This window comes from Dermacentor variabilis, unplaced genomic scaffold (assembly GCF_050947875.1).
Source record: "Dermacentor variabilis isolate Ectoservices unplaced genomic scaffold, ASM5094787v1 scaffold_12, whole genome shotgun sequence".
Classification (NCBI taxonomy): Eukaryota; Metazoa; Arthropoda; class Arachnida; order Ixodida; family Ixodidae; genus Dermacentor; species Dermacentor variabilis.
In genome coordinates this window covers 51,590,715-52,167,430 of record NW_027460280.1, presented here as the reverse complement: position 1 = coordinate 52,167,430, position 576,716 = coordinate 51,590,715, and the positions used below count along the sequence as shown (strand labels likewise).

The following is a 576,716-nucleotide window of genomic DNA, read 5'->3' as shown; positions in this document are numbered from 1 at the left end:
GCATGTTCGAGGGCGCTGCTTTATGATGTGGGTGGGAGCGCAGTCACGTGGTATTCTCCATATTTCGCAGGGTTTATTTATCAATCTGCTCTTTTCTTAAGGGATAAGAAAAGAGCAAATTGGGTGAGGGAACAAACGCGAGTTAATGCCATCTTAGTTGAAATCAAGAAAAAGAAATGGGGGGGGGGGGCATGGGCAGAACATGCAATGAGGAGGGAAGATAGCCGAGGGTCATTAAGGGTTACGGACTGGATTCCAAGGGAAGGGAAGCGTAGCAGGGGGCGGCAGAAAGTTAGGTGGGCGGATGAGATTAAGAAGTTTGCAGGGACAACATGGCCACAATTAGTACATGACCGGGGTAGTTGGAGAAGTATGGGAGAGGCCTTTGCCCTGCAGTGGGCGTAACCAGGCTGATGATGATGATGATGATTTATTAATCGTAAAAATTAGTGTTCAATTAGTACATCGCTGAAAACACCCGCAGTTAGATGTCCCCTGGTTCTGCCTACAAATGCCTCATTGCCTCATTCTGCCTACAATGCCTCAGGATAGTACGTCTCGAGTTAGATAATTAACTACAGTGACCTAATTAAATCTCAGTGACGAAAAAAATACTGGTAGCTACTCCACTGTGCTGGAAACAATATGCACTAAATTTTCCTCGAGTAACGCATTGCTATTTTTTAAAATATTGGTGAATGATAGTTCATTGGGACAGGCTGTATACATTTATGACCTCTGCATGGAAGTGACGATCTTTCTGTCCCTAATAAATGATGTAAATTATTAGAAATGCTTTTTTTTCATGAGTCGTTAGCATTGTTTAGTGGAAAGAGAAGCAATACTGAGACACATATCACTGACGTGCATTTTACAAGCCGTTGATAAAAGACTCTGCCGAAGGGATCACTGAAGTCTACAGGTTTTTTTTTCAGGGTCAATAAAGCACGCAAAGCATTTTTCAAGGTCAACATACAGCAACATACGTATTCAATGTCTAGGCACAGGCTATCCATACCTTTAGAAATACTTGTTAATTGGCTACCTCCTTCTCTTTCAAAAATATAATTAAATTTGTCCTGTGCATATATTTAAATATATGGTGTGTGTGCACAGTGTTTACAGTGTAAATTTAAAACAATGTCGAAGTGACAAAATACGGATGAGGCAGCCACCGCTCGTGCTTCTAATGCGCTTGTCCTCCTATTGTCACGATTTGCAGAAATAAAGCAAAGGTATGAATTAAAAGCCGTGCACGTCCGCGCGCCAACATGATGTAGTAATTTATTAGCCAAAATAAAATTTTAAGGGAAAAAGTCGAAGCAAGTCAAAAGAAACCCCAAATGATGTGGGTTAAAAAGCTCTAGTAATGACACTTTGATTGTGCGTAGGGGGCTCTGCCTCCCCGCCTCCCCGGAAAACTCTGGTGAGGGGGGAGGGGGCAGCAGCTCAGCAGCGCAACTTCATAGCCACTGAGCTACCGAGGCGACTTGTCCACGCATGGTTAAAAAACAGCTCTGAAAAAATTAGTTCATTACCTTTCTTCGGCAGGTTATCTCAGCATTTGATCTCAGTCTGCGTAGAACCGCAGGCTGAGAAAGATGGTGTGCGATTTTTTAAAAATTATTTATTTAAGAAATACTGCAGATGGGGGGGGGGGGGGGGTTCACCATCCTTAATTGCAGCAGAGGTTTACACCATGCTCCTAATAAAACAATCGAAGGCATTTGATGTTGGGGCTTGTACGCAGTCGGAGGGCAGTGAATTCCAGTCGTCGATGGTTCGTACAAATAATGCTTGAATTCGGTGTTATCTGTCTTTTTTTTTTTTTCAGCATATGGCCGAAGATTGTTTGAATGATTGAACCTTGTTGAGCGCTGGGAAGGTGGCAGAACGTAGAAGTCTTTATTTAAACCGGTTTCATGGTTCTAAACTTTATAAAGAACTTATTCTTGAACTTTTCCGCCGGGTTTCGAGTGGTTCTAGCCCTCATATATTCAACATATCAGAAACAGAGCAGAGGGGCCTAAAAACAAATCGTGTGCTTAGTCGCTGGATCCTCTCCAATTTGTCTTTGTCTATTTAAGTATGGGTCCCGCAAAACTTATCGCATTCTATATCACTGGGCAAACTGAAGGCTTATAGGCTGTTAGTTTGAATGTCCAATGGCATGCTCCTATATTTTAATTTTTAAAAAGCAGTTTTTTTCTATGCCTTGGCACAAATGTTGTCTATGTGAGTATCCCAACTAGGTTTCGTACCAATAGTTAAACCTAGGTATTTTATGGAATTCGCGGATTCAATGCGTTTATCAGGAACGTGGTACGTAAACTCTATAGGATATTTCTTGTGTGTTACTGTAAGGGGGCAAGATTTTGAGTAACTGATGACCATCTGCCACCTCTCACACCAGCCAGCAATTTTATGTCCCTGTCGCACGGGTACCCGCAAATTCCGTTAACATGAAACTCCCCAATGGAGACTCACGGCAATGGAGTTGCGGCCGTGTCGCACGGCACAGTACGAGCTTTCGACGGGCGCCGCATGGGGCAGAAACGGCGCTGCTGCGCTTACTTTCGCGTGTAGCTGCTAATTTATACAGTTGCCGTTAAATGTTTCTTTCTTTTAACGCAAATTTGATCTAATAAAATCACAGCGAGAGAGTTTGCTGGATGTTACCGCAAGACTTTCGTTTTCCAAGCATAGCGAAGTTGAAAGCGATGCTGGCCACACTGCGCTCTTGCTTTCGTGCTTGGGCAGCGTGGGTCACGTTGTTGGACTGCATGGTGCGCTTCGAGTTTTGGTTCTGCGCTGTGAAATCGTGCGTGTGTTCGCGGTGAGCACCTGCTTCCAGGTGAGTGACGAAGCGGATAAACAAACGAAAGGACGGAACGACATTTCCCCGTGCTGCGGCGTGGCGAAGCATTGGTGTAGAGGGTATGCAGGCGCTGATGTCCTTCAAAACAAATTAAAAACGCCCATTATGTGGCGTACAGCCAAGGCAAACAAATAGTAATAACGCTAAAATTTGCAAGCGACCCAGTTACGACGATTTTATTGGCGTAGTTTTCTTCGCAGCTGTAGTAGCTATCTGGGAACGAGAATGCACCATCCAGCCGTACTGGTCATTGCCGAACTCGCTTCACCCAAAGTCTCCATTTCACTTCCTTGGCAAAAAGGGAGACCGCGAGACACGGAGCGCAACTACCTTGACGTAAAGACGAAGGAGTGAAATGGAGTTCGCGGGTGCCCGTGTGACAGGGGTATTACACAAGTTTTCATTAAGCAATAATTGATCCGAGGTGTTATTGACAGTTGTATAGACGACGCAGTCACCTGCCAACATTTTCACATTCACACCCGCGTCGAGGTCATCAGCTGTATCAGTGACACAGATCAAGGGCAAGAGTGGTCCAAAGACTGACCCTTGGGGTACTCTTGACAGTACATCAAGATTTTGTGATTGACAGCCATGAATTTCTACGAACTCTTTACTGTTTTGCAGGTACGCAGAAATCCAATTTACAAGGTAGAGGACGATGCTAGTGGAAATTTGAACTTGTTGGTTCATGATCGTTGGGTTGAAGAGCGGAGTTGAAAAGCCGCTGAAGAATGGAAGAATGGGAACGGCCACAAAAAGAAGGACAAGGCGACACGTAACGGCGCTTTGTATGTCGTCTCATACTTCTTTTTGTGGTCGTTCCCTCTGCGCTATGCAACTCGATCAGAATCAGAATCAGTTTATTCAAGACAAAAATGGGGATAATTACATGATAAGTATATACAGAAGGAGGTCCCGTAGTTAGAAACTGAAATGGGACCTCTTATGATGACAATAAGGTACGTGAGGCTGTTCAAAAGAGGGTCCCATCATCTTAAAAAAATAAATAAGATAAACTGACCAATGTTTGCAAGATTACAGTGGAGCCAGAAAGTGTGTGCAGCGTAAAGCACAAGAACATGGGCCGAATTCACTAAGCTTTTCGTTCGTAAGTGCTGTTTTGCATTGGCTGACCGTCTTAGCTAATAATATGTCCCCCATTACGGTTTGCTGGCAGGAATAGATTCAGCGTAAGAACTTTTTTGTGAATGCGCGCAAATTCGTTACCTAACTGTGCTGAGGGTGTAATGCATCGAAAGCAATTATCTAGTGGTGGAGTCTATATCCGGGCCAAACCGAGCGATGCTTAAATAAACGTTCGAAGAACATAACAAAAATATGCAAAAGGGAGTTGAAGGTCACCTTGTGTCTCATTGTCCCGATTGTGTGTGTGTACTATGCTTTGACAACACAGTGTTTGTGTTGCGTGAAAAAGATCGCTACACACGCTAGATTCTTGAGGCAGAAGCCATGCTGTGTGATGATTATGACTGCGTGAGTTCGTCATCACTTTCTCTATCCAATAAATAATTTAATTTTCGAGACAGTAGTAGAAACGAATGACCAGGATCATAAATACTACAACGAAACAAAGATCACAAAGATACAGTTGCCACTCACACCCCACACCTCCTCTCTGTTCCAATAAGGTCAATTCTTTTTCGCAATTATTGAAGAGTTCAATAAAGACTAGGGTCAGCACGAATGTGAGACAACTTGTTTTCTCCCGTCTTAAAGCAACCGAAGGTTGACTTACACATCTTACACGCAGCGTAGAGTCAGGAAAGTCAACTTATGTAAGCTAGACTTGTTCTTTTCAGCGAAAACCCATAAGACAGGTACCCCCCCCCCCCCCCCCAGTCCGAGCAGTTATATTTCCGAAAGGAATACTTGGGTTAGGTTAGGTTGGGTTGGGTTCCGAAAAGCTGTTTGAACACCTGCAGGTCTCAGTATCCAGTATCCTGCATTCACAAAAAGCTCTTACGCTAGAATTGTTCGTAAGAGAAAATTCCAGCTAGCTCTCGCGATGCTTAACATATCATTAGCGAAGGCGACCGGCCAATGGCAAAGACGTGAAAGAAAAGCTTTGTGAATTCAGACGCTAGGTCGGTATTCCGGAAAGCGTTTACGATAGAATTCTTCCTAAGAGCGAATTATTAGCGATTAGCGATGGCGGCCAGAGCGTATGAACGAATTATTATTAGCGAAGCCTGCCAGCCAATGTCAGAGAGCACTTACAAACGAAAAGCTTTCGACCCTTTCTTTCTTTTTTTTTGCCTCTTCCCTCCACTATTCCGGTTCTTGCCACGTGTCGATCGATTAGCCGGCACCGAGCATAGTGCAAACCGAAGCTTTCCAGGGCGGCAGGTGACGTACGGAAGCGCGGACGTAAGTTACAACACACCATGGTCGTCATTTCATATTGCCTTGAATTCATTGCAATTATTTCTTCGTTGTCGTGCCGTCATCATCGGTACACCGTCTTCACACTGACGTCATTTAGTCAACATGCCGCCGTAATCATGCGGTCACCATTCCATCTTCATCATGCCAGCATCAGTCTGTCATCATGCAGTCGTCGTCATGCCTTCGTGGTCGTTCCATCATAGTCATTCCGCTGTCGTAATTCCAGCTTCGTCATCCCAATGTTGTCATGCCGTCGTCACGCCGTTCAGACGCGTCATCCCATAGTTCCCACGCCGTCGTCGTCATACCATTGTCGTCATGTCGCCGTCACTGTCGTCGTCGTCACTGTCGTCGTCGTCACTGTCGTCATCATTACAGCAGCGTCATCCCATCGTCGTCACCATCGTCCGCATTCCAGCGTCGTGGTACCATTGTTGTCATATCACCGTCATATCAACGTCGTCGTCACTGTCGTCATCATTACAGCAGCGCCATCCCATTGCCGTCACCATCGTCCTCATTCCAGCGTCGTGATACCATTGTTGTCATCTCACCGTCTTATCGACGTTGTCGTCACTGTCGTCATCATTTCAGCAACGTCATTCCATCGTCTTCACGCTGTCGTCATCACTGTCGTCATCATTTCAGCACCGTCATCCCATTGTCATCATGCCGTTGTCGTGACAATGTCGTCGTCATTCTACTGTCGTCAAACCGTTGTTGTCATACCACTGTCATCATGCTGTTGTCGCTCCTTCTTCGTCAATGCGTCGTCGTCATGCGTGTGATCCGCATGTTCGAGCGCCGCAAGTTTATGTTGAGCACCCGCAGTGGTCGTTTAGTTGCTATGGCGCTGCGCTGTTAAGCACGAAGTTGCAGGATGAAATCCCGGCCGCGGCGGCCGCATTTCGAGGGCGGGCGAAATGCAAATACGGCCGTGTCCCGTGCATTGCGGCACGTTAAAGACCCCCTGCTGATCAAGACAAATCCGGAGTCCCCCACTACGGCGTGCCTCATAATCATATTGTGTTTTTAGCACGTGTAATCCAAGGTATTCAGTGCTCAGGCTCTTCGTATTTGTCTAGGCCATCCTCGAAGTGGCATCAACGGCGGGAACTATCACGATTCCTCAATATTACGTCACCACGATGCGCATTACAGTGGAAGAACTCAAGGCGCACATAAGGCATCTTGCCCGAACACACCTCGTCACCATTTAGCTTCCCTATACCCACTACGAGACCACGTACCTCGTTCTGCAAAAATGTATCAGCTCAGAATGAGTCGTTACCATCTGACTTCACACCTTGCAGCGAAATCTTCGACGCCTCCTTTTCAACCCCAAGACACCCTGACTGACTGTATATACCTGGTATCCTGAAGAAAGCAGACGTGTCAGCGCCAGCTCTCAAACAGCTTGCCATGCTCCTCTGATATGAAAGATGCAGCGAGTACACGCACATATACACGGACGGCTCGGTCCTCCTGAACAGCTCAATTGCAGCTATTGTCATCCCGGCGAAAGCAATCAATTTCAAAATATCTCTCTGGACAACATCGACAGCTGCAGAACTTGTCGTCTTTCGTGCCGCACTGCTCTTCATTGAAAGCGAACAACCAAGCAAATGGTCAATCTTCTGCGAATCGAAGGCGGCACGGCTGAGTTTATCGTCAGCATTGCGCTGACGTCCATGAACAATTGGTACTTGATATTGCAGAATCGAGGCGAGAAGGGGCACCACGACATTTTTCTGTGGTTACAGAGCCATTGTGGCATTATCGGAAATGAACGTGCGGCGGAAGCGGCTTGATTAGCTCACGGAGAAGCCCAGTATTTATCGATCCCGCTTTCAAGGACGCACGTCGCAAGAAACATTAGAATATTCTCTCCTCAACACACACTATCTGACTGGAACGGGGCCAGTTTTATAGATACATGACTACATTCCCTGGACCATCAATTAGGTCTCCACGAACCATCACGACTGCTCCGAAGAGACGCGCGACCCTCCTGCGCACACTATTGTTGGCGGTGGCGTTCAGTAGTGCGTGTACGCCTTCCGCATAGGAATGGGAGGCACCAAAGCCTGCGACCGCAGCAGTGAAGAAGAAACCATCAGCCGTATACTGTGCCAGTGTCCATAGTATTGTGCACAGAGACGCTCACTTACCGCTCTGACCAACGAGTTCGACTCCTCAACGCATCTAACCAGAAGACTGTTAAAGCATTGTTATGCTTTTTGCGATCTACAGGACTCATTGAACACCTTGAGCACTGTTTACAGCGAAGCTGCTTTATGGCTAGGATTCCGTGGATTTTTCGTGTCCGTCGACAAATCTACGTGTGCAAAAGCTCATCTCCGAATTTGATGCAAAATCACTTCTTTCGATGCAAACGCTTATACGTCTCATCACTTCGATATGCATTTTAAGTATATTAGTCATCAATAGGCACCATCATAAGAAGCCAACAAACATTGACACCAAGGGGACGACATAGGGGAAATTGTACTTACTAAATTAATTAAAGAAATGATAAATTAATGGAAATGAAAGTGGATGGAGTGGTGGTCTTATTGACCAGTTGCCTTCACCCAATATGATCACGCACTCGTGACGCCTGCGGCAGAAAGGATGTTCCACATCCGCCGCCAAGATTTGTGAGTGGTGGCGCTGGCTAACACTCCCAGGAAACATAAATACCCAAGAAAGTAGATGGGAAAACGGCGCCACGGTAGCTCAATTGGTAGAGCATCGCACGCATAATGCGAAGGCGTGGAATCGTTCCCCACCCGCGGCAAGTTTTTTCATCCACTTACATTTCCATTAATTTATCATTTCTTCAATTCATTTAATAAGTACAAGTAATTTCCCCTATGTTGTCTTGGTGTAAATGTTTGTTGGCTTCTTATGAGATATGCTTAATAAAAATTGGGGCCTCTCAGTTAACCTTTCTTCTCGTTTATATATATATATATATATATATATATATATATATATATATATATATATATATATATATATATATATATATATTGTTGCGTGTGGAAAGACACAGACAGAAGAGGCTATCTACAGGCTGTTTACACTGGAGCCAGGCAGCCAGGCAGACGCTCGCTCGCGCCAAGCGCACCGACCAACTTCATCGTCGTTCTCGCGGCGGCTCGTCTCTTGAGCATCGCTCGATAATATCGTAATAATATATATATATATATATATATATATATATATATATATATATATATATATATATATATATATATATATATATATATATATATATATATATAATCAAATTATAAGAAGCCAACAAACCATGACACGAAGGACAGCGTAGGGGAAATCATTTGTAGTTCTTAGTTCGGTTAAATAAATGATAACTAAATGGAAATGAAAGTGGATGAAAAAAAATCATCAGCCATTCCACTCTGTGAAGGTGTGGGTGACCAGCGAAGCTGCTGAGCACACGACACAGAGGTGAAACAGAATTTTGACAGTCGAGGCAATCCGCAGCGGCGTTGCAGATGGCTCAGATGTGGTATGAATTCTACTAAAGTAAATCTATCCAACATCAAATAGCGCATTCTGTCATTTCAGTGTCTCAAAACCGCGTTTCTGACACCTTGGTGGCTTCACGACGTAGGTATTGACCTTTAAGCTTGTGTAACACGAAACTAGTCGTGGACCTCACGGACTCAAAAGCAGCCCTGATGCGCGTCCAGCATGGTCTTCCGTAAGATAAATTATGTGGTAGTCTTTCCATTGGCTTCAAAAAGCCCGCTTTAAACGCTTCGCTCCCTCAGTTCAGTATACTGAACTGAGGGAGCGAAGCCACCAAGGTGTCAGAAACGCGGTTTTGAGACACTGAAATGACAGAATGCGCTATTTGATGTTGGATAGATTTACTTTAGAGTGGTGCAACATTAGGGGCTACTAAGGCGGCACTATAGTTTGCTGACGGACGGCAAGCGCAGGTAGCTGACGTCCTATAGTAGGGAAACGAAATCTAGGACGGCTGAGCATAGGTGCTGTGCGAGATTAGAAAATATGCGGGCATAGGTTAAAGTCGGCTGACGTAAGATAGGTGTAATTGGAGATCTCTGGCAGAAGCCTTCGTCATGCAGCGGACATAGGCTAGGATAATATTGAGTGGACATTGACGTACAATAGTGGCAGGATTATTTTTTTTTTTCATGTAGAATGGTCTTGGAAAGCGAGAGACTTCAAATATGCAACGTAATGCGTGTTCTAAGCCCATAATGAAAAAAATCAATTAGTGTATTATTTGTTAATCAGCTTGCTAATCTTCGCAATTTCTCAGTACTACTACTACTACTACTACTAATAATAATAATAATAATAATAATAATAATGCTAGTTTCTCGTAGCATATTCGGGAGGTTGCGTAATTTCGGCTCGCGCATCTCGAGTTTAGATGCAAGTATTAATCCTTTACATGAGCGAACAGCGTCGCTTAAAAGCGCGCGGCATTCGTCGAGGTAATCAAGCTCGCGGACGCTGGCAGCCTTCCTTTCTCTGGTCGCGTGTAAACAGGCCGCGCACTTCCCAGGAACTGTGTAAGCCAGCGGGATCGAAGCGCCACGAAATTAGCCGCGCATCGCGAGTGCGGCGCACAAATGCTCCTGTTCAGTGTGAACAATAGGCACTTCTCGGTGTACGCACATGCGCATATATCGAAGCCTGTCACGGTTCGATGCGTCGCGCGCGCCCGCATACCTGGGGCTCACCGCACGTTTACATCTCTCGCAACAAAGTTTCTGCCCTTTCAGAATAGGTCCAGGGAGGCTGCTTAAAGGGATACGGACACAAAATCTGAACATTTTACGATAATACAGAAAATGGGTCCTCAGTGTGCGAGTACACCGAAAACAAGTAGTCACTTCGCTCATTTTTCAGCGGATGGCTTTATTTTTGGCGTTTTTGTGAGCGCGCGCAACGCCGCCCGGCCCAAGCGAGTTGGAAGGCGTGACGTCACGGCACCCTCAACGGATAGCCAGCCGGCCGGCCGCGGTCATTCGAGACGCGCCGCCACCGCTATCGCGAGCATGGATTCAGGTTCTGGTGCCTCTACCAGCTATGAGTACACGTCTGTAGATGAGGACCGTTCCAACTTAGCAAGAAATATAACCGCTTACGGTTACGAGCCTTCCACGTCAAGCGGCGAAGAGCAGGCGGCCTTGAACGTGCCGGTCAGGCAGTCCGGGCCAGCAACATGGTAATTTTTTTTTCTAGTAAACTTGAAGTGCAGCGGCAGCAGTTCGTAAAGTTATGTTACGTAGGATGCAAAATGCCTAGTTTCGTGACCCGCGTTGAGGCAGAAAGGCAGCTATTACGGCTGAATCGTAGGTAGCGTAGCTCATCGCTTTGTGCTTACCTACGCTGTCGGCTTTCGACCGCTGCACACTTCGTTTTTATGCGACGAGGCACGGCATTTGTAGAATTTTCCAGCCATTTCATAGCCCTGTGTTTACGACTACTATCACATTCACGCCATTAGAAGCCATTTACTGGTTGAACTCGCTGAGATGGGCGGCTGCGCTAGGGACCCGTCGACCAGATCACTTAATAGCTACATCGATTCTGTGGCCATAGAGAAAGGAAAGCCTTTGGCTGTGACATTTACTAGGGAAATGCTGCGCGAACAACCAAGTCATGAAACGCGACGCATGATCATGCAGAGACCTATGAAAATGCGTAATTTTTTGCTTGAGCTTGAAAAGCAACGTGTGAAAAGGCAATGTAGGTAAATGTGCTGCGCCTTTTAGGTTAGTACACATGCATGCTGTTGTCTGGCGTTCATTCACTGGCTGTGTTTTGTATATTTGATCAATTAAAAGAGCGCTCGTATGCTGTCGCTCAATATTAGACGCAGCGAAAGTGTATACAACATGACTATTTTGTTTTGTGACAAAAACATGCATCCGCAGGGTGAACAATTTCTGTCACAACCCGAGAATATCTGTTTTTGCACAGCCAATGAAAGGGTAATTTCCCTTCTTTCAACAAACGCTCCTGCGGTCACCGCTACGGCTACATGCATACAGAAAGAGAGAGGGTCTGTTGCCAGAACAACAAAAGGTGGCGAAGACCGCTGAGAGTTACGGATGCATCACTAAGCACCCGCTCTTTGAATCGTATTGCCTCAACAGGAGCCTTTTGAGCGGTATGCCAAGGCTTTTGAGCACAGCCGGGCTGGTCGCATAATGATCGTTGATGAAGTGGTCCGCGCAAATGACGCCATTTTTTAGAAGTCTCCATGCTGGGTGTGGTGGCTGACAGGCACGTATGCAAAGTTTACGCATCTTCTCGTCTCTGGGAAACGTGCGCGACGGCGTGTCACGACCGATAATGCTGTTATAATAGCCATGGGCGCAGTAATATTTGGGCATTTTCTTCCGCCGCGTGCGTCAATACCGATCGACGACCGTGCGAGCACGCGTGTAAGACGCACCACCTGCATGGAGCGCTGACGGGGATAATGTTTCAGACGGACCACGTGCGAACATAGCCGATGGCGATAAACAAACCCTGGAAGGGACCGACACTCCGGAAAGACTGCGCCGGCTGTAGCTGACCTTGGCCGCGCGCGCGGGGGTGTCATGACGTCAAATTTCAGCTTCTCCCGGCGGCCGCTTGGAGGCAAGGCGCAACAGAAAATCGCAAAATAAAGGTGTTTCTCGTTCTTTTTTTCTAAGCAGCTTGTTGTATTCGTCATTTTCAACAGTTCAACTTTTGTTCTGACGCAAAAAACCACCCACCAACTTTTGTGTCCGTATCCCTTTAAGAGCTCGCTAATGAAAGAGCCAGGCTTGGCCGGCAGCTGAACGCTGTGCGCGCGCCGGCGCGCTATGCCCTGCGCCCGCCCCGCTCGCGCTGTCCGCTCAGTGCTTTTCGAGGATTACGGACTTTTTTTCTTTTCTTTTTTCCCGATAGCGCAGTCAGTCGGGCTCGCTAAGACCGGGAAATGAGTTAAGCCCCCATTTAGGCCAGGCAGAAGCGAAGCTCCCGCGCGTATACACAGGCTGCGAGAATTAAAGCGAGAGAGTTTGACGTTCGGGTTTTCCGAATGAGTAGCCGGACGCAATTAAAGCCCGGACGGTGCAGCTTAATGCTCCGGCCGCCACCAAAGAAGACACCGCGTAGGTGCGCGCACGCGTGTATACTCTCGCGCGGCTACATAAAATGCCGTCGCAATGGCTGCGGTCAAGTTTGGTTGTCACGGCAACTTACATTCGTCCTCGTTGCGTGTCCTCCGCCGACACGCATATATACGCCTTATGGAAATTCATTCATAATTCAATGCACGCAAAGAGGCGCTCGATCGTGCCACCGCATTGGGCCCGTCCACTCGTCCGGCACTGCTGAGACATCGCTTTCTCTCCAGGAAGAGAGGAGTTGCCGCAAACTCGTATGACGCAAGGCGTCCACATTCTTAGAAAGCTTCTGTACACAAACAGTGCGCCCGAGAGCTGGACAAAGCTGTCGTTCCTGGAGCATGTGCCTGCGCAGATGCGCGCGCCTAGTTGGTCTCCGAACGCGCGTATGCACGCCGCAGAGGGGTCCCGTTTGTTCGAGATGAGGCAGGCCGCATCGAGCCTGCGGCCCAGCTGGAAACTGCAGCCAAGTGACCCCGATTCCGAGCGGCGATACTGCAGCCACGCTGGTGCTGGATCGCGTATAGATGTTTACATACGCGCGAAGTGCGGATATAGCTCGCAAAGCGTGTGTAGCACGCACACACGCACACAATCGCGCAGATCGCGAGTGAAGGTCGATCAATAAGGAAACCGCTCACATTCGCGAGGCATCTCTCTTTTTCTCTCCAAAGAAAGGGCCATCTCCCACTCGCGGCCGTTGAACGCTCACCATCGCCGACAGTTCGACGCAGTAGAGCGGAGCCGACGATGCGCGCACTACCGTATTATCGCATATTCAAGCGTCTTTCTCCCTCCTCTCCCCTCCCCCTCCACTTATTTTTAGTTTCTTTTCCTCATATCTTGCATACTCTCGAATTGGAGAAGGGCGCTTATCATAGCAGCTCACTTAAAGTAACAAGTCTTTCTTTTTGTCAATTAATATTGCGAATAAAATGGCCGCTTTATGTGTGTGCGCGTGCGTGCGTGCGTGTGTGTGTGTGTGTGTGTGCGTGTGCGTGTGCGTGTGTGTGTGCGTGCGTGTGTGTGTGTGTGTGTGTGTGTGTGTGTGTGTGTGTGTGTGTGTGTGTGTGTGTGTGTGTGTGTGTGTGTGTGTGTGTGGGTGTGTGTGTGTGCGCGCGCGCGCGAGTGCGGAATGCTTAGGCTCGCGTCAACGCAGCAGATCGACGCGTGTCACTGTACTCAGCCCATTGGCAGCGCTTTTGTTCGCGCGCTGCGGCAGGCCGGTTCTTCTTTCATTCTTGGGAACGGTGGGCGCTGTTGACTTCCGTGGAAGTGCTGACATCAACTCCATCGCTGTCTCGTCCAATGATGGCGTTGAATTCCGAAAGGCGCTCCATCACGGCGTGAGAACGGTTCTCCCCAGAGGCCCAGGGACGCGAGGTTAACAGAGCGCGGTTCGTACTGACGCAACGCTGCGATCCAATGAAGTCCGCTTTGCAGCTCCACGTCCCCACAACGGAGACGGAACCCTGATACGCCCGAGGCGGTGACTGTGGCGAGTCCCTCGGGCCACGGGCGACTCCACAGCGCTGGGCGAGCCGAGGCGAATTTGCGCTCGGATGCGCTCAATCTCGCGACCGGATTGACCAGCAGCGATGCGGCGGCGCTGCACCGAAACGCCGTGGCCAAGTGTAGGAAGTGTGTCGCGGACAAAAGGCGGCGGCGCGCGGTCGTATCGGCCCATCTCGCCAGCAGAGGAAAGCGGCGGCGCCCACCAGGGCGATCGCCTACGCAAGCGGGGGCCGCATCGCGCCGAACGGAACGAGTTCGAACAATGGCACCAGATGGACGCGCCTTGTTATGCGAGAGGAGCCGGCAAACAGGGCCGCGCGGGCCGGGAAGACACCAGCCGTCGGAGCGAGCGCCGGCTTCGTCGGCGCCGCGCGCGACCTGCTCGTGTTGCTGTCGCCAGGCGCGGCGCTGGATTCACCGCGCTGACGAGGCTACCAGGCAGCGATGGCGGGGAGAGAGCTGTCTGCGGCAGCATTGTGTACTGCAATTCACGTGGTCATAACGCGCATTCAAAACGATACCAGCTTGCCTGGACTGTACTATAAAGCGATCGCTGTTCCAAGACGTGCCTCACCACTCCCTCTAGGTTTTTTTTTATTATTTTCGCTACGCTCCTCCCGCAACCGAGACTGCCTCCCGGTGAAAGTGCAATATTAGTAACTATGTAGTATTACCTGCCAAAACCACGATATGGTTCTGAGACAAGCCGTCGTGGGGAACACCGGTATAATTTCTACCACTTGGAGCTCCCGGTGAGAGTGTTGTATTTTACAGACGTCTTGAGCGCCGGGTATGCGTTAAAGCCAGTGGCATAGCCGGAAATGTTTCTAGTAGCGAGAATTGGGGGGTGGGAGGGGGGGGAAGGCTGAGAACGGGGAGGATGAAGAGGGGATAGGAAAGGCTGGATGGGCCGCATTCTAACACAGGAATTTCGCACACCGTGCCCGGTGTGCCTCTTCCGCTCTTCCCCTCTGGCTATATGCCACTGGTCATACCCGCACGCAAGAGTCCGAATCGTGTGACATTTCACGCGATTTTCATGAAAATCAGCGTATGAGATCAGGAAGCGGCAGTGACGCATGGCCGACAGGCATCGCAGCTTACCGCTGAATATCTTTCGGAGCCCTACAGCACTATTAGCAGAAGGTGTGCGAATTTAACGCCATGTGTGTATACGATGGAAGCGAGAGCAAAGCATAATCACGGCCTCCTTAGGTTTCATTTGGCACCTATATAGACCGTAAACAAACTGAGTATACGCGAGTATATTCCAGTTTGTTTTAGACTCTCGGTTTCGGGGCTAAAGATTGTGCCTCTTCTGACTCAGAATAAGCTTACAGGCTGAAAAGAAGCGATCAACATCGATAGAAGTGAATGGAACGTTTTATTTCCGTATGCACTCTGGGATTCTCAAGCGTTCGCCGATAAAAACTTCCGTAATTTCCTTGAGCAGTAAACATCCGCGTTCCTTGTTTAAGGCAGACTGCAAATTTGCACAATTTTTTTTTTCAACAGCTGCTGCAACACACATGGGATGCATTAATGTTGACTTGCGCTGCGGTATCTCTGTCACGACTTGTGCACTGTTTGCAAGAACTGTTCCTTCAGATAAAACTTGAGCTTGGGAGCGCCAGTCTAAGTACACGAGAACGGAGAAAACGTTTTTCTCGACCACCACTTCACCGAGTTTGTTGAGGTTTGTTGAGTTTAAAAGTAAAAGTAAAAAAGAAATCTAGTAATGGTTGGAAGCAGTTCTTTTTTATTTATGCCGTCAATCATTTAAGAAAAAATTATAAAAAATTGTCAAATTGCAAAAAAATCTTAAGTAGAAAGTTTACAACTCTGTACCTCTGCAATAAAAAGATACGATAACATAGTTCAGCAAACTGCACCTATAAAGATAAAGCGGAAAAATTGTGTTAGAAACCGCTCTCATATAAACCACTAAGTTCTGAGCAGGACTTCCCGAAAGCCACGTTAGCTTGTAACAATTTTAAGTAAGCTGTGAATTCATATATCAAATATGTCAGCTTGAAATGTTCTAACACAAACCGTTTACAGAACTGCGATATCCATCCGGTGCACATTTATGGATCTCTGAAGTTCGTACTTCTATCCTCTGCATTCTTCCGGATTTTCGGCAATTTTGGTCAATACTTAGAGGCCCGAAACGAAATTCTGCTTCTTAGTGCTGCTAGTTTAAAGTTTTTTCTCAAGTACAACAAATTCATTCAAATCGGTCCAGCGGTTGTCTCACGAGAACATTTGTGCGTCTACATGAATATGAATAGCGAAATCAGAGTTGGCCCCAAGTTAAAGCTTGCTCTTAAGTGCTTTTCTAATACATTAATATTATTAGGGTATTTGACGCACTTTTCTGGATCTATCTATCTATCTATCTGTGTATCTATCTATCTATCTATCTATCTATCTATCTATCTATCTATCTATCTATCTATCTATCTATCTATCTATCTATCTATCTATCTATCTATCTATCTATCTATCTATCTGTATATCTGTATATCTATCTATCTATCTGTATATCTGTATATCTATCTATCTATCTGTATATCTGTATATCTATCTATCTATCTGTATATCTGTATATCTATCTATCTATCTATCTATCTATCTATCTATCTATCTATCTATCTATCTATCTGTATATCTGTATATCTATCTATTTGTCTGTATATCTGTATATCTATCTATCTATCTATCTGTATGTCTGTATATCTATCTGTATTTCTGTATGTCTGTATATCTATCTGTATATCTATCTGTATGTATGTATGTATGTCTGTATATCTATCTGTATGTATGTATGTATGTCTGTATATCTATCTGTATATCTATCTGTATGTATGTATGTATGTCTGTATATCTATCTGTATATCTGTCTGTATGTATGTATGTATGTCTGTATATCTATCTGTATGTATGTATGTATGTCTGTATATCTATCTGTATATCTATCTGTATGTATGTATGTATATATGTATGTATGTATGTATGTCTGTCTGTCTGTCTGTCTGTCTGTCTGTCTGTCTGTCTGTCTCTGTCTGTCTGTCTGTCTCTGTCTGTCTGTCTGTCTGTCTGTCTGTCTGTCTGTCTGTCTGTCTGTCTGTCTGTCTGTCTGTCTGTCTGTCTGTCTGTCTGTCATGTTTGTATGCTTCTAACCGCTTTCCCACCTACATCGGTAACTGGGTCGTAAATGGTCGTATGGGTAGCACATCGGGCTGCTGCGCTAAGGGAACAGGGTTCGAAACCAGCGGTCGGGCCAACTGGGTCACTGAGTATGTGGCAATGTGCACATATGTGCAGCTCTTCAACGAACCTCTTTCACGCCGACATGGGTCGCTGTAGATGCGAGACCGGGTAGGTACCGCTATTCGAAGAAACTCTTCGACGCCGACTTGGAGCACCGGGTATGTGCCACTCGGTCTTTGCTGGCCTTCACTGAACCTCTTTGATGCCGACTCGGGTGGCTGGGCATGTGCCGCTGGGTGGGCATGGCTGGGCAGGTGTGTGCCGCTCTTCAATGGACGTGTGGCAGCCCCACTGCCACCACCTTACGGGGCACGAGAACCACTAGAGCGACCATAGGGACGAGGACCAGAGCGTGTGAGGTTAGTGAGCCCATCTACAGATTTTCTGCGACTTGCGAGGCAGGGCCGCCGTCGGAGGAGAACGAAGCCAGCTCAGGTACGGTGCGACCGCAACACAGGCATCGTCTTCTCCCCTCCTCTTCGGGCGCCATGTCCTGCTTCGGGAGCCTTCAATAAACTGGAGGTAGACGCACCGACCACACCCCGTATCGACATTGGTGACCACGGACGTCGGTAGCACGTCTGAGGACACACCGGTGCGCTGCATCCTCGAGCCACCGCCTTTCGCGGAGTCCTGGCCGGGAAGCCCGGCCATCTGGCTACTCTAGCTGGAGACCGGATTCAAACTCCGTGGCATCACGTCGCAGCAGGACCTGCGCAACATCACGGTAGCTATGCTTCCTTCTGCTCTGCTTCGTTATGCCCCACCTCCAGGACCGCAGGCTTACGATACGCTACGGACTTTTGCACTATCTCTACCGGAACCATCAGTGCAATCCCACTTGCTCACAGCCGCGCAATTACTACGTTCGTCCGAAAAAACTGTCCCGCTTCAGTCAGCCGCGTCAAATACTCTGTCCGCCACTTGAACCGCCTTTGGCTCCCGCTCTCCTCCTGGTTTTCACACAGTTTCCCTCCCCGGTAGCGGCCTTTCCTGGGACACGTCTTATCTCGGCATCTACAGCACCTCCTGGTGTGGCACAAAACACGCAGTACCCGAAGTGTCTGAAACTTTCGGACAGCGCAGAGTTTCAAACAACGATATCCGATCGCGCCCCAGGTACCAGTCAACTTCGGTACTTATCAAAACACGACCATATCATCCGCCTGCGGTCTCGTTCAATTCCCATTCCCTCTGTGCTTCACAATGATGGTGCGTTGCATAACCTTTACCAATCATGGCGCAACAGTCCTGCCAAGGATGCAAAGCTTTAACTGTCCGGACGGGTAAAACAGCTGCGATCAGACACTCCAGAAATATCTCCCGAGAATCGAACGACCATCAAAGCCTGAGACAGTCTTGCAGAGCCATGATTCTCCTTCGCCACCTGTGTGAGACACCTTGATCTCATTGTCATCCAATAACTGCCGCAAACGCAAAGGCCGCTGGCTGCCCGCGCAGTGAGGTAGTGGGCACGGACGCCATTTAGTGGTCGCTGTGTCTGAAGGGGCAAGGTTCTGACTGGTGTTGTGTAAGTCGCGGGTCGATTTTTTTCGTCGCAACGATAGATTGCATTTTTTACAAGCACTGCTCCAGGAGGGCACTTGTAACCGGCAAGCGGAGGCCTCAAAAGAGCACCTGAGGTTACAGCAAAGCAGGCGGTGCAGGATCTCCAGGGCACCCAAGGGGTAGCGAGGGGGGGATCAAAGCTGGAAGCACGGCGGCCCGTGGTTTGGGGCCGCGGAAGCCTAAGCGTTGATCACAGCTTCGGAGACCGAAGCTATGATCCGCTACGACTGACTTAGCGCGGGCGCTGCAGGTGCGAGACAGTCTGTCCGGCACCGCGGTCGCCAAATCGGCCGTCAGTGCCCGCTGCTTCACCTGTTTTACGGCGCCGGAAGCCAGCGTCCCAGCGTAAACAACCTCGACCCCACTCCGCAATGCCGGCACGCCTAGGGACAAACGCCTGTATACATAACGCGCTAAGAAACCTCCTCCGTTGTGCCTAGGCAGTCATATATATGTGCCTAGGCAGTCATATATATATTCAAAGAGCAAAAGATCCCACATTTTCTTTCTAGCGCGCGCTCTTACTCGCGCCCGCTCTTACTCGCTCCTGCACACAAACGGCTGGCGATTCCTAAAATGAACGTCTCGACCTTGCGTCATGTGACTCCCGGTGCATGTGCGTTGCCGCGAAATCCAGCCCGATTTCGCAATGTTCTCGCTGAAATGTCTTTTCGAGAATGAAAAGGACATTCTAGACAAAATCCAGAATGATGTCCAGCGCCGGGGGTTGTTGTGGTCGGCGGTGCATGACAGCAAGAAAAAATTTCGGGGGGGGGGGGGCGCTGACACCCAGTGATACCCAGTGATCCCCGTAGGGTAACGTGTACCTTCCAGAAGCGCTTGGGTTTAAAGTGAACGGAAGCATCAGCCGGTCAGCAGTCGAGATAAGCAAGAGACGTTTAGAGTACTGGCGAAAAAAAAAAAAAGTAGGGAAGAGATTTTTACGACCGGATCCGTTACAGGCATAGGTAGCGGTAAAAGGTAGATAGAGAAGTTTTGAGGCAAAAAAAAAAAAAAAGACTAACGACACGTATACAAAAATGCAAGGAAGAAAAGCATGTACAGCATATCTGATTAATAAAGCAGGCTAGGTGACTACTTGCCACCACCTCGTTTCAAAGGGTAGGCCGATAAATCATCATCATCATCGAAGCGCGAAAGAGGAGTCACGCTGCACAACGCGCCTCATACATAACTCGTTTACGCGGTGGCAATACGTTGTGTCGCTGTATTGATTCAACGCTAAACGCATTACCGTTGACAGTCATCGTGAGATGGGTTCTGCCGAATTTTTTTCATGTCGCTATGACTTCATCTGTCGCAAAGTGTATCTATTTTTATCACACGCTGGAGCTCAGGAATATGCATCTACTTTCAATCACTTGTTTAAATGAATAGAGCGGGTCATGGTGGAATGAGGGGCGTAATTTATTGCTTATTTATTGGAGTGTTTAGATAAACTATGATTGGCTGGTGTGTCTGTACAGCCACAAAAAGAGCGGAGGCGCCGAAAAGGTGGACCGCGTAACTGCCCCCCCCCCCCCCCCCAATTAATATGCAGTACTTCCAGCGGACTTCTCACGCTTTTACACCTAACACACTCGAGACGCACTCTAGAGTCAACAGTATTTCCGATCTACAATCTGAAATATACGTAAAATAATGCTATTTTGACCAATTCTTGTTTCATATTTTCGTGCACATGTAACATGAAACGGCAACATAAAAACTACTAGAATGCATAAACTGTCAAGCAAGTATAAATTTAAGTGTTTGCAATGATGTCAGTTGCGTTATGCTGACAGCACTGCTGTTATGTCTGGCTATAAATATTCTGCAATGCCATTTGAACCTTACTTGAATGTCACAAACACACGTTGCCTGTAAGCTCAAGTGTCATCAGGCAACATCTAGATTACGTCATCAGGACGTTGCACTGATGTTTTACCAATGTCGAAATGTGCTGCTCAACGCTGCCATAACGATACGGGCCAATGTTGTCTGTTGATCACAAAAGAGGAGACTGGCAGCGTGCAGGCAACGTTATGCACCGACATTTGAGCACATTCAGACGACGTTTCGGCAACATTTTGCGTTACTTGGCTTGTCTGGCAGATGGTGAGAGGCCCTCAAAAGCTGAACCAATGTTGATGACGCGAACGCTTATTATGCCCCATTGCCAGGCGAGTTGCCATTCAGCGCCAGTCTATGCTACCAGGTCTTGTGGAAAGCCGAATTTAACCAGATATAAAATTAAATAAATCCCCGGGTTTTATATGCCGAATCCACGATCTGATTATGAGGTCTGCCGTAGTGGGGGGCTCCGGATTATTTTGACCACCTGGGGTTCTCTAACGTGCACCTAAATCTACGTACACGAGCATTCTTTTCATTTTACACCCACCAAAAGGCCGCCGCCGCGGCTGGGATCGAACCTGCGATCTCGAGCTCACCAGCGCGACTCCATATGTGACCACTAAGCTACCGCGGTGGATGACTAACCGATATGGGCTTTTGAAGCAGAGAGGGCGCCACCAAAAAGCTTATTTCAAGTTCTAAAAGCAAAAATAGGCATACAGGCACAAATGACAGCAATAGCCATTTGCGGGCACTATAAAGTCAGTGTTAAACCACTTCTTAACCCATCATCCGTGCTCACACGCTACAAGGGTGCGGCCCTGATGTGTGGAAGAAATAGGCATTGCCTATAATCTGCTCTCTTATTATAAGAGAGTTGAGTTGGACCAGACTGGATCCAACTCGACTGTCATACTATCTTTGATAGAACATATGATTTCAGAGAACCATTTCACAGAACCAGCCTCGGCATAGTTACGCGTATCGTCGCAGCGCTGTTTTATTCTACTGCGGCTACCTAGTCCAAGTTAGTGACGTGCAAATGTACCGGGGAGAAAAGGTGGTGGTTGAAAGCAGCAAGAAGTAGAAGAATTACTAGCTGCATTTTCTAGTTGGTGATACGTTCCTAATGTACGTCAGCTAGGCGCGAGCAGACGTAGAAAGAAGGTCAGACAAGACTATAGGAGGTCGTCTTGTCCGTCATTTTTTCTGTGTCGGTCCGCGCCTAGCTGACGCCCATTTAGAAATGCATCACCAACTAGATTAGCTAGTAATTCTTGTAAGAGTGACACAAAGAATGACACAGAGCTGATATTTGGCATATTACAGTCGATAGGTCCCCTATTCTGTGAGTTTGCACTTCCATACGGGCAGTCGAGCGCACCGCTGCTTCATAGTGGGAATACATGCAGGCGCCCAACGAACACGTGACTTCATTACCACCAATTACTGCGGAGAAGCTTTGCTGCAAATCGTGGAACAATGAGTTTCCATCCGTGGTTCGCATGGATCTTCGAGGGTCATTAAGGTCGGATTTCTGCAGACGTAGTTGGCTGTTCGAGTCAGCTCAGTTCCTTTAAGACGACATGTCGTCTTAAAGGTGGGCACAACTGCAGTTGTGCCCACCATGCGCAGACAACCCGTGAGACAAGTCCGGGGAAATAAGCGCTTGGGAACGAGCTTGCTGCGGGCACTACACTGCAGGCGATGACAGCGAAATCCGCGCATTGCACAGCAATCGTGTGAAACTGGCCTAATCTTGCGACGAGACTACGCCTGCTTAATGAACGCCATCGGGCGATCGAGTTGAAGCTACTGTGACGGTAGGTCGTTCGGGCAGGATCCGCTCTCTGCAGAAATTGGGTCGATGCTGCATAAGTGGCGCCACGCAAGGTTTTGACGAACTCCGTGTTCCCAAAACAAGTGCTTATGCATATAGGTGGTTAAGCTGTTATACATAGGAAATGGGACGCAGCTCCTCATGGGCAGAAAGTCTGTCGTCACAAGACGGGCAACGAGAGTGATATTAAACTCCTTGTATGGCTCGGGAGCAGGGACGCGGCTGTGCGATTTTACTTACAATCATTACATTTTACTCGCGCATATTTTTTGTCCCCGTCGTGGTCCCTCATCTCCATTTCTGCTCCCCTACCACTAACTCCACCTCCTTCCCAATCGCGTCCGTACAGAGTAGCAGGGTATATATAGTACGCCAGCTCAGGCAAACCAATCTGCTTTTCCAGTAATGAAATTCTCTCTCTCCGAGTCTCCTTCTCTGCGCGTCTTATTGACTGTTCTGGTTGTCAGTGAATCGGGTGAGCTTCTCAACGGTGTAATTGCCACCGTTCGTATTAATCTCTGTGCCGGGTGGTGAAGAAAAAGAAAGTGTGATCCTTCCGCAGCAGTAATTCGTCGTTTTGATTGGTGCTGTGCAATAAAGCGTAACAAGCGTTTCAGTGACCAGTATAGCGAAACGTCAAAGAAAGGATCTCTACGTGCTTAAAATATAAACTTGGCCCTTAAAATAAATGAGAGAAAGAAGGAAAATAGAAAAAAAGGGGGAAAAAATAGAAAAACAATTGGAGGACGCTTAAGCTGCGCGTTTAAGAGTGGAACACGATAGGATTCAAAGACCCCTGACTGCATTTCATTCCCCCTGGCAACTGCAGCTTACGTAGCCGTAACGTTTACCGGGAAACGCTGGCGGCGAACGATATGCACGAATGCATGCTTTCTGGTAGAAATTTTTCTGGTAGAAAATGATTCAATTTTTCAATTTTTCTGGTAGAAAATGATTGACCCACGCCTCTTGCGTGGGTCAATCTTCTGTTATTGTTTCGCACTTTCAATATTTCAGTCTGACATGAGCTAACATAAAAGATGTGCGCTGTCGGTGTTTTTTTTTTCTTTTTCATTACATTTGTTTGTGGGCTTCCGTTATCAAAATTCCGAGGAACAACGTTGTAAAGAATGAAAGACAAGATATGAGCAACTTTGGTGGTAGAAGAGTAAAGTATACTTTACTCTTCATTCTTTTATAGAATAATGAAATTTGTTGCATTTGAGAGATAATGTTAAATTCTAGTGACTGTTGGAAGCGAAATTTCGATTAAGGGCCTGAATTTTGTTAAAGAGATTTTCAAAAAATTCGGAAGTTTGAAAGAAATAGAAGCACGAAGTTTACAAACTAATAGCTCTGCATCAAGAACAGATATCGCGTTTCTGTAGACAGCATCCGCTGTATCACTGAAAGCGGACAAATTTGATATGTCACTTTATATTTTACGTGAATTCGTTACGTTGTGTGCAAGGGTTCTGCAAAATCTGTATTTCCACATTACTCAACTTTTTCAGATTCATGTGTAACATGTCAATTTTGTGCGCTTTAGATGTACTATAAGATGCAATTCACAGAATTGTGATGGATTGATGGATGAAAAACTTTATCAGGGTCCTTTAGGGCGCGCACTAGGGCGCAGCGGGTCGCTCCCGCGTACCGGGACAGAGAGGCCGAGCCTCTCCGCCTCGTCGCGGTCCCGTTGGACAGCCCATAACTGTTCTTTGAGGTTGGGGATGTGCAGGACCGCATCCCAGCGTGAACTCGGAAGTGTTGCTTTCATCGCCGCGTAACGCAGGACATCGTCAGAGCATGTGAGGCAAGTTCGCTAAGTCATTGCATAGTGCACATGCATTTGTTGTCTGAATTTCGGGGTACATCTTGCGAAGAAGTAGGGGGTTTGGGTATGCCCCCGTCTGTAGAAGCCTTAGTGTCAAAGCCTGAGGTCTATTGAGCTTGCAGTGTGGGAGGGGGTAGATCCTCCGAGCCGAGTAAAAGTGCTCAGTAATTTCGGTCTACGAGGAAGGAGAGTCCCGATTGTCAGTACCCCCAGCGTCACGCTGCCCGGTAGCTACGCGGTTGATGATCCCTCGCGCAGCTCCGTGTGCCGACTCATTGAGGTTGGGTGGGCACCCTCGATCTGTCCCATGTGGGCTGGAAACCTGATGTCATTTTCCTTTTCTGAGTCAGTGTTGCAAACTTAATAGTTTCGTTTTCTGAAAATTTTCGATTGACGACCTAAATAAAAAATTCGAAGCCAACAGTCACTAGATTTTAAGTTTTTCATTTAAATGCAACAAACCCCGTCAAATTTGGCGCACTGGTTGCCGAGAAAAACGAATTCTCCTTTTACATGTATTTAGATTGGAGCACCCGAGCTAAAGCTTCCTCTTAACGCTGTCGCTTTAAAAATCTTGACGCTTAGGTATTACCGTCAGCGTATTACTGGCATGAAAAGCAATGCTGGATGGTTATAGTATTCCGCTAAGAATATCTGAGTACACTACCTGCAGTTATCTGCTGGCTAAAAAAAAAAGAGAGAGAGAGAAATTGAAGTAACGCTATGTATACCGGGTGCCCCAACTAACTTGGACCAAGATTTATATTTAAAAAACTATAGCTCTAGAGAAGTCGTACCAACTGCATATTAGCGGTATAGGCGTGTGTACTTACAACCGCTATTATTTTCATCACTACTTATTTAGCTAATTAATTGTTTTTATTCGTTCAACTTTTTCATTATTGCTTGAATCTGGGGTTCTTTAACGTGCACCTAAATATAAGTGCCCACGGGTGTTTTTGGATTTCGCCCCTATCGAAATGCGGTCACCGAGGCCGGGATTCGATCCCGCAACCTCGTTCCGCAACCTCGTGCGATCCCGCAACCTTGTGATATTTTTTTTTCTCCCCGCCTTCCCTCTCTACCGCTCTTGTCCCCTCGTCTTAGGAACCATGCTTACAGGCGACAGCGCTCATTCTCTTTGACGTTGGCCAGCCTTTCTGAGGCACTTTAACCCTTTCATAAGTATCAGTAATTGGAAGGGCATTTACATGACATGACAAGAACTTTATTTGAGTCCTGAGGGACTGAGACCTCGGGGAGCCAAAACCGGAGGCTCCCGAAGATCAAGTCGGTGGCTCCGCCCACGATGGGACCGGGAGATCAAGTCCCGCCGCAATGTTGTGGGCCCTCTGGACAGCCTGGAGTTGAATGTGGAGCTTGCTGCTCTTGAGAGATTCCTGCCATTGTTCTTTCGTGATAGGTGGAGAGGCGTTAAGGGCTGGGCACAGCCAGAGCATGTGGTCAAAGAAGCATGAGTCATGACCACATTTGGGGCACGACTGTGAGTGTTCAGGATCTATCTTGTTAAGGGACCGAGGAGCGGGATACGAATGGGTTTGCAGAAGTCTTAGTGTGGTAGCCTGAGGCTTGTTCAATATGGGAGGAGGGGGTGGAAATGTCCTCCTGCCTAGCCGATAATGGGAAACAATTTCGTGGAATGTACATAATGGATGTTTGTGGATGTTGACCTCGTTCCAAGCCTGGCTACCCGCGACAGCGCGGTGCGTGAAATCGCGTGCTCTCCGGTGGGCCTGCTCGTTAGGATTACATCCAAGCGGGTTAATTGAGTTATCTATATGGGCTGGGAACCACGATATTTGGTATCCTCCTTCAGTACTCTCCCTAGTCCTTTGAAGTGCTTTAATCACAATACTAATAATATTTGGGGTTTTACGTGCCAAAACCACTTTCTGATTATGAGGCACGCCGTAGTGGAGGACTCCGGAAATTTTGACCACCTGGGGTTCTTTAACGTGCACCTAAATCTAAGCACACGGGTGTTTTCGCATTTCGCCCCCATCGAAATGCGGCCGCCGTGGCCGGGATTCGATCCCTCAGCACGTCTCAACATGACATCGTGGTTTTTGCACGTAACACCGCAGAAATTAACATAATTTGAATGAAGTTTCATTTTTTTGCGAGATTACGGGACAAGTAAACATGATAGTATAGCTGCCCAAGGCGACACAAGAACTGCATGCAATATTCAACAATGAACAAAAAGCTATCTTGCATTTATGGTCCTCTGAGTTAGAGTGCTCAGACAGCTGGCGCTGCGCTATGCCATGGCCGCTAGCCTATACAGCAATAGTCAGGCACGTACCCAGGATATTTTTTCGGGGAGATGGCGGGGGTGGGGGGGGGGGGGGGGGGCACTCAATGTAACTTTTCTATGCAATAGAAGGGGGGGGGTGCCTTTACCCATGCAATTGTGAATAATGACCACCGTTCGCCATAAAGACGCGTAAACCTGCAAAACAGAAATTAAATAAGGAGTATCTCACAGGGACGTCTGTGAGATACACCTCTCCTTTCTTCGACAAACAAGGAACCACATCAAATGGACTCACGCAGGAAAGATGCGCAGGAAGAACACTGCCAAGAACAAGTCAACAAGCGAAAGCGTAAAATAAAGAGTTCTAGCAGCGTTCTTTGAATTAGCTCTGGAAGAATTATGGACAAATATGTATTTGCGGTATAATCACAGTTCTTTTGGATCCCTCGTTTACTGCTCTACCAAGTGCCAAAACCAACTCGCATTGTTATTTGGGAAGTTGCGTAATGGTTTGGGAAGCTGCCCCCGCACTTTCAGAAGTGGGAGGAGGGCAAAGTATGAGATTTGCCCCCCCCCCCCCTCCCCAACACACACACTTTTGAAAGGGGGCACTTTCGGTTGCACGCTTGAAAGTCCAACAAAGCTACAGCTGAAGCTAAATTTTCTTTCTTAATAGAGTGACCGCATAAGTGATGCTTTTCTTTACTGCGCATCCCCTGCTTGGACAGCGAGGATTGTCTTTTGTGCCTTCTCGGGACGCCCTGTAGTAGACGACGCGCGGGACTGCAGCCATACACATCCGCGTTGCAGAGAACGCCTGACGCTGGGCAGTTCCCGCCGTAACAAATGTCCGCTTGCGCAACTTGCATCATGCCCAGTTTATTGGGACCACTATTTCCGCATTCGAAAACACAATCAGCTTGCTACATTTAACCTGCGGGCGAGGCGGAGGTCCGGATAAAGTATTACATTCAGCCGCGCCCAACGACTGGTGTGCCTTACGGCATTAAATCGTTGGATTATGAAATGATGGAACTACTTGATCTCTGTTTAGAGATAGCATAGGTAGCATTGCAATCTCAGTATTTTACCACCATCAACAATCTAAACAAACCTCTCACAGGCATAACTGTCGAATTCCATCGAGTAAGCACGACTTATCGTAGATATGCTCGTGAAAATGACCTTGGTCAAGCGTGCAGAGTCATTTCAATACGAATAGAACACTGACTTTAATTTTTCTGAAGGCATGTGTCACTACTGACTTGGACGATTTCATTTTCAGGCTGTTTCTAACGGTATCTTCGACTGGTCGCCGCCATCCCCCGAGGCAGAGTCGGGCAGATCCGGCGTTCCTCGAACTCAGAGGTAGAGGACAAGCGCGCAAGCCGAACGTGTGGCTTGCTCTCGGAGGAGTAAGTGGCAGATGACAAACCACGTGACTACTGACAACGTCCGATGCTTCGCCTATCGAAAGCTCCCGGCGTTGCCGGGAAAACCGGCGGACGCGCCATGGGACGAGCGTTCGTCTATACGCCAGCATGCAGTGGCCTAGGTTGCCTAGGTTACGGTGGTCCGTCGCCAACAGCAGCGACTTTGTGCTGTGATGACGTTGCGGGAAACGCTTCAATTGCGTCGACTGCTCCGACGACTAGGCTCGGAGCGCCTGAGAGCGCTCGAAGATGGAGGAGAGCAATTGAGAAGGACCAGCTGAACGCAGGGCGCGCCCTATAATCCAACCAGCTGAAGACAATGCCGCTCGCGAGAGCGCTCTAGAGCGCTCAGAAACGACCAGCTGAAGATGCCATAAATAAGAGCTATACTAACTCGTTTCCCGGCAGGAGAAAAAGCAGCAGATATTTCGTATTTCGGAAACATTAGGGCCAAATTTTGGTGACGTGTACCAAAAATTTGCACTCTGTAAGTTGCTTACATGCTCTGAAAACAATTGCAAATAGTCGCTTTCTATCAATTATTATGCCTTATACACGGCATTTGGTTGTTTTCCCCCGGCATCCTCGGGAATATATGGGGGGCATGGTGTTTATATTTATTCAAAGTACGAAGCAATGTTCTGAGTGACGAGCGATATATGTCTATTCTGTGTAGGTTCATTACAGCCTTTGTAGAACGTTGGCCATTGAAGCATTCCACAGTGTCCTGCTGCCGCTAATCTAAATGTTTCCCAGACTGATAAAGCAACAGAACAAGAGACGGTTGACAATCCTTGAAGATATAGAGATAATGTTAAACGCAATGCGTTGCGAAACTTTCAATTTCCTTGGTTAAATGCAAGTGTTGCAGATAATTAACCGTTTTTCCATGTGTTTTTGTGCATCGTACGATATTCGTAGTTTGTTTCTCCGGTATCCTCGGTGAGCTAGAGAGAGAGAGAGAGAGAGAGAGATTTACAGAAAGGCAGAGAGCTCGGCCTGAAATATAACTTGCCCGTGCCTGCTACTAAACAACGCATCTTGTTTATATCTGGGGTATATTAGGGGTGTGGCATGGGTAATGTGTAGGCAATGTCCCAGATAGGTGGCTTAAATGCGCATTTCCAGTTGAATACATATGCAAGTAATGCATAGCGTTATTGGTGTTTTGCGAGGGGTGTAAAACTTAGACAGCCACGCTAGCATAAATACACCTACAACTGAAGTCAATTTTTACGAACATAAAGGCAAGAATACGCTAAGTTTATGTTCAATGGTAAATGCGCGTTCAGCAAATACAGCGTTAAAAAAAGTGTAAGCAAGTGTTTGAAATTATCACTCTGCTGCTATTAGCTAGGTTTCCCAATGCCCCAAGAGAAATCTGTGTTTCAGGTATTTTGTACTTTGAAAAAATAGGCAGCACTTCAAGTGCAATGTGTCGCATCGGGTTCACGTTTCCGGCTTATTTAGAAGCGTTACGAATATTGAACCCTCGTTTCTTTTTTCTCTTTTTTTTTTGCTTTTTCATGCGCGATATATTAGGTTCGTCTGGTGTCCTCATCGAACTAAAGGATGCAGCTCCTTATGTTTAGGTACTGTAAGGACAAGTTAATGGGTGAAGTGTAGGTGACGTTCAAATTACAAGGGTAATTGGAGCTTTCGCAATAAATTAAGTACCCGAGCACTCTAGATTGTCATGAGCGTGCCTAACGAGCAGGGAAGAATTGATCCCACTGCCCTGGCTGTAAAAGCCGCCAAGACAAAATTTAGCAAGAATTAGTGGTACGCTATGGAAACTCTAAGTGCGAAGTATGGCTCGCTATGGAAGCTCTCTGTGCGAAATTAAGTATGGCTGTATGAAAAACAGCCTTAGTAAAAAAATTCTTATTTAAGTGTAAGAGCGTGTGATATAGCCGCTATCAGCTATGCTTCTCGGTATCCCAACACATTTGAAGGTTACAAGAGGTTTACATTTGTGGGAAGGGGAGGGGAGTCATGATAAGTGCAATGTGCGACAAAATTTTTTACGTTCCTGGTGCAGTTAGAGGCGTTGGAAATAATTATCGAGCCGACGTTTTTTCTTTCCCTACTTTCAGGCGTCATAACACGTTCCGACTGGGTTTCAGCGGTGTCCTCAGTGAACTAAACAGGACATTTTGTTGATAATTGGTGAAAATAAAGGACACGTTGTGGGCAATATGGAGGCAAACTTCAAAGACAGGGAACTAATTATGGCATTTACAGTAAATTACGCATGCAAGCGATCGTGAGGTTTATGAACGTGTCTTGCGAACAGAAAATTTATCCCGCCGTTGCCTTAGGAGAACTCTGAACTCAACCGATATTAAATCTAGCGGAAGTTGAGATGGGGGGGGGGGGTGGCTGGGAGGGGGAGGACACCATGGCAAATGGTATGGCGAAGTCGCATGTGTGTCGATGAATTACTGGCTTTTTAAAAATTCACAAGAAGTGCTCCAAAGCATTACATGCGGGCAAGGTTTGAAAGAGAACTGTCATATACACGGGAAAGTTTTTAAAGTTGTGCGACAGAGTTACAAGAAACTGAAACATTTATTGCAACTGTTCGAAAGAAACAGCTTTGCTGGAGGTCAGATTGTAATGCAAGGTCGCATACACATGTCTTTCTTTTTTTTTCTTGTGAATATTGCAAGTAATCTATGTTGCCTGTAGTGCGTTGGGTATAACCACGACTACACTTAACCACGACTATATATTACGTTAACTAGCGATACCTTTATGCTGTGAACTTAAACATCAAGTAAAATTCTTTGTTTAATTATTAACCTTGTTTGTAGCAAATGCGCATTTTTTATGTGCGCTGTACTGCTGCTACTGGGCGGGGTCCGGGACCACTGTGAGGCACTCATTGCTTTTTGTCCCTGTATCATCTTGAGATTTTATATAGTTGCAAGAAATAAATGCAAATGCAAATAATTTTTCGGGCCCCCGTGGTTCACCATGTGTGTCTATGTCTGTTAAATATAACTGACAAACGCATTCACAGGCTGTTTCACTTATTGTCGCAGTAATTCGATATATATTTATAGCAGGAATTTATGCAGTACCAGTGGCACCCACTACGATAATGGAAGAGGGAATAGATAGAGGAATTTGTTCTAGAAAAACTGGCCACCCTGTATACGCAATGCCTCATAACCTCGAGCGTGCCGGAATCTTGAAAGAACGCTAACATAATCCTAATCCATAAGAAAGGGGACGCCAAAGACTTGAAAAATTATAGACCGATCAGCTTACTGTCCGTTGCCTGCAAAGTATTTACTAAGGTAATCGCAAATAGAATCAGGGACACCTTAGACTTCTGTCAACCAAAGGACCAGGCAGGATTTCTTAAAGGCTACTCAACAATAGACCATATTCACACTATCAATCAGGTGATAGACAAATGTGCGGAATATAACCAACCCTTATATATAGCTTTCATTGATTACGCAAAAGCGTTTGATTCAGCCGAAACCTCAGCAGTCATGCAGGCATTACGGAATCAGGGTGTAGACGAGCCGTATGTAAAAATACTGAAATATATCTATAGCGGCTCCACAGCCCACCGTAGTCCTCCGTAAAAAAAGCAACAAAATCTTAATAGAAAAGGGCGTCAGGCAGGGAGATACGATCTCTCCAATGCTATTCACAGCGTGTTTACAGGAGGTATTCAGAGACCTGGATTGTGAAGAATTGGGGATAAGAGTTAATGGAGAATACCTTAGTAACCTGCGATTGGCTGATGATATTTGCTTGCTTAGTAACTCGGGGGACCAATTGCAATGCATGCTCACTGACCTGGAGAGACAAAGCCGAAGGGTGGGTCTAAAACTTAATCTGCAGAAAACTAAAGTAATGTTTAACAGTCTCGGAAGCGAACAGCAGTTTACGACAGGTAGTGAGGAACTGGAAGTGGTAAGGGAATACATCTACTTAGGGCAGGGACCGAGGATCCGGATCATGAGACTGAAATAATCAGAAGAATAAAAATGGGCTGGGGTGCGTTTGGCAGGCATTCTGAAATCATGAACAGCAGGTTGCCATTATCTCTCAAGAGAAAAGTTTATAACAGCTGTGTCTTACCAGTACTCACGTACCGGGCAGAAACCTGGAGGCTTACGAAAAGGGTTCTAATTAAATTGAGGACGAAGCAGCGATCTATGGAAAGAAGAATGATGGTTGTAACGTTAAGGAGGAGAAGAAGGGAGCAGATTGGGGTGAGGGAACAATCGCGAATGAATGACATCTTAGTTGAAATCAAGAAAAAGACATGGGGGGGGGGGGCATGGGCAGGGCATGTAATGAGGAGGGAAGATAACCGATGGTCATTAAGGGTTACGGACTGGATTGCAAGAGAAGGGAGGCGTAGCAGGGGGCGGCAGAAAATTAGGCGGACGGATGAGATTAAGTTTGCAGGGACAACATGGCCACAATTAGCGCATGACCTGGTTCGTTGGAGAAGTATGGGAGAGGCCTTTGCCCTGCAGTGGGCGTAGCCAGGCTGATTATATATATTGTTACGAAGAGTTGCGAAGAAATGATTTTATTTACAGGCAATGGATGATGATCGTCGCGTGATAGTAGCGCAGCTCGGCCTCTCCAACGCTTCGTCCTCTTCGTCTTCCCTTCTTTTCTCTTGTCCGTGCCTTTTGTATCTGTTACATTTCCCCGCAAGCAGACGAAGCCCGTGGGGCGAGTCAGGATGCGCAAGCAGGGTAGAAAGGCTTCAGGCGAGCAATGTGAGTCAGCAGAGTTCTGCTTGATCGCCGACCATTGCACAGTAGGCGAGCTATGACGTAAGTGAGTTCGCTCAGGCGGTCCACAACTACAAATGGGCCTGAATATTTTGACAATAACTTTTGGCACAATCCACGCTTGCGTTGCGGTGTCCAAAGAAGGACCAAGTCACCTTTTTCCAACGATACTTGTACGTGACGGTTGTCGTATCGCTCTTTCGAACGACTTTGCGAGGCCAGAGTACGAAGACGAGCTATTCGACGCGCTTCTTCGGCGAGACACAAAGTCTTCGATACAGAATCGTCACTGTGCAGAACGAACGGTAAGAAAGTGTCCAGAGGGCTTCGCGGTAACCTGGCATAGAGGAGATAAAATGGGCTATAGTTCGTGGTTTCGTGTTTCGCCGTGTTGTATGCGTAAGTGATGAAGGGCAGCACGTCGTCCCAGTTCTTATGATTGGAGGAGACGTACATGGCAAGCATGTTGGTCAGCGTTCTGTTCGTCCTTTCAACGAGGCCATTGGTCTGTGGATGGTACGGCGTGGAATGACGGAACTGGGAAGTGCACAAACGAAGTAGCTCTTCAATGGCATCAGCAGTGAACTGGCGACCACGGTCGCTGATGATGACACGTGGTGGGCCATGACGAAGGACCACGGAACGCAACAGGAAGGCCGCCACGCAAGCGGCGGTGGAAGACGGTATGGCTGCAGTTTCTGCATACCGTGTAAGATGGTCTACGCAGACAATTATCCAACGGTTCTTGTTGCTAGATAACGGGAATGGACCCAAAAGGTCAATGCCTACTTGCTCGAATGGCGTGTTGGGTGGTGTCAATGGCCGAAGGGGACCCGGGGCTGCGGTGGTCGGTCGCTTGTGACGTTGGCACGTTTCACAACTAGCGACATAGCGCTTGGTTGTTTCGTACATCTTGGGCCAGTAAAAGCGCTCCTGCGTGCGGTGTAGTGTTCGTACGAAACCGAAATGGCCGGATGTCACATCATCATGCATGGCGCGTAGAACGTCGGAGCGAAGGCTCTCCGGGACAACAAGCAGAAAACGCGCTCCATGCCCGGAATAATTAGTTTTGTAGAGTAATTTATCACGGACGGTAAAGCGACCACTGCCTTGAGAAGTACGGGCGGCAACAAAAAGCGGATCGAGGGTAACATCACTCCGTTGTTCTCGCTGAAAGTCTGCCGCGTCAGGGAACGTAGAAGTAACAGCAGCGAGACAGTCGTCAAAATTCTCAGCATCGCAGTCGGTAGCCGCAAGAGGAATCCGAGAGAGGCAGTCTGCGTCAGCGTGACGACGGCCACTCTTGTACGACACCACAAAGTCGTATTCCTGGAGGCGCAGTGCCCAACGTGCGAGGCGACCAGAGGGATCACGCAAACCGACCAGCCAGCATAAAGAATGATGGTCGGTGATAATCTTGAATGGTCTACCGTAAAGATAACACCGAAACTTCTGTATGGCGAAAACAGCTGCCAGGCATTCCTGTTCCGTAACCGTATAATTCCGTTCAGATTTGCTCAGGCAACGGCTGGCATATGCGACTACATGTTCTGCGCCACTGTGACGTTGTACAAGCACCGCTCCTATCCCAATTCCACTAGCATCAGTGTGAACTTCAGTTGGGCAAGACGGATCGAAGTGACGCAAGAGCGGTGCTGACGTTAGTATAAATTTCAGTTGAGAAAATGATGCGTCACACTCTGGTGTCCAATTGAAGGATGCATTTTGTCGCAAAATACTTGTCAACGGGTAAACGATGTCGGCAAACCTGGGAACAAAACGACGAAAATATGAACATAGGCCAATGAATGAGCGAAGTTCTCGTGCTGATTGTGGTGGCTTGAAGGAGCTCACCGCTTCAATCTTACGAGGATCGGGTCTGACGCCATCCTTGTCAACTAAGTGTCCCAGGACCAGTGTTTGACGTTCGCCAAAGCGGCATTTCTTTGAGTTTAGAACCAGCCCAGCTTTCTCGATGCAGTCGAGAACAAGGCTGAGGCGTTGATTATGTTCTTCAAACGTGCGGCCAAAGATTACAACATCATCGAGGTAACACATGCATATCTCCCACTTCAGACCACGTAGTACTGTGTCCATGAATCTTTCGAAGGTGGCAGGAGCATTGCAAAGGCCAAAAGGCATAACATTAAATTCGAATAGGCCATCTGGAGTCACGAAAGCGGTCTTTTCCTTGTCGGCAGGGTCCATAGGTATTTGCCAATACCCCGATCGCAAATCAAGTGTTGAGAAGTAAGAAGCAGCGTGTAAGCAATCAATGACGTCATCTATTCGCGGTAGTGGATAGACATCCTTCTTCGTCACTGCGTTTAGATGTCTGTAATCCACGCAGAATCTCCAGGAGCCATCTTTTTTTCTGACCAGGATTACTGGGGCTGCCCAAGGACTAGACGACTCTTGAACGACACCTTTGTCCATCATCTCCTTGACTTGTTGTGCAATAACCTTTCGCTCGGAGGATGACACTCGGTAGGGCTTCTGGCGGATGGGGTGTGCGGAGCCGGTATCTATTCTGTGACGAGCGCGGGACGACGGCAAATGAAGGGGTGCATCTCCATGCGTGAAGTCGAATGCAGCCTCATGCCTGGCAAGGACATGTACCAGTGCTTGCCGTTCCGACGTACCGAGAGCCTTGCTGATCATGCCAAGCATTAGCTCTTCAAAATGGCTATTATCGCAAGGAGAGCAAGCTGTAGAGACGTCCGTAGTTAGGGCCGCCATTGAGTTACATGCGGCTTCATCGAAGAGAGCGATTTTCATACCGCGAGGAAGGACAACCGGCGTGGCGGAACAGTTCAGCGCCCACAATGTGGCGACTCCTTTCGTCATGCATACGACAGAGCAGGGCACAAGTATATCTTTTTTAGCACAGGTTATGCGGAGAGGCCTAACTACAATATCAACACAATCAGCGTCAACAGTAGTTGCAGAAACACGAACGGGCGTCAGGCACCACGATGGTGCAATCACTTCATCAAGAACACTGAGTGTGTCTGTGTCCCTGTGTTCGCCACGCGAGCTTTGTTCGGAATCTGTTGATATAATTAACTTGTTAAATGATATTTCGCCACAACCACAGTCCACGGAAGCGCCGCACTGTTCAAGAAAATCAATACCAAGAATAACATCGTGCGAACAACGAGCAAGAACAACGAATTCCGACACAAAAACTTTCCCAGCCAACAAAACACTCACAGCACAAACACCAAGGGGATGAAGCCACTCGCCGCCCACTCCACGAAAAGTAATACCGTCGTTCCAAGAAAACATAACTTTGTGGCCTAGACGGTTCTTGAAAGCGAGGCTCATCACAGACACAGTCGCCCCAGTATCAACTAACGCCATGGTCGGTATTCCGTCAATCGAGACATTCACTTTGTTTTTGAGCATCACAACAGGCAGAGGAATTTCTGGCAAAGACCGTCCGGCGACCTCACCTCCATTGGCCGCGGATGCTAGTTTCCCGGCGGCGGTGACGAAGAACGGCGCCGAGGGGACGGAGAGCGACGGGGACGATTATTTGGTGGCGTCAAACTCCGCTCAGAAGTTGGCGAATCGCTGCGTCTGGTCTCGTGTGGGAAGTGGTCCATTGGAAGGGAATCGGTCGTCCGCAAGTCATATGAAGTACGGGTTCTGGGTGGCGATAGCATTGTTGGTGTCCTTCGTGATTGACGGCCTTGGCGACAATACCGTGCTATATGGCCTGTGGCACCGCAGTTGTAGCACACGGGAGGGTCGTGGTGCACAGCATCTTCCTCGAAACGGATGCTAGGCTGCTGCGGGCGGCGAGAAAGTTCGTTGTCATGTGGATAACGTGTCTCTGCGCCTCGCTGAAATCCGTCATATCGTTCATAAGTCACGTCGTGGTAGTAGGGTCGGTGCCCTTCTTGTCGCGGCCTGACAGAAGTCACAGGACCTCGGGGGTAAAACCGCGGCTGCTCTCGTTGTGGCCGAGCGTCATAAGTAGCGCCTCTGTCGTAGAGACGTGGCTGCTGTCGGGGCGCGAGTTCATAATCCTCGGTGCCCCTCGCCGCAGGATACGGGGCGATGGATGCCACGTTTGACTGGAAATCTGGTGATAAGCGGAAGCTGTGAGTGCCTGAATGTGTCGCTTGTGCGTGCAGGCTGAGCTCTTCCCCAACTATTTGTCTGATCGTTGATGCAAGATCGAGGGGCTGGTTGCTGTCCACGCTTGCAACTGTTGTCACATTGGCTAGCCTGCCAAACTTCGGCGTGATGCGCCTCGTTTTCAGCTGCTCGAAAGTACGACAATGCCGAATGATGTCAGTGACGGAAGCCAGGTTGTCCTTTGCGATGAGGAAATTACAGACGTCTTCGGCAATTCCTTTCAGGATGTGCCCGACTTTATCTTCCTCAGACATTCCAGAGTCCACCATCCTACACAGTTTTATTACCGCCTCAATATAGGTCGTGCAGGTTTCGCCTGGCACTTGCGCACGTTGCAGTAGCGTCTGTTCCGCCCTTTTCTTTTTCGTCGCGGAGTCGCCGAATCTCTCTTTGATTTCGGAAACAAATCTTCCCCATGTTGTGAACGTTTCCTCGTTATTGTCGAACCACAGCAACGCAGTATCCGTTAGGAAGAACACGACGTTCGAAAGCTGAGAAGCGCTGTTCCACTTGTTGGCGGCACTCACCCGGTGATAATGGACGAGCCATTCCTCGACGTCTTCGTCCGATCTTCCGGCGAAGGGACGCGCATCTCTCAGTTGCAGAACGGAACTTGTCGGCGCAGCTGTTGGAATGGGCCGTTGTTCGTCTGCGTCGTGGGACATATTCAGCTCCGGTAGATACGGTGGGAGTCCAGCAATGCGACGGCTCCGTCGAAGAATTTCTGGTTCAGCCTCCGTCTTCGGGTGTCGATTACCCCGCACCTTCCACCACAACTGTTACGAAGAGTACGAGCATATGTACGAGTACTGCGTAGGATACAGTCTGTGCATCATTATGCCGTGCACGTAGGTGTTGGTCTGTAGGCGGCGCAGGATGACTTCTTCGTCTTTGCTCAGATTCTTGTTTGGTAAAGCGTACGTTCTTCTGCTGAGTCGGTGGTGTTGCAGAAGCTCCGAGTACTTTAGGGCGATATCATCAACGTTGGTGGCCGGCCTAGTGTGGGATGGCAGGAAAGCCCGGCTGGTATGCTCGCGGGCAGCGGCGTGTGCCGCCTCATTTCCTGTCATGCCCTGATGGCCTGGAACCCAGTTGATGTAAGTATCGGGGAGTGGGGCGCGTGCGATGTGATTTGTTAGTATTTTGAGCGCTGTTTCTGATACGCGGCCTTTTTGATAGTTGCGAGCTGCTGCTTGGGAGTCGGTTAGTATTACGGCTACTTCAGGGCAGGTTGTTATTGCCAGAGCAATTGCCGTTTCCTCTGCAGTCTCAGGGGCTCTTGCTCGGATGGTGACAGCTGCAAGTTCTTTGCCTTGGTGATCCGTGACGCTTAGGGCAAAGGCGTTTCGTTTAATATACCGGGCAGCATCGGTGTACCTCGCATCAGGGTTGCTCCCGTATTTCTTGCTGAGTGCGCGGATTCTGCTTTGCCGACGCTCCTTATGATAAGTTGGATGCATATTGCGCGGTATACTTGCAACGCTGATGCAGTCTCGGACTGCAGGTGGGATTCTTGCTTTCTGGTCTGTGTCTGCAATGAAGCTTTCACTGTATTTGAGGTAGCGCAAAACTGCACGTCCGGTGGGTGTGAGCTTGAGCCGCTCTAGTTGGCTGATCTTATGAGCCTCGACAAGCTCTTCCCACGTATTGTGGAAGAAATGATTTTATTTACAGGCAATGGATGATGATCGTCGCGTGATAGTAGCGCAGCTCGGCCTCTCCAACGCTTCGTCCTCTTCGTCTTCCCTTCTTTTCTCTTGTCCGTGCCTTTTGTATCTGTTACAATATATATATATATATAGAGAGAGAGAGAGAGAGAGAGAGAGAGAGAGATAGCGTTTGCAGTCGAGAAATATTTGGTACGCCGCTGTATGAGAGCATCAGCGCCGCTGCTACAGCGACGCGCAAGTCGACGTGGTTTTGCAAAATTCCCGATTTGCCGGTGGCAGCGCGATGAAGGGGTCGCAGACAGCATTTATTTGAAACTTTAAGAACAGCAGAGGAAGAAACGCCCAAGCGTACAGACATTTTACGCGAAACAAGAACAAAAGAAATCGGTCTTCTCGGTGTTGTTGCTAAAGGGTGACATTATGCGGGAACTGCAAACTGTGGCGTTTCGTTTAATTAAAAATTATAATAACTTCATAATTACTGTGCACGCGCGTTTCAGTGGCAAGAACCCAGGTCACCCACGAGGAGGCATTGCAGCGCTTCCCTTCGTCGCAGCTGCCTCTTTGCCTGTCTTCACTGTTTAATTCCACGATTTTCTCTCCTCATTGCACTCCCGCCGCGCCAGATAAAAAGAGCTATATGGCGTTATTCTGCTGAGTAAAAAGAAGAAAAAAAGGGAAAAGAAGAAGCCGAGGGTTCAACTTCTTACTTCGGCGACCACGTTCCGACATGGATTTCGGCGCATATACTAAAGAACCACCGGTGGGAGAACGTAATCCGTTTTCTTCCACAATACGGCGTCCATCCACCATGCAACCTCGAGGCGTTAATCACTACTGCCACGCGATGTGATTGCTTTGCTTTGTCTTTTTGTCGCCGCTCACGAACGGCATTATCGTTTTTATGTGTCGAAGCACGAGTCCCATTGGCATGCGCACATCGAATCTGCGCCCGCTGCATGTGTGCGAAGCTTGTAGCCCTATCCGAGCGGGTCGTCAACTTTTGGCTCCTTCACAAACATTCGCCGTGCTATGCGCGCGTCACTGAGGCACCTTATGCGCCATGTGTAAATGACGGCCGCCTGGGAGCTGCGCAGTCCTGATTTCCCGACCGCCGGCCACGACCTGGCTATCGCGTTGCTTTCTGGGCACACGTTCTCCCGATAAAGTGCAACATTCATCATGCACCATTTCCGGTAGTCTTTCTGTTCATGTGGGCAATTCAAATACATGGTAGTTTTCAGCGCAGCATGCCTGTTGTCTAGATAAGACACTTAATGCGTATACCAGGTGTTCTAGGCCCCTGTGCTTCTTTCGCTGATAGGCTACGTGGAGGTGAACATTAGCAACGAGGACAATTTCGACGACAATTTATCAAATAAATCAAATAGGCAAATTAACTGTTTAATTGCTAACTTTAGGACACATGTTGTAATTGCGCAATAGAAAGCGAGGAGCAGTGAAGTCATGTCTGCTTAGCAGAAGTCCTATATAGGACAAGTGTCGCTCTCGAGATATGCGACCTTAAAATGTGCTACGCAATACATTGGCATTCCGTTTAAGTTTCCCGAAAGCGTGGCTCTAACAGTTCAGGTCGATCTTAACTGGAACGCCGGGGAACTTTTAGCAGATTTTGGGGACGGACGCCTCGAAAGTGGTGCAAACAGTGCTGCAACCCACCAGCTCGCCTTGCCACTGCTTCTGGTAATGTTCCTGCCCCTACCGGGTCACTACACCGTGACAGCATTATTTGACGATCTCTGGTCGTGAACAAGCAGGAGGCATGAGTCACCGACACTTCGCAATCAATCAACCTAGCGCGCCTGACACCCGCGATATCTGGCCGTTGAAACGCGACGACGCGCTTGCGAACATTGCCCATGCTTTCCTGCTCGAGGAAGCCTCTGCATACGATGACTTTTAGTGTTTGGCATAAGCGTGGCAGTGCTTCACTGTGTCCTGGGTCGCAGCGCAGTACTGATGCATGATGCAGACCCCCTTTAAACGTGAGCGACATGCAAAAGAAAAAGAAATACTAGAAAGGGCAGAGCAGAGAAGAAAAAAAAGAAATGCTGCGCACCCTGTTTAGAAACGGAGGCGACGTGGGCACAGCTGCGCATACCAGTTATCGAAACGCGGCAGCCGCCGAAACACAACCGAGTTTCCTTGCGGGCACGAATGCATCGCCTTCGCTGGGTGCGTTGCACACGGAAGTGTATAGAGCGCAGCCTTCGATGCGCACAAGCTTGCTGGCACGCGATAAGCGCCTTGTCCTGTCGTTTCTCTGTGTCTCGCCTTTTCGTTGCGCTTGAACAATAGTTCTTCAGGCGTGATAAGCCTATAGTAGCAGTAATAATTAGACGATTTATTTCTCATGGTATCTGCGTGCCATAAGAAGCACCTCACTCTAAACCATACGCGCACTGAAGTTGTCCAGAGGGCGAAGGAGATTCTTAATGGAAAAGGGCGGTGGTTGGAAATATTGGATAACGTGCAGGCGCAGTGACTGTCTCTCCATAGAGGACACCTCAACCGCGCTGCAATGGGGGGGGGGGGGGGGGTTAACGGGAGGGAAAAGAGGGGTGACAGGGAGGGAAGAGCATTGCACAGTTTCGGGCAGACCGCATCAGGTGCCGTGCGCGCGTGAGCCCACACTCTTAGACAAATTTACACCCTTTGGGGCGTATCTTGTCCCACAACAATAACCGTCTTGCCCGCGTTTCCTTTCTTTAACGCTGCGAGCCCGGTACTTCCCAGTCACGAGCGGCGTGCGCGTTATCAGCATGGCAGAGCATTCTCGACAGGAAAGTAGCGAGCGCCGTTTTTTCAAGAAAGGAAACGCAAGCAAGGCAGATGATTATTATTGAGGGACAAATATACACCCCAAAGGGTGCAATTGCTTTAAGAGTGTAAGTCGTGAGCTTAAACTCTACACTCTTAAAACGGTTGCACCCTTTGGGGTGTATATTTGTCCCACAACAATAATCGTCATCTGCCTTGCTTGCGTTTCCTTTCTTGAAAGCTCGGCGCTCGCTACTTTCCTGTCGAGAAGCTGCGTCGCACTGATAACGCGCATGCCGTTCGTGACTGGGAAGTACCAGGCTCGCAGCATTAAAGAAAGGAAACGCGGGCCAGACAGATGATTATTGTTGTGGGACGAGATACGCCCCAAAGGGTGTAAACTTTTAGGAGTGTAAACTCTTAGACAACTTACCCCCTTTGGGGTGTATCTTTTCCCACAACAATCCACCCTTTGGGGGCGTACCTTGTACACTCCTAGAAAAAATTACGCCCTTTGGGGCGTATCTTGTCCCACAACAATAATCGTTATCCGTGCTGCCCGCGTTTCCTTTCTTTAACGCTGCGAGCCCGGTACTTTCCAGTCACGAACGGCATGCGCGTTATCAGTGTGACGCAGCTTCTCGACAGGAAAGTAGCGAGCGCCGAGTTTTCAGGAAAGGAGACGCAAGCAAGGCAGATGACGATTATTGTTGTGGGACAAATATACACCCCAAAGGGTGCAACCCTTCTAAGAGTGTAAGAAAAGATTACTCCTTTTGGGGTGTATATTTGACACACAACGATAATCGTCATCTGTCTTGCCCGCATTTCCTTTCTTGAAAACGCTGCGCTCGTTACTTTCCTGTCGAGAATGCTCTGCCATGCTGATAACGCGCACGCCGGTCGTGACTGGGAAGTACCGGGCTCGCAGCGTTAAAGAAAGGAAATGCGGGCAAGACAGATGACGATTATCGTTGTGTGGCAAATATTCACCCCAAAGGGTGAAACTGCTTTTATAGTGTATTGCTCGCGCCGTTTGCGCGAGAAAACGTGCTCCTATGTCTGTACAGCTTGTCCCACATAACTTGAGCCAAAGCTTTAAAAATGAAAGGCACTCCGGACGCGAGTTGAACCGAATGCATAATGTTGGCACTGGCCTAGAGTTACTCAGGCTATTTTTTTTTCTTTTCCATTTAACTGAAGTATTAGTTATGTTTAATTAATAAACTTTTTAAGTTTTGGCTGCAGACCCCAAGTGTGACACGCAAAGTTGTAGAGCACCTTGAGAAACCTCTCAATAAATTGTTTCCAACACGATATATCTCACGTGGTCCTTTCTTCCGTGTTCCAAAGGAAGCCCGCGAAATATGAAAAAAATACCACGTGACAGGGCGAATTGCGCACTGTTATTGTGCTGCTCTCAAGCATACGATGGATGAACAAGGTCGGCTGCAGCGAGACTGGCCCACGACAGGGCGTTATGTCTGGTTTAGGTATCTGGGCATGCGGCTCTTATCGCATGACGGCGCAAATGCGTGCTGCAGGCCGAGCGGTGCCGAAGCGATAAAGCGGCTAAGGCCACGAAAAAAAAAAAGACGAAAGCAGCATTTTGATTCTGCTTGAAAGAAGGAAAGGGCGAAGCGCGTGGAAACGATGGAAGGCGATGACGGGTGCTACAATTTTCCCTTTGTACACAAATGACCTTGCAGTAGTTTTCGAATTGAACGACGCTGCTACGACCTTAAACCTCGAATAACAGTGGAAAAATCACACGGGGACAAAACTAACTAATGGTAAAAAAAAAAAGACTTTGGATATATTCAAGGAAGATCACGCATGTCTTCTTCAGACGATGACTCTTTTCGCGCTGGCCCTGCCTGCTCTCCTTTTCACGCTTACTTTTTTGACACCCCGCACGTGCGCATCGCTTCGTGGTCGCAGTATCGGGTGGCCGCGTCTGGCTTCACACTTGTGCAACGTGACCGGCGCTTCAGTCCCTGAGTGCGCCTGCAGGCTGCTCCAGTTTACCGGATGTAGATCATACCTTACGTACCTCCTTTGAACCAATCCCAGCGAACTGCAATACATTCAGTTCTCCGCAGGCGCCCGCATCCCCGCGTGTTCTCCACAGCAACGCTATTTAGCTGTGACCAACGTTGAGCAGCAGATATGGCTCACTCCAATGAAGAAAGAACGGATATGGTTTTGGCTCTAGGTGCGTCAAGTGGACATAGAAGGGGCGCAGTTGAGCTATTTCAACGCTGGCATCTGCGAGTACGCGTCCGAGCTCAATGACGATTGTGCGTGCATATGAAACCCTGAGACAGACTGGGACTTTTACGAAGAAACGGCATAAATCTTCAATCCTGGGCGAGGACGTGGAGACAAATATTTTGTCAAAGTTTTCTTCAGACCCACATGCAAGTGTTCGTAGTGTGGGTGCTGAAGCTGGAGTATCAGTCTTCAGTGTGGAGGGTACTTAAGAAGAGACAACTTCATCCGTACCACGCACCAGATGTTGGAGCCTCGCGATTTCCAAAATCGAAAGGACTTTTCAAACTGGATCAAGACGGAAGAGTACCCAGGCTTTTTTAACAAAATACTGTGGTCCGATGAAGCTCCTTTCTAACGTAATGCCCAAGTGAACATCCGCAACGCCCACAATTGGAGCGACGAAAACCCTCACTCAGTTTTGAAGACATCACCAATATCAGTGGGCGGGTAATGTGTGGTGTGGAATTTACGGTGGCACTATCATTGGTTCCGTGTTGTGTGATAACACGCTTACAGGCGAAAGATACGTCAACGATATCCTTGACGTGGTGCTTGAGCATTTTCTTTGCGAAGTTCCATTGGCTAGGATCAAGGATATTGGGTATCAGCATGATGGTGCTCACGCGCATGGCAGCAGCACAGCTTGCAAATGGCTGCATGAAGTATGCCCGCAGCAGTGTATCGGACGGCATGGGCCCTGTTGCGTTTCGCCTGCGACACGTGGTTTTGCCGGCGCGACTGCGGCGGGGCGGCAGACATTTTGGCCCGATCGTCGTCGCCGCAACACTCATCGCCAGGTGTTTCCAGGCGCGTCTGCGGCGATGCGACCGCCTAGGGATCCTCCTCGCATTCCAGTCATTGTGCCCGAAACAGGCGATGCCAAAGCAGGGATCTCATTCCAGTTATTGGGCCCGAAACAGGCGATGCCAAAGCAGGGATCTCGTTCCAGTCATTGTGCCCGAAACAGGCGATGCCAAAGCAGGGACCATCTTCTCGTTACAGTCATTGTGTCCGACCGGCAGCGCCACGACAGGGTGCTACGAGATCGTGCGCAGCGCCACGACGGGGTGCTACGAGATCGTGCGCAGCGCCACGACAGGGTGCTACGAGATCGTGCGCAGCGCCTCGACATGGTGCTACGGCATCGCTACGACAGTGTGCGTCACCATTAGCCCATTGTACATTCACGTGCTCGTCTTTTGAGGGGTTCCTTCTTGCCCTCAACTGCGAGAGTATAAAAACAGCTGCCCCCGGACGCCAAAAGGAGGGCTCCGATTTCTTCTGTTGAGTGAAGTGCTCTCCCGTCTCTCTACTTCGGTCAAACCTGACCACCAACTCTTTGCGATGTTAAAATAAACAAGTTGTTTTGTTGTTACCAGTCGACTCATGCTTTGCCGGGACCTTCGGATGCTTCCAGTTGTACCCCAGGCCGCCAGGCCAACGCTACCCTTGGGGCTTGCGACCCAGGTACAACCACGGGCGTCAGCGCCGAGTTCCCAACAGATCGTACCAGCGGTCCGATCCAAACATCTGGTGGCAGCGGTGGGATCGCCTACGACTTCAAACAACGGTCTGCCAGCGGCGAGATCGCGACAACGGAGGCCAGCAGCAAAGAGATGCAGTTGACAGTATGCTGAGCAGCTCAACGACGATCCGGGAGCAGTGCAACGAGCCCTGTGTGACGACTGGTTGCCTGCAGCGGAACGACTGCGTGGAATTCCTGCCTGCGAGGTTTGGTGAGTGCGGGACTTTCTTCTTCTGAGCTTTGCCAGGCTTTTGTTAGTGTTAGAAACAGAGCTGGTAATTGTGGTTGTCGTTGCTGCCGGGTTAGTTGCGGCAAGACAATAATAGGCAGTAGAGAAAGCAGCATTCAGAGCAGCCATGGATTTGAAGTCGTTGCGCAAACCGAAATTGTTGGAGCTTGCAAGAGAGTTGGGTCTGGATGTCTCGGACAAACTCAGAAAACCAGAACTGCTAAAGGCTATTCTTGAGTTAGAGGCTGAGGATGACGAGCTGTCGGAATGCCTTGAGACTATTGAAGAGAGGGAGGCTGCAAAAGAAAAAGAAGAGCGTGAACGTAAAGAACAGAAAGAGCGAGAGCAACAAGAGCGTGACCGTCAACACGCTTTGGAAATGAAGCGTCTTGAGGTAGAAATGGAACGCGCTCGTAATGGAAGTCAGGCACACGGTGCAGGAGAACGCGTATTGTTCAAAATGACTGACCTGATGCGGCCGTTTAAGCTTGGAGAGGACATTGGTTTGTTCCTGGTTAACTTTGAGCGAACGTGCGAGAAGCAGGGGTTCTCTCGGGAAACGTGGCCACAGCGCTTGCTCACTTTGTTACCCGGCGAGGCGGCCGACGTAGTCGCTCGCTTGGATAGAGAGGAAGCAGAGGATTTCGACAAAGTAAAATCGAGTCTGCTAAAAAAGTACCGGCTGTCTGCGGAGGCGTTCCGTCGGAAGTTTCGGGAAAATGAGAAAGGCAGAAGTGAGTCATATACAGAGTTTGCGTATAGGCTTATGTCGAACATGCAGGAGTGGCTCAAAGAAGAGAAAGCGTTTGGTGACCACGATAAAGTTCTGCAGTGTTTCGGGCTAGAACAGTTTTATAGTCGGTTACCGGAGAACGTGCGATACTGGGTCTTGGATAGGCCAGACGTGAGTACGGTGGCTAGAGCCGCTGAGCTAGCCGAGGAGTTTGTGACGCGTCGAGCTCGCGGAGCTAAGGACGGTCAAAAGGGTGAATTTGGCTCGAAGTTTGAGAGGCCGAAATTCACGCCCATGAGATTAAAGGGGGACACGCGTAGTGCGGATGCGAGTGAAAGCAGCCCGACCAGACGTAAAGAGACGGCGGCAGCCAAACGCAGAAAGCGGTTCGAGATGAGGCGAGCGGGCGTTTGTTATACGTGCCAGAAGCCGGGTCACTTTGCGGCGCAGTGTCCGGAAACAACACCAAAAGTTGTGTTTTTTTCAATAAGCAGCACTGACGAGAACATGAAGCTTCTCGAGCCTTACATGCGAGACCTCCTCGTGAACGGGAAAGAGTGCCGAGTGCTTCGCGATTCCGCAGCTACAATGGATGTAGTTCACCCGTCTTACGTAGAACCCCATATGTTCACGGGCGAGTGCGCATGGATCAAGCAAGCCGTGGAAGCTCATAGCGTGTGTCTGCCGGTAGCAAAAGTGCTTATTGAAGGACCTTTCGGAGCGCTTGAGACAGAGGCGGCAGTGTCATCTATGCTGCCACCCCAGTACCCGTACCTATTTTCAAACAGGTCCGATCACCTCCTGCGCGAGAAGGGGCTTTTGTTTGGTGAAGCTAGTGTTCAGGCCTTAACCAGATCGAAGGTTCGGGAGCTCGCTGCAAAGGCGGTAGTTGCGGGGCCGACGTTATCAAACAACGAAAAAGGGTCAGAGGCGCAGCAAGCTGATATTCCGAGCACGCCCGAACTGAATAAACTTGAGTCTGTAACGTTAAAGGCGCCAGATACTGGAGAGGAAATGCCCGACACGGGAAAGTTAGAAGAGCTATCTACTGATTTGCTCATCGCGCCTACGTCAGACGGACTTGATAGGTTGCTAAAAGTCAGCCGGTCGGCTTTGATAGCCGAGCAAAAAAAAGATGGCAGCCTGGAAAACGTGCGCTGCAATGTCAAAGAAGGTATCGCCAGGAAAACTGCGCGTTTTGTGGAAAGAGGTGGAGTCCTGTACCGGAAGTATCTAGACCGCAGAGGAGTGGAGTTCGATCAGCTGGTCGTGCCTCAATGCTATCGTCAGGATCTGTTGCGCTTGTCACATGGGGGTTCGTGGTCCGGACACCTAGGAGTTAAGAAAACTAAGGACCGTCTCTTGCAAGAGTACTATTGGCCAGGGTGTTTTCGGGACGCAGACCATTTCGTGAGGACATGTGACACTTGTCAGCGGGTGGGCAAACCAGGGGACAAATCAAGGGCGCCGTTGAAATTGGTACCTATCATAACGGAGCCTTTTAGACGGCTCGTTATTGATACAGTGGGACCTCTGCCGGTAACAGCCACGGGGTACAGACACATTTTGACTGTGATCTGCCCAGCGACAAAGTTCCCTGAAGCAGTGCCGCTTAAAGAACTCAGTTCAGTTGAGATAGTTAATGCACTACTGTCCATATTTGCGCGAGTTGGTTTTCCTGCGGAAATCCAATCAGATCAGGGCACAGTGTTTACTAGCGCTTTGACGACAACTTTTCTCGAAAGGTGTGGGGTAAAGCTGTTACACAGCTCAGTGTACCACCCACAGTCGAATTCCGTTGAGAAGCTCCGCTCCGTCATGAAGCGCGTGTTGAGAGCGTTGTGTTTTGAACATCGAACTGACTGGGAGCTGTGTCTGCCTGGGGTGATGTTTGCTTTAAGGACCGCGCCGCATGCGGCTACGGGGTTTTCGCCAGCTGAACTGGTGTACGGTCGCTCGCTTCGATCTCCGCTCCGCATGCTTCGAGAATCATGGGAAGGTAGGGGCGACGACCCAGTCGTGGTGGAGTACGTACTTAAGCTCCTCGAAAGCTTAAGAAGGGCACAGGAGTTGTCAGGTGAAGCAATGACAAAGGCCCAGCAGAGGGCCAAGGTTTATTATGATCGGACAGCCAGGGCCCGTCGTTTTGAGGTTGGCGATGAGGTCATGATATTGCGCACATCGCTAAACAACAAACTAGACGTGCAGTGGGAGGGCCCAGCACGAATTGTTCAGAAACTGTCGGACGTTAACTACGTGGTAAGTCTGCCAGGAAAGCGGAAAGCACAGCAAGTTTACCACTGTAATCTGCTCAAACCTTATAGACAAAGGGAAGCAGTGGTGTGCATGATGGTAAACGTTCCTGAAGAGCTTCCGGTCGAGCTTCCGGGACTAGGCTCAGTGACGAACAGGGAAGACACCGGTCAAGTCATTAGTGACCTTATCAGTAAAGCACCGCTGTCGCCCGAGCAGAAAACCGAACTACACCAGCTATTACAAGAGTTTCAAGTTCTGTTCTCTGAGAGGCCTGGTAGGACTTCTGTACTTACTCATGATATAGAACTTACCTCCACAGAGCCAGTACGATCCAAGGCGTATCGGGTGTCACCCCGCCAGAGCGATATTATGGAGGCTGAGGTAAAGAAAATGCTACAGCTCGGTGTTATTGAGGCAGGTGAGAGTGATTATACCTCCCCTTTGATTTTAGTTGAGGTACCGGGCAAGGAACCTCGTCCTTGCGTCGACTACCGCAGGCTTAATTCCATCACTAAGGATCAAATTTATCCGATCCCTAACATCGAGGAGCGCCTTGAGAAAGTTAGTAGCGCTCAGTTTATTTCCACCCTAGATCTTGTCAGGGGTTATTGGCAGGTTCCACTTACAGAAGAGGCTAGTAGGTATGCGGCGTTCATTTCACCAATGGGAACATTCCGTCCTAAAGTGTTGAGTTTTGGTTTGAAGAACGCGCCATACTGTTTTTCAAGTCTCATGGATAAAGTGTTGCGGGGACAGCAAGAATTCGCTTTACCGTATCTAGACGACGTAGCGATATTCTCCGCATCCTGGTCTGAGCATATGACACACTTGCGGGCAGTGCTAACCCGCCTGCGCGAAGCGGGTTTGACAGTCAAGGCTCCTAAGTGCCAGTTAGCACAGGCCGAGGTTGTCTACCTCGGTCACATGATTGGTCAGGGTCGTCGCCGCCCCTCTGAAATAAAAGTGGCCGCTGTGCGAGACTTTCCGCAACCGCGCACAAAGACCGATATTCGGTCGTTCTTAGGTGTCGCCGGCTACTATCAGAGGTACATCCCTAGGTACTCTGATATCGCGGCTCCCCTGACGGATGCTCTAAGAAAAACAGAGCCTCAAACAGTCGTCTGGGACGAGACAAAGGAAAGAGCTTTTAGCGCCCTAAAGAGTGCCCTAACAAGCCAGCCTGTGCTACGATCGCCAGACTATACAAAAGAGTTCATTGTTCAGTGCGATGCTAGTGAGCGAGGCATGGGCGTTGTACTGTGCCAACGGGAAAATGAAGAAGTAGAACACCCCGTCCTGTATGCTAGTCGTAAGCTGACCAGTCGTGAGCAGGCGTATAGCGCCACCGAGAAAGAGTGTGCGTGTCTCGTGTGGGCCGTTCAGAAATTGTCATGCTATCTAGCCGGCTCGAGGTTTATCATTGAGACGGATCACTGCCCTCTCCAATGGCTGCAGACCATCTCTCCCAAAAATGGCCGCCTCCTGCGCTGGAGCCTCGCTTTACAACAATATTCCTTTGAGGTGCGTTACAAAAAGGGGAGTCTCAACGGTAACGCCGATGGCTTAAGTCGAAGCCCCTAACGTAGGAATCAGCCTCAAACTTGTTTGTTACTGATGTTTTTCTTCCTGAGGCAGGATTTTTTTTAACATATTGCTTTTGTTTAGTGTTTCAAAGTGATGATATGCTTTCTAGAGCAATTTTTCAATTTGTGGACGCGTTCTGAGTGATGCTAGACTAGTGTAAGGAACTAGGCAGTGGTATAAAAAGGGGAAAGAGCCTGGCAGGGCTTAGTGAGGGTTGTGCCGTGCTTGCTGACTGAGCGGTTGAGTTTTCAGCGTAGTTCTAACGCTTGCCGGGAACGAGAACAAAAATGTGAACTCTCCCGAAGTCACTTTGCAGTGTCCCGTGCGAACCTGAACGAGAGAACGAGGCCTTCTCTGTGCGCTGCGCTCAAGAAACGTCGAGGGACGCCCGACTTCGGTTATGAGCATCATCGAGCGACATCCCTCCGGACAGCGGATGCAGTCCCCTGTCCATCGGGATCTCCTTCCCCCGGCGGGGCGGTCTGTTGCGTTTCGCCTGCGACACGTGGTTTTGCCGGCGCGACTGCGGCGGGGCGGCAGACATTTTGGCCCGATCGTCGTCGCCGCAACACTCATCGCCAGGTGTTTCCAGGCGCGTCTGCGGCGATGCGACCGCCTAGGGATCCTCCTCGCATTCCAGTCATTGTGCCCGAAACAGGCGATGCCAAAGCAGGGATCTCATTCCAGTTATTGGGCCCGAAACAGGCGATGCCAAAGCAGGGATCTCGTTCCAGTCATTGTGCCCGAAACAGGCGATGCCAAAGCAGGGACCATCTTCTCGTTACAGTCATTGTGTCCGACCGGCAGCGCCACGACAGGGTGCTACGAGATCGTGCGCAGCGCCACGACGGGGTGCTACGAGATCGTGCGCAGCGCCACGACAGGGTGCTACGAGATCGTGCGCAGCGCCTCGACATGGTGCTACGGCATCGCTACGACAGTGTGCGTCACCATTAGCCCATTGTACATTCACGTGCTCGTCTTTTGAGGGGTTCCTTCTTGCCCTCAACTGCGAGAGTATAAAAACAGCTGCCCCCGGACGCCAAAAGGAGGGCTCCGATTTCTTCTGTTGAGTGAAGTGCTCTCCCGTCTCTCTACTTCGGTCAAACCTGACCACCAACTCTTTGCGATGTTAAAATAAACAAGTTGTTTCGTTGTTACCAGTCAACTCATGCTTTGCCGGGACCTTCGGATGCTTCCAGTTGTACCCCAGGCCGCCAGGCCAACGCTACCCTTGGGGCTTGCGACCCAGGTACAACCACGGGCGTCAGCGCCGAGTTCCCAACAGATCGTACCAGCGGTCCGATCCAAACAGCCCATTGCTTGGCCGGCACGGTCGCCAGATTTAACTCCCCTCGATTTCTTTTTCTGGGGCTACGTCAAGGGCCAAGTATACAGGACACCAACCACAGCATCAGAGAACCTAAAAGAAAAAAGACAAGTCTGCAACTCTATACCTGATACCATGATCAAGAACGCCTCGGAAGATGTGCATATGAAATGCCAAATGTGCATTGCAGCAGATGGTGACCTTTTCGAACACACATTATAATCAAAGGGCGCTTTTGGATTGAAGGTCACTGGAAGATCATTCTGGCCTTAACGCCGCCGGAAATCATTTCGGCCCTAGCAGTCCGTCGGCAGGCTGCCAGCTCTTGCCCATTTCAAGCATCCAAAAATAAAGCTATGTTCTTGTTCTCTTACGTCTCCTTAGCCGCTTTATCGCTTCGGCACCGCTCGGCCAGCAGCACGCATTTGCGCCGTCATGCGATAAGAGCCGCATGCCCAGATACCTAAACCAGACATAACGCCCTGTCGCGGGCCAGCCTCGCTGCAGCCGACCTTGTCCATCCATCACACGCTTGAGAGCAGCACAATAACAGTGCGCGATCGCCCCGTCACGTGGTATTTTTTCATATTTCGCGGGCTTTCCTTGGAAGGCGGAAGAAAGGACCACGTGAGATATATCGTGTAGGAAAAAATTTATTGAGATATTGCTCTACAATATCTCAATAAGAATATATGAAGGTGCTCTACAACTTTTCGTGTCACACTTGGGGTCTGCAGCCAATACCTAAAACAGTTTATTAATTAAACGTAACTAATTCGTTAGTTAAGGGGAAAATAAAATATAGCCTGAGTAACTCTAGGCCAGTGCCAACATTATGCATTCGGCTCAACTCGCGTCAGGAGTGCCTTTCATTTTTAAAACTTTGGCTCATGTGGGACAGCCTGTATATGCAAGGGCTATTCGGCTTTTCCGCGGCTTTCGTGCTCCGAAAAACTAACGCGAAGCTGCGCGGGGCATCAGCGGGCGTGCGCGCGGCGGTGTTGCGTCTCCCGCCTTCGGAGGACGTTCCATGGCGGGCGTGCTCTTCGTCATCGGGCCATCGCGAGCTTATCTTTGTTAGCCAGCCACGCTACACTCCCCCAGCCTCCTCCCCCCAGCTGCTCGCCGCCACGCCACTTGTCCCGCCGCCATGTTTACACCATCTTGCGCTTCTCTTATCGTGCCACTTTTATCGGTCGTTATTCGGAAGCGTAACAGGCGCTTATTGGGGAGGCCGCAAGCTGTCCAGTCCACAGAATGTTCTCAGCTTTTGTTTTCTTTCTGTCGGCGTGGCATGCAACTGAATGAAAAGAGAATCCCTATAAACAAGATCCAGTTTCATCTATATTCGTTCCATTTGGCTTCATAGATTGTCTAAAAAATTTAACCTGTTTCCAGTTGTTTCGGTCCACCGGCATTCTTCGTAGCCTTCACTTCCAGTGTCGGATACAGTATATGTGCACTGCCTTTGACAAAATACGCGGCCCAACTGGCGTGTGATTGAAGCTGGTTCTGAGCCGTCTGGTAGACTTCCCATCCTTACAAAAGCTACAAAACAGGAAAGCGATGAGAGTTCTTGCTCTGACCTCCCGCTGTTCGGGAGCTCTAGAAATTCATCAGGATGCCCACAACAGGGTTCGTGGTTCGGTCGCACGCCGGGTGGGCCGTACACTCTTAAAATGGTTGCACCCTTTGGGGTGTATATTTGTCCCACAACACTCTAAAAAGGATTACACCCTTTGGGGCGTATATCTGCCACACAACGATAACCGTCATCTGCCATGCTAGCGTTTCCTTTCTTGAATACGCCGCGCCCGCTACTTTCCTGTCGGCAATGTTATGTCATGCTGATAATGCGCATGCCGTTCGTGACTTGGAAGTACCGGGCTCGCAGCGTTAAAGAAAGGAAATGCGGACAAGGCAGATGACGTTTATCGTTGTGTGGCAAGATACGACTCAAAGGGTGTAAACTTTTCTTAGAGTGAATAATCGTCAGCTGCCTTGTTTGCGTTTCCTTCCTTGAAAACTCAGCGCTCGATACTTTCCTGTCGAGAAAGCTCTGTCAACCTGATAACGCGCAAGCCGTTCGTGACTTGAAAGTACCGGACTCGCAGCGTCAAAGTGAAATACGGGCAAGTCAGATGATTATTATTGTTGTGGGACAAGATAAGCCCCAAAGGGTGTACATTTTTTTTAAAGAGTGCACTCTTAAAAAAAATTATTTCGAAAATGACGCCAGTTTGAAGATATTCGCCATCAAACTCACCGTAAAAATATACTGATGTTCCACTTAAACTTCCTTAACAAAACGCTATTTTATACATTGAAGCACAAAAGTAACTGGAACGCCCATGTATTTCGTCCCACACTTTGGGAAATCATATCTCGGAAGTGGTGTCATCCTGGAAATTCATGTCGAATGGCTACATCATGCGAACTCTCCACCGGCTACAGTTCGTAAATTGCAATATGTGCCGTAAGGCAATTCATAAAAAAATAATTAGCCGTTCTTTGTTAATTAGTTGAATACATGTTTCGATATCTCGCGATAATACTGTCCTCCTCCTTGAATAATCCAGCTCAATGACAAAAATTATGCTATTTGCCACTGGCGATTTTTAAAAATTCCATAAAACTTAACAATGATCACCCTGGTTCCATCTGTTTATACGTCTACTTATATCTGTCATATCTGCTATGTTTATATCCGTCTTTTCTGTCCTATATTAGTTTATATATCTGTTGCATCTTCTGTTTATATCCGCCTTTCTGTTCTTTATTTGTTCCATAAACGTTTTCCCGTCTTTCATTTCAACCTTTCACGAGTCGAAAAAATTCTAGATATTCGATAAGGCGAAGCGTGTTTCTTTTCTTTCTTTTCCCACTTATTTGTGCACACAACAAGACTGCTACGAGGTGGGAGGAGTTAATATTTCCAGAAATACACGACAAGCACAAGATGGGACAGGATGACTCTAAGCAAAAACTGAGTCCTCGTCTTCATTTTCTACAACTTCTTATCTTCTTCTTCATGCACGAGTGCATCGTCAAATCAGTGAATTTTCCGTAGAGCTAGCTTTAAAAAGTAAGGAATATAATATCGAGGTATACTCGCGTCGCTATTCGAAGAAAACGAGCAAATATTCAACTTTCCAAACACTTCCAGCATATTTCGTGAAATATACTTCACAAATCGTCGTCGTCGTCGTCGTCGTCTTCAGCCTACATTATGCCCACTGCAGGACGAAGGCCTCTCTCTGCGATCTGATCTCCAGTCACCTCTGTCCCACACCATCTGATTCCAACTTGCTCCTGCGAATTTCCTAATTTCAGCACACCGCCTAGTTTGCGGCAGTCCTCGACTGCGCTTCCCTTCCCTTGGCACCCGCACCCATTCTGTAACTCTAATGGTCCACCGGTTACCTATCCTACCATTACATGGCCTGCCCAGCTCCATTCTTTTTTCTCTCAATGTCAATTAGAATATCGGCTATCCCCGTTTTCTCTCTGATCCACGCCGTTCTCTTCCTGTCTCTTAACGTTACGCCTAACACTTCGAAAATACGCAGCTGCTTGAAGTTCGAACTTCCAGCAACAGTACAAGGCGTCCACCGACCACGCTGAGCAGCGAACGGAGGATGAACATCCATGCCAGCAGCGAACATCTTCATTGCGTTGGCGTTATCAAGGAATAGCGCATCTTCGATGCTGTTGCCTAACGCCAGAAATGTCAAAGAATCGAAGTTTCACCACGCGGGAGCTGTCCACGCTGTGGTGACAGGTACTGACGGAAAAAAGAAGCGTGAGATCACTCCATTTAGCATGGCGGTACGGACCACAGAGCCGTCAACAGCATGCGATCGGCTACTAATGTTTGGGATGCTCTGCACGCCTGTCTCACTTATTCACTGCACCCTGCTGTACTGCGCCAGCCTATTTAGAATACGAGTGAATGATCACCAACAAAAGGAGGTACTATATGGAGGGCGCGAAAGCACGGGTAATAATGCGCGGTCGTGTTAATATTGAAACTCTCGCCTACGGAGCTGTACCTGAAACGCCAGATGACAAGTAGAAGTCTCTTCACTAACTCAAACACCTCGCCTAAGCGTATAGTTAAACGTAGGGCAGAGATAATGCCGATCAGCTGGTTTTCCTGCACGCGAATGCAAAATGCGTGAATTCCTTCGACCAAATTCCAGCACTTTATGATCCACTTCCATCTGAATACCGCGGCCAGGCTCACTGCTTCTGCGTAAGTTAGCGTGGAAGATAACTGCCTCACCCAGCTGTCTCGCTCTGTGCATGATTCAGAGGACGGAATATGAGAAAACTTGCAATTGCGCCATTTGTGTCGCAGATTCGTACGAACTGACGAAGGGCACATTATTCATATTAAGAACGAACACGACGTTGGATAGTGATGCCGGTAACATACTGTAATCGTATTCGAAAATTAAAGCGTCGCTCCAAGCTTTCGTGCCATGCTGTGCTACATGATTGCCGGACCTATAACCAGTGTTGCGGTATAAAAATCCAGAAGTTTGCCTATGTCTAGTAAGGGTAACCTTAATTAGATCTGAAAGGAAAATAGCGAATCATGTCGCGGGGCGCACTTTCACACACGTTGGCCATGAAAGAAGAGAAGCCACAGTTTCGCCCGAAAGGCGAAGCGTTGATTGCGATATCAAATTATTAAACGGCGTTGCGCTAAAAGGTCAGCCGTTTTATCAGTTACATAAACTGCTGTAAACATTCGCTTACTAACTAAAATAACGAGCACGTTGTCACGCGCGCACAGGCAAGCACGAACACATGTCACTCGATGACCGCGGACACTCGCTGTGAGAAAGCTGGCGCGATGAAAAGCGGCAGCAGCTGCGAGCGAATTTTCCATCACGCTGTCTCTCGCTTCAACGCAAACGATAGGCGCGCGAGAGCACAGCGCACGTGAACCCACCATGCTATCTATATCCGGTATAGGCTAGACGCCACTGATGGCGACACCGGAAATTCTCTGGAGTGTCCATGTAATTGCTTTCGCAATAAAAAGAAAGAAGTGTCCCCACGGGTAATTTTGTTCCAAGAACCTCAAGAAACAAGTCAGCCCTTGGAAAACTATTAGAGAACAAGGCGAAATATATTCGATTCGCTTTTGCATCCAATTTGGTAACACGATCTATTCGATTAGTATTCGAAAGCGGAAGCTTACAAATGACTTTGCAAGCTTAATACTGCTTTTGCACTACCCGAATAACTGCGCGCGGTTCAAAAGGAAAATATGCCTTCATTCCACACACGTCGCGCTCTATATTTCACTCTGTCTAGCTTAGAGACGCGAAAGCTGCATATAGCACTGCTATCGGTCCCCATCTTTTGTAACAGCCGCTTCGCCTCTGTCACTTTTACTGTTTAAATACATTTCACTGGTATTTCTTTTTTCCTGATCGGGAGCAGGCCCGAGTGAACTATTTCAAACCAAACGAGATCAGATTCTAACGAAATAAAAGTGCAGAAATGCAGCATCGATGGAGAAATTGTTTCTACACGGAAAATTGTTGCGCTTTTTCTTTTCTTTCCCCTGGGTCACCGTAGTCATCGCTTCAGTGAACATACAAATATTGATGAGACGATCACTTAGCTGTCTGCTTTATACACTGGGTGTCTCTAAGGGTGTGTAGTTGCGCAGTAGGACAGGGAGTTTGTGTTTATGCAGAACACATATAGGAAGGAATGACTATAAGGCGCTAGGTTTACCTGGCCGCATCGAAATGTTGTTTCGTGGCTTGTAAAACCTAAATTATGGGGTTTAAGGTCCCGAAGCTGCACAGGTGGTTATAAGGGACGCTGTAGTGGGGGACCCCGGCTAAATTTTGACCACCTGGGGTTCTGTATACCGTGCAACCGAAGAACGGTGAACGAACGCTTTCACATTTCGGCCCCATCGAAATGCGGTCGCGGTGGCCGGGATTCGAACCTGCGGTCTGTTGCGTTTCGCCTGCGACACGCGGTTTTGCCGGCGCGACTGCGGCGGGGCGGCAGACATTTTGGCCCGTTCGTCGTCGCCGCAACGCTCCCCGCCAGGTGTTTCCAGGCGTTTCCAGGCATGTTCCGATGCCACGTGTCTTCATGTGCGTGTGTGAGTGTATGTGCCATTGTGCCCAAACCAGGCGATGCGAAAGCAGGGATCACCCTCTCATTCCAGTCATTGTGCCTGAACCAGGCGATGCGAAAGCAGGGATCACCCTCTCATTCCAGTCATTGTGCCCGACCGGCAGCGCTACGACAGTGTGCGTCACCATTAGCCCATTGTACATTCACGTGCTCGTCTATTGAGGGGTTCCTTCTTGCCCTCAACTGCGAGAGTATAAAAACAGCTGCCCCCGGACGCCAAAGGGAGGGCTCCGATTTCTTCTGTTGAGTAAAGTGCTCTCCCGTCTCTCTACTTCGGTCAACCTGACCGCCAACTCTTTGCAATGTTAAAATAAACAAGTTGTTTTGTTGTTACCAGTCGACTCATGCTTTGCCGGGACCTTCGGATGCTTCCAGTTGCACCCCAGGCCGCCAGGCCAACGCTACCCTTGGGGCTTGCGACCCAGGTACAACCACGGGCGTCAGCGCCGAGTTCCCAACCGATCGCGCCAGCGGTGCGATCCAAACAGACCTCGTGCTTAGCAGCGCAACGCCATATAGCCGCTAAGCCACCGCGGCGTTCTTTTTTTTCCAATAACTTATGATCTTTTTTCGGTAACCATTTATTTAGCGGCAGCGATTCACGCAACTAGTATCACTGGACGGCTTATTGCAATCTGGCTCTACATTAGTTAAGAGAGATCTTGCTTCATAGGATCATTCCTATATATTAGTGCTGCGTTTTCTTTAAGGACAACTAGTAATTTTATGTTTAAAACTGATTTTCATTGTCCCTGATACTGAGCTTTTTTTTTTCACTAGTCACACATATATTTCGCTAGTCACATATATTTCGGCATACCTAAGTATGCCGAAATATATGTGTTCCTGCTTTAACTATATGCGTCTGCGTTTGACTATTCGATATTCCATTCGATATTCGACACTTACTATGCGTATTCCATTCATTTTCGAAAAAAGTTTATATTCGCCCACTTATTATTATTATTATTGTTGTTGTTGTTCTTCAAGAAAGAGAGAAAATCTGGCTAGCAAGGGCTTACGGCAGGCCCGTACCCCGGATCTTTTCTTCGGGGGGGGGGGGGGGGGGGGGGGGGGGGAGGGTACCTTTACTAGTGCCATGGTGAATAATGCCCACCGTTTACCATAAAGAAGCGTAAACTCGTGGAACAGAAATGAAATAAGAGGTATCTCACAGGTACACCTGCGAGATACACCGCTCCTTTTCTTGACAAACAAGGAACCACATCAAATGGACTCGCGCAGGAAGAACATTGCCAAGAACAAGTCAACAAGCGAAAGTGTAAAATACAGATTTCTAGTAGCGTTTTCCTTAAATTTAGCTGTGGAAGAATTATAGAGACACATATTTGCGGAACAATCACGGTTCTTTTGGATCCCTCGTTTATTACTCTACCAAGTGCCAAAACTGACTCGCATTGTTATATGGGAAGTTGCGTAAGGATGCGTGGCCGCCAGTCCTCTAAAAGCGCGTAGAGCGCAGGACGCTGCGGTTCTAAACGTACTGCGCCCGCCGCGGCAGGTTAGAACACTACCCACATAAGCACAGCAGCGAAGTGGCTACGTCAGGCGGCCTGGCTGATAACTGTAGAAGCGTCACTCAAAACACACTGAATCATTCTCCACTTCCGGCGGCGTTTTCTCTACTTCCTTTTTAAATAAAGAGAGGTTGATCCATAAATATTTTCACAAAGAATTGTTAAATTTGTTAATTTTCGCTTTTCCTTCCTGTTTGGCTGTTGCCTCGGCTCGCTTAATATAGATCGCTTAATTTCTCAACTCCTTGCGACTCTTGTTTCCAGTTGAGAATTTTGCATGAAAAGTTCCCTACAATTAGGGAAAAACCAGACGAGGTAACGGGTGACATTCATATTGTTTATGGGTTTAACGGTTATTGCAGGATGGTGATGATGGACGCTGTGTCGCACGATTTTATTTTCCACCTTATCTAACCCGCATCGCGTGTGTATGGGTCTGAGGATCTGCCAGCGTCGCGGCGAGCCGTCACTCGAGGAAATAATGAAGCAAAAGGAAAAGTTCAACGAAACTGGCGTTTTCTCCAGCCGCAACTCGTTCCACGAGCATACAGATTAGCTCACTACGAACTGAATCTCTTTCCTGGTCCCCGGATCAGCCTAAACAAAGAAGGTTGAACTAACGAAGCAACAACGATGCGCGTGACCGTTGCAATAGCTGCTGACAACTGAACGCATCTCGAGTTAATCGCGCGGGCACCAAATCGATGAGAAAACTGGCCTTCACACCCCAGGAGATGCCGATGACTACCGCCATCCAAAAAGAGTGAAAAGGGCAGCAAAATGTTGTACCACCGAATAGCTGTCAAGTCTCAAGACCGATTTGGCTGCGCTTTAGGAAAGTGTGTGATGAGTGGAGGCGTGGGTTATGCCGCTTAATTTCGGGGGGGGGGGGGGCGCCCTCCCCCCTCCTTGGGTACGTGCCTGGCTTACGGTTTTCAAGAGGAGAGGGAAGGAAGACACGGTGAATACAAGTGTCCCTCGCTTTATTCGCGGGGAGCCGTTTTTCGCGCTGTCGTTCGCAAAGGGAATGTCCACAAACTTGCCAAACTGTCCGCGTCCGTTTTCTGTACAGGAAGAAGAAGAAAACGGGCGCGCCTCGCGTGAGGTCCACGGGCGTCTCGACGAGTGCGGCGCTGTTTGGCGTTTTCTACGTCGGTGCGGTTTGCGCTCGCCGGCGGAGCGCTGTCTGGGCTGTCACTACCAGAACGGGAAATCGCTGCCGCTTCTCTCGGATCACTGGAAGCCCGCTCGCGCGCCTCCTTGGCTGCAGGGGCGCCTCGCTCGCTATGCGGCGCCCGTAACGACTGCGTCTCCGCCGGCCACCTTCAAGGATCGTCGCGCAAGGAATAAGAGAAGAAAAAAAAAATAGAGGCGAAATGCGCGGTTGCCGCGGCGTAGTACGTGGCAATGACTGGTACTTTTTCGCAGCGCCCTCAAGAGGCATTATGGCGGCGCCCAGATCCTGGCACCGCTTGATACAGCGGCGCACTTGTTGAGAACCTCCGCGCGGCCAAGGACGGGAGTCGACGATTCTTCTCCGCAGGCGCGCAGTGCAGGCGCCATCCGACACGGCTCATTGTTTCCAAAATGCTCAGCAGTTTCGAGACGCCGCCTAATGGTGTCAACTGGCGGGCGCCTTCTCCGAGCTTGGCCCGGCGTTCGCGGCTGGACCCCCTGATCGCTTGTTCGCCCCGTGTTTAAGTGCTTGCGAGGGAATAGCGGGGCTGGGGACGGTACAGAAACGATTACCTCGCCAGGAGTAGTTGGGGAGCGTGCGGCCGAGCAATACATCGCTCGAGCAAAGGATGCAGGTTGCGCGCGCATTGCCCTATGAAGAAAAAAAGTGAGCGCGTTATGCGAAACCTGATGGATTGTGCAGCCCGGCATTATGTCCGCGAGGTGCCCCCTCTATCGAGACAACAACACGGGAAACCGAGAGCCTGTAACTATGGTGCTTCTGTGTAGAAGCACGTTGGATCACTATGTTTCACCTCCAAAGTCATTTTGTGATGGGTAACCTTACTGGCCAGCTGAACAGACCCCAATGTTGTGACGCTTGCGGACTGGACATCGCGACGTCGATGCAGCGCTTATCTCGTCCAGGCCATGAATAATACAGAGACATCCCTGCACGATCCTTTATTTTTTTGTTTGAAAATTTTTAATCGCAGAGAGCACATATATGCGTCCCGTTTTAGGTGGATTGGCTGAAGAGGCGCACATTACTTGTACGTCAGATCCCATTGTCCAAGTGGCTGAATAAGGAGATTCGCCTGGTTGCCCTTGTCATTATTCACTTTAGAACACATTTTTCAATTTACATAAGATGAAAGCCGAGCAGAAGCGAAGTAATATGTCTAATTAGCAAAAATTCTAAGACTATAGCGCCACTGTCGAGATATCCGCCCCCAAAATCCGCTAAAGAACTCGCGGGTGCTCCCCTTAAAGGGATACGGACACAAAAGTTGGTGGGTGGTTTTTTGCGTCAGAACAAAAGTTGAACTGTTGAAAATGACGAATACAACAAGCTGCTTAGAAAAAAAGAACGAGAAACACCTTTATTTTGCGATTTTCTGTTGCGCCTTGCCTCCAAGCGGCCGCCGGGAGAAGCTGAAATTTGACGTCATGACACCCCCGCGCGCGCGGCCAAGGTCAGCTACAGCCGGCGCAGTCTTTCCGGAGTGTCGGTCCCTTCCAGGGTTTGTTTATCGCCATCGGCTATGTTCGCACGTGGTCCGTCTGAAACATTATCCCCGTCAGCGCTCCATGCAGGTGGTGCGTCTTACACGCGTGCTCGCACGGTCGTCGATCGGTATTGACGCACGCGGCGGAAGAAAATGCCCAAATATTACTGCGCCCATGGCTATTATAACAGCATTATCGGTCGTGACACGCCGTCGCGCACGTTTCCCAGAGACGAGAAGATGCGTAAACTTTGCATACGTGCCTGTCAGCCACCACACCCAGCATGGAGACTTCTAAAAAATGGCGTCATTTGCGCGGACCACTTCATCAACGATCATTATGCGACCAGCCCGGCTGTGCTCAAAAGCCTTGGCATACCGCTCAAAAGGCTCCTGTTGAGGCAATACGATTCAAAGAGCGGGTGCTTAGTGATGCATCCGTAACTCTCAGCGGTCTTCGCCACCTTTTGTTGTTCTGGCAACAGACCCTCTCTCTTTCTGTATGCATGTAGCCGTAGCGGTGACCGCAGGAGCGTTTGTTGAAAGAAGGGAAATTACCCTTTCATTGGCTGTGCAAAAACAGATATTCTCGGGTTGTGACAGAAATTGTTCACCCTGCGGATGCATGTTTTTGTCACAAAACAAAATAGTCATGTTGTATACACTTTCGCTGCGTCTAATATTGAGCGACAGCATACGAGCGCTCTTTTAATTGATCAAATATACAAAACACAGCCAGTGAATGAACGCCAGACAACAGCATGCATGTGTACTAACCTAAAAGGCGCAGCACATTTACCTACATTGCCTTTTCACACGTTGCTTTTCAAGCTCAAGCAAAAAATTACGCATTTTCATAGGTCTCTGCATGATCATGCGTCGCGTTTCATGACTTGGTTGTTCGCGCAGCATTTCCCTAGTAAATGTCACAGCCAAAGGCTTTCCTTTCTCTATGGCCACAGAATCGATGTAGCTATTAAGTGATCTGGTCGACGGGTCCCTAGCGCAGCCGCCCATCTCAGCGAGTTCAACCAGTAAATGGCTTCTAATGGCGTGAATGTGATAGTAGTCGTAAACACAGGGCTATGAAATGGCTGGAAAATTCTACAAATGCCGTGCCTCGTCGCATAAAAACGAAGTGTGCAGCGGTCGAAAGCCGACAGCGTAGGTAAGCACAAAGCGATGAGCTACGCTACCTACGATTCAGCCGTAATAGCTGCCTTTCTGCCTCAACGCGGGTCACGAAACTAGGCATTTTGCATCCTACGTAACATAACTTTACGAACTGCTGCCGCTGCACTTCAAGTTTACTAGAAAAAAAAATTACCATGTTGCTGGCCCGGACTGCCTGACCGGCACGTTCAAGGCCGCCTGCTCTTCGCCGCTTGACGTGGAAGGCTCGTAACCGTAAGCGGTTATATTTCTTGCTAAGTTGGAACGGTCCTCATCTACAGACGTGTACTCATAGCTGGTAGAGGCACCAGAACCTGAATCCATGCTCGCGATAGCGGTGGCGGCGCGTCTCGAATGACCGCGGCCGGCCGGCTGGCTATCCGTTGAGGGTGCCGTGACGTCACGCCTTCCAACTCGCTTGGGCCGGGCGGCGTTGCGCGCGCTCACAAAAACGCCAAAAATAAAGCCATCCGCTGAAAAATGAGCGAAGTGACTACTTGTTTTCGGTGTACTCGCACACTGAGGACCCATTTTCTGTATTATCGTAAAATGTTCAGATTTTGTGTCCGTATCCCTTTAAGATCGCCCTTAACGCGCGCTTTTGGTAATCTACTGACTGGAACGCCAATGTATCTCGTAGCACACTTTAAGGGGGGATGCGGCGCTGAACATTAACTTCTGAACCGTTGCACAGATATTTATAATTATAGGTTGATGTATGTTCTTGTTATAAGTACGTATTCTAAATCTCATTAATACATATAATATAGAATATATGTTATCACTGTCGTACAGACCAATTAGGTGTGTCTCTTTGGGAAAACTATCATTTCTGAAATAATAAAGACAAAGTGATTATTTTTGTTAGATACCTTGTGGGGAGGTTATAGTTTTTCCTTACATTTCTGTAACAATGTCATCCTTTCAAGTTCGTATTTTTTTTCCTTGTCATTATATGTCAGATATGTAATACTGTTTTGTATTAATAAAAATTTAGAAATATAAAAAGTACCTCATCTTGTTAATTACGAAATTTCAGCCCAGAAACTACTTTGAAAGCAAGTTTTGGCGAAGCAGTTATAGGAAGTGGTAGTTTTTCTAAAGGTTTTGTTTAACGAAAAAGTGCAAACTGAGAAAAAAATTAACTCAAAGATTGCAAAACACGTTATTTTATGTTAATATCAAAAATAATCAATCAATGTACCCTGCTCCATATGTTTGACCCCTCCCCCTCTTCAATTCGGACCTGCTCTGCGGCAATTGTTTCAAGTCGTCTTCAAAGTTTTTCAGCTATGGAGCAGTCCAGCGCCCTTGTCCGCGCTGGGAGACAAGGGCGCCGCAGCCAGAATTGTGCCTTTCTTTTTTTGCCGAACAGATACTGATGGGCTAGTTAATTTTTTAGTTTATTTTTTTAACTATACGGTCTGCATTACTCTCTATGGAAGGTCTCCCGTGATTAGGACGCGCGGAAAACAAACTTTCTAAAGCGGGAATTCACTCCGTGTTCGGTTCCTCGCCCGCCCTGCGGCCGTGCCTTGAATTGATGGGCGATGTCCACGGCGAGCGCGCGCCACCGTCACCGCGAATTCATTTCGCTTCTTTTCTACGGCGCGGATTGCAACCAAACTTGGTGACGAGCTTCCTTATACGTCTAGGAATCCAAAATAAACAAAATTAGAAAATGCGTATTTCTGGAGAACATCTCGATTTTAGCCCCACATCCCATCCCCCGAAGGAGGCACTGAGACCCAAATTAAGCGCGTAGTTTTCATCACTTCTCGTAATATGGGACGCGGCGATATAGCAGCGCCAGCGTGAATGCCGAAAACTATGTAAATACTATTTTATTTGAGAGGGGAAACCGCCTCCTGCTCCAACCACAACTACTCGCAACGGCGATTTTTAGCAGCGGGAGTGACGTATATGGTACGTGTGACACTGACACCAGGGGCCATGCGTTCTGATTGGCTTGACACGCCAGGTCGCAGGTAAGGTTCGTATCGTCCCACATAAGTCTCACCATTACGCTTAAACAAATAAAAATATGCTATATGCTTTATGAAGCACAGAATTCTGCTTTTAGATATCATATTTTGAAAGGAACTGCAACATTACATTAGGTGTGTTGTGCAACGGTTTGCACCATAAACCTTTTCAACGGGAACGCTCTGGGTGTCGCCACAATGACCTCTTGGCTGTGGCAATTGCACGTGAACCCCAGCGCAAAAGCAATGCAGGCGCTGCCGCTGTTGTAATCGCACCGATGGCACGAGTTGTTGGGAACTCGGCGCTGACGCCCGTTGTTGCACCTGGGTCGCAAGCCCCAAGGGTAGCGTTGGCCTGGCGGCCTGGGGTACAACTGGAAGCATCCGAAGGTCCCGGCAAAGCATGAGTCGACTAGTAACAACAAAACAACTTGTTTATTCTAACATCGCAAAGAGTTGGCGGTCAGGTTGACCGAAGTAGAGAGACGGGAGTGCACGTTACTCAACAGAAGAAATCGGAGCCCTCCTTGGCGTCCGGGGGCAGCTGCTTTTATACTCTCGCAGTTGAGGGCAAGAAGGAACCCCTCTATAGACGAGCACGTGACTGTGCCGCTCGGGAACAATGGGATAAGGTGGCGCAGCGTCGTGTCGGCGCCACTCGGGCACAATGGGAAGAGAAGGTGGAGCAGCCGTCGTGTCGGCGCCGCTCGGACCCCCTTGCTTCACAGTTGTTGGGAGCTCCTCTCCCCGGCTGCCGCGCTTCGACAAGCGTGGGCACAATGGGAAGAGAAGGTGGGGCAGCCGTCGTGTCGGCGCCGCTCGGACCCCCTCGCTTCACAGTTGTTGGGAGCTCCTCTCCCCGGCTGCCGCGCTTCGACAAGCGTGGGACAATATGCACATACACTCACACACGCACATGAAGACACGTGGCATTGGAACATGCCTGGACGCGCTTGGCAGGGAGGCGTAGCGGCGGCGCCGAACGGGCCAAAATGTCTGCCGCTTTGAACGAAGCCCGGGCGTCTGTTGTATCCTCGCCGGCTTTACCGCGCGTCGTAGGCGAAACGTAACAGACCGCCCCGCCGGGGGGAAGGACATCCCGATGGTCAGGGGACTGCATCCGCTGTCCGGAGGGATGTCGCTCGATGATGCACATAACCGAAGTCGGGCGTCCCTCGACGTTTCTTGAGCGCAGCGCAGAGAGAAGGCCTCGTTCTCTCGTTCAGGTTCGCACGGGACACTGCAAAGTGACTTCGGGAGAGTTCACATTTTTGTTCTCGTTCCCGGCAAGCGTTAGAACTACGCTGAAACTCAACCGCTCAGTCAGCAAGCACGGCACAACCCTCACTAAGCCCTGCCAGGCTCTTTCCCCTTTTTTACCACTGCCTAGTTCCTTACAGTAGTCTAGCAGCAATCAGAACGCGTCCACAAATTGGAAAATTGCACTAGAAAGAACATCATCACTTTGAAACACTACACAAAAGCAATATGTTAAAAATCCTGCCTCAGGAAGAAAAACATCAGTAACAAACAATTTTGAGGCTGATTCCTACGTTAGGGGCTTCGACTTAAGCCATCGGCGTTACCGTTGAGACTCCCCTTTTTGTAACGCACCTCAAAGGAATATTGTTGCAAAGCGAGGCTCCAGCGCAGGAGGCGGCCATTTTTGGGAGAGATGGTCTGCAGCCATTGGAGAGGGCAGTGATCCGTCTCAATGATAAACCTCGAGCCGGCTAGATAGCATGACAATTTCTGAACGGCCCACACGAGACACGCACACTCTTTCTCGGTGGCGCTGTACGCCTGCTCACGACTGGTCAGCTTACGACTAGCATACAGGACGGGGTGTTCTACTTCTCCATTTTCCCGTTGGCACAGTACAACGCCCATGCCTCGCTCACTAGCATCGCACTGAACTACGAACCCTTTTGTGTAGTCTGGCGATCGTAGCACAGGCTGGCTTGTTAGGGCGCTCTTTAGGGCGCTAAAAGCTCTTTCCTTTGTCTCGTCCCATACGACTGTTTGGGGCTCTGTTTTTCTTAGAGCATCCGTCAGGGGAGCCGCGATATCAGAGTACCTGGGGATGTACCTCTGATAGTAGCCGGCGACACCTAAGAACGACCGAATATCGGTCTTCGTGCGCGGTTGCGGGAAGTCTCGCACAGCGGCCACCTTTATTTCAGAGGGGCGGCGACGACCCTGACCAATCACGTGACCGAGGTAGACAACCTCGGCCTGTGCTAACTGGCACTTGGGAGCCTTGACTGTCAAGCCCGCTTCGCGCAGGCGGGTTAGCACTGCCCGCAAGTGTGCCATATGCTCAGACCAGGATGCGGAGAATATCGCTACGTCGTCTAGATACGGTAAAGCGAATTCTTGCTGTCCCCGCAACACTTTATCCATGAGGCTTGAAAAACAGTATGGCGCGTTCTTCAAACCAAAACTCAACACTTTAGGACGGAATGTTCCCATTGGTGAAATGAACGCCGCATACCTACTAGCCTCTTCTGTAAGTGGAACCTGCCAATAACCCCTGACAAGATCTAGGGTGGAAATAAACTGAGCGCTACTAACTTTCTCAAGGCGCTCCTCGATGTTAGGGATCGGATAAATTTGGTCCTTAGTGATGGAAATAAGCCTGCGGTAGTCGACGCAAGGACGAGGTTCCTTGCCCGGTACCTCAACTAAAATCAAAGGGGAGGTATAATCACTCTCACCTGCCTCAATAACACCGAGCTGTAGCATCTTCTTTACCTCAGCCTCCATAATATCGCTCTGGCGGGGTGACACCCGATACGCCTTGGATCGTACTGGCTCTGGGGAGGTAAGTTCTATATCATGAGTAAGGACAGAAGTCCTACCAGGCCTCTCAGAGAACAGACCTTGAAACTCTTGTAAGAGCTGGTGTAGTTCGGTTTTCTGCTCAGGCGACAGCGATGCTCCACTGACTAAGTCACTAATGACCTGATCGGTGTCTTTCCTGTTCGTCACTGAGCCTAGTCCCGGAAGCTCGACCGGAAGCTCTTCAGGAACGTTTACCATCATGCTCACTACTGCTTCCCTTTGTCTATAAGGTTTGAGCAGATTACAGTGGTAAACTTGCTGTGCTTTCCGCTTTCCTGGCAGACTCACCACGTAGTTAACGTCCGACAGTTTCTGAACAATTCGTGCTGGGCCCTCCCACTGCACGTCTAGTTTGTTGTTTAGCGATGTGCGCAATATCATGACCTCATCGCCCACCTCAAAACGACGGGCCCTGCCTGTCCGATCATAATAAACCTTGGCCCTCTGCTGGGCCTTTGCCATTGCTTCACCTGACAACTCCTGTGCCCTTCTTAAGCGTTCGAGGAGCTTAAGCACGTACTCCACCACGACTGGGTCGTCGCCCCTGCCTTCCCACGATTCTCGAAGCATGCGAAGCGGAGATCGCAGCGAGCGACCGTACACCAGCTCAGCTGGCGAAAACCCCGTAGCCGCATGCGGCGCGGTCCTTAATGCAAACATCACCCCAGGCAGACACAGCTCCCAGTCAGTTTGATGTTCAAAACATAATGCTCTCAACACGCGCTTCATGACGGAGTGGAGCTTCTCAACGGAGTTCGACTGTGGGTGGTACACTGAGCTGTGTAACAGTTTTACCCCACATCTTTCGAGAAAAGTTGTCGTCAAAGCGCTAGTAAACACTGTGCCCTGATCTGATTGGATTTCCGCAGGAAAACCAACTCGCGCAAATATGGACAGTAGTGCATTGACTATCTCAACTGAGCTGAGTTCTTTAAGCGGCACTGCTTGAGGGAACTTTGTCGCTGGGCAGATCACAGTCAAAATGTGTCTATACCCCGTGGCTGTTACCGGCAGAGGTCCCACTGTATCAATAACGAGCCGTCTAAAAGGCTCCGTAATGATAGGTACCAATTTCAACGGCGCCCTCGATTTGTCCCCTGGTTTGCCCACCCGCTGACAAGTGTCACATGTCCTCACGAAATGGTCTGCGTCCCGAAAACACCCTGGCCAATAGTACTCTTGCAAGAGACGGTCCTTAGTTTTCTTAACTCCTAGGTGTCCGGACCACGAACCCCCGTGCGACAAGCGCAACAGATCCTGACGATAGCATTGAGGCACGATCAGCTGATCGAACTCCACTCCTCTGCGGTCTAGATACTTCCGGTACAGGACTCCACCTCTTTCCACAAAACGCGCATTTTTCCTGGCGATACCTTCCTTGACAATGCAGCGTATGTTTTCTAGGCTGCCATCCTTTTTTTGCTCGGCTATCAAAGCCGACCGGCTGACTTTTAGCAACCTATTAAGTCCATCTGACGTAGGCGCGATGAGCAAATCTGCAGATAGCTCTTCTAACTTTCCCGCATCGGGAATTTCCTCTCCAGTATCTGGTGCCTTTAACGTTACATACTCAAGTTTATTCAGTTCGGGCGTGCTCTGAATATCAGCTTGCTGCGCCTCTGACCCTTTCTCATTGTTCGATAACGTCGGCCCCGCAACTACCGCCTTTGCAGCGAGCTCCCGAACCTTCGATCTGGTTAAGGCCTGAACGCTAGCCTCACCAAACAAAAGCCCCTTCTCGCGCAGGAGGAGATCGGACCTGTTCGAAAATAGGTACGGGTACTGGGGGGGCAGCATAGATGACACTGCGGCCTCCGTCTCAAGCGCTCCGAAAGGTCCTTCAATGAGCACTTTTGCTACGGGCAGACACACGCTATGAGCTTCCACGGCTTGCTTGATCCATGCGCACTCGCCTGTGAACATATCGGGTTCTACGTAGGAGGGGTGAACTACATCCATCGTAGCTGCGGAATCGCGAAGCACTCGGCACTCTTTCCCGTTCACGAGGAGGTCTCGCATGTAAGGCTCGAGAAGCTTCATGTTCTCGTCAGTGCTGCATAATGACAAAAACACAACTTTTGGTGTTGTTTCCGGACACTGCGCCGAAAAGTGACCCGGCTTCTGGCACGTATAACAAACGCGCGCTTGCCTCGTCTCGAACCGCTTTCTGCGTTCGGCTTCGGCTGCCGCCGTCTCCTTAGGTTCGGTCGCACTGCTTTCACTCGCATCCGCACTACGTGTGTTCCCCTTTGCTCTCATGGGTGTGAACTTCGGCCTCTCAAACTTCGAGCCAAATTCACCCTTTTGACCGTCCTTAGCTCCGCGAGCCCGACGCGTCACAAACTCCTCGGCTAGCTCAGCGGCTTTAGCCACCGTACAAACGTCTGGCCTATCCAAGACCCAGTACCGCACGTTCTCAGGTAACCGACTATAAAACTGTTCCAGCCCGAAGCACTGCAGAACTTTCTCGTGGTCACCAAACGCTTTCTCTTCTTTGAGCCACTCCTGCATGTTTGACATAAGCCTGTACGCAAACTCTGTATATGACTCACTTTTGCCTTTCTCATTTTCCCGAAACTTCCGACGGAACGCCTCCGCTGACAGCCTGTACTTTTTTAGCAGACTCGATTTCACTTTTTCGAAATCCTCTGCCTCCTCTCTATCCAAGCGAGCGACTACGTCGGCCGCCTCGCCGGGTAACAAAGTGAGCAAGCGCTGTGGCCACGTTTCCCGAGAGAACCCCTGCTTCTCGCACGTTCGCTCAAAGTTAACCAGGAACAAACCAATGTCCTCTCCAAGCTTAAACGGCCGCATCAGGTCAGTCATTTTGAACAATACGCGTTCTCCTGCACCGTGTGCCTGACTTCCATTACGAGCGCGTTCCATTTCTACCTCAAGACGCTTCATTTCCAAAGCGTGTTGACGGTCGCGCTCTTGTTGCTCTCGCTCTTTCTGTTCTTTAATTTCGCGCTCCTGTCTTTTGGACCTCTCCTCAATAGTCTCAAGGCATTCCGACAGCTCGTCATCCTCAGCCTCTAACTCAAGAATAGCCTTTAGCAGTTCTGGTTTTCTGAGTTTGTCCGAGACATCCAGACCCAACTCTCTTGCAAGCTCCAACAATTTCGGTTTGCGCAACGACTTCAAATCCATGGCTGCTCTGAATGCTGCTTTCTCTACTGCCTATTATTGTCTTGCCGCAATCTAACCCGGCAGCAACGACAACCACAATTACCAGCTCTGTTTCTGACACTAACAAAAGCCTGGCAAAGCTCAGAAGAAGAAAGTCCCGCACTCACCAAACCTCGTAGCCAAGAATTCAGCGCAGTCGTTCCGCTGCAGGCAACCAGTCATCACACAGGGCTCGTTGCACTGCTCCCGGATGGTCGTTGAGCTGCTCAGCATACAGTCAACTGCATATCTTCGCTGCTGGCCTCCGTTGTCGCGATCTCACCGCTGGCAGACAGTTGTTGGAATCGCACCGATGGCACGAGTTGTTGGGAACTCGGCGCTGACGCCCGTTGTTGCACCTGGGTCGCAAGCCCCAAGGGTAGCGTTGGCCTGGCGGCCTGGGGTACAACTGGAAGCATCCGAAGGTCCCGGCAAAGCATGAGTCGACTGGTAACAACAAAACAACTTGTTTATTCTAACATCGCAAAGAGTTGGCGGTCAGGTTGACCGAAGTAGAGAGACGGGAGTGCACGTTACTCAACAGAAGAAATCGGAGCCCTCCTTGGCGTCCGGGGGCAGCTGCTTTTATACTCTCGCAGTTGAGGGCAAGAAGGAACCCCTCTATAGACGAGCACGTGACTGTGCCGCTCGGGAACAATGGGATAAGGTGGCGCAGCGTCGTGTCGGCGCCACTCGGGCACAATGGGAAGAGAAGGTGGAGCAGCCGTCGTGTCGGCGCCGCTCGAACCCCCTTGCTTCACAGTTGTTGGGAGCTCCTCTCCCCGGCTGCCGCGCTTCGACAAGCGTGGGCACAATGGGAAGAGAAGGTGGGGCAGCCGTCGTGTCGGCGCCGCTCGGACCCCCTCGCTTCACAGTTGTTGGGAGCTCCTCTCCCCGGCTGCCGCGCTTCGACAAGCGTGGGCACCAATATGCACATACACTCACACACGCACATGAAGACACGTGGCATTGGAACATGCCTGGACGCGCTTGGCAGGGAGGCGTAGCGGCGGCGCCGAACGGGCCAAAATGTCTGCCGCTTTGAACGAAGCCCTGGCGTCTGTTGTATCCTCGCCGGCTTTACCGCGCGTCGTAGGCGAAACGTAACACCGCGCATGTCTTTGTACTCCTGCGCCAGAGTTCGGACGGTGTTCGTTGTAACCATGGTAACAACGACGCCGAAAAAAAAAGAGGTGTGTAAAGTCCACCATGAGGCGAGACTTCAGGTATATCTCTATAAGAGACTCACAGTGATTGGAAGCAACCAACGAGGTCACTATAGGAGAGTGAAAAAGGAAAGGTTTTCCTTTGTCGTCTGCTCGGATTTTGAACTTTGAAGGCGAATAACTTCAGTTCTCGTGCATAATTTTTTTATAATTACTTTTGCCTCCTATCTCAGTGTTCTATAATAAACGCACTCCAGTGACACAGAAGGTGTTATCGAAAACGCTGCAGGTCCCCTTTGAGGCCGAATATCTCGAAAGTGGTGCTATAGTCTTAACTACTTCTGAGAAGAAAACATTATACTTTGCTAGTGCTCGGCTTCAATTTCAGAATTGCGACGTGTGCCCTAAAGCGAATAACTAAAAAGTTAGTAAGGGAATTTTCTTAATTAGCCACCTGGACATCGCTATTTCTCCGCCTATTCCAGAAATACACCTGGAAAGGCGGGACAACACAAGTTCGAACTGTTGGATATGAACATAGCTTTTTTTTTTTTCAATAATAAAAGGTTTGTCCGATATACAGGGAAGGCGGTACATCTCAGTTACATTTTTTTTTTTACAGAGGGAGCCACATAACATCTGAGAACAAGAAAAGAAAATCAACAACCAGGTGCTATACCTAAACCACGCGACTTCATTTCTTACACAAGAACTTCTTTCGCTTGCGCATGGCGTCAGTGCTACCGCGGCTCCTTGAAATCGCAATGTATTTTTTCGCGCACAGGCTGCGGCGTCGAAAATTTCTTTCGGCAAAGTTTTCGCTCCGGCCGAGGCGACTGCGTTTCTACTGAACGAAAATAATAATAATAATAATAATAATAATAAAAATCTGAAGTACCGGCTTTTACATTTAGACCACAGGTGTAAGAACATTTACATCGTGAGCAACACAACGCAAGCCGACTAACATAACGTGGAATCATTGACACTCGCGCTTCTGGAAGCCGTGCGCGGCCTATCCTTGCGAAGTCGATCACGTTGCGATACGAGGACCGCTGAGCTCTTCAGTCTTTGGAAAAGCACATCGCCGCGCGTCAGAGGGAAAGGCGGTGCTAATGTGCTACAGTATATAGAGAACGGAACACTGCTTTCTCGCTCGCTCTTCCGGCGCGAGTGCAATGCGCGCCTCTCAACCAGCTGGTGAGCGCGGGCGGGGAGGTCGTCAGAGCCGCAACTGGATGCACCGTCGAGGGGCACCTGCAGCGACAAGTCGGGGTGCGCCGTTCGCTCAGCGAGGAGACAAGCGTGGTCGTTCGCATCGCTGCGATGCTGCAAACCGGTCCTCCTCCGCGCTTTGTAGTCTCTCCCGACTTTCTGCGGCGCCCCACGGAGCTCCCGGGCGGCCGGCCCCGCTGCTGACTCACCACCGCGCGCCCTTCACAGTGACCGGGCCGCCCGACCGAACGCCGTAACACGACTCGAAACAGGCGCTGCTGCGGAGCATCCGCGTCAAGGCGGCGAGATGCGGCGCCCAACGAGAAGAGACGGCGAATTGACGTCGATAGAAATGTCGCAATCATGTCCTGTTTGCTACCCTATGATGGAGCGAGGGGGGCAAAGGAACGCGAAGAGACGCACAGCCTCGTCGCCTGTAGCCGTTAGCTGTCTGCGACACAAGGATGAAGGCGATGTGCGACACTTGCCGAAGGAAGCACGCTGATGAGAAGTGCGTGCACCGAGAAGTGCGACCGATACACATCTATGTAAATTTGTGCATTCATAGCCCCTTTTGCCGCAGTGGCACACACATTCCGGCGAGATTGGCCAAGTGTGGGCACCATACCCAGTGACCAATGGTGTCTAAAAGATAGATATAGATATATCCACAAATATATCTAGCAAGGAAACGACGGCGAATGCTAAACCACGGGGAAGCTTTGCTTTAACAAGAGAGAGAGAGAGAGAGAGAGGACGCTAACAGAGCGCACATCAGGAGCTGCACGTCAACGTTGAAACGTTAGACGTGGCTACACCTGTACGCACCCTGCCTCCCGTAAGTGGGGCAGCAGTTAAACAAATATGGTGCGAACGTACAGCTACGATAAAATTCGCACTGTGTATTTAGACGACGTATCGCTCAAGTGAATGATATACCGTTTATTATAACAACCAACCAGTGGAGTCGTTTTGCGATAATTGTTCAAGTGGAAAGTTGAAGGCCGTCGAGAGGAGCCGCCCCAGAAAAACCCTTGCAAAAATTAATGCGTTATATTCAATTGCCACTCAAACGTACATTTAATGAAACCTAAAAAAGTAAACAGAAACACGACGTAATTTTTATAACAACCTTATAAGGGAAGTCTGCAAAAAAGTTGCGTTATCGTAATGCCCACTTTTCTTTGTCCTCTTATCGTTTTTCTTTTCCCTGCCCCATCTCGATCTCTTTTGCGGGTGTACAAAAGTGGGAGGAAACGCACAAAAGGAATTTTTTTTTTTGCACCACCTATAATTATTGCAGCATCTCCGCTCGAACGGGCCTGCGCCGCGGTGGGTGAGCTTGCTTCATTCAGAGAGCGCAGAACGCTGGCGGGGAACGGAAAGAAATGTGAAAAATTTTGGTACCTCTTTCGGAATTCGCACCATGTGTCAACGTTTCATAATGCCCTGTTTGGAAGTTTACACACATCTGCTTAAGAGCGACCAGCTAGTCACAGATATCTCCTTCAATGTGTGCCCTATACCCTCAGAGATGTTATTATAGGGGGTATAGCATTCGTAATTAAGGCAAAGACCTAAAGAATCAACGGACAGCAACATAATATTAGCAATGCGCGAAGAGTAAGCAATCAGTGCAAAGCACGGGAAATTAAGAACAAAGAGGTACAAGTCAAACAATGTGCATAACATAACAGCCTAAGTGCACAGAAAATAACCGAGTAAACAAAGCAAAACAACAACAAAAGCAAGAAAGAGAGAGACACTGAGGCAATTTTAAATGCGCATGAGCTCTTGAAATTTGCGTAACTTTCTTTTTTTTTTCGATAGCAACGTGCGCAAGCAGGTTGTTTTATCGAGTTCGAGGAATGAACGACTTTACGTAATGATCGCGACAATGCACTTCATGTTACGTCCCGTGAAGGCGTCGCCAAAGGTAATCGATAGAGAATATTGTTTCCTCTTTTTCTTTTTCCGTGCAGTGAGAGTCATGTTGCTGTTGGTGGCTATAACAAAGCATTGGATAATTACACCCTCTTCTGGATGCAGGACAGGCAGCCAACATTTCTCGAATACTCGGCCAAATCTGAACATTGTTATCGTAAGCCTTTACAAGTGGCCCTTGTAGACACAGAGTGTCTTGCATAGTAAATGAGTCCATTTCCTGCCTTCCGAACGACACGTCACTCAACGGGGCACCAAGCGCGAGGATCCTGCCGCACTGGCCAGTGCACCAGGAGCACCCATTATTGCATTCCTGTAGCTCGTATCGTGCAACCTGGAGACATTCGGATGTATATAGAGACTCGGTCGGGCGCAAGAAGTAACAGGTCCAGTTTTCCTCGTTTTTTGTCGTTGCTGTTGTTTGCTCCATACAAAAGAGGGCGATCACGAGCAGAGCCTTCACTTGTCGCATCAAGCGGCCAAGGCAGAGGACCAGCATGCATCATTAGAGGGCAAACACAAAGCGAAAACAAACAAACAAAGATGGTCGAGCGGGACCGAAACGGGGTGGAAGAAGACCGATGAAGGGGCTCTTTCGCGTCAGCGAGCGAACTGCGCTCAGGCAATTACGCGCCTGCCGCTGCAGAAGGCGGCTTTGTATGCATCGACCGGCCGGGACGGAGCGTCTCCATACATACGCGATGAGGCGGCGGCGCCTCGGTCACTCAGCCGCGTGTGACGCCGGCACCGAGCTTCCGGCGGCTGATCGCATTGAGCGCCGCCTTCCACACGTTCGGGATTGCAGGAAAACAAGCCCAGGTGCCCGAGTCCCACTCTGCTGCACGTCCCCCGGCGATAGGACACCGCGACGAGGCTGTCACGTCGCCAAAAAGTCCCTTCGCGCTTTTGTATTCTCTGCTTGACTCTTCTTGCGCAGCACTTTTCCAGAACTGGAGCTGGATGGCGAGTGGCACATGCCCGGAGATGGAAGCCAGTAGCGGGGTTACGACGCGCACTGTCCATAATCCGTTCGCAGATATCACCGTAACTCTGCGGCGATACCACGTTTTCGTGCAAGTTTATGTATTCAGCAGAGTCGCAATTTCAAGACAATCAGATTGTGTAGACGGAAACACTTGCTATCCATTCTGTTTATCGCCAAAAAAATACGAGAGGCGGCCCGTAGCCTTTGAAGTGCCGTCTGCGACCTTCGGCGATCCCGTCCTTCCTTTTTTGTTGTCCCCGCTCTTCTTTCCGTCTTCCCCTTTCCCTTCCCCTAGTGCAAGGTAGCAAACCGGAGGCTTTAACTCTGGTTAACCTCCCTGCCTTTCTCTCTCTCTCTCTCTCTCTCTCTCTCTCTCTCTCTCTCTCTCTCTGCGATCTTCGTTCAACGAAAGGCATGTGAACGCACACTGGGTTCATCGGAGAAATTGTACAGCGTATAAAACGAGATGCAGAACGCAACGCAGATTCGGCGGCGCTGCTGTCAATCTCAGTACAGGCGAAATAAACTTTAGACAAGCTATACTGACGTGAATCTTGCTCTCGAAAGTCGATGTGAATAATCCGGGGTGGGTTTTCAAGAATTACTTTGTGAAAATGATTGTTCAAGCCATCGAGCAGCAGGGTGTCATTGGTACTCGCTTTGGTCGACAGTGGGTGAACAAGCAAGCCTCAGCCAACGTTAGCCTATTTCCTCTTTCTGTGACCCCTCCGTCTTGTTTGGATAGCACTAGTTCGCTATTTTTGCCGGAACAGGGCGCCGGCCCCTCTTTTGTTTGAAAACATCGGCCCGCTCCTAGGAAAACCACTCACTGGTGCGGTAGGTCAACAGAATGGGTTAGGGTGCACCTCTAGCCTGGGCGGAAAACACGCTCAATACAATTGGACCGAAAGGGCTGGCAATCTATAGTTTATTAAACAATGATTTCGTGGACACTATCCAGGAAGAAGTTAGCTGACGGGCGAGAATTATCGATGCTTTCCATGCACTATCACTTAATTATGCTCATGAAGAAAAGTTTTCCATTGTCCTCCGGCGTTCCTGCGAAAGCAGGGACATCAAACACATCGTTGCCGAGGCTGCTGCTGGCTGTTGTACGCTGCCTGGTCGGTAGCTATCCTGGAAGGGATATATATATATATATATATATATATTACACGAGGGTTATCCAAAAAGTAAGCGTTTCGCCCTAAAAATATATTTGTTAGTAAAAGTTTTTATTGGCGGGTTTAGTTTAACATAAAGCTACTTCACTTTTCTACATAATCACCGTTAACTTCTAAGCACTTTTCGCACCGCTGCACCAGTTTGTTTAGTTCCTCTGCATGGAACTTCGCCGCCTGGGAATTGAACCAGTTGACAATGGCGGTCTTGAGTTTCTCGTTGTCTTGAAACCATTGTACCCCTAATTGAGCCACTCTTTCAAGTGCAAGAAAAGGAAATAGTCACTTGGTGCAAGGTCAAGACTGTATAAAGGTGAGTGATCAAAATGTTCCCAACCAAAATCTTCAGTCTTCTCCTTGGCTCGGGCAGCGGTGTGAGGAAGCGCGTTGTCATGGAGGAGGACAATTCCAGACGAGTTTCCCGGGCCGTCGATTTTTGACCGCAAGTCTCAGTTTGGTGAGCATTTCGCAGTGTAGGTCAGCTGTAACTGTGGTCCCACGTTCCATGACATCAACCAAAAAAATGCCCTTTTCGTCCCACAAAACGGTAGCCATCATTTTTCGACTCGAGTAAAGAGATTGCTTGATTTTTTTCGGTTTTGAAGAGGAGTGGCGCCACTGCATTGTTCTTTTGTTTCTGCAGTGACGTAGGATATCCAAGTCTCGCCGCCTCTAACATTGTGCGAAAACAACTCATCTCCGTCTTGTCGGTAGCAGTCCAAAAACGCTTGTCATTTGACATTCTTTGCTGTTTGAGTTGATCGGTAGGCATTTTTGGCACCGACATTGCGAACACTTCGTGTTATCCGAGCTTTTCAGTTACAGTAGTGTAAACTGTAGTGCGTCCAACAAGAGTAAATTAATCATCCAGACCAGTAACTGTCAGTCGTCGGTCTAATCGCAATGCCCGGTCCACTTGCCACTCCGCTCTTCATCGTGCACATTTGTGCGTCCATTTCTGAAGTCGCGACACCATTTTCTGACCTTTCCTTCACTCCTCACTGTAGGTCCATAAAATAGGCACAACTCCGCATGAATGTGAGAAGCTGATTATCCTTTTGCATGCAAAAATCTAACTACAGCTCGCACTTCGCAACAGGCGGGAGCAACGATTTTCACGGACATTGTCGTCTGCATTCCGCGACAAGCAGACGAATACTGGGCCAAAACAGCAACTCCATTACCTTCTCCAAGAATTAACAGATGGCGCTGCACAAATAAAACTTTATTCTGACGTTTAAATATTTAAATATAAGCAAACGGCCCTTATTGTTCGAATAACCCTCGTATATATACAGGGTGTTTCAGCTAACTTTAGCCAGAGTTTAAAAATATGCCGATGCACTTTGAGACGACGCGACCAAATGCATGTTGCTCGCTTTTGTATGTAGTGTGTCACACTATTATTGTATTTTGCTTAATTAGTTAATTAGTCAAGATTAATTTACCTACTTCTGAAGCAGCGAAGCTAGGAAGAAAAAACTCCAATTAGAAAGTTGCATAGCGATTTGCAAAACGTCCGAATGAACAGTTTCTGTCTTTCTTGTTATTAAGTATTAGGGGTTTTGAGCTTACTGCGGATACCCGTGAAATACAGAAAAAAAACACCACGTGACATGCCCACTTGCGCGTCGTGATTGCAGTGCTCCCATACGTTCCGCGTATAAAAACGACCATAGCAGTTAGCCGGGGCTTCCGCTCAAAAGGCGACAAGGCAACCGTTATCGCAGCGCAAGTGATAGTGGTTGTTGGCGTAAATCGCACAGCCAACGCCTGTGTCGCTCCCCTGACTAATTATCTAATTACGCAAAATAAAAAAATAGCGTGTCACGCAACATACAAAAGTGAGCAACATGCATTTGGTCGCGTCGTCTTAGAGTGCAACTTCCCTCACGACGTTTGTTGGGAACAAGCAACTCCGATAGGCTTAGGAGTAGGCGACGCGGCACAAAATTGATATTCTAGTCGACCTTGAAGACCACGCAGCTCCACACCTATAAGTATATATCCCGCAAACTCCGCTGCAACATGTGTCACTCCTTCACTTGGTCTCGGCAGTGAACGACCTTGCCGGCTATACCACACGACGCAAGAGCACCTATCGCAGAAGTGATTGCAGTCTTCGTTTTCTAATTTAAGTTTAGTTAGTTTTTAATAGTTTAAGCTAATTATTTAAACGTATCCTTTTATTTCATTAATACGATCAGCCCTACTGTCATCAGGTGTGAATGCTCGTCATCGCGTCCTTTCCCGGAATCCAAGCAGATCTCTCTACCAGGAACAGTTACGGTCACAGTCCAAGCATCGCTTGGCGTTCGATGCTTTCTGAACCTTCAAATGATATTCGACTATGGTAGATTCTGAGAAGTGTGGACAGAACTGCCTATAGAGAATGCCAACCAATAACAGGTCACTGCAGTTAAGCCACCCTACGTCAAACTCAAATCCTTCGTACAGTGACACATCTGATGTCATAGATGTGATACACCTAAGATACGCGAGACGTCATTCATCTCCTATCAATAATCCAATGGTACAGACTCCAGCCATCCTGAGGACCGGCTTCTTTTGGCATCCTGAGTGAGTAAGCGTAGTCCGCAAGGCAGCATACAACGCAAAGGCCGCGTAAACATAGAAGCTTTTGCCGAAATTAAGGGACTCTAACTTTCTTAAGCTTTGTACCGAAACGGTCGGCTCCATTTTCATTTCATAGAGCAATTTTCATTTCCTCCATTTCCTGTACACAAACCACTTGGCAACCTTGTAAAGGAAAGTAGCGCGACATAAACACAATCACAAGGGACAGTAAGAAAAGCTAACATGATTGGGTTTATTTTACGCTGTTTTCCATTACATGCATGTCTAACAACTAGGCCATGAAAATTTTTTGCTAGAGTATGTCACTTAGAAACCTTACGTACGTACCGCCATGCGCTCGCTGTTTACAATGCCGAAAAATCGACAGAAGAAAACCAGCAAACACGACCGCGCAGGGCACTCCTTTCCTTTACGGAGTTATTAGGCTCGCAAAGCTGTGTCTAGAGCTGGGCTCTAGCGCTACCAGGCTAGCTCCACACAGCGCTGGTGACCCCTATCATTTGTGTTTCGTCTTCTCCTTTCCTTTGTCATCCATATATGCGTTGTCCCTTTTGTCCTTCCATTATGGTTAGTTCAGGTGTCCTCTTCCTGAGAGACAATCAAGTTAGGTCTGGTACTCCCTACTACCCCCCGGAACCCGTGAATCAATACACCCTCCGCTCGGCGGCGACAGCGGCGCGTAGGTCACCCACGCTCCGGTGACGCCAGGCCCGTGCTCGCAGCAATGGCGAGCGATCACGTTGCGGGCCGCGTTCGAGGCATATAGGATAGCAGAAAAATAGGCGAGGTCCCGCCCCACTTTGCTGCAGCCACCAGCGGTATCAGACATCGCGAGGTCGTCTCTACGGTAATCTGACGAAAGGGTCGCCCTTTTCTTTCTACATCGCAACGCAAAGGAAGCCTGATGAATACTCGCATGCTCACAGCTACAGGCGGCGAATCGTAGACGACAGCTGTTTAGAGAACTGAATAATCTCGTTCCGGTATGAATGAATGAATGAATGAATCACGATCATTCTGCCAAGCGGAATGAATCAAAAACGAACCGGCGAGATTTCCTTCCCCAAAAGGATGAACGTAGCTTCTCAGTTGTCATTTTATTTTTCTGGGTGCCCTTCCATCAGCCCTTTTGTGATTGGGGGATGCTTACAGGAAGTGCTTGCGAAACCCTTGCGTCTCTGGGCGCTCGTTCATTCGGTCAGTATAGATGGAGTAAGTGAGAGACAAACTGCACAGTGGGTTATGAGAGACGCTGTAATTGAGGGCTTTGGATTCATTTTGATCACCTCGGTTTTATATGATGTGCACCAAGAGCACGGTAAACGAGCGTTCCTGCATTCCGCTTCCAGCGGAATGCACCAACCGTGGCCGGAAATCCAACCCGCAACCTCAGCAGCACCATTTCATAGGCACTGAGGCTGTGCGTACGTGTGTGTGTGTGTGTGTGTGTGTGTGTGTGTGTGTGTGTGTGTGTGTGTGTGTGTGTGTGTGTGTGTGTGTGTGTGTGTGTGTGTGTGTGTGTGTGTGTGTGTGTGTGCGCGCGCGCGCCCCCATTCTTCCGCCAAAATGTGTCATGTAAACATGGTGACACAGCGAAGAAAGAAAGAAGAAAATAATTATTTTTGAGTTTAATATTACGGTTCGAATATTTTTATTTGCAATTCAAGTAGTGAAATAGAAATTAATGTTTATTTAGTGAAGACCATGAAAATTTGCTTTACATAGCGCTATTCCCGACAAGGTGCGGTTATGCTGAATGCGAGCACGTCCTTTTTTATTTTTTCCCCTCTCTCTCTTTTTCTCCTTCTTCTGCCCAGCGTTATGTTAGAACATCAATCACACTGATAAATAGAAGTCGACTTAGTATTTGACAATCAATGGAGTCCCACTATCACCTCGAGAAGCTTCCATTTTCGTCACGGAAGCTGCGAACCTTCATCCTTGCTCACGTTGGCATGTACAGATAGCAAACAAAAATCTGGAAACCGCGAGTGACGAGACAAAAAAAAACTCATCCTAAACAAGCAGCGTGAAATTTAACGCTACGTGTGCGCATTCGAGCAACGCAATGCGTTCGCATGCCATTGCAATGGATTTTAGAGCGCAGCTCTGAGGCGCCTGTTCCTGCGTTTAGCGTCGGCGTCCCTCGGAGCCGTCCCTCGGCGTAACCGAGCGAACAAATACAGCAAAGGATGAAAGAGCGAACTCGACGCGCAGCGGGGGATGAAAGATGGCAATATCGAAGAGAGCGCGAGGAGGAAAGCCGAGGAGGAGGGGGCAGCGGAACTATGAGGCGGAAAGTGGAGGAGGAGGATATGACGACAGCGTGAGAAGAAAAGCGTAATGCCGCGCAAGACGGGTTCTGCGGTGACGACCGCTACGAGATGGCACCAGAGTAGCGCGCCGTCGCCTGTTCACCTATGGCATGCGGCGAGCGCGTCCACCAATACCATATGTGGAAACAAAGTGCTGCATTAGCCGAGGTCTGTGTGCGGCGTCTGCCGTGAATCGTGCCCATAGGCATCAACCACGCGCTGCCTCTCACGATCTCCCAATAAGCGAGGCAGTCGCGCCACACTTCGCTCCGTTTGCAAAGTGCCGCACGAGACAGATTGCCCGCGCCAGGCAATACATAAACACGTATAAAGCTGCGCTACAATTTAGAATTCGGAAGTATCGTAATCGCAGTTGAATTTTTTATTGCGATGGCAATTATATGGACACTCCAAGCGAAGTTTCTCTATCGGCGTCAGAGTCACCGTGGGGCACTGAATATATTTAGGTATATGTATGTTATATGCTTATTCATCCCGTATTATGTGGTTATATTGCTACACTATTCAATCATTAAAATTGTTCGTACCAAGTCTTACGTTCTTGAACCAATTATTCCTCAAAGTGCTCAGAATGGCAGCCCGCAAACAAATATTATGAACCATAACAGTCACAGCACATGCCATTTATATTAAATATTCGGAGATTATTTAGTATACACTGCAATACAATATCAATGCTCAAACCTGAAAGTAATGTACTTTTGGCCAAAATTTCTGCACTGCCCCCCCCCCCTGCCGCCATTAAAAGCTTTACCACGCCGTGTAGGGCTTGTAATGACATCGCGCAAGCGCCACTACACTGCACGTAAAGAGTCGCTTCAGTAAAATTACATTACTTTCAGGTTTGAGCTTTGCGCACCAGCGTCTGAGAAGGTCAAGCATAGCGGTAAATTTTACCCGCTTTGGTTGCTTGGTGGCTATGGTGTGGGGCTGCTAAGCATGAGGTGGCGGGATCGCATCCCGGCCACGGCGGTCGCAATTCGATGGGGACGAAATGCGAAAACACCTGTGTACTTGATTCAGCAGCACGTTAAAGAACCTCAGGTGGGCCAAATTTCGGGAGTCCCCCACTACGGCATGCCTCGTAATCAGATCGTGGTTTTGGCTCGTAAATCCCCATAATTTAATTTTTTTTAGCTGTAAACTTTGTTATCGCAGACAGTGCTTCGCACTTTCTTCTTTGTCATCGATTTTTCTCTTTCATCGATAGCCTTGTTTGGTCAGTGTTTTGTCGTAATCAGGTTCTTCGTTCTTCCTTTCTTTCTATTTGTTTGCCGTAACGTTAGCTTAGCTAGTGTCTTGGGATAGCAGCCTTCATAGTGGGTAAATTTCCCGCACTTCGCTACATCAAGGTATAATGTGGTTAGGTGTGGTCGGGTGGAAGGAGTAGCGGAGTGAGAGGGAGAGACGAGGAAATGCAAGGAGATAAACCAGCTGTTGTGAAGGCACGATAAACCAAGTGTGAAAGTAATGTGCTTGTCTTAATAAAGATTTGATGATTTTATTTGTAGTTAAGTCGCACAGCCTACAAGCTCCCGATGAGTCCCTCTTGCTGGGTAGTTGAAGAGTCGCATAAAATTTCTTCAAACATTGGCATAAGCTCGATCATTAGGCTACCATTGTGATATCGCAAGTAGGTCAGTCTTACCCGTGAGCCGATGGTATACCAGAAAGGACGTGGGGTATCCGCAGCCAGCAGGCCCCAGCCGCGGGTAGACCAACTGCTCTCCTCCTTTAGCCTCGATCTTGCAGCGACTGTGTCCTATACAGCGAGGCTAGCGCAAACAGCCTCCATACTCTCCCTGAGCTGATGATGACAGTAGACTACGGCCGCGGTCTTGTAAGACCACAGCGCCCTGCTGGCTCCATGGCCTTTCCAGGCACCTTAGACGAGGGTGAAGAGGCAAGCCACGTCCATGTCTGCTCACGGTTTTCCAAGTATCCGCTAACCCCAGGCCCGTCTGGCTTCCTGGGCATGCACGCTACCATACTCAGCCAGGTGTCGATGACATGAAGCTCGCAGGCAGAGCAGGCGCCGTCTCAGTCAGCTGGCCGCAGGAGTGGTCCCACTTGGTGCAGAAGGTACGCAACTGCCGTTACTCGAGGTAGGAAGGAATTATCCTCATATTTGGCAGTGGTTCAGTGCTGCTAGTATTAGGCGGACACCTAATAGCAGAGATGAGTATAGCAGGGCCTTCTGGGTGTCCTCGAGCTGACGACAGTCAAGATCCACACTAATAAACATGGTGACAGGTTCTATGAGTCTCCTCGTCTAGTTTCCTGAAAATCGCTGCTTGGTCACTTGCCTTTGCTGCAGTACGGCATGGAGGCCTCACTGTTGAAACACCCGTCATCTTCTGATTTTAACAGTATACGGAACCACTTTCAAGAGGTACATGACGGCGTCGACGGGAGCGAGCAGTGCGTCCCCGTTGATATCGAACACTTAGGCTTGGTATTGTAAAGGGCGGCGATCCTGTGGTCGATGCTTGGATGACGACGACAACGACGGTGTAACTGTATGGTGTGCACCCGCTAGCCCACCACTGCTGAAGCGTTGTGCGTCTTCCCTTGCAAATATATTTTCCGCATATCGATTCGCCCCGTAACATCTTTGGTAGTGGTGCGGGCTCAGCTCGCTACAGCCCCGGGAATTGGATCTTCGCAGCGGACGGCATTTTGCTGCCACTACAAAGACCGACCAAGAGACCCAGTGTGAACAAGGCCGTCACTGCGTTCATGCTCTTGCACCCTCGTGATCCAGAGACATTCTACGGCATAAGCGGCGTGGACGTCGATGAGTGGCTAGCCATGTATAAGCGCATCAGTAAGAATAACTAGTGGGACCTGTCGATAATGCTTGCGAATGTCATCTTATATTCGGCGGACAATGCGCGACTCTTGTTCGAGGAAGATTTGACAAGTTGAGACGTCTGCAAGCGGAAATTACGCGGTCTATTTGAAAAACCTATCGGTCTATACAGCTAGCGGCCAAGAAAGAACTCGCAATTCGCCCCCAGACGTCCACAGAGCCGTACATCCATATTTACGACGTGTTGGCTCTGTATCGCAAGGTTGACAAGGACATGTCTGAAGCGGACCAAGTCGGATACGTACTTAAATGCATAGCCGATGACGCCTTCAGTCTGCTACTGTGTATGAATTGCTCAACAGTGAAACAAGTCATCGCAGAATGTCGTCGTTTTGAGCAGGCAAAAAGTCAGCGTATCACTCACCGCTTCGACTGATTTCCCCATACGGCTGCCACGTACTCATGCGAAGGTTTACCCACACTACGTCAAACGCCAGCTTCAGAAAATGTCACCAGGATCGTCCGTCGAGAACTCGAGGCTATGGCACCCGTTACTCCTGATGACGGTGTGCAAAACAACAACCTGCCTACTCATTCATCAGGCCGTAGTTCGCCAAGAGGTACGAATATGGCCATTTTACCCGCCTTTCATAACGGTAATGCCACCGGCCTTGAGAAGTACAGTCTCTCGCTCTCTGCTCCCAACCCGTTCTCCCCAGTCGTCGCTGCTGCCTACGCCGTACGCGACCTTCACGCCACGTGCTCAAAATCCAGTCGAATGGAGCATGGCTGATGGCTGGCCCATCTGCTTCACATGCTCCAGGATTTAACACATTGCCCGCCATTGCCATACGTCGTACCGACCAAACTTTTACCATCAGTGCCGCGCGGAACGTGCACCATATGCTCGGCCGTTCCGTCCTGGGGCCTCAAGTGCTGAACGTCCTTCCATAGAGAACTGGACCAGCCGCTCGCCATCGCCCCAGCGCCGTCAGTCCCACTCGCCCCAACCTCACCGCTCTCGGCCTCCCTTCGACCGCCTCTTGGAAAACTAGCCAGCGCAGCCCACAGAGGTGACGCTGCATTTACGACCCGGCCTGAAAATCATCTGATTGTCCCTCATACACGATGCATTGCAACCTTTTTGAAGTTCTTTCAGATGGGGTGACAGCTTCTGCTGTTATTGATACCGGTGCACAAATATTTGTAATGAGCTCGAACCTCCGCCGCCGTCTCCAGAAAGTCCGGACGCACGCGGTTTCGCCTATTGTCCGAGGAGCCGACGGAAGTACACCTGCCGTACTTGGAATGTGCACTGCACGCATCACCATTTCTGGTCACTATACATCTGTTCTTTTTGCTGTCCTAGAACAGTACCCCCATGATCTCATCCTTGGAATTGACTTTCTGTCCACACACGCTGTCCTTATCGACTACTCCGCGGGACTTCTCCCGCTAAAACTCCCTTCATGCTCCGACAACGTCGCTGCCTGCCCACCCCGCCTACACTCCGTCGAGTTTTTTTCGAGTGCCACCGCAAGCCGCAATATGCGTCCAGCTTTCACCCTTTCCATCCTTACCCGATGACGACTACGTTGCTATCCCTATTCATGAGATCACCGTGACACGCAACGCCATGTAACGGTGACAGTTACAAACAACCGAACCTCTTTTCCCATCCTAAATTTTGGCTTCTCGGCACAATTTCTTCCTCGCGGCATATCACTCGCGCATCTGACCCCATTGGCCGACTACACGGTTTCTGCCCTGGCCACAGAACCTATATACAGCGGATTTTTTCACCGCCATCATGGCAGTCAGGTTCGTCCTGCGACTACTTCACACGCATGATATCAAAAAAACCTCGCTCCGGCACAAGCCGCTGCCCTTCACAGCGTGCTGGTTTCCTACCACGATATCTTTGACTTTCGCGAACGTCCTCTATGCCAGACTTCCGTCGTCACTCATCGCATTCATACCGGCGATGCGAGTCTCATTCACAGGCGGCCTTACCTTTGTCAGCTCCGAAACGTGCTGTTATATAACAGGAAGCGGATAAAATGCTTGGCAAAGCCCTAACTGAGCCACTGTGCAGTACTTGAGCCTCGCCCTTCGTACTTGTGAAAAAGAAGGACAATAGCTGGAGATTCTATGTAGACTACCGCCATCTCACTCGGCCAGATTACCAAGAAGGATGTGCATCCTCTCCCGCGTATTGACGACGTGTTTGACTGCTTGCACGACGCCGGATATTTCTCTTCAATTGACCTGCGCTCAGGATACTGGGAAATCACTGTAGACGATCAAGACCAAGCGAAGACCGCCTTCGTGACTCCTGAAGACCTCTATCAATTTAGGGTGATGCCTTTTGCTCTCGCTACTTTCGAATGCATGGTGGAGTCTCTTCTTCGAGGCATCAAGTGGTCCATGGGCCTTTGCTACCTGGACAATGGTATCGTTTTTTCAACTGCTTTTGAAAACCATCTCACTCGCATGTCCACCGTGCTTAATATTTTTCGCCGCGCTCGCTTTAACTTAACTCGCCGAATTGTCGCATTGGGCACCGCCAAGCCTGCGCACTCGGCCCCTTGTTGACGCTGCAAGCGTGCAGCCAGACCCTGACAAAGTCCGCGTGGTTAGTCAGTTCCATTCTGCGCGGCCGGCCGAGGACGGCCGCAGTTTTCTTGGTCTATGCTTGTATTTTTGCTGTTTTGTCCAGAACTTCGCGGAAGTAGCCCGGCCTTTCTCTGGCTACTCAAGAGGGACGTCGTTTTCACTTGGGGTCGTGAACAAGCGGACGCCTTTTCATCACTCGTTGCCATCCTAACGAACTCACCTGTTCTAGCACATTTCGACCCGTCAGCCAGCACAGACGTTCGTACCAATGCCAGTGGCCACGGTATAGGCGCCGTCCTAGCGCAACAGCAGCGCGGCCTACACCGCGTGGTCGCCTGCACAAACCGCCTTCTGTTGCCGTCGGAAGAAAATTATACTCCATCACAGGACGTGAGTGCCTAGCTCTCGTCTGGGCCATAGCAAAATTCCGACCGTACCTGTATGGCAATCAATCAATCAATCAATCAATCAATCAATCAATCAATCAATCAATCAATCAATCAAAGTTTATTTCACCAGAAAATTCTGGACGGTCTTCAGGATTCCTAGTTATTACCGACCATCATGCACCTTTTTCCTTTCCTGGCTCAAGGACCCCACTGGTCATCTTGGCCGTTGAGCACTACGCTTACATGAATACACATTTTCTGTGTTCTACAAATCTGGGCGACTTCACCAAGACGCCGACTGCTTGTCTCTATACCCGCTCGATCCCCTTGATGCACTGGAAGATGAGCCTCAAGCCTTCGTTCTCTCTATTACAGACTTCGTCAACATAGCTACCGAACAGCGTCAGGACTCGTCCTTGCAGCCTATTATAGACGGTCTCAACTCTACACACCCCGACCCTTCCCTCTGTTTGTGCATCACAACGAAACCTCACACTACTACAATGCCCGTCCTGACGGCGCTGAACTCTTGCTTGTTGCTCCCGTGCATCTTCGTTCTGATGTTTTGGGCCAGCTTCACGATGCACCGACCGCCAGACACCTAGACGTATGACGCATATATTATCTCACTCCTATAGGCGCTTCTTATGGCCTGGTCTCTATCTACAGTTCTGTGCGAGGGTACGTTGCGTCATGTGACCACTGCCAGAGACGCAAGACGCCTGCCCTACTGCCTGCTGGCAGCCTTCAGCCCTTTTATATACCTGATAAACCACTTTTCCAGGTGGGACTCGATCTTCTGGGGCATTTGCCCAAGTCAGCCATTGGGCAGGTTGAATGGGTTTGAGTCGCTACTGACTACGCAGTGCGGTACACTGTGACACGAGAACTTCCACTCTTGTGATCGGCAGTTCACCCCGCGACACCCCTCGGTCACGGCTCGCACGATTATGGGGAACGGGCCGACAGCCTCGTCAAAGTGGTTCTCGACACTGATGCTTTATGACCAGCGCGGGAATACCTCGTTCAGGAGAGGTTTGAGCAATTAGCATGATACGGCCATCACTTGTCAGCCGCACAAATTGGCATGTCGAAGCCTTAGACGCGGTCAGTGCAATGACACGGCCGTGACCTGTCAGCCGCACAAATTGGCATGTCCAAGCCAGAGACTGTGGTCAGTGCGATGATCCGGCCATCACCTGTCAGAATACGATCGGAGTCAGCGTACGTTCCCCTCCTTTGCCTGTTTGTGCCCAGGATGTGCGTGCGTTTGCGACCAAGTTCCCCTTTTAGGGAAAGGGCAACCTACCTCCGGATTGGGGGGCCCTGATGTCATCGGTCTCCTGACACCGTATTGGGGGAATTATGGGGTTTTACGTGCCAAAACCACTTTCTGATTATGAGGCACGCCGTAGTGGAGAACTCCGGAAATTTCGACCACCTGAGGTTTTTTAAAGGGACACTAAAGGTTAATATTAAGTCAACGTGGACTGTTGAAATACAATCCCAGAAGCCTCGAAACGCTTGTTTCGTGCGAAGAAGAGACTTATTTTAAGAGAAAATGCGTTCTGAAGCGTCCGCGACCCTCTAGCGCAGTTCAAATCACCCGCCCTCCGATAGAGGAGTATTGACGTCATGGTCTCATAGTGACGTTGCGCCGTCGGTGAGTAAAACGCCTCCCGCAGACGGCGCTACGGCTTTTCTGCAAAAAAAGCAAACGCGCGGCCAGAAACAGAGCCAAGACAGAGCCGACACTAGCGCGAAAGCGGAACTGTGGCGGCTAGCGGAAGGGAAAGCGCACGACGATAAGCTGGTTCTTTATTCTATGACGCCAACTTCGACGCTCGTTGCAATGGATGACCCTGACAACGACACATTAGCTCGCGATGCTGGGCTCGAGTTCAGTGATTTAAGCACTGATGAACGTGACCTGTACATATGTACATATATACGTGTTTGTAAAACGTTCTAAATATCGGACCCAGCCTCACGTCCACTTACTCCTCCACGAGGAAAGAGGATCCCACGTCTTCGAACCCCGAGTCGCAACACCACCAGCTGTGCTACTGATGCAGCCGATTTCATTCTTGACGATGTCATCCTGCGCCACGGTGCTCCTTGTCAGTTAATCACGGACCGCGGCTGCTAGCTGCTTCCTGTCTAAAGTATAGTCGATTACCTTTTCGTCTATACTGTTTGACTACGACCCACCATTGCCCATGGCCACCATACTCCATCCTCTCGCAGACACATCCACTACCTATGCTCGTGATGCTCTTACCCGTGCTGACATCACCCGCTAGGTTGCTTGTGATCGCTTCTCAGCTTCACAGGTTAATCAAAAATTTCTTCATGACTGCCGACACAGGGAGGTGAACTTCCCTCCGGCATCGCTCGTCTTGCTGTGGTTGCCGTCACGTCGCGTTGGCCTATGCCTTATTTTGACCCAAAGCACGTCATACACATTCACTAATCTGACCTACGAGATCGCTCCGCTAAATCTATACATATAAGTAAGCATCTGCAATAATCACGAGTGATATAGTCCATGTCTCGCGCCTTAAACTGTACGACTCTCGACCCGAGCTCTAATTGCACCGGGACACCTGCCGCCGGCGGGTAATGTCACAGACAATTATCTGGTTGCTTGTGTTTTCAGCGCGTTCCTTCCCCATCTCTCCCTTCCACTCTCTTTCTCTTTTTATCCCCATTAATCCTTTCCCCCTTGCAGGGTAGCCAACCGGAACTACCTCTGGTTAACCTCCCTGCCTTACTCTGTACTCTCTCTCTCTCTCCTTCCTGCGCAAGCTTTCACCTGCGTTCTAACTGCGCTTTGGCAAGGCCAAATCGAAACGCGGCAAGCGTCTCAACGCGCTCGCTTGCCCGCGAGAAATTCATACGGATGTTCCGCGCCGCTTGTCGATGCATGAGTCCGTGGCGTAATGGTTTCAATATCGACCTTCTGTACTAAATGTCGTGTGTTCGAATCATTCCGTTGGACAATTTTGATGTTGTTTATTGAATTATTCGTACAACAGTGCTTCGTTTAAAATGACGAGCTTACAAAGCTGTTTCAAGCCAGAATGAGGAAGTTTAGGCAAATATATGTACAATTACTGCAATACTGGCTCACAGAATATCGCGTCGGAGGTTCGTGCGCCCACAAGCATAGAGGCGGTAAGCGTACGGAAGTTTGAGTATATTTAACTCGATGGCGTTGAGGCCCCGTGTCGCACAAAATTAGGCGTCGGCGGAGTTGTCCATGAGTGAAAATTTCCGCATATATTTAGGTATATGTATATGCCACGCCTTGCTGTATCACATGTGGTATATGCGGTTTATATTCCCACACCTCTCTATCTCTAAAGTTGCTCATACCTTGTCTTATTACATTCTTGACAAAGTTATTCCTTGGCAGAATGAGAATGCAGCCCACAAACAAATGTCATGAAACAAAAACCCGACAACCCATTGCTTTTATGTTAAATCTTCACAGACTTAAACAGTAAATGTGCGAAACAACAACAGAAACCTGAAAATGAAGTAATTTTCTTGGCGCGGCTGCACACAACCTCCGGGATCGGCCCACGCAAGGGGCCGCGTTTCTACCAGGACGCTCGCCTTCGTGCATAGCGTCCGCCGCCAGCGTTTCCCAGTAAACATTACGGCTACATAAGCTGCAGTTGCCAGGAAGCGTGAGAAACAGTCAGGGATCTTTGAATGCTATCGCGTTCCATCCTCCAAATTTTTCACAGAAACTCACCAATTCAATCCTAGAAGCCGGTACGGGCCTTTGGGACACGAAACGGAAGGTCGAACGACATGGAGCAGAAAATGATCCCGGACACCGAGCGAATGAATATTTGTTTAGTAATTTAGAAAAGATGTAGAAGTTCTTGTTACCTTTAGGGTAGTAACTGCTTGTCACATATTTTGCTACCCTTTTAGTAACTGCAGTTATAGTAATGGCAAGGGCAGCGGTGGTAGTAACGGCAACGGTATATAGTGTTAGTACTTTTGCCGTCACTAAATGAAGTTACTAACAAGGTAGCAACTTATGTGGCAAGCAGTTACTACCCTAAAGGTAGCAAGTGCTATTACAATTTTTGTAAGAGTGCATGCGTTGCCGAAGCCACCCCGTCGTGCTTTGTTGTAATCGCACCGCTGGTACGAGTTGTTGGGAACTCGGCGCTGACGCCCGTTGTTGCACCTGGGTCCCAAGCCCCAAGGGTAGCGTTGGCCTGGCGGCCTGGGGTACAACTGGAAGCATCCGAAGGTCCCGGCAAAGCATGAGTCGACTGGTAACAACAAAACAACTTGTTTATTCTAACATCGCAAAGAGTTGGCGGTCAGGTTGACCGAAGTAGAGAGACGGGAGAGCACGTTACTCAACAGAAGAAATCGGAGCCCCCTTCTTGGCGTCCGGGGGCAGCTGCTTTTATACTCTCGCAGTTGAGGGCAAGAAGGAACCCCTCTATAGACGAGCACGTGACGGTGCCGCTCGAACACAATGGGATAAGGTGACGCAGCGTCGTGTCGGCGCCACTCGGACCCCCCTTGCTTCACAGTTGTTGGGAGCTCCTCTCCCCGGCTGCCGCGCTTCGACAAGCGTGGGCACAATGGGAAGAGAAGGAGGAGCAGCCGTCGTGTCGGCGCCGCTCGGACCCCCTTGCTTCACAGTTGGGAGCTCCTCTCCCCGGCTGCCGCGCTTCGACAAGCGTGGTGTTGCGTTTCGCCTGCGACACGTGGTTTTGCCGGCGCGACGGCGGCGGGGCGGCGGACATTTTGGCCCGATCGTCGTCACCGCAACACTCATCGCCAGGTGTTTCCAGGCGCGTCTGCGGCGATGCGACCGCCTAGGGATTTCGTTCCAGTCATTGTGCCCGAAACAGGCGATGCCAAAGCAGGGATCTCATTCCAGTTATTGGGCCCGAAACAGGCGATGCCAAAGCAGGGATCTCGTTCCAGTCATTGTGCCCGAAACAGGCGATGCCAAAGCAGGGACCATCTTCTCGTTACAGTCATTGTGTCCGACCGGCAGCGCCACGACAGTGTGCTGCGCAGCGCCACGACCAGGTGCTACGAGATCGTGCGCAGCGCCACGACATGGTGCTACGGCATCGCTACGACAGTGTGCGTCACCATTAGCCCATTGTACATTCACGTGCTCGTCTTTTGAGGGGTTCCTTCTTGCCCTCAACTGCGAGAGTATAAAAACAGCTGCCCCCGGACGCCAGAGGAGGGCTCCGATTTCTTCCGTTGAGTGAAGTGCTCTCCCGTCTCTCTACTTCGGTCAAACCTGACCGCCAACTCTTTGCGATGTTAAAATAAACAAGTTGTTTCGTTGTTACCAGTCGACTCATGCTTTGCCGGGACCTCCGGATGCTTGCAGTTGTACCCCAGGCCGCCAGGCCAACGCTACCCTTGGGGCTTGCGACCCAGGTACAACCACGGGCGTCAGCGCCGAGTTCCCAACAGATCGTACCAGCAGTCCGATCCAAACATCTGGTTGCCAGCGGTGAGATCGCCTACGACTTTAAACAACTGTCTGCCAGCGGCGAGATCACGACAACGGAGGCCAGCAGCAAAGAGATGCAGTTGACAGTATGCTGAGCAGCTCAACGACGATCCGGGAGCAGTGCAACGAGCCCTGTGTGACGACTGGTTGCCTGCAGCGGAACGACTGCGCGGAATTCCTGCCTGCGAGGTTTGGTGAGTGCGGGACTTTCTTCTTCTGAGCGTTGCCAGGCTTTTTGTTAGTGTCAGAAACAGAGCTGGTAATTGTGGTTGTCGTTGCTGCCGGGTTAGTTTGCGGCAAGACAATAGTAAGCAGTAGAGAAAGCAGCATTCAGAGCAGCCATGGATTTGAAGTCGTTGCGCAAACCGAAATTGTTGGAGCTTGCAAGAGAGTTGGGTCTGGATGTCTCAGACAAACTCAGAAAACCAGAACTGATAAAGGCTATTCTTGAGTTAGAGGCTGAGGATGACGAGCTGTCGGAATGCCTTGAGACTATTGAAGAGAGGGAGACTGCAAAAAGAGAAGAGCGCGAACGTAAAGAACAGAAAGAGCGAGAGCAACAAGAGAAAAAAGAAGAGCGTGACCGTCAACACGCTTTGGAAATGAAGCGTCTCGAGATAGAGATGGAACGCGCTCGTAATGGAAGTCAGGCACACGGTGCAGGAGAACGCGTATTGTTCAAAATGACTGACCTGATGCGGCCGTTTAAGCTTGGAGAGGACATTGGTTTGTTCCTGGTTAACTTTGAGCGAACGTGCGAGAAGCAGGGGTTCTCTCGGGAAACGTGGCCACAGCGCTTGCTCACTTTGTTACCCGGCGAGGCGGCCGACGTAGTCGCTCGCTTGGATAGAGAGGAAGCAGAGGATTTCGACAAAGTAAAATCGAGTCTGCTAAAAAAGTACCGGCTGTCTGCGGAGGCGTTCCGTCGGAAGTTTCGGGAAAATGAGAAAGGCAAAAGTGAGTCATATACAGAGTTTGCGTATAGGCTTATGTCGAACATGCAGGAGTGGCTCAAAGAAGAGAAAGCGTTTGGTGACCACGATAAAGTTCTGCAGTGTTTCGGGCTAGAACAGTTTTATAGTCGGTTACCGGAGAACGTGCGATACTGGGTCTTGGATAGGCCAGACGTTTGTACGGTGGCTAAAGCCGCTGAGCTAGCCGAGGAGTTTGTGACGCGTCGGGCTCGCGGAGCTAAGGACGGTCAAAAGGGTGAATTTGGCTCGAAGTTTGAGAGGCCGAAATTCACGCCCATGAGATTAAAAGGGGACACGCGTAGGGAGGATGCGAGTGAAAGCAGTCCGACCAACCGTAAAGAGACGGCGGCAGCCAAACGCAGAAAGCGGTTCGAGATGAGGCGAGCGCGCTTGTGTTATACGTGCCAGAAGCCGGGTCACTTTTCGGCGCAGTGTCCGGAAACAACACCACAAGTTGTGTTTTTTTCAATAGGCAGCACGGACGAGAACATGAAGCTTCTCGAGCCTTACATGCGAGACCTCCTCGTGAACGGGAAAGAGTGCCGAGTGCTTCGCGATTCCGCAGCTACAATGGATGTAGTTCACCCATCTTACGTAGAACCCCATATGTTCACGGGCGAGTGCGCGTGGATCAAGCAAGCCGTGGAAGCTCATAGCGTGTGTCTGCCAGTAGCAAAGGTGCTTATTGAAGGACCTTTCGGAGCGCTTGAGACAGAGGCGGCAGTGTCATCTATGCTGCCACCCCAGTACCCGTACCTATTTTCAAACAGGTCCGATCACCTCCTGCGCGAGAAGGGGCTTTTGTTTGGTGAAGCTAGTGTTCAGGCCTTAACCAGATCGAAGGTTCGGGAGCTCGCTGCAAAGGCGGTAGTTGCGGGGCCGACGTTATCAACCAACGAAAAAGGGTCAGAGGCGCAGCAAGCTGATATTCAGAGCACGCCCGAACAGAATAAAATTGAGTCTGTAGCGTTGAAGGCGCCAGATACTGGAGAGGAAAATCCCGATTCGGGAAAGTTAGAAGAGCTATCTACTGATTTGCTCATCGCGCCTACGTCAGACGGACTTGATAGGTTGCTAAAAGTCAGCCGGACGGCTTTGATAGCCGAGCAAAAAAAGGATGGCAGCCTGGAAAACGTGCGCTGCAATGTCAAAGAAGGTATCGCCAGGAAAACTGCGCGTTTTGTGGAAAGAGGTGGAGTCCTGTACCGGAAGTATCTAGACCGCCGAGGAGTGGAGTACGATCAGCTGGTCGTGCCTCAATGCTATCGTCAGGATCTGTTGCGCTTGTCACATGGGGGTTCGTGGTCCGGACACCTAGGAGTTAAGAAAACTAAGGACCGTCTCTTGCAAGAGTACTATTGGCCAGGGTGTTTTCGGGACGCAGACCATTTCGTGAGGACATGTGACACTTGTCAGCGGGTGGGCAAACCAGGGGACAAATCGAGGGCGCCGTTGAAATTGGTACCTATCATTACGGAGCCTTTTAGACGGCTCGTTATTGATACAGTGGGACCTCTGCCGGTAACAGCCACGGGGTACAGACACATTTTGACTGTGATCTGCCCAGCGACAAAGTTCCCTGAAGCAGTGCCGCTTAAAGAACTCAGCTCAGTTGAGATAGTTAATGCACTACTGTCCATATTTGCGCGAGTTGGTTTTCCTGCAGAAATTCAATCAGATCAGGGCACAGTGTTTACTAGCGCTTTGACGACAACTTTTCTCGAAAGGTGTGGGGTAAAGCTGCTACACAGCTCAGTGTACCACCCACAGTCGAATTCCGTTGAGAAGCTCCACTCCGTCATGAAGCGCGTGTTGAGAGCCTTGTGTTTTGAACATCAAACTGACTGGGAGCTGTGTCTGCCTGGGGTGATGTTTGCTTTAAGGACCGCGCCGCATGCGGCTACGGGGTTTTCGCCAGCTGAACTGGTGTACGGTCGCTCGCTTCGATCTCCGCTTCGCATGCTTCGAGAATCATGGGAAGGTAGGGGCGACGACCCAGTCGTGGTGGAGTACGTGCTTAAGCTCCTCGAACGCTTAAGAAGGGCACAGGAGTTGTCAGGTGAAGCAATGACAAAGGCCCAGCAGAGGGCCAAGGTTTATTATGATCGGACAGCCAGGGCCCGTCGTTTTGAGGTTGGCGATGAGGTCATGATATTGCGCACATCGCTAAACAACAAACTAGACGTGCAGTGGGAGGGCCCAGCGCGAATTGTTCAGAAACTGTCGGACGTTAACTACGTGGTAAGTCTGCCAGGAAAGCGGAAAGCACAGCAAGTTTACCACTGTAATCTGCTCAAACCTTATAGACAAAGGGAAGCAGTGGTGTGCATGATGGTAAACGTTCCTGAAGAGCTTCCGGTCGAGCTTCCGGGACTAGGCTCAGTGACGAACAGGGAAGACACCGGTCAAGTCATTAGTGACCTTATCAGTAAAGCACCGCTGTCGCCTGAGCAGAAAACCGAACTACACCAGCTATTACAAGAGTTTCAAGGTCTGTTCTCTGAGAGGCCTGATAGGACTTCTGTACTTACTCATGATATAGAACTTACCTCCACAGAGCCAGTACGATCCAAGGCGTATCGGGTGTCACCCCGCCAGAGCGATATTATGGAGGCTGAGGTAAAGAAAATGCTACAGCTCGGTGTTATTGAGGCAGGTGAGAGTGATTATACCTCCCCTTTGATTTTAGTTGAGGTACCGGGCAAGGAACCTCGTCCTTGCGTCGACTACCGCAGGCTTAATTCCATCACTAAGGATCAAATTTATCCGATCCCTAACATCGAGGAGCGCCTTGAGAAAGTTAGTAGCGCTCAGTTTATTTCCACCCTAGATCTTGTCAGGGGTTATTGGCAGGTTCCACTTACAGAAGAGGCTAGTAGGTATGCGGCGTTCATTTCACCAATGGGAACATTCCGTCCTAAAGTGTTGAGTTTTGGTTTGAAGAACGCGCCATACTGTTTTTCAAGTCTCATGGATAAAGTGTTGCGGGGACAGCAAGAATTCGCTTTACCGTATCTAGACGACGTAGCGATATTCTCCGCATCCTGGTCTGAGCATATGACACACTTGCGGGCAGTGCTAACCCGCCTGCGCGAAGCAGGCTTGACAGTAAAGGCTCCTAAGTGCCAGTTAGCACAGGCCGAGGTTGTCTACCTCGGTCACGTGATTGGTCAGGGTCGTCGCCGCCCCTCTGAAATAAATGTGGCCGCTGTGCGAGACTTTCCGCAACCGCGCACAAAGACCGATATTCGGTCGTTCTTAGGTGTCGCCGGCTACTATCAGAGGTACATCCCTAGGTACTCTGATATCGCGGCTCCCCTGACGGATGCTCTAAGAAAGACAGAGCCTCAAACAGTCGTCTGGGACGAGACAAAGGAAAGAGCTTTTAGCGCCCTAAAGAGTGCCCTAACAAGCCAGCCTGTGCTACGATCGCCAGACTATACAAAAGGGTTCATTGTTCAGTGCGATGCTAGTGAGCGAGGCATGGGCGTTGTACTGTGCCAACGGGAAAATGGAGAAGTAGAACACCCCGTCCTGTATGCTAGTCGTAAGCTGACCAGTCGTGAGCAGGCGTATAGCGCCACCGAGAAAGAGTGTGCATGTCTCGTGTGGGCCGTTCAGAAAGTGTCATGCTATCTAGCCGGCTCGAGGTTTATCATTGAGACAGATCACTGCCCTCTCCAATGGCTGCAGACCATCTCTCCCAAAAATGGCCGCCTCCTGCGCTGGAGCCTCGCTTTACAACAATATTCCTTTGAGGTGCGTTACAAAAAGGGGAGTCTCAACGGTAACGCCGATGGCTTAAGTCGAAGCCCCTAACGTAGGAATCAGCCTCAAAATTGTTTGTTACTGATGTTTTTCTTCCTGAGGCAGGATTTTTTTTAACATATTGCTTTTGTTTAGTGTTTCAAAGTGATGATATGCTTTCTAGTGCAATTTTTCAATTTGTGGACGCGTTCTGAGTGATGCTAGACTACTGTAAGGAACTAGGCAGTGGTATAAAAAGGGGAAAGAGCCTGGCAGGGCTTAGTGAGGGTTGTGCCGTGCTTGCTGACTGAGCGGTTGAGTTTTCAGCGTAGTTCTAACGCTTGCCGGGAACGAGAACAAAAATGTGAACTCTCCCGAAGTCACTTTGCAGTGTCCCGTGCGAACCTGAACGAGAGAACGAGGCCTTCTCTGTGCGCTGCGCTCAAGAAACGTCAAGGGACGCCCGACTTCGGTTATGAGCATCATCGAGCGACATCCCTCCGGACAGCGGATGCAGTCCCCTGTCCATCGGGATCTCCTTTCCCCGGCGGGGCGGTCTGTTGCGTTTCGCCTGCGACACGTGGTTTTGCCGGCGCGACGGCGGCGGGGCGGCGGACATTTTGGCCCGATCGTCGTCACCGCAACACTCATCGCCAGGTGTTTCCAGGCGCGTCTGCGGCGATGCGACCGCCTAGGGATTTCGTTCCAGTCATTGTGCCCGAAACAGGCGATGCCAAAGCAGGGATCTCATTCCAGTTATTGGGCCCGAAACAGGCGATGCCAAAGCAGGGATCTCGTTCCAGTCATTGTGCCCGAAACAGGCGATGCCAAAGCAGGGACCATCTTCTCGTTACAGTCATTGTGTCCGACCGGCAGCGCCACGACAGTGTGCTGCGCAGCGCCACGACCAGGTGCTACGAGATCGTGCGCAGCGCCACGACATGGTGCTACGGCATCGCTACGACAGTGTGCGTCACCATTAGCCCATTGTACATTCACGTGCTCGTCTTTTGAGGGGTTCCTTCTTGCCCTCAACTGCGAGAGTATAAAAACAGCTGCCCCCGGACGCCAGAGGAGGGCTCCGATTTCTTCCGTTGAGTGAAGTGCTCTCCCGTCTCTCTACTTCGGTCAAACCTGACCGCCAACTCTTTGCGATGTTAAAATAAACAAGTTGTTTCGTTGTTACCAGTCGACTCATGCTTTGCCGGGACCTCCGGATGCTTGCAGTTGTACCCCAGGCCGCCAGGCCAACGCTACCCTTGGGGCTTGCGACCCAGGTACAACCACGGGCGTCAGCGCCGAGTTCCCAACAGATCGTACCAGCAGTCCGATCCAAATAGTGGGCACAATGGGAAGAGAAGGAGGAGCAGCCGTCGTGTCGGCGCCGCTCGGACCCCCTTGCTTCACAGTTGTTGGGAGCTCTTCTCCCCGGCTGCCGCGCTTCGACAAGCGTGGGCACCAAATGCACATACACTCACACACGCACATGAAGACACGTGGCATCGGAACATGCCTGGACGCGCTTGGCAGGGAGGCGTAGCGGCGGCGCCGAACGGGCCAAAATGTCTGCCGCTTTGAACGAAGCCCTTGCGTCTGTTGTATCCTCGCCGGCTTTACCGCGCGTCGTAGGCGAAACGTAACAGACCGCCCCGCCGGGGGAAGGAGATCCCGATGGACAGGGGACTGCATCCGCTGTCCGGAGGGATGTCGCTCGATGATGCTCATAACCGAAGTCGGGCGTCCCTCGACGTTTCTTGAGCGCAGCGTACAGAGAAGGCCTCGTTCTCTCGTTCAGGTTCGCACGGGACACTGCAAAGTGACTTCGGGAGAGTTCACATTTTTGTTCTCGTTCCCGGCAAGCGTTAGAACTACGCTGAAACTCAACCGCTCAGTCAGCAAGCACGGCACAACCCTCACTAAGCCCTGCCAGGCTCTTTCCCCTTTTATACCACTGCCTAGTTCCTTACAGTAGTCTAGCAGCACTCAGAACGCGTCCACAAATTGGAAAATTGCACTAGAAAGCATATCATCACTTTGAAACACTAAACAAAAGCAATATGTTAAAAAATCCTGCCTCAGGAAGAAAAACATCAGTAACAAACAATTTTGAGGCTGATTCCTACGTTAGGGGCTTCGACTTAAGCCATCGGCGTTACCGTTGAGACTCCCCTTTTTGTAACGCACCTCAAAGGAATATTGTTGCAAAGCGAGGCTCCAGCGCAGGAGGCGGCCATTTTTGGGAGAGATGGTCTGCAGCCATTGGAGAGGGCAGTGATCCGTCTCAATGATAAACCTCGAGCCGGCTAGATAGCATGACAATTTCTGAACGGCCCACACGAGACACGCACACTCTTTCTCGGTGGCGCTATACGCCTGCTCACGACTGGTCAGCTTACGACTAGCATACAGGACGGGGTGTTCTACTTCTCCATTTTCCCGTTGGCACAGTACAACGCCCATGCCTCGCTCACTAGCATCGCACTGAACTACGAACCCTTTTGTGTAGTCTGGCGATCGTAGCACAGGCTGGCTTGTTAGGGCGCTCTTTAGGGCGCTAAAAGCTCTTTCCTTTGTCTCGTCCCATACGACTGTTTGGGGCTCTGTTTTTCTTAGAGCATCCGTCGGGGGAGCCGCGATATCAGAGTACCTGGGGATGTACCTCTGATAGTAGCCGGCGACACCTAAGAACGACCGAATATCGGTCTTCGTGCGCGGTTGCGGGAAGTCTCGCACAGCGGCCACCTTTATTTCAGAGGGGCGGCGACGACCCTGACCAATCACGTGACCGAGGTAGACAACCTCGGCCTGTGCTAACTGGCACTTGGGAGCCTTGACTGTCAAGCCCGCTTCGCGCAGGCGGGTTAGCACTGCCCGCAAGTGTGCCATATGCTCAGACCAGGATGCGGAGAATATCTCTACGTCGTCTAGATACGGTAAAGCGAATTCTTGCTGTCCCCGCAACACTTTATCCATGAGGCTTGAAAAACAGTATGGCGCGTTCTTCAAACCAAAACTCAACACTTTAGGACGGAATGTTCCCATTGGTGAAATGAACGCCGCATACCTACTAGCCTCTTCTGTAAGTGGATGGAACCTGCCAATAACCCCTGACAAGATCTAGGGTGGAAATAAACTGAGCGCTACTAACTTTCTCAAGGCGCTCCTCGATGTTAGGGATCGGATAAATTTGATCCTTAGTGATGGAATTAAGCCTGCGGTAGTCGACGCAAGGACGAGGTTCCTTGCCCGGTACCTCAACTAAAATCAAAGGGGAGGTATAATCACTCTCACCTGCCTCAATAACACCGAGCTGTAGCATTTTCTTTACCTCAGCCTCCATAATATCGCTCTGGCGGGGTGACACCCGATACGCCTTGGATCGTACTGGCTCTGGGGAGGTAAGTTCTATATCATGAGTAAGTACCGAAGTCCTACCAGGCCTCTCAGAGAACAGACCTTGAAACTCTTGTAATAGCTGGTGTAGTTCGGTTTTCTGCTCAGGCGACAGCGGTGCTTTACTGATAAGGTCACTAATGACTTGACCGGTGTCTTCCCTGTTCGTCACTGAGCCTAATCCTGGAAGCTCGACCGGAAGCTCTTCAGGAACGTTTATCATCATGCACACCACTGCTTCCCTTTGTCTATAAGGTTTGAGCAGATTACAGTGGTAAACTTGCTGTGCTTTCCGCTTTCCTGGCAGACTTACCACGTAGTTAACGTCCGACAGTTTCTGAACAATTCGTGCTGGGCCCTCCCACTGCACGTCTAGTTTGTTGTTTAGCGATGTGCGCAATATCATGACCTCATCGCCAACCTCAAAACGACGGGCCCTGGCTGTCCGATCATAATAAACCTTGGCCCTCTGCTGGGCCTTTGCCATTGCTTCACCTGACAACTCCTGTGCCCTTCTTAAGCGTTCGAGGAGCTTAAGCACGTACTCCACCACGACTGGGTCGTCGCCCCTGCCTTCCCACGATTCTCGAAGCATGCGAAGCGGAGATCGCAGCGAGCGACCGTACACCAGTTCAGCTGGCGAAAACCCCGTAGCTGCATGCGGCGCGGTCCGTAATGCAAACATCACCCCAGGCAGACACAGCTCCCAGTCAGTTTGATGTTCAAAACACAAGGCTCTCAACACGCGCTTCATGACGGAGTGGAGCTTCTCAACGGAATTCGACTGTGGGTGGTACACTGAGCTGTGTAGCAGCTTTACCCCACACCTTTCGAGAAAAGTTGTCGTCAAAGCGCTAGTAAACACTGTGCCCTGATCTGATTGGATTTCCGCAGGAAAACCAACTCGCGCAAATATGGACAGTAGTGCATTGACTATCTTAACTGAGCTGAGTTCTTTAAGCGGCACTGCTTCAGGGAACTTTGTCGCTGGGCAGATCACAGTCAAAATGTGTCTGTACCCCGTGGCTGTTACCGGCAGAGGTCCCACTGTATCAATAACGAGCCGTCTAAAAGGCTCCGTAATGATAGGTACCAATCTCAACGGCGCCCTTGATTTGTCCCCTGGTTTGCCCACCCGCTGACAGGTGTCACATGTCCTCACGAAATGGTCTGCGTCCCGAAAACACCCTGGCCAATAGTACTCTTGCAAGAGACGGTCCTTAGTTTTCTTAACTCCTAGGTGTCCGGACCACGAACCCCCATGCGACAAGCGCAACAGATCCTGACGATAGCATTGAGGCACGATCAGCTGATCGAACTCCACTCCTCTGCGGTCTAGATACTTCCGGTACAGGACTCCACCTCTTTCCACAAAGCGAGCATTTTTCTTGGCGATACCTTCCTTGATAATGCAGCGTATGTTTTCTAGGCTGCCATCCTTCTTTTGCTCGGCTATCAAAGCCGACCGGCTGACTTTTAGCAACCTATCAAGTCCGTCTGACGTAGGTGCGATGAGCAAATCTGCAGATAGCTCTTCTAACTTTCCCTTATCGGGCATTTCCTCTCCAGTATCTGGCGCCTTCAACGCTACAGGCTCAATTTTATTCAGTTCGGGCGTGCTCTGAATATCAGCTTGCTGCGCCTCTGACCCTTTCTCATTGTTCGATAACGTCGGCCCCGCAACTACCGCCTTTGCAGCGAGCTCCCGAACCTTCGATCTGGTTAAGGCCTGAACGCTAGCCTCACCAAACAAAAGCCCCTTCTCGCGCAGGAGGTGATCGGACCTGTTCGAAAATAGGTACAGGTACTGGGGAGGCAGCATAGATGACACTGCGGCCTCCGTTTCAAGTGCTCCGAAAGGTCCTTCAATAAGCACTTTTGCTACGGGCAGACACACGCTATGAGCTTCCACGGCTTGCTTGATCCATGCGCACTCGCCCGTGAACATATCGGGTTCTACGTAGGAGGGGTGAACTACATCCATTGTAGCTGCGGAATCGCGAAGCACTCGGCACTCTTTCCCGTTCACGAGGAGGTCTCGCATGTAAGGCTCGAGAAGCTTCATGTTCTCGTCAGTGCTGCATATTGACAAAAACACAACTTTTGGTTTTGTTTCCGGACACTGCGCCGAAAAGTGACCCAGCTTCCGGCACGTATAACAAACGCGCGCTTGCCTCATCTCGAACCGTTTTCTGCGTTCGGCTTCGGTTGCCGCCGTCTCCTTTCGTTCGTTTTGCCGCCGTCTCCGCCGTCTCCTTTCATCCGCACTACGTGTGTTCCCCTTTGCTCTCATGGGTGTGAACTTCGGCCTCTCAAACTTCGAGCCAAATTCACCCTTTTGACCGTCCTTAGCTCCGCGAGCCCGACGCGTCACAAACTCCTCGGCTAGCTCAGCGGCTTTAGCCACCGTACAAACGTCTGGCCTATCCAAGACCCAGTACCGCACGTTCTCAGGTAACCGACTATAAAACTGTTCCAGCCCGAAGCACTGCAGAACTTTCTCGTGGTCACCAAACGCTTTCTCTTCTTTGAGCCACTCCTGCATGTTTGACATAAGCTTGTACGCAAACTCCGTATATGACTCACTTCTACCTTTCTCATTTTCCCGAAACTTCCGACGGAACGCCTCCGCTGACAGCCTGTACTTTTTTAGCAGACTCGATTTCACTTTGTCGAAATCCTCTGCCTCCTCTCTATTCAAGCGAGCGACTACGTCGGCCGCCTCGCCGGGTAACAAAGTGAGCAAGCGCTGTGGCCACGTTTCCCGAGAGAACCCCTGCTTCTCGCACGTTCGCTCGAAGTTAAACAGGAACAAACCAATGTCCTCTCCAAGCTTAAACGGCCGCATCAGGTCAGTCGTTTTGAACAATACTCGTTCTCCTGCACCGTGTGCCTGACTTCCATTACGAGCGCGTTCCATCTCAATCTCGAGACGCTTCATTTCCAACGCGTGTTGACGGTCGCGCTCTTCTTTTTTCTCTTGTTGCTCTCGCTCTTTTTGTTCTTTAAGTTCGCTCTCCTGTCTTTTTGCCGTCTCCCTCTCCTCAATGGTCTCAAGGCATTCCGACAGCTCGTCATCCTCAGCTTCTAACTCAATAATAGCCCTTAGCAGTTCTGGTTTTCTGAGTTTGTCTGAGACATCCAGACCCAACTCTCTTGCAAGCTCCAGCAATTTCGGTTTGCGCAACGACTTCAAATCCATGGCTGCTCTGAATGCTGCTTTCTCTACTGCCTATTATTGTCTTGCCGCAATCTAACCCGGCAGCAACGACAACCACAATTACCAGCTCTGTTTCTGACACTAACAAAAGCCTGGCAAAGCTCAGAAGAAGAAAGTGCCGCACTCACCAAACCTCGCAGCCAAGAGTTCAGCGCAGTCGTTCCGCTGCAGGCAACCAGTCATCACACAGGGCTCGTTGCACTGCTCCCGGATGGTCGATGAGCTGCTCAGCATACAGTCAACTGCATCTCTTCGCTGCTGGCCTCCGTTGTCGCGATCTCACCGCTGGCAGACAGTTGTTTGAATCGCACCGCTGGTACGAGTTGTTGGGAACTCGGCGCTGACGCCCGTTGTTGCACCTGGGTCGCAAGCCCCAAGGGTAGCGTTGGCCTGGCGGCCTGGGGTACAACTGGAAGCATCCGAAGGTCCGGGCAAAGCATGAGTCGACTGGTAACAACAAAACAACTTGTTTATTCTAACATCGCAAAGAGTTGGCGGTCAGGTTGACCGAAGTAGAGAGACGGGAGAGCACGTTACTCAACAGAAGAAATCGGAGCCCTCTTCTTGGCGTCCGGGGGCAGCTGCTTTTATACTCTCGCAGTTGAGGGCAAGAAGGAACCCCTCTATAGACGAGCACGTGACGGTGCCGCTCGGGAACAATGGGATAAGGTGGCGCAGCGTCGTGTCGGCGCCACTCGGACCCCCCTTGCTTCACAGTTGTTGGGAGCTCCTCTCCCCGGCTTCCGCGCTTCGACAAGCGTGGGTACAATGGGAAGAGAAGGAGGAGCAGCCGTCGTGTCGGCGCCGCTCGGACCCCCTTGCTTCACAGTTGTTGGGAGCTCCTCTCCCCGGCTGCCGCGCTTCGACAAGCGTGGGCACAATGGGAAGAGAAGGAGGAGCAGCCGTCGTGTCGGCGCCGCTCGGACCCCCTTGCTTCACAGTTGTTGGGAGCTCTTCTCCCCGGCTGCCGCGCTTCGACAAGCGTGGGCACCAAATGCACATACACTCACACACGCACATGAAGACACGTGGCATCGGAACATGCCTGGACGCCCTTGGCAGGGAGGCGTAGCGGCGGCGCCGAACGGGCCAAAATGTCTGCCGCTTTGAACGAAGCCCTTGCGTCTGTTGTATCCTCGCCGGCTTTACCGCGCGTCGTAGGCGAAACGTAACAGCTTGCAACACATGCAGCTGCGATCGCGAGCCCGGGCTTGTGCTTATCGGGATATCATTTGTCGTGGGTCTACGTTGCGTGCCTGAAGCAAATTCCGACACCCTTATAACTGGTTCCAGCGGCTCTAACTGAGAAGCTCGCGCTTTCTGGCGGCGATTTTCCCCTTCTTCGCTGTGAGCCCGGCAGCGACTGAACCCTCAAACTGCGCGCCCGCTAGCTCTTGCAGGTCCATTGTGGTGGCTTAGCGTCTAATATATGCTGCTCAACACGATGTGTCAGATTTGTTTCCTGTCCACCGCCGTCGTATTCCAATATGCGCAGTTTAAAGGCACACGTTAAATCATTCAGAGCCTCCCTGTATACAATACTCTTCATAGTCCTAGTGAAGCTCTGCGATGTGAAACTGCACCATTTGTCTCTACAGAGCCAGGGCCTCCGCCCCAACTGTGTTTCCTACCACAAATCACTTCGCTTGAGAGTATGCTTGTGTGTGCTAAGGTCGATTTGCAGAAACAGAACACAGAGTTACCGATAGTTTTTACCGTGGCTCTTGCTTACTTTGTCATCCCTCCTATCGTCAGTGAAAGGTCCGAAAAGTATGCTCCTCGAAGAAAATGCGCAATGCGCCTGTTCTTCATCCTTGCGCGATTCAGGAAATAGTGTCCTTAGCCATGCAACCGGCGCGAAAGGGAGAAGCGCCAGTAACGAGCACGCCGTGGTTGTGCACTACATGCATGGACAGCCAAAAGCAGCTCATAACACAGACGGGTCGTTTGAAAACTCGGATCAAGAACGAGATTTGGCTGACCCCCTGTACAACGTACTTCGCCAACACCCCCTCACCTCGCTGCATGGGTAGGCATAATCGTCGAGAAGATGCACCACGAAAGGCTGAAAGGCCCCGTATATTCCTTCACAATGGACATCACTCGCATTTGACGAACAAAAAGTCTAAACGCCAGTCCTGTGTACTCCTCTCGTACTCGTTTATTACGCGTCACTGTGTTAACCTTCTTTGTGACTAGCCGAGACTAGCCTGACGCTCTCGCTCTTATAAGATGTGTTGGAGCTGCGCGTGAACTTCGCAAGAGCGTGATTCATTCGCCCTTTTTATACAAAAATAAAAAAGATATACAACGAGAGAAAGAAAATTTACTTAAGGCATCATATAAATGCACATGCGGAATTGCATGCCACTAATGTATCAATTCAGTGGAATCAAAGGGCGGGAAAAAATCTTGTACTGACTGATGCACGTTACTGAACGATCATGCTTACTAGCTATCGCTCACCTGTAGCAATGTTGATATCGCTCTGCGCATCTTATAGCACAGTGCCTGCTCCTTAATCTGTTTGCCGGAGAAAAGATGAGCCAGAACTTTGAGGCGTTCTGCATGCTGGCTACTAATATATATAATATTTTTCTCTTAAGCTCTCCCTAGATTCAGGTTGCCGTGCGAGAACAGTAGTGACGACCTTGTTGATTTGATGTCTGGACTACACAACGCCCGAAGTCGTCTCGGGTAGCGAGTTACGACCGAGACGGGACTCTCCTTCATGATGCCGCCGCATTAAATAAAGGGCGGGCCACTTTCTTCATCGTTATTACGAATACGAAGATAAAAAACACAATCTTACGTATACAGTAGACAGCAGTGACAAGCGAAAAGAAAAACAAGGACGCACGAGCAGACGGACGAGACGTGTGCGGACTGCAAACTAAAGGTTCTCGTACATAAACTGGTACCAAACAGCCACGTGACTGAAAAATAGTTAGCGGAATCAAAGTAAGATATCTCGCCCTCAAGTATCCGAGTCTGAGAACCCACGTTACCACAAGTACAACCACATAACCGCAGAAGGCTGAAAAACAAACGTGGTCGTGTTCTTCGAAATAAAGAAAGCTTCTACAATCCGCCTTTCTCACGGCGCAACGGCACGTGTGCCTTGCCCTATAGCGGATTAGTTGAGAAACGTTCTGGAAAGGTTGCGCGCGCGGCCGCGCGGCCGCGCGACCCGATCTTGTGGGAAAGTGTCCCCTTCCCCCCGAGAGAAAAAAAAAAAACGCTCTGACGCGCGCTGCTGCAAGCACTAGTGCCGTGTAGCGCGTTGAAACTCCACTGATAGTTCGACGTCCGTGGGGTGCCGAAAACGTGCGTAGCGTAAGACTACAACTCTAAAACAGAGAGCGGCCCGGGCTTCGTCCGGACCACTGAGTGCAGGTGCAGTCCCGGCCATTCAGTGGTCCGGACTGCATGCACCGTGAGCCACGTAGTACTTGCTGCCTTTCATTGGTGGCTAGCAAATTTAACGAAAATCCCCTGCGTTACACTTGGGCGACACTTAAACAACATCATGTTTCTGACAAAGTCCTTGCAGCGTCGGCCCTCACTAGCTGGTGGTGGCAGCGTGTGCCCGATTTCACATACATTCTCGTTTAAGGCGCGGTAACACTGGGTGGATACGAGACCGACAAGACGCGCACGCAAACGATTGGCCGACAATTCAGCACAGTGTGCCACTGAGACCATTTGATCATACCAGGCCGACAGCGATGCAACCGATGAACGTGAGCTGACGCACTGCGACGGGCTTTCTTGTCGATGGCACCGACAAGATTAGCGGGCCGACCATCGTTCGACCGAACCCCGCGCGATCGGCCGTCGAACCGACAACGCGATAGCCGCAGCGCCTTCGCTTGTATCTGTATAAATAACCGCACTCAAAATGAGTCAACACATGCCTACGAATTTGAAATGCACAAGCTTCGGCCCTCTCAAGCTGTGCTCATGACGTTTGAACCAATACTGATCCTGTTTAGCGAAGGTTAGGCCTGGCGCCGTCGAGTTCGTGCACCCGCTACCGGTGGCCCTGAACTGAAAAGTAAGCAATTAGGACTAAGGAAACTGCTTTTATAGTTCAGTTCTGACCTTAAAGATTTGAAATCAACTAGTATTCACTTCGCACGGCGCGTACACAATAAGCGGCAAGTGGCGACATAGAGCTGTACCAAGATTTGTATGTCAGCGTTCCCTTTAGGTAGCATTCGCGGGTCGCATTCGCTAGCTAGATGGATGGGCCTGTACGTGTTGTCCTGCTGACACGTTTCTTAATTCCAGAGTTGCACTGTTTACCTCTGCGTCAAATGCAAAACAAGACACGCAAAACAAGAAAGATTGCATTCGATACAGCAGCATGACCAACCGCCTCGCTCAGTTATATAACAAAGGTGTCAGCCATGGCATCGGTGTTCTCGCGAGAAAGCAACACGGCCTATAAATGAGCGCTCATGCGAGCACAGTTTTCTCTAATAATGCTTTATGGCACGTGGAAAGTGTAAGTATGACGAAGTTAAAGAAAAGCACGAATCAGTAATAAATTAATAGCCCGCAATATATGTATCAGGATCACAGCTGCTATTGTTTAAGTGGCTCGGCCTCATATTGATTCGTCTCAGGGTGGAACAGTGCGGTCCATATGCAAAAATATGTATGTTTAGCAACGTTCTGACATTACTTCATATCCGCGATGCACCTTTCCCCGAATATTTGACGCTAACAGCGATCTGTGGCTGTAGATGTCTATGTAAACAAGTGCACCGCTTTCTAAATCTGACGCGGACGGCTGCGCTCGAAGACTTCTTGAATATACGAAATGTCTAAAGAATGTGTAAAAAGAACAGAAAAAGTGAGGTGCAAGTGCAGAAATCATCATCAGCCTATTTTATGTCTACTGCAGGACGAAGGCCTCTCCCTGCGATCTCCAATTACCCCTGTCCTGCACCAACCGATTCCAACTATAGCGCCCACGAATTTCCTCATTTCATCGCCCCACCTAGTCTTCTGCCGTCCTCGACTGCGTTTCCCTTCTCTTCGTACCCATTCTGTAACCGTAATGGTCTAACGGTTATCTAACCTGCGCATTACATGACCTGCCCAGCGCCATTTATTTTATCTTAATGCCAATTAGAATGTCGGCTATACCCGTTTGCTCTCTTATCCAAACAGCTCTCATTCTGTCTCTTAACGTTATGTCTAGCAATCTTCGTTCCATCGCTCTTTGCGTGGCCCTTAACTTGTTCTCAAGCTTCTTTCTCAGTCTCCAAGTCTCTGCCCCATATGTCAGCACTGGTAAAATGCACTGATTGTACACCTTCCTTTTCAACGATAATGGTAAGCTTCCACTCAGGCGCTCACGATGTCTGCCGTATGCGATCTAACCAATTTTTATTCTTCTATGAATTTCCTTCTCATGATCAGGGTTCCCTGTGATTAATTGACTTAGGTAAACGTATACTCCTTCACAGACTCTGGAGGCTGACTGGCGATCCCCAACTTTTGTTCCTTTGCCCGGCTATTCATCATTATATTTTTCTTCTGCATATTAATCTTCAACCTCACTCTTACACTCTCTCTGTTAAGGTCGTCGATCATTTGTTGTAACTCGTCTGCAGTGTTGCTGAATAGAACAGCGACAACAAACTCCAAGGCAGCCGCGTCGGCGGAGGGAACTCAGCGTGCCTTTATCGGCCGCACTGTTAGCACAACAGCGCGTTCAGGTCTGCTCGCCCAGTAGTCGGTGAGTGCTACGTGGCTTGTAGGAACGACATGCTGCCCCGGAGAAGTCATTAATAATTACTCGCTATCCACGAAACGCGCGACCGACGCACACTCAACATGGGCGCAGGTTCACAAATCACCCAGCGAAAGCACCAGCACCATTCCAAAACCTTTCCAGAGGCATGCGGCAGAGGACAGCACAGGTAAATGAAAAAGGCGGATTTGAATGCGAGAACATGAATATAAAGGACAAGAAAGGAAAGGAAGACAAGGATCAGGTGATTCGATGCTCAACATATACATGAGGGTATTGTATGGGCTTGTTGGTGTGGCATCTTCTACTTCGTTGTAGCGCAAGCTGAACGACAGGGACACCAGAAAGGCACTTTTGACAACCACACATCACTAACTATAAAAAAAAAAGGTTAGTTGAAAGTCAGCGCTGTGTGGTTGCCAAATGTGCCTTTCTGTTGGCCCTGTCGTTCAGCTTACGCTACAACGAAGTAGAACATGCACATATGCATCGTTTTGAAAGGCGTTTGTCGCTGCATCCTTGACCTGTCATTGACCCGATAAGTTTAATAGCGTCAAGATACAAGTTTAACTGCTCTAAATTTATAACAGACATTCGGCTACAATAACACAGAAACTGTTTCTTTGAGTACGTCTAGCAAGATTTGTAGAAACGAAATGGCAAACAACGAAATGTGTCCCCCTCCACCCTTTCAATTGGAAGGAATCAGACACCTTTACAAATGGTCATAAAATTTGTCTACTCGAACTTTTACGCAGGCAGGTCAACACTGAACACAAACAAGAACCTGAGTCTTTTGGTTCCCCCTGACATTTGTCGCTCTGGCTGCGGTTGCACGATACATTTGCTTGACACTGAAGATACGTCCGAATGAGCAGGAAAGAAGAACGTCCGTATTTCTTCTGTTCATTTCGTGACATTCGCAGCCACATCCATGCCATCAGTGCTCTTGAACTTGCCGTTAAACAAAGAAAGAAGGGAAAAAAAGACAAATCCTTTCCTGGAAAATTGTACAAGCACAATCTTACAAAATCTCATGTTTCTTTTTTTACGTTTGCTACGGCCCCTGGAAAGTCTATTGCTGGGAAGCCCTGCGGTTCATTGTCAGGGAGGGTTAAGTCACTCCCTAGCTCGGTTTCTTCCGACGTGAACGAAATGGGCTAGTCACTCGAGCTGTAGCTTGAACGTCTACGTTCCGTTACCGTGCCTTCGTTTGCCCTGATTCCTGGGCCAGTTCGTTTACTTTTCTAGAGTTAACTAACTTAGGTTCACATTTGTAGCGTCGATACTATTTCTTTTATTTACCATTATGTAGTTGCGTGACCTTCAGTCACCGGCCCTACTGTGTGATCTGTACTGTGTGTTCTACTTTATTCTTTTAGATTTGTCCTGTTCCTCTTTCTTTCCTCTTTCCTCCCCTCATTCCTATCTTCCATTTCTGCGTTGCTGTCACCTTCCTTCTGAAGAGTAGGCAGGCGTTGTGCCCTTTCCGGTGGCCACTTGCCAGCCTGCTCCTCACTTTCCATTTCCTGTTAAATGTATTTATGGGTTCAAAACAAATAAATAATACTCCGTAGTATACGTGCTTACAGCCTTACATGTCGTAATATCGTTGTGAAGAAGACTTAGGAGAAAGTTATAAATATGGAACAATAAATAGCCAGCGATATAGAGTCAATTTGCTATTAAAATAACCAAAGCATATGTTGCGCAGCTGGGATGGGTTGCGTTGGTGTCTCGCTCTTCCATAGTGCTGTCCCATTCTTCCTAAGGATACAGGACAGATCTAAATCAGTTTTCACGTGAAAGAGTTGTTGATTAACCTTAAGAGCACAGTGACAGAAAACAAACCAGGTTTGCAAGTGTTGAAGCTTTTTGTTTATCCGCACATCCACCGTGCTGTTTTGGCTTTAGAATGGTAACAACAAAACTGCGGTAGTTACTCGCTTTTTGCAGTCGAAAAGGCGATTTTCTGTTGACCCGTAATTTCCCAAGACGAAGTGACAATAAATTACTACAGAAACCAATGTACGTTGGTGCTATTTGTGATGGGTTTCCTCAACTAAGCAACTTGAATGGTATTAAATATAATTGAACTATCCTACTCCTTGCGCATCTCCCTTACGATAAACCTATGGTCTGCTAAATAACGGCTACGTAGCATATGTATTCCTAACGGCCAAAGACACAAGGATCTAATTCGTGTCGAGAAGAAGACTACTGAGATCAAAAGGTATACACCATAAAGCTCACTGTATAGAACAGATGGACCAATCACTGCTGGACATTTGACGAGCGAGCTGAAACTGCAACATTACGGCGCACACTTTAGGCCATGATTGGTAACAAGAAGAATCACAAAATCGTCCCCAACCTTCAATTCCAATTAGACATGTCGAGTAAAGACCTTGAGGCCGACCTACTACTAACATTCTATCCCAAGTCGACAACCTCCATAAACTCAGAAATGGCGGTATATTTACATGCCCCTTCTCATTTACTCAGACGAAGGGATGAACTCCTCTTTCGTTATTGCAGAGCTCAACATGGCAGTAGCTAGATCCAACAAGAAACCGACTTCAGGAGAGGACAAGATTACCTAGGCCATAATTAGGAACATAGACATCGAAGATCGGATCAACCTACTCGACGAATTAAACGTACCTAGCGAGTGGGAAACACTGTTATAGTATGCTATATTCCAAAGCCCGAAAAGCCGGGCACATGCGACCCGCGACCTGAGACTTACATCAATTACTAGGACGCTACGTAAGCTTCTAGAGAAAATGATATTGGCCCTACTAGAGTATCACATAGAAAGCACAGACTTCCTTGATCCCAAGTGAACGGGAAACCGTAAGGGTTTATCCATACCCACGACAGCATAAGCACTGATCCCCTCAGCCCTCCTCAAGAGAAGCAAAAGAGCAAAAAAAAAAAAAAAAGACATCTCCAGCATTATAACAGCACTCGACCTACAAAACGCATTCGATTCTATCGAACATAGAAAAGTAATTCAAGTATTCGGGGAAACTGGAGCACGTAAACAGTCAACTTTGTTATAAGCTTCCTACACATCCGTTCTTTCCAAATCGCCATAAAAGCCACAGGTATACTGCAACTCAAGATCGTTTATCTCACGATGGAGCGTGTAGCACAAGGTGCAATCCTATCCATCCCATATGTATCTTTAACATCACTCAGACCGATATTTCGAGAGCGCACATAAAACCAGGCTTCACAGCGTACGAGGGAGGTATTAAAATTTGAGCAGAAACCAAAACAAGCAATTCAGCTTATTTATTTATTTATTTATTTATTTATTTATTTATTTATTTATTTATTTATTTATTTATTTATTACAGAACCCACAGCGCCAGTGTGGCATTACAGTGGGGGGGGGGGTCAAATAGTATATGCAACAAACAGTACAAAAAGTGAAAAAGAACAATATTTTGTACAAGCAGGGCTCGACCCACTCTATGATAAGGTGAACGGTACGGGACTAGCTCTATCCCCGACACAATACATACTCATAAAAAGGCCCCGTAACAGAACCTTCCGATCAACAATGTGGACCTTGAGACACTCGAGCCCAAATTCCTTCGTATTCTGTGCATACACTTTAACGGAGAGTGAAATATCGGAACATGGCTTCTAACCTCAAACCAACATGGGAACACGAACTGCACATAATCAAAATAGCATGTGCACTGTTGCGAAGCTTGTACGAAAGTTGTGCGCTCTCCCTACATTGCAGACATCACGTTCAAAGCGTGGATGCACGGAGGCCAAAATTACAAGACAAACCTTCTTCAGGCTAAAGCTACAACACAACACGTTGCCAGGAGCCATTACAGGTCTGCTGTGGCATGCAAAAACCGATACAAAAGACGGAACGCCAATTCACCATTTCTCGGAGACATTGTCGAGGCATGAAAAAAAAAAAAACGACATTATGTCAGTAGACGACTCTCGATAACCTCCGAACGGCGATTCGGCCGCCTTATAGAATTTGTCGAAGTATCAAAAACATGAATAATAACTGCATTGCCATTGCCAAAGATGCTGCAAAGGAATTTTCCCACGCTACGCACCGTCAAGAGAAGTAAAATATGTATTTTTTTCGTAAAAGAATATGCTCGTACGTCCCAAAACTTCTACCCGAAGTAATTGATATCAATGTTTCCGTGTTTTTTGTCTATATATAATAAAGAAAATCTCACACGAAGTTCAGAACTACATCAGTTCGAAACCAGCAAAGCAGTGCATGCCGCTGATATGAAAAACGTGAAGGCCGTGAAATGAAGAAGTTGAGGACAAATATTTTAGTGAAACTTTGTCATTCAAGAAGCTTGTTTACATTTTTGTACATATGCAACGGCCAGGGAAAGATCTCAATGACGCTGTCCTTCGTTACAATGTATTGCGCAGGAGGAGCTGTCACCGGTCGTGTGCTGTGAGTAATTGCACCGAAATTTTAGCCGCAACAGAGGGCAAGCACATATAAAAAGCAGGAGTTCCGCAAAATATACCAGGGCGAGTCAAACGAAAGTGAGCGAATCCGAATATATGACAAATGGGGTACTTTATTTAAAAGTAGTCTCCATGAGTATTGAGACATCTGTCCCACTGACTAACGACCCGCGTGATTCCTGTCTTATAAAGCTCCTAGGGTGGCTGCTTCAAGAAGTCTGTAACTGACTCTTTCACGTCATCGTCCGACACGAATCTGGTTCCCTTGAGCTGTTTTTTCAATTGCCCCAAATTGTGGAAGCCACAAGGTGACAGGTCTGGGCTATATGGCGGATGTTGCAGCGTTCCCCAATTGAACTTTGCCAGCTTTATGTTAACCATATCAACGACGTGGGGACGGGAATTGTCGTGGAGCAAGATGACGCTGTTTGTCAATTTTCCACGTCGTTTGCTCTTGATTGCGACACACAGCTGATCCAACGTTTCGCAATATCAGAAACGACTGATAGCCTCTCCAGGTTTAGCAAATTCGATCAGCAATGGCCTCTGACGATCGAAAAAAAGAAGTCAACAACACCTTTCCGGCGGAAATGACAGTCTTTGCTTCTTTTGGTTGGTGGTGAATTCGAACGTTTCCACTGTAATCTTTGTCATCGTGTTTCAGGCTTGTAATAGTGGCACCATGATTCGTCCCCGAAGACAATTGCAGACAAGAAGTCGTCACCTCCATTGTGATAGCGGTTCAGATGAGTCAAGGCATCGCTGAGTCTCTCCGTCTTCTGGCGGTGGTTCAAAATCTTGGGCATCTATTGCACACAAGAGCTGATAACCGAGATGTTCATGGATTATGGTGTGAATCGAACCTTGACTGATGTTCACACGCTCTGCCAGTTCATCGATCCTTATCCTCCGTTCTTGTCTAATCAGCTCATCAACCTTTGCAATTGTGTTGGGGATGGTTGCACGGTGGCTTTGGACTGGTCTTGGATCATCTTTGCAACTTTCACGTCCTTCTTTAAATCGTTTGCTCCAACGCTTCACAGTGGCCTGTGAAATGCAATGTTCAACGTACACGGCAGCCATACGGCGATATTTTTTTTTTGGGGGGGGGGCACCTTCAGCTGTCAAAAACCCCATTGACACCACGCTGTTCAACTTTTGGAGTGTCCATTATGTCACGCAACCATGTTCAACCCAGTGTATGAGAGCAGTAAAGAAAATTTATTCTCACACCTGCGTATTACTTTTCTAAATCAGAGATGCCTGTGTACTACGCGCATGCCTCGCAGATAATGAACCGAGCCATTATTGCGCGGGATGGGTTGGCTCACTTTCATTTGAGTCGCCCTCGTACATTAGAAATGCGAAGATACAATGGAATAGAAAAATGCGAAGGTACAGCTTGATAAAGGGTAAAAAGGTGTCACTGGAAACAAAGTTCACGCCAATAAATCTACATATCTAAGAAAAATCATTGTATATAATGCGTCAAACAAGGCAAATAGATATGTTGCGCAATCACAGATTCACAGATCACAGAATCCTAAGGCTCGCCCCCTCTCCCTCTACTCCCCCTGACGTATGGCGCGCGACGGAAGGCGGCGCGCATCCTCCCCACTTTTCTCCCTTGCGCGCACAAGACTATGCCACCATCGTCGGTTCACCCATTCACCCAAGCAACCCCTCCCCCTACGCTTTCACTCTCACATACAGCATGCGGCGCGCGGTCACGATGTTATCGCCCTTGGACTTTATACGGAACATGAGGGCGACGGCGACGGCAGGAATGCGCCTAGAGTGTCCATATAATTGCTATCGCAGTAATATAATAAGAATATCCGGCAACTGAAGTGTCCCGTGGCCCTTTCCGCAAAAGAAGAAGTAACGTAATCGAACTTTCACCATGCGGCAATTCGCTGCGTCTTTCTTTTTTCGTGGGGCGGGGCACCGAAATGTAAAAAAAAAAAAAAAAACATGGTGGCCACAATCGAATGCCTACTTTGGGCAACTAATGTGGCTACCGAAGGACTATCGAAGAAAGCGTGAGACGCTTGGTCCACAGAGAACCACACGCATACTGCTCGGTATCCGAGACAAGACTTTCCGGAGATGTCGCGCTCAAGCGAACTCGTTGCAATCCGTCGAGTCCCCACAGTGATGGCGGCGAGCGACCATTGTTTCTTTTACTCGTCTGCTAGCCAGAAAGCGTCCAAAACTCTGCCAGGCGAAAATCCACTCGGTGAGAGAAAAACGAACGCGCACCGAAATGCGCCGCGCAGTCGTCGGGGTTTACACAAGAAAAACGCATGCGCTCTGGCTGGATCTGGTAGCCCGCGGGTAGCGAGAACAAGAAAATTGAAGAAATCAATCTGTCCTCGCGACCAAAAGTCGAAGCAGAAAAATAAATAGGAACGTAGTTACCTTTCCTGGCTTTAGTGTTTTGATATGGATGGATTGGCGCAGGTGAAAAAAAATGTTGATATTATTTTCTGTGACATGACGGCACAAATGAGCCACCACAACGCTTCGTCTAATCGGACCTCGCTGCGTGCTTTGTCAACTTGCCTTATAGTGCGTTGATTTGCCTTGTCTCTTCGTATTGTCCGATGTACGACTTTAGAAAAGTTAGTGCACCTTTGGCGTCAAATGTTTATAACAACATCAAACCCACAAAGTTCCGGAATTGAAAATCTAAAGCACGACTTTGGAAAAGTCAATGCACCTTTCGCATCATAAGTTTATGAGAATTTTATACCCATAAAATTTCAGAATTGAAATCCATGCCCTCCGTAGATTCCGCGGCCTCCGCGACATGCCGCGACAAGCCCGCTCGCCATCAAAATGCCCTTGAAACTTTGCGCTCAGATGGGTTATGTGACTCTCGGTGCATGGACGTTGCTCCGAAATCCAGCTCGAGTTTGCAATGCTCGCGCTAAAATGTCTTTACGAGCGTGAAAAAGACATTCTAGACAAAATCCAGAATTATTTCCGGCGCCGGGGTTTGTTTTGGTCGGCGGTGCATGACAGAACTAAAAAATTTCGGGAAGAGGGGCTGAAGCCCCATAAGTCCCCCCCCCCCCCCTGGCTACGCCCAGCGTCTCCTAGACGTACATTCGCGTCAAGATAGGCCTCATTGCTTTCTGACTTCACTCCAGAGAGGCGATTTTACTCTCGTTCTTTTAACCTACACCCAAAACCCTAACCCCCAAGCAGGCCACAAGTAACCTTTCTTTTCAATAAAGATTTATTCGTTCTTTGATAGTTAAGGTCAGCTGCGCAGATTTTCTGAACGATACGAAGGCACGGAATGCAAGTACCAAGTAGCGGTGTTTCGACCAAGTACGGTCGACATGTCGACGAGAAAGCTACAGAGGCGTCCATTAGAGGAAATAAAACAGTTGCTGGTGCCTTATTTGCACATAATTCTGCCCACTTCTTTTTAAATAGTAGTGACCCGTTGATGTGAATTCCTTTTTCTGCACAGGATGCAAAGATTGCTTTGATATTGGCTCCGAGGTGCACTGTGGGACGCAATAGCGATGCAGATGCAAAATCCAGTTTGTGTAATGCGCGGAGCAAGTTGTCAAATCGCTGCCGATGTCATATGGAAAGATATACGTCCGGAAGATGCCATAGCTGCAATGTCGGCACGACTGCTACATATATGGGGTAATCTGGGCCTTCCACTGCCGCCGAGTGCTTCGTTTCCTTTCATGAATGCGCATTAGTGCACAAGCATCCAGATAACCTAATCAGGAAGATACTAAGCATCTTTCCAAATACAACGACGTAAGACTGATACCCTTGGGTGCATCGCTTCGAACAAGAAATTGTACATATTTACGCAGCATTATAGTAGGTGGTACAAGAACCTTGTCATTATTGTATAAAAGGCCGATCTTGAAATATTCATTTGCCAGTCAATGCTGTGTGTTTCTCGGATTGCCACGTGCTGTTAGTTGATCATGAACCATCAAGTCCGACAGTCTGTTTCCGTCGACAAAAGAAACGACTCTGCTGCCTCTTTGGAAATTTCAATTTCGGTTTATCTGGGTGAAACGGGTTCCGGAATTCATTACCCCAGCTGGAATTAGCAGCGTCGGCTTCTTGCAGATCTGTAAGCGGTTCGGAACCTTTCGGGAGACGGCTTCAAGCCTTGCTTTATCGTCTCACATTTACTGTTTAAAAGGTAATTAGTCTTATTTTCATAATTACTCGTCCAATTATTAGCTCGAGTCAATTTAGTATGTATGCTTCGGCGGCAAATGTAATCACGCAGAAAGAGCGTAATTATTGCATTTTCCTTATCTTTTAGGAATTTGGAACGCCACCCTGCCAAGTCACCCTACAGAATCAGGTCGCGATTTCACATATTGAGGAAAGAAAAAAAAAGCGATATTCGTTGAAAGGCGGAGAGTTTCGGGGGCATCTGTATAAGAGCACTAAAAAAATAATACGATATATACCTAAGGGGGTGGGGGGTGGGGGCCCCGTAGGTTCTGGCATTCGCGGGCTAAGGCCATACTTTATTATTATTTTATAATAAAGCGCCATGTTTCTAAATATGACACGAACATGCCCTAAAGCTTCTCGGGTGGGTTGGCCCGGAAGCTGAACACTTTTTCTTGACGGCGCGACTCGAAAATAGGCTTGCAAGCAGCGCCCAGCGGGCGCACCAACGTGAGCGATCGACGGCGGATCGCACGTGTCGATGAGGCCGGTCGAGCGCAGACTGCGCGACGGGCCCAGCTGCGGACGCGCGCGCACCAGCAGCATCGCGACGAGCGTCTCGGGCGGGGAAGCGCAGTGCTCTGAGAGGGTCGCGTGAGATGCCGGTCGGCGAACGGTCGCGCAACCCACCAGTTGACGAACACCCGCAGAGGAGGCGTTGCTCCCGAGATGCGACGACGGCATGACCGCCAAGCGGCGGCTCTTGTATACGCCGAGCGTACGCTGTACGACTTGTGTCGCGGTGCGGGAGCGCTTCGGTGGATTTCTATTTTTCGTGCCACGCACGCACGTCCGCAGTTCGGCACGCGACCCACGTACGTGCGATCGAGCATCGGCACGTTCACGTCGCTCCGTCTGCCGCACTTTACTGCCACGCCGAGTCGTCCTCTGGGATCACGAAAAAAACCTCCACACGGATTCGCGAAAGGGCATTGGAGGGTAATGTTTGCCTGCACTCGCGATGGCTCCCGCTTTTCGCAGTACACGCTACAGAGTTTATGTCAGCGTTTTCGGGGTTTACAGTATTCCAAGTCTGGCGTGGGTGCAGAGGGAGAAAATCTCGGGCGCTGCTTTTATAGAGGGGCCACTCCAGGATTTTTTTTCCCCCGACCTATTATTTCTTTCTTCATTTTATTTGTAACCAATGCAGCACAAATATGTGGTGGCCCCTTGGCTAAAGGCGACACGAGCCTGACTGCTAGAGCCGCCACACGCAACGCGACAGCGCCAGTTACAGACAGCACGTTTCAGTGCAGTTATAGACCGCGAATACAGACTGCGAAGCCACATAGAAGCACAGCTTGGTGGCAACACGTTCGTGCTCCGAGACGAAAAAAAAAAAAAACCTCGCAAAAGCGCATTCATATATTGTGAAGAGAACAATACATTTGTAAGCTAGTACATATGCAGAGAAGACAAGAACATAATGCAAACATTTACAAATCGCTACCGTGGGAGCGCACAAGCAGGCATTGCTTTTCCAAAAGAAAAGAAATAGTTCGAGACTCGTAAAGAAAACCATGGAATACGTCTGATCGGTTAAATATATTATTTGGCAGTTCGGTGATTTCATTTAATAGTTCAAAATAATTAAATTACGGGGTTTTACGTGCCAAAACCACTTTTAATTATGAAGCACGCCATAATGGGGGGCTCCGGAAATTTTGACCACCTGTGGTTCTTTAACGTGCACCTAAATCTAAGTGCACGGGTGTTTTCGTATTTTGCTCCCACCGAAATGCGGCCGCCGTGGCCGGGATTCGATCCCGCGACCTCGTACTTAGCAGCCCAACACCCTTTTAATAGTTACCTGCCATAGTTTGTTGTAATATCTGGCTTGAAAATATTGGCGTTCCTGAGCTGATAAAGCGCAACAGCATTCGTGTAATTGTGGTAACCTTATTGCATGGCGGGCGCTTTAATTTGCAATAATATTATTTAAGATAAACGGTGCTTGTATATAACTTCCGAAATTACAATATCTTGTGACGCTCACAGTTTGTTATTGTGAGCTCATATTTTGTAAGGTTCTCAAAACCGAACGCACTTCTTTTATACCACATTCAGTCTATTAAGGCTATAGATGAGGACATCGCACTCCATATCATGTAGTAAACAGTAAACAGGTGTAAACGTGGAGTGTACTAAAATACAGTTGTCGCTTTATATGCAGGATGATCATTTTTGGGTTCTACAGGATTTTGGGTTCTACATCTACTGTAAATTCTTGTCTTTGAGCTTGATTACTCGAAGGGGCGAACATTACTATTATGAGAAATCTGAAATGAATTTCCAGGATTGCATCGGTTTCGAGATATTACTTCCCTAAGTGCGGGACATGGGCGTTCCAGTCACTTTTGTGCTTCAATGTATAAAGGAGCGTTTTGTTAAATAAGTAAGTGGAACAACAGTGCATTTTTACAGCGAGTTTGATGGCCCAATGCTCCAAGCTGGTGTCAGTCTGAAGGTCCATTCCAAAAGAATACGCCTTGCAATCTCCCCGGCTACAATTAGTAAATTGCAATATGTGTCGTAAAGTAATTCATAAAAAGTTAATTACGGAATGTTTGCTAATTCGTTCATTATGTGCTTTGATTTCTCGTGAAAGTAATGTCCTCCTCTCTATATAATCCAACTCGAAGGCTAGAATTAGGTTATCTGCAAAATGCGATTTCTAAAAATTCCGTAAAACTTGAAAATGATCACCCCTTATGTTGACAGTTGCATATGAAATCTGCTTGAGTAGTTTTACATCTAATTTAATTAATGTGCGATGACCATGTAACGTTATCGTGAAACTGTAGATTCCCAAAAACTACGGATATTGATTTAGAGGATGTCGTATTCAGAAAGGTCGTTTGGTGTGTTAGTACACGAGAGAAGATCACGTATTTTGTTTTGCTAACGTATAGATTGAGCTGATTAGTACCAAGACATTCCTACAAGTTTCTTCCACAAGTATGCCGCTGAGATAAGCGATGCTAAAGCAAAAGAGAAAAATACACTTACGTAATCTGCAAAGTGTGAGGAATGCAAATAATGTCGTTCACATATAAAAGTATAGTACTGGACCCATTATCTGTTATCGAGGGACACCATATGTAATTTCCTTTTTACCTGATATTCATTGGCTGTAATGAATTGCGAACGGATAGACAGGTAGCTTCGGAGAGGTTGAAACACTGTTCCACTTATGCCACAATAGTGGTAATTCACCAAGAAGTATGTTACGTTTGCTGGAATCAAGTGTCTTGCTGAAGTCCTTAAATTAAACTATGGGGCTTTATGTGTCATAACCATGCACGATCTCATTATGAGGCACGCCTATAGTGGGGGACTCCGGATTAATTTTGACCTCCTGGGATTCTTTAACGTGCACCTACATCTAAGTATACGGGTGTTTTTGCATTTCGCCCCAATCGAAATGCAGCAGCCGAGGCCGGGATCTGATCCCGCGACCTCGTGCTCACCAGCTCAACACCAAAGCCGCTAAACAACCACGGCTGGTACTTGCTGAAGTCCTGGGATACACTCCGGCTGTAACGTTATTTTTCCATGTGCTTTGCTAACTTCACCTGGTTATTCGTTAAGGCAAGCTCCACTGACTTTCCTAACTGCATCAGAAGGAAAACTAAACGGAACCCTTGGATCAGCATGGAAATCAAACTAAAACGCAGAATAAGCCGCCAGAGACAGAAAGTAACAAAAGGGCGCGCAAAAATAACTGAGTTGTCCGCACAACTGTGTTCTACGATTACTGAAGCCAAACATACATATTACAGAGAAACACTGACAGATTTCGTGAAGTCGTCTCCCGATAAATTTTGGTGTCACACGTCGAAAAAGGATAGCGAGTCACATGTAGATAACACTGTGGTTACTGATCATGCAGTGAGTGCTTCTTCTTACAACAAGTTCTTTCAGTCGGTGTTTTCTGTTCCGTCACAATTCATTATTGAATCCATACTCGCTCCATTGCTTCGTTCAGAAGAAATGTCAGACGTTGAAGTCTCGCATGAGGGAATTGTAGTTCTACTACTCAACATTCACGTAAAAATATCGGTAGACCCCGATGAGATACCGAACGCATTTCTTCGCAGGTATGCGGAATGGGTTGTGCATTACTTAAAAATTATATTTGACACGCCACTTGCAGAAGGCCGAGTCCCTGATGACAGGCTTATGGCGAACGTTATATCTGTGCACAAGTCTGGAGATAGACAGACATCGTTGACCTGCGTTTGCAGCAAGCTCCTAGAACATGTTATAGCCAAGTCAATTTACACGTACATCGAAAATGTGATCTCATTTTTTCCCCAACCAACACGGATTCCGACAGCGCCTTTCCACAACAACACAGCTTCTTGAAACAATTCATGACTTTGCCAGCACATTAAACAATGAGAAACAGATAGACACCATCTGTCTTGATCTGTCCGAAGCATTCGACACAGTGCTACATGAAGAATTGATTGTGAAACTAACGGATATGGGAATAAACGGGAAAATAATAAAATGGATAACCGCATACCTCCGGGGCAGAACGCAATACGTAGAAGTGGAACACATTAAATCGAAGCCGTTGGACGTGACGTCAGGTGTCCCACAGGGGCGTGTGTTAGGTCCTTTATTACATTTAATCTATATTAGCGACGTCTCCTCTGCAATTGATGAAGGAAGCACGGTGCGACTTTTTGCCAATGATTGTCTATTGCATAAAGAAATTTATACCACGGAATATTCGCAATTACTCAGTGACGCTTTTAGGAATATAGAAAAATAGTGCGGCGAATGGAAAATGAAAATAAATGACAATAAAACTGTTGTATTGCGCATAACGAATAAAATAAATCATATTTTTGATTTTAATTACACAGTGAATTCTTCGGTGCTTTCTACGGCTGACGTGCTGAAATACTTAGGCATACCGTATCCGCGAACTTAAGCTGGTCAAACCATGTTACTTACAGAAATATGCAAAATTGCGGAAAAGATGCTTTGGTTCTTGTGACGGAAATTGCAGTTAGCCTCACAGTCAGTACAACTTATAGCTTATTTAACGTACGATCGGCCCACGCTAGAATATGCCAGCATAATATGAGACCCTTATCAGTCAGGCTTAATTGAGAGGCTGGAAAGAGTTGAACGTCGAGCAGCAAGTTTATTCTATCGCGTTATTCTCGCTCAGATTCTGTCTCGAAATGATCAGCTTGTTGAACCTGTCTACGCTCGCTGAACGCAGGCGCATAGCCAGGTTAAAGTTTTTCTTCTCAGTAAAAACACATTTAACAGCAATAGTAAACAGTATTTGATAGCACGACACGGTGGAATATTACGGAGAAGCAAAGATGGTACTTTTCAAATTCCTCAGATGCACGTTAACGCTTACGCATTTTCTCTCTTTACTAGAACCATTAAAGAATGGAACGAATTAGCGGTGTTAACGCGAGAAAACACCAGTGCAGAACAAATTGAGAATTAATTACAACTGCATTGAAAGATGGACGCATGTATACGTGCTCACCGTATTTTTTCTATTTTTTTTCGGGGGGGGGGGTGTATGGGGGGGAGCCCATTAACATTACATTTATAGTCTTCTATTATTGATCGGTGTATGTACATAATATTTCAGTTTGGACGCTCATGCTTTTGTTCGCGTGTTCATGTACTGTACTAATTGCAGTAATGCTGCTATTGACCAGCTTTATTGTGCTTTATGTAATATTGGAATAGTCATGCACCTTACAGATTGTAAATGTGCTATTTTGACCCACCCTGCAACGGCAGATAGGCCAACAGTATGAGTAAATAAAATAAATTAAAAAAAAATCTGGAATCCGTACTGCTATTCTGGAATTCGTACCATGAGGAATAAAAACTGCGCCAGGCTAAACATATCTATATTTTATTTTGATAGACTTTCTTACAAAAAGTGGTTTCAAAACTCTCACGTTTCCTTCTCGTTCGTGGCGAATTATGACTCAAGTATGCCGCCTGCTAAAAATAAATAAATAAAATAAAATGTGTAGCACATATCGACCGCGACTTGAGTAATGGTCACAGCCGCTTAAGAATTACGCATCACAACAACAGTTATTGGTAACGTGAAACGCCATGACCATTTGTCCTTTCTTTTTTCATTTCCCTTCATGTGTGAGCAGACTAAATTTTAAACGAAGCTTCCTCTGCGAATCCCGATGTTCTAACCTTCTAACCACAGGCCCCAATATTTTTTTTCCTTCTTTAATTCCATCATTTCAAATCACAATACATATACAAACATTCTGCAAAATACAATTGAAGTCGACATTTTTAATACTGCAGCTTTAGACCTTCTCGAAGTAAACAAGGTCATCTAGCAACTTTACCCACTGTGGTGGTTCGGGCCGAGCCCTGTTTACATCACGTAAGCACGCCACACTTACAGTGAAAATTTCTCGCATGCTACAGCGATCATAAAGAGATAGTACGGAACTCCTCGATGTTCAACAGGTAAAAAGCGAATTCCGTGTGGCGTTACCGGAAGATCATTCTTTAATGTTCTTTGTAGTATGTCCTAGTTAGTATGTCCTAGTTAGTATGTCCTAGTATGTCCTAGTTAACTTAGCCAAACACTCGCTCCCAACATTCTATAATAAAAAAAAAACGAGTTCGATAGTTTCTGGTTTATCGCGCGTATACTTCTGTCATGTGAACGCCAACTATAACTATTTGAGAAGATCGCTGCGTGTGTCACATATCACGGGTGCGCGACAGTTTCCTTTACGCCAAAGACGCGGGAATGAAGTCGGCCTATTTATAGCATCTTATCAACCGCTCCACGAAAGCTTCGCGTTGCATATAGATCCCAAGACGTGTGTTTGGATCTGCATAATTTTCTTTTACAAAATATTTAAGGACATACAGTCAGACTGTTGGTGGTGCTTCACTTTATCACCACGATTCTTTCGTGCGCGCAAAGCCTCCTCGTCTTCGTAATTCGTTTGCTTGGGCATCGCTGTTGAGGAGCTGCTCGCACAGAACGTAGTGCCTGACATGGTACTAGGTGCATACGCTTGACTCGATTTGGAAGTGATATGTAAGGCACGTGCTGCTCGCGTGTAAACAGAATGGCATGCGCGTCCTTTTACTTCTTTATTTTAACCGAGTACACCCTTTCCCACGACAAGTATCGGATGGTGCATTCTTTCGCTCCAAAGAAATAAACAGCACGACAAACGCCAACTGCTCGGAGGCACGCGTCAAATGCGACTTCCGGAGCTAGCTGCTATAGGCGAACGATTTCCACTGGTTGCGTTTTTCTGCTCGAGTCTTTATCTCAAAATAAAATGAAAACGAATAAGATCACGAAGCTCACTGGTATTGTAGCACGAGTGGATGCGATAGACTGGATGCGATATCATCCATGCGCCCTCTCCACTTTTTTTTCCTCGCCTTAGTTTGCATACGCAGTGCTACGAGTCGCGTCAGCCAACCAGAAATGCGAACAAGAAGCGAACGAGAAACAAGGTGTGCGTGTGCGTGTGTGTGTGTGTGTGTGTGCGTGTGCGTGTGCGTGTGCGTGTGCGTGCGTGCGTGCGTGCGTGCGTGCGTGCGCTGATCTGTCTCCCCGCGCGCAGACAACCCCCTTTTAGCTCCGTATGCCCCTTCCCCTGTACTCCCTTTAACCTCTTTGTTGTTTGTTGGGAGAGCTGGGCCACACCCCACTGGTGACACACTACAATCCATGCAAAACCGGGAACGTCCTGATGAAGCGGACGAAGAGATGCCGTTATATGCTATACGAAGAAATGCCGTTTAGCAGTCGAGCCCCTCGAGGGAAGAGCGAAGCACCTCGTCTCCCACTCCCTTCTTTCGGCTTTCTGTTGGGTGAAACTCCCCATCCTTCTCTGGGAGCTTCACGTTTGTCAAGTCGGAGTTGATGGGATCGACGAGGTCATTAAGCCTTTTGTGGTGCATTTTCTCGGCGCCGGCGAGCACCCACGCGCTAGAGGAGTGGGGGAAGGGTGGGGGGCTTCGCGAGGAAGTACTTTGTGCAGGAGGTCAGTGCAGCGAAAGCTATTAGTCGCTGTCAGCCAACCCGTAAAGAGAGCCACAAGAAGGGCTCGCCTATTGTGCGCCACTGATCGCCTTCCGTTGCGGCCGCGCGCTGAGTCGAGTCCGGTCGTGCCACCGCGTGACGCCGATTGAATGGAAGCTTCACGGATGGATCAGTGGCGCGCACATTGGACCTCCTCACTTCGCTGGAACACGCAGCTAGCTCTCATTAATGAGTGGCTGATACCAGTCTTCGTTGCACTGCACACAGTTGGCGAGTCTAATCCATTATCAAACGACTCGTTCGTGCAGCGACTCTGAGCTGTACTGGCGATCCAGAAGTATTAGTCGTTGCGTTAGTTGGTCTTGCACTGCTGACGAGAAAAATTAGCGCGAAAAGAAAAAAGAAAGGCTCACATGGGAAGAAAATACAAAGATAAGAACTAGTGTAGCGCTTGCGGTGCGTTTTCCCTCTTTCGTCTTCCCTCTTTCCCTCCCACGTGATGTGTCTTCTTTTTTTTTTCGCAAATTTTTTTTCCTTGTCAGCAATGAGCTTCCACACACTTTGTAATTTCAGCCGTTTGTGCATGAGCGTGGAGTACTCATTACGGACGTCACATTCAAGTATACTTGAAATCCAAGCAAAATGTGAACAGAAAGTAACAGCTTAACCGTGTCTTGAGCATAGGCGGGGTGTAGCGGCAGCCGCCGTCCATTCTCGGTGACACCATGCCCGGCCGAAAGCATGAAGAACTACAGCGTTACCGGTTGACGTATTTCCCCCGATCGTGTGGCTGTGTTGCAGTGCATCGATAGGAATAAGCATGAGCTGGTAGTCCATTTTTAAAAGCAGCACTTACCTGATTAAAACGTCTTTTATAGTGCAATAGGTACGAAAACGGAGCAACAATAGGTAGTTTTAGGAATAGTGCCCCCAAGCGGCTTTGCGTACCGAAAAGCCCGCACTCCATTGTAGACCCCTTGCGTTCTTTTGTGCTCTCTTAGTGTTCTTCCGTATGCCTGCCCGATTGCGTCCTCTAACCCTTGCGTTCTTTTGTGCCCTCTTAGTGGTCTTCCGTATGCCTGCCCGATTGCGTCCCCTAACTATGAGTACCCTGTTTCTAAAACTCCCTAATAGTAGACTTTTGGATTAGAGTACCCAAGGTTTGAGGAATGCGAACCGCCGGGCGTACAAAAGAACGCAAAGGGCCTATACAGTGGAGTTTGGGCTCTTGCGTACGCTAAGTGACTTGGGTACGCTATTTCTAAAATTCTCTAGCGAGTTTTATTAATAGCAACTCCAAGCCGTTTTGCGTACCTAAAAAGCCGTCCTCCGCCAGCACTCTGTTGTGCTTCTTTTGCGTTCTTTTGTATACATCTTGCGTTCTGTTGTACGTCCCGCCGATAGCGCCCCCTAACTTCTGAGTTTATTTATAAAACTTCCCATTGCCTGGATCTTGAAGCAAGAACTCTGCGCATGGCGGAAGGAAGCAGGGCATAATTCACGAAAAAGCAGAAAACAATGTAATATTCTACGAGCAGCGCATCACAGGCGAATGCTAACACATGCGGTTGCGCATAACGTTGAGCTTTGGGTTCTAATTTAGAAAGCCATACATGTGTTCTGCAAGACGACATTCGAGAAGCGCAGCACTCATCTCGTGAACGCAAGGAAGTGTTTGAACTATAGATAGTTTTACGCGAGCCATTTCGACTGTCGTTGAGAGCTCCATTTCTGCAAGAAAGTGCTCGTCACCACTGTATAATTCTTGCCGCAAACTTAATCTTTTTAATTATTAACTTAGCCAAATTAAATATTAATGTACTGCTGTCATTACACTTTCCGAATTATTTGCACTTACGCCAAATATCTCACCTCAAACGCCGCAAAGAGTTCCTGTAGCGAAGCAATTGAATGCTTGCTACAGACAACATTCCAAAATTCCATTAAAACATAGTTACAAACATGGTTAAAGTCTTATTCTGGTGTAAATGCGGCATGTTCTTGATTTCATATTATTATTATTATTATTATTATTATTATTATATACTTACACACACGGTTGCAGACATTTTCATAAAAGTTTGCCCACATGCATCCACTGAATACCACTAAATTGTCCACTGAAACAGGCATGCGTAGAGTGCCGAAAAGTAAAACATACAGCTACGCCAAACACTACGACAATATGTACGGTCGCATCCGCCTCAAAGTTGGATTTGTGTTACTTTCCTAAATCAGTCAGCCGGCTATACTTTCCGCCTCAAAGGACCGGCCCACGCCTTGGCGTATATGTGTCGCGCTGAGTTGCACACTGAGCCACCCTCCATCTTGCAAGACTGCGACAAATTCTGACCGCTGTCTCAATGCGCACGGCCGACCGCCGGCCGAAGCTTCTGGAGAGAGAGGCGCGACTGAAGAAACGAGCCCTAAAGCGACAGATTAAATTCGCGGGGGGCGAACTCGAGCAATGTGTCCACGCAAGTCACCGGAAGAGTCTTTCAGAAATAAATCGAGCGCATCGCGAGTCCGCAGATGTCTGGCGCGGTCGAGTTGCGCGCAGCGAAACGACCGACGAACGAAATCCTGCCGGCCGGCTTGCCCGCGAGTCGGGCGCGATCCCGTTTCCAACTCCCACCCCCGGCCAAATTTCTTCGCTATCGCGTCGCTCGATTACGAAAGGGAGACGCGGCGAGGACGGGCGGAGTCACGCGCTGCAGCCCGACGCCGCGTGTGCCGCCGCGGTGTTTATGCCGTCGCGGCGGCCAACGCGAGCCCTTCGACTCGAGGCCAGAGATAAGGACGAACTATAGCGCACCGCGCGTGGAAGCGTCCGTTTCGCGCTCCACGGACGCCAGTTCGATTTGCGCCGATCGTCGCTGCAGCCAGCCGCGGGCACGGGACGCGGCGCGCACGGTCGAGCAGCCGCGGGAACGAGGCGGCGCACCATAACTGGCACCGCGTCCTTATCGGATTGCTCCGGAATCGCGTGACGAGCCGGCCGAAACCGTGCCGGCGGTCTTGAAAGTGTAACTGCCCAAGTTATCTGCAGCCTGATTCATCATCTTCGCATGCCCGGCCTTGCTGCGCGGCGTCAGTCGCTGCGCACTAATGCCTCTCGGATACGCGAACGTCGAACCGCACGCTCGAAGTCGGGGGAAACGAAAATTGCTAAGCCTGATTTCAAGCAACGTCGAGGGCGTTACCGGAAATAATGTAGTCTCTAGCAATTGTATTATCCCGGACTTTATCAATGCCTCTGGATATGGTCAGCGAATGCCCATGTATATGAACGACTGCTTCTCCGGGGTAACTTGAACGCATGCATTACACCCGAATGCACCCACACCACCGTTATTGTTGCTTTTCTTTTTTCGGAGGTCTTGTAACAACGCACCAGAAAAGATAAATCCAGGAAGCTTTCGCTCAGGAACCACACGCTATTTCACGATGCGCTTTATCCGAAAATTGCTATCGCATGAGGCTTCCGCCCTTGAAGAACCTTTGTCAAGGCACTCGCCTGTCTCTGTGTTGCGCGATCCTTCTGTCATCCATGCTGCTTGTCCTATCTCCGGGATATCCTGCATCCGCTGTCATCGCGCAGTTCTTGGGTCAGTTTCTTCCTCTGCAACGAAAACAATACCCTCTGACACAAACTGCGCTGTGAAGGTGAGTGTCTAGATATGACGCCACATATACTTTGCTTGAAGACGTGAAGGGCACTCCAGGTCAGGGCGCGCGGTTCAGTTCTTGCAGCTCGCCAAACCGTGCGCTACACTCGCAGGACTCTGAATTGAGTTGTACACGTTTCGACGGATAATCATCCCCATTGTCGAAGTGCATATACGTCCCAGCGACACGTCGCTCGCAGAGCTGTATAGTGACCTGAACAAAAGCTTGTTCAAAGGCTGCACATAGCTGAGCATTATAAATGGCAACGCACCTTCTGATCGCTAAGATGTGCGAGTTCCGCAAAGCTGTAGAAGATAACAGCCCTTTGCAGAGCTCTCACTTCTTAGCAATTCGCCGGCGCGTCATGGTCATTGACGTGCCTCCTAGCGTGGAATTATCGCGTTCAAGAAAAAAGTCACGCAGTGATCACAGCAATTATAACAACCACACACTGGCGGTTCTGAAGTCTGTAATGTGATATGCAGTTACGCCAGGCACAGCGTTTATATAGCGTGCAATCTTCCGCACGAGATATATCCTGATCCTAATCTGACGCACCCATGATCGGCGTCGACGACCGTGGTCATATAAAAGCGCATTTGGTTTCAACATTGCTTTTAGCAGAGTAGGTGTGTCAGCAAAGGTATCCACGGCATCTCAAAATGCAGGCGACATGATCGGCAGTGGAACAGTCATTTTCCGCTTTCAAAATTAACGTTCTCAGACTATTATTACTTTTTTAAGGTGTTACCTTTTCTTTACTCTGTACGTACGCTTCACAAAACGCGCAAGCATGCGGCAACTTGTGCGCTCTGCAACTATAATCCGAAGAGCACTTTTCGGCGAGGTACAGATTGAGCAATGCGGCGTTTAATCACCAAATTTTTTGGCATGCGATATGGTCACATTTATAATCTATATGCCGCCTCTCAGCTACGATGTAATTTGGTACTTCCTTGGAGGCAAAAAGTGCAGAGTGAAACTGTATTCTGCTCTTCTTTAAACACGTACGTTTCGACAGCGCGGTGGACTAGAGAGAGGGGCCATATAGGCGGCAATTTGTGAAGAGCCCAGGCGTGCACACAACATGCAATTGCACCCGTACCGCATGCCTGCATGCTGCAGGTCCCGAGTGTATCGCCCATCCTGCGCTCCTCTGTTAATCCCACTGTATAAGGCATGCTTGCAGAGCCGCTGGCTGTCGCCTTCCTGCAGGAAAGAAGCCTATCAATTCGCTCTCAACGCGCATTCTTCAAGGGTGTGCGATACACAGGGTGCTCAAGAAAGCGCGGGCGGACGAACGGCTGCTATCATTTCCTGAAACGCGCTCGCGCGCAATTGCTTCGACCTGAGTGGAGGGCGTTGGTAATCGAAGTAAAGATAAGGTTTGCCTGTATAGCTCCGACGCCCGAACGATACTCGCTCTCCGCAGATGCGCGCAGGTCCTCTATGACCGTAGTCTACACCGTTAACCGTTTTGGCGAGTGGTAACGTGTATAGTATACCCCGCATTCGTCCGCTGACAGAAATCTAGGGACGCATTCAGTGAGGATTGTTTCTATCCGAGTCTGTACCATTTCCATATCAAACGTCGCGTTGATTGGCCGATCCTGGCGACAACGCGGGCGCGCGGCTCGGTGCTGGCCAATGACGAAGGGTAGAAAGAGCACGAAAAATATTGACACGAAATACCGCCCCTGCATCTCTACTCAATTCCGGCTATATTGCAAGCACAATTAAGTTCAAAATGCAGCTGCGGGAGCCCATGCTAGTGCTCAGTGGTGTCGCATATATGAGGCTGAAATAATTGTTAAAATTAAACGAATAAAAGTTCAAAAAATGTGGAATGACGTCAGCTTAGCAGCACAACGTGATTCTGTTCAAGGACGAAATATAGGTACAGCTAGGCAAATTTCAATTTTATTGGGCACCAGCTCAGGCGCACCCGCTGTCTCAATTCTTCTTTGTTGTCATTCCTGTTATACCTGTCCCAATCAAGTTCAAGGTACTGTATTGTAACGTTGTAATGACGGTGAAGAACCAGGCGATTTAGAAACCTTGTTGGTCACAAGCTTAATGCTTTATTGGGCGAACTTGCACCCAGAAAAACAAGTAACACTATAAACAATGTACACCACTAATCGTGTCGCGCACGCAATCTGACTAATGGCAAGATTATTTCGCTTTAGAATCGGCGACAACATTCAAGAAAGTTCCGATACACGAAGGCGCGTCTTGCGCCAAGCGATAACTCGTAAGAGTTGTTAGTCGGTGATAAATGGCCACCGGAGAAAGATAAACAAGTACGAGTGCCAATGTGACGATGTTTACGGCAACAGAAGTTGCAGCTCAACTCGCTGTCGCTAATTTCTTCCTGTAAGCACAACCTCAGAAATGGGCTGTGTTTGGAACTCCACGTCATCCCTTTAGTGTTCGCAGTCAGTCGTGGGACTCGTCTACCATTGGCATCCGAGATAGACTCACTACTGAGCCCCCTGCAATGGGCTCGACACCACCGTCCAGATGTTTGCGGGTCGCTGCGACATCGTCGGTATAAAAGATCTCGCTGACGAGGCTTCCCGGTCAGCGCATCGAGGAACCGGCACAGGTTCAATACCTTGGTTTAGGACGGAAGCTGCGAGGCAGACTTGTGTACGCAACGGATTACATGTAATTATTTTATTGAATTACATTTTTCGGTACTTTTGTAACTGCTCGATAACTGGTTCCTACTCAGTAACGCTCACTGGAATGAAATTACTTTTTTTTTTTAGTAACCAATTGCATGTAACCAGTTATACTTTACTGACGAGACAAGCTGTGACAGGCGATTTTAGCGTCTGAATTTCGTGAGAACTACAGAACGGTCCCGGTCGTGCCACGCACCAGTCTCGCACATGCACACGTTAAGACTCAGTATTTGTTTCCACGTCTTGAGAGGGAGGTCGCGCGCGCCACCGCGTCACAACTTTCATGGTCACTGTTCGCTCTTTCCGTAATCATTCGACAGTTCGCGATTCGTATTTGCTGATTTCCCCGTCCGGTGTTCGTCCTTCCCTCTGGCGTGCACATCGGGCGAGTTTTCGGTGTTGCTGCTGGCGTCCTCACAAGAAAACAAGGGAATTTGGCCGACGGAAAAAAAATTTGAAAAGCAATTGTTAGAGATGATAAACAACGTGTAAAGGGCTGCAGAGGACGCACTGGAAGAGGGAAGACAGCTCGGTTTATTTGCTGTATTATTTGTGCAATGTTAATAAATGTTCAGAGTAAACTAGCGTAAACGTAATCGATTACGTTTTAGTAAATGCTCAGTTGCTTTCGCGAGGCAGTAATTGGTCACTCTAATGAAATACATTTTTGAGTGAAATATGATTGTGAATGTAATCAATTAATTTTTTTTGTTTCTGTAACGTGTACAAATCTGCTGCGAGGGGACTTGGATGACACACCTCATATGCGACTCGTGCAGATTTGAGACGATATTCAAGCGACTGTTGTGTTTTTGGCCTTGTTACGTTCCCCAGTGTGACTTCTTTCTAACTGTGTTAAACTGGCTGGACTAAAGAAATATCCGCGGACCTGTGGACCTCGAAATTCAGGAGATTTACCAAACAGAAGATAAAGGAAAGAAAAAAAAAACCCTTGAGTATTTTTTTCCTGGGCCACAGGAAACAGCTCTGAATGGCGCCCAGTACAGTTATTCTACGTCGCGACGCTCGCACTATGACTGGTGATGGCGCGTACGCGCGTGCGTAATTAAGGAACAAGTACTGTGTCCCATGACATGTGACTCCCTTCCGCTCTTAATATGCTTCACGGAAATATGTTCACGGAAGCCATCCGCCGTGGTGGCGTTGTGGCTTTGGGGTTTCGCTGCTATGTCCGAGGCCGTGGGATCGAATCCCGGCCACGGCGACTGTGCATTGATTGCATGTTAAAGAACCCCAGGTGGGGAAAATTAATCCGGAGTCCCCCACTACGGCGTGACTCATTATCATATTGCGGTTCCGACATGCAACACCCCTAATTAAATAAAAGAAAACTGCGTATGCTTCACCGCAAAACTGTACTTTATTGCGGCGAAGCTGACTTAACAAAACCGGTCATTATGCAACACGTATTAGGCACTTGCTCACGCGCCCTCCTCAAGACATGTCTTGATCTGAAGCGAACTGACTTAGGCCCACACTGCCTACACACCGATGTCTTGGGCATCTGATTTCGGCTAGATGCGGCTGTGCTACATGACACGGTTTTTTTTTTCTTTCTTCCTTGTGCAGCGGGGTTGGGGTAGTTTCTTGAGACAGGTATTTATGACCGTGTCCGTACATTGAGGAGGATTGATCGAAATCCAGGAGTCTCCCGAACAAATCGGGAGAGTTGGCAAGTATGTAAAGGCTATATCATGGGACGATTCTTGCACCGTGGCCTCATACGCTGCAGACTACGAAAGCAACGTCTATATTGATGATGTAACTGGCCTCGGTAACCCTTCAGGCGTTATGCATCACTCGCTCGTTTAAGCACAGCTACTGGTTTCGCCTTTCTTTTTATCCACCTGGCCTCCTTTTACTGGTGTAGGGTAGCAAACTGGATGCACGTCTGGTTAAACTTTTTGCGGCAAAAAAAAAAAAAAAGAAAAAAAGAAGGACGCTTGTGTACTTAGATATAGGTGCACGTGAAAGAGCACCAGGCGTTCAGAATTAATTCCGAGTCCCCTACTATATCGTACCAGCACCTCCTGATCAGATGGTGGCTTTGGCCCGTAAAAGCCCAAAAAATTTAATGAATCTCACTGGCGTTGCCTTCCTCCTCTCTTCGTAGTTTCCTTTAAGGGTTTAATGGGGTACCATCAGGTTGAAATTTGACGTGAATGCGAAGCTGCTGCTTTTGACACGTTCGCATTAAGAGCTGGTCTGATGCATTAATCTTTATTTCCAGGCTAGCAAAATGGACCTGAAGCGAAATTCCCAAGCAAAAGAAAGTCTTAGGACTGTAGCTGTTTAACGCTCGCGTACTATATCATCACCACCACCACCACCACCACTACCATCATCATCATATTTGTATGTCCACTGCAGGACGAATTGCTCCCTGCGATGTCCAATTACACCCCTCTTGCGCTAGCTGATTCCAGCCTTGGGCCTGCAAATTTCCTAATTTTATTACCCCACCTAGTTTTCTTCCGCCTTCAACTGCGCTTCTCTTCCCTTGGCACCCACTCTGTAACTCTGATGGTCCACTGGTTATCTAACCTACGCATTACATGGCCAGTCGACTTCCATTTTTTTCTGCTTTATGTCAAATAGAATATCGGCTATTCCCGTTCGCTTTCTGATCCACACCGTTCTTTTCCGGTCTTTGCGCGTATTCGTGAGCTTCTCTCACGCTCGGAAAAACTTTTGTTTAGCACGTATTGAGCAGCAGAAAGCTGTATCGGGAGTTGTTCATGTTGCTCTGTAATTTTCTCATTGACGCTTTTCATCCAATTATAATAATTGAGAAGTTGATTAATTAATTAAGACTAATTATGCAATTAGGCGGAATGCAAAAAAACAAAGAATGGTCCGAGTGTCTCCAAGCGACGGCAAACAACATTACCTTGATTCTGTCCAGCTACGTGACATTTTAATATTTTTTAAATCTTTGTGCATAATACTTGGGAAACCCTGTATACTGAGGGCAGCTTGGGAGGCAGATTTATGAACCTTGTGACAGTGGCACGGGATATGGGTAAACGGAGCGTTCTGGTGCGTTGAACCGAGCTTCGGCCCGCGGTTTCGCCAGAAACATCGCCACTAATCCCGTCGCTTTTCAACCCCAGTTGACCGCCCGTGTCCCTCTCTCTCCCAGTGCCCTTGGATCTTTTTTACAGCCTTTTTCCTAGACGTCGACGGGTTCACGCTCTCCTCGGGCCCCCTTCGCTGCGGCGTCTTTCCGTGCACCGAACTCCCCCAGCGTCTGCCCCACGCAGCCGTTTGTGAACACGTCATAACGTGTCCGTGGCTTGCGCCTCCTCCGCACTCCTCTTCCATAGCAGAGTGCATTTTTTTTTTACATGCCCGAGAAGAAGCAGCGGAAGCGCAGGCGTGTTCATCGAAAATTTATATATATATATATATATATATATATATATATATATATATATATATATATATATATATATATATATATATTGAAAGTGAGCGCACGCATTTATTTTGCGTTGCATTAAATAAGGGCCATAAGGGAACAAGGGGCGCTTTATGTTTCTAGTTGACCGCACTACGTATCAAGTCGCTTCTTTGAATATACAGCGCTTTGCGAGTTTCTGCAATGAAAAGTAATAGGGAAGGCTGGATAATACAACGAACAGACAATAAATTAAGAGCGCTGGGATCTCCGCTGCCAGAGAAAACACGAAGATATTCATCGTTCACACGTCCGCTAGAATCTTGACTCGTGCCAAGGTGCCCGACTCATGAAGAAAGAAAAAGGACAGTTTCTCATTATTCGCAGGAAGCCAGAAAAGTGAGCCGGTTACAATGGCCAATTTAATGAGATTTGGTGAACAAAAGCGGATCTTTCTTTTTCAATAGCAATTACGGCGCCCGCGGCACCAGGGTACACGCCGTGCGCTGGGTCTTCAAACGTTGCCCGCGATCCTGCACGTGGATGTATTGCGGTATGGCGGGTGCACGGCGGTGCAGCTGTGTACATACGAAGACAGGAAGAGGACGAAGGAGATATCGCGACAGCGGTCGGTATCTCTAGCCTAGAATAGGCACGAATGTTCTATGGATTCGTTTATTTTCTTCCTGAAGATAGCTTCGTAGACCTTTTCAGTGCGGTGCTTAATCAAGGCAGTGCTTTATCAGGGAGGTTGCGACGCTCAGCACTCGTGCAACCGACGGCAAGAGAGACCCACCTCTGACATACTGTTTGCACTTGCTTCTGACAGCTGACCAGGCGGTTAACATTTTTTTTCTCGTTGTTTATATGGCCATTCAAGTTCCCAAATAGCACCCTGAACATCAAACGACAGCTATGTTTATTTATTTATTTATTTATAGTACCCTCAGGGCTTACAATGAAGCATTATAGAGGGGAGGGGCTAATAAATACAGATAAGTATGCAAGAAAGGAGAAAGGAAACATGAATACTAATTAGATGACAATGCATGGTACAACGTAAAAATAACTCGAGAGCGACACAAAAAACAAAAAAGCATAATGCGGTAAAAATATAATTATACAGAGAAAAACGGAAAACTTCAGTAATACAGATTAAATATAAATACATGGTATATAGGACAGGTTAGAGTGAGACAATAAGCACAGAGAAAACGTAAGGCGTAAGTGCTAAGGCGTAAGTGCGTAAGTGCGTAAGGCGTAAGTGCTGCTGAAAACGAGGTGCAGGTCTCATTTTTGTTGTCGCGTGAACGACTAGTCACAGCTCCACGGCGCCTGGCCTCAGGGCAATATGTTGTGGCATCACTTGCTTCCTCTTTCGCATCGCTCCATGGTCGTCTTGCGGCGCCATCATTGTCTCGTGCGAACGATGCAGGATCGTACTACGCGGGCGGCAGTACCATAGAAAGGGAGGAAGTCAACACAAGCAGAGCAAGGTGTGTGCGTGCGTCGCTCCTGCATAGAGCACCGGCGCAAGCTGACGGATCATGCAGCTGGCGCACGCACACCCCTGCCGAAGCCGCAGGCGAGTCGGCCCCCGCGTGCACAGCGTTCCACCCCCACACGTAGCGAGTGGACTCTCCCAGAGGGGGCGCCTCTCTCCTCGCCGACGGGCGAGCAGACAAGAGCGGAGGGCAAGGACGAGAGAGAGAGAGAGAACAGCCGGCGTTTTCGGTAGGGCGCACCGCCGCGCACCAGCGGGCGCCGGGCCAGACGCGAAAGTTGCTTTGCGACGTCGTGGTCGTCAGTCGTGTGCGAACCATGGACGTTGTTGTGCCTGACCCTTCGACCACACTACACGGACAGCAGCCCGGGTTGGTCAAGCAGCGGATTGCGTAGCCTGGACGACGTAGCACCGGTGACGGCCCGCCGCTGTCGAGAGAGGCAAGTTTTTGTTTCAAGATACGCGCGTCTGGTGGGCTGTTTGTTTGCCGGAGGAGTGTGTGTGGGGTCAGCGGGGGTCGAGCTCGCTGCGGCTGCGCTCCTTGGCGAAGTTGCACCAGCCGCGGCAGGGCTGTCCCGCGACATGTCAAGCGCATGGGCTCTCGAAATGCGAGCCTGTCTGTCCGAGTCAGCCTTTGGAATAGCAGCCCACAACCGGCGTGGCCGCAGACGAGGCTCAGCTGCTCGCCGCAACCCTGTCGGGAAAGAGAAGCGGAGAAAAGTTTGCGTACTTTAGCGCTCGCTTGGAGCGCGGCATTTGATTTTGCGTCAGCCCCAACAAGTGCGTGCGGTGGGCGAAACCGAGTCGCTGTATGCTGCTGGACGTGGGTGCCCGGTTCAAAGGCCGCGGAAAGCCTTGCAGGAGGTGCGTTTCATAAAAGTGAATCGCGTTTTCAGTGACCCATATGCAGGGCCCATTATTTATGTAGATTGGCGTCCCACGCAAAGCGGTATTCGCGATTGATTGTGTCTGCCGTCGTTTCCTTCCTGAATCGTTTCGGGGTGGCTCAATTTTTCCTTTCGCTGCTGCACCTCATTGTGATCGCAAACACTCGCTTTGCGCCTGCCCCTTTCCTAGCGACATCGTGCGAACTACCGAGACGGCCGTCATTGTGCTGGGGGCAATCTTCTCACCAGTCGGACTGGGTTCCAGCAAACGCACACACGTACCGTAACCGCGATTCGTGCCGGCGGGCCCGCGCGTGCGTGTCGCCTTTGTCAAAAACCTGCGATATCACATTCGCACGCATGCGGCGGCCGAGGCGACCACTGTCTGTCGCCTTTGCAATTTCTCCGCGGTGATGCAATTCGTTTTGACCGCTTTCCCTGGCGCGCTTGTTTTCTTCCGATGGAGGAAAGGAAGGAGAGGGGGCACTCGGTGGTTGGACTGGGCATCGGAAAGATAGCTGACCTCGATCTTTCCCGGTGCCTGTCGTCGCGAGCTGCAGCGCGGCATGCGCGACCGTCCGGGCCGTGCTGGACGTAGGGGCTTGCCTGTTGGAGCCCTCCAAGGGACCCCCTGGGGAGTGAGTCAAAAGATGAGTCAGGCTGGTGCGAATACTTCTACGTGTGCTCGCCGCCGGCTTCCGGAGCGCACTCGGCAGCCACCGAGATGAAGTGATGATACGTCGCCACAAAGGCGCCGTGACGCGACCTCCGTGCTATCTCTTCTCTCTATTTTATTCAGTTGCCGCTTTGGCTTTTGATGGAAGTAGCCGACGCGATTATCTTGAAGGATGCATCATTGCAAAAGATTCGAGGAGGTGCGACGTCGGGCGACCGCCTCCTCTTTTGCGCCGCGCGATACATCAGGGCGCCATGGTCGGATGCCTCGGAGAAAGAACAAACACTTCCGCGCTGCGTCGTTAGGTGGAAATCGTTTTCCTACCGGCTCTCCGCTTTTATTTTTCTCTTCACTGCTGCACGCAGCGATTGTATTCTGCAGCCCTGATGCCATTGTTACCATTGCCTTCCGCACTGGGATGCGCAACCTCGTTTCCGATCTGAGCCGGTCAATTAAGAAGCGCAGGATTTGTTTCTTTCGTGCGTGTTTGCATTACTTGATCTGAATTTGGTGAGCCACAATTTCTCACTGTCGCCTGTGCAGTGGTGCCATTTTTTCCATTCTTGAACGCAGCATCGCCATAAAGGATGCTGTTCTCACAGGGGTCTCGTCTCTGTTCATAATATACAGGCCATATCCAGGCTGCACACTTAGCAGGCGACGCGTTGTATATGAATACCGCTAACGGGCATCAATCCACGATTTCGCTTTCGTCAACACTTGCACTCATATTATTTGCTAGTTACCACTGCCGTGAGAATGTGGCCTCCAAGAATTGCTATCACTCGTTTTCTGATAATAAGCTTGACTGTAGAGTGAGGCAGGAGTGATAGAGAAAGGCAAGAATGTTAACCAGGTTGTGCCCGTTTGGCTTCCCTGCACTGGGGAAGGGAATGAGAGATGAGAAGGAGAGAAATTCGCAGTGTGCACACACACACACACACGCACGCACATGTGCAAGCGTCCATCGTTAAGTCTGTCACAGTCGGCGTATAAGTTGGTGCCCCGCAAGAAGCGCAGCAGAGCTTTTGTGGCCTTGTATACATCGCATACGCATGAGGCCACGGTCCCATGGTATTCTATTCAGTAAAGGGCCTGTCATCTTTGGATTGCGCTTCTATGTTCGGCGTCAGACTGTTCCACCCTGATTGCTCTGTCCTGATCGCCGATTTTCTTTACTCCATTCCCCACCCTGTGATATAGCTGTAAGTGTGTACCTAACTGCAAGCAAAGTCCCTCGCGTACAGAAAGCCGTGCTCGTGTTCCGCGAATGCACAGTGCTTGGGAGCGCAAAGCCGCCAACATCCGCAATTTACAACTGCCGCAGTATTAAATAATCGAGGGACACGTCACTGGCGGGACGCACTTCGCGTTTGTTCACGCCTGCGATCACCGCTGTGACGCTATTTCTCTACATGAACTCTTTAATGCGCCAAGTGAGTGCGTAGCTTTTATTATAGTTACTATCTTTTAAACTTCTGAGCTATTCGAGCGCCTCACTCCACCGTCTGTGGCGACGTGACCTATTCGCCCCGCCGACGCCTATGTTCACAAACTGGGCTGCTACCAGCTGACGAGAAGGAGCTTAATCGTTTTTTTTCCGTCTATAAAAAGGGAAACCGCCGTTTTATTCATGCGATGAAGGACTGCAGAAGATATATAGCGCCAACATTTCCACACAAACCACCTTATGCAGAATGGTCAAACTATGCTAAGCACGAGAAAACATCTATTCACGGCATCGACGTCGTGCTAGTGGGTTTTAAGGAAGAAATAGCTCTGGTACGTAAATGCACAACCGTTTATATAACGTTATGCATCTGCATTCCAGCGAAAACATTCCTATACTGCGCATGCGCAAAGCCGCCCCTGAGGTTTCAGCGCGTGACCCATGTTGCGTGTAATGGCGTGTAGTGTGTAACTTTCTAATGCTATGTAACAAAATGCCTGTATTCCGGAATTGGGATGCAGTATGAACAGAAAGTTCTGTAGAGAGAGATAGCAGAGCTGCAGTTTCATTTCCAAGCCACTTTCATAATGAAAGAGGCACGCCTGGCGCCTAGGTTGCTACTCCAGCTGAATGCGATGACTTGCGAAATGGCATATATGCTTTATATGCTTTACGAAAAGTGATGCATCGGCGATGGCGAAAAGTCATGCTCGTGCGGAAGGGAACAGCTTTGGGAAACCAACCAATTCGGCAGCGTACGTTCCTTCACTCAGTAGACCCTTGAGATTGAAACTTCCCCGGTGGCAAGAAACGCGACTTCGCCTCAAAGCTGCATATAAAAACATTTATTTGTGCCGACTTGACAGTCTACCAATCCCTACTGCGGCAATTGTGGTGCTATAGAAAGAGTAGAGCGTAGTCTGCCAGAATGGCCATCCTGTGGAAATGAAATAATATTTTATGAAAACCAAATGGACAAAATGAGTCGGGCACCACTGACGTAGAGAAACACATGAGGAGAGGTATTCTGTAAGAGTCCAACTAGTGGACACGTCCATTTCGTTTCCTGTTGAGGATCTGATTGGCTGGGCTGCGCGTCCGCGGCAGCGAGGCGCCACAGCCAATCAGCACTTCAGCAGCAGACGAAATGGACATGCCCACTAGGTGGACTCTTACAGAATACTTCCCCAAGTCCTATGACTTGACCTTCTAGGCAGCGGCAGACTAAGCTTGTTATTTGCTTATCTTCGGTATATTCGCTTGCTTGACAAGCTTTAGGGACACACACACACACACACAAACACACACACACACACACACACACACACACACACACACACACACACACACACACACACACACACACAGAGAGAGAGAGAGAGAGAGAGAGAGAGAGAGAGAGAGAGAGAGACCAAACTTGATTTTCGCGTAGCTTTCGTTTTGTATCATTCTATATGTAAACAAGTCCCTTTTTCGCGCCTTTTTCTTAGGGCCTTTCAGTCCCTCATCTCATCTCTCATGCAGAGTATATAGCATGTAGGCGACTTTACCCACGCCGGAGGAATTCTCTGCGCTTCATTAAAGAGCATTCTTTCGGGCATACCTGAACGTAATCACAGTCTCGCGTTGGGGGCAGTGCCTCCCGTTAAAGTTAAAAGCGCCTTGGCAGCGCGGGGCGCGCAGGCGGCGCTGCTCCATGCATCGGAATAGTGTGCGTGCTCATGTACAAGGACACTGCGTGGGAAGTTGTGAAGGCGCAGAGGCATCGAGATCAGAGCTTTCGGTTTCCTGCTTGGATTTGGTGAATTTTCATTTGCAATCTTGTCATTCTAGATTGTCGAGCATGTGCGCAACTAAGTGCAACACCTTTAAAATGGATGAGGATAAATTGATTAGCCCGTGTTTGTCGATACAGCTGTGCATAAGTGCTAGGGATAGCATAAAAGCTGCAATCATGGCATCTTGACTAGCCTCAAAGGAGCTTCAAAGCGACCGAAGAATGTTTCTTTTGCGAAATGCGCATTAAATAAAAACTAAAAAAAAAATCTCTTCAGCAAGGGAAACTAATAAAGCAAATAAAAAAAAACAGCACGTTCAACGCAGCCTACTCGGTGAAGAGTGATCGTTAGGTAATGTGCGTAAGATTTCGTATACGAAATCTTACGCACATCTAACGATAGTAAGCCTGAACTTATGGAGCGTTCTCGGCAAATATTAGAGTTTTAAATTATGGGGACGCAAGCCGTGGGGCACGCTAGCGCTTGGGACCAGGGCACTACGCATGCGCAGTACCGTGGACCCAAGCGCTAGCGGGCCCTTAATGTAAAACTCTTTAGTAGCTCGACATTTGACAACCTTAGTTCGTGCGCGGCCGATGAATATACCAATGTTCAAAGCGTCGAGTAAAGCGAGAAGAATGGTTGTGTTTTAAACCAGCTACACTTCGCATATAAGAGCAGTTGTTCACGATTTCGCTCCTGAAGTATAGCTGTGGTAGGTACTTGTGTAGAAGGCTAGCATTCAGCACTTTCGTGACTATTGTCTTCTTGGCGTTGAACCTTTCTTTGCGCAGCATTCTTTTCCCGAGCACATGTGCATCGCGTCGTGATTAAGAGCACGGAATTTCTTTGGGCTTACTTTAGGCATCTAGGCTGGACAGTCGACTATGATACTAATTGCGTTTGTTTGCGCGACCTTAGCACACTTTTTTGCAAACTTTTTTTTGGTCAATGTATAGACATCTAGTTGAACCAAATTGTTTGTGCTGTTTTGCGAGCCTGCTCTGTTGGCAGCGCTACGTTTCGTGCTGACTATCATAGGCTTTTTTTGTCAAGCACTGAGCTCATTCAGTGCTCTTCCAGCACCCCGTGTGAACTTGTTGCGGTCTTCCTTTCTTTCCTATCATTTTGTGATTCCTGTATTTTCCTTTCCTCTGCCCTTCCTCTTTAAGGCAGAGGGCCGCTGTGTGCATGTACTCGCTGACAATTTTCTATGGCTATGAAGTCAAAGCTACGGAGGAAAAGCGCGCACAAGTGATAGCGCCTCTGAAAAGCGTTCCGCGTTTTAATTCACGTCAGTTTAGGCCGGGTAAGAGAAAGCAAACGCCCTATCAGCAACAGTTAAATAAGACAGAACACACCACTGAGTATAAAGGCTTACTTATTTTGCGGCTTTTCCCTTCCGCGTCTGGGCAAACGCGAAGCCGTCGCACATGGAAGCTGCGTCGATGCGGCGCATGTTCCGAGCAACCAAAAGCACTGTCAAACGCTGGCGGACTACTTGGCGCGCTAACACATGTGCAGCAGCCCCGTGCCCGTAGCTTTCCCTTCGTAGCCACAGAAAGTTGTCGGCGAGTATAGATAACTTATCCGGGGACCTTATCCGAACGAAATTAGTGAGCCTGACTCTGACTTCTTTGAAAGCGAAGCTGTGTCTCACTTATTCGTCCTTCAGCGCCGAAAACGAACTGCAGGGAAGCCAACTTACACATATGCGTAGAACACCACAGTTTACATTCGCAGTACCGCGCCAGCGTCGACTGGCCGGCCGGTCAGTGCCTGATAACGGCGCAAAGCGACGAGCTCAGCAAAAGTAGCGCATGCGCACAAAGTTCACTGGACGCGCAAGTTCTGCTAGGCATGACACCACCGCTGTCGCGACAACTGAGCTTCCCTGCTTATTGGAGACAGCAAGTGCGCGTGAACGCGGGCTCCGTCTTAGGATCTAGAAAAAAAAATCTAAGCCTATCTAAGATGGTTCAACGCCACGCTACCCAGACGAACTGTATATATCTGCATTGCATTACGCGCGTCGCGCAAGGCATTCCCGGCCGTCACCATGGGTAGGCCGCGGGCGCAGCGCACGGTAGAAGAGGCTGCCGTACGCGAACGTAAGCGCGAGCGCGATCATACCCGTAAGGCCGATCCCGCATATCGGCAACGGCACGCAGAAGCCATGTGTGAGACGCTTGTGCAGTCGGGATGCCTTCTGGTATTGTGATCGTCAGCGCGTACATCCGACCGAACACGTCTCGTTGTGACGCGGAAACCTTCCTGGCAGAAACGATGAAGACCTTAAAGCCACATAGTACGCCGATCCTTGTGTGCGGTTGCTTTAACATCGATGTGGCGAAAGAGCACAGCAAATGGATCGAGAGTTTCATGCTAGATCGCTACTCGTTGAAACTGAAGACTCTACAGAGACCCACGACGCAACGCCATTCCTGCATTGATCCCACGTTTGCAAGCATGCAGGCTGTGTCACGTTACGAAGGCAGAGCCTCTGACCGTCTACCACAGCGATCACAAGGCAATACTGTGCAAGTGTAGAGTCGTCCGTGAACGTGTGAATGTGTGCGTATAATTAACGGCTACATGATCTAAAATAAAGGCTATGCAACTTAACTAAATGTGTCTTCATTCAACTTCAACGTTTAAAAAATACAATCCTACACAAACAGTCAAATCACATATGCATTGCATCGGGTCGTTCAGCATTTCTTGGGTTCGTTGCGTGGTCGTTGGCTTTGGACTTTGATTCAGTTTGCACTGGGTGAAAGCTTCACGTTCAACCAACTTTCTTCAAGAAAGGGGCTTTAATTTTTTATTTTTACTTAAAACAACAACAGCTCCAATACTAATAATAATAGCCGCACAGAACAGTTTGGAATTCTTGAATACGCATTAAATTTTTAGTTATCAAAGTTTCTCAAATGACTGATTTTGGCTTCTGAAAGTCAAGCGCCAAATGGGGGCGTCACAGATGCTGAACATCAGCGCCTGTTCAAAAAGTGGCGCGGGCGCGTCTGGTCAAGGAGCTGTCGGCGCGTGTTTCCCCCTACGGCTCGGAGAGCCACATCGCACTCAATTCGGCGTCTCCTACACTCCGCAGAGCCTCTTTAGTGCGCCGAAATATCTTGGCCCCGCCTCTGTTGAATCCAAAAGAAGATTAAGGAGAAAAAAAGTATTTAAGAAATAAGTGTGCTTTAGCGGGTTCCGCGATGCAATTCGTATTCGCTGGTCGCATGCGTGATATATTAAGCAACCAAACTATCGGAATTTGGTTGTCCTTACTTCATTATTCTCACAAAAAGAGAAGAAGAAAACTCACGGCCCAAGCACTCCGTACAGAAGGTTAACCAGCGAAGCTGAAACGTGCGGCCCCGGTTTTCATCACTGGGTTAATTCCGACGGTTCATTAAACGATAGTTTGGTAGACTGCCGGATCCTCGGTACGCAGTTGCTGCTTGCGCTCGGCTTCACGAGCCTGTTATGCCCAGGCTGCAGCATCGGCGCGGCGTATACGAGCTCGTTGCCGGCTCTGCTCGCGGCGCTGCTGATCGACAGCTGCCTGCTCCTCAGGAGTACCTCTCAAATGCAACAAATTTCATTAAAATCGTCTCGGAAAAACGTTTTTGCCTTTTACATGTATTTGAATAGGCCTCGTCGGAGTTGGGTCCGAGCTAAAGCTTCCTCTTATCAGCCGGTAGCTCCACGGCACGGCGCTGCTGTCAGTTGTTGAAGATGGCGGTTGTGCTTCACACGTCCACGACCTATGAGCAGTGACTTGGTTTCTATGGGGCAAGGGACGAACGGCCATCGTAATCCACAGGGAAATACATCCCAGATATGGGGAAAGGTGTCTCGCATTGAGAAATGTCAGGCGGTGGTGCTGTGAGTTGGCGAAAGGTCGTGAAGAGATGCATGGAAGTGAGCGTTCGGGGAGGCCGCGTGCGTCGCTGTATGACGGCAGGGGCATCTCAAATTTAGTGCTGCGATGAGACAGATGTCTGAACCGGTGTGGAGACTGTGTGGAAAAATAGTGTAAGGTACGTAGAATAGTACTTATTGCCTCTATGCACATGCCTTAATTCGGCTAATAATAAAAAAAGAAAGGTGTGGGGGGCAAAGACTTTCTGATTCGCCCCCGTAGATGGCGAAACGGCTTCCCGGCTATATGAACCGCTCGATTGCTTGCGCTCTTGCGTGTGGGCTCCTGACCGGCGCTGACTATTGGATAGCCTCGATTGTATGGCGGACCCCTCGTTGCGCCGCGTCGTCCTGTTGAAGCCAGTGCGCCGGAGGGGCTCGGAAGCGTCGCTGGGCGCCAGCGAGACGCCTATCTGCCGTCGCGAAGGGCGGGTCGTCGTTTCAGTAGCCGTCTGCTCCCTCCCACGCTTCCGTGTTCTGCGTCTCGATCCCGAGAGGCTTGCGCCCCCCTTTCTGTCTCGCCATGCGGCTGCAACCCGATCGCGCGGTTTTGGCTTTCCCGTGCGCGAACATTCAAGGTGAGAGATCGGCTGTCCCCGTGCAATGCGCTACGCTGCGGGCCGTCCACATCCGCGGATCTCGCGCGAGAACATTTCCATAATGAGACGAGAAGGGGCTCTCGGGATTTCTTGAGAGTAGAAGTGTCCGGTGACATGGGCGTGTCGTTGGGTCGACAGTAGATTGCGTGACGTACCAACGCTAGTTTCGGCATGACAGCATTCGTGGAACTCGCCGATGTTTTATGTTATGAAACGAGTTACAAGGGCAGATCCAAGTCTGAAACAAACCTGTCGTACAGATAACAGAGTGAGCGCCCCGCTGTGCTGTTATGTCCTGGACTGTATATTCAGTTTGCGCAAAGAATATTGGTTTTGCGTACCCACATCTTCTTTCGCATTGTTTCGAGAACAAATATGGCGCAGGGAGATAGCAAATATCAGCCACGATAAGCGCTTGTTTTCTTCCGCTGAGTCGGCTTGTGTGGCGGTAAACCTTTTGGGCGGGAGTGTAGTGCCATCGTGGAGGGAGGAAGCGGTGGTGTGTGTGTGTACACCGCTGACATTTCGCGGCAGCTCAGAGGTTTTTGTTTTGAAGAGCGCGGGGAGGAGTAGGAGCGTCTGTCTCCTGGCAGCCTGACCGAGCGGAGTGTTCCGCGCTCCCTCGCTCCCCCGCCGTCACTCCCAGCGCTCTTGCTGCCGCGCGCTGTTTTCATTCGGAATCTCGATTCCCGGCGCGCGCGCGGGACCCCGGCTTGTTTACCCTGGATCGGGCCAATCACTCAACGTGGTGCGCGCCCGAGAAAGAACGTGGCGGGGGCGAGGAAGAGGCGCGTTTCGCTCGGCGCGCTTCCAGTGAGCGAGTCGGCCCTGATTTCCTGCGAGGGAACATGTCGTCTTGTGCTTCTAGCGGCGGGGTCACACACGCTCGCTGCCGCTGTTGCGTTCTCCAGCGCGAGTTTGGGAAGGGCTCACAGAGCGCGCCGGCAGAGGTCGCGCCGGAAGAGCGGCGGATCCGTCCGCCCCCCTCTTCTTCGCCGACCGAACGGCTTCTTCCTTTGATGGTCGGGGGAAGAAGCCAACCCTGTTGACGAATGCGCGTGGCTTCGGCTAAAACGCGGTTCGCAATCTTACCGGCACGTGGCTCCCTGGCTGACAGCGTAGGGCTTAGTGGCAAACACGCTACATTGTAGAAAGGGTCTGCCACGTGGCCGCACTTTGCAGGTAACCGTTGACTTTCGTGCGAAGTTGGTCGTCGCGTGCCTGCTGGACTTCTTTTGCGCTGTACAAAGAGCCGAGATTTTGCACTGTGAGTCGCATTGCGAGGAAAAGAAAAGAAAAAAAAATCACTGCAAAGATGATTTCGTTCTAAGGGGAAAAAGACTTAGTCTAGTCTTTTCCTTCAAGTCTTGTGCGTTGTTTCTGAAAATTGGCTAATAATTTCTTTTGAGTCGGCTAGCGTGCAGCTCACGGAGAATTCGCGCTTCTTTTACGTAGACGACGCTGAAAAGAACATTTTGCTGCCGATCCAGGACCTACATTTTCGCCGAATGTTTTGCTGTCGGAAGTTTGTCTCTGAATGATGACTATAAGTAACGCCACTGTTGCGCCACGTCCCAGAACAAACGGGTAGCGGAGACTCGCTTGCTTGGTAGTACTCACAAGTGAGGTTATTTCAGTCGACTCGCGCTCACGCTTTTCGTGAATCCTCTACAACTCTGAACGCTCGCGTCGTTCTACGCCGAGGCCTGATTAGAGAATGTATCTTGGCTCGAATACGCTTACTCACAGAAAGCAGGCCACGCGTACGTCCGGTCAGCACCGGCTACAAATGTATCGCAAGCGCGCGTGTGTTGGTGGCTTTTCCGGAAGTGGTCCCCCTCCGCTGTTGGCGCGGAATTTTCTCCTGTCATTATCGTTAGTGTGCTTCGCTCGTCCGCCCTGGTTATCCTCGTCGGTAGCAATCGCATTAAAATTGCTGCTAATGACGCCCGCATGACGTTGCGGGGGCATGTGTTTGCTTTGGCCGTACCGTGCTTTCGAGCTTGTGCAGCATGGCCGACCGAGGCCTCGCCCGCGGGGCGGGAGCCGACGGTAACGAAAACAGAGCGAGGAAGAAGGCGTCCCGGGGCCGGCGCATGTAATCCGGCGCGTGTCTTATTCCCGCGCTCTGGAAACAGGATCGCCGCAGGAGCGATGTCCCCGCTGCTCCCGGCTAATTGGCTGATAAGGGAGCGTACGCGCTCCACGATGGGGAGGAGGGTGCGCGGCCGAATATGGCGAATCACTCGGCTTCTTCCCGAGGGAAATGCCGGCAGTGAGAGCGAGCCAACCGGGGAGCTTGCCCGTCATTGGTGATGATTTTGGTGATGACGGCGAGGCAGCCATTCGTGCTGAAGATATTTGCGCGGGCGTCCCAGCATCGTAATAGCATCCACGGTGATTGCCGCCGGTTGGGGGAGTCGCCCGCACTGAGAGCTACCTTCTCCTTCTCTTGCTATATCCAAGCTCGGAATCCAACGTCATGAAATGAAAGGCCCTTTGATCCGTCAAGAGAGCCGCTTCGCTGCCCTTGTCGCGCCTTGCCTGTCGATATCCAGGCACGCATTGCACGGGTCGCCGCTATATTCCTGCGCGCCAGCGGGCGTTCGGCGCGTGTCCGTGATACTCTGCACTTCATATATCGAGCTCCGTTTGGATTTTTACCTCGCAACATTCTATGAATCGTGGCCCTCAGTAATCTCGAGCGTTTATTCCAATTCACGTGACGGGTGTGTCCTATGAACGTGCAACATTGTTGCATTCCGAATTGTCCGAAAGGAAAAGAGAAAACAAACGTCATATTACTATAGTTCTTGTGCGCTTTAAGGGACCGCTTACACGAAGCATTTTAGTCGTGCGTGAATTTTCCATCGAGTCACAAGCAGTCCAACTTTCTCAAACCTTTGTCACTCCTTCACTTAGTATGCGGCAACTTTGTTACCTTCGCGTAAAATTCTTGCGGCCCCAAGTAGTCGCTAGTTCATCCGGAGTCTCTCCATTGCGGCGTAAGGTTTGGGACGGCGGGTTGAACGTAAGAAGTCTGCTACCGAATATATCCTATATACCGGTCGTGGCGAAACCCCATATATCGCAAGAGCTCGCACACATCAAGCGAGACATGCGGCATATGGCTCGTGTTTGAACCCGATCAAGTGATTCGTTTAACGACACGCCATTGAGGGCTGCTAATTTTGCATCGCAGCATTAAGTTCAGCAGCTGCGTTGGTTTAATGGCTCCGCTCTCGGGTGGTGTCTTCCGCGTCTCCGGGCTTGGTTCGGTAAGTGGGACAGAGCGAACGTGCACCGCTTCCCGCCCGATTTCACTGGTTAATACAGCCGTCCGACGACGGCATTTGGTCGGTGTGGGCACGACGGGGAACCCGCCGCGCATAGCTCACGGGTGCTTAGCATACGCACGCACGAGCGCTCGCGCCAGGTGTGTGTGTGTGGATGCGCCGGTGTTCGCGCCGTGCGCGCGGCGGCAACCGGTGGCGGCGCCAAAGGGTGTCGCCGCGCGCTTCCTGCGGTACCCTGCATGCAATATGCCGCCGTCGGAGGCAGCCGATAAATAATTGCGTCACGTGCCACCGGATTTCCACTCGAGCGCTCGGATGGGCGCCTGCTCCCTGTGGCAGCGCGCGCGCGCACGGGCGTTACAAATTTAGAAACGGGAAAAGGCACAGCGCTTCTGCCGGGTTCCTTCGACTCCGCGCGGCACAACCGACCATTCCGAAACAGAAGCCCCCAAAACAAGCTCGCGGTCGTTGGCGAGCTGTCTCGCCTGCAGCGTGTGCTTCGTCCGCCGACCGTAGTCGAGGGCACCTCGGGTGAAGACGCGCTGAGCTCGAGCATTCTTCCAGTTCGCAGCTTCGGTGTCACCACTCTGTAGGTCGCCAGGTATTCGTCAGGGGCAGTCATCGCCGCGCTGCTTTTGCTTGACCTTAACAGTCGAAAACAGTTTCCTGTGTTGCACGCGTCGCCGAAATCCGCTTGTTGAAGTTGCTCGCCACTTGCGCTCGCGGTTCTTTGGTCCCGCCGAGGCCACACGAGCATCCCTGTACTAGGGTTTTCTCTGCAGTAAGAACTGCAGCTGCGGTTTAGAAGGTTCGCGGTCCAATATACACGGCGTTTTTGAAGACGTTACGCATACTACATAATGTCCAAGTATTGAATAATTTACACCGTTCGTCGTAGTTGCGTTATAGAGCGACCCCTTCATTTTACTCGGCCTTACAATATGAGAAGAAAGAGAAGAGAATCATTTGTCAAATACGCCAGGTGTATTCACTTATTTTACTGCTACTCTCGGGTTACTCACTCAGGTAACTCAATCAGGTTACTCTAGGTCGGGGCATACCCTAACCCCGCACTGTTACACAGAATCTATCTAGAGATACAATCGACCAATATTTCCGAGCCATGCTGAGACCCATATATAGCTAACTTGGAACACATGCTCTGGCGGTGCCCCGCGTTGCGCGACAGTGTCACGTCGTGCAAATGGGAGGCTGCCCTAAGCAGCCCCGATCTTGAAGCACAGCTATGGGCTGTCCATCGGGCCCGCGACGCAGTAGAAAGGCTAGGCCTTTCTGTACCGACGTGGGAGCGGCCCCCTACGTGCTGACGCGCGTTCTTATATAAGGACCAGAATAAAGTTTTGCCATGCCATATACCGTACCATACCTCTTGCCGTTTCCGTGAACGCGTGCGGTCGTCTGGTCGCGCAGAAGCTGCAGACGATAAAGTTATGCAACAGAGGAAGCGAAACGGTGGCGCGACATCTGCTCACAAGAGTGGCTTGCTTGTGCTCGTAGTCGAAGCTCGCCAGCCGATCACAAAGAGAGGCCCGTTGTGTGCGGATGCCTTGTGGAATCGTCTTGGTCGGGGCGGTATACATCGCCTTCCTCATTTATCTGCGGTTCTCACTCCACCACGAACTTCAGTGTGTTATATAAGCGGATATGCGGTGATAGCGTTATCGTCGCGCGTTTGCGTCTTTGTTTTAGGCGTTACGCAGCTCGGCTGTCGACGAGCGGCTCGTCCCCGTGTGTATATGCCCAGCCCCCGCTCTACCTTCAACTGGGTCAGTGCCGTGCGCTCTGCCCGAAAAGCTTACGCACCATGGGAGCCACACGGACGCCCCGGTTTTCCGCCTACGGATGGGCGCTTAATACCGCGCCTTTGTCCGCCCGTTAATGGGGACGCCACGGGAGCGCGCCGGGCATACACACACGGCGAGCGGGCGTTGTTCTGTGTACGTGCTTCGCGCCCTTTCGCTGCTCGCAGGATGCACCTGTAGGGGCTCGCGTGTGCTGCTAAAGGCCCTTGCAGTGCACCTCTTGTGGCAACGCACCGTGTTTCAGCGCCAGGGTGGCAGCGAGCGCACTTCGGAGTCCGGTCCTGCAGCTGCGCTTCCCCCGACTTGCTGCTGCACGCATTCCCGCCGCCTGTAACGCCGCTCAGGAGTTGCTGCCTGCAATTTGTATACCTCTTGGCACAAAATGTAAAGTCTTGCGGTTTACTGTTGAAGGGCGTTGGCGCTAAACAGGACGCGCCCATAGCCAAGGGGGTGCTCGTCCTCCTTTCTGTGTGTGCGTCTTCTTTAAGCGCTAATACCCCAGTTTCGCAAGACCAACTAGCCTAGTGGTTCGTCCTCCTTTGAGCCCATCCCGCTGTCTTGTTTGTATACACCACATGGTGTCATCGCTGTAACCTCGCACATGCGTATGCCTGTTTTGTGTCAGGTTACACGGTCCGCAGACGAGCGGTAGGGTTCTGTTTCTTTTTTTCCTTCCATAGTGTAGCGAGCGGGGAAGGGGGGGGGGGGCCGCTTCTCCCGCCCCCACTTCTCTCCGAAACGTGCATAAGGAGAGTCAGTTCTCCTTTGACTTTACTGCATCATCTATAACACTACACACAACGTGCAAGCCATGCCTCCTCCCCTTTGAAGAAAAAAAAGAAGAAAGAATCTGCCTCACTGTTCCCGGCGCGAAGCGCGTCGCCATTGTATCCCGCTTTGAATCCCTATTACGGTCCTGGAAATGCGAATTCGCGGTGTCGCTTTACATCACGACCCTTCAGCATATCATTCGGATTGGCGATTTTATCAAGCTCTTTATTCATATCTGATCGCCGCTCTGTAAACAGGACGAGGGTGTATAGGAAGAAAACGAGGAAAAAAGTGTGTGTGTGGGGGGGGGGGGGGGGATGCGGATCCCACGCACTGTTGGAAACAATGTAACCGAGGCTTTCTGTGCTGTTTACTTTGAGTGACGATAATTAGCGGTGAGGTTGACGGTGCATGTTTAATTTCTTCAAAGTTTAGTCCAACACGAGAGAGGTGAGTTGATGTTAAACCTTGCGTGCGCCACTGGTGTTTCTCTGCCTAGTACACAGAACACACAGGTGAAGGTGTTTCCTTGAGGCGTTGTTGAGCACCATATTTCGTAGCCTCTGAGAGGGTTGAGCATATTCGTTGCCTCACATGGCACATCGCAGCGTGACAGAAGTATTAAACTTTAATTGAATTATGGGGCTGTACGGGCCAAAACCATAATCGGATTACGAGGCACGCTGTAGTGGCGGACTCCGGATTAATATGACACTGTGGTGTTCTATAACGTCTCCACGAATCTAAGTGCACGAATGTTTTTTTTTTTTTTACCATTTCAGCCCCGTCGAAATGCGGCCTGCCGCGGTCGGGATCAAACCCGCGACTTCGAGCAACGCCATAGCCGCAAAGCTACCGCGGCGGCCACAGAAGGGTTTATTTTACATGACCACTTCCGTAGTGTTGCCTACACTTTACGGTGCGCTTTTATGCGGCTCTGCTTCTGCACGCCTGCGTAGGTTGTCCGCTCGACAAATTTGAATGGTGTTTACTTTTCAGAAATAGCAGAAACGTACCGTGCCTTGAACTTAAATTTATGCCATTTTTGGGAAGTGGTTCTTGTGGGGAAGGAGGAAAGGCTAGCACTACTTTCTGCAACCCATGCGGGAGCACGGCTCAGCACCAGCAGGGTGGAGGAGATGGGATTAAAAGAAAGAGAGGGTAGGAGGGAGAAAGGTAGAGGGTCGTAGAGATGGTAGCGAAGTAGTGGCGGATCAGGAAGCCCGAGGTCCATCCGCCTTCGTAGAAATTTCCTATAGTCTCGCCGAGAACCCCGACGAGTCGAGGTAGTCGGCGACACTTGGGAAGGCTGGTAGCTGATTACGACAGGGGAAGAGGATATCTTCCTGTCGTGAACATGGCAGACCCAGGCGGCGGAACTCTTGCAGAAGTCGGCCGCAGTGCTGCAGGTGAGCAGGGCAGGCCAGCAGGAGGTGCTCCAGAGTCTCTGGTTCACCACAGGAGGCACAGGCTGGCGAGGTGGCTTTCCCAAGGCGATGCCGGCGGGCTGCCGTCCAGTAGCAGCCAACTCGCAGTCGGAGCAGCAACGAGGCATCCCTTCGTAGGAGGCCGTGCTGTGGAAGAGGCCGTGGAGGCCGGCCCAGGGATACCCGTTTGTCCGGGTGGCAGGCGATGATGTTCCGGCGCAGCCTGTGTCTAGAGAAGTGTGCGGCCGTTACAGCAGGGCTGAGGGGGACGCTTGAGTGGTGGGCACTTTTTGCAAGAGTGTCCGCCTCTTCATTGCCCGGAATCCCCACGTGTGCCGGTAGCCAATGCAGAGATAGTGAGCATCCTGCGTCCTGAAGGGCCGTCAGTCTTGAAGAGAGGAGCGCTACCCCAAGGCTAGCCCTGTCAGGTTTCTGCAGGCAGAGCATCGCCGCCTTGGAGTCGCAGAAGATGGCTGCCGGGGTCGCTGGTAGCTCCTCTGCAAGTAGGTCCACAGCAAGGTGGAGTCCTGCTAGCTCTGCTGCGGTAGAGCTTGCATGCCCCGGGAGACGGCACAGCTTGCTCTTTCGTAGGGCCGGTGCAACGCAGGCTGCTGTGGATGAGCCCGTCTCCGGTATCACGGATCTATCGACGAAGATGTGAATGTGGTTTTTCCCGCAACCGCTGTCGTCTCATCAGATCACATTCACCGCCCCCTCCCCCGCCCTTTCTATGGGAACTTCGTGCGAAGGGTGGCAAGAGGTTATTAACTCGTTTCGCGATTGCGTTGGTTCTACCCATTGTATGCCTCCTCTCTACCATTTTATCTAGCCTCCTTCTGGACTCGCACGTTAGTACAAAGGTAAGCACTGCAATTCTGCAATGCTTTTGCGGGGAGGGGGGTTACGTGTAATTGCAGCGGTCAAGAGGCTATTGAGATCAGAGGGCATTGTGCGCATTCGACACGGTGAAAAGGTCCAAACAAGTTTCTCGCGTCGCGTTTCCTCTCTGCTGCGCTCCTGTCATGTATACATGTGCACACGCTCTGCACCATCCCCCGACGCAGTTTGCCAGACAGCAGCAGCGAGAAAGTCGAAGGAAGAGGCAAAGAGATTTGTTCAGCGCGCTTCCTGGAGCCATTGCGACGATAGCATTATGGTGACAAACGCGGCCTCGCATTCGCCAACGGGTTGTCTGCCGGTCCGTCCTCTGAGGTCACGCGTTCATGAACTGTTAATGCATGTCTATAGCCTCGCGTTGTGTAAACTCGTTGCTTACGAGGTGCCTATTGGCAAACGGGATGGGGCGAATGTACATTCGTTTGCCATCCAAGTCCGTTACGACTGTACACTAAATACATTAGCATGCGTGTTCACCTTGTATTCTTTTCGAAATTTCGTTTACAAACCAAGACGCCTAAATGAGATGAGAAACATCAAAAGCTCGTCTTGCACCTCCCCTTCGCGCGAAATGCCGACTCCATAATTTCGTGACACTGGGAACCGCATGCCATTATGCGTACCTGAAATAACCATGTTACATGGTCGCCAGTAAGCAGATAGTCGTTTGATTACGAAAGAGCTCGTTACAGCAGTTGAGGCGTATATTTTAGCCTAAGATCACTACTGAAAGTTTGCTTACGATTACTTGCAGAGCTAGCTAACACGAGTGACGAATATGCAGACTTATTGCTACAAGTGCTGGATGTTCTTGCAGCTTCGATTAGATTCCGTCGTTTAATTGTTTATTTCCGTGCCATAACGGGGAGGTCGTAAGGGTGAAGTGGTATAATTTTAGTTGGCGTCAAGCGGGCTGTGGCGCTTGTAAACAACGGATATACCTTGTGAAGTTACCGCACCACGCAGGCGATATAGGCCGGCTTTCCGGTATAGTTGCCGAGTGCGTCGCGTAACTTTCAGCCGCACTTGGATCTCAAAGCGACGAACTCTTATAGCAGGTTAATTAACGGCGATTATTTCCTTTCCAGCTATGCCATCGAGGCGCGTGCGGCGGGCGGGTGTCGGGACAATGGCCGGAAACGACGCGCCTGTCTTGCCACCTGGGTGCTAGCACGACGTGATCGCTCTTCATGGTTTCTCTCCTGAGGCTGCAGGAGTTCGGAAAAGCGTCCTCGCCGGGCGGCCGAACAGCCATTAACGGTGCAGCGCGCTGACGCCTCGCAGCGACTCGTCACTCATGGCCGTCGCCAGTATAGCATCACCGTTTGGTCGCGGACGTAGTGCGTGTATGCTTGCGGGGGAACAAACAAAAGTTAAAACCCAAGGCAAGTATGTGACAAACACAAACTCCTATCATCTTTCTTTATCTCTCCCTGTAGTCGACGTAAGTAAGCCGAGACACGGAACGAGGAACAGAGTTTCCGCTTTTTCTTACTTGCGGCATGTGCATACAGTTTGGTAATTGACCACGAACAAGACCGAACTGCCCGCTTTGATGCAGGTGTTGGTACCAGTCAGTCAAGTCGTTTAAACCACGCGCTGCGATGGAACATCGCAGCATGAGTGGAGCGTTGTTATTTTATCATTCTCCCCACTGTCGCCGCTGATCAGCGTCGTTAGGACGTCGAGCGTTTCGTGAACCGGCGCTTGAAACGGCCGCGACAACGCAGTGCACTCGACGCCCTTGTCCGTCGGGGTTCCAACTCGGGTGTTGCATGCGGAAACATTGTGGCCTGCTTCTGTCGAAAATGGAGACGCCGGACGTGCCTCGCTGTCTGCACGTGGTCGCCTGACGACTGCGGAAGGGTTTCCATTTCGCGCTGGTAAATTGCCAGAGGGGGCGTGCTTGAAAAAAGTGGAAATCTCGGGGTGGCTTAATCCTCGCATTGTCTTCGTCGCACGCGCCGCATCTCTTTTCGCGAGAGGTGGGGCAGCTCTAGGGTGACCCTTTCGTTCCAGTGGTGAGCAGGTCTTTTGGTAGGAAAGGGGTCGACTACTTAGGGCAAATAGCGCGGGCGCCCCCCCCTCCACACACAAAGCCCGCCGGTCGGCGGGTCACATCAGCGCGCCTTACGTTCGCCTTCTTTTCAATGAACGTTTTGTACTGCTCGGCGAACTCCGTCTGCTCATGGAGGGACGCGCACTCGGCAAGTGCTTTTTCTGCGGTGGCTCGAAACCGCAGGTTTCTCCCGTTCTTCATGCGAGCGCCAAAGCTTCGTGGCGCGTCCTTGACACGGAATTGGCGTTGACGGGGCCTTGCACTTCTTCGTCGCCCAAATCTGATGCGCGGCAGAGCCAGCTCAGGTGACGCGACAGGGCGGCACGCGTGACGCACGTTCGCCAGGGTTGCGTAAACTGGCCCCGATTCCGCGCCCATACATCACCGCCGCTTTCGATGGCACCGCGAGCGAGGCGCGCTGCACGACCGCTCAATGGGACGGGGCCCCATTCATAGCGGCTTTTCGGCCATTGCCTCCCGGCCGCAGCCCCGAGCAGCCGGTCGCTTAGCGGAAGGGCACCAGTGTGCGCATACGACGTACGCCTGGCGAATCTCGGGCAGTCGTTGTGAATATATGCGTGTGTTCACGTTACATTTGGCTGGAGGCCATGAAAATGCGGTTGGGTGACCGATGTGTTAGCGCAGTTTTACGCTTGAAAGATAATTCCGACGGTAAAGGGAAAAAAAGTCAGCTCGCGACGATTCGTCATGCGGAGTCTCTATTAGCTTGGCGAAAGGGAGCATGAGACGTCATTAGGAAGCGGGGCGTAACTGTGTACAGCACCGATCCTGGTGTTTGTTTCCCTGCGGTTCACAGACAAGGAGAGTCGCGCGATGACACTTGGAATCCGTTGACACTTGCCTCATGGAAAGGGCAACACGTTACGGACCTTGGGTGGTGCAAGTGCCGGCAAAACATTCACAAGGATAGGCGTCCGCCACCGGGTAGTCGACGCCACGATCTCGCGGTGTTACCGAGGCCCCCACTCAAGAAAAAAAACATTAAATCAGTTCAGACTGACATAGCATTCTTTGAAAACTCTATTTTCGTTATTTTCGCGATCACAAGTGTCGCGCCAGAAGCCGAGCGCCGGTACGTCAGTGTGACGTCACGGATTTCATATATTTCTTGGTATTGGAGCAGCGTCGGCTCAGTAAAAGTTCCCGAAACGTGCCATGTTCGAACTTTGGTTCCATTAGAACACAATGTAGTCCATCTTTGCTGATAAAGGATTAGCGAGTGCCTAGCAGACGCCGTCAAAACCTAAGACGTCGCGGCGAGCTAGTGCGGGAACTTCAAGGAGGCGTCGCCACCCATCTTTCCTTTCCGTCTCGCCACGCCTCATCTCGCGGTAAGAGTGACGTTTCTGATATTGCAGAAGGGTAATTTACTAATGCAGCGGAAATCGTTTAGTGACCCTTTAACGTTCCACAGCTGCACTTTAGGTCACGAGAAACACTTTATTCGGGGCTTCGGTTCTTTACGTGCACTTTTTTTTTTTTGTCCACATCAAAATGCGGCTGCTGTCGCTGTCCTATAGCTAACAATAACGTGGTGCTCCTGTGAAGCAGACGTCCTCGTCTTCGCACTTTCACCAAGCGGGCTCAGAAACAAGCGACATGGTTAGATATTTCGAAAGCTAAATTATCGAGACCGCAAAGCACGCGCTGAATACAGAGCGCCGTCGGCGTCGTCTTAGCGGTGCCGTCTTAACGCGCGTAGTTCAGCAAACCTGTAAGCAACTTGCCTCGACCGGAACGATCAGAATAAAAAGGAGCGAGAGAACACTCGCCACCCCGTGTCTTTCGAGTCGTTCTGGGCAAAATAAACGTAGTATACGGGGACGGGAGAGACGCTGCGACTTTCAATTATCCGGCCGGAAGAATCGCGCACGTGCCCGTCGCGTGCACTCGACGCTCCGCGGCGCGTACGTGCGCGGCATGCTCTTCCAGCGGAAACCTCGGGACTGGTGGCGCTGAGCAGGGGCTGCTCAGCACGAGCTGGCGGGTTCCATTGCCAGAGGCAGCGATTGTGTTACTCTTAGCGGACCGCCTCCCAGCCGCCTCCGACGTACAGTCGCGAGCAAAAGTTCACGGACCACGGCATCAGCAAAACAAATTGAAATATGTGCAAGCGCAGCGGTACTGGAATTGGTTTATTACATTGTATTGGTCGACCAAGCGCCCGTAGGCGTACGTTCTTTATTTCAGCCGAAATACCCAGGCCGCGTGGTTAGAAAAATCGTGTCTCTTTTGGGCCCCAAACTTTTGCTCGCGACTGTACTTTTCTCAATAGCACGATTTTTTGCTTTTCTGTTGTGTGGTCGTGCGTATGCGTCTCGACATTGGTAATTTCCGGCATTCCGTGTTTTCTATAGTGTCCAGTAACAAAGAAAACTTTTATGCGTGCTGCATTCTCGTAGAGGTGTGCCCTCTTGTGCTGCTTCGATCTGTGTGCGTGCGTCTCCAAAGCACTACGATTTGAGGATTGCTGCTGCGCCAGGAACCAGCGGAGCGATGTTATTACGCACTGGCATTGTGGGTGCACGAGGCTGTACAGTTGGCGGGTGCAACCTCGATAGCCGCATAAGTGCAACTAGCAAGTGCAGCTAAATTCGGACATACATTTCTGAAACAGAAGCGGCTGTCGCTTTTGTCGCTGTAGCAACCCAGTGGAAGCAGCTAAGTGAAACTTCGAAACGGCAAAGCTTGCAGCTCTCCGTGTGGAGCCTTTCGGTAATGAAAACGTTTGTGACTCCCCACGCTTTCACCTTCACAGCGGTGACCTTTGACGTTCATTGCGGTTCTCGCATCTGCGTTCTTCTTGCTATAGATGTAGTAATGAACTTTGTTTCGCGTCGCTGACCTTGGCACTATATCCCTGGCCGCTCGTCATTTGCCGCCTCAAAACCACAGCTAACCAGTCACTGAGTTAAGCGTTAACCTGCGCGCGCTTCCCCACCGTGCATATGTGTACACAGGCGCGAACCGGAGCCTGGTGACTTTCGTAGTCGGAGAAAAAACAACAGCAACAAGTATCTCGCAAAGGCATGAGTCGTCGTTGACCGTGTTTTGCCACGCATGACGCGCTATAATGACGCCAGTCGCGCAGAATGAAAATTGGGTCGGGGTCCGCTTGTTGCGCCCGGGTTAGTATGCAGAGCGGAAAGAAGCTGGCCGCTGCATCGGCTGCCGCCGAGTTTTTGCGGGCAATCCTGGATGGTGGTGGGGTCTCGTCTGCAGACACACGCGCGCTCTTCTTTGTCCGTTTCCTTTTGGGGTTGCGGATTAAGGCGGCGATGTTGGGGGAGGATGGAAGGAAGGGGTGCGTGCGGGGCCCGAGAGAAGGAAGAGGGTCGCTCCGCTTTACAGTTTCTTTCAGGGAGCGACAATTATTCGTTGGCGGTGTTTGCATTTGGAAACATCGCTAATGGGCTCCGCGCGGCGCGAGCCAGGCAGATGAACTCCCGGTGGAATTACTTGGCACGTGCCTCATTGAAACGCGATGGAACGCAAAATGAAACGCAAACACTGGTCGTTAAGACGCCAAAGGAGGGTGGGCAAGTGGACGGCGGGGAAGCGCGTAAGGCCATGATGTGGCTGGCGCCCGCTGCGTCTCTTCCTTTTTCTTGATCTATAGGTATTTCCAAGCAACGAAGGGCCGAGCTTTTCTTTTCTTTTACTATTATTGTTTTCTTTACAAGATTGTACCGCCATTTGACATGATAGAACAGTGGCTGCACATGTATCCATCCGTTCTCTGCGCTTTAGTCGTCGTTAGTATATTACTGAGGCCGCGCGACTAACAGCGATGGATTATGTGTGGTTCGCTTTATTTTTATTTGTTTTGTTTTTTCTTTACGAAGGAGAAGGTGCGGACAAAGAAAATTTTGGAGGCTGCTAATTAATGTCCCGTGCCATACGGGGAGGCTAAAATGTAGCTTGCTACCACTTCTACACGCATCAATCCTGCATGTCGTCTGTGCCGGACTGGATGATAGATAAACTTTGCGACGTTGCAGCTAGATGCCCTTGTAGCCTAAGAAATAAGAAAAAGAAATATATATTTTGTTACATTTAAGGGAAAGGAAGAACGTTGCGTACCTTATACCTTTCATCGACATAATCTCCGCCAACGTAATTGGGTATCGGCGGGGTGAGCGCGTGATCGATAGCTGCTCGCCTTTTCATATACCAGGTATCTATCTACCCACCCATTATTTATTTTCTGTTTTTACTCGTTTTGTTAAATGTTAGCAAAAATTAAAAAAATAATAGCCTGTGGCAGATAGAGTGATGGTACTCCTTGAACTGGATTGCTGAAGAGACGGACATCCCTTACACGATAAATGGAAATGCATAATTGACGATTCATTCCAATTTACAAATTGGAGCCGATGAGTTCGCAAGGCATACCCACGTAGAAGTAATTCTGAGACTGGCAACAATCTTGAGGTGTGTGCGTTGGTGTCCATCTTAAATGTGTGCCTCCACTGCCTCAAGAAGGCGCCTTAATGAAATCTGAAAAGGAAAGAGCGAGAAAATGGTGCAATTTAGCGCAAATTCGACGGCGCGTATCTCAAAATTGTTGCTAGCTTCAAAATTTGGCCCATGTGGGCGTGCCTCGACAACTCACCGGCTTGAATTCACCCACCGCAAGTTTGCTCTAAAGTGATTAGTTAAACGTCAGTTAGTGCAATTATCTTAATTAGCTAAATATTTTATGTAAAATGCTAAAACAATGAAATATCCATATCGAATACAAATATTTGATGAAAACTACCGTCGACTATCGAATCGAATACCGAATAGTTCCTAATTATAAGCAGCATGAAATATAATGTTTGCATGGGGTTGTTATTATTATTTGATACATGTAGGTATGTAATGCCCTTTCAACGTAACAGCCATGCAGTCAACTGAGGAGCTTAAGCGACTGCTTCCGGTTATCTGGTGCAGCATGAAAATGAGTGCTGAAGCGAGAGAACGACTGCACGTCACCAGATCGATGCGCGCTAAGTGTTCCTGGAAGGAGATAAGTGGGATGCACTACAGCGCTGCACATTGATTTAACGGGATGCAGACACGGTGAGAGTGGCCACTGTTGTGAAGTCGTGGTCCGTGCGGCCAACGATCATTGGTGGTACCGTGCCAGGTGCCGGGAGAAAGAAGGGTTCCGAGCGACGTTGAAGAGAATGAAAAAGAGATTATATATATAAAAAAAGTACATGGTTGAGTTTTACAAAACGGCTCCAACTATCGGAGCCACACTATGGTAGTGTCTTTTGCGTTTCTCTGTGCATGTCCGAGCGTCTCCTTCTTACAGCCGTCCGGATCCGCCTTTTCTTCCCTTCCCTCTTTCCCTCGTTGAGGGAATTAATTGGCCAGTCACAATGCCTGAATCTTTCAACACCTCCATCGCCCCTCACTGATCGTCAGCGTGCTGCTCAGGTGCTGTCCTAGATGAGCTGCTCGTGGTGCTCATGTCTTCAGTGAGCTACTCGTGTACGAGGTGCACCTGTCTCCAACGTGTCACAATAGGAGGCAGCCACCTGTCGTCCATAATAAGTTGATTTGCCTAAACCGAGATACAAGTTCGTGGGCTGCATATATAAAGGCGAGGCGACCTTATTGAATGACTTCAGATAATTCAGCAGAACTTATCTGAATCGTGCGTTCGCATGAGAACTCCTGAAAACCCGGCGGGCTTTCCTGCAGCAGGCCATTCATTCGAAATATAGTACTCACTTGTATTGAGTTCCACCGCAAGACTCCAATAAGTGTTCTTATCCTTTATATCCGAACGCAACTACGAATATTCGACAGCAAACAAAGAAACCATTAAAATCTGGGGTTTTTCGTGCCAAAACCACGATCTGATTACGAGGCACGCCGTAGTGGCCAGGGCACTCCGGATTAATTTTGACCATCTATAGGGTTCTGCAAGGTGCGCCCAGTGAACGGTGCAAAAAAGTAATTAGGGAATGAAAAAAAAATTAGCGAATCTCTTTAATTAGCCGCCTGGACATGCGGTTTCTCACAGAGGTAATTTCCGTCTATTTCAGAAATGCAGTCGAAAAGGGCGGAACAAACGTTATCGGTCACAGGCGATTTTTACAAATATATGTGTCTACTAACCCTTTTCCTTCCCCCGAAGAAAAAAAAAAAGAAGGAAAGAGAAACAGTATGCATGGTATACGCGCTGGTGTTCAATTTTTCCATAGAAACATCGGAACGTGACATTTTGTCGTTAGAATGTCGCCAGGGAGCAATATATGATTGTAAAATTAGCTACGCGCCTTTGTCGTGCTTCTATTCATGGTAGGTTTTGAAATCAACAGGACGGTCTGTCTCTGGTCTGGTGGACTGATGATGTTCAGACATTTCCGCGACGTCGTTTGTTACGCGGCTTGAGCCAGAATAGTTCATCTGTTTGCGGCTATTCACAGTGCAAACAACCTTGAACTAGGAATATCCGGACCACCCTTAATGTTTTTTTTTAACACGCACAAATACACGCACGCGCATCGTGTGCGCGCAGACAGCTGGACGCACAAACGCACACACGCGCGACGAAGGAAGAATCACAGATGTACGCAATTCCGAGCAAATAAAACATCGAAGACATTGAACGCTGTATAAAGAAGCTCTCACAACCTTTGGAAGTCCTACGGGTCCTAACTACCGAAATCCACATCAGTCTTTGCATACGCTTCGCTATGTATCTGATGCAAGTACTTCGCTATATCGCTATATTCGCTTTATCCGACGCGTGCTCCTGTATGCTGCACCGGCTGCACAACGTTATATGCTCCACTGTATCCAGTGCAACACATTCGTTATACCCGAGGTGTATTGTTTCGCCATATCCAGTGTAGTGATCCTTCATACCGGGTGTCCCAGTTACAATGGACCAATGTTTTAAAAAAAGCCCCAGAGCTCTAGAGAAATCGTACCGACTGCATACATAGCAGCGGCAGTCGTGTCTACTTACAGCCAGTATTTTTTTTATCACGAAGTATTAATAAATTAATTGATTGATTTCAATTAGCGGACCTTTTAATTATTGCTTGAATCGCAAACATGTCAATTACAAAGTTGTAGGGCACCTTAACCTCCGAATCAATCGTTTATTTCGTGCTGAAGTGTGCCTGGTTCTTTTTTCTCAAGAAAAAACAAAAGCCCGCGAAATATGAAATAGCTGCGCGCTCGCGCGCTGCTACTCAAGCACCTCCAAGCAACCTTTGAAAGATATACGGCTGCATTCATTTATCGCCGTATCGTATAAGGTTTCGTCATGTACGATGGCTCGAGGGGTTTCGCGACCTAGTTAGCGTGGTGCGATAAGCTTTTGCAACTTTTTGCAACTTTGGGCAAAGCGACGTCAGGCAGAAGTGTATGCGTCGAGGAATCCCGATGCACCAGGTAGCCGTGCACGTGCTAACCATATAGCGGCGAAGGCGCGTCGGCGCGAAAAGCAACTTTCTCAACGACGATGGTATGAGTGATGCGAGAATCTTGGATCGGGCATTGGAAACAGAGCACTTTGGCGTACGTTCCGGTCAATGGAACGCGGTCATGAGCAACCTGACTCTGCAGCGAGCGTTAGGTTAGCGATGCAGAGTTCGCCACATCAATTTGCAGAACACGCTGCTAGAGCGTTTTTCCCGAAATACGATCAAGCGTCACCTATAAACTGCCCCGAAATTGATGAGTCTGACACAACTTCCAAATCCGAAATATCCAGCCCTTTCAGCATGGCCGAACTAATAGCGGCGATTGAAACTTCGAAGCAACGAACAACACCTGGTCCCGATGGTATTCCTTATGAGGTTTTCAAGAACATGGAAGGAACAGCTCTCGACACACTTCTTCAGGCTATTAATAAAGTATGGGAGACTGGAAACGTTCCACCTGATTGGAAGCATTCAATTGTTGTCGCGATTCCGAAACCAGGAAAGTTTCCAAATAGCCTGCAGTCTTTATGCCCAATTTCACTAACCTCAACTGTCTGCAAACTCGCTGAAAAGATGCTGGCCACACGTGCTTTCTGGTAGCTTGAACGCCACGATAAATATCATCCTGCTCAAATTGGATTCCGTTCTTACTTGGGAACTGAAGACGGACTTTCTATCTTATCAGACGATGTTTTACAGGTTTCACCACACAGTCACGCTGTGCGCACGGTAGTAGCAACAGACATAACGAAAGGTTATGACAATATAGACCATGCAATCATTATAGCCAACCTCATCGACCTGGGACTTCCACCGCGGGTGATAAGATTCATCTACTCATTCCTTCAGAATCGCACATTTGCGATTAGAGTAGATGGAAGGCAAGAAAAATACTTCACATCGAACAGAGGAGTCCTACAAGGATCGGTTTTGGCTCCTCTTCTCTTCAACGTTACTCTAATACCTCTAGCCTGGCAACTACATCGGATTCCAGACGTGAGGTTCTTAATCTATGCGGATGACGTCACTTTGTAGTCCGTGCATGAAGATATATCTAGACAAACTCAACAGTTTCAAGAAGCCCTTGATGTTCTGAACAACTACGCTCGGAAAGCAGGGTTGGACATTTCCGCCCAAAAATCAAGCTACGTTGTGGTGGCCAACAAGAAAGGACGCACAAGAATCACACAGCACCCCTTTACATTTAGACTCGGCGCAGTGACAACCCTTAGGCTTCTGAGGTCCGCATACTGGGTCTCGATATTCACCACTCCGGCAGTGGTGCACACTGGCTCCGTAAAACCACACACAGATCGACAAAAACACTTCACCTTATTCGTCGCATTGCAGCAAAAGCAGCTGGAGCTCGTACTGACGTAGCTCGACGGTTGGTGCGTGCAGTCTTGCAGCCACGAATTGAAGTTCCGGCTTCCGCACTGGCGTCGCGGACACTACCGTGAGGGTTAGCAGCAAAGATTGCCAGAACATGCGTTTTCGCTTCTTGAACTAACGTTGCAGTCCTGTGTCGCTTTCTTGTGAAGCTACCCGTCTCGCAAAGGACTTTTTACGTTCTAAGTACTGTTGACGGTCTAGGGTGTCCTCCACAATGCCACATCCGGAATAGCTTGGCTGCCTTCGTCTTGTTGCCGTGCGCCGCCCCCAGAGCCAGGATCATGACAGCCTTCTGATAATTCGTGAAGGGCATGACTGTCTTTTTGAAGAGCAGGTCACTGGCGTGGTACCGTTGAGATATTCCATTATTATCTACGCACTGGCACGTCAAGGAAAAATGATTTACGTAATCGACAAGAGCGTACATACGCTGGCCGCACAGATCCGCCGAAGCGCAATTAGATGGACATAGCCTGCGCAATGTTTGTCTCTATTGCTAAAGGGAACAAAAAGGAACATACGTTCCGGGCACGCTTATCAACAGAATGAGTACGCAAAATTACAGTCCCACGTGCGCCGTCACGGTTTCCCCTGCTCGAAATACTCGCCCCCCCTCCCTCCCCCCTGCGGCTCTGTTACGCTTATCAGTGTGTCTGCCGCGTATTCTCTTGATGCCGCGACCATCACATAGCGTGAAGCCCTGTATCGAGCTGCCGCCACTAGTAAAGCGTGTATCCGTGGCTATTCGCTTGGGAGCGCTTGAGTAGCGGTGCGTGAGTGCGTATCTATTTCGTATTTTGGATGTTTCGCGCGCTTTCGTATTTTTTTCTCGGAAAAAAATGCGGCGAGGAACGGTCCACCTTGAACCACATGCTGTGGCAACGTACTGCGTTGCACCACTCGCCTTTCAAAAGGCAAGAAGACTGGGAAGAAGCCGTCAAGAGTGACGACCATCAAGTCTAGCTTCGGGCTGTCCAAAGGGCCTGGGACAGGGCTGAAGATCACGGTCTTTCGTAGTCCCTTAGGACAAAATAAAGTTTCTCTGTCTGTCTGTCTGTCTGTCTGTCTGTCTGTCTGTCTGTCTGTCTCGGAAAAACGAACAAGGCAAAGCTGAGCACGAAACAGATGCTTGATTCGGAGGTTATCTGACGTGCCCTACAACTTTGTAATAGATATGTTAGCGATTCAAGCAATAAAAGAAAATTTCACTAATTAAAACAATTATTTAATTAATACCTTGTGATGAAAAAAATACGGCTGTAAGTACACACGACTACGTCTACTATGCAGTCGGTACGATTTGTCTAGAGTTCTTGGTTTCTTTTTTTTAAATCTTTGTCCAAGTTGATTGGTACACCCGGGATGGGATACTCGAGGGCTTGTGCACACTTCAAGGAACTACACGAAATACTTTGGAAACGATTCACTATATCCGGTGCATTTTTTTCGCTATACCCGAGTGTTTTCGAACGCTTCACTATAATCCGGAACTCCGTACTTGTAAACTCTCCACTATATCCGACGCATGTTAGTACAATGTGCCTGTGCTTTCCCGATACCGCGGCCACGGCTCCACACCGCATGACGACGCGTTGCCGCCACCTCCCGAAAACCGTTGTGGAGCTCCCATGTACAGCTTCGCTGTAAAAAGCCCTGCAAGAAGCCACACTGTCGATTGAAACGCTTCTCTCAGGAATAACGCTTGTATTTTGCCCAGTATAGTGCAGCGCGCATTCGCTGCCCCTGTGAACGCCGCAAGGAACGCTCCTCGATGTCCGGCACATAGGGCACGTGCTGCTGCAGCTGCGAGGCGGACGCGCCTGGCGTCGTTGAGCGTGCACGCAAAAGGACTGTCGTGGTGCCTCGAGTGTGGCGACGCTGCTTCCCGTCTTGCCCGCGCAGAAAGTGCAAGCACAGACGCTCGCTTCTTCACAAAGAAGCGGCGTTCTTAGCTTGGCAGTTTAGTTGCCTTTGCGCGTTACCCGAGGTTCTGACCCAGGAGTCTCCCTGTTGGGGCGGCGGTAACTGCATTGAGGCGCTGTAGGCGTAGTTTTCACTCGTCCCAGAAGAGAGCAGCCCGTGCCGCAGTGTCAAAAAATCTGCTCTTCGAAGCATCATCTTGTCAGGCTGCCCAATGCCTGCTTGCTGCGAGGGCCAGATCGGAAACGCGGAAGCCACCCGTCTTGCCTTGTGGTGCATCTTGGTGAGTGTCCAACCACGTGATGCTGTTGTAGCTTGGCGGGTAAAATCCTAATGTCCATAATTAACGGTTTCAATTAAATTAGCGTTGTAATTTTGCTTTCCTTTATATAACAAAATGGTTCTAACAGGTAACATTTAAGGTATGCCATCAAAAGTTACGAAACAAATTTTGTGATTGAAATTATCATTGCAAGAGTGGCAGGAGGAGCCCAACTCAATTTCCAAGACTTACGACACCACGCTGCAGGCTGCCTTGATTCTCGCCTATTACGCAAACCATCAGTTCAATCCCAAGTCACCGCTCAAAATACGCGGCTATCACAATCCTTCCTGTATGTTCCGTTGTGGAAGTGTCACCGCCTGTCGAGGAGTTTTTGCTGACTCATGCATCTGACGGACCGCAGTACTACAAGTTTCACCACGTCCCCGATAACCCGAACCACCGCTTCGGGTGAATTTGGCCGCTTGCAACGGACACAAAGTGACAGCTGTTACTGAGAAGGTACAGTGGCGTTCGAGTGAATACCAATCCTGAGCATCGCTTATGTAAACATTCGTTCGGTTGTGCACATGTGGTTACTAGGTCATGTGAAGGGGTATAGTTGCACTGGAGCTGCATGCGCGGTCACTGAGTCGGGGTCCTTTATATTTTTATTTTTTGAAGGCAGAGACGCTTTCATGGAGCTCTCGGAAGAATCCATGTCGAGGACGACACCCGTGAATATCTAAAGATGAATAGTGAGCGTAAATGTAATGAGGGTAATGCCGAGGCTGTTTTGAGGCCAGGCACAAGAGTGTTGCGCAAGGGTTTGAATACGAATCCATATATTTTTGTTATTGGAATAGTATTTCATTTGAGAATTCTGTATTGCATGTTCTTGGCTGTTCGTTTATACGCGGTATAACCGCTGTTATTGGAGCTTGTAAGGAGAAAGAGCCATGCAGATGGCGACTATGTATTGGCGTTTTTCCGAATAATTTCCATGCGGAAGGCATTGTCGCATCGCAAGGACATTGGTTACTTAGCAAGCATTATTAGCTAATATTTCGCGCTATAACTAGCAGCAATCTAAATAAAGGTGCCTTATTATTATGCTGCTTCGGTTTACCTGAATTATTTCTTTGTGAGATTTCACCTTTTTTATATCAGTAATGTGATGTAGGATGATACAATGATCTATGCCCTTTTCTGATTTATAACGACATGTATCTTCAGTCTTACGTCGGCATTCTATAGCGAATTGGATTATCTTGTATTTAGTAGGGCGAAGCTCATTTGATTTGTTAATTGTCATTGTCATGATCACAGAAAGCGCAATCACCGTTAGCTTACTAGTGTAAATCAGCTATCTGATTGACCGCACTTTCAGTATTTAATTAGCTTACATGCATTAAGTGGCATAAAAACGCTTTTGCCGGCAGATAACCTTCGTCGCGTATGTATTTATAGCACATTTTGAGGAATATACCCGCCGTGGTGGCTGAGCTGCTGAGGTCTGGCTGCTGCTAAGCACGAACTCGCGGGCTTGATTCCCGACCACAGCGAGCGACTCCGATATAGATACTATGCAAATATTTCATGTACTTTATGCAAATAGTTGGTCTTTATAGAACTCCGGGTGGTCAAAATTGATCCTGACCCTTCAACTGCGGCGTCCGTCGCATGCCATGTGTTGCTTTGGGACGTTGAAACTTATTCGTTTTGAAAAGTAGATCACTAGTGGACAGTCGGTTCAATATTCGAAGACAGTTTCATTTTTTTTATGTTCGCATTGGATTCGAAAATTTAACTATATAATGAATTTTCGCAAAAATGGTGAATATTTTCTCACGATAATTTGTTATCGAGCACACGAGGCCACTGACAAGAAACATGCGGGACGGTCCGGTTATGACGTTCTTCCACAACACGCTAGCGCGATGCCTCACACGGCCGTCAGAATGGATCGAGTAACTCAGTCGCGCTGCCACGCCCACGGTTTTGCCTTCGTGTGATTTTCGACTTTTCGCGCTATTGTATGAAGGGGAATTTCGTAGGAGAACTGACGGGCGAAGCAATTCGGGCAGTCCTCTGGTGGTGAACCATCCAAAAGAATTGCGCGTTGGTGGAATACAGAAGCTGTAGATGGAATAAATGCGTTGCGTGCGAGCGGAATTAACATGTCAACAGAGTACATGTTTCCTATTTCTCCGGACATTAAAACAATTCGGAACTGGACAAAGAGGTGGAATTGCGCTCCCTGCCACAGACGGCTAAAAATAAAAGGACCTAATAAGATGTTTGAATTTTGACAAAAAGAAGTAATAAACAAAAGCGCGATATATATACAGTCCTTATGGAGCCTTCCTCGCTCGTTTCCTTATGTTGTGGCTCAAGCTGCAGTTTACGCAAAAGCTGGTGGGAAACGCGTGCAGCCAGTCGAAGCGTGCATCGCAGACGATGCCTTTGAGCGGGCCTGCGACGGTGCCGGCGCGGGTCGTTTGGAAGCAGCTTGCGCACGCCTACCAACGGGGTCTCCGCCCAGTGTCCTCGAGTACGCGCCTCGCGCGCGGACAATGCGTGCGCGCGGCCCCGACGCCCTGGCCTCGCCGAGTTGCGCGCACGTGAAAGTTTCCGCGCTGCAGTCGTCGTAGGTGGAGGGGGGGGGGGGGGGAGGTTACAAGAACGGAAGCCCAAGACGCGACCCGCTGGTGCGGGGAGAGGGTGGCCAATTGCTCCCTTCCTGCGCAAGAACAATTCGGGCCGAAAATTTCGGCGCGATTCCGAACGAGCGCGGCTGCGTCGAAATGGGTCAGAAAAGCGGCCCGAAAGATCTCGCGGGTGTTTTTTGTGTTCTGCGCGAAGAACGGACGGTGCAGCGAGGGAAGCGGGTGGCGGTGTGGGGTCTTTCTCAAGGATGAAACAATGTCGTGAGCCGAGCAGCGGCTTGCATGCTCGAGTGACCGGCGGCGCCCGGGCGGCTTCCTGCGCGAAGGGGGCTCGTGTAAAGAGGCGGGGGGGGGGGGGGGAGGGAGAGGCTGGAGCGGCGGCGGAAATGCCTCCTCCGTGGAGGAAGCGACAAGTTGCAGCCGACCGGGGTGAACGTCACCGCAGTGGCCAGCCACGGACAGAGGAGCCGGGGCCATGGCTGCTGCCCTGGGATTAGTACGGGCCCCGAGTTCTTTGACCTAGCCTCCCCCCCTCTTACTACAACCACCTAATCTCATACCGCGCGCGAGCACGCACACAGGCGGCAGTAGATTGCATCGTGCGGGCATCGTGGGGACGTTCGTCACTAATCGTGCATGACGCGCGGCCTGCCTGTTTTTCTTGCTCGCCAGGGTCGCGTTACGGTCGCCGGCGTCGCGCGCGGGGCTCCCCTTTTGTTTGTGGTATCGAGCAGGGATTTTTCGTTCGATGGCCGCTGGACCTGCGCAGGAGGAAGCCTTGGCTCGGGCGGTCTTTCGGTTTCCTTTGCATGTGCAAGCGAAATCCCGCGACTGAACTTGGGTGTGCACGCGTCCTTGACGTGGTTTAAGGGTTTCGAGAGCGACCTCTGCGGCATTTTCAGGCGTTCTTTTCTGGCCTCACGAGAGATTGATGGTCGTCCCTACTCTAATAAGAGGTCGGTGATCCGGCTAGTAATAGCGTAAAAAGCGGCCGGTTATACGAAAAGCAAAAATTCTGTAGATAATTGTAATAATACACAGTAGGGCTAGGGTATGGCGTCAGCCATCGTCTTTATTGCTAACCTCCAGGCCCTTCGTCGCCTTCGTTAAGACCCTCTCTAACTTGTTCTCAACGTCCACGTACACTCTCCCTCTTTGAAGACTCATCCCTCCTGGGATGATAGATAAAGACGTTCCCAATGGTTGCAAATTTTAGCATGCCGTCATCGTTGACGTAACCTACTCTCTTAAGAACATTATTTCGCACTGCAGTTTGCACCACGCGATACGGTCCCATGTACACCTCCTGCGTACCCGGAAGACCTTATTTTCTGACGAGCACTAAATCGCGTCTTGTGGCGGCAGTCTAAACGTCTCTTCATATATTCGCGGCGTCGCTAGTATGCTTCCGCAGTTTTCCGCTTCTTGCACAGTTGTAGGCGGTCAGCAATACCGAGCTGCGAAATGCTGCGAAATACGGGCTACAGCCGATGCTCGCAGTGTACGACCGATCGTGATAAGCTACAGCTGCCTCCACGCAGCACTTCCATCCTTCCTTGAAACTTGGATACATGGAAATAAACTGTTTCAAGTCTCGGTATGATTCCTTCAGCCATGCCATTTCCTACTGGATGGTAGGGCGCGCAGTGTCGCAAAACAACTCGTTCCTTCGCCCACTCCTGTAGACGCTGGCTTACAAAGGCTGGTCCATTGTTTGATATTACAACTTTAGTATTCTTAAACATAGCTCGGCTCAAAAGGGCAATCACACTATTTGAGTCTTCCATTCTCGGTCATGCAGCCACTATTCTACTGCACTGATCTATTGTCACTAGGAAAAACTGTTTTTCTTACTCCTGTAGTACTTTTCTTGAGCTGTGCAAAATGCACCTGGACGACTTCAAGTGGCATGTCAGAATGTTGAAGTAGGACCATCTCGTCTGTTCTGTGGAGGTACTTGGCTCTGTGGACTTGGCATTGATGGCAAGACTGGACATGTCGCTGGACGTCATCTTTCGTGTGTTTTCACCGGAAAGGCTGAAGAATCTTGCGATAAGTTCGCCAGAATCCATCGTGCCCGCCAGAATGCGGAGAGTCGTGATAAAGCTCCAAGATTCGAGGCACCAGTGTTTCCAGGACTAGGAACGTTCCATCGCGGAACTCCATTTCTTCAGTTTTCTCCGACAGCAGAGTTGCGCTGGTATTTTCCTGATCTGGGGTTACCGCAAGACTTGAAAAGGTGTCGGCGTCCTAGAGGTGTTCGCCAGGTCTGCGGTGGACCACCAACGCAAACTGCTAGAGTTCACTTACCCACCTCGCGATTTTTCCTCTAGGCTCTGTGAGGTTAAGGCCTCACAGGCCTCACAGAACCTCCTGGCCCTTCGTCGTCTTCGTTAGGACCCTCTATAACTTCTTCACAACGTCCACGTACAGTAATGATGTTTTTTTTTCTTTCGGTGCGACGCATTACTAGCGGTAGTGGATGTTAGTAAACTTATCACTGATTATCACTGGTGGACGTCAGGAATTATAACAACTAATTGACCAATTAAAAATTCAGAATTAACTTCTTAATTGATTATTTAACGCACCTGTTGCAATTATGAAATTGAGGCCAATCAGTGCTCAAGTCGTCCTCCATGGGTTTCGCTGGAATTGAATCGAATTCTGTACGCAAGCAATCCTCAAGTTGTTAGCGCATTATAAACCAACTGGAATGCCTACGCACGTCTCCGCAAGATTGGGGAGGGATATATCTCGGGAAACTTCTGCTAGTCTCAGGATTACTGCTACAGTCGTGATTATCCCCAGTGTAGGGTAGCAAACCGAAGACTCATATCTGGTTAACCTCCCTGCCTTTCCTCTCTCTCTCTCTCTCTCTCTAATATCAGAGGGAGCACAGAATTTGTTTCTCAGCAGCAATTATGGCTGCTGTAAATTGGAACTTGATATGTTAGTATTTAACATGTAGCTTAATTTCATCTAGACCACATTTAATTGGGTGAAACACTTTTGTGCGGGCAAAGTGCGTTTTTGCATGCATGGCCTATTGATGGAAATTTGGGTGTTCCCTTTCATATTGCTCGAGGGGGTACATGCTTTGAGCACTGACATCTAGATTTCTATGCCGCAACAGCAGCATGTCCCGTAAAACAATCAGAAAGTTAATTAACAATTCTAGTTAATTAGTGATTATCACACATCTAGTAATACCCGCCACCGCTAGTAGTTCGCTGCCTAAATAAATACGTTTTGATCTCCAGTGCACTGCCGGCTCTTCCCCCATGGCGGAAACGCAGCTGGTAGATACGCAAAAGGTAACGTTGCCCGTGCAGTCTGCCGACGAGTGACCACACTGCGTCCCTGCATGGCGTAGTGATCACTCTAGCGTGACGAACAGATGAATGCGCGTTCGTCACTCCTTATCGACTCTTACACTGTTGCATCTAGAGTGCTAGAAAAACGCGCACCAGTTCTTCGCGTCCACGGACATTAATTTAAAAGAAGAAAACCCTGAAAGTTTCATACTTCATTCAATCGAATTAGTCATTTCTTTTCGTTTTCTTTTTTCTGTTCCGTTGAGTAATCCGTACACGTTGTGTCATGCAAAATCTGCTTTTCGTACTGTATCAGATGAGCGATGAGACATCGATGTGTTGTGCCCGATAAGGCGCGAATGCTTGGCTCGAGCTTTGTGCTGAACATTCTGCGGTGCTCTAGTAGACTGAGGCACACTTGCTGAGGTTTTTTTTTTTGTGGAGAGGCCAGGAAAAGTAAGAAGTGACGTAACGCCACGCCTTAGGTGTGACAGTTTTCGCTGCGCTGTCCTTGAACCCGACGGGAAAAGCGCGCAGGGGGGAACGCGGCAGGGGCATATCCTGGATTGCGAAACGCCGGCTGCTTCGACCGAGCGTAGGGACGGTATTGACTTCTCGCTTGGCTGCCGCTGATGTATTCGGCGAGCACTGTGATTGAGAGCACGCATCCATCACCACCCACGGCCCGAACAAACGGCTGCCGAGCGAGGCGCCCGCTTCCGAGCCGCCTCGGGTCTGGCGCGCGCGCGCAACTGCGAAAATCGGCCCCGGCGGTGCGACGTGATCTGCTCTTGTTCCGCTGCCGCCCTGAGAAGCTGCGCAAACTTGAGCCGCTTTTTTCCGGCCCGTTTGCTGGAGACGCGGTGCCTCTCCGTCCCATCACCGCCCGTCAATGCCCGTTTCTGTACCCACAGGAGCGCGAGGTATATAGCCCCGTGCAAAACGCAGTGGTGCGTGTGCACGCCACGTGCTGTGTGTACGTCGACGGTGGCGGCACCAGCGCGGCGCACCCGATGTGCAGCGCGTGCACGAAGGAACGCGCAACGTACGCGTTGACGCTACACGAAGGGGGTGGTGCCACTAAGCTGTACTATAAGCTGTCGAGTTAGGGGACCTACAGCGCGGTATGCGTGCCCTTAGGGGCCGCTCCACGCTTCAAGCCAGTATAAATTTTGTAAGAACGCAAAGCATGTGCGCTTGTGACGGAATCGATGTCATTTGTGGATAATGCCGTCGTGCATTTATACTTGCGGCTACACGGGCGAGGGACATCATCACAAACAGTGATCGCGAAATTCCTGGCTGCCGATCTCGTCATCGAGCACACCCGTGTTGGTTTCATCCGTGCTTCTGCTGGAATCGTCTCCGAGCTCTCGTGCGTGCTCTCGGGTGAAGACAAGGCACGCGCGCCTCAGTCTAGAGGTATAAAGAAGCGCGACCGAGACGGAGCTTGTTCCCACGACTGTTCGGCCTTGTTGGGACTCGGTCTTCACGCCTGTGCACACATTCCTCGCCGCTTACAGGGCCGTTAGGTGACTGCTTCGTGTCCAATCTGCGCATACCACGTGCATGAGAAAACACCGTCTCCGAAAAGCGTTCGTCGTTGCTGCGTGGACGAGAGATCCTTCGCCCTATTGCTCGTGGGCAGCGTAGTGGGCCGTCATCATGCGGGTGGAGATGCACCTCTTTAGCTCTTATATGATATGCCAGAATGGGAAGTTGTTCTCCTGACATCACCATAGTGACAAGATTGGCTGCAGGAAGCCGTCTGACGACAGGTGGCTTCTGCTTCTTGGCTTCACTGACGTCTTGTCGTGAGTGCATTGTATCTTTATACGAATAGGGTTCACCTCTGCGCAGGAGGCGGAAAAGCAGCGGGCGAATGAGCCTGCTGCAGGCTGCACGGCGGTTGTAACGGTCAGCCCACAGTGTTTATTTGTTTATTTTTTGAAATACAGCTCGAAAGCTGCAAAAATTTGACTCCCTTCCACTGGCAGATAAGTGATGTCTTTAGATTGATTCGTGCTGATGTCTTCAAGAGCGCCTCGCTGATATAATGTAAAATCTGACCTGCGTGACATCGCATTCTTACGGTCGACATCGCCTCCTCCCACACCACACGCGAGGTGGACCTCCACAAAGCTGAGCTATTTGAACTACGAGGCGGGGGTACCTCTGTCCCGATCGGCATGCAATGTGGCTCCTTCTTTAGCACAATTTTGAGGGCTGCGTCCTTGCCATCGTCCGTCGCCGTATAAATGAAGCCATAGGCGGAAAGTTTTCATTTTTACACACACACACACACACACACACACACACACACACACACACACACACACACACACACACACACACACACACACACACACACACACACACACACACACACAAACACACACACACACACACACACACACAAACACACACACACACACACACACAAAGGGTGTCACACTTGGACCAAGATTTTAAAGATACCCAAGAGCTCTAGAGAAATCGTACCGACTGCATAGTAGCCGTAGTAGTATGTACTTACGGCCAGTATTTTTTTCATCGCGAAGTATTAATTACTCTTCATTAGTGAACTTTTTAATAATTGCTTGAATCGCAAACATATCAGTTACAAAGTTGTAGGACACCTCAAATAACCTCCGAATCAAGGATTTGTCTAGTGCTCAGCTTTGCCTCGTTGGTATTTCCGAGAAAAACAAAAGCGCGCGAAACATCCAAAATGCGAAATAGATACGCTCTCGCGCGCCGCTGCTCAAGCGTTCCCAAGCGAATAGCCACGGATACACGGCTTTACTAGCTGCGGCAGCTCGATACAGGGCTTCGCGCTATGTGATGGTTGCGGCATCAAGAGAACACGCCGATGACGCATTGATAAGCGTAGCGGAGCCTTGTACTATGCGGCGATAAGGGAATGCAGTCGTGAGAGCCAGGTATCCTAGCCACTAGACCATGCCGGGCAGCCGTATATCTTTCAATGGTTGCATATATAGGCGCTTGAGTAGCGGCGTGCGAGTGCGTATCTATTTCCTATTTCGCGTAGTTCGCGGGCTTTTCTTTTTTCTTTGAAAGAACAACCAGGACCCCTTCAGCACGAAATAAATTCTGGATTCGGGGGTTACTTAAGGTGCCCCACAACATTGTAATTAATGTTTGCGATTCAAGCAATAATGAAAGAGTTCACTAATTAAAAGCAATTAACTAATTAATACTTCGTGATGAAAAATATACTGCGTGTAAGTACATACGACTGCCGCTACTATGCAGTCGGTACGATTTCTCTAGAGCTCCCAGGTTTTTTAGAAATCTTGATCCAAGTTAACTGGGACACCATATATATATATATATATATATATATATATATATATATATATATATATATATATTTCTTGCACTTGAGCAAACTTCGTGTGACCTCGAAGAATTGTTCACTGAAGTGACCGTCTTATGTGAGATTTTACAAGTCCTCATATAGTAGGAAACAGTTCAATTTCACAGCCTGAGTCCTCTCCCACCACCAAGAATCTGGCGTCTTTCGGTGGTGTAATCTTCCTTCGTGTAATTGTCGTATACTCCGCTATGACTAATACTGTTTCGCCTTTCCGACGAAACCGCAACCTCTCTCTCTCTCTTTTTTCTGTGAGTCCCGAGTATAAGCGCTGCTACGCATGACTGCTGTTGATTCTGATTTCGAGTTAATCCGGCTTGGCCTAATTTCTGTTACTGAGTGAATTATACAGGGTGCCCCAACTATATCATGCTCCAAGACTTCAAAAAAGAGCAGTTGCGTTACTCGAAGAAAACCCAGTGCATATTGTTTCCAGTACAGTGGAGTAGCCGCCAGTCATTCTTTCGTTCCTGAAATTTAATTCGACAATTGCAAATAATGATCTAATTCGAGAAGTACTGTCCTAATTATCAAAGTGTCAATGAGGCATCTGTAGGCACCCCCAGGCACCTCCAAATGACATCTAACTGCTGTGTTTTCAGCGACGTACTAATTGCGTGCACTTTTTTCCGACTGGCAAACAAACCTCACGAAATACGAAAAATACCACGTGACCGCGCAACCACCTGCACTATAAAGCAGCGCCCTCAAATAAGTTTATTCAAAGCAACTGCATTGCCTGTCGCAAAGCCAGAGACAGCGCATCACCTTGATAATGGTACGGAAGGAGAACCAACAGCAGGTTTCGCGGCTTTGCAGTTATTCCTTCCTCTCTACGTCACACTTATTATCAGTCTCTCAAGGCCGACTGATCACATTGACAACAAAAGCCCCTAGGTAAGGCGGCCGAAGCACCGCTTTGACCACGCACGTAACGCGAAAGGCAGTGTAATAGGCATAGCATGCTTCAAAATCACGGCTTTGCTCGCACCGCATCGACAGAGTGCGCGTGCAGCTATATTTCGCAGCAGAAACTTGCTTAGGACCGAAGTCAAATTAAAGTGACGGTTTTAGTTTTCATGAGAGTGTATGCGTGCTGCAAAGACAGGTTCATGGCATAAATTAAAAGCGAGATAAACAGATCGGGAAGCGACCCACGTGTTGAGAAAAGGCAAAACTGATGCATTCAAGAAAGTAAATAGGCACTTTTAAATGAGCGGAATTGGCGATAAGGACGCCTGCCCAAAAAACAAACAAAAAACATCAGATTTCAGTTTGCCCTTATTATTTATGTATTCGTAAGCGCCATTGAAGACCCGCTGCTGCCTCGAGGACGTGTTCGATAGGTCTCCTTCTGCAGCTACGCAGTACTGAGTCCGCTTCATCACATCTTCAGTGGCTTGCTTGATGACCGACGCTCGAATTCTACGGCAGACATCCGTTATCCATGTTGTCTTGAGTTGTCTACAGCTACTCCACTGTACTGGAGTAATCTTTGTACATGATAGTTTATTGGGACATCCTGTATATATTTATGACATCTGCATGCAAGTGACGATGTTTCCATCTCTAATAAATGTTGTAAATTATTAAACAATAAATGGTAAAATAAAAAAAAAACGAGTCGTTAGCTTTGCTTACTGGAAAGAAAAGCGATACTGAGACACCTAAATCACGCACATTTCACACGCTGTTGATGAAAGACTCGACCGAAGGGGCCACTGAAGTCTACTGGTTTTTAAGGCGAAAGCTTTAGGCTCATGGTGAAGTTTGTGTCAGCAGACCTGAGCCCTGGAGTGTCCGCCGAAGCGTCATCACGCCATATGAAGACATATTAAAGACAGATTGAATGAAAAATGATTGATAGTGACAGTTAGCGAATGATAACGTTGTAATAGAGATTGGTAGAGGTTAATAATGACTAGCAATGATACTAATGACTTGTAATGACTACTAATGACTATGAAATGACCAGTATGTCTAGCGACAACTTGTAACGACTACAATTGATTAGAAATGACTAATAATGCTACGTAATCACCAGTAATGACTAATAATGACTGAAATGACTTGTAATGACTACTAATGACCACGAAATGACTAATATGTCTAACGACGAATTGTAACGACTACACTTGATTAGAAATGACTAAAAATGCTTAAGTAATGACCAGTATTGACTAATAATGGCTGAAAGGACTTGTAATGACTACTAATGACTATGATAAGACCAACTTGTCTAACGGCTGCTTGCAATGACCACAATTGATTACAAATGACTAAATATGCGTATTAGTGAGCAGTAATGACTAAAGAAAAAGAGCAAGAGAATAGGCAAAGAGAAAGAGGCGAATGATAAGAGGAGGAAGAGTAGGCTTTCGCCATTCACCTCTTAAGAGAGATTTTGAAAGACCCTGTAATTTTTTTCTGGGTCAAAAAAGCACGCAAAGCATCTTGAAGCGAGGTGAACATACAGCTATATATTCATTCTCTAAGCGTAAGCTATCCATACCTTTAGAAATAATTGTTAATTCGCTACCTCATTCTCTATAAAGATATAGTAAACTTTGTCCTGTGTATATATTTATATATATTGTATTTGTACATGGTGTTTACAGTGGAAACAATGTTGAAGTGAGAAAATAGGTTGATAGGCAGCCGCCGCTGGTTCTTCTAATGCGCTTGTCCTCCTATTGTCAGGATTTGTAGAAATAAAGCAAAGTATGAATTAAAATCCGTGCAGGTCCGCGCCAACAATGACGCAGTAAGCTATTAGCCACAATAAATTTTTAAGTGAGAAGGTCGAGGCAAATCAAAAGAAACCTCAAATGATGTGGGTGAGAAAACTCTCGCAATGAAATGTTAGGGAGGGGGGAGGCTCAACCACCCCCAGAAAACTCCGGAGGGGGCTCGGAGTTTGCACCTAATCTCGCTGCATACTCGCACGACGAGCGGGCTCAAGCGTAGCCACAGCACTGGTATACGCTTACGCACAATCGTACAGCACACCTCTTGAATTTTGCAAAATCGCGAGACTGAGTCAGATATCAGAAGCCTTCTCCGTTTACTATTGATTCTGTACATTACACGGTAACGCTCCTAACGGAGCGTTCTGGCAGTGTTCAGAGGAGGAAAAAAAAAAAGAAAAAAAGAAGGAACTCCGTTGTCGCGTTCTGCGACGTGCTTTCACTCGTGATGTGGTTTCGCGGCTGGAGTTACGTGGTCCTGGGTGCGCATGTATACGTACCACGGTCGGTTTTACATGATTCTGGTTCGCTTCGGCTGCCGGGCATTAAAGGGGACGGGTAATAGCTTCGTCAGAAAGGCGGAAGTTCACGAACTGTCGCACGAACGATTGTGCTTTATGGCTAGAAGATGCAAACGCTCCATTTGGTATGTTGGAATTAAACACTACGAAACAGGGGGATAGTGTGTGTGTGTGTGTGTGTGTGTGTGTGTGTGTGTGTGTGTGTGTGTGTGTGCGTGCGTGCGTGCGTGCGTGCGTGCGTGCGCGTCTGCTGGCGTTCTTCGCGAGTGCAGATGTTCGCTGGGTCGTGGTCTCACGCGGAGTTCGGGCGTTTCTTGTAAGGGCAAAAAGGCCGGTTCAAGTTTCCCTGGAACGCAGCCAAGGGTTCCCGGTCGCTCGAGCGGGGGAGGGCTCGCTGTTGCGCTCTAAACAGGAACAATCCCCGGGGGCTGCCGGGCTGTTTCGCCGGTCGGCGGCTTTTTGCGCCGCCCCGCACGAGAAGCTTCGGGGGGATAATGTGGCCGCCGCTGTTGCGCACAGAGCATGCAGCGGTGCGTCGGTCGCAAAAGTAAGGCCGTGCTGGTGCGACGCGCGGCTGCCGACGAGGCTGTCCCGTGCCAAACGTCTTGGACAAAGCTAGATTTTCTTGAAAATGGTCTTCTGCTTAACCTGTTTTCCTTTTGGTTTCCTGCATAATCGCAGAATCTCCAGGTGCCTTTTTTATTTTTTCATTGCGGGCTTCCGCCTTCCTCTCAACGGTCGGTAGCGGAATATAATTCTGCGGTTTTACGTGCCAGAACCGCGATTTGGTTATGAAGCACGTAGTGGGGAACTCCGGAGTAATTCTGGCCACCAAGGGGATCTTTAACGTACCTTCAATGCACGGGCGTTTGTGCATTTCGTCCCCACCGAAATGCGGCCGGCGCGGATTTGATCCCGCTACCTCGTGCTTAGCAGCGCAGCACCATAGCCGCTAAGCCACCGCGGCGGGTATACCTGCCAGTGGGAGTAGACGGTTGACGCTTAGCGCGACCATCATATTTAAGTCTTATACGGGTGTCACACTGAGCACTTTCGATCGCGATCGAGTCCGTTAGGGATCAAATTTCTCTGTCGCGATTGGCTCCTTTGCGCAAGCTGCGGGAGGGAGTCAATCACGGTCGAGAAATTCGATCCGAATCCGGCTCTATCGCGATCGAAAGTGGCCGTGTGAGATGCAGTGTAAATCATGGCTTTCAGTGGGAGCGTCGGCCTTCCTAGATGACGTCAGAGCTCGCAGGCCTTCTTTCGTTGCCTTGCGGATAGAGGGAGAAATAAGGGCACCGGCCTCATGTGGGCTTGTCTGCGAGTTGCACAGTGTCGAGATCCATTAGTGGCAATACTTTCCAGTGAATGCTCTTGGATGAAGAGAAATAATGGATGAAAAAATCATCATCATCATCATCATCATCATCATCATCATCATCATCATCCTATTTTATGTCCGCTGCAGGACGAAGGCCTCTCCCTGCGACCTCCATGCAATTACCCCTGTCCTGCGCCAACCGATTCCAGCTAGCGCCTGCGAATTTCTTAATTTCATCACCCCACCTAGTCTTCTACCGTCCTCGACTGCGCTTCCCTTTTCTTCGCACCCATTCTGTAATCCTAATGGTCCACCGGATATCTAACCTGCGCATTACATCCATTACCTACCCAGCTCCATTTCTTTCGCTTAATGTCAATTAGCATATCGGCTATCCCTATTTGCTTTCTGATGCACACCGCTCTCTTCCTAGCTCTTTACGTTACGCCTAACATTCTTCGTTCCGTCCTCTGTCTGGTGTCTTCGAAGAGCACGCACCCGCTCTCAGGCTGCACCTTTTCGGCTTCGGTGTGTCGATTCGAAGGCTGCGGTTCCAGCGTCTTCTTTTTCCATGGCGGCATCTGCAGATAACATCTCGGACCTCGCACCCACCGTGCCCAAGCCCTTCCTCCGTTCTCTGGAGCCCTGGTAATCTGCTCAGCCCATCACCGAGCTTAACAGTTGAACGCAGTCCAATAAATACACTGATGGTCAAGTACTTGCATGGGCTTACGTCAATTTTGGAGTGGCTATAGACATTCTACTGCTGAGCACGAAGTCGCGGTGCCGGTTCAGAAAAAAAAAAATTAAATCGCCAGACTTAAACAATAAAGTGTTCTCTCCCTCCCCAGCTGCGCACTCATTTACTATGACAACAATTCCTAGACTACCCCTTCCCCACTTTCTGCAAAACCGCTGCAGTCCTCAGCGTCACTCAGCGTTATACAGACGCCGCAGAAACTGCTCAGCGCGCAAGGTGCGCTCCGTGGTTAGCGCATCCGGCTTCGAACTGCACATTGCCGCATGCAGTGGCGCATCATCATTCGTGACATTGCCCTGCGGCACAGAACGAGACACACAGAGCTAACCCGCTTTGGAGGTTTAAGGATTTAACTGCATGGCTGAAGCAGTAAACAAAACAAAGGCGTGGACATTAGCGCCCATGGTTCAACCTGTGTGTCGCCGTGTAGTGCTTGAGTCGTTCGAATGTTGATTTGTCATTGCTATAGATGTGTAGTGCTCGCTGTGCATGTAAACCGCCCCTTCTTAATCTGTGTTTTCTTCTGTTGTGCATTGTGAAGACATAGCAGACGCCCCTGCGCGCTACGTAATAAAAAGGGGTTGAGGAGCGCGCCCATATATGAGCGGGCGGGGAGCCCGGCCGGACGGTCCCTGCTCTGGGCAATCGTGCTCGTTAGCTGCCGGGGCCGTTCCTCGCGGCGTCTGATCGCGGGCGTATTTCACGGTTTCCTCTCTCGGCGTCGTCACCGGGAGGGACGGCTGTCGACGGCGGGTGCGCTAATCATTAGCCGAAGGCGGAAGCCCGCCGAGAGCGAAGCCGGAACTGGCGCCCAACACGGCCGCGCTGAATCGAGCTTCTGGTGAACAAAGACGCCCTCCGACACTCACGTGCTCCCTGCTCCGTAGCTAGCTGTCGCGCGGCGTAGAAGTGGCGCTCTGTTTGCAAAGTTGAGCGTATGCTATGTACCGTCCTGAACAGCAAACTGCTTCTCGATCAGTAATGCGCTTTGATTGCAAGCTTTCTGAACGAAGGCTCCAGGATAGAATGCCTGCCTTATCGAGACAGGACGGTACAGTTCGATAAGCTCTTGGCAAATAGTAAAAACTCTGTCAGACGCGAAGATGTCCTCGCTTTTCCCATCACATGGGTATCGTCTGACGAAAGAGCAGCCCTAGTCTTGTTTGTTTGATAGAGCTTCACGTCCCAAGATAACGCCGGGGCTATGGGAGACGCCGTAGTGGAGGGCTCAGGATTGTAACGTGCATCCAACGCTTGGTACACAAGACTGTTTTTGCACAGTGCGGCAGCCGCGGCCAGGATTCCAACCCGCGGTTCCGTGCTCTGTAGCAGTATACGCCTTGAGCGTACGTTCGGGCTAGAATCGTTTCTAAAGAAAGGAGTTAGCGCTTTTGTTTCATTCCATCGATATTCCGTCTCCGAATTAATCCTCAAAGTAGTGTGCGTGCAAGCGAATCAATGTTGCTCTCGTCAAATTAGTTTGCCAACATATCGGACATTGGTCACGCCGATCACGGCAGCCTGAATAGCTTTGAGAAGAGATCGGTGCTGCTTTGGTGTATTTTTGCCCATTGCTTGAACCTACACTCTTAGAAAAAAAGGTCGTATTAGCTCATAAGTTTAAATTTGTAAGTCTTTGTCACAATATTCTCTACCTAGATAGTAACATTCATTTAGTAACGGTAGCGGTAGTAACTTCACTAACTAAACGTAGTTACCTTTACTAATCGGGCTCACTTATCAGCTCCAAAACGTAGTAACCACTACTGACACAACTGCACGATAATTACGCGCGACATAGTGGGACTATTAGGTTTGTAAGCGCTACTTGGATTCTCATATTAGGTCGATGCTATTGTAAAAGCAGAAAAAGGTAAAATAAAGAAATGAAAAACGAGAACAGCATTTTTGTCATATTAATTAACCATCAATTATTGGTACCTAGTGGTCACTTTTACCAGATACATCATGATGGCACAGCGACTTCGGGTAATTACACACAGGAATGCATGAACAACAAACGCGAACACACACACAAAACAACGGCAAAGTTAATATGCGACACGTATTTTAAAAACGATTTTAGGAGTATTTATCAGTACTTTATGGGATCACAGTTCGTACCGGTGAGCACCTATGTATTTGGACAAATAATCATGCAGAGTTGTGGACCTAAATTTCTATTGCGTACCGTCTTCACATTAGTGCGCTACGACGTAGCACATAACTGTTAATCGAATACATTGAAAGAAACTATAGTTGCTCTATATCTTGCGCAAGACTGTCACAACACGGCCTTATAGACCACGGCCAAGACGAGGTAGTATACTTTCCTAACTTAAGCTTCCATTCACCTGCATCGATCACTTAGCATATAAATAATAGAAGGTTAGCAACGGATAGTCATAGGTAGTAACTGCCGCGGTTACTCACTTTACACAACTTTTTTTGAAGAATGCATAGTTACGTTAACATACATGGGCGTAGTCACCGCGAAGAACTTGCTTTCGACCGTATCGTATCATGCCACGCCACTGCACGAGCGAGGGTCGCAGGGGAGTGACGACGCCAGCGCTGAAAGGTGAAAGTCGTCGGCGGCGGAATCGAAATCAAGATGGGCTCTTGAAAGGCCGCCGGCTTGCTTATTAGATAATGGCCCTCGGCGGCGAGCGAGCGGCGGCGGCAACAGATGTGCACTGGCGGGTCCGAATCGACGGCCCGATCAGTATGCTAAGTGTATGCAGCAGTGGCCGAGCCACTGTCGCGCGACACAATGGCCCCGCGGACCCGGCCGCGTGGTCACACGCCAAGCCGGCCCTCTTCATTCCCTCGGCGCAACGTCCCTCTTTGCTGGGCGCGCGGGAGAGCCTCTCCGAAAGGCCAGATTATAAAGGTCTGCCCCGGTATGGCTGCAGACACGACTCGCATGGGCGTTGACAGGCAGGGCAAAAGAGCCCGCGGGCTGTGAGCTGCATAGTGAATGCATTGCAGTTTACGAATGCAAACGTAGATAAATCGAATTAGGACTGATGCGCCGTGTACGTGCGTATGACTAGGGGAACGGCAAATGGACTCGGAATTCCGATTTGCGAAGCACGAACACTTTGTCCGCCACCCGCATCTTCCGATGGGGCGTGCAGCTTGACGGGAAAAAAAAAAGCAGCGGGCGGCAAAAGCGCGGCCGGGGGGAAGGACCAATTGGCCGCTCCTTTGTTGCCCCGGTCTTGAAAACAGTCAATCTCAGTAAAAGGTTTCATTTAGTTTCTGCCCGTAGCCACGCGCAAAAAGGGAACGCCGAAAGCTTCGTTCGTTAAAAGAATGAGTTTTTTTCAAGATTGATGAATCGGCTGGGCGCCGTGCCCCCCGGGCGGAGCTCCCTCCATCCTGCGCAAGAAAATAGAGCAAGCGCTCGGCTGCGGTGTTTCTAATGTTGCCCTCTCCTATGTGTGGAGCAGCTAGATCCGCTCTTTTGTGCTTCTGGTCTGAGCATACACAGCAGATCCGCTAAATAAAAAAAGAGGCTGAATATTTCAGCTTCCGTCGTTGGGGTCGGCGAAAAGGCTTTCTTATTGATTCAGCGGGTTATATATCCAGCGGTGATCGATTACTGCGCTCGCATCCACAGTGCAGCCACGAGTCACGGGAGAACTTCGCGCTGGTCAGGCGGCTGCGAATCAATTTGTGCCAGCTGGTTGTTCTTCGCGTTGCCTGAAATCGGCGAATGTCAGACCCAGTTTCTGCGTGTTACTAGCCCAAAGCCAGACGAGGCGTGTGTAGTATGCGCGATCGATTATGGACAAAACGTGGCAAGTCGGAACTCGTACGCGCTGTAAATTATGCGCCTTTGTCGCGAGGTTTGCGGGCCTGTCAGCCAGGTACTTCAGGGGATTCGAACCCTCGCATCGACCGTACACCAAGATGCCGCGCCTGTGTCGTTCTCGTGCGAGGACAACACCTCGCTTATGCTGCAAAGTGCGTTCTGCTATTTTGCCGTGAGCACGGGGCGTTCTTCGCGACTCGTTCAGAGCTGTTTGGTACACGCCGTTGTTGCTTTCTTGCAGGATGAAATAACGTGGCGGGCGGCTGACCCCGATCAGTCTAGCACATTTTGCGAGCACCATTGCTCACCGTGTTCTTTCTTGAAACGCTTCTTTCGTGCCTGTCAGAAATTCATGTAGAACGACCGCAAGTAGCCCTGGTGCGTCAAGCAATCCAACAAAGTGCTCTATTTTGGAGCAGTTTGTGCAAAGCGAAAGGCAGGCCTGTTTATGAACAAAGTACATCGTTTGATCGCTGCTTTCGTCGTTCAAACGCTGCCTCGAGATAAGAGGCCCGATATCAAATAAGAATTCAGACCTTTATATCTAAGCGCGCCATGACGACAGAGATGTTGGGGCATCTTTTAAGCCCATCTGACGTATTCATAGAGTGGCGAGCATTGCCTTGGTTTTGTCTAGTGATTTGTGTGCGTGTGCGTGCGTGCGTGCGTGCAGTTTTGGGGTCTCCGCTGCCGCGTAATCGGTGGCCCGCATCAGCGGAAACGGGAGGGGGGTTCGAATCGCGGAACCGGCTGCCTCCGCTCCCTTCTCGCATGGAGTGGCTGGCCGGAAGTCGGAAACGCCGTATCGCCCGCAAGCTGGAGTGGGACTCTGTCGTCGCTATGGTACCGTCGCCGTGGGTGTCGCCAGAATGGGGAAGGAGGTCGCCGCCATGTGCGGGAGGAACACCGAGCTGCTGCCGTTCGGGACCGTGTGCTTGTCGCGTCGTTCTTCTCTTTCCTGAGTAATGTTGTCGTTATTGGGCTTTTTCTCGCCGTGTGCGACGATCGTTACCTCCTCGATGCCAGGGACGCCGCGTTTTTGTTCCGGAAATTATCCTCCGCGTCTAAAGAAAGGGTCCGGGCTGCAAGCTACTAACTTCCGCTTCAGTAATTGCGCCTTCGCTGGATACATATATATATTTTCTCCTGATGCTGCCTTGTTCGCTTTTAACATCAAGCGTTATGTCTTCCAGCATAGAAGCACGCGTGAGCGCGCCCGTCCATCTTCCTCTTGGGTGACATTCTCGGTGATTGGAAAGAGATTAAGCGCTAGCGGCGTCACCAAGTGATGGATTAATTTAAGGGTCCTGGTGTTCAGAGGTGGGACCTCGCTTGAACATGTTTGCTTATTCTGCCGTGGCTTTCTGGCTCTGTTCAGGCCTTGGCATGGCTGCGCGTGCTCCCGCTAATTGATGCACCTATACACCAGGCGAGCGCGGGGCTGTTGCCGCTTCCCGCGGGAAAGCGCGCGCTCTGGTTCGGCGGCGCTATTTTTCTGCGTATCGCCGTCGGCCGGGGCTGGTCGATGTCGGCGATAATATACAACGGAGAGACGCCCGGGACCAATCAGCGCGCTGCCGCCAAGCGCACTGAGCCCCGAAGCCAAGGGGCCAAAGAAAAGCCCCGAGTGCGGTGAGGTCCCGGCACGCAACCCCGGCTGCGATTGCCGGGTCACAACAGCGGCTCCGTGTTTCCTGCGCAGCCCGCTGAGGCACGGAGCGGTCGCGTCCCTTGTTGACGTAATGAACACCGTGGGACTCAGGCACGATCGAATAGGCGCGTAATGTGTAATCGGTGGTTGGGTTTGTGATACCCGGGTCACGACCTGCATTTCCGGATGCCGGTTGTCCGAGTGACGCAGATAGACACACTTCTTGTCGACAGCGAGCTCAGAGAATGCGGTATTGTCAAAGATGGTTCGTGCAGTTCTTACCCGGATGTTCTTGTATTGCTGCTTTGTTGTTTGTATCCATTTTTGTTTCTCCTACTACGTTGTCTCTGCCGATAAAATCTCGCACTGGGCAACTTGATTGCCTGCCACTAGGGGCACGTATGCTCTACGACGGCCGGAGCCAGTCCGACGCCCCGGGGAAGGGCATCTCTCGAATTTGACAGTGCATGATAGCTGTACTTCATCCAGGGCCGCTATTTTGTAGCGATGCCTTTTCCGATTCTGTGCTTTTTCAGGCTTTTCGCGCTTGGCGAGTGGTCAGAGCGACGGTCTGCCCACATTATCAACGGGATCAGGCGGCTGTGTGCGGTGGATGGTAAGAATAGCACAGAATAAGGCATAAGGCATCGCTACAAAATAGCGGCCCAGGTTTCGTGGCGTGTGTCGCTAGTATCACCATAACGTTTTTGTTGTCCGAAGTCGCCAAGAAAGAAAGCCTTAATTATACCTACCCAGGATTCGATACCGAGTTCGCGAAGTGTGAGCCGTCGTGCCGTTACTGTCGTCGTGCCGTAGCATGCAGTCGTCGTCATACCGTTGGGTGCCAGCCAGAATAGCTGAAGCAGCTGTATGTTTTTGGGTGGCACTAAAGGCTTTTGTTTGAGCGGTCTTCTAACATTTTCCTTCTGGCGCACTCACGGCTGGAGAGAGCGAGAAAAAAAATCAAATTATGGGGTTTTACGTGCCAAAACCACTTTCTGATTATGAGGCACGCCGTAGTGGAGGACTCCGAAAATTTCGACCACCTGGGTTCTTTAACGTGCACCTAAATCTAAGCACACGGGTGTCTTCGCATTTCGCCCCCATCGAAATGCGGCCGCCGTGGCCGGGATTCGATCCCGCGACCGGAGAGAGCGAGAAGGGCGAGGCAGTTGGTTAACCACACAGAACTCAGCCCGGTTGGCTACCCCACACTGCAAAAAAGCAAGACAAGCCCTGACTTTCAAGTGGTATGGTTCATTACTAAGACGTTATATGTCATAAATAACAAAGCGAAATGCTATGTAACAAAAGAAAACACTCGCTGTTAGGCCAAGGACGCATTTCCGTGCTCTCCGAAACCATTTATTAGTCACGTGGTGCAATGATCGGCTTGCTGACGCATTCGCCACCTTCCCACGCCAGCTGCGCAGCATCTATGGTTATGCGTGTGCAGTCGCCCCGGAGTCTTTTAATGAGGCTCGTGCGCTCAAACTACGGTGTGCAGCCGCATGCGCCATTAAAGCGCTGAGAAGTTTTTTTTTTTTTTTTTTTTGCCATTTCGCATACTGCTGCTGTGCTCGCGGAGGCGGTCGTTTAGACACCTCCTTGTCTGACGCAGCTCTTTGTTTTTGTTTGTGCGTTAGCAATGGACCGCGCCAGTCGGAAGTCAGAAGTGCTTGTCCTTGCTACAACAATGACAGAAATGAATGTTTCTGGCATCCAGGTTCCATTTCCCGTTGCCAGGGTCGACATTGTCGCTACTCCCTGCAGCGTCGAAGCGCAGGGTCTCCATTATGGTTGTGCCTGCGACACTCTAAACCTTAGAGGAACGCACATATTTTGTTTCTGAGGCAGGTGTCGACCCGTGCGGCAGAGCCCGTGTGCTGATGTCGCGGAGCAGACCGGACTGAGGAAAAACGTGAATTTTCGTTTTTCTTTTTTTGCCCCCCTTATTCGAAAAGTTGAAGTGAAACATACAGGCAAAGAATGAGAGATACAGAGAGGAGAAAAAAAGAAAAACAAGTGGCGATTGCGCCGACCACGAAGAAAACGCGAGATTCAGACTCTCTCGAGGTTTCAAACCAGCCCCGTTAACCGAGACGACACCCGGCGCCCCTTCGGCGCTCGGCGGGCACCAACCGCGCATACCAACGCGCTCCTCCTTTGTCGGCTAGCATTCCCCTCCTTGGCGCGCGGAAAGTGCGGGGTTTTGAATTAAGGACTGCAGTTGGGGCTAGCTGGAAAAGGTATACAGTCGAAAATCAGCTCTCTGCATAGTTTCACGAAGGTGACGACACGACAGTCCCTCATCATCATCATCATCATCACACACACACACACACACACACACACACACACACACACACACACACACACACACACACACACACACACACACACACACACACACACATATATATATATATATATATATATATATATATATATATATATATATATATATATATATATATATATATATATATATATATATATATATATATATATATATGCTACACTGGAGCGCTTATATAGTACCTGTTTAATGAACGGCGCGGTGACATGATGCAGGAATCTCAAGCACGCGACCCGCGGAACCCTTGTGCAGGCCCGGGCTGCTTTCTCGAGCTTTGAACCCACTCTCTAATTCGAATGAGCTTTGGGTGCACGCATTCTCTAGGAAATGCCACTGCTGCCGCTGGAACCCTGTGCTGTGTATATGTGGCCGGGACCTGACTGAGTATGCGAGGACAAGTATGCGAGAACAATGCATTTTCCGCGCATAAAGGCGCTGTCTGTAACACACATCCTCCTCGGATTTAAATCGTCATTCAATAACCGGTGGCAGGGTGCGAATAATAATAATAATAATAATAATAATAATAATAATAATAATAATAATAATAATAATAATAATAATAATAATTCCTTCATAATATTAAAAATTTGACTATGGGAGTTGCTAAGAATGTCACACGGCTACGCGCGCTGTGATGCAAGCTGCGTCATCGTCAAGGACCTAGGTGTACGTTTTGTGGCCGTAAGAAAAGTTAGTAAACATGTGGAAGAGTCATCTTTGTACAGTACCTTGCGACGATGTTGCGACTTTCTTGGTGGAGCGAGAAGGTTGTTTAGAGAAATTGCAAGACATTGTGGATATAATTTCATGCTGATCTGTGCTGCAAATTTGAGCTCAAGCGCGTTACACCATTTGCACCGGTTAACAAGACGCATGCCAAAGCGAAATGTAAACGCGATTGTACATGTTGATGAATGAGCACGTGTGCTTTTTTTCCCGTTGCTACACTGCTGTTGCACAGCAGTGTATCTCCAACGACAATGGCGAAAGAAACGTGTAAATTTCCAGACGTGTAAATTTGCACTGGTAATTTGCGGGCACACCGTAGCCACGCCACGCACTGGCTTGTAGAGCGAGGCCCTGCAACAGCGGCATTGACCCCCCCCCCCCCCCCTCAGACTTATAGCCCGTACGTTCCTTAGAGCTTCGTACCCCGAAAAAAGAAATAAGGAAACCCATCTCGCCAGGACAGTAAAAGTATCGTATACACTAACAAACTGTTTCACATATGCACTTGCTTGTCTGCGTGCGCTTTTTACATATGCGGTTCGACACTCGAAATGACGCTTTTATTATTATTTGTACCCGCGTTAGCTTTTACGTCCGAAAACAATCGGTCCTGACACACTTGGTGCTACACCCGAATCACATTAAACGTCCGGCCGCTCCGAAGACGGGGGCTGTCTCGTTGGCGGCAACACTCACGGAGCCGAAAATTAATCCGCGCTCATTGGCATTTCAGTGCGGCCCGAGAGATTGGGGAGAGGCCGCCAGCGCCGTGAAAGACGGGCCCACGCGCTGGTCCTCGAGGGAAGGGTCCTCCTCTTCGGCGGCGATCGGAGCCCCGGCGAGCAGCGAGAGTCGCCAGCCCTAGCGTAGCTGTGCGTTCCCTTCGCATGTACCTCGCCAGCGGCAGCGGTTGGCGACGTCGGGACGGCACCTATAAGTGGCGGCCCGGTCCGAGATGCGCGCTATCAGTTTCGCGCGCGCGGCCGATCTTTGCCGGGTTTTGACCCTGGCTGGCGCGAGGACCAGCGCTAAGACACACACAGGCGGCGCCCCTAATGGACGGACGCTCCGATGCCGGCCTCAAGGTTAGAGTGGCCGCCTCCTTGCCGGCCATTTCCGGCGCGCGCCCGGCGATTGTGTCCCCTGCGAATGCGGCGAAGGCCCGGCTGATTGCCCGCCTTGCGCCGCGGCGGCTTTTCTTTTCGCACCGTGACTCGATCGTCCGCGCGCTCCGCCGGACACTCGTCGTCTCGCACTCGGCTGCTTTCTGCTCCGCCGCGCCTCTTGACAGCGCGCGCCGCAGAGCGCAAGTTTTCTTTCCCGGTTTCTTTTTGTTTGTTTCCTGGCGGGCACGGAAACCGCCCCAGCGAATGCGCGTTTCTCGGGAAGGGCAAGAAAAGCGCCACGATATACTATGATACACCTGGCCGCGGTAAAATAACGTGGTGGTGTGTTACTGCTGGCAGAAAGGAAGGGTTGCCTCCTCTGACGGCGCAGCAGAGTGAGCAGGGTCGCGCTTCGTGAGCACCGGACTGCGGTCGCTTTTCTCGCTCCACGGATCTGCTGGAAGTGCGTCGCGTCGCCGGGGTGGCCACAGCAGCTTCCAGTTAAGGCGCGTACTCCACAAAGATGGCGGAAACGGTTTCATACGTCTCCTGCCGTGGTCTTGAAAGTTAACTTTGTTGGTGGGACCGCAGATCCGACGACGACGTCAGAAACGTGTGCCCTGCCCTTCTAATTAAAAAAAGAAAGAAAGGCTGAAAGTTTGAAAGACTGCATCACACACAAATATCTGTTCTAGGTGCCGCATCTGCAGGAGACGAGTTCTCAAAACTGCTCTAGTTTCTTCGTCCAGTTTTCCGTCATCTCGCGCTCGCATATTTATATGTGGAACACAGCCAAATTTACTGAGGAATACAAAAGGAGCCACTTCCTCGATTCCGCATTTCAGTGCAGCCGGGCTTCGCGATCCTTTCTTTGCTCATCGCGGAGGTAACGGAGGCGCGCCACACGCGTGCGCTTTCTTTTCACAGGCTTCGTTCGTGTCGTGTGCTTGGCGTGCGTGCACTCGGGGGACGTATATCGCGATCTGCGTGCTCCACTTTCCAGTCAGCCGCGCGCAGCGTCAATCGCCGCGGCGAATGTTGCCTCTCACAAGAGCGAGGTGTCGGCCGAGCCGCGGAGGTTTGTTGGCGTCGCCCGTCCGGCGCGCATAGCGCTCGACGCGAAAGGAGTGCCAGAGGAGGCGGTGCGCATCGCGCAGGCAGCCTTGTTGTCGGGACGTTGGCGGCGGGAAAGAGCGGCTGGCCGGGTTCGAGGAAGACACCCGCCGCAGCTCAAAGGAGACGCCGTGCATGGGGCGGCCTGTGTGGGTGTGCCGCCATTCCGATGCCACTGTTGCTCGCCGGCGCACAGATTTGTTGTTGTCTCGCACTTAGGAATTCACTTCGGGGGCCTCTGAGAACACGAAGGAGAGGCGGGGTGGGGTGTCTGATTGGTCTGCAGCCGCAGGAGCAGATCATGTTTCACAACACGAGAACAATTATAACATAGACAGCTTGCAAGATTTAACAGTAGAATTGGGTACAAAAAATTCGCTTGTAGATTGTACGAGTATACAATCGATACCCCAGCTATGAGGGGTTGATTGGATTGGCCGTTTTTTTTGTTCTTTTTTTTTTGTTGAACAAATTCTACTTTGTTCTGAGGAGCCCCCTGTCGTGAGTGCGATGAAAAAATAGGAGTGACTCAAACGAACCTAACATTTTCTTTCGCATTGCTTCACTGCTCTTTATCGTCGACATGCGCCTATTGCCCGCACACTGCGAATGCGGAGTCCCTAGCTTCCCATATATTGCTGAGAGCGCCGTAGAGCACGTTGGAACTCTTCGCGACTAGCTCTCTGCTTTTGTACTGCTATGTCTGTGAACCGTGGCTGTGCAGAGTATGGATTTCTCGCCGAACTACGCGGAGAGCGCTTTGTGAGTCCTTTTTGATTGCGCATAAGTTTACGGCACGGTTACTGCGTGCTTCTAAGATATCGGAGTCTAAACAAAGTAGTAGTATAATAATAATAAAGAGAGAGAGAGAGGCCATAAAAAAAGTGAGGAAAAACACCAAGGAACTTGTCTTCATGCAAAGTCTTTCTGTTCCTGCGACTGCTTTCCGTAACTAGAGACGTGTAAATATTCATGACGACCGTGAAACTACGACCAAACAAGCGTTGTCTGTATACTAGCACTGATTATCAAGGTTGGCGTCTTGTCTGTCTGCAGTGCTGCGCTATTTTTGTTTGCCAGCCTGCCAGTCAACCGAGCCCCTTTTCTTGATTTCTTGCAACTTATTTGTGACGAGGTATCTCATGTAGGAAATTCGTACGACTTTCTTAAAGCTGCGTCAAAAACATTCCGGTCGCTTTACGGCCTTCTTTCTGCTGTCACCAAGTTTACTGTGACGCTTGCTTACGCGCTTAATATTTTAACTCTGGAAGTTTTTTTTTCGCTGGACAGCTACACAGAATGTTCCTACAATCCTTATTGTGCACATTTCTGCACATATTGTCCCTATACAGAAAGCAATAATCTGTGTACACGTTATCATATTCAATCAAACTATTAGAGAAGAGAATGCGAGTTCTGAAGAAAAAAAAGCTTTTACCCAAAACACACACGCACTTGTCTTGAGTATGAGTGATTAAATGCATGTGAAAAAAAAAGAAAAGTAAATCTCGAAATGACATCTACGGGCGCGCAACCAGCACGCGACGAAATGAGCTGACGACTGTGGCTCTTTTCCGGCGATAAAAGCAGACTATGAATCGTGGCCTGAACGAACAAGACTTTGGCGATATTGGTGCAGAGCGGTGTGTAAGAGGAGTGTAGCGTTCAAGCAGAGACGTTGGGATTAATGTACCAAAGGGTTCAGCTAAAGGGGTTAACTTACTGTTGATTGATTGATTGATTGATTGATTGATTGATTGATTGATTGATTGATTGATCGATCGATCGTGTTTAACTATGTCAAAGCAACAGAGGAACTACGAGGAGACGTTGCAGCGGATGGCTCCCGATTAATTTTGTCTAACCGGACTTTAACGTCAACACAAAGCTGGGTACACCGAGCGGCCTTCATCGAAGCGCGGCCACCGCAGCCGGGATTCGGCCGTGCGCGCTCGTGCTTAGCAGCAGAACGCCGTAGCTGCTGAGACCAGGAGCCGGAGATGAGGCATCAGTCTCAACGCCTTGCTTCTCTTCCGGAACGCGAAACCACGCAGGCAACATTTTACAGCCTATATGACCGCTTGTGACGAACTGATGAACGCTTCATTGCGTGCGTGTCTGCCCATACTGTGAAGTTCTCATCTTTCGGTTCCTCTTCCCCAGTGCAGGCTAGCCATTAACTAAAGCTAAGCCTTGTTAACTTCCCGGCCTCTCTGTCGCTCTCCACAGCCACTGCACTGTTTCTCCTGCACATGCATAGTGGCAGCGAGTTTTTCTGCTGTAGGCAACAGGCTACGCGATTGGGCGGGATTTTCAGAGAACCAAAACCGCAAACTTCATTAAATTTGGGTCTGCATTATTTAGCTGCGCTTCGAGAAATGAGGCGAGCTCGACGACCTCACGCGAGCGGAGAATCGGTGACGTGCCCTTCACCCCGATGATTGACTCCTAGCCATCGGCGCGTGCGTCCGCGACATGAGCGCTCATTCGATTCGAGCGCGCGTCAGCTCAGCACTGGAGGGAATTCGAGCAGGTCGCGACGACGAGTCAATTGAACGGAAGCCTGAATGGAGGACGTCCGCGCGCCTACGACGCCGTCGGGCTGGCAAAGTGCACTGGCGGCACTGCTGCTACTGTGGGCAGCTGGGTCCGCATCAGCTGCAGCGCAAACAGGATGCATGGGCTCGCGAACGTACGCTTTTCTGTCGAAAATACGTGGGCCACTGCGCGCGTGTCCAGCTGACTTGCTGATGGCGTGGGGTCCTGCTGCGGCTCAGTTCTCCGAAGCCATAAGCGCCGACCACATGGACTGCTTCGCCGTTCGTTGTGCCAGCGCCACCCTCTGGTATCTGGAACGAGGCAGCTTAGAATGCTTGATTACAAAGAAGGCGCCAAATAAAACAACAGACGAAGGAAGGAGACACGAGACACGTAGGCGCACTAACAACTCACTAACTGTTGTTTTAACGCACTAACTGTTGTTTTATTTGGCGTCTTCGTTGTAATCATGCATAACCAACTCGCCCACCAACACGTGCTTAGAATGCTTGTTTGTTTACGTTCTCCTGCCGAAATCTGTTCGTCGGGGTTTTATGTCAACGCCGGAAAATCGTGCCGCGAGAACGTCGATACAGGTTAAAACAAATTAAATTCTGGGGTTTTACGTGCCGAAACCACTTTCTGATTATGAGGCACGCCGTAGTGGGGGACGGAAATTTAGACCACCTGGGGTTCTCTAAGCAGGAGACACACGGTACGATTTGGCGTCCGACACGACGTGCGGCGCTGCATGCTCCGGCATGCGACGATTCGGGATGCACGCGCTGCAGCGCCCCAGCTTGCACGCTCAGAAGGCCACATCCACGTCGAGAAACACAGTATGAACAACTCTGCACAACACTGCTTCGCTTTACGCGAACACTGTCAATAAAGTTACACCCCTGCGAGTGACAGCACACTTCACGACGGCGCGTTGTCCACTGATGGCTCCGCTGACAGCCAGCGATAGAGGGCTGGTTGGCCTAGCTAGGCGGACACCGTGACCGACGGCGCTTGCGATGCAGCCCGAGCTCGTCGAAGAGCGCTTATTTTTGCCAAACGATTGACACTGTGCACTTAGGTCGCCCGTAATTAAACACAGTTGGTTTGCTCGCCGCAGTCGTTGCGAAGGGCAAACGTACAAGCGAAGCGAGCAGACGGTCGGTGCGTGCTGTCGGCCTGCGAAATGCCCTTTGCAGAACAGGCACACGTTCGAGATAATTTTACGTAACTGTTAACTATTTTGTGTGGGAAACAAACTGCAGCCAGCGAGGAAAAAAAAGAAAAGATACCGCGAGAAACCTAGAGAAACCAAAGAGAAACCGGCCCGCCGGCGCCGCCTCTGTGGAAGGAACGTCAGAGAACGTCACATACCAGCCGCGCTGTCATTGGCTGCGGCCAAACGACGGTGCCGTTGCCGGACGCGTCGGACGACGAAAATCCTCTCGCATGGGCTGCAGAATAAGCGTACTTTCTCTCACCCACGCCATGAAGAAGATGAAAATCTGCCCCATTTGTCGCAGGCCGCGCGTCCGATCCGGTGCTTCGCCACGGCAAAACAGCTCGATTCCGGCTGCCGTTCCCGCGAGTCGGACGCCGGATTAACGTGAACCTTGCGCTTTAACGTGCACCTAAATCTAAGTACACGGGTGTTTTCGCATTTCTCCCCCATCGAAATGCGGCCGCTGTTGCCGGGATTCGATCCCGCGACCTCGTGCTTCGGGGCGGGTTGGGTCAATTTGCCTTCGAGGGGTGGATTCATTCGTTCGACCTGATCCAGCCCAACATCCGGCTCGACCCGTCAACGGTCAGTTCGTGTGAACGAATCTCGTGTGCATGGTTCACGTGGTGCCGTTGGCGTCGGACACTGGAAAGCGTTGGGTGAGATGGTGCAGTAAACAATGCCAATTGATGACCGTGTTTGTGGCGGTGATGGACTAAGTGAAGGCAGCATCGGAAAGTTAGATACTGAGAAGCGATTCATCAGCTGAATAACGACGCCGAAATACGTGACACCATATTGTTGTGTGAAGTGCTCCGTCTGATTGCGAGCAGGGCCCCCCTTTTTACACTCAATCCCCGAGGAGTTGTCAGGACGATTGCGCTCTTTTCAATACACGATCTCTCATTAACTTGGTCACAACTATTCCGAAGCGGCACGAGCCGCGCGAGTCTCATTGTGGACGCGCTAGAAGTGGCGTTTGTAACCATGACCAAGACTGCCACCGCAAGCGTTTCACCTGCGGCGTCGAAGATTACTGTCGGTTTCGGAAGGAGAGCGGAAGTGCGTCGTAGACATTGCGCCGACATTATGGTGCTTTTAAGAAATCCGCGCTAGTTCGCTTTCGCGAAGCACCGTTAGGCTCTTTACTCTATATATTTTGGCTTTTCTGTTGACGCCCGCGTTTTTCTGTGCATCGGCGTCAAACCCCGCGCACGCTGTTGTTCACGGCACTCTTCGCGCGCAGTAGAGGTCATAATTGACCTTGCAAATGGGCAGGTTTCGTCTGTAAGTGAACCTGCTGGCGCCGAGGGCCTCTTGTGGACACAGGAAAACATTAAATATTTCAGCGAAACGCATCGAGAAAACCGAGAAAAGGAAAGCTGCTTGCAGAAATTTCGTTTTCCTACTTTTGAATCGTTATAAAAGGAGCGGAAGGAACAAGTGAAAGTGACTTTAGAGGCACTGCGCCGCATGGTACAGTAATGAATAAGAAAAGGAAACTGAGTGTATGCCGGCCGCGAAGAGAAACGAAGGAACTTGAGAAAGCTACAAGGGCTTGGGGCGCTCGCTCGCGAAATGAACAGAGAACAGCGTGGACTTGGCGTGTGTACAAGTCTCTCGGGAACCGGCTGGTTCCGGTGGATGTGCTCGGCGGTGCTTCTCGCCGAGTGGCAAGTCAGGTCGTTGCATCTCCCCTCGCGCGCGAAACCACTCCCCGCGGAGCTGACTGTCGTCGTCCCTTCCTGCACTCCACCGGCTTCGTTTCTCGGGGGCACTGCGCGTGAGTGTGTCGCTGAAATGGCATCTCGGCGACCAACTGCAGAGATAGCATGCGACGACGCGACACCCTGTACACCCGGTCCGTTTCACCGCAGCCACTACAGAAAGACGGAAATAAAGGAAGGGAGAGAGGATCGCCTTAATGAGCGACACAGCGCTACGAGGTGCATGTAGATTGCGGAACGACTTTATTAAGTATACATCGGTAGGCGCCATAGTAAAACTTAGCGCGCTTTTTGGGTCAGTTGCAACGTTTGTAGCCAAAACAGTGCATTGACGCACCTTCCAGCTACGCCGACATGACCAGCAGTCTCACGGCATGCACTCACAAAACCTCTCCTACATATGAGCCGCCCGCATCTGCATGGCCATCACCGCTCGCCAATCATTATCGTGAGTGGAGAGCGCCCGAAGACCGCCCAATGAGAAAGCGCTCGTAAAACTACTGTGGATACGGTCCAACCCACGCAAAGAACATTCATAGGACCGAAGTCGTTACAATCATAGATGGGTTCTAACGAAGAAAGAAAATATCAAGGAGAAATAGGCAAAATGATAGTCTGCAACAGATGTAGTATAACCTGAAGTCAAGCGGGCTAGGTGGCTGTGAATGTTGTCGCCCCGCTTCAAAAAGTATGACAATAAATACCATCATTATCACCGGAAGAAGGACCATTCTGTTCAAGGGCGGGGCGATCGGCTGACGTTTTGGTAACACAGGAAGAGTAAGGGTGGCTGAATACTCAACGTACCACAGGGTCTATGTGTGTGATACTTCAGTTATAAACGAAAACGTAGTTTGGTCAACTTTAAGCACTTCCATTGTGCTTGTCATACTAAGCAGAGGACAACACGACTCTCTCTCCGTTTTCCTTCTTTCTAAGCAGAAATAGCACCCAACGCAGATCCAAGTGCGTAAGGAAGGGCTGTACTTCAGCACCACCAAGAATGGCCAGCGCGTTCGTGACACACGTGGCACCTACGTATGGTCGCAGCTGCTTTCGGTACTAGAAGGAAGAGTTGAGAGCATGGGGGAGTGAACAGTTGTGAGCTTCCCTTTTCAGTAAATCTCACTCAAGCGTGAGAGTAAATATGCTTTAATTCATGCAGCGCAAATATAAGAGGCATTTTTGAAATCGTGGTCGTTCCTTTCGGATGTCGCTTGCATAGATTAGAGAAGAGGGGCTACGGCTTTGTACCCGCGTCGCGATGGAACGAGCGGCCATCTCGCTCTATCCTTTAAATTCTTTTAATCGTAATTCGTTACCTATATCCAGGCTTGTCCAGGTGTAGACCACCAAGAGAGATAAGATAAAAAAAAGCGTTCTTAGTTTATTGTCGGCATAGGAACAGGCCTGGGAGTAGCGTGGGACAAGTATTGACGAGTGCGGCGGAATACGTCGTGGTGCCGCACGGTTTCCCGTCTCCTTGCCACCCTTGTAGTCTTCAAATGCGACCACAGCAGCTGGGAAGGATCGACCACACGACCTTGTGGGGCCACACGACTACGGGCGCTTGCGAGTGCAGGCGAGGAAGCGGTGCCGCGGAGTGCCTTTCCCCTCGCTGATGGAGATTTCCTGTGGTGGAACAGAAGGGGGCGCAGAGCAGCCAACGTGTCTCGTCCCACTCTGCCAGTGCTCGCGAGTGCGAGCTTCTTGCTGCATACTTCTTGAGGCTTCGCGAAGCCAGGAGTCCGTCGTTTCGGACGCAGTCTGTGTAGTCCAACTGGGCGATTGGTTGTTGCGCTGCAGAAACGAGTTGGAACAAGCACCGTGGTCGAGAGATTCGTTTTAATTTTGCCCGGCTCTAGTTCTTCAGCGCGCATTGAAATCTTTGCACATGGGCGTTTTAGCATTAGACATCCACTGAAATGCGCATGCCGAGGTCGAGAACCCGTTCCACCGGCGAGCGTCGGCGTCGTACTGCGGCGTCCTCGTAACCGTGCGAACGAGCACAGCGAAGGATGAGAGCCAACGCGGAGCGCGGATGAAAGACGGCGATAGCGAAGAGAGCGCGAGGAGGAACGCGGAGGAGGAGGGTGCAGCGGAATCATGAGGCGGAAAGCGGAGGAGCAGGGTATGGCTAAAGTGTACTGTAGGTATGGCGAAAACGCAGGAAGAAAAGCGTAGTGCCGCGCAAGACGGGCTTTGCGGCAACGATGGCTACGAGATGGCGCCAAAGTAGCGTGCGTCGTCTGTTTACCGATGGCATACGGCGAGCGCGTCCACTAATACCATATATGGAAATAGAGCGCTGCATGACCGTAGGTCTGTCTACTCTGCTGGCGGCTGTTGTGAAGCGCGCCCACGCGTCATCGACGCGCTGCCTCTCGAGATCTCCCGATTAGCGAGGCAGTCGCGTCACACTTTGCTCCGTTTACAACGTGCCACACGAGACAGATTGTGCGCGCCAGCCAATATATCGCGAAATGAAAACGCGTATATAACTGCGCTGAAATTTCGCATTAGGGAGTGTCGTAATTGTCGATGAATTTCTTTCCGTTCAAATATTGCCCCTGTTTGCGACATTTCCTTTTAGTGTTGCTAGCCCTGCCACATTTGTTAAGTGATGTTTCTACAGCAGCAGGCAGTGTGTTATGCGGATTCCCGACTTGAATTATCATTTAAATTTGGGTCGACTGTGAAACTTAATTTACACAATTATTTGCTCACGCTCTACCTTTTCCCGTCGCACGAAGCAGCTGGCCTCAATGGCTTCATTTTCGATTTGGTCTCTTTTTTTTTCTTTCTGCACCGTATATCTGCCGCGTCTTCTATTCCGCGATCCTCGCCTATCTGATCCCGCCGTTCGTGCATCCTCGATATGCGCTTGGCTCTCCGGCGCCGTCTTTTTTACCCGCTTTACGTCGGGCCAAGTGAGTGGCGTCAATGCGCTTGTGGCGTCATATGCCCCACTAATGTGCCCGAGGTCAACCAGACGACGGCCCGGTGACGTGCATCTGCAACCGCTCTCGATCATTTGGCCGCTCACACTGCACGCGTGCATCCGAGTGGGCGATGAAGAAAGCCAGGGGCAGTGCGTACTGCCTCCGACACGCAGCAGCAGCGAGTACTTGCGATTGCACCGAGGCATATTCGCAACGAGCGCGATGAAATCTGGAGGTCGGGCGAACGCTGATCTGGCGAGCCTCTCCGTGATTTGCATGGCCTCCGTAGACGCGCGGGCAAGGCGACGCCCGCCAACCGAGGGGCCGCCATTGTTGCCGCGCAGCTTTCTGCTAGTGGAAGCCAGGCGTGGCTCCCCGCTACTGCCGTCGAGTTCGTCAGTCTGACAAAATGGCGGGGGCGGTCTGGTCACGCTTGTGCCAGCAGTGTGATTCGGCCGAGACCTCCATTTATTTGCACTGATGCCCCCGGCGACTGCACTCGAGTTAGAAGAGGGGTCTGTTCTGTGGTGTCCCAGTATGATTAAAGTTGGTCACACGACGACGCTCCGGACGCACGTGCTGTACGAGCGGGATGCCCATTGTTTAACGCCGAGAGCTGGGTGCGACAAGATCCTGTCGCGCTTTTCCCGATTCACGGACAGCTTCGCGCTGCCACTGCCGAGGACCCGCGCGTCGCCGATGCGCGTTTTCGAAGCGATTCTCGGCAGCCAGTCATTAGACGCCGCGCGGGGATGACCGCACGCGCAGGTGCCGCGCCCGACCCAGTCAGCAAAAGCAACCGCGGAACTGGTCGGGATTTCTCCTTCGCCGGAGGGACAACCCGGGGCGGTTACTGTTGTCGGCCGCCGCCAGACTAGGAAGTGGCCGCCGCACATGACGAGCAGTGCCAGCGGGAAGGGGGGTGAAGCGCCGGGCAGGAGTTTCCGGCGGGTAGCAGCTGCCCTTTGGCCTTGGAGCGACGTCTGCCGGAGAACTCGAAGAACGAGTTTGGCGGCGGCGAAAGTGCAGCAGCTAGGAAAATATGGGGCGCGTCTGGCAGCGACATGCCGTCTCCGCGGCCCGCTTTGTTGTTGCGATCGAGCCGCCGCAGCGAGCCGCTGCTACACACCATGTGGCTCCGAGCACCGCTGCCGACTGTGGTGATGACCCCTTGCTCCATTCCAGGGCACCCCCTTCTCGTGGTCCATGGACACTGACGACATGACGGCCTCGCCGCCTCGCCTACCTCCCGTCAGCGGAGTGCTGGTCACCACAGTGAGTACACTTCCAGTCCGACTGTTGTCGCATGCAGTGCTGCGCAGAGTGAAGCCATGGAATTATTACGTCCCTAATACGTGTTCCTGGTGCGCCAGGCGATCGGGAACGCGAAACCGCAGTGCAGATGAAGCTCTTAAACATTAAGAAACCAGTGTGACACGTGCCGCAGCACTGGCGCGTTCACGTAGACATTGTCTGTGCGCAAGGAATAATCCTCAGCAATGGCAATAACGCGCGTGAAGTCGCTGTTGGACATTGAGGCATCACGGGTGCCAGCGCGCACGAGGGGCTTTTGCGACAGCTGCAGTGACACACGCAGAACCCGGCGGTGGTGCGGCCGGTGGCCTTCCGGGCGGTGCGCTGGGGCCACGGGGCGGACGTCGACGACGGATGCTCGAGCAGTGGCTCGGTGTTCAACTTGCACGACGAGCGGCTACTGCAGGCGCCTGAGCGCCGGCCCTCGGGTCATCACTCGGCGCCGCTGCTGGAGAGGCAGCCGCGGTCGGCAGCCGTGAGCACGCGCACCGCCTTCCACCCAGCCCGCTGCAAGGTGCCCTTCCACCAGTCGATGCCGCACTTCGACTGCAAGGAGGCCCGTGCGGCGTCACGTTCCTCAAGTGGCGGCGGCTCGGCCATGCTGGACGTGCTCGACTCGGGCCACAGCTCGGCCGCCCTGCTGGCCGAAGAGGAGGCGCCCTCGCCGAGCGACTCGGGCGTGGCTGAGCTGGAAGCTCAGCTGCGCGAGAAGGACGCGGAAATCGCGCACCTGCGCCAGACTCTGGAGTGCAACGAGCAGGCCATCATCCAGGTCTACGAGGAGAAGGAGCAGCTCTGGCACAGGCGCCTCGATGACCTGCGTGACCACTACGAGCAGCAACTGCAGAGGCACGACGTGGCCGCCGCGCGGGTGAGTGCCCCATTGATTTTTTTTTTTCACGCTGTCGTCACGGCCAGACAGACGGTGCCCTCTGGGGCAAATATGGTTGGGTGTAACACCTCACGGCCCGATATCGCAACGAACGCAGTGCGTATGGTATGCATATAGATGCGAAAGCTTACGCGCTAGAGCGCGTCTTTGCACTTAACAAAGCAGGGGTCCTCGTTGATATGAAGTGTCGAAAGCGTAGAACACAGAGAACTCGCTCTCAACACATGTTTGGCCTATCGTTACCTTTCAAGGCCGTATGTTGATCACAGTATGTGAAAAACAGTAGGTACAAAGTAAGAACAGCAGGATGAAGTAAAGCTTGTGCATTATAGCCAGGTTTTTCAGACAAAAGATAGCAGGGCCTTAGGTGCGAAAACCACGATATTAGATGCACGCCGTAGTGGAGGGCTCCGAATTCATTTTGACCACCTGGGCCACCTAAATCTAAGTACACGAGCGTTTTAGCAGTTCGCTCTCATCGAAATGCGACCGCCGCGGCCGGGTTCGAATCCGCGATCTCGAGCTGAGCAGCGAAAGTTTTTCTTTCTTCTTTTTTTCACTTCAGGCAACGAAACGACTAAATCCTGAACCCGAAAGGATGAGTTACAAGGTAATAGTACTGAGAAACGTTGTAGGCACACAGGAGTCCGCAACTAATAAAGTGACACGAGCGCAGCCATAATGTCACATAACTACTATCGTTGGATGCGCACGCTTCACTGGCCTTGAAATGCATGGTAAACCGTGCATTAATTGGTGCATAACTGCGCAAGGCGTGTAAATTGGTTTTGGATCTCGTTGATCGAATCTCGTTGAAATATGGATCTTACGGGGACCTACAGACCACTTGCCGTTTGTGCGTTCGAAGACAACGTGATCGACACCGTATTATACGTGGAGCAAAAATTCCTTTTTCTGTAAAGCATATAGCTACTTGGATCTCGTCACGCATCACCCTGTACGCTGGTTGGCACGTTACGGGTAAACGTTGCACAGGCGAATGTACTGCGTATTAGGATAGCACAACACAATATTCGGTGGGTATATAAAGAAGCAAAGATACAACAAACAATGGCAGGCTTCGGTGGGGCATTCGTGAAATATATTTACTAAGCGCAAATTCATGCGGTACAAATAGTAGACACATACACTACAACCAGACATTTGCTCCAGTAGCACGTTTTAACACGTAACACGTTTTAACACGTAACACGTAGTAACACGTAAACACGACGTTTTGGACATCTAGCGACCAACTGTCTAACATGCATACTTTGTATCGCTGTTTTCCACCACTATTGTGTGTTAAATGCGATGGTCGTCACTGGACAATGCCATGCCAGTTGCAGTTCTCCCTCAGTATTTGCTCTAGCGGTCAGACGTCCATCTTCAGTGAGCTAGGTAATCATGGTGTCGCCACTAGTCCTTGTTCCCAAGCAACCTCCTCTTCCTCCCACACATTCGAGACTCTCGAAGTTTTTTTTTCTCTCCTGCGTGGGTTTGTTTGGCCGACGCCATCTGCGCCTTTTCCACAGCACACCGTTACAGTTATTTGATTTTGTTTTTGTGCAAGGATTCGTGCAGCTAATTTGTAAACGTGTATGTAGGTGTTCACTGGGCCGGCGCCCGCGTGGGAAGGGAACAAATGCCGACATAACTATGCCCAGTGTTTGTCTTGTGTTTGCGCCGTCTACCGTATTGTCAGCAAGCAAGCCCGACTGATGAACAACTGTTTGGAAGAAATGCGCATTTTAGTAACAACCAGAACAACTGAGGGAAAATTCACTCCAAGCCAGTGGTGCACTCTTTTCTAAGTTTTCAAGGTAACCTACTAACAAGTCTGAGGGCGAAAAAATAAAAGAAATGAAGTGCGGGAATAATCGACAATGATTGTTAATATAAGCGCATAGCATGCTTCATAGTACGCTTCAAGAATGCTATTCGCTTTATGAAAGCAGTGGTGTGTTTGGCGGCATATATTTGTTGCATTGGGAATACTTAGGTAGCCTTTGTTGTTTCACTGCGTAACTCCGCAGACAACAGAGCCGTTAACCAGCACATTTGTACGGGTCTTACAGGTGAGACGGCGTCTCAAAGTGCTATCATCGTTCGCATTCGGCAACTCACGCACCTCGCAACTCACGCAACCGTGTTGCGACGGCGGTGAAAGTCCAACCACCGATCACGAAAGCAGGCAAAATAGCTAAAGAAAGATATTCGCTTAATAACCTACTTTAAGACGGGATCCATATCCCGTGATAAAATAAGCAGCTTCAACATATTAGAGAATCAGCAGAGGGAGAAGACGGACCTACGGCCCTCCGCACTCCAAACTAAATAGAAGGCATGCCCAAGACTGGCGTCGCAATCGCACTGGACATTCTAACGTTATTACTGTGGTGTCATTACGTTCGAATGACATTCGGCGCAACGAATGCCATTCGATCCGTGATGGTGCTACACAGGAAAAAGAAATGTCATTCGTTCGTGATATCGATGACGCTAATTCTAAAAATATTCGCCAGAAAAGTTGAAGAAGAGGAGAGTACAGTTGCAGGAAGGTTAACCTATTAAAATAAATAAATACGAGGCGTCGCTTCAGTGAAAAAACCCGGATAGAAAACTCTCATTTAGGAATGTCTGGCCACCACAAGCCAAGACAACTCTTAGTCAGTATAATAATAATATTTGGGGTTTTACGTGCCAAAACCACTTTCTGATTATGAGGCACGCCGTAGTGGAGGACTCCGGAAATTTTGACCACCTGGGGTTCCTTAACGTGCACCTAAATCTAAGCACACGGGTGTTTTCGCCCCCATCGAAATGCGGCCGCCGTGGCCGGGATTCGATCCCGCGACCTCGTACTCAGCAGCCCAACACCATAGCCACTGAGCAACCACGGCGGGTTCTTAGTCAGTAGCCATAGCCGATACAGTATACAGTGAACACACGCAAAATGGCTGACATGGCAGCGCTGAATAGACCATAGAGTTTCCTACAAAACTAGCGCTGAACAACGACGATCAGTTGCAGCAGGTTAAGCGTTTAGTTGCTGTATACTTTGCGTTGCGAGCAAAGCGCTTTAACAAGAGAAAAAGGCTTGGGCATGAAATAGACGCAGAAGTAAGACTTGGTCAGGAAATTGAGCAGCGCATTCAAACAAACGTGTTCGCTGTTGCAGCAGTGATGGCGAGCGCTTCCACTGTACACCGAGAACGTTGGACTTTCCAAAGGAACGAGCACTGTTTTGAACACACTCTGCCAAACCTTGGAGCGCCTGATTGTTGACAACAGTAAAATCGGTAAAGCGACGGCGGCCAGACGCCACTGAGGTGGAGGGTAAAAGCATTTTGTGACAGCCTGCCGTACAGGTGTTCTCGCGTTGAAATGATATATACGTTAAAACACGCAAAATTATTTACATTTTCACATGAACGCATCTCAAATTACGCATGCTCAATATCACATTTTACAGTGTCGGGGGTAGAGAGTATACATTCGGTTCGAGTGCGAAGGCGAATGAGTTTCTCGAACTCATTCGATCGCAGAAGACATTAGACTATAATGGCATTAAATATCGCTGCGTAGCGGCCGAATAATGTCATTAGATGTGAATGGTCATTCTATTCGAATGGAATTAAAACGGCCAGTGTGACAGGGGTACTATTCATACCCACACCTAAACCTCTTACACAAGAAGCACCCGACATATTACACGGACGCCTGCCCGTGGTGCGACGCAAAACCCATGCTGGCCCACATAACGTGGGAATGTACGGCTAGGCCAAGCAACGCGTCAAGTCACCTTTTCTAAGGGCAGTGGGAGGCACTGCTTGCAAGCGAGGATCGGGGGAGCCAATTGGCCCTGGACCAAGCTCAGCGAGCCGCAAGAGCCACTGGAGCCCTGGACTGAGGGCCCCACCCAGACCTGCCATAACTCCGGTTAACTGCTTAATAAAGCTTTTTTTTTCTCTCTCTCGCTCATAGTGAGCGTGCCTTATACTTCACCGATGGGCGCCGCGATCAACACCTCATAGATAACACAAGGCCTGCGCATTTTGAGCCGTGACGTCACGCGCGAAGTCATCGAGCCCACACACTTCATCGGGACGCTTAGAGCGAGCACATTAAAGCGAAGCTTTCTTTGCTTGCTTACCTGTCCAGTTTTTATTTTAGTGTGCGTCGGTGCTGGGTTTATTGCCGAATAAACTGGGCCTACCCCGAATACAATGATCCTGTTAATGTTTTCCCTCCACGCCACAGCTGTGTGGGAGAGCCCCGTACGTATACCCGACCATAGAGTTCCATACAACGCCGACGCCAAACCCGGAGAAAAAGGCAAAAAAAAAAAAAAAAACGGGGGGGGGGGGTCGCCAGGATCGGCTCAGCGTCCCAACTGGGCCGATCCTGGTGGCGTATTTCGAATTCCGATCAGTTCCGAGAGAAGCTGTCACGCACGAAAAAAAGTAGGCATCATCATCATCAGCCTAGTTACGCCCACTGCAGGGCAAAGGCCTCTCCCATACTTCTACAACTACCCCGGTCATGTACTAATTGTGGCCATGTCGTCCCTGCAAACTTCCTAATCTCATCCGCCCACCTAACTTTCTGCCGACCCCTGCTACGCTTCCCTTCCCTTGGAATTCAGTCCCTAACCCTCAATGACCATCGGTTATCTTCCCTCTTCATTACGTATATCCTGCCCATGCCCATTTCTTTTTCTTAATTTCAACTAAGCTGTCATTAACTCGCGTTTGTTCCCTCATCCAATCTGCTCTTATCCCTTAACGTACACCCATCATTCTTCTTTCCACAGCTCGTTGCGTCGTCCTCAATTTAAGTAGAACCCTTTTCGTAAGCCTCCAGGTTTCTGCCCCGTACGTGAGTACTGGTAAGACACAGCTCATACAAAGTAGGCGACCGCCGCAAAAGGGATCTCGAGCGCTAATGTGGTCGCATAACCAGGCTGCCACCGCGGATCCTGCAGGCAGTGCTTTCTTTGTAATCATGATTTTGCTGTCGCATAACACTTGCTCAGACGTTGCATGTTGGCGTGAATTTGTTGCCTTTTTTCCCCGTTTGGCGTCGGCGTCTCGCCGTGTATACGTAGCGGGAGCTCTCCCACACAGCTGCGGCATGGAGAGGGAAAAAACATTTACAGGGCACTTACAAAGAACATCTCGCCGGATACGCTCAACAAAAGATCCATGCAAAAGATTTACACAAAGTTCGAAACAAAATACATTCGCACGCGTAATGTGTCTATTTGCGTAGGATTTAACTGAAACGACTCAAGAAAAAGATCTCAACAAGCGCGTTGAATCTGCCGTACTTTTTTAAAAGAGTGCAGCTCTTAGGCACCCGTTCCTGTGGCAAGCGTCGGCGTAACCGAGCGAACGAGCACAGCGAAGGATGAAAGAGCGAACGCGGAGCGCAGCGGGGGATGAAGCCGCGAGGAGAAAAGCGGAGGAAGAGGGTATGGCGAAGGCGCGAGAAGAAAAGCCTAGTGCGGCGACGATTGCTACGAGATAGCGCGCAGTCGTCTGGGATGTGTCTGGGGAGGCTGCTCAGAATCGCGCCCACGCGTCACTCGCGCTGCCTCTCGCGATCGCCAGTCGCGCCACACTTCGCCCCGTTTGCAACGTGCCGCACGAAACCGATTGTCCGCGCCTGCCAATATATCGCGAAATGAAAACACGTACAGAGCTGCGCCCAAATTTCGCATTAGGGAGTATCGTTATCGCCAGTGAATAATTTTTTGTAGAATACCTGTTACAATCTGAACTAACTTGAATGTGTCTGGAGCCCTCAGCATCTGCTGTAGCACAATCAATTTTTTTTTATTCATACATTTCCCCGCTTAGTCTGAAGGCGTTACAGCAGCGGGGCTACAAGCTTGAAAAAAAAAAAAATTCATTCACACTGCACACTTGGTCAAATATGTCAGTCGATTCCACTGAGCGATAGTTTAAAAAAAAAAAAAAGAAATGCATACAGGTTCGTCTTGGCCTGGCATTCCCCAGTTTTGTACTTGTGGTTAGTCCGTCCAGATATATAATTTGGCTATTTTAGGTAACTTTTGCTATCAATTCCAGTTTTGTTATTAAATATATGGCATAAAAGTTTTAACCACATTTTTTTTCAGCATGACGAAAGTTATTCCCAGTTCAACTCTTTTTTAATTTCAGTGCAACTATAGTTCCTACTGTACCTACTCAAGATAAACCTGGCGGCTCTGTTCTGAATTTTTTCTATTCTAGAGGCTGAAGTACGAGCCGTCTTGCTGAAACTCCGAACTAAATCTGCACCAGGCCCCGATGGCATAACAAATAAGACCCTCCGAAATCTATATGACGCATCTATCACTGCCCTAACAGAGTACTTCAACCGTTGTTGGGAAACGGGTTCTATCCCCTCGCAGTGGAAGCATGCACAAATAATATTCATACCCAAACATGGTAAGTGACTACAGCTTGAGAACTTACACCCGATCTCTCTGACCTCGTGTGTAGGAAAAATTATGGAGCACGTCATACTTAACCGCCTCCACAATATTGCGAAAGGCAACAACCTATTCCCGAACTCCATAATTGGCTTTCTTCCTAAACTTACCACGCAAGACGTCATGCTTCAGCTTAAGCATAAAGTTCTGGACCACATATCCAAGGATGGTACCCGGGCTGTCCTGGGCCTTGATCTTACAAAGGCCTTTGACAACCTAGCGCATCATGCTATACTGTAGAACCTGCACTACCTAGAGGTAGGCCAGAGGACGTACAACTACATCAAAGATTTTCTCAACCACCGCACAGCGGAACTAAGAATAGGAGAACTACAATCGGACAAGATCCCTCTTGGAAGTCGTGGCACACCACAGGGATCAGTCTTGCCCCCCTTCCTCTTTAATTTAGCAATGATCCGATTACCGGAACAACTTAATCAGATTCCAGATCTACACCACAGTCTGTATGCCGACGACATCACCCTGTGGGTGGTTAAAGGTAGCGATGAAGATGTAGAAACCACGCTACAACAAGCTGTAGACACGGTTGAAAAGTATGTGACCAACAAAGGCCTCGCCAGCTCCCCGCAAAAATCAGAACTCTTCCTACTCAGAGGCCCTACAAACCGCAAACCTGACACTGCACCACCCCCAGAAATCACTATGCGAGCCGGAAGAGGTGCGATCCTTGTGACCACCATCCGTGTACTCGGCCTCTTCATGCAAGCTCACAGGTACGACGGCAACACAATTAATAAACTAGAAGCGCGCGCTCAACAGACGATGCGACTCATCTCAAGAATTGCCAGCCGACACTCGGGTATGAAAGAAGCCAACCTCATAAGGTTGGTACAAGCCTTCGTGCTCAGCTGCGTAACCTACATCACCCCGTACCTCTGCCTCAATAAAAGCGGCTGAGATAGAGAAAATAGAGGGAATTATCTGGAGGGCCTCTAAACAGGCTCTTGGGCTACCTATAAGAACGGCCAATGCTAAATTGCTAGCCCTAGGTGTGTGCAACACCCTCGAGGAACTTGTGGAAGCGCACCTTATATCTCAATACAAAAGGCTAGCTCAGAGTGCCGCCAGGCGAAACATCCTCCAGAATCTTGGTATCAACTATGAGTTAATGCAAAGCACTAAAGTAGACATTCCTCACGATCAGAGGCGCCATCTCAAAATTAATACACTCCCTAAAAACATGCACCCTGAATTCCACAAGGAAAGGAGGGCCGAGCGGTCCAAAGGCCTACATCAGGAATTCCACGCCTTCAAAAATGTAGTCTATGTCGACGCAGCAGAATACATAGAACGCAACTGTATGTCCCATGCAGTGGTGGACTCCTCAGGTCAAATACTGTCAAATACTGGTGGTTCAATCCGCACCAGAAGCTCTGAAACAGCGGAAGAGGCGGCTATCGCTTTGGCAATAGCCTCCACACATTGTCATTAAATTATTAGCGATTCCAGAGCAGCAGTACGCAATTTTGCAAAAGGGTGGGTCTCGGCTCCCGTAAAACACATACTAGACACCAAACAACGCCCACGACCAATCCAGATCATTTGGGCACCAGCACACTCCTGCCTACCCGGCAACGATGCTGCCCACACCGCCGCTCAAGGACTCGCCAAATGAGCACCCGGACCGCTCACGCCAGGATCAGAGAGGGATTGCATGGTCAGTTACCAGGAAATAACTCGGCACTACAGGCTAGCCAGGGCAGTGTACCCGCCAGCACACAAATAGCTTAACAAGCGACAAGAATTAGCTTGGAGACGACTTCAGACGCACACCTACACCAAGCCCGTAGCCTATCACTACTACTACCCGGACCAATACTCTAATACATGTAACCATTGTAAGAAAAAAGCGGATCTGTTCCATATTATGTGGTCGTGCCCAGTGGAAAATCACACAAATCCAGAATTAAGTAATACTGAGCAGTGGGAGGCCATGTTGCTCAGCTCCGACCCTGACCTGCAGGCCAAGGTCATCAAGAGAGCTGAAGAAGCCGCCCGGGCCCAGGGGCTTGTGGCTGCCTAACAACAAGGTCATCCGTCAGTACCTTGTTTTCAAGTAAAGTCTTTACTCACTCACTCACTCTAGTTTATTGATCAGGCATGTTTGAGATTGGGTCCCAGAGACTACAGGCATATTCTAAGGTAGGTCTTATACATGTTAGGTATGCTGTGCTTCTAAGGTTGGATTTTGCACATTTTAAATTTCTTTGAATTCAATGCTACTGCAGCTTTGGCAACCACATAGTCCACGTGCATTCCAAGAGCAGTCGCCCAACAGCAGCACATCTAAATATTTATTCATGAATTTCTTACCTAAAGTATTGTTTGTTATGTAGTAACTTGCATCAATTATTTTTTTCTTCTTGGTAAAACACAAATAGATGCACTTATTCATGTTCAGATTCATTCCACATGGAACACCATTCACAAATACGTTGAAGAAAGGCCTGTAGTTTTAGGGCAGCATGTTCATTCTTAATTTTTCTATATATAAATGCAGTCATCTGCAAAGAGCCACATATCGGAGTTGATGCCTAAGTGAATGTCATTAATTCAAACAAGAAATAAAAGGGGCCCCATTACATATAGCCCTGCACCGGCGCACACAGTCACACAGGGTTTTGGAAAACCACACCATTGTTTGGCGAGCAGTTTCTTTACATATGTGCTTTACTTGTCAAAACCAATCATTCTACAGCTTTTAGAGCGTATATTTAACGATAGTGTACTAAATTTTCTCTTGGTCAATGGACATGGCTTGCGTTGCATGCACTGAGCAATCGCCAAGCCTTGACTGAGGCAGGAGGCCTGCCCGCGTAACCTATCAAACCACGGTCGCACAACCTGCAAAGTGATCCTACTGTTACTATAATGTAATATGTTCTTAAGCGTCATGTTTTGCTACACAGTATAGTAGATATCGTTTCTTGTGAGCCCGCTATTCTAAAAATTTTTGTGCTTAGAAATGAAACAAAGGAAAAAAGGAAAATCCGGAGCAGCGGTTCTCCAGAGTTGCCCAAGCTTTAATTGCTTCATATTTTAAACGAAAGCACCTTTAAAGAAATTATTCTTTCCAAGCCATGTTTATTCAATGGAGTCTCTGACCTTGCATTACATCAAAGCTCAAAGTGCACAGACAGGGTAAATGGAGAAATCCACCAGGTGTTGCCTTATAATGTGCACAAAATTTTGATTTTTACAGAGCTGTAGCTAGTACAGCTATGCTAGTGCTAACATAGTACTAGTAATACTAGTACAGCTATGCCTTGTTTTCTTGGATAAAGCCCAATGGATACAAGGTTTCTTTATAGATAGCAACAGGGTGCCTGCCATATGTAATCCTGTTGACTGTGAGAAATTGTAGGCATTGTTTAACTGATTTTTGTGCAATTCATTTAAAGAAAGAAAAAAGAGGTGGGGGCGGGGTATCTAGTTGTGGTGGCACAATGTGCAGCTGTCCCAGCCTCGTACAAGGGAGCTAATGCAACATGTCCAGCATCTGCCCAGGCGTGTATGTTAGGCGAGAAGTGGTTCGCGAAAGTTTGGTTATCAAATTTACGGTATACGGAGTTGAGCAATATTCCAGACCATCTCATTTTTAAAAATAAATCTTTGATATATCCGGCGCTCAATCTGGCACTCTTTCTCCTCTAAGACACAAAGCAAATTATTTGGTGTCTGAAAATGGCTGCAGGCTCCTGATTCACCCCTTTGTTTTATTTCGTCTTATTCACAGACTGCTTGTGAACGTCATGAATTAAACATCTTTCTTCATAATTTTCAGGACATCGGAGGTTGTTCGTGGCTACTTTACTTAATTTATAGCCTGTAAATACTAATATACTGCTCAAAAGTGGGGAAATTTATGCACCGGCATACACTATGAGGCTTTTCGCGGCAGCTTCAGAGAGGTTGGCAACATCAGCAGCCTGTAATACACTAACTTATGGTGCACACACAAATTCCGAAGTTCAGTTATGTTGGCCAAACTTGCGAAACGTTCGCTTAGGAGCACAGATTTTGCAGGGCTATCTGAAGTGTGTGTGTGTGTTCTGTGGGAGCTGTTTTGTTTGCTTTGCAACTCCTTCATTCAATTCATGAATCTCAGTGGCGTTTCAACTCTGTGCCAGTGGTACTTTCACTTATGGAACTTCTCTTCATGAATTTATGGTTGTTTTTGGATCTGAGAGATATCAAACCTGCAGGCTTAACCCCATTTGAAAAGAAGTAGCACAAGTTGGGGGTATATTTTGCAGGGTGTCTACCAACCGGGAATTCTTAGGGAATTTGTGCTTTTATCAGGGAAAATTAGCTGTAACTTTATTGAAAGGGAACGAAAGTCATGTTAATGGTGGCTGCAGTAACAGAGGAATTGCAACGAATTGTCATTGACGCCGTACGTGTCATCGGCACGAGGTATTGCCAGAGTGGTTAACGACCGATTTGCCAGACGCCCGATTTCTCGAACATGCCCGATAATTCGAACGGCTTTGTGGCACCACCACGTACTCCATATAGTGAATGTATATTGCCCTGACTGCAGGTCTGAAATGGCATTAATCAAAGCCACCACCGCCGCCATTTCGATTATCTCGCCGCCTCGAACCGGCACTCTCGCACGCAGATCCGTTGGCAGCCGTAGCAACCACTGCGACAGCGGTAGGCCTAGTTGCTTCTACGTTCGCTATTAAGCTTCTTGCCATGCGGTGCTGTGTTTTTCACTGAAAGAATTCGCCGCTGTCAGCAATGGCACCGACTCCGCCTTTGTAATCCCCGCGATTGGCTTCGAAGCTCGCAGAGCACAATGCATTGCGTAATGCCAGTCTTCAAAAAGTTGGCTTTGCCTCACTACAGCAGTGTTATGCGGTGAAGGATAAACGTGGGAAGAGGCAATTGTCACGGGACACAGTATGTATTCCTTATACATGCATGCACTCCCGTCTCCTGTCACAGTACGAGCACCGATATGCTTAATAGGTGTACTGGCAGGCCTTAAGAGCTGAGGAACTGAGGAATTAACGGGAAAGGAAGCGTGCCGCCGCCTCTTTAAAGAAGCTTGAGCTCAAAAAACAAAGTGTTGGCTGACACCGAGATGCAGGTGTCCCTCATTCAAACCAAAATAAACTCTTTAAAGCAGTGAAATGCAACACTGAGGCGTTGTGCGCGGGCTGAGAGTATGTCAGGACAGTTGAGGTGACTTTCCAGCTGCTGAGAGAGAATCTTAGTTGTGACAAAGTTCAGGCCTCATACCGATGAGCTTGCTATCAGTTGATAGAAATAGCTCATATTAAAAAATATTTACTTATGTATGCATCTCCTTTTCATTTGTATTTGAAAATTTTTGACTAAATTTAAAATGGTTTTTACAATTTTTTTCGCTGTGCCCTCCATTTTCTTTTTAAATAAAATAGATATTACTCCTTACTATTCAAACTGGATTAAGTCATTTTTTTTTGTTTCAACATGCTTACTAGAGAGTGACAGCATCGAGCAACATGGTGTCAGCCTGTCTTGACATAAAACAAAGTTCTCAGGGAGAACTTGGAAAACTCAGGGAATTTGGAAATGTCAACTTGGTAGACACCCTGATTTTGTGTTAATTCAGATGCTCCAGGGATGTGCCTTACGGTTGGTCGCACAGTGCGTGCCAACAAAATTTGTCCATCAAATTTTGTTGTCAGAATTGTATATTTTCAGACCTTTCTCCACTTTTGCGATGGCAGCATACAGCTGATTTCCTGTGCAAAATGTAGACAAGTTTTATTTAATCTGTGGTTTGCTAATTACAGTGCAACACAACCATGCTTTCCTTCCACATGTTTGCGTTTCTTCCCTATGTACTCATTGCTCATCGCACAAATACACGGTATGGCTTTGCTTCGTATATCGAACACTTCTGTATGCAACAGGCTGTTGTTTCTCTGTTCGCTATCTGGCACACACTGAATCGAAGCGCAACTAAGATTAACTGCACCAAGGAGGTTCGTCGTACATAACGTCCCTTAGCTACACAGACACGAGAGCTAGCTTGCACACGCTAGTGTTGTACAGCTAAATTTATGGCGCCTTATCTCGGCAATTTCATGTGTCACTGATGTGTCGCTTGCAATACCAAGCGTGCGATGATGGGGATGCCTCAGCCGATCATCACAGTGAGCTGCTCTATGTCATGACAGTGTCGAGAATAATGTGGGCAGTACTTTCGGTGCTGTTTGTGTGCCTTGTTACAGAATTTGTCAGAAGAATGGTGAATTTTTGTTGACGAATATCTAAACAATGGATGGCATTTTCGAAGTTGCATAAATTGTTCTAGGCTCCTGCGGCACCGTGCTGTAATACTGTCATTGCAACATGGGCCTTCAAACCAGCAACTGAGGTGTTGTATAACAAATTTTAGTTAATTAGCAAATGGACTGTCATGGCTACTTGTCCGCCTAGTGTCCACAGCGCTGAAGGGACAAGTAGTGGAGAAAGCATCCTTGCATCAGTTAAATCCTATTTTTTTAATATCTTCCATTGAAACAGATTGTCTGGCATAACTTTTCAGGCAGGCACACCAAGTGACATGAAATTGACCACATCATGGCACACCAGTTGACCAGCTTGGACTGTTTCTTTCAGCTTTTGCATGCCTGACAAATGTGGAACAATGATTGAGCAAATCATGGGAGCCTGATAATGCAGTTACTTGTTTGAAATATAAAGGCTGAAGGTGTCCCTGTGACTATCAGTGTCGCTAAACAGAGACAAAGAAGTTGCTAAATTTTTTTACTAAATATTGCCTCAAAACATCATTAAAATATTTGCTAAAATTATAGAGTAAACTTTATATAGTGAAGGTGTTTTTGAAATATGAAATATAAGCTAACATGGCCTAATGTATCTACTGAATTGTTTCAAGTTTCATTAGTGTCCATGCAGGTGAAGAGTAAACAGTGAATTTTTTAAACAGGGTGTAACAGACTTAACGGAGTAACCCGATATCATATCACAATGACATACTTAGTCCACACTATGCCTGCAAACTTTCTGTAATTTTCAGTGCTCATGAAAGAACTAAATGATGCTACACGATTTTGGTCATGTTAACATGACAATCACAATTATCTACTTGTCCTTTATACAGGTCAAATGCTACCTTTTTGCCCCTTGATCCATCTGAAAGCTTCATACAGCATTGATTTGTTCAAAAACCTAACGGAGGCAGTGCATTCGTATTTGTGTAAGCATGCCCAGCCACTCCAACATGTACGCCTTTCTGCAGCTCATCTGCCCTATTATTCAACTGGCGCAATCTGTTCTGTTATGCAGGTGTTGCTTTTGAGAGATTGAGGTAGAGTATTTTGGCTACTCCATTGTTTTATGTTATGCAGCAAAAAATAAAGGAAAAAAAAAAACTGTGGCAGAACCCATCTTACGATGACTGTCAACAGTAATGCATTTAGCATTGAATTAATATAGCGACACAATGTGTTCCCATCGTCGAAACGAGTTTTGTATAAGGCATGTACTACAGCGGGATTCCTCTTTCACGCTTCCCTAAGAATACTTGGCACCGTCTAGCGGAACTGCCTCGAAGCCTGCACGTGGTATACTAAATGCATGCCGCGCTGGTGCATGCGAATGCTGAGAAATGCGTAATGTGGCGACCATGGCTGTTCTCTCGTACTTCTTTCCGGACATGCTGCCGCAATAAAGGGGTGCTCCTGAGAAGTCCATGTGTGGTGCGTCAGTGCCTGCAAACACTGGGAATTTTTCCCTTGCTTGCCGGACACACAGTATGCCATCTGTCATGTTTTCAAGTTTCTTGGAGTAAAAACCTGGGGTACTCGAGTACACGTTATGATGAAATTGTACAGGATGCCGTTTCTCGGGTATCTGAGGTACAGCTTGGAAGTGCTGACGAATACCTGCAGAGCTAACATTCGTACAATCGAAAGTGCTCAGGCATAGGCACTTAGGGTCTGTCTAGGGCACGTACTGTAACCTAAGTTGGTGAGATGTTCATTGAAGAGCAGCACATACCCGGTGCATTCAAGCCGCAGCTTGCGAAAGCATTGGCATGAAAGACGTTCGTTGAAAAGCAGCACATGCATAGTACATTTGTGTCGCCGCTTGCTAAGTGTTGGGTGGCCGTCTTTGAGGAACCCTTGTTATGTGGGCTCGATTCCACCCAACACCAAAGTTGGCATCAAAGATGTTCAATGAAGAATGGCACACACCTACTGGCACATATCCAGTGACCCAAGTAGGTATTGAAGAGGTTAACTGAAGACCAGCTCAGACCGAGTGGCACATGCCCAGTGCTACAACCGTCTAAAAGTTTCTTCGAACAATGGTACCTACCCAGTCCCGCATCTACAGTGACCCATGTCGGCGTGAAAGAGGTTCGTTGAAGAGCAGTGCACATTTCCACATACTCAGTGACCCATGTTGGTCTAACGGTTGGTTTCAAACCCTGTTCCCTCAGCACAGCAACCCGATGCACTACCCTTTTGACCACGCACTACCAAGTGACCAAGGTAGGCGGCAAAACGATTAGACAGAAATGTAGATACAAACATCACCCCCCGAAAAGTGCGTGAAGTGCCCAAAGAATGCTAATGCATTAATAAATGGTAATGCAAGAATGAATAAACAAATAAAAAATGAAATAAACAAATTACGGTAGAATCCATCTCACAATGAATGTGAACGTGATTAGCCTTAAAACAATGTAGATACACACCATATTGCTGAGACACCTGTATTTATAAACGATAGTGGGGGAAGTAGGCTGAGAATGCTACTCGCGTTGACCCTTTAATGACAGCACATATAAATACCTGAAAAAAATGTTTAATTTCTATTTAAATGTGCAAATAAGCATAAACTTACAGAAAAATATTTTGCAGGAACTTCTTCAGCAATAGGGGGAAAACACCAGGCAGATAACTGGAAGTGGACTTTACTTGCTTGTAGCCAACAGTTGTCAATGAAGGATTAATACTCCCCCACACATTAAAGTGTCTGCACTTTTGGATGCTAAAAGAAAGCTTCATTAAATGCAACCTCCCATTTGCAGCCAGTTTAGTCCCACTGGCCCCAGACCACATTGTCTACACATTGTTGGGGTGGGGGAGCATGGCCTTGGGAGTTGGAAGTCACACAGGGAGTCGTTCTCGCCTACACTACTGAGGCCTCACATGGAGGCTAAGCGGGCCCATGCCGTCATCTGTACCTTCATGATGAGAGTTGCTTCCATAGCATGTATCTAAGAGGTGTTGTCCATAGGTATTTGTCTCTAGATTGATAGTGCTTGTGTCCATGTTAAATCCTTTAACACGTCTGGAGGAAAACATGTCAAAGGAAAATGTGAGGATTTGTCATTGCACTTTTTGACTGATGTTGCCACCCTGAGAGTGTGAGGTGCCTTATTGCTTTAGCTAGCTACAAGATGTAGAAAGAAAATAGAATTAAAATGATGGGCTACACTTGTTTTGGATTACTGATGTGCAAAAGATCCATATCATAGGTATATGCGCCTTACTGGCGTGCATCGACAATCATCAACACTATGATGATTGAACGAAGTATTTTTTGCAATGAAACAGTGGAACGGAAGTACAAAGACATATTAGCTTGAGTGTCACCATTGGGTTGCACTTGAAGCAGATGCGTATAGCTTGTTGCTCTTGATGGCAGGCATAAGCCGCTGTTGGCACAATTGGCCTCGGCGCGCCAGGACCAAGACAAATGGCCATTTAACAATCTTTCACAGCCACATGCTATATGCTAATCTGCTGCTGCAATCACGCGCAGGACGAGAGTCCAGTGTGCAGTGGCGGATTGGAGGAAGCCAGCTGCCGGCCTGGGGGCGCGCTCAAGCTGTCATGGCTGGACACACCGCAATTGGACAGCGAGGTGGCCGAGCTGACCACGCTCATGGAGGATTCGCGACTCACAGGCAATGCCAACGACGACGTGCGCCGACTTCGGCTTGAGCTGCATCGCTGCCGGCGCCAACTGCAGCTTGCCTTGCAGGGCTTCGAGGAGGAACGCCAGCGCTGGCAGCACGAGCGCGCCCAGGCTGCCCAGTACCAACGCCAGCTGGAGACCAGCTACTGGCAGCTGTGCAGCCACAACCGCGAGCTGCTGCGCGCCGTGTCGCACGCCAGCCTGCCGCTTGAGCTGCTTGATGGCTGGTACCACTCGGAGTCCAGCTGCTGAAAACCAACCGCACCCATCTGTGATATCTTCGGTCCGGTGCACCTCTTTCTCCTTCCGGAGAGAGGGGATCGCCGGGGTTGGCATGATTAGCTTAGCGTTTCAGAACCGGAAACTTCCATGGGCACCACTTTGCGCAGCTTTCATTTTTTCGACCGAGGCCAGCTAGCCCTTACAGTGATGCAGTAAAGAACTTTGCAGCACTTGTACCAGTTATCAAATAAGAGCCTTTATACACTTAAATTTGCACCTTCACAGTTTGTTTATGCACACTAGTATAACACCAGTGTTTATCTGCAAAACAATGAAAAGAAGTGGATGTGCTGTCGCTGCAAAGCATTTTTTCCCATAGGCAATGACAGAATATAGCTTATTATACTTGAACCGTCTGTGAATGCGCTGGGATTTAATAGACCATTGCACACGACAGCACCATCATCTGGAAGAGCATTGGAATTTTTATGCTAAAATGGTGCAAACATAGCTTGAGTTTTTTTTGAAGCATATCTAAGTGAGATGCAGCGACAGGAAAGATCTCATTACCCTAAGCAGAGGGTACAGGATTGTGAAGTGCGCATCACAAAATATCTCCATGAATGCTTGTTTCCGGCTCTGGGGCAATGAGCAGACGCAATCATGCACAGGTTTGCACCCTACCCAAATTTGCGAGCTTTCACAGTGCATCTTTATCCACTTACACAGTGCTTTGATAAAACTGCTGTGCAACTTGTGGGTTGAGCTCTGGCCAGCACTGATTTGTGGTGATTCACTAACTTGTCAGTAGTTGTCAGTGTAATGTTGCTGCTACAGCATTTCTAAGTAGGCTGCACTGTAGTGTGTTCCCCAAATCAAACCACCCCTTTGCCACACCTGCACTGGTGAGCCTAGAAACAATGACCCACCTTGTTGTCAGTTGAGAGTGGTTCTAAAGCCAAGTGCATATTATAACAAAGCCCATTTACCAAACAGTAATATATCATTATGTCCAGTGAGGTTGGTCGTGAAATGAGGACGGTTATAGTAATTGGGCTTCAGTGTCTATGGGCTAGTCTTGGTATGCCCATTTACACATTGCATAGTGTTTGAAAGAAAAGCACTCTGCAATGATGCCCCATTTTCATGTTTTCTTATGTGCAATTTCATTTATATTTTCGTCAGCAATGCTACAGGTATAGCAAGCTGTGTACATAGTTATATGGCTTTGTTGCCAGCCAGATATGTATGTCTTGCCAAAGGTTGCATCCACCTCTTGAATATGTGTTGTTACTTTGATGTTTCAAGAATGATAGATTGACCATAGAAAGTTTCTATGGGTATTGTTCTAGTGTGTTTGTACTATGTGGGCATTTGTATGAGATGTGTTAGTTCCTGTGTGCTTGCTTGGTCAGCTGCATTTTTGCTCAGTTTCCCCAGTATTGTTCTTTTTGGGCCCAGACATGTTTGGCTGCAAACTCACTGCCACTTTAATATTGCCCATGTGAAGGATGCATGGGAGAAGCTGCATGTATTTAGCTTTGCATTTAAGTAATCAATGGTAGCTGTTCATGTGCCAAGAAGCATTGAGAATGTGTATTTTGATGACTCTTGTGTGAAACCTCTGTGTGTGCACTTTACAAGGTGTGATGTGCAAGCAGGTAAGTAGCTGACAGTGCCCAAGTGGCCATATCAGAGAGCCTGAGTGGTTTGCATGCTGAAAGGGCAATGCTCTCCTTTCCTCATCTTCACCATAGCTGCCATGGCAGTTGTGATGCGGCTACCCTATTCAAGGATGGCAGATAATTGTGATGTAGTCAGTAGCACTGCACACAAATTTCATGTTGTACTCCATATGTCAAGATGTTTTGTAGTATGCTGAGCTACTTGCCAACATTTAGAGAAAGAAACAAACATGTGGCAGGACATTCTCTGTAAACAAGAATACATCTTTCATCGCTGTATAGTCTTTCAGAGTATGTCCACTGATTTCCCTTATCGTTCAGATAAAAACCACGGCTGTGCACAACCTTCTGAATTTAGGTGGCTAAGAAGTAAGACTGGCACTATTATTGGCAGCTTCTGTTTGTGCAAAACAACAGTTCTGTTAGTAATTACTTCTGGTAATGGAACCTGAGTTATGTCAAGGCAACATTATACAGCAAAATTGTACAGAAGCAAGAAATTGTCACCTTGGCATTAGCTTGTGTGCCATTTAAATGAGGGATGTAAAGCTGGAGTGAATTCAGAAGGTAATGCTACAGCAGTTACTTCCTTGAAAGCTGAAACTGTGTTTTTGCTTCCAAGTAGCACAATCACTGTTATGACCATAATACAGATACAAAAATTAAAAAAAAATCTGTAAAGCACTCATAAGTATGACACTGTGTGTACAACATTCAATGGAAAGTACCTGCTGCTTAATAAAGTTGCATATCATGTTTTGTCACTGTGACCAGCCTTGTTCATTTTTGCATTGGCAAAACCATCGGGTCATGTCACATTTTTGAAGTTGGATTTATTTTTTCTTTTTGTACAAGGAAATCGGGATTTTTTGTTTTGTTTTATTAAGTAACCCGAGTAACATGAAGCTTCACATGCAGTGTGGATTCACAGCCAGTTTGAAGCTTGTGCAAGTAACAACACAGCATGTTGCTTCTGTGCAGCTGCATAACAGTCCATCATGAAACTGACTAGAGTGCACATCACTGCTTTGAGTTATGAAAACATTGGAACCATTCTGTGCAGGACAGAGCAGGGCAGAGAAATGGTCATAGTCATGTATGGGGCTGACAGCAGCTGTGGAATGCCTGGGAATGTCAACGTTTTCTGTTCTTATCACATCTTCAAACCTGCTCCAATATGCTTAACAGCTGACTGTGCATAAGACAGACAAAAACATAAAAACCTGCCTCTTCAAGCAAGACTATTTACAGCACCATGTTTGGCTTTCCACTGCTTGGTTTTATTCCTGAAAATAAACAAACGGAAGACGTTACAAACTGTGCAATGCAAAGCAGGCAGCTATAAGTTACTTTATGGCCACTAAATCAAATCAAAGTCTGAAGCTACATTTTATGCTGCACAGACTTAAGTGCTGTTCAAGAAAATGCTGTTAGTACTTGAGCATATCAGTGACAGTCAACACTCTCATGACTGGGGTCCACACACACAGACACACACACACACACACACACACACACACACACACACACACACACACACACACACACACACACACACACACACACACACACACAAAAAAAAAAAAAAAAAAATACGGGAGCAGCCGCTGCCACAGCGAAAATGTTTGGAACACTGTGCAAAATATACGGTGGTGTACTGGCAGCATTTTCTCCACTTTTCTTGAATTCAATTTTAACAATAAACAGGGTGTCTAACAACGGGGAATTCTCAGGGATCTTGAGTAGTCTGGAAATACTCAGGGAAAACTCGGGGAATTTCTTCTATCAGGGAAAATGTGCTGCAATTTTATTGAAAGGGAACGAAAGTCGCGGTAATGCTGGCTTGAGTAACACAGGAATCGTAACAAATGGTCTTTGACACCGTGTTGTCGGCTGGAGGAGTTGCCAGTGTACAGTGAACGACCGACTATTCGGACGCCCGATAAATCGAACGGTTTCGTGGCACCACCACGTACCCCCATCGAGTCATCGTATAAGAATTCCTGAAATTTCGGATGCAAGAACACTTTGCTGCCAGATTTACCGGATTTTTTGCCGCGACCGCAGGTCCAACACGGTATTAATCAAAGACGCACCGCCGCCATTTTCATTACCTCGCCGCCTCGAACCGGTACTCGCACGCAGGTCTGCTGGGAACCGTAGGCACCACCGCGGCGACGCTATGCCTAGCTACTTCCACGTGCGCTATTAAGCTTCTTGCTGTTCGGTACCGTGTTTTTCATTGAAAGACTTCGCCGTTGTCGGCAATGGCACTGACAAAGCCTTCGTCGCCCTCGCGATTGGCTTGGAAGCTTGGAAAGCACGGCACGTTGCATAGTGCCGGTTCCCGAAAGTCAGCTTCGCCTCAATACATTGTTACGCTGTGAGGCATATGTGAACGTATTTGCGGTGAATCGTAACAAGCGCAGGTATGGGCAATTGTCATGGGACACGGTACGCATTTCTTCATTATACACGTGTGCACCCGCCATCTCCTGTCACAGTACGAGCACCGATATGCTTAATAAGTGTACTGGCAGGCCTTCAGAGCTTTTTCGGATGTGTCTGTGGCGATTTGAGCCCTAAATGCAGTAAAAGACGTGCATTCATTTTTTCGCACTGCCAAATTTCGAACGTTTACACGCGGCTCCTAGGGAGTCCGAAAACATAGGAAGTTGACTGTATCACTGCCCAAGAGGGTGCTTCAAATGGTCTGTGTGGCGAACACGCAGCGGAAGAACAAAAAGACAAAGGACCTATGCATTGAGGAATGAATACGAAAGGAAGCGTGCTGCCGCTTCTTTGAAGGAGCTTGAGCTAAAAAAACAAAGTGTTGGCTGATGCCGAGATGCAGGAGTCCCTCATCCAAATCAAGATAAACTCTTTAAAGCAGTGAAACGCAACACTGAAGCGTCGTGTGCGGGCCGAGAGTATGTCGGGACAGTTGAGGTTGACTTACCAGCTGCTGCGAGAGAATCCCACTTCTGACAAAGTTCAGGCCTTGTACCAATGAGCTTGCTATCAGTTGGTAGAAATAGCTCATATTTGAAAATATTTGCTTCTGTACACATCCCCTTTTTATTCATATTCGAGAACGTTCGACTTGATTTGCAATGGGTTTTACCATTTTTTTTCAAAGATTTTCATTCGCTGTGCATTTTACTAACCCCTCCCTTCTGTTTTCTTTTGAATAAAATAAACACTACACCTTACTATTAAAACTGGATTAAGTTGTTTTTAACATGCTTACTAGAGAGTGACGGCATTGGGTGACATGGTGTGAGCCCATCTTGACATAAAACAAAGTTCTCTGTCACTCAGGGAATTTCACATAGGCACTCAGGAAAAACCTGGAAAACGCGGGGAATTTAGAAATGTCAACTTGGTAGACACCCTGAATAAAATTAAATTCTAAGTTTTTCTAAAAGCCAGTGCTTGTTTGTTGTCAATGGCTGTTAGCTTCTTCTTGCTTATTATTTCTGCAGTTCTTAGCTTTTCAAACAGTTTGACAAATTTTTTGTAAACTTAAGATCCCTGGGAACGCAAAATTCAAGTTACAAGCATCTTGCACTCACCTGGAAATTCGTGAGAACACCCGTTTCCTTTGTTAAGGTGGCTGCGGCAGCTGCTTTAGGAGCTCTGCATATGGGGTATCTGGACTGGCAACACCTTTAATGATGTTGTAGAACTGTGTTTTGTGTTGCTCATTCACAAGCTGCAAAAGACATGACAAGTCAGCTTAACCACTGAAACACGAAAGCCTGCTTGATGCAGAATTAAACTTGCCTGCCGTTGAAAGTCTAAAGCAGAAATGTAGAAGAGCTCCTTGTCATGCTCTTCAAACATGCCCATTCTGCCCTGAATCAATGGGAACCTGATCACAGTGGTCAGGCAAAAAATTTATTCGCAAGGGAGTTATTGTATGTGGAATACAATACAAACAAACAAACATATATATATATATATATATATATATATATACCTTTTCTTTTCTGCACTTCACTGGGACAAGAAACAAACACAGCCTTTTGGCAAGTGAAAACGGAATCTGTTTACTACCAATGCTGCCTGTGCAATTGCAAGTGCTGGCAGCCTGCAAGTGAAAGCACTACACTCAAGGCGGAAGTGCAGTTCATGTTCATTTACCTAAGCAGTTTTGCCAGCAAAAGTAAGTGCAAATCCACGGAGTAAGATAAACAGGAGCGCTGACTCTGACACCGTGCAACGCCGACGCCGGGGGACCAGCTCATTCCTTTGCTCTCTCCCTCCGCTCCTCGTCACGATTTTGCACATGCTTTCTCGTTGCTTTTCACTTCCTGGCGCCGTCTGCTGAGGCACGTGGAAATCATTCAATAGCTTGCTTCCAAGTGCGCATGCGCTGAGTGGTGGAGGGCGATGGCGGCAGGCATAGAGTATGCCATCTGCTAGAAACTCTGGCCCTCGGCCGTTTCAATTTGACAGCAATCAAACACAAAAATATATATGCGCACAAATAATAAAAGCGCAAATAAACGCATGGTACCGCTTTTCCTGCACATATGCGGAACATTTTTAGATGTTTTTAGAGGAAACAAACAAAAAATAATGCTGTAGAAGAAGGCACAACAGACAAGAGGTACGGGTTTTTCATGCCTGAAGGTGTGTGTGGAAGAGAAGGTTAGAAATTTTAATGTTCCTCGCTTTGTTTGCCATGTCTGCAGCATGTTTATACATGCCTGACGGAACAAGGTTTCTTGATACTTGTGTGTGAAGATATGGAGCCATAGGACAGGAAACAATGAAGGGTTTTGTTCCTGGCTGTAAATCTGGGTGTGACAAAGCATGGGAAAAGTATTCGTTCTGCACGGAGCCATCTGATTGACAGGTACCGCACCAGTGGAGACAAAAAATTCCTTAAAGTAAGCGACTGATAAAGCAAAGGACAAAATATGTGCACGACAATTCGAGATGCACCCTAATTTTGAGGGGTACTTCAGCGAACACAAAAGTAATGTCCTACTAGATGTAAAGAAATTTCTTCCGACTTCGAAAGGCACCCGTTCCTTCAATTTTCCTTCAATTTTTGAGGGGAGCCTGGTGCAACTCAATGATGCTGAATGCCAGGAGGAACCAGAAGACGCCGATGCAGACGGACAGGAGGAGGTCTATTTATCTACAACTACACACAGTGTAGGCACCTTCCCTTCTCCGAACACATGCCGTAATGAAAATTCTCAGCCTTGTCTTTGAGACGAGTCTTTCAGTTGGCAGCCTGGCAGGAAGCTATTAAGCAAAGAGAATAGTTTGAGTGTGCCTTCAAAGGAAGAATCCGAAAAAAGCAGTGCAAGCAGCTCCACTGCTCGAAACAACATGCACTCCCTGAGCACAGATCGAAATTCCCTTTTGCAGAAGCTCTTTCTGCACTGAGAAAGAGTACAGTTTCCGCCTTCATGAGGACAGTACAAGGTATGAAAAATTTCCAAATCAAATAGTTGGGTGCTGCTCCCCAAGCAAGATGCAGGTTTTTGTAAGTGAAGAGACAGTTCCTTCTCTAACTAAGTGTATCTATGCCACGGAAGGCCTTCATGGGAGAACATTCGAGGCATTTATACTAAACTGAAATTTGAATAACAAAATGAACCTTGAAGGACAACCAACTACCATCGAAGACTTCGAGCGCATGGTAGAAACTACTGACAAGATTAAGATGTGCAGGGGTGGTCCCGCAAAACAAAAGTACTCCGGTGTGAATGCTCAGTGTGCCTACATGGACTCCTCGGGTGTGTGGAGGCACAGAATGGGTGCTATATACGACACTGACCAGTGTTCGCACTGTGAAAGACTTGCAGGCACATTGCGTTGCCACGTGATGCTGAGGACTATGACTATATTCCTTTCCATGCAAAGTCCAACGATGGTCTACCAAGCAACAATTCGCCACATGTTGGAGACACATGATCTCAGTTTCTCGTGTGAATTTCATAAGCAGGAAGTGCTAGCAGCATTTCAGCATGTTTACGTTTAAATGAGAATATGGCAACTTGGCTCGCAAGAGAACCAGGCGACTCGAAAAGCATCACGAGAAAAGAAGCAAGCGAAGCATCTTTGCACATCGTGGATGCTCGCATAAAGAGAGTGATAAACATCACCTCTGCATTAAAAGTTTTTTTTCACTGTCGTCTCTCGGCGCTCAAGAGCGCACAAACAGCTGTTATATTACCCTCCCCTTTTCCTAGTTTTTCTTTCGGTCTTGGTTTCCGTAATTTGTTTATTTTCTGTTCCTGTGCCTGTTCCTGTGTTCCACCTTACAAATTTCCTACATTAGGCCTGTATAAAATTAATAAAACAACATGATACGAACACTTGCTCCTTTCGCTAACGTTGCTCCCTGATCCGCAAGCACTATGCGTGCTACAGGCGTCGGGGCATGCACGGAGCAGATAACAAAATGGATAGGCAAGCAGCAGGCGTGGGAACAGCGCTAAACACGACCGTGCACCGTTGCTATAGCAACGACAGAGAGACCTGAGCTTGGTTTGCACGTGCCTCTACTTCTTCGGTTTGCTGGAATACCCGCCTCTCCCCTCCACCATTTTTCCTCACCCGTAGTGCCGTCTGGTGAATACGCTGTGATGCAGGAGCCGGCGTTTCAGAATGTGTCCCTTCCAGACTAGTGGAGTCGGCACTCCTGTCTTATCTTACTCCGTGTGCAAATCTCAGACTTTCTCAGGCTACTCGGGTTAGATGGCACAACATTAAAAAAAATTGAAGCTTTCAACTGGTAAGGATATATATATTTTCTAGGAGTGCACTGCAACACAAACTTGTATATAAATCAAGGGCATGACCCTGTCAGATGTTTACAAAGAAATACTTGGTCAGTGCAAAACATCATCTAAGGATACAAAGCACGGAGCCAGACTGTTGCTGTGACTGCGACAAAGCAGCAGCTGAGACTCCATATGGCCATTGCCAACGGTGAACGCTGCGTGAAGTTTGATAGTGAAAGAAGAACCCAGTCTTGCATTAGTTCTTCATGGTTGCCTTCGTGAAGTCCTTCACACACCTAAGAATGCAGAACTGATTTAAGCACCTTCAAAGTATCTGTGCCAAAACATCTGTGCAGCACCACATGCAAGTTTATATAGACTGATTGTTTCTTGCAATACATTGAGCTAGCCAGCCACAGCTCGTTATTGCTACAATACACTGTTGTATGTTTAGAGTACTGGGGTGCAAAGTGGCAATGAATGAATAGAAAATGTTTGTTGTTTTTGGAATACGCAAACCTAATTTAAGACAAAGTAGGACATGCATTAGGCCTTTCATTCTTGCATAAAGCCCTGTTTATTATTTTTGCACCCCAAGATCTTAACTTTGATTACACGACAATGGAAAAGAATAATAAATAATAATAATAATAATAATAATAATAATAATAAATTAACAATGACTCTAGATGCATCTTAACACTAGAAAGGGAAGCAATGAAAGATGCACGCTCACTCAAGTGCACAACTGACCTTGAAAAGCACTGCAGCTAGAAACTGTGGATAAGGCTGTTGGTTGGATAGAAACTCTCCAATAACTTTGTTAAGAATGTCTTGTGCTGGAAAAAACTCGCCAAGAAACCCAGGCAGTATCTGGCTGATAAGGTCAGCCTCAAATGGGTAGCCTCTTTTGATCCTGCACAAAAAAGTAAATGCAAGAGAGGATATGGCTAGTTTGCAAGAAAATTATGGTTCACAAGTGTGTTATACAATTTCAATACTCATGCATATGCAACCTCCATTTACAGTTTGGTGCTACAACACCAAAAGACAAATAGTATATATGCATATTTTATGAGAGCTCACTCTTTCTTTGCTATGTAGCTGCGATTACCATTTTGCCTATGTAAGAGTTGAAGTCATTCACACTATTTCTACAACTCCTTTACGAATGACCTTAGCTTGTTCTCAGCAATTGATCTGCCTACGCACTAAAAAAGGTAATGATGCCCATTCTTTAGCTATACAGCTATACTAAACACACCCAAGCACAGACTGGCACTTATTTTCTATTGAAATTACTAAAGATTACCAAGAAAAGCATGATAGTAAAGCCAGCTCCTGCTCAAATTTAAATAAATTCTGCATTGTGTATTTCAAACCAAGTTTTCTTTACAGCTTGTTTCATTTCATTAGTTAGAGGTTTCATGAGAATATAAAGTAAATCGGTGTTTTTGTAACTCTTAAGTTTGGTAGAAGATGACCATTACCATCTCTCTATTTTTACTTGTTTACTACAACGCATACATGTGGCAAATTGAGTGTTCCAGCATCAAGGTAATACAAGCCCAACATAAAAAGAGAGAGAGAAGAATAACAATGTAACGTATGAGGTTGAACAAGACCTCAAAACATCAGCATCAAGGTAATACAAGCCCAACATAAAAAGAGAGAGAGAAGAATAACAATGTAACGTATGAGGTTGAACAAGACCTCAAAACATTTGCATTTTGCACGAAATAGGAGACAAGCTTTAGCCTACAGATGTGTCAAGATACAATGCCATACTGCAACATGACCACACAACTGTGGTGCCTTAATTGAGGCAAGCCACACGTACCTGTCGAAGAGGAGAGTAGCTCTTTCTAAAGCTGCAGCTCGCTGCTCACTGTTGGCAGGCTCCATCTCAATTGAAGGTTGAGAACGTCGCTTGTTTACCCCTTGGGCTGAAATGAGGATTCGAAGAAGCACAATTTCCAATACAATGCAGCACTAGTCAACGTGTGTACACTCGGACAATGCAAAGTGTCAAACTAAGAAGTAACACCGACCTATGTAAAGTGCCGACAGCATGACACCAAGGGCAGGAATTGCTTCAGCTGGCTTGCTGTGTCGAATGCTGCAGAACAAGATAAACATTGTTACGGGGCGGAGGCTATGTACAGAAGGATGAGACATAAGGAAGATGATGGCAGACAGTTTGCTGGATGAACTTGTGCCCACAAAACAAAAGACTTTGCAATGGTAAACATGATGAGTACTGTTAGTGCTCTCTAAACAGAATAATTTGGCTCAAGGCTGGTCTCCATTCCGAAATATCACTGCACTACTATTCACTTAGCAGTTATTCAACATTATAAGACATCACTATAGTACAATGATGACAAACGATCAGATATTGTGAGCGCATGCCTTGCAGAAACAGAAACGAAATGCACAGGTCAAGCCCAAAGAAAACAATGTATACGACAATAATATCGAACAATAAATTGGTTTTCCTTGGGGTTATGCGACAATTAAAATTTTTGTATACACTTCAAATAGTCCTTGCTATTCAATTTGTATTAGATTTGAGAGTTTATTTGATATTGTTGTATATTTCATTGTTTTTTTTCCCTCCTTAATACAAAGGATAATGACACTTATTGGAGTCTTGAGGAAGAAAGATCAATACAAGTGAGGACTGTTTCGAGTGATTCTGTGGTAGGCCAGCTGCGGTTGTGCATCACCAGTTCCTGAGCAAGTGCACTCGGCAGGTAACTTCTGCTCAATAATTTTCAGTCATTTACGAATTTGTTGTCTCAATTTAGGCAAAACAATTTATCGACCAGTGTCACCATAGTATCTCTATTCCTTTAAAACAATGCACTGTGCTGTAGTATTGCACTTATGTATCTTTAGTGAACACCACACTCGGTGTGTGTCTGGTGACATGCTGTTGCCTTGTGACAATTTCTGTCATTGTCATGATACACCAATTAACACACTTCTTTATCATGTACAAGCCCCCAAGTTGACTGGAAATGCAGTTGCGAACAGCATTACATGCATGCCCTGAAGAACTTATATAAGCCTCGTTTTTTCACCAGACATACTGCACACAAACATTACATTTCACTTTGTTTAGAAATAAAATATTTGATATGATTAGAAATTTTGCTATTTGAATACCTTGTGTTTTTAGGTTATTAAGTGGAAACATCAACACTAGTTTTTGTGTGTAGTACTGACTACTTCGAGTAAATGAAAGCATGCAATGGTTCAAATTCTAACTTTCCTATTTAAATTCAAGAAATTTCAGGAAAATCAGTGCAGGGTATGGCAAGAAAAATGGTTTCTTTGTTCCTGAGCTAACACTTCCTACTAACGACAGGAAAGCTTCTTTGCTTCATGTGGCCTCTCCTCTTGTTTCTGGTATGCAGAGAATGCATAAAGGTATGCCTGAGGTGCGCCAGCAGTGCCACTCGCACATGCTTAATAAAAGGTACGAGTTCTTACCGTTCAATGCAAACCTTGATTATGAGTTCATTGTCCTGACTCTCAATGACACCTGCCAAAAGCAATCGCTCCAGCCCATGAAGAATGCACAAGTAGAGTGAAAGGGGAAGGTTGTCTCCACTACACTGGCTTAAGCTGACCTGAAAGTGGTCACAAAAATTACTATGAACACACTGCATTCTGCTGCTTTCCACAGTATTGATCAACATACAGAGCTTCAAGGTTGCCATATTTGCATTAATATGAAGTGATTGAAGAGTTCTGAGAACTGTGGTCCCATTTTTTGCTTATATTTCTTATTTCGCTTGTCTTCATCTTGATCTTTGAACATATAACTTTCATAGGCAATAGTAATCAGCAGGAGATGTGAAATAGGTGCTAGTGAAGAATGTACTTAGAAATTCATTTAACGAGCTGTGCACATACAAACAATTTTGTAATGTGATCATCTTGCTGTTATAATAACTATGTAGCATGTCAATGCCTCTAAGCATATTTACAAAAAACTGAACTCGCTTCCAGAAGGTTTAAAGCGAATACTTTTTGAGTTTGAGATTACTTTCTTTTCAAATTGCAAACATTCATGAGTAAAACTTATAACTTTGTGTGTCTCGTAACTTCCAAAGAAAAGCTAATAACTTTAAGGAACACTAAAGATAAACACATCAGTTTAGACTCATAAAGTATTCTTTTAAAACTGCATTCTTCTTCATTTTACACTAATAGGCTGATTATAAGAAAAGAAAATAAAGGTCGAAGTTCCATTAAAAAAAAAACTAATGCTGAAATCCCAGTGCTGGTATATCAGGGTGATGACACAAACTTCGAAGTGTTTTTTTCCGTATGTGGGCCATTAAGGCCAAGTAATAGTTTCTGAAATTTGTTAATTTCAGTCTTTGGCTCTGTGACAATACAATGATGTTAAGCTTTACTGATAAAATATCAACTAGGCTTGAGCAGATGTCATCAAAATCCATGATGTCATGGTGAGCTGGTGTGGAAGCTTCCAAGGTGGCATCACCAAGTCTTCTGTTTTTATGCCTTTTCTAGTTTACCATGCTTACTCACCTAGCAAGAGTGGCATTTTTGGCATTGTATAGATGGGTAATGCATTTCTTTTAGTTGTGCTCTTCAGTGTCCCTTTCTTTTACTTATATGCATTTAACATAGAAAGAAATAAGTGAACAAAGAAAGAAGGAAAAGAAAAGCACGGAACTGTGCTATTTAAACGTCTACCTCAGAAAACACTGAAAACTTAGTACAAGTTATCAAAACTAGATTAAATTGCAAGACAAAAGCCTCCCCCCCCCCTTTTTTTTCTTGAGCAGCACTTCTCTCCTAACAAGAAAATATGAGCACCTGGTACAAGTTAAAATACTCAAAACAAAAGCGTTTTCAAAATGGTATATATATATATATATATATTACTGTACTTGGAGCCACATGTGTTTCTCAAAGGTGGGTGGGAGTGGAAACTGAGCATACTTCTGCGCAGTGCACAGTAACAGCAGTTTGTCAAAATGTGCCTGCAGCAAGAAAGCCAGAAGCCTCAACATGTAATTTATCAACAGTTGCAATGCAAAAGTTGGTCAGATATTTGTTAGTGCTGCACTGCGGCAGCACAAAAATAATTACTTTAAATGGGACCACAGAGAGAGCACAAAATCATGAGGTATAACAACCTGGACAATCTTGGGTGTGAGATCTTGTTTGCTTGAATAGTTCTCAGCCAAAAAGAAAGCCAAGGCCCACAGTGCCAGCATGTTTAGTTCATTGTCCTTGCTGGAAAAAAAAAAGAATGTGACATAAAAGGCCGAGCTGAGGACGTGCAGGATACAATAATTCTTACTAATCCCATAATGCCTGTCAGTCGCAGTCAGTCATCCATCCTTCTTTGCTTAAAAAATAGCAAATGAAGCTATGAGAGCGAACACTATGAAAACAAATTCTATGAGCCTGAAGAGAAGGCGGAATTGGCAAAAGAAGGTGACACAGCACCCAATGTTCTTTAAGCTCATCCTAATTTGTTAATCCAGCATTTTTCATTTTGTGATATACTATGAGCACTGCTACAAAGGGCTCAGCTAAGCATGACATGACAAATGTAAGATTTTCCAGCATAACAAAGACTGAAAACACAATTAACGCCAACTGTGCTCTAAATCGAATCACTTAATGTTTTATGCATTTCCACACATTCCCGCAATACTTTTTCCAGCAATGGCTTGATTTGGTATAAAAGTTTCTTGAGCTGTGTTTCTCAAGCACAGCTCAAGTATGTGCAAGCACACAGATTCACAGCTAGTGTAAACTGTTTATTATTTATAACAATTTGTAACTTTCTAAATTCTATTTTGTGGATTATTTTTAATTCCTTAAAAATGGCAGAACTAATCTCGCATATATTTTGTCTGCACAACAGACCCTTTTCCTAATTGTCAGCTTTACTATAGGGCGGTTTACCAATGTAACTATGCTACATTCAAGGCTTTCAAATGAACAGTGAGCTAATGTTTTTTGTGAGATCAAAGATGCTTACAGTATGTGATTCCTGCAATGGCATCCAGGGTAACTGCCAAGAGCTAGCTAGCATGCCTAACTGGCATTTTATTTTTGTTTGAAACATCACCAGTATTACCATTAGGCCATGTTCTATACTCTGCACGTAAAGGGGTGAAAGCTACCATGATTTTTTAAATTACCTGCACATACGAAAGTTCATTACCATTACATGGAAAAATACATCCGCAGTGTTTCAGTGACGATTGCCAACAATTATTAACAATAAGAGGTTCCAGGCAAAGTGGCAATTTTCGCTAGCTAAGTTTCGCAGCAGTGATGGGCAATAAATTGTTCAATAATTGCCTATAGCTTCTTTAGTTAACTGACTTTTGCTAATGGATCTCTTAATAATTTTGGTTTAAATGAAGGAACTGTAGAAGTGACACTGGTTAGAGCTCAAGGCACGTTTACTAAGCAGGCTTCCTTAGGCTGTAACCACTTTTGAGGTATTTGTCACTGAAATCAGTGATGAAACACATTTGTAGACCACATAATTTTGTCCTACAGTGCTTAAGGAAGCTTTATTGGAAAATGTTGTGCATGATACCAATACATTTCACTGCAGCTTGAAGTTTTGCTTAATTTGATCTCATCGCAGAGCCCCGGCTGGCAGCAGGGCATTTCTATGCTATGGACTGTAGCATGATAGTACTCGTCAGGTGTTATTTTTGCTTTCATGCATCAAATACACAATGGGAATGAATTCACAAAAGTAAGAACAATGTACCAGCTGCGTGGTATCACCATTTCAACAATGCAATGACCCTCATATTTTGGGCCTCTGTAAGTAGTGGGAAAGCCAGCCTGAAAGTTTCAAAAGGGTTAGATTTCGCATCCTGAATTTCCAACACTGGACTAAAAATCTGAGCTGGAGGGCCATGTAATAATATTCTAATTCTCCAAGACTACAAGAAAGAAGAGCTAGCAAAAGTGCCAAAAATGTGTTATTTCGAATAGATATTCTGTTAAATACCACACACACCTGGTGATGATACACATCAAGTTGACAAAAAAGAGATCAACCAGGGTCCATTTTACAATTAGCATTTTTAGCAGTGTCTGCAGCAACATTATTTTTATTCCAGCATGTGTACAACTGGTATAAGAAAAAAATGCCAGAACAAGTAAGTGGCAATTGGGGAGGGTTGCTCACTAGGCTGAGTCATCGAGATGCTTGGTAAGGTACTCAGTGGCAGAAGGCAGCAGTGGTGAGGTTGAGTCTCCTGGCTGGGCCAGCATGTACAGCAGTCCATGAAAGGACAGCAGCTGGGTGGAAGGCATTTGGCAACGCAGGCCCAAGTCCACAAATTTGCGGATTTTCTCCTGCATGTCTGAGTCCTGCCAACCAGCAAAATGGCAAAAGTGACAGCATTAGAGTCACTAACAGCAAGCTTTCTCATGAGCAGCCCTTAAAGGGCCCCTGAAACGGTTTGGACAAATTTTGTAGACTCGTAGGGTACAGCTAAAGCTAATCATTCGCACCACAATTTGTGTGAAACGTCTCATATTGTTATGTGGGAAGACGCAGACCAAAAGCTATATACAAGTATATTTACAAGGAAATACGCTGCACTTGGCCAAGAGGCAACAGCCGTGCTAGCCTCTAATCGTCGTCCAAGTATGCTTGTATTGTGCTCTCAGAGCTCCAGGCTCTGTCTTGGAGCACTCTAGACTGATCTGACTTCAAACTGAGGGTGAAGGCGAGATCTAGCTGAAAGAGGGTCACGTGATACTGGCAGCTGTGCCAGGCAACTGGTGAGCCACTGCAGCTACAGCGAGGCATAACCAGTGGCACAGCTGGATTAGGGAGCGCATACACATGCGGAGCACATATGCACTCTAGAGCTGGCATGCCAGCAGTTTGTCATGGCATTTTCCTGTGGTGCTATGAGCTGATCATCATCATGCAAAGGCAGCAAGGTATCATCATATCACGAAACGAAGGTGGCTGTTGACAGCAGGGGCGCTGCATGTGCTGCTGCCACACTGCGGTATACACAGTGCCACTGTCAACAGCCACCTTCATTTCAGCGTAATACTACACACCAAGGAAGCAGCTCAAATGATGACTGTCACGTTTATGCCATCAAGTGCTTCCCTGCATCCCAACACGTCAAAGCTGGATGCCACCCCTCGTCAGGTTGGGTTTGAATGATAATGGTGGATGTGCCACAGTGCCGTAGGCATACAATTCTTTGAGATTGAGTAAAGGGTCTGGTTAGAGAGTCATGTCTCCCACTCAAATTGAGGCAGCCTATGCATCCACCAGCTTTGACAGAGAGAATCGGAGTGGCCAACCGAATACCATAAGCCTCCCCACATTCCCAGAAAAGAAGATAGACCAAGCATGAAAAAAATGCAGGAAAGCTGTGCAACACAAGAGCCAATAAGAGACACAAGTCTGATGCACATTTGTACAACAAAGCCTCTGTAAATATTATAGGTGACAGAGTATGAAAAGATAAATTCAGTCATAGTGAAAGCTCATAGTTAAAATAGTTAGTTTTTGTTCCAACCTTTGTTTCAATGCAGCCGCACAAAGTTCACAATAATTTTATTCTATTGGCTGCTTTGTTACATTAATTTGTCACAGCTACATTCTATGCTTTGACGACTTAGTCATATGGGGTACTTACAAAGAAAAAAGCCTGCACTTCAGAGATAGCGATGTGCCAGCTTTATATAAGTACAAGTGTCATGCTGTTGCTTTCAAGCAGTCTCTAGTCGCCTTTGAAGGGACTGTAAAGGCAAATATTAGGTCAAGCTAAAGTGATAGATTAGTGCTAGAGAATCTCTAAGGCGTTAATATTATCACAAACAGAGCCTCAATAATAGAGCAATTGAGGTAAATGCAGGACATGATTACTCTCCCAGGACATTCAAGTACTTGCCCGATAACGAAAACTTAACCACTCATTCAATAAAAACACACACATCAGTGTATTCTATTATAAGACGAAATAAAATGCTGCTTGCCCAGTTTTATTTGATTTTTAGAAAAAAGAAGTCATTGAAATTACCCTTGACAACGACACAGGTGGTCGAAAGGTTTTGTTTCGCTCGACTTCGCGTCACCTATGCTTTCACGCTTCACTAGTTTTGTTATCGTGTAGTGTTGCGCTGGTTTTGCTGGCTCGCGAAACTCGCACAAACTGCAAGCAGCAGAGAATTCAACTTCCATGTGATGTCGTGGGATGCCCGAACGGTCTACGCCACTTCACCAAAAGGCAGGTGCAGTGGCGAATCAACTGCTCTGTCTTGGCTCGGTACCGCCGTCTGTCGGGCGCCGTTCTACTCACCAATGGCAGCAAAGGGTGGTGATGGCATATGCAACGTCACCACTCCCCCGGTTGGGTGGCGGGAGATTTCAATTTCAAAAAAGTATTTGGACCCTTCATACGAAATTTTCTCGTAAACTAAGTATTTTCTTGGAAAGAAATAAGCATTACGAGGTTTCTAGAATGGTATTTAAGCAGTCTGCATACACTTAGTATTTGTCTGTAGTGTCCCTTTAAGGTGCCACAGCAGTGCTATATCTTCTGTTCCACTCACCTTATCTTTAGTGCCATATTTGTTAAGAGCGATCATAGCAGAAGGAATCATGTCATACCCAACACATCTATAGTATACTGTTAATAGTGAACCTCTGTGAACTGCAAGTTTAAGCAAACTACATTAACTACAAATGTCAAATAACACTGCCCTTCTTCAGGGGTATTTTTGTAAGTTAAATGTGAAACTAAGAGTAAACAAAAAGACAGCATATACTACACTTGAAAATGGGACATATCACTTCCACATGCAATGTATGTTGCCAGGCGGGCTGCCAAAACTGCTGTTGTCTCTTCCATTTGTGCAGGAAATGTATGTACTGAATTTTCTTCTAAGAAAATTAGGAGTCTTACCAGGCTGACAACTGCTGCTGCTTTGGCTATGCCTAAGATCAGGTATTGGGCCAAGATTTCATCTTCACTCGGGTGATGGCGGTACATATCCATGAACAGGCTCAGCATCCAGTCAAACTGTGAGCTTTCCATGAAGATGTCTGACAGCATCACCACCTGGCAGTTGCCAAAGGAATACATCTGATTATGCGAGAAGCCAAAAGGCCAGTTGATGGGTGCGGAGACAAAACTTGCAACTAGGTGACACCGTACATGTAGAAGAAGCCTGTCTTTCTAGCATTTTTTTTAGATAACGGTAGATAAAGTTTTTTTTTTTCAAGGTCATAAAGAATATGAAATAATGCTTAAGGGCCATATATGACAGTGAAGATAATAATTTCCAATTAATTGCTTAATGGGCTTGTCCTGTTTCAGTAAGCAAAAATTCAGATAGAAAAGCCATGTGGTCAAAACTGGCTGAGGTGCCTTAATTTTACTTAGTAATTTCATATACTTCATCATTGGGATGACGTGTGGATGATCGCTATTATAGTGATTACTTTGTTCACAGTGTAAATGCACCTGGAAATTTGCTAAAAATGCCTCCATTGACAAACACAAGAACTACACAAGGCATTCAACAATCTGTTTTGGGAGTGTGTCCCTATGGACATGTGTATTGGGCTACAAACATGAAAATTAGTGATACCGATGTTATTCATATACAGTTGACGTTTAGTAATTCGACTCCGGCAAATTCAATTTTTCAGTGTGTCCCTATGAACCTGTGTATTGGGCTACAAACATGAAAATTAGTGATACTGATGTTATTCATATACAGTTGACGTTTAGTAATTCGACTCCGGCAAATTCAATTTTTCAGTTAGTTCGATTCTGACTGAACGTTCAGTGCACCTATACATTCCTGCGGGCCAAAACTTTTGTTATCTCAATTCTGAAATTGTCCCTCACTGAAAATTCAAAATTTACTGGTCGGCACAAATGCACCTGACTCAATGGCTGCAACATTTGTCCTGGTAGCGCTAGGGGACAGTGAATGGATCAAAGACAAATCTCCTACCAAAAATGCATTTTCAGCCAGCCCTAGGAAGATTTTCAAGCGAAAATAGCAAATCACAATGAATGATTACTGTATTTACCAGATTCGAATGAATGCCTTTATTCAAAGAAAAATTGGTCCGTAAATTGCCTGCATGGTGTAGTCAGCTATGAAACCAAAATTGTGTTCGTGACATTTGCAATAGCCTAATAAAGTTATGGGGTTTTACGTGCCAAAACCACTTTCTGATTATGAGGCACGCCGTAGTGGAGGACTCCGGAAATTTCGACCACCTGGGGTTCTTTAACATGCACCTAAATCTAAGTACACGGGTGTTTTTGCATTTCGCCCCCATCGAAATGCGGGCGCCGTGGCCGGGATTTGATCCCGCGACCTCGTGCATTTGCAATAGCTTATTGTCAGTGCCAGTGTCATTGCCATTGTCGTCACAAGATGGCAACAGAGCAAGTTTTCATGTAGGATGGTGACGAAAATGCGCTGCTTTCAGCCTTTGATTACAATCAATCAATCAATCAATCAATCAATCAATCAATCAATAAAAAATTTTTCATTTCTCCACAAGAAATATGGGGATGACGGATAAAAAGCCGCAAGCTGCAGCGTGAAAAAGCTCCAGCTCATTCGAAAGGCTCATTCAAAAGATATTTTACATGCTAAGATAGCAGCAACAAAGTCGCATCACGTTTTCGGCGTTCTGGATAATTGAGTGCATCGCAGGACAAACTGCCAACATGGTAAGTCTATGCATGGGCCCCCACACCGTTTGTGATTTTGTGGAGTCATTCGATCAATGCGGAATATCAAATGTGTTATGGACCGGATGATGACGAGTCACAGATGACATCAGGTGACCCGGCACCTCTTGTCTATCTTACCTCAATACGCTTGTCCCTCAACCATCTTTGTACATTGGGCACTAGATGTCCAAGCTGAACATTTTCATTCAGTGTTTAAGCAATGTCTGTTCTGTGCCTCCCCTAGTATTTTTTTTTGCAGTTTTGTCCTTCTTGGATGTATTACTATTACACAAGTGGCCCCAGAATAAAACCAAGCAGATGGCTAGGAAGAGGACAGATGCTAGAAAAGCAAGCATATTTAAAACAGCAATCACTTGAGCTAGCAATGACAGCGTGCCAGTCCACTCACCGATCGAATGGTCTCGGTGAGGAGCGGCTGGCCAATGGCATCAGGCGGACCCAGCCACTGAGTGTACAGGTCGAGCAGAAAGTGCAGGCATGAACGTAGGTCCAGCCCTGCGGCTGCTAGGCTGGCTTCACGTCGCAGACAGCCTACGCTGCCACCAGGTGGCGAGTACTGGCTCGACGAGGATGACGAAGACGAAGATAAGGGTGACGATGTGCTAGTCAAGTCAGCTCCTTCTGCCAGGCCCACTGCCACACACATGTACTCGACTGAAACCTGCCCAGATATCAAGACATTTCTTCAGACAATCTAGTGAACACAGAGTTTTGAACTGCACCGAGAGCTCTTTAAGCATGCAACTTCCTACAAAGAAAGATGATAATCTTGTGTGCACAGATCTGCTTTTCATAATTTGTTATTCATACAAGTTGACTATTAAAGATTAGTGCCTTTAGTGTGGCACAGCATGAAAATAGTATACAGTCAGACAATATAAACAGAAAACAAAGAACAGAGAAAAAAAAAGAAAATATGTGATAGTACTCAACGAATTAAATGATCATACAATAAATTATACGAGTATATGATGACTGAATGACCTGTGGCCAGCCTAATGGAATGATGAAAAAAAAAAACGTATTGCAAAGAGTGCATTATCAAAGGACTTGTGAAAGCAGGCAAAAGCCAAAATATTTGTGAAACACTAGAAAAACAAGAACATCTAAGTTACGTCAACTAATACAATTCTTGCCAATTGTGAGCTGGACACTTTCGGAGCAATTGCTGTGAGTAAAACAACAGATTTTCTACAATGAGTTGAGATATACAAGTATACATAGCATTAAACAGTGGCATAGAATGAACAGTGCTGTGTAACATTACATGCACATATTTGTGCAAAAATCAACATATAAAAAAAAATCATGTTTCTAAATACTCAGATCAGGAGAAAGTAATAACTTAACATGCTTGTACACACCAAAGCTATAGCTGGGCTATGAGAGGCAACATAGTGGAAGGCTTTGGATTAATTAAGCCTGATCATGCGAGGTTATTTAAACTGTGCCAAAAGCTCTGTATACGAGCATTACTGCACTCTGCTGCCATTGGAATGTGGCCGTAATGGCTGGGAAACAAACCCATAACCTTGTGCTCAGCAGCAGAAAGCCACTGCCAATAAGTCCCTTTGGTGGGCCCAAAACAAGGTGGCTCGCCAAATAAGCCAACAATGAATGACTGAACCTTGGGTTCCGATAAACAATGAAGTACTGCACCCAAGGCTCACATTAGCATCTCTTTTACCTAATTCTGTATTTATTGTCTAAAAATGACGAATATGAAACAATTTCGAATTAATGACTGCAAATGTACATCATACCTGACCAATCGAGTATTCAGTGTGGCGGCACATCTTCTCAATGTTGGAACGTCCCCAGGCCATGCCGGGGCTGCAGAAGAGAAGTTTATCAGTAAAACTTTACTGTGTAAACAGGCAGTGTGCTTTTCATACTTCAGTTTTAGCATCGTCAGAAGAGCTTCGTGAACTGGAGTTCGAACAGCCTGCAGTCGTTTTCCACACCTGGAAAGGCCAGAAAATAAACAAATATGCTTTCAATTACCATTTGAGTACCTATATAATGTTCCAGCTGCACAGTACATCCTGAGATCCTCTGCTACAATGCAATGGAATACTTCATCAAAGCCAAAAGGACATTGAATATCTGCTAGGAAGCATTACATTCTGCATTAGCAGTAGCACAGCATGGTAATTGGACAAGCAAAATAGTCCTCATCAATGCTGATGAACACAGCCATTCTTTTGACTACTCCTGGCTTGCACTGTCAATAACACATATGGAAGTTCTCGTGGCTACCGAAAAATTAAAAGCCAATAAATAATGTGGATATTCGGTATTCTTAACTTGATAGTAAAATATTAAGCGGGGTTCTTTGCACAGCTCCAAACAAACCCCCAAAAGGCCCCTCACCAGGCCACGTAGCAGATTTTGGTTATACGCTGGAAGTTATGTGCCCTCTAGGAAGTGTTCTGCCGCAAGAATTTTCCAAACTGATTCATTAATAGCAGAGATAGAGCGCCGAGAACTTGCCCAATCTAATCTAGCTTCCGCAAGCGTATTCCTTCCCTGCCTTCTCCCATACCGGAGCTCCAGGATCGTGTGATGCACATGCCACGGGCCCCGCCTTCATTTTTTTCCCCCCTCACTTTTTGCTGCATGGCACACTTCCGCTGACGGCATCACGTGCGAGCTGTTATGTTTGTCTTGTTTTGCACAGCACGCAATTTTGTGCACTGTGCACGAGAACACCTGACTAGCGGTATAAGTCAGTGCTACACAAATACTGAGGCAGACATATGCGGTTCATAGAGCATGATCGCACGCTGGAACACTGTAGAAAACGGAGTTTGGTTTGAAATTTAAGCTCTTTCTGCAACATGCAGCGATGTAATACTTAGCAAACACAACCGTTAGATCGCAGTGTATGCAAGGCGCTTGTCAGCTCAAAATGGCCAGACCTGGTGAGAGGCCTTTTAACTTGTTCTCAGGGTGTGGTAATTTCCCAGCCACATGGAAATGTTTTGCTCACCTGGACACAAGCATTTATTCCTATTTATGAGCTGTTTACATAACCATAATGATGCAGCTTATGTATCACGCTGTGTTGCCAAAAGGTAATTTTACTTCCAAGGTCTCTCAGAGCAGAAATCTTGGCCTTTCATTGTTTCTAGCTATTCCTAATGATTTTGGATCTGGCATGAAACAGTACAACAAACTACAGTACAAATGAAAAGTACAAGAACACAGTGCACGGGATGAGAGCTTGTCCTAGATATCTTGTCCTGTGAATTACGTTCTTGTCCCTGCCTTTTTGTACCCCATTTTTCATCCTTGCTATGAACCGACTAGTTCAAGAAAAATTTTTTTAGGTGCTGCTTGATAATTAAGATATCTGCTGATGTCAACAATATCAACATCAGTAACAAGCACATAATTAATTATTCAAAAATGAATATTGATTGCATAGCTGCATGTATTACCAAGCTAATCTTTTGCAGAAAAATGATGATTCAATGGTACAAACATCCCCATTTCTGTGCTTCATCATATGGGCGTATTCACGGATGAATACATAATTAAAAAGCAGTGCTGCATAGTTTCATCAAGAATAAAACCAGAGTGAAATGTGTAACTTCCAGCAGCTATGCATCATAGATGGCAAACAATTGTTATGCTGCAGGCTGCAGTGATGAAAGATTGGCGATTATGTTGACATCAAAATATTCTGGGCCAACAACATTGCAAGAATAGACTAGTAGTATCATGAAATGCTGTAGTTTGGGTTTCTCAGGTCAATGCTTCACTTCGCTTACTTTTTAGCTTCCCTTCTCCACCTCGTTGCTAGTTAAAGACTGCCTCACAAACTATGGTGCAAACTACAACAGGTCGCCTTGAGCCATAGCTTCTTTTAGTGCTCGACCTTCATTGATGTTGCAGACCTGCCAACATTAAAGTCTGAAGACCAAGAATACTAAATTTTGGTTAGAAATACTAAAAATCGTTTTATTGCTCAAGATGTTGATTATACACTGAAATAATTCACAACCTTTGTTTGGTAGAAATGCTGTCGATGGGAACTTTTTTTTTTTTTCTATAGACACCAGAATGAACTGCGCCTCAAACGAAAATACATTCATGAAGTTTATTCATGAAATATTCACATAACAATGGATTAAATTTTGGTTGCCACTATGCACTCATTCAGTAAGTGGTCGGCAGTGCTGCAGGTATGCGTTCAAATAATTAAAAACAAACCACCCAATCAGTACCCCTGAAGTGTGCATCGTGACATCGCATATACATGTGCAATGTGCATGGCAATTTATAAACATGACGTAGTCATGAATGTATGTTTTGGAGCCTGTATTGGGTCACTGTTACAAATGAGGGTGAACCTGGAAACACAAGGGCACATTCCAGCCAATTTCGACTTGTTTGCAAATGGATTTATGCTGACAGTCACTGAGGACTAAATGCCTTGCTGATCTTGGATGCAGCAAAAAAAACCCTTGAAAGCACAGTAACAGCAGAACACTCACCGAGTGTGGACAAAGGCAAAGGGCTTATCCCTTGGTTGGTGCAGTAGGGTGCTGCTGTGGGGGTTACCTGGCTGAGGCAGCTGCAGCGACTGCAGCAGCAAACTGGTGATGCAGCGTACCGAAAGACATTGCACGGTCACTCGCTCTTGCTCGTCCTGCATCGAGGTAACCCCGACCATCCCAAACAAAACAAAAAGCCTCAATAATCACTAACTTTGCCTTGGCGCAAGTAGTAGCAACAGGAAACGAAGCAAAATAATATAAATGGAGGGATTGCTGCTTACGGTTGTCACCCTCTGAAAGAAAAATCAGCCATGTTCCATTAGGAAGTGGAAGCAGACATAAAAGCATAAAAGCCGTTTTCCAAGATGAATGCATATATGTTCCAATGCATCAGGGATATTAATGGGGTGCTTTTTTTCAGTGCTGCAATGGTTATTTAATACTAAAAGGTTATTCAACAAAAAGCATATCCCATCTGAATAAAGGCTTGTTTTAGTACTGTAAAATGGCTCAGCACTGTTAAAAACACAAAATCAGGATTGAGGTGTGTAAAGAAAGGAAAGAAAGAAAGACACAAAATTCCCAACCTCAGCTGTTTCCTGTTCTGCAGATGGAGATGTGTTGAGGACACCCAAAAGTGCCATCCATGTTTCTTCAAATTGCTGTCGTGAAATCCAGCCTGGAGAAAAAGAAGCATGCACTATGTAACAATTTTGACAAGAGTATGTAAAATATGTACATGCTATTATCACAAATTGAAATGGCGAATGCAGAACTTAATGAGAAGAGATTTTCGCAGTGCAACAATTGCCAATGCATGACTGCTGGTATGAGTAAAGGTTTAGTGACAAGTGTTTAGTTACAACATGTAAATAAACTTTGTGATTACAGAACAATGTTACACTGCAAAATTCGGTAATAATGTGTCTCATGAATTCTCGTTTAGTACTTCAAAGTTACATTTCGATTTACCTACTTTTATAATGCTACTTTTATAATTTCTTTATGCAATTTATAACTACACATAGTGCCGCACAACCACAGAAAAGATAAAGAGCTGCAATGCCAATTACAAAGTAAACGTTTGCAAGGGTGTCCTTTTCTGAAACAAGAAATAAATTTGCACTCGATGCCACACAGGCTACACATTCAGGGAAAGCTAAGAAAGAGCTATGCTGATTGCTAAACACTGAACACTGAGCTAAAGTTTAATGGCTTATATCTAGGCTCCCATACCCAGCAGGTTCACACGATATATGTATTCTTGCAGCAGGTCTCGGTCCAGCAAGAAGTCAGCTGGGGGTGGTGGGACAACAGTATGCCACTCTCCACTCACGTGAGGTACCCAGTTCATCTGCCACATGATTGGTGGTGTGCGAACAAAGCTGTTCACCAGTGGCAGCCGAGCCACACCTAAAAGAAACACAGCACACTGAAACCTACAGTGGACTGACTATTAGCACACATTTACTTCACAGAACACTAGTATAAACTTTATAGGCTTAAAGTTATGAAAAGGGTAAAAGAATAGACAAAAACTTAGTTAAAAAAATTACACAAATTTCAACGTTTAGTAGGCATGTTCAGATATTTAGATGTTTAAAGTGAACTGTATATGAAGGTATATTCAGTTTGCTATTTGAAACAAATCTATCTGTGGTTGCTAGTTTTGCCATGCATGGGCTGTCCATTTCAGTGATGACAGATGTCGTGGAAAAGCAACAGATCCATGCACTACTTGCAACCCAGACAGTGACTAACAGTTGTTCATTTGCTCAAACACAGCGACAAACTGCAGGGACTTGTTTTCCCTGCATAATAATAAGCAACTTGTTTTCCTGTGCACAAATTTGAAATGCCTGAACACCTAAATATTGATGCTATGACCAGGGATATTTCAGCACCAATGTGTAAAATATAAGAATAACTTTATCTGTGCTTAAGCAATTCATAGAAAAGAATGAGGAAGTACACACAATTACGTTCACTGTGCTGATAATTTATGCAGACTGACGAGGTGTCCATTTGTGTTATGCATACTGATGCAGCTAAATTTACAGTGGCCAAAAGCTAAACCCTTCCTTAAGCCTTTCTTGCTTGTTAACTCTATATTTCCATGTCTTCAACTTGTGCTTTCACAAGTCTGAGCGCAGATTAAGCTAACAACTTAATCTATACTCTAGTAGGATTGAAAGGCAACAACGTCTGTCTGCATTATTTTCTCCTAATTCCTACACAAACAAGTTTGCTGCTAAAAACCTATTTAAAAAGTATTCATGTTTCATTCAGCATCAAGAGTATTTGATCCACGTACAATTTCATTTTGAAGAACAGTATTTGTGCATCCCTGCTATTTTCATATTTAAATGCTCACAGTTACAGGATTTAGTGTTCATTCCTAATCTCACTGGACCTTTTAGCCTGTGTCCAGAATACAACTCTGAACGTCAAACTTGAGTTTGTCATTCACAATCACAACAGTGCATCATGTTCTAGAATGTGGCTGATGGGCATAAAATTACACAACATAAAATGATGCCACAGTTGAACCCTTGAGGCCTGTTGCCGATAAGTTGTATACTACACTGAGGACCTAGTGTTGTTCAAGTCTGCAGTTACTCAACACTTACTGGTGTAGCTGCGAACTGTTTTTTCCTGTAAATTCCTTTTATTGTTTTGTTTTGTATTTGAATTGTACCCACCCCCTCTGTAACGCCCTCTGGGTCTTGAGGGTATCATCATCATCATCATCAGCCTAGTTACGCCCACTGCAGGGCAAAGGCCTCTCCCATACTTCTCCAACCACCCCGGTCATGTACTAATTGTGGCCATGTTGTCCCTGCAAACATCTTAACTTCATCCGCCCACCTAACTTTCTGCCGCCCCCTGCTACGCTTCCCTTCCCTCGGAATCCAGTCCGTAACCCTTAATGACCATCGGTTATCTTCCCTCCTCATTACATGTCCTGCCCATGCCCATTTCTTTTTCTTGATTTCAACTAAGATGTCGTTTACCCGCATTTGTTGCCTCACCCAATCTGCTCTTTTCTTATCCCTTAATGTTACACCCATCATTCTTCTTTCCATAGCTCGTTGCGTCGTCCTCAATTTCAGCAGAACCCTTTTCGTAAGCCTCCAGGTTTCTGCCCCATATGTGAGTACTGGTAACACACAGCTGTTATACACTTTCCTTTTGAGGGATAGTGGCAACCTGCTGTTCATGATTTGAGAATGCCTGCCAAACGCACCCCAGCCCATTCTTATTCTTCTGGTTATTTCAGTCTCATGATCCGGATCCGTGGTCACTACCTGCCCTAAGTAGATGTATTCCCTTACCACTTCCAGTGCTTCGCTACCTATCGTAAACTGCTGTTCTCTTCCGAGACTGTTAAACAATACTTTAGTTTTCTGCAAATTAATTTTCAGACCCACCCTTCTGCTTTGCCTCTCCAGGTCAGTGAGCATGCATTGCAATTGGTCTCCTGAGTTACTAAGCAAGGCAATATCATCAGCGAATCGCAAGTTGCTAAGATATTCTCCATCAACTTTTATCCCCAATTCTTCCCACTCCAGGCCTCTGAATACCTCCTGTAAACATGCTGTGAATAGCATTGGAGATATCGTATCTCCCTGTCTGACGCCTTTCTTTATAGGGATTTTGTTACTTTCTTTGTGGAGGACTACGGTGGCTGTGGAGCCGCTATAGATATCTTCCAGTATGTTTACATATGGCTCATCTACACCCTGATTCCGTAATGCCTCCATGACTGCTGAGGTTTCGACTGAATCGAACGCTTTCTCGTAATCAATGAAAGCTATATATAAGGGTTGGTTATATTCTGCACATTTCTCTATCACTTGATTGACAGTGTGAATATGGTCTATTGTTGAGTAGCCTTTACGGAATCCTGCCTGGTCCTTTGGTTGACAGAAGTCTAAGGTGTTCCCGATTCTATTTGCGATTACCTTAGTAAATACTTTGTAGGCAACGGACAGTAAGCTGATCGGTCTATAATTTTTCAAGTCTTTGGCGTCCCCTTTCTTATGGATTAGGATTATGTTAGCGTTCTTCCAAGATTCCGGTACGCTCGAGGTTATGAGGCATTGCGTATACAGGGTGGCCAGTTTCTCTAGAACAATCTGACCACCATCCTTCAACAAATCTGCTGTTACCTGATCCTCCCCAGCCGCCTTCCCCCTTTGCATAGCTCCTAAGGCTTTCTTTACTTCGTCTGGCGTTACCTGTGGGATTTCGAATTCCTCTAGGCTATTCTCTCTTCCACTATCGTCGTGGGTACCACTGGTACTGTATAAATCTCTATAGAACTCCTCAGCCACTTGAACTATCTCATCCATATTGGTAACGATATTGCCGGCTTTGTCTCTTAACGCACACGTCTGATTCTTGCCTATTCCTAGTTTCTTCTTCACTGTTTTTAGGCTTCCTCCGTTCCTGAGAGCCTGTTCAATTCTATCCATATTATAGTTTCTGATGTCCGCTGTCTTACGCTTGTTGATTAACTTAGAAAGTTCTGCCAGTTCTATTCTAGCTGTAGGGTTAGAGGCTTTCATACATTGGCGTTTCTTGATCGGATCTTTCGTCTCCTGCGATAGCTTACTGGTTTCCTGTATAACGGCGTTACCACCGACTTCTATTGCGCACTCCTTAATGATGCCCATGAGATTGTCGTGCATTGCTGCAACACTAAGGTCCTCTTCCTGAGTTAAAGCCGAGTACCTGTTCTGTAGCTTGATCCGGAATTCCTCTAGTTTCCCTCTTACCGCTAACTCATTGATTGGCTTCTTGTGTACCAGTTTCTTCCGTTCCCTCCTCAAGTCTAGGCTAATTCGAGTTCTTGCCATTCTATGGTCACTGCAGCGTATACTAATAAATAAATAAATAAATAAATAAATAAATAAATAAATAAATACTACAACTTATTGTTAGGTGAATGTACACTGCTGGCCAGCGATAAGACAATAGTTTATTTCTGGACAAATTACTTTTAAATATTTCTGCAATGTAGCGATGCTTGTTGACAAACTGTTTACACTATTCCATAAAAAAAAAAAAGCTTTTTGCATTGTAATACAGCTACAATACCTTGATTTGGGTGAGAAAGTTTTCATAAAAAAGCGCTAAAGACGAAGACGAAGGAACACATACGACAGGACTGGCACTAATTCCAACTAACGTTTATTACAAACGGTCATGTATTTATGCTCTGCGCATCAGGTACATCAGGCACTCATCATTATACACACAAGAATTGAAATGAATCAGATCATTCACACGATTGTATAGTCAATCAGTTCTAGTGCCTAGATATCTCGAAAGAAATGTCACTTCTTTTTCTTGCAAAACCAAAGATGAACAGCTGACTCACTTGTCGCCTGCTTTCCTTATAAAATATGCCTCAACTATTTCTCGTTCTGTTTTTGTGTTTTCTTTCTTCAAGAAAGTTGTGTCACCAAACGTGGGCATGCATGCGCACTTTTTGCAGTGCTCAGCCAAGTGAGTGCCATATCCTTAGACAGCACAACATCATTGTTGTGCTGTCTAGCCCTGTCACTGAAGCACTGACAGGTTTGTCCAATATAAATGCACCCACAATCTAAGGGTATTTGATACACAACATCTGAAGTGCATTTGGTGTAATTGGTCCGGTGATTAGTATGACAGTGCATGCGTTTCTGGTGCTTATTGTTTAGAAGGTTACACACTGCTGACAATTTGCAAGGCGCTGAAAAAAACTAGATTGACGTTGTGTCGGTTTGCCACCTTTTTCAAATTATGTGAAACTTTATGGAGGTATGGGATTACATGTACAGGTCTTTTGTCGCGATCTTTAGTTGGGCACTTGCTTCCCCGTTTCAATTTTTGAAGCAATGTTTCACAGACAGATGAAATGACAGACACTGGAAAACCAGCAGCAAGTTTCAATCTGTCTACTTGGCAAGACAAACTATGCTCAATTTGGTGAACACATGACTTTTGCAAAGCACTCTGAAGGCATGTGGTGGCTATGCCCATCTTTCACAATTTCGAATGGGCGCTATCGAAAGGCAAAAAAGCTTTTCTTTGATCTTGGGTTGTATCTCCAGCATGTGTGGTCATCTGAGGAAAATAAAATTTTAAGATCTAGAAACTGAACACAGCTGTCATTAGGCAGTTCAAAAGTAAACTTGAGCCCCTCAAAAAATTTTGTGAAATTTTTTAAACAATCTGCTACAGCATCGTCAAGACACAGAACTGATGAATTGTTAAGGACTATTAGATAGTCGTCGACACAACTACATACACGAATGATTGATTTCCCAGTTCCGCATTAATGCGGTTGTCAAAGGACGCAAAAAAATATAGCATAATATTGGGGATATTGACGAACCAATACAGATTCTGTGTTTTGAATGTAATACCAACAGCCATTGTGACTTATTGCAGTCAAATCCAAGAAAAATTCCAACAAGGTTAAAACAAGGTCACCAATTTTGTCAATTTTTTCACCAACAGCACATAGTTCTGCAAGAAAAAGAAGTGACATTTTTTTCGAGATATCTATGTACTGGAACTAAATGACCATACAATTGTTTGCATGATGTACCTGTTGAGCAGAGCAGAAATACATGATCCTTTGTAATAAACGTTAGTTGGAAGTAGCGCCATCCTTGTTGTATGTGTTCCTTCGTCTTCGTCTCTAGCGTTTTTTTTATGAAATCTGTAATACAGCTCTATCACCTGTAGATTTTTACGTAGGATCTATCACACCAAATTTTGACTGACATATGCTGACAGCTCATCATTATTCCAATAAATGTGAATGATAACTTAGAACAAATAAGTCGTCAGGAAGCATCTTGGAGTGCAAAAAATTATTGAAATACCAGGTTGTCCTTAAAATAGAGGTCCTTGATTATAAAGCATAAATTATGAATGCTTACAAAACTTATAGGAAAGATGGGCACTGTCTACTGCTAAGGGGAGCGTATACAGCAGAACCCCGTTCATGTTATGGAAAAAAACTCGAGGAAAAACATACTAACCGGGAAAACGTACAATGCGAAGTAACTAAAAAAAATTGACAGACTCAACTACTGTTGACATCTACATAATGTGAGGCGTCACATGAATCGTTGTGGCACGAGACGCCCGACGTGCGCCGAGCTGGTGGTTCTCCGGCCACCTGAGACGCGTTTTGTTGTTTTCTTATTGCGTGGTGTTTTATGAGCGTGATGGGAAACCAAAGTGAAATCGAGCTGGTGGGCGACGCCGGATGTCGCCGAGGCGAAACGCGATGCCCACATTGCACCGCCTGCAGCAGAGAACGGCAGTGCGTTTGGATTATCGCCTACTAAAAGCGTGCGGTACGCTACCAGTGGCACTACGCACCACGCGCTGTAAACAGATAGGTGAAGATGCTTATCGCAATAGGTTTGGCAGCGATAGCTCTGAATGCGGTGTGTGACAACCTGGGCAGAGATTTGCTGGTACCGGAATAAGAAACTGTGCATGCTGTCGTTTTCACGCGGGACAGGTGGCTATATACTGCTCTCGATTGCGCGCGCCTCATGCCTTTTCTTGTTCACATGGGACCTAGCGGCCGGAAAACAATCGCAGTCTGCAACAAGGAACAGCGGCGCGTTTAAGTTATCGACTATTAAAATAGTGCACTGCGTTTCTGACGGCACCACGTGCTGTGAAACAGATAGGCTAAAATGCTTATTGCAATAGGATTGGCAGTGGCAGTTGTGAATGCTGCGTGTGACGACCCTGGAGAAGATTTGCTAGCACCGAAATTAGAAACCGAGTGCGCGCCTGCATTTTCACGTGAGACAGGCGGGCGAGTATTGCGGTGAAGCTGCCACGGTGGGCAGCTATGCGCGTAGTTGGCACTGATGGACGCGCCACTGGTAGCGACCTTGGGCAGAACACTCGGGAAAGGAGCCAGCCGCGTACCATAGTTTTCTGCGTTGTTGATCATGCTTCTCTGTCTTATTTATGTTTTCAGAGAAAAATAAGTAACAACCTTTGCATGTGTGAGGTGTTCAAAGCTTCAAGGAATGCTGAAGAAGAATTGTTGCATGGTGGGTCACCCAAATACCGGCAAAAACGTGCCGGCGGTACGGTTCTAATCATTCCCCGGAAAGCCTCATCAGCGGGAGCAACGGTAGAAATGGATCGCCACCGTTCAGCGGGAAACTTATTGTTCTCGTCCTTTTTTATCTCATGCCGGTGTTTTTTCCGTTCGATCATATTTAGACGGGTAAGCGACGAAGTTCGTTTGCAGTGCAGCAGGCAGTTTAAAAGCATTTCGCTAAAGTTCTGGATGCTGTTTGCCGCTTCTTTACCGCGTTGTGCTAGCTAGGCAGCACGATTGCACGAGTGCATTGTGCTGTGTTAAAGCTACTAAAGCTTGCAAAAACTGAAATTGTTGGTTTTATGCGGTCCGGTAAATCCTCACACCAGCTGTCACACACTTCATGTTCTTGCATCTATTTTATGCGTGGCTTTGCGCATGTTGAACTGTTGCTAGTTGCTTCATGCATAACTGTTGTTGATTTTTTTTTAGGTGCACAATTTTTCACTCTGCCTCGTTTGTAAAGGGTCTAAATCATGCTGTGTCTTATCAGAATGATACCATCGCAAGTCCTTCTATAACAGCTTTATTCTTTTCGCCCGAGCGCGCATCTTAGATATTGTGCTTTTGGGGGGAAATGTGTTTAGAAAATAGGTAGTTCAAGGCGGCAATTGCTAATAGTTGCTGCATATGGTATTTTTGTTGCATTTTCGCTGAAAAGTTCGCATCATGTTTGGGAAGTCATCACACCTAGACGATGCTGTCTGAGTAGACCTACCACGCCGATTGATTTGTTTGGTCCACAATGTAGTCCCTTTTTGCATGTGAATTGTGTGCTCAACTGAATTCTTTCTTATTATGCTTATGCCGCAGAGGACTAAACCTGGCATTATCACCAATGGCCATCTACTTTGACTGGCGCTGCTCTGCCTTTAAATATATCATGTGGCATCTCTCTCTAGGAATATTAAAAAAAGTACTGAAAAGTTGGTCGGACTTTAGCTTTGTACGTTTCCAAGCAGCTTCCTTAGGGAACTTAAAATTGCAAAAACTGCAGCGGCAACGGCAGTTCATTGGCGGATGCAGCTGAATTGCATCGGTGGTAGAATACTAACACGCGCTCTTATTAACCTGTATGTTTGCTAACTTAGTTAACTAGTGTACGCATTTCCATAAAAAAATGTGCAATTACTCTTCTTGAGGCGACTTTGACTGCACTTATTTGGTGATGTCACATGTATTCATCGGCCGAAAGATCACAACAGCATGTGCAGACATCGCACCGTGCGGATTTGTTTGAAATCAAAGTCTACACTAACGACAGGTTATTATTATTGAGGTACAGAAGCAGCACAACGGCAAAGGTAGAATTAAAAAAATAAATAAAAAAGAAATGATCGAGACATTGCATTACTCAACAAAATTTAGCAGCAGCTCCACTTCGTGTAAATGGGATTCATGGCACTTGTCTGCGAGACGCACCTGGCACGTATGTGGACAGGGTTGTCCCAAACACCGGTAACAGTGTGTTCATGCCCGCTCCCACAGAGGCCAGCATCTTCCCTACAGCTGTCAACGCAGAAGAAGCAGTCTGGCATCCGAACAAAGGAGAAATCGCAGCCGTGAACTTCAGCCATCCTTGCTGCAAAGGGTTGTTGTCTGCTACTGCTCCCGTGCTACTGTTGGAAGCATCCGCTAGGAGGCTATCAGTGGCACCTCTATAGGCGGTGCACTATGCATATATAATGTTCTTGATCGTGCGCGCCTTGTGCATTTTCTTGCTTACATGGGACCTAGTTGCCGGAAAATGTATTTTCCAGGAACGTATGAACCGGCAAAAAATGCGCGTAACTCCTTTGGGCCATTTTTTGTGTTCTCAATTGCAAATGTTGGCGCCGGGAAAATGTACGTAACGGGAACGTATCAACAAGGTTCCACTGTACTATAGAAACTGGGAAACTGGCGTACTTAAATCTCAAATCTGGTGTATGAGAACTTCTTTTGTACTTTTAGGATGTAACATGGCATCCTTGCAATAACTGTACTGTGCAGACTGATAACCGCAGCAGACTGACACAAGAATCCCTGCAACATTTCTGAGTATGGGAAACATAGTCTTGTCCTTCCCAGCAGCTTTATGAAATCATTGCTATACTTTGAAACCAAAAGACTGCTATTGCCCAAATTCCTTAAGATGTCATGTCACCACCAACCAATGTCAGCTCACAAACAGCAGGAGCCGTGACCAGTGGACACGGTGAAGGAGCAAGCAAATGCTAAGAAATAAGAACAAAGACAACCCACAGCAACCACTGTTTTATTATGGCTGTCCTCTGATATGCATGTGGGAGAAAGTGCAAATGTTCACACTTGGGGTCCGCCTCGCAAAAATTGTGCCGTGTTGTGGAAGCTACAAGCCATGCTGGGATGGCCAGAAAAGCACCGCAAAAGCACTGCACTCTATGTCAGCAGTGACCAGCTGGTAATTGTGGAAGTCAAAGGCATTATTTATTCGATATCACTCTCAACAGTTAAAAGTTGGCAAGAGCTAATTCTAGTTGTGAGCAGATAACATGGTGTATGTATGGTATGGTTCTGCAGTACGAACTCCCTCTTTAGTTTCACTGTGTGGAGATCTAGCTACCATAAAGCTAGAAAATTTTGATGACAAAGTAATGGCAAAAGTGAACTGTGAAGCAGCATAAACAAAGGCAGAGTAAAAAAGTAGCCAGCACAAGCAATGTGTCATTGGAAGAGCGCTGCTCACATAACCAATATCATTTATTGGTTATCCTAGCAAGACAAAAGCATGCTAGAAGACAGAAAGGGAAGAGAAGCTTCGAAAAATATACTTTACTAATTAGTCATTACGGCTACTGGTACAAAATGCCTTTGAAAAATCCTTGAGGAAGAACATTCTTTTATGCACAAGACATTTTGCAACCTTGTTTAAAAGTGTTGCATGGCCCCTGTATAACACTACTTCTAAGTAAAAAGTGATTGCTGTTAAATCATCACCATTAACTTAACTACCCCAGCGTGTCAACAATAGTAACCAGAGAAAAACTCACCTTTGATCACTCTGTGCAGGGTAGTTTTTATAAACACAGGGATATGAGCTTCCCTTCCTGAACGTTCCAACCAGCCCACAAGCTCAGCCACATGAACGCAGGCCTGCTGCACATGTGCATATTCTGTACACAAGGAAGAAAAAATAAAAATAAAGTTAAAGCAATCTGTTGTTTACTGTGAGCAAGATGCAATCCTTGTACAGAGACTGCGTAACTCTCAGTGTAGAGCTAGCTTTACTTTCTGATTAAGAGATGGTGATGAACGTACATAATGTTGCTGGACTACATTATGTAAGAATCTGGCTTCATCTCATTTAAATCTTTCGTTACTGCGCCTATGAAAATTGAGAAATTTGACAGTTTTTCTTAGCATTGTTAATCATTTCTTTTCTTAGCATTGTTAATCATTTCTGTTGGAATTATACTAGCAGCATCACGCACCGGCTCAAAGAACTGAACTTTAACTATTCGTGAAATTTGACAGTTTCTGGGAGACTGGGAAGTCTCGAAAAATAAAACTTCAATGGTGGGCATCATTGAAACTACCCTCCAGTGCTCCTAGCACTTGTTCAATAAAAAGATGCAAGATTTGTGCTTTGGTTGAGTCGGCAACATAATTTTTAAGTGACAGTAGAAGTGAAGACACAGGAGCTTCCCTCAGGCTGTCAATTTTCTTATCCGACGTATAGGTTGTTTTAACAATGCCTCAAACAACAGTAGATGCTCATGAGTGCGTGCTATTTTGATAACTGTGTTCGACTAATATCAAATGCAATTTTATTTTCACCACCATGGGTTGCTTTTATCCATCAGCACATTGACAGCATACGTACATACAAATTATTACAAGCAACCCTTCCTGTCGTGTGTAGTTTTCACACACACAAGGACACACAGTCGATTTCAGACCGACCTTTGACTGAATCTTGACTAGCTGTATAATCTGTTACATTTTGAACACCGCCTATGCAAGTGCCCTTATTCATTACTGTACACTATTGTGCAACACACCACATTACTGTACAGCACTGTACAGGAACTGAACAAGGCATCTGGAGATTTCAGTGCCAGTTGAATGCACGTTAGGCCACCTTGCTTGCACAGAAAGGCTGATTGAATGCAATAATCAAGTATGAGAAGGCTCTGGTGTGCTCCCTGACCTGAACACCTATGTTCTGCGAGCCTAAAGAATGCAGTAAAAAATAAACCACGTGCCAGCTGCAATGATTAAAAACAAATGACACCTGTACAATAAGAATGTATCTGTTGTCACATTTGCAAAGCTACTGCTTTCCCACATAGCATGGGCATCAGTATGGCTACCATTGATGCCGACAAATACTCACAGTATTTTATGGTATGTCTTATGACTTACAAAAGTTTGGAACGAGGAACCAGGTGAATATTTTGTATATTTCAAATTTTGTTTACTCTCAGTACTTACATTAAAAATAGCTAATTATTACTTTCATTCGTGTTTCTTGAGGTGCTTCTTTGAAGTCTCACATAAGAATTCTCAAAAAGTGTCTGAGCAATTAACACTGCTTTGCATCTATTAAAAAAAAACAGTGATCAGGCTATAATTTTATGTACCACAGTATATGCTGCGACTATTACATTTTGAAATGAAATGTTAGAACATAAGAGCACCGAAAATGAGCATATTTCTAATGGTAACGAAAGAGTTAAGTGCTGTATTATAATTTAGAAGCATACTATTGTTAACCATTTATTGATGAGTGTTGCCTACAGGCAACATACTAGAAAAAAAAAATTTTTTTCTTGCTCAATTTCGATATTGAGTATGAAGTTTCTGGCTATAAATGTCTGGCCAACACTGAACGACAGGCAGCCAGCTTAATTTTTTGTGTTAGAGCAGGAACACAGGACAGGGAAGAACTCTGGCACAGGACTCATTTTATTTTAAAGCAAGGTCAGAGGAGACAGACTGATGCAAGATCTCCAGCTGCAGTGGCATCACAGAAACAAAACAAATAAAATGTACACCTATGGTTCATATATGAAAAGAGCTGCCTGTACAAATTCCAAACAAAGCCATAGGTGGCTTGGGGCAAAGCCCAGTTCCAGCTTTCTGCCTGGTTCTTGGTGTTTCTGTTTACTTCTGGAAAAGTTTCTTCAAAATATTTTTATGTATGTCGATTATGCCTATTCTCAATGTGGTTTGCACGGTTATATAAAGATATTTTTTTTTGTGTATGTTTATATGTCTCGTCATTAAAAGTTCAAAGTGTAAAACCAAAGTCTTGCTTAAGATTGCAACACATGTGTATGTAGCATCACATTGTGAATTCATTACAATGCAGTTTCAACATATTTGTGGAAATATATGCAACATTACATTGACAATGTACAAATGAGGACACCTGTGCTGAAACAACACATAGTGCATTCCAGGAATCCAAAGCTTACATCAGGCATTAAGCTGCACATATTGTACGCAGTTCTCTGCATGCCACACTATGGCATATTCAGGAAGGAAGAAGAGAGTTGTCCGAGGCTTAATACTGTCGTGACATCTTCAACTTGACATTCTTTTTTAGGATTAAATGATGGTCCAAACCATCAAAACCATAGAAAAAATACTGGCAAGCATCAGAGCACACTATAAAAAGCTACTATAATACATTTTTATGAACCTGTGTTGGTTTCGTACATGGGACATAGATGAGTCATGATGTCATGATACACTAGGTAGCTCTGTTACTAAGATCCCTGTGGCTTCCATATGCGAGTGCAGCCAGAAGAAATGTGCGCAGCATTCTTGTTTAAAACAATTCTTTTATGAGCGACGTCATCATACCTAGTCTTATTGCCGCACGATGCAAGCAAATTTCATTCTCATGGGCTGCATTGAGATAGTGAATTGGGATGAAGTGTAGTGCAATGCCAGGAGATGGACACCAGAAATGAATGACTATGTGTCTGTCATTTTTTCTTGTGTGCATGCCCTGGCATTGTGGTACACTTCATCCCAATTCAATCAGACTGAAAAACAAGCACACATCGCCACACTTCTTGCATAAAAGAGCTGCTGCGTCTTAGGGACCCCTGATGTATTCCATCTTGCCTGGGCTGCTTTTTAGCACATACCTACTCCTTTCTTGTTTTCACATAATTTCAGTATTCGGTCAAGTTCAATACTATATATAGGAACTGCAGCCACTATCTCATGCCAATAAGAAGTTTCTTTCCGATGCTATTCTTTATGCAATTTTAAAGGCAACATGAAATATTTGTATGCGCTAACTTTCTACATGAATGCTTTCTGGCTTTGAATGTGTATCATACACACCTGGGGAGCTGCCTTTTGGCTTCCGAGGCGCTACCTTTACTGGGAAGCTTTTCCATCCTTTTACTGAAAGAAAACAAATAGGCCAAGAGGTGAGCAATAAATTGAAGCCCAACAATAATACCAAACTAAGAGCAGCAGCATGCCCTAATTTAACATAGAATGTACTCACAGTGATTGATAAGGTGATAGATGGCTGTTGTGATAGAACAGACCCAAGTCACATGCTTCTGGAGGCCAATGAGAGATGATAGGCTTGGGCTGCTCAGCACAGCATCCAGTGCTTGCAGAAACTCCTCCAAGTGGTTGCAAGAAAAGTACTCGGGAGTCTCTGTCATCCACCGTATGGCCTGGAAGATAAATCACACAAGCTGAATGCTTCAAAAAGACACTCACTGCATATTGCACAAAGCAAATATCTTGCCAATGGCAAGCATGTCTTAATTCTTTCGTTACCACGCCTATTCAAATCGATCACCGGTGATTGATGCTTTAGATCGCCGATTTCAACATGTTGGAGCCGTTTCTTATCCGCTTAAGACCATCCAGTAGTTAGTACAAGCACTGAACTCTCAAATCAGTTAAAATTTTGGCGCTCCGGCGATGTTGCAGCAAAAAGAGGCCTGGCTGTCACCTTCTGCAGCACTCGAGAAAAAAGCATGCCGCTCATGATTACGCTGCACTAGCATCAATATTTTGTAATCAGATGACTCCCAGCAAGTCAAGAATTAGATTATATTACTGACTTTGCCATCCGACAGTTCTGAGCGGTGATAATTAACTGAAAATGATTCCAGCTAGTGAGCTTTGGCTTAGAGTCCGAGTTGTTTTATTCTGCCAAAGTGTATTTCTGAAGGTCCGCGACATGTCCAACATATGGACCTGGCATTTTCAACCAGTTTCCAAGAGTTTCGGTTTCGCTCCTCTCATAAAATCCAGGCAAGGGGCGCTGCCGATGTCACTGCGCAGTTATCGAAAGATGCTCCCATGGCGTTGTCCCACACGGCTGCGTCGCAAGAAAAGCGTCGTGCTTGAAACTATGCTGCACCCACACTTGAATTTAGTCATGAAGACTCGAGTTATGATTCCGAAGATGACAGCAAAGCAGATTCAAGCTCTGACGGCGATGATGTTTTTGGGACATCCGCAGCTGTTTACCGGCGAGCTTCCTTTACGGCCTTGAGCGGTCTCCTTCCTTGTGCACGCTTACCTGCCGATCTTTTTGCACAACCTGAGGCTCTACTGATTATCTTCAGGGTGCATACTTCGCTTGGTTATGATGTGCTGCCATCAGCAACAAAGAAACTTCCGTTCACGCCAAGAAGGCCGCCTGTAGCACATCTCGGCCCAGCACTACGGATCAGCGCAAGACAGTCTACAATGGTGTGGGATTTCTTTCTACTCTTCTCTGCAGAGGTACAATCTTCAAAAATGAAAACAGATATGCTTGGATGCATAATCTTGTAGCTACCCAGCTACGCTGGGAGCGATTGGTCCTGGCAGAGGTGCATGACTCTAGACGAACTGGTGAAGCACATTCCTTGAACTTCTCATTGGACCATCCTCAGAATATGCCGAAAAGGTGGAACTACAAAATGTGTTTTGAGGAGCACAAAGCTGAAGAAAAACGAGACATTTTGTGGGAAAAGTGTGGAGTGCATCTATGCTTCACAAAATCCAGGAATTGCTTCACTGCATGGCATGAGCGATGAACTGGTCTTAGTTTCTTTTTTGTATCCGAAGAACAGCGGTGTACTGAGCATGTATTTTTTCAGACACTATTCCTGGGTTATTTATGTTTGAAATGTATATTCTAAATTTCCTTTGATATTAATGTTTTTGTAGCTATCATGTTTCTTTATTGCTGTTTCTATCAACTGGCAGCAAAAATAGTGCTTTCTAGAATTTCTGTTTTACCTAATAACATTTTTTTGTTTGGCAACGTCTGTTTTTGGAAAGAGCATTTCATTATGCACAATATGCTATGCTGCAATGTGTGCTGGAATATTATTTGTAGTAGTAAATAGTTTTTTTCTGAGACCTATAAAGAAACGACCATTTTTTCACGGTAACGAAAGAGTTAAAACATACATCCAGACATAAATACTGATAAAACCTTAAGACGAAGAAGCATGTTTACAGAAGCAGCCATGGCATTTAAACAAACAAGTAGTTGTACAATGAAATCCCAATAATTAGAACTCCCTGTGCAATCTAAGTTAGCTCCCTATTGCCTTTTCTCTGCCTGTCAGCTCCCTTGTGCCTTTCTTCTGTCTCTCTCTGAGCCTCAGATGTACTATTGTGCCCAGTTTGAGCTACAAACAATGCACAAGCACTTTTTCATGCCCTTTTGCATTGTAGCATTATTCCGAGCATGATAGTGCTCCACATGCAATGGCCATACCTTGCCTCGTGCTTGAAATAAAATATGGCGGCTGTATTAGGTGGAAGAAGGACTTTTGCAATGCTATACAAACATTTCGAAAGAATGGCCCTCTTTCCGTTTCCGCATATGTCTACGATATGAAGTGAATGATTGCCTTCGTTGATCCACTTTTTTTTTTTTTTTTGCTATCGACTCATCTTGAATAGAAAGGCTTTATTCAATGCCCTAGTAGCTGCTCTCTCATGCCTTTTTGGCTGCCAAGAATAATGCCGAGGTGTCAGTATACATTAGCCAATGATAAATTATCCAACGTGTGCCCCCTTTCCTTTAGAAGTGAAATAATAAGAAGATTAGCCAGTATAAAACCACCTCTGCAAGCCAGTACCCTCTGGCAGGATTGAATCAAAGGAGCATTAAAGATGATTTTATATTTCATTTACTTGCTTTTGAAAATTTTAATCCAGATTCTCCACATTAAGCTTTGCAGGTTTAAAGAAGCCTGGTTGTACTCGTACTACAGATGGCATAATATTACAAACCCATTATGAATGAGGTGCTGTCAATATTTTTATCAGCAGGTGCTAGCGGGGCCTTGCAATGACTTGGGCTAAGCTCGGCTTCATCATGTTGGTTTATTTGATTAAAAGACTTCGCCATTTGTGTGTCATTATTATTCCAACAAGAAAGAACGTATAGGTGCAGCTAAGTACAACACCCACCTCAGCACAGAGCACGGCAAACCTGGCCACATCCTCAAGGCTATCAATGGGCATATCGGAAGCCAAGGCTGCCAGGCCATCCAGATATGTGGCCACAGGTGGTGCAAGTCGGCACAGCGTATCCCAAATCTGCACCACAATCATTCACAGTAGACAGTCAAACACAGCTTCTAAAGCCAATATATCTGGAGCCTGCACACTGCACTAACGAAGGACTTGCTCTCTAAGGTATAACTTCAAAGATCTATTGTATGACCAGTGAGGAGCACATGTGCCTATTTCTACCCACATACTCATGTCAGCACGATTACACACTGTGGATGGATGCATCGAGAGCTGGCGTGCAGGCATGAAAAAGGCGCACCACGTACTCTCCTGGTTCTCTATTGCTCTCGCGATGCATGCACCCTTCTCCCCAGTCTCAAGGGAAAGGGAAATGTATCTGACGTGCAAGGAGGACATTCCTCTTGCGAAGTTAAAGAGGTATAAAAGAATGCCACCGGAGGAGACACCCTCTCTCTGTTGCCCCAACCTTGAACCTGACCAACAATGTTACGGATATCTACCGTAACCCGTGAGTGACCTCATTGCCTGACTCACGCACCACAAGGTAAGCCTATTTATGACCTATTTACAGAGTGTACTAGCCATCTGTAAGTGTTGCTTATTGCTCGCAACAATAAACATTGTTAGTAATGATGCCACTGGTTGCCTTATTTGTCTGAACTGAATGCAGCTTCGATTACACGCGCTATGGGTTCTGGAGTACTACAGAACGACTATGGGTGGCTAGATCCAGAGTTTGCCTTCAGCCCTAGCCACACGCAAAGTGTAACCCCACAGACTAAAATGCACTGACATTTATGATAAAGCTAAAAGACTGCCTTTCATAATTACAAAAATCTAGCATGAGATCTACATTTAAAGCAAAATTTTGAATTTATTTTGGCAAGAAAGCTGGGCAGAACTGTGGCACACCACTCTCAATACCTATGAATACACACTATGCAATTACAAATCACAGTAGGTGCTTCAGTTATAATCAAATGAATTAATATTAAACTTTTGTTATTACCACTTGTGATCTCGAGAATGCATTTCTGGCCCTAACGAAATTTCATGCTGATACCATCATACGGCCCATGGCCATACGGCACTATGGCCACCATAGGGTCACCAAGATTGGTGAAGCTTGGTATGAAGTTGTTGTGCAGGGTCACAAATAAGCTGTAAAAAAACCTGAAACTTTAGTCGCCGACACTACAGCCAATGGTGTGGCCGTGAGAAAAATTCACTGCCGGCTGATGTGATAATGGGCCGCAAACTGTTGTGGAAAGCTTATTGCTAATATTTTCCTACGGGTGGTTTATCAGTGATTGGGCGCGAGGTCACACGTGTGAGTTAGATTGACAGCTGTGGAAGCAGCGTTTGGGTCCATGGTCGACCAGCCAGCAACTAATGCGAGCACGCATTCCAAGATTGTCTGTGTGTTCACACGTGGGTAGAAAGCTCCGAAATGCTTGAACGTGCATGCGTGAATACTGATCTTATGAATCTGATACGATGAGTGTGCCTTTGGGTGGCTAATCGGCCTGATCTTCGCACAAGCTTCCGTGCTTCCCACATGCACTGCTCTTGTTGTTCTCTCTCTTCGCATACAGTTATTCGTTTCGATCGGTACGGTCGACCTGGGGGGCTATTCTGCAAGCGTCCACCTAGTGGACATGTCCATTTCGTCTGCTGCTAAAGTGCTGATTAGCTGGGAGCGCCTGTGTCCTTCTGACGTGTACTCCAGCCCAGCCAATCACAACTTCAGCAGCAGACGGAATGGTCATGCCCACTAGGTGAACACTTACAGAATACCTGTAGAAGGATCGATATTTGGGCGAGTTGGTACTGGTTGAACATCTTGAAGGGGCTGCCCCTTCAAGATGTTCTACAGAATACCTTCCCAGGTCTAACCTTGCACCATTAGATATCGTTCTCCGTGGGAACTCTGCGCATGTCAACGCGCCGACTGCGATCAGGTCATTCAGAGTAGGTACCGAATATTCGAGAATTTGAGTACTACGTATTTGATTCGAGAATATAATTATTACAATGTTCACTATTCGATTTGAAATCGAATATTCGAGTATTCACACACAACACATGTTAACTGGGCTCCAAAAAGGTGTTACAAAAACACAGGCATGGAGCACTTCTTAATAGTGCACTCCCATTTCTTTTATATGGTCACAAGCACACTCGCACTGTTTTTTAGCACGTCAATAAGTTGCTTTTGTTTTCATATTGAATGTGGGATCACAATAACGTGTTGCATTGCTCCACCAGGCATGACAGGTTTTAATGAGGGCCCTCATGAGTTTCATGGGGTAGGCTACTTCACTGCCGTCTGCTAGCATATAGAAATAACCTTTGGTAAAGTGGTAAAGACACTTGGCAATCCAGAAACAAGCCTTGGTCTTTTGTTGTAGTGCTGAGAGAGGCAGGTAGTAATTTTTCCAAGTTGTCTTTGCTTCCATAGTTACTTCTTACTACAGTAAGATTACTAAGCCATGAACTAGTTTTGTTTGGCTGTGTGCTGCACACTTGAATGCACAGCTCTCAAAGTTTGTACTGCATAAGTACCATATTTACTTGCATAATGATCGCACTCGCGTAATGATCGCACCCCTGAATTTCATCGTCAAAATTCAATTTCTTTTCCTTTCCCGTGTAATGATTGCACCCCGAACTTGCCACAGCGATGTCATGTGCCAAGTCTAGCTAACGATGATCGTGCTCACCATCTGACGAATGCTGTTGAATGCTACGCGATCGACTCTTCAAGACATACCAAGCGGTCTGCACGCACCGAACATTATTAAGCAGATGCCCCATTTCATTCCTTTCATCATTTTCCGTACTTCCAGGAAAAAAGCTACAACCAAACTTGTCTTAGCTTTATTATTTGTAGGCTTTATATAGGTTGTGGTCAACAACAACAACAACAAAATAAAGGGCGCTTTTTGATTCTTTTCATCTGCACTCGTGGGCATGCAACAAATCGCGAGTGGCAACGATAGTAGCCACGTTTACACTGATACGTTGTACCCTATTCATACGCCAACGCTTGTTATACAGCTAAGATATTCGCCCACTCATAGCGGAAGCATGCCATATTAAGATAGTAGTGAAGACAAATGCCGCAGTTTCTGCAGCGTGCCGGCCATGGGTTTCTGTCACTGGCAGCTAAGCGCGCCCATCTCTGTTTCTGTCCCCTCAAAGTGATCATGGCTACATTATTGCCGCAAACTCGCCGATAGTAACAATATTATTCATTATTGATATGGAAGAAACTGTTTCAATGCGCATAATGTACTCATGAGAAGAAAAAAAATTGCGTTCGGCGGGTTCAGCTAGCTCTGCGGGCTGCCATTTTTGTTTTGGTGTCCCGCACTATTACAGCGGCAGCTGCGTACTTGTTGACCTGTTGTCATCCCACAGCAAACGCGAGTTGAAAAAAAAAAAAATGTTTCTTTTCGCGGGAAATTATACTGCGTAATGACCACAGCCCTGAATTTGCGTCAATTCTTTTTACAAAAGAGTATGATCATTATGCGAGTAAATACGGTATTTATGCCACCCAATAGTGCTCTTATTTATTGTTGCTAACTGTGCAATCTTGTCTGCAAACCTGTTCCCAGATGTCTTTATTATTTTCTAAACAATAACATTAAATAACCTGTGGTAGCAAGTATATGGCAGAATGCAAAAAGGGAAGACAACTCCCTATTTTTTGAAATGGTATCAGATATAAAGATGAACCTTTGTCTAGAATAGCAGCTTTGATGCTCTCAGGTAGCTCACAAATAAGCTGTTCGGTATGCCTTTAGAAGCAGCAACAAATGGAGGAGCACTATGCGGACCCCTTGGGATGAAATGAGGATGAAGCACTGAACTTAGCCGAAGTACTTTCAAGAATTTTACCATGGCAATTTAATGGCCATTTGTGTCACTAGAAAAGTCACTAAATAAGTTGCCAATGCTCGAAGAAGGCCAACTTGTTAAAGGGCCCCTCACTAGGCCCCACAGTAAATTTTGGTTATGCACTGGAAGTTGGTATGTGTCTTCTCGGAAGCGTTCTGCCGCAAAAATTTTTCAAATCGGCTCATTAATAGTCGAGATAGATATTTCAGTGCCACGAACCCATGATTTCAAGAGGCGAGCTCCACTGCATAGCGAGACACTCTCTCCACTCACCCTGTCTAGCCTCCGCAAGCGAAATTCCTTCCCTGCGTTCTCCCACATCGAACCTCGAGGATCACGTGACGCATACGTCACAGGTCCCGCCTTCATTTTTTTTTTCCTCCTCGCTTTTTCTTTTTCTTTTTTTTTGCGCCGCTGCGCTTTTTTGTTGACGGTGTTGCATGCGAGCTGTTGTCCTTGTCTCGTTTTGCGCAGCGCACAATTTTGCACACTGTGCACAAGGAAACATGACTAGCAGTATAATTCAGTGCTACACGAATACCGAGGTAGAACAAGCGGATTGCAGAGCATGATCCCGCCCTAGAACAAGGTAGAAAATGGCATATTTTCGGTATCTGCGCACGTGACTGTATGACCGTGGGAACAAGCAGACGAAGTGGAAGTACATCTCTCTTGCTTCGGTGTGAAGTAAAACAAAAAACACACCGGCATTCCATTTGTGTTTTATTATTTCTCTAAACTTCAATTTGTCGATTCAAGCAACAGATCACGCAAATAACAGATGTTGCCTTGAATAATTCTCGAAGTCACGTGCCACTACGAGCGATGTCACACTGCGGACACCCATGGGCGCAGGGACACAGGTACGTCACCTTCCGACTTGAAGCGGGGTCGCCGCGAGGGAAAGGGAAAACGGCATGCGGATTGAAATGTCAGACCTTTCTGTGGCACGTAGTGATGTAATTCTTTGCAAACACAATCATTAGTGCACATTGTATGCTGTGCGCTCGTCAGCTCAAAATGGCCAGACCTGGTGAGGGGCCCTTTAAGATGACTAAAAACTCACTAAATTTAGCGACTTTCTTGCTAAGCTACCAGCAATGGCTGCAAGTGAGTAGACTGCTTTTGTACCTGTGTGTCCTCCAGTAGCGCGATAAGCCGAGCCTGATGCCGTGCTTCCCGAGGGCACTCAGCCACTGTTGTTGCCAAGAAGGGGTGGTGTGGCTGGGGCAGCTCAGCCACCAAGCGCCGGGTCTGGCCAAGTACACAAGCCCGCGCCGCACGATACAGCGCGGACTCGCCTGTGCTCGAGCGCTGGGCACCCAGTCGCAGGCTTGCACACACCACAGCTGGCCCCACATTCTGTTACAAGAGGACATTAAGCTGGCACAAATGTTAAATTCACGGGTTGTACGTGCCAAAACCATGATCTGATTAAGAGGCACGCAGTAGTATGGGGCTCCAGATTAATTTTGACCACCTGGTGTTCTTTAACGTGCACCCAATGCATGGCGTATGAGCATTTTTGCATTCCGCCCCCATAGTAATGCGCCTGCCATGGCCAGGATCGAAGCCACGACCTCGAGCTCAGCAGCACAATGCCATAGCCACTGGGCTACCGCAGAGAGTCTGACAGAAATGTGGCATGCACACAGGGTCACCGAATTTGACTGGTCAAGTTACTCATACAGAATTCTCTGTCCTTTCAGTGGTGCTTGTAAGCAGAGGAAGTGACAGATGGATGTTGGGGTGTCATGGGTGCCGGACAGAACACACAATAGAAGGGGACGGACAATGGCACTTCTCTTAACTGAGGTGTTGAGAGCAGCGACATTGTCCATACCGTTCTCTTATGTGTTCTGCTTGGCGCCCATGACACCGCAATTAATCTGTACCAACAAACAAAAATTTAAGTTCTTCTTTAGATGAATGTGGCGTTTATCAATTTCATGCCAAACTTGTGGCACCAGTGATGTGATTGATACGTGACTGAGATTTCACTGTATTTTCATGGGTATGGATTTATTTTGTGTACGAAGAATCAAGAAAAATTGCCAAATTGGTTTTTGTTTACTTTTGATTGCAATTTCTAAAACAGTGATTAAAACCATGCTCAGACCGATGTTACTGGTCGAGGCATGGCCAAAACATCTAAAAGTAAATATGCTTTTTAAACAAGTGTGCCATTTGTTTAACTATGCCAGATGTTTCATGCAGTGTGAACCAACTTTTATAACCACCCTAAATAGACCTTGACAACCTCAATTCGTCATGAGTTTTCACCATTGTTTTTCATATAAAAAGCCCTCCACACAACATAAATTGCATAAATCACGAGACATTTTATCATCATCTCTAGTACTGAATAAGATTTCCCACAATATTTGCAGATATACTTCTGTGTTATAACAATGTTATTAAGATACAACACATCAAGAAAATAAGCCATTATAATAGTTTCTTTCAAAAAAGAAACAGAAAAAAAAAAGTAAAAGCAGCCCTTCAGGTATAAAAAAAAAGTGGTACATCTTATGTGATTGAGACCAATGACATATTGCTGTAGTTGCCCTGAACTACTCGGAGCATTTTTTGAAGTGTGATTAGTGCGCTAATTGGCTAAGTTCGGTTATGCAAAATTTTAATTATTCATCTTAGGGCATATGTTTGATTGGAAAAGTTGTAGATCGTGCTCAGAAACACACTATGATGTTTCCATGATGTTATATTTTACATGGTTCTTTTTTCTGGGTTCTGAAGAAAGCCCACGAAATATAAAAAAGACATTGCTGCACACTTGAACATGTGGTTTGCTAATGTGTTTTGTTTAGCTGCCATCCAAACAAGACATGCATTGTACTGCGCTGGGCGTTGTCAATGCATGTGGCGCAAACATGTGATCGATGGGTCCTCGATCCGATCTTAACTCAAGCTCACTGCTGCCAAGGGCCAGTGCTCGGGAGTAAAAACACACAAAAGGTGTCACAGGAAGATGGGGACTTGAAGTGATCAACAGTGGGTTTTTGCACCCTTGTTTGCCCACAGTTGATCACCCCCTTGTTTAGTAGTCAGTCCTGTGAAATTCTTTAGTGTGGCAGAGGCACAACATTATAGTAGTTCAATTTATGTGAATTTTCTAGTGGCCGTGTCTCCTGTAAGTCGTCTTCTCCCACAGGCAAAGAGCCTGTGCTGCTGGGGGGACTCAAGTGTAGGACCAACCTTTAATTGAATGATGGCTTCCGTATCTTCATTACTCAAGTTAGCCAGCAGCTGGGAGCACTCCATTGCAGATGCTTGTCCAGAACAGCAGCGTTCCCGTACTTGTGCAAGAAACCATTCCTGCATTTTAGTAAGCAACAAGGGGTGCCTTTCTTAAGCCCGTAAGACATGCAAGGACAACAGCTATTTAACTGAACACGAAATAAGGGCTCCTTGTTTATAGTATTTTAGTTGCACAGTCAAATCATTAGTTGCAACTTCATTACTCAAAGCTGTTCTCCTCTCCACTTACTTTAAGGGTTGTTTTGTTGCTGCTTTTAGTGCACATGATGTATAGATAGTGAATGTGGTCACAAATACTTGTCTCCCTCCAGGAATAATATCAGCTGCTACTGGTTGGCGCCCGTCCTGTCGATGTGTGTTTTTCGGTACTTGTTTTTTCATGCCATAATACTTATACCAGGATAGATGAGACAAACGAGAACAAGGTGAAAGTGGGAGCCAACGTATTGACAAATGCACTTGTCTTTTTCAATACTTATATCAGTATTACATGCAATGCTTACATGTGTCTTGAGAATGCCACAGAGGCAAGGTAATAAGTCCCATTGCAATGGACAACAAACTTCTGAAGTGATCCACAATCTGTGCTTAAGTGCATTTTAGCGTTATAGTGAAAAACAATACTTGAGACAATGTTGCGTACCTTATTGACGTGAAGCTTTGGTGGGCTAACGAGGTCTGCTCCTTCTCCAGATGCCATCAGCTGTGCTCCGTCTGCTTTCAGCAACTTTTCCAATAGTGACAGAAGGTGCGGGTGTCTGAAAATAAGTCAGCACAAGTGTCTGCAATCCTGCAAGCAACATCACTTCTGTTCTTTAGTTTACACCACGGTTTTCATGGAAGCAGTCACACTGATCTGCTTATGAATGACATTTTATGACAGGCATAGTGCCTGATACCCCAACACAGATGACCATCCTTGAAATGTGCAAATCAATTCTACGTGCTTCGCTCCAGTTTGCAAGAAGAAATAGAGGAACTGAGGGGCTTGATGCTTTGTTACAACCATGTGAAGCAAACAGACAATGAAGGCAACGAAAGCACAGGGGAAATTAACTACCCTTTTTAACAGAAAAATATCATAGTTTTGCCATAAGGGCGAAGCAATGAATGCAATAGCAACATGTTAGAATTTACATGAAGTGTAGGTCTCATAGCTGTAGTGGTAGTATGCGTTGAAGTAAACATAAGCTGACTAAGTAAAAATTAGCTGTCGTGCCAGGGGTCCTCTGGTTGAATCCTGCAATTGGACAATTTCATTTATGTTTCTTAATTAAAGCCAATGTCTTTCTTAGCGACTTTACCACCATTTTTCTGTATCGGGTATGCTTTGAACCTATTCCCTGGGCTGATGTCGGAGGTAGTGCACAGCCAAGGCAATAAAATTGCATCATTTTCAGGTTTGACCTCCGTTACTGTTTCCCACTTTTAATATTTAAATCCGAGAAGATTTAAGATAAAAGGCCTGTGCTGTCAGTGTTTTGCTTCATAGCATTTGTTTGTGGGCTGCCATTATGAGAATTGTGAGGAAGAATTTTGTCACGAATGTAAGGCCTGGTATGAGCAACTTTAGCGATAGAATTCTGTGGCAATTTAACGCACATCACGTACTCATGACGCCTGCAGTAGAAAGGATGTTCCACTTCCGCCGCCAAGGTTTGTGAGTGGTGGCGCTGGATAACACTCCCAGGGTTAGTTCTAGTAGTAAAACAAATACAGTAAAACCTCGTTAAACCGTACCCGCTTAAACAGTAGTTTCGTTTTAAAAGTAGTAAAGTCAAATCCCCGACTCAGCGGCCATTGAACATAATGTGTTTTGTATACGCATAAACCGTACCAGCTTATTGCGTATGCATCGGTTAAAACGTAGAGTTTCCACTTTTCGTCGCGCAAACATGGCGGTGCGTCGTCTCTAACAGGCGGCCCGGCAGAACAACAAGCCTCAGAGATTGGAACTACGGCCTCCAAGCTCCCTGTGCGTTTGCGCGTGAAGCCACATCAACATCATTTCGACACCATGCCAGAGAGCGTTGTGGCGTCGTGCATGCGAGGACTCGCGTCATGATGAAGCTCGGATAAAAGAGACGCCGGGTGCTCAGCATAGAAGAAAAATTAGACATAGTCCGTTCTATCGAACGTGACACGAAGAAGTCGGCACTGGCATGCAACAGGGATCTGCTGTTGACTACAGTGTGTGGCATTTGGAATGCGAAGTTGCTCGGCAGCGCTGCTACGACCGCAAAGAGATGTCGGCTACAAGGTTCGACTTTTCGCCATCATTGCCTCTGTTGTTGCCGAAGTGTCGACTAGCGACAGTGATGAAGATGACACGGAAAGCGACAGCACGGGCGATTCAGGCCCGACAGTGGCAGAAGCTGCACGTTATGTCAGCCTCATGAATACAATCGTCGCGACGAGAACAGGGGCGCGATAACGTAACTATTCCAACCTCCAGCACCCGGCAATGAAAAAGGCGGCCCGGGACTTCTGGAGCACTACCGCGCGCGTGCACGGAGAATACGTAACACCAACGAGGAATCTGCCATGCGAGTGTTTACCGAGAAGAGGGGGCTGGCTGAAAAGCTGGCACGCAGCTTCAGTAAGTTTGAGGCCGCTGTCGTCGTGCTAGGCCGCCGCGGCATCAAACGAAAATAAAACTTTTGTCGCGCGAAGTGAATAAATACTGCATGTTTTTTCCCCCTTTCATCGCACTCTCTCTGAGTTCCGTTTTCGACAGGTAAGTGGGCGAGCTCATGCTATTTCGGTTAAACAGTACTAATGTTTAGTACGTACTTTTTCCGAGCTCCGGCCAACTACGGTTTAACGAGGTATCACTGTACCCAAGAAAGTGGATGCGAAAACGACGCTGCCGTAGCTCAATTGAGCTACGGCAGCGTACCAATTGAGCTACGGCAGCGTCGTTTTCGCATCGCATGTATAATGTGAAGACATGAGATTGTTCCCCACCTGTGGCAAGTTGTTTTTTCGTCCACTTTCGTTTCCATTAATTTACAATTTCTTTAATTCAATTAGTAAGTACAAGTAATTTCCCCTGTTTTCCTTGGTGTCATTGTTTGTGGCTTCTTATGACATATACCACATGTCATGTAGCATGGCATGGCATATAGCATACATATAGCTCAATATAAACGGAACTTCATGGCGATGCCAACGACGATGGCAAAAATTCACTTGGAGTGTCCATATAATTGCTATCACAATATAATGTAGAAATAATAAGCAATAGAGGAAATGAAGGTGGAGGTAAAGACAACTTGGTGCATGTGGGAGCTGAGCCCGTATCTTTTTCCTTAAGCATGCAGTGCTCTACCATTAAGCTACTATGGTGGCTGTCCTCCTGTCAACTTTCTTGGGTATTTGAGCATGTGTACAAGATTACCCTTGGGAGCGCTAGCCAGTGCCACTCATGGCCACAGTTTACTGGTTACCATAATACACTTACCAGTGTACAGACAAAAACAGAACTTCTGAGCAAAAGAAACACCACCCCTGATGCAGTGCAAGAAATTGAACAATTAATGCAAGCCTGGCAGAGCTCACCTGAGATGCAACCTCGCAGAGCGCATGAACTCTGGCAGGCCAGCCAGGTCCTGCAGAGCAGTCGGGGATCTGGCAGTCAAGCCGGGCTCTGTGAGAATGAGCTCCAGCTGCCGCTGAGCCAATGCCTCACAAGTCCGTGCCAGAGAGAGGTGAGGGGTCACTAAGATCTTTTCTACCAGCAGGGCCAACAGGGCAGCAGACTGGGCAGGATGAATACCCTCCAAGCAGTGCAGCAGCTTGCTCATGAAGCTTGGTTGCTACAGTCAGGTGCATGGCCACAAAGTGGTCAGTACACGAAGACAGGTGGAAGGAACAACAGAATGAGTGATTGTTGACATGCAGAAATTAAGGTGTGAAAATTAGCAGCTATTCGGAAGAAAGATGTCCTGTGTTGAATGATCATAAGCCTATTTTGAGCTCGTGACCCCCAGATATTGCATCCCTTCAAGGTGAGCTCAAACAGGACCTGCTCAAGGGTAGCATCCAGAGCACAAATTTTATTGACACGAGTCCACTACCCCAAACAAGTAAACACAGCTCTAGTGTTGTTTTGCATTTCACACTGATGCAAATAACTGCCATGTTGAACCCCCTAGAAATGTTATGAATTACGAAGATATATATTAAAAGAAGAGTGGGAGAACAGAAAGGAAGGACCATATGAATTGAAAGACAGCTTTTTGTGCCAGCCATATATGACAACTGTGATGACAAAACTGAAGCACATTACGTCTGAAAAAAGATAAGTGTTTAATTATTTATTTGGTAACAGTAGCAAGTACACAGTGGTGGAACAGCAATTTCACCTTTCGGTGCAGGTGCTGGAGCAGCATCAAGCACTTCTGACGCAGGCTCCAGCGCTAGTGTGCTTACCATATACCATGCAAATTTTAACTGATATAATCGACATGTTGTAGAGACGGGCTTGCGCGAAGCTTACTCTGCAAGCGCAGCCATAAAACAATGCGACACTCCTCCACACCGCGATGCACAACTGGCACTAGGGCCGTGTCCATTGATACGGCGTAGAGAAGGCATCACAGACCAATTGTCAACAAAGTGTGTTTGTTAACCCACGATGCAACACAGTGCGACAGACACAGCCTGTGGGCAAAGGCTCACCGCAAGACCAATCCAATATGCACACCTGCACTAAACATGACATCATGCAATAAACTCATGTCATGCCATGCACATTAGGAAGTTTTCGAATAGGAACCACGAAGATTCTGTGGCCGAGAAAAAAAAGCGTCAGCGCCACTGTGCATGTGCAAGACACAAATACGGTTTTTGGCGACGCTATTTTACCGAAATAGTGCAGTGACCCAAACTCGGTGCAAAAGTTTTGCATCAACGAACGTGGCGGCACCCACTGAAATGGCAGCTCTCGCCATGTACCTCATTCTCCAAGACCATTCTTAACTATGCACCATGTGCGATTCTGATTGCAGCGGCTCTTTTGCAAAGCCCCGCTATCCCCCATAAACATAGAAATAGCTTACCTTTAGTCCTAGAATGTGACATCCTCCTTATGCAAACTCAGCGGAACCACGCAAGTTCAATGAACACCAAAATAAAGTGCCAGCAAGATGGTACAGCACTATATAGTGAGAAACTCTGAGGCCGGGCTTCTGCTTCCTTCAATGATGATGATGATTACAGCGTGCTGTTGATTTTGATTTGTTTTGCTAGCAGTGAAGCATAGATGGAAGGAGGGCATGGCTCTTTTGCATGCTTTGGCGCAGGGTTGACACAATTTTCTGCTAACGTGCCGTTTTGGTGAAGGATGGTGCAAAGGACCGCTCTCGGCGCAATTTCGCGCACTGGGCACAGCTGTTCCACCACTGAGGACCCCAAGATATTGAAATGGTTTCTATTCTTATGGAGGTCATTTCAGTGTTTTGTGTGTGATTTGTCCTTAATTACAGACTCATAAAATGGACCCTCATGGTTATACTCCAAATTTTGAACGCCACAAAACAGGATGCCCTGTCTAGTTAACTGTAAGACCTGAGTTCACAAAAGGCCCTCACCGAGCTTTTTGTCTCGCAGCGAGTAAGCACTGCTTGAACAAAAAGGCCACTTGCTGCTGGGTTTCGATGAATGACACTGAAAAAAAAGAAAAAGGACCATGCAAGGCAACACACACAAAGCTGCCCAGTCAGATTCACCAGTTTTACAAACCTTATGAAATCAGAGACAGGTGGCTCTGAAGACAGCCGTATGATTTCACTCACGTGGTTCACAATGAGCCAGGTCATAGGTTCAGCATCGTATATGTTTTCACACTGGAAAAAAAGTTGTAACAAGCGAGTGAAAGTGTTTTTTTTTTAAAAAGAAGCAGCCTTTTACATAATTCGAAGCAGCCCTCACCAGGTAATCACAGAGAAGGATGAGCCCTGCTTGAGATACCAGCTCAAAATTGCAAGAATGAGAAGGTGTGTTGAGGTTTCTACGGGCCATTCTGTAAAAGGAAAGGAAATGTCCAAGACCACAAGAAATAATTGATACAATCAACTTCCATTAATTTGACCCTGACACGACTAACAAAAGTGATTTAATTATCTGGCAGGTCAAATTAAACAAGATGCAGAAAAAAATGCTAAAATGCACTGCTGATTCATTTGGCAGTATTTCCTTGATTCTAACACACCCCTGAATCATACGCGTGCCCACTTTCTATGTCTCCAAAACAGGAAACTAATGTAGAAATGACATTAAAGCGCCTAAATGAAGTAGAAATTTAACACACAGCCACTTTTTTGGCAAGAAAAATGGGCAAGGGTCTAATATGTGTCGCACAATGGCATCCGGTTTTCTAAAGTCTGCTTCGCCACAATGCATCCACGTTACAACGTAAATCGTACTTTGGTATCATGTCCGACTTCACTGTGCAGGCAAATTGCAGCCTAATTTTCATTATATATATTTAAAAAAAACAACGCACGTAAACATCATAATCAGATACTGTGAGCTACAGTTACTGCTTGAAGATCTTCCTAAGGCAGGCCGAAAATAGGCATTTTCGATGGGAGATGATGTGTGTTCAACACATTCACTTTCCCCTAAGCTCCACTGAGACTGACACTGCTACTACTAAAGGGGCCACTATCGGGGTCACCATAGGAACCAGGCGCATTCATGCTGTCAGGTCAAGTTGGAATTATCCGGTGAAGGCCAATTGTAGGATAGAAATAACGAAAGTGGGGGCCTATAGAAATGCATGAGCACTGGCCGAGGCCTTCGGCTGGGATTGAGTTAACCCTTTAAGTGTTTTATTATTTTCAGCAAACTTCACCTTATTTTGCATTTATTTTATGGCTTATTTTCAAACTTCACTCCTTTGAAAACCCTTCTAAAGCTTTTTCAACCAATTTGCTACATGTTTTAAAAGTGAAAAGCTCATTTTACCTCTTCACTATGCAATATCTAGGTACTAGTCATTGCCACAAATGGTACAGTTAGAAATGAGGAATAATTCTTTATCCTGTTTCAAAATCAACTATTCCACGAAGCAAAGTTCTTGAACGAAGGAAGTTTTTTGTGCATTCTTGCACTTCTAAGGCAGGCCATGAATTGTGTGAAACTTCATGAAGCACGGAACGGTGCAGAGAGCTTTGCGAATCATCACTTTCGGTAGAAGAAGCGATGAGAAAATTATCGTCATCCTCTTCGCTCGAAGAGCAAAACTCTAGCGCATAGCTATTACTCTGACTTTCACTGCCAGGGTCGAGCACCGGCTTTCTTTTGCATGCACAACTCATGGGCGAGCTGTCAGTGACAGACGCCATTGTTCCAAATCTGCCAAAAGGCCCAAAAAGTGTGCGATTCCAAAAATGCTGTTTTTGAGCGCTGACAAAGTGGATCCATCTATGTAATAGAAAACAAAGACCGCAATAAATGTGCCCCTCTAGCACTAACAAAATGGCTGCCGTCTATGTTGGAGACCACGGAGACTGGATCAACATGGCCTTTGAGGTGCGAAATACTAAGCTCGGATTTTAAATGCTGGCACTGCAGCTGTCTATGTAATAGAAGAAAAACTAAGTGGACATGCCGAGTTCATAGAAATCGCTGTGAAAATGGGAATATTGCCGCTGACCTGAGCTCTTCCAAAAACACTTGAAGGGTTAACTGAGAAATTGAAATAATTGGGAGTCAAATTAACAGTAGTCTGCTGTAGTCATGTGACATTCAGAATAAAGGAAAATATGTATTAAGCACATGCATGTAATGTGAAGATGTGGTTACATAACACTCTGAGAGTTTCAAGCAACTTGGAATGCAGGGTATTTTGCTTTGAAAGCTTGTTTTATTAGAGCATGGTTTTATTTATTTACATTGCTGTTTTCCTAAGTAAACATAGTGCAAATTTAATTTTGAGGACTGCTTGTAGTTTCTTTCATGCAAAAATGAAATTACAGAAAATGAAGTGACAAAGGAAATGCTGAGCCACAGCTGTTGAGCCACAGATGTTGAGTCGCAAGTGGCATCGAATACACGACTGCTTACAATACCACTGTCGAATTAACACAAAAATGTACATTCCGCAGTACCTTTCTAAGCATAGAAGGTCTCCTGCATACACATGGAAAGTTTCAAGCAGAAATGTTGCATTGTTTGCTTATAGCAAGAATTCCAGAATTTAATGTGCAGCTCAAAGGTACATTTTAAAGACCTTGACATCAGTTTGGATCCAAATTTCTTAGAGTGCCCTCAATAAAAACATACAACTTCAACATGTGTTCCTGATGTTCCTCCCAATGCACCCTTAATGATATACTTGCTAGTTTGTAATAAGAAAAAAATTATTTTCAAAGCAATTGTAGACAAGAGCCCCAATAAGTACAACCTTGATAATTTCCTATGGTGCCCTGAAAGCAATTACAGCTTTGAAGTTTCTCCAGCGTGCTTTTCCTATGACATGCTTTATGCCAACCAAGTTTCTTCTTGATATGACCAAGTGGTCTGAAACAACAGACTGTCGAGAGCTCCAATGTGCAATATCGGAATTTTAGTAATTTTCCTTAATGTGGCTAACTGCCACACATATACCCAACTTTGCCTACACATTACTCATGACATACAAATTTCACTGTGCTAGCTAGTTCCAATGGTTCTCTCAATACAGTTTTGTCAAAATTTAGAGGGCACGTATGGACGGGACATTCTCTGCCACATCTTACATTGCAATAACAGCTACTCTGTAAAAGTTTTAAAAGAAATGTTCACTTATACTAAAAACAAGTAACTCCTTTTCTGCTAAAGGCAACCTAAATTGCAGTGCTACTGACCTCAAGTCAGCAGTTGTGGCGAGATAAGGGAATGTTTCTGTACAAAGAACAGCAGCTTCTTTTTGGAAAAGCGAAGTTTCTGAGGGGTGGCATTTTTGTATTTTGTAAACAACCAAGTAAATTCATGTCAGCCTCTTCTCCTATTTCAATGTTTTTGCAGCTATTCAACTCAGCAATATTACGACATGTTACTCATCTTCTACTAGTGAGTATGTATTTTCAGCCCTGGTACATTGGAGAAATAAGCACCAGTACCAGCTGCAACTAGCAGATGATGAGATTAGCCCTACATGTCAGTTTTCACAAAGAAGTGCACTAAGAAAAGCATGTGACCTTATAAAATTATATATGAACTGTTTTATGTTTTTATTTCCATGTAATAAACCTTTCACAACTATTTGATTGGCTATGTGCAGGGCTTCACTTAAGGACTGTGTTCTCTGTACCCTTAATTGCATGTTTGTGTTGGTGCGCAAGCACATGGGTTTTCCTCACCACTTTTTGAAAGCAGGTGAGTACATTAGGAACAAGACTTGTTTTGAATCCATAGGAGTCATGATGCTGACCTACCCAGCTGCACTGACAGTGCTGCCCACGCTTGGCCAGAGCACCCTGGACCAGAACCCTTGCTCGCCATAATTGAGCAGGGCAAGGATGTTGCACCACTGCACACTCAGGGTAGGATAAGAGTAAGCCAGCGACAAGAAGTGTTGGTTGATTTCCTCAATGCCGCACACCTCCGTACCCGCACTGGACTCTGCATGCACAGCCTGCATCGCAGCTGTGGCTACACGGCAGAAACTCCCTGTGCGAGTACATGAAGCAGAAAGAAGAATGAGCAGTGAATACCCTTCTAGATATTTTCCAATTGGACTGTATAAATAATTATGCTTCCCATCTCTTTCCTTCCAATATTTTATCTGGCACAGCAGGGAAAAGTAGCCATGTTTAAGCAGCAAAGAGATGAGAACAATTTTGAGAATGTCTTTATGGCTATGCTCAGGTGGATGCCAACATTAATTTTCCAAGAACATATTCAAAACTGCATTAACATACTACTTCCACATCGTACTGCCTATACAATGGGTGGATGGAGATGCCTTCTTTGCGGCTATATGCCTTGTTTGCATGTGAAGGCCATTTGTCCCTCTTGACTTTCAAAAACATAGCTGGCATGCTGGTGTTAATTTTCTGTACAAGCCACACTTGTCCTTATTCATCTCAAGTTGAACATGAGGGCACACGACACTGGGACAAGCCCCGACTGATCTTTTTATGGCCTCTCTCTCTCGAGAGCTCTGGAGTAAGTGAATGAAGCTTGCCGCAGCTTACACACTGCTTAGCTTGGGTGTGTTCATGCTCCCATGGCCTGTTTCCAGTGCGTGAGGTGTGCTAGTCAATCACTACAAAGCTCACACAGCAGTTACTAATCGCTGGGGTGAGGACCACCTAATGAGGGAAGAGAAAGGTTGCTGGAAGACCAATCACAGTCTGTTCCAATGACATGCACTTGTGCATGTGACAGAGGGCCAGGAAGGAAGGATGCAGCCTTGTGCATGAGATTACCTCTAGCAAGCCCATGTTAGTTGCTGTGGTGGTTTCCAGAGACCAAGCTCAGCAAAAGAGTGTCAGAATGTGTGAACAGCAAATGAGAGTACAAGAAGTCATCTTAATTTTTACAACAGTAATGGGAATGCCTTTTTATTTGAAATCATGATTAACTGCCACAGCAAAGTTGCCTTGTAATATAATGTCAGCAGCACTTGTGCAAGACTTCCTTTTAAGCACCCAAATAATAATAAATTAAAAAAAAATAAACAGAGAGAAATCTAACATAGTACTTGTATGCAAAAGTTCAGTAATTCAAGCCGAATAAAGAGAGAGCATTCACTTAGCATACGATCAAAAGGCAAGGGCAAGACTTTGTGTTACATAGTTACGACACACGTGCCGTGTCTTACTGTATACGACAGCACGCCGTTCGAAGGTTGGAACATGAATCTTTATTGCTTCCGTCTCGGAGCGTATATATACGAAACAGAGAGGGGGAAAGGGAGAACAAGGGAAGGATATCAAACGATAAACGCGCGTGCCGTCAGCGCTTGCAAGGCAGTCTGATTGCGGCTGACGTCACTTTACAACACTTTGCATGCAAATCGACAGTACTATCTTACACAGAGAGAGAGAGAGAGAGAGAGAGAGAGAGAGAGAGAGAGAGAGAGAGAGAGAGAGAGAGAGAGAGAGAGTACTACAAAGGACAGTACGCCAGAAGAGCAAGGCTTGTTATATCCTGTTAATTTATTTCAATGTCAAACTTTCAACAGCTGTGCCATTTTTCTTGGTTCTTTCCCTTTCCGCAAGTTCTTTAACTAGCGCGAGCTTCCAGCTAACCTGCCCTTTCTGCCTTGTAAGGCATTACTCCGTTGGAAATTTAATACAAGCCAATCAAATATTTGCTATGGTGCATAACCTTTCTTTAAAATGGAGTAGTGCCACAACCATAAAACCTGAATTCACATTGCTTACAAGAATGCAGTCCATTTTCCATAGACTTGGTTACATACTGCAAATGCTGCAATACTAATTGCTCAAGTACATGAGTTAGTCTTTTGCACAACAGATTATCTAGCATGAGTTATGAAGAAGTCTTACCAGACTGGAACATGTGCGTAAGGTAAAGCAACAGACTGGACATCTGTTGAAAGGGGAAAACTGTGTCCGTGCCTGTGGGTGGAGACTGAAGCAGAATTTTGCAAAGATGCTTGCCATAGACATTGACAACTTGAATCAGGTACCTAGAATAAACGGGAAGCAAATTTAGAAATAATACAAGCAACTCTCGATTCTTTTCAATGCCACATTTAACTGGCAAAGTACCACCAATAACGTACATTGCTAGACCAATGAAGTCAAGGGTAAGCCTAAACTCATCTTGCTAGAAATGATCAGTACGCAGGTCATGAACGCAGGCACCAATTGTAACCTGAAGGATTTTTTCGCTTACATATGACAGTCATGTTCACAGCTTGTTAACAATGATGATCAGCCTGGTTTGTTAACCTCTAGCGCACAAGTGAAAAATGCTTTAATTTCTTAGCAGCTGTCATTGGTCAAGATCTGATTTTATTTCTGCAACAATGCAAACCAATATTTTACTAGGGCACTGTAACTAATCTCCAACTAAACCAATGATATTTGTGTAAATTTAAAGGGCCCCTCCTCAGGACACATAGCAAATTTTGGTTATACACTGGAAGTTGTTATGTGCCCTCTAGGGAGCGTTCTACCACAATAATTTTTCAAAATGGTCTAAATAATAGCTGAGATAGAAATATTTCAGTGCCGTGAACCTATGATTTCAGGAGGCGAGCGTCACCATCAACATAAGACTCTTTCCACTTGCCCGCGTCTAGCCTTCACAAGCAAAATTCCTTCCCTGCATTCTACTATACCAGAGCTGGAAGATCGCGTGACGCATACGTCATGAGCCCCACCCTTTTTTTTTTCTCTTACTTTTTTTGCTGTGCAATGTACTTCCGCTGACAGTCTCTCGCGCGAGCTGTTGCATTTGTCTCATTTTGTGCAGCACACGATCTTGCACGCTATGCACGAGAGCACCTGACTAGTGTCGGCCTCAGTGCTACAAGAACACTGAGGCCGACACAAGCGGATCAGAGAGCATGATCGCGCAATGGAACTTGGTAGAAAATGACATAGTTTTGCTCTCTGTGCGCGCGACTGCACAACATGGGAATAAGCAGACGAAACGTAAGTTTCTGTCTTGCTATGGTACGAAGCAAAACAAAGACATGCAGACATTCGATTTGTAGGTTTTCTTATTTCTCTAAACTTTAGTTCGTTTATTGAAGCAAGAGATCAAACAAATAGCATATTTACTCGATTGTAACGTGCCTTCGATTCTAACAAGCACCCGTTTTCCGTGAAAAAATAAAATAAGATAAAACCCTCGATTGTAATGTGCACCCGTTTGCAGTGACCAAAAAAAAAAGTATTTTACAGTTCCACACAACTCATTCTTTCATGCAGAAATACAATTCTCTCTCATTTGGAAAAACAAAGATTTCCTCCCAACACACTGTAGTTGCGATTAATAAAAAATGTCGCAGTTTCACCGGAAAGGCAAAGCATTGATTGTGATAGCAAATAAGTAGGCAGCTATATGAAAAGTAAGGGTAGTAGTTTTATCAGCTGCATAAACTTTTAAACATTCGCTTCCTAACTAAATTAACAAGCATGATGTCAGGCATGCACAAGCAACCATGAACATGTCTCACTCAATGACGGCGGAAACTTTTTATGAGAATGCTGGAGTGAGAAGGTGCAGTAGCAGAAGCGAGCGAATTGACCTTTGTGGGGCTTCTCGCTTCAATGGGTGGATGTCTGATTTTCCCTTTATTAATTACTTCTTTCCACCTTGCGGGTTTCCGCAGAACTACTACGTCAAACACTTGCCTTTGCTTCGTGTGTTGTCGACAAATTCGACTTCGCCCTGCCATCTGCTAACCGCCTGGTTATCTCAGATGGTAGAGCGGCTGCCCCGGAAAGGCGGTGGTCCCGGGTTCGAGTCCCGGACCAGGACGAATTTTTCTTCAACTCTGAGGCTTTTTTTTTGAGGAACCCGTATAGGTTTCCTTTGTAGCAATTGCTACGAACGGGTGGATGTCTGATTTTCCCTTTATTAATGCGAACTAAGCAACGAGAACACAGCGCAGTACCCCTAGATGCGTAGACTGTCTCCATATTGCAGATTGCTTTCAAGATAGGGGTCACGCGGCCGTGCTTATGTAGCAGCCATTGGAGTAGAACGCCTCTCCTGTTTGCACCAGTCCCGCACATAAGTTTCGGAAACTCCAAATGCCCGTGATGCGGCCCGATTTCTGCCCGTCTCTGCACACATGATCACTTTACTTTAATTGCGGCATCGTGATGAACGCTTGGCGTGTATTCGCAGTAGGCACTTCCATGCTGATAGAGCAAATGCAGAAAATGGGAAGATGGACGGTGCACTAACCTAAGCATACGTACTACAGCACATGGAGGAAGCCACGGCAGCTAGGCTGGAAGCGCGTATAAGGCGGCCATTTTGAAATGCCGATGGCGACATGGTAACATAGATTTAGGGTTGTACTCGATTATAATGAGCACGCGATTTTTGTACCCATTTTATCAAGAAGAAAAGTGTGTTATATGCGAGTAAATATGGCAAAGGCAGTTGCCTTAAGAAACTTTCAAAGTCCCGTGCCACTGCGAATGACATCAGAGCACTGACATGTACGTAGGCACACTTGTGCTATATATGTTGACTTTCCAGCTGAGAGCAGGCATGTAATACTTAGTAGACACCATTGTTAGTGTGCATTGTATGCACTGTGCTTGTGAGCTCAAAATGGCCAAACCTGGGGCCGTATTCTGTAACGGTTCACTTTGGAACCGGTTCGCTCTTATGAACGCCGTTGGTCAGCATTTCATTGTCATGATATCATCCCTTGTGGGCGTGACAACAAATTTTGTTATCGCCACACAGGCTGTCAATCATCTGGAAAGGAACCAGTCGTCTGCTAGTCTGCTAGGAGAGGAACCATGGAGAAGTGGTTCGCTTGAGGGTTGCATGCGGTCGTGAGCATATCAAGGGTTGCTAGGGCAACTGTGGCTGTCCGCTAGTCTCGCGCTGGCCGGCGCGACGAGAGGGGAGCAAATAGTGGCTTCTTTGGTTGTGTTGCTGGAGAGCATTGGCCAAAGACAACGGCACAATGAGAGGCAACAGCGTGACGCATTCAACATGAGGGAAGAAGAGTTCCCAAGAGATCTTAGGCCCCCCAGAAACAGAATGTGATGGATTTGCGATGAACTAGAATATCACGGACCACAAGGTTTAGTAGCTTTCACATTGCAACGTAAACGTTCTGCGCGCTACGTCTTTTTTTTTTTTTTGCTACGGGTTGTTTTCAGCAGTGCGTCTGGAATGTAGAAGCTATTGGGTTGTTGCTACCGTCAGTCAGTCGCATCATTACTGCCATCACTAGGGCCATTAAAAGAAAAAGGGGTGCAAGATTTCTCACCACGCTGCAGGAGAAAGCTGCAGTCAAGAACACTTCCTTGACTGCGGCAAGATTCTGGAAGTTGTGGTATGTGTGGACGGAACTCTCACTGCAATCATGCACCTTAAGAAACTCTGCCACGGCTAAACGAAATCCTATTAGAGCCACGACCTACACGCAAAGAACTACGTTGATTGCTTAATGTATGGTGCACCACCTAGCGACAAAAAATCAATAAAACAACGCAGATAACATTAAACCACTAGCTGTCCGCGTCGGAAGCTCAGTTATTACTGGAAATTAAATGTGCATGTGTCGTATACAAACAAATATTTTTTTTTACCAAACTAACAACACACTTCAATTACTATTTCGTCCCCAAAGTACAAACAAAAATGATGATGTGACCTTACGGCAGAACGCCGCTCGTTCATTGGTCTCCCTGATGCCGCCATGTTCCACTCTTTCTCCGAGTGTCGTCACCTTGATGTAATAGCCAGACTGAACTGGTTCCAAAGCGAACTGTTACAGAATACGGCCCCTGGTGAGGGGCCCTTTAAGGGGTGTCACGGGTTCCGGGAATAACATTTTTGTTGTTTAATCTAGACACCTGAAAATTTCAGCAAACATTCAAGCTTGTGTGCTGACTGCAAATGTGCAATTAACTTTTTGCTACATCAATCCTACAGAAAGTTTAAAGAAAAATTTAGTAATAAATTTGGGAGGCGAGTTGCAAAAGTTGTACTGCAGCCTGAGAGCTAAAATTAAGCCGGTATGTTTTTGAATGATTAAAGAGTGTAAATTGGAATTGTAATGTTTGAATCTATATTTTAAACGAAGTTTTGAAATTCTTAAACTGCGACATTGCATGTGTGAATTGTTGTTGGAGATTTGTACAAGGTTTCAAAATGTGACATGTCCTAAAACACTATATCACAGTGGTTCTGCACTTTAAGACTCTCTAGCATTCAGTAAAAAAAAAATGAGGAGAATTGAATGAGTAGGAGAGAGACAGTGTATATTTAAAAAAATATATATATTTTTTAGAAAGATGCAAAAAACTAATGAGAGTGCAAAAATATAAATTTAAAACTATAGAACCAGGTACACTTCTGCTGAAGCAGCACTGAAGGATCCTTTTTGACAAGAAAGCAAGCTGGAAATATGCTTTTTCCAATGAGACCAGTATGCCCTGGCTATGATAAGTGGTTTTGGAATTGTGAATGACAGAAAACGGGTCATTTTCATGCAGTGCTTTCATGGCAAAACTTAGTATTTAGAAGTATGAATACTTTTTTTCTCTTTTCTTTCCCCCTTCAATGACAGGCAATTTTGTGCCAGCCTTTGCCAGCAGATACACCATAATATGTAGATAAAAAATAACAAAAATGAAAAATATACTTATTTATTTGTCTCCAAGACCCATGTCCCCCCTTAATGCGAAATTGTTTTAGCTGTTTTAGTGCTTTGTGTGTATTACGTGAGATGTAGAACAGATTGTTCTGTGACATAACTTGGCATAATACAGCATTCTAGCTGAGAACGAGGCTCAAGAAGAGTATAAGATGTATGTTTACCACATATACAACAAACACGCTGACAATAATTGCTCTCACATTTAGCTTGTACCTAATATAACTTGAATTTGCCAACAGCAACATACAGTAATATCAATATAGTTGCAAGTGAAGCAGTTGTGTTGGCTTATATGGAATTCAACTGATTTCTGTTGCACTACAATGGTCAAACTTCTTTGAATTTGAGAAACTTTCAGTTAGAAATAGAATGAGAAAATAGATACTCTGATTGCAACTTTAGAATTCAGGGAAGCCCCTTTTACAATAGCATGTACTGCTTGCTCTTCATCTTTAACAAAAACATTTTCCATATAGTTGTCAAAGGCATGAAGAGGGCATGCCAGAATACCAACTAGCAACATTGGTACATAGGAGACAGTGCAAATGCATGCCCACACAGCATGTGGGGGACTATGCAGATAGACAAGGGGAGAGGTTATCCGCATGTCACTAATATAGAACCTCCTTGTGAACCCACTGTGAGTAGTAACATAGCTGCCCCAACAATAATATGCCGAACCAAATGTTTTCTCCACTTCTCCATGGCCACAGTAATAAACTTTGAACCTTGAAAAATACTTCGTTGGCCTTGAGATTAATGCCAACACTCCGCCCGACAGAGGAGCAGAGATGGCAATAGAATGAGTAAAGATGTTTGGCTGGCACATGCATACAAATTCCCTTCAAGATGTGCTTGCTACAGCACTCTTATCTTGTAACTAAACTACAGACTGCTAAGAAGCTACTTTGCCCTCACTTCTTCAGCTGCTGTGAGTAGCCAGCTAACTCAACTTGTAGCTAGGGCTGTGAAAATGTTCAAAACTTTCAAATGGCGAATTGAATAGTGCCCTATTTTATTTGGTCTTTGAATCGGATAGTCACTATTCACAAATATTACAAATATTTTTAATTCTGGGGTCATACGTGCCAAAACCACGATTTTATAATGAGGAATGCCGTAGTGGAGGACTCCAGATTAATTCTGACCACTAGGGGATCTTTAACGGGCCCTCAATGAACAGGACACAAGTGTTTTTGCATTCACCGTCACCAAAATGTGGCCACGGCGGCCAAGATTTGATCCCGCGACCTTGTGCTTAGCAGTGCAACACCACAGCTGCTAAGCCACTGCGGCTGATATTAACAATATTTTTCTAATAACTTTTGAATACTTCAAGTTGCCAACTGTGCAATAAATTCCATCCTGGCAGCCATGGTATACATAAAACATGGGAAGATATGTAGGAAGGCATGCAATATGTCACTCAGGGAGCCAGGCTTTCCTGGCTAAACCACTATCATTCACACGCAACGATGAGTCCTGTATATACGAATAAACTGCTTGCTTGCTCCTTATGCTCCATCTTAGTTTTTAATAAACAAAGCTTCATAACATGTAATGTAATAACAGAAACTTGCTCTTGTTGTGAATATACTAGGTAGGATGTGAAGATTGATGGTGAGAACGGCTGTTCCTCATTCGAAAACTATTTGAAAAGTATTCAATTTGATTTGCTTCTGGCACTCTTCGAATCGTATCCTATTTGGTCTAGAAAATTACTATTTGCACACTACCTGCTTGTGGCTATCCACTATACAAAAAAGGTCCACCCACCTTGCTACAGCCTTTTCCATGTTGTCACCCAAAGAGTCAATGTCTAGTGGGTCAAAGAGAGCCTCAGGTGCCAGAGCATGAGGGACTCGCAAGGGCAGCAGAAGGTCAGCCAGCCGGGAGAGTACCACCTCCTCCTTCGTGTAGGCCAGCAGTACACGCAGGCTCATCAGCACTAGACACATCCAACGCTCAGCCCGAAAGCCAGCCTGAGACTCGGCCCCCACCTGTGTCAAAGCATTTCCATACCACGAAAGCTCGCCAAGAGCCCAGCTACACACTCAATGCAATTCTGTGTTTGCCTTAGACACAATCATACATGTCTGTAGAGGCTGCTTCCCTAAGTATCAAGCACTAAATATTTTTAACATTGGTGTGCAAGTGTTTGTGTGTGTGTCTGCAGTGCCAGGGCTGTGTGATTGTTGTTTTGAGATTACAAATACAAATTAAGTGCTTCTGTATATAGATGAAAAACATTTGGTTAGAGAAATTGCACATCATTTTCTGCAAACATATGGTTATGACCAAATACTACACAATTTTACTACAACTAGTGCTCGGCTTCCTTAGGAAAGAAGACCATCTATGAATACAGCCCATTAGAGTTATGGAGCAGAAAAAAAAGAAGAAAAGAAAAAACCACCTCAATTCCACCCTGTAAAAGTAGATGTACAGCGAAGTTGTTGCCAATGTCAGGCAAGCCCAACCGACGTTACATGACGTTACACAAGCACCACCAACACAAGTGATGTATGTCACACGCGCATGCATGTGTGCAGAAGTGCAGCATGCATCCTCATTCTTCTAGGCCCTAAATGAATAAAATACCTAAAAGTAAGCTGCATCAGAAAAATGCGCACAGTACGACTTACACACAAGCTGCAGACATGATAGCTTCGGACTGTTAGTTTAATATACAAGAAAACATAAATCTGTTACGCGGAAACTGAAAGACAAAAAACATTTTCAGATGCCATTTCAGCTGCTGTTTGAGGCCTGTCTGAGTGGCCGCAGGTACCGTTAGTACAGCACACATCCTCATTCTAATAGGGTGCGTTGTTGAACTAATTGAATTTCTCAAAGGGTGCCAGAAAATTCATAAAGTGCGACTTACACACAACCTGCAGGCACGATAGCATCAGATTGCGATTCAAATAGACAAGAAAACATTATTTCGTTACGCAGAAACTCAAACACAAAACCGTCCAGCTGCCATTTTTTTTTGTGTGAGCACCGTACACGCGCAAAGGAAAAATCCCGACTAACTAGAGCCTAACAGCTTTGCAGTAAAAACTGTTATGGAGCTATTTGTTTTGTAACAGAAACATTATTTGCAACAGTGCTGATGCATTGCAAAAGTAATTCCTTATTACATCATACACTTTTCCACAAATTTTACTGTCAGCACTGAAGGCTCAAGGTTGACAGTTGTATTTGCAATGGTAGTGCCAAAACGGACACGCTTATGTGAAAACAAAAATAAATCAGCATACATTGGAGAGTTTTAGATTAGGGGACAAAAGCCGCACCCCAACATTGGGGGCACAAACTCCATTGTGGGCTCTTTGCACTGTTTTGTGCCCACTTTGGTTTCTTTTGTTTGCCCAGCAGGTAGTGTCCCCCAATGCTTGGGTGCAGCTTGTGTCCCCTATTCTAAAATGCTCTATTGTGCTGCTGCATGAGGTGGCTGATATGTGCACAGCACATTGCCAAGTGCAGAAAACAGTGCATGCTGTCCAATCTATAAATGCCCACCATTCAAAAACAGGAATTCAACAACAAATTTGCTTTAATCTAGGATTATTCGTAATCCACAAATGTTAAATATACTCAAGTTCATCAAGCAGCAAAAATCAGGTGAAAATTAAATTTAACAGCAAATGCTTCTTGCAAACAAATTTTTATTCGAAAGGTTGAAGAGATGCAATAGCATACATAAGTGCAATAGGCAGAAATTAAACATATGTGGACACAGCGAAGCGCTTATAAATATAATTGTTGCAAAGTGGCACAAATGGCACAGTTGAATTGTCACTGACGTAAATCTTTACCAGACACTTTTGATGATTGCCGTTATGTCTACCTTTAGTGAGAACTACTTTCTATTCAAGAATTGCCTTTTCAAGTTATATATACATACTAGGGGTGTGCAAATACTCAAATATCACCAAATCTAATCAAATAGTGAACCTTCAAACAATTTGATTTGCAAATCAAATATCTACCATTCGATTTTTTGATATATTTGCTGTAGAGATCCCCCGCAGTGCCGCAATTTGTGCAGCGGAGCCCCTTGTGCTCGGTGCCACTCGAGTGAGTGTTTTGCTTCGTTTCCAGCGCAAAAGGAGAGCTCAACATGCCATGGATGGGCTGCCCCAGCTGACGCGGTAGTGAACTTTGTCACTTTGAGCGCTCCCTGAAGTTGGCCCGATGCAGGGATCGTACCCCCCCGCCCGTCGCAATCCTCAGAATGGCGCTGTGTCGGCTGGATACTACTCTGTCCGTTCAAGGTTTGTGCGGGTTGATGGAACCAATCGAAATGATAACACGACACGTCCAGAGGGAATGGCAAGAAAAGCAGTGCATATTTCGTAAAGTGCGAAAGCGTGTATGAAGATGAGCTGATTAGCCATTGATAGGCACGTAGGTCATGTTGGATACGCGGCGACGAACTTCAAGCTGCTTCAACAGCCGTCAATCTAACTTGCATGCCTCATCTTGGGACCGATCACTGATGAGCCACCCGCATGAACATATTACCGGCAAGCATCTCGTGACAGCTCGTGGTCAGTTACCACATCGGCCAGCGGTGAATTTTCGTCATGACCACTGTATAGGCCATTACAGTATACCTATAGACCTTTTCATTGAGCGAGGAGGATAGGGTGCGCAGCAAGCCTTTCCTCCTCTCTGGCTTGGGTGATCCGGCACGGCGCGGCTTGAAAGTATTGCTGTCGCGTGCTGCGGAACGATTTCAGAATGTTTTAGATCGTACTTTGTGAAATTTACGCCATGTCCATTTATATAAGGTCGTCAGGGAAGCCTTTCGGTGCATCGGTAACTACAGTAGGCGGAAATATGTTTTGGGGGCACAAAAATGTGATGTGCATAATCAGCTGCGGTGTACGCGCATTATCAGTCACGCTGTGTGTACACTTTGTGAACTATTTTGCTTATATTGGTTTTAATTCAACAACAAAAAAAAAAGAACGGTGTCTCCGTATTACCAGCATTAAATGGTAAATCAGCTCACTGTCTGATCGCTTGGCGTAGGGAGTAAAACATAAAACATAAGAGTGCATGCTCGTGCACGGCCAACCTAAGGCAACCACGAAACATCTAAGCGGCAGGCGCTATCAAATATTTGTGATGCAACGGCATCGTTCTCGCGCATTTCAAGTCTAGTAGGCTTGAAATTACTATATGTCTACGCTAGTCTTCCTGCATGAGGCCGATGGCGCTGCTCAACACAGCGATCACTGCGGTTGGTGAACCAGCATGATACATATATAAGCTGTATGCTTCGGCATTGCCTTTTTGGCCTGTATACAGCCATATTACATGAGAGGGATCGCATAAAAAGAATGCAATGGCTATTTTTGAGGACAAAATTTCCGTAATACGTGTGAGTGCGTCGTAGAGAACGTAACAAACACAACCGGAAAAAAAAAGAAATTCGGTTACCATCCTCTTTCTTGAAGAAGCAAGAGAAAACGGGCTAACACCGCAATATGACCTCACATAGTCATTGCCGCACAATGTTTATTATTATAAACGCTGATATATATAACGATATAGCTGCTGATGTCGTATGCTTGGACCATGCGCTACATAGAACAAAGATATCTGTAATCCAGCACCTACCACTGCTTAGGATGCTTGCGCAGTTCGTAAACAGTCGCTTTGCTGGACAAGCTTAATTCAGACTGTAAGGTATGCTGCTATTACTAGCCAAAACTATCTTATTTATGGGTGGAAACCTCATCCATTGAACCAAGTAGTCCCGCAACGTAACCTGCGGCAAACAGTTTGAACGCTTGTCAAAGTATAACAGCACAGCTCCTAACGTAGCAGAATGGTACCCACGCTGTTACGATTGTCGCGCATGTTTAATTTCTCCTACACTGCAGCTTAGAACTAGAGGATAATACTGCAATAAGGTTACATTAGTGGATGGAACATTCAGAAATACACAATTGATCTCCGAGGTTGATCGTAAGCTCAAATATATGTGTGCACACATTGCGCTGCGTGCTCCGTCCGCCTCAATGCCAGCAGAAAGTCCGGCCATACCGACTTAAACCACTTCAGTACGTCTCACAGAACCGTTTAGTGCATAGAAGACGCACGTCATGCTAAGCCGACCGCGCGAAGACAAATACCAGAAACTATCGGCGAATGTATACCTGCCATGCAAAACGGAGTGCTCGCCCAGGCCAGCATGCCAACTGCCTATAGATGGCACCACTGCAGAGCAATATGGTGGCGCCCATAAAAAAAACGGTGTATACAGTACGACCTATACAGTATAGGACACTGTATAAGCCATTAGGCCTAATCGGCATTGCTTCATCGCGCACCGGTGACTAAAGTTGGGGTTTGGTGCCAAGTTGATGCGATCTATTCACAGCAGTTGTGCAACACTGAGAAGCTGACAAACCGCCTTGCAAATGAAAGCAAGTGCTTGAGATTGCAATAAAGTTGTTCATGGCTGCATCTTTTAAACACGCCATACGGTGGCCTCTCGTTCTCAATGCCATTTGTAGATGCACATCGGCCTCTTTTTGCAACCTGTCACAAGACTAGCTTTCGATTTACACAGCGGGTGCGATCGTGTGATGGCTGGTTGCATGCATCTGTGAGGATGGCGGATGAAAAAGGGGGGGGGGGGGGGGTAATAGCGAGTATTTCGCAAACTTGCTGTGACCCTCCATTTTTCAGAATCTTTTACAGGTGGCAAATCACACCGAACCTGACAATGAAACGGCGTGGAGAGCACTGGCTACATGCGGAGCGGTGACTGAGCAATGTGATGTGCAGTCCTTTCGTCTGTCGCACAGATTGGCCTTACAATAACCCACCTTCCATAGAGTTAGGATAGCCTTTCTGTATTTAGGAGAAAAACTGGAAAGCAAAACTTTCTATGCAACCAATAAAAAGATTGCCACAAAACACAGGTCCGCTATTAAAGTGCAAACCTTACTGGTATTCAGTACAAGAGAATGTACATTAATTCACTGGTTTCAGAGGGAATAAAGCACTTGATTCTATTCAACAGAAGTTCTATTGATAAAAAAATGTTTTCCAGATCTTCATATAGCAGAACTGAGCTGTAATCAATGCTGACAAACTAATTTGGTATTCCCTTTAATAAGAGTAGACCATACTGTATATTTCAGTTACTGATAGTTTGCTTTATTCGTGTTGTGTTGTGCTAGGAGACACCCGAGCATGTGCAGCACCATATTTTCTTTCCCAAAATTTGTAAGCATTAAATTTTGCAAAAAAATGCTTATGTTTTATATCATATACAGCTTTTTTTTTTCTTTCTTCAATTCAATGTTCAATTTGAAATCTGCTATTCAGTATTCGCACACCTATAATACATACATATTTACAATGCTATATGAATTTTGACAGCTTAAAGCTACACTTTGTCACAAACTCTGTACAACCACTAATTTGGCATCCTCTAAATGCTGGTGGATATACTAACTCACTTTAGCTATGCCACTGAAAAAAAAAAAAAATATTAAAGCAAAAACAGACAGAAATTTGTTGACGATGGATGAATGCTACTCACTGGATCTGTGGGGCAAACAAAGAGAGCTTTGAGCAAAATGTCAACGGGCCGGAATACACTTGGTGACACAGCATCAAACAGCCTCTGCAAGACACTGAGTGAATGCCTGGTATCTAAGTGGACCTGAAAATGACAAACAGTTATGGCATACAGGTTACAAAAGCATATGGCACTAATTGCTTCTTTTTTCTCTTTTTTTTGGCACAAGCATTACTGACACTCCGGCTGTCTGTGCACAGCACTGTGCTTATCCCGAGGATCTGAACATGCAAGCCACAGTAAAATCCATTTCAGATGAGCTTAGATAAGGACAATGGAATTTGTTGGAGACCATTCTTTTATTTTGACCATTTCAATATTAGACTATGTGCACTTCTGTTACACTGAATATGCAATATCTAATAATACAAAATAGATTTTAATGGTTCCTTCATTTTCATCTTAAAGGAAGTGCATTGCAAAGAACTGTATTAATTTTTAATTATACAAGACAAAAAACAAATAAGTATTTCCCACATTTACCAGCAGGTCAGCAATGTATTTTGTGAGTGTGTTCAAACAATTCTGACTTGTTTTTATGTTTAAGAAGTAATCGGTCGCTTATTTATTAGAAAATTAGAACAGTTCTTTACACTAAATCACTACATCCCTACATTTACCACTACATCACTGGATGTATGTAGTGTAAAATATAAAACTGCCACATGACTAGAGTGCCAAAAGCACTAAATGTCAGACTATGTACAAGCAAAAATTATAGGTTGTCATGTAGGCTTCCGCCGCAAAAACAAAAACATAGCTTGTATTACCCACTTTGTTTCTTCATTACTTGCAAAACTTTTTGTTGTCTCACTTCTGATAATTTACAATATATCGTTTACCAGACAGAGAACAGTAACAAGACTTTAATCATCAATTGTTGCAAAATATTTAGTTACTTTCTAATACTGGAATATACCAAATACAGGGTAGGGTGTCTACCAAGTTGACATTTTCAAATTCCTCGAGTTTTGCAGGTTTTCCCAGAGTGACACAGAACTTTATTTTAAGTCAAGACAGGCTGACACCACGTTGCCATAGGTTGTCACTCTCAAGTAAGCATTAAAAAATTTTTTTATAAATAAGAAAACAGCTTCATCCAGTTTGAATAGTAAGGAGCAGTGTTTATTTTATTCAAATAGAAGGTAAGGGATAGTAAAACGCACAACAAGTAAAATAGCTTCAAAAAAGAAAAACGATAAAGGCCATTGTAAATCGAGTCAAAGATTTTCAGATACAATAAAAAGAAATACATACAGAAGCAAATATTTTTGAAAATGAGCTATTTATATCAAGTGATAGCAAGATCATTGGTATTAGGGCCGAACTTTGTCAGAAGTGAGATTTTCTCAGCAGTTGGAAAGTCAACCTCAACTGTCCTCACATACTCTTAGCCCACGCACAATGCCTTCATATTGTGTTTTACTGCTTTCATGAGTTTATTTTGGTTTGCATGAGGGTCACCTGCATCTTTCTGTAACCCAACACTTTGCTTTTTGAGCTCAAGCTCCTTCAAAGAAGAGGCGGCACAGTCCCTTTCTCCATCATTCCTCAATGCAACGGTCATTTCTGTTATTGTCCTCATTCCGCCGCGCGTTCACCGCCCAGACCATTTGAAGCATCCTCTTGGCCACTTGTACAGTCAACGTCCGATTTTTCATACTCCCTAGGGGCTATGAAAACGTCCGAAACATAAAATTGGGCAGTCCAAAAAAATAAATGTGTGTCTTTTACTGCCCTTAAGGGCTAAAATCCTTACAGGCCCATCCGAAAATGCTCTGAAATCCTGCCAGTAGACTTCTTAGGCATATTAGTGCTTGTACTGTGACAGCAGATGGTGGGTGCAAATGTGTATAATTAAGGAATACATACTGTGTACTGTATCAATTGACCCTTCCCACGCTTGTTAAGCTTCACCGCAATACTTCACGTACGCTTCACCGTGTAACATCACTGTGCCGAGGCAAAGCTGCTTTTGGAAACTGGCCCTATGCGACACGCCATGCTTTCTAAGTTTTGAAGCCAATCACGAGAATTACAGAGGCGGAGTCGGTGCCATCACTTACACCGGCAAATTATTTTAATGAAAAACACAGCACCGAACAGCAAAAAACTTAATAGTGAACGTCGAAGCAGCTAAGCCCAGCATTGCCGCAGTGGTGACTATGGCTGCCAGCGGATCTGCATGCGAGAGCGCTGGTTAGAGGCGGCGAGATAATCAAAACGGTGGTATTGGCTTTGATTATTGCCGCTTTGGACCTCCAGTCGCGGCAGAAAGTCCAGAAAATCGGACAGCGAAGGGTTCTTACGTCTGGAATTACAGACGTTCTTATACACTGACTCTATAAGGCATGTGGTGCTGCTGCGAAGCCGTTCACATAATTTGGGCATTTCACAAAATTCGGGCGTTTGGAAAATCAGTCGTTGACTCCTCCAGCTGACGACACGGCATCAAAGACAATATGTTACGATTCCTCTCTTTTACTCGAGCCAGCAGTAGGGCGACTTTCGTTCCCTTTAAATAAAATGACAGCTAATTTTCCCTGATTAAAGTCCAAATTCCCCCAGTGTTCCCTGTGTTTTTCCAGACTATTCAAAATCTCTGAGAATTCCCGGTTTTCCCAGTTGGTAGACATCCTGAAAATAGTTCCTTTTCGAATACGAATAGTGTGGAATATTCCATTCCCAATCTAAACTTCGAATGCTTTCCCACCCCTGCTATTTACAGAATTACTTGGGTTCGGGGCTAAGTCAAATCATTCAAATTTTTAGGTGGAAAGATACTTTTGCGCATGTTCAGGAAACAAAAGGGTGCAGCACCTGTGTGCGCGACATCAGTGGTAAGATGACGTCAATGAGCTGCCTAGAAAACTTCTTCCACCTGTCCTCTCCTTCCTGGTAGCTGTGGTGAACCACTGCCAAGAGGAGCTCCAATACCTACAGGGACCAGCAGTCAGAAAATCAGAAAAATCAGAAAGATGAATAAAATGTAGAGGATCCATCTCACTCCTCTTCTTTTTTAAACACAGAGCTCTGTGAAAGGTAATGTGTTGCAAACAACTGAATTTTATGTCTCCAAGGCTATTTACAACTTTCAGATCAAAACATGCACAATGAATTTATTTTTAAGGACTCAGAAAATCGATCTCAGTCATCACGGATATATATATATATATATATCGCACACGAAATGCGAAGGTTGTGGGTTCGGTTCCCACCTCCGGCAAGTTGTTTTTCATCCACTTTAATTTCCATTAATTTATTGTTTCTTTGCTTCATTTATTAAGCACAAGTAATTTCTCCTATGTACTCCTTGGTGTCAGTGTTTGTTGGCTTCTAATGATAAGACTATGTATATATATATATATATATATATATATATATATATATATATATATATATATAATGTATATGGGCATGTTCAGATAAGAATGGTAATCGAGGTCCCATGACCATTTTTTGTTTTCAATGAAATTTTTATATGTGGTGGGTAAATGTGCCCACACAAAGGAATTAACCTTAGTTTTGCAAGAAACTTCGTAGTTTTCTTGGAAGAAAATCGCATGTCACAAGAGGTGGAGAATGTCGTTTTTTCCACTTCGCAAAGTTGCAAGTTTGGAGCCTCACTGCAAGCACAATAAATTTTTTCCGCACAGAAGTTCTTTTTCGTTACCTCTTCGCAACTTGTACTATACGAACAAATAAAAAAACATTTTCTTGCTGTGTCAATCTTTAAAATAAAGAATCGCAAACTTCGCTTCCGGAGATATGCGGTGCAAAAAAGGCACTTTTCAGGGCAGCCTTAGGGCAAGATGCATAAGATCTCCACACTGAATCTTTTTCTTTATATTTTCCAGCTACTTTTACCCACTTTAGGCAAGTTTTGTAGCTCTACACTTGACAGATATTTTTCTATATGGACTCAAAATTGGCTGAAGTTCAAAAACGTCACAAAAGTGACAACTTTGACTTGGATTTAAAAAAAAAACGTCATCATCGAATTTCATTGAAATTTGCCTGAATAATCCTCAATACTTGATAATTTTAAGGTACCAAAAAGTGTTGCATTATATTGTTTTAAAGTACGAAAATGAATACAAAACTGAGTTCATGCTTTTGTTATCTAGAGTTGCCTCTTAGAAATAGTAACTGTCAGAAATTTGTTTTAGCACTCACTGAACTTGGTTAAATTTTATTTACCACAATATCCGAACCATCCTCAATGTTTGTAGAGCTTCTACTCGCTTGTTAGCGGCGTTCTTAATGAGTCAAAATGGGAATAAATTGGCTATTTCACCTGATGTCTCAAGAACTGGCTGGTGGCGGTCAAACGTTTTTCGTATTCTCTAATTTATCATACTAAGTTATGCTGGTATGTAATCGATTCTTTAAAAATATTAGATCATTTCTCGATGCTCAGAAAAATTTTGATATATAAAAATTAATATTAATGTGTTTCTGAAACTGACATTTCCGTACCTGCATCTGTTTAGCTCTGTGTTCACTGGTTCTACAGGGCACTGTCAGGAGACAGAACGTAGTCTTCTGAGAGGGACAATTTATCTGCAAGGTTTTTAATCAGCAGGAGTTTTAATCGGGACGCAATTTATAAATGGTATGCCGCTTTATGTGCAGATTGCAATTCATAAAATCGTAACAAGAAATAAACGGCAGCCGTTGACTTCGGTATGCGCACAGTATATTGTCCAGCCTGAAGCACAAACCAGATCACAGTCTCTTCCATTCCGAATCAGCGGTGGAGGCCACGTAGGATGCACTGCCTTCATTTGATTGAACGTACTTCCACATGTGGAAAATTTTCCAAAATGAAAATGCCATCTTGCGGACAGTGTTCACAATTCCTGAGGAAACATGACGCAGTAGGTTCCTGGCATACGCAGAGACTCTGCATATTATCGGGAGAAAGCAACCTTCCGGAGGCGTTCTGCAGTCCCACGAGGCACAATTGAAAGTTTGCACAGCACACGCAAACCCACACTTGCCACTGTGGCGAGCATGTCACCCACTTAGGACGTAAGGATATGAATTTTGTGAGGCCAACCTGGGAGGCAGGGTGAGCTTGCTTGTAGAGGCGGAATGCTTTTCGCAAGGACCGCGTCATGAAGCGTTTAGGTACCCATTCCTTCTCTCCCTGATTTTCGATTCTCACAACATCCTTTTTGTTCGGTGTCTGTCTAGAGCAATCGAGTTCATCCATGGTGTAATATTCAAAAACGGTGGTAATGTCTTCGTGTTGTAGCTTACATCTTGTATATCCCTCCTGTGTTGACCATACGCCTTCTTCATCAACCATCTTCTTCGATTTTTAGATAACGTACTTCGTTGCCTCTGGAATAACTTCCTGCACACATTTCATGGTTAGGTTGCGTGTTAGCAATGTCAGCAGCTGGCAATGCTCTTGAAAGGACGTACACCTATTGTAGGCAGCATGTAGGTTGTCTTCCCAGCTGCTGCATTGCGCACACTTTTCTTGTGACACAGGCGAAATCTCTGGGATATCATATGCTGCCTGTATCCCTGATCGGATTTTCGTCACCATAGCTCTTGCCACCTCTTCCTACTTTCGCTTTGCATAGGAAAGTCTGAGGCATTTTTTTAGAGCGCTCGGTGGCTTTAGGGGCGAGATTTCGGAGATAAGGCTGACACTGGAGTTTAAATTTTCTACGACTTCTTCCCCAGGGTGGAATTCTTCTAATGTTTCGGTTAACTCTGCCTGCATATTATCTATGTCTTCCTTGAACCGACGGTACCAATTCTGACAGATGAAGTCACTTTCTCGTACTCGGAGAGCTTCTTCGGGAAGTGGGACTTTTTTGAGAGCAGCGACACTCAGTGTCTTTACACTGCGAAAATTACGTCCTTTTTCAATTCTCTGTTTGTGCCTTTTTGAGTAGTCAGCACAAAACGTTCGCTGCAGAAATCTCTTCATGAATGCAAAAGCTCACCGCTTCCGAAAATTATCGTGGGACAGAAGAGCAGGTGACAGATGCCAGGCCCAGGGCTGCTCTTCCAAAAAAAAAAAAAAAAAAAAAGGAGATGGACAGATGGATGGATTTTTAACACAGGCTGCCCGCTGTCGACACTGATGCTGGTTCGGTCCGGTGCATGAGCTGACAGTGAGATACCAAGTATGCTTTTCGAGGACAGAGAAAGCACGTGAGTATAGAAAATGATCCCACCGTCTACCAGGCCTGCAAAACGACATACGAAACTCCAGATCCGAACAACATCCGCGCTCATCGGGGCTGTCTCGGTCGAAGGTAGAAGGCTGAGGCATAACTGCCAGGTGTTCGGTGCGTTGCGATGGAAAGATGATAGCGGCTAAAGCGTGGATGGCGGCACACATGGTGCTATGAAATTCAGGGTTGCGCTGGGCATTATATAGCCATAGGAGTGGCTGCCAAGCGCGGTTCATCCCTGGAGCGGCGGCAGCTTGTTAAAGGCATATTGAGAGTAGCGATGGGTGCATTAAATGTTTGCATAAACTACCACTAACCACACGTAACTCCAAAATAACGTGCTAAAATATGCTTACAGTAATTTAAGTCCCACTGTTAGAAGAGTATGAAAGCGAATAGGAGCTTTAGACCTTTGATTGTAAGAGAAAAAAACACTTACAAATTACACTTATGAACTCAGAAACTGTAGCGTTTAAAATTTACCCACAAGAAACCAATACTAAATCCAGCTTCTCACGATTGCGCATCCCAAGAGGGAATACTGAGCAGTTGTAGGGATCGAAATCATGAAGTCAGTTTTGTATTTATTTTTATCCTTTAAAACAATATAATGCAACACCTTTTTTGTGCCTTACAATTATCGAGTATTGAGGATTATTCAGGCAAATTTTAATGAAATTCGATGAGGTTTTTTTTAAAAATCCAAGTCAAAGTTGTCACTTTTATGACGTTTTTGAACTTCTGCCGATTTTGAGACCATATTGAATATATCTGTCAAGTGTAGAGCTACAAAACTTGCCTAAAGTGAGTAAAGGTAGCTGAAAAATATAAAGAAAAAGATTCAGTGTGGAGATCTTATGCATCTTGCCCTAAGGCTGCCCTGAAAAGTGCCTTTTTTTGCTCCGCATAGCTCTGGAAGCAAAGTTTGCGATTTTTTTTTAGAAGACTGACACAGCAAGAAAACGTTTTTATTTGTTCGTATAGTACAAGTTGCAAAGAGGTCATGAAAAAATACTTATGTGCGGAAAAAAATTATTGTGCATGCAGGGAGGCTCCAAACTTGCAACTTTGCGAAGTGAAAAAAAAACGACATTCTCCACCTCTTGTGACATACAATTTTTTTCCGAGAAAACTACGAAGTTTCTTGCAAAACTAAGGTTATTTCCTTTGTGTGGACACATTTACCCGCCACATATAAAAATTTAATTGAAAACAAAAAATGTTCATGGGACCTTGATTACCGTTCTTATCTGAACATGCCCATGTATATATATATATATATATATATATATATATATATATATATATATATATATATATATATATATATATATATATATATATATATATATATATATATATATGATCATCATCATCATCATCATCATCATCATCATCATCATCATCATCATCTCATCAGCCAGGTTACGCCCACTGCAGGGCAAAGGCCTCTCCCATACTTCTCCAACTATCCCGGTCATGTACTAATTGTGGCCATGTTGTCCCTGCAAACTTCTTAATCTCATCCGCCCACCTAACTTACTGCCGCCCCCTGCTACGCTTCCTTCCCTTGGAATCCAGTCTCCATAACCCTTAATGAACATCGGTTATCTTCCCTCCTCATTACATGTCCTGCCCATGCCCCCCATTTCCTTTTCTTGATTTCAACTAAGATGTCATTAACTCGCGTTTGTTCCTTCACCCAATCTGTTCTTTTCTTATCTTTTAACATTACACCTATCATGCTTCTTTCCATAGCTTGTTGCGTCATCCTCAATTTAAGTAGAACCCTTTTCGTAAGCCTCCAGGTTTCTGCCCCGTACGTGAGTACTGGTAAGACACAGCTGTTATACACTTTTCTCTTGATATATATATTTTCCCTCTCTCTCTCTCTCAATATATATATACGAAAAATCAACAGCAGTCGAACAAGGGATGTCCCTGGAGCAAATGTTTTGACTCGTTTTTCAACTGTCTTCTTACTTCCTTTATTGGAAAAACTAGACCAACGAGATCAACAGTGCCTGCTTACACGTGTAGATTTTTTTTTGTTTTTGTAACCCCTACTTCTTGGTAAAACTAGCAACACTACCCTTCCCCTCCTAATTTCACTTGCTAACACAACCCTCCCTGCACCTTTGAGCACTTTGACTTCACTCACCCTACTCTACATACTTCTCCACCAATGAAGGTGGGGGAAAGTGAGCAACGCATGCATAAAAATGCTGCTAAGGAAAGCAGTTGCAGCCTTGGCAAAGACAAGTCCCCTTGTTGGAACATTGGCTTAAGTGACATTCCTTGTTTGACCTGCTGGCCACTTCATGCCATCATCTTTCTATGAACTTGTCTTGTTTATACGAAAAACAGTGGCAGAGTTGAAACACCACAGCTAACAAAATGCACCTTACTCTTGCCCAGAAAATTTTAAAGCCCAGTTCACATTAGTCAAGACATCCTACATGTGGGCTCCAAGCAATATTAAATATGTAACATCAGAAAAACAATCCTTCCATCCCTTGACAGATGAGCACTACAGACACTACGAATCCAATGTAACACATATGACCACTCACCTCAGGGTACTGAATAAGCCGCAGCAAAACAGAAACAACGACTTCTCGCTGGGTCTCCAGCTCCTTGCGTGAATCTGTCCTATTTGCACTAGGTAGCAAGAACAGGTCCTCCACAATAGCCTGTAATGCTGGAATTACTGAAAACAGAGGGCCAAGGATTATTCAGTGAACACTATGCAACTCCACGCAGTCTTTTGTGGAGTAAAGAAAGCAATGTGTGGGAAGTTATACCAACAACACCATCATATGACAGAACAGATGTTACTGAATGTGTTGACGGCATATACTGGAAGTGGCAAAGAGAAAAGACCAGCTGTGCATACTTATACTTAGGAGTGTGCAAATATTCAAAACGTTTGAATATTATATTTTAATAGTAGTATTCGATTCGAACAATATACATTCGAAAATGTTCGAATATTCAGTTGGATATGCATATTCGAATCCAATTAAAATAAAAAAAAATTAACATAATATTGCCCCAATATTCTAGAAACAAGTGCTAAGAACCGTGTTTGCTCCCACACAGCCAGCGATATATTTGATTGGATTCGAATATGCGTATCCAACTGAATATTCGAACATTTTCTAATGTATATCGGAGACAAGTCAGTGGGGGAATATGGCATAGGCTCTAGGAATAGCACGGGAGAGTTATTAGTAGAATTTGCAGAATAGAATAATATGCGGATAATGAATACCTTCTTCCGCAAGCGGGTAAGCCGAAAGTGGACGTGGAGGAGCCCAAATGGCGAGACTAGAAATGAAATAGACTTCATACTCTGCACTAACCCTGGCATCATACAAGATGTGCACGTGCTCGCCAAGGTGCGCATTTAAAGAGAAGCGTGATCCAGCACGCAGAAGTCAGTTGCCGATGCTCCTCCTGGCATACGCCCTATTACCTTACATGCAAGGGATATCCCATAACTTCAAAAAGATGGCCCAAAGGGCGAATGTAAGAGTTGTTTTTTCTGCTCCCAACAAGCTTGGCAGGCTTTGCAGGCTGACGGATCCAAATGCCGTCCCTTCCGATAAGTGCAGAAAGCATCACTGCAAAAAGTTTGTCGAGTGTGTCCACCGGGTGGTGTACAACCTTCCGCTTTCATGTGGGAAGAAATATATCGGACAAACTGGGCGTTGTCTCAATGATTGGCTCCGCGAACACAGCAACAATGTAAAAAACGACTCTGGTGGTTTCTTGGCGATCCACTGTTGCAATCATGGATGCAAACCTCTTGAGGAACAATGCACGATTGTTTCCCGTGGCAGCACGCAGCTCATGCGTGAAATATCTGAAGCGCAGATAATCGCGAAATTGGGTGATAAGTGTGTTAACTTCCCGTCTCTGGCTCTCACAGAAAAAGAACTAAGTTTCTTGGAGGCGGCATCACATGACTCGTTACTATGTTACATGAATTCGCACTTTTTTTTTCTTGTAAGCGCATGCGCGGTCTACACTGTTTCCCATGTATAAAATCGGTACAGTGGCACAATAAACTCAGTTGAAAGTTTGTGCTTGGTGTGTCGTCTTCTCTCACGTCCGTGTCGTTTTTTTGTTGTGCAATATCATTTAAGTAATCTTATGGGCATCATTAAGGAGTGTGCAATAGCAGTCGGTGGCAACTCCACTAGATAGGATGCCAGTAAGCTATCGCAGAAGACGAAAGATCTGATCAAGAAACGCCAATGTATGAAAGCCTCTAACCCTAAAGCTAGAATAGAACTGGCAGAACTTTCCAAATTAATCAACAAGCGTAAGACAGCTGACATAAGGAAGTATAACATCGATAAAATTGAACATGCTCTCAGGAACGGAGGAAGCCTAAAAGCAGTCAAGAAACTAGGAATAGGCAAGAATCAGATGTATGTTTTAAGAGACAAAGCCGGCAATATCGTTACTAATATGGATGAGATAGTTCAAGTGGCTGAGGAGTTCTATAGAGATTTATACAGTACCAGTAGCACCGATGACGATAACGTGAGAGAGAATAGTCTAGAGGAATTTGAAATCCCAAAAGTAACGTCGGAAGAAGTAAAGAACGCCCTGGGAGCTATGCAAAGGGGGAAGGCAGCTGGGGAGGATCAGGTAACAGCAGATTTGTTGAAGGATGGTGGGAGGATTGTTCTAGAAAGACTGGCCACCCTATATACACAATGCCTCATAACCTCGAGCGTGCCGGAATCTTGAAAGAACGCTAACATAATCCTAATCCATAAGAAAGGGGACGCCAAAGACTTGAAAAATTATAGACCGATCAGCTTACTGTCCGTTGCCTGCAAAGTATTTACTAAGGTAATCGCAAATAGAATCAGGGACACCTTAGACTTCTGTCAACCAAAGGACCAGGCAGGATTCCGTAAAGGCTACTCAACAATAGACCATATTCACACTATCAATCAGGTGATAGACAAATGTGTGGAATATAACCAACCCTTATATATAGCTTTCATTGATTACGCAAAAGCGTTTGATTCAGTCGAAAACTCAGCAGTCATGGATGCATTACAAAACAGGGTGTAGATGAGCCATATGTAAAAATACTGAAAGATATTTATAGTGGCTCCACAGCCACCGTAGTCCTCCATAAAGAAAGCAACAAAATCCCAATAAAGAAAGGCATCAGACAGGGAGATACGATCTCTCCAATGCTATTCACAGCGTGTTTACAGGAGGTATTCAGAGACTTGGAGTCGGAAGAATTGGGGATAAGAGTTGATGGAGAATACCTTAGCAACTTGAGATTCGCTGATGATATTGCCTTGCTTAGTAACTCAGGAGACCAATCGCAAAGCATGCTCACTGACCTGGAGAGGCAAAGCAGAAGGGTGGGTCTGAAAATTAATCTGCAGAAAACTAAAGTAATGTTTAACAGTCTCGGAAGAGAACAGCAGTTTACGATAGGTAGCGAGGCACTGGAAGTGGTAAGGGAATACATCTACTTAGGGCAGGTAGTGACCACGCATCCGGATCATGAGACTGAAATAACCAGAAGAATAAGAATGGGCTGGGGCGCGTTTGGCAGGCATTCTCAGATTATGAACAGTATAACAGCTGTGTCCTACCAGTACTCGCATACGGGGCAGAAACCTGGAGGCTGACGAAAAGAGTTCTGCTTAAATTGAGGATGACGCAACGAGCTATGGAAAGAAGAATGATGGGTGTAATGTTAAGGGATAAGAAACGAGCAGATTTGGTGAGGGAACAAACGCGGGTTAATGACATCTCAGTTGAAATCAAGAAAAAGAAATGGGGCATGGGCAGGACATGTAATGAGGAGGGAAGATAACCAATGGTCATTAAGGGTTACGGATTGGATTCCAAGGGAAGGGAAGCATAGCAGGGGACGGCAGAAAGTTAGGTGGGCAGATGACATTAAGAAGTTTGCAGGGACAACACGGCCACAATTAGTACATGACTGGGGTAGTTGGAGAAGTATGGGAGAGGCCTTTGCCCTGCAGTGGGCGTAACCAGGCTGATGGTGATGATTGTGCTTAATTTTGCGATGATTTCGTGCTGCTAGCAAAATTTTGCCTGTAAAGCACACTTAGCCACTAAACATCTAAACTTTGCAAGGAACGCCAGCCTATCAGTAGCAAGGGGCACAGGTTTGCAAACAGCTAGGGTGCATTATTATTTATTTCTTATTTAGTTTTTTTTGCAGCACCACCCAGAATTCGCAGCTTATTGCTTGACGGTAAGTGCGATAAGTGACGACTGGCATAGGGTCAAATGCCTCCAATTTTACGGGCATTTGATGCGGTATAAGGCACAGCCTGGTGAGAACAGCTAGTGGAAATGAGCCAAATACATGATGTTATGGTATAACGGATTAATAGTATAGTTTTTTAACATTGACAATGTAATCACAATGTTTCAAAATAACAAATTAGCCCAACTTGCTAATAAATGTACGTCCATATCCTTGTTCGACATTCGTAGCTAAGTATTCATATTCGATTCGTATTAAAAAAATTTGATATTTGTGCATCCCTACTTAAAAACAAGATTGTGGAACTAGTTTGTGCCCCAATTAGTAATGCAAATCCCACTTAAAAGGAAGCTTTATCTTTGGAGCTCCACCTAAATAAATGGAAATGGAGAAACAATTTTGCCTGGAGGTCACTGTACCAAATCTGAGGAGGTTTATTGTATTTAAAGAAAGGTTAAAATCTGTGCACTGCTGGCAGCTGGTCTTTTATTTTAGGCCATCAGGTTTTCTTCTGATGAAAAATTCTTGAAAATCAGGTAATTTGGAAAAATTGGAGCACCAAGTTTACAACTCAAGCTCAGCAATGAAAAATGATATCACAATTCTATAAGCTACACCTATTATGACATCTAAAGCAGACAAAATTGATGTAATAAACATCGCTCTGAATTATACCACTAATTTGGGAGAAGGGCCTTTGGAAACACTCTCGTAAACATTTAACAATTTGACGTAAATTGTAAACTTGTGCACTATAACATTTGTCTACTTCAGATGCTTTAACAGATACAGTTCACAGAATTGTCATGCATTTTTAACGTAGAGTAACAGATTTGTAGACTTTACACTTTTTTTTTACTTTCTAATTTTTGGCAGTATTTTGAAAAGTATATGGCCCTAAATAACAATTTGGCTTTGAACAGTCGACAGAATTAAGCTTTCTCTCTCAAATGTTGCAATTCCTATTTTTACTTCAATCAGGATTTCCTTGCACATGTTCAGCACTTGAGGAGGCACAAAAGAAGAAGCTGTGCGCTTTATAGCCGCAGATACAATAGGTACTTCTCCCCGTCATATGCTTTTCCTTCATTAAACTTATGACCATTTTCTGTCCGTCATAAAATTTATTACTGAAATATATGTACAATATCATTAAAGGGCAAGCCTAGCATTTCTTTAAGTAAATTAGGATATTGTCATTTTCAAATGGCATTGCCAGTGCTGTCCCCGGTAGGATGGTTCACTTTGTTTAGAAACTAATAAAAAATTTTAAATAACCAGTAAATGAAGTACCAAAACGTATAACTGCTTCATGTGACGTCTATGATGAGTCGATGACGTCAGATAGTACACCACTGTAATGTAAACACGCAGAATGTGTGCTAAACATGCTGTACACGAGGTGCCAACACCAAAAAAGCGAAGCTGACAATGTCTTCTGACGACACAAGGACTTTTCCAGCTCTTTCAAACTATACAGTGGCAATCTCAGCAATGAATTGGGTGACAATACGAGTGCTGAAGGATTGCCATTTGCTTTTGACCCCCCCGCCGCCACCGTGCGAAGCAGCTGATGAGCCTCAAGCTCAGCACAACGTGCTATGGCAAGACGAAGAGAAGCACCGGTCATCACGTCTGTCTAAACGATGATCGTCAGTTGTCATTTCGTAGAAAAAGGAGCCAGCTTCATTGTTTATCAGTGAAGTGGCCGTGTAGACCTCACAACATAGGGTTACCAGTAAAAAGTCGTACATTCATGGGCATGAGTTGGGAACACGCAGGCAATCTTTAAAGTTTGTTTTCAGGAAAACTAAATGACTTGCAGTCATATCTTTGGCACAGACAATCAGAGTGCAAAAGAGAATGTATATTCAAAACTGGATTAAGGTCAGTAGACAGTGAAAAATCGCCAGAGTTACCCTTTAACTCTCCATGTCAGCTTTTCAAATAGTGAATACTTATCTGTTGTTAAACAGACTTCAACCTGCAGTTATTATGAACTTAAATTGCAACTGGTTTTCGCTCACACTAACACATTTAAATACAATTTTTTCCCACATAATGTTGACCTATGGAATTCTTTACCTGGCAATATGCATTCCCTCCCATCAAATACATTTTTTTCTGCACAGCTGGCAATGCAGCCTATTAACATATCTCTATTTTCTGTATAAACTCAAATTGTGTTTCTGTTGACATGTTTACTTTTGTACTTTATGACTTGTACCCACTCCTGCAATAGCCATTTTGTGTTTCGGTATGTTCAAGAAAGAAAGAAAGAAAAAAAGGAGAGAAATGTAACAAACTTCATTCAAAATTGGTTCAGTAGTTGCTTAGTGAGAGGATCTCTGTATTTCACGTGTACTTGAATAGGGAAATCTTAGTTGGCCCCGAGCTAAACCTTCCTCTTAAAAGGATGCCTAGACACATGTGACTGCTGTAGAGCCTGTTGGGCACCTTCTGGATGACCATTTGCACACACGGGTGTCCAAACACAGACAGATGCATTTGGTTTGTCACTCTCTCCTGGCATCCCCACTTCATGTCCATAACCTCTTTAAATGCCAGTACCTACTACTAGTACAATGTCATGTTATGTGCGTCACTAACATGAAAATTTGAGAATGCTGCATATTTTTTCGGCATAAAAGGCTAAAATGCTAGCATGCTGTGCTTTAACTAGTTCTTCAATATGCTTCAATACCTAAGTATTATTTTTTCAGCATGCACATTACTCAGAAAAAAAGAAAATATATTATAATAATAAAAGAACTGCATCTGTGGAATGTTGAATGCAATTTTTGTTTTTTCTTTCAATCAGGCATTCCTTGCAATTGTTCAGCCTTACCGTATCTGTCAGGTGGCTGACCACTGGCCATCAGGCGATCGCATAGCTGTATGATTTCAGGCATACTGATGACAGGCTTGGAATGGTAGCGCTCATACGACAGCAGTACCAAGAAGTAGAAGATTTGTGGAATGAGCACTTGAGCATTTCTGCGATGAAATCCCAAGAAATATGGTCAGTTCCAAGCACAAACGATTCACACGAAAAAGAGTGCATAAATGCAAACATACTGGATCTGGCCTTCCTCGATGAATTCAAACTGTTTGATGACAAAGCCTATAAATATCTGATCTGAGTCCAGCAGGCAGTAGTTGACTCTGAGGTGCACCAGTTGAGCCAACAAGTCTAGAACACTAGCCTGAAGATGGGAGCTGCTCGACACTGTGTACTGTTTGAGTGCCTGCACAGGAAGGTATCAGTATAAGATCACGGGTCTAAACATCCAGCCAGCAACTGCACTCACCTGAAGGACCACAGGTTCAAAAAGGCGAATGTGTGCTGCCAGTACGGCCTTGCCTCTCTTGTTGCTGGGTTTCAGCAAGGCAGAGATCTTCTTTTCACAGCCTCGCCTCATCCAGCTTAACCAGCTGCACAGCACAATAGTACTCAATCTTTGCACTCATTTGAAATACCTACAATACCTAGCACTGGTATCAATGCAATTCACATGCAAGTTTCACATTCCATGCAAAGTTCTGTAATGCAATGCAGACTTGGGAATTCTGACAAAAGTTCAGAAACAAGCAAACAAAAAGAAATTGATGGTAAAGGTGGTAACAAAGTGCAGGCTCAATAACCCACTGCCCATGAAGTCAGATCCTAGTGCTGCAAACCCCAGTTGGAGCTGTGTAACACAAGTCTATGCAGGCTGACAAATTATGTGTGTCTACACATAAAGCGCAATGTAGGAAGTCAGTTACTCAACACCTAGTGCATCCATTCCTGCAAAATTGTTTGGGATAAGAAAAAAGAAGGCGCTTGCGAAACTTAATTTTTTTTTTAATTAGCAACACTGTCTCAGAGATGCACCTGAAGCTATAAAAAACATAATAGTAGGGGGATCCAGATTAATTTCAACTACCTGGGGTTCTTTAATGTGCACAAAATGTCACCACATGGCTGTTTGTGCATCTGGCCTTCACAAGAGTGAGGCTGCCACAGCTGGAAATTCAGCAAATGACCTAATGCTCAGTAGCACTATGCTGCAGCGACCGAGTCACTGTGGTAGGTACTAACTTGAGGAACCATGAGAAAACCTCACCATGCAGTGACAACGTACACTATTAACTAAGACTCAATGAAATGTCAGGAGTTGAATGCTGGGCTAGTTGGTGTTTTGGTATGAGGGCCGTCTTGAAAAGCAGCGCAATGCGGCGGCACAATAGAAAGTAAGACGAACACAGCTGCAAACTAGCAACTGATTTTATTGAAGCCAGACCCACAGGTATATACATCCATAAGCTGTGCAGGCGCACCGTTACAAGAGAAAATGGGATTTGTTGAACAGGAAGTGATTGAACCAGGCGCAAAATTTCATTTCTCCTCGTGACACCTTACAGGCATCTTTTATCAGAAAAGCTGGTCAGGATTGTGTAAGCGAAACATCAATTGCACTGTACAGTGCAGAAATGAAATTCCTTTCGCACCTAGTTTAATCACTTCCTATTCAACGAATCCCATTCTTCTTTGTAATGATGCGCCTGTATAGCTTGTGGATAATATACCTGTCGGTCTGGCTTCAATAAAATCAGTTGTTAGTTTACACCTGTGTTTGTCTTCTTTTCTGTTGTGCTGTCCCGTTGCGCTGATTTTCAAGATGGTTCTTACGTGAAATGTCAGGAGTCAAATAATTAAGTGCTGGCAACAAAAACATGCATGGCACTGGTGCTGTTATGTCCTCCCATCAATTTCTTTTATACTACAGTTTCTTCTTCTTCTCCTGTACAGCAGCAACCATTTCACTTCGACAAGTTTAGTCACAGGAATTACTGAATTGTTCTTGCAATTTCCTGTAAATTTTGTACAGATGCCAAGACCAAGCAAACAAAGGGGCCCATATCTGTGCACTAGTGAAAGAAATCAGCATATTTTCATTTTGTCAGTTTTTTTTAATTTTACCTTTTGCTAGTTAGCACCTTGTACAAAATGTTTTAACAGCAATCACATTGTATGGTCTCTTATTCCCATTTGTGGGCCTTTTACATTGTCTTGAACATCACACCACATGTGAGGTCACATGACGAAAAAAAAAAAAAATTGAGGTCTCCAGTTGAATTGCGAATTGAGTTTGAATTGGTACCACCTGCACAAGTTGCAGCTGGTGCGGGAGCAACATGAGTTCACTGAACAACAGGGGTGTGTGAATAACAAAATTTTCAAGTAAGCATCGAATGCGCATACTTAGCTTTGAATATTGAATAATGATATGCACATGTATCTATAAGCAAATTTGGTTAGTTTAACATGTTGGAACATTGCAATTACATTGTGAATGGTAAAAATGAGACTAGTAAGCCATTATACTATAAGGCTGCATTTGGTACATGTTAACTTGGAAAATTGAATAATTCCCACTAGCTGTCTGTTCTCGTCAACCTGTGCCTCATTATACATGAAATGGCCGTAAATACAAAGGAATTTGATACAGTGCCAGCCGTCACTCATCGCATTTGCTGTCAAGCAATAAGCTCAGATTGGGGGTGGCGCTGCGAAAGAGTGCGCCCTCGCGGCGTCCGCTAACCTGTGCCCCTTGCTACTGAGAGGCTGGCTTTCCCGCACAGCTTAGGCGTCCAGTGGCTAAGCATGCTTTATAGCTGAAATTTTGCCAGCAGCATGAAATTATCACAAAATCAGACACATATTCCTAGATTAGATAAAAACAAACGCTAGGAACCGCGTTTGCTCCTGCACAGCCAGCAACATATTCGATTTGTGTTGTATATTCGTATACAACCGGATATTCAGAAATGTTTGAATACGTAGTTTTTAACTCGTATAGAAATATTAAAAATATAATATTTGATATTGAAAATTTTCGAATATTCGCGCACCCCTACTGAAAAAACGTGTACAGTACATATGGTGCATGGATTCCGTGCACAGCATGCAGCAGCTGGTGCTGCCTAGCTGAAAGCAGTGCGTATGCTGCTCCACACAGTTGGTGCATGCCATTTTGTACAGCCTTTCTCACCTTCCTAAAGCGGTTGCATCTGCAGTCAGAAGCGGAGATCTTGAACTGTAGGTGGCCAGCAGTTTCGATAGGCAGGCATATGGGTAGGAGCAGCAGTTGTGGTAGAGGCCGGTTGAGGGCCCTGACAGGTTGGTGCTCAGCGAGTCATTGTTTGTACATCCCTCCCACAAGCTGGTCAGATTAGTGCCAAACAAAGCCTTGAGAAGCTGCGCAGTACAACCAGAGAATGGTAAACAAAGCAACTCCACGGTTGTGTGTAGTATGCAGAGCATGATACGAATGCTGTGCAAAAAACATCAGTGGTGTAAGTATACTGCACTTACATTGTCAATGCAGTGCAAGGTGATTAGACAAAGGATGAGCAAACTGACGGCCAGATAAAGGGGCCCACACTAAAATGAGGAATATTAGGTGTAAAATGGAGCACAGAACAATAGCAGAAAGGATTACATGTCACTCAGGCATGATGAGCACTCAGAAGTCACTGACAGTAACACAGGTATACAGAAACCGGAAAAAAATAAAGAAATAAAATTTAAAAAAGAATAAAAATAAGAGATAGATAGATAGACAGACAGATAGATAGATAGAGAGAGAGAGAGAGAGAGAGAGAGAGAGAGAGAGAGAGAGAGAGAGAGAGAGAGAGAGAGAGAGAGAGAGAGAAAACAAGTTGACATGTGATGCTTGTCAGTTTTAGAAGCTGCTGCATGCTATTAATAACAATGCATGTGTGGGCACTAAAAGCTTAGTTCCTTTGATGAAATTGTTTTCACATAGACGTTCCAGCATTTATTCTCTACTAACATATTGCTAACAAAGTTGGAATAAAATTAATTAGCTCAGCACTAAAACAGAAAACTGCTGCCACCGCTCCATCAAGGTAATTTCGAGTGACACCTGATGTCATTTACCTAACAACTATTTCATGTTCACTAAGCCATCTGAACTTAACAGTTTTACCAACTTATGAATACTGTGTATTTTGTGTAAGAGAGAGAAACATTATTTATATAGGTAGAATCTTGTGTAAGGGCCACACTTTATCCATAAATTTGGATCTGGATTTTCACGCTGCACAAATGCATACACACAGCTAGAAAGCGTGACAGGACAAGCTATGTGACACCAGAATGTGAATTTTATGGCAATACATATGTAAGTCGACGAGCCTCCTGCTGACTATCAACTACAAGAACAATAAACATACTGAAGAGGAGCTGGATATGCTGTGCAATACGCCTTTATGCACTGTGCCAAGAACACACGGAGACAATGCAGTGCGTGCATGCTTACAAAAATGCATCTAGCCCATGCTTAGATAATTTGTTCTTAAATACTGACCTAAATTTAGAGGTGTGTCCCTTACACAAGAGTATACAACATTGCACCTTATTATTTTCCAAGCAACCTCTTCCATCCTTTTAGATTGATCATAGTAAATAACGGCCAGTGATTAATTATGTATAAATATTTCATACATACAGTGCCAGCTATTAAGAATTTATCCCCACTTCACTGTATCCTTCTCTGTTTAGATCATAGGTTGGTGAACTCACTCATGAGTCAAATCGCTCAGAATTAGAGCCACCTATGAGTCTAAGCCTGAGTGAGCCTGAGTAAGTCCCAGGGAATATGAATGCGAGTTGAAGTGTACTCAAAAAAGTCATATACTGAGCGAGATGAGGTGAGTTGAAGTGGAAATGAGTCTGAGCCACCAAGGGTATCAGTGAAATGGAGGTTCTGTGAGCCTGAGTGAGTTTAGGAAGTCTGAATCACATTTGATTGCAATGGTTTATGAATCCACGAATTTGAGCTCATGAGTTTTGAGTGAGTACATAAGCGAGGCAGAAGTGTCCACATGATCAAAGATGAATCTGACTGTGTATAAGCAAGCAAGGTCCATTAGAATAAGTCTGAGTGAGAAGATGCAAATAAAGGACTTGTGTCAACTAATACAAATTTTAGACGTAAGGTGCCAGATTATAAATTAAATTGTGTATGCCTGCTTGAGTGAAGTTTAGCAGAGGTATACAGGCAACTTCCACACTCAATTAACGCTAAGTTCCTAAATAACACTTCCGCATACTGTTCTATTATACTAACCAAAATTTTTCAACAATCGCTCAACACAGGCGCTTTACCTTATCAGTGGAAGGTCGGGAAGGTGGTTCCGCTCCACAAATCTGGTAACAAGAACATAGCAACTATCGCCCCATCTCACTTACCAGCACGTGCTGCAAACTGCTGGAACACATTGTATTCACAAACCTCGTCGACTTTCTTGAAGGTAACACATTTTTTTCACCTGCACAACATGGCTTTAGGAAACCATACTCATGAGAGACTCAACTCGTATCCTTCACTCATCAGTTGCATCGAATTCTTGATCATTCATCATGCGTCGACTGCATATTTTTAGACTTCTGAGAAGCATTCGATAAAGTCTGTCACAAACTTCTAGTCCACAAAGTAACCCATTTGAATATCGATGCTAATCTTTTAAAATGGATTGAATGTTTTCTTGTTCATCGCTCGCAATAGGTTACTGCCAACGGCTGCAATTCACCGGTGTGCTCTGTTGCTTCCGGAGTGCCCCAAGGATTGGTTCTTGGTCCTTTTTTGTTCTTAATATATATAAACGACCTTCTTTCACAAGTAACTTCTAACATTCATCTCTTCACGGATGATTGTGTTATCTTAAGCGAAATAACGACGGATTGTGATACTAACAGTCTTCAATCGGACCTTGATATAATATCTAACTGGTACAGTTTATGGTTAATGGAATTAAAGGTTAACAAGTGTGAAGCTATGCATGTATCTAGGACACCTAAAGTCTCTCAGGTATGCTATTTAAATTACCTTCCTTTAGAACAGGTAACTTCATACAAGTACTTAGGAATTCATATTACATACGACCTTACCTGGGCAACTAACATTACTAATATAGTGAACAATGCTAACCGTGCTCTTGGTCATTTAAGGCGAAACTTTTTAAGGCTCCGCACTCTTTGAAGTTATTGCTTTATAAAACACTAATACGCGCAAAATTAGAATACGCTACATCAGCCTGGGACTCTAATAACCTAAACTTAACGCATTAGAATTAGTTCAGAATAATGTCGCTCAGTTTATTCTTTTGAATTATAACAGAACTGCCAGTGTAACAGCCATGCAAACTAGCCTTTCTCTTCCATCTCTTGCAGCTCGACGTAATGTTTCCCGTTTATCATTATTTCACAAAATTTTTCAGCACACAACACTGCGTGATGTATTCATCCATATTCCACACAATGTATCTCGCCGCATCGATCATTCTTACAAGGTTCACGTCCCTCCTTGCAGCACAAATACATTTTCCCAGTCATTCGTACCTCGGACATCACTAGAGTGGAACCACCTTCCCGCAGAAATTGTATCCATGGGCGATAATCTTTTGTTTCGTGATGCCTTAACCAACATTACTTGCTAGAATGCTGTTTAATGTGCTTGTATATCTTGTCCTTCTTTGGAATAGCTTCTGTAATTGCTCATTGTATTTCTACTGAATTATTTGTCAAATTGTATTTTAATGTTGTATATTTTTCTCTTGTAAGGCTTACTGTTTGAATTTACTTGTAACCCACTCCCCTCTGTAAAGCCTTCACAGGCCTTGAGGGTATAATAAATGAAATGAAATGAAAGTGGTTGGGATTGAGTGAGCTCAATATGCCTAGGGTGCCTAGGCTTCTCCGCGGCATAGTTCTCAGGCACAGACACTTACATTGTTTCATCTACATAGTTTAAATAGATGCTGCTGGGCTAGATGGTGACACACTCACTAGCCCAGCTGTATTATGGGCTAATGAGTGAACCTGAGTGAGCCAGTGAGAGAGAGTGAGCCTCCAAGAGTTTGATCTTGACACGTATGAGTCCAAGTGATACTGGTGGTGTCTGATTCTTGTGAGCCTGAGTTCAAGTGAGCCGGGCTGAATACGCTATTAATGAATCCGAGTCTGAGTGAGTCCTAAGCTTAATTAAGATATTTGTGTATGAGCAAGTATGTCAGCAACCAGCCCTTTCAAAGCTTCTAGCAGTATTCGTCTAGTCACCTGTACAGATGAGTGATCTCCAAGAAGACTCTAGCATATGTTAAAGATTGTTTGCAAAGATTTTTGGGCTTTAGGCCTTTACTCTTACACTGTTTTTGATGCATGCCTGCTAAGAGATTGCATACATTTGCTAAATTTGTTTTTGTAACCTTGTTATATATTCTAGTCAAGCCCTACTTACTGCTTTTGAACTTTGTTTTGTATATATAATTTTGTTTTACGCAACATTTCACTGTACCATTTCTTCCATTGCCCATAGGATGTTGCATGCGAAAAATTAAAGTTGGGAATAAAACAACTGACCTGCCGGACACACTGCACAGTTGTGAGAGGCTCGATGGTCATGGATAGGCGCAAGTAGCCCAGCAGCTCTTCCACATGCCTATTCAAATCCTGGAGCTGGGCCACTTCCAGAATCTGACCCATAGTGATCAGGACTGCTTTCAGCAGGCCCAAAAACTTCTCACTGCTGCCAGCATCAAGAGACACCTGGGGACAAGAGTTTCAGCTCTTTTTGCAAATAGTACACTCATTCCAAAAGAAGGTGGCTTATTTGTTGCTTCACTTACTGTGTGTTTGTTCCCAAACACTGGCCACATGCAGTATACATTACTTTAAGACGAGCCCTGTACACTGTATGACTAATGTGTCAACCTATCCTTTCGGCTATCTTAAGCCGAATGACTTGGTTTGACTGTACACGGAGGTGTTCTGGTTACAACACGAATGTCACTGTTAAATTATGATGTCAGCTTAGTGATTTTTGATGTGTTGCATGAAGAGAAGTTACCAGCAGATGTTGGGTTCTGGCATGAACCGAATATAATCTCTCTTTTGTTCAAGTATAGTTTAAATTCAGCCACGGTATATAGTTTTGCTAACACTTGCATAATGAAAATAAAAAAAATAGGTTTGCTTTAACTTCTTAACTACTACATGTGGTTGACTTGGTTTATAATTACTTAATGAGAAAACTGCAACAAACAAAGGAATGCAACAAAATAAAGAGAGTGAGATAAAAAGAGATGTATATACTTGGTTCATTTCCTTTCTTTGTGCCAGCTTTATTGTTATAAATCATGCACTAACTATAGCTCAGCAAGAAGTCCATTAGTTGCCCTGGATATACAGTTGAAGCCAGATAAATCAAATCTGAAGGGGATCACAAAGAAGTTTGATATACACGTAATTTGATATAATTTAATAAAAAAATAAAATATTATACAAAAATTTTCAAGGGGATTTTACAGCTGTTCGTTCTACACAATAATTCTTTATATCTGGGTTCGATATATCTGGGTTTGACTGTACTGAGCCCTTTGTGTACTGCAACAGACATGCTCTACATAAGTAGTGATCTATGTGCCCAGCAAGAGCAGCATGTATGGTTGTCTTTGGGTAACTGAGCCAGACGTGAAGTTCGCCAAGCTTAAGCTCACTGTCATTAAACGCACCTCCATTACTGTTGGCTATGTGGATTCTGTGACATGGGTTTGCTCATGATTTAACACTCTCTTATCAGTGTGGCATATTAAAATAGGAAGGCCACGGTAGTTTTGGGAGAGCATGATAATATGACATTGCCAACAACTGCATAAAGACATTAATAAACATTTTCTAGGAATTATAGAAGGGGAGACATGTTAGAAGCAAACTAACATGTTGGTTGATATTTGAAATGACCTTTCTGCATAAGTTTTATGCCGAATGGTTGCATATTGCTCAATTACAATAGATATGGCATGGTTCGAGCAAGTGGTCCAGCAATCCCGTTATTGTATATTCAATCTCACAATAAAGTGGCAGTATACATTGGAAGCTAAGAGGTATACTCAAGTGCTCAAGACTGCTCAATACAGAGTAGATGACCCTGATACAGGGGTCACACAACAGCACGTGGGTTCTCAGCAAACTCGGTCCCTAACATTTGTTACTACCTAATGTAAGAATATGTGTCTGGTTTTGTGATGAATTTTGTGATGATTTTGTGATGATTTTGTGATGATCTTGTGCTGCTGGCACAATTTTGCATGTAAAGTGCACTCAGCCACTAGACGTCTAAGCTTGTTGGGAAAGCCACCCTCTAAGGAGGCACAGGTTTGGGGACAGCGATGGTGTACAAAGTGCAACGAAAGAGGAAAGGGGCGACTACACAAAAGAACTCAACTGCAATGAGAACAATCTTTTTGGGAGCATAGGTCCAGCAGTGCTGCCCTAATTATGCCAATATGGTCAATATATGACCTCACTATGCAAATATACCAGCTACCCACCGCATGCCCATGTTGTGCCTTTGTGCAGCGTACTGCATGCCTGTTACAACATTTCAGGATAGAGCAATGGCTAATTTGCTACCACAATGCACGCCTGAGCGAGTCCAGGCACTTGTACTATAGATCTCACAGGTGATGGTTGTTCCACATTGGGCATTACATACCACGATGCTCTGCGCTTTGACGATATGCTAAAAGGCGCTATTATAAACGAGTTTGGATGCATTACACATGCTGAAGTTACAATTGAAAAAATGTTTTCATGCACTCTTCTTGTACGCCTGGCATTATATTGGTGGTTGCGCTATATTCTTGCAAATGCAACATACCGATAATAGTACTCCGACAACAGTGATTCGATGAGATGTCTCACACTGAATGAAAAAAAACAGAAGGGGCTTGCTGTACAAGCTGTGCTGCAGAAGTGCTACTTGCATGTGGCACAAAACACAGGAAAAAGAAAAGACAATGCTTTTGGAGTTCTTTTCTAAGCAACAGCCATAGCAAACTGTACAGTACCACCTCACATTGGTTGGGTGTGAGCGCAGCTTTTGCCTTGCTCATGGATGTACGCTATGAGCGTCCCCTTTGGAACAGGGCGGTGGGTTGCACCACCTCTAAATGTGAGCTTATTGCTTCACAGTGAATACGATGAGTGATGGCTGGCACAGTGTCAAATGCCTCTGAGTTTATGGGCATTTTAGCTCTATAATAAGGCACAGGTTGGTGAGAACAGACAGCTAGTGGAAATTACCCAATTTTTCAAGTTCAATGAAATACAGAATTTTTTAGTGTAACGGCTTACTAGTTTGTCCATTGACAACTTCATTTACCACTGACAATGTAGTTGCAATGTTCCAACATGTTAAAACAACCAAACTTGCTAATAAATGCGTGTGCATATCATTATTTGATGTATGATTTGATATTCGAAGTTATCTACTTGATTAGTATTTGAGAATTTTGATATTCACACACTCCTATAAATTACCCTTCCACAATAGCAAAAAAGCCACTCTTATTGCGAGAAGATACTTGGTAAGCCAGAAAATATGTAAGAACAAAAGATGGGTGGCATCAGTGCCATGAAATTCCCGCACCAGCTCACTGTAACGTGATGGGTTTTGAAGCCGTCTGCTGGGGCCTAGTTAACCTTCTATCGGTAAAAATGGGCAGCATTGTATTCCAAAAGAACCAGAGACTAAAATGGAAAGTTTGAAAAACTTCTACTGAACGACAATGGCCAAAATGCAAAAAATTATTTTGCAATCTGTGATGTCACACTGACGTATCGGCCTTGGGGTTTCGGTGGGGAAAAAAAAAATCTTCGGCTGTCATTATTTCTTCTACTAATAAACCCATTACTGCAAAATCAATGAAAGTAGAGTTATTTGAGGAGACTTTTCAATCTAAACTGATTCACTCAGGATTATCTTTTGGCTTAAATGTGCCAAAACTGCTATGATAAAGTGTGTAAGCATGACTGAACGAGGACTTAGAAAGAAATAGATACACAGAGACAGTGATCGTCGATTCAAACCAACTAGCCTGCCAACGTGTTTTAACCCAAAACTGCAGAGTGAGTTATGAGAGAGACTGTAGTGGAGTGCTTTGGATTAATTTTGACCTCCTGTGGTTCTTTAACATGCACCTAAAGCACAGTACACAAGCATTTCTTGTGTTCTGCTTACACAAAAATGTGGCCACCATGACTGTGAATCCAACCAATGACTTCTACTCAGCTGCATAATGCCAAAGTCACTGAGCCACTGTGACAATTATTTCATCCTAATAACATAAGACCATAAATATACAGTCAAATCTTGACATGACAAAATTGTACTTGCAGCAGAAAATGTTCAATTGTAAATTTCCTAAAGTCAAGGTTTCTTTTCTTTTCCAGTTGTAAAAGTTACCTTACAGTTTTCTAGAGCAGCCCTGGTAGATAGCATCTTGTCAGTAAATAATTTATGAACAGAATCCCTAAAAAAACGTGAAGAATAATTACCAAAGCAAAAACACTGGCACATGTAATAGAGATAGTGTAGAGACAAAGCTTCAACACAGACTATGCCTAGTGCTAGTAGCTGCTATCGCCCTAATACCATGCATACTTGTGCACCATCATTGTTGTCTTCATGGCCAACCAATTTTAGGCAGCCCTTTTATTTGTTTAAAAATCCCGAGGCCAATATCACCAGGATGTCATTTGTGATATTCATTCATGATGACACAGTGCAATGACACCAAGACTACACACATTTCTTTTACCTCCACAGAGGCACTCATGAGTCCCTTCCAGTTAGCATTTATCTTTTAAAACTGGCTGCTGATGTGTTTGGGAGCATACCCGCGTGGCCATGAGCACAAACGGGCACCATATTTTCCATATGGCACAACATGGCGAAGTGATGAATCTCATCCTGTTTGGTGGTCAGTGCTTTCCTCCACTTGCTGGTATGCGAAAGGTCATGCACTAAATGAAACCATGATCTTTTGCTTGTGACAAAAACTCCAGGTATATGTATGTAGTGTACATAAATTTTGTTAAATTGAAACTGCAGAAAAAAAGTTACTTGGCTAAACAGCTGGACATTGTGTTCAATGAAACTAATATATTAAAAAAAAAAGATTATTAAATTATGCATTCCCTAAACCAAGGCTCGTTATATTAAATTTTGACTCTATTCAGCTAGGGACCTTGACTTTCAGAAAAACAAGTAATAACTTTGAGCACTTCACTGCAAATTTGTGGCTCTGTAGTACTGTCAATGACAGATTTTTTGGGCACGACTGATAATTAGGATGCCTTTGCGGCCCTATCACATACCCGATAGAGTCAGTGTATAAGAACGTCTGAAATTTCGAATGCAAAAACCCTTCGCCATCTGATTTTCCGGACTTTTTGCCATGACAGCAGGTCCGAAATGACGTTATTGAAGCCACCACCACTTTGATTGTCTCGCTACCTCGAAGAGGCGCTCTAGCACGAAGATCTGCTGGCAGCCATAGCCACCACTGCGGCAACGCTAGGCTTACCTGCTTCAAAGTTCGCTACCAAGCTTATTGCTGTTCGGTGCCGCATTTTTCATTGAAAGAATTCGCCGCTGTCTGCAATGAGGCTGACTCCATCTTTGTAGTCGTTGCCAATGGCTTGGAAGCTCGGAAATCAGAACGCGTTACATATGCCGGTTTCCAAAAGTGAGCTTCGCCTCAATACAGCAGTGTTACACGGTGAAGCACATGCTAAGTATTGCGATGAATTATACTAGGAGTGGGAATGGGGCAATTGTCACGGGACACAGTATATATTCCTTAATTATACACGCGTGTACCCGCCGTCTCCAGTCACAGTACAAGCACCAATACGCCAAATAGGTGTACTGGCAGGCCTTTTGAGCTATTTCGGACGTGCCTGTGGCGATGTGAGCCCTTGGGGGCAGTAAAAGGCATGCATTCATTTTTTCAGACTGCCCGATTTTTCGGACATTGACTGTATTTCATCTGAATATGTAACCATGACCACTGTTATTTTAAGCCGGCAAAAATTTTACACAGTTCTAGAAACACTCAAAACATGTACACAAAAAAATATTACTTTGCAGTAAATCTTTAACAGGAGTTTATGCCTTCAGCTTTGTGAACTAGTACATGTTGCATTTCATCTTGAAAAGAGGTTCGAGGCACAATTTAACAATAAACTTTGGTATAGAATGATGCAAATTACAGCACATTTAAAAGGCTATTCAGAAATGTTTGCAGGATTCCCAGGAAAAGAGTTTCACAATGAGCTGAAAAGTAGGAATTAAAGTATAATATAGTTATCATGCCTTATAGTTTGAATGGGCTGACTTGAGGACTTCATACAGCTTCATGTACTGAGGGAGGGTTGCAAAGTGGCCCAGGCCCACTTGTGACTTGCTGGTCTTGTCCAAGTCTTTATTAAAAAAGAAAAAAGAAACGAGAGGGTTAAGTACAGGTTAAATTCATTTCATGGGCACACAAAATTTGTCATTAACAGGAAACCCAAATTGCTGCTCAGGCATGCAAAATAGGAATACATTTAACAGCACTCAAGTTCTACCAAACTACTACGGTAATCCCTCGTTATAATGAAGTCAGCGGAACAGCAAAAAGATTGGTTATAAACGGTAATTCGATATAAGCAACCACTCGAGAAAAGCTAAAGTAGTCGAGCTTTAATTGCACCACAACTGCGAGGAAATCAAAATAAAATGTATTTAGTGAAGCAAAACTCTATTCAGCTGTAAAAAAGGCAGTGAGCTTCAGCTGTTTCAAGTTCTTACCGGGCGCGAGCAACCCCTGCTCTAATTTGACCAAGCATTGCATGAGGCCGTGGTCGCCAGCAATGCAATTAACCTTATTTCGCAGCAGGCATAGGTACTCCCGCGTCTGAACCACAGTTGGCACTTCATGTGGCTCTTCGTCCGCCAGCTTTTCATCCTCATTGGGGTCACCAACAGTGTTGATTAGTATCTTAACATCCATCGCTGGGGCGTCCACGGGAGCAGCAGCGTCAGCCAATACGAATGTCTTGAAGTCGCCTTCTACCTCGTGGCCAGCACTTTTATGAACAGCCTCGTACACATTGCTGCAAGTCCAGTCATCGTCGGGCAGGTCATCATCAGGGTAGTTGATGACAGCGCGGGAAAAGCCGGCGTGCACAAAGTAGTTGGCGACCTTCGAAGGTGCGAGTTCTTTCCATGAAAAGATCACACCGTGTTGTTTCTTGAACCGCTCAAGCAAGCCATTGCTGCACTTGAAATGTTTATGGCCTATTTGGAGGGCGACAGCTTTGGCTTTTGCAGTAAATAAAGGTCCATGTACAGAGATTTGCACTGTTGGCATTCTTCAGCCACTGTAGAAGTGCGCCTTCCACTTCGGGGTATTTCGAATCGCGATTCCTCTTTCTCTTCACTGAGAAGCTCTTTTCAAAGCTATCCAGCACAGCTTCCATGTTTTTCAATACAGTTGATAAAAGAGACGGAGGTGTGCCGAATTGCTTCGCAATGTCAGTTTTCTGCCGGTTGCCTTTTTCCACTTCTTTTATCAGCAGAACTTTCTGCTCCAAAGTCAGACACTTTCGCCCAGAGACTGATGGAGCCATTTATCACTGTAGACCACAAAAGCACATGCGAGGCCCACCTAACTAAGCACTCTGAATAACACACACTCACATGGCCTTCAGCATGGATCTAAACGCACGCGGTATTGGTGCCAAAGTAACTGAACGCGGCGGGTGACACAGATGGCAGAAGCTTCAAAATGTCATCAGGGCATCTCGCTTTCCTCTTCAATGCGTGCTGATGATGGCGACGGTTGCAACGGCGAGCTTGGCATCAGCTTCATGTGTAGTGGAAGGCGATCGGAGTTGTGAAGACCAAGCAGAAACTGCGGAAGGGCACCCATTGGTGGAAGATTGTGCTCGGGAGGGCAGGCCGAAAGAGGGCAACTTTGGAGGAGTAGCGACGCCGAAACTGGCATCGAGGAGGCTAGGAGTTGACATGAAGGCAAGTGAGAGGAGTGACTGGCATCCAAACAGCTTGCAGACTGGAGAGTGAATGATGAGGGGAATGCAGTGGCCGCTTTTATAGGGTGGGTGTGGAGGTCACTGAAGACTACAAGAGTATGGCGCTGGAAAGTGCCGCAAATGTGGTAGCTCGAGTCTGAGGTAGTGTTTGTTGTGCTCAAAAAATGATTAGCCGCTCATTGTGGCTACGCAGTGTGATCGTGAAAACTGAACGGTTTTGTAGTAGGGGCTTTGCATGATCACTGGGCAATTGTTTCCTGAGGTATGCAGCCATGAAGTTTGCAAAACTTTTCAGCGTACCATTGTTGACGACACTATGTTAATTCTACTGTTCGAGTGTCGGTGTTTATGCACCGTCGTGTCCGTGCCATTGAAAAATGTCTAGGAACAAAATTCAATGACTCTACCACGCATTTAGACCGTTTGTCTAAAGTTGGATGGCACGAATTGAACACGACCGGCTCGAGAAAATCGCCGGGGAAACACCAGCTTGCGTTGACCCGCCTTGTTGACAGCCTAACTTGCTGCTGGCGACGCTCAGATTTTTCGTGTTTTTGGCAAGTTATCGGTCGATTTGCACCATCGAAAGTGCGACAAAGCTAGGGGCGGTGCTTTATTGCAATGCAGGCCAATTATGGTGAGTGGCGAGCAAATTTCTAGACCGGCTTCTTCAAAGTTGTCTTCCCGGTTTAACGTAGCTCCTCGCATCGAACATGGCGCTTATAATCAGAGGGACACTTCTTTTGTGCTTTTCGGCACGTTTCACCACCAGAAGTGCTCTTTAGAGTGGTAAAAACTTTGCTCATCGAGCGCACCCTATGGAATGGTACGGCGCAAGTCTTTTCGCAGTCTTTTCGCCACTTTTCGCTATCCAAGAGAACGCGGTTTTCTGGCATCACAAAACATCAGGAAAACTTTATTTTCGTGTGGGTTCTATTACGGTGGACACAAGATGCGACTGCGACTGAGATTAATGGTTCGGTTCGGGTGCACTGCACCATGAAATTTGACAGCTTCTGCTCGCTCCGCAGTAAACAGCTGGGAGCACTCGGCACTCACTTGGTACCCGTTATTAGGCAATCATCAGTCGTGGGTTTGGTATTTTTGTGCCTGTTCTGTGCTTGCACGAAACTAATTTGTTGGTGGTATTAATTTGACCCTGCATGCACAAAAGGGTTGCTGCCGCCGAGTAGCGGCGATGCCTCCGCTCGCCACTTCGCTCTAAGCAGGTCAAGCCCTTCATGCGCTTCGAGTAATGCGGCTTAAAATGAATGTGTTTGGGTCAGGACCGGTAGAAATTTCGAATAAAGCTATATTTCGAGTAAAATTATTTCTTTATAACGAGGGATTACTATATTAAAATTTGCTAAAAGCAAGCCCATATTTCAAAAGCCTACACTGTCTTCCTTCTCAATATATATGGTGTGCCACTACGCATAGTGCAAGCACCAATAAAGCAGACCATATGAATGTGCTGTGAGAAAATGCACTCTTTTTTCACTGCAACAGAAGATGGCTGCACATTGTGACATGTAGCCACTCTTTACAAAGCAGCCTCCTGTTTGGATGAACATTGTAGAGCTCCATGTAAGCCATTTTCTGTCAGCACCAAGGCTGTATTCTCAGTCAATCACTTTTCGTGATATTTTATTGTGATGTAACATTCCAAACTTATCACCACAGTGAATAGTCACATGTAGGCATGACGATTTTTCCCCTGCTAATTTATGCTGACACACTTTGTAGCTCCTGCCACATATGAGAGGTGTGCCTGCCTAAAAGTCTCTTTCTCCTATCTATTTCTGCTGGTTCAATAAAGAAATTAGAAACTATCAGAGTGAAGCAATAGCTTCTCGGTATAGAATTGCTGAGATATACTGCTGGGCCATTTATTGGTTAGATCTATTGGTTAAAGCTATGAGAATCATGGGCGCTGCGAAGTTGCATTGCCTCCAGAATTGGTCTGTGTTACAAACCAGATTAAAACCCTTATGAAGACACACATTGTGCATTAGTAATCGAAGTGGTTCACCGAGTTATCACCATTGATTACAATGTATTTGGGATCAACTAATTTACTTGGCCAGAGAGCCATCCACTCAAAGGGGGAGGGGGGGGGGCCAAAGAAAGTTTTGCTTTAATAAGTCTGCAGTGAAAGTGGTGACAGAAATGAACTCAGCTTACACCAATTGGTGCATACCTGATGCGAGCTTGCTAGTACCACCCTTGGCTGCAGCACTTCCAGCAGCTGCAAGTGCAACATCCTCCCGGCCTTTGCTGCGACGTCGGATGGGGCTCAGTGCAGGGCCTCCCGAGATGCCCAGTCCACCCCGAGAGGGTGATGCTTGTTCGTCCAGGGTGTGTGCAAACACATTAAGCAACCTAAGTGGACAGACAAAGTGCCTTCTTAAAGAAAAAAGGCATTACTGACTACAAATGAACTAACCATTATGAAACGTTGGAGAAATTCCTTACATTTTTCTTACAATTCCGTATACTATTCCTTACATTACACATTTGTTAAATCAGTGAGTGAAAGGTGATGCCTGTCCTCACCCATCAGCCACTGAACTTGGCATTTTGACAGCAATAATGCAAAACACAACCAAAGGTTGACGATGCTTAAATAAGCTTAAATTATATTTTGTAAACATTATACAGAATTAAAACATGTGATATGAGCAATGTCTGTTACATCTGTCATTCATTGTATATTTCCCTTTAACAAGAAGTCTCTACCAATAATGAAAGCTAAGAAAAACAGAGCTTAGCAGCAACATGGTAAGAAAAGGCTGATTATGATGACCACACATTAAAATGGGTCTATGACAGAATTTGGGTTAATGAGTGGTTCCAGTGACTGAAGAAACTACTGATGAAATCAACAGCCATGGCTGCTTAGGAAACCACAGAGGAATTGAGTAATTTTACTTCTTGCTAATGTTTTGTGCATACTTCTTGTGCATACTACTTGTGCATACAAAAAAGGGGGGAGGGAAATGTGGAAAGAAAGACAACACATCACTGGTGGGTGCTAAACCCACAGCCTCTGCATCGTATGTGTTGTGCTCTACCAAGAAAACGACAGTGCAATGTTGTCTATTGCACTAGATGTGTAACATGGCCCATTCTTAACCCTACAAAGGACAACATATCTTTTTTACATGCTGAGTTTGATACTTCAAAATTCTGATTTAAGCACAGGAAGCTTAACGCAAAGCCACCAGCAGCTTTTTGATAGCTGGAGCAAGTTTTCTCTCCCAGTTGTGGATAGCTCATTTCATTGTTTTTGTAAGAATGTACTCTCTATGGCAAGAAATAAAGGTAGATAAGTTCTAATTTTCCTTAATGTAGAATAGTGTTTGGGCTTTGTGGGGTTAAAGGAAACACTCAATTGAAAAAATAATAATTAAATTACGGGGTTTCAAGTGCTAAAACCACTATTTGATTATGAGGCACGCCGTAGTGGGGGACTCTGGAATAATTTGAACCACCTGGGGTTCTTTACCGTGCACCCAAATCTAAGTACACGAATGTTTTTGCATTTTGCCCCCATCAAAATGCACCCACTGTGGCTGGGATTCGGTCCTGTGACCTCGTGCTTAGTAGCCTAGCACCATAGCCACTAAGCAGCCACGGCGGGTAACGCTCAGTTAGTGCTTCATCACTAATTACACCCAATATATGACAAGAATAAATAATTTTCTCATAAACAAATAAAACATTACATCATCAGAAGGCTTTCAAACTCTTTTGTTTGTGGATATGTCCAATACATCATATGAGGTGTTTCTTTTTTCTGATAAAGCTAAAGAAATATAGAAATTACAGTATTTACTCGAATCTAACGCGCACTTTTTTACCGATAAAACGGGTCCAAAAATTGCATGCATGTTAGACTAGAATGCGACCCTAAACCTGCGTTACCATATCGCCATTGGCACTTAAAAATGGCCACCTCGTATGCGCTTTGAGCCTAGCTGCCATAGCTTCCTCCATGCGCTCTAGCATGTGTGCTCAGGGCCTCCTTTGGCTTAGATTAGTGCACCGTCCGCCTTCCCAGTCTTCCTGTTTTCTGCGTTTGCTCTATCAGCATGGAAGTGCCAACTGCAAAGACATGCCGAGTTCATCGCGATGCCGCAATTAAAAGGAAAGCGATCACGTTGCGGAGACGGCCGGAAATCGGGCCACATCACAGGTGTTCGGAGTTCCTGAAACATACATACGGGACTGGCACAAACAGGAGAGGTGTTCTACGCTGGCAGCTGCTACGTACGGCGTGGCTACGTGGCCCCTATCTTGAAAGCAACCTGCGATGGAGACAGAGTCTACGCATCTAGGTGCACTGCGCTGTGTTCTCGTCACTTTGTTTTCGTTGAAGTGACTTCCTCACTCCAGCGTTTTCACTTGAGAGTTTCCGTGGTCATTGAGTGAGACATGTTCATGTTTGCTTGTGCGCGCGTGACACCATGCTTGTTAATTTAGTTAGTTAGTGAATGTTTAAAAGGTACATAGGCCAATAAAACTACTATTCTTACTTTTCGTGAAGCTGTTTACTAATTTGCCATCGTAACTGATGCTTTGCCTTTCGGGCGAAACTGCGACTTTTTTTATTTATCGCAACTTCAGTGCATTGGGAGTAAATCTTTGTTTTTTTCCAAATGAGAAAGTTGTATTTCTGTATGAAAGAATGAAGTGCGCAGTACTGTAAAGGACTTTTCTTTTTTTAGGTCATGGCAAATGGGTACGCATTACAATCGAAGGTGCGTTAGAATTGAGTAAGTACAGTATACAAGCATTATTAGGCTTAAAGGTGGACCATACTGCAGATGTACATGTTTGCGCAACCTAAGCTTGAAAGTGTCAGCCGGTGCTGCTCACAGCATCTGACTGGTGGTTAATTTAGAGCATCTGTTGACGTCGCTGGGGCATTCTGAAGAACTGTCTCCACACATCTTAGTTCATGTTGTTTGTCATACTCTGAATTACTATGCTATCTTGAAAAACTCACTAATTCATAAATTCCCCCAAATGCATAAAATTTGTGGGGACGCTCAACTCTGTCATATCCTCTGACATTTGTCTTCCCTGCATCACACAAACGTGATGGTGAGAGTCACTGGCTGTGGTTATGCAGCTGCAATGAGAGATGGCATGAGTGTTTCAATGCTAACGCCTCCTCACAGTTGCATAACTCAGGCGTGAGAGGAAAGTGCCTCCTGCTTTTCTGCTGTGGGACATTGGCACACACGACCAAACACAGGTTTGTTGGTGCTCTTCGCGGGTCTGACTTGCGGAAAGCTTCCCGTTTGGATTTGGAGCACGGCACCAGCAAGGACAAACACATACTTGCCAATCGGTGAACTTTCAAATTTATCAAAATCCTGAAAAAAGGGGAATAGGTGGAGAATAGCATGCATTGCATGTATAAATAATTTTTTGTTTAAAGCTTGCTCTGACACACAACTTTAGTGGGATACATATGCCCTTTATTAACAATGATTTACCTTTATACACAGCACACAAGCAGCAGCAAACTTGAAACAGCATAAACTGACAAGCAACAGACTGTTTTTAGATCACAGCGACTTTTCAGTGACTCTGCTGTTGCAAATTTCATGTTACGCGACCTGTTTACTCTAAGTAGCTACCCTCTGGTTTCATTCTGCAATCAGAAAGGCGACATTGCGAAGAGTAAAATTTATTTGTGAACAGAATTTACTTTTTGTAAAACATTACAAAACATTAGCAAGATCATAGAATGAACCTAAATTTCTAAAAAATCCCCGGCAATTATGATACTTCGTAAGGCGAAATTTGAGAGCAGCTCTCAACGTGTTTTCATTTCACGTGTCAATATTTTGTATTTTAATTATATAGGTACATGGTTTATATTAGCAACAGAATGCTGCGAGTAGCGTAGCTGGCGCAGACAATCTGTCTCGTGCAGCACATTGCAAATGGAGCAAAATGTGGTGCAACTGCCTTGCTAATCTGGAGATTGCGAGAGGCAGCGCATGGGTGATGCTTGGGCGCGATTCACAGCAGCCGCCATGCAGCTCATGCAGCGCTTTGTTTCCATACAGACAATGCATGCTACTCTGGCACCATATCATAGCCATGGTCGCTGCACAGTCTGTCTTGTGCGGCACTACTACGCTTTTCTTCGCATGCTTTCGTTCCACCTATGACAAGAGTGGGCCCTTCGTCGCAGGGTAATAATACCACCAGCGTCAGCGGCGACAACACCCAAGGGAATGCCCCATCGAGCCTTAGTTGTAGCTGCTCGCCATTGCCCCTTGCAGGAGCAGTGACCTCCGTCACATACGCTGGTAGTGTACTGACCTGAGCAGCTGACGCCACGAACGAGTGTAGCCCTCCCCAACAAAATACCTATCCTCCCCACCTCATGGCACCCTGGCCACGCCCTCAGAAGCGCAGATGAGATCGCCCACATGGCTGAAGTTGCCGTGACCTCCGGTAACTCAGCGCATGTGCAGGCTGTCTCCCCTGCACTCCTCCTCCCACTTTCCCCCTTGCACGCTCTTCTTTCATTTGCCACTGCGCTCCGCATTTGCTCGATTACAAGGTATAATGCTGAGGCATGCCGACACTCAACGCAGAAATGGGCGTTTAAGAGCTGCACTCTAAATGCACTCTAAAGTTGGCAGGTATGCAAATGTGATCACTCAGATGCACTTCCGTTCATGGGACATCGCCCGCGAATGACCTAAGCCTCGGAGCCTGGCATGAGCGATCATTATTCTCTCGATATCCCAGCATGGTGAGTCGACAACAAGAAATTTAGCAAAGTGAATTTCCCCTTTTTCTCATTCAAATTCGCTTTTTCTATTACCCAATAATTCGTAAAACGTTGCAGCACTTTCCAGGTAAGAAAAATCCATCGGTGACTTTACTTCTTTGCATAAAAGGTTGAATTTCAATACGAAATTTTGATACAACAAAGCAAATTGCTCACCTTAGTGACTTTTATCAAGGTTTAACTGTATTTGTTTCTTGTGTTACATCTTCAACATGCTTTTGTACCCAATTTATGCTTTGTGGCACAGATATGTAAATCTTTATGCAATGACACAAGTACCTCATGGTATGCTGAAAGAGTTTATCCAAGAGAGGCACAAGGTGGCGGTCACGCATTGACGCCCATGGCTCCTCGCCTTCTTGACTTGCCATGGCTTCAATGTCCTGAGGTCTGATGCACTTAAAGCAGGCCCCTGTGTTACAACCAGACAGCAAATAGAGCATATGTAGCAAAAGCCTCATTACCATGGAGGTGCCTTTGTTCCGCAAGTACTACAAGTCACTGCAAAATCAGGATGCTAGTTATCTCATTACTGAATGGAAGGAACTGTTATATAACACCAAATGAAATTCCGCCTTGAAAGTCTGGCTGATAGGCACTCCGTTTACACGCCGCTATATTATCATAAATTGTATTGCACAATGATTTATAAGAAAAACTGACAACACACTGCCACCAGCAGATTTATCAACTTGAAGATGAAATGGTTGCAAATTTTCCTTACACATACACATACTTCATTACTATATGTTAACATGGTTACTACAGTAAAATCTCATCAACTTGGATTTCAGGGGACCAGGAAACATGTCCACGCCATTTAAATGTTTAATAGTAGGATGAACAAAAAAAAAAAAAAAACATGTATTATCCTTATTTCTATATTGCACAAAATCTGTGTAGTAACCGCAAGTTCTGTCAAATTGAGCAAATGATAAATGCCTGCAGCAGCAAGAGCCTTGTGACATTCTTTGCAGTATGGCAGCAACAGTGATGTAAAATGTGTATCTTCATTTGAATAGATATGCTTTTCACTACAATGCAAATCTTGTGAATATTGTCAATTACAAAGTATAGTCAGTGAGTTTCATACCACTACATGGACTGTAGCAGAAGCATAAGATCATTCTATTTTCCAAAGGCTTCAACAATGTTTGTCACACATTTCACACTGTACATTGCATAAAAATGAGGCGACTACTTGCTGTAATCGCTGTTGCTGCAATTACTAGCGCAACCACAGTGGCCATGGGTGGTGAAACGTGACCATGCCATCCCACATGTACGCGGTGAACAGAGAATAATGCACAATGCAAAAATGAAAGCACAAAGCACTCATCTAGTTCCTGCCATCGTTATCTCTACTTCTTCAGTTCCAAGTGATGATTGTAACAATGCATATACTGCCCTTTTTTAAAGTTGTACGCTAGCACTGCTTTTACATTGTAAATTTGCACTGTTCTGCACACATTCCACTCCAGGCTTGTTTGACCTGACTGGTGCGTGGCCAAATACACTTCGGAATTTGCTTGATGATGATGATGATTTGAGATTTTAATGGTTCAGCAGCCATGCAGGCCATAATGTGCCAAGCACATGTTTTTCGAATTAGCTTATTTGTTCAAACGTGGTAAAATGGCGTTGATGGCGAAGTAAAAATATAAGACCATGAAATGTGCTACAGTTCTTGTAGGGTTCCTGTGGCTTTTAAATAGTTAAAAGTATCTTCATATGGCATGAGTGGTTCATCGCTCGATAAGAGCATCGGACAAAAACTGATTCTTTTTTCATAAAAAATTTTGAGATATCTTTGTCTCCATTTTTCTAAGCCGGGACATCTTATTAAAATGCGTAGCATGTTTAAAAATTCCCCGTAGTGTTGGTATGTTGGTTGTGGTTTGTTACGTATTAGGTAACTATGGGCCGTCAGCCTTGTGGGACCAATTCTTAAGCGACGTAGGATTACCTTGTACAATCTTTATCTGTGGCAACTAAGCCATTCTTGAAAAACATGTCTTATGCAATGAAGCTTGTTATGTTCTTGCTGTTCCCACAGTTTCTGCCAGTGTTTTAAAACTGCTATTTTTAATGTGCCTTTATAATCTTGCCAAGGTAGGCCAACATCATACAGCTCCAGATCTTTGGTGCCGGCTGCTATAAAATCTGCTCTATCATTACCGGGGATTCCTACATGACTAGGAACACAGCAGAAAGTGACATTTAAAGCTCTCTTGTGACATTTGGTGTATTGATTTTGTATTTTCCTCAATACATTATTTCTAGATGGTACCCTAGATGTAAGAGCTTGAAGAGAGCTCAAGGAGTAAAGTGCGAGACATATGGTGCGGACACATGGTGCGATTTTCCGTGCGATGTGTCGTACGGAGCGTCGTGCGCGACTTGCCGCATGAGGCAATTCGGAACACATGGTACGAATGAGCGAGCGGCGGGTAGCTCTGCCCAGAACCGGCGCCCCTGCGTGGAAGTTCGGAATGCTGCGTAACATCGAACAAAAAGTGAAAGCAACCATATTTGCACAGCTATCTTGTTTTGAACAAACGATGACAATATAAACACGTGTATGCGAGCAGTGTAGACGTGTTTCCGCAAGGCCGTGTTAGCAGTATCGGATCCGTTAAAAGCCGCCGATGGCCAGGAGCCGGCAGGCATAGCTTGCCGGGCCATCGAATCCAACACCGGTGGCGCTTGTGACACGATCACTTGCAGCTCGTATAACGAAGCGCCTATGTTAGTCGGCACAACATGTACAAAGGTATGTCACGCTTAAATTGCAGCACATATGATTTCATTGACGCCGACAGAAGTGAACAAGCATGCCAGGCGAGCTTGCGATCGCTGGGATATGCTGGATCGCTGGGCCTAGCTCGCCAGTCGTCTATCCGGGGCCGAGGGTCCTTGCGATGATTCCGCAGCTTGTAATAAAGCGCCTAAATTCGTCAGCACAATCAATGCCTGAACATTTATGTTTCTCTTAAGTGAAAATACGGTTGCTTTCCTGGTGCCGTTAATAGCGATGAGTAAACACGCCATTCAGGCGAGTTGCTTCCTATACAGACGACTGCTGGCGCGTCTGCGCTGGCCGTGTCCGAGTAGAAATCACGCCAACGATTTACTATTTCGCACGTTTCGTAACAGGCACTCTTTTGAGGTCACTTTATTCTAGAAGTTATTTCGTGTCAGAAACAAATTGTAGCCGATTTATGTGCCGCCGTCAGCGGCAGAAGAGGCCCGCGTTTCTACCAGGGAGAGAGAAAAAAACAGACATGATTGGAGTGGCGAGGTGCCCGCTCGCCGGCCCCACCCCGCCGGGTCTACACGTGGCCATGACGTTGACGCTAATGGCACTGTCACTGGCTGCGGTCATCCGACCGATGCGGCAGTTGCATGACCACACACGACAATATTCAGCAAGTTGGTCGCATGCGCGGCGGATTTGGTTGAGAACCTGTTGAGTGTGGCTGCCGATGCGAATGGTCGTACGACCGATCGCACCCAAAATCGCGCCATGTGTCTCGCGCTTAACTAAATATGACAGGTTGGTCATTTTCTCTTTTCAAGGTGCCTTTAAGAGCTAACGAGATGGCATAGAGCTCTGCTGTAAACACAGTAGCCTGACTTCGAAGTCTCATTTGTTTTTCAAGTTGATTTGATGTGAGTGCAGCGCCTACATTATCATTGCTTTTTGATCTATCCATAAAATATTTTGGCCATAAATTATATTCTGATTCTATTCCAAAATATTCACTTACTAAAGTGTATTTTGGAGAAGATTGTCTTCTGTTTTTCATTAACCTGAAGTCGCATTGTGCATGCTTCATCTCCCAAGGAGCAAAAGAAGGTTCATCTTGTAAGAATTGTTTTCCTAGCTCGTAACATAGGTCTGCATTGAGTTTTCACTACCTGATAAAAAAGGAAGGAATGACTGCTGGTTTGTTGCTAAAATGTGTTTCAAAGCTCGGCATTCTTAATAGTAGTCTACAAGGATGCGTTGAATGGGTCAATACCCTTATTATGTATGTGTTTCCAAAAAGTAGTCTTCTGTGTTCTAAAGACAACTGGTTGGTTTCTGCATACAAGGTTTGTATGGCAGACGTATGGAGCGCACCAGAACACAGACGTAGTCCAAGATGATGCACCAGGTCAAGAACCTCTAATGCAGACTTTCGAGCTGAGCCATACACAAAACATCCGTAGCCCAATTGTGACTGGACAACTGCAATGTATATGCGAAGCAGACATAGTCTATCTGAACCCCATGAACGGTGGGATAGGAGCTTTATTAGATTTATGGATTTGAGAGATTTCTGTTTTGCATACGCGATGTACGCTTTGAAGTTGAGCTTCTTGTCAAAGATTACACCAAGAAATTTGTGTTCATTCTTTACTGTGATTTGTTGTCCTTTAATATGTAATATTGGGTGCGGTGTGAGCCTTGGGTCTGGTGTGAGCCTTCTGTATTGACTGAAAGGTATGCATATTGTTTTTTCTGGGCAAAACGTAAAACCATTTTCATTTGCCCATCGCACTACAGAGCTTATGCCTAGCTGGAGTTGGCGCTCTCAAGTAACCATATTACATGAGAAGCAACAAAGTTGAATGTCATCGACATATAAAGAACACATTAAGGAAGACGGAATAACTGTAGTTATAGAGTTGAGCTTCACTAAAAATAGTGCAACACTTAATACTCCACCTTATGGCACTCCATTCTTCTGTATAAAACAGTTAGAGAAAGTTGCTCCAAACACCACCTGAAAAATTCGGTCCTCCAGATAGCTTTTGATCATACCAAGCATGTGCCCTTTTATTCCGTATCTGTGCAAGTCCATTAACACGCCATGTCTCCACATTGTATCATATGCTTTTGATAAGTCAAAGAAAACGGAGACGCAATGTTGCCTTTGGACAAAAAGATTCACGGATTCTCGTTTCCAACCTGACTAAGTGATCGATTGTACTGCAATTGGCTCTAAAGCCACACTGGTACTGATCACGTAACCCATTACTTTCCAAAAGGTGCACAAGCTGTTTGTTAACCATTCTTTCAAATGTTTTTCCTAAACAGCTGGTTAAAGCAATGGGACGATAACTGTTCGGGTCAGAGTGTTGCTTTCCAGATGTTAGGAGTGGTATAACTATGGCCATCTTCTATGCTTTTGGAAAATGGCCTTCTGTCCACAACCTGAAGAGGTGCAGGATTGTGCCGTATGTGTTTGCATGTAGGTGTCGCAGCATTTCATAGTGTATGTTATCCGAACCTGCTGAATGGCTCTTCCCGAAATTGATCGCATCGAAGAGTTCAGTTTTTGTAAAAGGACAGATATATGGCTCAGTACTTTTCAGTTATATCCGAAGATTTTTCTTTTCTGCAGTCGACTTTATCTCAAGAAACTCAGGAGTGTAGTGAGCGTTACTTGAAATTCCAGCAAAGTGCTTGCCAGGTATACCTGCTTGCCTTTTAAGATCCGCTTTCTCGTCAAAGATAGGGAGTGTGTATTCTGTATGAACACCGTCAATCTTTCTCACTTTTTCCCAGACTAGTTTACTTTTTGTGCGACTGTTTATTGAGCTGACATATTTCACCCATGATGTTCTTTTTGCTATCCGTCTTTCCCTCCTACCTTCATTGCGCTTTTGTTTAAATAACAAAAACTTTTCGAAAGATGGGTACTTGTTCAGTCGAAACCACGCACACTTTTATTTTCTATGAGCTTCATCACATGCGTCATTCCACTATGGTATTGGTCTATGTGGAAGCTTCCGTTATGAAAGTGGTATGGAGTTTTCAGCTGCATTTAAATTTTGTTTCATTATCGCATCACATAAGTCATCAATATCAAGCGCAATGACATTGTCAATCCCTATTTCAGAGCTTTCCAAAAAAGGAGAGCAGTTTGCTTTACCCAGCTTACATCTCTGTCTTTGTACTCGCATTGTTGGAGGTGCATCAAGTGGTTTAAGTACTATAGGGTAGTGGTCGCTGCCACGTGGGTTTTCCCTAACGTCCCAAGAAAAAAGCGTAGCAAGATAAACATTGCAGTTGTCTAAAAATTCTTCTACCATTTTCCCCCTCGTGTTGGTGTGGCTACTGCCCCAGATGTTGTTATAAGCATTAAATTATCCAATAATAAAAAAAAAAGGTTCTGGAAGTTCCTTTACAAGATTTTCTAGCTTGTTTCTTATGATATTCTTACCTGGTGGTAAGTACAAGGAGCATACTGTCATTATTTTTTCTATTTGAACTTTTACCGCAACAGCTTCTAAATTGGTGTTAAGCTACACTTTGTGCATTGGGACTTCATGAGTGACTGCTATAGCGACTCCTCCGGATGTGACTGAAGACTGTTCCCTATCTTTGCAAAAGATGCTATATCGACATAGAGGTTGTTTAGGGCAACCTTTCAAATGAGTTTCTTGCAAACACATAACAGAAGCCTCAGCATCCTCAAGAAGATCATAAATGTCATCAAATTAGTTATTAAACCACGGCAGTTCCACTGTACAATAGTAGCCATATTTGACAATGCAGATTATTACCGTATTTATTCGAATCTAGGCCGTCAGTTTTTTTCAAATAATAATGTACCAAACTCTAGGGTCGGCTTATTTTCGAGGATTTCAAAAAACACGCCAGTTTGTAATTGAAAATGATAAATATGGTGCATAGCTAGCGCCATCTAGAGAAGTAGGTATCGCAGCCGCTATCAGCCGCGCAAGTAGCCAACTGAAATGCACGAGCGACGTCATCATTTTGACTTGGCATGGCGTGCGGCGTGGCCCATAGCGTGACTGGCGTGGCGTTATCATAATGGCACCAAACAGGTGATGCCACTATAATGTCGCTTTCAAACGAAAAGTTGTGCTAGCCACAGAAGCATCGTCAAACATTCAAGTCGGGTGGGACTTCAGCACCGATGAGAAAAACATCTGTCATTGGAGGGGGCAACGGGGATCGCTTTTTGCGTGTGCCGCAACGAAGAGATGACAGCGATAAGGAAAATAAGTGTGCGATAACAGAGAGGAACTGTTCACCGAGGTCGGGCCGCGTTTCTATGCGTTTGAGCTGTGCCGCACTGTCTGCACATGCATGGGTGTGTGTCTGCAAGCATTTGTGTGGTCTGGGCTATAGCGATGAGGGTAGCAGCGATGATAACGTAGAGCAAACTTGGCATGTTCGTATTAAGTAAATGCTGTTTTCGTTTTGTTAATGCTGTCCTCACTTTTTTGTTCGGCCTACATTCGAGGCAAGTTCTTTCTTTTTTTTTTTTTTTTAGCTTTGGACATTCGGGGGTCGGCTTAGAATCGGGGCTGGCCTAGATTCGAGTAAATACGGTAAATATGTACTTCATGAAGAAATCTATGGAGAAAGTCACAAAGATGACATATGTGATTGAGCAAAAAGCTTGTGGAAATGCCTTTCAGGTCATGTTTCCTTTGGAGGGGCAGTGACAGGAAGTCTAGCCCTTTCTGTTTTCCAGAGGGAATAGCCAAATTGTTTGTTTGCCAACCAGATGCAGGCTTTTTTGTTTGATCCGTGTCCGGTGGGCACACTTCCATCATATCATCGCCCTTTGGGCGTTCATCGTTGCTGGTGCTTGGTGAAGGTTCCATTTTCTTGGAAAGAAAGTGGTCCTTCGGCACCGACGTTGAGACCTTCGTGGCCTCTACAGCGTGCTGGCTGCCGCCAGCCCCAGCAGAAGACTCTGGGCCTTTTGGGAGAGGGGTGCGATGTGCATCTGTTTTTTCTCTGGGTGAGGGCCGAAGTGCTGACACCTTGTCCAGCAACTCCACCTGGGTTCCAACTGACACCATTGGCGGTGCACACCCTCTATGCGCACCCTGTGTGCAAGTGCCTCTATCAGAAAACGCGACTATTTTTTTGGCTTCAATGTACAATATGTTCTCCCACACCTTCAATTCAATCACTTCTTTTTCTTTTTTCCACTCAGTACAAGCTATAGAAAAGGCCACATGCTGACCCCCACAGTTTGCAACACACAACTCGTTTGTGCACGTTTCATCGCCATGGTCTGTTTGACCGCATTTAGCACAAGTTCCTCTTTGGCGACATGATTGGGATCCGTGCCCATATTTATGACACCGAAAGCACCGTCGGGGACTTGGCAAATATGGTACAGGTAAACGGCCTTAACAGCACTTGGAAGCGTTATAATGTTGACGGCCAGCACAACGTGTTTGGTCAGAATTTCATTGTCATTTTTTCTAAATTTTATTCTTCTTGCAGTTAGAACACTCTGATCACTCAAGGCTTCTTCGATTTTCGTCTGTGCATTTTAGGAGCTCTGTATCTGAGATTACACCCTTAGCATAGTTCAACGTAATGGTTCTGCGGAAACCCGCAAGGTGGAGAGAAGTAATTATTAAAGGGAAAATCAGACATCCACCTGTTCGTAGCAAATGCTACAAAGGAAACCCATGGGTTCCACGAAAGAAAAGCCTCGCAGTTGAAGAAAATTTGTTCCAGACCAGGACAGGACAAATTAGTTCAGAGTATGATGTGGCAAAACAGACACAATGTTGTCGTTGAACTTCTCAAGTTTCCTAATCTGTCTGCTACGCCCAGCCGTCATAACTTCGGGCGAGAAGTCTCTAGAATTAATTTTCTTTGCTTTGTAAGTCTGACCAATACACTCGTCAAGTGCTTTGCCGTTGAGGAAGGGGGACACGTTTTGAATTTTTCATTAATTTCCGACGTGATGACAAAAACTTTGTAAAGCTATCGCTAGGTTTAGTGAAGTTTATTACCTCGGTCCGGTGCCTTTTCGGCCACCGATCAGGTTTTGCTGAAGAGGGTGTTTCATCCACAAAAATACATATACGTTTGGCAGCTAAGCTGGCCGCCCACCATGGAGCCCAACGCGGGAGTGTTTTAAAAACCACTAGCCATACGTAACTGCTATAACTATATGACCATGACCAAGGAAGGCCATGCCCACATGGTTCACCCTAGCCACCCGGAAACTGGGATATGAAATAAAGTAAATAGAAGACTGGAAAGATAGAATAGTGAAAGGGAAAGATAAAGATTTAAGAGGGGGACAAGAAAAGGCGACTGCCGTTTTCCTCCAGATGGGTCAGCCTGGAGGTGCTGTCTATGTGATGCAGAGGCCAGAGGCCAAGGAGGTGTGTTGCCTCCTCCGGGGGGCCTTAAAGGTCTGAACACCCGGCATCGGATCAACCCCCAGGATCCCCTTTTCCCAGACATGGCTAAGCTGTGCATGGCTACACACGGAAGGGTACAACCCTCATGTGCTCGGGTATGTGGTGTCGCAACACACCAAACCCCTGCTGACGCGGATGCCCCTATGGGGAGGAATTTGCTTGATTTTTCTAACTTTGATGAAACTTATACCAGATTCAACTGTTATTGCCTTCGATCAAAACAACCTTTTCTTCATGATGAAACAATGCATATCCTCAAGCCAACATTCCTTCTTTATGTGGAAACTGAGTGATACATATCCTTACTTAATTTTGCAGTCTACCTGTCAGTCCAAAACTTGAACATGCACACGATTAAGCGTACATATCACCCCTTACTTAGCGCCTTTGAGTCTTTAAGCACAAAATAATTTACGGTGACAACGTGTTAGGAATGTGATATCAAATAAATGCAGATGGCCTTTTGCAGGCACCCACCTGCCAGCAGGTGACCTGCAGTGGTGAGTACGTGCTGGTGTACATGGATGTCCAACGTCAAAGGTGAAGCCACCAGCAGTGCCACAAGATGCACAAGCAGGCCTCCACTTTCCGATGTCCCTTCTTGAGGGCTCTCTGGTGTCACGCTACTGCACGTGAAGGAAGCACACACAACGCTGTCAAGAGCAGCACTACTTCAACAACGGATGTTTTTTCCATCTATATGAAGCTTGCACAGCAGCTTGACACTAGCTAAGCAACCCAGCACATCAAAACAGCTATGCAAAAGCCAACGTCATCAATGTGCTCTGGTGGCATTTCAATTGTTTCTCCTCTAAAAAATAAAATTTGTTTCTCTGCTTTTGAGTAGTCTCTGCACTTCAGTAAGGTGCTGTGCATAATCTACTAATCTACCAGAGCCATGCATTAATGCATATCATCTCATTAGAACCACAAGGTTAGCTAGGAAACATATATGACAAAATATATGATTACAACAGAGGCCAAAAAAAGACACTGCACATATATTTCCACGTGGTAGCGCCTGCAGTTTGATAATGTGTTGCAATCTGCTGCAATGGCTAAAAATCACAAACTAATACCCCTGTCACACGGCAAAACTAATGTCATTTCCAACAAATGACATTTGTTGCGATTAATGTCATTATAACAGCGCGCTGTCATACGGCGAAAACTAATGTCATTTGAATATGATGACAATGACGATAGTAAAAAAAAAAAAAAGACGCCGCAAACCCACTTTTGTCCAATAATTATTTTCCAATATGCTAAATTCCACTAGAATATGTGATCGTTGCTTTCAAACCATAGCGTTCGATCACTAATTTGTCGACATTGCCAACGAAGTCGAGTCAAGCCAAGCCAAAGCTAAGGCAAGCAACAGGGTGAAGAGAACGATAGGCACGTCCACTACATCTGCTAAAGTGGTACGAGAAGGGCAGTTGCATGTCATTGCCGTTGTGATGTGCATGCGGGCTCCTAATATCCCCATTCTTGGCGCGTGCCACAGGGAAACACGCGCATGCTTTTACATCAAGTCAATTAAAGCGACCGCGGCCGATGCTCCGGTGCGAACCAACACGACTGCTGCAGCAAAAGCTAAAGACGGCTGTCTGGTCAGTGGATTGAGAGTAGTTTTCTGTTTTTACGCACGTGATGGACATCAATATCGTTAAAGTAATAATTAGGTAATAAAATTGATAGAATAACAGTGATTTTTGTTAAAGCAAAAAAGGAAGCATGTACTGTTTGCGAAAGACTGGTACACTCATAGTGTCGAGGATACACATTCGGTTCCAAATGAATGCAAATGAGTTTGACGAACTCATTCGTTTGTAAATGTCATTTTCGACGAATGTCATTACGTTTTACCGTGTGACAGCAAACAAATGGCATTATCAGCGAATGTCATTTGTTGTAAATGACATTAGATTTGCCGTGTGACAGGGGTATAATTTATGTACACATATGCCAGGTGTCTCAGATAACACTGAGCAAGCTAAAAAAAAGAAAGCGAACCTTCTGTGCGGCTGAAACCAACTGTATGTTGTTAGCAATCTCTTGAAGAATCCCTGAGTAATTCTTTCATTCTTATTAATTAGTTAGTACTAATTAGCAAACTGTTGCTTTTTCTTCTTTCCCTCAATCAGGGGATGCAGCACACTTGACCAATATTATGTAGAGCAGCCAACACTGGCTTTAAAAGCATGTAGAGAAAATTGAAATGTATAAAGCGTGTGCTCCTACCAAAGTGAAAAACATCTTTTTATGTGCCGTTACATTTCGAGCATTTTTATTTATGTTTTACTGCGGCCACTAATACAGACCTCAAGCAGCAGCTGGAAAAGGGCTTTGTCTTTAGTTTCCGCATAACATACCGTATTTTCGTGATTCTAAGCACCCCCCCTCTATTTTCGCGAAAAAGTTAGGAAAGAAGTTTGCATGCGAATCTAAGCACCCCCCTATTTGCTAGGAAGAGCGCGTAGCCAAGGCCCCCATACGCGCTTGCTCACTCTGGAATCACTGCTCGGCGGACCTGCAGGCGTGTGGTCGATGCGTCTGTTGGACGCGTTTCATGGCCATCTGACCCCGGAGGTAAAGACAAAGCTTCGAAACATCAATAGCAACGTGGTTGTGATTCCGGGTGGCATGACGCCAGTGCTGCAACCCCTCGACGTTTCAGTCAACAAGCCCTTCAAAGCCAATCTCCGACAGGAGTAAGAGTGGGTGCGAAACCCTGACTGGAAGAAGACGCCGAAGGGAAAGCTGCAGAAAGCATCCCCATCAACCATCGCAAAGTGTATTTCGGACGTGTGGAAGAGGGTCCAAGTGGACGCTGTGGTCAAATCATTTAAGTGCTCGATCACAAACAACTTCGACGGAACGGAATTGACCTGCCGTGGGATACCGAGAGCAGCGACTCAAGTGGTGCAACAAACTCGAGTGGCAGTGATAGTGACTGAGCATCCTACACAAGCGGTGGATTCACTGTCTGCACCGATTTTTCTTTTGAATGTTTGCAAAATAATATGTTATTTCTCGCACCCATCTCGTCGTGATGTTGCAGTGAAAAGAGGGAGGAGGGTCATTCTAGATTTTTTTAATCTAAGCACCCACCTCACTTTGGGCATCGCGATCGTGAAAAAAGGGGGTGCTTAGAATCGAGTAAATATGGTAATTATTTTCTTATATATTTGAATTACAATTCAATGCTATCATGTCTGCAGCTTGTGTGGATGTCATACTTTATGAATTTTCTGAAGCAATGTACTTTCAAAATTCACTTAGTTCAATAAGGTACTTGCACTTGGCAGACAGCCTAAAAGAATAAGGATGTATGCTGCACTTCTGCACAAGTATGTGTGTACGTGATGTATGTGTGCACACAATGTATCTGTCCTTGATGTGTGGGCCCTACCTGTTGCATGTCACACAGCGTGTGCTACATCAGCAGTTTGTGGTTGTGTAACGTCGCTTGTGGTGGTGGTGGTGTTTGTCTAACGTCGTCTAATGCCAGTTGGGGTGGTGGCACTTGTCCAGCGTCGGTTGTGCTTGTCTAACATTAGCAACAGCTTTGCTGTACATCCACTTTCACACAATGAAATGGAGGCGGATTTTTTTTTTGCCATATTTTCCTTTATATATTGAGTGCATTTCTTGCATCTGTATACTGTCTGTATTGTATACCCACTCCTGTAATAATCCTGCCCGTGGGTTTTACAGTATACTGAAATTAATAAAATAAACTAATAAAGTTAATTAACAAAGTTAATTATTCAATCTGTGGCTACAATATCATTACAAGGTTTATAGAGCATATTATACTTTCAGTAGTTTGCGAAATTTTACTGATTGCCTAACACTTTTCTCCATGCTTGAAAGAGGCTCTGAACCACCCTTTGGGCTTGGCGGGAAAACACATTCTGCCAATAACATACACAGGTGTGAACATCTCAGCTAAGTTTTGCAGTCGTGAATGGCACATGAAATTAACAAGCGGAGCACGAAGTTAAATTTTTTTCTCAAACACCCTTTTTTTCCAACATAGGCCTCTTCCTAACCTGTTTTGAAGCTGAAAGCGACTGTAATGTGTCGTCATATGCAACATACCCATAGACAGCTCCTGATAGCTGATAGCTGCCACAGCAGGCTCATGTTAGTCGTGCATATGGTGAAGGTATCTGCTGGGGACGTGCTATTTCCATGGAGCGGCGGTGTCTGGCCGACACCTTCCATATAGACTAAAAAACGTTGATGCTACGGCTCTTCCATAGCCACTTCGCTGCCATTCTCACAAACTGGCACTCGCCAAATTTCTGTGAAAGGTACCAAATGCAACCTGTTTCAGTGGTTCAGTGGCAACGACCCGTTGCAATGTTAAAGGGAACCCCACGACGCCACATAGCAAATTTTAGTTATTCACTGGAAGTTGTTATGTGCCCTCTAAGGAGTGTTCTACCAGAAGAATTTTTCGAATTAGTTCGTTATAGCAGAGATAGAAATACTTGAAGTGCCGCAAACCCATGATTTCAGGAGGCGAGCATAACCGCCAACATAGACACTCTCTCCCCTTGCCCCATCTAGCCTCCGCAAGCGAAATTCCTTCCCTGTGTTCTCCCATACCGGAGCCGGAGGATCCCGTGACGAATATGTCATGAGCCCCACCATTTTTTTTCCTCTCTCTCTCTCACATTTTAACAGTGGAGCTGTTTAGGGGCTCGCAATGTTCGCTGAGCATGGTTGTTGTCAGCGCACGTCTGCCACGCCAGGTGAAGGTTCCCTGCTGAGCGTGAGCATCCGCGAGGTGAAGGTTCCTCACCACCGCCACAGCGAGCCACAGTGCACCAGGTGGTAGGAGAGGAAGAGGGGAGAGGAAAGAGGTATATAAGAGAGAGCGTGCCCCTCAGATGGCCTCTCATGCCATGGATGCTGTACAGTTAGGAGGTCCTATTGTGCTCGCCAGTGAACTCCAGCCCGTACCCACTCTGAAACAGCGGACACCGAACAGCTAGAACGTCAGTGCACGCTTGTCCGGGAACGCCAGCGCCGCCGAAGAGCGAATAATCCCTCGCTTTGCGCTAAGGGGACAGCAGTGAAACGCCAGTGGAGACAAGCGAACCCCAAGAATAAGAAGAAAGAAGCGGAGGCTCAATGACAGCGTGGAGCTGTGGTTCTCCTCTGTTTCCCTAAGAAACATGAACAGCAGATCCTAGCTCAATGCAACGATAGAGATGATAAATTACAATATCGGAGTAATAAGCATTAGCAATAAATTGAGAGGATAATCACACAAAACCAATAATTACCCAATAACAGAATAGATAATCCTAACAAAAGAATAGATGATCATACGAAAAGAACAGTAAGGAACAGATAATCACAAGAGAAGAACAGAAAAAAACAGACAATCACAAGAAAAGAACAAATACACAAAAGAAAATCACAAGGGAAACACAGGAGAACTGCAGCTCCACTGTTTCCGCGGATTTCACAAGTGTGGAACTGGCTTTAATTTTTTTGCCAAGTGGCACACTTCCAGCAATGGTCTTGTGCGCGAGCTGTTGCGTTTGTCTCGTTTGGTGCAGCGGACGATTTTGCATGCTCTGCACGAGAACACCTGATTAGCGGGATAAGTCAGTGGCACGATGACAAGTACTAATGCAGATGCGAGAGGATGAAAGAGCATGACCGCAGCACTGGAACACAGTATAAAATGACATAGTTTCGTTCTCTGTGCATGCGTCTGAACGATGCGGGAACAAGCAGATGGAAGTACATATCTCTTGCTACGGTATGAAGTAAAATAAAAAGACGCAGACATTTGGTTGTATGTTTTATGATTTCTCTAAACTTTAATTCGTCTACTGAAACAACAGTTTAAAAAGATTACTGATGTTGCCTTGAATAATTCTTGAAGTCACATGTCACTGTGAGTGATGTCACAGCACTGCCATCTACGTAGGCGCACTTGTGGAATTGACATAAACTTTCTGGCTGGGAGTGCGGCGCCTGTGAGGAGGAGGGCAAACAGCATTTTGTTTGAAAGCTAACCTCTTTCCGTGGTGCATAGGGATGTACTACTTTGCAGACACAATTGTTAGGGTGCATTGTATGCACTGTGCTTGTCAGCTAAAAATGGCCAGACCTGTTGAGGGGCCCTTAAAGGAAGTTATCTTCACTCACTAGAACCTAGAAGTTGGGTTTCTGCTGGCAGCTCCGGTACGAAATGCACAACCTGGGGACCGATGCAGGATCCATCGGCGAGCTGTTATGCGGGCTACTGATGTATGCACACAATTGAAAATGGGCTGCCCTGCACAGAGGAAATTACAAACTGTGGATTGGAGGACCAAAACATGTGGGCTGGGTATCGCCTTACTCTGTCGGAAAGAAGGAGGGGGAATGGAAAAGGTAAATATCATGCTCGTAGTATCTACTTTCCAACTAACTCTTTGTAAAAAATTATTTTGGTAATTTTATCTCAGACATACTGCCAATCCCAATGGGGATTTTAGCAGGAAGGGCAAAAATGTAAAATGGTTTAACTTGTTATAAATGAAAGCTTGGACTAATTACAAAAAGGTTTTGTTGTGCATACAATTTAACAAGTACATATCACATTACATGTATAATGAATGAAGCATTAATACAGGAGTTAAAGTGCACGCTATGATAAAAAAAATTATTAAAAGTTAATTAAAATATGCATATAGTGAATGAATAGGCCATACAAGATTTAATCAACATCTTTATATAAAGCAAATGGTAAGGTTAGCTCTTTACAAGTAGTTTATATTTGGGAAACGTAGGTAATTTTCAAGTAGCGACAGAAAATTATCTTGATTATTGGAAATAGTTATATATGTAGGCATTCCCTTATCACCTGTGGAATAAAGGAAAAATTAAAGCAGTTAGTTTTGAATCTCTATTCCTGAAGAAATTGGGGGTGTTTATGACGTGAGGGCATTATGACGAGAAGGGAGTTAGATAGGTATTTGGTGCTATCGATACGAAGCGCATCGTGAAAAAGTTGAAACATCATTTTCTGTCGTATGAGTTTGGCATGGTTACGGAGGGTTAGTATTCCAGTTTTATCCATTAGTTCGAAGGGGGAGTCAGATATGCAGTATTTGTTAAAAATGAACCTTACTGTTATTCTTTGCACGCTCTCTAGTTTATTAAGTTATTTGTGGTTGGGAACTGAACGATGTTAGTGTACTTGAGTACTGGCCTAACAAATGTGTTGTAGGCAAGAAGCTTTGTTGGGTCCGGTGCTGAATGGAGACGCCTTTTCAGGAAAAATAGCCGCTGTATTGCAGATGACGTTAAATGTTTATGTGTGCCTCCCACCTCGGGTCATCTGATATGATTAAACTAAGATACTTGTGTTCTTTAAATGGGATTAGTTGGGTGTTGCCGATTGTGCAAGAAAAGTCTGATACAATGTTTGTCATGGTTATTCTAAGTAAAGCTGATTCACCTACATTTAATGTCATTTGCCATTCTATGCACCATTGCGATACTGATTTTAGATAGTTTTCGAGGGTTAGGTGATCATTGGGACAGTTAATTTCTTTATATACTATGCAATAGTTGGCGAAAAGCCTAATGTTAGTCTTGATAGATGCGGGTAGGTCATTAATAAAAAAAAAATAAAATAGGAGCCATGACACAACACTGAGGCACACCTGATGTAACTGGGGTTATTTAAGGTTTTTGGTAATTAATTTCAACAAACTGTGCACGGTTTGTTAGGTAAGCACTAACCCGGTCACTAATTGGGCCTTTGCCTAATATTGATGCAATTTTTACAGTTAGCTTTTTATGGGATACCCGTTCAAATGCTTTGGAGAAGTCAAGTAGAATTAGATCTATGTGTTTTTGGTTGTCAATGGCATGTGACACTTAGTGTATTAATTCGGTTAATTGAGTTACTGTAGAAAGACCTTTGCAGAAACCATGCTGGAATGGTGACAGAAAGTGTTTTTCTTTGACGTAGGTAGTAATGGGAGGCACCAAACTCACTATAAGGCATTTTTGAGGCTTCAAAAAAAGAGGTGGTTCACGGCCCCTTAACCCTCACCAAGACTGGCCATCTTGAGCTGGCAAGCGCAGAGCATACAATGCACCCAAACGATCATGTTTGCAAAGAATTACATCGCCATGTGCCGTGGAAAGGCCTGAAATTTCGGTCCGAATGCCATTTTTCTCTTCACTCGCGGCGAATCCGCCCGGATAGGGACGGTGACGTAGTCGGGCTCCTGCGCCTATGTAATCATGTCTGCAGTGTGACGTCGCTCGTGGTAACACGCGACTTCAAGAATTATTCAAGACAACATCTGTTATCTGTGCGATCTGTTGCTTGAATTGACAAATTGAAGTTTAGAGAAATAAAAAAACACAAACGGAATGTCTGCGTGTTTTTTGTTTTACTTCGCATCAAAGCAAGAGAGATGTACTTCCGCTTCGTCTGCTTGTTCTCACAGTCATGCGGTCACATGCACAGGCACCGAAACTATGCCATTTTCTACCGTGTTCCAGTGCATGATCGCGCTCTGAGATTGATTTGTTCTGCCTCAGTATTCATGTAGCACTGAATTATACCGCTAGTTATGCTTCCTTGTGCACAGCTCGCAAAATCATGCACTGCGCAAACGAGACAACAGTAAAAACGAGGAAAAAAATAAATAATCGTGTGACGCATGCGTCACGCGATCCTCGAGGTCTGGTATGGGAGAACGCTGGGAAGGAATTTCGCTTGCGAAGGCTAGACGGGGTGAGTGGAGAGAGAGCGTCTTGCTTGGCAGTGGAGCCCGCCTGCTAAAATCATGGGTTCGCGGCACTGAAATATTTCTATCTCGGCTATTAATGAGCTGATCTGAAAAATTTTTGCGGCAGAACGCTCCCTAGAGGACATGTAACAACTTCCAGCATATAACCAAAATTTGCTATGGGGCATGGTGAGGGGCCCTTTAAACAACATACAGTTATTTTCATCTGCACAGAGGGCATAAGGCATTTAATATTTTTTTAAGTTGCTGCGTGTTAGCTGGAACATATGGTACATAAATATCCACACAAATAGAAAGGAGGTCAGGCACCACTATAGAGTTTCATACAATAATTACTAGAGGGAACTCTGGCGCTAGTGTCTATGAGAGCTGCAACGGGGGAGGTTGTACCAGCATGGGGATTATGGGGAGTACATGGATTTGCCTGAACTTCGGCCTGGCTTCAAATGGTTTTGTGATTTTGTAAACTCATCATTTTCAACAATGCACTGTGTAAAAAATAATTAAACATTATTAAAATTGTCCGATGGCAGGATTCAAAGAGAGCGCCTCCAACACAGAAGCCTGATATCCAAACATGTATCGACAAGTGATGTGAGATTGCCTTATGAATTTATCGCGGGCATGCCAGTACCTTGAGACGCTTGGCGCATTTAGATTTGGCCACCTCGACAAGCTCAATTGTTTCAATTAGTAGCTATTGCGTGTGTTCGCGTCGTCTTCTGCACTTTGAAGAGTGTAGATCGCTCCAAAATTTACAACAATAAGATTCGTATAGCGTCCTATACAAAGCCACAAGAACGTCTGAATCCGCAAACACAAAGATCAGACAAATCCGTGTGCTTCCCATCATTCCCATGGTAGGACAACGACTGTAGTGCCACAGTTCCCTCTAGTATATTGTAGGAAACTCTATGGGCACCACTACAGCTAAATACTAGGTAAAACAGAGGTTGTGGCTTGGATCTTTCCAGAGAGCAAGACTGAAAATAGAGAATAATGTAGTTTGCAGAATGCTGCTGACCTAGAACTGACACTAGCTTGTGACCGAAGTGTCAGAGGTGAAGAGACAGGAATGGCCGAACCCAGAATGCTGCTCCAGGCAAAGGTGTACACAGTGACAGGATACTCTAGCACCAAGTTGGCTAGGGCTTGGCAGCAGCCATGCTGTAAAATGTGATTCATGAAGGTGGCAGGATAAATAAAGCATCTTAAAAAGAAAGATCAATCCAAGTACAAAACTTCATAATGATGCATAGTAGAATTTTATGCATGAATTACATGCATTAATGCACAGATTTAATTTCATATACCCACTACATTAAAGAAAAACTACCAGCACGATGTCAAATGTAAACCTATGTGAAGGGAATTTTCTATAGACAATACATAATTTTTAAGGAAAGTTTAACACGGCAGAAAATTGATTTTATTGCAGATGGGTTGTAAGCAAAGGTAGACATTATAGTACGCTCAAAAGAAGTATATTAGCATTACCTTTTTAATTAGTGGTCTCAGGGCTATTGTTTATGTTGCAGATTTGAACACTGTCGCCTTTTATGGTTAGTTCTTCTCGTAATAATTTTGAAGAGAACGCACAATGCAAAATATTCATTGTCAAAGCCATGCAGCTTTATCTAGTGGATACCAAAGCAGTGTGCTTGAGGAGTGCACACAGAACCTACATCTATGTTGAACAGGAACACCCTGTGACAAAAATCATGTCGTGATTCTGACTGTCAGCACCTCACAGCTGATCCTGGCTGGCATTCTGTTTCCCAAGTTAAACAACAAATCACCTCGCCAGCACAGGCGAGCTGTGCTGCAAAAGCAGTGGAGCAGTGACCACAACTGGCAGAGATATGCTAACATTTGAAATGCCACTTTTGTGAAAGCATGGTGTTCTTTCAACATAAAGAGTTTTATTATTAAAAAGGAAATAAGCTTGCAGGAGTACTGACATGAATTTTATTTACTTTGCATTATTATGCTTTAAATGAGGGTCCTGGACCTTGAAACCATAGAAAAAATATTGGCAAGCCTCACAGTGCCCTAAATAATTCACTATAACAGCTTTTCTACGACAAGTTCTAGTTTTGTTTCCCAGGATGTGTGTACGTGTCATGACACAGAAGGTGGTCACATGGCAACAGCACCCCCCCCCCCCTCGCAATGTTTTATTACTCGCTCCGGCTCGCTTCATCTGCAATGCTTCTACTCGTTTTATGGCCCAGTGTAGCAGCACAACAGATGACTGATGTTGAATTCCAATGGTAGATCCAGATCAAGTTTTTCTGCTCTGTATGGAGCTGTAATGTTCCAATGGCACAATGAGAGTATAAGTTGTGTGTTCCAATGGCAGATTGGGACCAGCCACCGATTCTGGATTGCTCTGAGGAACAAAAATATTTGCTCCGCTGAAATCAGCAGATTTGACCAGAAGTCTGCGTGACATATTTCCTTCACCCACCTCTGCTTACTGTCATGGTTGCCTGTTTCCGGTTGCGGGCAGCTATGGATGACATGGAAAACATGGACGCTTTGTCGTGCCATGTGTTTTTGTTCTTGCTTCTGGAGAGTGAGAGCTCCAGCTAAGACACTATAAGTTCCAACTCCAGGGATGATTCTTCTGACACGGAAGAAAAACTAACACGCGGAACGCTGGGATGATCCAGATGGTGGTGGTGATGGTGATGAGGCCTACCCGATTCACCACTAGTCTACCGCCCTCTCACTTAATTTCCTTGCATGAAATGCCCACGCGGGAGCCCCGGCATTCCATTAGCAGATTTGGCGAGAGCGATCCCAGTCGGAGCTACACGCTCCGTTTGTGATCCGGCAGAGCGCTTGTGATCTGCCATTGTAATTCAGCATGAGTGACAGATCCAAAAGTCTTATAAGCACCAAATAAAATTTGGTCATACTGCTAGGCACAGTGTCATCACTTCAACAGTTCACACACTGTGATCACACATACTCACACAGCCTGCAGAAATGTGCTTGGACTTTTATTTGATGTTAGAACTCACCAACAAGTATTTGCTGGATGAAGTAACAAGCCTTTTCCACAAGAGGCTAATAATACGTGACAGGGCGGCTTCAGTGTAGACAGACAAGCCTCGGGGAGCCTTGCATGAGAAAGGAGGCACAAGGCCATGGACCTGAAAGAACACAAAGTTGAAGCAACTTTGCAACAACTATAAAGTCTGACAAAAAAAGAAGTCTTGCAAACAGTATGAATTCTAATCATGACCTTAGCCTGAGTCACCACTACACTTATAGTTAAACATGACACTTTAGAAATGCAAAAGAATATTGAATGAACAAATTTCACATGAACTAGAGAGAACAAGGATATCATTTTTATAATTTTTGTGAATTTCTTGCACCCCCCAAGTAATTTATCCCAAAAACAATCCTCACTATACATTGTACTATTGCTTTATGATGGCATACATGCTACCATTGAGGGAAATATGCTCCCCGTTGCTTGGTAATACTATACATGCTCAACTTTTGGAAAGTACCTGAGGTGGCCCAGGGATCCATGAATCATGCAGTAGCCATCCCAGTAGCAAGCTACTTTCAACCTGAGCTTCAGCTGACACAGCGTTTTCTCCAGGATGGTCCTCTGGATAGTACAGCTGTGGAACACACCTGCACGCAGATACCAATGCAGATTCCATTTTTTAAAAAAAGCTTTCTTTGCCTCTTCCTTCGACTTTTCCACTGCTGCTGCTGCTGCCTTGCACACCGCGTCGGGAGGTGGTTTAGAGCATGCATATATACAAAGAAGGCACATGGGAAAGAGGAAAGGTGGCGCACGCACCTCATGTGGAGCTTTCTGGCCATTGCCACAATACCCTCTTGATGGCTATAATTATCAGTGACCCCCAACAAGAGCAATGCAGAAAGTGCAGCGCTTACCTTTCTACTAACGTGCAACCGTTCAGAGGGGAAGTATATGGAATGGTACAGAGGAGCTAGGGAAAGGAGGTAGAGAATGGGTAGAACTGACATAGCCACAAAACAAGTGAAACAAGTGATGCCTTGGCACTCTTCGCTCGCAACTCACACACATGGGGGAGGGTGGGAGAGGGAAAAGATGATGCGAGAAGGCGAGGAAACGCTACTACTTGGGTGCCTTGCTGAGCGCACAACAGAGGCACCTTAGCTACTACTAGACGTGACAGCAGTTGTGGACAAACTGGTAAATTTAAGTTCAAGGTACAGTATGTTATGTTTCTGCTATTTCTTAAAAATAAACACCATGCAAATTTGTCAAGCAGACAACTGATGCACGGCATGCAGATTCAAAGCCGCATTAAAGCACTGTAGCGTCTAGGTGACATCGTAGCCCCGATGAGTCTAGGCGTTGCATTTCAATTCAATACTTCTGTACCCACCATGGTACCTTTGCAACTATGGCATTTCTCAAGGTCGTGAGCTCAATCTCGACCGCGGCAGCCACATTTTGACAGGGGCGAAATACAAAAACGCTTGTGCATACTTAGGTTTAGGTGCTTGTCCAAGAACCCCGGGGGGTCAAAATTAATCCGTAGTCCGTCACTATGGCATTCCTCGTAACCCAATTGTGGTTTTGGCACATACAGTCCCACAATTCAAGTAAATAACACTTCTGCCACGATGCGATTTGCCGTGTGAGGCAATGGCAATACAAACTTTCTCTGAGGTTATTAATAATGGTGCACAACAAGGCCTCAGCAAGCAAATCTCACTGTGTGCTCTGAGCACTGCGCAGACAAGCAGCAGTGGTGAACATGAGGTAACATTTACTATCAACTCACCACTCTTGTATTGCACTAAACACTGAAGAAATTAAACATCTGCCATCAACATCACCACTAATTATTGTCAATCAAAGCAAACAGCACGGAAAGCTTTGCTTACATCGATTCCCACAGTGCGTGAGATCCACATAATTTTTCTTTTAAACTTTAGAATTTGTTTTTTATGAATAACACTGTGCTTCAAGAAGTAAAGAAGAGTGTGCACAAGAAACTTTTTTCCATACCAGAGCTTAAAATCATACTTACGAGAAAAATCGAGCCACGTCAGTGAGTACAGAATAGGGGCAAAGTTAGACAACTACAGTATATAATTATTTTTTGCAATAACATAAACTGTGGCTCACTATACACGGAGCTTTCAAAGGCAGCTGCTGAACATTAAAGAGCTTTCTAAATGTGACTGCTTTATTGGGCTCATAATCTCTCATTTTTCACCAGAAACGTGGTGCCTAGTGCAACTATTGCAGCTGCAGCTAAGGAATTTATCTGGGATATCTCAGGCAGCAGCATCTGAACCACTCAACTAGCAACCTGACAGGTACAACAGCTGGATATATAAAGACTTAAAGGGACACTAAAGTGAATTTCAATCTTCGATATATGTTTCAAACCCCGTACTTTGTATAAGTAACTAATGTACAGTTCTGCTGGGATCCAGAGCGTCAATTTATTAAACGCAGAAAGAGAAGAGACAACTGGGAACTCTACTAGTTCTATACGTTGAATGAATGCAGAAGAGAGCATAGGAAAAATCTGTCATCATTAGGGGACTTGCCAAGGCACATGGGGACACGTCAACACCAAACAAGTGAACCGACTGCAGCAGGATTGTATGATGCAGGGAAATGAAGCTGAGAACAACGAACTATAAACAAGATTAGCATGGTTATCAGAACTGCATGTTTAACTAATTGTTTCCAGTATATTCATTAAAATGCCTACTGCATTTACGAGCAACAGCCAAAAAAGATGTTGTTCTTTTCTTTAGTGCTACTGCAATAAATCATGCTTCGCGAGAGCACTAGCTCTTTCAGGCATAAATTTGCCAATAAATTTGCAAATTCTGCACAAGCCATGCAAATGTGGAGCTCATCCAACCAGAAGCCTTACTTTGTCAAAGCGCCAGTGACAGCTGTGCGAACCCTGACATCTTCATCTCCAAGCAACTCGAATAGTATCTCGTGCACAAGAATCTCTTGGTACGTTGGCATCCAGGGACAAACACTCCTTGTAATACTACTGGCCACACTGCTTATGTGCTGCAGGGCGCGGTAAGGCAGCTCCCCAATCATCTCCACAAGTTCCACCTTGAGAGAAGAAAGTAGAATACATACCACATGTTACTAAGAGTGCACATTCTGGTAATAAAGTCCAAAGAATGAACAAACAATTGAAATCCTGGCTGCAGAATGCACGCAGACGAAAATCGTTTGTAGCCACAGTGCGAAGTGCAGCATAGCCATCCCCATACTGCTGATAGACCACAGGTACTAGGTAAGGCAATAACTGATGTGATAACCAAAGCAATGCTGAAATCAAAGTGGAAGGATGTGGGGATGTAAGCCATACAACCAGCACTGTCAGGGGTATGGTGTTCAGTGTTCAAATTTTGTAACTTCTCCCTCGTTTCTTGTTTCATGAAACATGTGGCCACAGAGCACCATGAACCACCTGAGTGTCTGGAAATCTCTAAAGGAAGCTTCTTGGTCTCTTAATTTTATTATCACACACGCTCATTTTATTTGCTTATTTTTCTTATTTTATGCAAGCAATTCTGTTTTTCATAACAGTGCTTTCAAGAATGACTGCACTATCAGGATCCTCTAACTTCATCAATTGCAGGGTCTTAAATTTTTAGAATGATTGAAATTTGGTAAATATGACTGATAGACCATTATCATTACCATTATATGAGGAATCATAAGTAGCTTTGATTGTGTGCCTTGAAAGTTGCTCAGTCCGTAAAGGGGTTTGCAACATGGCTTGGGCTTAAAGTATTTCTGTATTGTTTATACAGTATGAGACTTGGCAAGCTACATGATAATGCTGAGATAAGAGCACTTAATACCGTAATCAGCTCCACAAATCCATATTGCTTGCAAACAAATCAAGTGGCACAACGTCAGATTTTGCAGCAGTGGATGTGAGGTGTTACGCATGTTATATTCTTCACACAGTGATTGGCTGAGCACAGGTTGCACTTAGTTGACTGATACCTGAAAAACAAATGTAAAGACGATAATGTACCCAATGGCTTATCTCATCACCAAGCAATAATTGTAATCTACCTTGCGTGCATTTCCTTTAACACTGTGCTCCAAGTACTTTCAGGTCATGAACAGCATACAGGTATCAGTGTGACATAGCATTCTTTACAGAAATGTAGTGAGTGCACAACGTTAAAGAAAATGTACACAAGGTGACAATTATTGTTTGGGCACAGGATAAGCACCAAAGGGCATAAAAATTTTTTAAGGCATAGCCCCGGGCTGCACCACTTGTCACATGTTCACTCTTAGTTGTAAGCTGCGTGTGGAAATGGAAAGCGGTGCAGCAGATAGCCCACCTTGGAAGCCTTAAGGCCCCAACTTCACACATCTGTACCGTAATAGTCTGTCAGGTTATCACAATTTTGAAAGAAAAAAAAATTGAACACACACATACACACAAGCACGCACACACACACACACATATGCACACTCACACAAACACTCATGCATGCTTATTTGTATGCTTAATCTGAAAAAACAACCTTCCGGAGGGAAGTGGCTAGGTAGGCGGACCTCTGGGGAAGGGGGTTTCACAACTGCGTTATCAATGTGCCACTGTGTGACTGGGCACACAATGAGAATATGAAATCCAAACAACAAGAAGGTAAACGAATGTAGCATAGCAACAAAATATGAACAGAAAGTATGTGAGCAACAACTAAGGCGCAAAATGTGCCACAGTGTACAGGTGCACAGGACGGGGAGGAGGGCGTACCTTGACTAGCCAGTAGGCATTGTCCTTGAGCTTCATGCAAGCCTCGAGCAATGATGGCACTAAGTTGGCATGGCAGGAGTGGAGCAGGCTAGCAATGCAAAGGCGGGTGGCCTGCACACCTGTGCGACTGGACACCGAAGAGGAACTGCCCGTGACTCTAGTGATTTTGCCAACCAGATCTACTAGTTTGGGTACATCTGCAAAGGGCAGTAACAGAGGAGAGGGTGCAAACAGTGCCACTTGAGAACATCAGTGCTTTTGCAAAGATTACTTCTGCCAAAACTGACAACTGTTAGCACCTTAAAGGTGCTACATGTCATGCAGCAAGACTTTTACTGAAACACAACACTTTTACTACACCTTGATAAATTTGAACACAAAGTTCCTCCCACCCAATAAAAAAAAAAAGAGGGAGCCCAAGAAAGGGCATAAACTAATGTACACGAGCAATGTGCTACTTATCTAACTTTTTCTGCATGGAATATGAGCTGAGCTCATCAAGCGCATACAGTGATACTTCGTTAAACTGTAGTTGGCCGGAGCTCGGAAAAAGTACGTACTAAACGGTAGTACTGCTTGAACGAAATACCAAGAGATCCCCTACTTACCTGTCAAAAACGGAACTCAGAGAGAGTGTGATGAAATGGGAAAATACATGCAGTGTTTATTCACTTCGCGCGACAAAAGTGTTATCTTCATATGATGCCACGGCGGCCTAGCAGTGACAACAGCAGCCTCAAACTTAGTGAAGCTGCGAGCCAGCTTTTCAGCCAGCCCCCTCTTCTCGGCCAACACTCGTATGGCAGATTCCTCATCGGCGTTCTTCGTGCACGCGCGTGGTAGCGCTACAGAAGTCGCGAGGCGCCTTTTTCATTGAGGGGTGCTGTTCTCGTCACGATTGCATTCAGGATTGCATTCACGTAACGTGTAGCTTCTACCCTTGTCGAGCCTGAATCGCCATGCTGTTGCTTTCCGTGTCGTCCTCATCACTGTCACTAGTCGACACTTCGGCAACAATGGCAAGTCAAACCTTGTAGCCGACATCTTTCCGTGGTGGCAGCAGCGCTGCTGAGCAACTTCTTCGCATTCCAAATGCCACACACTGTAGTCAACAGCAGATCCCTATAGCATGCCAGTGCCGACTTCGTGTCACATTCAATAGCATGAACAATGTCTAATTTTCCTTCTATGCTGAGCACCCGGTGTCTTTTTTATTCGAGCTTCGGCATGACGCGAGTCCTTGATTGCATGACGCCACAACGCTCTCTGGCACAGCGCCGAAATGATGTTGATGTGGCTTCATGCGCAAACGCGCAGGGCGCTTGGAGGCCGTTGTTCCGATCTCTGAGGCTTGTTGTTCTGCCAGGCCGTTCGATGGAGACGACGCATCGCCATGTTTGCGTGACGAAAAGTGGAAACACTACGTTTTAGCCGATACGTACGCAATAAGCTGGTACGGTTTACGCGGATACAAAACACATTATGTTAAATGGCCACTGAGTCGGGAATTTGACTTTACTACTTTTTAAACAAAACTACTGTTTAAGCGGGTACGATTTAATGAGGTTTTACTGTACGACTTGCAAAAAAGAGACTGACGATGAGCCCAACTTGTCCAGTGCTATTTTATTTTTCACGCAGCCCTCAAGAGAATCTGAGCCCGTCCTCTACTTTGTGCTTGTTGTAAACAACACCAAATGGTGCAAGGAGCTTGTTAAGAATGAACTTGTGAACACGCAGCCTAAACGTGCAGTGAAGCCCACGTGTATGCAGTGAAGCCCCCTTTCGTTACGGTATGAAAAAGATTTCTTTTTTTTAATAAACTTCACCTTTCTGACACAAACGCTTTGCTTGGACTTGCTTTATATCATCAACATAACCATTCTCACACAAAGAAATGCTATATTTTTTACAAGTTTTTGGTATTCTCTTACTGTCTTTAATTTGCGGAACACAGCAAATGTCTTTTGCCCCAGAGCTTAGAAGCCAAGCTTCTCAGGTTTCAAACACTCACCTCACTTAATCACCTCATAATTTCACTGCGACATGAGCAAGCTTGCAAAGTATAGCTGATACACGTTTCCTTTTTTTTTTTTTTTGCACACACATTACACATTTCATTAAATGTCCACAAGACTTGTGTACCTGACACATATAAAAAGACTGGACCACAGTACTCATTCTCCAGCAAGAATAGCATTGATCCAGGTCTGCACTTAAGCACATTAGGATAAAAGCAAACATCTACATAAAAAGTGATACATATCATCAGCAGCTGGATCCTATGCAAACAAGTTCTATATTGAGTTTATTAAGGCATCACCAGGGATATCAAGCATTTGTCAAACTTATATACTGGAGGTGCAGCCTTTCATGTGAGTGATAGTGACTACTGTGGTTCATGAATATCACTCGGCTTTTGGTTTATACCATGAATGCAAAACACCCTGCAATTACAACGCCTTCATGTTACACCTGAACATTGAGGCAGGTTTGTCTCGATATCATGCTGATGAGATTATTAGTATGTGTTTTCACGAAGGTGTTGAACCAAACCCAAACCAAATTTGAACCCTCCCTAACCCCTGCCCACCAAAGAAATACACACACACACACACACACACACACACACACACACACACACGCACGCACGCACGCACGCGCACACACACACACACACGCACACACACACACAAATTCATGGTTACTCATTTAGAATGAAATGGCTCAAGCATTTCGGGTGACAAGGAGTCAAGAAATTAGTTGGGATAAACAAAACAGCTTTCCTCCTACAGTTGGCATGCTTCATTTGTAGCCTGTTATGACTCACAACATGGTCTGTGCACATAAGTTGGTACAGGTGCTGCATCCGTGTAAAAAACTGCGGGCACCTAGGTCGGGATACTTGTAGTTTTGAACACCACCATCCTATCTGAGCTCCATGGCAAGAACAATTTTTGAGGGTCCCCAATGGACTGCCCATTTCATTGCGACTTTGTGGATCAGTGACAACTCATTGCACAAGCCAGAAAAAAGAAGAGGAAGAAGCTCAACTGCAGTAACTATTAAGCCTTTAAAGTACACACACCATGAGAAATGCAGAGTATAAAAAATGCCAAGCAAGGTGTCATAAGTGGTATGGGGCGAACCACCCTGGGTGCCACATGCAACAACTTTCATTTTTGCAAACAGGATCCAATTAAACAGTTGAAAGGCATTTCAAGCATAAATAAAAATTCTGAGTGGCATGCATATGGCTGCTTGCCTTCAGCATGTCTATATGGTACTGTTGCTTTAGTGACGTGACTGGAACTGTGCCAAATTTATAGTGGCCCCCCAATGCAAACCATAAACAAACACAAGATGGTGAGCTGGACATTTTCTTGTGTTATCGTTAGACATGGGTAGAAGCAAGCTTATGTTATTTGAGGCTCTGCATGAAGAATCGAAGCAGCATCTTTTCGTGCTTATGAGGCAGTACTCGTGTATTCACACACCAGCAAGAAAAGCATATTTCCCTAGTACACGAGGTTAAAATTTTCAATGGTGTTAAAATCTCTAGCAAGTTGCCTTTTGCTCCGCCCATGATGATTGAACTGCTTCGTTTTTCATTGCTTTATATACACTGTGATGTACATTAAATGAAGTGAGTCTTCCCCCCCCCCCCTCCCAAGAATAGCTTGGTTTTTCTTTTTTTGAAGTATTTATTCGCATGTTATCCCTTCACATGTATAGTAACAGGCATTCAAGGGCCCCCGAAACAGTTTGGACAAATTTTGTAGACGCATAGGGTACAGCTAAAGTTAATCATTCGCACCACAATTTGTGCTAAGCGTCTCATATTACAAGAGCTACGGACGATTGCAAGTTACCCTCCTTCATAGTCATGCATTTTCTCCTCAACTTGTTCACCGAGTGTTCGGGCCTAAGCTCCACCTTCACTGGCTCTGCGTCATGATGGCACGTCATGTCGTCTACTTCCGGTTCCCTAGGAGCACGTGCGAGAAGTCTCTCCAACCTCTCCTGCAGCTGGCTGGCAGTCGACCCCAAGCGAGAGCTATCGAAGCAGCGTGCTTTGCGAGCATTCTGTCGCAGCACCAAACATATCTGGTATCCCGGTAACCACAGGCGAGCTGGGCGTTTCGACGGATGGGTGGAGGCATAAACTCAAGCTGATGAAGCAACTTTAGCATAGGCATATGTGAGTGGCCTGATCGGTCTGCACGGTCCAGCCATTTGTTGGCGCAGAGCTTAACCAGCCAAACAAAGAGCTAATATTGCTCTAACCAAGTGTAAAACATTTTAAACATTTATAAAAACAGCATGTTAACAATTATGCTCCTGCGAAAAATTTAAACCAGCAGCAAAGAAAAATACACTTCGTTGCTACTACTGTGTTTGGTTGAGCTCCGTGCCACCAGGTGGCTGCACCACACAGATCATTCACGTTAGCGCTTCTGCTCATCTTGTGAAATGGCACGGTCAAGCGGCCAGGCCTTGTCCCCTCGCTTGCGTTTACCCGAATACTGGACTCACGAAACGCTACTATGGTAGTAATCCTCCAGTGTAAAGTGGCGCCCACAACCGCGCAAATCCTGGTGCCGATCAGATACCCATAGTCCGATGCGCTGCAGCCACTCCGCTCGTCTGCTGCCTTGCAGAGGGACACGATGTCGCAGCTTGACATATTGCCAGTCGCTACGTTTGCAGCCCACAATGCAACAAAGGCGATTCATGGTGCTCACAAAAAGACAGACCAACACTGACTGCACAGCTCTCATCAAGAAAGTGCTTAAATATACTGAGAAATTGTTCTTGTGCATTTTCTGTTACTTTCTTTTCATAGAAACAAATGAATTACCATTCCAACTATTACGAACAACATTTGTTCACCATAAAGTTGTAAAAATTATCGATGCACCCTGAGCAGCCAATCGGACAGATCGCCCTACTGACGTCATTAGGGCAATTTAGGTCCAATGGGGCGGCTGAAAATTTAGCCAAGCAGTGTGCTGTGATCGACAGCGATGTACATCTTTAAAACCCTATAATAAATTACACGCTTTACGCGGAGCACTCAGATGCATCAAATAATGATCAGAAGGACCTACTCTAACGACTCAGTACGTTTGTACAAAATCGTCAAAATTGTTTCAGGGTCTCTATAAGTTATCTGTTTTAATTTGCCCTTTATTTGGTGAAGTAGTCATAACGGAGCTGCTTGATTCTTGCACGCAGTGCTTTGAAAGTAAATAGCAATTACTATGCAAGAATAAAATCTCACATTAATTAGTAATATCAGACTTTTCAAGTTTACAAGATAAACAGATAGTTTCATGCAGTTATTAGGCACCACATTATAATAATATTATGAAAAACATATTACTGTAGTAGGCGATGATATGCATGATAAAAAGTATTAACAAATATATGCCTGTCCACAAAATGTTTTTGTGTGATGCAACTCATATGTTTGACATCTTCATTGCTCTCAGTCGTATGCATATACCATTTGTTCAACTTGAAATACATAAAGTACAGTAAGCACTTTAAACTGCAGCTAGAAGCAACATATACCTTTGCTATAGCAATGTAACATCAGTATTTCATGTTTGAAATGGCGTAAAACATCCAAGTCTTGTTTCCCATGTGGCAGTGAGGTCCATCTTGTAATTCTTCCAAGTAAAAACTTCCCACAGAGACTAGTTGTTAATAGCCTGTGTGCTGCTGTGTCACATGACAATATGAAAGTTGTGGGGTTCTCTCATCCGTGCTCTTGGGACAAAGGAACGACAACACAGTTGTGCAAACAATCACAAGGGCATTTATTGCACCTTTCATAGATCAATGCCTGCTAGCCGAGTTGCTATCCACAAAACATGCCGATGGGCGCGCGACAAATCTAGAAGTCCGACTTACCGCGACCTGGTAGCGAGCGAATATGTTCGCCCCATGCTGGATCCCAACGCCTGGTCATTCGCGTGTACGGTCACGCGGACGGTGTCCAAGGCGGCCACGCGAGACGGTCTCGCAGAAGCATGGGTCGGCGCATGGGCAGACGGCATGTCCGTCCCGCTTGCTTCCCGAACCCAAAGAGAGACAGAGCGCCTTGTCTCCCGGCGCCCGAGTAACCCCGCAGCGGCGCGACGCTCGCGCCATCTCTCGCACCGCGCTTGTACCACTCCGACCGCCGCGGGCGCCAGGCCACGCGGCGGGCGAAGCCGCCCTGCAGGAGACGAGCCATGCGGGAAAACTAGATCTCAGGGGAGGCGTGAGAGTCACGCACTGAGCCAATTCAACAATTGTTATATTTTCTTACTTCTTTCTCCAAACCAGAACTGAATGGAACCGAAATTGAAGCAGTCTGAACACAAACCAAACCAGTATTTTTTTGCTGGTTCGGTGTCGAAGTTTTTATAAAATAGCATTGTTTACACACACACACACACACACACACACACACACACACACACACACACACACACACACACACACACACACACACACACACACACACACACACACACACATATATATATATACAGTAAAACCTCGTTAAACCGTACCAGCTTAAACAGTAGTTTCGTATTAAAAGTAGCAAAGCCAAATCCCCGACTCAGCGGCCATTGAACATAATGTGTTTTGTATCCGCATAAACCGTACCAGCTTAGAACTGAATGGAACCGAAATTGAAGCAGTCTGAACACAAACCAAACCAGTAGTTTTTTGCTGGTTCGGTGTTAAAGTTTTTATAAAATAGCATTGTTTACACACACACACACACACACACACACATATATATATATATATATATATATATATATATATATATATATATATATATATATATATATACAGTAAAACCTTGTTAAACCATACCCGCTTAAACAGTAGTTTCGTATTAAATGTAGCAAAGTCAAATCCTCGACTCAGCGGCCATTGAACATAATGTGTTTTGTATCCGCATAAACCGTACCAGCTTAGTGCGTGCGTGTCAGTTAACACGTAGTGTTTCCACTTTTCGTGCGTCGACGGTGCGTCGTCTCCAATAGGCGAACTGGCAGAACAACAAGCCTCAGAGATCGGAACAACATCCTCCAAGTGCCCTATGCATTTGTGCGTGAAGCCACATAAACATCAACATCATTTCGGCGCCGTGCCAGAGAGCGTTGCGGCGTCGTGCAAACGAGGACTCGTGTCATGCCGAAGCTCGGATAGAAAAGGCGCCGGGTGATCAGCATAGAAGAAAAATTAGACATCATTCTTGCTATCGAACGTGATACGAAGAAGTCGGCACTGGCAAGTGACAAGGATCTGCTGTTGACTACGGTGTGTGGCATTTGGAACGCGAAGTTGCTTGGCAGCGCTGCTGCGACTACGAAGAGATGTCGGCTACGAGGTTCGACTGTTTGCCATTGTTGCCAAAGTGTGGACTAGCGAAAGTGGGCGATTCAGCGACAGCATGGGCGATTCAGGCCCGACAGTGGCAGAAGCTGCGCGTTACGTCAGCCTTATGAATGCAATCATCGCGACGAGAACAGCACCCCGCAATGAAAAACGCGCCCCGCGACTTCTGCAGCGCTACCGTGTGCGTGCACGGAGAATACGTAACACTAACGAGGAATCTGCCATGCGAGTGCTTGCCGAGAAGAGGGGGGCTGGCTGAAAAGCTGGCACGCAGCTTCAGTAAGTTTGAGGCCGCTGTCGTCGCTGCTGGCCACCACGGCATCAAACGAAAATAACACTTTTGTCGCGCGAAGTGAATAAACACTGCATGTTTATTTCCACTTTCATTTCCCTCTCTCTGAGTTCCGTGTTCTGTTTTTGACAGGTAAGTGGGGGCGATCTCGTGCTACTTCGGTTAAGCAGTACTACTGTTTAGTATGTACTTTTTCCGAGCTCCGGCCAACTATGGTTTAATGAGGTTTCACTGTATAATACTGAAATTTACAGAATTTCTTTAATTAAATTAAACTAATTTAGAATAATGAAAGAGGGACACAGATGCACGGCAGGCTGAGATTTTAGCTTAAGAGAATTAACAGTGGAGAGAACTCGGGAAACACTGGGCCAAAACAATTGTTGCTCTTTTCCAGAAGGGAGGAATATATTCTTACAAGCCCAAGGCATTTTATTTACATGAGGTCACTGGCAGCAAAAGTAACTTAAGTGGTTCAAGCTCTTATGTCATTCAAAACACTTGTAATGCAGCCTCATGAAAACATTTGTGACTAGACCAACTGATAGTGCAATGTTGGTAGCACTGTTGCTACCAGTCTTTGTATACTTATTTGGATATTATTGGTTTTTGATGGTTAAAGGGACCCTGAAACGATTTTGGCAATTTTGTACCACCATACTGAGTTGTTAGGGCAGGTCCTTCCGATCAATAAGCGACACATTTAAGCACTCCACATAAAGTGCATAATTTATTATAAGGTTTTAAAAATGTGCATGACTACCTATTGCAATGGCACTGCTCCCCTGGGTTTTCAGCTGCGCCGTTCCCTGCTACGTAGCGGGCGCACGTGACATCAGTCGAGTGAGCTATCCGATTAGCTACCCATATTGCATCAAGCTTATCTTTAATAGCATATGTGTGTGTAGTAATTTTTGTACCCTTAAAAATAACTATACAAATGCAATAAATATAGATGTTTGTTCAAACGAATGGCCCACTTCTGCCAGAGAAATCAGACTACAGCGAATGGGACATGGAGAGGTTCTCACATGAAAATAAAAGCAGCAATGTCTTCTTTGGTGGCAGGAACATGAATGGTACCAGAACTATATTATGCTCGTCTTGCACTGCAGGTGTGTGCAGGCAGTAAACTGCAGTAACTACATGCTGCAGAAGATGCAAGCACTGCATGTCAATAACGGCAACTACATCCTTGGTCAACACAGTGGTCACCCGCTGTTTTGTAAAGAAAAGCACTTTCAGCAGTGAGCTCTGGTTCCACATTTGTCAGAGAGCCAAGTTTTGTACATAATTTGCCCAGAATGATAACAGAAAAATATCCTGACAAGCCGAGATCCGGAAAAAAAAGTGGTGTGAAGGAAATTGAATGTGCTTTAGAATCTGTCAAAATGTCCATCAGAAAGCTACCACCTTGCGTTCGACTTTGGTGTAGTGGCACAGTCTCCGCCTCCCATGCAGAAAGAGTGGGTTCGCTTCTCAATGAATGTACTTTTATTTCTTTCTTCTTTTCTCCATAATTTCTTTCTTTTGGGATTCTACAGTAGCAAAAACATTATAAATAGCCCATTTCCCCACATTTACAAGTTGGCAGCAGCGCTCCCCCCCCCCCCTCGATGGCTATAAAGAAATCTTACGAGCGTAATATACAGACAATTGTAAACATACGTTCTAGATATTTTTGTGTTATCAGGCAATTATCAAACTGAAGTAATACCGAAAACAGCTGCTTTGTGGTTTGTACATTGTATATACGCTCACAGCAATGTGGTGAATGCCTGCGGCAACGTTCATCTCTTATCACTTCATGTAGCATTAAAAAAATAATAAAAAATAAGTAAGCCAGCGAACATTTTCCGTAGTGCCACCACATCTACACCGGCCACACACAGTTTGTCTTTCAATTTCGTTCCTATAGCCCAGGCTTAACAATAAAAACTATGTAAGAAAAAGATGCAGGAATACCCTCGGTTCAAATGAACCGGAAGTAGACAACAGTTGAGCCACCACTTGAAGGAGGCGGGACATAGCGATGGCCGCGCAGTGTAAAGGTTAAGAGGGAACGCTGTGGCTTGAGGGGAGGGTGATGTTTAAACACTCATACTTGTGTTATTATGATGTGCTGACACAAAATTCTTGTGAGAAAGCGTTCCTTGATAGATACTCTCTGTGTCTAGGCATACCACAAAAACTGTTTCAGGGACCCTTTAAACAACACTTCAGGGTCCTGGAAGATGCCTGCGTGTGATGGGGAAACAAAAACAAAAAGCCACCATAAAGCAATACACAAAAAGAAGACTCAGCGGCAAACCAGCAAAGAGCCCGGCTGTGTTCTCAGTGAACATGTCAGAGCCAGCAAGGCTCATTGTTAACTATCTCTTTCTGCAAACTCAACAAAATACCTGGCCTCCGTGTCTGTTTGCGAGCCCAGTAATTCCAGCCATGGCTTGCCAGTTTGAGTGTGTGGCCAATGTAGTGACCCACAAGAAGGGCAGTCTGGCCACAAAGCTGAGGGTCAGAATGATGCACAAATTCAAGAACGTCCCATATTTTCTGATCGCCATCTGAAAACACGTAAAAAAAATTAAGTATGTCCCTATGACATCTTTTACCACACACCACAGAGCTTTGACAAGTACCTTATTTTTGTGAGAGGTGTGGGTAATATGCAAATTTCGCCTTGAGATGTGGATTCATGGCAGTGCTGCTGTGAAGCCACATTCAAGGCAAGGTTCTCCGCCATTCAGACTTTCGTTACCTCTTAGGAAACTCCACCTTCTCCCCACCCCTGCGCATTGAAGCTCTCTTCTTCCCTCCTTCATGGTGGCTCATTCTCCTCTTTACAGTTTGCCATTTTTCGTTTAGGAGCTAGCGAATAGTGCATGCAGCGCTGGCGAACTAGAAATCAGATCATGATGAGCTGTGCTTAACGGCCATCCTTCACAGCGCTGCAGAAGCTGTGGATTAACAGCATTGCCAAATGGGAGTGAGGGGGGAACAGAGCCACTGGTTGAAGATGCGATGTGGACGAGTTGTGCATACGCAAATGGAGACTATATTTGCTAAGATGCGAGTCTTGCTGTATGCAGTTATTTCCGCGTGTTATATGTGCAGATTTTTTTTCTTTTAAGCAGAGTTAGATCGGTAGATACTTGTCTAGGAGTCTATATTGTTTTGTGTGCCAATATACAACTTTGTTACGTAGCAAATTACCACCAAAGGGCCCGCTGCTGCTGTCCATTTGAACCGCTGTGCCAAAGTGAATGACTTGAAGTAATCCCTACATGACCACCCTTTGCCAATTTTTGTGAATCAGTCACTGGTTATTACACAGGAGGTTACATAGTCCAAAAGAGGTGTTACCATTCCGATTTTCAATTTTCATAATCTCTCACTTACGAAAGCTCTGTTCTCGCTACAAATGACGAATTTGTTTTACAGAAGCCTAATCTTTCATTTTAGCTTGACAATATTTTCCTTTAGTGTCCCTTTTAGCATCATTGTATCAGTGCTATGAATCTCAACAGGATTTTATTATTCCTTTATGGCCAAAAGGTGACCACTCTTACAGAGAATGTATGAATGAAACTGGAACCACTCTTCTGCTACCATCGCACATCCCAAGACACATCTTTATTCAAAACAGCAATCTACCAGCCTATTGCTTAATATTTTTTCTTTATTTAGTTGTCTGTACACTTTTCAGTTTGTTACCACTCCTTTCTGTAGTGTCTATGGGTCTTGAAAGTATGTATAATAAATAAATAAATAAATAAATAAATAAATAAATACATATTATGAAGAAATTAGCAGCACTTGTAACTGATCTAAAGCTGAACTGAAAGTGAGAAATCTTACACGATACACTCATTTTTTAATACAAGACAAAGGAAGATGTCTTCAAGAAGTATAATTTTTTAAATTAAAGAGATAGAGAGAAAGAGAAAGAATTGAAAGGTTAAGTGACTGCTGAAAGCTGAACACAATCCTTACGCAATGTTACCCAGAAGACTAAAGCACTCCTTGAATGTGCTGCAACTGAAAGGAATGTGCAAACACAAAGGCTGAAAGGCAGGAGTGGACAAAATATGGGCTTTATTCTGTAACACATTGGCACGCAAACAGGCCTCCGGATAGTGATGGTCATAATAAACAAAGAAAACAATAGTGACTAATGAAGCAATGACCTAATCTGAATGCTATATGACCCTTTATTTTTCACTGTTTCTTTTACTGGTACATCAAGCAAATAAAAAAATAAAATATTGTATCTGAACTGGCCTTAAATCTGCTACCGAGGAATTTATTTGCTACTGTAAGGGCGTCACTTGTTATTTACAATCTAGGTAAGTGACAGCATCAAAAGTGTGGGCTAGTTCAGTTTTGTGATTACACACATACATGTATCTCAGTGCTGAAAAAAACGCATAGTAGAGTATAAAGTCAAGACAAAATTACCTCGATTTTTCTGTTTCAACAACATGTAAACTAGTAAGCAGGCCAAAGAAGTCCATATCCTATGCTTGGTTCTGGAGCAGGTGGCTCTTGACCGGGTGGTGTGTTGCATCATATACGTCTATCACACTCTATTAATTAAGCATGCTTGAGTCAGATGAGATCAAACTTAATGTACACTGAGCATTACTGCAAGTTGCTTTCAAGCAGACCTGACTTTGACCCTGCTAGGTTCACCCATGTTTTTGATTGCACTAAAAATTTCTACGTAGATAAACTTCAGTAGGGACTGACACAGCCCACATGGCAGTGCTGCCTGCGAGCATCGGGCCCACACTGGCATAATTTCCTCAGTGCAATTTCAGTAGTTTGTTTTATTTGATACCAAATTTACTCAGAAAACAGCTTTTTAAAGTGAGAATTTCATGGGTACATCAGATACGCAATGATAATTGCATTTTTATATGCAGCATATTTTTGTAGAGTTAATGGAAAAGTTGATGCCAAAGTGGCTAATTGCAATAAGTGACACATTTATGTAACTGTATGTTACATGTGAATTGTCTGTAATTCTTCAATCTGCTTTCATTTTTTTTGTGTCTCACAGCTGTCATGGTAAATAAGTCCTGTTTATGCACACTAATTTGTTTGCATGCATACTATTAGACATATGTAAAAATGCATGCAGACAAAGGAGTTTAGAATAAATAGCTACAGAAGATGCCAAATTTGCCTGCCTTTCTATTGATTCTATATATACCTAGGCTTTCCAGACTATTGCAGCAAACAAAGCAAACATGTAACCACCTTCATCGGGCACTTGGGTGATGTGTAGGTCAAGGAAGAGGGCTGGAGGGTACAACAGCAGCACACGAGTCAGGCTGCCCATGGCCAGTACTTTCATGCTGACCCGCACGTTGGCATCAGGCATCAGCACTCCACTGGTGCCCGTCAGGAGGAAATTGGACGCAAGGAGGCGCGCGCAGTACTTGAGGGGCACATCCGCATCGCGGTATGAACCTGGATTTCCCAGCTGCACAGAAGTGAACAAAGGTCTGCTCCCTTTCATGGCTCTTTTATTTTTTTTCCCTACATTTGTGCCCTAATTAGGTTGCTGAGATAATTATTCACAAAAATCACTTTCATCTTCAGTTATGAGTCATTTGTAAAGCCACAGCCCATGACCTCAGAATAAATGTGGGCTGCTCTAAGAAATAAATAAACAAGGCTGCTTTATTTTGATGCTTTGCAGTTAAGCAAATCATAGAAAACCATTAAGACGCAGCAAAAGTAAGCTTTGGTTCACAGGTGATGTACAAAGATTAGTCCGCAAGAGGCAGAATGCATACAATAATTTTAAACAAAGACAGGAGGGAAGGGCAAGAGAAACATTGCAAGTACAATTAAAATGAATGACGCCATAAAAATAGCAAAGGCCAGTTACTTTGAAACCCTACACTTGAGAATAAAAGAACGCCCAAAAGAACTGTGGCAGATCTACAAAACAAATGGAAAGAATGATGTAACAATACTGACTATTGATGACGACGGCATGCTGGTGTATAACAATAGCCAGAAAGCTGAATGCTCTATCTCGTTTTTTACATCGGTATTTTCTACTCATGCACACACGTTCATGAATTTTCCTAGAAGAAGTTGTGATGTTACTATGGAAAAAGTTGTGGTTAGCCTGAACAGAATCGAAACTACCGTATTTACATGACTGTAAGTCGACCCCCCCATATCGCGTGTGACAGGGAAAAAAAAAAAAAAAGGAGCATACCCGAGGGTGCATTCCATAACGAAAATTTATTAGTAGCTGGCATTGTCACTGGACTACTCATGTTCACTTGTGCCATCGTCCTCGTTAGTGCTGCCGTTGTCATCGCTGCTATGGTCTCACAGCGTGTCGTCGTCCAGCAAAATTCCACATTTGGAAAACGACCACACCATGATATCTTGTGGAGCAGCAGCCCATGCTGAATGCACCCAACCACAAGCACCCTTCAGGAAGGCTCTTTTTACAGGTCCGGTTGGCGTAAGTTCGCGGTCTTCTGCCACCAGCCACTTGTACTCATGGCAGAGCAGGTCCTTAAAAGGCATAGATCCGAGCTTGTTTCATGATTATGTCGCACTTCATTGGCAGGGACCGATCACGTGTTTCAGCGATGTACGCTGCAAGCTTGGCCTACAGCTCCGGAAAGCCCTGGGACTTCGGCCCGTGGGAAATTTTTCGCTTGCCATCACAGGTGAAAATTTTGCCTTGCTGCAGTCACCACTTTCGCACCACCCGTTCAAAAACATCGAACTTGCGGCCCGCTGTGCAGTGATTTGTTTATTCGGCCTAAAGGATGGCAGCCCTCTTGAATGCTGCTGTGAACAAGCGCCAAATGTTTACTGGGCATGGAGCACTCATGACAACTGAGAAAGTATGGAAGTAGCACGTAGCCGTTAGTCAAGTCGCTTCCCCGTGCAGTACTGTTGCGGTGACCTGCTCTGAGAGACAGTCCTCTGAGACACTGCACTTGTCTCTTCCATTTCACCTTCAAAGTCACTACACACACAGTCAAGTCAAACGTGTCCAACTAAGAGCTACAGGGAAAGAGAAACACAGGAGCGGTGTCTGCTCTTCCATGAACTATCGATACTCCCCGCAAGAGCTGCCGTTCTGAGGGTGCTGCCGCGAATGGAACTGCAGCACTTCCATTAACTATCGACACCCTTCCATGAGTGCTGTGTGCACTGTAAAACTTTCAAAAATGTTGAAAAAGCCTTCCAAAAAGTGAACAAATGTGCGGGATAGCGAAAAGCTACGGGTAGGGCCATAGAGCAAACATAAAATTGTAACTACGTTGTAGCTCCCCTGATATCTCGTTGGTCTCGCTTTTTTGGCGGTGTCATGTTTTGGTTTCGATTGTAAGTCGACCCCCCCACTTCAGATTTTCAAATTAAAAAAATATAGGTCGACCTACAATCGTGTCAATGCAGTATTTTAAATAAATTAAACCCTACCAAAGCCAGTGGTCCAGATGAAATACCAAATGCTTTGTTAACTCCATGAACTTCCTTTTAAAGGTGACACCTTGCGTTATGAATTTTTTTATAGGACCACGAGGGAGTGGAATGCTCTCCCGTCAAATATTGTTGGTATACAATGCAATCAAAAGTTTTACCATGCTTTGTTTGTTGAAATGAGTGTCAGTTGATGTAGATATGTATGTACCCCCCTGCTGTAATGCCTTCCAAGGCGATGCAGGTACTCAATAAACAAACAATAAACAAAACATGTGCGCGCTCTGTTTCAAAATATTTATATCTGCTGTTTACAAAATCGATTGAGCAGGGCTGCCTGCCCTCTGATTGGAAGAGGGGCAAATATAGTACCGGTGCACAAATCTGGACCACGAAATTTTGGTGTCCAATTATCATCCTGTGTTGTTAATTAGTACAGTGTGCTAAGTGCTAGAACATGTTCTTTTCTCTAACATAATTAAATAATTAAATGAGAATCGCCTGCTAAACAATTCCCAGCATGGTTTCCGCAGTGGATTTTCCTGCGTCAAGCAACTCACAGAATTAACTCACGATCTGACAAGTGCATTGGATAAAGGCGGAACAATCGATTGTATATTTCTTGATTTCAAGAGGGCTTTTGATGTTGTGCAGCAAGACTTTTTAATCGAAAAGTTGTCATGGTATGGTATTGACACTACAGTAATCAATTGGATAAAAAATTATCTGCAGCTTAGACGTTTGAGGGTTGTTGTAAAAGGAGAGAAATCGGATGAGGCTGACGTGACTTCAGGAGTACCACAAGGATCGGTGCTTGGCCCACTGCTCTTTTTGATTTATGTGAACATTGTTGATAATATTAAATCTTCTGTGCGCATGTTTGCAGATGACTGTGCATTGTATAGAGTTATTAATAATTTAAATGAGTGTGCAACACTGAAAGGTGACATTGACAGGATCACACAGTGGTGTATAAACCTTAACGTAAAGAAAACGGTGCACATGTGTTTAACTAAAAAGAAAAAGAAACAATTTCAGCCTAATTATAACACTAATGGTATACAACTGTTGACTGTGTCAGAATTTAAATATTCGGGACTGTATTTCACTCCCGATTTATCTTGGACACATCACATTGCTTACGTCACTGCCAAAGCATCTCGGGTTCTAGGTTTTATGAAAAGAAATGCAAAACAATTTCCATTCAAAGTGAAGGCTCTACTCTATCTTTCCAGTGTCCAGTAAATACTTGAATATGCCAGCCCGGTTTGGGATCCTTGGACACGAGTGAACATAGACAAACTGGAAAGAGTACAGAGTATAAGGCTGTGCGCTTTGCATTTAAGGGGGGAGGCTACCCTGGAGACCGAACTTTCTTATTTTTTAATATATCCAGATGAAACTTTCAGGGTACGTTCACACCACCGAACTATAACGAACTGCAAAGTTTCGTGAAGATATGTTTATCAGTTCCAGAGTTATTGAGGTCTAACTAGGTGATTCATGTATATGCCCGAGGAAGAGCCTGGAGAAATGCCAGGACATCGTAGGAAGCTGAAATTCACTGTGATGATTCCTTGATAGATATCCCAGGGGGCTAAAGAGCCCTTTTTATTAATTTCCCCTCCAAAAAAATTTAAGACAACTTTGAATTTGATGTAGCCAGTAATTACCACATTCATAAAAAATTAATTGCTTAATATAAATTAACTGCACCAGCTTTCAAAAAAAGAAGCCTGTTACCCCCTGGCAAAGTCATTCAGGAACAGAATAAAAAAAACGGCATACAAATCTGAAGAGCGGTTCTTGAGATATCGCCTTCCCCAGCACCACTACTAGCGAAAAAATCCATTCCGAGAAAACAGGCCTTAAAGTTGAACACAGGCGTTTTTTTATTAGAAAGCTCCCGCGGAGCTTCTAATTAGCTCTTGTGGCTCCAGTCAGTGGCGTAGCAACAGGGGGGGCCGGGGGGCCGTGGGCCCCGGGTGCAAGGGGCCAGAGAGGGGGGGGTGGTAAGGTGGTAAAATAGAGACAAAGAATCCACGGTCAAAACGACACCAAGATGGCGCGGGCAGGCCGCATGGGCTAAAGCCCCTTGATAATTTGAAAGTAGCGCCATTCTGTGAACTTTGCCGCCACGCCGCCAACCATCGCACATCCTCCTCGCCCGCCTCTCCACTCGGCCCTTTTCTGACCGATGATTGGCCGCTCCGACCGGCCCAGCTGTCGCCTTGGAAACGCGCGCGAAAGCGTCGCTTTGCTTGTGTTGTTTTTCTTCGGCGCCATGGGCAGGCCGTGTTCCTCTGTCGCGGGTCGAGCTTTATTCAGCTAATTCGAACTCTGCATTTCGCACCGCGTTATGCCGGGTCGCTGCGCATTTCAGTGCAAAAGCCGGCGTGAAAATGGCTTCATGCTTTTCACGATTCCTCGAGGGAAGAACGACATTAGTCGCAGAAAAAAGTGGATTCACAACATCGGACGTAAGGACTCCACTCCGACGAATCACACTGTCCTCTGCGAGGTACTGTGCATTGATTGGTGCATAAACTTAAGAGTGCTTAAGAGTACGAATGCAAATATTCGTTCGAACTGAGGCTTCTGTGAGGGCACTTACCGTTACCAGTAGCAAGTGTGGAAGCAAAAGTGTCGGCATGCATGCTGCGGTATCCGGAATACGGTAAAATATTTGAACCTTTGCTACTGGTGCATATGGCAGCAATACAGCGCGTGTCATCAGCCAGGCTTCTACAAGTAATAAAGGCAGCATCTACAAGGATTTACGCGCATTCGCTGTCCTTGGACCGATTCGTTGCATTTCTACTTTAAGGGACCTAATATTATATTCATATGACGCTTTCATTTCTTCACCGACTTGAATGCTTTTCTGTGTTGGCTGAATGTATTCTAGTAATATATGTCGTATTTGTATATATATTCTAATTCTTTGCGTGATAATCTTGTTTATTTCATTTGGTGTACATGAGTGTTATCGCGCGGCTTTTTGTTGTACCACCTGCCCAAAACTTTGTGAGCATACAAACCAGCTGCTTCGTTTCCTTCAGTTATGTTATGTTGTAAAATTTTAATGTTGCATCTGGTGCGCTACTCTGAATAATATTTGTTCCTTTTTCACGCATATCGTGTGGAGGCTAACACCATGCAATGTTTCATGTTACTGGGTTCAAGCTTATGCTACTTCTAACCAGGGGTTTATATAAATATTTTTATTTTCTGAAGTGTGTGCCATCCTGGATGTTTTGTGTGTTTTCCGTGTGACGTTTCAGGAGTCACCTGCAATAAAAATTGCATCTGGCTAGATATGTGCTGGTGTGTCACAGCGGCTGTGTATTCTATGCTCCAGACCTGTACTCTGCGTATGAAATTAGTGTTGGGGTGGCACGATGTTTTCAGTAAGTAGCTGAAAAAACTGGCAAAACCCTGCTGCCCTCTCAGACCTATGGTAATGGCTGCGGCTGGCAGCTTTTGCAGCTCTTACGAAACAGCTTTATTGGCAAATTGCAAAAGGAATGACATCTGGGAGAGTCATTAATGCTACAGCTTTGAAGAATAATGTGCAAAGGAGGACCAAAACTTTGCGCAAATAAGCTTTGCGCATCTTCTTGCCTGCTATGGATCTTTACAGCGATGAAGGCCTTCGTGTGACCGCCGTGACTGTGAAAGTCTACCGCAATTCCGAGGTCTAGCGGCACGTGAGGAGCGAGTCAGCAGAGATGCCTTTTAAGGCTGACTTTCATTCGCCATAGATGAAATCTTTACAATTTATATTTAGTTATGCTATCAAAATAACGTCAGATTCTTAAGCTCTGTGTTTCTAAAATAGTACGAATTGTTTCCTTGAAACCGACCCAGTCACAGAATGGCTAAATCCTTTCTTATCGTCCTTTACAGCGCTGAATATTGCATCACCACGGGCGTCTGAGGCACTAATTGAATGCATTCGATGGGCTACACTGAATAAGTCACAGAGACAGCATCACCTTCTCATCTCTTAATCTACTCGTCCGTTGCCGTCAGCAATCATTCATAAATTTCAAGCCAACCCTTGGCTACGCTCACTTCTACAGTAGTCAATAAAAATATATCTCTTGAGAGCAAGAAAAACTAGAAAAAATTGTTCTCTTTCAAGCAGGAATGAAATTTCTATAGCCCAGGTATTAAATGCGCGGCATATGCATTACACCGAGGCCCCAAGCCTTTTAGGACTGAACCCCTCCCCCCTGCCCCCCCCCCCAAATCCATAATCACGTTAAAGCAAATTTCGCATCATTTTTGCGGCCACTGTCCTGCTTCTGAAGCTTCACGCACGCAATGACATCCAACTAAATTACCGCAATCTCTGCCTGGCTCGACTGCAAAAAGATAGTGTCATAAAAAGTACTTCCGCGAAAATGCAGCGCTAGTTGAAATTGCATTTAACGGAGCGTCACTGTGTCGAAAAATATTAAAGAATGTACAAATTTAAATTAAATACTGCGCTAATTAAAGCTCTGCCCTGTTGAAGTGACCAGTATAAAGATATCAAAGCCAATGTGGGCTATATACAGTACGCTGCGATTGTTAATTCATGCGCAAACGCGCACGTTTAGCGCTTTCATTGCTCAAACGAGAAGGTGATAAATGTGGGTCATGGTAGAGTCAAGCACATTGTATCCCTTTCTAGTGCTTTCGTTTAATGATAGAGCGAGAAAAAAATCACGAAGTTAGGTGCGATCACGGGTGCCAGCTAATGCATCGGGCCGGCGAGCGCGCGATGGCCTGCGAAGCGTGCCGTGCGCAGCGCGCATAGCCGGTGGGCGAGGAGAATCGAGGAGGAAAGCGCGGGAGTGGAGGAGAGTGTCGCTACTTTCAGTATCAAGGGGCTTTAGCATGGGCCGGGAATGGCACGCGCGCAAAGTTTGACTTCATTTCGGCATTTGCGCGTGTTTCTTGGGCCGCGGTGGCCTCAAAAGTAGCGTTATTTTTGCTACTTTACGGTTGAATTAGGTGCTGATAATTACGGAACAGGTAGTTTACGAGACATACAACCCAAAAATATGGTTTTTCAAAAATCGACTTTTTCGCGATTTTTCGCTTTTCAAGGGCCGCGTCCCCCTTTAAAATTACAGACGAAATTTTAGTGTGACAGAGGCCTAAAAGAAAATTGGGTGAGACTTGCTACAAAAATGGTGTTTAATTCATACATTAAAACTGTTCCATGATATCTTTCAATTAAGAACAGGTATCAATAACACGAACTACTTAGATATGCCAGACTACGTGTCTATGAGAGTTGATCCCAAACTCAAAGTGAAAGAAACTTTACATAAAACTAATGCGTTTAGTAAGTCCTTTTCTCCCAATACAACTCGAGACTGGAATCTGTTACCAAGTGATATTGTGAAAATAAATTCAAATGAAATGTTGGTACAGTCACTTCATGATGTAATATTATAGACATGAACATGTGGCGTTTTATCCTATGCTGCCTGTATTATGTATCTTTTTTCTGAAGCAGCAGAAGCTTGATGTGGGCAAGTTGGTTTTGCATACTTGAAGAAAAGAGCGCTACGAAGACGCGGACTAAAAGAGGAACGATGTCGACGTACATGTTCCTCTTTTAGTCCACGTCTTCGTAGTGCACTTTTCTTCAAGTATCTTTTTTCTTTTATGTGATACCCCCCTACTGCAATGCCTATTGAAGGCGCTGTGGGTGCTTTGGTAAATAAATAAATAAATGATTTATGCCAATCTATACCAGAAAAATGTGCATATTATCTATTGAGATTCTCTGTAAATCAGGTCTGCTTCCAAATAGAAACGAAACAGCTTTGTTTCTGAAAGCCAACCTTCTGTTATGTTCTTATCTAATTTACAACACAGGCAATTAGTAAACAATAAAAAGTCGTTAACACCTCACAGTTCCCTGGAACAAGTTAGTCCTCAGTGGATTTCTTTCCAAATTCAACACACACATTGAAATAGTAGCCTGGTACAGCCAATGTTGCAAGTTAAGTTGTACAAAGGTGCAAACAAAAGTCGAAGAGCTTGCGGTGAAATAAGTAATGGCAAAACTCAATGTGACAAATGGTTGTCATGTGCCATAAAGTGGAAAGAATTTGCACATGATGGCTCTTTCGACATCATGAACTGACTGCAGCAGAAAAGAGACAGAGGCAATAGAAATTCAGCAACATAACATTGGGAGTGCTGTGTGTAGCTACATCTACTATGTGACAAAAAGCTTAAACTCCCAGCATAAAGGATTCTCTTCAACAGACACAAAGCCATATACCAAGTTAATCTAGATTTATAACTCACGCTTTTGGAAACACCCAAAACGTCAGTCTTACTGCGTGCGGGGAGCTGGTAAGCCAGAAGAAATGCCAAAACAAAAGACAGGTGGTGAGTGAGGTTATCTTAAAGGGCGCCTCACCAGGTCTGGCAATCTTGAGCTGACAAGCACAATGCATACAATGTGTGCTAACGATAGTGTCAACAAAGCATTACACCGCTACGCGCCGCGAGAAGAGCTAAAATTTCAAACGAAGTGCCATGCACCCTTCTCCTCACAGGCGCCGCGCTCCCAGCTGGAGAGTCGACGTCAATCGCAAAAGTGAACCTACGTAAACTGCAGTGCTGTGATGCCACTCACACTGATACATGACTTTGTGTCCTTAGTGTCCCTTTAAAAAAACAAAATGTATATAGCCTAAACTATGTATGTACGTATATTACATACAAGGCATCAATAAAGCTAGTGTTTGCACACACAGCCATGAATAATCACATTTTGGAATCAATTATGAAAAAGCACTACAATGCTCACCACAAATTCCACCTTGAAGCCAGGAGAAGAGTTGATGGAGACCTTATCCCACATGCCCTCCTCTTCTGCCTTCAGGTCCAATTTCTTCAGCGAACAAGGGCGACGCATGGGACTGTCTAAAGCTAAAGAAAGAAGAAAGCATTATAAAAATTAAAAACAGTAGTATGCTTTATAGAAGTTGTGAACAGTGTTATCTTTTAAAGGGACGCTGAACCACTTTTTATCAAAGTTGAGAAATGCATTTGAAGTTAAATAAGACTATTTCAGACTTTGCCGCAAAAAGTTCTTCAATGCATTCAGCAGAAGCAGAGTTATTGGCAAACAAACATACCGTTCACGGTGCTTCCGCTCCTTCTTCAATGATTTGCACAGTGAAGGCTACGGCGGAGCGGGATGCACCCACAACGTTCTGCCTAGTGAACACAACCGTGATACGCAGTTCAAATTGGATTTTGGATGTTCATGTAGACATCACTATTTTCGACTTTGGTACCTATGACGTTCCAAACATGGGTGTCCTCAGCGAGCCGTAGTGTGCTCAGCTAGTGGACTCATCGCGGCACCCCAAGACAGCCGCGTTATCTACGCTACGTAGCAGACCGCAGCTACATGCAATTGCAGCATTTGCTTCCTGCAAGACAGGGCTAGAGTGCATGCTGACGCTCACATGCTCCTGTCTGGCTGTACTATGTGGTGCAGATTGGCTTTTTGTTCTGCACCAGCCTGACCGATGGATAGTAGCCACTTCCAACTTGCGCATTTTGAAGCTCATTATGAAGCGAAGTCTGCCAAGGCATCTAACCAGGAGCAGCCAGGAGTGAGCGCATGCTTGCAAGCATGCATGTAGTCTGACCTTGAGTTTCAAGTGGTTCGAGGCTAGCTGAGTGTTAAAAACTACTAAAACTACTAAAAACTACTAAAAGCTACTGTTGCTTCCCATACGGAAGCCTCTGCTCATTCTTCTGGCATGATGCAATAAATAAATAAGAAAAATTGGGTCATAAAGTGGTCCTGCTGCTTTTAAGATGGTCTCTAAGTGCTGATGTCATTTCCTTGGTTGGAGCTGTATTTGGAGGCCATGAAGTTCACAGCAGTGATCAATGTGACATTCCCGTGCCCATGCCTGCTTTAAACCAACCGGTATGCAAAGGAAGTGGTTTGAGAAGAAAAGATATGCTTCATCATAATGCAAGCTGTGGAAGTGATATAAAGAACTCACCAAGAAGGTGTGTAGGAGCTGTACTGGCAATTGAGAAGTCAGAGTCCTCGCCATCACAGGATGCTATACTTGCTGCTTCAATATCCTCAGGAAGGCCTCCAGAGCCATCCTCTGCTTCAGAAGGGTGCTCAGATGAAGTTCGGCTTTGAATGGCACATGTTACTAGGTGAGAAAAAGGACAATTAACACTATTTTCAAATAAAATGTGGCATAAATGCCAATGACACAACCGCAAAATGCTACAAAGGCCAAGAGCACATACCTAATGGAGAGTCATCGTTTTCATCAACAAGTTCCACTTCTTCTTCTATGTTCAGGGAAGATCCCATCCCTTTAAAGAAAAAAGCAAAAGTACAGGCACCACACTTCCATACAGTTTCATCCCAGGAAAATTTTATTAATTCACTTAGCAACACAATCTCTGGAAAAGTAGAGTAAAAAGAAGGTAGAAAGTTAGACCAACAGACAAGAAGCTATACACAGATTGCACCACATGATGATCCCCCCCCCCCCCCATCCTCTCCCATATTTCCATAACCAAACAACAGTTCACAAAGCACTCCCCAGTCAGAAACTATGAGTAACAGGTACATGGACTTTGGGCCACACAAAGGGCACTTGAAATACTGCGATGATTGACACTGCCTAGGTGGTCCACTTTCGCTCATCGCACAGCTCAATGCATGCCATGTGCCGCGCACCGTTGTGAAGTGCAGATATACAGAGTGTTTCAGATAACTTGGGCCAAGTATTAAAAAAGTAAACATAGGCGCTACGCATATTGAATTGCAGCACTATTGTACTGAGCCATATGGAGCATGTCATGATATTTTTTTTTCAGTCCGTCAAGCTGGGTAATTAACAAAGATTGCTTAATTAACTTTTTAAATATTTACTCTAGCGAAAGATCTTCAACGCAAAAGTTGTAGCGCTTGTTCAGAAACATTGGATTATTTCATTTATGCTAAGATAACTGCCCTGTTTAATTTTTTTCCAGCCTTTCATTAAAGTGGGCGAAATTTAAAAAATGCCACATGACTGCCAGCTAACGCACCGCGCTTTTAGTGCCCTCAAATGTAAGTTGAACAAATTAGCAAAGGCTGCTCTGCACACTGAGATCAATTGAACAGGCTGTCGGTGAAGGTGTTACGACTGGGCAGTGGGGGAAGCGACCTTCCAGCCTCTTCTACCCTACTGCAACAAATCACTTCGTGAGGCTCACAATACATCACCCCGGACAGACCTGTGGCGACACCAAGCTGTGGCGACACCAAGGTTTGACGGCTACGAGGTTGATGGATGGCACTCGGCTGCCAACCCTGACGCTGGGACCAAGAAACTCCAGTGAAAATGCATTATACGCCGCTTCGTTACGGTCGCTGCTGGGCCGTACCAGGACCCAAGACACGCAAATGGAGTCAGGTGTGACATCCCTGTCTATGAGCATCCTCTTCTTTCTCTGGGACAGTGAGCCATGTGCACCCGGGGGTTTTCTCAGATGGCGTTCCGTGAACAAAGGTGCTGGAGTGGTTGTGTGCATTCTCGCCCTCAAGGCGAATATGAGCGCTCCGATTGGAAGATGCTGTGACTGCGGGTTTCCTTGGCCTAGGGATCTAGGGAGGACAGAGGGGTTAAAAGCAGACACCCTTGATGTAACTATAGTCGGATACAACTTTAGAAAAAAGGGGGCGTTTACTCCTCCGAGGCGAAGGCACTCGAGCATCCACCAATGGGCGCGCACTCTGGACTAACGTCACGAGCCGGACGGCCAGTGACCCCACCGAGAGATGGCCGCCCGCGCTTTGAACTGAGCGAGGTCGCGTCAGCTGTGTGCCTCAGCCCCTCGTCAGAGTGAATCCAGGAACTGTTTGCGATGGTCTATCATGCTGGAAATATTACTACGAGCTTACGATGCGGCATTTGTGCCGCATGCATTTATTCTGAGCCGTGATCCGGCGAAGGAACATTGAAGCGAGCATCGCTGGCGCTGCGCTACACTTTGCCTGAAAACAGGAACCTACGGCGACTGCTATGAACACACTTCCTGCGTATTTGTTCCATGTTGTTTTATTTCGCTCCCGAGTGAAGTTACGACAAGAAAAGTTTTCCAATGACTGGTGCCTACTGTTAGCGGCGGGTGTGTTCGTGTACTGTGTCGCTGCGTTTTTCATCGGACGGGGTGAGGTGATGGAGCAAAACCATTCTCAGGAGAAATCAGAAAAGTGTGCGCACATGAAACAAACCTACGAGTGTCTCAACAGAAAATATTTGCAGAAGAAGCCTTCAACGCAAAGATTTGTCGCCGCCAACTTAGCGTGAACGATCATTGTCAGCAGTGAGATAGCCGAGCGTCTAGCGACGGTGTTCGAGCATTGTGTAGCACTGTCGATTGATTGCTGTCCACCAGTGCTCACTGCACATGCAAGCTGTAGAATGCGTGCTGTGAAATTGTGAAAACACAAAACCAAAAAATATAAATTTTATGCTATTTAAAACCAAGAGTATTTATTTAAAACGATGAATGAAGCATATTTGTACCTTCCTGCCTCGGCCGTATTCTCGCCCCAGGTTTGTAATGGTTGCAATAAATGCATTGTTTTATATAACTACTTTTTCAATAGCAACTGATTCATTTTAAGCTTGGAAAACGAGTAGTAGATACGTTGTGTACATGTGAACAACCCGAAAAGCCTTGCAGAGCTGCTCTTTCTACTTTTGTCACTTGCAATGAAGCTAAAGAGCAGACGACGGGCAGCGTTGTGGAAGCCACATGGTTATTTTTCTGTCACTATCCGGCATGTGCTGTAGCACATGAGAGCTCTACTAAACCAGTCATCAAAATACAAAAGTCTTTATTTATACCGATAATTACACGTTTAAGGAGCACGATTTTTCGAGCGGGACTATTTTAGTCGTGGAGGCAATCGGCTGTCGCGCTTCGGTCATCCGGGCGGGGCCTCCCCTTTTTTCTAAAGTTGTATCCGACTATAGTGGGTGCTTGCTCTGGCGTGTGCTCTCCCAGAAAGATGTAGTCTGCTGACACGTAGCTCATGCTGCGAGAAAATGTACTGCGCTCCATGCTCCGGCTAGTACATGTATCCCTTGTACTATGTAAATAAGTTTGCCTTTCCGATGTAAATAAACCCCCTGTTCCGTTTATCCAACCTCTTGACCTCGTACCCTTCATGAAAGAAGCAACCTTCATCAAAGAAAGCTTGGATGATGGCATGGGCCCTCTTAGTCTCCGTGTGACACCCCAGTAGCATAGGCCAGGTACCCGTTACAAGGTGCACCGGCGGCGTAAGCTAGAAAGCAACCTTCTGTGTGATGCCAGACTCCAAGACCACATCAACCTGGCTCCTACAACTGGTTGCCAGCGGTGAGGTTGACTTCACAGAACTTGGGACATGGTGACCAGCCGGTAGCAGAAACCTGGAGGCTTATGAAAAGGGTTCTACTTTAATTGAGGATGACGCAATGAGCTATGGAAAGAAGAATGACGGGTGTAACATTAAGGGATAAGAAAAGAGCAAATTGGGTGAGGGAACCAGCGAGAGTTAATGACATCTTAGTTGAAATCAAGAAAAAGAAATGGGCATGGGCAGGACATGTAATGAGGAGGGAAGATAATCGATGGTCATTAAGGGTTACGGACTGGATTCCAAGGGAAGGGAAGCGTAGCGGGGGGCGGCAGAAAGTTAGGTGGGCGGATGAGATTAAGAAGTTTGCAGGGACAACATGGCCACAATTAGTACATGACCGGGGTAGTTGGAGAAGTATGGGAGAGGTCTTTGCACTGCAGTGGGCGTAACCAGGCTGATGATGATGATGACAATGACCAGCCGGTATTCCAATCAAGTTGGAGGCGACTTGCAAATGACCACCTCTTGCAACTGACTGGTGACACGCTGCTGCTTCTGTGGGCAAGCGTTTGATTTTGGCTGTAAGATTTACCAGGTTTCAATTTATATGGGTTAGTAGATTTGAATCGCTCGGGATCTTTTACTTGTATTCTGATTTGCATGGGTATTGCAGCAAGTACTGCGTGGCAGCAGAGCCAAAGTTTAAAGTAGCGACCATGGTCCTATTGAGTTTGACAAGAGCTAACCTGTTGTGGTTGCGTGAAGAGCTCAAGGGAGACGTAGAGAAGGACTAAACCGAAGCAAAGGTTCTAAAAACCATTCTCCAAAGTGACAATGATTTGGAAATCATCGAATATCTAGGTAACAGAAAGCAATTAGGCAGGAACAGGAAGAAATTAGGCAAATACAGAAAGAAGCCAGGCAGGAACTGAAAAGAATTTCACAGGGAAAAGAAGTAAGGAAAGTAAAAAGGAAGGTAATTGCAGCATTGGGCCAAAGAGATTCAATGTTTGGAGCAGGCAATCGAACAAAGACAATAGCGACTTGAGAAATCTGTACGTTGGACGCAATGAAAATGGGAGGAAGTCGATAGCAGATTTTGGTCGAAAGCCAAAGAAAGGACTATAGTACCTGTGTCAATATCAGTACGTTCATAGGTGATGCCCAATCCATAGACCATGGCGTAGCTGCTGAGGAGGCTGTTGATAGGGACCAGATTGAGTGCGACGAGATACTGTGCCAATGTAATGCTAGAGAAGCAGCTAGGCCAGCTGCAGACGACTTGGCCCAGTTATCAAGGGAGTATGTTGCGAAGGTAGCTCTTGCAGAAGTGCTAAGCTTTACCCTAGTGCTCTTGTCTAATAAGTCGGGGTGTGAGCACCAGTGTAAAGCTCAATAAGTCAGAAAAGTACGCTAAAGCACAATGTAGGTAGGGCAGTGCAGTTGTGGACAGCTCCCAGGCATGCGAGCAACGTTGCTCAAATGAAAATAGCTGCATTGTCCCGAAGTGTTTGAAGCTTTCCACCGGTTGAGGTAGCAATGATAGGAATGATTTACTCGCAAATCACCACATCAGAATCACGTCAGAAATCACATCAGAACACACCACTGATTCATTTGGCGGTATACCGTATTTACTCACATAATGATCGCACTTTTTTGTCCAAAAATATTGACGCAAATTCAGGGGTGCAATCATAATGCGGGTTAAATTTCCCGCAAAAAGAAAAAAAATTTTGTCATCTCACATTTGCTGCGGGATGACAACAGGTCAACAAATAGGCGGCTGCTGCTGTATGTAGTGCAGGAAACAAAAAAAAAATGGCGGCTGGCAAAGCAAGCCGAACATGCCAAACGCGATTTTTTTTTCTTCTCGTGAGCATATTATGTGCATTGAAACAGTTTCTTCCGTGTCAGTAATGAACAATATCGTTAATATTAGCAAGTTTGCGGCAATAACGTACCGTACCCATGTCCACTTTGACTGGACAGAAACAGATGGGCGCGCTTAGCTGCCAGTGACATAGGAACACATGGCGGGCATGCTGCAGATACTGCGGCATTTGTCTTCACTACTATCCTAATACGGCACATTTCCACTAAGGGTGGGAGAATATTTTAGCTGTGTTACAAGCGTCGGCACATGAATAGGGTACACTCCTAACGTATCAGTGTAAACATGGCAGTTATCGTTGCTGCTCGCGATTTGTTGCGTGCCCACGAGTGCAGACTAGAAGAATCGAAAGCCGCCTTTCTTGTTGTTGTTGTTGACCCCAACCATTATAAAGGCTACACATAATAAAGGAAAGTTTGGCTGTAGCTTTTTTTTTGTCGTGGAAGTGCGGAAAGTGATAAAAGGAATGAAAGTGCAAAAGTGTTGGATGTATGTACAGGTTAAGTCGATTATTACCACTTTGGCTCAAGAAAGCGCTATATTATACGCTATTCTATTCCAGGCTTAGTTACTGCGTGTTGATTTAGAGCACAACGACAGCACAGAATTATACCACATTACTCACATTACAAAAAAAGGTACTACGAATATTTGAGGGATATTATGGTCAGCCGTAAGGTCTCAGCACGCGTCCGCTATTTACAAAACATTTCATATTGCAAGCTAACCAAATCTATTATCTCAAGCTTTTTCTGCATATCCAAAATAATAATCTATACCCCACGTACAGTTCTTCTAGATGTGTTCAATATTGCCTCCATACACAAAGTATAAGAACACCAAAAATTAGAACTACCTATGGTCGGCAGCATATTCTGTATCAAATACCCAGTCTGCTTAATAAACTTGGCAACATTTTAGACCTAAATAAACAAATTTCCAAAAATAGGTTTAAACAAGTTCTTCTAGAAAATTGCATTGAATATGTTTAATTACTGTTTAAGTGTTGATTACAACCTCCATATGTATTGACTTTTTTTTATCTTACTCAATGTACACTGCGTGTTTTATTTCTTAGCACACGTTGTTTCTTTTTTTGTTGTTGTTGCTTGTCACAATATATGTATGCCGATCTGCTTGTTTTCTTTACTCTGTGACATGTTTTTTTTTATATCTAGAGACAATTTAGATTGTTCAATGATTATCTTATGTCTGCTTATGACTGCTTGCTGAACTGTACCTCGGAGCAAAAGCCTTTGTCAGGCTGTATAGCCTTTTGCTTTTGCTTCAATTTCTGTTGATGTACAGAAAGAAATCAATAAATAAACTTCAAACTTCAAATGGGGCATCTACTTAAGAATGTTTGGTGCATGCAGACGGCTTGGTTTGTCTTGAAGAGTCGTTCGTGTAGCATTCGACAGATGATAAGTGCAGTCATTATTAGCTAGACTTGGCACACGACATATCGTTGCGGCAAGTTCAAGGTGCGATCATTACACGGAAAATTTAACGAAATCGAATTTTGACAAGAAAATTTAGGGGTGCGATCATTATGCGAGTAAATATGGTATTTGCCAGATTCGAACATGCCCCCGAATCAAATGCGTGCCCACTTTCTATGTGTCCAATGCAGAAAACTAAATGTAGAAATGTCATTAAAGCACCTAAACAAAGTAAAAATTTGAAGTACGCCACATTTTCTGGCACGAAAAATGGGTAAGGGTTTAATACATGTTGTACACTCTGGTGGCCAGTTTCCTAAAGTGACCTTTGCCGCAATACACCTGCGTTAAGGCGCATACACACTAGTGGAAAAACGTGCATGGCATGCCAGGTGGCAAAACACAGCTGTGGCAGAGCTGCCACAACAACTGGCGGTGAGCTGCTGCAAAATTCATGTGATAGCATGAAAATCTCACCTCCTCTCTTTTACTCTAGATGTAGGTGCGAGATGTTGCATGCTTTTTCCTTTGTCTGCTGACAGATCTGCGCTGTGTTTACGCTCTTCCTCCTTCCTTCTTAATGTGAGTTATGTCTTATGAAGATGACGACATCGTTGCCATTAATCATAATCATGTTGGTGTGCTCCCTTCTGTTGCGGCATCGCTGTGTTAAAAAGACAAGGAGAATGAGCTAGTGGGTGCCGCCTCCGCATCCTTGTATTCAGGGCCCATCTTGTCGTACATACCGTATTTATTCGAATCTAGGCTGATAGTTTTTTTCCAAATAATCATATACCCAACTTTAGGTTCAGCTTAGATTCAAAGATGTTAAAAAACGCGCCAGTTCGTAATTGAAAATGATAGACATGGTGCATAACTAGCACCACCTAGAAAAGTCAGTATTGCAGCCGCTACTAGCTGCACCAGTAGCCTATTGAAGTGCACGAGCAACGTCGCCATTTTGACCTGTGTCGTAATGGCGTACAGGCGATGCCACTATAGTACCGCTTTCAAACGAAAAGTTGCGCTAGCTGCAGGGGTATTGTCAAACGTTCAAGCTGGGCAGGACTTGAGCATCGTTGAGAAAAACACCCATCGTTGGAGGGGGCAACGGGAGTTGCTTTTTGTGTGTGCCGCAACCAGGAGATGACAACGATAAGGAAGATAAGTGTGCGATAACGGAGAGGAGCTGTTCACAGAGACTGCACCACATTTCGACATGTACGAGCTGTGCCGCACTGTCTGCGCATGCATGGCCGCGCGGGCGCGAGCTCGCGTACAAGTCGCAAGCGTACGAGGCGAGCAGCAATGATGATGTAGAGTGAGCTCAGATGTTCATATTAAATAAACGCTGTTTTCATTTTGATCGCTGTCCTTACTATTTTTTGTTCGGCCTACATTCAAGGCAAGTTTTTAAAAATTTGTTCTGGCTTCGGACATTTGGGGTCAGCTGAGAATCGGGGCCGGCCTAGATTCGAGTAAATACGGTAATTGGATATGGCGCACTGTCTCCAAAAACCTTTCCATTGGGATATTTCGGTTTAGACTAATTATTGCAAAAAATAATCGCAAACCATGGCAATCAAAACAAGTGCAAACGAGACCAAACCAAGAAAACCAACACAAGTACACGAGCAGATTATAGTACGCAATGAGTGGTCCCACTGACACCACATAAGAGTGCAAATTGAGCGATCTGGTGGGTCCACATGACACCAGTTTCTTCTGTGCACATCCCTGAAGGGGCCGCTCTCATTGCTTTCCGGCATTCGCGGCTCGCTTGCCGCTGTGGAAAGCTGCGAAAAATCAGTCCAGGACCAATCCCTCTTGCGGCACAAAAATGCTGCCACAAGGCAGCTTTCGCGGTGCGCATTTTGCTGATGACGGCACGCGTGTGCATTTTTCCACTAGTGTGTATGTGCCTCATGCGGCAAAGCATACGAACGCCGCGAACTCAGTTTCTGACCCAATTTATCTTTTTAAAAAAGAAAAGAGTGCCTTAGAATCGGATAAATACTGTAACCAGACATTGTGAGCTACCGTTATTGCTTGAAAATATTCCTAGGGCAGGCCAAAAATAGGTTTTTTTGGCAGGAGATGACATGTTTAACGGATTCACTGCCCCGTAAGCTTTGTCGAGACAGGCTCTGCCATTAGAGAGATCACTATTGGGGTGACCATAGGGGTCAGGCACATGCATACTGATTGTTCAAGTTTGAATTACATGGCGAAGGTCAATTTTTAGGATTGAAATAACGACAATTTGGGCCCCCAGAAATGAATGGGCAGTGGCCAGGGCCTTCAACTGGGATCAAATTAACCGGAGTCGACCAAGTATACTGTACAAGCAATTATTGAGTATTATATGGTTGCCACTTTGTTAATGTTGCCATAACGACTTGTGCCAACATTAGATGAACATAACTGCAACGTGAACAAGCAGGTTTAGCAATCAGGAAAACAATGTGCTTTGCTTTGCATTGCCGTTTACGAGCACAGGAAGCTCACCTGAGGTGTCAGCACGAGAAACTGGTCTGCGGTTTGGAGCATGGATGAATGACTGTGTCAGACCATTTGGGCTCACCAGCACTTGGAGGAGTGCAGGCGGAGGTGTTGTCAACAGCTGGTTTAAGGCTTCCAATGCAGCCGTCACCACTGTCTGGTCCGTGTTGCTTATATGGTACAGCAGTAGCTCATAAATCTGAACATAAAAAGTGAGGATGGTTTCAAGAAAGTTGCTTTCAGGATATCTGTACCTCATGTGACACATGACAACAAAAATGCAACACCAGGGTGTCTACCAAGTTGACATTTACAAATTCCCAGAATTTTCCAGGTTTTCGAGTGCCTTTGCAAATTTCCCTGAGCGAGGCAGAACTTTGTTTTATGTTAAGATGGGAAACCATGTCGCCCGATGCTGTCACTCTTTAGAGCCATGTGAAAAAAAAAAACAAAAAAACTGCTTCATCCAGTTTGGATACTAAGGAGTAGTGCTTATATTATTCAAAAAGATAATAGAAGGGAGGGGGTTAGTAAAATGTGCAGCAAATAAAATGTCTTAGAAAAAATTTGCAAATCAAGTCGGAGATTCTCAAATACGAATAAAAAGGAGATTCGTACAGAAGCAAGTATTTTCGAATATGAGCTATTTCTACCAACTGATAGCAAGCTCAGTGGTATGAGGCCTAAATTTTCTCATAATCGAGATTCTCTCGAAACAGCTCGTAAGTCAACCTCACCTGTCCTGACATACTCTCAGCCTGCGTACGACACCTCAGTGTTGTTTCACTGCTTTAAAAGGGGACATGGCATTCGATAACAACTTTCTTATTTCTTCGTGTATTTTTATGAAAATTGGCAGACTTATCAGCAACGTTCCTGTGATACTACTGTATAAATTTCATAAAGATATATTTACAACTTTTTTATGTATAATATTTTTCTCCTTCTGGCCTTGTTCCAAGCCTGAATCACTTAAAAAATATGATAGGACACTTGTGCAAAGCACTCTGCATTCTAATATGAATGGCTGAGGTGGTGCGACATTCAGATTTTTTTATTTGCAATGCAATTTCTTTTTAGTTCTCATTTTTTAAGAAGTGACTGTACCACAGGCGTTTAGGCTGTGAGCAAGTAGCCAAATTGTTAATTGTAGTAAAGTCAAACTGCAAAAGCAAGAGTGTCATGCCCTGGACAGTACATCCAGGAATACAGGGAAAAAAACAGAACTGAAACAGACCTAGTGGTCACGAAGAAATCAGTGGTACAAGCAAAGGAGGAAGCACGAAAAGTCATTTTGAGAAAAAGGCTTTCAAAGTTGTACCTTAGATTTTACATTATCAAAAGGCACCGAAGCTGTAGTTTTTTGTGTCCTTTTCAGTGCACGGCTTCTTTAGTGCCCTGCCTATGGTTTGATGTGCCTTGCTTGACTTTTTTTCCCGCAAGACATCCTTTTCCACTGCTCTGCGAAGAGCATGTTGTCCCAGTCGCAGTCCAAGTGTTGAACAATACTCAGCATACGCATGGTGGGCCCCAGCATTGTATTTGCAGACTGTCTCATGGATAGCTGTCTCTGTCGCAACCAATGATGCGTTTTTATCTTTTGGCAGCAGCAACCATATGGCCGAATGAAAGCTTTCGACAGCGTTTTGGGTTTTTTTCAATAGGCAACGGCTGAGGAGCTGCATGTCAGAAAGGCGTTGGCACACGGGTAGCAATACATTGGCAATATGCTTTCTAAGCCGGTACATGTGAGGAGGTGGAGGCTTCTCTGCTTCTGCAGCCTGATGTTGGCACCAACTTTGGGGCCCCTGCGGGCAAAGGTCATGATTGGGGCCTTCATCGGTAGATGTTATATGATATGTTGCCATCACGGCCTTTTGCATGTCTTGAACATTGTCGTCATGCAGAGCCATGCCATAGTAGTTTGTCAGTTTTTTTATTAAATCTTGAGTGAGGGCATCTTTCCCTCCAAGAGATTGCCCTTTCTTGCCTTTTATGATGAGAGCATGCAGAGCCGTCCCCATTCTTTTCTTGACATGATTAATGCAGTCCTCCTTTGTAAATGGAATAAATCCATAAGTCTTGTCCTGACAGAGTGCTACAAAGGTTCTGCTGTCACCATCACAAACAATGTTTAAATATCGCAAACCATGTTTGCTACAGGACCTCCCGAATAGAGTCAATGCTGCTTCAACCTCTATTCTGCCAGAGTTCACATCTGTGTTTTTTTGGCAGCTGTGTGATGCTTTCCAATCATCATAGCCTTCATCTCCTTCTTTGGGGCCAAGCGTGCAACCATAGCATCGGTCTGATAGGACCACACAATTGAGCACCAGACATGTGAAAAATTCTATTACAGTGCCGACACCTATGTGGGATGTATGGCCACGTGTTAACCATGTCCCATCATAAATCACTGTTATGTTGTTATTAAAGGTAGGGTCCATCTCCCTGTAAACATTGCGCACTGCCACCACAGCATCAGAAAAAATATTGGCAGCAGCTGTCTCACTGGCAGGTCTGAACTCAGCCTTGAGATGTTTCTGAAATGTTTTATGATGCAAACCTCTATGGGAGACATTCATTATTTACCAGAAATTGGTCAAAGCTGTTGCCCCTTTGCCAATACCTTTAACAGCCTGTACAGCTCTCATATTCAGATAAAAAATTTTGCGACCTTCCTTTCGCGGCGATGACTACCTCTTCACGACAGCACCGCAAAACATTCACGTCAGTATCATTTGCACTGCTAATCCATGTCTTGTTCGCAGCTGAACTGAAAGTTCTGGTTGGGAGCACTGCTGGCACTTAGATTGCCGAGAAGCGTATTCAGGGCAGTCATTTGAGCGATGAGAAACTCCTCCACTTGCTCCGTACCGCCAAGCACCTCGCCTTCATCCGCCAGTTCCATTTTCCGCGTGGTCGCCGACACCGAACTTAGTTTTGCTTGCACTTTTGCGGTGACCTCCCAGGATGCTTCGGCCGATACAAAACGCGGATCCAGGTGCGCCTGAATGGTGCCGCCCATACTTGTAGATGGTGCAGCAACATCTTGCGAAGTGCTGAGACGATAATTGGACACATCCGAGGAACGATTGCTGGATGCATCCGCAATGTGGAACGCTGCACAACAAGCTCAACAGTGCCACTGCTGCTCGCACAAGATGTTTCGCCCGTGTAAGTGCCAGAGAGCTACTCCTCAACATTGTCGACACAAGTAGGTATTCCGCCCGCATGTGAAGTGCTTGGCAGAGGCCCAACCGGACATGGACGATGAGCCCCGTTGAGTGTGCCTGAAACTTCCTGGACTTTGTATACGTGCCGCTGGTCTTTTGCCGTGCTTTAATCTCTGTTTGCCTTACGTTAAGCCTGCAGGCCATTCCATTTAGAAACAACAACAAAAACAAAAACAACAACAACAACACCGACAACAACACTACGGCTCCTGAACAACATCATCGGCACGTGTACGCATCCTGCCCACATGTGGAGTCCTCGGCTGCGTGTCTGTGACTTCTGCGCTATGCTGCACAGTACCGTCACACGACCTTGAAGCAGTCTTTTTCACCGTCGGCGATTTTAGCTTACGAGTGCCATAAGCATGAGCCGTCTTGTACTTCAGCAGTTGCCGGCCCATGGTCACCAGTAAACTTCCGAAACTACGCCCTGCGAGCACTGATGAATGCGTCGAGCTGATATGTCCAGAGTAGCGTATCACAACACAAACCAGCTTCCGAAACTATGCTCTCCACGCACTGACAGCGAGCCGATATGTCCAGAGGCGCATATCACAACACACGTCAGCCAAGTTCTGCAAGTACTGATGAATGCGTCGAGCCAATATGCCCAGAACAGCATATCACAACACAAACCAGCTTCCGAAACTATGCTCCTCATGAACTGACAGCAAGCCGATATGTACTCAGGCACATATCACAAGTCAGCTACGTTCCGCAAGTACTGGCGATCCTGGTGAGCCGAGATGCGAGTAGGCACTTATCACTTGTGGAGTCTGCTGCCGAAACTATGCTCCGTACGTGCTCACGGAAAATGCGAGGCGATTGTCAGACGTGCGAGTCACACGCGGCGGCGCAGTAGCAGAAGACGCGCATTGCCAACGAGACCAATGGTGAAGCTCCAATTGGCCACCTGACGGGCGTGGCCAATCGGAGGCCTCGGAACGGCCTTGAATCATTTGCTTTTTGTGCACTTGCTTCTGAATAGAGGAGGTGGCTGGCGAGACAAATTTAAAGACAGAGAACTGCGCTTTCCAACCCGGGCAAGATGGTGGCGTTTGGTTGCTCCATTGCGAAGATATCGTGGCTTGAAAAACACCGTTCTTTTGCGATTTCCGTGGAATTTTTTCGTCACGTTGGCTGCTACAAAAAAATTTTTGAGCACTTCTATGCGGTTTTCAGTGTTCATATTTCGGAATCAGATAAAAAAAAAGTTATAAAAACGGAATAGGTGCTTTTAAAAAAATCAATTTTTTGGTCATTTTTCGTGATACGAAAGCCGCGTCACCCCTAAAGAGTTTATTTTGGTTTGTATGAGGGTCACTTGCATCTCGGCATCAGCCAAAACTGTTTTTGAGCTCAAGATTCTTCAAAGCGGCCGCAGCACGCTTCCTTTCTCGTTCATTCCTCAATGCGTAGGTCCTTTCTGTTCTTGTCCTCCTTCTACCACTCGTTCACCCCACGGACCATTTGAAGCATCTTCTTGGTCCCCAGGGGCCGCAAAAACGTCCGAAAAATTGGCCAGTTGGAAAAAATGAATGTGTGTCTTTTACTGCCCTTAAGGGTTCAAACCGCCACAGCCACATTCGAAAAAGCTCTGAAGGCCTGTCGGTACACTTATTAGGCATATTGGTGCTCGCACTGTGACAGGAGATACCGGGTGCACGTGTGTATAATTAAGGAATACATACTGTGACCCGTGGCAATTGCCCCTTGCTATGCTTATGCTTCACCGCAATACTTTTGCGCATGCCTCACCAAGTAACATTTCTGTGCAGAGGCGAAGCTGACTTTTGGGAACCAGCGTTATGCAACGCACAGTGCTTTCCGAGCTTCGCAGCCAATTGTGAGGACCACAAAGGCGGAGTCAATGCCATTGCTGACAGCTTCGAATTCTTTCAATGAAAAACACAGCGCCCAATGGCAAGAAGTTTAATAGCGAACATCTAAGCAGTTAGGCCTAGTGTTGCCGCAGTGGTGGTTACGGCTTCCAGCGGATCTGCGTGTGAGAGCGCCGGTTCGAGGTGGCGAGGTAATCCAAATGGCAGTGGTGGTGGCTTTGATTAATGCCATTTTGGTGCTGCGGTCACGGCAAAAAGTCCAGAAAATCGGGTGGCAAAGGGGTCTTGCAAGCGAAATTTTAGACGTTCTGATACAGTGATTCTATGGGGTACATGGTGGTGCTGCGAAGTCGTCTGAATTTTGGGCATCCGGAAAGTCGGTCGTTTACTATACACTGGCAACTCCTCCAGCCGCCAAAAGGCCGTCAAAGACGATTCATTACGATTGCTGTCTGTTACTCGAGCCAGCATTACTGCAACTTTCGTTCCCTTTCAACAAATTTACAGCTAATTTTCCCTGATAGATGCACAAGTTCCCTGAGTTTTCCCCGAGTTCTTTCAGACTACTCAAAATCCCTGAGAGTTCCTGGTTTTCCCGGTTGGTAGACACCCTGAACACATGCACATTTATAAACTTGCAGCTTAACAGACAACAGCACTACAAGCAGAAATTCTGGTCATATTTCTTCATATAATATGGTATAATATGGTACATAAAAGACTTATATATAACATGGATCCAGAGCCAAATATTAGCAATAGGTCTGAAAAAGCTGAAACATTTCACAACTACTGGAACTCTTGTCCACTTAACTCTTTCTTAGCATGCCCATAGAAATCGATCAATTTGACTGAGTTTTTCTGTGCACTGTCAACATTCGCACCAGAATTCTACCAACAATGCCATGCACAATCTAAACTGACAACCGAAGTTCAACTATTTGCCAGATTTGACAATTGTGGCAGACTGGTGAGTCTAGAACATAAAGCTTTCACTGGAGGTATCATCGAAACTAGGCTCTAGTGCTCATAGCGATTCCTCAATAACACTATGCAGAATTTCAACTTTGGTAGACTCGTCAACATAATCTTTAAATGGCAGCCGCAGTGATGACACAGAAGCTTCTCTTCGGTTACCAATTCTCCGATACGACGTCTAGGCTGTTTTAAAGAGGTCTTGAACTACCCGTTGGGCTTGGTGAAAAAACACAGTCTGTGCATAGCATACGCTGCTGCAAACATCTCAGGTAAATTTTGCAGTTGTGTGCGACACATGGAGCTCGCAAGTGGAGCGTGAGTCACCTATTTTTTCAAACGCTCTCTTTTCAACAGAAGCCCGCTCCTCGCTCTTTTCCAGACACTTTACTTCATAATGCAGCCAAACCCATTTAAACAATATTCAAGTGCCAAGAAAATTCCATTGCTATAACTGATAATTGTTATAACTAGGTTCAGGCATGTACCCAGGATATATATATATTTTTCTTTGGGGGGGGGGGGCAGCTCAAGGTAGCCTTTCTATGCAATAGAGGGGGGAGGAGGTACCTTTAGTAGTACAATTGTGAATACCCACCATTTGCCATAAAGATGCGTAAACTTGCAAAAGAGAAATGAAATAAGGTGTATCTCACAGGTACGCCTGTGAGATACACCTCTCCTTTTCATGACAAACAAGGAACCATATCAAATGGACTCGCGCAGGAAAGATGCACAGGACGAACACTGCGAAGAACAAGTAAACAAGCGAAAGTGTAAAATAAAGATTTTTAGTAGCGTATATCTTAATTAGCTCTGGAAGGATTATAGAGAAATATATATTTGCAGAATAATCAGTTGTTTTGAATCCCTCGTTTACTGCTCTATAAAGTTAAGTGCCAAAAGTGACTCGCATTGTTATTTAGGAAGTTGCGTAATGGTGCGTGGCTGCCACTCCCATACAACCACGTAGAGTGCAGGATGTTGCGGTTCTATACGTACTGCACCCACCATGGAAGATTAGAAAAATACCCACGTAAGCGCAGTAGAGAAGTGGCTACATCAGGCGGCTTGACTGATAACTGTAGAAGCATCATTCAAAACACACGGAATCATTTTCCACTACCAGTGGCATTTTCTTTACTTCCTTCTTAAATAAAAAGACGTTGATCCATACATATTTTCACAAACAACGGTCAAATTTGTTGATTTACACTTTTGCTTCATGTTTGGCTGTTGCCTTGGCTCTCTCCCTTAGTAGATGGCTTAATTTCTCAACTCCTTGCGATTCTTGTTTCCAGTTGCCAATGTTGAACGAAAAGTGTCGTACAACTAGGGAAAACCAGACGACGTAATGGGTGACATTCATATTGCTCATGGGTTTAACGGTTACTGCAGGATTTGATAATGGACGCTGTTTTGCATGATTTTATTTTCCACCTTATCTAACCCATATCATGTGAATATGGCTGCGAGGATCTGCCAGCATCACGGTGAGCCATCACTTGAGGAAATAATTAAGCAAAAGGAAAAGTTAAATGCAAGTGGCATTTTCTCTAGCCGCAACTCATTTCTCGAGCATGCAAACCAGCTGACTACGAACTGAATCCCTTTCCTGGTCCCTGGATCAGTCTAAACAAAGAAGGTTGAACTAACAAAGCAACATCACGAACGCTGCAATAGATGCTGACAATTGAACGCATCTCGAGTTAATCGCACGGGCACTGCATCGATGGGAAAACTGGCCTTCACACCCCAGCAGAAGCCAATAACTACCGCATCCGAAAGAGTGAAAAAGGCAGCAAAATGTTGACTGCCGAATGAATAGCTGTCAAGTCTCAAGATTGATTTGGCGGCGCTTTAGGAATGTGTATAAGGAGTGGTGGCGTGGGTGGGGTGGAGGGGGGGTTCATGCCGCTTAATTTCAGCTCACCTACCCCCCCCCCCCCCCGCCGGGTATGTGCCTGACCAGATTGCATGAAAAAATCAAAATAGGGGGATGGCAGAGCTGATGTGAGAAAACAATAATAGTGGGAAAGCCAGTGCCCCTCCCCCATTCCTTCCTCCATCCATCTGCTGATTGCATTCACTCATTTAACTGCTTCCTGGGCGCTCTGATCGCGTGCAACAAGCAGCAGCTGTCGGCGTTAAAGAATGGCACTGTTATAACAACTGCAAAGAGGGGTCACGGAGGGCAAGCGATATGCGAGCACCACAGAGGCATTGCATTGGTGACACCAAAAGGGGCCTTTTAAAAAATGTGAGAAGGTTGCCGCAGCAGCCTGTTAGCTTGAGAAATCCATAAGAAACCCTGAGGCGAGATCCCCGTAAGCATCTCTACTTCTCACTGGCTTGCACGAGAAAACCCTAGTCCGTCAGCCTTGCATGCTTTACGCGAAGCTTGCTCGACATTCTTCTCCAAGGCATCCAGGTGCTCCACGTAGTGCAGTGGAAGATTCCTCGCAAAAACGAAGCCCCGGAGAGACAATCATTTGCCAGGCCTCATGCGAGGACAACGTTGAGGCAGCCTATCCTACCACGTCATCACTGGCCTCGTCACTGTCGATATCTGATGCAAGCATGTTCGCGACGATCGCCGATCGGTTAGAAGCACTTAGTTTCCAAATCTATAGCCATGCACTTTCTTTTCACCGGCAACATCATGCACTGCTGATGATGAGCGGGCGCATCAGCCATCTTCCGTTTTCTCGGCGAGTCAAACCAACTGTTGGTCAAACGAGGCTGAGAAACCGCACAGCCAGGAACGTTTTCGACGCAACCAACAAAGACGGATGCGAGTGATTAAGCCATTTGCAGAACTGCGCTGAATGAAGAGCCAGCAAGCAACATACGAGCAATCTGCAAGCAGCACAGTTGGTGCAGTCCATTTGTGTTTCGGAGGGTGGGGTGCCTTAGAGCTATGAGCGCAGCCCAGACGTGTTTGGAGGGGTGGAAAAGCGACGGGAGAGAGTCGTGCGGAGAAAGCTGGAAAATGATCGCGCATTGGCTGTTGAAGCAGCGGCCCATCGTGCAGCGGCTCGAATTTCTTGTTTTCTTTTTTTTTTTCTTTTTAAGGATTTCGCATTTCGCACCTTTCAGCTTGGAGACCTAGCAGCCAGACTTCATCATTATAACCAATAATGCGGCATCGATGCATAGTAGTAAGCAGGTTATTTCACCATGGAAAACATACAAAAGTTGACGGTGCAGCAAGTTCTCATTGTTATAACCGATATATTGTTAAAACTGGCAACATTATAAGTGGGTTCGACTGTATATGAATATGCTGCATATTTTTCTGTCTTTGATGGGTGGCCATGCTCGAGGTCATGAAAGCATAATAAATAAATTGGGCTTCCTAAACTGGATTTAACAGCTTGAAAGCAATTAAGCAGCATGCTCAAGGACAATGACTACCTTAAGAAAATGCTCCAATGTTGGGCCAGCTTTTTCAGCCCCTTTCAGTACAGGCATTTCTTTAGTGGGCTTGCTCCCCAGATGAGGAATCAAGTGCCGGAAACAAACAAGGACTCCAACAATAGTGTGAGCTGGATGGTTTTCCTGGACTGGAAGCACCAGGCCTGCAGAAAATTGAAAGAGGGCAACTGGATCAGAAGCAAGAACAAAACAGAGCACCAGAAATAGTCTGATAAAAACGTCACTGTGGCATGAGCAAGAATCGGGTCACTTAATAATTTGAGTATAGTAGTATTCCTATTTTGACCATATGTCCCAAAAGTGTGTGTGCAAAACACCTGTTCACTTGGCTAAAGGCACACATAATTTTCAGTTGTATGAGTATTGCATTTGCATTTCAGCCTTCAGTGCCACTGAGTAATAATAGTTAAAACTCTGCCTTTCAACATTTGTGTATGCAATACATAGTCAATTACCATTGTATTTATGGTGAAAGAACCGCACCTATTCACTCATTTACTTTCAGTGCCACTGATGTACCCGGTACGTTTCTGTGTTTCTGTCCTGCCATGTTACTGGCACATCCCTTACGTTCTCTGCTGTCTCCCCTCAGATACGAAGAGTGCATTTTCCCTTAACTATCTTTTTTTTTTTTTTTCAGAGACAATAAACTGATGCTGGGGGTGTGTCACCTCCGAGAAAACCCAACACTGAAAGGGTTAACTACACTTAAAAGCAATGGTCATAGGGCCTACACACCAACACACTTATCTTACCTTACTAAGTACCAAGGGCATATTGGCCTTGGCAATGTATCTTGGGGGTCATTTTCCACGAGTTTATGCGGTCGCCAGAGGGCATAGCATTTGCACATTGTCCAAGACAGTTTACCTTTACTTTTTACTATGGCCTTGTTCTTTAAATTTATTATTTCGGCTTATAGCAGGTATTCAACAGACCTTTCATTCATATTAAAAACTAGTTTTCTTGAAATAAAACCGATGCTACATTCACTTCAGAGTGATCAGACTCTGAGCGACCAGACTGACACAAAACACAAACGTGAGTCTTGGTTTCATGTGCTCAGAGAGCCTCAATCCATCCGGCCTCACATTTATTCACATTTATAAGTTCATATAGTATGTACAGATGGCTTGCTTCAATTTCCCAATGACAGTGAGGTGCCCAAAACATACAGTTAAAATGTTTATTAGTGATTGTAGTCAATTACCGCACCTCACCTATCCTCTCATGTTTGCTACCACTGATGCTATGGCTATGAAGTCAGCATGTTTTTATTTCAAAAAGCCTATTTTGAAACATTACTGTTTAAGTCTTTGTCGAAACCTAAAGTAAAGCCAGTGCCTTCTATGAAAGACTTCTGAGCAGTTATATGAAACAAGCTAGAAGGAGAGATGGTCACAAGAAGATAAACTGAGGCACGAAACCGAATGGACATACTGAAGAGGTCGTTGAGAAGCCACAACAGGAAGACATTTGGCTTTCGAGACCACTGGCATACGGTTACAAGGGATAGGGCTGCACAACGGCGAACCAATGCTGAGGGACAAGACAGGTTGGGCAGGAATGTTCGTAGCAGCATCTGTACAGAAAACAATACAGTACTTAAAACACTAGCAAATTGGTTTACCTGCATTGACATACAAGACTTAAATTCAACTGAGCATGTCTGAATGGAATTAGACGACTCACAATGTCTCAAATGAAGAAGGCAATCACTTTACAAATGCAAAAAAAAAAGAAAAAAAGAAAAATGCAGGAATTCAGGCAGTAACCATCCTTACCAGAAGATGTAACACTTTCAGTTATGATTCATAACAATCACTGACACATAATATCCTTCCTTGGCAATAGCAACTGAAAAAGTGTGCACATAAGAACCTGTATTATGGTGTTTCAAGCCACATAAAACAAAATGTATAAAAGCTGAAAGAAAACAAATCATTATTTTGTAATGAAGAAATGAAACTTTTCCTACCTCAAAATTTACAGCTTAAATAAATGTTGAGGGAAGAAATTCCTTCTAACAGATTTGGAAGGAATGTCTTCCCTTAATAAAGTTTTTGGCTGCAGGCATGAGTCTATTAAAACATGACTGAACTATACTATGTCGCCTGGTTACTGATATCCTGTCCATGATGAATTCACACTACCAACCTTGATGTCGTTGTCGTTGGTGAATTGCCCAAGCATTGGCATGGCTCGAACAACAGTGTTTGTCAAGGCCTCCTGCACACTCTCCTCTTCGGAACGCTGGCTTATGCGCACAAAGCAAGGTATCAAGTTCACCGTGTATGCCCTGAGTAGACAAAAAAAGAGCACACAAAAAGCAATCAGAAAACACTTTTATGGTATAACTACTTAAATTTGAATGACATGCAGTTTTCCGTGTTTTTGCAACACTATAATGTTACAAACACATTTAACCTGATAAAAACAACTTAATGGTCATAAAAAAAAAGTAAGATGACTGTTTCATTGCAACAAAAAGACTATGCGAGCAAAACACTGCAATGCAGACACTTTGACAATGACGCAGCAACACTATGGTACAACTGGATCCTTGCCTGCATTTTTGTGTCTTGATTAAATGGCACAAGTCTCCAAATTTGCCGAGGGCCACACGTAAGCTTCGACCTGGGCCGTTTTTCTTTATTTCCTTGTACAGCTCAGCCTGTAACCGTCCTAGGTGAGAGTCTAGAAGAGTCTGAAATATGAAACAAGGCCGCTATAATGATATAGTCAATACTTTTGTGGCAATGTGGATAAACTGTCAGGATTAGTTTCTAGAAGCTGAAAGCACAACAAAGCATAAGATATTGGTAGCAGAAAGATCTGTGAAAATGGATACATTCTAACGAAAACAATGCAAGGTGGCCATGAAATTGAATACCCTTGACTAAAATATCTACTACACCAGAATTAAATGTATTTCAAGCAAACAGCTGGCATCATATTAGCAGATTACAACAAATGCCAGTGTCACCTGAATGCAATGTGTCACAACCTAACAAAAAAAAAAAAAAAGTTTACACCCCCCCCACTACAACCAAGTTCTGCACCATGTGCATAACTTTTCTTTGTACACTGGTATTCAAGAGCAAGTCTCGAAGACGCAAGAAAACACATCACAGAGCTCAACTTGGAACCTTTGGCAACCGTATGAGGAGGTGTCTTGAAGAGACAAAAACACAGCAGTACTTGCAGCAAATCAAGCAACCTTAATAGTTAGTCAAAATGTGCCACAGTTTTTGCCACAAAATGATATAAATTCAGATGTATAAATGTTTAATACAGGCTCACCTTGATGGTTCGATTCAAACATTCATCTGCCACCATGCGCACATCACTGTCTTCATCATCACAGCAGAAAAAAAAACTTTCCACAGAAATGCCCAGAAGCTTAGGAAAATCTGAGTAAGTCCTGAAAATGGCCCCACCAAGAGCAGAGAGTAAATGGTTTCATCTGTAAAGGTACTCACCCGACACTGCCAACAGGCTTTTATTAAGCACTGTGTAGCAGTATATATTTCTATTTGTATCTCATGAGAATATCTTGTTCATCTTCAGCAAGAGCTCTGAGCCGAAACCAAACTGCTTACTTGGTTATAAAACTCTGAAGCCACAGTCACAGTTGGCGCCATAAAAGCTGAATGCAATGTAAAACAGGCCACTAAAGTATGAAAATAAAATAATAAAAAATAAGATGAAAAAAGGAACCCTTACCTACTATTCAGTACTGCTACGTCATCCAAGTTATAAAAATTAGGTTTCAGTAGTGATGTACACATAAGGCATCAACATTTGTCAACTATAAATTGGAGATCCGTAAGTGGAAAGTTGCACATAGGCACTTATTAAAAAAAAAAGAAGCCTTTGCACAGTGGCATTGTCGTAACACTGCATAATAGGTAACTCTGTATCATGACAGTGCAATTACCTCTGAGTGATGAGGCAATATTTTCACTTATTCACCTTACATTCTTTTTTTTTTGTATTGACCTCATGCCAAGTGAAAAATTCCCACACAACTTGTTAATTAACCAGGCTGATGTGTCCCTTGAACATTTCAACACTACTGGTTCCTAAAGCAGCTTAGAGATGTACTTTTTCCAGGAAACACACATATGTAAAACTTATTACAACAGGACCACCCATAAGGCTACAGGTGCTTATGAAATCTTTTTTTCAGAACATCAATATGGCATAAATTCTGCCTAAGACATCCTAGCAATGAACGAGAAGGATCAGATGAACTAAGGAGCTCAAATCAACAGGCAATAAAACAAAAAGATCTACAGGAAGATAATCTTCAATTAAATTATTAAAAGTAACGGTAGAATGAGGGTTAAATTTAAAGTAACGTACATTTTATTAATTGATTAAAACAGAGCATATAAAGCTTTACTGGACATCTGCCTACTTCTATTTTTAAGCACTATGCGACACCTTCAAAGTTTGGATATTCCCCATCAGCTGCTATGGCTGTGAGCAGTGCTGACTAATACTCCCAGGGCTAACTGAGCTACAGCAGCCATTGCGGCAGCTCAATTGCTAGAGCACTGCATGCATCATGTGAAGGTCAAGGGTTTCGATCTCACAGTCAACAAAATTTGTTCTTCGTTCCACTTTCATTTCCCTTCCACCTCTTTAAGAAGGTGTGCAAATTTAAGCCTCATCGACATATATTACAGTTCAGTTACGTTTCACTGTGTAAAGATCAATAATGTAGGTTAGGCTGTATTGCTCCAGGACACATATATTTAGGTATTTTTATTTTCCCCAAACCATTGAAGACTGAAATAATAATTTATCTGTGGAACTGGTGAAATACAAACATCTTGACTCATTTTATAAACTCTAGTCTCGTGCAATTAAAAGCCTTAGTGGCATTGCAGACCTGTTTAAATAAAGAACAGTTCCTTCTCCCCTATACTTTCTCTGGTTACAAATTATTACTGACAATAAAAAATCGACATCAACAGGATAAACCCCTGTATTCTTTTTTTTTAAGCAAAATACTGCAGACCTTTCATTAAGGCCCAAGCAGAAAAGCGCATTTCTGGGGTTCAAGTAGTCAACAAGAAACAACAAGACACAAAGGTCACTACCCTCTTAACCATTCTGTCACACTGAAAGGGGGCTCATGTCACACCTTGCATATGCAATAGGCCCACAAAATCAGCAGTGCTCGATAGCACAGGTCAGACGCAAGGCAATAAGCATGCCACCCCTTCCATGCGACAGTGTCATTTGTGAGCAAGGAACTAGAAAATAGTGTTTAGCCCTCCGTGAAGCCTCCATACAGGAGCCCCATATTGAACTGAAAAATACTTAAGTGGAAGCCCTGCCTAAGACCAAATAGAACAATTTCAGACCATAACACCTATGGGCACTTAGCACAAAAAGGAAATAAAAAGGGGCAGGGAGCCTTGTCCCTGTCCCCCTTATTATTTACTTTTCGCGCTAAGTGGCCATAGGCTTTATGGTTTGAAATTGTTCAGTATGAACCGACTAGCCCAGCAACACATATTACTAAGACCCACTATTTCTGATATTTTCATCAACTATATGGGAAACAAAAATGCTTTTAAATAGACTTTCAACGTACTGAATGGAAGAAGAGCAAGAGTGGCAGAAAGATTTTGTTTGATTGCTAGTAGGAACGAAAATATTATATTCTTTTCAATTATCCCAATATTAAATATTTTGAAAAGTCTGTCAAAAAGAGGTGTTAGCATTCCAAAAAAAATGCACACTTAAATTTTGAAAGGTTGACTCCTGTCAATACCACAATAAGAAAAGTTATTTTCTTGTTTAAGACAGTCTATCTCCAGCAGTCTGGGAGAAAAAATAAACAGCTGAAAGTAAAATTTCAATTTACAAATACTGCAAATTGCACTTTATTGACTAATGTGATACTGTGTTTAGTTTCACACATGTGTCAGTCTTCCATTTTACAAACTATTACTGAAGGCCCAATTTATAACAATACTTTATCACAGTAGAAGTATACTTTTTGTTTGATTTAATAAATTCCGCTTAAGTAGACGCACTGGTTTCAACTGAGAGTATTTGCTCAAGAAAGTTCTTAATGAAGAGATCATCAAGATGCGCTACTGAAAGAACAGTGGAAAGAGCATGTACCGTATGCTTGAAGTGCAAATAACATCTGCAATGTTGGTACAGTGTATAATCTTCTCCTTTTTAGATGGCACTGTTTCTTTTTTTCTGAAAAAAATTAAGAGCTGTTTTAGTATGATTATGTCTCATCATGCCCGATATCACAGTCTTGGAAGTCTGCTTGTAGATAAAAACCTAGGTTTAATATAGGTGCTTTGCAAGTCTGAAGAGTATATATTTACCTGCAAACATGCTCCTCCAACAACAATGTGGTAAGTCCCTACAAATGCACCATTAACCGGCAATTTATTGGAACTTCATTAGGTGCAAGGTGTAGGCTTGTACTCAGTATGACCTTTGACTTGAATCTGAGGCTGGAGCTCACTTTATGAAGCAGTAGAGGCATTAGAGGTGATACCTTCGCAACCTTATAGTTATATATCACTTTTGCCTGTTTGCTATTGCAAGGTACTATACATCACACTGCATTCTTACATCACACTGCATTCTTACAACACACACACACACACACACACACACACACACACACACACACACACACACACACACACACACACACACACACACACACACACAACCCAGCCACTACTGTTACACTGTAATACACAGTGCAACTGAATATGGAAAGTCTTCTTATACATGGCACTTTGAGCAATATCAAGGACACCCACTAGACACAAAAGAGAAACAAGGAAGTGTGCCATATCTAGTGTCACTTCCTTGTTTTCTATGAAATTAAACACTAGTAGAAACATACATTTCGGGCACAGCAAATTTACAGAAATAAAGACCACAGCCAAGCTGCTTGTTTTGCACTTCATAGTTTCTAGAATGTGTTTTTGAACTAACTTTTTACCGTAACGAAAAATGCAGCAACCAGCGTAAAAGCAAGTCTTTCATAAAAATGTTATGGATAACAGAAAAAAAAAAGAAAGACGACCAAAGCATATATATTACTCTAACAGTTTTAAGTTAACATCGAAGTGCTCAGCAAGTGAAAGTACAAACATGAGTTAATGTGTAGCATGTATGCAGCCACTAATTGATGTTATATCACCACTATGGTAGCATTGAATTATCTCACACAACAGCGGAATGATACACATATAAATGACTATGCTAATGAAATAAACATGACGCTTAGACGAACACTGTGCCACCTCATGTGACACGCTGAGTCCCTCCTTGTGGCAGATGCTATAATGCATATGGCGGCAAAGGGAACAAGAAACGAACAGATCATCAAAAAAATCCGTTAATGCTGGCCTTTCAAAGGGCAAGTTAGTTAACGTACAAAAACTAACAAGGTCAGCATCCTTCATTGATTAGTCCGTCTATATGGGAGATGCACGTAGTGCAGTAATTCCCGCCATTACAAGATATTCCGCGTTATTATTCAGTAAACGAGGGGCTTATCGCTGGCAACAAACACGCAATGCTCATCGTGCAAAATATCAGTAAAGATTGTGAAACGTCTGTAATGTTTAGAAAACAACAGTTGCCATTCCATTTGTCTTATGGCGTGACAACACTGCTTGCATTACAGAGGCCACAATATTCGAATTTTATGCTGGCATGTGCTATTCGGCAGATTGATGTCATTTACGATCGGACACTGTCAAAATTCTGTCACCATCAATCAAATGGCATCTTTTATAGTGTGAGCTTTGCAGAATAATAAGGTGGATCCCGAGAAATGCATCGGCGCCCAGCTATCAGCTGGAACGAGAAGCCAGAGGCGTAGTAGCCCATGTCGCTCAGTGAGCGATCTCTTCGCACTAAAACAAACAGCTCGTGAGCGCTCACAGCCACATTCAACGTGTACAATCACAGGTTTAAGCAGATATAATAATGTCTTACTTAAGCAGCGGCTCTTCACCTCCTGCAGACGGTTGGACTACTTTTAAGGCTTCGAAGGACTTTATTAATTTTTCTATAGAAGCCATAGCACTAGTAAAAGCTACATTAATAAAACCTACGTCTCCGCAAAACTGGCATACCAGCTGGTCGAACTAAACAGCGGTAAAATAAATAAATCAAGAATATCACCGCTTCTGCTACTCCCCGTAACTCGTCGCCATCTTGCTTCGCGAACAACAGCGGCGTCACCTACGGAAGAATGCGTCCGAAACGCAGTCCAAATTTTTCAACGTTTTCTTCCCTCTGAAAAAAATAAAAATAACATCTACTTAAACATATTTAAAGCTATAGTACAAAGATATTTATACTACTGCCAAGATATGTGCGCAAGACAGCGAGAACGCGCTAATCGAAATCGAAACTAGCAAGCTGGGTGCGTTTTTCCTTTCTTTTTTTCTTCTATTTAACGCGTCACAGAGGCTGAACATCTCTGCCATACTTAAAAGATGTTCTGTTAGTACATTCAGTCAGTGAAGAACTTTATTGAAGTCCTGAGGAGTTTCAAGCCGTTGGAGATCCCACGCGGGGAACTCCTCCGGCCGAAACCGTAGGCGACGCCCAAGTCGGGAAGGGAACGTGGTGACGCCTAAAGCCCCTTCATCCACGCGCCACCGCCGCTCCTCCATACCAAGCCCCTCCATACACGGCGGAAACGTGTATGGAGGGGCTTTAGTGACGCCATTGGTGTTCTGTGGTGACGCTCCGCCAGTTCTTGGGCCCTCTGGACGGCCTTGAGTTGGTGTTAGAGATCCGGGCTTTTGAGGGCTTCTTCCCATTCGGGCTCACTGGAGAGAGGGCCCTTTGGTAACACGGGGTAACACGGTACATTGCCATAGCATGTGCGAGAGTGAGCAATAAAGTTCTGGGCAGTCTGGGCAATTTGCCGGGATTTCTGAGTCGTAGTGGCTTAGTAGGCCTCGTGACGGATACGAGTCCGTTTGTAGCATTCGAAACGCGGCCGCCTGCGCGCGTTCGAGTTTGGCGTGTGGGAGCGGGAATTTGGTTCTGCCTTTCCGATAGTGGGAAGTGATTTCTTGGTAAGTGAGCAGCAGGTCATTAACCTGAATGTCCAGCCTCTCGGAGGCCGTGGGACCGTCGCGGCGGGCAAGCTCTCGCGCATGGTTGTGGGCTGTTTCATTGAGGTTCTTAGTACATTAAGATGGATAATTGAAGAAGTTAGCTGGGATTCATTGTTTCGACGCAGCGCGGAATGAAATTCAGAAGAGTAGAATTTTGGGCCATTTGCTGACACATTTTGAGTACGGTGGAGCACTGTGTACAGTGCCTTTCGCCAATCTTTTTGAGGCCATGTGACATTTTATGCATATAAGGTGTGACAGTTACCCTCTTATCCTCGCCGTCCTGTGTAGCTACTTTCTTTTTGTTATTTAAGCCTCTCAAAACGTTTTTTCGTACTCAAATACTCAGAATGAAAGGAACAAAAAGTAATGCTATCTTCGGCTGGTCGTTTCTGAGCACTATGGAGCGCTCTCGCGAGCGGCGTTGTCTTCGGCTGGTTGAAAGAGGGTGCGCGCCCTGCGGTCGGCTGGTTCTTCTCGATTGCTCTCCTATATCTTGGAGCGCTATGAGGCGCTCCGAGCCCTGTCGTCGGAGCAGTCATCGAGATTGAAACGTCATCGCAGCGCCGCGTCGCTGCTGTCGGCGACGGTCCACCGTAACCTTGGCAACCTAGGCCACTGCATGCTGGCGTCTCGACGAACGTTCGTCCCGCCGGCACGTCCGCCGGTTTTTCCGGCAGCTCTAGGAGCTTTGGATAGGCGAAACATCGGACGTTGGCAGTAGTCACGTGGCTTCGCATCAGCTATTTCCTCCTCCGAGAGCGAGTCGCACGTTCGGCTTGCGTGCTTGTCCCCTACCTTTGAGCTCGGGAAACGATCGATCTACCCGACTCTGCTTCGGGGCATACAGGCGACCAGTCGAAGATACCACAAGATTGACAGGAAACGGGAACACATCACCAGCACTGGATTGAAACACGCAAGAGGGCCCTGCATATTGGAATACATTGAACAAGTTTGGCGATTCTGGTGATTCTGTCGAAGGGGGTGAGGGGGGGGGGGACGCCCGCGGTGTGAGGTTCGAACCCGTACGCTGGCTGTAATCGTTGTTCGAATGCCAATTAGACAATTTTACTTCCATACTAAAGCCCGCTCCCAGCTGCAGGTTTGTCTAAAGCCCCTCCATACACGTTTCCGCCGACCAGGTTCTGAAGAAAGCGGCGGTGGCGCGTGGATGCAGGGGCTTTAGGTTTGTCAAGACTTTTTAAAAAGGAATAATGTACACGGGACTCGCAGTAAGGCATGTGAGATACGTACTGTGAGATATCGCAATTCATAATGATCCATGGGGGCAGCCTTTATTCTCTGTTGCCTTTCTAACACATATAGTGGAAATCCTCTGCAGCGAACGCCTTTAAAGCGAAATGACCTGTATAACGAAGCACTGATTAGGTCCCGGCCGAACTCTTATTCTTTCACATGTATTATGAACGCCTCTGCAATGAAGGCCACTACAACGAATTTGCCTGTACAACGAAGGAATTCAGGCATCCCCGACAGCTGATTTGTTGCTTTACAGCGAACTCCACGTAGTGGTACGTGCCGACACCGCCTTTCGAAGGCGTCACTAAGGTGACGGCTTGCGCTAACGCCGTGCCAGCCACGCAATTGAAGAGAGTGCAGATGTCAGGATCGAATAGTTCTGCTGCACGGCTCCAGGAATCGCTTAACTCAAACGTTGCAATTGTTTCAGCGCATCAGCGGGTGCGACAGCGGACGAATACGTCGCAGTTGATGACGACTTGATGTAATCGTAACTGTCGACCCACGACATCTTCCAAGCCAGCTAGGAAAGGACGCGAATGTCAACCGAGGCGACAGCGATGAAGATCCTGTAAACGAACCAATGATTTTGACGGCAAGAGAGGCGAGTGTTTAGCCGCGGGGCATATTCTGAGCCTCGGTGCAATAAGGTTGGCTTCAGTCGCGCATTCTGTCATTTGCAGAAAAAGATCTGCGACTTGTTTCATCTTTTCAATTGACGTTAAAGTGTTGTTTGCTTGAACGTGCTTAGCGTGCTTTAGTGCGAGTGGTACGGTGCGCGACATTTACAACGAATTAAGTGGCCTGTATAACGAAGAATTTCGGAGGTCACGAGCACTTCTTTAAAAAGGCGTTTTCCTGTATTGTGTTTAATAAATATAAACCAGCTGTTCACTTATTAAAAAATTAATTATGGGGTTTTACGTGCCAAAACTACTTTCTGAGTATGAGGCACGCCGTAGTAGAGGACTCCGGAAATTTTGGCCACCTGGGGTTCTTTAACGGGCACCTATACACGGGTGTTTCCGCCTCCATCGAAATGCGGCCGGGATTCGAACCCGCGCCCTCTTGCTCAGCCGCCCAACACCATGGCGTTAGGGTGCCGCGACCCGTTGTGGTTGCTCAGCGGCTATGCATAGTCGCTGAGCAACCACTACGGCTCGTTCGCTTATTTGTATCATATATAAAACCTTGATAAAATTTTGAAGAGTGGTGGTGCCAATTAAAAGATTGTTAAATCAATATAAGGCAAATATATGCTGTGTTAGTAAGCCATTTTAATTCTTATAAAATTACTTTGAATGTATAGTCCTTTAAACTTCTGTTAAAGCCTGTGGCAGCGCTCAGCGCGCTTGATATTGTCTTCTTTAGGCACCAGTAAATATATTTTACCGATAGATTAGACTTAACAAATTTTCAGCATAAACGCACATCAGATGTCTCATTATTTGTTTCATGTTTCATTATTTATTACGTATTTATGCTCTTACCTTATTCATGCATGCACGAATTTTTCGTTTGCTGTAATAACATGTCTTATCTTCCTGTTGTAAGGATCAACAGGAGGCCTCGCCCTTACAGTCTTTGACTATGAGACCTCCTTCTGTGTATATTTCATGCGTAATGTTCTTATATTATATATGCAATAAATTTACTTATATTATATATGCAATAAATTTCAAAGATAATAATACTATTAACACTGAAACTCAGTGTTTCACTGATTATATTTGCGTTCACAAATGTGGACATCGTGAACCAATTAACCCAAAAGAAGGTGTCAGACGCGCGGAAATAGTTAATTCAAGCTCTTTGGAATTCTCGTCTCGCAACTATATATAGGTGAAAAAGAGAGAAAGTGAGAAAAGGGCATTCTGTTGTCGCCGAGTTGAAGAAGGAACATTTTCTGAAGAGCGCATAGAGATAGGCGCCACACCGCAGTGGGTTTAGGTGCGGGTTTCTACTGTGAGCTTTTATTATTGCCTGATAAAGCTCCCAGCTTAGCAAGTTCACTTGTTGTTAACATTTTCATGCAGCAGTCTTTCATCACTATCGCATTGTAAACATAAAAAAAAAAAAAGCTGTAGCGTATAGCGTGAGTGAGTAATCTAGTGACTGAGTTACGTATGCACAGCCATGCCTCATGCATGACGCCGGCATTACTTCGCGTATATGCCTCATGATAGAGTTGCCATCTGGTCTTTGTTTTTTCTTTGGACCAGGAAGAGGAGAAGTCAGGTACACCCAGGCGACAAAGCACAACAAAGCAGCCCACGCTGTCAGCGTGATCAACGGCCAGGGAGAAGAGGCAGCAGCGGCTTCAGTGAACACTCTGGACATATACTATGAGGAAGAAATGGCGAGAGCCCTGGCGGCTACGACGGGCAAGCGAGAGGAAGAGCACATCACAGTCATCACAGATCGACTCGCAAGCAGCACGCAGAGATTACCAAAAGAGCCACATTTCCGAACAAGCCCTGATCATCCTCGAGAATCTGGACAATTCTCAATAAGTATACATTGTCTGGGCCCCGGGACACAAGTCCCTGGCGGGTAATCAACGCCGCTACCCGAGATCACATTCTACGGGCTATCCCACCGAGCTCACGAGCACCGGCAGACCCACACGATGACGTCCCGAAAAGATACACCGACATCCTGAGCCACTACAGATTGGGTAGGAGGACCTACCCACCCCCTCATCCCAAGCTGACCAGAGAAGAGGCAGTGATGTTCCGTAAACTACAGACCAACACATTCCCGCACGGCACCCTTGCTGCACGTACGCCATGTATCCTACGAGCAACACTTAACAAATACGCTTCTCCTTGGCGCCCAATACCCTCTACCACATGGTATGGGAGTGTGGATACAACCAATCGACAGCACACATGACCGTACCAAGCGTCGAGCAGTGGGAGGCACAGCTGACAAACCCGAGCCCTGAAGACCAGCGTCGTTTGGTGAGCAGGGCCAAGTTATCTGAAGCCCACGGCATCCTGAACTGCGGACGCCGCCCATTTCGGACGATCCCACCGTCAGCTCATTTATACAAATAAAGTTTATTCCTCCTCCTCCTCCTCCTCCTCCTGTCTCACAGTGCCGGCTGCCGGTTCTGCCCCCTCACCGGCAAATCATTTTCCGATTTTCTGGTTCTCCTTAAATCGGCACATTATAAGCTACATCGCAAGCGCGCTGTCGGGAGTTACATAGAAGACACCTGATTTGTAGCAAGTGGATTAATTCTTAATTTGTTTAACATTTCACCGTCCTCTTAGCCGAAGTTACAAGAGCATGAACTGTGCATTCTTTTCTGAACTTTTTCCTAAGTTCAAGCGCTTACGACACACACACACACACACACACACACACACACACACACACACACACACACACACACACACACACACACACACACACACACACACACACACACACACACACACACACACACACACACACACACACACACACACACACGCGCGCGCGCGCGCGCACGCACACGAAACGAAACTCCACGCAACAGCAGACCTGGTTGTCGACATCCACTTTTGAAAGCACTGCCTTTACGTCGCACTGCGTCCCAGTTTTCGAGTGAGGGTCGATGCTTTGGAGCAGCTTCCGAAAGACTTTCAAGACAGCTCCACCATCAGGAGTGGTCATAAGAAATTGCACGATCTCGGTCCTTGATACCTTGGACCGCCAAGATCTTAGAGCCATGCTTAATATTTCTCTTTGTCTCTCACCAATCATTAATGCGATTAGCATTTATTGGGTAGTTCAGGTCCTTTCAGGGGACTATCTATCTATCTAGTCTGTGTATAACCATTTGCCCGCCAACTTGTGTCACTGGATATAGTCCATAGCCTAATGGGCACAGCATCGGCTGTGCTGAGAGGACAGGGTTCGAAAGCGACCATCGGACCGACTTGGGTGACTGGGTTTACACGTGCCACTGGGTATATGCCACTCTTCAGTGAGCTTGTGTAAGCCCCGCTGCCATCAGCTCCAGTCCGAAAGCGAGGCCCGCGGCAGAGAACGAAGCCATTTCCGGAACCTTCAATAAACTGGAGACGGTCTCACCGAACTCACCGTCTCCACATTGGTGACCACGGATGTCGGCGGCATAGCGTTCCTGCCTGAAGGCTCAGCGGTGAGCAGCACCCTCGAGCAACCGCCGCTCACAGAGTTGTGGCCGTGAAGCCCGACCACCTGGCTCTAAAGCTGGAGGTCGCATTCTACCTCCGCCAACTTGGGTGACTGGGTATACGTGCCACTGGGTATGTGACGCTCTCCTTTCTTTTATTGACGTGATATAAGGACATGTTGGCGCACAACTATGGTGTCAATTACTCCTTGGCTCTTGAATACGTGGCATATACACAAAATGCAGTTGCAACATAAGCGTACCTATCGGGGAGGGGGGCACTTGCCCCCCCCCCCAACACCCTTATTGTCAGAAGTGTGTGTGGGGGGGGGGAGGGGGGCAAAGTAGGCCAAGTGCCCTCCTACTTTTGAAAGTGGCACTGTTGGCTGCACACTGGCAAATACAGCAAAGCATCAGCTCAGGCCAAGTCTAACCTAACCATCTGTGACAACATAAAATCAGCGTTGCTTTTGATAATTTACTGGTTTGTAATATTCAGTGTTGCCATTTTAGCAATTTCATCGCTTGATTTAGCGGCTTTGTTTTCTGTTTAGCGCTAAATTGCTTGCTATTTAGCGACTGGGGATTTTTTAGCAGCTTGAATGAACACTTGGCGACATTTTAGCTACTTGGAAGGCAGGAAAGTTGCGTCAGAAATGTCCTTGTAAACGCACTTTATTATTCAAAACCTACATGTAAGCGGCCGTGACTTGCTGTACGACGCACAGGCTCCGTGCATGATGAAGCAACGGTTGCCTTCATTGTGGTATGTATAGTGTTCACACTGTTGTGCTTCACAACAGAGTGGCCATCACAGACTTCACATAGCGCTCACAAAAAGAGATGTTAATTAACGAAAAGTAAGCCATCCGCCCAAGCGAAGCAATTCCTACAAAGGAAACCCATACGGTTTCCTCGAAAGAAAAGACCTCGCAGTTGAAGAAAAATTCGTCTTGTCACCTTGCGAGTTTCCGCAGAACTATTGCGTCAAAAATTTATGTTGTTTTCATTCTTTATAAAATTGATTTCACTGGGTGAAAATGCTGCGGCTACTTCGGTATACTAGATGCGATCGATTGGTGGACGTTCGCAAGCGTAGGAGTAAATGAATTGACCAAAACCAATTGGAATAAATTTTATGTTCCTCTTTAGAACACAGCGGGTGAATAACACCAACCGGCTGCATAGAAAGGCGTAGATATCAGAGCGCCTGCACTCCTTCACGTTGAGGAGGTTCGGGCTAACGTGCCCGGCCCCGGCTAGCTAAGGTCCAAGGAGACACGCAGCTCGTCCTCACTCCGCAGCGCACGCAAAGGGGCGCCGCGGCGGGTTCGTTGACTCACCGGCAGGTCGCATAGGGCCGACTCCCGCCGTGGTACAAACGAATGGGGGTTCATTCCTGTGATAGCGCCACGCTGTGTTGTGACGTCATCGCGGTCTTGAAAGAACCATGATTCCGTGCTGCGTTATCACGCCTCTCGGGCCTATATATATTCCTGCGTACTGTTCAATAAACTTTCTTCGTTCGTCGTCCATGTCTGGCGTCAGTCATATCAATTCCCTGTTATGTACTACAGGGAATTGCAGCGTTATACGTGCAGTTATACAGGGAACACAGCGAGTTACGGCACTGGGGTGGCAGTCGCGGACTACGGGTGACAGCTCCCGGGAAATGCGCTCCGCCACACAGGCTCTTAGTGGTAGGTTCGCCACACACCATAGGGGCCCCCTTGCTCAGAGGGGCGCGGGACCAAGTGCACGTCCGACAGCCAACAGCACCGATAGTCGGGCGAAGGCCCCCCGCGTACCTCGGATGCTGAAGGAGAGAGGGGATCCGCTCCTCGGGCACTGCTCGTATGTACGCGCGGCGCACGGCGTGAGCCGCGCGCGCAAGCAGCAGGCTCCGCGTCTCGCCGGCGCGCCAGGCGGGCGGGAAGAAAGTACGCCATCCAAAATCAGGCTGGCATGGCGTGTCCCCAGCGATGTCGCGTGCGAACGGCCCAAATCGCGCGTGAACCGGAGACGGGGCTCCAAGGGGTCCCCCGTAACGTTAATCTGAACAAATCGCTTCCATTTCTCAATGCTTTCGGACCAATCAATAGTTCACGGCGAAGAATTGAGCAGCAGCTTTTATCGCCTATGACGGCTGCGTATATTCGCTTCCAGGAGAGAGGGAAATAAATGTATTATAAGAAAAAAGCTCGGACGTCGGACTTTCAAGGTGCGAATATGCAGACCTGGCATGTTCAGGTGATCTAGGCGTATCTGCAGGACGTTGATTGTGGAAAGGAGGTAACCTACATGTTTTCTTCCCTTTGGACTCTGTTCCCGTTAAATTTAAGCGCTGAAAGCTGCGTCGCTTCTCAGAGCTTGTTTCGTCAAAAATGTAGCTGGTTACATGTAATTGGTTATTGAGGAAAGTAATAATTAAGCTACAAAATTACCGAAATCGCCCATTAGATATTCCCTTAAGGTTACTATAGACTATCTTATGTTAGCTTTAAGTATATATGCATCACGGCATCAGCAGTAGCTACATGGACCCATTAATGTTTGTGTACCACAGCTCTAAAGGTTATTTGCTTATACAATACCCATTTTAATACTTCATATAGCCACTAATAAGTTTCTAATGAATATGCGCAATGTGGAATTCATAAAGAGCATACGTCTCAAAATTTATGTCGCCTTCCTGCTGACAGAACTATATAATTAAGCAGTAAAACTCTGCTTTTGGAGAGTCGGTTCATAGCTACTCAAAGGGCGCAGCGCGACTGCGACGGGAACAAACACAAACCACGTCATTAAGCGCTGACTAACAACTGGTTTTATTTGCTCCGAAACCGGCCTATTTATGCGCAAAGGATTGCCATGTAACACCAGAGTTAACAAAGATATGGTCACATCTGATGAACCAAAAAACAAGATACCGCAAACGATCAAGAACATATTGCTAAGTCCACAGAAACCAGCGCTTGTGACGTGGTTTGAGTTTCTTTGAGTCGCGCATGCGCCTTTTGAACACATAATTAAGCTCCGATTTTTGTTGATTGCCTTATATGCGAGAGACTGAAAGAAGCGGTGTGCTCGTCCTTCACTGCTCATTTTTGGTCGCAACGGTCAAAGAGGTGTGGCCGAGGGTGGTCTATATTTCGTGACGTGCCCGCTGTGCGCACCTAAAGATAGTAATACTTGGAGATGCGGGAGAGGAGCGCGCTATGTATTGCGCACGGTCATTGTGCGCTGTGGTGAAAGACTGCGTCGTGAACTTTTCATGCTTTTATGCGAGCGAGAGAGCGTCGTTTCCTTTTTTATCGCTTCCGGACGAACCGTGCCGCTCCCCGCGTGCATATTTCAGGCGGCAATATTTCTCCCCTCGGAAACCGGCCGTGGCAGCACACTGTCGAGCTCACGCGTGTTTTCCGTGTGGCCGAAATAAGCAAAAATGTCTAGCTAGGCATGCCATCGGAGCTGCACGCACGAACACACACTTGGACGCATGCTCAGGCAAGTTAAACAACATGATCATTCTTTCTTCGGTTTTAATATTGAATTGAATTCGGGAGTCTTGCGCGCCAAAACCACGATTGGTTATAGGGCACGTCGTAGGGGGGACTCCGGATTAATTTTGACCACGAAAAGATCTTTAACGTGCCCTCAGTGCACGGGTGATCTTGATATAAAGGGCGAGACTAGTAAGGAATCACATGATAACCAGAAAGAACACGGATACTCCCTTTTGAAATACGTTGTCAGTTTCTGTTCCCACTTTGCTGGCTCTTAAAAAAGAATTTAATTATGGGGTTTTACGTGCCAAAACCTGTTCCTGATTATGAGGCACGCCGTAGTGGAGGACACCGGAAATTTTGACCACCTGGGGTTCTTTAGCGTGCAGCTGAATCTAAGTACGCGGGTGTTTTCGCCCCAATCGGAATGCGGTCGCCGGGATTCGATCCCGCGACCTCGTGCTCAGCAGTCCAACACCGCAGCCACTGAGCAACCACGGCGGGTTTTGCTGGCTCTTGACTAACTTGAAGCAACGCTACGGTATATGGAATAAGCACAGGATTGGCGTTTATTCATGTGCGTATGACTCGTTAGCTCGATTTACAACAAAAAAGAAATAAGGACTGCAGGATCACAGAAACAACTTCAGATCCGCCGCGGTGGCTGCATTTGGATGGGGTTAAATGGAAAAACGCCCGTGTCCCGCGCATCGGGGGCACGTTAAAGATCCCTTGGTGGTCAAAATTAATCCGGAGTCCCCCACTACGGCGTGCCTCATAATCAAATCATAATTTTGGCACGTAAAACTCCCGAATTCAACTCAGAAAAAAACTTCAATTTGTTCCTGTACTTTTCATGTCTCCTTCCTTACGTTCCCGAGCTCTTGTCGATGCCTCGTCCTCGCTTTTCATGCCTAACACATTTTCTTGGGGAATTCTCTAGCAGCGATTGAGAGCGACAGAAGATATACTTCCCGTGAACGCAGGATCGTAGCAGGTCATTTCTATACGGCAGCGCTGCGTACGGTAACACGTATACTTGGCCAGTTCGCCACTGCGTACGACCCCAGTGGTTGACAATGACTATAAATTTTGGCCACATGTCACTCGACGAGATAACCAGCAGCATACCGCATTTTTTTTGTTAGAATAATATATCTGCAAATTTTCTTTTTTTTTTCACATCAGCAGGTAGGAAATGACAGGTGGTCCCTGGACGCCCGACGATCGTTTAGAATATTGTGATGCATTAACCTCACTGAATAGACTAGCTCGACATATATATGCGAGGTCGTCGACGACTTCTCAGTCTTAATGGCTCTCTTATTGCACATATAAAGCAGATCTCGTATGACGTGAGTGTGTGTCTTAATTCTTTAATTTTGTTGTCTTTCCGACGTGGCAAGTACAAGTAGTACGCCAAAAGACTTCTCATGCCAGACATCTAGGTTCGAACAACAGGCAGGTGAGTGCAAAAGTGTTTAGGTACAACTCTGGGCGCTATGACGCAGTCGAGTCTTTTTTACCTCTACGTTACTGTTCGTCATAAATACTTCTGTACCGAACAGCCTCTCTTCTATATGCAACAATAAAGCGACATGCCATAGAACTGACAGTTGCGTATAGAAAAAGTTGCCTTCAAGACTGGTGCGACAAAGCACGCGTTCCTGTTGTCTATGTCAGCACACCTAAAAAACAGAAGTAACGACATCTGGGCGACTTAATGCACTTGCACCTAGAAATGGCGCAAAACAATGACATGAGGCAGAAAGGAGTGCTGTGCATCTCCTGTCTTTTCTTTTTTTTTCGTGCTGTTTGTTTCAAAAGTGGGTTTTGGGGTTCCGTCCCCTAGGAACCTGTATATATTTTCTCGGTTACCTTACATAAACTATAAAATTCAAGGTAAAATAGAAAACATCGCTTATACACAGCATGTAGCTCACCTTATACAATGCTGGGGATCAAACTACCAGGGCTCGCTGACAGTGCGTTATCTGTACGAAGTCCTGCTGTACTTTGTAATTTGTAGTCTGTCATTATTTTTAACCATTCCTTTTATCTTCTATATCATGAAAAAAGCATCCGGTTTGAGCCAAAATACCAACGTCTCCTAAACATGCACTAAAAAAGGAAGTCAGCTGTCTGACCAGTCTGACCAGTGACCAGTGCTGTGCAATTATTATTTTAAATCTTTTTTTTAAAGACGGCTTTTCTTTGCCTTCTATGACCGAGGTGAAACGAGGGCGGGAGAGGAAAAAGCGCGTCCTCTTCTTTTTGGCCTCTGTAAACCACAGAGCTCCTCCATAAGAATCGTTAAGCGTGAGCAGTGATGGAGTAGGACTTTATTGTGACACAGCCGCACAAACGGTTGAAAAAATACATCTTTCATGTACTCACATCAACAAGTTATAGTGCTGTCTGTGCAATGTCGCCGATAAGAGACAACAACAACCGATAAAGGTCGTCGTCCTCTACGTGCCCGAATATCATTCTTGGGAAAGGAATCCTGGGACTCGAAGCACCGTTCAGTCGATGTCTTTCGCCACCACCATCCCGAATTTAACAAGTATACATTTTAAAGTGCCACACCTGAGCTCGCCTTCAGTAAATATGCTGCTTAGAGTAGACACTTTCCAGCATCATGGTTGCTCAAATTGCGCTTGTGTTGGCAACGTACAAGGAGAGCAGCAAGCCAAAGAGACATTTTACTGTGTCTGCGCTACCGGGATATTAATATCTGCACTTGTAGCAATGCTGTATGGCCAGTAAAACAAAACAAAAAAAGTGCGAGAAACTTTAGACAGGGACGCACACACGGTGATGATGTGAATTCCTTCGGCACGCAGCTGCACTATTTCGAAGTTCCGAAACATGGCTTCGGCAGTCGTCGACAGGTACTCATCGCAGATAATAAACTGCCTAGTTCCAGGGTCACGGTGCTGAGCCTGATTTAATATTCGGAATTTCAAAAAAGAAAAAAAAAGCATCTAGTTCACGCTTGTGTACTCCACCGTACCTTGCATGCTGATGCGACTGGGAGTCCGAAGTGGAATGTACTTTGATCGCGGAGGAGTGAGGGAACGTGGGGCTGGGCCCGATATCCAGGAGGTTTTATAAGAAAGTTTATATTGCATATTGACAAGGAAATTCATAGTACAGGAAAAGTTCATGAAGTTGTAGCAGCCGATCACGCCTGCCGTCCGTCGCTCTTTTTTATCCCCTGCGTGGTCGTTGTTCATTCGCCTCCCCCAATCCGGCGTCAGGAGACCGATGAACTCAGGTCCCACGAATCCGGAGGTTCGTTGCTCTTTCCCTCCGAAGTGAGTTTTCTCGGAAACACACGCACATCACTGGGCGCAAACAGGGGATGTGGGATCGTACACTGACTCCGTCTCCGGCGTGGACGTGCCAATTATTGCGGCTGACAGGTGATGGACCATATCCTTGCGCTGACCGCGTCTCCGGCGTGGAAGTGCCAATTCGGGCGGCTGACAGGTGAAGGACCGTATCCTTGCTAATTGCCCAAAGCTCTCCTGACCGAGGTACTCCACTGCTGGCCATAAATCATCCGTTTTGTGAACCATTCTGACGAGGCCGTTGGCACGTTCCCCATACTCGCGCTATAGCCGTGATCGGAGGTTGTCGCGGGGGGAACGGCCGATCATAACGATGCTTTGACTCTCTCCGCTCTTAAAAGTGTGCGTTCAAACGCACGGGGCATAGGTACACTTACGTATATTGAAATATAAACCACCGAAACAAGTTATTCGAGTTCTCCAGCTCAAATACCTAGCCTAACAAATGCCATATACCTAACCACTGCGGTGGCTCAGTGTCCATGGCGTTCAGACGCTGAGCACTATAGGTCACAGGTTTGCTACCTGATTAAAACAAGTTGGCGGGCTAGTTGGTTAGAATCCATGATAGAGTGCATAAGCGCGACTGAACGAGGACGTAGCAAGAAACAGATACACAGAGAAGCGCTGTCTCTGTGTATCTGTTTCTTGATACGTCCTCGTTCAGTCGCGCTTATACACTCTATCATGGATTCGCTGCCTGACCGAAGTAGCAGCATTCAGGTAGGGCTGGAAAGCAAGAACGCTCGTGTGCACCTTTGGGGGCACGTTAAAGAACCAGACAGGGTCACAATTAATGCGGGGACCCGCCTCCCAACGAACGTGTCTATAATAATAAGACTGTGAGTTTTGGACGTAAAAAAAACACCTAATTTAAACCTAATTTTGTCCAACATTTCCGAGCAAAGCTTGAAATCAATGAGAACGCCGCAGAAAGAACTCGCCATTCGGATGAATGTATACCGAGTACACATTCAGCATCCGCACGCACCAACTAAGCTTTGAGGGAAGTGTGAATAAAAGACGGGGAACGAGATAGAGGCGTCGGTGGGCGCAGCACATTTCGTCAGTAGCAGCGCGCTGCGGGGCTCTATTTGCGCTCCACTATTTATTTATTTAAAAAGGGTGGGGGGAGGGGTGAAAGGGAAGCGCTGCTTCCCACAACATTCGTTCTCCTGCCGAGTCTTCATACGCGAACAGCGCGCGAAGGCGGCGAAGCTGGCCGCAACAGAAGAAGGGAAAAGATCGCAACACTTCGGGTAGCGAAATCGAAGTGCTGAATTCCATTTGGCGATAAAACTCAACGAGAGGCGAAACACACTCGCACTGAGATGTGTGGCGAAGAAGAAAGAAAAGAAAAAAAGAATAGGAAAGGAGGTAGAGGTATGGAGTCCTGTGGCGCCATTTGCAGTGAAAACGCTCGCTGTCCTAATCCGAGGACCCCGAACCGCGCGCTCAGTGGGGGATAAACGGTGCGAAATGCCGCGGCAAACAAATCAATCATCTAAGAAGCATGGCCAACGTGCGTCCGCCGAGTGGGAGGGCGCATTCAATTTTTCACTGCGACGGTTCGTGAACTAAAGAGACTAGTAACTTAGTTGTCAGCAGTCGTGAACAAGAAAAAAAAATAAAGACACGGAGAAGAACAACAATAAAAAACAACGCCGTTGCGTCTTAAGGAGGGCGGGGGCTGTGTGCGTTCCTTGTGCGCTTGTCACTCGCACGGGGTCCGATTCAGTCGTCCTCGGCTGATGGATGCTCCCGATGGGATTTGCGGCCGAGGCGGCCTATAAAGGTGGCGACACCAACAGCGCGGGCCTCCTGAAAAGGAACGTCCTCAGTTCGTGAGGGGACGCATGGAACGACGTCGCTACCCAAAGGTAAGTGGTCCGCGGCTATCGTGCAGAGTGGAAAGGAACGCGAGCGCGCAAGTGGCCACATGACGTCATCGGGCGGCCATCGTGGCAGCTAATTGTTTCGCCGTAACGCTGAGCAGCCGCTGATACGATCTCGATCGACCGAGGTGGGTCTTCACCGCAAGAATCAGGAAACGACGACGAATTCGGGCATCGTGATGATGAAAAAAGAAAGTAGAAAATATTGTATTTACTTCATTCATTGGTACATGTTGTGACTCTTATCCGAGTCTCGAGCGGTTCTGATTAACACGGGGGCCAGGACGGCCTTAAAGAACCCCTTGCGGTCTTGTGGTCGTCGACGTCTTCTTGGGGAGCCTGTGGAAGTGCTTAGTGCTTTCGTCAGGTTCCGCCGTTGAGCTCCTGATCTTCGTCCTCCCCTTTGGATCATCTCGGGCAATAAAAGAGGTGACGCTGTTTCGGAGAAGAGGGCAATTAAGTCGACACGGAGACGCCCGCTTGAACGCTTCTCACACTTGACAGGTCGATCATATGGGGGCCAAGACGGCCTTAATTACCCCTTGCGGTCTTGTGGATCGTTGACGTCGTCTTGGGGAGCCTGTGGAAGTATTAGTGCTTTCGTCAGGCTCTGCCATCGACGAGCTCCTGCCTTTCGGATTTTCTTCCCTTCATCCATCCCTTTGTTTCAGCTCGGGGAATAAAAGGGGTGACGCTGTTTCGGAGAAGACGGCAATTATGTCGACATGGAAACGCCCGCTTGCACGCCACTGACACTTGACAGGTCGATGTCCAGGCTTACCGTAACAGCCTTTCCTGGGACAAGGCAAATAATCTTGTCGTGGGAACGTACGCCTGAATGTCTCTCACACTTGACAGGTGTTATGATCGATCATAACACCACCAAACAACGACGGTGTTAGGCAATGTGTCATACAAGGCCATCGCGTTTGAAGCCACTGAGCGCAAGTTAGTAGTACCCATTAGTTAGGACTGGGCGAGCTTGCTGATCGATTAATGATTTGATTGCAATTAATATTTAGCAGATTACTCGGTCCGAGTCAAGTGGGCCAACGGAACCAAGCGCGGTTTATTCTAAATTGGTTTGAGCTATAGCACAAGGGTTGTTTCCATGCTGAATCTATGCTTGAATTGAATTCTGGAATTTTACGTGCCAAAACCACGATTTGATTATGAGGCACGCCGTGGTGGGGGTCTACGGATTAATTTTGACCACCAGTGGATCTTTAACGTGCCCTCAATGCACGGGACACGGGCGTTCTTGCATTTCGTCCCCATCTAAATGCGGCCGCCGCGGCCGAGATTTGATCCAGCACCCTCGTGCTTAGCAGCGCAACACTATAGCCGCGAAGCCATGGTGCCGACTGAAGTTATACTCACATCATATAGTAGTGTGGTCTTATTTACGCTACATTTACTCGCTCACAGCAGTCCTTAAAAATGCAACGATGATAAATGCAAGTCTGAAGTGCTACCAATGAAAGGCCGAGAGGGTTGTCAGGTGTACACTCCACCTCCCCTAAAGAGTCAATCTTAAATGTGCTGTGTTAATGTGGACATAAAGATGAGGATGATGTACTAACAACGGCTGTCTTACTTATAATGCATCTTTCGTTCTTTTATTTTTTAAAGCGTCGTGCATGTAGATCAACAAAACTAATCGTTCAAGAGTCATTCGATTACGGTTATGATTTGTCGTATTAAACAATATAAATTAACGACCAAGACACCCCTTCTGGTGATGATTATTTGAGTAGCGTTAGCAATCGCACAGAATATGTTAGGTCATCAGCGGCGTTACAAACAGAACCCATTGCCCAGTTCGTCAGCTGAATTTTGCACTTGAAGTAGTTCGTGTAGACCATGTTGGGTTTTTTGTGGTGAAGACATGTTTGGTATTGTCTATTGAGGCCTCGCGGTGTATCAAATCACAACATCGATCGATTTCATATAGGGGCCCGTACTGGCGATTTGCATCTGTCAAGAGGGACAGCTGTAAACGTCAAACATGTGTAGATACCAGTGTCGTCGCGTCTTTTCTTTAGACAGGTATCTGGACCATTTCTATCCAGATACCTGGTCAGTCCGGACGTTGACTTGCATACCGCAGTGGGTTAGTAACCACTGCAACACAACGCTGTGATGCAGTTCGCAGGCTTTTGTGCATAAGCGTCTGATGTCCATGACGAATTGTTCCTGCGTGCGTGGCGGCTTCAGGGACATGCAGGGCCGCTCTTGAGTCGGTGAAAATGACGCAAGACTTAGCTCTCTGGTCTGTGATGTAAATGAAAGCTACCGGCAGTGCAGCTATAGTTCAGTGTTTGCAGCTTAAGTGCGAGGATTGAGATTCGCAGAGATGGTAACACTCGCGCCGGAATCCACACACCAATGACAAATAATGTAGGCGTAACGGAGCCATCAACGTAAGTAATACTTTGAGTCCTGTATATAGCTGGTGTTAATATGCTTTAGATCAAAATATCTCAGCGCTTGCCTAGGAGTATTTCTCTTGCTCTTGAACCCAGGCTCTGAAGTGACAATTGACCATGAATGAAATTTACACGGTGGCTCCGTCGGGATAGAAGGGCTTTGATAATTCGCCGGAAGCAAGCTCCGAACGACATGACCACTCCCTGTATCAAGCGAATGACCCGGCCCTTTGGCAACAAATTGCGTATGAACTCGACGAAACTCATGCTACGGAAGCACTGGAACCGATAGGCGTCTGCTTTCTGCAAGAGTTCCTAAACTTCATGTGTTTTTCAATAGACGGAGGAACACCCTCAAGGCTTTTGCTTGCGTACTAGCGAACCCTTTTTATGTGAGCTTGGGAAATGCTCTGCAGCAAGAGGAGAGTTTCACAGGGAGCCGTATACATGGGTACCAGAACATTCACGGTGTAGCCACCAGTGTTGCTTGATAGCATACGGAAGATGCTCGCCTATGATCCAAGTATTTCCATTAATATTCGACCATGAGGTGTCCACGTTATTAGTCTGTCGATTAATAGCAAGAGCAGTCACATTTGCTCAAATGGAGCGGTGAGTAAATCCATGAGCGAGTTGCCTGACGTTTTTTTTTCCCTTGGTATAATTTTGCACATTTGAAGCTACACTATTTGCTGACCGGCTGGAATCGAACTACAAACAGCCGGCGACGTCAAGGAATCAGTCGTCAACCAGACGTTCAGCGACATGTAGTAGCGGTTGCGAGCGTTAGTCATTTTTTGTCTTCCACCTTCACTTACTCGACTCTCAAAGGCACCCGCCGTGGTTACTCAGTGGCTACGGTGTCGGGCTGCTGAGCACGAGGTCGCGGGATCGAATCCCGGCCACGGCGGCCGCATTTCGATGGGGGCGAAGTGCGAAAACACCCGTGTGCTTAGATTTAGGTGCACGTTAAGGAACCCCAGGTGGTCGAACTTTCCGGAGTCCTCCACTACGGCGTGCCTCATAATGAGAAAGTGGTTTTGGCACGTAAAACCCCCTAATTAAATTTTTTTTACTCTCAAAGGCCGTGGTGAGAGTCGAATTTTGGCGAATGTTATGCTCAGATCGCAACTCACTAAGCAAATATATCGCATCCGCTTATCATCTGGGCCTACCTTAACTGTTAGTTCTGAACCGGTGCTCTCGGCGTCCGCTGGTGTGGGTGATGCTGCGAACCACCCCCAGTGCTCAGCAGTCAACAGATGACACAGGGATCTGAGAGCGCCGAAAACTGTCATTAGAGCTCATGTAGTTCTGTCCAAGTTGAGAGGCTCAACAAGACATTTCTGCGTAGTTTCTTAACTGGCTGAGCCGGGAGGGAGGCGGATACTTCTTATGGCCAAACCATACGTACGCTTGCGGACGCGCGCAAGCTCGCGTCTACGCGCCTTGTGCCTGCCGCGCCTCGCAAGGAATGGCGGTTTGCCTCTACACAGCGCGCGTATAGTGCCTACAGAATATTGGCGGCGAGGACTTACGGAGTCGCCATCTGTCGGAAGCGCCTCGCTTGCGTAGTATGAGGGATAACGCGGCGCGCTCCTCATAGGTTTGGATGTCGGCGCTCAATAAAAACACCATGCGGGAGCCCTCCTGGAGACTTCTGTAAGTACTCTCAAGACGACAGAAGTTCTTTACTGTCCAAGTAATGGTATTGGGCAAACAGAAAGCCTAGAATGGTTCGCTGACACTATCTCTTTACCGAAAACATACAGTGAACGCCCACTGCGCGCGGTCGCCTCGGTGGAGTTCCCTGAACCGGTTTCTTGCGTTAAAGGCAGGCAATCGCTGAGGTCAAACTGTGTGAAATATGCTCTTATGTCTGTATAACCGAATGGAGCCTAACAGAATGAAGCTTCAATGCGGCGATCGCACGCGTTCGCAGCGACCGACTGCGCGTCTGCATGCATGTCCGGGCACAATGTTTCGTTTTCGCCGCGAGCGCGTTTCCGCACCATGCCGTGAGCTTTAGGCCGAAGCATATGAGCATTTGACAGTACACTAGCAACCATTGTTGCGTGGACGCAATCAGAGCCGTTCAAAAATAATTTCATCATAGCTAGTCCCTAGTTATAATGAAATTATAATGAAATTAGACGCCTACGGCTACTTGTGATGTTCCATCGCGACGATTCAATCTTTTTTTTTCGTTTCTTCTAAAATTTTTCACATTTCAATATCATTATTTCTCAAGTTGCATCGCTCTGTATGTTTATCGGTCTTCTCAGCGAGCAATTTCCCGCTGCTGCTTTTTCTTAATCCAGTATACATTCATTGTTTGGTGCTAACACTAATATGAGCATATGCCAGGCCTTTTATTAACGTGCTTCTTACCATTACCATTCCATTCCAGTGAACTTGCCAGTGTCTAGCATCAACAAGTTCACAGATCAAAGCTTCATGGCATAAGCAGGGCAGCGCGCGCGGGCGAGCGTCTCAGTGCGCGCTTTCTGTTACTCAATGAACATTGCAGCCCCGACGCCGTAGCATAAATCTTCCTGGCGGAAGTGCTTGCCGCACACCCGAGTTGTAGCCGATGGCTGCTTGCCGGTTCTAAGTTTCGCGATCCAAAATTCACGCCGCTTCTTGTCTTGCGGGTACGTATGAAGGCTGACACAGGGTTCCGTTGAGTAAATAGGGGTTCAGAACCTTTGGTTATGGAATTACACTACTTTGATTGGAATGACCGAAAGTGCGGCATGCGACGTCTGCGGCGTGGAAGAGAAGATCGAACATTTATTCTGCCCTTGTCATCAATTTCAGTCGGAAAGACCAACATTATTCATCGCATTGCGACGACTGGAAGATCGGTCGTTGTCTGTGTAGGTGCTACTTGAAGACCGTCCCCATCGCTCGTCGGCCCACAAAGCTATGAAGGCACTTTTGTCTTTCTTGAGGGCGACTGGCCTATGTGAACGTCTTTGACTCGCTCAGGCCCTCCGCGTGCGTGCGCGAGCTCACCGCGGCTTTCCTCCCCCTGCCCTCCCTCTCTATTTTATCTTTCTATTCCCTCTTCCCCTCCCCCAGAGCAGGGTAGCAAACCAGACGCATTTATGGTTAACATCCCTGCCATCTTCCTTTACTTCCTCCTCCTCCTCCTTGGTTATGGAAATTCTCGTGTGTGTGTTTTTCTTTTCTTTTTTTCTTCTTTAACATAGGTAGGACATAGGTAGGTAGATAAGAGCTTGGTGGCGCAATCGACCGCCCCATTCCAAAGGGGACGCTCATAACATTCATTCGTTCATCCATGCATTCATCCCTAGTGTCCCTGTATACGCTCCGCATCCCTATGCAACCCGGCCGGCGCCGCCGCAGCAACGTTTCACAGTTTTGTGCGTATGGTACGTGCTGTGCTTGCTTTCGTATGCGACGAAAAGGCAGGCGCTGGGCTCTGATAGTGTAAGCATTACAATCGTCCACAGTCTAAAAAGAGCGCTTGGAGCTGGACTCTCAACAGCGCGCTGGTCACGTATGCAGAAGGAGCACGTAAACACGCGCCAGAGAAAATGGCTCGAAAGCATGCAAACAGCGTCGAGGACACCCAGGCCCGAAAAATGCGTCGCGCTGAACAGCGGCATCTTCGCTGCGCAGCTAAATGTGGTGCCGACCGCGAATGCATGTATGTATATAATGTATACATACAATTATAATAATTATTCAAATTACGTACAACCCCAAATTTCAATTAAAGTTGAACATTTCTGCCACGATGCGATGCGCCATGTGAGGCAATGGTAACGCTCAGCCCTCACAACTTTATAAAATTAGACGCACAGCAACGCCTCAAGCAAACACGTCTCCCTGTGTGTTCTGTGGACTACGCAGACAAACAGCAGTGGTGCACGCAAGGTAACGTTTAACATCAAATCACCACTCTCGTATTAACGCTGAAGAAATTACCCAATCGCCGCCAACATCACCGCGAATTATACACAATCGAAGCAAACAGCATACAAAGCTTCGCTTATATTCCCACAGTGTGTGGGATCAGCATATTTTTTTATTGACAGAGTTTCAAAATGCTTCATCATCATCATCATCAGCCTGGTCACGCCCACTGCAGGGCAATGGCCTCTCCCGTACTTCTCCAACAACCCCGGTCATGTATTAATTGTCGCCATGTCGTCCCTGCAAACTTCTTAATCTCATCCGCCCACCTAACTTTCTGCCGCCCCCTGCTACGCTTCCCTTCCCTTGGAATCCAGTCCGTAACCCTTAATGACCATCGGTTATCTTCCCTCCTCATTACATGTCCTGCCCATGCCCATTTATTTTCCTTGATTTCAACTAAGATGTCATTAACTCGAGTTTGTTCCCTCACCCAATCTGCTCTTTTCTGATCCCTTAACGTTACACCCATCATTCTTCTTTCCATAGCTAGTTGCGTCGTCCTCAATTTAAGCAGAACCCTTTTCGTAAGCCTCCAGGTTTCTGCGCCGTATGAGTACTGGTAAAACACAGCTATTATACACTTTTCTCTTGAGGGATAATGGCAACCTGCTGTTCATGATCTGAGAATGCCTGCCAAACGCACCCCAGCCCATTCATATTCTTCTGATTATTTCCGTCTCATGATCGGGATCTGCCGTCACTACCTGCCCTAAGTAGATGTATTCCCTTACAACTTCCAGTGCCTCGCTACCTATTGCAAATTGCCGTTCTCTTCCGAGACTGTTAAACATTACTTTAGTTTTTCTGCAGATTAATTTTTAGACCCACTCTTCTGCGTTGCCTCTCCAGGTCAGTGAGCATGCATTGGAATTGGTCCCCTGAGTTACTAAGCAAGGCAATATCATCAGCCAATCGCAAGTTACTAAGGTATTCTCCATTAACTTTTATCCCCAATTCTTCGCAATCCAGGTCTCTGAATACCTCCTGTAAACACGCTGTGAATAGCATGGGAGAGATCGTATCTCCCTGCCTGTCGCCTTTCTTTATTGGGATTTTGTTGCTTTCTTTATGGAGGACTACGGTGGCTGTGGAGCCGCTATAGATATCTTTGAGTATTTTTACATACGGCTCGTCTACACCCTGATTCCGTAACGCCTCCATGACTGCTGAGGTTTCGACTGAATCAAACGCTTTCTCGTAATCAATGAAAGCTATATATAAGGGTTGGTTATATTCAGCACATTTCTCTATCACCTGATTGATAGTGTGAATATGGTCTATTGTTGAGTAGCCTTTACGGAATCCTGCCTGGTCCTTTGGTTGACAGAAGTGTAAGGTGTTCCTGATTCTATTTGCGATTACCTTAGTAAATAGTTTGTAGGCAACTGACAGTAAGCTGATCGGTCTATAATTTTTCAAGTCCTTGGCGTCCCCTTTCTTATGGATTAGGATTATGTTAGCGTTCTTCCAAGATTCCGGTACGCTCGAGGTCATGAGGCATTGCGTATACAGGGTGGCCAGTTTCTCTGGAACAATATGTCCACCATCCTTCAACAAATCTGCTGTTATCTGATCCTCTCCAGCTTCCTTACCCCTTTGCATAGCTCCCAAGGCTTTACTTCTTCCGGCGTTACCTGCGGGAATTCGAATTCCTCTAGACTATTCTCTCTCCCATTGTCGTCGTGGGTGCCACTGGTACTGTATAAATCTCTATAGAACTCCTCAGCTACTTGAACTATCTGATCCATATTAGTAATGATATTGCCGACTTTGTCTCTTAATGCATACATCTGATTCTTGCCAATTCCTAGTTTCTTCTTCACTGCTTTTAGGCTTCCTCCGTTCCTGAGAGTATGTTCAATTCTATCCATATCATACTTCCTTATGTCAGCTGTCTTACGCTTGTTGATTAACTTAGAAAGTTCTGCCAGTTCTACTCTAGCTGTAGGATTAGAGGCTTTCATACATTGGCGTTTCTTGATCAGATCTTTCGTCTCCTGCGATAGCTTACTGGTATCCTGTCTAACGGAGTTACCACCGACTTCTGCTGCACACTCCTTAATGATGCCCATAAGATTGTCGTTCATTGCTTCAACACTCTTCCTCTTCCTGAGTTAAAGCCGAATACTTGTTCTGTAGCTTGATCTGGAATTCCTCTATTTTCCCACTTACCGCTAACTCATTGATCGGCTTCTTATGTACCAGTTTCTTCCGTTCCCTCCTCAGGTCTAGGCTAATTCGAATTCTTACCATCCTATGGTCTTCAGCATATAATGCTTATATATAATGCTTCAGGATATAAACGTAATTGTTATACGCGTATTTTTAGAGTTCTTAGATCAGCATAGTAAGGAAAGAAAAAGCACTCTCTTGCAGGATATATCGACGCGCTATAACGCTGTAAGCCAAGGACGAAGTGTGTGGTAGCTGCTGCAGAAACGAACAGTAAACGACCGTTCGCTTGGGACTGGCTGCTTGTCTTTTCCTGTTGCGACAAATTGGTGGAGGGGCTGGGTACACATGCGCCCTATGCCTACTGGTCTTGAACCAGAAGTTACTGACGCCACTACCTCAGGGACGGCAGAAATACATCGAAGCAGCCGTCGCCTCCAAGGTCTTCCACCGCAATACAGACCCCTGGCAAGCTCTGCAAGGAAGATGTCAACAACGACCGCAAGTCAAACCGAGGGAATCCAAAATGTTGGTGTACCATGCATTGTCAACGTGCCTCGCGCGCCTAACCCGTTTCACGGCGACGCCTTTGAGGTCGTCGAAGACTGGTTAGACCGTTCCTCCGGGTCGCCGCCTTTAATTACTGGGACGATCGCCGTAAGTTGAAGAACGCCTATGTTTCCTTTTTAGACGAGGCAAGAGTATGGCCCGAGAACCACGAATCTTCATTTACCAGCTGGCAGGAGTTTTACCGACTGCTTCGCGACGACTTCAGCACCCCCGAAAGGAAAGAAATAGCCGAACAGGCACTATCTTTGAGGTTCCAAATGCCGAACGAAACCGTCGCCTTGTTCATCGAAGGCATGACGCGATTGTTCCATCGGGCCGATTCACTATTGCCAGGAGACAAAAAGGTACGCCTGTTTATGCCAGGCGTAAAAGAACAGTTTTTTGCGGGCCTCGTACGCAGTCCTCCTACAACAGTCTCAGCTCGTCCGCGAGGCAACAGTCATGGAACGCATGCTTCGGCAGCGGTTCTCGCTAGACCACCATGACTGCTGCATGCTCGCTTGTACCTACAAATGATGACAGGGAGTCCCTTACTGAAATAATACGGCTGGTTGTTTGAGAAGAGCTCCAGAAGTGTTATGCGTCGGCTCTGGCACCTCCGAGTGCCGCGGCTCTTACGGGTGTCATTCGGGAGGAAATAAGGCAAGTGGTTCACCCCTCGCCACCCAACACGTACCGAACATCCCATGTTCTCGTACGCGGATGCTCTTCGGGTTTCTACGCCATCGACGGCCCGTTTCTCGCAGCCGCCTGCTGGGATTCTTTGACGCTTCCCAAGTCCAATCCACCGCACGACCCTGTAAGAAGCCTTTCATCCTGGTCGGCGGAAGTTCACGGTATGGCGCGCTCCCGACAACAGTCCGTTGCGCTACCACTGTTGGGAGGCTGTACACTTGTATCGCGACTGCCAGTACCGACGCATTGGTAAGCGGGGATACCACCCGGACGCCCGTTGCACCCGCTATGGCGAACGCACGTACGAAATCAAGGAATACTTCGAAAGCAACCATCTTCCTCCTGCCCCGCAGCCAAAACAGTCACGGTCGCCATCACCTCGTCGGCACGCGCCACAATACCGCGCTCGACCCGCGATTCCCCTGGAGTCAACGGCGAAAGACCGCGCCAGGGAAACTAAAAACGGCGACCTCCGGGGGTGAGGCCGCTGTCATGGGAACCGTCAAATATCCTCCGCCGACGCCACCCGCTCATAACGTACCGCTGGCCCCTCCCTTGGAAACCACCAAAAGAACTTCAGCAGCTATTACTGTTTCCGTCGACTGTTATCCGGTAACTGCACTTGTCGATACGGGAGCTGATTACTCGGTTCTCAGTGCCTCATTGGCCACTCGGCTACGCAAGGTGCTGACAGCGTGGGACGGCCCACATCTGATCACGGCTGGAGAACACCTCATGTCACCCATTGGAAGATGCACCGCCAGACTTGCAATTTGTACTTCGACCTTGTAGCGTCTTTCCCTGCGCTGCCCAAGTGTTCTCGGCTGGTTATGTTGGGCACGGATTTCCTTCAGGAATATGGGGCAATCATTATTCTGCGTGACTTTTTCTAACTATGTTTCTTCGGGTTCGAGTGGGGAGGATGAACATCATCGCACGGCTTTACGCATGGTCAATGACTGCTTAACGCTACCGCCTCGAAGTAGCATCTTCGTCCTCGTTGAGTGCCCGCAAGACCAACTAGGAATAGGCATCGCCGAAGGTAACCTCACCATTTTGCTGGATCGAGAAGTCGGCGTCGCACGAGGACTCGTAGAGCTCCAAAATAGGCCAACCACAATCCTAGTTACTAACTTCAGTAGCGAATACAATCACTTTGCGAGGCATACTTTGAAAGACTGGACGAGTCCCACGCCTGTGCTTCGGTAACGACAATCTCGATTCAGGAACACAACGATGTGAACTTGACCAGTCACGTAAACGTCAATCTACAGCTAGAACAACCCAAAAAGGAGAGGCTCCTCAGTCTACGATCATCATTTAGAGACTGCTTCGCCATCACGTCGAAGGTCAAGCAGACTCCTCTAACTAAACACAGAATCATCACTGACAGGACCGTTCTACCTGTTCGCCAACACGCTTACCGGGTGTCGCAGAGAGAACAGAATGCTGTTCGTCAAGTTAAACAAATGCTAGATGATGATGTCATTAACCATCGACAAGTCCTTGGGCTTCACATTTTGTGCTAGTTAAGAAGAAAGACGGTTCACAAAGATTCTTGCTTGATTATCGCAAAGTGAACAAGATCATGAAAAAAGGCGTTTATCTCTTTCCTCGGATTGACGACTTTTTGGATCGCCTGCCGACATGCCCGTTACTTCTTTTCAGTGAATCTACGTAGCACGCGGGTACTGGCAGATTGAAGTTGACGCACCAGACCGGGAAAAAACGGCGTTCATAACACCTGACGGTCTCTATGAATGTAAGGTCCTCCCTTTTGGATTGTGTTCCGCTCAGGCCACATTTCAACGCATGATGGACACAGTTTTATCTGACCTCAAGTGGCACTCGTGTTTAGTCTACTTAGACGATGTAGGGGCTTTTTCCGCCACCTTTGGGCAACACATCGAGCTGCTTGAGGCGGTTCGTCAGTCCATCCGCACCGCCGGCCTGCCTCTGAAGCCCGAAAAATGTCACTTTGGATACGAGGAGGTAAATTTCTGGGTCATATTGTCAGCAGTACGGGTGTTCGCCCTGACCCTGACAAAGCCACGGCAGTTGCTTTGTTCCCGATACCGAAGACAACGCGCGATGTACGCAAATTCTTAGGGCTTTGTGCGTATTATCACCGTTTTATAACCAATTTTTCTGAGATTGTCGAACATTTGCAACGACTCATCAAAATGACGTCACATTTGTTTGGGGCCCGGCACAATCCGACGCTTTCCATGACTTTAAGCGACGTCTGCAGACACCACCGATCTTTGGTCGCCTTGACACAGAGGCCGACACAGCAGTGCATATTGATGCTAGCAACGTAGGTCTCGGAGCGACATTCATACGATTTCAAGCTGGTAGTGAACACATTATTGGCTATGCCAGCCGCACGTTGTCTGCTGCCTAAAGAAACTACTCAGCAACTGAAAAGGAATGTCTGGCGGTCGTGTGGGCTATCCACAAGTTCCGGCCATATTTGTACGGGCGCCCCTTGCGCGTCGTTAGCGACCACCACTCTCTCTGCTGGCTGGCGAATCTCAAGGATCCTTCAGGCCGTCTTCGCGAGATGGAGCCTTCGGTAGCAAGAATTTGACGTGACAATCCTCTATAAGTATGGTCAGAAACATACCGACGCCGACTGTCCCTCCCGCGCCCCGGTCGAACCTGCACCACAACATACTGACGACGACTGTAGTTTTCTTTGTACTCTTCCATCTTTAAACATAGCTCAACAGCAACACCAAGATTCCGAGCTGCGACCCTTGATTGAATACCTTGAAGGAAGCCGCCAACAACCCCCGCGGCAGTTCGCGCGTCACTTGTCCACTTTCTGCCTACGCGGCGACATCTTATACAAGCGGAACTTTCATCCTACGGAAACCGTTTTCCTACTCGTTGTTCCCGCTTCTCTCCGCGATGACATTTTACATGCATGCCACGACAAAACTACGTCCGGGCATCTTGGTTTCATGCGTATTCTTGCAAGGATCAAGCAGAAGTACTACTGGCGAAAACTCACAAAAACCGTGAAACAGTACGTCAGAAGTTGTCGAGATTGCCAACGTCGCAAAGTTCCACCAGTGAAACCAGCCGGTCTGCTCCTTGCTCACCTTTTGAACAAGTCGGAATGGATTTACTCGGCCCGTTTCCGAAGTCTTAGGCTGATAACCGTTGGATCGTTGCCGCCACCAATTACCGCACTCGATACTGCGAAACCCAAGCCGTTCAGCTAGCTATATACTGCTTCAGATGTAGCAAACTGTCAAAAATATCGTCCTTCGACATGGTGCTGCCCCTGTCGTCATCACAGACCGTGGTACGGCCTTCACCGCGCAGTTCGTCCGAGATATTCTGCAGCTGAGTGGAACAACGCACCGTACGGCGACTGCGTATCACCCGCAGACCAACAGGTTAACTGAGCGTCTTGTCAAGATTGCAGTCGGGCATGAATTAGATGGTAGCTGGCCCATGCCGTCGTCCAACTTATCCACGCTGAGGACGTTGTTGAAGGGAAGGACTCCTTCTCATCGAGAACGAGGAATATGGGTTTATTTACAGTATCTACATAAGGACGTTGCAGTTCATCAGTCTAGCATGACTGCGAGAGCGAGTCCCTGGAGCAGCTGCACAACAGCGGTTTGTAAACACTCGGTCCTCCCTCGATCCCTAGGTGAGGGAAACGTTCGACCAGTAGACGAGCCGCCTCTCTGCCGGAGGGACACACACACACACTCTCACACACACTTCCGCACAGGTTCACGGCCCCCACCGACGTCAGACGGTCTTCGCAGAGCTCGGGGCTTACGTCAGGAAAGGCGCATTTCTTCCCCGAGCTGACCCCCGCAGCACGGCCGCCGGTTGTACATTGTCTTGCGTCTTGACAGGCGCGTGGGAAGGGGCCTCCGTAGACGTTCCCTCGGCAACTCCCTCGCTCGCGGCCGACCGGGCCGGCGGTGGCGTGTTTAGTCCCAAAGCCTTGTTCGTCGAACTCATCTCGGCAATCCCGCGACGCAGAGTGGCGGACGTGACGCATTGTAATGCGCACACAGCAGATGTAGTGACGCCGTTTGGCTAGAGCGTAACGATGACTTTCCAAGAAAAGTTGCCGCTGTCGCAACTGGCTGGCAAAACTTGCACCTCAGCGGGCCGTTCTTAACACTGAGCGTCTCAACAAAACTATTGCAGATATGCTTTCGATGTATGTCGCCACGGATCTTAAAAATTGGGACGAACTGCTCCATGCAGCATGTGACATTTGCGTATAACACTACGCTTCAAGAAACCACCGGGTTTCCTCCTTTTCGTCTGGTCTATGGGCGTGACGTCAGCACTAGGCTCGCGACGTGATGCTCCTACACTGTTAAGCAAAATTACACCCTTTTGCTACACACTCTTAGAAAAATTTACACCCTTTGGGGCTTATCTTGTCCCACAACGATAATCGTCATCTGTCTTGCCCGCGTTTCCTTCCTTTAACGCTGCGAGCCCGGTACTTCCCAGTCACGAACGGCATGCGCGTTATCAGTGTGACCCAGCACTCTCGTCAGGAAAGTAGCGAGCGCCGAGTTTTCAGGAAAGGAAACGCAAGCAAGGTAGATGAGGATTATCATTGTGGGACAAATATACACCCCAAAGGGTGGAACCTTTTTGAGAGGGTACAACACAATGTTAGAAAATATTTACACCTTTTGGGGCCTATCTTATCCCACAACGATAATCGTCAACCGTCTTGCCCGCGTTTCCTTTCTTTAACGCGGTGAGGCCGGTCGGTACTTTCCAGTAACGAACGGCCTCACCATGCGCGTTATCAGCATGACATACATTTCTGAAAGGAAAGTAGCGGGCACGGCGTTTTCAAGAAAGGAAACTCAAGCAAGGCAGATGACGATTATTGTTGTGTGGCAGAGATACACCCCAAAGGGTGTAACTCTGCCTACACACCAAGAACAGTTGCACCCTTTGGGTTGCATATTTGCCCCACAACAATAATCGTCATCTTTGTTGCCCGCATTTCCTTTCTTTAACGCTGCGAGCCCGGTATTTTCAGGTCACGAACGGCATGCGCGTTATCAGCACGACAGAGGATTCTCGTCAGGAAAGTAACGAGCGCAGCGTTTTTAAGAGAGGAAATACGGGCAAGACAGATGACGATTATTGCTGAGTGGCAAACATACATCCCAAAGGGTGTAAACTTTTCTTAGAGTGTACCAACTTCATGAGGGTTGCAATGCGGGCTTGTTTGTAATGCATCGTCAAGGGGAGTACGGTAGCTCGATTAAGAGACGGGACAAAAGAAGACACATAGGGACTCACACAGCGCTGTGTGTGTCCCTATGTGTCTTCTTTTGTCCCGTACGTCTTTTAATCGCGCTACCGTACTCCCCTTGAAGTACCAACTTCGTCTGATACGACCACACCAGATACAGACGCTCTTGTTCAGCGTGCTGAAGAAACACGGCATCTTGCACCGCAAGGTGCCGCATCTCGACAAAGTCAAGATGCTCGTCCATACAACATACATTCTAAGAAAAGTTTGCACCATTTGGGGTGCATATGTGCCACACAACAATAATCGTCATATGCCTTGATACGTTTGCTTTCTCTAACGCTGCGAGCCCGGTACTTTCCAGTAACGAACGGCATGCGCGTTATCAGCATGCCATACACTCTTAAGCAAAATTACACCCTTTTGCCACACAACGATAATGGTCATCTGTCTTGTCCGCATTTCCTTTCTTTAACGCGGCGAGATCAGTACTTTCCACTAACGTACGGCACCCGCGTTATCAGCACAACATAGCATTCCCGACAGGAAAGTAGCGGGAGCGGCGTTTTCAAGAAAGGAAACGCAAGCAAGGCAGATGATGATTATCGTTGTGTGGCAGAGATACACCCCAAAGGGTGTAACATTGCCTAAGACTGTAGCATTCCCGACAGCAAAGTAGCGGGCGCGGCGTTTTCAAGAGAGAAGTGGTTCTTGTGGGGAAGGAGAAAAGGCTAGCGCTATTTTCTGCAACCCATGCGGGAGCACGGCTCAGCACCAGCAGGGTGGCGGGGTTGGGGTTAAAAGAGAGAGAGGGTAGGAGGGAGAAAGTGAGAGGGTCGTAGAGATGGAAGCGAAGTAGTGGCCGATCAGGAAGCCCGAGGTGGCGGGATGGCCGTTAGGCCATCCGTCTTTGCAGAAATGTCCTATAGTCTCGCCGAGAGCCCCGACGAGTCGATACTCGACGACACTTACGAAGGCTGGTAGCTGATTACGACAGGGGAAGAGGATATCTTCCTGTCGTGAACATGGGAGCCCCAGGCGGTGGAACTCTTGCAGAAGTCGACCGCGGTGCTGCAGGTGAGCAGGGCAGGCCAGCAGGAGGTGCTCCAGAGTTTCTCGTTCACCACAGGAGGCACAGGCTGGCGAGGTGGCTTTCCAAGAAAGGAAACGCATCAAGGCAGATGACGATTATTGTTGTGTGGCAGATATACATCCCAAATGGTGCAAACTTTCTTTAGAGTGTACACTCTTAGAAAATTTTACACCCTTTGGGGCTTATCTTGTCCCACAACTATAATCGTCATCTGTCTTGCCCGCGTTTCCTTTCTTGAAAACGCCGCGCCTGATACTTTCCTGTCGGGAATGCTATGTTATGCTGATAACGCGCATGGCGTTCGTTACTGGAAAGTACCGATCTCGCCGCGTTAAAGAAAGGGAATGCGGACAAGACAGATGACGATTATTGTTGTGTGGCAAAAGGGTGTAATTTTGCTTAAGAGTGTATGGCATGCTGATAACGCGCATGCTGTTCGTTACTGGAAAGTACCGGGCTCGCAGCGTTAGAGAAAGGAAATGCATCAAGGCAGATGACGATTATTGTTGTGTGGCAGATATACACCCCAAAGGGTGAAAATATTTTTAGAGTGTACACTCTTAGGAAAATTTACACCATTTGCGGCTTATCTTGTCCCATAACAATAATCGTCATCTGTCTTGCCCGTGTTTCCTTTCTTTCACGCTGCGAGCCCGGTACTTCCCAGTCACGAATGGCATGCGCGTTATGAATGTGACGCATCATCCTTGAAAGTAGCGAGCGCCGAGTTTTCAGGAAAGGAAACGCAAGCAAGGCAGATGACGATTATTGTTGTGGGACAAATATACACCCCAAAGGGTGCAACCGTTTTAAGAGTGTACGCCACCGAAACGTAACATGCAACCCGGGAGATCTCGTGTGGGTTTGGACCCCTATACACTCTTAAGCAAAGCTACGCCCTTTGGAGTGCATCTCTCCCACACAACAATAATCTCCATCTGCCTCGTTTGCGTTTCCTTTCTTGAAAACGCCGCGCCCGCTACTTTCCTGTCGGGAATACTATGTCATGCTGATAACGCGCATGCCGTTCGTTACTGGAAAGCACCGGGCTCGCCGCGTTAAAGGAAGGAAATGCGGACAAGACAGATGACGATTCTTGTTGTGTGGCAAAAGGGTGTAATTTTGCTTAAGAGTGTACGTCAACGAGGCCGCTCAGAAAAATTATTGCGTGGTTACTTTGGACCCTATACATAGTTTTACATTGCCTAAGTCGTCCAGTCAACTACGAAGTTGTCCCAGCCGAAGCATCGCACCACTCTCGTAGTCCACGTTGCTCTAACATTGTTCACGTCACCAGGATGAATCCCTATACTCTTAAACAAAGGTACACCCTTTGGGGTGTATATCTGCCACACAACAATAATCGCCATCTGCCTTGATTTCGTTTCCTTTCTTGAAAACGCCGCGCCCACTACTTTCCTGTCTGGAAGGCTATGTCATGCTGATAACGCGCATGCCATTCGTTACTGAAAAGTACCGGGCTCGCCGCGTTAAAGAAAGGAAATGTGGCCAAGACAGATGACAATTATCGTTGTGCGGCAAAAGGGTGTAATTTTGCTTAAGAGTGTACCACTGGCGCTGACTCCCATTCACGAACTTTTATTTATTTAGGAATACTGCAGGCCTTAGAAGGCCCAGGCAGGAGGGGAAAGGTACATACAAAATAAAAAGAAGACACAATAGATTGACGAAGGAGTAGAAAAAGCTCCGGAAAAAATGTAATAGAAAGTACAAATGCATGATGAGTAAAGCACCTAAATAATGCATAGAGAGTGGCAGATACAAATTGAAACATTGTTTCAGAAGCACAATTTTAAAGCACTGGAAATGTAATAGAAAAAAAGAGGAGCGCATAATTCAAAATTATTACAACGCGTAAATCAATAAATATTGCCCAACGATACAAATTGAAACGAGATTTCGTAACAACAAGCACTAATATTAGATAGTAATAGACGCTATTGAGTCAGTGCTGAGAAGTTTGTTATAAGGTAGGCTGTTCCATTCCGTTACTGTGCGAGGGAAGAAGGAATAGATAAAGACGTTGGTTCTACCATTATAAGGCGTTAATGAGGCAGCGTGGTGATGCCTTGTTCGGCGGGCAGTAAGGGGTGTTTTGTAAAGTTCGGCAGAAAGAGATAGTTAATTGTTACTCATTAAGAAGAGAAATTTAAGCCTGTGAATTTTTCTTCTTAGTTGCAAAAACTGAATATTGTGTTCAGCCATTAACAGACTTGCGGAATCGCTTGAGCGATATTTAGAGAAGATGAACCTTACTGCTTTACGTTGTATCATTTGTAGCACATCGATGTTAGCTTTAGTATAGGGATCCCATACAATAGCTGCATACTCGACTTTAGGACGGACAAGAGCGGTGTAGGCGATAAGACGGGTTTCAGAAGGAGCGTGTTTTAATTTATGCCTGAGGTAGCAAAGCTTTTTAGAAGCTGAGTCGCAAAGATGGGAGATGTGCGAGTTCCAACTAAGGTTACTGGCTATTGTAACACCGAGGTACTTATATTCATTCACCTCCGTAAGAGGTTTGGATGCTAGGCTATAGGTAAACGACAATTTATTAATTTTTCTAGTGATCTTCATAAATGCTATTTTATCTATGTTAAGCTGCATATCCCAGCGCACACACCAAGCTAGTATGTCTTGAAGGTTAGAGTTTACAGTAACTTAATCTTGTTGGCAAGTGATCTCATTAAAGAGGAGACAGTCATCAGCAAATAGTTTTATTTGTACGGGTTGAGTAACAGTGCCTACAATGTCATTAATATATATGTTAAATAATAATGCTCCAAGAACACTACCCTGGGGAACACCAGAAGTGACAGGAAGGATGGTGGAAGAACAATTATCAACTACTATGAATTGCGTATGGTTAGAAAGATAAGCGCGAATGCAATTTACGAAATGTGAAGGAATGTTGAGATGTTCAAGTTTTTCTATTAGCTTTGCGTGCGATACAAGATCAAATGTTTTCCTGAATTCCAAAAATATGATGTCAGTTTGCCTTGATTTGTCGATAGTGCTAGCGAGATTGTGAATTACAGTGGTTAATTGGATTACAGTGGAGAGGCCCTTTCGAAAACCGTGCTGCATAGGAGATAGAATGGCTCTATCATCGAGAAATTTATTGATTTCAGAAGCAATAATTGTGTTCTAAAGGTTTGCAACTAGATGATGTTAATAAAATGGGACGGTAGTTTGCCACTAGTGATGGATCGCCTGCCTTTAGTATCGGAACAATACGAACAGAAAGCCAGTCGTTAGGAAGCACCGCCGATGAAAGGGATGCACGAAAGATAATTACGAGAAAGCGAGATAGCATTTCGGCGTACCTATGAAGAAACACGTTTGGTAGGTTATCAGGCCCTGGAGATGATTTTGTTTTAATATTCAGAAGCATAGAAAAGACGCCAGACAAAGAAATAAAACTAAAATCATCGTTGTGTGCTACGCCATTCACAAGAGGGGAAACGGGCTAACTTTGCTGTGCGGTCCCTGTCCTCACGCTCGTTGTCTTTCTCATTTCATTTGTTTTCTCCTTGTGGTATTTAACTCGTCCCCAACTTTTATTTTTTGCTTAACTTTCGTACAGTCGCATCGAGACGAAGTCTCGTTTCTTTATTATTTTTTTTTTATGGGAGGGAGGGGTAATGCCTCGCGCTAGTAACGCTGGAAGCCGAGTACGAAGTGTGTGTGGTAGCTGCTGCAGAAACGAACAGTATATGACCGTTCGCTTGGAACCAACTGCTTGGTTTTTCCTCTCGCGACAATATAAATCTGCTTCACCGAGAGTTCATTGTACCACGCCGTAGCTGCGTAATCAGACGCGCCGACGCGAGCCATGCTCAAGCGCACGATAGCAGGGAGGAGCTGTGAACCGTGATCGCGCCGTGTCGCGTATGAGCCATGCCGCACCATCTGCGCATGCGTGGGCGCGCGAACGCGAACCTGCGCGCGTCCGCAAACGTACATGCGGTGTGGGCTTGAGTGAAATGGCGCTTGCGCGAAACGGTGACCTAATCAACGGCGTATATACGCTCCTCGCACGCAGGGTTGTTGTCGTTGCACATGCGCCGTTGGCTTCAAGGATAAACACGTGGCGATAATTTATTTCACAAAAATGGAACGGAATCTGCAACGCCTTGTGCACGTGCGAAGAGACGCTCGGTGAAGGACGTTGCTCTTCAGACGCGCAATTTTCTCCTGATGGATATGACAGAGACATGGTGCAATCGAGTCTGCGCTTCGCTGAACGAATGGCCGGCAAGCGATCGGCACAAATAAGCTCTGTGTTCGGCTTCTTTGTGGAACCGTTCATTTCGATCATTGGGGCTCATTACAAATGTGGATTGGTGGAGCTGCTCTGCGAGTAACAGTTTGCAACAATTGCGCTTTTTTGACCTCACTAGTCTTGCTCATAGATTACGCTGCATTGGGTGCGGTATGTATCAACATCGCATTTGTGCATGTGTGTATACTATGACTGCCTACCGAAAAAAAAAAAGTTGTCTTTGTTTTGAATTCGCACCTTCGCTTCTGTGAATGGCCTATACCTGTCTAACCATCTAGGCATGATGGATTCCAATCGCCACGCGGTCGAAGCTATATATAGTTATGTTAGAGAATCTCACTGTTGCCTTAGTGTGACTTCTATATAGGCTTCCCTCAATGACGCTTCTCAGTAATACGAACTAAACGCGGTAACTTTTACAGAGGTTCACATTTTCATAATCCGACTTGCAGCTCGATCTTGTATAGAGTACACTTTGAGACAAGGATGCAAGAAAGGCAGATACAAGAAAGGGGCTAATTCGCAACTGAAGTTTAATCGGAACAGACAACATGCAAATAAGAAACAAGGATGCGCAGATCGCACCGCGTATAAGCTAGAAAAATAAGTTACGGTCACCTTGCGATAGAGTCTCAGATAGGTAGTACTAAAGCGAAACTTTTTCTGTATTTTCAAATACTGCTAGTCATAGATTTGGCCTAAGCAGCAGGGACTATATCTAACACAAGAGCAGGTTTGCCTAACACCATGCCAAAAAACTACATTAATAGAACATCTCAATCTAAACAAGTTGAACGTATTAAGTCTGCAGTGCGAAAACATGAAAGATAAAGTAATTACGCTGAATTCAAACAGATATTTCAACATCGGCCAACAACTCGGACATAATAAGCAGCAGCAGCAGCAGCAGCAGCAAAAAAAAACAAAAGAAGAACGCATCAAGACTAAGTAATTATTGCACGTTGGAAAGACCCACAACATATGAGTGCTTCTATTTTCGTGATAAAGTTACCTAAATCAAACGCTTTAGCTGGAAATAGATACCAGTCAGCAACAGTTCTAGGGGAAAAGAACTGTGCTTAAATCCTTCAGTGCGTGCAAATATAGGAGCTAATAACTGTTCGTAAGATCGCCTCGTTCTCGTGCTACCGGCAGGTTTAACACAATAAGGAAATAAGCGTTTACCTTCCTGGAAATAATTTCCTGCAGAATGGCTAAGCGACCAACTTTCCGACGTACCTCCAATGTGGCAATGTGTTGTTGCATGACTGAACATGGGGAATCAGACCTTATCTACTTTCCGAAAATAATTTCTCATGGCATTCCTCTGAACCTTTTTACAACTCTGCAATATATTTTTTAGTCTGAGGATCCCAAGTTAAAGCCGCGTATTCAACCTTGGACCTAACGTAAGCATAGTAACCTAACTTTTTTGTACTCGTGGGATCATTTCAGAGCTTTCGTTTAATAGTCCGCAGTTTCCTGAGCGCTGATGTTCAAATGCTTGAAATATGAATTGACCAAGCAAGTTTATCTGTTAAAATGCCACCCGGTAATTTATTGTTGGCAACTTGGCAGACTCAATTATTACGGACAGCATAGGAAAAAGCAGTAGGTGTCTTCTTTTTTGCTATGATAAACGTAGTTTTTTTTCATGTGTAAGTTGCATACCCCACCATTCATCTGTTGACTGTAAAATTTTCTGAAGCAAAAATTGGTCGGATCTAGATGATATGTCCTAAAACTACAATCTGACGTCCACTTCCTTTCAATTACTTTCATTAAATATATTATAAATTAAAAACAACATTAGCCTTAACACACTGCCTTGCAGAACAGCAGGTGTAACCCGTAATACATCGGAGAAGCGCCCACGTACTTCAACAAACAGTTATGTTCCCCCGATATTCTTTAATCTAATATTAATTATTCCGCATGGGAGTCCTAGACATTGCAATTTAAACAATGAGCCTATCATGGAGCACCGTATCAAACGCCCTGTAAGCATTAAAAGAAATAATAGATCAATTTGACCAGATACATCACGAACACGAAATATCTCATGAACGATGGACACAAGTTGCATAACAGTCAACCTATTCTTTCTAAAATTATACTGTTATGAGAACGTATTTTCACTTATCAGAAACTCGAAAATGTAGTCGGCAACAATATGCTCCAATAACTTGCAGCAGGTGCTGGTAATCGAAACAGGGTGGTAATTTCTTATCGACAAGCCATCACCTTTTGTGTTGATTATGACAACGCATGCCATTGGTGCGATATGTCGCCAGTGTTAAGGGACAGTTCAAAATACATGTACAGAAGTAACCGGGATATTTGTTCAGAGTAACGCCTTATAAGAACGCGTTTGGAAGGGGTCCACAAGTTTTTTTTTTAAGGTTAATACAAAGCAACGTTGCCAGAACTTCCTCAGGTGACAATATTTCTTCTTGCGGCGACGGAGACCGAGAGTTAGGCGTGTACTCTTCACATTCTGAGAAAACTCTCTGCAAGTACTTCATAAAATAATTAGCAGTCTCCCATTGCATTTGTCACAGTAATAGAATCCACATTTACCTTTGATATTTCCTTTTTACTACTGCCTCAATAACACCAAAATTTGACTGGATCTGATCGGACAAATTCTTTCAGGTTTTCTTCAAGAAAGCTGTGTCTGCCTTTGTTTACTTTCGTTCGCAATTTTTTATTAAATTCCACAAACCGGGGCGTTGAAGATTTACGCTGTTTGCGCTGTCTCTTAATTTTACGCTTGGTGTGTGTAATGCTACAATCCAAAGATTTTATCGGTGTTTGTATATTTTGTTGTGCTGAAAAAAATTTTCAACGCAGTGCTCAACAGTACTTCGAAAAATTTGCCATAATGATCCGACATTATTATTTGAGATGGCAAGGTGTGTCTTTAAATAGTCAATTACAGCAACGTCACTCTGTTTGACTGAAGTCCCTAACGACGATTGGGGACGACTCTTGCTTCCGAGCATTATTAGCATTATTATTCTAAACGAAGTAAATTAAGAGCTGAAATTTGAGCGAGTTTGTCAGAATGCATACTTGACTGGAAGAGCGAAAAAAGCAACAACAACAACAAAAAAAAAGAAAAACAGGGAGACACATGAAAGGAAGATCCGACAGAACGAGCGCTAACTTCAAACTACAATCTATTCTCAGAATACCACACGTATTTATCTGTCGACACTGCTCATAAGCAAAATACAACACTGCGCAAGCGCACTCCAAACCTTCCAAAAAGTTGTAAAATTCACTCGTGACATGGCTATGCGCATAAAAACACAAATACCAAGAACTACAAGAGCGTAAGACATAAAAACAAGCTCCGAATCGCGAGCTTATCATGTGGGCACTGATAGTGTTGGATTTGCAGCGAGAAACGCATTGTCGAGATATGCTTTTTCATTGGTGTGAAGGTTTAATCGCGGGCTGGTTGACACAAGTGGAACCGTTTTTGGAATGTAGAAAGCCTCTACAACCTCCGTAGTTGTCTCATCTCGGTGACGAAAGAGGATTGATGTGCCGTATTATGGACACAGTTAACAATTATAGGCCGCTGCCGCTCTTTTGCATTAAGTAATGACAACAGCCGTGTTGGCTGGGATGGTTTAATTATATTTTGTTAGGTCTTAATGCGGCATCGATGTTATTCAAATTCACAAGTGTAATAGATATATATATATATATATATATATATATATATATATTTACCTTCAGCGTCACGCGCCACGGTATACATGCTGTAATATGACACCCGGCACCGCAGCTATTAATGATTTGTTCCTGCAGATTTTACTCCGAATGGCTTCAACTAAAGGTCTGGCAAAAATATTCAGAACATTCAACTTCGTGCGTGTGTTACCCTTATTTAAGGTGAAAAGGTGAAAAGCACAGACCATATTTAAAAGGTGGAAATGTGCACTGTTTTAAATGTTACCCTTCTTATAGCACAGGTTTTACTAACAGTCCATTAGAGGTACCCCTTTCAGGCCTTATTTTACTTGGAAAGCATATTTAGCGCCAGCGAACAAGGACAGAACGGAGACGACACCAATAGGCCCAACAAATGACAATGCTAGTTTTACTGTTTACTATGTTCGTAATTAAATCATAGCTACTTTATTTCTTTACAATTCTGAGCATTCTGCATTTACTGACACTTCAAAGCGAAACGCTTGGTGCTGTAGCCGCTTGACCGTGTTGGGCCATCCTCGGGCTAACTTCTTCGCGCGGCACGACAGTACGAATTGCATGCATGGCTCAAAAACGGTTACTCGATGCACATGCGCAGCATAGACGTCAGATCGGTGGCGCAGTACCTCGGCTTAAAAGGGCACTACCAGGTAATTCTTCAGTTCGGAGAGTGTTCTGTTCAGCAGTCGTTCTGTAGAAGTAATTTGATAATAATTTTAAGTGCTTGGCATTAACTCTCCACATCCTACGAATTAGCCACTCACGCTGCAGGACATCTGCCCTTGATGTCTCTGTCGTATGAGGCGCGCGGATGCTTGAGCTTGTTGGTACTGCATTTCTGAGAGCGTGAAGAACACAGAGAGATGGAGCGCTGAACAAAACAGCGCTGCTGTGTTCAGCTGCGTCTCTTTTGTCTTCGTCTATGTGTTTTCGCGCACTTAGATAAACCAATGTGTGAGGAGCGTTCAGCATTGTTTCGCGTGCAGATGACACCCCTGGGCCTTCTCCTGCTGGGCTTGGTGGGGGCGACCAGCGCGTGCTTCATCACAAATTGCCCCCCGGGAGGGAAGCGGTCTTCCGAACCGTCGGCCGTCCGAATGGTGAGTCGGGATGGCTACTTGTAACCGACGGTTGCTTTGTATACTTTCCTGAACCGGAAGGTGGGAAGAATTGATGACACATTGCTTCGCGCGGTACACAAATGCGTGGAGTTTCCTTACTCTCGGAAGACTGTTGTGTGCTTGCGCTGTCATCACTATGCTACAAAACTGAGAAGTTGTTTGATGATTACATAACAGACGCATTACTATGGACATTGATATCTTTAAATGTGGTACGCATCTCTATCTAGAATGATAACATAAATAAAGGATAACTGCCACTGCATGCCAAAATTTTCAAATCTAAGCTTACCTGGCAGCTATAACGCCCTTAAACCACATATGTTGGTGTCAGAACTTGAAAGAAATTGTGAGGAATTCTCGTTAGGAATTGTTGATTGAAGATATCAGACTGTACGTATACGACGTAATTACACCAAAATTACTCCTCAAAATGCGACTTCGGCGATGCTCTATTCGAATGTAGAATGTAATTTCTCTTTGAGTAATTTCATATCTGTTGTGATCGTCATTTATAGCATTCGTTGTAAACCTTTACATCATCATCATCATCATCATCATCATCATCATCATCATCATCATCATCATCATCATCATCATCATCATCTTCTTCTTCTTCTTCTTCTTCTTCTTCTTCTTCTTCTTCTTCTGTGTCAACTCCAGGACGAAGGGCCCTTCCTGCGATCTCCAATTACCCCTGTCCTGCGCCAACCAATTCCAACTAGCGCCTGCGAATTTATTAATTTCACCACCCCATCTAGTCGTCTGCCGCCCTTGACTGCGCTTCCCTTCTCTTGGCACCCATTCTGTAACTCTAATGGTCCACCGGTTATCTAACCTATGCATTACATGACCTGCCCAGCTCGATTTCTATGGGGATACGCGAAAACGTCGCCCAAAGGGTTCCTACTCGAGTGCACCGCAACGGCCTTGGGCTTAGGGGCAATCAATGAGATCGGCAAACCGACGCGCACAGGTAACAGCGTCAGCAGAGACACGGCGTCCGACCGTGCCTTTACAATTAACACCAGTGACGCACAATGGGTTTCATTTGAGGAAAACCTGGGAAGCGATCACGACCTAATCCGAGTAGCGCTCTCCACGCCCAACATACGGAGAACAATGGGAATGACTAAATTAATTGACTGGCCTCGTTATAGAGAACTCCAGAGAGCGCTGGAGGAGTCGGATACAGCCCCGACCAATATGCGAGAATGAACTGAATTCCTTCGACGAGCCCACGGGGACACCACTAAAGCCATTGAGCGTACAGCGGAGATGCCGGTAATAGACTCTCACCTGGTCAGCCTGTGGGAAGAAAGGCGTAAACTGGCCAAGAGGTGGAAAAGACAACGTCTAAACAAACACCTGAGACAGCGCATCGCTCTCTTGGCAGAGCAAGCCCAAGGCCACGCCAACGAGCTCGCTAAAAACGAGTGGGCGACGTTCTGTGGAACCCTATCAGGAACTCTGGGAACGACCAGTACGTGGCGAATACTACGAAGCATGCTAGACCCGATGAGCACGCGTACTGAGAATAACAAGAAGCTCCAAATTATAGCAGACAACTTCGAAGGTACAGATCGGGATCTAGTCCATGCTCTTCAGAAAAAGTACATAGGACCCTCACCTGCCACGGGATCGTCGTACGCGAAGAGACAATACGCAGGGGAGGCGAACCCTAAATTAGACGAAGAAATAACGTACGCGGAAGTGTATGAGGCGGCACAATCCGCAGTTAAAAACTCGGTACCGGGCCCAGACTCGATCACAAATGCAATGATTCGATACCTGGATTCGGTAGCCCTAGGGAAAATAACAGATTTTCAATAGCGAGTGCTGGGCCAAGGGAGACTTGCCTCAAGAATGGAAATTGGCTAAAATAATCATGATCCCCAAACCAAAAAAGAATCCCTCGATTTATACACTACGGCCGGTGTCGCTCACGTCCTGCCTGGTAAGCTCTATGAAAGGGTTATCCATAGCAGATTGCAGCGATACCTGGAAGAGCGGAGCTGGTTCCCGGACTCCATGATAGGATTTCGCACGGGTTTATCTTGCCAGGACGCGTTCCTCCTACTTAGAGACGAAATTCTAACTAATATACCATACGGTGACGAGAGACTAGTCCTAGCACTAGACCTCAAAGGAGCCTTCGACAACGTCTCTCACGCCGCAATATTAGAGGAACTCAAAGTCGCGGGTTGTGGTGAGTGCACATATAATTACTTAAGGGCGTTTCTTTCCAACCGCGAGGCGAGCATCAGTATTGACCAAATCACTTTGAATCTATTTAAAATGCCTGACAAAGGAACACCTCAAGGAGCTATATTATCTCCTCTTCTCTTCAACATGGCGATGTGTCGCCTCGCGCGCGATCTGGATCGGATACCCGACCTAGGTTACACGCTCTACGCGGACGACATCACGCTATGGACGAGCAGGGGTTCACGAGGGGATAAGGAATATACGCTCCAAAGCGCAGTATTAGCGGTGGAGAAATTTTCTACATGGAGTGGCCTGAAGTGCGCACCCGTAAAATCTGAGGTCATCCGGATACACGCGAAAGGCTACAAATTCAGAGGATCGATTAACATCGTGGTTGAGGGCCAAGCAGTCCGAGAGGTACCCACGATACGAGTCCTGGGTTTGTGGCTTCAGAGCGACGGGAGAGCAGTACAGACACTCAAGACCCTCAAATCCACAGCCCACAACATAGCCCAAATGATACGTCGCGTGACGTATCGAAAAGTGGGAATGCGAGAAGACGATACCCTAAGGCTCGTACAGGCCTTAGTGGTTAGTCGAATCACGTATGGCTTACCGTGCCAAATCCTGAACAGGGAGGAGGAAAAGCAGGCTAACACAATAATCCGAACCGCTTTCAAAGCTGCTCTGGGCCTGCCTAAGTGTACTTCAACGGAGTGCATGTTAGCTTTGGGAGTGCACAATACTTTCGACGAACTGAGGGAGGCCTCCCTGATGCGACAGCGGAAGCGCCTCAGCTTCACAAAAACTGGTAGGGCAATATTGGCTAGACTCAATATCCCAGCATACCCCATTTATCTCACAGAGCAGGCCGTACCTCTCCCTCCTTCGATGAGATCCAAAATTACAGTAGCCCCAATTCCAAAGAATATGCATCCCGAGTACAACAAAGAAAGGCGCGAAGCACGCGCACAACACATTCAATCAGCGTACTCTAATAACCACAGGTACAACACGTACTACACGGATGCAGCTGTGTATGCAGAGGCGACCGGGCAGCGCTACCAAAGGAGGTACGCTCTGGCAGTCGCGAACGCGATCAGCCAACAGCAAATTACCGCGTCGGCCGCGGCAGGATCCTCGGCTGAAACATTAGCAGTGGCGATCGCACTCGCTCACGTGGAGCGTTCGCAAAGGGACTCGGTCGTGGTCACGGACTCCCAGGAGACATGTCGCATGTTTCTCAAGCGGCACGTGACTGCGGCTAGCCTCGCGATAATCCTCAAATCCTTCAACCACCATCATCGCCTACTCTGGTGCCCGGGCCACGTGGGGGTACAGGGGAACGAAAAGGCTATAACGCGTTAGCTCGAGGGTTCACTAACCGAGCGACGACGTCCTCTTCTAACCCCAACCACCCGCACTATCCCTCACAAAATTCCACCAATTTAAATGCCAAAGACATCCTTGCTCATCAGCGTGGAGTCCGCAGAAAATACCCGCCGCCTCACCCACAACTTAGCGGGGAAGAGGCCGCCGATTGGCATAAAATACAGGCAGGGGTATTCCCCCATTTAAAATTTCTAAACGCCATGTATCCCACTCGTTATAGGGCCAACTGTCCTTGGTGCGGTGGCATACCTTCCGTATTAAATATAACCTGGGAGTGCACTAAGCACCCTCATAGGCCGAATACCAGCAAAACAATGGAGCAGTGGGAGGCACAGCTCGCCCGCTCCGACCTGGCAGGACAAAAGTCCTTAATTAGCCAGGTCAGGCAGGCGGCAGAGGCCAGTGGGGCCCTGGACTGAGAGGCTCCGACCACCCCTCCTTCAAATCCTTTCCATTTCAATAAAGTTTCTATTTCTATTCTCTCAATGTCAATTAGAATATCAGCTATCTCCATTTGCTCTCCGATCCACCGCTCTCTTCATGTCTTTTGCATCTTGAAACTGTAAAAGCGCACAAAGACAAGAAACGAAGAGTGGGGACAGGACGAAGCGCTTACTCACAACAAAAAAAAAATTCAGTTGTGAGTAAGCGCTTCATCCTGTCCACTCTCTTCTTTTCTCGTCTTTGTGCGCTTTTACAGTTTCAAGATGTCTCTTGACGTTAAATCTAACATTCTTCATTCCATTGCACTTTACGTGGTCCTTAACTTGTTTTCGAGTTTCTTTGTCAATCTTCAAGTTTCTGCCCCATGTGTTAGCACCGGTAGCATGCATTGATTGTACATCTTTATTTTTAATGATATTGGTAAGCTTACAGTCAGGACCTGACAATGTCTGCCGTATGCGCTCCAACAAATTTGTATCCTTTTGTAAGTTTCCTTCTCATGATCAGGGTCCCCTGTGAGTAATTGACCAAGGTAAACGTACTCCTTCACAGACTCTAGAGGCTGACTGGCGATCCTGAACTCTTGCTCCCTTACCCTGCTATTGATCATTATATTTATCTTCTGCGTATCAATCTTCAACCCCACTCTTACACTCTCTCGGTTAAGTTCCTTAATCAATTGCTGTAACTCGTCCCAAGTGTTGCTGAACAGGACACTGTTATCTGCAAATCGAAGGTTGCTGAGATATTCGCCATTGATCCTCACTCCTAAGCCTTCGCAGTTTAATAGCTTGAATACTTCTTCCAAGCACGCAGTGAATAGCATTCAGATATCGCGTCTCCTTGTCTGACCCCTTTCTTTGTAGGTATCTTCCTACTTTTCTTGTGTAATATAAGGTAGCTGTGGAATCTCTGTCTATATTTTCCAAGATATTTACATAAGCGGTTTTGTACTTCTTGATTGCGTAATGCCTCTATCACTGCTGGTGCCTATAGTGAATCAAATGCCTTTTCGTAATCTATGAAAGCCATACAGAGAGACTGATTGTACTCTGCGGATTTCTAGATTACTTGATTGATGACATGGATGTTATCCAGTGTAGAGTATCCCTTCCTGAAGCCAGCCTCTTCCCTTGGTTGACTGAAGTCCAGTATTGTCCTTATTCTATTGGAGATTATCTTGGTGAGTATATTATATAATACCGGGAGTAAGCTAATGGCCTATAATGTTTTTTTCAATTTTTTAACGTCTGCGTTTTTGTTGTGTGGGACTTTGAAGTCGATGGACAGTTCGTATAAAGGGCCGCCAGTTTTTCAAGCACTAGGTCTCCTGCATCTTTGATTAAATTTGCTGTTATTTCATCTTCTCCCGCCACTTTTCCCCATTTTATGTCTTGTAAGGCCCTTCTAACTTCATCGCTAGTTATAGAAGGAGCCTCTGTAACCTGTTCATTACTACGTCGAATGGAAGTATCGTGGCTGCCCTAGGTACTGTACAGGTCAGTATAGAATTCTTTCACTGCTTTTACTATATCTTCGAGATTGCTGATGATATTACCTTGCTTATCTTTCAGTACATGCATCTTGGTTTGTCGTATGCCAAGTTTACTTCTCATTGATTTCATGCTGCGTCCATTTTTACTGCTCCCTCAGTCTTTCTCACGTTATAATTTCGAATATCCCTTATTTTCTCCTTGTCGGATAAGTTTTGACAGTTCTGTGAATTCTATCTGATCTCTTGAGTTGGACACTTCCATTTCATTTCATGTCGTTTCTTTATTAGGTCCTTCGTTACTTGGGAGAGCTTACCTACTGGTTGCCTTGGGGCCTTACTTCCCAATTCAGTTGCTGCTTCTGAAGCCAGCCTAGTTACAGTTTAATTCATTACCTCTATGTCATGTTCATCTCTCTGTTCTAAGGCTGCATATTTGTTTGCAAGTACCAGCCTGAATTGGTCTGTTTTTACCTTTACTGCACCTAGGTTGGCCTGTTTCTTCTTAACCAATTTTACTCTTTCGCTCTTCAAATTGAGGTGAATCCTAGACCTCACTAACCTATGATCACTGCACTTTACCCTACCTAACACTTCTACAACCTGCACTATGCTGGGATAGGCAGAAGGTATGAAATCAATTTCCTTTCTTGTTTCACCATTAGGGCTTCTCCAGGCCCGCTTTTTCTTCCTACCCTTTCTGAAGAAGGTGTTCATTATTCGCAGCTTATTCTTTTCCGCGAATTCTACGAACATCTCTTCTCGAGTGTTCCTAGAATCCACGCCGTAGTTACGAATTGCTTGTTCACCCGCTTGCTTTCCCCCCACATTTGCATTGAAGTCGCCCATTACTACAGCATACTGAGTTTGCACTATTCTCATCGCTAATTCAACATCTTCATAAAACTGATCTACGTTATCATCATCATGACTAGAGGTTGGAGCGTAGGCTCGTACTACCTTTAATCTATATCTCTCAATAAGTTTTATTGCGACTAGTGCTATCCTCTCATTAATGATGTAGAATTCGTCAATGTTGCCCGTTATGTCCTTATGGATCAGGAATCCTACTCCATACTGCATCTTATCCGGAAGTCCTCTATAGCAGAGGATGTGGCCATTTCTCAGCACTGTATAGGCCTCACCAGATCGTCTAACCTCACTACGGCCAATGATATCCCAAACAATGCCAGTACTGCTAAGCTAGCTTCACTCGAGAGAGTTCAGGTGTTAAATGTTATCAGGGTCTGTTATACGTATAGTGCGAAATCATTTCGCAGGGGATCACTGCAGTCCGAAGGCTTAGTCGGGAAATAAAAGCTCCCAACCGATGTAAAACATCATAGGCTACAGGCTATATTCTGGGATACTGTGACAGGACAGCATGACTAAATACCATCTGACTTCAAGCCTGCTAAACGCCCAACATCGGCATTATGGTGTCTCCGGCAAATTCACATGTGCCGCTAAATTCCTGGGTTTGATAAGGCAGACTTGTCATCGTTAGCCCTGAAGTAGTTGTCTTTGCCTCTCAGCGAGTCTTATTTTGACCGCATACACATTTACATGGGCGGTTTCACCAATTCGAACAGCTCTACTGGAGCAGTAGTTGTTCCATCGGACGCCGTCTCTTTGCAATTTAAATATTCGCACAATAACACGTTTACAGCAGCAGAACTTGTAGCTTTAAGCTGCACTCAAGTACGTGCTCCAGCCGTCACCGTATTGTTGGGCCATTTTCTGCGATTCTGAAGCATCCCTACAAACTCTGAGGTTTGTCTTACGTCATGGGTTACAGGACCAGCTAGTGCACGAAATAAGGCGTGCGCATCATCATGCATTCGAGAAAGGCCACGACATCGTATTTCAATGGTGGCCGAACCATTGCGGAATTGCCGGCAATGACAGCGCAGATGAAGCTTTGCGTTCGGCTCATCAAAAGCATCACCGGGTACTTATGACACTTTCAAGAACTGATGCTGCGCGGCAACCTCAATCACTTGCTCGCTACATTACACTTCTACGATGGAAGTTACTGCGTTTCACCAACTCACACTTGCACTCTTTCGGCCCTAACTTGCGACTTCGCCTGCCACCTGGACTCTCCCGTCGGGAAGCAACTTTACTGTGTCGCGTGTGGCTGGGCGTCGCATTTGCCAATGCCTATTCATTCCTAATAGGGATGGTCAACAGTGCGTCGTGCAACTTGTGCGGGTACGATGAGACTCTAGAGCAGCTTCTGTGTCCCTGCCAATCCTTTGACACTTAAAGACGTACTCAAGCTAAACTCAATCTGCTAGATAATAGGGCGCTCTCGGAAGATAATATCTTGGACCATGGCCTATGCATTCTTGCATGCAAAACGCCACAAAAGCCCTTCTGCACTTCACGAAGGATACTGGATTGTATGAGCGCTTGCGACAGTGGAGATTCCTCTGCGACTGACTGTGAATGGCCGACTATTATTTTTCTTTTCTCTCTCTATCTATTCTTCCCCTTTCCCCCTTCCCAAGTGTAGGGTACGTAGCCAACCGGGTACGTCCTTGGTTAACCTTCCTACTCTATCTATCTATCTATCTATCTATCTATCTATCTATCTATCTATCTATCTATCTATCTATCTATCTATCTATCTATCTATCTATCTATCTATCTATCTATCTATCTATCTATCTATCTATCTATCTATCTATCTATCTATCTATCTATCTATCTCATACCCCGCTTCACACCGTTTCAGCTATGAGGGAAAAAACTTAATCGCAGCCTCTTCAGAAGTTTTCCTAGAACAACCGTTGATACCTTAACAAACAAAGGTAATTACGCATTGGGGCGCATATTGTAATTGACGAATTCAAGCCCGTGTTCACAAGGCACGCACACTTCACAGTGAATATTTGCCCGGGCCCAGAGACGCTCTTTTTTTGCAGCGCAACTGGCCGCTCGAGGCACTTTGCGTGTATTCGCGGGCTTCTTTCATGCGCGAAAAAATACTTTTATGTAGCACGTATTAAGCAACAGAAAGCTGTATCGGGAGTTTTTCCTGTTGCTCTACAATTTTCTTATTGGCATGTTTCATCTCATTATACGATTTGATAAGTTGATTAATTGATTAAGACTAATTATACAATTAGACGGAATGCAAAAAATAATCTGAGTTTCTCTAAGCGACGGCAAATAACATTACCTCAGTTTTGCCCAGTTACCAGTTACGCGGCATACAGGTGTGTGTGTGTGTGTGTGTGTGTGTGTGTGTGAGGCCGCGTAGCTCGTCTTCGCAAGCCAAATGACATCGTCCCATTTGCATTTTCTCTCTCCCGCTAATACGAAACCCAGCCCATCACGCTGAGACTCGGTGGAGTTCGGCGGACTGGGTCCTGAATGATTCAATTCCGGTAGATTTAATTTAGTGCGCAGTTGTTCGCCTGCGCCGCAGAGCGCTCTGGTCATGTTTTCTCGCGATATGCTATTTTTATGCTATTTCTCGCGATATGCTATTTCTTAAGTAAAGCACATTCATTTCCCTTACTTTTCTCGTTGAGGCGTACTGGCACGGCAACTGCACGTTGCCACAGCGACCGTTCCGTCCTCTCACGCCTCCTCAAATGGTGGGCGGGCTATTGTGGCCTTCAAATTTGGCCATTTGGCGCTCCCTTCTACATACTTCTTTTCATACCAGATGTATATGTATACATATAATATACTGCCGCGAACTCATATGTATTGAACGTGGCACGACAGACGCGCCAATGACGACTCGGGACTAATTCCAGTAGTCAAGGACCCATAATCACCGTAAAATATTTTGACTACCAGCCTGCCTTGGCTTTGGCCGAATTTATGAACGTGCCTAGGAATAGAGCTTGCTTTGCAGAAATGCGGCGAACTTTTGTTCGCTGTCAGGCCTCTCCACTGCACGCAATCAGCTCGACCGAAAAGCGAGAAACATCAGTTATAGTTCGACAATGATTCACGAGTTCGTAGCAGCAGCTCACATTTGGACGAAGGGAACACCTATCACTGCAAATTGGACAATGCTCGCACAGTTAACAGACACGATGCATAATTCCGCAGGATGGCTTCTCCACGAACCACACTTGAAGCGGACAAGATTACCAAGCTGCAGAAGCCAGGTCACTGATTCTGAAACATTTGAATACGACTTACCCGGATCACGTTCAAGTATACACAGATGGCTCTGTCAAAGTAGACGAAGACCGCTGGGAAAGCTGAATTCTACGTATATTCCCTCTCTGAGATATGTGTGGTCTGGCCGTCTGGACTGCATAGGCTCGCCGACAGTTGTGGAAGACGTGGCAATAGCTGCTGCTCTGAACAAACTAAAGACATTGCCTCCGCAGAATGAGGTTCACCTTCTAGACTAAGAGGCCGCGTTGAAGCGAACGCTACCGTGGTCTACCGTCCATCAAGCTTCCGCCCAAATCACTAGCCCTAGTTAAAGAACTCGGCAACAAAGGCTTCACAATAGAGTTTCAGTGGCATCCCTCCCACATTGGTATTGCTGGTAAAGCAAAAGCTGTTGTTCTTGCATACGCAGCGCTCCGTCACCCTCTTAAAGCCAAGGCCCCAAAGAATAATAAAGTTAAAAAATCTGACATTCGAAATCACTTTGAGTCACTTTGGGTTCCATCACATATGCCCTGCGTAACTAAGAGAGTAACTGGTGAGAGGAAGCCTCCCTTCTACATCAAATAAGGACAGGATCTGTTAGTACACCAGCATGGTTATTTAAGACGAGGCGTATCAATTCTCCGAACTGTACGGCATGCGATGAGACAGGAGACATTGAACACTTTCTGTGGTCGTGCCCAAAATCTGCAATAAAAGGACCTTCCGCAAGCATGCCTGCAACCCCATGTGTTCCCCGAAGGATCAGTTATAGCCAGCAATGGAATTTCACGTCTCCTTATCGCATTCTTAAGAGAGACTCGTCTTATGGACATGGTGGTGAAACGCCGCAGTGATACTATAAGAGACGCTCGGGCGGAGCAATTGCCAGCCTTGATCGCCAATCTAAACCCACCTGTTGCTACAACTCATCAGCACCACCACCACCATCACAAGATTACCAACTCGACAATAAAGGAACTCTAAAGGGAGAAAGGGAGAAAAAAGAAGACAGCAGACTTCAGCGATTCCTTCGGCTCTGAACTCATTTACTGCGACAGTAGTATCCTCCACCAGTAAAGACCACCTTCTTTGGTTGTTTGTTTGTTTGTTTTAGTTGGGTGCTTCTAGCCACAAATATTTACGTTCACCCACTTCGGGGAAGGGACAAGAACCCATCAGTTATAAGGCTGTTTGCTTAGAAGGAAGAGTCCGGCTTTTAAGAACGTTTAAATCTAAAGTAAGAAATGAGAGAGAGAGAGAGAGAGAGAGAGAGAGAGAGAGAAATAACCTTTATTGTGAGACCAGGCTTCTTGAGCCCAAAGGCGGGTGGCCTCCTCAGTCCAGGTAGCCATGGCTCGCTGCCGCCGCCCGAGCCCTGTTTACCAACCGCAGCTGGCTGTCAGGGTCTTGCGTCACCAGCAGAGCCTCCCACTGGTCTTCCAATTCTTCTTCTGAATCCGCCTCTTTCTGCATGATATCGCCTGGTGGTGATGATGATGGTGGTACTTCTCGATTATTCCTGCATCCAAGCACCATATGGCGCAAGGTGTTGGGCGTGTCCGGCGGGCAGAACTTGCAGTCTCGCCCGTAGATGCCCGGGTACATGGCGTGCAGCAGTGTTCCATGTGGGTAGGTTCCAGCCTGTAGTCTTCTCCAGGTTACCGCTTGGTCCCTACTCATCGTCTTATGCGCGGGCGGGTAGCGACGCCTCTGCTTCCTGTAGTGCGCCAAGATATCCGAGTACTTCTTGGATATCCGTTCATCATCCTCGTCACAGTCGTTGGTACGTGTTCTCTGCGCGTCGGAGATGGCTCGGCGTGCATGATCTCGAGCCGCGGCGTGCGCCGCCTGGTTCCCCGTGAGAGACTCGTGTCCCAGCGTCCAGAGGATTTGTGCTGCGTCTATCTTGGTGTTGTTCAAGACCTGAAGTGCTGCCTTTCCAATCCTTTTGAGAGGTAATTTTGAGAGGTAATTTTGAGAGGTAATTATATAATTGTGTGATTGTATATAAAGACTAGTATGGATTAGATAAGTTGTAACCTTTCCTTCTTTGCGATGTACGCAACTTCTTTTCGGCATGACATACTAATGCATGTTGTGTAATTCGAACTAGGTATATGGACATACTTTAGTACCCTCAGACTGTCCTTGTCTACGTAGGCTATATTTATTTAGTTAAAATGAATAGCTTTCCAGAACCTGTTATTCGCAATTCGGGCAAATGATTGTACTGTGTTTTTTTGTTCACGACTCTAACATTTTACTATTTAATTTTTTTTTGACTCCGATAACCTTGGTGCATCACTCTTAATTTTGTTTGTTTTGTGTAGAGCAGCTAATTTCTTTGTTTCCATCGTTCACTTGGACAACGTCCAGGCACCTACCTGCCCGACGTGACAGCAGCGTGGCATTTGAGATGACCTTCAAAATCTAATTTCCTTTGTACCATTTTCTAAATTCAACTTTTCCGTAAATCAATATTTATGCTTCGTTGTACGTGTTGCTGGGCTAAGCTGTTCATACTGAACAGTTTCGCACCATAAGACCTACGGTCACTTAGCGCAAAAAGGAAATAAAGAAGGTAGGGGGACAATGGGAGTGGCTAAACCTAAAGCATAATTTGAATGCCAAATAGACTAATTAAAAAAATCCGAGGACACCTAAGCACTTCCTTTAAGCTGCGAATGCGAAAGCACTAATGTCCTATATTGCACACCGCTGAGCGGTGTGCAATATAGGAGTATAGCACTGAGTATAGCACTTTGAGTATAGCACTGCGAGTAATGTCTTCGAGTTTTGCGTTTAAATTAGTGCGGGTTATTATTTTTTTGTACAGTTTCTACGTTAGCATGCTAGCTATAGACCGGAATCATTTGGACATTATTGCTGAGAAATCAAGTACGCCGCATGCCACCGACGTCCTGCGTGACGAGAGACCGAGGAAGCAGCAGCGGCCACCAAGTCCGGCAGGCGCGCGCAGCAGCTCCCAGTGGGGGTGAGAGAGACAGATGCCGAACTGCGCACCGGCTTCCGATAGCGAGACCGCGGCACCCGCACGTGTGCGTCACGTGACTACCCCGCCGACGACAACCTGTCTCGCCCCGCGGCGTCGCGTCGCCGTATCTGCTCCGTCGAGGTGCGCTGGTGAAGTGGCGTCGCGGTGATGTCCTTTCCCCTCACGCAACACAATTTCGCCTGCTCTGCCCCGTGGAGACGGGCTCGTGGTGCGGCGTCGCAGCCAGTGGGAATTTAGGTGCGGTTTCTCTGCTACAGACGCCGGCTGTTTCGCCCAATGGGCCGCGTGATGCTTTTGCATAAAAAATGCTGAATCAAATTTTAACTAATTACTTTACGGTACATGTTGCACTTTGCGACCAGTAGCCTGTGAGTTCGCGAGGCGCATCCACTTGAAAGGAATTCTGAGGATTACACCATTGCCAGTTCGAGACATGTGCCGTCAAACAACGACAACAAAAACCTCGAAAAGTAACCGATTGCATTTTCATCGTCCGGCCTTGCTGCAGCATTATTTTTAGGCATCAAAGAACAAACTAAAGAAAGACGGAGTGAATCTATAGAGAAAGAAGGTAATGAAACCCGACCACTGAGCACCGTTGCGTGCCTGCACAGATGTCTCTAGCATATGGTCAGAGAGCCATTACACCGGTTGAGCCGCTTATAAGTTCCGTGGGTATGACATACAATGGAAAACTCAATTAGCGCGCTCACATATATAGAACACGTTGCAACTAAGGGGACATGAACCGTAGCAATATTGGCCTTGATTGATCTAGGCCGCGATATCGGCGCGGCCTGGACAATCGCGTGAGGCGAAACCGAACGTTGACTTTTCGAACACGTACAGGATAGCGGTCCTGTGCTAGGCTAGTCATAGGAACGTTTGCCGAGCTTTCTGTGATTACCTCGGCGAAACAGATGAACAAAGAGAGGAAAGTTTACGTGTATTACGAAAGAATCCTGAATGTGGTATCTCAAATGCTTTTTCGTACTTTGCGATGTGAAAATTGAGTGAAATTTATGGCTTCATAAGGCTATTGCTTTGAATTGTTCGGTAACACCTGTTTTCGTTGCTGCCGTTGTAACCAGGGGATGGCGGGTCTTGTCAAGCTGTTAAAATGCAGCTTTTTCCCCACTATCCTCACGGTTTAGGAACATTCTGTCCTGTTGCGGTGTACCGATGTAGTGAAATAAACCAAACCTCAAAATTTAATATATGAAACAAAAATGCTGCATGTTTTCTTATTTTAATTATTCTCTAACATATCTGAATGACTTATGTCTACATCATACAGTTATAAAAATGAAATGTCAGAAAAGACGTATTTGAAAAATTTGGTACAACATTTGTGAGACACTCGATTTTACCCCATTCCCATGCTTTTCCTTAATTCTTTATAAAATTGTTTAGATGTCTTCATTTTTTTGCAACACTGACTACTTTATTACACATTAGTATTACTTCATTTGAATTATGATCAGATTCTTTGGTACCTTTATTTGTATTTTTATTTTCGTAATACCACTCGAGTCATATCTCTTGTAGTGGTATCTGCGCTACTTTTTGTAATGGCGAGCTTCATCATCATCATTATTAGCGCAATGTCTGCTCCGCGTGTGCTAGCGTACCGCTTAAATTGCTCGAAGGATTGCCTTCCGCTTCATTTGAGTTTTTCATTAATCCAGCAACGGTTGTGGAGATTGCGGTGACATATATGTTGCCAAGAAGGGTGATAAATAAATAAATAAACAAATAAATAAACTGCGCTTCTCGAGGTAGGAAGTGAAACCAAAGAAAAGAACAAGGAACAAATTCCAAGAGGCGATTCTATCGTAGTTCCTTACCTATTGCTGTCATTATTTCGTGCTTTGAGCGAAACTGCCCTATTTATTTTTTTCTTGACGGACGTGTTCTGGAAATTTTTTTCTAGACATGTGTTGTCCGCGTTGTTTTTCTGTGATTGGCTCATGATCGAATACTCAACAGGCTTAAGGATTAACTCACCGACCACCTTCATACGCAGTTTGTTTTGCGTTGTTTTTATTGCGATAGCAATTATATGGTCACTTCGAGCTCATTTTTACCGTCGCCGTGTGCTGTATGTGCAAGTGAAAGCGTGGGAGGGTAAGCCGACGGTCGCGGCTCCATCTCCCGCGAGCAAGGGAAGAAAGCGGGGTGGAAGCGCGCCGTCTTCCTTCGCGCGCAAGGTACCGGGGGGGAGGGAGGGAAGGGGAGGTAGGGGTGGGCCGTTGTACTGCGGCAGCAACTGCGCATGGCGCGGGCACACGCGGTCGCGCGGGCTTTCTCTTGAAACCGATCTGCTTTGGGGGAAGAGTCTAGGTGGGTCGACGGTTCGTATCTTTGCGTGTGCTGTGTTCTCGCCCCCTCAGCTTGCGTTAAAGGGATAGACAGCACGAAAGTCAATTCGCTCGATGCTGCTTCCGCTCTTACTCACAGCAGCGTTTTGTCAGTGAGCGTCCGCGGTCACCGAGTGTGATGTGTGCATGTTTTCTTATGCGCGCGTGACACCATGTTTTTTTTAAAATTTAGTTACTAAGCGAATGTTTACAAGCTTGTACGGCCGATGAAACTATACTATCGTTACTTCGTACGGCTCTCTACCAATTTCCTGTCGCAAGCGATGCTTCACTTTTCGGGCGAAACTGTGGCTTTCTTTTTTCATTCCTCATTCCTTTTGTTACACTAAGTTCATGTTTGCACAGAACGACGCTCTCTTGGTCCGTATAGACAACAAAAGTAAATTGACTTTATTATAGCTGCGCTTAAGCGTAATGAAAAGAAAATGAGAATGCCGTGCCCTCTACAGCTCCAAAACAAAGCTGGTGTAACTAATACTTGCTGCACATCTGGCATTACAATGTTCAAAAGAGCAACAATCCGTCGCGCTACTTGACCAGCCTAGTCAAATATTCTTCGCTACGCGTGGATGCTTCACAGAATAATCACGCAAAAGGACGAAATGGCGAGCACAGAATTCGCGAATACTTCAGCGCAGGAAGGACTCGCATTTGCAACGCTGATGGGTAGGCGAGTCGCTGGCAAGGCCCGCGTGTCACCCAACCGGCTGGGAATACGTCGGCACAATCAGCACGCGGGCACGCGCGGCGACACCGCTGAGGGAGGACGACGTGGCTTTCATCCAAGGCCACACGGTGCCCGAAAATAGCCGCCGCTCTTATCCTGCACTCATTGATTCCTAAGCAAAGTTTTGCGCGTGTGGCGAGTGCGTTGCTCCTGCGGGTAAAAAAGACGCGCAGGCTCAGACGGCAGCCGAGATCTTCAGCTGAAACCTGACGTGCCCTAAAAAAAGGTTTCCCAGAGTAAATCGGGACGCCCCGTTGTCGAATACGTGCGCCCCTCTTATCTCGCCGTAGTGTATACTTTTAAGACTCCTAAGCGGAACTGCTAACGGCAGTGATCTCCAGAGAAGGCGAGCGCAGGTTTCCTCTCCGCTGCTTATCACATTCTGCTTACAGTATATTGCTGAAGCCAGTATGCTGGTGAGCAAGCTGTCATGCATTCTCCCAAGGCAGAATGGAAATTAGGGAACGTATAAGCGTTTTCGTGACGTCACATTGGCTCGTGCTCAGGTCGCTGCAAGCCAGAGGCACATAAAGTCGCTGAGACTTCATGGCAGGTATACTGGACTTGGATCTCTCTCGACGTGCAGCGCGTCTCGTTCGCTGCTGAAAAGCGAGAGAGATGCAGACGACACAAACGTGTCTTTTCTTGACGGCTGTGCCTTCCCGAGAGTGAATGCGAAGACCAAACATTTAGCCAAACACCGGCCTGCTTAACACGAAGTTTGTTTATGTGTTCCAAGTTTGTCGTGTACTCTGTCGTTCACCTATTTACCAATTCCTATAGCTTAAACCAGTCCTCACACGTTTATTTCGCAGTGAGTTTTTTTTTAAATTATTTCTGGATACTTCAACACGTGACGCATGTGATTTTATGCGTATGAATATATGTATAAGCACTCCTCAGCGTCAGAACGAAACAGCGACGCATACCTTGTAAAGGAAAGGAAAGCCGGTGCGGTGCACGCACATGCCACACACGGCACAAGCTTGCCGTGTTTGATATTCAGTTCACTTGCCGATTAATAAACAAACAAACAAAAAAGGAAGGAAGGAAATGGCTACAATAGACGTGGCAGATGTTGGAACAAAACAGCGCCTGTATTGAACTTGTATTGCACTTCTTTTTCAGGTAATTATACTATAACGTCTCATACTATTTGTGCTACCCGATTCTTGTCGAATTTTCAGAATAAGTGCCTGCGACTAGTGCGAGGGGGTCTATAATTTACTCTACTTTACTCTATGATGCTGCCCACCGTTTGCAGGCATATTCTAAGATAAAATATTTTGTTCGTATCCTCCAAACGATCGAGAGGATTACAGAGACTCTGATATTTCTTTGTAGCGCCTGTTGTTATGCGAGCTGAAGGATGAAGTATTTATCTCCCTTCGGTATTCGACGCTATTTGGTTTGTGAAAGAAAAAAAAAAACTCGCGGTGTGTCCGTAACCTTAATTTACATCTAAGGAGAGCGAGACGCGGAACAAGATCATGTTAATGCCCACACTCAGGAACAGTCACAACATACCCCTGTACTCTTCGAGACATATCTGCGCTTTCTCCCCCCCCCCCTCCTTTGTTTTTTCTCGTCACAGCCCAGCCTGACAAGCGTTAGCTAAAAAAATAGGCTAGGTGGAAGGAGATATCTATATTTATTTAGAAAACATTGTCAACGCTTTCTTGAGCGTCATTATGAGCAGCACAAAAAAATATCTAGCACTGAGTACACAAGTATATCTAAGACCATATTTACGAAATAAATACAATGTAGAACTAACGAGGAAGCTCAACAACTCGCATTCGCCAGAATTACGTCGAACGCTCAGGCACACACCCTATCTAAATGCTTCGTCAAGCAACAACACAAATTTGCTTGCATAACTTGCATTCATGGGTTGCCTTATACCGACTAGCAGGGATGGAGACCTTAGTGCAGTGCTTCCCACTGGCATTACTACACGCTCCTCACCATGACTCTGTTTTGCGTCGTACCCAAGCAAGTGCGCGCCCCCTTCCTCCTTGCAAGTGTCCCCGGTGCGGTCCCGGCGGTCGCGGAGTGTGCTACAGCGCGGACGTGTGCTGCACGAGCAGCGCTTGCGTGATCAACGACCCGCTGCTGGCGCTGCCGTGCCGCGCCGAGAGCCTGCACAGCCACGCCTGCCAGGTGCCCGGAAAGCGCTGCGGAGCCGTTGAACAGGGACGATGCGCTATGCGGGGATTCTGCTGTGGAGCAGGTGACGCCGGCTTTTTCTTGCCCGCTGCACGCGGTCGCTCGTAGCCTGTGGCGTACCTGCTGCTGAGCACGTGGTCGCTGGTTCGATTCCCACATGCGGCAGCAGCATTACGATGCGGGAAAGATGAGAAAAAGAAAAAAAAAGACTCTCTTGCACCTTGCTTGTGGTGCACGAGAACCCCAAGCTGTCGAAATTAATCTGAGGTCCCCAACTATACGGCGTCTTTCATAGCCCATGACTAGCTTTCGGACGCTTAATCAAATAAAATGAAAGAAAAAATACAAATAAATATTGCTGGCCTTTGTGGCAGCATGGGGACAGTGTTCGCTCAGTTGGCCTTGCGTCACATGTCGCAGGTTTGATCAGACCTAATCGATAGAACGGGAGCGGCCCCCCAATCGTAGGAAAATGTGGCGAAGTACCGACAGACTTTGTGCGTGCGGGGTTCGCTATTTATATTGTTTTTTGCTTACAGTGGTTCAATATGACTGAGCGCTTGCTCGAAGGGTTGCTCCAGGAAAAAAGTCAGAGTTCAGCCATGCAGTCCGCACGATGACACCTCGTTTTCACTTGAAGTACGTGCTTAGCAACCTTGGTTCCTTGCGTTCGTATCACGATAACGCTTACTAAAGCTGCATATTGCAACATTTGCATGCAAAGCTTTCTTGGGTGGATGTAGGTACGACAGAATAACCAAAACACACGCACACACATAAAAAAAAACGCTGCTGTGCGATCAGTTGCCGAGCTTTGTTATGTATGGGATATGGAAGGAGGGCGCAATAAATTGTTTAGCTTTGTTCACATAACAAATGTCAACAAGCACGTGGACCAACCTATTATGGAACCCTGCCTCGGCACATACGGTAATGAAAAGTGACCTACAAGGTACCTTGCTATGGCATATAGATAGGTACATAAGCGGGCGTAGTACATTTTTTAGCAGAAAAGGAAGACGAAGTGATTCTCGTAGAGACCACTACGTTTACAGGTACGTCTTGCCTATACTGAGATAAAAGTCTGGCCTCTAATATTCAGAGTGGACCCGCTTGCCTCGCGTCCATTACAATGTCGCAATTGTTGGCGCTATGGTCACAGCATGGGTGGTTGCAAATCCAGCCTTCGTTGTTGCGTCTGCGGCGGGAGCCATTCCGCTAGTAATTGGTCGGCCGAGTCGGACTCTTGCTGCCTCTGCAGTGGAGCCCACAAAGCTGATTGCTCAAACTGCCCTGCTAGAACTCAAGAAGTTCAAATAATGGAAGTTATGGACAAAAGGCGCTGCTCACGCCAAGAGGCAATTGCGGCGGTAAAAGAAAGAGCCCATGGTTATGCGAGTGTGACAGCGCGACCCCAAGCTGTCGTTGATGGAAGCCTGTCAGAGGTAATCGCACAAGCTATTGAAAAGTCTATGGCTAAAATTATGGAGCGCATAGTAGAAAGTGTCACGGAATGCTTTAATGGACTGGTATCCTCAAAGTTAGAAAACTTATTACCGAGTGCTACTTCTCTGCCATCATGCTCTGACATGAATGCTTGTTTAACCCACTCTCAGGAAAATGGGGCAATTGCGTCCGCAACCCATGCAGAGCAAGTCAGACCTGTTCCAGGTTCCTCAACCAAGGCAACTAATAGCCCAGAGAACTCTGATTATCAAGATACCTCAAACATGGAAATTGACGTGAGGGCACATAAAAGGAGGTGTTCTCCCCTTGAGGCTACCACTTCACACTTAGTAAATCCAAGAAAATCCTCCCTGAAGTCAACCCGAAAGGTAATATATTGGAGGAGGCTGTGGCCTCTGCGGTGCTCTCATCACTGGAAGGTAGATGAGGGTGTTGCAGTGGAACTGCAGATCAGTATTTGCTGCTTCTACTGATTTAAACGTTCTATCTTCTCAAATTTCCCCAGGTGTAATTTTACTGCAAGAAACCTGGCTGTCCCCTGAAAAAAAATTTTCTCTGGGCAGTTTTAGGTCCTTTCGCTTAGATCGCCCATCTAGAGGTGGGGGACTGTTAATTATGGTCTCAAGCATGTTTTGCCACAGGGCAAATATATCATTCCAGCTGATGTCTCCATAATGTGAAATTCTAGCAGTATAAATTACTCTCCCTGGCAGTAGGCCTTTCTCGTTAGTCAATATATACTTTCCCTCGGGTGTGCAGGATACACACCCACTAGGCTCGGTTATGGCAAAATGCGGTAAAGATATAGTTTTGGCAGGTGACTTTAACTCTCATCATGTATCATGGGGATCCAGGACAGACCTGTGCGGAAAGCGTCTATGGGACTGGGCAATCACAAATAACTTTTCGTGTCAAAATTCGGGATCAGTTACGTTTCTTCGCGGACAGTTTAGATCTGTGCTGGATCTTACATTTTCAGGTCCAGGTCTTCCCACATCCGCATGGGAAACGGTGATTGTCGGGACAACCAGCGATCATTTTCCTCTTGTGTTTGAAGTGGTAGGTCCGCAGTCCATCGTGGAGGCTCGAATCCACTCTTTTGTGGATTACCGTACATTTAAAATATGCTTGCAGACCACTTTCAAATCAATGGAAAATTCTCCATTGAAAGCTGAGGATATTTGCTCAATCATTGATAATTCGCGCGAAAGATCAAAGTTCAAGTTAAAGGCACGCAAAAACACTGCTTCTACAAATTGGTGGAATGAAGATAGCTCGCGGGACTACAAGCGACGTAAGGCTGCATAGAAACAACTCATGCATAACCAATCTCCAAAAAACTGCAGCAACTATAAATTTATTGCTGGAACATTTAAAAGAACGGTGTGTAAGGCAAAAGACGATTACAATGATCGAAATTTCGAATTCCTTTCAAAAGCAAATAATAAGCATGCACTATTTCGGTTTTTGAGATCCCCAAAAATTATTCCACGCCCCTTGAACTTTGAGTCGGTAATTTTAACCACAAGTGAAAAAGCGGATTCCTTAGATGTAATCGCGCAACGGTTAGAGACCCGCTTCGCTACCTCTCTTCCCTTCTATCCTCACGGACAGGGCACTTCAGAAGATTTTGAAGCGTTTTCCATGGCAGAATTGTCCCAAGCCGTTTCCTGTTTACCAGCTGCAGCCCCAGGTCCCGATGGACTCACTACCAAGATGATTAAACTTCTCTTTGAAGTCGCTCCTAATGGCTTGTTAGATGCCGTAAATTACTCAGTACAATATGCATGGTTCCTTCCTGTTTGGAGAATTGCGAAGGTGATTCCTCTGCTGAAAGACCAAACCAAAGGGTATGCCCTAGACAATATTCGGCCTAATTCTCTAACATCAAATTTTGTAAAATTAATAGAAAGATTATTAAACGCACGTATGGTTAAGTTTGTGACCACAAGAGAATTATTGAGCCCCTGCCAAATTGGATTTAGACTAGGGATGTCCACTTGGTGCGCACATATCGACCTAGAAACCCGAATTCAGTTGGCTCGTTGCCAAAAACAATATGCTGCCCTAGTTACATTAGACATTTCTAAAGCGTACGATAGTGTGGAATACCCTTTATTAATAAAGAGTATGCAGGATATTGAATTGCCAGACTATTTCATGACGTGGACTGTAGAGTTCTTGCAGGGTAGGAAGTTTTACTTTGCACAAATTGGAATTTCATCGGGAAAATTCAGACAAACGCGCGGGGTTCCTCAAGGCGCACTTTTGTCCCCGCTGTTGTTTAACATCCTACTCAGCTCCACTCCTTATCATCAGAATGCAAGCACGTACGTTTACGCTGATGATATAGCGTTTTTTGCTTCAGCAAGTGATATTCAAACACTACGAATGCTTACAGGATTACTTATGCGAGCAAGAATAAGAGTGCCGTTCTTGTCTTTCCCCTACAGATTCAGATTCAGATTTATTCGTTCCAAAAAAAGAAGTAATTACATGAGAAATATACAGACGAGGGTCCCAAAGTGAAAGAACTGTAGTGGGACCCTCGGTTAATAATAACAACATTGATGGTGATATAAATAGTCAGCAAATTAGCGTATTATAAACAACATCTACAGATCAAATACATCATTAGACATGTCATTTACAATCAAACACGAAAAAGCACGTTATAACAGAAAGTCGGAAAAAAGCATGGATGAAATACAACAAATGACATGTGAGATAAATGTCAGAGGTACACCGCTAGATCGTAGTTAAGTTATCGCAGTAAATGATGCTTAAGGTGATTTTTAAAAATTGCAAGAGAAGTACAGGATTTTATGGTTGATGGTAATTCATTCCAAAGAGAAATTGCAGCGAAGGAAGATGTTTTTTTGCCGTAATTGGTATGAACCATGGGTAACAAGAAATTGTTGTTGTTACCCATGGTTCATACCAATTACGGCAAAAAAACATCTTCCTTCGCTGCAATTTCTCTTTGGAATGACCCAGTTACTATATCCCTTTCATACCGTCATTCCACTATGCCAGAAGTGGAAAAAGTCAAGTACCTTGGAATTATTTATGATGGAAATATTGATTGGCGTCAGCATATTCAACATATAACTTCAAAAACTTCTCGTGCAATGGGGATATTACGAAGGATAAGCAATTATCGATGGGGCATGCGCAGAGACACACTCATAATGATTTACCGCATGTATATCCGAACTATACTAGAGTTTGGCTGTGTGTTATTCTCCGGCGCCGCGGCTTACAAGCTACGCCCACTAGTTTTGCTGGAACGGGAAGCGCTTCGCTTATGTCTGGGGCTACCAAAGTTTGTAGCCAACGCTGTGCTCTACAAGGAATCACGATTACCTTCCCTTGAAATGAGATTTTAAATACTTACTGTTCAAACATTTATAAGACTCTATGAATCCCCACTATGAAGATCCCAGTACATCTTCATCAAACAACGAGCCCAATTTTTTGGAGTCAGATGGCCACGGTTTCACACGCCACAAGTCATTGTATCATAATCGTTATTGAATCCGTTAGACGTAAATATACATGATGTAATCACGGAAAACAGCATCTCAAATTCACTAGTTATTACTTATGATGACCTATACCCAAATAATGCAAAGCAGCTTCCCTCACATATTCTTAACGGCTTACTCCAGGATCACTTGAATCAACTCCACACTAACGTAATTATAGCAACGGATGTTTCGTAGAGTGAGGAAAAGGCAGGAGTTGGAATTTTTTCATCATCATTGGACTGGTCTTTTTCAATTCGGCTTCCCGTCTTCGCTCCAATATACCTAGCGGAATTCCCAGCTGTTGTCCTAGCTTTACGAAAGCTACAATCTTTCAGGATAACCGCGGTAATAATCACATGTTCTTTGTCGCTGTGCACTTCACTTACTGCTCCCGGCGAGTCACACATATTGAAAACTTTGTACTCACTGGCTCCAAGTCTGTTGAGAAGTGTACGATTAATGTGGGTACCTTGGCACAAAGGCATATTTATGAATGAGGTGGCAGACAGCTTGGCCAAGGCTTCTATCAGCGGCCCGGTGTTTCCCCTTCTTCCAACGATGGGTTTTATCACGTCCGCCAGGTTCAGAAGATCCATCGTTTTAACATCACGATCAAGCCTTAAATCAGTCTTGGAACTACACCACTTACAATTCCCTTGGAGCAGGAAATTTTGCAAAGCAAGACAAACGGAAGTCACATTAACGAGACTACGTTGTCGAGTTCCATCTCTAAATTTTTACATGCACCGATCTGGTCTGGCAATATCCCCATTGTGCCATTTCTGCAACGCATTAGAGACGATTGAGCACTACTTACTGGAATGCCGGCGTTTCTCTTCCATGAGGAAAATGACATTAGAAATTACAGTGCGACAGCTCGGCCTGCCATTGAACACTCCGGTACTGCTGTCCTTCGGAGCGTCTGTGCTTGGGCACTCACACAGGAATGTGTGCTTCGCCTTAGAAAAATTTATTATTGAATCAAACCGATTTCATTAATGACCGTATTATTCTTTTCATTCCTCCTCTATTGCCTCATTTATATATTATAGATAATTTTTTTCCTCTTCATAGCATGACAGTCTACTGAACCGTTTTGATTTTTCCTTGCTTAAATTTATGTAACAAAATTATAGATTTTACCTCCATTTTCTGAACACATAAGCAAAATCTGCCCGACTCTTGGCCAATCCCCGTGAGTGGGTAAGCGCCAAACTCATCAAGGACATCATCATCATCATCATCAGACCATTGTTCCTTCGCGCTGCAGTATTTTCGGCTTTCCCCCGTGTTTTACTGGGAGACGCCGCTCCCATTGCCACGGCAATGGAAGTGCAGTCGGCAGAATGCCGACGCGAAGTGACTGCTTCGGCAGGTACCGGCCCGAGGAAGAGAAATTACCCTCCTAGACAAGCTGATAGCGAGGAAACTGCGCTGTACTCCTGCTCAAGCGATGACGCCTCAGATGACGAAGGCTTCGAAAGAGTGGTGCATCGCAAGGCCAAGCGAAGAAACATCAGCGGACGGTCTTCGTCAAGTAAGTCTACCGTCATGCCACAGCGAAGGCCATCGGCGCACACAATTCTTTTTGTGCCGGAAACACCTGGCAACAACCTCAACCGCCTTAATAGACAAGCCATTTCTGTTTCTCTGGAGGCTCTTGTCCCAGGAGAAATCAAGGATATCAGAATTAATGCTCGAAAGAACGTCCTGGCTATTGATGTCCACAACCAAAGCGCAATCAATGCTTTGATGGCAGTAAAGCTCCTGGGCAACATCAATGTCCCCTACCTCATTCCACAGGGCAACGAAACCACGGCTGGTGTCGTTTATGATATTGACACATCGTTTAGCGACAGCGACCGGCCAATTTTTATCAAACCTGCCACAGATGGTGTTGCCTTACTACAAGCTCGGCGCCTTGGCCAGTCGACCTGTGTAAGGCTCGTGTTTAAAGGTGACTGCCTACCATCACATGTAAAGGTCGGCCACTTTCGGCATGTGGTACGACCTTTCGTACCCAAACCACTTCAGTGCAGAAGGTGTAAAAGAACCAGACATGTGAGTGCCGTCTGCCGAAATACAGCGATATGCCCACGATGTTCCGAACAACACAACACTGACACTTGCCGTGCAACAGAGCTCAAGTGCCCAAATTGTCAAGGTTCGCACGCCGCATACTCAAAACACTGTCCCCACCTAAAGAAAGAGCAGAAAATCTTGCGAAAAATGGCCAGAGACGGATCATCACACAGAGATGCTTCTGCAGCGATAAGGCGACATCGCTCCCGGAAACGAAAATCTACGAAATCCTCTTCCGGTTCAAAGAAAAAGTCTCGTCCGGCAACGCCGCCTCCTGTCCCTCTGTCTCCAGTGAGAGCACGAATGTCAACGATAAAAGCGGCCCTGCTATTCCTGCTTCATCAAGTGAGATGTGGCCAGCACTGCCGAAGACATGCAACGCGCCAGAGCCACAGCACATGACTCTCCACTTAACGTCAAATGTCACTTCAATTGACTAAATGCGAGACAAGGATTCACAAGTGATTCATATGCTCAAATCCTTCACGAATGTCATGCGTCTATTACTGACAAACACGCACACTCCGGCTGTTCGTAGCGCACTGCAAGTGCTGGACGCGCTGACTCCAGTACTTGAAAGCATCGTATAGCACCATGGCCCGCCCCTCGCTGCCCTTCCACAAGGAAGTCGAGAAAGCATCTTTATTGCAGTGGAGTTCCCGTGGTCTCAAATCGAAAATTTCAGATTTTGGACACTATGTCTTCGAAAACCGATTTCCCATCCTCGTAATTTGTGAACCGAACGTGCAGAATGTTATACGCATTTCTGGCTATGAAGCATTCATGTCTTCAACCTGTGGTGATGCGAGCAAGGTAATTGTATATATCACATGTGATCTGACATACGTGTTGCACCCAGTCCCGCCTCACGACGACAACCAGTACGTTTGTTTAATTGTGAAAACGAATAAGCTTACGTTCACACTCGTCGCTGTTTACATTGCTGATTCAAGTGGCTTCGACTCTAAACGACTGCACGACGTGCTATCAGCGACACCCGGCCCTGCCATTCTCACCGGAGATTTTAATGCGCACCATCCGCTTTGGGGGAGTTTGAAGATGGACTCCAGGGGAAGGAGACTAGCATCCTTTGCCACACAGCACGACCTTTACTGCCTCAACGATAATAGTCCAACATATTTACGTGGGCTTACATACAGCAGCTGCCTAGACTTGACCCTGATTTCTCGGCGTCTTGAAAGAAACGTGCAATGGTTTCCAGACATCGAATCACATGGGAGCGACCACATTCCGACGTACCTGAAGATCAAGGGACTATCTCAATACCCCTCCACGACCCTCCGGAGAATTGACTGGTCGGCGTTTCGGTCGCACATGGAGGAAGTAAGTTAGCAAGGGGACCATTCAAGTCTGGAACACGAAATTCAAAAAGCCATGCAAGATGCTACGCGTGCTTTTCAGCCTTTCCCGAAATACGAAGAATTTGAAGCCGAACTGCAGCGACTACGAGCAATTCGCCGGCGGGCTGAAAGAAGATACAGGATAACTAAATCCATCCATGATCTCAGAGAGGCAAGGCGGATGCAAAAGAAGATTCAACGTCGCATTGATGCACTACAATCTCAAAGATGGAAACATTTCTGTGAGTCGTTGGATCCACGTCAGCGATTATCTCAGATATGGAGAACTGTTCGTGGACTTCGCGTATCACCGCAACAGCGTGTTCCTTTCAAATCCCTCGCTTTGAACCAAGGTCGCAGCGAAATAGACATCGCTGAAGAATTTTGCTCAAGACGTGCCAGCTCGCAGCTCCAACGCGCACTTACACCATGTGCCACTCCTGTGCCACGGGATTCCCGCATGGATGTAATGTTCTCGGTGGAGGAGCTTGAAGCGGCACTGGCGACTTGCAGGCGCTCTTCGTCACCTGGGCCGGGTGGCGTTACCTACGCGGCGCTCGCCAATGTTGGGCAGAAAGCACGACTCATGCTGCTAAACGTTTACAACGAGTCTTAAATAAAATTAAATTATGGAGTTTTACGTGCCAAAACCACTTTCTGTTTATGAAGCACGCAGTAGTGGAGGACTCCGGAAATTTCGACCACCTGGGGTTCTTTAACGTGCACTGTTAAGAACGGCCTGCTGACGTGCAAGTTTTGCCAGCCAGGTGCGTGAGTGGCGTCGACTTTTCCTGGAAAGCCATCGTCACCCTCTAACCAAACGGCGTCACTAAATCTACTGTGTGCGGAGGACATTGCCGCGTCCTCGTCTCTCCGTCGCGGGATTGTCGAGATGATTTCGACGAACCAGGCTTTGTGACTGAACAAGCCACCACCGACCCGGTCTGCCGTGAGCTAGGGAGTTCCCGAGGGAACGTATTTGGAGGCCCCGTCCCACGCACCATTCCTGACGTAAGCCCCGAGTTCTGCGAAGACCGTGTCACTTCGGAGGGGACCGTGAACCTGTGCGGAAGTGCGTGTGTGTAAGCTCTTCCGCAAAAAGGCGGCTCGTCTACGATGACTGGTCGAACGGTTCTCTCATCTAGGGATCGAGGGAGGACCGAGTGTTTATAAACCACTGTTGTGCGGCTGCTGAGTGTACTTTCTCTCGCAGTCATGCTAGACTGATGAACCCTGCAACGTCCTTATGTAGATACTGTAAATAAACCCATATTCCTCGTTCTCGATGAGAAGCAGTCCTTCCCTTCAACAACGTCCTCAGCTTGGATAAGTTGGACGAAGGCATGGGCCAGCTACCATCTAATTCATGCCCGACTACAATCTTCACAATTGGTTACGAACGGTGGGATTGACCTCCCAATCCTTACAGCACCTAAATCTAAGCACACGGGTGTTTTCGCATTTCGCCTGCATCGAAATGCGGCCGCCGTGGCCGGGATTCGATCCCGCGACCTTGTGCTCAGCACCCAAACACCATAGCCACTGAGAAACCACGGCAGGTACAACAAGTTTTGGCGCAGCGGTTTGGTTCCACGTGAAAGGAAATGCAGCCGCTTGGTTCCACTTCTCAAACCTGGTAAATCACCGTTAGATTTGGCATCGTACCGCCCCATCGCTTTGGCCAGTTGCATAGGGAAAATAATGGAAAGAATGAATTTGACTCGCCTGGAATGGTACCTGGAAAATTACGACGTGTACCCACATGCTATGGCTGGCTTCCGGCGTGGGCGCTCATCCATAGATAATGTCATCGATTTGGTCACGTTTGTTCAACATCAAAAACGTCTGAAACGACTCACTGCGGCATTATTCCCTGACATAAAAGGCGCCTATGATAATATACCACATTGTGCCATTATAGAGGCTCTGATTGAAGCTGGAATCGGTGGCCGCACTTTTCAGTGGCTGTGCAGTTATTTGACTGACAGGCATTTCTTCGTGATGACCGGGGATGGCACCACGACTCAACACCAAACGTTCCATGGAGTACCGCAAGGAGGAGTGTCGAGCCCGACGCTATTCAACCTAGTGCTCGTTGGCCTAGTCAGATGCTTGCCCAACACAGTTCAAATATCAATCTATGCCGACTACATCAGCATTTGGGCGTCTGCTGTGACATCACTGTACTTGCGAAAACAGAACTTAGAGCTGTCTTCAGAGAAATGCTGCCTTCTTACTTTCACTCGGAAGGCAATGAAGCGTTACTTACAAAAGTGTCAACGGAGAAGCAGTTGCAAATGCACGGAAACACCGCTTTTTAGGGGTAATTATCGACCGCGACGTATCATGCAGCCCGCACATTTCATACCTAAAGAAGAGGTTGATGACAATAATACATCTCAAATTTCTCGGCGAGAAGCCATGGGGCACATTGGTGCGGTCAATGCTGCAGTTCTATAACGCCTTGTTCTTCGGTTTCGCAAGATACAGCCTGCCTGTGATTGGTAACACCTGCAAAACAAACCTTCTTGTACTCCAGGGACTACAAGCTCAATCCCTAAGAACGTGTCTCGGTCTTCCGAGGTGTGCGTCTACAGCGGCAACGATTGTCATAGCTCGAGATCATCCAATATCAACGTACTTGGCAAACGACGCTCGTTGCAAGTTGCCCGATTACCTTCTCACCATCTTGCCGCTCTACCCACAGAAAGGCCACACGCAACTATCAGTCGTATAATTGTTTCCAATCGTACCTCATTGCCATCGAACTACATGCCTGCAGCTAGACCATCCTCACCTTTAATGTGCCTGCACAGACCTGAAATACGCCTCACCATCCCAGGAATCACGAAGAAGGCTAACATGCCGTCGTTTGCCCTGAAGCAGGCCACATTAGAACTTTTACATGAAGTGCACAGTGGCCGCGTACACGTTTACATCGATGGCTCAGTCACATCTGCAAGTTCAGCTGCTGTAGTGGTGATACCAACAATATCCGTCAAAAAACAGCTAAAAACGTCACATGTATCATCAACAACAGCTGCTGAACTGGTAGCCTTGCGTGCGGCTCTTCATTTCATTCAGGAGGAACCACCCCATGCTCGGTCAGTCTTCTGTGATTGCAAGGCAGCCCTACAGAGTGTACTCTCAGCACTGCGCCATGGATCACATGAACAGCTCGTCTCAGAGATCAGGGAAGCACACCATTGCATAGTTGATGAAGGACAAGATATCATATATCAGTGGTTGCCTAGTCACTGTGGCATACATGGCAATCATCGAGCAGACGCAACTGCCCGGTCTGCCCATGACGGCGTCAACTGCGTTGCCATTCCTCTTTCGAGAGCTGACGCAGCGAAAAAACTTGCCATACTTGCACACGACTTGACATTAGCTCAGTGGAATTCATCCGATTTCACAAGTGCACACCTTCATACCCTGGACCCTAATTTACAACTCCGTATTCCGCCCGAGCTTCCACGACGCGACTGCACCCTTCTAGTTCGTCTATGGGTTGGAGTAGCATTTTTAAATGGTGTACTCCTTTCTTATCGGAATGTCCAACAGCACACTTTGTGAGTTCTGCGGGCGCAATGAAACAATCGCGCACCTTCTTTGTCAGTGCTCTCGTTTCAACCCGCAAAGAGCAGTCCTCTCAGCCACCCTAGACAAACTGGACAAGCGCCCAATGACAGAAAACAAGATCCTCGGAAACTGGCCCACGCGAACATCAGCGCGATCTGCTATGAAGGCGCTGCTGCGGTATTTAAAGGACACTGGACTTTCTGACAGATTGTGGTTTCACTGTGTAACGCAGGATTGTACGGTGACACTGCATAACACTAGGAACGCCTTTGCGGGCTGCGTGACAGTGCCCACAGAAACAGTTTGTGTGTGCGTGCGTGCATGTGTAGTTTTCTTTTCTTTTTTAATCCTTCTCTCTCTCACCTATCGCATCCCCTTGCCCCTCCCCCAGTACAGGGTAGCCAACCGGAGATAATCTCTGGTTAACCTCCCTGTCTTTCCTTTCCCTTTCTCTCTCTCTCTCTCTCTCTGAGCAGCGCACCTGGCATACATGTGCGATGTTATGCGCGTATGTTACATGACACACAATGTTTCATTCTCTTCATATGCACAGCACATGATCAGTACAATTCATGCGAACTTCGAACGCGGTTATGGTCGAAGAGTCATTACGTTTAATAAATATTTTTAAATTAATCAAGAGCTGCCAACGTGATCAACAGCCGTGGTCAATGTTACATGAGTGCGCATTTCGCGTTCGTCGGTATGAGCCTACCCCAGCGATAGACGAATACCGGTCAGCCGACGAGAGAACACTGTGCAGGCATAATGTAATCGCATGCAGTCGCAAATCTTGCCTTCTCTTTTTCAATCAATCAATCAATCAATCAATCAATCAATCAATCAATCAATCAATCAATCAATCAATCAATCAATCAATCAATCAATCAATCAATCAATCAATCAATCAATCAAAAAGTGAGCTTTATTTAAACAAGTCAAGGAATGGTGTACAAAAATAGTTGGACCAGTAGCCTATGTGGCTAGTAGCTGGTCCAATACACAAAAGTACATATACAAGTCAACCAAATACATATCTGCTCAATGAGTAAATTTTCAATAAGTAAATCGGTTTCTAAATGGCCTACTTTAAAGGACATCGCTGATGTGACCTAATTCAGCGATTATGTCGGCGATGCGCGGTGGGCAAGGGGAAGCGATCGGGTCACGTATGTGACTGACTGACCAAGAGGCGTTTATCGAGGCTGATTGCCTGCACCTTGACCCGGAACAAAGCAATGACGACCACGACCAACAGTTGCTTACCCAAACATCTCGAAGGTCTGTCTGTTTCTTCGCGAAAAAAGAAAGAAAGAAAGGAACGAAAAAAAAGTGGTTTAGCATTGACTTACGGACGAACATAGTGAAACGCTTAAGATACACACGACACAAATAGCGCACATGGTAACTAAAGCTAATGAGCATCCGAAACTATACCCGGTGTTTGACGTAACTTGAATCAAACTTCATTTTGCTGCGCCTTAGACCAACGAGACCAACGATATATTGCTCGTGGTTGTTCTGAGTTACGCAGATTATTCATGGAAGTATGGTTAGTTAGTTAAGTACTTACGTTAAATTATGCAAAAATTTAAATATTACATTTAGGACGTACGTCGTATTTGAAGAGTTCCGGTTTCTGATTTTATGATTACTCATTCTGTGATTTCTGACTGTCACAGCCCTTTTATAGGCTACAATAAAAATCAAAGGAACTCTTCATATATATTATGTGAAAAATATTCTGTACAAAATTTAAAGTCGCAGTAATGGCTGGCGGACCATGCAGAGACAGTCTTCTTTTTGAAGGTACAAATAGGACACACTCATTTATTGTATAGGTATATAAGGACTATTCGAACGTGCCTCAAAACTTTGAATAGGTGAGTAAGAATTGATGCTGCAAACACATTCGCGCAAGATCAAGTCTCTTTCGCTCATTTTTGGGGCGTGCTACAAAAGAAGAATTAAACAAAACAGGTTGTTACGGTATCTGGCCTCGCACGTTATGTACGATCTAGTTGTCTTTACCACTCGGAACAGTTGTTGAACTGTTTCTCACTGTATCTGGCGTTCCACAATTTTCTGAAAATGAAGAAAAATAAGCAAAAGGCTAACATCATTTCATTTCGTTGTGATAGTTTACAAATGGAACAAGAAAGAAAATGGAATGAAAAGACAAGAACAATGGAGCGATGAACGGGTTATGCCAGCTCAACCTCGCCATTTGCAGCACAGTACTTGTACAAATTCAGCAGCACAAATGTGTGCCATAGGTTATACCGTTTCCGTTACAGATGTTTGACAGGAAGTAATGGAAGAACTGCTCGGTTCCACTGCCGTTTAGCGTCGAGTTCAAAGCTACAGCTTGCGTTTTCGTTGTTGATAGTTTGTTTATTTAAAGCAAGATCGGTGGCCACGGGGCGGCTGAAGCTGTCTCGTGGCCCCATGCACTCTCTCTCTACAACAGACACTGTGTCCGTCCATGGGGGAGTGACATCTGCCCTCCAAACTGACGAAGAAGCATGGCATGTGTTGCATGTCGGGGTCGCAAAGTGTTCCGTCCAAAACAAAGAAGACCAGAGGGACGAATCCATGGATCACACGTGACGTTATACACGCCAAACCAAAGGTGAAGCGCTTGAGGAAATATCTAAAAAAAAAACGAATACTTGTAACAGACAGAGGCGCAGGCATAACTGATATGAAATTTAAGATAAGGGCAGCCAAGTCTATTTATTTCGCGACAATCCAACCGAAATTCATAAAAGGCTTCCCTACCAAATTTTGGCACTACATGAATCCCAAGGTCCGAAAAACAGCCCAAGAAGCGCGTGAAGAAAGTGCTAATTTCACCAACACCTTAAATAGCTACTTTCAGTCTATTTTGACCATTGATGACGGAAATCAGCCTAACGTAGAAATTAGGGAGGAAAGCTGGATCAAAGCATTAGTTGTCTCAGAAGCGGGAGTCTTTAATCTGCTTTTGAACTTGGATGGAAAATAAAAAGCTCCGGACCGGATAACATACCTAATGCGTTTTTAAAGAGATATGCCGAGTGGGTATTAAAATACCTGTGCTTTCTCTTTAATCGGTCACTGTCGTTGCGCACCATCCTGAAAGATTGGAATATAGCAAAAGTAATCCCTATACATAAGTCCGGAAATATGAGCGAACCTTCCAATTATAGAAAAATCTTCTTAACTCATACATTTGGTAAACTACTCGAGCACATAATCCTAAAACACAAGACGAATCACCTTACAACATTTTATCTCTTTTTCAACACGATTTCTGCCAGAACGTGTCCCCGGTAACCCAACTGATCGAACTGGTCCACGATGTCTCCTCAAGCATTGATCATCAAAAACAAATCGATCTCATTCTGCTGGATTTCTCTAAAGCTTTTGATCGGGTGTCGCATAACAAACTTATTCTGAAACTTCAATTTACCCTGGGCAAGGGACAAATTCTTGATTGGATCACTACCTTCCTCAAAGACAGAACGCAATTCGTAGAACTCAGTCATGTGAAATACTTAGTCGTACCGCTGACCTCTGGTGTACCGCGGGGTAGTGTTTTGGCACCGCTATTATTCTTACTTTTTGTGAATTATCTGCCTTCATCTGTTAATGCCGGATGCAAGTTGTTTTCAGACGACTGCATTCTGTACAAAGAAATCAATTCACATGATGACCACATCATCTTAAGTACAGCCTTAGAGAAAATTTCAGTGTGGTGCAGTGACTGGCAAATGCACATTAACGGAAAAAAAGTCCGCTGTGTTATCCATAACTAGAAAAAAAACATTAATCCAACTTTATTTATACCATCAATTCAACTACCCTGTCTAAAGTTAAGCAGCATAAATACCTAGGTGTCATATTGTCACAAGATATACGATGGGATTCTCATATACAATACATCGCATCATCTGCACTAAAAATATTGCTTTTTTTAAAAAAGACTATTTCAGCTACCACCACCAGACACAAAGTTACTGGCCTATAATACACTTATCAGACCCATCCTGGAATATGAAAACGCTGCTCGGTTTCCGTATACAAAAAAAGCACAAACTAACCAACAAACTCGAAGGAGTTCAAACAAAAGCGCTTAGGGCCGTTTTTAACAAATTTAACCGAACAGATTCGCCCACAGAACTGCTTAAAAAGCTGGATTACTAACGAGAGAAACCGCGCGAGATAGGCGCGCTTAAATGTAATGTAACAGCTATTGCACAACCACCTAAATATATACATGCCCCGTTATATTAAGCAATCCACAGCAAGAACTACCCGCCATAATCATTGCCATACCCTTGCGTCTTACAAATTCCATACAGAAGCTCTCAAATTCTCGTCTTTTTCCCTGGCGATCAGAGAACGGAATAACGTGACCCCCTCCATTACCAGCAACATCATCTTTAGCTCGTTTCTCTAAACTAATTGAAAGCCTCGCAATTTTGAAACAGGGATATCTTATTGCCTTTGTCGTCATATAAACCAAGTGTACGTGTTATTTGTCTGCGCAATTTTGTAGATTTTGTTGTATGCCTTACAGCCGTCAACTGCGCGACATTTGGTTGTATAATGTTTTAGACAATTGCAGCACTGACCAAGGTAGCTGACAGCTCGAGCAAAGAGCCAGTCCGTCGTTGTCTTAGTCGGGGTGACTGTACTCTTCTTTCAAGAGACGCAGGAAGAATGCACATAGAATGATATAAATGCTTTTTAAGGGATGTTTCGAAGCCATAAATAGCTTTCTACTCACTTTACGGAAAGTCTTTCTTGTATCGTAAAAGTTCGAACGGTTTAACGGCAGGAGTGAAGAAGACGTGACAGGACAGACGCCTTAATTTGCATGTGTAGTTGATATCTCACACACTAATTGCATTCTGGGGCTATTACGATGCAATTTCTCACCTGCCACTATTCCAGTGAAGCTATCCTTATACAAAGCACTAACACAGCCTACAGTGAAATATGCACGTTCCATGTATGAGACGCCGTACACTCTTTCCTAAAGAACATTCATGAGTCCATTCAGAACTACGTCGCCCGTTTCATTTCGACCAATTATTCTAGTCATGCTAGCGTCTCAATTATGAAATAAACCCTTGGTTTAACTGACCTTGTATTGCGGCTCAAGAATACCCATCTATGCCTTTTGAATAAGGTTCTTTACACTAACCATGCTCTTGTACTTCGTACATCTTGTATTTCATCACGCAACCCGCCGTGGTTGCTCATTGGCTATGGTGTTGGGCTGCTGAGCACGAGGTCGCGGGATCGAATCCCGGCCACGGCGGCCGCATTTCGATGGGGGCGAAATGCGAAAACACCGGTGTGCTTAGATTTAGGTGCACGTTAAAGAACCCCAGGTGGTCAAAATTTCCGGAGTCCTCCACTACGGCGTGCCTCATAATCAGAAAGTGGTTTTGGCACGTAAAACCCCAAATATTATTATTATTTCATCACGCGTTGACCATCGATCTGCCGACTTGCCCCTCGAATGCTTACCTCAACGCCTTCATCTCGTGCACCAGTGCAAAATGGAACCATCTCCCTGCCTCCATCGGTGGATGTGTTAGGTAAGGACAGACTAAAGGGGTCCAGACTACTTTCAGTTTCCAGCGAAATTTTTATATGAGATGAGAAGATGTCTCTGTAGAAATGAATCAGCCTTCATTTTGTGAAACTTGGCACGGATTCCTCGGAAAAAATCTTAGTATGCTAAAGGTACAAAAGGGCATTTTAACGACTTGCAGATTTTACAAATTCGAAAGCCTATTACTCTAAAATTAACGCATTGCACACCACCTAACTTTTTTCGGCAAATCTGCGCCACTAGTAATGTTGGTTCACGGGAAGTTAAATTTATGTGGCTCTCAGTATGTTCTCGAAAACTTGCCAAACTTTGGTTCTTGCGCAACTGCTTCTGCCTGACCCCGAAATCAGGGGCTTTTTTGGGGCCGATATAACTAAGGCGATGAAGCTGAATAATATTTCTGACAGATCTTCAAAAGGTTTCTCGCTGCTGAAAAGAAAGAAGTATGCAACCACGCCCCGTATTTATTTCGTTATAAGATCCCCAATATGACAAAATTGAAATAATAGCGAAAAAAATGAAACATTTTTGAGGCCTATTAAAAAAATAGACATCGTCCATTTTTATGAAAATTTTTTGTACAATGCCCACACAGGATTGTTAAATATAATACTGCAATAACATGTTGCATTATTTTATTTTAAGTGAGAAAATTGAGTCTATTTTAAGACCTAGGTAGGGTCATCCGTACGATGTGTCTCGGTCTAATAATAAAATAAAAGTCACACTCATATTTAATTCTGAACTCATTATTTTTGTTGTAGTAAAGACGAGTGACTCACATCATGTGTTTCTTGCTTAATTTTAGCGATGAAATGAGTTGAGCTTGAGTTTTCAGGGCTCCTGCATCCGTATTCCTACTACGGTACGTTGAAATAGCAAGCACGTGAGTGCGTGAGTGCAAGATTTTTTAGACTAGTCTGGGGAACCTATTTATGGCATTGATCTCTAATTGTATTTGCTATCTGAAATGCTCCCCGTGTACACGAACAATGCAGCAGCCTAGAGGGAAAGCGCGATGACGCCACTGCAGTGGGTGAGCCAGCAGGGTATGTTCAGATGGGGACAGTCGCAGAACGGGCCCCGAGTATTTTTCATTTCCACTTAAATTTTTACATTAGGCATAAAACTCCTCGCACACCGCGGAACTGCGACTAGTTTACCATCACGTTTTCTTTTTTGTACGCACGAGAAATCTTAATTAACTGAGAATATGATGCCTTTAGCATTCCTAAAGGAGTTTCAAAATGTGACCATGAAATGGATCCCTCATAACAACATAAGGCGCACGCAAGCAAATGCCATACGCGCAAAAAAAAAGCAGTCTTGGGGAAAGGGTTCCATTGTTTCTCACTTCGGCTTAGCGGAAAATTGGTCCACAGTACTCCCGGATGAGGTGCGACCATACCATTGACAAAGCGCGCAAATTAGCACCTTCACTTGCGTTTTATCGTCAAGGACTACGCCCTGACCGGCGACGACGTCCGCCATGACTCCGCACATGCTTTCTTGGCTCTGATAAATGGCAAGGCGCACATTGAGGATTACACTCCAATTTACACCCAACTAACACACATGAGCGATGCAGTGGCAGCTCTTTTTGAAAAGTTAAAGTCTTTAGAAACTTCCTGTACGCTCTATCGCGTGCTTGCTACCTCAACACACCGTGGTAGGAATACGGATGCAGGAGTCCTGGAACAAAGCTCAACCCATTTCATGGCTAAAAAGAAGCAAGAATGGCACAATCTGGGTCACTCTTTCTTTACTACAACAAAAAAAAAAAACTAATTAGTTCAGAATTCAATATGAGCAGGATTCTTATTTTATTATCAGAATGAGACACACCGTAGGGATACCCATACCTGGGTCTTAAAACAGGCTCAGTTTTCTTACTTAAAATAAATAACGCAACATGTTTTTGCAGTACTATATTTAGCACACGTAAGTGGGTATTCTGAAAAATTTCAATAACAATCGGCGATGTTTTTTTAAGCGTCTCTAAAGCGTTCTAATTTTCGCCCTTTTTGACATTTTGGCATGTTGGGCATTTTATACGTACGGGAAATCTTTTGAAGATTTGTCACAAATATTTTTCAGCTTCACAGCCTTAGCTAAACCCCCCCCTCCCCCCCCCCCCAAAGAACCCTGATCTCGTAGTCATCAGAGGTACATGCTAAAAAAAAAAAGAAACAGTTTGACCATTTTTGGAACACACACTGTAGGTTAAATAAATTATATTCCCGTGGACCAATATTACAAGTGGCTCAGATTTACCAAAAACATTTTGGTGGGGTACAATGCATTAATTTTAGAGTGATATGTCTTCGAATTTGTAAAATATGCAAATCGATAAACGCCCTTTTGTAACTTTTGTGCAACACGATTTCTTTCAAGAAATCCGAGCTAAGTTTCGCAAACAAAGGTTGATTACTTTTTACAGAGACATCATCCCACCTCACATGAAAATTTTGATGAAAACTAACATAGTCGGGCCCCCCTTAGTGTTTCCTTACCTGAACACGCCCTGCTGCTGTCACCGACAGCACGAAATTTAAGAAAGTGAGTTGCAATTATATCATTTCATCCCACTCCTCTCTCTAATGACCTATGGGTCATGAGAGTACTTGAGCACTTACAACAAACAAACAAACAAACAAACAAATAAATAAATAAATAAACATTCCAATCTGCGAAGGCAGGTGAACAACGGAGCTGTATATATGGTGATAAATATGTGCATAATAAATATGTTGATTTAAAATAAAAGACACAACGAGAATGAATTTCGTTTTTTTCACGATTTTTGTTGCTGTTTTATTAAATTGCATACTGACTGCTTTTTGATTTTTTTACCTTCTTTTGTTAGCTTTCTTTTATTCATTATTTGCTCGCCAAGGTGACTATTTCTTTATGATCGCTATTATACACGGCCAGTGGCTCCCTGGCGACACCGGAAAGGTTCTTCGCCAATGTGAGGTCTATGCACGGCCGATGACGCGTCGCGGGCACACTGATGTTTGTGTAACACTGAATGTCGAACCTTTCCAAGAGAAACGCGACGAACCACTTTCCGTCTGGCCGAGACACGTCTATGTTGAAATACCCCACAATTACGATGGGAGTGGAGTCGGTACGGGTAGGGGTGATCCGACCAACGATGCATACGCTTGGCGTTTGCGGCACGATATTTGCCGCCCGCCGTCGTCGCGAACATTCCCGCTTCTACTCACGACGGTGTTCTTCGTATAGGCGCGCTGTTCTTCCGCAGTACTCACCGCATGTGACCTACCCATGGCATGGGTGGCAGGGAACTGAGATAAGCTTACGTGGTTTGCCTATGGAGCCCGCGACGTCAAACCGCAATCCATACTAAACGGTGTCTATGCCGGCTTTATTTTTTTATTACGATATTTTTGTTTATCACAATACGTTTTGACACTTCTCGCGATTAAACGGAGCTGCGGCATACCCGGCGATAAGCTTTTACATTATGTTCTAGCTCTTGGAGCTCTGGCGTGGCCGTCATTTTTTTGTTTTTGTCTACACACACAAACCGCCAGAACGTAGCGTGTAACCGCTCCGCTGTAATGAATACCAGTTTAGTCCGGCTTCGTGTTTCTCTTTAGTGCCTCATTAAAGACGACCTTCGACTTCCCGAGCAGCGATAGAAATCAATGCAAGCGTAGCTACCGCATTTACGTCATACTTCATGCCAAGTTATGCCAACGTAATGTGGGGCTAATTACGCGTCAAGACGGTGACAGAGGCACGTTCTTCTGCTTGTAGTTATGAAACGAGTAGTCGTGCTTTTCTGTCCTCCCGTCTTTGTAACTTTGTAACACTTTGTAACTCCACCGCTTCCTCCCCCATACTGTACAGCTGGAGATTTAGCGAGTCTACATTGTGTTCATTGCTGCGGCACCTAATTGAGGCGTCAAAGTTGGCGTACACTTGGACACCTTGAACTTGTGGACCATAGAGTTTCTCACTATATTGCCTATAGGAAAATCTGGCGCTGCTGCGCTGTGGTATGCATGGGAATGCCGGTATATTGTGACTTCGGATTGGCATCGCTCTCGGAGAGCCAAGACACCTTGAAGACGCGCCTGGCAAGCACCGTTCCGTCTCAAAATGATTCATTTTCTACTAAAACTGCACGTAAAAAGATGTCTTAGCTTTATTATTACACAAAAACATGTTTTGCTTAATTATGATATCTTGTTATTGCATGCACGTTACGTACATTGCACCCGCCGTGGTTGCTCAGTGGCTATGGTGTTGGGCTGCTGAGAACGAGGTCGCGGGATCGAATCCCGGCCACGGCGGCCGCATTTCGATGGAGGCGAAATGCGAAAACACCCGCGCACTTAGATTTAGGTGCACGTTAAAAAACCCCAGGTGGTCGAAATTTCCGGAGTCCTCCACTACGGCGTGCCTCATAATCAGAAAGTGGTTTTGGCACGTGAAACCCCATAATTTAATTTAATTTAACGCACGTTGCATGTTATTGCATATGAAACGTAAAAATTATCAGCGGGCCGCTAAAACTGGAGGACAGACGACAACATTCGCGCACGCTTTGGAACAGTTTGTCGTCTGTTCTTGCTTTTCTTTGCTTGGTTATGCATTGTAGGTGAGTAAACATCACTGCAAAATGTAATATGCGTGAATGAAACCACTTTACGCAGATTTTACTTTAAGAACGCGTTATTTGTGTAGCCATATATCCACGTTTTAGACGAAGCTTCTTATAACACCAGCCAACACAAGCCTTGCAGACACATATACTATGGGCACTATACATATACCGTCATTCCCATGACAGCACAGTGCCCCTTAGGAAACTCCCATAGATTGTGGCGCCAGATTTCCCTCTAAGTATTATAGTAAGAAACTCTATGTTGTGGACTCTGCGCCCAGCTGATGATGATGAAGATGAGAAGAGCATCCTTTTGAAATGTGGTTGTGTGATCGAGCTCGTTATGTTTGCCTTTATGGTGTACCTTAATATAGCATACGTAAGGCCGCTCACCAGGCACCGTCGAAAATTTTGTTATATATACGCTAGAAATTGTGAAGAGCGCTCAACGAAACATTCTACCACAAGAATGAAAAAAAAAAGAAATGTAGGAAGCGGGGAGCAGGGGGGGGGGGGTTCAGTAGTGGCTGATATAACGCAAATTGAACGTTGAGAGTTCATTATGCGACGAGGCGGCCTACGCTCCCCGCAGCTGACGCTCTTCCCGTTGCTTCAATTCGTACTCGCAAGTGAAGTCGCTCTCCTGCCTTCTCCCGCATTTCTTTTTTTTTCTTCTTTTTTTAACTTTTATTGCTGCACGGCACACTTCCACAGGCAGTTCGGCGTACTCTGCGTCTCAATTCCGGAGTTTTTCTCACTGCTGCTGGCTATTTGTGCGCTACGCGCCATGCGGGTGAAACGGAAGCGCTATTGGTTTGACGACCGTTTAGGCCGGCACTGCAGGATTATTTGCTCTGAAATCATCCGGTCGTCGAGACGGCTCAATGCGGTTGCGAGCGACCACCAGCGACGAATCACGTGTATACCGCTATAGTCTGTGTGTGCGTCCAGGTCTTCATTGTGGGCATACACATCTCCTAGCAATATAAGTTCCGCATGATCAGCGATCTATTTGTTATTTCTGTGCATACAATGTACAAATTCTTCGTCTGCTTGTCTGCAATTATTGCCTGCCCACAAGTAGGCTATTGCTAGAATTACATTCTTCCCCACGATTGTGCCTGCCGCCCAGATTTGCTCACTACAATTGGGTTTTATTCTGTCCTGTTTAAGCCCTCCTAGATGTAGCCTTCAATTAATCGCGGTCCCTTCAAACCTCTAAGAGTAGTTTCTGCAACAGCCTATACATCCTATATCCCAGCATACGCATAACAGCACGTACAACTTAAAGGGAACAGCAGCGCCAGTACGGCTGAAATATAGGTATTCTAGCAATAAAATTGGTCACATTTGGGCAGGTTTTGTATTGCAATAAGTAGAAGCCTAATAAATAACCAGACGCATTTAACAGCGCAATACTGCTCTTTTTTTGGCCGCTCGGATAGAAAACAACTTGTACATGTTGTAAAATCGCATTTTCGATGGCGAATGGCGATGTCGGAAGTGGGCCAATGACCAATTAAAATGAAAAAAAGGAACTGTTGATTATTTTTTTCCTTATTTGATTAAAGATGAAGCTTAGCTAAAAGGCACGAAGCCCTACAAAGTTCCAGGCCATCTTGACTACAAAGTCAACAGAAGTAATACAGTTTCGCAAAAGTACACTGCAACGGACGCGGAAGTATAAACAGCCTGTACATGTAGGGTTAACGCACAGTTACCGTTTAACAATACAAAAAAATTTTCACGCATAACACTTAGCAGTATGAAAAAAAAAAGCAGTGTGCAATAAAAAAAAAGTGCCGTTTTATTGCTCGAAGTTTGTGGCCTCTCGCAAAGATTTCCTGGGGAAAAAAGCGGGAAACGGACGCTTCCATATTCGCTGGCGATATGGCTTTGAGTGCGCACGATATTTCTCGGCTTTCGGTTTAGGAAACTAAAACTTAATTAAGACATATTATTTCATTTCATATCTGCTAGAAAATGCAACAATGAACTGGGTTATGATGCCTCTGTGAAACTACTGCATGTGCTGTAATCGCTGCTAAAGGAGAAACAAGGAGTGCGAAGAAATAATGTTATTATAATCTGCATAACTTTCTGGCGCACCGCCTCAAACACCTATGCACGCCACGTAGCTTCCACTCGAGTGTCAAACTGCTGTTACGCAAAACGCAGTAGAGGCGCAAAAGACTTAGCGCTCAAAAAAGAAAAAACAAAATAACTAGATTAACTCGTGGTACGTGTTCCTGCCTTAGACGCCTTCTCTTCTGCATGCCGGACACGCAGCTGCAGTTGTGCACTTCTCACGTGATCGCGTCGTGCTTATTGCAGCGCTCTTTTATGAGCACCTTTCGTCGCCATGCACAGCCATTCCTCGCTTGCAACACTTGGCAGGCGTTCCCAGCCCCGCAACAGATGGTAAAACGCATCCAGACGGGGTTGTATTTAAAGTGGAGAGGTAAAAAAAAAAAAGAAAGTCGTGGTTGCAATGGGAAGCTCTGCCACCCACGACCACGCGCGGAGCCTTCGCTGCGAAATGATATATTTCTCTGGCTGCAGTCTCACCGGATGGTTGAAGGGGGGGGGGGTTACACCGTGTGGCAGGTATTTCCCTAACACGTGTTAGGGAAATGAACCAAATGAACCAATGAACCAAATAAACGAAACGAAACAAAACAAAACTGGACATATTTGTTTGTGGTATTCTGAAAACATTGCACGCAGAAACAATTGTGTTAGCGTGACGAAAAAAAAAAAAAAGACATTTACTTGGCTCCATTCTAGCACATCAACGTATTTGCTCATAAGTATATAGGCCGGATTATAGGCCTATATTTGTTGTCGCACGCCAGGGACTAACCCTTCTGATGCATGAGTTAAGAAGTTGTTTGGCACTGGCTGTATATATAGTGCCCATAGATGCCTATTTCTGTCCTTTGTTTGTGCCTATATGCGCCTATTTTTGCTTTTGCCATCTGCTTGTAGCAATGCTTTTCTGGGACGATATCATTGTTTCGAATGCAGATTCGGTTACTTCTTTCCATAAGACCTGGCAGCATAACTAGACGCTGTTGCTAATGGCAACGCACCTGGCAATGTGACCTAGCAAATGAGCGCTTGCGTTGTCAACGTTAGTCGATGTTTTGAGTCTCTCACCATCTTCCTGACACTCATTGGCAATTCCAGGGAAAAAGATCAACAAAAGTGTCCTTCTTAGGCAGTGGTCATGTTACACTGCAGGTGGGAATATGAAATGCGTATCATTTTCGCCACACGTGTAGTGCAGGCTGAACCTTGGAAGGACTGTTGGCCCCCATTGGAATGCTGCTGCCGCTTTTGGTAATCGAACCCGTAACCTCATGCTCGGCGCAGAACTTCATACAGCCAGTGCGCAACCACGGTGGGTAGACTGAGGGGGTGCGAAGCAATTCGTTGCACGTAGACTTTCCTGGAGTAAGGGATTCATTTGCAAGTCTTATGCAACGCCGAGACAATAATCCATCGCCTTCGATTTCGAGTGGCAAACACCAATAGCGTTCTCTTCAATGCTGCGCTTCTACGTGCTTTTGGGGTCTGAAGATCAGAAGCGTTTCTATTACTCTTCTCGAGTGGTCAATACATTAAGCAGTACGAATGTCATTGGCGTAATTGAGAGGACCGGACAAACTACTATTTTAACTAGAAACAATATACGTATCGGGCAACGACCAACGAGTCTGCTGGATCAAAATGATATTAACGTCTTCGTAAGAAATTTCTTAGCGTATACAGTGACCTACATATTGAGATACCAATATACACAGCTGTGCATCGCATGCAGAAGAAAATTAATGAACAATAGAACTTATTGCTGGGCGAGTCGGTTGAGATCTGATGAATACTTGGTTGCGCTAGCAGGAAAAAAAAAGCTTACGAAAGAACAATGGCAGGAATCTCTCAAGAGCAGCAATCTCCACATTCAACTCCAGACTGTCCAGAGGGCCCACGACATTGCGGCGGGACTTGATCTCCCGGTTACATCGTGGGCGGAGCCACCGACTTGATCTTCGGGAGCCTTTGGTTTTGGCTTCCCGAGGTCTCAGTCCCTCAGGACTCAAATAAAGTTCTTGTCATGTCATGTTAGGAATAGAAGAAGGAAAAATAGCAGCAGGTCCTACTTTTCTTCCTAGCCTTCTTTTTCTGATAACGCAACAATGTATTCATTAATGAACAGTGTTTGAACTGAAGTGTGTGCGTTTCGATTTATACAGAGAACCCTTGGTACCTAGATATTTTGTATATACCAAATGTTCAGAACTACAGCATAAGCCTCACACATATGCGTAAAACATAGACTGCTGCTAATAATTTGTTAAGGTGCAATGTTGCGCATTGTAAACTCGGTATAACGTTTCAAACGCACGTAGTCTTATATTTTATTGGTTACCGGCGCCGCATATCGCTCAGGTTTAGATGTTTCGGGCGTCTTTCGTTAAGTTTGAAAGCATCGTCGATGTTATTAGAATGTGCAAAGGAAATATACAATTAACATCAGCGCCGGCTGTCATATATACGCACACTTCGCTTCATGTCCAGCGACATTTCGCGATGACCATGGACCTGTGTTGCTTTGCGCAGACGGCTGCAGGAGAGACGAGTCTTGCTCAAACGACGGAAGCACCGACCAGTTCGGAACGGGCGTCGACATGCTGGAGTACGGCGTATCCCGGAGGTAACCAACCGACCCGCAGCTGACCGGAGCCCACAGCAGAACTCGGCGGATCGAACGAAATGCTCGAAAAAAATAAAAGTTCGCTTTCCCACGTCGTTGCTTTCGCTTGAATGAAAACGAGTTGTATGCTGCGATTCGACGATGCGAAATGCAAACTAGAGCGGCGACCGACACGGTTGCGATCGAACGGCAAACGCTTCGCCCTTTAGTGTGCGCCGAATTCGATTCGATGCCACCACCATTGATGTAAATGTAGGACTGCCAGAGCTTACTTCTCCACGACAGCGCCTGCCTTGACGTGTGACAAGGCATGTCGTAGGGTGCACATGCGTCGTCATTGACCAAAGTGACGGAGAGTCAAAGCGGCCGAAGTGGCTCATAGCTGGTACTGAGAACCGGTTTCTGCTGCCTGGTGAAGACGAAGTTTATCTGAATCATTTGGAATTATCTCCAAACAAATGCAGGCACAAAAGAAAGAATTCAATTTCCGCTTCTGTCTTTCTCTTCTTTTAATGTCGCACAAGAACTCTGGGCCCACAGTATAGTTCAGTGTTTGAAAGTAGCAGGGTGTAATTTTATAGCATTCGAAAACATTTACAGCGTAATTTACTGCTTTCAGTTTATTGCAAGCGTGGCTATTTGACGCAGCGTGAATTGCGAGCGTGCGACTTCGAGGAAATCAAATCGCGATGCAGACTGCAACAGCGTGCAGCTTAACCATCGAACTTGATCACTAGCAGCGAAGCCTCCACAAGTTTCTTTAAGCCATGACAAGTCCTGTAGATAAGGATATACAGCAAGCTCGTTGGCGGCGCACCTCGCGCGACTATGCCTAATGATCAAGAAAAGCGCACGACGCTGTCAGATAATTGGTATATAGATAAAACGTCACGCCTACGTCACCTTGAAAGATTTTGTGTATTCGCCGTATTACAGAATTCAGTCTCTCCTGTCGGAAATATTTGATGGATGTAATCATTTTAGGCCAACGCCTGTTAGGTTAAAAAAACTTCACCGACGATTACGATACTCCCTAATGAGAAATTTGAGCTCAGCACTATACGTGTTTTCATTTCGCGATACATTGGCTGGCACGGACAATCTGCCTCGTGCGGCACGTTGTAGACGGAGCGAAGTGGGGCGCGACTGCCTCGCCAATTGGGAGGTGTCGAGAGGCAGCGCGTGGGTGATGCGTGGGCGCGACTCACAGCAGCCGCAGACAGAGCTCCGCTCATCATAGGTGCCGACTACGGGTAGGATCCGGGGCCCGAGCACCCTCCGAAGTTTTTAGTTTTTCAGGACGGGCAGAGCCCCACCCCCGGCGGCGCCGAAGCCGACGCCCCCCCCCCCTCCCCCCCACACTCACAGACACCCCTTCAAGTGTCATTACCAGAGTTCTGTTACCTACATCATTTGAGGTTTCTTTTCAGTTGCCTCTACCTCTTCACTTAGCATTTTATTGCGGCTAAAAGCTTACTGCATCAATGTCGCTGTGGACGTGCACAGCTTCTATGCATACTTTCGCTTTATGTCTGCAAATCCTGACATTAAGAGGACATACGTATTAGAAGCATCAGCGCCGGCTACCTCATCTGTATTTTCTAGCCAACACTTTTTTTTATTTACAGTGTGAACACCATGCACAAAGACAATATATTTAAATATATACGAAGGACAACGTTCGTTATATTTTTTTCAAGGGAAGAGGTAGCCAAGTAACAATTATTTCTAATGGTATATGGATGGCCTATGCCGGTATATGTTGCTGTATGTTCACCTCGCTTCAAATTGCTTTGCGTGCTTTTTGGAACTTGAAAAAAAAAAAAAAAAACTGCAGACTGCAGTGACTCCTTCGGCAGTGCATTTTACCAACGGCGGGTGAAATGCACGTGAATGATATGTGTCTCATTATTGCTTCTCTTTCTAGTAGGCAATGCTAACGACTCATGAAAAAAAAATTTCTAATATTTTACATTTATTAGGGATGGAAACATAGCCACTTGCACGTTGAGGTCGTGTATATATATATATATATATATATATATATATATATATATATATATATATATATATATATATATATATATATATATATATATATATATATATATATATATAATATGAAATTATATTCTTGTTCTCTTTACCTTGTAGCACCATACAAGTTCTTTACGTTTGAAAGGTAGCCTGAAGAATTCCTCTTTATTTACTATATATATATATATATATATATATATATATATATATATATATATATATATATATATATATATATATATAGTTCACTCAGTGCCTGAAACGAGACCAAACCGGATACACTAGAAAACAGATTTAATAGCAGTCATGCGCATCAACGCTTATACTCTGACTCACAGAAAAAAAAAGCAAAAGAGGCTGCAGCTTCGCCGGAAAGGCGACGAAGTATTAGTTATAGCGAAGTATAAAACAATTACACGAAGGGAAATTCTTACCGTACAAATCCGCGTATGGGCCCCACCCATGTAATGACTCCCACCCCGAACTTGACAGCCAATATTAAAAAAAAAAAAAAAGAAACCCAACCGAGAAGCAATCGCGTTCGGTGCGCTGGTTCTGATCACGCTCAACAGCGAAATTTAACGCGCAGCGTTCTTTCGCGCGTCGCTACTAAACGGGAAGGAGGCGATCGCGGAGGTTTACGGCGGATTTCGAACTAGTAGAGGGAAAAAAATAGGTCAGATGGCCCTGTTCCATGTAAGACTCGTCAAAATCGCCACAAAAGAGTACGGTCCTTACACTACTCTATACGTTAGTTATATCGGCCATATAAATTGCGGGAAACATTCGCTTACTAATTAAAATAACAAGCATAGTGCACGGGCCGTGTAAACCTGTAAATATCTCACTGGATGACCACGAGCACTCGCTGTCACCAACGCTGGCAACGTTTGATGACGTCACCTCCAACTAACCCGAACATTGGGCGCGTGGGAAGATAATGTCCATCAAGCCGCCATCCTTTTCGGAGCACTGTTACGTGCTTTTTCTCGCATCCACGATGTACGGGTCGCTCATTCATATGATTTTTTGGTCTTTATACGGAACGTCACGGCGACGACGAGAAATGAAACGAGAAATAGAAAACATGCGTCGAGCTAGCTTCTACCGCGGCTGCGGACGTCGCAATGTGCGCCGGCTTCAAATACAGCACGAGCACGAACGACAAAGACAACAGTGGGCATTTCGCTTATCGGCACTTCGCCAGAACCCGTCTTACGCTGAGAAGGATACGTATTTTCCACCGTTTAAGCACCAGCGGCAACATAACACTAGGCGCGCGGTGAGACGGCGCCCGCGAAGGGACCAGCCATCTCGGATTGCAAGCTTGAACCCCACAGATTACCTCTAAAATAAAGCGCGCGGCCCGCGTATGTAGCGCTCCGCAGGCGCACGGACAGCCAAGCGAAGTCGCTACAAACTAGGAGAAAACGCCCGCTTTACTGACTGACTCGGCGTAACTGGTTGAATTTGATTCGGCGTAGCTGACTGATTCGGAAAATTTTTCACTCTCGTTCTAATGGAGGAGCGCACCTTCATGAAGGTTGCGTGGCGATAAGTCTTGATTGAAGAAAGCATTTTGAAACTATCGCATAGCTTTGACCCATTTTGTACCAGGGCGCCAGTTTTACAGAGAGTGCTCCTTTTATAGTAAGGCATTCGTGAGGTATTCGGTTGGCTAAAGCTATCAGGCGATAATGTGAGGCGAGGAGGCGGTGAAGGAAGCTTCAAGCAAATCACGTGGCTTAGAAAACAACGCAAGAAGTTATACAAAGGAATGAAAATTGGGTACATAAAAGTGCAAGTAGGATGAGGCTTTTTGGGTATGCAAAGACGCTTGGTTGTGGTATACGTAAAACTCCCTAGTTTGTGCTATGCATTTTGCTTGTTAAAATTTATTCGTCCTATGCTTTATCAGCTGCTGAATAACGTAAACCACGCTGTTACTACTCGATCTCGTGTACTTTCGCGCTTTTGAGATATGGCTGTGTATTATTATTGATTTATTTGTTAATATGGTTGATTAAGTGGAGCTAAAGTTCCGAGCATCTCGTTTCTGAAAGGAAAGAAGAAAGGAAAGCAAGAAAGCGAACTAAAGAAGAAGAAGTAGTTTAATGATTGGAAAATGTAGAGAGGTCGGCCGGAGAAATGGAGCATCTGGCCTGCTACTCTACGTAAGGGAAGGGGAAGAGGGGAAGAAAAAACGTCACAATGGGGGGTGATAATGGGAGGAACGAGGTGAAGGACACATTGCATAAATGTTATCACAAGCGTGAGTCCAGACCCGTGTAGCCTAAGAAAAGAAAAAGAACGTTCTCTGAATGCGGATTTAAGCAGACGTTGCCGGTATGCCGCTCCACTTACACACGCGAAAAACAAGTAATCTCCAATCAGGCAACTATTGCAATCTTTGTTTACTCGATCGCGCCCGTTAAAATATCAGCTGTACACAAAACAAGATGGAACTGTGAAAGCAGATGCGGTATCTCGTGTCCATAAAATTTTTCCAAAGTTCGACTTCATCCCAAACGATCGCGAATGCTGCACCCGCCGCGGTTGCTTGGTGGATTTGGTGTTACGCCACTAAGCACGAAGTCGCGGGATCGAATCTCGGCCACTGCGGCCGCGTTTCGATGGGACGAAAACACCTATGTACTTACATTTATATATATATATATATATATATACACACACATAATGCTGCAGACTATAATCCGAAAACGCCATCGAGAAATCGTCACAGGTGCTTAAACGTCACTAAAAGAAGCAACTTGTAGCTCGCACGATCCGGGTACGAATTTGTGTCCGCCAAGGTAGGCAAGAAGCAGGCTGGAGACAAGGCAGTGGGGGAATATGGCATAGGCACTAGGAATAGCAGGGGAGAGTTATTAGTAGAGTTTGCGGAACAGAATAATATGAGGATAATGAATACCTTCTTCCGCAAGCGGGATAGCCGAAAGTGGACGTGGAGGAGCCCGAACGGCGAGACTAGAAATGAAATAGGCTTCATACTCTGTGCTAACCCTTGCATCATACAAGGTGTGGACGTGCTCGGCAAGGTGCGCTGCAGTGACCACAGGATGGTAAGAACTCGAATTAGCCTAGACCTGAGGAGGGAACGGAAGAAACTGGTACATAAGAAGCCGATCAATGAGTTAGCGGTAAGAGGGAAAATAGAGGAATTCCAGATCAAGCTACAGAACAGGTATTCAGCTTTAACTCAGGAAGAGGATCTTAGTGTTGAAGCAATGAACGACAATCTTGTGGGCATCATTAAGGAGTGTGCAATGGAAGTCGGTGGTAACTCCGTTAGGCAGGATACCAGCAAACTATCGCAGGAGACGAAAGATCTGATCAAGAAACGCCAATGTATGAAAGCATCTAACCCTACAGCTAGAATAGAACTGGCAGAACTTTCGAAGTTAACAAGCGTAAGACAACTGACATAAGGAAGTATAATATGGATAGAATTGAACATGCTCTCAGGAGCGGAGGAAGCCTAAAAACAGTGAAGAAGAAACTAGGAATTGGCAAGAATCAGATGTATGCGTTAAGAGACAAAGCCGGTAATATCATTACTAATATGGATGAGATAGTTCAAGTGGCTGAGGAGTTCTATAGAGATTTATACAGTACCAGTGGCACCCACGACGATAACGAAAGAGAAAATAGTCTAGAGGAATTCGAAATCCCGAAGGTAACGCCGGAAGAAGTAAAGAAAGCCTTAGGAGATATGCAAAGGGGGAAGGCAGCTGGGGAGGATCAGGTAACAGTAGATTTGTTGAAGGATGGTGGACAGATTGTTCTAGAGAAACTGGCCACCCTGTATACGCAATGCCTCATGACCTCGAGCGTACCGGAATCTTGGAAGAACGCTAACATAATCCTAATCCATAAGAAAGGGGACGCCAAAGACTTGAAAAATTATAGACCGATCAGCTTACTGTCCGTTGCCTACAAAGTATTTACTAAGGTAATTGCAAATAGAATCAGGAACACCTTAGACTTCTGTCAACCAAAGGACCAGGCAGGATTCCGTAAAGGCTACTCAACAATAGACCATATTCACACTATCAATCAAGTGATAGAGAAATGTGCAGAATATAACCAACCCTTATATATAGCTTTCATTGATTACGAGAAAGCGTTTGATTCAGTCGAAACCTCAGCAGTCATGGAGGCATTACGGAATCAGGGTGTAGATGAGCCATATGTAAAAATACTGGAAGATATCTATAGCGGCTCCACAGCCACCGTAGTCCTCCATAAAGCAAGCAACAAAATCTCAATAAAGAAAGGCGTCAGGCAGGGAGATACGATATCTCCAATGCTATTCACAGCGTGTTTACAGGAGGTATTCAGAGACCTGGATTGGGAAGAATTGGGGATAAAAGTTAATGGAGAATACCTTACTAACTTGCGATTCGCTGATGATATTGCCTTGCTTAGTAACTCAGGGGACCAATTGCAATGCATGCTCACTGACCTGGAGAGGCAAAGCAGAAGAGTGGGTCTAAAAATTAATATGCAGAAAACTAAAGTAATGCTTAACAGTCTCGGGAGAGAACAGCAATTTACAATAGGCAGCGACGCACTGGAAGTCGTAAGGGAATACATCTACTTAGGGCAGGTAGTGACGGCGGATCCGGATCATGAGACGGAAATAATCCGAAGAATAAGAATGGGCTGGAGTGCGTTTGGCAGGCATTCCCAAATCATGAACAGCAGGTTGCCGTTATCCCTCAAGAGAAAAGTATATAATAGCTGTGTCTTACCAGTACTCACCTACGGGGCAGAAACCTGGAGGCTTACGAAAAGGGTTCTACTCAAATTGAGGACGACACAACGAGCTATGGAAAGAAGAATGATAGGTGTAACGTTAAGGGATAAGAAAAGAGCAGATTGGGTGAGGGAACAACGCGAGTTAATGACATCTTAGTTGAAATCAAGAAAAAGAAATGGGCATGGGCAGGACATGTAATGAGGAGGGAAGATAACCGATGGTCATTAAGGGTTACGGACTGGATCCCAAGGGAAGGGAAGCGTAGCAGGGGGCGGCAGAAAGTTAGGTGGGCGGATGAGATTAAGAAGTTTGCATAGACGGCATGGCCACAATTAGTACATGACCGGGGTTGTTGGAGAAGTATGGGAGAGGCCTTTGCCCTGCAGTGGGCGTAACCAGGCTGATGATGATGATGATGAATTCGGCTCATGGAGCAGACTTCTGTTTCCACTTGCTATCAGTGGCACACGCTGTTCGCGAAATTTTGTGCGATCTTTCGCTGCCTGAGAGGTTCCACCCAAGATCATAAATAAACGCCATAGCATTTAAAAACATTACTCCCTAAATTTATTCTTCTAAATAAAGACCGCTATGTCAGCTTCACGTGTCGGTCTTTTGCCGCAAACGATTCCACAACGCTAGCACGTGCGCGATCTGGTGCTGTACGGCGCACAGCTGTTGTGACTCAGCTCAGTGATGCATGAAAAAAATAAAAATAAAAAAGAGGCGGAAAAAAAAAAGAGGCTAATCTAGCTCCATCGCTGCCCTGCTCGCTTTCGTTCTCCGTTTCGTTGCCACTGTTGATCGCCATATAGAGCTTTATTATAAGGAAAATTAACTTTCATTGCTCTGCCCGCCCAATGACGTGCATTAAGCTTCGGTAATTATGCGCCTATGCTACTTAAGCAGATCGAAGAGCAAGCGAGAATGGACATTTGCAGCGGTATATAGTAGATGCGAAGTAGCGCAAAGGGGTGACTTCTGTTTAGCAAGCCCACATAGGCCAGAGTGACTCTCACAAAGTTTGAGCTTGACGGGATTAATTAGGGGAAGAATTAGTTTCCGCGGTTGGTTAAAGTAACACACGCGAAAATGCTGCCGCGCGCCGTCGAAGCAGTCACTGCAGTTCGAGATTGTATGCCATTAGAGGACGTGAAATGGAGGCGAAGTGTTTAAAACGCCGAGGCGAAGCACAGTGTCAAAGTGAAGCGAAATCAATGACGATGTTTCATCGCATAGAGAATCGCCATTTTGTTACATTGTTGGCATCACAAGCGAGAAGAGGTACCGAAGGGTTCGATTTTTTGTCAGTCCCAACCATGCGAAGTGACAGAGAATGAAGCCACAGAAAGCGTAGGGGAAGGTAAGTGTTACGATTTAATTTAAATTTAGAAATAATGGGGTGGAGGGTATAACGAAAGGGGGCGAAAGGCTAACTGCTCCAGGTGGAAACCGAAACCCCAGCATTATGCGCATCCGGTGCTTCAACCAATTAAGCTCTTGCGACGCAATCTCTCAGACCACTTTTACGGGTATTCGTGTACAATGTTTAGCCCTGCTAGTGTTAGCGCCGCCCATGGCCAAGGCGGCAGACGCGCACGGAACGCAATTTTAACCGCAGGCGTCACATAGTACGTGAGCTCAGTAGCAGGCGACCGGTCAATAAACCCTGCTATATGCTACCTTATGGCTTCAAGACCGCAAAATTCGGGGATCCCTTGCGCAATGAGTGAGAAGATTGAGGGGAACCGGTGTAGCTGAGTTGGGAAATGAGCGCACGGGCTTAAAGCTGGGAACGAGGGTTCGGCTTCTTTTAGTCCACTTTCATTTCTCGTTGCCTGATTATTAATACTTTTCAATTAAACAACAATTATCTTCCCCCTATGCCTTTCTGAGGTTTCATTCTCTCTCACTTGATATGATTGTTGCCGTCAGCAATTCCTATAAATGATGCGAAGAACCGCAGGACTCTTCTTAATGTTGTTTTCAGGCCATGACCTCGTGCTTATATGAACTTAAATAAAATAAGATAAATCGAACCTTAATATTACATGATCAAGATCCTCCTTTTCCGAATTTATTCTCCAAATATGTCTCTTTAAAAATTTCTATTGGCAAAAAAGTTTGATTAAAGCAATTAATATGACCATTTACATGTCTTGCCTGTAATACGTATGTGGCGTGGAAAAAACTTTTATTTTTCTGCTGTGTTTTCCTTTTTAACCCGCCATACTACCACATCCTCCTCTTTTGTGGTTGTTAATGAAGCGCCGCTGTCTGCACCAGCGTACCCACGCTGCAAGTTATGGTCCCCCGTGCACGTGTGCTGGATGAAGTTCTCACAATGCAACCCCCTCCCCCTTTTTTCGCTTATCCTTTCTTTCTTTGTTTCTTTTTTTCTTCTCCTTTTTCGCTCGGGCGCAGAGCTCGTCTCATTGTGGAATGCAAGCATGTACACACGTATGGCAACGTCCATGTGACCTATTTAGAACCACGACTCTTCACTCTGTTGCCACCGGTAACAGGTGAAACTTCATTTCAATGCGCAGCACGCCATATACTCACTGAAGCCGTCGTCATGCGCTCGTTTTGCCGCAATCTGGTCGAGGGAAGGACTTTCCTCTGGCCATCCGCAGCACGCATGCAGAAGCTAGTTCGATAATGAGCGCCTTCAAAATCTACCGCGTCTCCTTCTTCCTCCCGTCTCTGAGAAAAATAAAGAGACGAAGAAAAATAAACACCGCGTTCTCTTTAGGAGGCGGGTCTCGAGTTGTCACTCAAATTCTTAAAGCCTTTTAAATAAAGCCGCAGTCATCCTGCGTGAAACTAAAAGGGGGCCTGCGTTTATTTTGCATGCGCTTCGAGAATCAGTTGATCATCTCTGTCAAGTGCGTGGGTTACCGACTAAGAGTGGACACTTCTACACTATATATAGGGAGATTCACAGAGTTGTTTGACCGAAAAGAATCGATGCGGTGCACGTTCGAGGCATACCATGTTCCCCTAACAATAGGCCTCAAGGAGCGTTTTATATAAGCGCTCAGTTTATGAAGTTGACAGTAACAAGTCCGGCTACAAAATTTCTAAATTTTCCGGAATGCTTGGCATCCCCCCCCCCCCAAAAGGACAACTGCGATATTATAGGAAGAGTGGCGCGATGACCTTTGAAGATATGTGGACGAGTGGAAACATACAGCAAAAAGGGGGAGTGCCCCGCCGTTTTGCAATAGCGGCGCGAAGCAATTGGAAGCGACTGTTACGCAAGGCACACGGCCGGTCTCGCCGCTGGGCACGATACACTCTCTTCCTGGATGAATCGAGGAGCAATGGTGCTCACCTCAAGGCTGTTTTGACTGCACGAAGCAGTTGCGTCACTGTGGCATGTATCAACAACCTTTGTGCCGCTTAACAGCGCGAAAGGACTAGAAGGAGGCGCAGAGGAGGGTTTCTCGTCTTGCCCGATCGTCTGAGATCATCATGATCCAGCAATAACTTTGCAAAGTATTCCGCGCTATAGTTCTTCGGTGTATAATAACACGGGTGAACGCTACTCTGAGATTGCTCCAGGCCCATTTAACAGAAAGCGTTAATTGCCGCGGAAAACGCCTTTGCCAGCCCTGAGGTTATATCGAGGTACTATTTAGTGTCTTTCTAAACTGCGGCTCATGTTTTATTTGTGGGCTGTTTGGAGAGGTTGGATGCCCGTGGTACATCAAATTTCTTTATCTGGCTTCCTAATTAAGCCTAATAAGCCTCTACCTGCTTTCGAGTACTAGCGGGCAGGGCAAGTCGAGCCACGGATGCCTGCAAGCATATCGGGATCCTGGGATGCCAACATGCATCGTAGCCTTTCTTTTATTCCAGAGTTCGTCTTCTGTGTTTTTTTTTCGTACCTGTTAACATTAATATAATATCGTATGTCACTTTTCTCCTAAACGAAATACTCAAGTTCAGAGAAAAAGGCATCCCAGTAGCTGAGCAGCCTGTTCATTGCTGAAAATCAAGAACAACCTCAGCTGCACACGATATGGCCGACTCATTGACCGTTTACTGAGCCTAGATGCCGAATTAATCTTTCTACGTCATCAACGAACATTTCCCGACTATTTAAGCCCGGAATAACGTCAGTATTTTCATTGTGGTGCCTTTAATGTTGCTAACGCGATGTATGTGATTATCCAGAGCATATGTCTTCAGCCACTATTAACTTTCATGCTCTTTCGCATACTCATTAACAATACACTACCCCCAACATCACCGCTGAATCCGAGATCTTCGAAAAATTAAGTCTCAGCCATCCATGTTTTTTTTTTACCCTTTTTTCATGTTACATGGCCACGGCGGTCGCATATTGATAGGGGCGAAACGCGAAAGCACCCGTATATTTAGATTTAGGTATACATTAAAGAACCCTAGGTGCATGGTACAAATTTCCGGAGACCCCTACTATACGGCGTGCCTCATAATCCGATCGGGGCTCTGGCACGTAAAACCCCATACTTTATTTTTTTAATGTGTGATTTTCCTTAATAGAAATCACTTGAGAGTCAGCGGCGTCTTGTGGTGTATTCTTTTTTGTTTCCCTGTTTGTTCGCGTTGTTTCACAAGTTAAAATGCATGCAAAGATGACTTTCGTCGAAAAATTACCTTAAAGAAAGCGTTCGGAGCCATAAAAACGAAGTCTATAGACAAATCCGCGTGCTCCTCATCATTCACGTGATGGCTGAACAGTCATGGTGGCTGAACACGCAAACATTATAGCACCAAGTTTCTTTCTAGGTCTCTTCGTATCCGATGCGGTGGCTCATTCTTACAGCATTCTGATGCTCAGCACGAGGTCGCGGTTTCGATTTCAAGCTGTGGCAGCCGCATTTAGGTGGAAGCGAGATGCAAAAAAGAAAAAGAAAGAACATCCGCTCGTGTGCTTAAATATATGTATGTGTGTGCGTTAAGGAACCCCAGGTGATGCAAGTGAATCCGAAGCCCTCCACCATGCGGAGGCCCTCATAACACCATGTGTAGTTTCGGGACGTTGTTAATTCCACAATTTATTATCATTTCTATTACTCTCAGTATGACAGTCCACGTCGGGGGGTATATCTGCTTTCACTAGCCACCACGTGGAAACCATTTAGACTGGGCGTACAGAGTGGTAGAAACTTTGCGTCGGCCAGAAGGCGCTATACAACGTTTTCATATGTCATAGTCATCACAAGGTTACCTAGACACACGAGAACAAGTGGTCGCCATCTCTAGTCTCGTCTCGCACCTATTTCGGTCAATCTTGAGGCGCGCAAGCAGTCCGCCACACTTCGTGGACAACCGTCGGTGTATACAGGGTCGCCGGCTCCGACAGGCCGTCTACAAAATCCCTCCGATTGACATATGTCAATCGGAGGGATTCATGATCCCACCACAATTCGACCACGTAATCCCACCGTCGGAAGACTGCCACATTGTTGACATGCACCCACCGCTCGCACGCATGGATCCAATACGCCACAAGAAACGAGACTGCATTTTGCAAAACTGCACCGACCTACCGACCGACCTCGTCGTCGCTGACACTGGCCGTATGGGATGCGAAAAAAAACAAACTTAGACGTCTTTCCATAGGAAAACGACTCACGCTCCATCACTCGTCTGAGTGTTGCTTCACCGAGCTTTGCCTACCTCAAGCTCACTATCTTTGCGCTTATGATATCAATTGCAAACACGTCCAGTCATGCAGAGCTTGCGCTCTTCGACATTTTCCCATCTCCCTGTTACCTAGTGATAAGCGATCAGTGGAGTAATGGCGCATATTTATCGCGTCCCTCATAATTTGCTTCTACCGCTCGCTAGTCTGCGTTTTGGCGCTGCTGTCAACTGTGGAAAAGTTTAAGCGCAAGGTGCCCATAGCATATATGGACGCGCCAACACCTGGAGCCGCCACACCAAAAATGCGTAAGAAATGCTCTCTGAGGTACGATTTCTGCTGAAGAAATCTATGGAAGAAATTGAGCTTAAGTTGCGCGGCATACGGAAGGAAGACCGTGCGCAGGGTTGTCAACATACGTGACCTAAAGATGAACGCGATGCGCCGACAGCCAAGTTCCAAGCGCAGCGAAGGAACTTCCTTTTTGTACTATCAGCCATGCCTCGGGACGAAGCGCAGTGCGCAAGTATAATAGGTATAACTTGACCCGCAGCCATAGGACATGCGCGATAATGGCGACAACAAGTATACATGCCAGGAAAAGAATAAAAAACGGCAGCACGCGAGCAGGCACGTGACTGGGGCGACAGTCGACCCGACAAGGTTTAACGTTCAGTTATGTCGGAGTCGTATTCAGCATTAAATACAGAGCGCAGTGCTATAGGAGTATTGTTCTTCGGCTCCTTGAGCTCGCAATCCACCAACTCGTGCGGACGGCATGCTTCCCGCTTCGATGGGATAATTAGCGACATGCGACGGCGGGCTAATTACTGCCTTTCTCTCATTTTCACAATGGCTCATGCACCTTTCCATAGTTCGCGACACCCGCCGTGGTTGCTTAGTGGCCCTGGCGTTGGGCTGGTAAGCACGAGATCGCGGGATCGATTCCCGGCCGAACGGCGAGACTGGAAATGAAATAGACTTCATACTCTGCGCTAACCCTGGCATCATACAAGATGTGGACGTGCTCGGCAAGGTGCGCTGCAGTGACCACAGGATGGTAAGAACTCGCATTAGCCTAGACCTGAGGAGGGAACGGAAGAAACTGGTACATAAGAAGCCGATTAATGAGTTAGCGGTAAGAGGAAAAATAGAGGAATTCCAGATCAAGCTACCGAACAGGTATTCGGCTTTAACTCCGGAAGAGGACCTTAGTGTTGAAGCAATGAACGACAATCTTGTGGGCATCATTAAGGAGTGTGCAATGGAAGTCGGTGGTAACTCCGTTAGGTAGGATACCAGCAAACTATCGCAGGAGACGAAAGATCTGATCAAGAAACGCCAATGTATGAAAGCATCTAACCCTACAGCTAGAATAGAACTGGCCGAACTTTCCAAGTTAATCAACAAGCGTAAGACAGCTGACACAAAGAAGTATAATATGGATAGAATTGAACATGCTCTCAGGAACGGAGGAAGCCTAAAAACAGTGAAGAAGAAACTAGGAATTGGCAAGAATCAGATGTATGCGTTAAGAGACAAAGCCGGCAATATCATTACTAATATGGATGAGATAGTTCAAGTGGCTGAGGAGTTCTATAGAGATTTATACAGTACCAGTGGCACCCTCGACGATAATGGAAGAGAAATTAGTCCAGAGGAATTCGAAATCCCAAAGGTAACGCCGGAAGAAGTAAAGAAAGCCTTGTGAGATATGCAAAGGGGGAAGGCAGCTGGGGAGGATCAGGTAACAACAGATTTGTTGAAGGATGGTGGACAGATTGTTCTAGAGAAAGTGGCCACCCTGTATACGCAATGCCTCATGACCTCGAGCGTACCGGAATCTTGGAAGAACGCTAACATAATCCTAATCCATAAGAAAGGGGACGCCAAAGACTTGAAAAATTATAGACCGATCAGCTTACTGTCCGTTGCCTACAAACTATTTACTAAAGTAATCACAAATAGAATCAGGAACACCTTAGACTTCTGTCAAGCAAAGGACCAGGCAGGATTCCGTAAAGGCTACTCAACAATAGATCATATTCACACTATCAATCAGGTGATAGAGAAATGTGCGGAATATAACCAACCCTTATATATAGCTTTCATTGATTACGAGAAGCGTTTGATTCTGTCGAAACCTCAGCAGTCATAGAGGCATTACGGAATCAGGGTGTAGACGAGCCGTATGTAAAAATACTGAAAGATATCTATAACGGCTCCACAGCCACCGTAGTCCTCCATAAAGCAAGCAACAAAATCCTAATAAAGAAAGGCGTCAGGCAGGGAGATACGATATCTCCAATGCTATTCACAGCGTGTTTACAGGAGGTATTCAGAGACCTGGATTGGAAAGAATTGGGGATAAAAGTTAATGGAGAATACCTTAGTAACTTGCGATTCGCTGATGATATTGCCTTGCCTAGTAACTCAGGGGACCAATTGCAATGCATGCTCACTGACCTGGAGAGGCAAAGCAGAAGAGTGGGTCTAAAAATTAATCTGCAGAAAACTAAAGTAATGCTTAACAGTCTCGGAAGAAAACAGCAATTTACAATAGGTAGCGAGGCACTGGAAGTCGTAAGGGAATACATCTACTTAGGGCAGGTAGTGACGGCGGATCCGGATCATGAGACGGAAATAATCAGAAGAATAAGAATGGGCTGGGGTGCGTTTGGCAGGCATTCTCAGATCATGAACAGCAGGTTGCCATTATCCCTCAAGAGAAAAGTATATAATAGCTGTGTCTTACCAGTACTCACCTACGGGGCAGAAACCTGGAGGCTTACGAAAAGGGTTCTACTCAAATTGAGGACGACGCAACGAACTATGGAAAGAAGAATGATAGGTGTAACGTTAAGGGATAAGAAAAGAGCAGATTGGGTGAGGGAACAAACGCGAGTTAATGACATCTTAGTTGAAATCAAGAAAAAGAAATGGGCATGGGCAGGACATGTAATGAGGAGGGAAGATAACCGATGGTCATTAAGGGTTACGGACTGGATCCCAAGGGAAGGGAAGCGTAGCAGGGGGCGGCAGAAAGTTGGGTGGGCGGATGAGATTAAGAAGTTTGCAGGCATGGCATGGCCACAATTAGTACATGACCGGGGTTGTTGGAGAAGTAGGGGAGAGGCCTTTGCCCTGCAGTGGGCGTAACCAGGCTGATGATGATGATGATGAAAGAACCTCAGGTGGTTCAAATTTCCGGAGCCTCTTATTGCGGCGTGCTTCATAATCAGATCGTGCCTTTGGCACGTAATACCCGATAACTTAATAGTTCCCGATGAGCTGCCAAGAATAAATTACCATGCGTATATGTGCGGCATCGAGATTAATCTCTCTGGCTTAGCAAGAAAGAACCGTGCTCATAGCGAAGCTAGCTGCCTCCATCGCCAAACACAAATAACGATATTAATGTGGCTAATTGGAAAGGCGGCAGCGCAAAATAAAGACACGATAAATACACTTCGCCTGCAGCAGCACCGCCGCTAGAGGGCGTGCTCCGCGCGAGCCACGCGTTTCCGTGTTTATGCTTCCTTTCTGAACAATGAGCGACACAACCGGTGGAAATGCTATATAAATCGCGAATTCAAAACAGCTGCGCTCAAAATTCTCATTAGGGGGCATTGTAATCGTCGGTGAAAATTTTCTTTTTACGCTGTCGCCTTTATAAATAACGAGAGGCCGCATTCCGGAAGTGGTGGTCCAAGAAAAACGACCTTTAATGACTTTTATTACGTCTCGTGTACGGCATTCAACGCGCTTCCTCAGGAAAATCGCATGAATCATAGTATGCTGTGCCAGTTTCATAGTAAAGTGCCAGCTTCATGATGCTGGTCAGCAAGCATACACGGCGAGAAAGAGACTGTAGAAAATAAAATTTAAAAATTCGCCATCGATTACAATACTTTCTCATGGGAAATTTGAGCGCAGCTCTATACGCGTTTTCATTTGGCGATATATTGGCTGGCGCGGACAAGCTCTCTCGGGCGGCACGTTTCAAACGAGCGAAGTGTGGCGCGACTGCTTTAATAATCGGGAGAACGCGGGAGGCAGCACGCGGGTGGCGCGTGGGCACGATTCAGAGCAGCCGCCGCAGACAGACGTCCGCTCATGCAGCACTTTGTTTTGACGCGCTCGCCGCATGCCTTATCGGTGGCGTCTTTAGTGAACAGATGACGCGCGCTACTCTGGCGCGACCGTCGCCGCAGAAAGCCCCGTACACACTAGCGGTAAAACACGCGCAGCGCGCCGCCGTGTTGCGTTTCGCCTGCGACACGTGGTTTTGCCGGCGCGACTGCGGCGGGGCGGCAGACATTTTGGCCCGATCGTCGTCGCCGCAACGCCCATCGGCAGGTGTTTCCAGGCGCGACTGCGGCGATGCGGCCGCAAAGGATCACCCTCGCATTCCAGTCATTGTGCCAGAACCAGGCGATGCGAAAGCAGGGATCATCCTCTCATTACAGTCATTGTGCCCGACCGGCAGCGCTACAATAGGGTGCTACGAGATCGTGCTCGACATGGTGCTACGGCAGCGCTACAACAGGGTGCTACGAGATCGTGCTCGACATGGTGCTACGGCAGCGCTACGACAGGGTGCTACGAGATCGTGCTCGACATGGTGCTACGGCAGCGCTACGACAGTGTGCGTCACCATTAGCCCATTGTACATTCACGTGCTCGTCTTTTGAGGGGTTCCTTCTTGCCCTCAACTGCGAGAGTATAAAAACAGCTGCCCCCGGACGCCAAGAAGAGGGCTCCGATTTCTTCTGTTGAGTAAAGTGCTCTCCCGTCTCTCTTCTTCGGTCAACCTGACCGCCAACTCTTTGCGATGTTAAAATAAACAAGTTGTTTTGTTGTTACCAGTCGACTCATGCTTTGCCGGGACCTTCGGATGCTTCCAGTTGTACCCCAGGCCGCCAGGCCAACGCTACCCTTGGGGCTTGCGACCCAGGTACAACCACGGGCGTCAGCGCCGAGTTCCCAACAGATCGTACCAGCGGTGCGATCCAAACATCTGGTTGGCAGCGGTGAGATCGCCTCCGACTTCAAACAACTGTCTGCCAGCGGTGAGATCGCGACAACGGAGGACAGCAGCGAAGAGATGCAGTTGACTGTATGCTGAGCAGCTCAACGACGATCCGGGAGCAGTGCAACGAGCCCTGTGTGACGACTGGTTGCCTGCAGCGGAACGACTGCGCGGAATTCCTGCCTGCGAGGTTTGGTGAGTGCGGGACTTTCTTCTTCTGAGCTTTGCCAGGCTTTTGTTAGTGTCAGAAACAGAGCTGGTAATTGTGGTTGTCGTTGCTGCCGGGTTAGTTTGCGGCAAGACAATAATAGGCAGTAGAGAAAGCAGCATTCAGAGCAGCCATGGATTTGAAGTCGTTGCGCAAACCGAAATTGTTGGAGCTTGCAAGAGAGTTGGGTCTGGATGTCTCGGACAAACTCAGAAAACCAGAACTGCTAAAGGCTATTCTTGAGTTAGAGGCTGAGGATGACGAGCTGTCGGAATGCCTTGAGACCATTGAGGAAAGGGAGACTGCAAAAAGAGAAGAGCGTGAACGTAAAGAACAAAAAGAAAAAGAAGAGCGTGAACGTAAAGAACAGAAAGAAAAAGAAGAGCGTGAACGTAAAGAACAGAAAGAGCGAGAGCAACAAGAGCGTGACCGTCAACACGCTTTGGAAATGAAGCGTCTTGAGGTAGAGATGGAACGCGCTCGTAATGGAAGTCAGGCACACGGTGCAGGAGAACGAGTATTGTTCAAAATGACTGACCTGATGCGGCCGTTTAAGCTTGGAGAGGACATTGGTTTGTTCCTGGTTAACTTTGAGCGAACGTGCGAGAAGCAGGGGTTCTCTCGGGAAACGTGGCCACAGCGCTTGCTCACTTTGTTACCCGGCGAGGCGGCCGACGTAGTCGCTCGCTTGGATAGAGAGGAGGCAGAGGATTTCGACAAAGTAAAATCGAGTCTGCTAAAAAAGTACCGGCTGTCTGCGGAGGCGTTCCGTCGGAAGTTTCGGGAAAATGAGAAAGGCAGAAGTGAGTCATATACAGAGTTTGCGTATAGGCTTATGTCGAACATGCAGGAGTGGCTCAAAGAAGAGAAAGCGTTTGGTGACCACGATAAAGTTCTGCAGTGTTTCGGGCTAGAACAGTTTTATAGTCGGTTACCGGAGAACGTGCGATACTGGGTCTTGGATAGGCCAGACGTTTGTACGGTGGCTAAAGCCGCTGAGCTAGCCGAGGAGTTTGTGACGCGTCGGGCTCGCGGAGCTAAGGACGGTCAAAAGGGTGAATTTGGCTCGAAGTTTGAGAGGCCGAAGTTCACACCCATGAGAGCAAAGGGGAACACGCGTAGTGCGGATGCGAGTGGAAGCAGTGCGACCGAACCTAAGGAGACGGCGGCAGCCGAAGCCGAACGCAGAAAGCGGTTCGAGATGAGGCAAGCGCGCGTTTGTTATACGTGCCAGAAGCCGGGTCACTTTTCGGCGCAGTGTCCGGAAACAACACCAAAAGTTGTGTTTTTTTCAATAGGCAGCACTGACGAGAACATGAAGCTTCTCGAGCCTTACATGCGAGACCTCCTCGTGAACGGGAAAGAGTGCCGAGTGCTTCGCGATTCCGCAGCTACGATGGATGTAGTTCACCCGTCTTACGTAGAACCCCATATGTTCACGGGCGAGTGCGCGTGGATCAAGCAAGCCGTGGAAGCTCATAGCGTGTGTCTGCCGGTAGCAAAAGTGCTTATTGAAGGACCTTTCGGAGCGCTTGAGACGGAGGCGGCAGTGTCATCTATGCTGCCCCCCCAGTACCCGTACCTATTTTCAAACAGGTCCGATCACCTCCTGCGCGAGAAGGGGCTTTTGTTTGGTGAAGCTAGTGTTCAGGCCTTAACCAGGTCGAAGGTTCGGGAGCTCGCTGCAAAGGCGGTAATTGCGGGGCCGACGTTATCAAACAACGAAAAAGGGTCAGAGGCGCAGCAAGCTGATATTCCGAGCACGCCCGAACTGAATAAACTTGAGTCTGTAACGTTAAAGGCGCCAGATACTGGAGAGGAAACGCCCGACGCGGGAAAGTTAGAAGAGCTATCTACTGATTTGCTCATCGCGCCTACGTCAGACGGACTTGATAGGTTGCTAAAAGTCAGCCGGTCGGCTTTGATAGCCGAGCAAAAAAAGGATGGCAGCCTGGAAAACGTGCGCTGCAATGTCAAAGAAGGTATCGCCAGGAAAACTGCGCGTTTTGTGGAAAGAGGTGGAGTCCTGTACCGGAAGTATCTAGACCGCAGAGGAGTGGAGTTCGATCAGCTGGTCGTGCCTCAATGCTATCGTCAGGATCTGTTGCGCTTGTCACACGGGGGTTCGTGGTCCGGACACCTAGGAGTTAAGAAAACCAAGGACCGTCTCTTGCAAGAGTACTATTGGCCAGGGTGTTTTCGGGACGCAGACCATTTCGTGAGGACATGTGACACTTGTCAGCGGGTGGGCAAACCAGGGGACAAATCGAGGGCGCCGTTGAAATTGGTACCTATCATTACGGAGCCTTTTAGACGGCTCGTTATTGATACTGTGGGACCTCTGCCGGTAACAGCCACGGGGTACAGACACATTTTGACTGTGATCTGCCCAGCGACAAAGTTCCCTGAAGCAGTGCCGCTTAAAGAACTCAGCTCAGTTGAGATAGTTAATGCACTACTGTCCATGTTTGCGCTAGTTGGTTTTCCTGCAGAAATTCAATCAGATCAGGGCACAGTGTTTACTAGCGCTTTGACGACAACTTTTCTCGAAAGGTGTGGGGTAAAGCTGCTACACAGCTCAGTGTACCACCCACAGTCGAATTCCGTTGAGAAGCTCCACTCCGTCATGAAGCGCGTGTTGAGAGCGTTGTGTTTTGAACATCGAACTGACTGGGAGCTGTGTCTGTCTGCCTGGGGTGATGTTTGCATTCAGAACCGCGCCGCATGCGGCTACGGGGTTTTCGCCAGCTGAACTGGTGTACGGTCGCTCGCTTCGATCTCCGCTTCGCATGCTTCGAGAATCGTGGGAAGGTAGGGGCGACGACCCAGTCGTGGTGGAGTATGTGCTTAAGCTCCTCGAACGCTTAAGAAGGGCACAGGAGTTGTCAGGTGAAGCAATGACAAAGGCCCAGCAGAGGGCCAAGGTTTATTATGATCGGACAGCCAGGGCCCGTCGTTTTGAGGTTGGCGATGAGGTCATGATATTGCGCACATCGCTAAACAACAAACTAGACGTGCAGTGGGAGGGCCCAGCACGAATTGTTCAGAAACTGTCGGACGTTAACTACGTGGTAAGTCTGCCAGGAAAGCGGAAAGCACAGCAAGTTTACCACTGTAATCTGCTCAAACCTTATAGACAAAGGGAAGCAGTGGTGTGCATGATGGTAAACGTTCCTGAAGAGCTTCCGGTCGAGCTTCCGGGACTAGGCTCAGTGACGAACAGGGAAGACACCGGTCAAGTCATTAGTGACCTTATCAGTAAAGCACCGCTGTCGCCTGAGCGGAAAACCGAACTACACCAGCTCTTACAAGAGTTTCAAGGTCTGTTCTCTGAGAGGCCTGGTAGGACTTCTGTACTTACTCATGATATAGAACTTACCTCCCCAGAGCCAGTACGATCCAAGGCGTATCGGGTGTCACCCCGCCAGAGCGATATTATGGAGGCTGAGGTAAAGAAAATGGTACAGCTCGGTGTTATTGAGGCAGGTGAGAGTGATTATACCTCCCCTTTGATTTTAGTTGAGGTACCGGGCAAGGAACCTCGTCCTTGCGTCGACTACCGCAGGCTTAATTCCATCACTAAGGATCAAATTTATCCCATCCCTAACATCGAGGAGCGCCTTGAGAAAGTTAGTAGCGCTCAGTTTATTTCCACCCTAGATCTTGTCAGGGGTTATTGGCAGGTTCCACTTACAGAAGAGGCTAGTAGGTATGCGGCGTTCATTTCACCAATGGGAACATTCCGTCCTAAAGTGTTGAGTTTTGGTTTGAAGAACGCGCCATACTGTTTTTCAAGCCTCATGGATAAAGTGTTGCGGGGACAGCAAGAATTCGCTTTACCGTATCTAGACGACGTAGCGATATTCTCCGCATCCTGGTCTGAGCATATGGCACACTTGCGGGCAGTGCTAACCCGCCTGCGCGAAGCGGGCTTGACAGTAAAGGCTCCTAAGTGCCAGTTAGCACAGGCCGAGGTTGTCTACCTCGGTCACGTGATTGGTCAGGGTCGTCGCCGCCCCTCTGAAATAAAAGTGGCCGCTGTGCGAGACTTTCCGCAACCGCGCACCAAGACCGATATTCGGTCGTTCTTGGGTGTCGCCGGCTACTATCAGAGGTACATCCCTAGGTACTCTGATATCGCGGCTCCCCTGACGGATGCTCTAAGAAAGACAGAGCCTCAAACAGTCGTCTGGGACGAGACAAAGGAAAGAGCTTTTAGCGCCCTAAAGAGTGCCCTAACAAGCCAGCCTGTGCTACGATCGCCAGACTATACAAAAGGGTTCATTGTTCAGTGCGATGCTAGTGAGCGAGGCATGGGCGTTGTACTGTGCCAACGGGAAAATGGAGAAGTAGAACACCCCGTCCTGTATGCTAGTCGTAAGCTGACCAGTCGTGAGCAGGCGTATAGCGCCACCGAGAAAGAGTGTGCGTGTCTCGTGTGGGCCGTTCAGAAATTGTCATGCTATCTAGCCGGCTCGAGGTTTATCATTGAGACGGATCACTGCCCTCTCCAATGGCTGCAGACCATCTCTCCCAAAAATGGCCGCCTCCTGCGCTGGAGCCTCGCTTTACAACAATATTCCTTTGAGGTGCGTTACAAAAAGGGGAGTCTCAACGGTAACGCCGATGGCTTAAGTCGAAGCCCCTAACGTAGGAATCAGCCTCAAAATTGTTTGTTACTGATGTTTTCTTCCTGAGGCAGGATTTTTTTTTTAACATATTGCTTTTGTTTAGTGTTTCAAAGTGATGATATGCTTTCTAGTGCAATTTTTCAATTTGTGGACGCGTTCTGAGTGATGCTAGACTACTGTAAGGAACTAGGCAGTGGTATAAAAAGGGGAAAGAGCCTGGCAGGGCTTAGTGAGGGTTGTGCCGTGCTTGCTGACTGAGCGGTTGAGTTTCAGCGTAGTTCTAACGCTTGCCGGGAACGAGAACAAAAATGTGAACTCTCCCGAAGTCACTTTGGAGTGTCCCGTGCGAACCTGAACAAGAGAACGAGGCCTTCTCTGTGCGCTGCGCTCAAGAAACGTCGAGGGACGCCCGACTTCGGTTATGAGCATCATCGAGCGACATCCCTCCGGACAGCGGATGCAGTCCCCTGTCCATCGGGATCTCCTTCCCCCGGCGGGGCGGTCTGTTGCGTTTCGCCTGCGACACGTGGTTTTGCCGGCGCGACTGCGGCGGGGCGGTAGACATTTTGGCCCGATCGTCGTCGCCGCAACGCCCATCGGCAGGTGTTTCCAGGCGCGACTGCGGCGATGCGACCGCAAAGGATCACCCTCGCATTCCAGTCATTGTGCCAGAACCAGGCGATGCGAAAGCAGGGATCATCCTATCATTACAGTCATTGTGCCCGACCGGCAGCGCTACAATAGGGTGCTACGAGATCGTGCTCGACATGGTGCTACGGCAGCGCTACAACAGGGTGCTACGAGATCGTGCTCGACATGGTGCTACGGCAGCGCTACGACAGGGTGCTACGAGATCGTGCTCGACATGGTGCTACGGCAGCGCTACGACAGTGTGCGTCACCATTAGCCCATTGTACATTCACGTGCTCGTCTTTTGAGGGGTTCCTTCTTGCCCTCAACTGCGAGAGTATAAAAACAGCTGCCCCCGGACGCCAAGAAGAGGGCTCCGATTTCTTCTGTTGAGTAAAGTGCTCTCCCGTCTCTCTTCTTCGGTCAACCTCACCTCCAACTCTTTGCGATGTTAAAATAAACAAGTTGTTTTGTTGTTACCAGTCGACTCATGCTTTGCCGGGACCTTCGGATGCTTCCAGTTGTACCCCAGGCCGCCAGGCCAACGCTACCCTTGGGGCTTGCGACCCAGGTACAACCACGGGCGTCAGCGCCGAGTTCCCAACAGATCGTACCAGCGGTGCGATCCAAACAGCCGGCGTTAAAACGCATCTGCCTCAGAGCCGCCCCACCAACTGGCGGTGAGCCGCTGCGGCAGTCACGTGACAGTATGAACATTTCACCTCCTCTCTGTAGGTGCGAGATATCGCGTGCTTTTTGGTTCGTGCGCTGACAGGTTGCCGCTGTGTTTAAGTTCTTCGTCCCTCGTTCTTAACGCGAATCATGTCTTATGAAGATGACGACGTCGTTGCCATTGATCATAATCATGTTGACGTGCTCTCTTCTGTTGCGGTGTCGTCGCGTTACAAAGCCAAGGAGAAAGCTACTAGATGTCGCCTCCACGTCCTTGTCAGGGTCCGTCTTGTCGTACAGAATCGAATATAACGCACTGTCTCCAAAAACCTTTCCATCAGGACGTCTTGGTTTAGACTCACCGTTATAAAAAAACAATCACTAATCATTACAATCAAAACAAGCGCGAGTGAGAGCTGACGCGAGCTGACGCGAGCCGACGGCAGTACGAAACTAGTGGTGCGGCTGAACCACGTGCGAGTGCGAATTGAGTGGTCGGGCGGGTCAGCATAACACTAGTTTCCCCCCACACGTCATTGGAAGGGCCGCTCTCATTGGTCTCCGCCTTTCGCGGCTCGCGTCTTTCATATCCCGCTCTTTCATCCTTCGCCGTCGTGCTCGTTCGCTCGGTTACGCCGACGCCGAGGCCGACGTTCGCCGCAGGAATGGGCGCCTAAGAGCTGCGCTCTAAAACAGAGAGGTTAGCTCACAGCTACATGTCTTGTGTTAATGTACAAACACAGTGTTTTATTTGTTTTCGCGTTTAAGTGACCGACTCGTCGGATAAAATATATCCAATACCGTTCTATAAACCAGCCTGCTTTTGAATTTCCCGCTCAAACTCGAGAATTGAAGCGGAACCTGGACACAATGGCACATTAGAGTAAGGCGTGCTTTTTTGAAGGTCATGCTCTCATAAAGTAGGATTCCCACGACACAATAAATCGCTCATTTAACGAGCCCAATCGCGTTGCTCTCCTGTGGCCTTTTTCTTTTTTTGTCCGCCGAGGTTCCCGGTTAATTTAATCCATGTCAAGATCCAACCACTGACTGAATTGCCCAGTGTGTCCGTTGCGCGAACGCACCTTAAGGAGTATAGAGGTAACTGACCACTTTGGATAGAACCACTCAGACATATACCAGGGGGCGCAAGGAGAGAAACGCTTCCATTGCCCCTCCCCCTCCCTTTCCCCCTATCTCCATAAACCTCCTTCTCGTTACGCCTTTGATTACACGCCGCGCGTCGCTGCCCGTGTTCGATGCAAAATGGAAGTACAACAATAAACATAGCGTAGTATTTTGGAATATCACGATTCGGTGTATCTAATTTATAACGTGACTTAGTTGCAATGCAAAAATACGAAGACGTAGACAAGATACGCATGAGTTGGCCTTACAAAAATAGGCTTCTGAAAATGAGCCACGTTTTCCCATTCAGCGACCTTTCTAAATTTAGCAGGAACGCAAGTGTTGTTCTAATCAAAGGCTTTTATCAAGAAAAAGAAGCAACGCTGGTACTTGGGAGTCACCACCGGTTTCTTCGCTCATTTCATTTTGGGAACCAGCGACATTTATTCACCTGGGGCACTGAGTATTGCTTACTTCATAAACTTCCATCAAAGTTTCGTAATGTTTCCATCATGTGTGAAGCCTTAATTGAGATATCAGTACTTAGACCAATATAAGCGCAGTAGTAGTATACTACTGTATATCATCGTTTCGTCACTCGTGCGATTGCGCGGCGGCTGCGTGCGCGGGCGTTTTTATGCCACAAAGAACGAGCGCTGGGCAGCTGTTTCATAAACGAGTGCCTGCCTTTGCTATGAAAGCGCTGCGAAGCCATTTCCATAAATGCATTATTTCTCGAGCACACTTGACACACACTGCTTAGGCGACAAAGGTAAACATGATCACCTAAAGCCCTTGCAAGAAAGTTTTGAAAATTGTGTTAGGCTCTGACGTAGGTGCGTACGGTGATGAACTTAAAAATTGTATTGCTGCGTGCAGAAGTTTGTATTGATAGATTGTACTGGGAGTTTTCAGAATGGAACGCGCAGCGTTAAAGTGCACGAGAGATACGTCACCGCGTAAAGATCACCATGCAACTCGTATAGCTGTTCAAGGTTCTACTTGCGCGTAAGGACATGGTCTCGATCGTGCCTGTAACTTTGTGCTCCTTGTCACCTTTCCGCGCATGTTGATCGTATTTGTTTTTGCGAGCAGTCATTCATTACCGCTTGCTCTCCTACATTTGTGCGCAAATATACCACACACGTATATGCACATTTCATAATACCAGTGTTATTCTATCCCTGCGGGCGAGAGAAATTGGTTGAGAAGAAAGTGAAAAACCTGCTGAACCACCATGAGCGTCTTGGGCGCGGCCAACGTCTGCACATCCATCAGCAGTTATGGGCAAGGAAGGAAATAGTTGGAGGGGGGTAGGCAACGCCGGTCGTTTTGGACCCACGTTTTCTGGCGTGTCAGGCTCAAACAATTGTGCATCTTAAAGAAAGGATACAGTGACAAGGCACACATGTTATGAGTATTTGCCGCTTCTTTTATTTACGCGGCATAGAAAGCAATTTCATTTCTATCGCGATTCATTAAGCACCTAAAAAACGCGAGATTCCAAAAGGATTTGTATAAATTTGTAAATAGGAAGTGAACTAAGTAAGAAGCAACCATCTCCAGGTGCGCAGCAGTGTCGAAGCTTCCCCACACCGATTTCTCTTGTAATCTTGTATACGGCGAAAGCGTCCCGGTTGCGAAGCAGGCAGCGTCAGCCTCGCTGTAGCAGCAGTATTTGGACCATGTGCGGGTTTGTCGGTGCTAGTTGAAGTGCATGTCGACAAAGTGCTGGCGGTCCCTGAATGTGGGGCCCCAGGGGTTCCGCTGGTCATCCTTCCTCTGCTGGTTTCTCTGGTCGTTGCTGCTGCTGATGTTGTTGATCTTGAACGACGGCTGAGGATCCTTGCTGAAGACCTTGAAGCCTTTTTGGCTGTCAGTGTCCAGGGTCATCTTCCTGCAGAGATACGAGTGACGTCAGCGGAGACGAAACGCATCCTCGCCGGCATCAAGCAACGACCTACATTGCAACGACGTGGTGCCGAGATCGCGTCATTTCATTTCTAAGCATTCATTAATTTTTTTACGGCATTCTTTTTCTAGCGGTCTCTAAATGCAACCGAAGACCGAATCACTCAAGTTTATATTATGTCTAACGCATGTGCAGAATAAATCGTCACACTGCATTGGGCCTCTACTGTTCAATGACTGCTTCCACATCGCAGAGGTCCACATCCACATCGCTCATCGCACATTTTCTCTGCAGGGAAAAAAGCGTCAGTGAACTTTGCATCGTGACGACTTTGCATAAGTGACGTTTTCCCAAAGAAACGGTGCTTTCTGAGTTAGCAAAGGTTGATGGGCGAGTTGGTACTACATATATAGACGGTTAATTGCTAAGTGAAATCAGTACGTAGGACAGAAATGCACAACCTCACAGGTCAAGCTACGTTATCCCTATCCTCGTCTCGTATCGTTCGGCGCGTCACTCTTTCAATGACCTGGTTGCACTCGGTTCATCCAAGTGGTGATTAGAGGGTTTACGTACCTGGCAGGGATCGCAACGGTTTCTCCGGGACGCATCTTTCCCTCTGCTCTGATGTCCGGGCGGGGAAGCTTTCGAGCGCTGTGGCACAGCTGAGGATGGTTGTTCGAAAGGGCCTTCACAGAAGGCAAATATTCCTAGGCAGCTAGGCGGGGCCAATTCTGCAAAGACAGGCGAGGGGAGACAATCTGGTGAGCTGCTAGTTGGTTGCTCGACGGCTCTGCACACAGTGGGTTCAGTCATGCGGAGAAAAGGCAACAGCGTTCAAGACTATCAGCCCGAATGCGGCGCGCAAACTGCTGCGATCTGTAAACGCGCGAAACTTTTAAGCGGCAGGTAGCAGTTGCACGTGAGGCGCGCGTGAATCAGACCGCGAGCGCAGCTGAGTCTCCGGGCGAGTGTCACAAGCTGCCAGCGCAGGCCATGACGACGCGCCAGCTGCAACGCAGGCTCATCGATGAAGTAATCTTCTGGCAACTTTAGCGCGTTAGTTTCAGGGCACATGTGGCCTTTGGGTGATGGCTTCTGAAAGTTGTGAGTCATGTGAGGTGTGTTCAGCGAATCCCTCTGGAGGCGGGCTGGTGTTTGACGCTTCGTAGATAGACAAAACTACCAATTGACAAATAGTTAACATAGAAACACAGCTTTTGAACTATGATGCAGGGGCGTAGATGAAAATCTGTTTGTGTACAAACTCCCCGTTGATATTGCGATAATCCTTCCCGAGAATAATCCAGTAAGGAAAAAAAGAAAGAAAGGCAAGCCACGAGGAACCCGCTAGGAACATTCCATAATTCGAAATATTGGCTGTGATCTACGCTGACAAAAATATTTTTGGATATGGTTGTATCATGGGTTACGCTAATCAAGCCATTTCAACCAATCTTAACACATCCCGTGAAGAAGAGTGCGGCTACCTTATGGTCGTAAGGCCTCCTACCCTCCCCCCCACCCCAAGTTAATATGTTGTATTCTGATTTTTTAATTATTATACCTATTACAGCTTTTGTAGCAGTTGCCAATTTGAACAAAGAGATAATACAGCAAAAGTTCAATAATTAGTAAACGAAGATAACTAATGTCTCTACAAAAACTTTGCTGTAAAATTTCCTAAGGCTAAAGGCTATGAACCTTATCACCCAAAAAATAAATGCCACACATTTTAGAACAAGCTAAAGAAAATGGGAAATAAACACGACCAGGAGACAAATCAGGCGCAAACATGGCCAAGTGTTTGTGCCTGTTATTGCAGAGGCCGTCAACCCCTCCCCCTGGCTCACCAGTCCCTTCTTTTTTTTTTTCCTTCATTATATGTCCGTTTTAGAAGTCCGAACTGCGTCCCAAGTAATCACAGGCAAGATCAATGCAGAGTATGCAGGCTATTCAAGAACTAGTTTATATATGCTTATGAGGTGGCCAAGATTGACTATGCTTAAACAACAATGTCTGTCCCGCATGAGGTAAGAATATTTTACAGAGCTCCTAATTGCGCAGAAAATATTGCGTGCATTTTTTTATTTGCCAGTCGTGCAAGAATAAAATGTCCAAATGCCCAAAAAGCGCTTTTAGCTCCGTGCCGACTGAATCCCTTCTGCTCGGGTAATTTGAACCAGCGCGAGATGCGATTCTACAGCGCTGCTGCTGCTGCTGCCAGTGTAGCAAACTTGTTTTATTTTGGCACTACGTGTCTTTGCTTTCGGAACTGGCGTGCAAGACCGGATTTTCGTTAAGATGCCGGAACGCTATCGCAGCCGGTGGAGAGTGGCCCGGTCGTTGCCATACCGCCAGCGTCAGCCAATCGGCTCCGGTTTAGCCGCCGATGCGCGCAGCGTAAATAGAACGTGGCAGATAAGTCGAGCTTGTTCCATCGCTTATCAACGTGCGTTCACGTAGTGGTCTTGGTCAGATGTCACACTGCACGCTCGTGGTCTTGTCTCGCTTGCTTGCACCTGATTTTCCGAGGCACGGCGAACCGGTTATCCTGTGTTTCTAAGAATAAATTCCAAGTGCTCTCAAATGTCTGGCAACATTCACGCCCGCTGTGTTATATCTGCAGGCTGCTTGGTTGCTGCTGTCAGCTGCCATTGTTCTAAGCGGCCAGGTAAGTTTAGCGCGTCCTACGCGAATCTGTGAAAAACACCATGTTAATTAGGCAGAATGCTACGCGCTACAACCGTGTGCCACTTACCCACGTGACAGATGTAAAGGAAAAGTTCGGTTCGAGTATTTTGGGCGCGGAGTGTCACTTATTTCATACGATCAGAGTGTCCCCTTACGCAGGAAACCTCCAACAGAGCTCTCTAAGGATAGGTTAAACAGCGGAGAAAGTGGCGGCTAGAGGCATCAGCAAAATGCAACATCAGGCGTGTCCTCCCTCCCGCGTATACATCAATCGAGCTTCGTCACACGTAATCAGCGATCACTGGCTACCAAAAATGAAAACTCCAGCGAGTGGCTTACCTCAAGGAACGTGGTGCAACTGTGTGAGAACTTGTAGCTCCAGCACGTTCCCACTGTTCCCCAAACGGCTTCCCCGCCGAGTGAGAATGGTCTCCAGCAGCTGGTCAATGACTGCAAAGACGACGGCCTGGCTGCGCATCCGAACCTCCGTTAGCTCCGTGGGATCAGTCAGCGGCTAACGGCCGGGAACTCAGGAGGATGAACAGGTGGCTCAAGGAGGGGTACGGCGGGCGGCCAGACGGCGCGAGGCGCGGCGCTGATTTCGCGTTCGTCCGGACTTCAAAAGTCTCTCGTGATGAGAATACGAGCGAGCGTCGGAGGGGCAAGTCTGGCTGGGCAAGTTGCTCTCCGAAACAAACAGCTCTGCGCTCCGTCGGCTCCCTTATATGCCGCGCCTGGTCGGGCCGGCGAGAGAGAAGATGACCTTCTGCGCGGCCAGCCAATGGCGGCCGCACGGCGCAACTCCAAGATGGAAGCCCCCATCCGCAGCGAGAGTGCCACCGCCGCCGTTCGGCTGTCGCGGCTGCAACGTGACCCGCGTCACGGACCCCGGACACCGCCGCTCGCTGGACCACCGAAACCCGCTGCCGAAGAAACGAGACACGTCGGCTATCTGCGCGTCGCCTGCAGCGAACGAACGGCCTTCCTCAAACTTTCCACTGCAATACTCGGTCGCAGAGCTCGTTGGCATCGTACTCGAAGCGCTCTGGGAATGGCTAACCTTACACGGTGCCGTTCGGCGGCCGTTCCATGGTCGCGTGCGGTATTAACCTTTCTTGGGCACTCCAGTGGCGTCTGGCGTTTCGGTTAAATACCGCGTGTATCACTTATTCTACTTTTCCCCCCCGTTGTTTGAACAGGGGCAGTCTGCTTATTCTATCTTGGACAGGCTGCATTAGTAATTCACAGTGCGGCGTCCCGTTTTCTCTTCTTGTCTGAGGCCAGCTTTCTCAGTACTCTCAGGACAATTAAGACAAATAAATTGAGCAAAAATACTGTATGTTGTCGCGATAGAGTCAAATGAACGGGATTTCACTGCATTTAATACAAATTTATTCTCTCTGTATCTCTCTCTCGCATTCGGAGTCAAAACTTCTTACCATGATTCAACAGCGATACCCCCTTTTATAGCACTCCGACTCTGACTTCATAACCTGAGTGGTCTCAGCAGAATGGTCAGTCGCTACCGAAATGTGATGACGTCAGCACAGGAGCGGAATATTCCAAACTTAGGGCGACTGAAAGTTGAGCAAGTTGGCAAGAACTAACACTACTCGAAGGACAATGCAAACGGCGTTTGTGTTGTCCTTTACGTTTCTTCTTGTGTCCGTGTTTACGTTTCAGTTACATGAATTCAAAGCTCTGCAGTTGTGTTGTAAAAGTAACATACAGTAGGGAGGTTGATCTTCAGGGGTCATGATTACGTCCCGCGGGGGTTTCATTGCCTATTGGAGCACCTCAGGATCCCTTAAAAAGGAGAAGAAAGCGAGAAAGAAAGGGAGCGAAAACTTATTATTTAGCAAGTGAAGCGTTCGTCGCCCTCAAAGGCAGTTTCCTCAATTCAGGAAACCGTGCTAGCTGGTCCTCGGAATCCAGGGAGAAGAAAAAAATAATAAAACGTGGCGGATCCCACGCATATGCTGGAATCGGCTATGAAAGAAGCTTTCCTTTATATTTACTGATTTTTTTTAACTTCCCTTCTTCACTTCTATGTAGCTCAACGCTCCATGAAAAATGCACGTTCTGGTCCCATTCTGTTCGCCTCACTTCATAATTCACACTCGGCTGCTTTTGATGTTGACTTGTTCACTTCTCTGTTGCCGACTTCTTCAATGCTTGTCCCTTGTTCTGTTTGTCTATTCTGGCAAACCCAGTGGCGTATGCCTATTATGGGGGATTGGCCCAGAATGTTCCCATACCTAGCGAAAAACGCCCGGTGGCCCATACCCAGCGGCCCAAGTTGTTAAAAAGTAATGGTGTTTTACGTGCCAAAACCACGATATGATTATGAGGCACGCCGTAGTGGGGGACACCACATTAATTTCGACCACCTGGGGGTTATCTTTAACGTGCACCTAAATCTAAGTACATGGGTGTTTTCGCATTTCGACCCCGTCGAAATGCGGCAGCCGTGGCCGGGACCCAAGTTGTATTTTATTTATTTATTCAATACTGTCAATCCCGTCAGGGATCGTAACAGAAAGGGCCTTCAAAAAAGTACACTGACATACAAACATGACAATAATAACGGTTTAGAAATACACATTAATACACAGAATAAACTTATACATGAGTAGCAGTAAAAAATATACAATCAGGTTCACGCTGCAAGATTTGGGTTGGACAGATAATTGTGTTAAAATGCAAAACAAAGCTAGTAACAAAATGATACTGACAGTAAACAAAAATAATTACTGAGATGTAAGTAGATCGTTTTCAACAAGCGTGATAAAAGCAGTTAGTGATGAACTATTAACAGAGCCCACGTTCAAAGCATTCCAATCCAATAATCCAATAGTCAACAAGATAGCAGCAGCCAGTAGTAACAAAATTAAGGGAAGAGCCAAAGAAAGCTTCGCTTTAATAGAGCAAAAGCGAACGAATGTATGAATTGCATCGCATGATTTATTTGCGTTATCGCCGCTGCTGCGTTTGGTCGATGTGTTGGAAGGGCTGGCGTTGCCCGAGTGTATGAACATGCGCGCAGCATGACAGTGCGCGCGTTCATCTCTGGGGCATTTCATGCCAAGAAATTTCCGCTACTGAATGAAGAGACCCCAAATATTTAGACTCCTTATTCTCTGTCCACTCGTACTTCAACTTCAGCTATGGAAACATCAACTAGCTAATTACGCTGGTAGCATTGAAACTCAACACTAGTGCGAGCCAATTGCTGCCTCGGTGGCGTCGAAGGTGGGCAGTTGATGCAGGCAAAAAAAAATAAATTGTGGGGTTTTAGGTGCCAAAACCACTTTCTGATTATGACGCACGCCGTAGTGGAGGACTCCGGAAATTTTGACCACCTGGGCTTCTTTAACGCGCACCTAAATCTAAGTACACAGGTGTTTTCGCATTTCGCCCCCATCGAAATGCGGCCGCCGTGGCCAATGCAGGTAAGCGGCAGATTGAAATAGTAAGTACGCTCTAACGCAGCGCATCACGCGAGTGCGAACACATGAGCCATCTTGATTGATTCGCGAGCACAGACACTCACTCACTCACTCAATCAATCAATCAATCAATCAATCAATCAATCAATCAATCAATCAATCAATCAATCAATCAATCAATCAATCAATCCACTTACCAGCAAAAACAACGACGTCTGATACATAATCACGGAGTAAATGGATGAAAACAATTATGTTCCTGGGCACCGTGCCAACGAACATAAGGCACACTTAAGAAGCCGCATATGCTAAAGGAAACTGAAGGAGGCAACACAGTGAAAAGAGCTGTGCACAATAATAGTGCAAAAAATAAGGTTCAACGTATTCAGTGGAGAGAACGCGTGGTAATTTTCAAGCACCGAAATTTCTTTTTTGTATTCACATAAACGACGGAACACAAACTAAACAACAACGACGGAAAAGCAGAAACAACACTAATGGAAAATCAGAAAAAGAAACGACCTTCTTAGCACTCTTGGAAGGGAAAAAAAGTAATTGCATTAGACAGTGTTGTGGTGGAATGAAATCATGCCTAAGAATATGTAGTGTCTTTCTCTCTTCAACCATCGTTGTGATAACTGCAGATATTACTGTGGAGTAGCAACAGCTTCACGATCATGGAAAATGAACTCAGTATATACTGCGGGTGCAGTGTTACTACGCTTCCAGCTAATATACTGTCGCGAAGAGAGCGTACCGCGGCCCTCTTTGCTGTCTTTCGGGGAATTTTGTGGGGTCCTTGACGCGGGGCAAACCATTGTACACAAATGACCTCGACGGCGCCGCGGACAGTGCTGCCGCGCGGCCGCCGCCCCTGACGTCGCACCTGCACATGTCGCGTCGTCTTCTCACGCTCGGCTGTCAAAGGCCAATTAGTTATGGTCAGAGTGCTTTTGTGTGCAGAGTGTTGACGCGACCATTTCTTGACCCCTTGAACTCTGCCGCTTATTGGATGATGTCGGCTTGCCTGATTGGTCGGAGTAACGAAGTAGCCCATTGGTGGAGAAAAGTGTCTCTTGGATGCTGGGGAAACTTATTTAAGGAATAGTTTGGGGTAGTTTAGGGTGAGCAAGTAGACAGCAGCAGACGGCGCATCTTCACCAGGGGAGACCAGGCCGGTCAGGCAGGCCGACGACGACGGGTATGACATCGTTTTGCTTGTATATATTTTGTACAGTTTAAACTTAAGGTAAATACCAAGAGAATAAATCTAGTTCAAATGCTACTCTCGTCGTCGTACCTGCGGATTTGGACTTCCCCTGCCGGAGCTCATCCCCGTTCTTCTTCCGTCTCCCTGGTGAGTTGATGCGTCAGATATCTCACGGCTGCGTCACTTCGCTACAATACGAACACAGATTTACGAGAGGTTCCTTATGACCCAAAACAGCACATTAAACCGTTCGAAAGCGCAATGGGCATCTGATTTTACATTTGGTACCTATCACAGCAGGGTTATCACGGTCTGTAAAAGAGCTCGTAACCATTATTGCAAGGGAGAATGGCTGATCCGGCAAGTTGGCTGAGGGCAAGCCTATACGACCACCCTTCTGCCACTGTTACAGGACGCGTGCAACAATCGTTGGTCTCAACATCCAAGCCACGCCCTTGCCCCGCTTCAAGTGTGCGTCTTCTCCGTATCCGCCCCCACGCATACGTGATGGAGTATGCGCACGCGCTAATATTGTCTTCCTTTTACGCGACATACCGACGCGCGCACACACGGTTGTCCTCGCGAAAGATCTATTTAGAGATGTGGGCAGTCATTTCCTGTAAGATAACATCGAGCGAAACTCTCTTTCTTGCTTCGTCAGTAGAAAGCAAACGAGCACCGACCGGTAACTGCGACCTTGCGCTTGTACGCTGCCCTCGACCGCACGGTTCATAAACGTGTGGACAGCGAGAACGTTACGGTGTGGGAAAGCAGGGAGGTTGGGGGTAGGCGTTGCTCGTGGAGCTGGGTAGCTCTCACGCGCTCTCTCATCGCTTTACAAACGCCGCCATCAGTGGAAGACATGTGCTCCTTCTGCTCATGTCATAACACCGCGTAAATACTTTTCACTTTCAGTTTGTTGCCTGTTTACTATGCTTTATTAACATATGGACTGTAGCCGTCCATATGTGTCCATATCGGTCCGCGCGCGCGCGTGCGTGCGTGCGTGCGTGCGTGCGTGTGTGTGTGCGCGTGCGTGCGTGCGCGTGTGTGTGTGTGTGTGTGTGTGCAGATGGCAGTATATTTACGAAATTATTATTACGAAATTATCGTCAGCCTGGCTACGCCCACTGCAGGGCAAAGGCCTCTCTCATACTTCCACAATTGCCCCGGTCATGTGCTAGTTGTGGCCATGTTGTCCCTGCAAACTTCTTAATCTCATACGCCCACCTAACTTTCTGCCGCTCCCTGCTACGCTTCCCTTCTCTTGGAATCCAGTCCGTAACCCTTAATGACCATGGGTTATCTTCCCTCCACATTACGTGCCCTGCCCATGCACCCCCCCCCCCCATTTCTTTTTCTTGATTTCAACTACGATGTTATTAACTCGCGTTTGTTCCCTCACCCAATCTGATCTTTTCTTATCCCTTAACGTTACACCCATCATTCTTCTTTCCATAGCTCGTTGCGTCGTCCTCAATATAAGTAGAGCCCTTTTCGTAAGCCTCCAGCTTTCTGCCCCGTAGGTGAGTGCTAGTAAGACACAGCTGTTACCAGTACTCCCCTACGGAGCAGAAACGAAATTATGAGCTTCGTTATATCCCACACGCCTTCCAGCCACAAAGAGCTTTTGAAGTGTGAAGGTGTGAGCACGGGGAGAGTTCATGGTGCAGCTTAAACATGTACGGATCAATCATACAGCGCGAATAGTACAAAAAACTGGAAAGTATAGCAAATGTCCGCGCTCTATAATCTGTCCTTCATGAGAGCTGAAATTTAGGCTAGTTGGTATACAGAAGCATCGAGGAAAACGGCGCAACTTCATGTGGTCGAAGAACTCAAGACGCACACCGGCGTTTCATGTGTCTGTCTATTCTGCCTTATACTCTGTCGGCCGCGTCTTATAGGGTTACGCCATCAGCATAAGCCGCGTTTTAAAGAATGAGACAGTGTCGTATCACGTTTATCACATTGTATCACATGCATCACAGCAACAGTAGGCGACAGTGCTTACACGTGGCGCATACCCCATCGTCCGACGCGAGCTGGGACCCGTTTCCGTCGAGTGCGTTTCGCCGGCGAGCGGAGGACATCGCACGCCGGCAGCCGTCTCATGTTTGCCCTCTCTATCCCTCGATGCGATACGCCAGCGTTTGCATTTAACCGCGTGAAACGACTCATCTCGTCTGGAACTACCATCTCCCAGCGCATCAATGCGATTCTCCTTCTTGGCGCATAGCTACATTTTTGCGGATGCGATGCGCCGGAAATGCTATGCGAGACGCCACTTGTCGCATTCGTGTAAACGCCGCTATAAAAGAAACGTGCAGTGACACAGTAGTGACACAAGCTGTTTATTCTTACACCGTCTTCCCAAATTATTTTTGTTTCTTTTTCTAAAGTGACAGCCGCTGAACGTAGAAATTTTGCATCCTAGCGTTGTGCGCGCCGAGTTGTGATGCCCAGCGCAGGCGGCGCAGGATTGGTGAAGGTCCAGATGCAGGGACAGAGGCCTCAGCACGCGCAAAGTAGTGGGCAGAATGGTGGTTTGCGTTTCGTCACTCTTCCTCACAGCTCACAAATGCGAAGCTTGAATTAATGTCCCGAAGGACAGTCCTTGCGCACTGGACTCACATTCGTCTTTTATCAAGGCAGAAGGCCACTACTTAGAGCGACTTTGCTTGAACTCTTTGTTTTATTTACTTCATTGCGCATGAAGGCCGGCGCACTCATGTGCTTTGCTTATCTAAGTGGATCCTCACGTCCTTCTTACGACAGCTGACGCCAGCTGAGCGCGTTTTGTCGGCGTGTTTTTCCTTCGCAGCATTTCCCAAGCCCCACAGGACTATTGGGTTTCGTCTTCCAATGCTAGCCTCTCGCTGACATCGCGTATACTCTCTGGTAATCTCTCGCATCCCTTCTCGCGGATCGTGCCAAATGGTTAGACAATCGCGGATATTGCAGGGAAGCCGTGCAGAGGCCGTAGTGTTGTGTGAAGGTTTTCGCTGACTTCCAACTCTGAGGCGACGCCACGGGAACTTGTCGTACTGCGAAACATCCTTCTACGAGTCAACCTCAGCGACGCGATAACGTAAGACTATTCCACTCTTTTTCTATCAAAAATACACCATTAGCCCTCCGTGATAGGTTGAAATGTCTCGGGCCTCGCCCATGCGGCGCCCGTATGGCTAGACTCGAACCATTTTGACCTGTCACGCAGCCCTAATGGCTGCTTTGAATAGAAACAGAATGGAATAGTCTTACGTTACCCCGGCCAAGTTTCTTGCGTGTACCGTGGCGTTCTCGTGGGCCGATCCCAAATATAGGGCAGCCTGAAAAATGCCCCCAGTAAAAATTAAAAATAAAGAACCGCGGTTTGGATGGCTGGTCATCATACATGACTTCTTCCCAAATTAAATTAGAAGCTTTGGGCCCCAAAAGAAAGCACGTATAGAACTGCATAATTACCTATCACATCATTGTGCCACTTGAAAAGATGCCTTGTATCAAAAGCCTCGCTCCATTTCCTCTAGATTTGAGGTCACACTTGTAATAGTGCGAAAGTCGACTCGACTTCGCTCCTGCTGTGCTGTAATGTATGTAACCTGCGAAACGCAGTACTGTTTCTGGACTAAGATATATCGTTAGAATACGAGCTATGTGCGCAACCTGTTCCTGTTAAATTAGTTTCGCACAAACTGTGACGAGGTTGATTGGAGTCGTCGAGCGACAGCAACCATAGGTCAACAGGACCGGCGAACTGGCCGCGAGGCACGCGATAGCAACAGAACTTTCTAGCCTTCTTCCTCACTAAATAAACTTCCATTTTATAAAGATGCACATCGCGCTCAGCCTTAGGTTCATGCGAATTTCGAAAGTGCCTCTGGGTATGTGGCCATATGTAGGTTTGCCAGTGGTGGCGCTGGCTAACGCTCCCAAGGTTAGTTCTAGTAGTAAAACATAAATACCCAATGAAAGATGAGAAAATGGCGCCGCGATAGCTCAATTGGTTAGAGCATCGCACGCGTAATGCGAGGACGTGGGATCGTTCCCCACCTGCGGCGAGTTTGTTTTTTCATCCACTTTCATTGCCACTGAATTCAATTATGAAGTACAAGTAAGTCCCTATGTTGTCTTTGTTTGTTGACTTCTTGGGATATACATACATACAGGGTGTCCCACCTAGCTTTAGCCAGAGTTTAAAAATATGCGAATGCCACGTATCTGGACAGTACCAAGGTAATGTTTGCCGTCGCTTGATGATACTCAGATTATTCTTTTTTTCATTCTGCATAATTACATAATTAGCCTTACTTGATCAATCAACTACTCACATATTATAACTATATGAAAAGAGTTAACGAAAAAATTTTAAAGCAACATGAAAAACTCCCGATACAGCTTTCTGTTGCTCAATACGTGCTACATAACAGTGTGTTTACGAGTGTGAAAGAAGCCCGCGAATACACGCAAAGTGCCTCGAGCGGCCAGTCGTGCGGCAATTTTGCGTGCATTTGCGGGCTTCTTTCACGCACGGAAAAAAACTTTTATGTAGCACGTATTGAGCAACAGAAAGTAGTACCGGGAGATTTTCATGCCAGGCTGGAATTTTCTGATTGACGCTTTTCATCTAATTATAATATTTGACTAGTTGATTAATTCATGAATACTGATTATCTAATTAGGCGGAATAAACATAATTTCAGTATCTCCAAGTGACGGCACACAACATTACTTATGTTCTGTCCAGCTACGTGGCATTTACATATATTTAAAGTTCGGCTAAAGTTACATGGGACACCCTGTACATACATACATATATATATATATATATATATATATATATATATATATATATATATATATATATATATATATATATATATATATATATATATATATATATATATATTGACAGGCCCATAGGATATAGGACGCAGGCGTTGCGAGAGCAGTGACCGTACGCTGAATGACACTTATACGATTTATAACAACAATTCTCTACCGAACCAAGCATGCTTCGCATTACGTAAATCTCAACTGGAGTTTAGTTCTTTTTTTTCTCTCTCTCTCTTTACGACGGACGTTTGTGGTCCTTGTACCTTACAGGGTCAAACATCTATCCTGTTTCGACGCTTCTGACAACTGCGACAGCGGCGATTCCTCCCGGAGTAGCCGGACAAATAACATCTACCATTGACTTCCGGTCTTCATCTATGAGAGCGGAGTGACCACATTAGCTCTGCCGACTTTGACAAGATGAAGGTAGCTTTTTGGAAGAGAAGTTGCGGCCTACTTGATTATAGCCACGTGGCTTCGCGGCATATCATCATGTACCATCATGACACAACAAAACGGAATGCAAAAGCTTTCCGTCTCGTGAGAGTCGAGTGTCAGCCCACTCTCTCAACAGAGACCCCTTTCCGCATGTCTGTCCCAATCAAAACAAGCTTTGATATGGCTGTTCCTCTCCACACGGAAGCACCATAACCTTGGGTGGCGTAACGAGCGGTATATTGAAAAGCTTGGGTTAAATTACCAGTGACTTTCCTTTAACGTTAATTCAACACGAGCTTTTGTGTTCTGCGAAATTCTCCCTTTGAGCTGCAGGCCTAAGAATGGTGCAATGCGTAATGTGTAAGCTCGCTAGAAACACTTAGCGGTGGTGAGATAACGGATTAAGAACGGTAATCCTATGGCCGAATGCAGACACGCAAGATAGCCGTTTTTGGACAACAATAACGACAATAAAACCGGCAAGTCAAAAGTAAATGGAAAACGGTACACGAAAGATCATCTGGCGCCACCATCGAAAATCGGACAAATATTATGTGACCCGTTTCTGAGTGCCGTTGAACGCCGAGTTGAATGATCGTTTTTAAGGCGTCGGGCAACGCGTGCTCCAAAAATTTACGGAAAGCATTTAATGTGTTTTACTCGCACTGAATTAAACACTGAAAATTTTCTTAGCGACGACCAGTGATTGAAATTATATTTATTACCCAGAATTCTTGTATATGTGGTGGTACAGTGAGCGAAAAAAAGAGTATTTAACTTTGTAGATAGGCATGATTTCTGAAGACGGAGAAATGACATTTACAAAATAATTATCCAGACTTTTCGAGGCCGATGCGCGAATAACTACCCTCGATAACTACATGATGATCACATTCTATATGGGCACATTGTTGAATCGACACTGTACACTGGGCAGCAACCGCAGTCCAGGTAATACTTCTCTGCTGTCATAAGCAACTTTTAATCTCTAAAACATCATATGTAGAGTATGCTCACAAAGGTATACAGTAGTAAATTGCAGTTGTCACCATCGTCGCTGTTGGCGTAAATATTGTGGAGACCTTCTTCTGCCCGTGGCGATGAAACTTCTGCCGCTGCCTTTAAGTCGTCTTGTTAAATAAAATATTAATTTAGTGAACTCTGGATTTTTTACGTCCCACGATTTCATTATGCACGCCGTAGTGAGGGACTCTGTATTCATTTTGATCACTCGGGGTTCTTTACCATGCACATAAATATGAGTAGACGGGCGCTTTTGCATTTCGCCCCCATCGTAATGCGGCCGCGGCGGCCGGGATTCGAACCCGCGCCCTCGGGCCTAGTACCGCAACGCCATAGCCACTATGCACCCCGTCGGGTAAAGAAGATATTCCTCAATTTTGTTGCATAACTGCATGCCAGTTGCATAGCTTTTATTCGCCACGGAAAGACAGACATAAATATAAGCATCCAGTAAATGCAAGGGGTTTCTGTCAGTACTCAAATACAAGATTCCGCACCAGGAATACAGTTTTGTGTGTCCATCATTCATTACTCAAAATGCGGCGCCGCTGTTGGTAACATTAGCGCACTGCACCGCTTCCGCATGGAGCCTATAATCGTTATCTAATGCAATAAAATAAATTACTTCCTGCTGTATTTAGTCTAATGGAGCACTGAATTTTTGTATAATTCGCTTCATAATTCGCTCCAACTTAGCTTATTTTGGAGGCCCGTCAAACACCAACGTATATTTTCCTTACGAACACCCATCCCCCCAAACACACACGCACGCAAGTACGTACATACAGCATATATTTACAGAAAACGGGAACATGAAACGAATAATCTCTTCTGAAAAGTGACGAATAATAGTGTGCTTCGGAAGAGGCACCCACCTTTCGTCTTCACCTTACAAAAATTCTGTATAAGAATGAAACAGTATTCAATACATGAAACGCTCTTTTTGCATGGTGTTTCACAAAGTATTAATTTATCGACCACACATGTGAAAATTTCTGAACAGTCCTTAGTGAGTTATAAACGAGTATTCACAACACAGAGTTTTTGTACTGCATATACATGCGAAATGGTACGTATGCATATGGTACTATAACTTCAGATTTCTTTGGAAAACTTCTGATGCACCTGCAAGAGCTTATTAGGTAACCATAACATATGCGAGGCTCATTTTCATGCAGGTAAAGCGTGTTTAATGTCACCACCGTGCTACAACGAGTGTATTGAACAAGCCTGGCGTGTCTCCACGACATTAGCATCCGAAAACCTTCGACGAGTGTTGGGGCCGGTTGCCACGTAAAAGAAAGAAAAGAGAAAAACGGTCAGAATCAATTGTCCTGTGCACCTTGATAAACTCTGCGATAAAAAACAAACAAACAAACATGTTAAATGTGGGAGTCATGCTAATGACTGCGTAGATCCGGTGCGTTTGTTGTATGCCGCTTGGCACCGTCTGCTTAGAGACATCTGCGCATCGTGCCCCACCGTCGCCTATACATGCTTGCCCTGCGAGTCCCAACGTACCAACGAGGGGTATGACTCATGCAGTATGTGTTCCTACCAGTTGTCTGCACACTCCAGTGTCACATCTATTTCTGATTGTAGCATGTGTGCATGCTTGCGCGGTGCTTGTTACCAAGCCGCACGATGAGGCTGCATCTAAAGTTAACGCGTAGGGTTTCATGTTATGGAAAGGAAAGAGAAACAAAAAACAGAAAGAGGAAGTGGAGCTATGAGAAGGATATTGGACACTGGAATGCTGCCACCTGGCGCGTTCAACATGGAATTCTGGAGCTTGCCGCGCGTATGTGGCAGCGGATTGCGATAGCCAGGAAGTTGAGCGGGCATTTTCTATGCAGAAAACGGGATTCGCGTTTCCAAGTTTCCTGTTGCTCTGAACGAAACAGTGTAGTTGTGTGGCGCACAAAGAGTTTTGCTCACACTCTTGCACACTTTCATAGGTTTATGGAAATTAGGTGCGCTTTGTTTCCCATGTCGTTAATGTAAATGTGCAGTCCCATCGCTTCTTAGGCGTGATTATTGACAGGGAACTTTCATGGAACCCCCACTACATCTACCTGAGCAGAGAGTAATTTCGATTGTACATGTAATGAAGTTGCTCTGCGTAAAAGCACGGGGAACATACGGTCCGTGTTGCAGCTGTCAGAAGACTGTTTCTGGGATTTTTACGGTGGAGCTTGCTGGTTTTGGCGACCACATGCATGCAAAACAAATATTCCCATCCTCGAAAGCTTGCAAAGCCCGGACCTACGGACATGCCTTGGACTACCACGACGCGCTTCGACTCATGAAATAATCGTGATTACTAGAAACTACTTGATTCCAACATACATCACAATTGACAACCTCAGAGCACACATTCGACATCGTACCCAGTCACTATATTGCTGCTTTGCCGGTGCAAGGACCGTAAGCCACACTTTCCAAACGTTTGCGACACATCAAATCTCCCTTCCCTCGGGCTTTACACCAGCAGCAAGACCACTGTTACCCCTGTGGTGCCTACGACATCCATAAGTACACCTGACATATGCGGGAATTACGAAGAAGGCCAGTCATTCCACAGTGGCTCTACGATAGTTCACATTGTCATTACTGAACGGGGCATATGAACAAAGAACGCACATTTACACCGATGGATCTGTCTCAGCCACCAGCTCCCCAGGCGCAGTTATCATCCGGGCCTTAGAAGTCACAATGAAGTTCAGAGTGTCCCACATAACGACCTCTATGGCAACAGAACTTGCCGCCCTACGTGTGGCTGTTAATTACATCGCACAAGCAGAACCTCGACAGTGGGTCTTTTTTTAAGACTCCGAGCCCTTTAGAGCCTGCAGTCAGCCTTACGACGCAAGACCCACGAACAGCTGGTGCTTCAGACCAGTGAGGTTCCCCACCAAGCCCTCATAAATGGACGCGACATAATCTTCCAATGGCTTCCGGGGCACGATGGCATAGTCGGCGATGACCTTGCTCATGTGGCCACCAGGTCAGCCCATAAAGAAGCCCTGATAGTTCATAAACCCTTACCAAGGAGAGACACTGCGAGGGGTCTTCGTTTACGTGCTCAAACCAAGGCTGGAACTTCGTGGAACACCCCGATTTCCTCGAACTGTCGTCTCCACTGGCTGGATTCTACATGGAAGCTGCAGATTCCATAGCCCTTCTCCCGCCGTGATACAACTTTACTGTACCGCGTCTGGCTAGGGAGGCTTTTACGAAAGCCTACTCATTCCTTATGTTTAATGTCCGACACACCTATCCGTGACTCATGTAACTGTGAAGAGACGATCGAGCACGTGTTGTGCTTTTGTAATCTTTATGACATCGAACGCGGCGTTCTTCGGAGTGTGTTAAAACGAATAGACTAGCAGACCATTTTCAAAGACAAAGATTCTTGGACCACACTGCCAAGCGTCGCAGACTTAGGGCGCGGGCATTGCTACGATTCGTGACATCGGCTGACCTCAGTGAGCGATTGTAGGCGTGAAGTGATGGACAACCACACGTGTTCACATTGGGAGTGCCTTCTTCCGTACCTCTCATTTCTTTCTTTTCATCCCTTAAACACCTTCCCCCGTGTAGGGTAGCAAACAGGACGTGCGTCTGGTTGATCTCCCTACCTTTCCTTCCTCCTTTTCCTCCACCTCTTCCTCTGCTCCCAACATCGTCGAAGCGCATCCGCTGCCCACTGCATGCCGAGAGCAGGAAACTACATTTCAGTCAGTATGTTCAAAAGCTCAACGCCGGCGTTTTCAACTGCCAAGTGATGATAACGAGATGCTGCTTGTTGCTTCCTTGTAAGAGAAGATCAGACACTGTTTACAAGCGAACACGGCCTGAAAATAAGCTCAATGAGCTTCAAAGAAGACCACATTCTGCGTGTCGCTGGAATGTACGGTCCAGACACAACGTCGGTCAGTCAGATCTTAACAATTTCCGGAGAAAATGCCTTAACCAAAACAACACACATTTGAGATGACCCAACTTGTCGTTTGCATTTAAGGTAACTACATGTCGTCGATGCTCACGTAAGAAGTACGAAGGAGGCATGCATTGCCGGCCATCCATTAAAAAGGCGGTCCTCCAGATATTTCTGGAATTAAGTAATATTTCTGGAAATTGTTGATTACAGGCTGTATCATTCTATATAAACTGTTTGTGTTTCATTTCACCGTATTTTGTGTTCCTTTCTGTGCTCGAATTCATGCGCCTTTCTGTGACCCGACTTTTCTGTATTCGAAGTATTTATGTAAGCTTACTTGGCGTTCCTTTATGGTTTTATTAGCTCTGTTGCGAGCTGTCTTTAGGGCATTTATGTGCGCTAACTTTGCGTTCCAGTGTATTTTGCATGATCTTAGTTTTGAGCTGTATTTATGAACTTACGTCACCTGGCTTCAAGTCTAACTTTTTGTTCTTGTTACCTTTCAATTCTTTAATGCCGGCTTAGATCTTTAGTATGTATCCATTTTATGTGAAAAGAAGTAGCTGGCGCCGCTTAAACGCGGCAACATCTCCCAAATATCATATAGTAAAAAAACTTCCTAAAGAGAAATAATAAGCTTTCTTACAGCCATGAGCAAACCTCGACAACGCCGTGAAGTCATGAACACGTGATGCGATTGTTTACCTCGTTTTCGCTAGTCATCACCCAGTTGCGAAGACGTCTCATTAGGCAGCTGCGCTAAGTAGCAGACCACTGAAGGATGATGTGGGCCAAACCACGCGGCTGTTGTCGCCGTTATCTTCCAGTGCGTATTTTGGGGGTGTCAAATGTTACAGATGTCGATCATTGAGACATCGTCGTCTGAGCAGCCATTGTTTTCCGTGTTATAGAAAAAAAGTTGAGAGGATATAGACCAACCTACAGAGACTAACAAGTTTTTCCTCCTAAGGCTGTCACAGCTGTTGGCATATCCCATTCTTCCTCTTTGGTTAGAATTACCTTGAAATATCAGGCCATGAGGACGTCATTACTTATTATTTGCACTATTAAAATGTATTTTGCGTCTTACTCGCGTTATACAGGGCATTGCTTCCATTCTGCACTGTGTCAAACAGGAGGCCACATACGATCGCGCATGCAACGAAATGTGAATAAGAAGGATAATGGCAGGAAAAGACTGAGAGTTACGGAGAGTGAGGTACATGTCTGCTGTACAGGGAAAGTGATAGATGAGACTTGTATAAGAGATGAATGCAACTAAAGAAAGCGGCATGCTTTGATCAAAGTAGGTAAACATAGCAGCTACCGCCTTGTGAGTATTTTCAGCAAACCTCAAGGCTATTCGAGCCCGCCAAGCTAGAAGGACACGACGATACAATCATGATTCAGCGCTTGCGTGACTGTTATTAGACGCGTTGCGCAAGAGGTGGGAGACCCAGCCACGAGACTCAACAGCTTTAAAAAGAATACCCAGCGCGATGTCGGGTATTAGGAAAGGCGGGGGCAATGAAATGAACGGGTGCGCCAGGCGCGAGGTGAAGAAAGGGCAGGAGAAAAACAAGGTTCGAGTAGTTGCAAAATATTGTGTATCTGCAACGCCGAAACGATAGCGAAATTGACATTCTGCTAAAAAGCATTATTTAAGGTAACTTTTTTTACCCCACACCTTACTTACCGATTAAACTGCGTGCCACCGACGGCACAATTTTCGTTGCATATTTTAGCAGTCCTGAGGCTGGTGGAAAACCTAACACGCCCCTACAGCCGTAAAGGGGTTCCACGGGAAAAATTCCCTGCGGCAACTTTCACGAGGACATTTCTTTAACATCGCTTTACGGCAGTGTGGTTAATACAACTCAACATGACATTTATTCTCAATAACGAAGTTCTTGCCAAAGTCAGTGCGTAGACGAAGTAAGAAGTAGACGCCCCCGGCGGAAATGCGGCTTTTATATTTCGTAATTATTGCTAGCTCACAAAAATTGCTTCTAATCACAGCCTCTCAGTAGATGATAACGAGGTGCTAATTTCAACTTCATACACGAGCCCCAGCAAGTTGATGGCCCGCTTTACTCCAAATCGTTCGGGTGTTACGGAGGGCACATCGTGCCCACTTTAGATACACGAAGGTGAGGAACTCGCAGCGCTCGCTTTATTCGGGTGACGGAGTTAGCCGCTTCCTGACACAGCGTCGGTTTTATTCCTGTTTGCCACACATCAGGGAATGCCGACACGCCGCTTCCTTGATGCGCGCGCCATCCTGCGCCGCTTCCTACTTCTCTCGTGGGACCCCCTCAGCGCGGACATCGCCCCACCGGCAACATGTGCACAGAGACGGGAACCCGTTTTGACCACGCGTCGATAACACGCCAGTTTTCCCAATCCCCCATGGAGAGGCTCCGCGCTATACGCTCAAGTCTGCCTACCGTCGTGTGTCTTCGGAGGCGTGTGTCTGCGACGCCCTGTGGCTCAAACGCTGATAAATCGCCGGCTGTAGTGGTTTAAATTGAACACAGAAGCGAGGCGAATTTGGCTTACATTTGCTACGATGGTACAAAGCGCCGGTGCGCTCTCGGTAATATAACTTGCACGTAGCGAGCGTGTCCAAGCCGGCATGTATCGACCTGAAACCTAAGAACAAACTAAACCGTGCTGCTGAAGACAGACGGAACGAAACCCGACATCACTCCCCCAGTCGAAAGTAGTTCCCAATGCACACTTACCAGTACTACTTGATGAGTCACGATGGTCTTAGACTGACAAGTAAGTGACTTGAAAGTCGAATCTGCGCGCCATCTCCTGCGGCAGGGAATCGTGAATTCGCAGAGCCGGCTGGCTTTAACAGCTTTTTAAACAACGATTTCTTCCTGGAGATTGAGTTGCCCGCATACTTGCTGCATCAGCGGTGTTTCCTGTGTCCCGATGACTGTAAGACATCTTAGGCCCTGCTTGGTCTCATGCTTTCCTTTTTTTTCTTTTTGCAAAGGAGTACATTTATATCGTGCAAGAGGCTGGACAAGGAGGAGGGAGTTTGCCTCCTGACTGGTTCCAGACTTTGCTTGGCGCAGGAGCACTGACGCCTTTTTATGAAGAAGCGATGATGATACGATGATCAGCTCTTGTTTCGCACTTTATAATATTTTCTTACCTGGAGATTCTGGGGTAGAGTTCATGTTCGCGCTGGTCCGCGCTGATCCCTTGACGGTCGATTGCTGGTGCTTATTGTCATTTTGGTGAAGCAGGGCTGAGGGACAAACTCTGGGTTTGTCGTCTAACATTATGATGTCTGATGTGCAGCTCGTAGTGATGTGATGGGTTTGGAGGTAAAGCCATGGAGGTGTGCTTGCAGCAGTCCCGTCACAAAGTATTTTTTTTTCTTTTCTTTTGCGTTCACTTTTTGAAATGAACGAACACTTAGCACTGTGTGCGTACATTTCGCGGTCAGAATCTTCCTCGTTCTAGGTAGGTATCGAGGACACATTTGTTCCAGTGTTCAATGGCCACACTTTAAGAAAACCTCGTCCTTAGAAGTCTCCCAGAAGAAAAAAAAAAGATGTTTTTTTTTTTCGCGAAGGTTGATCGCCTCTCATTCTCTACCTGGGAATTACGAAGTGCTGTGCGTTACTTTCTTTATTTTCTTTATTCTTTTGTTCTTCATTTCACTCATATTGCATCGCAGCCGCAGCAAGGAGCCAGGTATAGAGGGTGAAAATATTGAGAATAGCACCAGAGACCCCGTGCATCACAATAAGTCGTCAAAGCAATCGTGTCACTGTGTAGGTTGGTGAAGCTAAAGAAGCTAACTCGCTCGGATCCCGCCGCGGCATGCTCAGAGACTATGGAATTCTGCTGCTGAAAACAAAGTCGTCTGTTTGATTTCCGGCTACGGCGGCCAGATTCCTACGGGGAGACCACTTCAAGAACGCTCGTGTATATAGAGCTTTGAACGTGCGTTAAAGAATTACAGGTGGTCAAAATCCACAGCGCCAGCACTGCAGCGTCTCTCATAGCCATATTGTGGCTTTGGGGCGTAAGACCCCGTTTGTTAAATTATTTTTGTTTTTTCAAACTTCACAGGCTCCCCTCCCGCAGCGCAGCCAACAGAGGCTCGAGGAATGGCCATGGCGAACGACCTCGGCCAAACCATCCGGTGTGCAAGCGTACTTGTAGTGTTCTTATGCGGTTGATTTTTTGTTAAATTGAGAACAATTAATTCACTTTCCTTTATTTCGCAAGGATGCTGTGAATTGAAAGACGCGATAAGTTGAAAGCGTCATATAGAACGAGTGCGTACGCGGCAACCACGGTTCGCCAACATTTCCGGCAGCTGAACGAGAAACATGATTTCAGCTGCCCTGCCACCCCGGGCAACCAAACAATGTACGAGAACTTCTTGGCCAACAGTTGAGCAACAATATACCGCGTGTCCCAGCTAACGTTAGCCAAGTTGTTCAGCCGCAAAATAGTTGAAAAAGAAGAAGAAAAAAAAACACGGGGCAAGGTACAATTATATGACCCAAGGTATTCCGTGATCAGAGGTCTGACGACGGAACATTATAGGCCTTAAAACTGTAACTTGCACCGTGTATTTTAGATGCTTTTTTTGTTGAACAGCTTTGCTAACGTTGGCTGAGACACCCTATATGTAACAATGGAAAACACGTTGGGAACATGGCGGCGCTAGTTGCAGCAGGAGGCACTCGCTTTTCTCTAATTTCACTGCGTCTGCAAAAGACTCCTTATTCTCGGAAAGCATGAATGGCACAGTAGGCTTTGGCTTATTCTTACCGTGCATACGCCACGAATTTTCTGCATGAAACTGTATTTCCCGTCTGGCCATGGCTTCATGGTGACAAGTGAGTCTAAGCGTTGCTGCGCCTACGCTTGGGACGCGCTGCCGTGGTTACGTGGTGGGGACAGGTTCGTTCATAATGGTAGAGGGTAATGTGCAAATACGCTGATGGTAGAGGCTGCTTCTAGAGGGAGAGACTCGGGAAGCGCTTGTGCCGCCACCATGCTCTACCGCACGATAAAAGCAAGGCATAACCAAGCTGCATCTTGTAGATGTATAGAGCTTCGTTCTCGTTCCTGATGAGCAAAGCGTTTTGTAGAAAGGCTACGTGACATGGCACCCGTTCTTGCACAAGCGTGCCACGAACTGCACAATGGAAAGACAGCCTAAAAAGAAAAAAAAAAGTGGGCTGCCCCGTGGCACGCCTAGAGCTGTACCGCCTCGTCAATAAAACATAAGGGAAAAGAGAACGTGTATCGATAAGTGCGGAAAGGAAAATCACACCCAAGAAAAGAAAAAGGTCGTTGCTAAGACTTTCAGCACTCGTTATTGTCGTTATTGTCGGTGGCTGTTGCAACACAGACGTTGAACAGGACTGCAGCGGCGCCTTGTAATGGCTGAGCATCCGCCTCGTACGCGGAAGGTACTGGGTTTGAATAGTGGTTTCGCAGGAAAGCCTCCGGCTTTCCTAATAGTTAGAAATGTCCCCCAGCCTTGCGATCGGCTGCTTGAAGGTGTTCTGGCGTGGTCTCTAGGCGCCCCTGGTCCAACCACAGACGGCCAGGGTGTAGAGCACCTACCGCCGCTGTGGGAGGCATACTTGAGTCTAGCTGCCGCTGCGTACCTACGGGTAGGACAGGTACACACTCGCTACCGGTCAGGTTCTCGGCCATTGCGGAAAAGCATGGAAAAGTGTCGTGGTTGTGCAGTGACATAAGTGATAAGAAAGCTCTTCCTGCACCTTACGTTGCTTATTGTAAATATCGTGATTCTCACGGGGGAGGTGTTTTTATTCTCAGGAATAAAAAAAATCTAGTCTTGAGAACTTCCAATTTTATTTGGGACATGCGAGGCTGTTTGGATTCAAATACGTGTATACGTAACGGTAAACCTTTGGCAGTGAGCTCCTTTTCTGGGCCTCCAGGAATCACCATGAAAAAGTTTAAGGGATTTTATAAAATGTATCGAAACAGTTGGTGTGGATTACATGCTTACTGGAGGTGATTTTAACATGCCTAACGTTGTGTGGCCACGCGCGGGGGCAAGTCAGTTACAGGCAGAACTTATGGTAAATACTTATTTGAACTGTGCGCTTTCTTGTGACTCACGCAGTTGGTGACGCAACCAGCTAGACGGAGTGAGTGAGTGAGTGAAAACTTTTGAGTCTTTCAAGAGTTTCGCGGTTACGAGGTCTCCGTCGTCTTCATCTTCTTGGCGCTGGCGACTTGAGACTTCTCTTCAGCAAGGGTGGGCCCCTATTCCAAGGCTCCACTGAGTCGTGCTGCATCGCTCGCGTGCTGCACTAGGGCCCTTTGGGCCGTGAACAATATTCTAGATCTGCTACAGACTAGTGTTCCGGCAGCTGCACGGTCTGCCTTTGTTTTACCAGGCATTAGTGATCACAGAACTGTGCTGAGTGAATTTGAATTGATGATATACGCCAAAATTGAAGGCTGCGTGAGCAGACGACACACATGTCAGCGGACTTATGAATAAAGGATGTTTCGCAAATATCCCTCGCTGTCCTATCTTTGTGTCATGACAGCTCCTTGGTTTCCTTCAGCAGCGGTTCAGCGCTGCGCGAGGCCGTCGGCGAGTCTGCATGAACTAAACATTGATTATTTAGCCACTAATCTTTAAGCTTTTACGTGTGACTGTGCTAGGGCATACATACATGTGTGTGTGTGTTTTCAATTAACATTGTTGCTAGTTTGCACTCGTTCGTGTTTTTCTTTCTCGTTCCTGTGTGTTCGAGCCATCCTTTCTTGAATATTGAATACCAACACGCCAAGCATCGAATACTTCTTAATCGTACGTTGACGTATTTAAAACGTTGCCCGAAGCGCTCAATGTTAATGAATTATGAAATATCTCTAAGGAAAAATCATGAGCCATTATACTCTGTCAAGGTGGATGACCAGCGATCAAGTCAATGTGTTGGTGTATATATATATATATATATATATATATATATATATATATATATATATATATATATACAGTGGAACCCCGTTCATACGTTTTTCACCGGACCGGGGAAAAAAAACGTAACAGCCGGAAAACGCAACAGTGAGGAAAGCTCCGAAAATGAATGAAAAAAAGTGCAGCTTCAACTATAGACAATTTATTTCCTCAGAGCGCGCTTAGGACCTAAAAAAAAGTCCAGAATTGTGGCTTGCCGTTTCTTTCGCTCGCTAGAAATCACCACACGTTTCTCAATAGCCTGGAAGGCCGCATTGCTGTCAGCGTCGCTGTGAGGTGCGACGTACCTGCGGAGGAGGTCCAGAGCCGCAACGGCTTTTCGAAAGCTACGATTTGGCAACTCCCCGGCATCATGCGGCTCGTGCATCGCAGTCTGCGACTTCACTCGCGACCGAGATCCCAACGATCTCGGCGATGCTCTGACACTCTGACGTCCCGACAACAACATCCACGGCGACGTAGTCGTCGTATGTGACCGCCATTTTGGCTTTTGGCGAGTTTTGGCCGGGCTTGGCTATGGAGCTGGCTGCAAGAAGCCGCACGCCAATTCGATGGCGGCCTCTCGAACTGGCGTGCGGCTTCTTGCAGCCAGTTCCATAGCCAAGCCCGGCCAAAACTCGTCAAAAGCCAAAATGGCGGTTGGAGCGCGTTGCCTACTTTAGCCCAGGCGGGTTCGGGGGGCTAAGTTGCGACGTATCATGCGGGAACGTTTTCACAGCTACGACGTAACAGCGGGGTTCCTTATACATTGGATCCTATGGAAGCTATGCCGGGACCGGATGAAAACGACGTAGCAGCCGGGAAAACGCAGCAGTGAGGAACGTAACAGCGGGGTTCTACTGTATATCGCCACAACACAGAGACCTGCAACGCAGCAGAGCGTGCTAAGATTCTGTGAGTCTGGACAGGCCACCAATGAGTGACCCTTGCAACGTTTAATACCCGAAATTTCTCGAGTGAGGCTAGCTTAGCAGGACTCTTTGAGGAACTATCTGACATTGTTTGGGATATCATCGGCATTAGTGAGATTAGAACAGGTGAGGCTTATACATTGCTGAATAACGGACATGTCCTGTGCTATAGAGGTCTCCTAGATAAGAAGTAATACGGAGTAGGATTCCTAATCCATAAGGACATAGCGGGCAACACTGACGAATTCTACTGCATGAAAGAGGGGGTAGCTGTAGTCGTAATCAAACTTAATAAGAGAGAGAGATAATTTAATTGAAAGAAGGCAGAGAGGTCGGCCTGAGCTAAGGTGCTCTAGCTGCTACTTAATAAGAGGTATAGATTAAAGGTAGTACAAGCCTACGCTCCAACATCCAGTCAGGATGATGAAGTAGATAAGTTTTATGAAGATGTTGAATTAACGATGAGCAACGTGCAAACTCAGTATACTGTAGTAATGGGCGACTTCAATGCAAAAGTGGGGGGAAAGCAGGCTGGTGAACAAGCAATTGGCAACTACGGCGTCGATTCTAGGAACGCTAGAGGAGAGAGATGCTGGTAGAATTCGCAGAAAGGAGTAAGCTTCGAATAATTAACACCTTTTTCAGGAAGCGTACCAACAGAAAGTAGACCTGGAAAAGCCCTAATGGTGAAAAAAGAAATGAAATTGACTTCATACTTTCTGCTGATCCCAGCATAGTGCAGGATGTAGAAGTGATAGATAAGGTAAAGTGCAGTGATCATAGGTTAGTGAGGGCTAGGATTCACCTCAGTTCGAAGAGAGAAAGAGCAAAATTGGTCAAGAAGAAACAGGTCAACCTAGACGCAGTACGGCTTAACGCAGACCAATTCAGGCTGCTACTTGCAAACAAATATGCAGCCTTAGAACAGAGAGATGAAGACGACATAGAGGTAATGAATGAAACCGTAAGGCTGGCTTCAGAGGCAGCAATTGAAGTTGGATTCAAGGCACCAAGGCAACCAATAGGCAAGCTCTCGCAAGTAACAAAGGACCTAAAAAAGAAACTACAAAGAATGAAAGTGTTCAACTCAAGAGATAAGATGGAATTCGCGGAACTATCAAAACTGATCGACAAGGCGCAAATAAGCACCCGCCGTGGTTGCTCAGTGGCTATGGTGTTGGGCTGCTGAGCACGAGGTCGCGGGATCGAATCCCGGCCACGGCGGCCGCATTTCGATGGGGGCGAAATGCGAAAACACCCGTGTACTTAGATTTAGGTGCACGTTAAAGAACCCCAGGTGGGCGAAATTTCCGGAGTCCTCCACTACGGCGTGCCTCATAATCAGAAAGTGGTTTTGGCATGTAAAACCCCGTAAGTTAAGTTAAGGCACAAATAAGTGATATTCGAAACTATAACGTGAGAAAGACTGAAGAATCCGTAAAAAATAGACGCAGCCTGAAATCAGTGAGAAAGCAACTTGGCATAGGACAAACCAAGATGCATGCGCCGAAAGATAAGCTGGGTAATATCATCAGCAATCTCGAAGATATAGTAAAAGAAGCGGAAGGATTCTATACTGACCGGTACAATAACTAGAGGAGTCAAGATACCTCCATTAGGAACAATAATGAAAAAGAAAAACTCTTCCTATAACAAGCGATGAGGCCAGAAGGGCCTTGCAAGACATGAAAGGAGGGAGAGCGGCAGGAGAAGATTCAATAACAGTCGATTTAATCACAGATGGAAGAGACCTAATGCTTGGAAAACTGGTGGCACTTTATACGAAGTGTCCATCGACTGCAAGGGTCCCAGAAAACTAGAAGAATACAATCCACAAAGAGGGAGACGTTAAAGAATTGAAAAATTATAGGCCCATTAGCGCACTCCTAGTATTATATGAAATATTTACCAAAAGAATCTGCAATAGAATAAGGGCAACACTGGACTTTCGTCAACCATGGGAACAGGGTGGCTTCAGCAAGGGATACTCTACAATGGATCACATCCATGTCATTAATCAGGTAATGGAGGAATCCGCAGAGTGCAATAAGCCTCTCTATATGGCTTTCATAGATTACGAAAAGGCATTTGATTCAGTAGAGATACCAGCAGTCACAGAGGCATTACGTAATCAAGGAGCACAGAACGCTTACGTAAATATTTTGAAAAATATCTCAACAGCTACCTTAATTCTGCACAAGAAAAGCAGGAAGATATATATAAAGAAAGGGGTAAGACAGGGAGACACAATCTCTCCAATGCTATTCACTGCGCGCTTGGAAGTATTCAAGCTATTAAACTGGGAAGGCTTAGGAGTAAGGATCGATGCCGAACATCTCAGCAACCTTCGGTTTGCTGGTAACATTGTTCTATTTGCAATGTGCCAAGGGAGACGACGCTTACAGTAGCATGGTCAGTGCAGGAAAGAACAAAGGTTTATTGAGAGCGTGGCTTATAAAGACATGAATGCAGCGCGCTGTACACACTGCGCATCACCGATGCGCATCTGCGCTGATATAATCAGTACACGTGTCCGATACATCCTCCCTCGGGCAACAAACAAAAGAGACTTAGATGCATATACACATTTGCCAAAACTTATGACACTTGCTGAAAATGTTCATCTTAATGAAGCTTATGGGGAGGCCGGACGACACGAGTCGACCTTCTAGTAGCAGGCGTCGGTTGGATGCCAGGCGAAGGATCGCCGTCACTTGCTGGTAGCATTGATCCTACGGCTGTTTCTAGAGATGACGCCTCGGAGGCTTGCGCTGTTGGTTCAGCTGGTGCTGCAGGCGCCGGCGCACGGGAGCTTTCACATGGTGGAATCTCCTCGCAGTCGTCATCACTTTCACCGCTATACTGTTCACCCGTAGTAAGTAGATGTCGGCGGTTGCACCGCAGAACACGGTGATCTTGCGTTCATACCAAATAGGAACGTGGAGCAGTTTCACCAACGACCTTCACTTTTGGGGACCATGCAGCCACATCCTGAAGCCTCACCTTCGTGCCTCTGCGCAGTATTGGCAAAGGCTTCCCGACCTTGGCTTGGTGGTGCTTCCTCACAGGGGTCCGGGACACCCTACCGAAGTCAGGAAGGTTACAACGAAGTCGCCTTCTTTGCAGATGCTCACCCGGAGAATGCCCATCTTCCAGTGGTGTTGAGCGATAGGCTAGTAAACCCAACCAGAAGTCCTCCCTCGCCTCTCGAGCCTTTTTCAGTATGCGCTTTACGATTTGCACACCTTTCTCAGCCAAGCCGTTCGACTGCGAATAACGGGGGCTGGAGGTTACATGGTTGAAGTCGTATGTTTTGGCAAATCTGGCAAATTCATGGCTTGAAAACTGGGGCCCGTTATCCTTGCAAACTTCTACAGGTACGCCGTACCTGGCGAACATGGCGCTAAGGGCTGCGATCGTAGTTGCTGCAGTTGTGTCGTCAAGTTTCTGAACCTCAGGGAAATTTGAAAAGGCGTCGTAAGCAACCACGTACGAATTTCCAGCTTAAGAAAAGATATCTACGCCGAACCTATACCAAGCACATTTTGGAACTGGCCACATTAGAAGTGGTTCATGTGGTTGCCTGTAGGCGTACTTTCGGCAGGTTGCGCAGCTTTCTACTAGCGCAGCGATTTCGCCGTTCAGACCGGGCCAAAATACAAGAGTTCGGGCCCTCTCTTTGCACCTTTGCAACCCGAGGTGGCCAGCATGTAATCTGTTCAGGATGCTTTGTCGCATACTCTTCGGTATTACAACTTTCGAGCCCTTCAGCACTATTCCATTAACGACTGACAGTTCTTTCGCAAAAGGCTTGAGTTCCCCGTTCACCGGCTGCCCGCTTGTTAAGCTCCTCCTCACGACCTGTAGGTATGCGTCACGAGACGTTTCTTGTTGCAGTAACCGCTGCATTTCGGAAGTGACCATGTAGCCCAAGGACTGCATCGCATGGATCTCCACGTCGTCTGTGGTACCAAAAGTAGTGCCAACTTGATCTTTGCCCTGGTCAGCCGTTGAGCGTGACAACATGTCAGCGAGAACCAGCTGTTTCTCGGGAATGTACTGCAAGACAAAGTTGTATTTTAGTAGCCGCAAAAAGAATCTGCACTCGCGGTGGCATGTCAGAGATTTCCTTTTGCGCGATCGCTATAAGCGGCTTATGGTCTGTTTCGATAAGCACTTTTCTTCCGTACACAAACTCGTGAAACCTTTCACAGCCAAAACAAATTCCGAGTGCCTCTTTTTCAATTTGTGCATAGCTTTGCTCGGCTCGGGTTAATACGAGATATGCATACGCTACCGGTCGCCATTCACCATTGTAGCCTTGCAATAATGCTGCACCGACACCTTCCTTTGATGCGTCGCACGTTATCTTAGTTTCTCGTTGCGGATCAAAGATTGCAAGCAGGGGGGGGGGGGGCGGTAGTCAAAACTTGCGTTAAGATTTGCCACTCTTGCGCGTGGTTTGCTGTCCATTGGAACTCTGCGCGGGACTCGATAAGCTCTCGTAAAAGCGTCGTTCGCTCGGACAACCGTGGCATGAATTTGCTGAAATAGTTCAGCACACCCTGCATCCGCTGGACGTCAGTCTTGGACGTTGGTGTCGGCATGTTCTCCAAGCTTTCGATAAGCTTTGGGTCAGCCGATATGCCCGTTCGGCTTATGAAGTCACGAAGGAATTTGATTTCACACCGAACTTGCATTTTGCGCGTTGAAAGTCAATCCTGCTTTCTCGGCAGCCTTAAGCACTTCCGTCAACCATTCATAGTGTTCTTTTTTGCTGGAACCCCAAACTCAAATGTCGTCAATGTATACTAGCACACCAGGTAGGCCCTCGAATACTTAACCCATGATTTGTTGAAATACCTCCGGTGCGGACGAAATGCCGAAAGGCGCACGCAGAAAACGGTACCTCCCAAACGGTGAAGAGAAAGTGCAGATCTTAGATGTGCGCTCGTCAAGCGGTATCTGATGATAGCCGGAGTTCGCGTCAAGACAGCTGAAGTTCGCGGCATTGGTTAAACGGGCTTCCAAATCCTCGCGCCTAGGAAGCGGAAAATGCTGCCGCTTTATGTACTTGTTAACAGCTCGGGGGTAGCGTGCCATCTTTCTTTTTTGCCAGAACTAAAGGACTGACCCAGTCGGTAGGCGCTTTCACTTTAACAATTATGCCAGCACGAACCATTCTTTCAAGTTCCTTCCTTAGAGGCTCTTCCAGTGCCAAAGGAACTCGTCGTGCAACCAGCTCGACTGGCACCGCTTCTGGTTGCAGGACCATGCTGTATGCCTGCTGCAAACAACCTAGGCCCTCGAAGACATGCCTGAAATTCTTGAGAAGTCCGTCGTTGGAAATCTTGTCTACGGCGCCTACTTTACGCTGGACCAGCCCCAAAGCCTCACGAGCTTCTAGCCCGAGTATGGCCTGACGGCCATTTTTGACAACAAAAAATGTGACCGTAGCAGAAGTATTACGAAGCCTTACTTCCTGCGTAGACGTTCCATAGCACGCTATGGTACCGCCGTTATACGCCCTCAGCACCGAATTCGTTGTCTTCAGCTCCCCTCAGTTGGCGGCAAATTGACATGGGAAACAGGCTTGCCTGCGACCCCGTGTACACTTTAAAGCTTATCTCGCGATTGCGAACTTGGGCTTTAACCGTCCAATTCCTTTCGTGACTAAATGTCGTGATCTCTTTAATGTCGAAGTCCTCGTCTTGCTGTTTTTTGACTTCGCCGACTACCACTGACGCGCAACTACTTGCAAAGTGGTTCAGCTTGTGGCACAAACGACACCTCTTTCCAAACGCTGGGCATTGCTTCGGCTTATGCCAGCGGCTGCACTCACGACAGCGAAATTGTTCTTTTCCTTGCTTCCGCTCTTTTGAGGGTGGCGCCGTGCGCCTCGAGGCGGCATTGACTCCGTCTTCCCCGCTACGCCATACTTCGTTGCGCTGTGCTGCAGTCTCCGCTGCTTTACACATTTCCTCTGCCTTATGCAAAGTCAGTTGGCTGTCACAAAGCATTTGCTCCCGTAGTCTAGGATCGTGCGTGCCAAATACGATCTGGTCCCTTATCATGGATTCTTGCAAAACGCCAAAATTACACTGCGCTGCTTTCTTTTTCAGGTCACGAACAAACTTTTCAAATGGTTCACCCTCTGCTTGCTTTCTTGAACGGAATATATATCTCTCGTGCTTAATTGCTCACTTCGGCACAATAGGCATCAAACTTTCTCACCACTGTACTGTAGTCAGTCTTGTCTTCATCCAGCGCGAACTGGAAGTTGTTGAAGACGTCCAGCGCGTCGTCACCCGCCATGCTCAGCAGGAGGGCTGCATTCGATGCTTCCGTTTTCGGCTCGTCCTTTGCCGCCGTTGCCTGCAGAAATAACTCAAATTTCTGCTTAAAACGCTTCCAGTTTTCCGTGACGTTACCCGTCAACCGCAGTGGCTGTGGTGCCTTCAGCAGGTCCATAACGCGTTCTTCGCGGGAACGATCCCCTCAGGCGTCGACAAAGCAGCGGAGCAACTTCTGACACCATGTAACGTGCCAAGGTCAGCATGTAAAGCTTAGAGCAGCATGGTCAGTGCAGGAAAGAACAAAGGTTTATTGAGAGCGTGGCTTATAAAGACATGAATGCAGCGCGCTGTGCACACTGCGCATCACGGATGCGCATCTGCGCTGATATAATCAGTACACGTGTGCGATACACTATTCAGCAATACTGCAGACGAGTTACAGCGAATTATTAACGACCTTAACAGAGAGAGTGCAAGAGTGGTATTGAAGATTAACATACAGAAGATAAAGATAATGATCAATAGCCGGGAAAGAAAAGAAGAGTTCAGGATCGTCAGTCGGTCACTAGAGTCTGTGAAGGAGTACGTTTACCTAGGTCAATTAATCACAGGGAACCCTGATCACGAGAAGGAAATTCATAGCAGAATAAAAATGGGTTGGATCGCATACGGCAGACATTTTCAGTTCCTGACTGGAAGCTTACCATTATCACTGAAAAGGAAAGTGTACAATCACTACTTTTTACCAGTGCTTACATATGGCGCAGAGACTTGGAGACTGACAAAGAAGCTTGAGAACAAGTTAAGGACCGCGCAAAGAGGAATAGAACGAAGGCTGCTAGGCATAACGTTAAGAGACAGAAAGGGCGGTTTGAATCAGAGAGAAAATGGGTATAGACGATATTCTAATTGACATCAAGAGAAAAAAAAATGGAGGTGGGCAGGTCATGTAATGCGCCGGTTAGATAACCGTTGGACCATCAGGGTTACAGAATGGGTACCAACAGAAGGGAAACGCAGTCAAGGACGGCAGAAGACTAGGTGGAGCGATGGAATTAGGAAATTCGGGGGTGCTAGTTGGAACCGGTTGGCGTAGGACAGGGGTAATTGGAAATCGCAGGGAAGGGGCCTTCATCCTGCAGGGGAGATAAAACAGGCTGATGATATATATATATATATATATATATATATATATATATATATATGTGTGTGTGTGTGTGTGTGTGTGTGTGTGTGTGTGTGTGTGTGTGTGTGTGTGTGTGTGTGTGTGTGTGTGTGTGTGTGTGTGTGGCCTCTACATTACGAGAGGGATAAGCCATTGCTTTTTTTGCTTGCTTATAGGGTATGCGCCATTGCTGATGATAATAGTTTTTGTTGGCGCAGAACAAAAATGCACGGAAGCTTAGCCATAACAGTATCACTGCAAAAAAAAATTGAACTGAGGTAGCCGTACGGTGCCTTTATGGGTCATGATGTCACGACGCAAGAAAAGCAAACCACAGTTTAGCAAAACAGTGCGCAACTTCACTGAGAAAATATAGTGCGCATACGCCGCTTATAGGAAGAAGCCAACATTATCTCAAACAGAAACACTACAAAATGTCACGCAAGCCATAAGGAACGTGATTAAACAAGGACACTCTTTTCGCTTCTTTTCGTTTACGTGTGAAACGGCGCCCGAAGGAATTTTGGCAGTTTATCAAAACAAATGGCAAAGATGAGATATCGGTTCCGTGTCTGGGCCATGGCAACATTATTGGCAACTAATTATCGTCAGGTGTCTCTAACAAGCATCACTTGTATGGTTATTGAACATGTGTTGCTTCCCGGTACCAGAAACTATTTAAATTCTGACATTATAACGACCGGGAGCACGCCTTTCGGAAACGGTTTTTTGTATTAATCAACTCACCGAGCTAGGATACGACCTTTTAAGGGCACTAAATCATGGATTGTCAGTAGATTGTAGGTGTTTGGATTTTAAAAAAGGCATTTCACGTTGTTTCGCATTCCCTTTTTCTGTAGAAGTTGTCATGGTAAAATATTAACGAAAAAATTATCGAATGGATAAAGGATTATTTAAATCTAAGAACTCAACGAGTTGCAATTATTGTGTTTTCCCATGATGCTGACGTGACCTCTGGTACGCCGCAACGGTCCGTACTTGGTGCGCTTTAATTTTTAATCCATATAAATGACATTTCCTATGGCATTGCTTAAACTATATGATTGTTTGCGAATGATAGGGAATTCTGGGGTTTTACGAGCCAAAACTACGATTGGATTATGAGGCATGAAAACATGATTCTGTGCTGTACAAGGTGGTCAACGACCCAAATGACTGTCACATTGCAGGTTGATTTGAACAGGATTGTCGCATGGTGCCTGCAAGTGGGGCAAGAGTTTCAACTTACAATAGTCAGTCGACATATGCACCTCTACAACGAAAACGCCCCACAAATGAACCCTGTATCTGAGTATATCTACCTCGGGTAATACTTATCACATGATCTACGCTGGCATCGTCGTGTCGACTAAATAACGTCTAAGGTATGTCGAGTGCTTGGTTTTTTAAGACCACAACACAAAGCACTTTCCCTCAGAAACTAAAGATTTATTATTTAAAGCTAATGTTAGCCCAGTTACAGAGTATGCTTGTTCGGATGGGACCCTTGGTCCCCTTCAAAATGACACATAAAATTTTCTTTCGGGAGTGCAAAATTTATGTATTCGTTATGTTTTTAGTAATTATTCGAAAAAGGTCAGTCTCTCGTTGAGTGTACTCTTGGCTGGGAGGTACTCGCGAAGCATAGGTACATGCTTAAAATGTCTGCATAATAGAATTCATTGTAAAACTGGCATAAACCGTGACTTAATTGTACTTGTTTCAACAAACATATGTGTCAATACGTAGCTATTACATGTTTAAACTTAAGGAAATTGCTTGTAGAAGAGACTCATTCAAAAAATTATTTTTTACAGGATCCATAATAGAATTGAACCGTTTTCCTAAACAGGTTGTATCCATCATGTGGAACGAGCTGTTTGCGCTATCACTGTGATGTTGCCTTTGGACTTTACAAATGTTTGCATTCTTTCATAATTGCTTTGATGGTTTTGCCACCTGCTTGTATGTATAAATCATACCCCCCCCCCCCCCCACACACACACACGCTCGAACACTGATGTTGGTAAAAAAATAAATAAAAAATTTCCGACGTACAGCTCTATCTGAAAGCCGCGTGCTCGACTCGCAAACGCGGTATGCTTCAGTTACACTCTAAGTCTTTCTCTCTCGCCGAGATTTATTATAACTGTCTTTTTCACGTTTCGTGCTTTTTTGGCCCGGTGTTGCTCATGTTATCATAAAGTAGTTTAGGATAACACTACCAACACCGGAGCAAGAAAGCAAGAATGTGAAACAGACACAGTTATAATAAATTGCGGCGAGAGAGAAAGACTTTGAGTGTAAATGAAGGTGTGGCCGAAATCAAATATTTCCGGTTCCCTATGAGACCTGCTATATTAGGACTTGCTATTCTATATGGAGGCGCCATCGCACAGCCAAGAGCCACTGCCGACACCCCCACATTCCAGCATGGTGGCCGGATATGGTCTGACACCGGGAGGCCAGAAAAAGATTAGGTGATTTCTTTATGTGCAGAGTATGAACAGTGACAGACGTCAAGAAGTGTGTACTTGTAAATGGTATAAGCTCATTCACTCATCGCATGTATATTCCGCGCATGTGTTTTTTTTCTTTTTGTCCATTGGTATTTTTAACCTAATTCCAGTTTCTGTTCCTGTTTCTGAACCTAATTCCTGTTCCTAATTCCAAACAGCAGTAACACTGTAGTTCTGCCCCGACGTCCGCGTTAGGAACTTTTCTGAAAGCGGGACAACAGCCATAGAGTCTTCCGTGCGCCTACAAATCAAGGTGATGTGTAAGATAGTAAAAAAAGAATGATCACAAACAGCAGCAGCAGCTTAAACAAAGTTTAAATGTTGCTCTCTGTTCAAGCGGACATTAGCCTTTTTAGACTTCCACGGGGAGCTCAAAAAACAATTCCAGCAGGAATGGATGGTTACATGTGCGGTTACCCCCATGTGCGGACCACCACAAATAACTTTCTTATAGGTTTATCCTATTCTTTATCCGCGGTGTTTTCTTAGTGTCTCTTACAATTTAGTTTCAGTAATAGGTATTGCGTCATAGCTCTCATCGAAACAAAACTTCACGCATGAAAAAGTTCGACCCCGCAAACCCCTCCTGTGCCCTTCCCCCGAACACTGATCAACAAAACTCGCTAAACAAACTCTGCACGCGGTTCCTTAAAAAAGGCCGAGTTCAGTGCCAGCGCTATTTTTTACAGTGCTCTCTTCATGCTAATGTCACTTGCACGAAACTGGCTGAAAGAGAACGGCTCGCAGAGGAAACGCAGGACACCTGGTTCACAGCCTGACTGCCCCCCCGCCCCTCCATCTCCTCCCCATCCGGCGCTCTCCGCGTCGTCCTTTCTTGGGATCGGTAGATGCGAGTAATCAGCCGCGTGCCTCCACGCTTCGCGGGGCGTAACGTATACCGGCGTTGCAGGGAGCGTGCCCCGCGATGAGCTGGCCGCACAGGACGCACTGCGAGGGCGGCCAAGGCAAAGCTCCACGCCCGAAGGGCATCGCTGCGCGAGATGCGTACGTGACGACAAGCATGTTTCCTTCGTCCGGCTTCGCGGGCCGGACTCGGCCCCGCTCCTCTCGAGTACGGCAGCACACCGATGACTCTGACCTACATGCGCAGAGGGCTGGCTCGTTTCTCGGACGAAACATTCGAGCCGCGACGGTCGGGTGCGAAATTAACTCGCCGGGTTTTCTTTCCTTCTTCTCTTTTTTTTTGTTAACCCCGCATTCCGGAGAAAACGCACACGATTGCTGCCTGGACTTTCTTGAAACAAAGTGACGTGGTTACGGATGGGTTCTGTGGCAGGCGCGCATATGGTTACAAAGACGGCGCCGAATAAAACAACGCACGAAGAAAGGAGACACCTTTCTTCGTGTGTTGTTTTATTCGGCGCCGTCTTTGTAACCACGCTTAAACAAGTAGCCCACCAGCACATGCTCAGTGGCGCATATGGAGCGGAAATGTTTGTAAAAAAAGAGAAGTGAAAGCGGGAACAGGTGGTCGCAGCATCAATGCAGGAGGCACAGTTGTGCAAGCTGGTCATCATTCCGGACGTTGGTCCTGACCAGCCCTGCGAAAGAAACGGCCAACTGGGATTGCTGTACCTCAAACATACACTTCACGGCCTACGCATTGGCTGGGCCCTTTGGGATTCAAATAAGTGCATAAATTTATGAGACTATACATGGTCCCTGAGACTATACATACAAGCATTGCGTCTGCTGACGCTGGCATCTCGTTAGCCACGTAGAATATGGATGCAAGATAGTATTGCAACAAAAGACGAAAAAAGAAACTTGAGAGAATGGCTCCATCAAGAGGGACGAAGGCTGGTGAGTATACTCCACGCATGGATGCATCTTGCAGCCGGGCAACGCCACAAGAGATGCCTGCGGGCTCGACTGGCGAGGGCAGAAAGGTGAAAGCCGCGTCGAAGGCCGCCGATGCTCTGGAGGTCAACCTATGCACCACTAATCGTGCTGTCCACATCAATGCTGTATTAGAAGCCTTGATCAACTTCATAGCACAGTATCCACGCAATATGCCGTTTCTGCTCACATTCGCGTCCTTTGAGTGACATTGAAATGAGACTTCTAAGAGCATTTGCGAGAATCGCATTGCACGGTTCGCATACGCTGTCGCTACGTTCAAAACGAAGATGGCGGAAGTCTATGCAGGCGCGAAAGTGAACGTACAAAGCTACGTGCCTGCCGTGAAGAAAGGGGCGTGGCGCCACTTCGTGGTGTACTCTCGCCTCCACTTATTGTGGCATCTAAGGCCCTCACACACTGGGCAACAATTAAGTTGGTGATACGGTCTTCAAAGTTGTCGGCGGCCTCATTTACCGATGCAATGTAATTGCTAGGATAGCGTAGCGAGACAATGTAACCCTAACAGTTGCATGCTTCGAAGTGATGATGATGATAATAATTATGTTTATGGGCATCCCCTTTGAAACAGGGCGGAAGAAACTAGTCCCCTAGCAAGCTCGATTTATTCAGGTTTTACTACATTCATCGTGATAGGGTCGCTGTCTGCGCCATGTTCACCGACTGTGTTGGACAACTTGTTGGCCCGTATTTCAGCGCCCTAACGATAAATGACAGACGACGCAGCCGAGCACGTTTCGCTTCGCTCACTGAGCACAAAACAAGCACGTCTTCCTATGTAGCACCGCAGCGAAGAAATTCAGGCGACATGGCTTTCCGCCGGCGCTGTGGCGCGTCCTGTCTTGGAAGGTAAAGGCTATAACTGCCTTCGATATTGCATGCAAGACGTTGCTGCTCTAGCGCACTATATTCTGAGCCAGCTGGAATTGCTTTGACATGAGAACCCAATTTCCTTGGTTGGCCCTCTTTGTTTTCGGTCTGCGTGACACAACCTAACCTATGCTGAAGGCGCGATAATGTGCGTGGGCGTTCCTTGATGCTCTAAGAGTAGATAGCTAGTGCGTTAGACAATTGTTGGTTGGTGGGTTTACCTGTGGTTACCTGTTACCTGTCTTAATGTACACTATGGGCGATTGGCGAAAAATTGAATGGAATTAGAAAGGCAACCAGTCATGTCCTAAAAAAATCACTGACTAAAATTGTGAGAAAATCGAAGCGAAAGTAAAATGACATAACGTTCTGAGAATTTAGTAAGTGTCATCGACTGTCCAGAAACACCCAGTGGTCTTGCATTTAAAGTTCAGCCAAAGCTCACAAGAATATGTGCGCCTCTTTACACCACATTCAGAAAGCATATAATGACAATTATGTGCATAATGATCGTACGGACGGTTAATTTCGATCCTTTGGTGTCCTGCCACTGTGCGTACTGTGAACTGCGATATTTCCTTCGAGACAAGTAAGAAATTGCTTGCATGTTCTTAATTCTGATTTGCTGTCCGCTTATTTTGAATCACTACTATATTAGCTGTCTCTACGTCTCAATTTTGTACTATTATAGTAACTATAGTTACTACAATGCTGCAGATACTACTATTACTAGTTCGCCCTCGAGACGATATGCGTGATGCTGAGACCTTGAGCAGCGGATCAAGTGCTACAGCGCGTGTTTGGCTGCTGTGGGCAGTGCTGCCGATTCACTGCACATGAGGTTGCCGTCACTTAGCCAGCATACATTCTATGACAGCGAAGCGCTCTTTAACAACAAGCGTCTGGGCCCTTGGACCTGGGATTGTCAAGGGGAGGTTCGTAATCTTGCGCAGTCATGACTGGTATAGATACTTGAGTCAGAACACTACTCCTTGCTTATGTGAGCGGAGGCCAGGTGTCACGAGTGAGCGTTTCTCAAACTCAAACACCTTCTTTTGGTTCTACTGATATGTAGTTTTTCTAACAAAAACACGGTGTACTTTCACAAGAACGCACCCCAATAATAATAAGACACTACTATTTCATAGTTCATGCTACAGCAGCAAGTGCATGTTTCTTTGTCATCTCAGTAGGTTCATGACATCAGCATAACCTTACCTCGTCCCATGCATTGATCTGATGATACTCGCATGTTGATATTAACTTGATCCTATGTCTACAAGGGAGACGCTCGGGTGGACCGGAACGAAGATAATACATGATTCGCATCTTGATTATTTTCTCACAGTTGCTTTACTTCACTAGGTTCCACATGAATGAGCAAACACGATTAGCTTCCGTCACGTATACTTTCAGGTGCTACAATTCACTAATATATTACCTGCCGTGGTTGCTTAATGGCTTTGGTGTTGCGCTGCTAAGCACGAGATCACGGGATCAAATCCTGGCCATGGCGGCTGCATTTCGATGGGGGCGAAATGCAAAAACTCACGTGTACCTAGATTCACGCTCACGTTAAAGAAGTCCAGGTGGTGAAAATGAATTCGGAGTCCCCTCCCCCACTGCAGCATGCCTCATAATCAGATCGTGAAGTTGGCACGTAAGACCCCATAATTTTTTTTTACTAAAGTGCTATTTGGTGGTCTTGCATTTTCAAAGGCCATCCTTAGAACTTGAACCTTTCGAGATCAGAGGAGGGGCTCCCCGCTGTATTTTGTGACTTCGATAAAATCGTTATCTCTCATTATTTATTAGACATTATCTTTTATTAAAATTATGGGGTCTTACGTGTCAGAACTATTAGACATACGAATGCCATCTGTGAACAAACGAAGCATACGAACGGTGTTTAATTAAGGAATGGCTTAGAATCTGTTTTATTCATCTGGGTAATTAGTGATTGTGTTCGTATGTAGTTTTTCTATAGCATTCGCTTAAAAAATTTTGCGACGATACATGGTCTGTAGCAAAACAAAAGAAAAAAAGGACACACACGCATACACACAAAAGAAAAAAAAACGTACACGCGCTCATGCGTGTGCGCGCGCTCAAGGGGTTCATTCTTGATATACAATTACGTCATCACAAACTGCGTAGCACGAAAAGACCCGGATAAGATGAAACATAACTCGGCTTCATAAAGAGAACGTTTTTTCTTTGTTTCCTCGTTTGGCTTACATGAATGACCCATACTCTCCGGACACACGCCAGAGGCGATGCGAGCAGAGATGAAACGGAAAACTTTAAAGAAATGACGCAGCATCAAGCTGGGGAGAAATATCGCAGGCAGACGTTTCCTCTTTCAATGCGTTTACTTGGGACGTCAAATCAGCTTAAGATAAAGTGTAGAATGACGTCATCTCGGAAGCGCGAATGAGATATATATCTAATGCGTTATGCCTTGTGGCAGGCCTTATCAGAAAGAAAAAAAAGGAAAAAGAAAATGGGAGTGGGGAAATAAGCATAGAAATGGGCAATGGGAAACGTCTTGTAGGAAAGAAGGATTCAGCAATTGGAGCTTTTTCAGAGAGTATAATCGCTTATACGGGGTTATCGCCGTGGCCACGATGTGAAGTGCCGGGAAACAAGAGTGTACATACAGCACGTGTGCCGCACGTGAGCTGTTGCGCAACACTTTTTCGTTTATTTTTCTCTCTCATCTCTGAAGATCTCAGCTTGTCTATTTCTCCCGTGCGGTTTTGTATGGCGCAGTGCCACGCACTTACAATTGCTCATTCATACCGTCACAAAAAAACTGCCAATCAACCGTGCCAACCTGCGTGCCTAACGGGGTGCTTTTTAGGGTGCTTGTCTTGGCGTATCTTTAACGAAGTTTGCTCGCCATGTTATCCATGGCGTGTTCACTCTCTTCTTCTCTTTCTCGTTGACTCCTGCACCACGCGAGCAAGATAAAAAGAAAATCAGTAGCTATTTTAAAGCAGCACTTTATTTAGTTAGTGAGCCGCAACCATGTTTTGTAGTCTTACAGCGTTCTCATTTCATTGTTTAAGCTTCGCTCGTAACCAGCATCCTGTTGAGTGCCTCGTTCATGCTGCTATTCCCGTTACACTGATATGGGTTTTAGGCAGGTGGTCTGCCGAGAGTGGGACACTTTGCCAATTTTCATATTATATTCCGGTCGCTGTGCTCAGCGTTTTCGCAATCCAGTGCTCCCAGGCGCGAGATAAAAGCAAGGATGAGCCGAGCAGTTTTCGTTATTGTTCAATTCGTTCGTGACCCATATGGCGAGAGCTTCAAGACATCGGATCTTTGGCGCGTGCCCATGTCCGGAGAGCGTGCGTACTCGAAAGACCTAAAGACAACGGAAGACCATTTGCATCACCGAACAACCTTTCTTATTTCTAATCAGTTGGTTATCTCTTGGTGATGGCTATGATGGCAAATCGTCGTGATACGATTTCTAAGATGTTTGTGGCTCGACAGGGGTCATTGAGGTGTAAGTAATAATGGCACCGCTGTATAGCGGACCAAGAGGTTTTTTTTCGTTCGTTCGTTCGTTTGTTTGCCTTTTTTTGTAATATTAAGTTTCGTCGTCCACACGGCGGCAATGCAACGTGGTATTTTCGCATTTTGGCAACGGTATTTAAACGTTTTCCGCCCCCTTTTCATCTACTATACTGAAGCAGATGTGGCACCCTTCTGTGCATTTTTGAAATATGCAGGGCTTAGACGCACGACCACTGCCACGCGAAATACTCTCCTGTTGCGTTTCGCCTGCGACACGTGGTTTTGCCGGCGCGACTGCGGCGGGGCGGCAGACATTTTGGCCCGATCGTCGTCGCCGCAACACTCATCGCCAGGTGTTTCCAGGCGCGACTGCGGCGATGCGACCGCCTAGGGATCATCCTCGCATTCCAGTCATTGTGCCCGAAACAGGCGATGCCAAAGCAGGGATCTCATTCCAGTCATTGTGCCCGAAACAGGCGATGCCAAAGCAGGGATCTCGTTCCAGTCATTGTGCCCGAAACAGGCGATGCCAAAGCAGGGACCATCCTCTCATTACAGTCATTGTGTCCGACCGGCAGCGCCACGACAGGGTGCTACGAGATCGTGCTCGACATGGTGCTACGGCATCGCTACGACAGTGTGCGTCACCATTAGCCCATTGTACATTCACGTGCTCGTCTTTTGAGGGGTTCCTTCTTGCCCTCAACTGCGAGAGTATAAAAACAGCTGCCCCCGGACGCCAAAAAGGAGGGCTCCGATTTCTTCTGTTGAGTGAAGTGCTCTCCCGTCTCTCTACTTCGGTCAACCTGACCGCCAACTCTTTGCGATGTTAAAATAAACAAGTTGTTTCGTTGTTACCAGTCGACTCATGCTTTGCCGGGACCTTCGGATGCTTCCAGTTGTACCCCAGGCCGCCAGGCCAACGCTACCCTTGGGGCTTGCGACCCAGGTACAACCACGGGCGTCAGCGCCGAGTTCCCAACAGATCGTACCAGCAGTCAGATTCCAAACATCTGGTTGGCAGCGGTGAGATCGCCTCCGACTTCAAACAACTGTCTGCCAGCGGTGAGATCGCGACAACGGAGGCCAGCAGCGAAGAGATGCAGTTGACTGTATGCTGAGCAGCTCAACGACGATCCGGGAGCAGTGCAACGAGCCCTGTGTGATGACTGGTTGCCTGCAGCGGAACGACTGCGCTGGACTCTTGCCTGCGAGGTTTGGTGAGTGCGGGACTTTCTTCTTCTGAGCTTTGCCAGGCTTTTGTTAGTGTCAGAAACAGAGCTGGTAATTGTGGTTGTCGTTGCTGCCGGGTTAGTTTGCGGCAAGACAATAGTAAGCAGTAGAGAAAGCAGCATTCAGAGCAGCCATGGATTTGAAGTCGTTGCGCAAACCGAAATTGTTGGAGCTTGCAAGAGAGTTGGGTCTGGATGTCTCAGACAAACTCAGAAAACCAGAACTGCTAAAGGCTATTCTTGAGTTAGAGGCTGAGGATGACGAGCTGTCGGAATGCCTTGAGACTATTGAAGAGAGGGAGACTGCAAAAGAAAAAGAAGAGCGTGAACGTAAAGAACAGAAAGAGCGAGAGCAACAAGAGCGTGACCGTCAACACGCTTTGGAAATGAAGCGTCTTGAGGTAGAGATGGAACGCGCTCGTAATGGAAGTCAGGCACACGGTGCAGGAGAACGAGTATTGTTCAAAATGACTGACCTGATGCGGCCGTTTAAGCTTGGAGAGGACATTGGTTTGTTCCTGGTTAACTTTGAGCGAACGTGCGAGAAGCAGGGGTTCTCTCGGGAAACGTGGCCACAGCGCTTGCTCACTTTGTTACCCGGCGAGGCGGCCGACGTAGTCGCTCGCTTGGATAGAGAGGAGGCAGAGGATTTCGACAAAGTAAAATCGAGTCTGCTAAAAAAGTACCGGCTGTCTGCGGAGGCGTTCCGTCGGAAGTTTCGGGAAAATGAGAAAGGCAGAAGTGAGTCATATACAGAGTTTGCGTATAGGCTTATGTCGAACATGCAGGAGTGGCTCAAAGAAGAGAAAGCGTTTGGTGACCACGATAAAGTTCTGCAGTGTTTCGGGCTAGAACAGTTTTATAGTCGGTTACCGGAGAACGTGCGATACTGGGTCTTGGATAGGCCAGACGTGAGTACGGTGGCTAGAGCCGCTGAGCTAGCCGAGGAGTTTGTGACGCGTCGAGCTCGCGGAGCTAAGGACGGTCAAAAGGGTGAATTTGGCTCGAAGTTTGAGAGGCCGAAGTTCACGCCCATGAGATTAAAGGGGGACACGCGTAGTGCGGATGCGAGTGAAAGCAGTCCGACCAGACGTAAAGAGACGGCGGCAGCCAAACGCAGAAAGCGGTTCGAGATGAGGCGAGCGGGCGTTTGTTATACGTGCCAGAAGCCGGGTCACTTTGCGGCGCAGTGTCCGGAAACAACACCAAAAGTTGTGTTTTTTTCAATAGGCAGCACTGACGAGAACATGAAGCTTCTCGAGCCTTACATGCGAGACCTCCTCGTGAACGGGAAAGAGTGCCGAGTGCTTCGCGATTCCGCAGCTACGATGGATGTAGTTCACCCATCTTACGTAGAACCGCATATGTTCACGGGCGAGTGCGCGTGGATCAAGCAAGCCGTGGAAGCTCATAGCGTGTGTCTGCCAGTAGCAAAGGTGCTTATTGAAGGACCTTTCGGAGCGCTTGAGACAGAGGCGGCAGTGTCATCTATGCTGCCACCCCAGTACCCGTACCTATTTTCAAACAGGTCCGATCACCTCCTGCGCGAGAAGGGGCTTTTGTTTGGTGAAGCTAGTGTTCAGGCCTTAACCAGATCGAAGGTTCGGGAGCTCGCTGCTAAGGCGGTAGTTGCGGGGCCGACGTTATCAAACAACGAAAAAGGGTCAGAGGCGCAGCAAGCTGATATTCAGAGCACGCCCGAACTGAATAAACTTGAGTCTGTAACGTTAAAGGCGCCAGATACTGGAGAGGAAACGCCCGACACGGGAAAGTTAGAAGAGCTATCTACTGATTTGCTCATCGCGCCTACGTCAGACGGACTTGATAGGTTGCTAAAAGTCAGCCGGACGGCTTTGATAGCCGAGCAAAAAAAGGATGGCAGCCTGGAAAACGTGCGCTGCAATGTCAAAGAAGGTATCGCCAGGAAAACTGCGCGTTTTGTGGAAAGAGGTGGAGTCCTGTACCGGAAGTATCTAGACCGAAGAGGAGTGGAGTTCGATCAGCTGATCGTGCCTCAATGCTATCGTCAGGATCTGTTGCGCTTGTCGCATGGGGGTTCGTGGTCCGGACACCTAGGAGTTAAGAAAACTAAGGACCGTCTCTTGCAAGAGTACTATTGGCCAGGGTGTTTTCGGGACGCAGACCATTTCGTGAGGACATGTGACACTTGTCAGCGGGTGGGCAAACCAGGGGACAAATCAAGGGCGCCGTTGAAATTGGTACCTATCATAACGGAGCCTTTTAGACGGCTCGTTATTGATACAGTGGGACCTCTGCCGGTAACAGCCACGGGGTACAGACACATTTTGACTGTGATCTGCCCAGCGACAAAGTTCCCTGAAGCAGTGCCGCTTAAAGAACTCAGCTCAGTTGAGATAGTTAATGCACTACTGTCCATATTTGCGCGAGTTGGTTTTCCTGCAGAAATTCAATCAGATCAGGGCACAGTGTTTACTAGCGCTTTGACGACAACTTTTCTCGAAAGGTGTGGGGTAAAGCTGCTACACAGCTCAGTGTACCACCCACAGTCGAATTCCGTTGAGAAGCTCCACTCCGTCATGAAGCGCGTGTTGAGAGCGTTGTGTTTTGAACATCGAACTGACTGGGAGCTGTGTTTGCCTGGGGTGATGTTTGCGTTAAGAACCGCGCCGCATGCGGCTACGGGGTTTTCGCCAGCTGAACTGGTGTACGGTCGCTCGCTTCGATCTCCGCTTCGCATGCTTCGAGAATCATGGGAAGGTAGGGGCGACGACCCAGTCGTGGTGGAGTACGTACTTAAGCTCCTCGAACGCTTAAGAAGGGCACAGGAGTTGTCAGGTGAAGCAATGACAAAGGCCCAGCAGAGGGCCAAGGTTTATTATGATCGGACAGCCAGGGCCCGTCGTTTTGAGGTTGGCGATGAGGTCATGATATTGCGCACATCGCTAAACAACAAACTAGACGTGCAGTGGGAGGGCCCAGCACGAATTGTTCAGAAACTGTCGGACGTTAACTACGTGGTAAGTCTGCCAGGAAAGCGGAAAGCACAGCAAGTTTACCACTGTAATCTGCTCAAACCTTATAGACAAAGGGAAGCAGTGGTGTGCATGATGGTGAACGTTCCTGAAGAGCTTCCGGTCGAGCTTCCAGGACTAGGCTCAGTGACGAACAGGGAAGACACCGGTCAAGTCATTAGTGACCTTATCAGTAAAGCACCGCTGTCGCCCGAGCAGAAAACCGAACTACACCAGCTATTACAAGAGTTTCAAGGTCTGTTCTCTGAGAGGCCTGGTAGGACTTCTGTACTTACTCATGATATAGAACTTACCTCCACAGAGCCAGTACGATCCAAGGCGTATCGGGTGTCACCCCGCCAGAGCGATATTATAGAGGCTGAGGTAAAGAAAATGCTACAGCTCGGTGTTATTGAGGCAGGTGAGAGTGATTATACCTCCCCTTTGATTTTAGTTGAGGTACCGGGCAAGGAACCTCGTCCTTGCGTCGACTACCGCAGGCTTAATTCCATCACTAAGGATCAAATTTATCCGATCCCTAACATCGAGGAGCGCCTTGAGAAAGTTAGTAGCGCTCAGTTTATTTCCACCCTAGATCTTGTCAGGGGTTATTGGCAGGTTCCACTTACAGAAGAGGCTAGTAGGTATGCGGCGTTCATTTCACCAATGGGAACATTCCGTCCTAAAGTGTTGAGTTTTGGTTTGAAGAACGCGCCATACTGTTTTTCAAGTCTCATGGATAAAGTGTTGCGGGGACAGCAAGAATTCGCTTTACCGTATCTAGACGACGTAGCGATATTCTCCGCATCCTGGTCTGAGCATATGGCACACTTGCGGGCAGTGCTAACCCGCCTGCGCGAAGCGGGCTTGACAGTCAAGGCTCCTAAGTGCCAGATAGCACAGGCCGAGGTTGTCTACCTCGGTCACGTGATTGGTCAGGGTCGTCGCCGCCCCTCTGAAATAAAAGTGGCCGCTGTGCGAGACTTTCCGCAACCGCGCACAAAGACCGATATTCGGTCGTTCTTAGGTGTCGCCGGCTACTATCAGAGGTACATCCCTAGGTACTCTGATATCGCGGCTCCCCTGACGGATGCTCTAAGAAAGACAGAGCCTCAAACAGTCGTCTGGGACGAGACAAAGGAAAGAGCTTTTAGCGCCCTAAAGAGTGCCCTAACAAACCAGCCTGTGCTACGATCGCCAGACTATACAAAAGGGTTCGTTGTTCAGTGCGATGCTAGTGAGCGAGGCATGGGCGTTGTACTGTGCCAGCGGGAAAATGGAGAAGTAGAACACCCCGTCCTGTATGCTAGTCGTAAGCTGACCAGTCGTGAGCAGGCGTATAGCGCCACCGAGAAAGAGTGTGCGTGTCTCGTGTGGGCCGTTCAGAAATTGTCATGCTATCTAGCCGGCTCGAGGTTTATCATTGAGACGGATCACTGCCCTCTCCAATGGCTGCAGACCATCTCTCCCAAAAATGGCCGCCTCCTGCGCTGGAGCCTCGCTTTACAACAATATTCCTTTGAGGTGCGTTACAAAAAGGGGAGTCTCAACGGTAACGCCGATGGCTTAAGTCGAAGCCCCTAACGTAGGAATCAGCCTCAAAATTGTTTGTTACTGATGTTTTCTTCCTGAGGCAGGATTTTTTTTTAACATATTGCTTTTGTTTAGTGTTTCAAAGTGATGATATGCTTTCTAGTGCAAGTTTTCAATTTGTGGACGCGTTCTGAGTGATGCTAGACTACTGTAAGGAACTAGGCAGTGGTATAAAAAGGGGAAAGAGCCTGGCAGGGCTTAGTGAGGGTTGTGCCGTGCTTGCTGACTGAGCGGTTGAGTTTCAGCGTAGTTCTAACGCTTACCGGGAACGAGAACAAAAATGTGAACTCTCCCGAAGTCACTTTGCAGTGTCCCGTGCGAACCTGAACAAGAGAACGAGGCCTTCTCTGTGCGCTGCGCTCAAGAAACGTCGAGGGACGCCCGACTTCGGTTATGAGCATCATCGAGCGACATCCCTCCGGACAGCGGATGCAGTCCCCTGTCCATCGGGATCTCCTTCCCCCGGCGGGGCGGTCTGTTGCGTTTCGCCTGCGACACGTGGTTTTGCCGGCGCGACTGCGGCGGGGCGGCAGACATTTTGGCCCGATCGTCGTCGCCGCAACACTCATCGCCAGGTGTTTCCAGGCGCGACTGCGGCGATGCGACCGCCTAGGGATCATCCTCGCATTCCAGTCATTGTGCCCGAAACAGGCGATGCCAAAGCAGGGATCTCATTCCAGTCATTGTGCCCGAAACAGGCGATGCCAAAGCAGGGATCTCGTTCCAGTCATTGTGCCCGAAACAGGCGATGCCAAAGCAGGGACCATCCTCTCATTACAGTCATTGTGTCCGACCGGCAGCGCCACGACAGGGTGCTACGAGATCGTGCTCGACATGGTGCTACGGCATCGCTACGACAGTGTGCGTCACCATTAGCCCATTGTACATTCACGTGCTCGTCTTTTGAGGGGTTCCTTCTTGCCCTCAACTGCGAGAGTATAAAAACAGCTGCCCCCGGACGCCAAAAAGGAGGGCTCCGATTTCTTCTGTTGAGTGAAGTGCTCTCCCGTCTCTCTACTTCGGTCAACCTGACCGCCAACTCTTTGCGATGTTAAAATAAACAAGTTGTTTCGTTGTTACCAGTCGACTCATGCTTTGCCGGGACCTTCGGATGCTTCCAGTTGTACCCCAGGCCGCCAGGCCAACGCTACCCTTGGGGCTTGCGACCCAGGTACAACCACGGGCGTCAGCGCCGAGTTCCCAACAGATCGTACCAGCAGTCAGATTCCAAACACTCCTTACATTTACGGCAGCGCAATGTAGCCCCTTGTGTCTTTGCTTTATAATTACTTGTGGTTGTCTCCTTTCATAGCATTTTCCTTAGGCGGTCTCCGAGCATAACTTTGAAGTTGGAGACGGCGGCAAAAAAAAGTTAACTATAAGTTTTTTTTTTTACCGAAGATAATAAAATACCTCCGGCGAGCCTTCGCGAGGTGCCTGGGACGCCGGTGAGCAATGGGGAACACCTGATCGTAACGTTGGTGACACATGACAACATATATAAACATGACAACATATATCTCGAGTAAAATTAAATGTAAAATTAAATAACGGCCCAGTTTTTTGCCAGAACTGTGTGCTATGCTGCACCCTGGGAGACGGTATAGATGGACTTATCTCATCAAGCGAAATCTTTATTTCTCTATTTAAAGTTAACAAATTGAATGTGTTTTTATGGCGCGCAGCACTTTGTCAGAATTAGCCGGAGTTGAAATGAGTTGACCTTCATGATGCCCGCGTAGTGCGTTGCGATGTGCAGAAGATCACGCTTGGCTGCGTCTGTGTACATACCGTACACTTGCTGATGGCCGCTGTCGACCTAACAAGCGTTTACTTGTGCTCGTTAACGGTGTGACAAGTAATTTCCTGCAATTGCATTTTACAATTGATGCGGTGCTGTAACACATGATGTGTCATTGGATGTGATGTGGTGATGAAGTTGCACAGTGGTGCAAGAGATTGGGTTTCTCCCATCGTTATGTCTTCGAAGGTATAGGGTGACGTTGGCTGCGTTTGTGGCACAGCAACTGAATTATATGTCAGTCGAAAAGCGATCCGGGCTATGCAAAGCATCTTGGCGGGCACTGACGTCGTTTTTCTTCTTGTTACAGCATCTCTGCCTGTCGTTGGGATGGCGGCGAATTGTGGCTGCATTGATAGCCCCTACCTGGTGCATGCCTGCTATCTTACTGATGTAAATTGACCTGGCATGATTGGCCAAGCGACTGCGTTAGCATCCGGTGGACGCCACTTCCTCCGGGGGAAGACTAGATGAAAGCGGACGGCAGTAGCCTGTGAGCATTGGAAAGCAATCCGTGCTACGCAAAACATCTTGGCATGCACTCACGTCGTTTTTCTTCTTGCTACAGGTATGTGAGAGAATGTCACTTTCATTTCTGAATTTTGCGTAGATCACGGATCTCTTTCCAAGTTTCGGTTTTCTTGCTTTTTGTATGTGTTATTACTGTATTTTTTGACGAGTGATATGCCTTCTGACGTGAAGCTTATCTGGGACATAAATGCATTAAAAGATGACATGACTAGACAGATAAAAGAGTTGGCCGATGAATTAAAGAAAGTCCGTGTTCTTGGTGTGAACAGAGCTACCACTTACGAGCCGAAAATAGGTGTACTCACGAAGAGCGCGAAATTCGTGAGTGATCAGTATGATGGCATCGCCACGAAGCTTCACTCTGTATTCGCTGAGAATAGGGCAGTAACATAAAACACGATGCTCTGACCTCAGAAAACCACAAACGGACGAAGCGAGATGAACACATTGAGCAATACTCTCGTCTGAACAATATATAAATCAGGTGCGTTGCAAATGCTAAAGATGAAAACTTACTCAAAGTGCTGTGTAGAATCGGAATGAAAGTAAAATGTCAAGTCCTACCATCAGATATTGATACTGTCCACAGGATTCTCACACCAAATAACCCGAAAGCGAATGAAAGTGTAGTTAGGTTCCTTTCCAGTGACAAAAAGAATGAACTTCGAAGGAAAGGGCGGAAAGCAAGACTCACAGGTAAGGAACTTGGTTTATGCAGTGAGCCATCGAACATCTACTTCAAAGATCATTTAAGTCCCCACAACAAAGCCCTTTTCTCTGCTGCATTAAAGTGAATGGCAATTTCTGTGGACGGATCAATGTGTGATAAAATTCCGTCGAAATGCATCAAGTGCAGCACACAAAATAAAGTCAGAGGCAGACCTTCTTATTTTACGGAGGGCCATAATAAGTAGAGATCCTGATTTCCCAACATGTCTGCTTGCTTTATCTCTCCGGAAACATTTAAATACCAAGTTCCGCATTCTCTATATTTCCCTCTTATACACTGGAATATTCGTATAGTCTCCAACCACATTACGGTGAATTGTTTTATCTATGTGCCACCTTGGAACATTCATTTGACATCACTGGTTTATCTGAAACTTGGCTCAGCGATTCGTCATGCGTTAACTACAATATCCCAGGGTACAACCTTGAGTTAGAAAGTCGGCGATCCGCTACAACCGTTTCTTTACACGGTAGGGTAGCTCTATAGATTAAATATAGCATCAAGTATAAGGTGCGACAGGACCTATGTTTTACTACGAAGTGGTATGAATAACTATTTATAGAAATTCTTGCTATTGCCACATCAATTCGATGTGTACCACATAAAACAAAAACCACGCTCATTGGTGTTATATACAGATCCCTTCAGGACAGGAGGGAAGATTTCTTTCAAGCACTACAAAAATTTCTCACAAAACATGTAACTAATGACACAAACATTTTTATCACAGCTGACCACAACATTGATACCTCTGACAAAACAGCATAACTTGCGAGTACTTTGACGTTTTGGCCGATTATGGTTTGACGCAACTAATAAATGTGCCAGCTCGATACAGTAGTAACAAACACACAACACGAGATCATATAATAACTAGTTATCCATGTTCTACCTTTATGAGTCGTACAATATCTGCTGATATAACAGATCATATGCCCACCTTTACTGTGTCTACTTCGGCATTTCCCGCTAAAAATGAAAAATATATCCCTAAATTATATGACTACAAAGCCATAACATCGAAATTAGGGTTTAAAAAATGGGACATTGTTTATAATGTCACTACCCCTGATGTAAAGCTTGAAGCCTTTCTTAATATAGTTCACGGTCACATTAGCAGTTCTTATTCTACGACATCCGAAAGTAGAAATGGTTTGGAGAGAAAGCCGTGGATTGCACAATGAATTTTCGAATGGATAAATCATAAGGATAATCTACATAAGAAACTTAAGCTCTATTAAGCTCTATTCTTATAGAATTGACCTAGAGACGAGATACAAGACGTATAAGAAACGTCCTGAAAAGTTAGTGCTTAATCCGAAGGCTTATTATTATCATTCACAAATAATTCGGGACACTAATAATACTGCTAAAACATGGAAAGTTCTAAACTCCGCAATGAATAACGTAACGCATCAAACTAAAGCGGCAGCTATTACTGATGGAAAAACTGTCATAACTGAACCATATGCACTTGCACAGAGACTTAACAGTCACTTTGCTGAGGTGACTGCAGATGTTACCTCAAAACAACAACCCGTGAAGTTTGAGCACCCTCGCGATTTACCTATACTAAACTTTCACTGCAGCTCCTTTTATCTGGTTCCTACTGATCCTGCTGAGGTTCGCAGTGCTGCACTTTCGTTAAGCAACACAAATTATGTAGGACATGATGACTTACCTGTAGCCTTGTTGAAACAGTCAGTGAATTTTATTGCGGAACCATTAGTAGACATAACAAATACAACGTTCTCATCTGGTGTTTTTCCGACAGGTTTGAGACTTGGCAAAATAATAACGGTATTTAAAAATAGCAACAAATTACTACTCGAAAATTACCAGCCCATTACATTGATTTCTTCTCTATCCAAGACAATCGAGAAAGTACCTCTGAAACCAATTAGAATTTATTTCCAAAATAAAAAAATATCAAGCGCACAATATGGTACATGAAAGCGAAAAGTACGGAACTAGCCTTGCTTACCTTGAGTGAAAAAAATTAGGAAGAATATTGAAAATATGCTCCTCGCAATGGAGATATTTATTGAAGCGACAAAAGCATTCGACGTTATCAGACAAAAGAAACTGCTGTCTAAGTTAGGGGACTGCGGTATTCGTGGCACTTGTTACGTTTCGCCTACGACGCGCGTTATAGCCGGCGCGGATGCAACGGACGCTGGGGCTTCGTTCAAAGCGGCAGACATTTTTGGCCCGTTCGGCGCCGCCGCTACGCCTCCCCGCCAAGCGCGTCCAGGCATGTTCCAATGCCACGTGTCTTCATGTGCGTGTGTGTGTGTATGTGCATGTTGGTGCCCACGCTTGTCGAAGCGCGGCAGCCGGGGAGAGGAGCTCCCCCAACTGTGAAGCGAGGGGGTCTGACCGGCGCCGACACGACGTATGCGCCACCTTCTCATCCCATTGTGCCCGAGCGGCGCGGCCCGGCGTATGCGCCACCTTCTCTTCCCATTGTGCCCGAGCGGCGCCGGCACGACGGCTGCGCCACCTTCTCATCCCAACGTCCCCGAGCGGCACAGTCACGTGCTCGTCTATAGAGGGGTTCCTTCTTGCCCTCAACTGCGAGAGTATAAAAGCAGCTGCCCCCGGACGCCAAGAGGAGGCTCCGATTTCTTCTGTTGAGTATCGTGCTCTCCCGTCTCTCTACTTCGGTCGACCTGACCGCCAACTCTTTGCGATGTTAGAATAAACAAGTTGTTTTGTTGTTACCAGTCGACTCATGCTTTGCCGGGACCTTCGGATGCTTCCAGTTGTGCCCCAGGCCGCCAGGCCAACGCTACCCTTGGGGCTTGCGACCCAGGTGCAACAACGGGCGTCAGCGCCGAGTTCCCAACACACTCTTAACAAGTTAACAGAAAGCTATCTGACGAATGGGCAACAGTACGTCTGCATCAATGAACGAAGTTCTGATAAAAAACTTATTAATACAGGTGTCCCACAGGGGTCAATATTAGCACCACTAAATATTAGACCTAATATTGATAAATGATCTCCCATCGCACATACTAGAATGTGTCTCATACGCAGATGGCACATATGTGTTCATAGCGGCTGAGAATGGGAAATATTTATACAAAAAAGCGAATAACACTCTCAACCGGCTCTCTCACGAGCTACACAGAAATTAATTTATTCTAAATCTTACTAAAAGCAATTTTACAATATTTTCTGCTAAAAGCACACTGCTTAATGAGGACGGCGAGTTGCTTTTTAATGGAGTTGCTCTCCAAAAAGTTAGTCATACAGAATTCTTAGGATTAGTGATAGACGAATATCTGGCGTGGCACAATCATGTACATGAGGTGACTTGAAAGATTTACAAAAATATACGAATATTTTATAAGCTACGGCATCTATTTCCACTACGAACCTTTCTAATCCTTTATTGTAGTTTTGTCGAATCGTATGTGTCATATTGTATTTCAGTTCATAGACTTACGTACCCGACATTACAGCCAATTCAAGTAGATCAAAATACAGTTCTACGAATAATCAGTTTTGCCCAACGTACTGAGTCTATATCATTTGCTTACCCTCTATTAAATATTTTACCGTTGCACAATCACATTCATTTCCGCGTTGCAGTTCTTAAGTACACATTTCTAAAAAAAATATTTTACAAAGTCCGTCAGTTCAATTTCATCAACACGTAACACAGTATCCAACATAATCCTTATTATTAGCTTTGTTAGCAGTTTCACGCACGTGCACAAATTATGGAAGATTTTCCTTTACAAATTATGCAGCCAGTCTTTGGCATACCTTTCCTAAAGACATAACTTCATCATCATCCATTCAGTATTTTTCACGCTCACTGCGCCAGCACTTCCTTACAATTCTTAAATTCACAAAAAGTTTCTTTCCTCTTGTGTACTGTATAACGTTGTGCCTTTTTTAAAGGTGTACACCCATCTATATGACCTTATTACACAGATATAAAAATATCACCGCCCAAACACTCCGTACAGAGAGTTAACCAGCGAAGCTGAAACGTGCGGCCCCGGGTGTTCATCACTGGGTTAATCCCGACGGTTCATTACAAGGCGGCTTGGTAGGCTGCCGGATCCTCGGTACGCAGTTGCTGCTTGCGCTCGGCTGCACGAGCCTGTTCTTGTGCCCGGGTTGCAGCACCGGCACGCGTAGACGAGCTCGTTCCCAGTTCTGCTCGCGGTGCTGCTGATCGAAATTAAATTGCCTGCTCCTCAGGAGCGCGTATGATGCATGGCCTACCCATTTCGGAGCCGGAGAGAAACTGCTGCGCGCGCACTCGGCTGCGACGGAGAGCAACGACGTCACTACTGGCGCAGCAAATCGCGCGCCTCTCTTGTTCTTTTTGTCGCGCATGCGAATAGGTTGCGCCGGAGGAGTTTTCGGCGTACAGGTGACAGGTGACAATTGGCTAGCCATTTACAGCTTCGCTGTAATAATACTATTTATCACAGGGACACCTCCCACAGCTCTTGAGTTCTGCGGTCCCAACTGTATAAATATGATACACTGTATTCTATTTTGTTATGAATAATAAACTGATTGATTGATTGATCAGTCAGGAACCATTGAGGCGTAGTATTCTTGTGACGTGTAAATGCCACTCTGCTCTCCATACCGTTGAAGTGCGCGACGGTGTACAGTCGTTCAAAACTCATTTACATTTGGGAGGCCGCAGGGCCAACCACACTGCACATTAGTCCGACATTTAGGTTATTCTTATGTCCTTTCGGATAAGGTAATATTTTTGTCGCGTGGCTTGAAGCTGTTGACTGTCGTCAAATGGTATTCGCGTATTATCTCAGCGTCAAGCAGGCCATGCAGCACCGACATTGCTGATTGCCACTCATATCCACGAATCAATGCTTAAGATCACAAGGTTCATGCATAGCGAAATTTATACACCCTGGGAAGCTGTGGGGTGTATAACTAGTGATATTGATTACATTACAGCGGGACGTTGACACGTCCTAGCGTACACAGCGTACAGCCAAACCTAACACTGCCAAAGTGCCAACCCCACGGCTCTTACCTTACGTGTAACATTGTGTCATCATTTCTAATGACCTCGAGGGTCGTCGGGT

At 46.3% G+C, this 576,716-nt stretch overlaps 3 protein-coding genes and 1 non-coding gene across 6 annotated transcripts; 3 read left to right on the top strand and 1 right to left on the bottom strand.

Moving 5' to 3' along the window:
- The first annotated feature begins 139,031 nt into the window (after positions 1-139,031).
- LOC142566164 (uncharacterized) lies at positions 139,032-224,755 on the top strand. 2 transcript variants are annotated; one of them, XM_075677010.1, is made up of 5 exons: positions 139,032-139,265; positions 204,580-204,669; positions 204,992-205,579; positions 221,925-222,069; positions 222,147-224,755. In XM_075677010.1, exons 2-5 carry the CDS (start codon positions 204,601-204,603, stop codon positions 222,290-222,292), a joined length of 948 nt encoding a protein of 315 aa, XP_075533125.1. In that variant the 5' UTR covers positions 139,032-139,265; positions 204,580-204,600; the 3' UTR covers positions 222,293-224,755. The 2 variants fall into 2 exon arrangements, with proteins under 2 accessions (XP_075533125.1, XP_075533123.1); XM_075677008.1 differs by having other exon boundaries at positions 221,925-224,755.
- Positions 224,756-224,800: 45 nt separating this feature from the next.
- htt (huntingtin) lies at positions 224,801-408,987 on the bottom strand. 2 transcript variants are annotated; one of them, XM_075677006.1, is made up of 61 exons: positions 408,740-408,987; positions 406,883-406,966; positions 404,039-404,159; positions 403,303-403,442; positions 402,893-403,034; positions 402,176-402,317; positions 400,715-400,878; positions 391,252-391,444; positions 382,308-382,376; positions 382,046-382,207; positions 380,827-380,948; positions 371,796-372,021; positions 368,936-369,097; positions 358,835-359,031; positions 356,960-357,156; positions 354,566-354,695; positions 354,068-354,199; positions 352,063-352,205; positions 342,727-342,875; positions 333,325-333,457; positions 328,423-328,604; positions 324,502-324,608; positions 318,702-318,887; positions 314,308-314,513; positions 311,581-311,704; positions 311,348-311,517; positions 311,118-311,266; positions 304,557-304,693; positions 298,604-298,720; positions 295,745-295,867; positions 289,945-290,168; positions 283,346-283,488; positions 281,264-281,498; positions 277,773-277,863; positions 277,584-277,687; positions 277,433-277,508; positions 275,400-275,656; positions 272,482-272,596; positions 271,776-271,895; positions 269,691-269,921; positions 264,588-264,716; positions 261,655-261,832; positions 261,486-261,548; positions 258,173-258,295; positions 248,261-248,437; positions 247,612-247,703; positions 247,022-247,176; positions 244,415-244,483; positions 244,283-244,352; positions 242,908-243,180; positions 240,702-240,857; positions 237,950-238,134; positions 235,917-236,016; positions 234,235-234,374; positions 232,788-232,855; positions 232,577-232,682; positions 231,490-231,652; positions 230,872-231,032; positions 227,774-227,861; positions 227,563-227,702; positions 224,801-225,273 (listed from the first exon to the last, which is right to left on the bottom strand). In XM_075677006.1, exons 1-60 carry the CDS (start codon positions 408,823-408,825, stop codon positions 227,595-227,597), a joined length of 8,595 nt encoding a protein of 2,864 aa, XP_075533121.1. In that variant the 5' UTR covers positions 408,826-408,987; the 3' UTR covers positions 224,801-225,273; positions 227,563-227,594. The 2 variants fall into 2 exon arrangements, with proteins under 2 accessions (XP_075533121.1, XP_075533122.1); XM_075677007.1 differs by lacking the exons at positions 404,039-404,159; positions 408,740-408,987.
- A 14,876-nt stretch (positions 408,988-423,863) lies between these two features.
- On the top strand, positions 423,864-494,384 carry LOC142566390 (oxytocin-neurophysin 1-like). The gene is made up of 4 exons (XM_075677359.1): positions 423,864-424,030; positions 449,214-449,327; positions 467,165-467,372; positions 494,204-494,384. Exons 1-4 carry the CDS (start codon positions 424,007-424,009, stop codon positions 494,299-494,301), a joined length of 444 nt encoding a protein of 147 aa, XP_075533474.1. The 5' UTR covers positions 423,864-424,006; the 3' UTR covers positions 494,302-494,384.
- A 37,928-nt stretch (positions 494,385-532,312) lies between these two features.
- Positions 532,313-532,385, top strand: TRNAT-CGU (transfer RNA threonine (anticodon CGU)). The gene has a single exon. It is a non-coding gene; the product is annotated as a tRNA-Thr (tRNA).
- Positions 532,386-576,716: the final 44,331 nt, after the last annotated feature.

What these genes read in the sequence shown, in the direction of transcription:
- LOC142566164 (XM_075677008.1), top strand. Translation starts at nt 204,601, where the DNA reads ATGGACACTGACGACATGACGGCCTCGCCGCCTCGCCTACCTCCCGTC. An exon ending in GCGGAGTGCTGGTCACCACA is followed by an intron (nt 204,670 to 204,991) that starts GTGAGTACACTT and finishes TGACACACGCAG; the next exon opens with AACCCGGCGGTGGTGCGGCC. An exon ending in ACGACGTGGCCGCCGCGCGG is followed by an intron (nt 205,580 to 221,924) that starts GTGAGTGCCCCA and finishes AATCACGCGCAG; the next exon opens with GACGAGAGTCCAGTGTGCAG.
- htt (XM_075677006.1), bottom strand. Translation starts at nt 408,825, where the DNA reads ATGGCTTCTATAGAAAAATTAATAAAGTCCTTCGAAGCCTTAAAAGTA. An exon ending in TTGCCGTGCTCTGTGCTGAG is followed by an intron (nt 261,833 to 264,587) that starts GTGGGTGTTGTA and finishes TTTATCTTCCAG; the next exon opens with GCCATACGGTGGATGACAGA. An exon ending in CATCTCGATGACTCAGCCTA is followed by an intron (nt 236,017 to 237,949) that starts GTGAGCAACCCT and finishes TTTTTTTTCCAG; the next exon opens with CAAGGACAATGAACTAAACA.
- LOC142566390 (XM_075677359.1), top strand. Translation starts at nt 424,007, where the DNA reads ATGGAACGACGTCGCTACCCAAAG. An exon ending in AACCGTCGGCCGTCCGAATG is followed by an intron (nt 449,328 to 467,164) that starts GTGAGTCGGGAT and finishes CCTCCTTGCAAG; the next exon opens with TGTCCCCGGTGCGGTCCCGG. An exon ending in GGGATTCTGCTGTGGAGCAG is followed by an intron (nt 467,373 to 494,203) that starts GTGACGCCGGCT and finishes TGCTTTGCGCAG; the next exon opens with ACGGCTGCAGGAGAGACGAG.